Raw genomic sequence first — 576,716 nt, 5'->3', positions numbered from 1 at the left:
ACCACCAAAATTTAATCATTTCTTCCTTATCCCATTTCCAACAAACCCTGAAAATTTCGTCCAAATCTGTCCATAACTTTTTGAGTTATGTTGCACACTAATGAACAGACAAACGTGCCCCCCCACCCCCACCCCCGTGGGCCCCCCCACCCACAATCACCACCAAAATTTAATCATTTCTTCCTTATCCCATTTCCAACAAACCCTGAAAATGTCATCCAAATCTGTCCATAACTTTTTGAGTTATGTTGCACACTAACGGACAGACAAACAAACAAACAAACAAACCCTGGCAAAAACATAACCTCCTTGGCGGAGGTAACAACTTGTAATATCTAAGAAATGTAAGTGCAATTTTAACAATATTATGCCTCTATTTGTCATTGACACATGTAAATGACAACTTACAGATCACAGTGGATCTACAAATACACAAAACATTTAGTAACGGGAAGAATATTGGCAAACTTGCGCTGACTTCTCTTAAGACATTTCAGGTTGTTCATATTTGTTCAGATTATTCACATTTTATGTGAAAGGGTGGTTTCTAAATGTAAACATTTTCATGTAATTCAATTTTTTTTATACTTAAACACAGAAAAATTTGAAATTGTCATTATTTATAGGTTATTATGATACTATTTTACTGGTCTGATCTGCTTTAGATCAAATTGGTCTGTATGAGGAACATGAATTAAACTGATTTTAACATCCTTGACTGTTAATATCTTCAGTGTAGTTTTTACATTTCACAAATTCATCCTGGACCGTATGTTTGACACCTGTGATTTACAGAAATTTATAGCTAATCAATAAGCGTGAACTTAGTCATCAGCAAACAGACTGATCAGGCAAACAGGGAGACAGATGCATGACAAAGAAAACTGATGGGGTGAGAAGCAAACAGGGCAGCAGACAGATACACAGACTGACAGTGCAGACAGTGGGATGACAAAGGGCACATTGATCTGATTACAACCCTTTACTTCCCGGTTCTCTGTTCTGTCTCACGGCTCAGGCTGAAAAAGGTCAGGTCTTTCTGACTGGGCTTCTCACTCACAGTGGCCTAATGCCTCTGAGGGCAGCCCTGCCAAAGCACCTCAGATCTCACTGGGTTGGTGAACAATAAAAAAAAATAAAAAAAAAAAAGAAAGAAAGGCATTGTGTTGTTGTCACCAAGGTTTTTCCTGCAAGAAAAAAAAAGATGGAAAGGAAGGCTTAGGCTGCAGAAAAAAAGGGTTCAAATTAATGAAGAAATTATGAAAATAAGTTACGGTTTGACCTTCATATCAAAATGTTTTGTTTTAGAAGGATTGTAAGAATATACAGCTTTTTTCCTGACATAGTAATTGGAGGCATTTGTTTTGTAAAATAAATTATCAAAGACCTCTAAAGAACAAAACAGCCTTGTTTCATGTTAATGCTGAATTGGGGGAAAATGCCAGAATAGGAAAATGCACACCTGCTGTCCAAATCAGAAGATGAATTAGAAATACAAATGGACATGTGAAATGATTAGGTGATGTGCCCTTGAACAACCCCCCCCCCACACACACACACACACACACACACACACCCACCCTATGCTGCCCGGTAAACTGACATGGCAGCCCATTGCTCCTAGTGTATGTGTGTGTTCCTGCAAGTTCAGTTAATGATGGGTTAAATGCAGAGGTTTCATTTCAGTGTGTGTTGCAGGTATATCTTCTACAGCAGTGTTTCCCAACCTTTTTGAGCCACAGCACATATTTTACATTAGAAAAATCACATGGCACACCACCAAACAAAAATGTCACAAAAAGTATATCTATTGAAATATAATGCAAATCTAGTCTCAATTTACTGACTCAGTGTGAAACCTGGGCCTGTTTAGTTGGACACAAAGCTGATATTCTTGCAGGAATTGAAGAAAGACACACGCAAATCTTCGTCAAAAGGTCTGAGTCTCATTCTTTTATTTTTTATTTTTTTGCAGTTGTACGTATCTGTATCACGCTGCTCGTTTACAGTACCAAGTTAGATGAAACTGGATCATTTTCCACAGCACACCTGATGATTTCTCCACTGGTTGGAAAACACTTTTCTAGAAACCAAGCAATACATTTTTGTCCTCTGTAGGGGACAAGATTCTCACAGCTTCACTTGACCCTATAACACCGAATGTATCCTATTCGGTAAATGAATTCTGAAGCCCTCTACATAATCAGCGTGATATTTTTTTCTTGAAAAACCTGAAGTATACAATTAGATACATGTAATACACAGATAATCCACCAGGGGGAGGGATTCATTCACCAGAGGCCTTTCTACTGACACTACAAGACTGTCATTAATGAAGGAGGTAGAACTTTGCCAATTTTGAAAAGGAATTACCAATTTCTTAGACATATTTGTGTTATATTATGTTTTTGTTTGTTCAAAAATAATAATATTTGAGCATTGAGACCCAATGTATCAAATATGATACAAAATTGAAACTCATACATGGAATATTTGAAAAAAAAAAAAAAAAATTGGGTTGTTGAGAAGGACCAATAAAGGCTCCAGTTTCAAAGAACTGGAGATTTCTGTCAATGATTTAATGGTTCAGGCTAAATAGGGTTAAAACCAAAAAACAAACAAAAAACAACAACAATCCACTGCAAGGGATGTTCCATGAAAAAAAAAATCTGAAAAAACTGTTGCATTATCCTGTTTCCAATCAGGACAGTTATTTAATGTAAAAAAGAAAAAAAAAAAAAAAACTTTTAATTTCCTGGGTCTCAGGATGATATAAAAAAACAAAATAAAGATTCTTAATTAGCACAGATTGCTTTTTGTGGGAATTCATCAGTAATTGGTAATTACAACCAGCAATTACATATTTATTTGCTTGTGATTCAACAAAATCTGCATCAGAGGGTTGATTTCTTTTTAGAAGAAGAGGCTGAGGATGGAAGAAGATTTAAGGGCTGAATGTGAGGTGAAAGTGTAGCTGCTTGTTTGTTTTTATACCTGTCATGTGTGTCCTTTTTTTATAGATTTAATTCAATTTATCTTGTGTAAAATTGGGAAAAATTGCATTTTCGCACACAAGTTGTTAAGAGGTTGTTGAAGGTCACATTCCTAAAAAAGGTATTTAAAAATCTGATGCTAGGTTTGCAGAAATGAAAGCTGGAAGGAGTGGGGCTGGTGGTGATCCAGTGCTGAATCGACAGACATACTTTTTTTCCCCCTTTCTCTTTACACGGGCGAAGAAAGTGATGAATGAGCCGTCACTGGACAGCTGGGTGGGGTGAGACCCTGGTGGTGACAGACTGTGCACATCCTTAGACCCTGTAGACACTCAGTGGAAGGACGGAGTTACATGTCGATGACAGCCATAAGAAAAATGGAACAGTATTTATAGTGTATCACTGAGCCACCAGACATCCGGTCAGCCAGATTCATGGAGTTAAACATCTACTATATTTTATGCCTTCCATTTTGAAGACACTTTCTGAACTGAACTGGGCAGTCTGTCATGAGATAGCGAATGATCTAAATTTGGCATTTAATCTACTCTTCACAATTGAAACTTTTGTAATCCACTTATATTCATTTTATACTGTGAATATATTGGGTCAGTTAAAGCAGTGGCTCCAACCATTACTGCACTGTTTTTCAACCTTGGGGTCGGGACCCCACGTGGGGTCACCTGGAATTCAAATGGGGTCGCCTGAAATTTCTAGAAACTGATAAAAATAGAAAAAAAAACGTATTAATAAAAAATATACGGTGAGTCGAGAGACAATACATAAAAGACGAGACGAACTGTGAAGCTGAAACTGAAGCACTGTGGTACTGTTCATCTTTCAAATGTTCATTGTGGTCAGTTTCAGATGCTGCAGCTCTTTCATAATTCATAGTTTGAGTTATTGTTTGTTCAGTATTGTCAGCCTTGTAAATCCAGGCTGGACTGACTATACATATCCTGACCAAGGAAAATAAAATTCTCACTTTGTGCAGTAATCTACACCTGGCTTTTCTGCCTCCATCCATAATAATATACATTATATAGACTAATTGTCATCTAAAATTATCATTTATTTGCAACATAGTATAGCAAACTATTACATGATCAAAAACAAATTCATTTTTAGCAAAATGTTTCTGTTTTGAATGTCTGGGGTCGCCAGAAATGTGTGATGTTAAAATGGGGTCACAGGCCAAAAAAGGTTGGGAACCACTGCATTACATAAAAAGTGAAGACCACCCTGTCTGCTCATATCTCTGAAAAATTAAATGATTCCAAAACTTAAAAGTGTTCTACATAGTATTAATATTCCAAACTCTCAACAGCTAAGGGAAATCCAGTACCAGAACACACTTACAACGACCAAAACCACCAATGAATCAACATAAATCCACACTCACTCACTGAATAAAGTATGAAATTCATTGTTTACACACATCTGTATTATGGTATCCTCAAGTATTCTCCTTCAAACTAAAACTCATAGCTGGTTATTTTGACAGTCTAACTCAGGGGTCAGCAACCCTGGTCCTAGAGAGCCACTATCCTACATGTTTTAGATGTTTCCCTCTTCCAGCACACCTGATGGTCATTATCAGGCTTCTGCAGAGCTTGATGATAGGCTTATCATTTGAATCAGGTGTGTTGGAAGAGGGATCCATCTAAAACATGTAGGATAGTGGCTCTCTAGGACCAGGGTTGCTGACCCCTGGTCTAACTTATTAACTTATTGTCATTTTAGACAGAAGACAGCCACAGTAAAACCACTAATCACCTCTGTTTCTGTATTGTTTGTGTTGTCAGTAGCTGCACTAAAGATCTGTTTGGAATCATCAAAACAAGGTTAGAACTGTCACGGGTTAGTCTGAACCTTGGATCAACAAACAGCAAACTTAGCAAAGAAAATAACATCACATAATAACATATGCGTTGTTACAGGTCATGCACTGTACTGCCTCATCTCTCCTTCTTTGGGTGCTACCATTCTAGTGTGTGTTGTGTGGAACCTATGTTTCTATTGTGAAAGGCTGAGTCTGGTGCTCCCAACTTCCTTCCTCCCTCCTCCATTCCTCTGATGTGGAGAAAGCCCACTGATTGGAAGATGCCAGCACCCACCTGAGCCCCGCCCACCAGCTCATCAGATCTAACCGCCTCCAGCTGACTACTCCTGGGCTGTAGCATGTGGATGGCTCAGTTTGCCTAGGAAGCCTTCATGTGGTGTTTCTGCTATTGTTTCTTTTGTGAACTCTGCTTTGTATTGTGATAACAGCACCTTTAACTCTTTCATGCATGAATTATAAGAACCTTAATCAAGATTTTTTTCCTGCATGTTTCCATTCCTCTTTAAGCATGAAAAATACAATGCAATTTAAAATTTTCTTATGAACCTATTTTTCACAGAGTTGCAAAAATGTCCACTCAGCTGGACACAAAGAAATATGTATTTACTGTTATATTGTGTGAAAACCATGAAATAAAACATGTTTGATGCAGCTAATCTGATGTTTAGTCATATTTTAACATACTCTAATATTAGTCATTACTCACTTCATGGAGATAATATGCAAACAAAAACACTTATTGTTTAAAAAAAACCTGTTAATTACAGTCTAATAACAATAACTAGCTACTGATTTACACTCAAACATGTTAGTGCAGATCAGGTTTATTAAGAACAGCAAAGTTAAAGTAATGGCCTGAATTGCAGTGTATGGGATGATACATGAGCGTCCACTGTCTTGGCTGATATGGAACTAAAACAACAAAACCCGTGAATGTATAAGAGAACAGCTTTGAATAGCTGTCCGCTGTAGTGACCACTATACATGAAAGGGTTAAAATAAAAAAAAGGGGTTTATTAAATTCAAGTAGGAAACTCGGCAGATAATAGACTTTTATTACACTATTACTTTCGCAACAACACGTCATCAGTAGGGTAAAACTAACCTTTGTCAGTTTTGTAAAACTGTTTTTTTGTTTTGAGCTAGAATAAATTTTCACTTTACACGAACATCCATTTTTCCACCATAGTTTATTTAGATTACACCCTTACTCACTCTTTCCCCTAGCAGAGCTGGGACGTAATACACATGTAAAGAAGAAATGACTCCAACTCCATACTTTTTTATTTAAAGCCTTTTCCAGTGGTGAAAACAGCAACAGTACCTCTACCTTTTATCACCATATCACTTAATTTGACTCTAAATGTTGTTTCTTTGTCATTCTCATCCCGTCTTGTAATACTTTGGTCAAAGGCCCCATGGTTTTAGTTTTCCTTAACATGGGAGACTAGAGTAACTCACTACTCCCTCTATTGGTCAAATGAATTCGTTCAATTCTCGGCATGTATATATTCAGGCATCTTTTGTACGTATAACACTAATAATAATTTTTCATTTATGAAAATATAAAAACTACATATAGTCCCTTTAATGCATCAAATTAACATCTACTTCACCTTTTAGGATAAACATGTATTGATTCAGTTGAATTAATCATCTTAAATCTTCAGGAGTTTGATGCGTCTTGCTACCGCTGAAGAAATAAAGTCATGATGACTAAAAATTATAGTGTTATTCTAAAATTTGACCCAAAGATGTTTTATTTTTTACTATACATGTATAATATAGTTTTCTATAGTGGTTCAAAGGTAGAGACAGAAAATATGTCAAACATTATAGCAGTCACAGTTGGCAGGGAAGAGGGTGTGAAAACTGCAAACTGTCAAAGAAAATGAATCTGAGAGGAATCGACTCATCGACTACAGTGATTCAGTGAGTTTCTCATTACTGCAGGTGTCCAACTAGAGGCTTGTCTTATAATGTTTACTTGAGCAGATTTTCTCATATACTAGTGTTAATATTATAGTGCTATCAGTCAAAAATGATGCAGAAATCATATACTTTTTAGACAAATAACAACTATAGCCTACCCTTATTTTGCAAAAGGTGAGACAGATTTTTTTTCTGATTATGGATTGTGATTCCAACCCAAAATACATTTTAGCCAAGTTGCTCACTCTTAACTTTTAGTGATAATTAGAAAATCTAGGTGTTTAGGTAAGATTTTCCAGACCTTTACACATCAGAGGAGCAATGTTTCTGCTCTTCAACAGCTGGCAGCAACACTTAGTCAAACTCGCTTTAAATGAGTCACTTTTTTCCTTTTTATTTTGGATCTTTTTCCAAAATAAAACATTTATCTAAGCCTCAAGAAGCCTGATATAAAAATACACCATTAACATCATTGTACTCTGCTTTTGCTCTTTTTAGACTCTCACACTACGTGGGAGTATCAGACACCTACAGTAAGACTAAGCTTCTATCAGGGGAAAACTTATTCTTCTTATAGCAGCTGTAAACCCTGGTGACGTATTTGGACTGCACAGTACTCTCACCTCGTGTTCCCAATCATCTGTGTAAGCAGGATATTATTAGCCTGGCAGACAAGTTGAAAGCATCAGCTCAGTTCAGACCTCATGCTGGATCATCCAGCAGCAGCTTTGTTATCATCTTGACCTATGATGTTAATGCACAGTGCAAGGACCCCATGTCCTACACATAAGCTTAGTCATACGTAGTCATACAGTCATATATTTTTAAGTTAAATTCAATATAATGTATCTACTTATCTTATCTATTTATACCATTGAAAGCTGCTTCTTATTTCCGGCAGTTTTACTGACACTACATCAAATGTCCAGAGCCAAATGCCACTAAAAACTGCTGCCAAGCCAACTACAGTTTTACTCTAGGAGTGACATAAACCATCCTACAGCAAAGTGAATGACTGGTGGAAAGCATGAAAACTGGAATGGGCTCTCTGCACAGCCCCACTACTTCCTGAACTTCAGGTGGCTCCTTTATTTCCTGTCTTTCATTATTGGACACACTGATTAATTCAGGTGTGTCTAATTAATTAGTAGTCACAACACGAAGTAGCAGACACACCTGAATTAATCAGTGTGTCCAATAATGAAAGACAGGAAATAAAGGAGCTGCCTTAAGTTCAGGAAGTAGTGGGGCTGTGCATAGAGCCCACTGAAATCAGGGTTAGTCACCAAAGAGGGATTTCAGAACTCATAGTATTGTTACCTCCGCCAAGGAGGTTATGTTTTTGTCGGCATTGGTTTGTCTGTCTGTTTGTGTGCAAGTTAACTCAAAAATTTAAGGATGGATTTGGATGAAAATTTCAGGAAATGTTTATACTGGCATAAGGAACAAATGATTAAATTTTGGTGGTGACTGGGGGTGGTAAGGCCCACGGGGGGGGGGGGGGGGGGCACTGATCGGCCTTGGTGGATGTCTGTGCTCTCCGAGTGCTTCTAGTTTGAAATTAAAAATTAGCTAGGTTTTGTCTCTTTTTTTTTGCATTATTTTAGGTTTGTGAACTCACCCAGTCTCCATATTTTGCATTTTGATTGGAATTTAGGATAAATCTGTTGTCAGTACAAGCAGAAATGTTCATTTAACTCAAATCCAAAGAAACATGAGTGGCCTCTTTCTTTCCCAGACCATTATTTTAAATGGAAGGTCCCAATTTATGTTTGATCTGAGAAAAGCTGAAGGCTTTCTTTCTTGGTGCTCTCTTATTTACTTATTTTATTTATCCAGGAAGGTCCCTTTGAGATTCTTCCAAGGAGTCCTGATTAAAATGGGAGCAGCAAAAACACTTATATAGTTTTGTCTTCTTCATGGCTTCTCTGAATATATTTCTCTAGAAGTATGACAAATAGTAAGCAGTGGTGCTTGAAACACCATGGTTGAAAGAAACAGTCATACAGGAACCATACAGATTTTTTTCTTGTCTTACTCTAGTTACAGTGATCATTTGGCACTCAGTAAGATTACTCACTATGGGGGTGTGCTTCTCTTTACACTGTACTCCTTGAAGCAACAAACGCTTCCACAATGAGCAGTTTTACGTTTTAAACTATTTACTAGACTATTTTACAGAGTTGTAATAGATAAAACCTGTTTGCCAATAGGTGTTGTGCAGATGACATTAGAATTTCATTTTTTCACAGAGTAGTATGTTTCCTATACAATATGGTACAAATAATGGCTGAGTTGTGTAAAGCAGTGTGATGAAAGTCAGTGCATTGTGCATTAGCAGTGTATGTAGGAGGTTGATGGAAGAACACCAGCTGTAAATGTGCATCTATTTTATGCCCAAGAGGTAAAATGTGAAGTATGATGCAGTCAAACTGCTAAAACCCCTCAAAGCAGCAGCTCCATATTGACGTTGTCTCTTCTAGAACAACAGACTGTCTCATTTTGTTCTTATCTCCGCATCCTGTGCAGGCCTGAGGCAGTGATCAGCTGACTCACACCGAGACGTTACCTAGATTGAAACCGAGACAGGAGAAGAAAAACCTGGAGATAACAGACAACCTTTAAATTACTGGGCCTTTCAAGCAGCTGACAAAGCAAACTGTTTGAGGTCTTTGTGAAAAATTACTTTGTCCTCCACTGAATCTTGCATGTATCACACAATGAAAATCTAATACAGCGACATCTAGAGCTTTATTTTCAATACATGACCCAAATAACAATACGTAAATGTTTCTGAGAAAATGATCTCACCGGGTTACTGGTAGTGCTGCTTTGTCAGTTACAGTGTAATTTAAGCTTAAAGCTGCTTTCACTGCTTCCCTGCTGGCAGTTTACGTCAACGTTATTCAACATCTTAACTCAGGAACAGAAGGAGAAACTATGACGATATTTTACATTTTGTCAGAAATCCCATCTTAAAACTGTCAACATTCTGACAGGTTAAGGAACTGAGGTATACACTGTACATTTTTATAATCTGTGTCTGCTTCTTTGGTGCCAAATCCATGTTTGAAACATTGCTTGCCATCATCCAGAACTGGGAGATGTAGCCAAAATGTTATCATAATAAACGTTTTCACATCATCAATAATTATTGTGATTAATGTCAAACTTAGAAGCGCACTGTGTGCAGAACTCTGGGACAATACTAAAACTTAAAATAGCATTTTAGCCGAGAGCTGTTGCTGATACCCAAGTTATATTTTGCTTATTTATTTTTGTTTTTAATTATTTATTTTGTACCTGGGAAACAAACACTTCAGTGTATTCAGCTCATCATTACATTATTTTTGAATGAGCACAAATTCAATCATACAAACAACCTTTAACATAATATGACAGATATAGATCAGCCACTGAGGTTGGTGAAATGACATCTATATGTCCATACCAATCACATACGCATCCCTAGTTGAATCATTATTTGAAGACTCTAGAGGTTAATGGTTTGGAATTATTCATAAACACTAAAATAATAATGTTAAACTAACTAGCTAACTAGATAGATAGATAGATAGATAGATAGATAGATAGATAGATAGATAGATAGATAGATAGATAGATAGATAGATAGATAGATAGATAGATAGATAGATAGATAGATAGATAGATAGATAGATAGGACTCAAAAACATGCATGGTCCTCAATTTTGTGACTTTGAACCAACATATTTTGTTTGCAATGGTAAAAAACAATGATAATGTTGAATTATTGCTGGTTTTTATGGTCACAACATGACAAATGAACATCAGAACACATGTATACTGAGCTTCATGCAGATTGGTGCAATTAGCAGGGAGCAGCAGTCCTTAAGGGGTGCTACAGAGCCATTTTTTCAGTTTCATTTGCAATCCCTAAAAAAAAACAAAAACAAATTTTTCACACTTCTGATGTTTTTTTTTTTGTTTTGAGTTTTCAGAAAATTTAGCTGCTCAAAACTGCCTGTGAGATATAATAAAATTAAATGAAATGAAAATAAAATAAATGGGGCCCATGCAGTTAATTATTGGCATGCTTGGGCCCTAGCTATATTTGAGTAAAGTAAAACAAAACATTGAAACAGTAGCTGAGAATGTAACCAAATAAATCTACGGATAAGAGAAAAAAGTGCATTGTAATGAATATAATTATCATGGTTCTTCATTTGTGCACTGATCCCAACACAAACATTTTCATTTCTATGCTCAAATGCAGACTGGAACACAAACACACACATTTAGACATACGCACAGTGAAATACTATAGAGGAGGCCAGCGGTAGAAAGGACTCTGCTGTGGACATTATTTTAACTTAAATGAGTCTCAGCACTGCAGTTTAAGGAATCATCCATCAAGAGCCTTTCACTGAGAGGAGAACATGTACGGATCAGCTGCTGCGGCATCCTCTGTGTCAAAAGCCTGATGGAATGAAACATAGGTCTGCTGTTATGGATGGCACGAGCGTATTGGGAGGGAAAGGTTTACACAAGTGACTGCAGCAGGATTTCAGCTCACCCAGACTGAAAACTTGAGGTAAAAAAAAAAAAAATCCAAATGTAGACCAGCTCTAACCTGCAGCAAAGATTTAAAAACACCATGTAGTCTTCATGAGGGAGTCTGTTAGGACTGCATCTATCTCTAAAAATACCAGAGTACCCCCTTCCTCACATAGACGTACACACTGCTGCCTCATTCTAGTTTCCCCTTTGTGTCCGCAGAGACAGGACAACACAACATGACTACAAAAAAAAAACTCTTCCTCAGGTCATTTCCATTTGTAGCTGACATGTTGTCATGTCCTTGTAGAAGAGAAGAATTGGAAACAAGGCAGCAGTGTCGGGTTAATTATTTATTTATTTTGTGTTTTGTGAGGATAATTAAGCAGCACTTTTAAATAATGGAACAATGTACGGATGTCTGCTGTCCAATGAACCACACATCAGTGTCAGGTAGAAATGACTGATGAGCAGCAACAATGACAAAAGGATGTCAAACCTAGAGCTCAGTTCTATTCAACTCAGTCATAAGAAGGTTCTGCAAAAGAATGACAAAGGATAGAAGGAGTGAGGTACCTTGAATCAGCAGATGTTAGCAGATGTAAAGTGCAGGTTCAGCGGGTTTTGATAAAATAAAAAGAAATGAAATGATGAAAAGAATCAGCAGAACAGAGACTGAAGGGATACTGTCCAACAACTCAGGTTACAGGTTCAAGTCTGACTCATTTCCTGAGTCCTGACTCCATGAGGACTTTATAGCCAATCAGGGGTAACTACTTAACCAATCAGAATTCAGGTAAAGTTAACATATGTGAAACACAAACAGATTCCACAATTACCATCAAAGTGATTCTATGGACACTGAAACTGGTAATATGTATTAACTGTATATATGCAAATATGGACCTGGTTCAGAATGTAGGTATTATAAAAATAAAACTACTATGAAAAAATATTAAAAATGTGAATTTAACCCTTTCATGTGTAGCAGTTGTACATGTGCGCTGTGAATGATTTTCCAGCACGATCCTTTTTCTTTCGTTGCCGTTTATTCTGGCACAAAAAAATAAAAATATAAAATTATATGTCTCATGAAAATCGTGCAGTCCGTTCTATCAGGCAGGAGAAAAGGATAGCAAAACTGCCCTTTTTCTCAAACAACAAAGTAAATATAAAGTAAATAAAATACATACCTGGCACAAAATAAATATATATATATATACACATATATATATGTATATGTATATGTCTCACGAAAACCATGCAGTCCGTTCTATCAGGCTAAAAACTATTAAAAAAAAAAAAAAAAAAAAAAAAAAAATCACAGTTAGCTAGCACCACAATCATACCACAAACATACATAAAGAACATTGCCATTCAAAAAAACATACTAAACCAACAGAGAGCCAATCATTACACTAACACAACGGTACATAATCATACAAATATGACAAAAAGAAAATTTTAAAATGTAAAATAATGACGGGACCCACATGCATGTACTCACCAGTACAGAAGGATAGGAAAACTGCTGCTATCTCCCTGGGGTGCACCACCCTAGTTTGCAGGGGTGTGGTGTTCAATGTCCCCAAAATAAAATTGTAATTAATACAACAAAACAGTCTGCGATGGCAAGTGGAATCCTACACTACTGTATATACATTAACTCCGTTGCACATGCATAGTGGTCACTACAGTGGACAGCTGTTCTCTTGTATATTCATGGATTTTGTTATTTTAGTTCCATATCAGCGAACAAAGTGGACACTCACACTGCAAAAATCTAATTTTGACCAAGTGTATTTTTCTCATTTCTAATCCAAATATCTTATTGCGCTTAAAATAAGACAGAATCACCTAAAGAGGAACTTTTCAGTGAGATGTAAGAACTCATTTTTAGACAATAGATCTGCAAATTCTTATTTCAAGAAATCTTACCAAGATAATTTTCACTTGTTCCATTGGCAGATTTTTCTTTCTTTTTTTTTTTTTCTGCTTGCATTAAGCAAAAAATTTTTTACTCTTTAGGTGATTATGTCTTATTTTGAGTGTGATGAGATATTTTGACTAGAAATGAGAAAAATACACTTGGTAAGATTTAGATTTTTGCAGTGCATGCACCATCACATACACTGCAATTCATACCATTACTGTAACTTTGCTGTTCTTGATAAACCTGATCTGCACTAACATGTTTGAAAGTAAATCAATTGCTTGTTATTGTTATTAAACTGTAATTAACAGGTTTTTGTGGGGTTTTTTGCATATTATCTCCATGACATGAGTAATGACTAGTATTAGTGTATGTTAAAATGTGAGAAAACATCAGATTAGCTGCATTAAAAATGTTTTCATTTCATAGTTTTCACACAGTTTATCAGTAAAGACGTTTCTTTGCTTCAAAAATGTAATGCATGGTGTCCAGCTGAGTGAACATTTATGCAACTCCATAAAAAAGGGGTTCATAAAAACTATTTCAATCACATTGTTTTTTTTTTTAATGCCTTGAGGAATAAAAACACTCACGAATAAAAATCTTGATTAAGGCTATTATAATTCATGCACAAAAGGGTTAAAGGTGCCGAATGTACGATTGTGGCCAAAACTGGTACTGCAATCACATTCAAAATACTGTAGAACGTGGTATCCTCTCTGCCTCCTGCCTCCCAGACTAGGGGTTGCCAGATCCAGCATGAGTTTCTACTACTAGCGTTTCCACTAATCCTTGCCACCACACCATAAATTTCATACAAAAAATGGTGATTGGGAGACAGGTGATGGGTGGAGCATCAGACTAAAACACACAATGACAACATAAACATCATTTAGGGGCTGACACTTGGCTTTTCAAATGCAAATATTCTGGCTGGACTACTACTGTCAGTGATATCAGTATTTGAAATGAACATGATTCCTTAATGTCTGGTGACAGTCAGGGCCATTTTATAATTACTTTGAACATAATTCCTACATACTGCACCTTTAACCTGAATGTTACACAGATAAATGACCATTCCTAAGAGTAGAGTGTCAAGATGGAAATAAGAGAGGCAAAATTAAACTGAACAATGACTATAAAACTGTATGATCACATGTCTGATTCAAGGGTTAACAGATATGAGGGTCATTATACATAGCCTAAACAAAAAAACACAAAACAAGGCGAAGAAGCACTACACTGATATTTAGCCTTTAGCTTTGTTAATGACACACACCGTGCCATTGTTTAGCAACTTACACAATGTCACCACATTTATATCTGTCTGATTTTGGACATATAATGGTGTTGAACCTAGACCTGATTAACTGAATCAACCCCAGATCATAACACTGCCCCCATACGCAAGGGTTTTTCTTAACCGGGGAACAGGGACGCTGCGCCCTCATACTTTCGGCTAGCGCCCCCTTACCGAAATTCTGTATTTTTTATTTTTTTTTACCCCGAAGCTCACAGTTAAGTCATACACTTATAGTTACATGCAACACAGTACTTACACAACATGCAATCTTTCCAAAAACGATCTTTTCCCGGCAAAACTACCACAGTAACAACACATGACAATGTACCAGGTCATCAACGATATAATTATTCCAAAACTATCGTAAACATAGTAGGTAGACCGTCTGACAGTTCAAAACAACACAAACTGGTGACATTTTTACACTTCTAACAGAAGAATAAGTTACTCTTCTATTGGTTGCTTTAAAAAATTGCAGGAGGGCCACTAGAGTTACAATATCCCTCTCAGATAGCCTCAGAATGTTCCATTTTTACCTCAATTTTTCAGAAGGGAAACCTCCCCTTCTGCACCATCCCCCCCACTTGGTCGCTTCGCTCCCTCACCTACCTGTGCTCCCTCTTACTAATTTTTTCTAGAAAAGCCCCTGATACGCTTGTACTATATGCACTAGGTATGATGGGAAATCACTTCATTCACCTCTCTTCTCATCCTGATATGTCCATGACTCTAGAACAGGGTCAGTCTGGACTCATCGGACCACATGACCTTTTTCCATGGAGACACAGTCCAATATTTGTGCTCTCTATCAAACTGGTGGTTGTTTAACCAGTGAGAAGCTGCTGCATCAGCTAGAGTTAAAGGACTTGTTTACACCTGAAACATATTAGCCACTGCAGTAAAGATCTGATCGGAGGATCTGAATTATTTGATTAATTAACCCATAAAGACCCAAAGAGCAAGTGGTGAGCAAATATCATCAACTGATCTAAAATGTTTAATAACTTCTGAACCACTAAACCTATTGATATGTTGAAATATTTCAGGTAAAATACAGTTTGTCATCTTTTCATGGTCATCTAATATGACCCATTTGGACATTCAGATGCTCCGTAATTACCGTGGAAACACCATCATCTTCTGTATCGATTCACCTGTAAAACCCATGGAGTTTGATAAATGACAGTGGATGTGGACAGTTGGGTTATGTTCAGTTGCTGATATTTTTGCAGGAAAAAGTCACTTTTTCCACAGTTTTCACTGTTTTGATATAATAACCTTTGAATTTGCTCTGTCCTTTAATGAACAGCTACATGATAAGTGAATTAAATGTAGGAAAATAGTTGATTTTCACTGAAAAAAATGCAAAATTGCAGAAGATAATATTATATTAAATGGGGATAAATTGCTTAAGAGAGGTTGAATAGAGACAAATTCATTTAGGAGCTGCCACAGAAGTAGCACTGGGTCTTTATGGGTTAAATCCAGGACTTTTTTTGTTGGCCACACAGTGCATTTTCTAATATAGAAACACTGACGTCATAACAGACAATGATAATGTTTACTATAAGCCTTTTCATTATCATTTTAAGTAGTAACTCAAATCTCTCTGAGCCAAAATCTAGAATTGGATAGTTTTTTTCTGACCATCAGTGAAGAACCTGAAGGTCTTATACATTAAAATTAATATCAGCTGATAGACGCAGCTGCTTAATAGAAAACTAATATTATTCATTCATAGTTTTGAAAATATTTATAAAAGTCAGAAAAATGGTGATGACAATTACAAAGTCATTTCTCTTAGGACAGTTTTGATACAGTACAGTTTGTTGTCCCCTTAGGAAAACATGTATCCAACCCCAGCGCTGTTAGATATCGCTGCATATTCAATAATAAGTCAATGGAAAGCAGATGCAGCATAATAAAATATAAAATTCAGTTTCCTACCAGATATGAGGGAGAAAAAGCAACCAGCTGTCACATTAAGGAAGCTGTGATTTGGGTATTTAAGTAATAAAACAGATAACTGACACTGTCACCAAACACTGAAAAACAAAATACCCGCTCATAATAATCTCTTCAAAGACCAGACAACAACGTTATCTGTTTTGTTTTTTAATTTCACCGTGAAATAACCATCTGAATAGAGGCTTTTTAAGTTTTTGTCAGTGGAAAGCCTCAGATCTGTTCTTTTTGAATGTTTTCATTGTTAGTTGCTTCCAATAAGCTGATATAAAACAGAGAAAAGCAAGAAATCTGAAAGCTGAAAACAGGAAAGGGTTGGTATATTTGCTTCATAAACACCACTTTGTCAGATGGACTCACTGTACTGCAGTTCAGTGTACACAGCTGCAACACAGTGAATTAATACGTCATATGCTGCAAATTATTGTATTTAGAATGATTTATAATATTAAGGAAAATGAATGAAAACTAAAAGTACATTCAGTGCGAGCTCATATTTTTGTTAGGGGACCTTTCAGTGTTATTTTTGTTTTCTGGCGTCACAGAGGTGTTCTCACTGCTGAAACAAAAAGTGTGACCTACTTACCTGTTTAAGTCCTTTTTGTCCCCATTTGTAAAAGCCTGTAGGCAGGAAGGAAGGCATTAGAGAGGAGGGAGGATGGGGAAAGAGCATGGCAGCGTGAAAGATGGAGGGAGAGAAATATATATAAATATATAGAGTGTTGTGCACATGTGTGGCTCTGGCTGTCACATGTGACCTGCTATAAATCAAAGTGTCCGTCAGTTTAAGGACAGAAATGTCCCTTGGTCTCCACCTCTCCGTGCCTCATTTTCCCATAAATGACTTTTCAAATCTCTTGCTCTTCTGTCACAGTGATGTGGTTCAGAGTGGGTCATTGTGCACCATCTCCCCTGCACCGTGGCCCCTCTTGTTCACTGTAAACCCTCTTTTTTTCTGTCAAAAGGCTCTAATTTCCTGGAAGCTATACTAGCTCACCCCATTTTTTGGCCCTCCGCTTAGTTCCCTGTGATGTATCGATTGAGGGTAGTGCCAATTATCCCCCCCCACACACACACACACAAACACACACTTTCCTGCTCTCGTCTTGCGACCTAAATTCCCCCAAGTGTGCTCATTAATTAGCTGATGCAAGTCTGCATTCCCCGGGGAGGGAGGGAGATGGAAAAAGCTCATTAAAGGACACATCAATAAGGTAGGATTAATCTTCCATTGGTATGTGTGATCCATTGCTTTGGTTGTGTGTGGATGTGGAATAAACAGGTGAACAGGTGTGACAGCTCTTCATCTTTGTTTTCTTCACTGCTCCCCTGATGCAACTGGAACATGGTTTGCCTCGTCCTTGTCCATGTTTTGTTTTGGTCAGTGTCATTCTCCACGTCACCCTCGTCTTCTTTCCACTGGTCTTTCTTTGGGTTATTAGTGGGAGAAACATGGCTGGATAAGACCATATTATTTTTAAATATGATAGCTTAGTCTGTTTTCTCGTCAAACATCATTGATTTGTTCCTGCAGATGTATTATTATAAAAAAAATCAGGGCTTTTATTGAATAAATAAAAATACAACATGCAGCTTGAAAATCATTGTTAAACCATTTGCTATTTAAGGTAGAATTTCAATATAACAGTCCTTCAACATGACCTTCTAATATTCTGATCCTGTTACTGGATTTTTTATTTTTTTTTTGTTACTCAACATGTTGCTTTTTGTTGTCATAAATTTAAATATATTTTCATTATTAAATTAAGAAAGGAAACATTTTGTGTCTTTTGGCAGATTTTTCCCTCATATTTGAGGGACAATAACACATGACAATGGCTTTACAAGTCACATTTATGACAAATGAGTTTCCACTTGTTTGTTACAGGGTGGCCATGCCTCAGGAGGTAGAGCACGTTGTCCAATAACCGAAGAGTTGGCAGTTCAAATCCCACTCTGTCCTAGTCATGTGCTAGTCCTTGAGCAAGACACTTCACCCACCTTGTCTCCAGTGTCGCTCACACTGGTGCATCTACACTACGAGTCCGTATGAATGTTTGGTGGTGGTTGGAGGGGTTATTTTGGCATGAATTGTCAGCTTGCCCCAGGGCAGCTGTGGAAACAAATGTAGATTACCACCACCAGAGTGTTATTGTGAGAGTGGATGAAGAACAGCTCAATAATGTAAAGGGCTTTGGGTGCCTTGCAAAGCGCTATAGAAATCTAATCTATTATTATTATTATTATTATTATTATTATTATTATTATTATTATAGTGGTACAATAATTAGAATAAATTCTAAAGATGGATAAACAGCAAATATGTGTGATTACATACTACACTATTTATAGATATTATGGAAGAATATGTGCCCCATATATTATTAAAGCTACAATTACGGCTTAGTTCAAAAAAAAAAAAAAAAAGTACACACTATCTGGATATATTATGGAAATGAGTATCTGCCTGTGTTACAAATTAAACTGAGCATTAATCGGGGTTCCTACAGGTTTCTACAAGTTAAATTTAAGAATTTTAAAGGCATTTTTAAGACTATTTAGAACAGAATTTAAGGCCCATTTCACAGCCATACTGGCAAAAATTTGTGACTCCTAGAATTTAGGAAAATGTATTTATTTACTGCAATGTCTTCCTACTGTTCTGAGTCATTTCTCACCGGGGGCTGCAATGTTAGCAATACTTTGTTCCTAATTTCAATATAAATTGTCAGGTGGGGAGCGGATGGAACTGAGTAGACTGTTATTTTCTGTACAGCTTGGACACAAACACAACACAGCAAACAAGTTTATGGCAACATAACTTAAGACCTACTATATCAAATTTAATACCATCTAAAAACATTTTAAGGTATTAAATGCAGAATTGTAAATTCAAGATGTGTAAAGCCCTGCGGGAACTCTGATTAATCTACAAGCAGAACAAGAAAAAAATTCAGTTGACAAATACTTTCATAGTTGATCATTTCAGGGATTTTTTCCAACAAAAAAAATCTAAAGATTAACTCTTTTTTTCTGTCACATTTTTTGGTAAATGTCATCATATATTAGACTGGAAAATGATCCCATTTAAAAAGAAACAAACATAATCACACAGTGGCCTCTGGGACATTATAAAATGCTCTTTGGACAGGACTGACTTATCACATGAATTGATCTGAAGGGATAATCAAGTCAAATCTTGCATTTAGTTTCTAAAATACAAGTGTTGCCTTTTGCTTTTCTTCTATTATTAATTGGTAATTTCTACTGTCAAATGGTTGGCTTAAGAAAAAATGGAATTCACAGTTGCATACTGGTGGTTAAATTTTTTAAAACTTGATGATATTTAAAGAGCAAACTGTCAGATTTAGCAACAGAAACACTCGTAGAGTACAGGCACAATGTTTTTATTAGTAACAACTGATTTCCCAAAACATTATCAAAGTACATAAATATCGACAGGTAACTGGTGTTATACAGTACAGGCCTCTTGGTAAACTTAACTATTAGCTAATCATCAAATTAATGCCAAATGAGGGCACAAGCGGTTGTTTGTGTGGGGTTGAGTTAAGGCTTTCCTACATTCATTTCATGGCACAGTTCCAAACATTACACCAGCGTTTCATCCATTACAGCATCCCATTTAATAAAGTAGCAAAACATTCATTCTGCCAGATTTCATTTCATTGTGCTCAGTTTCTGGAAACAACCCAAAGTACCAAAAAAAAAAAAAAAAAAAAAAAAAGCAGGCACAAACACCATCAACTCATCAGTAAAATGCAGTATTTTCCTAAACTGTGCCATGTTCACATATTGTGTCCAGCCTCCACTTAACTAACACCATATGGGCTCCCCATAGTGTTTATCATGTAAGGCTACAGGCGTGTAGCACCGGTGTTCGCCAAGATCACAGCTTCACACAGCGAGGCCTGCAGTGCTAAACTCTATCTACAGTAGTAAGGAGACGACAGAAAATTGCATTGATAAGCATAATAATAGAGCCCGGCCAGAAATGGCACATTTCAGTTTCTCACATTTTGCATTGGTGACTCATAAGACAAACTTGTTCAATGGTTAACACTGCCCAAATATGAGACCAATTACCTTTTACTTCAATTACATCTGAATATTCACATGACTAGATAACAATATAAAGTCAGTGATCTGCAGTAAGATTTCATTTACTTCTGAGTCACACACACACACTCAAAAAGTGAGGTTGATGGCATGCATCACACGTTGAAGGAACAGATGGAGCTGTACATTTCACAAGCTACTTACTCCAAATGTTGATGCTGAAAATGAGGATGACAAATTAAGAGTCATGTTACCTAAAGTTTTTTTTTTTTTCTTTATACCCACTTGAATCAAATCAATGATATATATTTACTTTAGCCTTAAGTCCATTAATGGTCAGGGCTCAGATAAGGTTCATTGTGATGAAATTAAACCTACAAAATGTTATTGTGTAATTTTAATAAAGGCTGTATAACAATTTGTTAGTTCAATTGTGCAATGCATTGCATTTCTGGAATGATTGTCCAGTTGTCATAAAATTGTGCATAAAACAATCTAGAGCTTAATTTGTGTTCATTGTAGTTTAAATATGAAATACAATAATTTCATTATTCTTTTCTAGTAAATAATCAGGAGTTGATCCGCTTAGTGGCAAACTACATAGAACCAAAAGAAAACTGTTTATCCAAATCAATGGGGAAAATCTTGACTTTGTCAAATAATTTGTGCCCTGCTGCTGTAAACAGTAAACCGCAGTGAGAGGAGCAGAGCTTCAGAGTTCAGTCGACAGATCCAAAGTGTCTGCTGCTCAGTCTGAGTCTGATAGATTCAAGCCAGAAAACAGATGGGGAGGGGGGGGCTCTCTCAGCAGCCAAGAGGAAAACTAGTGCTTTGAAGTGGATTGCAGTGATTACTTCCTTCCATGTCCCTGGCACACAGCGCGTGACAAAACACCGCTGACAGCCATGGCCATGAACCTCCTGCTCAGTTTATGCTTAAAAATAATAATCAGACCTGTTTGACGAGCAAAAGGTGGTGTGGGACATAACCTGGGGGGGCTTCAAATGTTTTCATCACATCTTGGTAGAACACATGCCCATATGTACAGTCATGAAAGCAGTTCTGGTCCCTGTAATCATTCCTTTGTCCAACAGGTGACAGTCCATGAAAGGCTGAAAAGTTGTCAGACAGAAGGATGACACGTACTAACAGTTAAAATAATGGGCTACTAGCAGACATTTTCATGTATAGTAATGACAAAAATTACTGTAGGGATGAAAGGGATTAAAAACACTACAAAGAGGGGCTTAAACTCTACCTGTTTTTTCTCTTCTGTGCAGCTGGCCAATTAGAGCAACATGTGAGCAACATTGTGTCAGTTTAACTGAATACAAATCTGAAAAACGTAAACCAGTCCGTTCTTAGAATGACCTGTATATATAAAATGTAGACTTGAAACAGTGCATCATGTGAAAACTCAACATGTCACAAATATTCACTTGATTGCATATTATAAAGATGGATGTCACTGCCCATCGCATAAATTCCTCCTCTATTCTATTCAATGAGACTTTAGCCTAACTAACACTAAATACAGAGCCGATATGTTTCTCCAACATTTCTAATTAATTCGTCATTACAATAAAGGCAAAGGATTGACGGGCTGCTAATCATGGTCCTGAAACAATCACATGTGCAGTTATAGACCAATCACAATCAAAGGTACATGTGATGTAGCTACGTCTCAACTGCTTGGAGTCATATAGGAAACATCACTGCAGTATCCATCTATTTGTACAGTCTGAAGTAATACGTATTTTGTAATCATTTCTTGCACTTTGTAATACACACCTTGTATACAATGTGTAGAATTACTCTGCATTTTATGTTTATTACACATTACAGTGAATATTGAAAAATGTGGCACTTGGTACTTTTTACTGTGGTGAGAGTAATAATTAACTAAAATGAAGGTTTTTAGAGAGTTTTTTTTTTTTTTTTTTTTTTTTTTAATGTTGCTACAGCTACTAAAAGGGCAGCTTTTTTAATATGTAATTGGTACCACAAAAAATAATGATTTATTACAAAGACGTGGAAATGTTTATGCATAACAGAGTGAATATTTGTCACGTCAAGTTTTTACATAATGGTATTGTTTACATGACTTTTAATGCGGTACTTTCTGCGCCACAACTTAAATTCCATTCACATCCATTGTACTTATGTGGCAGTAGAAAGCTCACAGACACATCTCTAAACCAAAACTGTAAATAAATAACATTATCAAATGTAACTTTGTACTTGATAACCACCTTTTCTATTCATTCTGTGTGATGTAGAAAGATGTCCAGTTTTCACCTAGATTTATGTTATAGAAATATTTCATGGAAATAGAAGAGATGTGAGAAGATACTAACTCCAGCTGGATTGGTACATTTCATATAAAGCTGCTGAAGTGTTTTGGATCTCAATATGAGAAATGTTCAGAAGTTGCTCCTGTATAGAATAGGAATGCATAAGAGTCTGCAGCAGAACATGTTTTAATACAAGCTGGCTGTGTTTAATTTTTGAAGGTTCCGTTCATTAGCATTAGGAAAATGCTAATCAACTTAACGCTGACAGCCAGGGGCAGAAGGAGAGCGGGTCTGCAGGGCAGGTCGTGTTGGACAGACTGAAAAGGTAAAAGGTGGCAAAGACAGAGAGGTTAAATAGTAATGACCTGTTGAGGCGGAGTTCATTTGGCTAGTCGTCATTTAAGGGTCTATTTATTGAGGACTCCCTGGTTGGACGGCATGTCCTGTGGACTGTCAGGGACGTCGGAGGACTGACTGCTGGTGTGGAGAGAAACACGAGGTGCACATCCTCCCTCCAGCTCTTCATCCTTGAATACATAGAAGAGAGTTAAGATGCCATTTAATCATAGTAATTACACACAGCTAAGAGTGGGCAATCTGACAGTCTTAGATCGTGGACAGCCTTAATTTGTCAAACGATTCTGCTTTTCATGAGAATTGTGCGGAATGCATCAATAATAAATAACAGCACTGTCACATTTTTCCCTCCTCCGCTAATTTTCATTTTAATTTGGCCATGTATCAGTGTAATTATGGTATTCTACAGATGGCATATTATGGGTCGTTTGGTACTGCCGGGCTACAGAGTGTATTAAAGTCTGTATACTGTGATATGTATGTATGTGTGTATGTGTGCCTGTGTTAGAACTACAAGTAATTTATTGGTTCGCTTTAACCTGCAGGAGTGGACATAGTCTTCACTTCATAGCAGATTTGTTTTTCTTTAAACTTATGTCTTGTTTGCAATCCGTCCCACATGATGCAGGAATGCAGAGATTTTTCTAAACATTATCAGCAGCTCACACAGTCTCACCTGTGGAAAAACTTGCTGTAGTTTGGTTCCAAGAAGCCTATATTTTGCAAAAGTTTAGGAAAATTGTAATTAAGATTATGGATCTTTATTATTTTCTTTATTCTTTACTCAGGATGCATAATTGAGATCAAGATGTCATTTGCAAGAGGGACCTGAGAATAACATATTTATAGCATTAGTTTAAACAGTTGCAAATATTACTAAAAAAAATTTTATGCAAGTAGAAACTAACATTCAGCTGAATGCCTTTGAAGCTACGAGTTCATAGTTCACAGTGTGCAGCAGTTGATTTCAGTACTAAAGTCCATAGCAATGGAAACCAGTTTTCCCCAGTTCAGTGTTAATGTGAGCAGCTTTTAAAGCCAGTCTGTCCTGTGACCTGGTGCCAAGATGATGAGCTCTATACTCAACTCAACAAGTTCATTTGGATAAACAAGGCCTTGTAGTATGCAGGTGCGCTCCAGTTGACAGTGATCTTTTGACAAGATCACCCAGTCCAACACACAACTCAATGAATCAATCCTTTTTTATTCTTCTTTTTAAAACCAAATAACAATACCTGACCAATATTTTCCTCTGCATTTGGTTTATGTTAGATCTATCAGAAGAAATGTTTGCTAACTTGTTGGTCATCAAATATGTAATTCTGCCTCATCTTAAGAATATTCTATTCATTTTCAACTCAGTCTTCCACTTAAAAAATATCATTTTACTTCCACTTGGTGACCTTGGAGCTCAGTTTTAATTAATTCTACACTAGATTTAATGGTACTATTGATGACTTAAAGCATAAATGGGCCTGGCTCCAGGATGAACCTTAACCTCTCCTTGTATATTAGCCAGAGAGAAACTTCAGCCCTTCCCAAGTGTGGACTTAACGAAGAGGTTTTGTTATTAGCTGAATAGCACAGATGTGAAGAGATTAGTTCATACAGATCACCCAGTAGAGTCCACCCTTATGCTCATGAGGTTCGCACCGTGTCTGCAGTCTCCTCCCCTTCTGTGTGCTCTCCATAGCGATTGTAAAGCTCCATGTCAGACAGAGCACTTTCCACTGCTTCCTCTTCATAGTCAGTGTGGTAGTCTGACTCCTCTGAAGAGGGGAAGGAGTGGACAACAGGAAAGAGAGAGGCACATAGTGGGTGAAGAGGTGATGGATAAAAGTGGATGTGCAGGTGAACAAGCAATTCAGGAAAGCCAAACAGTACAGTGTGGTGAGGAATGGTTACAGAGGACGAAAGAGGAGGATGGAAACATTCTAAAAAAAAAAAACAAACAAGGTCTTTACTTAACAATTTACGCTTACTCATATTATATCCATCCTTCTTTCTAAAGAGAATGTAAACATGTAACTTGTTTATATGGTTAGACTTTACTGCCTTTTTTGAGATAGCAGTATGTTCACACAGCAGGTGTACGATGTTCACATAAGAATAATAGATAAACACAAAATGTATTCTGCAACAGGATTCAATTTCCTCATCTATCTGAAACTGATGTACTCGCTAATAGAGCATGACAACAAAACAAAAACTCATCCAAAAGCAAATAAGAGCAAACAACCCAGACAAGGGCCAGTAATGGCATGTTCCTCCCAGGTAATGAGTGTTAGTGAAATGACAGTAGAGAGATTGTATGACTATAGGTGTGGCTCACAGAGAAAGTGTTGGTTTGTATCGATTGTTTTACCATCCACAAGAGCAGGTTTGACGGGCTCGATGCGAGACACTATTTCTGCCAGGTCAGTGAAGGAAGCATTGGGACATGTCACCACCTGAAAGATGTAGAGATTACACACATCAGACTGGAACAGACAATGATGTTTCCCCAAAAAATAAGCACAGTATGTGACTTAAAAGTGGGGGCATACAGTCGCGGAAAAAATGATTAGACCACCCTTGTTTTCTTCAATTTCTTGTTCATTTTAATGCCTGGTACAACTAAAGGTACATTTGTTTGGACAAATATAATGATAACAAACAAAAATAGCTTATAAGAGTTTAATTTCAGAGCTGATATCTAGCCATTTTCCATGGCTTTGTTGATAATAACCAAAATCACTTCAGTTCTTACATCAATAGCTATGGCACTGTACTGACAAAAACAGTGCTTTTAGGCATTCCATGTTTTCTTTTCTGTCTGCTTTAGTCACATGGTACACACAGGAGTGAGTACTTGATTGCATAACCATTATTTTTGATGATTTTTGATGGTCTAATAATTTTTTTCCGTGACTGTATATACAGTGGACTTAAATTTTTTTTCGGTTCAGCTGCATCTAAAATGCAGGAGTAGTCCGACATTTAGTGTAGTTTTAGAGTGTGGGAAGATAAATGTAACCTTCTCAAGTTTTTAGTGACATCCGGCGTTTTACAGTTTGTCAGTTCTCTAAAGTAGGCAGTTTTTTCTTCATCATTTAATATTTTTCCATCTTTTTCTAAAGTATTGGTTTGACATGAATTCTCCATTTTGTTGTGTTCTTCAATACTATTTTGTGCAATATTACTTAACATACTATGGGGAATTCAGTAAGTGGCGAATCATGCATCCCCTGAGAACTGCACCATACGTTTGTGCCTGAAAATATGTGTTCATTAACTGCATTCACTAATGCTCAAAGTGTAGGATGGCTATTGCTTTAAATAAAACCACAAAATGAAGAATCACTCTGGTATTTATCTGAAAGCCAATCTTCAGCCAACACAAGTCTGCAATAATAACTGCAGCTCCATTATTCAAGTGGTACCTTCTTTATTATCAATCCTTAATGATGTTCAGGTCTGGGCTATTTTCTCTCCAGAAAATACATCTATTCTGTTTCATTTGCTGTTCTTTCTCATTTAGCTGTGTTTTATCTTTTATTTTGCACTTTTTTTTGGACGATGGTGGAGCAACATGTCTCCTAATGTAGGCGTACAAAACTACAACAAAACTGAAGTCATAAAATTTTAAAAAATTACTAATACTTCATTCTTAAGTTGTTCTCCCTTCAAATGAGGATGCTGAACTTTACCAGAAGCCAGTATTATTATTATCCAGATGAGTCAAATCATAATTAGTATATGTTTAGACCAAATTTCACACCAATTTTCTTATTACAATGGTTCTTCAGGTTTCAACAAGTTAATTTTATACCTTTGTTAAGACCATTATGAATGTAACTGAATCTGTTTCATGTGTCCTGTGTAAATATGTTTCACCTTTAAGGTTGTAACAGTGCTGTTGTGCTGGGGCCAGAGGTTGTGATGTTGCTGATGTGAATACAGAATACTGGTTAATAATGGAAGCTTTATACTGTGGTTTTATGTTTTTCTGACTTCCACTGTGATTCTGAAGCCTTTAAACACAAAGTCCTCACTATGTGCCCGTGCAGCCAGTTCCTAAGACATTATTTAAAAAAAAAAAAAAAAAATTCAATGACGCACTAAATCCAGACCAGACAAATTATATGCAAAGCATTTTAAGGTATCAAATTCAGATTATTGGATATGTGATTTTGTATGGACCTGCTGTAACACAGATACTGGCATTCATAAATTTTCTAATAAATTTTAAAGATACAGTTTCTCCATCATTTAACTAAACTGGATCTCCGACTGGATCAAACCTCTTTCTTTCTTTCGTTTCTCCTCCAATATTCAAGTACATTCCTGAATGCTTTTCTCGCCCCCTGGTTCTTACATTGTTTTTGCTTTCCGTGTTGTGGAACTCCTCTTGGTGTCGATCTTTCAGCATTTTCTCCACCACTCCACTGCGACCCCACACGTCAAATACAGTCTTGCCATGCTGGTAGCCCACCTCCTACAGACAAACACAGAAATACTTAAATATTCATCTTACTATCTCCTCTGATCAATACAATATTGATGCACTGCTAACAAGTAAAAAAATAAATGTCTATGGTACATAGAGTGCAATGGTTCATGATAGATTATCAGACTGGATCAGTTTTCAGATCACAAAAAGGGAGACAAATATAAATTGTAGTTTCTCACATAATAAATAGAGAGCAAATTAGATATTTATTATTCAAGGAACTACAATAATGCCAAAAGCATAAAACATATATCCACATCCACATAGCCTTAAATTAAGACCAAATTCAATATATTTACTGTTGAGGCATGGATGAGGCATGATGATACCAACAACAAACATCCAAATAGATTTGGTAGCAGATTTAACAAACATTTTTGTAACTTTTCTTCAAAAATTCAAATGTGTGTTCATACAAAAACACTGATTATTACTAACCTAATATTCCTCTAATCTCAAAGTAAATTGTATTAAACTACTAGACTGTTCTTTTTTCAACAAAATCTACAGTTGGCTTTTTTTTTTTTTCTAAACGTTCTTTTTATTGAACATTTTCAAAATTGTAACAGTCCAGCACAGTACATACTGGTTGTATGAAATATATAGTAAATCCAAAATATGTCCACAGCAATGATCTCAAAAATCCTTATTAGGTCTATTTCAGGCAGTTGCAGTCTGAGTTCGCAGATACTCCAACCACTTGGCCAAACTCTGCTGTAAAGACGTCCTTCTGATTGTTAATATAAAATCTTTGTCTTTCCAGGGAAATATAGTGTGATATCAAAGACTCCCACAGATGTACTGAAGAAGGTTCTTCTCCTACCCATTTGGTCATAACAGTCTTTCGGCCCAGCATAAACTACAGATGGCTTTTAATTGGGCAAGACGTTTCACCCTCCTTGCTTCCAGTGTCGCTCACACTGGTGTATCAATGCGTATGAATGTTTGGGGGTGGTCGGAGGGGCCGTAGGCGCGAATTGGCAGCCATTCTTCCGTCAGCCTGCCCCAGGGCACCTGTGGCTACAGATGTAGTTCACCACCACCAGAGGGGGAATGGATGATGAATAATGGGTCAATAATGTAAAGCGCTTTGGGTGCCTAGAAAAGTGCGATAGAAATCTAATCCATTATTAATACTATTATTATTATAGATGACTGAGGGCCAAGGCAACATGTGGACAGTCAGGTCCTTAGATCTGATATCACCTCTGACAACTAACTTTTGAGTAGTAACTATGAAAATGGAGACACTATGTTTAAAATGACTGTATTTCCTAAATGGTTAATGTAATTTTTGTAGAACTTCTTGAATTAAAGCCGAAAGTCTTCTAACACATCTTAATTTCCCTGCTATTTTATCTGTCCCTGTCTGCAGAATTACACTAAACCATGAGCCAGTTTTTATTAAACTTGGTAGAAGGCCCATGAAAGAGCCTCTAAAATGTTGCCACAGATCCATACTCAAAGATACAAGAACTCAGAGGGCGCAGCTTCTCTTTTCTTCTACTGCTGTTGCATTTACATACTGTAGCTTAACATGTAAATGGGCTCATTTCATGTAAATCACCATTCATGGCTGTGAGTGATGAAAGTGAATTATTCCACACTATGATGATTGATTCGTCCATTATCTTGTGAATATTCAGTTTGGCGTTATGGGATAGCAGACTAAACTATGATCATTAAACTCTGAATACAACTGTGGATCACATGTATCCTGAACCATGGGGGTCAGTTCTAATGGATCACACATCCATTATGGTCCATAACACCACTCGTACACAGGAATACGGCTAAAGGAATTACAAAAAATTCTGGATATATTACTCATTTACAAACACACAAAAAGAAATCCTCCCCCTCTGGGGAAAATCTTCCAAATTTGAGTGGAACACAAGTAAAAATCAGAACCATGTTAAAATGTTGAACTTACAGCAATCTCATCAAACTTCCCAAACTCCAGTGTTCGGTATCTGTCAATCGGAGGCCTAATGTACTCGCAGTAGTCACTGTTCTTCACAGACTCCAGCTGCCTCACACAGCACACGTAAGCAAGACGAGTCTGAATCTCTGCCATGTTTAACACCTGGAACATGTGTAGGCAAGAACATACGTACAGTGCCATTGATTAACACCTCCTCATTGCTATTCAAAAGGATTATTTTTAAAATGCATCGTCTTACAGAATGCAGTATCTGTATTTAAATCAATCCATTACCTTTACTTTCTCAGCGAGGGGGTTGAGGCGTTTCCATAGCAGCCACCAGCCTGAAAGTGAGTCGCCATAATTAGTGAGGTTGGTTTCATCCCGGCTTCCCACGTCAATAGCTATCACCACCTTGGCCCCCATGGAGCGTGCTACATCAGCTGGGATAAGAGGAAACAAAGATGGGAAAAGAATAAGGACGAGAAATAATCAATCACACAGTTAGGTGAAAAATATAATGGTTCTTATAAACAAGCAAAAACAACTGATACAAGGGTAAGGGGTAAAAATGAACAAACAAAAAGTAAAAAATAAAACCTGGCAGGTTGTTGATGTAGCCTCCATCCATCAGTAAGTGTCCGTCCTTGGGGTCACACAGAGGAGGCAGATACCCCGAGAGAGACATGCTGGCACGAACGTAGCGCCACAGAGAGCCTTCAACAGCACACAGACAGCTTTAAACTTTTGTGCGTAATAAGGCAACCAAGCAATTACAAGGTTGATTCACCAATTCTTAGTCAACCTCGAGAGAAATATAGCATGCTGACTGTGCCCCTCCCCCCCAGGTGTCAAGACATACATCTGAGCTTCTGACAGGTTTCACTAGACCTATCTCTTTGCTCGTGTTGTAGATGAAAACACTTATAGGTTACCTACTTCATTTAACATTTTAACACTTGCTGCTCAACATGTCTATATGATTTTACTTTGAGATCACCACTGACTGCTTTATATAAAAGAGGATTATAACTGGCTTCAGTAAATACCTTAATGACCTACCAGAACAGGCTAGCAATTGACTTCCTGCTAAGTGCACAGGGGGGAGTGTGTTCCATGTTTGGAGAAGAATGTTGTACTTTCATTCCTAACAACACAGCACCAGATGGATCAGTAACAAGGGTCCTAGCAGGACTTAGGACAATGGCTGCAGAATTGAAGTCCCACTCAGGGATTCAGAGTCCAGTACAGGAGTGGTTAGATAAAATGTTGGGAAAATGGAAAGGGTTAATTGTCTCAGTGGTTATGTCACTGGCAGCAGTGGCAGGGTTATTGGCCCTGTGTGGCTGCTGTTGTATTCCATGTATCCGCTCACTATGTGTCAGATGTATCTCCTCAACCATAGAGAAGAAAGATTATCCAGCTGCTCTGCAAATGCCAGAATCGACCTATCCTTATTACGTATATGAGCCTGTAGAATCTACTGACACTGTTGAAGTTGTTGGTACAGCCCCAGAATATGCCAGAATACAGGAGTCATGGTTCCGTGGAACCATGGGACCACCAACACCACCACCAGAGGGAGTATACGTGAACCAAAGGCAGGAGGATAAGTATGAAAATATAATATAGACAGTCAAAGCAGTCAGAGAAATAATTGATGTATATATGTATATAGCTTTGCTAAAATATAGGAGAAGGGTCAGCTTCCACCCTCCAGGTAAGTACGCATGCAGTTTCTCCTCTAGTGAATATAATCAGTACTAGTAGAAGTAGTAGATGTGGTATAAGTATAACTATAATGGTGGTAGATATAATTGTAAGGTGGTAGATATAATTGTAAGTGCATGAATCACAAGTATAGTAGCAACACACAGACAGGATTAATAATGGCCAATGTCTCCATCACAGACTTGAGTAAAGATGACAGAGGCCACCGGGGCATACACCTCCTGATATGGACATGTGACAGAGCCAAGGACTAAGTGGACCAGAGGGGGCGCATATGTTTGTAAGACCACACACCTTGCTAATGCTGCACTTCTTAGCCCTACACTATAGGCTGGAGAAGGAGCCAGGCATGGAGGAGAATCGTATGGGACGACACTTCCTGCCCGTCCACTCGATGACGCCTCGTGTTCCTGGAACGGCGGCACGACAGATCCAGTTCCCGGACAGTCCATCTGAACCATCAACACCGAGAGGACAGCCAAGGAACCCTTGGCTTCCAGAAGCTTCAGCAGCGAGGCCACACGTGGAGCACCAGAGACCATTAGCCCGTGGGGACCATAGAGAGTTCCAGCGCTAGGCCACTCTGCCCACACATCCAGACTACAGAGCGGACGACTACACCCACCTGTCACGGTTCCTGCAACGCCCATATAACCAATATCCCAGCTTTGAACACGTCCTGGAAGAGCTGAGTGCTCTTCCCTCCCTGCGGTATAAGTGCCTGCTACGCGGCCTGTCCGGCCCGGCCAAAGTAATCCTTCGAAGGCAGCGGCAGCGTTATCACAGCCGCACTTACCAGCGAAGCAGAAGAGTACTGCTAACTGAGGTTGAAAATATGGAGGCCGAATTGCAATTATTAAGAGAACAGTCTGCCAGTCAGCAGGACCGGAGAGGCTGGGTGTATCAACCCTGGCCTAGAAGGCCTCAGGAAGCGACTCCTCCTAGGTTAGGAGGGACCATGACAAGAGCAATGAGTGGAGGGAGGAGTACAGTGGGAGGTGCTTCCCCCCAAGGACATGACCCAGACAGAAGACTGGGACAGTAAGCTGGGTGATGTGATGGCTGACAACCAAGACCATGATTATGTGCAGGTGGAGGAGGACAGAGGAGTGGACATTGATCTCAATGACGTTGACTTTTTAGATGAGATAAATGCCATTGAGCAGGAGCGTTTGTTCCGATTACAGCACATGGCACGCGATGAACTCAATAGACCCATAGACAATGAGGATGTAGATGGGCCAATGTGGGAGAACGTAGATGGACCGATGTGGCAGGACAGAGATGGACAGGTGTGGCAAATGCCTGAATGGATCGTTCAGCAGTGGCAGGACCCTGATGAAAGGGTTGATTGACACATTGTTGAACAAATGTTGGAACCCGATATCCCACATATAAACAGATGGGATGAATGGACAAAGTCACGGGACCAGAACATTCCTAAGGGAAAGACTGTGGGAGGATGGGACTATGGGGACTTTGTGGAACCCTATTGCCAGTTCATTGATGAAAAGACTGATCTAAACACTCAAAGCCCAGGTCCAAAAATGATAAACACCTTGGTGTGTGATCTACCATATCTGCAAGACTCATGGGACTCGTGGCATATGCCATGGATATTGGCCTCTGACCCTATCACACCATATGTGTCATGGATAACAACAATGGTATGCGGAGACAGCAAGAGACATTGGAAAAGGAAGCACCATGGTAAAACACTGGCTGACCAGATACGGGAGCAAGGGTATGTCAGGTATTGGGACGAGTGTATAGGTAGGCTGCATGCTTTCGCCTGGTCTCAGGAAGAGTACCAGATTCATCCTAACCTGTACATTAGAGAGGAATGGTATGACTTAGTCATACAATACTTCTTTTATCTCTGGTCAAAGGTATTCCCAGATCAGAGCAGAAGTCCCTTTAAGGTGTTTCCCGGGTCATTACAGGGAAGGTACCACATAGAGGCATTCAGCTGGATGCTTGTCACAAGCATCCTGGATGGCAATAAGGAAGTAATTTGATCCACAGCCCCCCGCCAACTCCTCCGTTGGCTAAAAATCCTCTCAGGAGGGGAAGTGTACTCTTTCCGAGGGATGATGAAAGACAGACCAGAGCCGCCACGTGCCTTACAGTTAAAAGGGGAGGGTCTCAGGCCCCGACACAGGGAATGGGACCGTATGGCTGAGAATTTTTTTTGGAGCATAGCTCGGGAATCATGTTTTGAATGGTGTGAGTGTAAAAAGGAATACAGAAAGGGGTATTAAGGACATATAAGTCCAGAAAGGGATTGAATAGGTGGTAGTAATATGATAATATAGCTGATAGCAGCTTATATACGTATATTGATAGTGCCCATCAAAGGGCAACATATGGTTTCCCTCTGATGATAACGGTTTGATAGATTGACATCACTACTCACTAGTGCATGGTTGGGAGGAATTCCACACTTTTATGCTTAGCTCCAGCAAGGAGCTTTAAGTGCCGCCTGGCCTCATACATATACATATACATATATATATATATATATATATATATATATATATATATATATACATATATACATATATACATATATACATGTACATATACATATATATATATATGTATATATACATGTACATATACATATATATATATATATATATATATATATATATATATATATATATATATATATATATATATATATATATATATATGTGTGTGTGTGTGTGTGTGTGTGTGTACGTATATGGGGTCAAGAAGCATGTCAAAACAATGCAGAAAAAAAAAAAAAAAAAAAATGTAAGAGGAAAAACCCTCATATGACAAGTGCCAGAGGAAAATGGGGAGGTGAGCCTCTGAGTGAGCCTTAAGCTGTTGACAAGTATTAGTCAATAAAGGTTTGCAAGTATTTACTCAGTTTGAAAAGTACACTGGTATTTAACATATTTACTAACCTTCACCAAAGCACTGTTCACCAAAGTACTGTAGCTTCTACTATGATTCACACAGTATAATCATGGGTGTGATCAGCTACTATACTAAAAATTATATTACCACTAATGTGATCACGTGTGCCTTACACAAAGTTGGATTTGTAAAAATGTGTTAATGGTTGAATGTCGACTTGTCACCTGGTGTGGGTTTTACCTCCCTACTGCAAAATGGGGAGGAGGTTTCCCTTGCCATGTCGCATGATCAGCAGAGGGTCTAGTAGTGACAGACACTGTGTTATTCATTTTTCAGGGTAAAACCCAGAATAACTCTGGTGGATAACTCAGCCACCATTTAGTGGCCGGGACACCATCAGTAGGTGACCCTCACTGCAGGACTTGATGGGTATGAGCAGAAAAGAAGGTTATTTATACTGTGTTTGTTATCACTGAAATGTGCACTGAGTGTTATTATGAACTAACTACACAACAGCATGTATAATGGTTATGCACGTTTGATGTTTATATAATCATGATAATTGTTTGAAGGGTGGCCGAAACGGTAGTATTGGTCTTAATTAAAGACCAAAGGGGGGAGTAATGTAGAGAATAAGGTAAATAATGTAAAGAGATACTATTTAAAGAAGGCCCTGCATGTGTCTTTCATGGAAGAAGGCCCTGCTGATGATACTGCAGGCACAAGCGTTTGTAAACAATTGTGAAAGGAGGATTCTCTGCCGGTTGTGGTATGAAGTTCCTTGACACGGCTGTTGACCTTGCAAACCATGATGGCCTTGGTAAGCCTGGTTGGTGCTGGCTTAATAATTTCTGGGCAGTATGCCCAGACCATCTAGTGAAACATTCGGCACAGCTGCGCCACTTCAGTAAAAGAAGAACCAAAACAACTGAAAAGAAGAACCAAAAACAACTGATAAGAAAAACCAAAACAACTGATGAGATGACCAAAAGTAACCTTGAGTGTGTAGGCAGCAAGTAGGGTAAATGGCACAGATGGGCCTGACCAAAGATGGTTTTAAAAAGGGAAGCTTCCGGGGGTAATAGGAACCGAGGGGTGGTTTCTGCCAGCGGAAAAGTACCCCGAAGTTTCTAGAATGCTGGAAAAAGGGAATTTTGGGAGGAGCGACCCGGGGTTTTGCGGGAAATCACGCCCCGAGCCCCGAAACAAGGTATAAAAGATAGGGAATTTTCGGCTACCCTTCAGACCATTCCCAGGTGTGTCTCCGTGTGTTTTCCTTGCTTTTGCAAATAAACACATGTATGGCTCTGAAGACAGACTGGTTCGGCTCATCATTGTCTCTGAAGATGTTCTTTCTTGATCATCACTTAGACAGAATTCTGCAGTTTAAATTAGGCGGGGAAAAAGGCGCAGACCTACAATTAAGTCTCGTCACTAGTGTTTATGTCATGTGTGAAATTAACTTCAACATCTGGAAAAACTCCATTTCAGATTATTGTTTTTCAAGCGGAGCTGCATAAGTTATTCATACAGTGTATTATCTACAAGTACAATTAAAGGATGGATTCACCACTTGTTACTTTACTGCAGGGGGAAATGTATTAATGGTGACAGCGTTTCTTTTTTTCCAGCTGTTGAGATAAACATCTGCGCTTTGACAGTTTTCACTGAACCCATTTCTTTGGCAGCAAGTGTTAAAGACTGAAACGATTCAAAGTTTATAGATTACTGACTTGGTTTCACAGTGTTAACACCATTTATTTGCTTCTCAGTATGTCTTCTGTATGCTACTAATCACTTTTTAATAGTATAGTTACAATCTTAGTGCTTTTGGTTTGTGCTTTACGAGGGCCGTTCAATAAGTTCATGGCCTCACCCAGAACAGAACAACACAGACTGATAATTTATATTTTATTTTTCAACATAATCTCCATTTACAGCAATGCACTTGGTCCATCAATGTTCAAGCATCACTATCCCATCACGAAAGAATGTAACATCCTGTATTATAACAACCAGTATTTCTGGGTGAGGCCATGAACTTATTGAACAGCCCTCGTAATATACTGCACAAAAATTATGTCTAATTTCAGCATATTTCACTGTCAGTTAAGGTGCTGTTATTGATGAGGGCAGATGATAATATTTCATTGACTACTGTTTTAAATAGAAGAAGAAGGTAGAAATTAAAGGCAGGCAACGTAAAAGATGGTAATGCAGACAGCATTTGCTTTTTTCCAAGTTCTGAGACATAACAGATTTGTTTGCTGTAGACGGTTGGAAAAGTAAAACTGTTCACAGCTTGTTCACAGCTTATTGGTTATCCACTCTGATTCTCACTGTTAACACTTGCCTGGTTGCTGCTCAGTATGGCTTCTATATGATTACTGCTTAAAATCACTATAATGACTTCTGGATTATGCTTTGTATATGACACAAACAATTAAGCCTAACTTGTATAATTTCACTGTCACTTACAGCTGCAACGCTTGAGAGTTTTTCACTGTTACTTAGCAATTCCATAAATACCTTTTTCACCTATCAGGATTCAAGTGGTCTATGAGGAAGCAAGAATTTTACCGACCCCCATGGGCTCCATTTTCAGGCTTTAGAAAATCTACCCCCAAAGCAGATTTTGGGCAATTATTGAGGTTTCAAGCAAGTAGGGGGAGTAAATAAGTGACTGACAACTGTAAAGACCTGTTCTCTGATCAAATACACAACCCTACCCCTAATGCTTTTCTTTATGGCTTGACCAGGAGGCCTGCAAAAGTGCCCTCTCTTTTCCACAACAGCATGAAAAACATTTACATTTAATTTAATGTATATTAATGTTTCAGTTCTATGAGCACCATATATTAAGTGTGATCCACCCTGTTGTACTGTTGTACACATCTGGACAAGAAAACTCAGCATCTGGATTTAACTTCTGGGTTTGGTTTTGTTCTGTGTTTTGCACACACAGGTGTATATTGTAAAATGGACTTTGTGTGGTTAGTTTAATTTTCATTGTCGTGCATAACAATAACAGTAACTTCATTGGAAAATTAATTCACATCGTTAGTAACATGGTTAAGAGAGACTCTCTTCACCACAATATTTTCAGTTCATTGCAAAGCCATGGCAGAACAAAATAGACTATGTCCTCTGTATCATTAATGGGAAACAATGGGTGATAGAATATAGTTTGTAGTAGGGCATTAACAAAACAGTCGGTTTGTTGACGCGTAGACGTCTGTGGCACAAGTTGACGTCACTTTGGAGGAATCGACTAGTTGTGTGTTATTCTCTCTATCCCTTTGATCACCTGACAGCGTGCGAGCCTTCAATCAGGGCATGTCGATACTCTCATCTTTCTACATGAAAACATGGAGTGCAAGGTAGGGATGCGCGGATCAGCAGACCCGGGTCAGGTTGGTGCAGGTCCAAAAAATGTTACTTTATTTGCGAGGCGGGTCAAATAATTCCACAAAAGCGGGTTGGAAAAAAACATTTTAAAAAATCCCAAAAAACCCGACCCATGCACACTAGTGCAAGGCCAAGACTGAAGGAAGAAGAGGACTCAGAGTAGGATTACTAAACTGACTGATCTAGAAAAACTATGGTCTAACTAAGTAATGTTCTGTGAACCATGTAAACACGACCAATATTGAATAATAATTTGGACAGAGTGTGTTTGGATTATTCTGTTCATTTATTTCATGAGGACAATGCGCTCTTTTCTCTAACATGCTGTGTGTCCTGGCTGCTGCAGTCTTAACCTTTTCCCACTTTATGTTGTTCACTTAAATTTAAAAGAAAACTCAAGGTGTTAACCTATGTTTTGTTTAGGTTAAAATGTCTGACAAGGACTGTTGATGCCTGAGTCTTGCAAGTTTTTTGTTCTGCTCTTTACTGTACATTGTTATTGTTCCAGTGAACATTAGTACAAGTTACTCATTGTTGAACGGCTGTGTGTCTCTGTTGTTCCTCCGCTGTCAATGTGACGACTTCATCATACGACTAGTCGACTCGACTTTGACTTTATTGACAAATAAGTCGATCTGAAAAAATCTGAAGTCACTAATGCCCTAGTTTGCAATGATTATTTCATGAAGTAACGTGGCCTTTCTCAGAGCTTCTCTGTGAAAGCAAACCATATTTTTTATCAATTCCAGCTCTGCTTTTAATGCACTGTCTGTAGATGGTTTTGGGTTTTGTTTTGCCAGGGCTACAGACTAAAGTGGCTCATGGATACTGCAATGGGAAAATGCAGATGGTGACATTTGCCTGCTTGAATTAGGCCTACATTACACGACAGAAAAGTAAGTATGCAATATTGTAGAAAACTGAGGGTGAGACCATTGAGATGCATCATGAATTGTTGACAGAAATCATTATAAATCCTGAGGCCAATAAAGGTTTGTAAGCCCATTTATTGCAGCAGATGCAAAAAGTAAACCACTGGGGGTCAGCAAAATGTGACTGAGTCACTGTTAAAACAAATCTTAAAATATAAAGGAGAAAACATAACATTAAATGACACTTCTGAACTTACCGTCAGTGTGTACTCTCATGGTTGAGGCAGTTATGTCCGTTGTAATATTGAAATATGGAATCCAGAGGTCCTACAAATACAAAAGGTAACGTCAAAACAGTTAAATACAACAGGCTTATGTTATAACACATATTTATCGATGCTCATCTTGTTTCTGTTATCTTTTCACCAGTTCATATTATTTCTATGTAGGGATGCACTGATATATATATTACATTATCAACCTCAGTCACTCCCATCAGCTATCTAACATTCACCAATGGCAGAGACCAATGTTGGTGTTGTGTTATGTTGTGTATGTGTATGTGTGACTTTTATGATACTGTATTAAAGAACTCAAAGGCTTTGAACATTCTGTGTTTTCGTTAAGACGATTTCTTTGTTTCCCAGGCACAAATGAGGAAAAAATAATGACAAAAACAAACGCATCAGGATCGCACAAATTGTTATTTTAAACATTGGTGTCCGACTAGAGTTCCACAATCAGTACATGCCTAGTTCAGACTCCACACTGGTGGAGGTTCCCTCATCATCCCGCTCACCTCTATTTGTTTGCTCTTGAAGACATTGCTGATGCTGGAGTTGAAAGCAGCACCAGAGAACATGGATGTGACGGGGTAGGTCAAATCCAGAACCTTCTTAAATACTGATGTCATTTCCTATAGTGTTTAAGAAAAAAGCTAAATGAGGTTGGTTATTACCATTGTCTATGTGGAACATCAACAAATATCATCATACTCCTTCAAAACTGGATATAAAAATACTTTTCATATAAGAAGAGAATCTGTTCGGTTGCTTTTGAATGCTGTAAAAAGTTTGTTGTATGGTTAGTTTTTCCTCCAAGTTTAAAATTTTGATAAAATGCTAAGAGCAAAATGTTCAGTTCTTACTTTGGTCATCTGACTTTGGTAAGGGCAAAATGCCTTTCACTACTACAGTGGTTCTTAAATTTGATACTAAATAGCAGCCAGCTGCTACAGAGGAAGGTTCAGAAACAAGGACAGAGCCAGAAGAAGGGGGGCTGGATACATTGGTGGAAGGCAAATCCACAAAACATGATCTGCCTGCAAACGTAGAGACAGAACAGGATTAGGTCTGAAGTCACTTTTTCATTCACTCAGTTTCTAGTCCCTACAGTAATACACTGAGATTCCAGAATAATCAGTCAAGGAGCCCCCCAAGCTCAGTTAATGTAATCAAATCACTGCAGACGTTTGAACCTGTCATTGTACACAGACCAATGCAATGTTAACAAGATCTATAAGACTTACTGCCAAGGAACTGGAGAAAGCAAAAAACTGAATTAAGTTAAAATTAGTATCAGAGGAGTCACTTCTGAAAAACCCAAGCGACTCAAAACATCCTCAATGAATGCTCAGTTATGGCATTAAAATACAGATTCATATTATACACTACAAACAAAAAGTTGAGGATATTTTTAATTTTTGGGCTGTTTTTTTCAGTTGGGATTCATGCACAGCGCTTTTTTTTTTTGTGTGTGAATTGAATTGAAACATTTTTTTAACGACCAGACATAGTTTTATTTACAAATGGCAAAAACAACAAAAAAAAAGACAAAAAAAAAAATATCCTTAACTTTTTGTTTGTAGCGTAGTTTATAAAAATATAAAAAGGAAAACAATACGCAGTTCTCCATGGGTTACATATCTGACACAAGGCCTTATTTCTGATGATAATTCCCTACAGCGTCGTTAATTGAAGTAGGAAGTAGAAAGTCATTTGGCAGAGCTGAGACCATTTGTCTGAGAGCAAAACAACGGTTCAAAAAGCAGCGGGTGGGATAATAGTATTTCTGTCCACTATTTCCATAAAGTATATGTTTTTGACATATCAGTCTAGCAGATAAGAAAAATTAAAAATAAAACATAGGTAATATTTGCACTAAATAGCCAAGTCTGATTCAACTGACACCACCTTCATCTTGTTACAATCCCTTAATATTTATTACAAAAAAAACCCAAAACAAACAACTGCTTTTAAAGCCATAGCTGACAGGATAGATTTGCTCCCATTAGGCTAGGTAATCTGGCCAAAAGATCAGATGACAGTTTTTTGAGACTCATAAGCCAGCATTTGAATCACAGTTTTCTTATGTTATAAAATGTAGTCAGGTTACAGCCAAACAATCATGACTTTTCTCCATTTCTTTCTGTTTTCTGGAGGTTTAAGTTATGTGTGAGTTTTAGTAATTTTCAGTATTATTCTAATGCTGACAATATTGGATGAGGTAAATGTAATTGGACAATTTCAAACACATACAGTTACAGTGTTTCCATTAATAAACAGAAACTTTGAAGCTTCTGTATGAATCAGACTCACTGTACTTCAGAGTTCAGCAGTTGTGACATTTGCAACAAACCCATAGTTAGGGCAACCGTTTCTGTAAAATACAGTAAATACAAATCTAAAATCTTCATTTACAAACAATTTTTAGCTGAGTAGGAAAGTTTTGACAGTGCTGTTAATTTTTCAAAGACACAATCTGTCCTGATCATCCATCATGATCAACACACATCCCAAGTTCCATATCTTAGAGAATTTGGCAAATTTTATTTGCCACCTGTTTCAACATCCCACATGTCATTGCTCTGTTTGTTTGCATGTCTATCCAGTTGCATTCAGACACCTTTTGATCTGTGCTGATTAATAAATACACCTTGGAAATAAAAAACTGAGGTCTCAGGCTAATTCGCATTTGAAGATTAGTCTGGTAACATGAGGCACTGCAGTCAGCAGATGTTATTGAAGGTCCTGCAGAGCTACAACCAAGGTCATGAGGCCTCCATGTATTACCATAAACTCATTAAATTAAGGGGTTAAATACTGCAAGGTCTTTGTTACATTATCAAAGTCAGACCAAAGGTGGCCTTTTGATAATACGGGGGATAAAAGATAGTGATGAATGCTTAACCTTAATCCCTCTGGGGCACATAATGTCATATGTCAACGGTGCTTTACACTGTCATTCCAATTTTACACAAGTTCATCAATCAGTTGTTCCTAATGACCTGAGGCTATTATTTTTGTTTTAATTCATGATTTTTAAAAAAGCTTTCATATGCGACTATATACTGAATTCAAAAGTCCCACTGGTCCTAAATTAAATTACTGCACACAAGTGGGGCATAGGGACACTGTGTCAGTCCTTTTGAAGGAGAAACGCACAGATACAGCAGACAGATTTCCTCATGAGCTCTACATATTTTTAACACAATATGCAAATTAAAACTGCAGTTCTTAATAGTTTAAGCATGACAGGGCAAAAAACACCTTTCAGCATACTGTAAGTATTTCAGCGTAAGTGGTCTGAGATGATGTCAGACTTAAGCATCTACTTCTTGCCAATTTTTTTCCAGGGTGTAGAAAATGTACTTCATATTGCAGTTTTTTCTCTAATCACAGGCATTTTCAGACCGACAGAGAGGATGAATATGTGACTGAGGAGCTGTAGTTACCAATCAGTGATCAAATTCTGTCAGATAAGCCCTGGGCACAAATCTGTTGCTGTATTTTGTATCGTGATACAGAAGCTCCCATCAGGTCATTCATCTTTATAGATCATCTTTTGATTTGGACTGAAAGAAAAGAGCTGCAGGAGGTCTGTATGCATTTTAAGACCATGGACTTTTCCCCCCCAATTTCAGTAACTACAGCTTTAAGTAAAACTTTCATACATTTTAGTTGGTAATCCATGCATGTTCAATATATTTGTAGTATGACAGCTAAGGAAGCACATCAAAAAATATGGATCTCACTAAAGTATTTGGATTTCTTACATTACTACTATAAATTAAAAAGGACTAGCAATAAATAGTTGTTGCTTTGGGACTTACCATTGCCCACTCTCTAGCCCTCATCCTCATGCGGCTATGGCTACGGTCCTCAGCGTACAGTGCTCCCATCAGGGAACCAATAGAAGTGCCACCAATAAGATCCACTGGGATGCCAGCCTCGCAGAGAGCACGCATTATCCCCACTTGGGAACAGCCCCTGGGCAGATGAAGTGACAAACATGATGAAACGAGGTTTTAAGACAGACATACAGATATTAATGAAACACATTCCACCTGCTGAACAAACACCAAGGATATAATTGGAATGACCTCAAAGGTCTGTAAAATAATCAATCTCATCTCATCAGCAGTGGCCAGTGTGATCAATTTCATTCATTCTTAAACTATTTATTAATGGGTTCCAGAGATTCACTCAGTTAATGTAGTACCAAGATTCATAAAGATTGATCGATGTATCAGTGAATTAAACTTCTTAATTTTGTGTTCCCCTTCAATGTAAAGGGTTAAAATAGGTATACTGACACTTACCTGTATTAGCTGTTGTATTTCTGAGAAGGGTTATGTGCAGGTAACCCACTATCAATACACTCTGTAGCAATCTGTAGCATCTCCAGCCCCAAAGGGTATTATGTAATTTGCTGCCCATTGAAGCATTACATCTCCCACTTTAGCTATGCAATGGTGCGGAGGTACATGAAAAATTCATATTGTGTATCACCCAGTTCAAGGACTAAATGTTAAGACATTAACTTTTACAGGGACTAGCTTAGAGGACAGAGTGGGGTGGGCTTTACCTTGCCCCTCCCCCTCCTAGGATGAGGGCGATGGTGTTGCCCGTTAGGACTCGAGCCAGTCGGGAGAAGTCTGAGTGACGGTCAGCTGGCTTCTCAAACACACGCTGATACAGCTCCCTCTGAAAAAGACAATGATAATGAAAATGAAGCCAAAAAGGTAACATAATGAGAAAAAGAAAAGAAAAGAAAAGAAAAGAAAAGAAAAGAAAAGAAAAGAAAAGAGATTTAAATGAAAAGTTCAGAGAAAAGACAATGGGAAGCAGCGTGAAAAAAAAAACTAAACATATTCAATAATATTAAAAGCAAGACTAGAGAGGACCAGGAAAGATTCAGTGATGAGAGGAGAGCTTTGATGAGACATGGGAAGGGAAATCAAACAAGCGTCTGAGCTTGTTTTGCGTTCTTGCCAGTTTGGGCAGGCTCCTCTTTGAGAAGACTCTTCTGGGACAAGAGAGGTGGAGGTGCCTGGAGATCCAGCTTCGCATATTGAGCCAGTCCACAGTTCCTTTGGGTGGGGGGCCATCTTCTCTGTGTAACAGCACCAGCTGCTTCTGGGCTCGCACAGCACTCCCCTCCAACATACGCTCCAGCTAGAGGAAAGACATCAAGCACAAATGTTGAAAGCATTTCCTAGCTGTGTTGTACTGCATGTGGAAAAGGAATCTTAAAATTATGAGCTCTCGGACACTTGCTTCAACATTGGCATAAGAATATTCTGAAAATATGGAGCCCTTTATGAAAAACATTCCAGAATTTGTAACAGTAACATTACTAGGAGTGGCTTGTTATACTAAGTACCCAGGCGGAAATGTCAAGACAAATCAAGAATCAATTCCAGTTGGAGTTGGAAATTGGTACCATTTAGCGTAAACATCTAAACTGTAAATATGAGTACATTTGATCATTTGGATAGCAAGATGAGCAATAAGGGTCAAATTGGAAGGTTATTTCAGATATCAAATTTTAACATAGCTTCAAATATTTGATTATTCAAGGCTTCTGGGAAAAAACAAACAAACAAAAAAAAAAAACCAACTCTAAACAAGAAGGTCAGAAGCGGCACCCAGTCAGCGGGTCAGCTGCTCAAGGTTTGGTGTATAACCAAGGTGAGCAGCTTTGTGTGTGTGTGCCTGGAAAGATAAAATCAACATAGAGCTATGACTCATTCTGTGCCTGAGCAAATATTGATCCATCTTTTCATTTCTCCAGCCATCTCCTGTTAAATGGGGATGCATTCCTTTCTCTTCTCCATGCCCATTTTTTCCCTCTGAAGGCAATTACTCCTCAGTCCTTCATCAGCTGGACGTGCCCTTCCCTTCCCTTTCTGTCCAGATTCACCCCTCTTTAACAACGTCTATCCAAACTTTGTTCATCTCTTCTGTACACACCAGGGTCAAATAAAAAAAAAATCATTTGCAGCCTGTTTGACCATTAAACGGGCAGCAGTGAGATTTGAGAATGGAACTATCAGAACTGACCTCAATATCACATCAGAGGGACCTGCTATCCCAAGATCTATACTGATTCAGCAATGTAGAAGTCAAGAGTGAGCGAGAGCAGGATAAATAACTACTGAGATGATTTTTCTATAAGGGATGGCCAATGAATGTATGGTCAACTCTCCCACAACAATAGCACAGTGTTAGATTGAAAGTGAAAATCTACTTTTTGTAAGTTTAGTAAGGACTGAATAAAATACCACCTATAAACTGACAGAAAAAACCATTGACAGAAAGACCCTTTTTATAGTTGTTTTGGAGCTTTCTATTTAGTCACACTCTTCCTCAGCTCTACTTGAAACCAAATCATTAATGAATGTCAGTTTTATATCATTGTAAATTAAGCAAGAATATTAAATGTCTGGATTTTTGGCAGAAAAATTTGCCTTTTTCAAATGTATTGACATTTTGTGGAATAAATGTGTAATCATTTTGAGGGGACATAGGTAATACTGATAGTCCAACCTCAACACAAAGGGGGAAGTCGTGCACCTGAACACACTCATGGCTAAACAATCTAACAATGAATCAACACTATGTATCCACAGACTGTACCACTCACTGAATAATGTAAATAGCTCATTGTTTACACATCTGTATTACGGTATCATCAGGTTTTCTTCTTCAAACAAAAACTTACGGCCAGTTATTTTGACAGTCCTTCAAAATAACAGTGTCTTATAACCTTCACATGCTGCGTCAGCTGATAGTTTATTTTATTGCTCTGTTAGCTTAGCTCTGTTACATTTTGGATCATCCAAACAAGGTTATAACTGTCACAGTTTGCCCTGAGCCAAGGATCAACAAATTTTGGAACTTGAGTAGATTCAGTTCATATTTCTACAATCAAACACATTGGTATTTTTGTATTAACTTCAGAGCTCTTTATTCTCAACTCAACTCAACTGATAACTTAGTTTTTTAACATTTGAAAATAGAAATACTATTTCCAGAATAATACAATTAATTATATACTGTAACTACTAGTAGAAATAATAAGTGTTTGGAGCAGATTTAACAGAGGATAGATTCCTGGAGCTAGTAACAGGCAGCTACCTTTAGCATAAATTCCCTCTGCATCTTCTCTCACCCCTCTGCACCTGGCCCTAACACCTCACCTCACCAACAGCAGGGTCCTGCTCTCCAAGTCCCACAATAATGATGCAATCGGCCTGACGGATGCATCTCTGTGTCCACGGGGTCAGTGTGTAGTCTGTCTGGTACAGAACTATGCGATGGATATCTTCCTGTTGGCCCAGCCAGCTGGACAGACGGTACTCATGGACACTGACGAGAAAAGAGTCCATTAATGATAGGCTGCATTGCTCAGCTGGCAGCACACAGTATATTCATTTTTCTGTTGTGCCAATAAAGCATACTTGAACTGAATTTAATGAGTGAGTCAGGAGGAGGAAGAGGAAAAAAAGGAAAAAAAAAAAAAAAACACACACAGAGTAACTATGATGCTGCCAACAAACCTGTCTAGAGCTGCAGCTCCAAGGCGCTGTTTGATAGTATCACTGGTGAGCAGAAGAGTAGGACCTGCAAGTGTAACACCACAGCAGTTACAGTTATGTCAGGTCAAAGCGCTTGACTAAAAACCACTTGACTTCAATAGGTGAGGAGGCTTCTCAAGTGCTACTACTCATACGTGCACTTTCAGCGTCCAATGAATGTTTCTTTCAATTACATCTCATTGAGAATTACTTGAGAGCTTTGGAAATCTATGTTAGAAAAAATATAAGCAATGGCCAAACTAAGTCAGAACATTTCTGTAACAACAGGATATAAAAACAGTACAGTGAGCTAATAACTCAACAAAATGTGACACATTTTCAATTCATTATTTAACAACATTGACCTTTTGTAGTTATCTGCTCTATTTTGCATTACACAATTTGAATATAATGTCTGATCAATTTCCTTGCATTTTGTATGAAATTATTGCATATTGCAATCAGGAGTGTGTCAATATATGGGCCTGACATCAGTATTGGCTGATATTTGCAGATATTGGGCAATCTTGGTATCAGCATATGATACTTGTTCAATATTTATCCGTCATGTTATATATATCAAAGGTTTTTTTCATAAATTTGTGTTCATTCAAATATTACAGTAAACGCTGGGAGACTTTAAAATAGTAAATAATTTGCTATTAAATAATGAGGATTTCTTTATTAAAGGTAGGGCTGCATGATTTTGGTCAAAAATAAAATCCAGATTTTTCCTGTAAAACCTTGATTTTCGATTTTTGGGTAAAACTACAAAAGACAACAGAAGTCGGTATGTCGTTTTCGTATGCAGCCCACAATGCAGCACACTGCTCCCTACCTCAAATCTGTGATGGTGTCACTGAATCACTGAAAATTTCGTGATGGACACAGAAGTTATACCAATGTAAGTACAGGCATCAGTCATGTGTGCCTGCGTGGACCACATAAGATGACTGACCCCATGCGGTTTAAAATAAATAAATAAAGGTTAAATAAATAAATAAAAAATAAAATTTAAATTGGGGGATCCATGTGTGGAGGAGATCGAGCCAGAACACGATGGAGGGATCATATCTCTGGGCTGGCCTGGGAACGCTGCAGGATTCCCCCAGAGCTGGTGGATGTGGCTGGGGAGGGGGCTGTCTGGGCTACTCTGCTGAGGCTGCTGCCCCCGCGACCCAGACCTGGATCACAAGAACATGGTATAGTACAGATCCGCAGACGGACAATGTGAGATGAGTGATCCCCATGCAGTTATATTTGAATTGGGGGATCCGTGCCTGGACCATGGCTTTCATTGGTATCACTTCTGTGGGAACATCACAGATTTAAGGTCTGTGGTCATTACACGGACTTCTGTGAAAGACCACTCTCACAGTTAGGAGGAGGAGCCTATGGGAGCCCAGAGGCACGCAGCCCAGAGACACAAGAGAGATGAAACGGATTTGACAATTACACTTTTTAAAAAATTGTCCCAATTAAAAAATCAGATTTCGATTTAAAATCGATTAATCGCAGTCCTAATTAAGGGCAGTGAATAATTGTCATCAGCCAAAATGTACTTCTAAATATCGGCCACGATTTTTGGAATCAGTATATCCCTAAATGCAATGTTTTGTTGCAAAATATGGGTATTACTTTTTTATTATGATGGGACAATGTGGGGAATTAGTAAAAGCTGCCAAAATGTAAGTATTCATCTGTAAATGTCTCAAATATAAAATTAGACTAGTGATTTAATTAATTTTGCCATTAGTCAAGGTAACAACATAAAAACATAATATTCTTATTATTATTCATCTTGCAAATAAAGCAAAACACATCGACCTGGAAAAACTCGTGTAAAAAGACTTGCATAAAAAGACAGTCTAAAAACCCAGAATTCACTCAAAATGCAGCAACAAGAACTACATAAGTACTCTATAATAACCACAATACATAAAAGTTTTTATACACAATTCAGGATGGGTTCAAACTCAGTGTATACAATTAACATGTCATCTTGCTACTGTATCCAAGACCTGCACACTATACTGTCACCAAGTTAACCCTCTCAGAATGGTCCAGCAAAGACACCTCAGGTCCATCCTTAAGGTCAAATGGATCGACTACATCAAAAATAACCAAGTGCTGGATCATGCTAAGACCACAGAGCCAAGAGCCATGTTGATTTAAGAAGAATTGGTCTCCTTTTAAGATTCAAAAACTCTTTGAGAAACACTCTGAAGCATGAAGGGGACTTAACACATGGGGGGATGTCAGGACCAAGGCATGTACATCAGGCTGCTATTACAAGATGCTAGTGTTGGACAGGGAAGTGGAAATGTATAATTTATGTGGTGATTTTACATGTTTCCACATCTGGCCATAATTAATGATGCGATTCCTTAACCCTTTCAACTATTTAGGACATTCAAGTCCCTCAAAAAACTGATTCTGCTTTTCCCACTCTAAAGCCTTAAATCTAATAGTAATGAAACCCTAGTATGTTTGTTGAGTAAAATTGGCACTGATTCTCTTATTTCACCCAAATCAAGTACAAAGGGGAACAGTGCTGACAGGAAAGTCCATTTGGCAAAGGATTAAAGACAGAAGTAAAGTAAATGTTATGAGAAAAGGCAGAACAATTACAACATGCTATGTTATTATAATAAAATATGTACACGTACATGACCAATACATGCCCATCTCTGCTTTAAAGCCAGCAAACATCTAGCCCTGGCCTAGAATTACATATTACCCAGTATAATCTGATGGTGAGCAGTCAACAATACAAATGTTTATCTAATGGAATCTAAGTGCACAGAGTGAAGAGTCATTTACAGCAGCTGTGTTTTTACCTATTGCAATGAGGGCATGCTGCAGCTCCAGAGTGAAGGCTGTGAGAGGCACCTCTTCTGACACAGGCAGCACCGCCACTGTAGAGAGGTTGGAAGCCTGGTTCCCTGCATCCCACTTACTGCCGGGGGTGTGGAGGGCCAAGCTGCGAGCTGGGTATATAAGTATATACTATTAATAAACTACATATTCAGCAGTATGAAACACTAACATCTGACAACAGAAGCAAATCAGGTAGAGTGACAGCGAGACACTGTATGCACACGCAGACAGTACAGGATAAGCCCAATGTGCATGCATTACACACAACATTGTAAACACATACCTGTCAGAGGACCATTGACCTGCTGAAGTATCTTCTGCCCCAGTAAGTGAATCAACCTGGTGACAACCTGAAGTGCACAAGCATTTTAAAGTGAAAGATACTGCTTAGCATTGGTGATGATGGAGAGGATGCATACCTCTGTTACAAGAGAACCTCTGGATGTAAATACAGGAGTTATAATAATTATTAAATAATACAATAATTGAACAAAATACTTTTTTGATATTTGGGAGTAAGGCTATCACTAATTTCCAGAGTAAAATATCTTCATTTTATTCAAACATATACTGTACTTATAAATAGTAATGTCATTGGTGTCTTAAAAATAGATTAAAACCTTATCATATATTAAGTTTTCACTGAAGTAGAATCACACAAAAAAGAAGAGTTGGGCTTTTTGTTTAGCTTGGAATATGCTGTAGATATCTAAATAGTGGGTCACCTCTCTGGAGATCACCATGTTTTTCCACCAGGCACCATCCACAGTAGCTTATTTTAAACAGGTGACATCCAGAATTATGATTTATTACCATTACCTACTATTCCTGACTTATTACTCTCTTAACTAAAATGAACAACCTATACCTATAATTATAACAATGAGTCTGTTCTTTTTTCGAGGGCTGTATGTAACATGTTTGCTATTTGAACAGTTGATTATTGGTTATGCCAAATGCACCATGTCGAGAGTACCTGGTTAAACCAACTACTTGTCTGTACCTTTTGATGTTTGACTTATGGAAACCTAATCCATTTATTCAGAAAATGAATTACACATTTCTATCCATTAACTTAATGTAACTGTAAATAACTGACCCCAGTGGGGCCCTTAACAAACACTCCACATGTGAGGTCTAACCTACCTGGGGAAACCTCCTCTTGATGGATCTCAGAGCTCCTTCCGGCAACTTGGCCAGTTCAGAGTCTCGTACAGCGTGGACTGTTGTGGCTCGGTTCTGGTGGGTCAGGGTTTCTACCTATACCATCAAAGACAACCCCAAAAATATAACTCTGTGATCACTTAAAATGAAAGCCATGAGATCAGACCAAGAAATACTAAACATCTGTTATGACAAAGTCTGGGCGTCCCTGCTTAGACTGTTACCCCCGCGACCCGGTCCCGGAAGAAGCGGAAGATAATGGATGGATGGATGTTATGACAAACATAGTATATACATATACTCTGCAAAACGTGAATATTAAATAACATCTTTACTTGAAAACATAGAACTGTGGCAATATAGCACCAATAAATTTCTTAATTAAGCATATATATGCAATATTAACTCATCTTTAAATCAGATCAAACTTTAACATCAAGTCTTTCACTGCAGAGACTTAAAACTTTAAAAAACTGCCAAGAAGATCTATCTGTACTATTATCAAGCGTTGACGTCAGCACTATGGTGCTAAATATGTTTCAGAACGTTAGTCACTCTTATAACAATCTTAATCCCATCATCACAGATGCTGCAACAGCTTCCCTGCTCCAGGTAACAGTAACCATAGCATCCATTATAGCAGATATTATTAGAAGAATCATGAGCAGCCAGTAGGAAAGTGGGTGAGCATAATATGGTCATCCTGTTTTGAGCACAGATGTAAAATTGTTAAATATACAAAGCGTAGATGCATAACACTGAGGACACTAAATATACATGCAATGACATCTTTGACTTTATAACGGGCTCTAAATACAGATTTTTTTTTCTCACTCTGATTACTTTTAACAACAACAAACCCTGCCCCTCGCATGTATTGTAGCTTATTTTGGCATCGATCCAGCTGATGTCATCATGTCTATGCATGCGGTGATGTCAGCATATCAATTGCCTCTATATATGTGCCAAGTTTGAAGTAAATTGAAACCAAATTTATGTTTTTATAAGCATTTAAAATTTCACCCATTAGAAGTAAATGGGGGAGGGGGGTGTAAAAAATTCATAAAAAATTTGAACTTTGACGTATTTTTACCAAAATGTAACCACATCTATTCTGCATCACTGGCAATCTACAAACCCAATTTGGTATGAATTCAACCAATAGTTTTGCTGCTACAGACATGTGAAATGTCACCCATTATGAGTAAATGAGGGAAAAAAAGATTGTGAAAATTCATAAAAAATTTGAATTTTGACCTTCTGTTCCCAAAATGGAATGAGATATATTCTGGGTCACTGGCAATCTATAAACCCAATTTGGTATAAATTCAACCAATAGTTTTATTGCTAGAGTGTAAACAAACAAACAAACAAATGGTACCAGACGCAACAAACCCCACCCCTTGCATGTATTGTATCTTATTTTGGCATCAATCCAGCTGATGTCATCATGTCTATGCGTGTGCTGGTGCCAGCATACACACAGACAAATTTCAGCCATTATAAGTAAATGGGAAGAAAAAAAAAAAAGATTTTAAAAATTCATAAGAAATTTGAACTTTGACCTACTTTTCCCAAAATGTAATCAGATCAAATCTGGGTCATTGGTAATCTATAAACCCAATTTGGTATGAATTCAACCAATAGTTTTACTGCTAGAGTGTTAAACAAACAAACAAACCGAACCAAAAAAACCCCTTTCCTCCTCTTCAGGGGAGGAAATGAGACAAAAGACTTACCAGCTACTGTGTGTATACACAACACTTCTTCAGCCTGGCTCTAATGTAAGTGCAAGCAGTTACTTAAATTTTGTGATCCCTTGAATGCCACAGAGATTTTATTATAACCAATTCCAATCAAACTCAAGTTTATGATAATGCATTTTGAAAACATGAATAAAAGCATACACTAGTTGTTATGTTAGATGGAAAGACTGAACTTAAGGGGTTTTAATGTCATTTAGCTTGTTTGCAGCTCCTGTCAGCTAATGGCCTCTATTCCCGTAAATATTCATGAGATATGCTTAGCGTTTTATTTACTAGGAAAGATAATATTCCAATGGTAATGCCTGTGAGCAGCTACTGTTTTGTGTACTGTATGGACAATGAATACTATGGGTGGAAAAAATTTTCTCATGCATATTTAAATTAGTATGTCTTGGACAGACTGGAATATCAAGAACAATGTCCTTGCTGATGTATAGTCATGAATATTGAGAAATACTAAGACTCTAGACATAAAGGGACAAATCCTACACATGCAGTGCAGATTTAGTGAATGTAAAATAACCTTCAGTTACCATCTCCCATCTGACTTCTCTCACAATCACGATAACTTACCACTCCGATCAGGTCACCACGTCCATACTCTCCTATCAGCTCCTTCTTGCCATCCTCTTTCATGATAACAGATCGCAGTCGACCGCTCAGTACTATGAAGGTACTGTCTGATTTCTCTCCCTGCCTGAAAAATATTAAAATAGGATGATGCAACAGTGACAATGCATTTTTGTAGGCTAACCCCAACACTGAATTTGGCGTCACCTGGGTTCCCTTGACAAAAAGTCAATAGAATTTTTTCATTGTTCGTCTTTTTGGATTATCAGAGAAAATAAGCACAGTAGCAAACAAGTGATTATATTTTTTCAGCAAGATATGACCACACACCAGAGTTATGATTTTTTTAAGCTTAAATCCAGTTGGTTAAAGTAACACATCAGTTGCACGACTACATCATCATTGCTAACCTTCCAAAATGCAATTTTCCTTCATGTCCCTGCGCTACACAATCTTTTCCTCTTAGTGTGACCTGATCCAGCTACTCCTCACAACACAATGAATTAGTAAAGGTGGATCAATGAGGAGACCTTTTTTCATATAAAGTGATGTGGAACATCCTCAACAACCTCAAAAATGCTTTTACAACATTTTTGAAGTAGACGCACATTCTTTTCAGTAACAATTTTCAGTGGAACGGTCTTATCATCTATAGCTTTAGATAACATTCTATGGGGATTACAGCATCCTCAACAACCTCTCATTTAGTTATTTGTTAAAACACCTTCATCAAGACAAAAGCTTCAAAATTCATGATAACTGTATTTACTTATACATTTTACAACTAACAGCTCCAACCAAAAAATTCATTATACCAATTATTTCAGTTTGAGATGGAACCATAAACAAAAAATGCTAACTCATTTATTTTAAGGATCCTTTATGCAGTATTATATGTACACAGAGTATACTGGGCACTTAGGGTCAACAGTCCAGAGCAACAGTGCATGTGGAAAAGAGGTAAAGAAGTGTGTGCAAGCAGGTTGGAATGGGTGGAAAAAAGTGTCAGCAAGAATGAAAGGAAAGGTGTAGAAGACAGTGGTGAGACCAGCCATGTTATATGGGTTAGAGACAGTGGCACTGAGGAAAAGACAGGAGGCAGAGCTAGGGGTTACAGAGGTTAACATGCTGAGATTCTCTTTGGGAGTGACCAGGATGGATCGGATCAGGAATGAGTACATCAGAGGAACAGCACGTTAGATGTTTAGGAGAAAAAGTCAGAGAGGCCAGATTGAAATGGTTTGGACATGTACAGAAGAGGGATAGTGAATATACAGGGTGTCTCAAAAAAATGTATACACACTTTAAATAATTGTAAAGTAGGCGGTGACAAAACAATAAAATGATGTTTGTAAATTCTATTACATTTTGAAAATTAAATGAATTTTAATAAACACCTACTTTACAATTATTTAAAGGGTGTATACATTTTTTGGGAGACCCTGTATTAGTAGAAGGATGTTGAAGTTGGAAGTGCCAGGCAGGAGATCTAGAGGAAGATCTAAGACCAGATTTATGGATGCAGTGAAAGAGGACACGAAGGTAGTTGGTGTGAGAGAGGAGGATACAGAGGATAGAGTTAAATGGAGGAAGATGATTCACTGTGGTGACCCCTGAAGGGAACAACCAAAAGGAAAAGAAGAGGATATGTACACAGAATATATTTAGAACTTACTAAATGTTCCTGAATAAGTGCAGATTTTCCAAGATATCATTAGTAAAGTACCTGTAAACAGCCCTGCCAGCTTCCACAGCCATCCAGTCAAGAGCAAAATCTATCTGTCTGACAAAAGAGGACATCCGTTTCACCACTGTGTGAGCTACATTAAGCACTACTTTTGGCTCCACACGCATTATCCTGAAGGACAGACAAAGACACACAGAGGGTAAGTGTCTATAGAAGGCAACCCATTTTGTGTCTACAGAAGTCTGTAAGTATTTCTTTATATATGACTCACTCATAAAAGTGGGTTTTTGAAATGGAGAGGAAACTGCAGTCTCGCTGAGCTCGGACAGTGAATATGAGGGGCTCGCCCGTCAGAACAGCGAGCTGACCAACAAGTTCTCCTGGATGTGTCACAAATAAACGTGTCTCCTCTTCACGGTCAATCATTCGCTGGTAAACGTGAAGGAGGCCAGAAATAACAAACTGAATGCTCACCTCCTAAAAGAGTAGAGATAGAAGAAAACATCACAATAGTGAGCATTACAAGAAAAGTTAAACATCTATTCAGTGTAACCCATAAAGACCCAGTGCTAATTTTATGTCAGTTCCCAAATGAATTTTTCTATTTAACCTTTCTTAAGTGATTTATCACCAATTGTTTTAATATTATCCTCTGTATTTTTCACTTTACATCATCTTATTTCCTATATTTAATTTCCTATACTTAATTTAGATGTTCATGAAAACTCAGAGTAAAATGAAAGGTTATTATATCAAAACAGAGAAAATGACATTTTCAGTCAGATTTATCATTAAATAAACATAAACAAAGCATCTCCATCCACTGTCAGTGATCCAACTCCATGGACTTTACTGGTGAATCAATGTTGCAGAAGATGACAGTGTTTCTATGGTAACTACGGAGCATCTGAACATCCAAATGGGTCATATCTGATGACTATGAAAAGATGACAAACTGCATTTTACAGCAATTATTTACATGTATTGATACGATTAATGGATCAACAGGTATTAAACATGCTAGATCAGTGGATGGTTTTGTTCGACGGTGGCTGTTTGGGTCTTTATGGGTTCAGCAGAATAAGCGAAAGACAGGTGCCAGAACCTAGACTAAGAGTAGTTACAAGTTACATTAGAGCAAGTAAATGCAGTAAGTTGTCAGTCCATTATTGTTTACCTGGTCACCTTGACGAGCCACAACAGAACCAGCTTTTACTTGATGAAGGCTCACTCTGCCATCAAGTAAACTGGGATCCTGCAAAAGAAAAATGTCAGGCTACTAAATTTGCAGAGAATTTATTTCCCTTTGTACTAATTTATGGATTTTTAGATTGACATAAAATACTTCAATGCTCCTGTGATATTTCAAACCTATGTGCATGTAAATCTGCATTTAGAATTAGACTGTGATATTTACTACTTTCTTTTGTCAAAAAACCTACATCTAATTTAAACCTGAATATACACAATGGAATAGTGAACATCCAGAAAGACACAGACTGGTTCGCATTAACAAAATGTATTTAATATAAGGTTAATTCTAAGGAAAGTTTAACACAACTAAGTATAAATAATTCTCCATGAGCTCTGTTGCACAATTAAAAAGAGAGGGAGGAAAATGTGACTTTTGACTGCTCAATATTCCTTTAATAAAAAAATAGGGTCTTTGTCATGTTAGCTAGTTAAAATATTTGTTAGTTATCCATCTGACATCAGCTCTAATTTCTCACCTTATAAGAAGATATTATTGGTTAGAGCAATATTGCAAAATAACATAAGATTACCTGGGCAAACCTCATACATTGAAACAGATATTTCACCCTGTTATGTACCACATGGAAGGGACACAGAGGAGGAATAATCACATGCTTTGTTTTTACTGCCTGTAGAAACTTCCTAGAGTTTATATGCAATTTTGCAAAGGTGTAAGTGCCATCCAGTGTAATGTGTAAGGCAACAGTATTAACAAAAAAATAAATACATGTAATAAGTAAAATACAGTAAGTAAATAATACCAAGTAAATGAATGAATTAATAACTAATAGTCTCTCTCTTTACATTCTATGGGCTCGCAATATCCTACAGGAATGAAAAAACACAAATAATTCCATTGTGTAAAACATAAAACTAAAGTCTCTCTACAATATATATATATATATATATATATATATATATATATATATATATATATATATATATTTTTTTTTTTTTTTTTTTTTTTTTTTTTTTTTTTTTTTTTTTTTTTTTTAACATAAGAACCAGTCCTTATCCTTTCTTCCATCAGTTCTGGTACTTCAGGGATTCTGGCAGATTTCCAGTTTTGTAAAATCTGTTTGGTTCCTGCAATACGCTAAAATGTCACAACTCATGTGGTAATGCAAATGTGCCAACTCGTTTTGGCACAAGGTTTTGTAAAACTTGGGAAAAGGTTTGGATTCCACACTGATTTTCAGTGCTGCGCTCTCTCTTAAAGGAAGAGACAGAGGTTGCAGAGCTAATGAGAAATCTGTCTCCTAATTTTTCTCACTATTAATGCTCTCTCTCCTCATTCACTCTATTGCTCACTCTACCATTGCGCAGTCATTGGCTGAACAGTGAGAATAGGTGCAAGGCAAAAAAAAACAAAACACAGATGACAAATGTTTATAGCTGTAATACTATATACATACTAGTATATATACTATATATACACTATAAACTATATAAACTGAGGATTAAATTTAATTTCATTTTTAACCATTTCTTTTAAGTTTATAGCTACATAGACATGTACCTGTATTTAAACTCTTGTCACTGACTGCTTTTTACCTGTAGCTGGATGATTCCCAGTAGGTCTTTCTTAGCAGCATGGAAGATTGTGTTGCTCTTGCTAAGGTGGATGGCATCAGACTGCCCCCCGCTGTCTGTATAGTGAAATACTTCTGAGGGTGTGTGTTGCATGGTCACGCTCTTCTTCATACTAGACTACAGACACATACACCAGAGAAAGACTTCAACAGAATACCGAGAATGCAGCAGCATTGGAAAACGACAAGTTAACACTAAATGTTATCATGAACATGGCTGCACATGCAGGTAAAGCAGAATATGGGATATGGTGTTGAGATGGTGACTCAGAATAATAATACAAAGAGGATGGAAATGCATATATCCGTAAGAGATTCAAACCTTGCACACTGAGCAGAGCTGGGTTTAACACACCATTTTGTTGATTCTTGAGGCAAATGCATCAAAATGTAATTACTTCTAGATTCATTTACCATTCAAATATCAGCATGTTTCATAATATTGAAGAAGTCTAAGAATTTGTCCAGATTAATCAGTGTAATTCACATTGCAGTCTTACTTTGGGGATGACCGGACTGGATGGAGTCTCATCAATTGTGACTCGAGCTCGTTCACAAGCCATGTTCAGGTCATTTCCTGTAACTAAGGACAGGGTATAAGCTTCATAAGTTTGTTTTTTGGTTTGTTTCTATCCCTACTTTCAGGTCAGTAGTTGTAGTGCATGTGATCCATGTAGGGAGTAAAAACAAACGTGCCATTGTTGTGACAGCTTATGTCCAAGACCCACCTGCACAGTCGGCGGGCATTGAGATGGATCGCAGCTTCCTGTAGCAGTTTGAAGGGCTGTCCTTTAAACCATCTGTTTAGTTCAAAGTAAAACATCAGCACTGGTTCAGTGTACAACACAGTGTTGTATATTTATGCTTAGAGACTTGTTAAGGCTGTGGTTTGACCTGTCTCAGCTGAAGGCTCTGGGGTCCCAGCAGGTAACTCATCCTGGAAATGCAAACGACGAACCATCTTCCCAGAATTTGCCTCCCCTATCACACTGTTCACATTGGACAGGGGCACAGCCTGACTCTCCTGTAATATGGGAACAAAACAAATCAGTTAACAGCTGGATGTGCTTAAAAATTCTATTTATAATTGATCTAAAGCACAGGAAGACATATTCAGATCACTGGGGTGTGTCAAAACGAAACTGTAAAATATCCATGCATGAGTTGGTAAAGAGGTCAAAAACAAAAAGGGGTACACAGCTGATTTATTTTGAAAAAAAAAATGGTAACGTCTTTTTGTGAACGTGAAAATAAAGAAATTAAAATATATTTTTTAAATTTGAGAGTGGTTTGAGACCAGCATTCATCAGCTGTAAAGAAGGTTTAAAGGGTAATGCCCTCTGTGTTGCCTATGCAGAGGTTTTGATCATTTATATTAATTTTCCTGAGCTTTATGAAGAACTGAGTTATGATGCTGTGCTTAATGTTGTGTGAAATTAACTCTCACATGTGACGGAGTATGTATTTGCAAACTCGTAATGAATTGTTTAGACATTCAGAGCCTCACAGTATGAGCCTGTGTGTATGAGACTGTATATATTACCTATGTTATGGGGACATAAATCTGTTTACACATTCACTTCTGGGGACTTCACTGTTATATGGGAACAAAATCCAGGTTCCTATAATGTAAATCATTGCAGTTGAGGTTTAGAAGTTGCTATAAAGTTTGATTTCACTGAGAATTGGGTAAAGCATACTGTGGTTATAGTTACAATTAGGGTAATTCTCCAGGAAATTAATGTCAATGTAATGTCCTCTAAACACACAGGAATACAATATGTATGTGTGTGTGTACACTAATTAATTTCCCTCCTACCGGATTGAATAGCTCCGTTGTTAGGCCCAGATAGTTATGTAATGCCAGGAAGGTGACTCTTTGGAGCCGCACCATGATTATCTGCAATGCACACACACACACACACACACACACAAGAAAAATATAGCACTGAAATAAACAGAGCAGAACATATTATACATGAGATAATTGTTAGATTCAAATAACATCAGGATGATGAATCTTTTAGTCCTAAAGATATGTCGCCACAGGGGGTAAAAATGTGTTTATTTTCCTTTCTAAACTGTGTGTTACCTGGATGACGCGCACAAGTGTCTCTGGGTATTTCTTAAACACAGACTCAAAGGCTGATGCAGGTAAGCGTAAGATGGTGGAGCGAGTTGCTGCCCGTGCAGTCACAGTCTTATAAGGAGCTGGATAACCCTGAAAAAGGCAAGCACAAATAGTGAAGAAAAAAAAAAAACATTAAAGCACAGATGGATGTCACTTTTGCATGTTCAATGTCAGTGCCAAATGCTGTTGACCTACATTTGTTGATGGAAACTAAAAAAAAATAATTGATCCTAAAAGGCATAAAAGGTCCTGCAGGACTTACTGGCTCACAATTAAATATTAAGTGACTTTCATAAAATGCTCCAAATTATAATTACAGACAATAGTTTAACCATAGTGTGATTGACTACAGGCTTTCTACAAGGCACAGCTTTAGTAAATTAAAATTGGAAAAGAGTTTTCAAGAACGAAATAGAAATCAAATAGAGCATGACATGAGCAAGCTAAGAACATAAGTAACTTGACCCACAAACACGATTCTTCTTGTATATAAAAAGAAATGCATGACTGGAAATATAAACAGTGGGAAATGGGTCGAAAAATGAGGACATAGGTTGATCAGAGGGTGAAAGCGAAGAGGATAAGACTTTAGTTTGATGTGCAGATGAAGGAGACATAAGGAGCTCACAGTGATGATGTCCAGAATACTGAGCAGACTGTGGACACTGTCACCTGGGAGTACATCCTTCACCACTGGTTCTGTACCATCCTAAAAAAAAAAACAAATGAAATGAACAACAAACAAAAAAAGTCTTGAACATTCACAAAAAAAATGTCAGTGTTCTGTGTGTAAACAACATCTGATCTGGCCATGTGGGAGGGGCTGGAGCAGCAGACAGGAACCCAAATACAGTCAGACAATGGAAGGGGGAGCCACTGTCTTGCCTCTACTGTCTTTGTTTTTGGAAATGATTACATCAAGCGCTGAATGTTGCTGCCCTCTACTGTTAGCTTCTTTATAAGGTCAAACAAGCACAGGCCTCAATGTCAAATGAGTGTGAGCAGAGCTTCTAACAGTTAAGTTTTTATATCAAGTACAATATGAAAAGCTCAGTATGGAGGTTCAGCACAATCTTGTGTCCTTACAAGAAGTTTATGCTGGAATATGTGTTGTGAGGGGAGCGTGTGTTTTTTTGACATAACCCCACTCCATTTCTACACTAAAAGTAGCATTTGTAACACAGTGTTGGAGCTGCACACAAGCAGAACTCAGGCAGTGAAGAACTTGGAAGGCCCAAATCCACTAAATAGAGATCAGTGTATTGTGGCTATCAGTGTAGATGACAGAGACAGCCTTCAGTTTAGTAATGAAATTAGTAATAAGAGTAATAGTAGTAATAATAAAAACAAACTCCAATACAACTTAATGTAAGCACACAGGCACATAAAAATCTTTAAATAGACAGACAAAACTTGCACATGACCCTCTACAATAATTTACCATGACTACTTATTACTTCTGTGTATTACCTCAAATACTGAATTAATTATCATTTGATTTAATGCATACTGTGACTTACATTTTACGTAATGCGAGGTAATAGACACATGGTTCCCTGAAGAGATGATCAACCAATTTACATATCTATAACTTGACCGTATCATTCATTCTTATAATTCTGTCTATAATTTAGTTTTAAAGCTGCACAAAGCAATGTTTATACACTCATAAATAATGAAAATGCTGTTAACCCATCAGTCAACCAGCTCTCCACATACATTTTCATGGATGCAGAGTTCTAGTCGGCCGTCCTGGACCACATAAATGCTGTCATCGTCATCTCCTGGTCTGAAAAGACCTTCACCCTCTTGCAGCTCTATAAACACCATGTGGCGACACAGCTCTAGGAACAGGGGCTTCTCAAAATGACCAAGAACCCTATAGGAAGGCACACATCATGAAAACAATGTCAGTGTCTGAATCTGATGTTTAGCTGTATATTTTTCTGCTAAACAAAAACATACCTGACATTCTTCAACATGTAAAGGACTTCAGATGGCAGGTTTGAGCTCTGCACATCAAACTCTGTCAGGTCAGCTTCCAAAAGGGAGGGAGGGGGCTCCTTGGGCTGCAGTGTGGGAGGATCTTTACGGATCCTAAGGATTCTGTTTACACCCACGTTACAAACAAATAATGTAAAAAACCTTTAAAGTTTCATAAACAGTTGCAATTAAATTACATAATGATGGAGCATACTTGCGCGCTATGCTTAGAACTTTGGTTCTTTTGCGTACACGTTGTGGCTGCTTTGAGACAGAGGCAGAGGAGGAGGGGGGAGGAGGAATCGAAGAAAGCGTCTGGACCTGAGAAAAACAAATAAGAGTCTGGTGTTGTTTTGTACAGAGAGAATACAATCGTATACACATTACTTAATTAGTGCATAAAAAGGAGGAGTTCTTTTTTTTTTTTTTTAAACAGACCAATGCTCTGCATTCATTACTGAACCATTAGTAACCTTTTTTGCAATAATACATTTGACTGCATAATAAAATATGTATGTTTGTAAATGAGTAGGTGTAATAAAAAGTGAAAATGAAAAAAACCTTTCGCATTATCTTCCTTCCATAGAAGAGTACTTTATCTCTTTTTCTGAAGCGATAATGTGGAACACCAGGCTGTTGTTCACCTTGTCACATGACACAAAAACAAAGGTCGATAAAGCCATTTTAAGACATCAGTCTGCAGACAGAGAAGAAGTGAAAGACAAAGGGGAAGGAGAAGAGAAGAGAAGAGAAGAGAAGAGAAGAGAAGAGAAGAGAAGAGAAGAGAAGAGAAGAGAAGAGAAGAGAAGAGAAGAGAAGAGAAGAGAAGAGAAGAGAAGAGAAGAGAGAAAAAAAGGAAAGAATAGAAAAGAATCCATATTGAAGCACAAGAAACAGGAAGCGGTTGGGTAACTCACGAGCAAGTTTGAATCTCCTGTATAGGAAGAGCACTACAATCCCAATCAGTGAGATTGCAACTGCAGCTCCAATTACAACACCTGTGAGCTAGAGAAGCAACAAACATTATGTCAGCACTGTCTCAAAGAACACATTTCAGTGTAAGTGCTTTATTTTATGCAATTTATTCACATTGCAAAACAGACAAAAGAAAGATCAGTTAGACCCTAACAACTGGATATTCCAATATTCTATACTTTACACACAGAATGAAATGCAAAAAGAATGACAAAGATGTTTCAGTATGCAAAGAAATTAAACATAATAGTTGTAACACAGGAAAAATGAGTTTAACAAAAAGCAATTTGAGTACAAATTCACAGGTCAAATATTTCTTCTTTAGTCTGTCTAGGAAATAAAACTAGGTGATGTTCACGTGCAAATTTCTTTAAGGCTATGCTGTTTTAGGTTGGTGTATTGAAAGCATAAGCAATGAGTGAATTGTTATTTCATACCATTGTGGTCTGCATCCTCTCCTCCAAAAACTGTTGTACTCGCACTCTGAATTCATTTTTACCATTTACCAGCACCTAAAAAAATAAATGTAAAATCCAAAGATATTGAAGCCAATATTAACATCAATTTCCCCTATAACTACTCCCATAAAAACATTACAGTCCTAAAAAGGCATCAGTGATTATAATTTAATTTCATCTACTTTGGTTATTACTGTAATATTTACTCATCATTATTATTATTATTATTATTATTATACTTGCCTTAGGTTCCTTTTTCTTTTTTCCTAAATCTTAAAAGCTATATGCTGAGTTATTATTATTTATATTACCTCTGAATCAATACCACGAATACCAGAAATCTATAATGGTACTGAATAACACCTTAAAAGTTACGGTACTTAGAAGTTACTTAAAAGTCAAGATGAAAGCAAAAAAAACAAAAACAAATAAAGGATATGAATTTAGAAATACAGTACATAAAAAATAGGAAATGCTAAATTAAAGGCAAGGATGAATAAAATAAAATGAAGATGAGTTAAAACTGTCTTGTACAATTCTGAAAAGAAAAAAAAAGATTGAAGGTGACAATTAAACAGAACATCTTTTTCCTATACAGATTTGCTGGTTATGATAGGATGCCATTGACCATGTGTCCATACATTCCCTATGTATGTGTAACATGACAATTAATAGTAGTAGGCGTGTTTATTTATGCATACCAGGTGTATAGTCCTAATGAAGCTTGTGTGAATTGTACAGGTAAAGGGTATGCGTAATAGGCTTTGGCTTCAGCCTACACCTTCTTCTCAGTCAACACTCTGCCTTGTTTTTCTTGTTTGGGCGCCTGTTTCTTCACCTGAACATGTTTTCAGGTGTGTTACAATTTGATGTACTGTATATGTATTCAGAAATGCAAGGTTTTCCCTACTATTTTAGCACATAGGTTAACTACTTCAATGTTTTGGGGTTTTTTTCATAGCACCAAATGAAAAAGGTGAAAAATATGCACAGGGTTCTTCACAACATTTTGCTGTTGTTTGTGGTTGCCCTAAATCATAGTTCTGGCACCTTCATTACTGTTTACTCAATAGAATTGTGTCATTATTTGTATGCCAGACAATCATGTGAAAGATTCACCATGATACTGTGTTTACCTGATGAATGTATGTAGTTTTACTTCTAATCTCTAAGTGTGATTTGAAACACAGAAAACTCTGCAAGTTTGTTTTGATTATATGATGATGAGCTAAAGGAAAAAAAATCAAATTCTGTGGACTATAGAGGTATATTCTATATGCTGTTTTTCTGTTATTTCTTTATTTTAAGAGTGAAATCAATAACTCAGTCAGCTAATCAAAATGTCTTGATTTGACCGCCAAAGAGCTAGTCATAAGACCAAAAGCAAAAACATAGATCTGCTGTGTCGCATACAGACACATGCACAAAAGCTAAGGCAGGTGTGTGTGTGTGTGTGTGTGTTATGTCTATTATTTTATGTCTTAAAATATGTTGTTTCTCTTACTGCATTGGCCCATTTGCAAAGATCTCCATCTTCGTCATCTCCATGACAGTCCATCCTATAAAACAAGAAAGTTAAAAAGCGGATCGTCGCGACTCGTATAGAACAAAAAAAACGACAAAGCTAGCAAATTAGGAGGTTGGTTAACTTGCCTGGACAACGGTTCTCTAAAAAAAAGAAATGCATTATGAAAATGGTAACAAACACTTGGACGTTAACAGCCAACTGTTACTCGGTCATGTCTTTCTTTAAACTTCATAACAGAGCTTCTCGGTCATAATACGTCACATTATGAAGTTGGCTCTTGATGTTGGTTTATTGGGGTTCATTCAATAACATGTCATCTTAACAGCTCAATATTAGCCATAATAACATTAGCAAGTAGCAGGATGACCAAGGCTAGCTGCCTCGAAAGTGACAACAAATAACAACAGTCTACTTCACGTGTAAGTAGCATAGGTCGCCAATGAACGTAAACAAATATAATCTTACTTTTCGGGCGTTCTTGTATCTCGACTCAAACTATTAACGACATTGCCAAAAACGGCCGTGAGAGCAAAGTTAGCAGGAAGCTAACAAAGTTTTCTACATTGGCCGTCACTCTCCTTATCCCGCCTCTATCCACTACATTAACCAATAGCACTTTTGATGTCTGAAGTTGCTATGGTACCGGGTTCCTGCAACCAATCAGAAACGGAGAGTGGGCGGTCTAGTCATGCTGTTTACATCATAAGGTATCTCATGACTGGAGTTACACTTTAGCGATACGATGGCCTTTACGCAGCAAGAAACTCATCCATCAGACCATTTTCGACAGAAAATTGCAGCCTGTATTATATATTCTAATCAAATGTAGGTTAATTGATTTGGATGTAAAGTTTAGCTCTGTCTTTTCTTTTGTCTGGCATTGTGAGAAATCATGAAAGTGAAAAGAAAATTGTAGACCACATTACACACCTTTTATTCCAAGGGGGAAAAGTCAACATTGCTTAAAAACTTCCCTTATCATTTACAATATATAAATTCCATTTTTTGTTTAGTAAATACACTAAATATTTTTGGATCAATTTTCTACTTCATTTATTTGCCCTATCAGCTGACCTTATCAAAGCTAAACATGAGTAAATAATGAGGTATGCGGCACAATTCTATACCACAATTCAGTAGTTAGATTACTTGAAGACCTTGTTAGTTTAAAGCCTGTCTTTTACAGCATTTGCACTTGTTAGTATACATCCAAAATAGCATAAATGTTATATCAAAATTTTACGCCAACATACAGGGTTTGACTCCAATCAGCTTTGAGGTCATGCTTCGACACTCTAAATGCTACAGATATTTTAGTTTTCACAGTAGACATTTTTACTTTTCATGTCAGAAACTGCAAGTGTGGTTACTTGATTTCACAGTGGCTGCATTCCATGAATGTGCATCAGTTCCAGGGTTTTGATTTGTTCATGTTTTCTGAGACATTTAACTGGAACAGCTGATCATTGCTAGCTCTCTAAAATGTCTGCTGTGAAAAAGGTATATGACAAAGAGGCATAAAAAACATTGCCAGGGATTTATGGTGCTTTTTCACTCTTATGTAGCAAAAATGTACATTTGGATATACATAAATGGGAAGGTGATCTGAGGCACAGTGTATGAGATAAATTTAACAAGTTTTGATACATACATATTTTTGTTTACTATGTAAATATCTTCTATGAACAATCACACATTAACACAAATACAGAAAAAGTCATGCAAAGTTTTCAGGCATTTTCTCTCTTTTTTTTTTTTTTTTTTTTGGTTCCATTCATTTTTCCTTCTTCATTCATTTGGTGTTCAGGTATTTGGCCACAGATTTGTAGGCGAAGAGGATTTCATCATCATTGGGGCAGGTGTAGCGAAACTGATCTTGTTTGTAGGCGTTATCCAGGTACCGTTTCAGACTTTTCAGCTCTGATGGGATGGAAAAGTCTCGGTATTCCTTGCAAACAACCTGAAAAAAGAAGGCTTTTAAGAGTATCTGCAGCAACACTAGTATTGCAGTATTAAAAATCAATGAAAAAAGGGCGAGATAAAAAACTATTGAGTTCATTTACAAAAGTTTGTCATATGGTAAATAATTTTTTGAGAATACTCTGCATTGACAGATTTTACTCACCTTGACAATGTTGAGTTTGGGAAGCAGGTTACAATCCGCCAAGGTGAGTTCATCACCATCCAAGTAGAGACGTTTAGACTCAGTAATATTTGGATTTTTGTCCAGCTCATCAGGAAGAGGTGTTTCTAGGTAGTTGTTGAGCTTGAGCAGGGTTTTTAGAAATTTCTTCTCTAGGCCTAAAAGACAAAGGAATGGTTACTCGTGAGATCAGGTGTATCTATATTATGCTTTTGACGACTGAATCTCCTACTGATGCACTCACTGTTATTTAGTCCAGGGTTGGGATTCTTTATATATGCTGAGAATTTAAGGAAGATGTCTTCTCCAGCAGCGTTGGATTCTTTGTATCGGCAGCACAGTTTTGGATATCTGCCATTGGTAAATCAAGCAGTGAATGTTATTATAAAATGCAATGAACATAGTTAACTGTGCATGCATGATGCCCTGTACTCACTCTGGTGGAGCTAAGGTCTCCTCCAAGAACTCCTCAATCTTATTTGTGTCGGTTTTGACCTCATTGTTGTAGATGAGGAAAGGAGGTTGAGATCCTGGTGCCAAAGCTTTCAATACATCTGGTGCCCTGCAGCAAAACAGCGTAAACACTGACCTTAAGATTTAAAATTAACTCCCAAAATAAAATATATATAAACAAGACCTTCTGGAGATTTCTCCTCTCTTTTAGGAATATTATCCAACACACTGTTATATGTTCATTTTTACTTATTTTAGGCAGCAGTGGTTTAAAATCTTTTGAATTTTTGCAGGGTTTTTTTTAGCATTCACTTCTAACAACCCTTTTTAATCTTCTGCCACTGGACATTCCCACCTCAAAGAGCTCCTAATTTAGCTGTCTTTTCATCCCCTGTGTGTCCCATTGTAATCACACAATAGTTTGTCAGTAAATAAGATCAAAGATTTGCAGGAACAATGGTATAACTTTTCCTTTATTGCTGATATTAATTCTATATCTCTTACATGTAACCTGCAGTTGGGGATCGTAAAATACAGGTTCCCTGAGTGAATCACTATGGACACCAAAAGATACTGGATTATCTCAATGGTTCATGTCTCCAAAACAACAGCATTTAAGTCTCTTTCTCAGCATTGTACAGTAATTGCTATTATTTATGTTAATTGTCATCTCTCATTATTGGTGACAGGCAGTACATTCTGGCTTTTAATTCCCTGGCTGTGGGAATTTTCAGACTGTAGATTGTAGTTATATTTACTTTTGTTCCCCAACTCCCTACAAACCTGCCTAACTCCTTTTTATAGAAATGTTACTTTTACACCTCAACACATCAACAGTCAGAGTAAAATACAGAGTGAGGAAGCAGTGCATTTGTTCTACAACTATTATAATCAGTGAAAGAAAGACAAGGGTCAACTCAGTTTTTGACACCATAACTTGTTGCTGTATTCAGACATTAGCTGTATTAGACATTTCTAATTAGACTATGAGTTATAATTTCCTTGCCAGTCTTGTAGGATTGACCTGGCATTTATATTCAACCTTTATGGGTTTGTTTATTTATGGAAAGTCATAACAAACCCAGAAACAAAGACTAAATATGAGGATTTAAAAACCATGCTTATACCTCTTCATGTCCACAGTGGTGAGGGTAAAGATGACCCCTTTTAGCCAAAGAATCATGAAGAGTCTTTGGCAGAAGGGACAGTTCCCCACACTCTCAGCATCACTGCTCGCCTGGTAAAAATCACACACATTTTTAATGAAGAAACACTGTTGGAAAGGTTATATCTGACATGCAATAAATTACGGAGTACTAGTTTGCCAGTAAAAAGTATTATAGCTACTCTATGTACTTCAGCAAACCAATGTAATGCATTAAATCTTTTTTTTTTTCCATCTTTACAATTTATAAAGATAGAACTGTAAACCTCAAAATAGTACTCAATACTGATTACAGTAAGTTTTGGTTTTTTTTTTTATGTACCCCTAAATACTATTCAGGTCAAATTTGACCTGATCTGACATCTGACTACAACAAAGACAAGCTAAATTACCTGAAATCTGAATTGGTTCTACTCAGGATGTCCAGAAATGAATATATGTAGAATGTTGTAAGCATTTTGATCAGGTGCTACAAGCACTGATACAGTTTGTTCCAGATAAAGAACCTCAGATACAACAGATAAAGAGGAACGACAGATACGGAGGATGTTAATGGTTTCAGTAGTTTTAATAAAATAATCTGTTATTGTGTATTGAGTGGTGTAAAACTTCTAACGTGCACTCCCCCTTAAAAAACAGTAATTTAGAATTAATCATATATCTATTATGTCAGACAGGCTACTTGTATTTTTTAAATAGATCTGTTGATGAATGATTTGTATAGAGATGATACAAGGGCCAGGGGAAAAGTGATCCAGACTCTGCTGTGAATATGTAGAAAATGAGCTTTATGTAAAGGATTCAAAGTTCTGTAAAAGACAAGCATGTTGATAACTACAACTAAATCACAGCCACCCAAACAAAGCACAAGTGGCAGATTACAAATACACTCTGACCGTTGTAATAGAAAATTGGAACCATAAAGTCATGTCTTATCTTATATAAATACCGAATGTCTTATTTTTGTATTTACATTTTCATTTTCACTCATTTGTGGTTTTTCTACCTGTCTTTTTCTCTGCAATTGCTTGTTGTATGTTGCCACTGCTGACTGTGAAATTTCCCCAAGCTGTGATAAATAAAGTCTTATCTTATCTTATCTTATCTTATCTTATCTTATCTTATCTTATCTTATCTTATCTTATCTTATCTTATATGCTAAATAGCTTCCAGGATAGAAAATATCGATTTTAATTTTTTTTTTTAATTATGAAGCATGTACTTATTCCAATCCGTTACAACAACTCTATAAAGATGATTTTTACAGAATATAATATATTTAAATGTAACCCTTCACAAGCAACACTGTGATTAGTAACTAATTAAAATATTCATTTTTCTTAGTAACTGTAACAGAATACATTTAAAATACATAGAATTAAATTATTTTGCATCATTACATTTAACTAATTACTGTTAATAAGCCAGAGTAAAGTTAAAAAATAAATAAATAAATAAAAATATGCATATATGAAGTCTTTCACAGAGACACTGTGGGAGGAAGGTTGTGGTGATTGTATCTAACCAAACAGAAAATACCTGCACAGGTAATGTTGTCGATCCTGCTTTGCTTTGACAACCTGAAAGCTAACCTCTAAAGAATTTCACACAGGAGGTTCAGATTGCTTTGCGAAGTTTATTTAGAAGGTGTTTAATATCTCAGATGTAACTTATACTAATCACAACAGCTTGATATTTTTGACGTATTGTTATATGGAAGTTAATGTACTGGTTAGAGAGCAGACGGAGGATACAGAACAAAACTGGTTCTCTTCAAGTTTCTGTATTTCCCACAACTTTTCACGCAGTGCTTAACTGTTATTATTAAAAACAATGTAAGGTGGTAAATTAGTAGGTACTTATGAAGGGGAAGGCATACTTTTAACAGGCAAACTGATGTAGTACTTCTCTCAGATAAAATAGCAAGCAGTTGATTTACAAATGAATTAAGAAACTGACTAAAAACACTGAAACAAACAATAAAATGTATGTTTTAAATATTACCTTAACAAAGAGTTCTATCTTTGGAGCCTCGGCCGTTGTTATTTCATTATCTTTGACTTTTCCTTTCTGTGTTGTAAAGATGAGAAGTAGATGATAATATGTCATTGTTAAAGTCTTATTCTGTCACACACAAACACACATTCAACCACAACACTCACACCGTTTACAGTAATCATTTACAGTTTTCAAAAATACTCACAGCGGTGGTCATGGTCCGTGCTGAATTTACAACCACAACTTTATCTGCACTCCACCTGTAGTCTTTTTAGATTCCAGTGTTTCATCTGTCCTTCTTTCCTCCTTGTCTCGGTCTGTTTCTGTTTTTTGTTCGTCTTGCACCACACCTGTCAAACCCAGAGACGCGGCCCACACCCCCTCTGGCTTTACCAGTTTGACCAGCAAATCTAGATCTCTCCTCTCAGCCTCTTCACCCTCCAGCATATTCTCTGAAACAAATCTGTCACTCTTTGGAAGCTGCCACTGTCCGGTGTGGTCTGTTTTTCTCATGTTTTTCTGTCTCTTTTTTCAAAACAAGTCAATTAAAATCAGAGGATGTATAACTGATAAAATGTGCAAAAGGCTGGTGGTGCATGAACTTTGTTATTAAAATTATTTTGTATTTAAGATAATAAAAGGAACAACTGCAAAAAAAAAAAAAAAAAGCCAACATCAACAAACATTAGCTTGTCAGAAATGAAATGAAGGATGAAGACACTGAGAGCATGTTATGACAACAAAAAAGCATGTGTGTTCATTTCATCTGACATAATACACTCATTGTTTCCGTGTTTTGGTGTCTCCTGCACATTACCTCACCATGATATGATATGATTGTCATGCATTCATCCTACAACCTGCTGTAAGTTGCTGATCAGCATTCATGGCTGTCAGAAAGTGCTCTAATCTATCAGGTATTTGATGAGGACAGTGAGGTTTCTGTTTTTCAGAAGAAAAGGGAGATACAAAACTGTCTGAGGAAGTTCAGACTCAAGAAAGCAAGAAGGAAGGAGAGAAGTCCTTAAGGGTGTGATTGTTAGCGATGTATGACTTTCTACTGTGGAATCCAGAAGTTGTACAAAGATAATTAAAGTACTGTAATTTAATGTTATGAATGATTACTAATGTTTGAGAGATTATAACTTTTGTTTGAGAATTAACTATGAAAGGTGTTCACCTCTTGACTCATTGGGAATACAATTAACCACTCAAAATGTCCAGACAAGTGGATATATCCCACTAACAGCTCCAACTATCCTATCATTTTTAGTCCACTGAACTGAGAGACTCTTACAATGTATCTTCATATTTTACTATCGTTTGGACTAATTAAAATGACTGACTGTTAAAAAATAATGTGTAACACTAGGAGGAAAATGCAGTAAATATAATAATGCCCATAAATACAATACCAAGATGAACAAAATTCTTAGTTTTTCAATACTTGTAGATGTAGGAAGTAGAGAAAAAAAGCCATCCATATACATCCATATCCATATATATATCCATATACATATAATAAATAAAGTCTTAGAATTAGTTGAAAGCAAATGGGGAGCCAGTGCAAAGAAGCTGAAGAGGTGTAATGTCTTCTTGTCTTGTCACAAATCGAGCTGTACAGTTTGTAGAACTTTCAAAGATTTTTGTTTGAGACATGTACAAAGGGCATGACAAAATAAAAGCATGTCTAACTAATGCTGCATTTCTAAAATTCTGAATATGGGGTGGTCAATCATTTGAAAGTCACTGACCACAGTCATACGCAGCAACCTTTGCAACATCAGACGTGTGTGCAGTATCCCATTCATCAATTCCTGGGAGTGGTGGAACCAACACTCATCTTGGGTTAGGAAATGTTCAATGAAATTAGTTAACTTTGCTTCAAAACCTTCCTTGACACAAGAAACGTATGAGTCACCACTACTACTAACATTTAAAGTTCTCCAGGAACCATGAGATATAAGTTTACTTGTAAAAAATCAGTGCTGACAGTAATCAGAGGACTGGAAATCAGATCGTGTCAAGTTTTATTACTCTGGCAATACTGCGTCATAGTCAGTCAATGAATTTGTCTGCCTACCCTGGTATTATATTATATAATGAATACATGAATCATTTAGTAAATAGGCCAACACTGAAGACCAAATAAAACTGTTAGAGGGCCCCAGGGCAAACATTTTGACAGCTCCACAATTGTTCAAGCCTACAGGACAAATTCCTCACACCAGTTGCAGCTACATAACTTTTTTGGGGACAAATACTAAAGCCCCTGCATTGTAAACTGATGGTTTAAAGTGAGGTGGTTATCCACATGATCCACATGATTGGTTTCAACCCTACACCCAATTCCACATGGACCAGGTACTGTCAGCTTTATTCTGCTGCACACTTCCCTCTAGTGGTATTTTAATAGATTGCAGCAATATACATAAACAACATCAAACAGAAGCTTTTGTTACAGATGTAAGCAGTGTAGACAGTGTTTCAGTTCACACTCTTAGAAAATGTGACAAGTCTTTGCGGTATTTAAAAGTGGAATTTAAAAGTAAAAAGAATACTTTAATATTGTGATTCTCGTTTTCCCAAAGTATCAGTATCAATACCACCATCTGTTCCATTTCATTTTACTTTGGATGTTTTGATAAGGTTTCATTCCATAAAGTTGTGTAACTATTGTGCAGGTTACCATGACCGTTGGAAATTTAATGTGGGAACAAGAAATCAGAGGAAGCCCCACAGCCATGTCCAAAACAAAGACAGTACTAAGACTAGAAAAGCACTTGGAGAGCGCAGACCTTCACCAAGGCAGATCAGTGGGCCCCTGTGGCCCCACCACTCCCGATCACCACCAAAATTTAATCATTTGTTCCTTGTGCCAGTATCAACATTTCCTGAAATTTTCATCCAAATCCATCCATAGCTTTTTGAGTTATCTTGCACACAGACAGACAGACAAACAGACAAACCAACGCCGGCAAAAACATAACCTCCTTGGCGGAGGTAATGACATCATATTTGGCAAAAGGAGTGTATCACGCACATAGTGAATGATCAGTTCCTTTAATGGCAGTAAGCTCCTGTATAAAAGTCGAGTGTTAAATAAAGTCAGGGGCACTCCCAGAATCACATTTTTTTGTGTTTGACTTTTCCTGCTGAACTATTTACAACATCTTCAGAGGAGCTTTAGCTGCATGTTTTCATATTACCATGAAAATGAACGTACTGTTTTTGGAAATCTTATAAAAACTGGACAATGAAATGCTGAAACATTGAGTATTTGAAGGACAAATGTTCCAATTTGAGTGAGTTAGGAGCCAAATGATCTGATTCTAAAAACATATTAAGTATTGAGAGAAGAGCACTCAACATTCACATATTAACAGAGTTATGAACTGAGCATCATTTTTAACTGGAACACACTGTAACTTATTTAGAAATATTCAGGGTTGTTACTTCCTCCGGGTGTTTAATCTACTTTTCCATTTCTTAACAGCAGTGTGACTAACACCTCTGCCCATATGTTAAATTGAGGCAGAACCTTTTACTTGGGACTAAAGAGAGATGTAATCAAATTTACCAAATATTTAAGACAACAAAACCCATGAAAACTACTGATAAAAAAATATTTTTATGTCACTCAGCACATAAATGCCTGTTTGAGAAATGACTAGAAAAGTGGGATTCTAAAGTCCAACACATATACTGTCCACACTACAAAAGTTTGGTGTTGTTTCTGACTCTTTAAGTACTAATATGGCAGACTAAGATGTGTCTCTTACCACACCAGTTTCCCTGATTTCACATGACTGATTCTGTATTTTAACCAATAAAGACCCAAACATCCACCATCAACCAAAACCACCTACTGATGTAAACTGTTTAATACCTGTTGATCCACTAATCCTATCAATCCATGTAAATAATTGGAGTAAAATGCAGTTTGTCATCTTTTCATGGTCATCAGATATGACCCATTTGGATGTTCAGAGGCCCCGTAGTGAATTTGAAAACACCGTCATCTTCTACAACATTAATTCACCAGTAAAACCCATGGAGTTTGATAGATGACAGTGGATGGAAACACCTGGTTTATGTTAAGTTTATCATATATTTAACTGAAAAAGTCTCTTTTTCTTGAGTTTTCTCTGTTTTTGCAATAATAACCCTTAAACCAGTGGTTCCCAACCTTTTTTGGCTCGTGACCCCAAATTTCTGGTGACCCCAGACATTCAAAACAGAGACATTTTTCTCTTGGAGATGTCTTAGTGGGGCCAGGCAGATGAAGAAATCTTTCCATTCTCTGTTCGGTCTGGTTTCGACAGTGTCAGGGCAGGTTGAAGCACAGTAACGCATACGGTCACATGATCGGGTCAATCAAGATATGCCCTCTCAGATGTTATGTCCTGCATTTTATTTGAACTTGATTTTTATTAGAAAAAATGTGTGGTGTTTTAATTATAATGAAATATATATGAAATCATTAAAAATATTTTTTATTAGTAATTTGTTTTTAATTTTTTTATCAATTACTAGAAATTTCAGCCAACCCCATATGAATTACAGGCGACCCCACGTGGAGTCTGACCCCAAGGTTGAAAACACGGCCTTAAACATAATCTCAGCATGATTATTAAAGTATGTGATCGATAAATTAAGTACAGGAAAATATCTGATTTGCACTGAAAAATATAAAATGGTGATAAATCACTTAAGAAAGGTTCAACAGAGAGAAAAATTAATTTGGAAGTGGACATAAATGTAACACTGGGTCTTTATGGGTTAAAATGCTTTGTGTAGTCATTCTATTCTACCATTTAAGTGGCTTTGTGTGTTTCTGTTGTGTGTGTTCTGCACTCTGCAATGCTGATTTTGCATGAAATCCTTTAAAGGATCTTTTGTAAGATTAGTTGCTCTCACAGTTTGAGTGTTGCCACAAAGACACAGCAGCCCATTTGAGTCACACCTAAAAATTAGCGAAGGATGTGCCAAGGCTGCGGGGGTGTTTTTGCTGTACATGATGATATAGAGCTGAAAACATATTCATCTCATCTTTAAGACAACCCCACCCAGCTTCCTTAAAAGGGCTGTGTTTCAGTTTTCAAATCAAGAATCACTTCATGACTTTCAGATGAGTGGTGAGTAAAAATGGTATCTGTGGTGACTGAAGACAGAATGCACCATCCATATGATCATCAGGTTTGTGGTAGAAGCTTGGGGATTTTTCCCTCTCTTGTATGATTTTGATACTGTGGTTTGAAATGTTTTGTTTTATGTTATTTTATCATAGTTTCTGAGGCAGAAAGTGCAGGATTATTTGGCCAGATTTAAAAGTAGAAAAGATTTAAAGTAGAAAAGCGCAGTCTGTAAACACGTGCTGGATAGGGTTTAAACTGAAAGTATTGACCTTTGCACACTCTAACGCTCAACAGCAGGCACTGAGGAGAACATTACCACTGCCAGCATAAATCTCTAACCACATCCTGTGCATTGGGTTCAACTGTGGGGGCTCCCGACAAACAGCAGCAGGTCAAAAAAGTTGAGAGTCTGATAACTGATGACATGTTTCTCTCAACTTTTCACCAGGTTAAAGTATTCTTCAGAAACTGTTTTAATATAAGACCTTCTCGATAGAATTAATAGATTATTATTTATGTGCCGTGTAGTCGATTTACACTTGAGAAAAATGGGAAGGAAAGGCTGTGAACTTAGCTAAGCACTTTGTCAAGATAACTGCCAAAAGAGGTGATATCTGTTAGTTTTCATTATCGTAAAGGGCTGTTGCATTTGTCTCAACTCTGAATGAACGATGCAAATATTATCCCTCAGTATATGATAGGGGATTTCTGTTCCCAACGTGACTTTGAGCTCCGGTGTGACAATTGAACAGCCTGGTTATTAGTTACAGCATTAATTACAGTCTTGGCAGTTACAGCAGAAATTGACAGTTTACAAAATGAAAGTTTAATGTGCTAGATTTCCAGATGGACTGAAAGTGCTGCAAACAGGCATACAAAACAGAAGTTTGTCTTTATTTGCAGAGGCAGTTCTTTAGAATCTTTGGGACATTTCATCCACAGTCCACAGCCACAACACAACCCCAAACTGGACAAAATTGGGATGGCATGTTAAATGAAAGTGTAAACTGAAAATATATTTGATGTGAGATTTATTGTTTTCTCAACCTACATTAATTTTAATTCTTGCAAACCATTCTTAAAAAATTACACAAATATAATGTTGGAATTTTCTTTCATAAAACTTAGAAGGCTTTTGGAGACTAAAGAAAACAAGTGAAGCAATCTTTCTTGTATAATTTGGTCCCTGTAGGAGCCATTGTTTATGTTGGTTTGTTTGTTTCTTTTGTGTCTAGTTAATTGTGGATTTCCAGTTTGAGTTAGAGGAGGGTGAACGGAAATCTATTTCAGGGGCAAACAACTAGGTCACTGGGAAGGGACGGGGAGATCATACAGTTTTTACCGCTATCAGTTAGAAGTCAGCATCATTTAGTAATCATGTTTGTATTTTAATCTTCATGAGACACTGATGTGATCATCTAAGAACGTTCAATAAAAGTGAGAAGCTCACCGAAGGATTCTGTCTGGACATTAATTGTTTGGACATTAATGGTTTTGAAGCGCGTCAAAAACGAGGTCTCCACCCATAATCAGCTGTGACAGGTCAGTCACTACAGTCCCATTCTTTAAGTTTTAAGGTGTGCAACAGCATAGATTCATCATTGGTGCTTTTTATGTTTCAAGATACACCATATATTGTTTTTTTGGTTAAATTTGGGGTTGTAAAAGAGATGGAAAGAAGAAAAAGATATCCACTGGTACTCGTTCTGAAGTGTGTGTGTGTGTGTGTGTGTGTGTGTGTGTGTGTGTGTGTGTGTGTGTGTGTGCGTGCGTGTGTGCGTGCGTGCGTGCATGCATGCATGCGTGTGTGTGTGTGTGTGTGTGTGTGTGAACATTTGAATAATAAACATGTGTAATTATGAAAGATTTGTGTTAGTTTTTCTATTTCACACACACTTTGGGCAAAAGTTAAGCTTTCAGTGCTCAGTTGACTTTCAGTTCAGTTAAAGGTCTCTGTCTTATGTCAAACACTATAGTTTAGTATACTGAAGTATCCTCTATCTTCATTATTTTACATTTCAGAATGCTTTCTGAAAATTATCATACCCAGAGGACTTTTTTTTTTTTTTGCAAAGACTGAAAGAGCAGGTCATTAATATCATTTTGAATTTATTTCAATATATAAAAACATACACAATGAATAATAATTACAATCAAATATTGTTGAATATTTCAAACAAATTCATTTTATTAATTGGACTAACAGGTAGATGGATGCCATTGAAGTACAGTTCAGTGTCTGTTAGATTATACATGTCAGTTTTGAAACATGTGTCATCTGGTCACAATAGGTACAGTACTTCCCTAACGCTGCTTTCCTTTATTTCCGTGTAGAAAAGGAAGGAAGTTCTCTCATGCTGTTAGTTGAGCAAAAAGAAGTCATGATCTCTGACATCAGTTAATAGCAAGTCTACACTTCACACCGGGGTCACAGCCAGAGTGGAAGCACAAGATGGTAAGTCTTTATAATCATTTTATCTATAGAGAAAACTTTACTTACTTTCTTTTATTTCCAATGAATTTAAAAACTATTTGTTCATATTTTTGTATTGTGAAGCAGCATGTCTGGTCATTTCAGGTTGTGTTAACTCATTTAACATATGTAAAGACAGAGTGACAGTCTTGTACTAACTAAGGGGTATTTTTAAGGCATCTGGCTTTGGGGTAAATTAATTTGTTTTTTCTCTGTTATTTCTATTTCTTGTTTCACAAGCTCAGATATGCCACACCCTGAGAGTCCCCCTCAAGAGCATGTCATATGCTCTTACAGTAAAACCATTGCTGCAAAATGAAGCACACCAGCAGTGTCAGTAAATGTAAATATATGTCTGACCTGTACTTGATTTATAAGTTTCAAGTGAATACTAAATACTAAATAATGTAATAAATTATTTTATTCAAGAAAATCTGCGGGGGGGGGGGGGGGGCTGAAAAGTTCATAGCCTGACTAAGAAAGAGTTATTGCACAGCAGTGAAACTTGGCATACATCAAATTCAACCTTTCCTGATACTAACTGCATGGCTTCCTTCCAGATAAACCCACATAGGATAAATAATTCAGGACTTTGAAAAGTAGTACTACAGACATTTCATGAAAATGCTTGCTTTTCACCCCTCCCTCGTTCTCCCTACCCCTCTTGAATTCCTCTTCCCAGTTTTGCACAGTTGGTAAAGCTGGAGCATCATCCCCTATAGCAACCATGTCAGCATGAATGTCCTTGGTGGCTAACCCCTTTTTCTGCAGACATTTGATAAGACCACGGTGACACGGATGGTTCACGAAATGTCTCTGGTACTACTTTTCAAAGTCCTAAATTAATTAACCAGTGTGGGTTTATCTGGAAGGAAACCATACAGTTAGTATCAGGAGAGGTTGAATTTAATGTATGCCAAGTTTCATTGCTGTGGAATAACTCCTTCTTAGTCAGGCTATGAACATCTCTGCCTCCCCTCGTAAATCTACTTTATAGATAATTCTATATGGCCAAAAATGCTAATGATGGGTCTTAAATTATTATTATGGAATTTCAGGACTGATTCAGAATTAAATTTTCCAGTATAACACAGATTTTTATTCATGTCTTTTTGTCTTCCCCAAAGTACAAATGTGTGTTTTTTCACATTTGTCAAACTGATTAAAAAAAATATTTCAAACAATATACCCCTCTTAACATGTGAACAGCTGGAGCTATGCTGCCCTTCCTGATACATTCCTGCATAATAAATATCACAAAATCAGTAGCAGGAAAGTGCACCATTGAAACAAAATGGGGATCTAGTCATAAAAACAATTAGTAATAATAGCTGTGTTTAGAAACTCCAGCCTGTGCCTTTACAACGAAAGGTAAGGCCACAAATACCTCATTGCTGCTCCATAATCCTACTTCTTGATTCCCTTTTGTGACAGGGGTGTGGTAACACTAAAAGGACTTTACTCAGCTCAATGAAGAGGTGCACCTCCCTCATCTTCATCTGTGGTTTATTGTTGTACCGTTATAATGGATGGCAGAGAGGACTGCAGGCTCTGACTGCCATAACTCCCTCTGGTGTCTCTAACTGGGATGGCAGTAGAAACGTGACCATCCTGCTGTGGTACTGGCCCTTCAGCGTGTCACTCAGCCTGAAGGGGGACGTGTGCTGGGACCTGTACCGCATCCCCAGTTGCAGACTTGTGGATCAGCGGTCTATGTTCTCCTCTGCAGATGTGGTGGTGTTCCACAACAGAGAGCTGGTGGAAGGCAAACAGAAGTTGCCCCTTGAACTTCCAAGGCCACAAAACCAGAGATGGGCTTGGATGTCACTGGAAGCCCCGGTTTTTAATGGACACTTGCAGAGATTTGCTAATATATTTAACCTGACCGTCACCTACAGGAAGGATGCTGATATCTGTATCCCCTATGGTGAGCTATTACCACAGGAGGCTGAAAACAGCCCAGTGGTTGACACTCCTGAAAATAAAAGCTCTCTGGTGTGCTGGGTGGTCAGTAACTACAGGAGCCAACACAAGAGAAGTAAAGTGTACAAAGAGCTCAATGACTTAGTCCCTGTGAAGGTTTATGGGCGCTGGACAAAGACACCCCTACGCTCCAGAGACCTTCTGCCTACAATCTCTCACTGCTACTTCTATTTGGCATTTGAAAACTCACTGGCCAAAGACTACATCACAGAGAAGCTGTGGAGGAATGCCTACCAAGCTGGTGCAGTGCCTATAGTCCTGGGCGCGTCAGTAAGAGAATACAAAACACTGGCTCCACCTAATTCTTTCATTCATGTGGACGAGTTTGCATCAGTGAAGGACTTGGTAAAATATCTACAATTGCTTGCAGAAGACAAAAAACGTTACAGGGAATATTTTCAATGGAAGCAGCAGTGGAAAGTGAAACTCTACACGGACTGGAGAGAGAGACTATGCAAGATCTGTTCAGAGTACAACAACTTACCACAATGGAAAGTTTACTCAGATCTGCAGAGCTGGGTTTATGCTATCAACCCTTCAAACACCTTGCACTGATCGTGACCTATCACTCTGCACCATAACCAACTCATTTTGTTTTTCATGATCACTGATCAGTTCACATTTCATGTTTTTTAGGAATAGATCAACACTAATAGGGTGAAGGACCTCACACAAAACACTTTTTCATTGTCTTTCATCGTGTAAAACTACCTGTAACAACATACTACGTAACTGACCTCTCAAGATTTAAGTGTTAATTAATTCATCACAAGTGCAATTATATGAAACCACATGGTGCTGTTCTAGGACTGTAAACCTGTTTCCTGCAATGTGAGAAAGCATATTAGTAACTGAGAAAGGAAGTGACAGCTTTAGAAGTTCAAGATAAAGCTGCTAAAAGATAAGTTAATGTAGGTCTGTCTTACTTGCAGAGAAAGAAGGAACAGGTAAAATTTTAATATGTAGTAGTTCAACAGGAGTGAAAAGGCGTAGGTTAAAGCAACAGCTCATTTATGCCTACCCTATTTACAAGAAGGAAAGTTGCAGAAACAAAACAAGATAACAAAGATGGTGCAGGTTTAAATAATAAAATAAATTTTTAAAAAAATAATATAATCTAAGCAAAATCTTAGATTTATACTGATAATTGGCTTACTTTATTCTAATATTTTATATTTATTGAATTCCTTAGTTTTTAGCATCCTTTTTAAATGTAGTGACTGATGTGCATGTTTTCAATTCTTTATCTAGGCTATTCCATAAATTTACTCCGCTTACAGATATGCATTTGCCTTTGTGTTGGTCCTTGGATTGGTTCTATCTACTGTATGTGTATTATGTTGACTTAAACGATGTAAACATCTGCTGTAAAATGACAAGCACAAAGTCCAGATATTACAGGTAATACTTGAATAAAAGAACTTCCAGAGTTTCTATTTTTCTTAACTTGCTGGTAAGGGTTTATTTAAAAATTATACCACCCTAGGTCTCCTTGCCAGGAAAAAAACAAAAAAACAAAACCCCAGCACCCTCCAATCTCATGAAACATTTAATTATTGTAGAGGATACAGTTCATTGCCTTAAACAAAACAATTTCAGTTGTTTTGTACATCAGACAGGAACAAGTAATGGTGATACAATAAATAAAGGCACAAGAGTTTTCTTTTGATAGGAAACGTGCAAACACTTTACTGTCAAGTCAGGAACATAAGACATGGACAGTTCAAACAAAAAAAAACAACAAAAAAAAAAGCGTTTGTCTTTAAATGCGGAGATACAGTTGACATCCTGGTGTAGCAGTAAATCATTTCAATAAGTTATGACTTAATCCATTTACAGTCTATTGACAAGTGTGACCAAAACTAATGATTAGAATAACAGGACATGTAAAAATTACTCTTAGCAAGAGCAGCCCTTTAATGTTACTGCAGTAAACAGACAAAAAATGTAATACTAATACTAGTCGAAAAGTTTTCACTGTTTTACTCAATTGATGATTGTTCCAGCAATGTTTCCACTTCAAAACCCTCATTTAACTAAATGACATTCAATGTTAAGTTACTGTAATTCAAGAATAACCTGGAGACAAAACACTTAGAATTCAAGAAGGAAGAGACTTGACAGCTTGTGTCATTCAACTTCATTAACACAAAAAGCACTTTACAATAACACAATGTAATGAAATACAGTTCTGAATCATGTCAAACTCACTACCAACCACCTGAGACATTAAGAGGAAAAAAAATGGGTACAGTGTGCAATACAGGCTAACAGGCAGAAATAGCAGCAACATCAAATCATTTCACATTCCTTCAAAGTACTGCTTTGAAGGTCACCATCTAGCTTAAAAATGCCAAAGATGTTGATTATAATCAACAATCTTAAGACAAAAATTGGATGCAGACATACAGGACATGTTTTAAAATAAACCCTTCTTTGTGCAAAACAGAAGCATCTCTAAACCAATACAGCTGCTATTTAATGAGACATAGAAATCAGTGTTTTCTTAATCTTCATATCAAAATACATGTGAATTCAAAAATTGGTGGCAGGATTCACCTGTTAATAAAGCATCGGCCAATAAAATTTCTTAACTTGTCACACAACAATTCACTGAATGTCAAACTTAATATAAATTCTTTTAAGCAATTCTTTGAAAACCCTGATGTTTCTTCTTATGCACCACAGAACCCACACACAAAACCTACCAAGAATTTAGCAATACTAGACGGTCACATTTATAACCTCATCTGACAATGCAACACGTGCTGCACTGCAGATCCATACTTGTGTACTGTCTAGAAGAGGATGTGGCATATGACACTTCTTGTTGTTTCTATCAAAGCAGGAACCACTCCGATTCATCTCAAATCTGCAAGTAAACAGCCTCCTTGCTTGAAGTGTTCTTCCAAATGGCTTCATCTCAAAATCCACCAATAAAATTCAAGTCAGTTGGATTAGAGGCTCATCCAGGTTGATAGCGTGATCTGTGGTGGGACTACTTGGGTTGGTTTATCCGGTCAGGTGGCTAACCAGTCCAGGATGCAGGGTTTGCTTCAGAACATCAGGCCTGTGCAGCGGGGGCATGTAGAGTGAAGCAGGAGCAGCTCCATGATATGTGGAAGCAGGGAAGCCTTGGCTTGGAATAGAAGAAGACGCCATGTTGAGTGGGGAAGGACTCTGCTCATAGTACTGGCCGTCACACTCTTCATCTAAAGGCAGGGCCAGCCTCTTTCCTTTCTGTCTCCTGTTACAGAACCAAACACGTACCACCTGCGAAAGACAACTTAACCAGTTACAAAACAATGACATTTGAATGTAAATGACTCTACATCACTTGTAGAGTTGGCACCTACGTCTCTCTCCAGGCCCAGATCATCAGAGATATGCGTGATCTCCTGTGTGTTGGGTTTAGGACACTTGACAAAGTAGGACTCCAGAGCAGAGCGGACTGCTCCTTCTAAACTGGTCCTTCTCTTCCTTTTGCGAGTGTCAACAAATACTCGCTCAATTTTGTACATCTGTGGAGTTAAAGACAAAAAATTTATACCATGGTTGGACATAACATTGCTATTGTCCTGTGTTATTTTATAATGCTAATACAGTCATCTTCATATTGTGAGCAAACTTGGCAAAAAAAAAAAAGATTACTTCTGGATTTAACCCCTTTGCAATAATTTGAAATAAATAAGAATACTGTATAAAAAAAATAGGTGCAAGCATCATTTCTTGTCAACTGAATGGCTACTAAAACAATACTTTTATGCTAAAGGCACAGTGGTTCTTTTCCCAGCAGGAGGTTACACTTAAACCTGAAAAGTTCTTGCATTCCCAGCAGTGTGATCATCTGTTGTCTTGTAAATTAGATGTCAGACATGCACACTTACATCCTGTGGATTTTCTGATGTCTCGGCCTCATTCAGCCATCTCTGAAGAAGTGGCTTCAGCTTGCACATATTCTTGAAACTCAGCTGGAGAGCCTCAAAACGGCAAATGGTTGTCTGGCTGAACATCTTACCTACAAAGAAATTAGATAAAAACACACATTCAAGACCATTGGCTCGGTTTACATATCCTCCAATACCATGTTCTGACCATAAAAATGGGACCACCTTCCTCCATCTATCATTAAGTTGGAAATGTTATATTCACTTGTCCAGAATCCTTCCAGTATGTCAGAACAGTAGACAAATATAGGGTTTTCTTTGTAGCCTCAAAGCACTTCATTTCATAGACAGACCCATCTGCAAGATATTTATGTCTACATCTCCATGCTGACCAAAGTTACCATAAAGATTTCCGAGGGCAAGTCCAACATCAGCTTGAGTGAAGCCCAGGGTTATGCGTTTGTGTTTGAGCTCTTTGGCGAACTGCTCCAGTTCCTCTGTGGAAAGATTCTCCTGGTGGATAAAGCAGAAAAGACAACACCTAGTTAAACATATGAACCCAACATACACTGTTCTGTTTGGAGAAACCATTCCGTCCCGTCTTACCTCTTCGGAGTCGCTGCACCCACCGCTGGAGGAGCCACTACTGCGCGCAGATGAAGCTGGGTTCTGCGTCCCGGGCCCAGTTCCAGTCTGAGATGGGTTCCCACTGAAAAAGGCATTCGCGGGGAGGCCGTTGCTTGGGGGTGAAGGAGACATGGACGGGGAAGATGCAGAGGATGTTGATGGGTTTTGGTTATTACTACCAGGGGGTGTGATATGCGTAATCCCGGGCCAGAAGGAGGACGCGTTCCAGGGCGCAGAGTAGAAGACGCCGTGCGGCATCGCGGCCGAGGCCGGAGGGGTCGGGTACTGCTGGAGCTTCAGTTCAGTGGAGTAGCCATCACCTGCGTCCTTCTCGGTCTTTATCTCCGGCAGTTTGATTTGCTCCCTGGTCTCGGCGATGGGGGGGCTCAGGTTGGTCGGCTGGGTGGCTGCGGTTACACCGGGTACCTGACCGGTATACTCGGGCGCAGCAAACGGATACCAGTGTTTGGGTTGTCCAAACTCTCCAGCCTGTAAGTCGGAGCCTCTATAGTCGCTTCCAACAGGTGGGAAAGGGAAAAAGGTCTGCGCAGAGCCCGGCGCGATGCCACTGTAGGCGGTTTTGTTGTAGAGCAGGCCCGGGTCAGGCAGGACGCCATGAGGAAGTTGGAATGACCCAGCACCGACAACACCCTCCTGACCCGAGGCCTGGGGGCACGGGTTGGCTCGGCTGAAGTCATACGGCCTGCTCTGGCACTCGGAAACCGGGCTCTGCGATCTTTCGGACATGTTTAACTGAAGCACCGCAAGAAGCTAAAGGAAAAACACAATGAAATAATCAAAGTCACCTGTTCATCCGTTTGGAATTTACGCACAAGCCTAAGAAGGATGAGAGATGTTCACAACAAGTTTCCTTATTAGGAAAAGCGCAAAACTGTGTCCTCCACCACAACACCTAGGGCCTACTCCATGAAGTCCTGCTGATACTGGTCTACTCACCTTCACACTCAAATGTTCTCCTCAGTCCTTCCACGGCTTTGATAATCACAGCTGAGGGTGGAGGACGCTACCCTGTCTCTCCCCCCATTGGCTGGCGTAGATAATTACGCACAGCTGATGGTGAATTTGTGAATGACCTTGATACTTCCCAAAGTAGTGGGCGTGTCTGTCATTTCTGCAGACCACCTTTGTCTTGATCATCTTGAGAACATTTAAAACCCAGAAGGTACAATGCATTACTCAAGACCATGTTCAGAACTCGACAAATATTTTAATTCACCTGGAATGTTCAATATTTATATAGGCCTATGGTAACTCCATACTTAATCAAGTATCTTTACATACTAAAGATGCATGGCCACTGCTCCTGGAAGTACATAAAGTAACACTGTAACTCACTGGCCTCATACATGAATTATAATGCTCGGTTTGTTTAAATTATTCAACTTTAAGGAGATGGCTTTGATATTAAAATGTCTATGATTAAGTCTTCAGTTTGTCATGGCATCAGTTTAATCACTCACATTTCGGCTCAATCCAATAAATAAACTGTTATTGTAATGCTTAATTAATTAGACTTTAATACCAATATGACTTTGGAGTGACGTGGTTTTAACAAAAACTGCACTCTGAATCAGTCTTACTAAAAGCATTACTTCTGCTTGTGTTAGACCTATTTAGTAAGTTTACATATGAAATGTGAACTTTACTCCCTTAAGAATGTCACCACATGTTAAGAGTTAAATGTTGTTTATCACAGAGGTCATTATGTTATAAAACTCACTTGTCCCGTTTACTATTTTGTTCTATTTCCAATATTTCACTTACTTTTACGCATCTGACTTGGTAACCTACTTGTAAACCAACTTAATACTGAGCGTAATCGTTTGGGTGTACTTTCCTGTCACTCTGTCCTGAGTCATTGCTTATTTATGTTCTGATTTCATGTGATATTTCTCAATAATGTTTTTTTTTTAATAAATTATGTAATACTGATCTAATGTTGAGCAAAACAACCTGGTGTTCGTCACAGCTTGGGTTTGGATACTCTGTAGTTGAGGTAACTTTTGCATTTTCAATCACCCTCGTCTATAGAAAACCACCAACATTTACATGAACTTCTCCTATTCACTCTTGGTTGTTGTCCATTCAAAAGCCTGGATGGCCGGAGCATCAGTACAGATGCGCTCCCCCAGCGCAAGTCGATGGTCGCAGATTGCGGCAGGAAGACGCACTGCGGGAAGGGAGAGGGGGGCCATTGTGCGACCTGGCCCCGGGGCACCCCGTGGATTTCAGACCCCAAGTTGCGATGGCCGACCATTAGTTCCTTTTCATATAAGAACAATAAGTCTCAATCCTTTGATTCCGTCCCACACCCACCCCCCCACCCCCAACTCTGAAACAAACACCAGACTGAAGTTTCACCCTGGTCTGGGGGACCTGGCATCCAGTCTGATACTGAAACTGGTCTGCGGATAAAGGCGTTGTTTGTAGTTGCAATGAGGTTTTACTGGTTAGTGTGTGTGCCTGTTTTGCATTAGTGAGGCATGAGCAAGCAGCTCTTGTCGGTTTTTGAGGCTGTAGGACAGTATTTAATATGTTTTGTGTCTATCTTAGGTGAGGAGAAGGAATTTAGTGTCTCATTTGTAAGGATTTCCATGCAGAGAAATATGGGTCAATTAAAATTGAAATAAATAAACAGTAAATGGTTGAAAAGTTAAACATCCACTTTTATTAAATATTTAATGAAATTAGAAAAGATAGAGATTAAGACAAGCACATCCTGGTCAAGTTAAGAATTACAGACATTAAAAGCAATAGACAAAGTATTCATTTAGGTCTATGAATCCAATCACGAATCACTCCAGAGAAATACTCATTTTGGTTTCTACTCCACAAAATATTTAAAGCTCATATAACAGTTCACCAAAATACAATTAAAAAGTTTTTTTGTACATTCTTCGTTGTAACATGATAAATTAATTGAATTATTATTATTATAGACTGTACTGATCTTTTAGAGTTCAAGTTTGATGCAACAAATGTTTTGTATGATTTATTTTTTTGCATCAGACTTAGCAAACTCATTTTAGAATAATTTTCTAGCATATATTCACCTGGAGAGTGTGTGGAGCTACTTTAGAGTCAGTGTTCATGGTAATAAAAGAGCACCAACTCGAAGCAAAAGATATTTCCACTCATTTATTGTAGTAGGTTTTGGATATCACTGAGTTTGTAATAGTAACATAACCAAGAAAAGCCAGTAAATTTAGAAAATTTATTTTGACAAGAGCATTCTGCACTAGGAAGCAACAGTGAATATCATGGATCATTTTAAAAGAAATTTACCTAATTTTTACACATGGTTTAAAATTGCAAGAATAGTATTTAATATATAATTGCAAAAATCACTTCATAATAACATAACAAAAACCAACAATCAGGAAATCATGTGTCTCTGCCTTTGCCTGTGAAGATTCAGAGGACCCGAGAACCTTTGAGGAGAACAGTCAATAGCTTAAAAGACATCAAACCCCAACCACACAAGCATTATTCTGGGCCATGGACTTGGGAGGAGGATTGTCATGCAAAAGACAGACACTAAGAGAGAGAGAGTGGACCTTAGGCAGGGCTTCAGAGAGAAAAGGGCAGCACAGCACACAGCTCTCAGGGGTGTCCAAAGGAGGGAGGAGGGGAGGTAGTGTTGAATGGCTCGATACAGTGAGGAGGAGATGTGTGAGGGGAGTATCCAGGGATTTAGCTGAAAACCCCCCAGATGTCTCAGATCTTGTCTTTAGTTCTTTTAAAGTGTCCTCTTCAAGACACTGCAGACATCTGTTCTCTGCTTTCAGAGCAAGTCCAGTCCAACAGAGAGAGAGAGTGAAAGGCTGAGTCAGAGTGGGGATGTCTTACTTACCTCAGTTCAACCCAGTAGTAACAGAATAAACACAGCAAGACATGTTTCCGTGTTTGCTTTTTACCCTCTCAGTTGGGCAATAACATTGCTAGCTGCTGCTCTCTTGTTTGTTCATTTACCTTGCTCTTCTTCCTGACATTTAAAGATAGAAACATCAGGTTTATATGTGTGACATTAATCTGAGAGGTGTTGCTGCAGAAGTTGTTCTATCATGTGATGGTGATTAGTCATAGTAACTGTGCTCATCCTGAAACCACCACCACTTCAGCAATGATCAAAGTTCTGTCTCATCTCCAGGGTCACACAATGTCCTTTAATCAACCCTTTCTTTCTTGATATTTTCTCTCACAATCCAAATAAATGCCTTCCTCTTGAAAATGTCATTTAATGAATTGCTCACATAAGCTGAAGACTTGTGAACACAGAGCTACATTTAGCTGCACTTGTCACCTCTACAGTTTCAGTTCATGTGGTTTACAACCTAAACACCTCCAAGAACATCAGATTTTTTTTTTGTTTTTGATCACAAAAGATACTCATTTCCATATCCTCCTGAGACCAAGCAATGCAGTTTTGTCCTCTATAAGGGACAAGTGTTTTACAGCTTTATTTATAAAACAAACAAACACAAAGTACTGTCCACTGCAAAGGACATTCCATGACAGAATAATAAATCTATCTGAAAAAACTGCTGCATCATGTTGTTTCCAACCAAAACAATTATTTAATGTAAAAATTAGATATTACAACTGTATACACTTCATGCAAATACAATAGCTCCCTAAAATATAAGAGAAAAACCTTTTTTTTTAAATTCAGCTGTAATGCGCTACTGTGAAAAATGACTTATGACAGAAATATAATGAGAAAAATAAATGAGCAAAAAGGGACTGTTGTTTAAAAAAAAGACATCAACTACACAGACTGTAGGTAATAAAGTTTTATTGCAGTATTAGAGTCCATCAAATTTGTTTCTGGCTGCTGTATTTTTGCACAACTTTTTGAACATAGGTGATCAGTTTTTGCCTTTTTATTTTTTATCCATTCTGCTTGTCTTTGAGCAGCACGATACACATTTACATTTGTGTTTTCTTACCCAGTGTGGTGCCCACTACCATTTCTTTAATTAACTATAACGTCCAATTATAGTAATAGTGTATTATATAATTGTTTTCTGTAGCCGGGGAGTGCTATATGAAAATTAATCAATATGAACTTTTCAGTTGGTTATCAAACTTTATAAACTCTACAGTTTGTCTCCTTTAAAAGGTTTCTGACTTCCTTACCTTACTTGTGGCACATAAACTTTAATATAATGCATGCTAGTACTTTAATATTCAAAGTCAGCGGCGAATTGTATTGTAGGTTTTAACAGCTGTTACTCAGAAAGAAAAAGTAATTGATTTGACCTATTTTCCAGCACTTTGTGTGCCACTAGTCTTAAAATAAATATAATAAAAATACAGTAAATGACCATGCATATTTTCATGGTAATGATAGAAGGCATCACTCATAGTAGCTAGGTTATTTTTGGATGATAATGAATGTCTACAAGGAATGAGTTACAGTAAATTAATTGTTTATTTCAGTCTTTTCATAGAAAATAAAATGATCTTATAGCTTAGCTATTTAAAACTTGTGCTAACATGAATCTCAGCCACAATTATACAGAGTTATTGATTTGATAATGTATACTTTAGTGAACTTCAGGACTAATGTTCCAAAATATGAAGGCATCTTCATTCAGAAAGCTGCATTAGATCTGTATAGCTGGTATGCAGTCTCCTGTTGAGCAGCACAATCATCCCCCACAAACAAGTCTGATGGCTTTTTGATTTTCTTCCTAACGACCCTGCCTTTGACACCCACTTTCACAGACCCTCCACCCACCCAGGTTTTCAGCAGAGCCGGTGGCTGCCTTCCTTTCCACTGTCCACCAGCACAATAGACTTTAATGGCCTCTTGGCATGCTGTTCATTGAGGACAGGCCACCGACCCATCCCCTCCCCAACACACGCACATACAGACACAACAAGAGGTGGTACACGCTAGCTTTCTATCCATCCCCCACCCTGCAGACACCCACACTTTGTGGGTGTCGGCAGTCAAGGTAGAGCAAGGTTAAATAGGCTTAGAAACTAGGCATAAAGTCAGCAACTCTTAGAGGCAGAGGGACTGCACCAGATGTGTTACTGCATGAGGAAATGTGAATGATGTTCACCAATGAGGAAATAATAACAGATGTGCCAATTCTGCAAATTACACAAGACATTTTCTTCCTGTTTTTTGTCTTGAAATAAGTGAAATAGTCAAATGAAGCATAGTATGCTTTGCATTAGACTTTGTATAAAGCTGCCTAGTAACAGAGGAATTGAACTTATGAAGATATATTTGAATAAAACCTGCTATCACTGCTGGCTTGAAAGCTATAATTCTCTTTCAGCCTCTCTTATTAATATAAAACCACTGTTTCTCTACTTTACCAGATAATTAGCATTAAGACACTAAAATAATATTTTTTCACTCTGTTTAGCAATAAGACAGACTGGATTTTAAAGTTAAAAAAGTTTTAACACTAGGTTAAGAATAAACCCCTGGACACAAAAGTTTTGTTTTTTTTTCCTGCATTTCAACAACATAAAAATATTATATTTTTCAGGGACAATGTATACATAACAAGGTTGTATGTATGTGATGGGAATAAAATAACATGTCATCCATATCACATATGTATTAAATACAAATAAAATGTCATTTTGTGGAAAATGTACATAAGTATGTATTAATTTCTCTGTTAATGGGAACATAACGACATTTAGCCTTTAAATTGGATAATCTAAATCCATTTCATTTGTCTAGATTTTTGCCACTTCCCTTTTATACTTCTACAAAAAATGTAAATATCTTGAAAAGATCATGTGAAAACCATATTTAATTACTCTATTTTTTTCTGTGATCATACACAATAATAAACCAAAACAAGTCATTTTCATGTGTGGTAAAAAGTTTTATTTCCAATTCTTGGTCTGCATGTACAAATATCTATAAAAAGTGAACACTTTCACTCTTTGTATGTACATTTTGCAGCACTATGTTGACTTTGGACAAACAAGAAGACAGAGAGGAAAAAGGGACTATAAGGGAATAAAGATCAAGATATTTACCTCCTACATATCTGTTAGTACACTGTTAGTCTGTCCCCAAAATGTTATTCAAGTGCTTAGAATTCACTTTTACATTCCTCCTCCAGCACGGACATGTACAGTACGGGAGTAACTAACCAAAGCATTGCCATGATTCAAACACTGCACAGTCAAACCATGCAACAGACATCATCAAGCACTTTTTTCATATACTGTATATATATTTATATATATTAATCTTCCATATCATTAAAATATTTATGTGCAGCTTATATGACGAGAAATAAAATTAGCAACAACCATGACATATTTAATGCTAAAACTTACAAGTAGAGAAGTTGTTGAGATTTTACAAAGGTATCACAGACATCTGATTAAATGTCTCCTGGGTATCTGTTGGGAAAATAGTTTGGTCACTTGCTATGCATGACAAAGACTTGAGGGCACCGGTTTCTGTAACACATTCTTTGGAAGTAGCTGCAGAAATGAAGGGAAATAATGAAGTGCAAGGGAATAGTATTAACTACCACCTATGAGGACATATATCGGAGGACCTTAAAAACCTTACGTTAAAAGACACAGACACTTCTGAAAAGTGAGAAATAAAGTGTCACAGGACCTGAAGGATGTGTGTGGTGTTAAATGCTATACTGGGGTAGAGAGAGAGTAAAGGGCTGAAGAGAAAACAATCATTTTATCACCTCAAACTCCTCCAGGTTTTTCCATTTTTATGCATGCAATGTGAAATCAGGTGGTTTCTTCCAGAGAAATACTTGTTTGCATGTTTCAATGTGTGTGTGTGTGTGTGTGTTAAGTATTTAGCATTCACTTGTGATCGCCTTGATATTGTAGAGTGGAGTCATCGAATAAAGGGTTTTTGACTTCCATCTCCCCAGTCTGTCAAGAAAAGAGGAAAAATAAAGTCAGTCATGCAACAAATATCAAAATGCACTGTTTGCAGTAATGTTATCTACCCACTGGGGCAAGTCCTGGGCACTCGTATACGGTGAAATCACCTCCCACTTCTTCCTCATCTGATGTGACATCTGTGTCAGGGACTTTCTGTTCAGGTTTTTGTCTTTAAAGATAAAGGACACATATTTAGCGGTGAAGTCTATCCCAAGCTAAAAATGCATTACAAGGACACAGGAGCCAATGGCAGATAAAGTGAAGAAACAATGAAACTTACTTTCCCATTGAAAGCATCTGTTGTTTCTGATGTTGGTAATGATACATTTGAGCACTTTGGGCCAGAGTCTTATCCCCCATCTGAGGAGGAAATGCAAAAAGGAAGTGAGGATTTGAAGCTTCTCCACTCAGACGTATGCGTCTTGTGGTTTAGATAAGTAAGAAATTAAACAAAAGAAGCTTTAACTGTTGAAATCAGATGTAGAACTAGCTTTTTGTTTCTTACCGAGGGGCCGTTGGCTTTGGCTGCAGGTGCACCAGCCCCTCCATAACCAGGGTAGTCAACTTTCTGTGCCAGACGCGATTCCCTCTGCAACCTGTGGGAGGCATCATGAATCTGAGTCCTGCAGGACTGAAAACTGATTCTTTCTTCTAGTAAAATGTTCCTCAATTTCAGAATACTACACATTAAAAGCAGACTGATGAAGGCTTGCACTTCAGCAAAAAATGAAATGAAATACAAGTTTATTCATTAAAATAACGTTAATTCACTAAATGAAAACCTTCTGAGACCTAGTTAGAAATGCATGTCATGTGCACCACAGCTCTTTGTGACAGAACAAGAAACAGCTGTGCTCATGCAGATATATTTGTCTATTAATACTAATTTCACCTAATCAAAAACAGCTTAAAAACACAGTAAGTCACATAACATAAGAACTATACTTTCATATATTTAATACACTTGTCATTTACTAAACTGCATCTATTATTCTTTACACTATCACTTCATTACATTTCATAGCAAAATACTGAACAATTTATTGCATTTATCCAACACTTAAAGTTACTTACAAATTGTTACCATGACCAAAGGATATACTTAAATGATATGATGAAGTAATACACAGCTAATCCAAATTCCAAACATATACTGACTCCATCTGAGATGTGCAGTGTTATAATTAGATTAGATGAGATAGAACTTTCTTGATCCCTTGGGCAGAGCCCTCAGGAAATTGAGAAGGGATGCATCAATAACAGAAATAGAGATAAAACAACAACCAATTTTTCCCCCCATTCTTTTTAAATTTTCCTTAGGGTCTTGAGCTGAAAAAGATTGGGAACGCCTGCTCTGTTTTAACCCATGAAGACCCAAGCATCCGCTGGTGTCCAAAGTCATCTACTGATCTAAACTGTTTAATACCTGTTAATCCACTGATCCTATCAATACATGTAAAGAATTGGAGTAAAATACAGTTTGTCATCTTTTCATGGTCATCAGATATAACCCATTTGGACGTTCAGAGGCTCCATAGTGAACATGGAAACACTGTCATCTTCTAAAACATTGATTCACCAGTAAAACCCATGGAGCTGGATCAATGACAGTGGATGGAGACACCTGTTTTAAGTTCAATTAATGACAGATTTGACTTAAAAAGTAACTTTTTCTTCAGTTTCCTCTGATTCTGATATAATAACTCTGAACTTTAATCTGAGCTTTTATGAACATCTACATGATCAGTAAATTAAATATAACAAAATACATGATTTTCTCTGAAACAATGTGAAACACAGAGGATGATATTATAATAAATGGTGATAAATCACTTTGGAAAGGATAAATTTAGAGGAAAAAAATCATATGGGAACTGCCACAAAAGTAGCGCTGGGTCTTTATGGGTTAAACATTATAATACAAAAAAAAAAATCACATTACATTACATTTAATCAGTTTTCCAAATATTCAAACTCTGTGGTATTAAGGAAACCAAAAAAGAATAAAATATCACTTTTGATTTGACAAGTTAATCCACTGTATTTATAAATAATCAGATGAGCTTTATTATCATGTAAAATAAACTGCATTTTTTTTTCATCAAGTCAAATGATCCAAACAAAATACATAAGTTAATACGAAAAATCTACTTACTTGACAAAGCAGATAGTTGCCAGAATCACTGCCACAGTTCCTGCCACCACACACACCGAGACGATGACTGCACGATGATACAAAAAAAGAACAAACATAAAGAGTAAGAGATTAAAAAAAGTTCTTGATTGTGTTCAAGAGTTTTTACCACTACCAATATGATTATATTTAATTATATTTATAGTATATTTGAGTTGTTATGGCCATCTTGGGTGAAATAAAATCAACATAAAAGCAGTAAAAGCAGCAGAATGAAAACAATTAAAGGTTGTACAGGAGCACTTCTATTCAACATCAGAATAAGGACTGAGTACTTTTTACTGTTGCTGTATGTAGGACAGATTATACTCACTGACAATAATGGTGTCATCCCTGTGTGCAGGAACAACTATGGGACCAGCCCGGTCCTCTGTTCGAGTGGCTGCAGGCTGGTGGGTCTGGGTTTTTGGGTGGGCAGTAACTCCAGCAGCCCCCGATGCTTTTGTGGTGGGGTGCTGGCTTTTTGATTTCTTTTTGGGGACATCTGTCTGGGTTTTCTTAGCATCTGTTTGGGGGGTTGTGGTAGCTGGAGAACAAGTGAAACAGAGACATATTCATAAAGAAAACTGGAATCTGTTTTCATCAGAAAGAAGATCAAAACAGGAAGTATAAGTTATATTTAAATGGAGTTATGAGATGTTATTACCTGGATGACTGGGTCGTCCTTTTGCCGTTTTGACCTCTGACAACTCCTGTTTTTCGATAACAGAGTGTAAGAAGTCGATCTCTTCATCCAGGTCAGGGCGGACTGTAATGTTAGTGAAAGAAGAGAATCAGAATCATGTTTATTGCCATGTAAGTAAACAGAGTTCACATTACTAGGAATTTGCTTCAATGGTTTGGTGCATACATAGAACATGGAGTAGGTAAGAAGCAAGACGTAAAAAAAAAAAAGGTCAGACAGCAGACTAAAAAGCAGAGGGTGGAAATACCAAAGTATAGTACAGCTTGTCAGGTATTTGTACTTTACTTGATTAATTTCCCACATAATGTTTCACTTTTTCTCATACATATTAATATAAATAGCCAGGCTTTCTACTCCTTATATTTCCTCTCCTTCCTACATTTCCTTTATTAGTTTATAGGTTTTTATCATCTTGCATGATTGAATGACTTCGCAACATCACGTCTGATTTCAACACAAATGGATGAGAAAAAAATAAAGAGGGCAAGACCTTTTTGAATATCATGACAAATGGGGACAAAAATAACTAAATGAAAATGACCAAAAACAGAAAAAACACATAAAAGGCAGTGGACAAGATCACAGAGAAAAGACATCATAATGTTTTCAGCCCTACTACTGGAAACTGATTTGCATATTATATATCAATATTTCCTTTTTTTGCTTTATTTGTATAAGTTAGAATTCCTTAATAGTTAATTTAATATTAATCTGATGTGAGGTTCAATAAAATTTGCATTGAATGAGGTAGAAGAAATGCCCCTTTAAAGTCTATTAATAGTTTTATACTTAAACTAGATCTCAGTACTTTTTTGTCTTTACTTGATTAGAGAAATTGCTTCATTACTTATGAACTTAAGACTTTTTATACAGGTATTTGTGATAGAGTAAAGAATGTGAGGACCTTTGCAAACTTCCATTAAAAAGATTTTACAGGAAACTTTAAAAATGTCACTGTTGTTGCATTAAAACTGTCAAGCAAACTGATGGTTGAAAATGTATTTTGGTCAAATAATACTTGTGCTAAAAAAGAAAAGAAAAGAAAAAAAAAGAAATAAGTAAGATGAAGTTATAATGGACTATCAAATTTTGCTAAATACATAATATACAATGTGAACAAAACCAGTGGGTTTGAGTGAGTGAAAGATGAGGTTTCAGTGAATTATTACTTAAGGACTAAATCATTCCTAGTTTCAACTAGTGCATCAAAAGTTAAATAAAAAATGATGTTACGTATAATACAAAAATGCCGCAATATTTTTCATTATACAAAGCTTGTTAATTAGAATGTAACCATGGAAACTGACTTAATATGTCACCCATTCAGTTATCAGGGAAAAGTCACTCGTGAGGTAGTCATAGCAGCAAAAATATAAAAAACAAATGGCTTAATACACTTCAGTCTGCAATTGGAAACACCTGAACCCTCAGAGTGACTAAGCTGTGTTACTCTTCAGAGTTGCTACTTTATAAATTTTCCATTCCTTTAAGTATTTTTCTTTGGTCCAACATGTGATACTATCCAAAAGCTCTTCAAGACATCTACAAGTGGTTGCTGGGTCCACAAAATGATCTAAAATCAGGATTTTAATCAACTGTCCTGCGAAATAAATTGCTGTACGAAATCCTCTAAAGTGAAACTAAGTACTGTTTGGCGTTTTTACTTAAACAGTCACTGATTTGATAAATCTTTCTGTATTAATATATAGAAACCTCCATACAAAAATAAAATACAGCCAAAACTACAAAAAAAGCCAAATACTAAAAATTACAAGCAATGCAATGTTAAACACATATGTAAGAGTCAATGAAATAGATGTATGAAAGAGATATAGTATAAAAACGGCTGAAAACTAGTGTCTTTACATCTATTTGTATCCCTGTCTTCACACCTTCACAGGCCTTGTCTGTGAAATGATGGACAAGAAGTGTGTCCATGTGTGTTGTTTGTTTGGGAACTGGTAAAAAGGGGAGACAATACAAAACGGTTGTTTAACTGCCCTTTAGGCCAGACAGTGAGCCACATTCTTGTAGCCCTGCCCAAGTCTCCAGGGCGACCGGGGACGATGGTGTGTGTGTGTGGCCGGGGGAGGATGCACCGCGGGGGGGCACAGGCAATCAGCTCCCTTTGCTTCTCTGGGCTCGGTTTGCTACGTGCACAATAGACCCCATAGCTCACTGCTAATGGAGGTGATCAAAGCGCTATTTCCTTCTACAAAGTTAACCTGCAATATATCAAATTATAGGTTTATTTTCACTTAAAGCTACAAAGGTGGTGAAAAAGTGTCAAAAAATAGTGAGACAAACTCAGATTTAGCAGATAAAGCACTTGATCGTGACAGATGCAACTTTCTTCAAACATGACAAATAAGGGACTAATGCCAGTAAATTCATCTTAGCAAATATATAGTGTATTTACACATTACCACAGCCACCTACATTACATTAATGATTACAGTGTCACTTTCACTCCAGAAGGCTGGCCATCTGGCTGAGCTAATGTGTATGATATGATGTGCCAGCACTTTCACTGCCTGTTTTGTTATTTTCTTACCCCCCTCCACTAATGGCCATTTAGTGCACTCCATAGCAGGTGTCTGTGGAGGCGGGATGCACCATCTGTACTTTGCAGGTGGCTCAGGGCTCCAACTGTGCCAGTGCGCTCGCCAGGGGTGTGTGGTAATCATAGACTGTATAAAGGTGGTAAAAGTCATTTGAAGTCGTTTTTTGTGTGTATTATTATTTTATGCTTGCTTGAATTTTCATTTCTAAATTATGTTGTGCAAAGAAGTCAATTAGTAGCAATCAGGAAGCTTGTATCATTTCCATATTTGAAATAAATCAATTAAAAAAAAAAAAAGAGAGAGAAGACATAGAAATAATAGGATTGTTGGTTACACTTCTGAAGCTTGATTTAAAATCAGTGTGAACAAGGTTAAAAGTGGATGAGAAAATGACTTATTTACATAAAGTTTTCTTTCCTGAATCTTTGGGTGAGGATTCAAAAAAATCATGGACCTATTTTTGTTTAGAGAAAAATACATAACAATGCTCTCTAAGCCATGTGCTTGTTTTGTATATTATTGCTTGAATCTTTTGTTTCTTGTCTGTGTTTGGCTGTTGTTATCTTATATCTATAAGAAAAACAATTTGCTCTAAACATGTATGAAAATATTACTTTCTGTTGCCAATAGTTTGAAATAAAATGCGTTATCTTTGGTTTTTCAGGTGATGTAATTGAATATTCAGGTGAATTCTTATTAAAGAAATGTACTTTTTTTTGTAAAGAATCTCTAATATATGGTGCCAAGGAAAAATTTGCTACTTTTTATTAGAAATCAAATAAACCTGTGCTCCGGCTATGAACATTATACACAAAAGCCCTTTAGCTTTTACATTTGTGAAAAATAATGTTGTATTTGATTTACAAAGTTGACAAAAAAGTTAATATTCTTTCAATCCTTGAAACTGCCATAAATCACTAGTGACATGAAGAAGCATTTCTTGTATGCATGGGTAAAACAAACTGGGTTTCTGGTGCAGATGTGAAAGCAAGCACTGCCTTTTTAACAGTGTTTGATGGTAAAGAAATCAGTAAAAATGTAGATGATACAGCATTCCATGGGGCATAATATATCTTTTGTTGGCCCACCAGTGTAATTTGCCATAAGAAATAGTGCTGCATTACAACTGCAATGATAAAGTTCACAAATATAATACAATTTAATACAATACTGCAAACAGATAGCAATCACAGCCAACACAAATATTAGCATACAACTGCACATACATACATACATACATATTGAAAACTCAAGGAAATGTGTGAGGGTACGCAGTGTAAAAGTATATAAAAAAAAAACCAAACCCCAAACTAAACTTAGTAACACCAAAGACTTGAGCTGTTCCTTAAGTACAGTTATGGAAATGAGGAGAAAGAAAAGGTTTGGGACCTAAACTCAGGCTAAAGATGATCCTTCACACTGAAAAAAGTGGCGATTGTATGCATGTGTGTGGATTGACACACTCTGACTAAGCATACACACCTCTCCTTGTGTAACAGAGTCTTGTCACTGCCTTGATAATGACCCATAACCTCTGGAGAGGTGCACAGGGGGCTGTTGGGTACTACAAACAAACACTAAACAGCTCAACAGGGAACATGGGTCACACACATCTGTCCTGTTCTCTTTTCTCACTTAAAAACCATTCACGTTTCTTCCTCCCATACATGCACACTCACCCCCACTTTCCAGCGCCCTGAACCCACCTCAGAAAATATTAGTCATGCTCAACAACAGACAGAAAACAGTGTCCATTTAATGTCAGACTGAGCAAACTAAAAAGCAGAAGGAGGAAAGTATTGTACAGCTTGTCAGATATTTGTACTTTACTTGATTAATTTCCCACATAATGTTTCACTTTTTCTCATACATATTAACATAAATATCCAGGCTTTCTACTCCTTATATTTCCTCTCCTTCCTACATTTCCTATATTAGTTTAAATGCTTTTTTAAATTTTGCATGATTGAATGCCTTCGCAACATCACGTCTGATTTCAACACAAATAGATGAGAAAAAAATAAAGAGGGCAAGACCTTTTTGAATATCATTACAAATGGGGACAAAAATAACTAAATGAAAATGACCAAAAAAGGAAAAAAACACATAAAAGGCAGTGGACAAGATCACAGAGAAAATATATCATAATGTTTCCAGCCCTGCTACTGGAAACTGATTTGCATATTATATATCAATATTTCCTTTTTTTTTTTACTTTATTCTTATAAGTTAAAATTCCTTAATAGTTAATTTAATATTAATCTGATGTGAAGTTCAGTATAATTTGCATTGAATGAGGTAGAAGAAATGCCCCTTTAAAGTCTATTAATACTTTACTACTTTAACTAGATCTCAGTACTTTTTTGCCTTTACTTGATTAGAGAAACTGTTTCATTACTTATGAACTTAAGACTTTTTATACAGGTATTTGTGATAAAGAATGTGAGGACCTTTGCAAACTTCCATTAAAAAGATTTTATAGGAAACTTTAAAAATGTCACTGTTGTTGCATTGAAACTGTCAAGCAAACTGATGGTTGAAAGTGGATTAAAAAAAAAAATACTTCTGCTACTCAAAAGGGCTTTGTAAGGAATATAGGCATATTTGTGATTGCTTTTAGTTTATTTTTGTGGACTGGCCTCTTCGAACTAATGGATTCCAAACTCAGTTAGACCATATCTATAAATAAAGATTTACACCAAAACCTGTTTCTCAAGGTTTACAATATCTTCTGCCAAAACCTCCTAATGATATAAAGCCTGAAATACTACACCAAGGTAAACAGTTAGAAAAGCAGGCTCATTATTGCATCTCTAGTCTACAGGTTTATGATCTGGCACTGAATTAAGAAACCATGGCTTTAGATATTATTACTTACTGTATGTATTATTTGTTTTGTAGTGACTGTATAGTTAGGTGGTCTAGCAGTGCAGTGTTTAATGGGTGTGAACTCCAACACCCCTGACTCCCCTTCCAGTCTGTCTGACCGTTGTTGGTTCATGTTATTTTCCAGTTTCCTCTCCTACTTTTCAGCCATCTCGTTATTATCTCCTGTATTCAAGACATTGATGATGATCAAGATGAGATACTTCTTACTTAATCAAGACACATATAATGTCACAGACCTTGTACAAATTACCAAGGAAACAAAGGAATTAAACAAACAAGAGTCAAAAACATTTAATAAGACCATATTTAATAAGTTAGACCTAAATCTTTACATTAAAGTGTGTATATCTGATATTTTCCCTTCCATTAGAACTATCTTCTGATTTCCAACAGTAACTGGTTCACTCTCAGTGTGCAGTGCTGCCCTCTGTTGGCCTTATTCAGTACATGTACAATTGATCAGGATAGAAACACATTCACACCTCCTTCTCAGATTTACCCAACAATATGTTTGTCAATATCCATTAAAGGTTTAGTTTCACGACAGAAAGATTTAAAAGGTTCAGATCCATCTAAAAGAAAAGGTCTACAATGTTGTTATAGCAAAGTAAATAAAAGATCAAACTATGAACAGAGAGTCTTATCTATTTTATTAGTTTTACAAAAGGCAGTGGTGCACTTTCAGAGTGTATTCTGTCTATAAAATGTAAAACTGGGTAAAATATGCCTTTGTTTTTTGGTACTGAGTCAGTAACCTGATGTATAAAGTTAGTCATCTCTGACTGCACAGCCTTGTGTCAATACAAGAAATCTGATGAGGAATGTTCTAACCTTCAATAAACAGACCCACCTGTCTGCTTCACCCGCTGCTTAAAAAAGTCAGTGCCCAGTTCTTCATATCAGGTTTTTTTTTCTACATGAAGCATTATAAGGTGACCACCTATGTCAAATTTTGTGCCACCTGCAACTCAACAAAACTCTGATGATCGTCTTTATGGAAAACTTTTTTACACGATCACCACCAAAATTGAATTAGTTCTTTGTGCCAGTATCAACATTTCCTGAAAATTTCATCAAAATCCTTCCACAGCTTTTTTACTTATCTTGCTAACAGACAAACAAACAAAAAATCCCCCCCGCCCACCGTCTTTGGCGGAGGTAAAAAGTTGCCGCCTGTTGAAACTGCAGGCATGACCATAATATAATAGCTAATTTGTGATTACATTAACTTTGTCAAATATTTTCTGATTGCAGTTACACGAAGAAGTGTTTGATTAGTGAAGTAGCAGCAAAAGCAGTAACCATACAGTTTTAATGTGATAACTGTCGTTTTTGTCAATCACATCAATAAAACCCATAAAATAAGCTTGTGTAAGATGTTTTACATACACATAATGAGGGTGGAACTAACTGCACATTTGTCTGTATGGATGTAAAAATCCCACACCCAATGTGTATGCAGTAAAAATGCAACTGTATGACATATTTCTCGGATAAAAACATTTGAAACCAGATAAGGGTGGTACCAACTTCTATTGAATTTGAGGCGGGAAAAAAATCTGAATATCTGTTAATAATCACACACCAACTGTAATTTAGTAATTTAACAGAGTGACCAAACTGACTTAAGGTGGTTGAAATACAAAAGTAGACAGCTCCTCACTTTAATCTGTGATATTCTAAAGAAAAATTAACTTCACCAAAGTAATTGTAAAAGAATTCTTTAAATATTGTATACTATACATTATAATTGGCATATATTCTTTATCAAACCTTCTTTTAATTCTATCTTTTAATTCTATTTTATTCATGTACATATATAGAGAAAAAAGAACACATGATTTAGCATAATTTTACAAATCATTATGATAGATGACAACTGTGTATTTTTCTCTTAAATGTACCTATGCATGTGAAGACGGACAGAATGACAATTATTCTTTTTTCAGTGGTGTGTATCGTACATATCATACTTTTGATAAAATGCAATAAGTATAACACTGTAAATGAGTGTTTACAGAAACCAGTCAGGACATCATGTCATTAAAACATTATTTTCTAACATGTAAACTTCTTCTAATGAGTTTACAATATTTCTAATAAGTCTAAAATAAAGCTAATTTCATTGATTAAACCTCTCGTTAGAGGTGAACACACTGGATATTTGTTCAGATGTACAGGGTGTGTCTTACTTAGCAATTCGGTACCAGGTGTTTCTTTCTAGTACCTTGGTTCATGTATATTTGTTGAACCATTAGGATGCATACACAAAAGAAGGGTAACAAACCAACTATAATAGGCACAGCAGTTCAGCGAAAAGGTCGGACTGCAATTACTGCGGGCAATATGTTAAATTGTGATTTCGATCTGACTGCACTTGTTTGGTTATTAAGGAAATGCGCAGGTTACTCAGCCCTGCCTTTAACACACAGTATTTAACTGAATGTAAAGAATACATAGCTTTTACAGTATGTTTGTGCTACTTGTTCATAGAGAACATTTCTCAGAGGCACAGTGTATTTACCAATGGAAGTACACGCCTCCATGTCAAATAAAAACAGGTCCTTCCACAGTAAAAAGCATAGTCGGCCTTATAGGTTCACCTGTCATGTACTCTGTCATTCTCTGATATTGGTAGGTGTCCGATAATTTATGAGCACTTGTAAAAATAATTTTCCAAAGAAGGCAGTGGAAACAAGGGAGACATTCACATGGGAAGTCTTTGTGCTGCTCTGACTGGAACATGAAGATAATCCTCCTCATAGTGGGGATAAGAGCTGTGTCATTACAGATGAGTGCACTGAAAGTTTATTTTTAGTAATGTCCAAGTCTGTTAAGTCCACCACTACTATAAAAATATGACTAAGTATATTGTTTTGAGACAGACAAGTGATTGACCACCCCATTAAGAAATGAAGCTAGGCATATTTATACTATACAGATTAGAGAATACAAGCCCTTACTTTAGAACATACTCCATTAGATTACTCAACAAGAGGAAGTTATGTTAAATACTTGGGACAGCAATGTCTTATATTATTAGGCAATTGCTTGTTTACGTGTTTCAATCCTTGGGGATCAATGAGGATTAATTAAGTTCACCTACACTTGCTGAAATAATCTGAATGAATGTAGCATTCACACAATACAGTTACCTAATGTAGACCCTACATCTCATAGAGTTACTGTCATAAATGTAGCCTTATCTGTGGAAACAAAATCAGTCTGATATTTCTGTCTGGCAGCAAGAATCAAGACCGACTTTTTCCTCGAGTAAAATCTTGTAAACAAAGATGAAACTAAAACTATGTGGATGTACATTTCAGTAGTAAAGTTGTAAAACACGTTGCATTTTGTTGCCTTGCAGCTAATCCTCCAAAAATCAGAGAATAGCATAACCTCACAGACCCTACAAATTTGAGAAGTAGTCCTTGTAATTGATGTTTCATTGACTTTGGCTCCTTCGACCAGTAACACTAACAGATGGACAACAGATACTTCAACACATAACTGATCAAGTGTACTGTTATTGGTGGGAAAATAATGACGAGTTTTCTGGGTCTAGTTAAGAGATGAAATAATCATGTTCACACTAGCGCCCCCTTGTGGTTTACCGGTTGCTAACTAACACTGCTGCTAAACAAGTGGTAAGTTTGTTTTTCCATTTGTGTCTAAAAACAAAACACTGTTGGATAGATGGCTCATACTGATCTCATACAAAAATGGCATCACAAAGACAGTTTTTATCTTCCCTAAAACAGTGTGAAATGATTGAAAAATCACACACAGAATATCCATGTCCCTTTGAAACATGCAAATCCATCAGTGATATAATCTCATAAAACACTGAATGTAAATTAACCCATAAAGACCCAGTGCTACTTTTGTGGCAGTTCACAGATGAATTTTTCTCTTTATCTTAACCTTTCTTAAGTGATTTATCACCATTTATTATAATATTAGGCTCTGTATTTGTGCTTCTTTTGTGATAATTATGTATTTTTCTATATTTAATTCACTGATTATGTAGATGTTCATAAAAGATCAGATTAAAGTTGAGGGTTATTATATCAAAAACAGAGAAAACTGATGACAAAATGACTTTTTCAACAAAATCTATCATTAACTGAATATAAACCCAGCGTCTCCATCCACTGTCATTGATCCAACTCCATGAGTTTTACTGGTGAATCAATGTTATGGAAGATGAAGGTGTTTCCATGTTCACTACGGAGCCTCTGAACGTCCAAATGGGTCATATCTGATGACCATGAGAAAATGACAAACTGCATTTTACACCAATTATTGACATGTATTGATAGGAATAGTGGATCAACAGGTATTAAACAGTTTATATAAGTAGATGGTTTGTGACACCGGTGGCTTTTTGGGTCTTTATGGGTTAAATTGTAAGTGTAAACAAATGCAGTAATTTATATTTTAGATTCTGAATATCTTTGTGATTTCAATACACTGACATTAGGAAGAAAATCTGCCTCAAAAGTAGCAGCCATTGAAACCTCACACATCATTTTCAGGGTTTTGAAGTTATTGTCAATGCTTGCAGTGACAAAGGAGTCTGTGGGCTGGTTGAGGACAGAACAGACTACTTGCTTTGACTCCAGACTGACTGAAAGTGCCCTCCTTCATACAGGAGGGCACTTTCATACAGATGTCCAAGTTGAAGTTGCTTGGCTCTAAATACCTATTCATTAGGAAACTGCTTTGCTGAATATCAAACTGTGCTGCATAACAAGTGAGTCATCCAGATGAATATTTTTCTATACACACATTTTACATAATAGTTCACTGCAAGAAAATCAGACAGTGACTCTTTTTCTACCAGAAACTCTTTAAATTCCAGGTCGACATGCCCTGAATGACAATGTCTCACATTGTCTTGATCTGCTCAGGTCAAAGACAAACAGGTCCTCAATAGGGCGGTTAGTGTCTGCAGCAGCATAACTGGCATTTCAAGAGGATCTCAACAGCGATGAGTTATGTAAGGATACAGAATCCAGACTGTCTGATTGTTCACATCGCTTATGTCAACAGAATTAGGTTCTGTCATCCGCTACCCTCCTCAGACTGCTACTGGCTAACGCCAAAAGATCAAACACTCCTTTCATACTCTCTGCCTTCTCTCTCCTAATCCCCAGGAGGGAAATGCAGCTACAAGCACATTTTAAACAATTTGTTTTTAACATTATTTTTACTAGAGGTGTCAATCTTGATCTGTCCTCATGTTTTGATTCAACTAAAATTGCTTATGAGTGAATCAAATATATAGTGCTGTACAAAACTCTTAGGCCAACATTAGGTTTGTTGGTTTCACAGTTATAATTACCACATTTATGCATTTCTCAGTCCCTGACCTAATCTGGATAAATGGAAAGTATGTATGTACAGCAGCAAAACCCAAAGTTTCAGGGTAAAAACAGCTTCTGTAAACCAAAGTGGTAGTATTTAGTGTGACCTACTTTTACACTTAATATGTTTTTAACACTTCTGTTCAGACAATATGAGATTTAATGCATTCATTTTCTGATGTTTTATGCTGGCTTTCATTCAACACGTCACGTTTCTAACTGTGCCATTTCTTGTCATGGGGTTAGGGGGTCACACTAAATAGTGGCTTTAACTTTTAAAAGCCATTTAGTTCAGTTTTTTGTGTGTGTTTTTAAGGCTGTGCAGATATTTCCTCTATTTTTTTGTTGTATCTGAAGAAAAAAGCATGATAAATAATATGAGATATGTGAGAAATGTATGCTCACTTCATCCCAGCAAAATTAAGAAACCTAGAGGTGGCCTCAGAATTTTGCACATTCCTGTACATCTCATGTTTTTATGCTGCTGCACGTGGCTCTAGTTTTTCATAAAGTAAACGTTCAGTGTGTGACATTCGGTGATATCTAGAGGTGTAGGTAGGTGTAGTCTACAACCAATTGAATACTCCACCCAACCTCACCTATGGCCACTGGAAAAAACATGGTTATGCACCCTAACCCTGGATGGAATCTGCCACTAAGCATGAGAAAAAAGGAGGCAGGGAAATCCATTCTAGAAACACAGGAACACAGTGGTATTTGTAAATAATGACCTGTTCTGTTTGTAGATAAACAGCTCCTTGTAAGAAAATGAAAACACAATTCTTCATTCCATGTGATTATACAGTGGTGAAAACATAACTAGGACTCTAACCTTCCCCTCTGCAATTGGCTCCTCCTAAATCTAACACATTTGACATTTAATACAAGCAATTAAGTAAATCACATCACTGTGTAAACTTAATAAAAAACAGAAGATAAATGTAAATATTCAGTAACTTCATGATTTGATTTCAACTTGTTCAACTTGCAAAGCATCATCAGAGAGAGAAATAATCACACCTCTAAATACAACTGGACATTTATGTGCATTTTTATGTTATTGTTACATATATATTTGCACTGTGTTTAATAACAAATGTTTGCATCCCACTGTTCCAAAATCACCCTATTGAGTAGAAACAAAGCTATGCTTGAAAACACAGACTGTCTCTGTGGCTACAGGTGTAATTTGGCATTGATGATGCTGCCAATGCAGCATCTGGTCTGCAGCTTACTGCTGTGGTTTAATGCTTTAGACTGCATACACAGCCCCAAGCTAAACAAAATAAAGCACATTCCACATATTTAGGAGAGTTATTGGTATTACATTGGTAGTAATAGGTTTGGGCAGTTTGCGTTTTATGCACATGTGCATATCAGTGTGACAGAGTTTATATGCAGATCACTGTGTTCTGTGGTCTCTCTCTCATGGGTTTATGTAACCACTTTCAGAGGCTTAGATGATGACAACCATACACTGTACTTTAAGCAAACGGCATCACATAAAAAAGAAAAGTCTCAGTATAAATCAATGTACTCGTAATATCCATATACTAATAAGAAACCAGCATTTAAATATATTTAAATATTTAAAAATCTGCACAACATCCCTTTTGCACGTTGAAGTTTATCCTTCCTGCATCCTCACACTTATCGCCTCATGTTTACTTCCTTATCTGATGCTCATGCCAATTATTTGTGCCAAGTTTGAACTGCAGCCACTCCTATTGCAGATCCATTTCAATTATTAACCCTGCAGAGAACACACAACTGCACACAACTGCACACACACAGATACACACACACTTGCACATAGGGAATATACAATGAAATTCACAAAAATTTTCCATCTCAATGTCCTGAAACATGATGTGCATGCCAGATGTGAGATGCTACGGTGTGTGATGGAAATCAGAGAAATAAGATGTAGTGTTGCAGCTTAGCGCTCTCATTGAATGACATTAGATTCAGTGATGGAGATGAAGGCCAAGAGAGAAAGAGAGAGAGAGAGAGAGAGAGAGAGAGAGAAAGAAAGAGAGAGAGAGAGAGAGAGAGAGAGAGAGAGAGAGAGAGAGAGAGAGAGAAAGAGATGCATGTCATCTAAGTGATTAAAGCCATCAGTGTGTGGGGGCGGTACATGTGTGTGTGCAGAAGCAGCAGGGGCAGGGGCGGATTAAAAAACTGGATCACACTGCACCGTAGTCATCAGAGATATGGATGGAGGAAAAGGAGGGAGAGCAAGGACAGCAAAGAGAAAATACAGAGAAGATAGCAGGAAGATGAATCAGATTTATGAGGGACTGAATGAGAAAAGGGATGAAGTGATCAAACTAAGATTGAAACGATGGAGAAGGAGGATGGAAAATTGATGGGCAATTGAGGTGGTGAAAAAGACAGACCTGTGAAATGTGACAAAGATGACCAAATAAGACTGAATGCACAATGAAGATACAGAAAAAGAATGAGAGAGTTGGTCAGGAAGTTCCTTAATATTCAAAACATAAACTGAAATAACCAACGTTAGAAATATGAACAAATGTTTACACAAGTTACTTAAAACTGCAGAACCTGAAAAACACCAACATATGAAAATACACGCTTTCCTTCTACAGCTCTCAACCCAAATCAAAACACTAAAATATACTAGATAAAGCTTATGTTTCTTGGCATTATAAAAAAAGTGAAACCACTTCTTCATTCCCTATCAAACCACAATATAGAGCATTAGAATCACATCAGGTCACATGTGACAGAATCTGACTAATATGATTATTGGTAATTACATCTGTCAATCAATATTTAACCCTTGTACCTGTCTGAAAATGCTCTTGATTAGCCCGACACCACGTTGTCATGGGGGTAGATTTTAACCACTCTAAAAACACTGGCAAAGAGTAGATGCAGAGGTGCTATGTTCCCTCAGATCTCTTGATTTACAATATGCTGAAAGGTATTTAGGGAATTATTGCCCTGTGATGCTAAAAAAACAACAACTATCTAGCACTGTAGCTCAGACTGCCACTGAATTACTCTGTCTGGCATGCTTTGCAAAGCTAGCAGACTTGAGAAGATAAATAAGCATCTAAAAATTTAATTAACTTTGAAAAACTCATCAAAAGTAGTCGACTTAACAGAAAAACACAGAAAAAACAAAGGACATAATTCCAGGATTTAGCTGCATCAGATTATTCATGTTAAAATTGGAAACATGTCACTAAAAACACCATTAAGAATGTGAAAGATGAACATCATTAAAGGTGGGAATCCAGTTGTTTTCGCTTTCTTTCAAGCACTATGAGACAAATACACATTTTGACAGACATTAACCACATGGATACAAACTTATGAGCCAAACTCTTGTTTTAATCTGATTTATTCTAAAAGATGATGTTTGATGCAAAAAATAAACACATTTTATAGTCAATGTTAAATACACAAAATGGTTTCTTCAGATTTCACAAAGATCTACTTCCACCACTGACAAATCAGCATTCATAATGTATCACAACAATTTTTACTTGAGGAAACAATTTCCACATTAATTCTAGAAAAGAAACATTCATGCTGTCATGTTGGCACCATAAACAAACACAACAACCTCTCCTTGTGCTTGGTTTGTTTAGTGTGTGCAACTGGGTAGGTTCTATACTGAACAAAAATATAAACGCACCACTTTTGTTTTTGCTCCCATTTTTCATGAGCTGAACTCAAAGATCTAAAACTTTTTCTGTGTACACACAAGGTTTATTTCTCTCAAATATTGCTCACAAATCTGTCTAAATTTGTGTTAGTGAACACTTCTTCTTTGCTGAGATAATCCATCCACCTCACAGGTGTGGCATATCAAGATGCTGATTAGACAGCAGGATTTTTGCACAGGTGTGCCTTAGGCTGGCCACAATAAAAGGCCACTCCAAAATGTGCAGTTTTATCACACAGCACAATACCACAGATGTCACAAGTTTTAAGGGAATATGCAATTGGCATGCTGACTTCAGGAATCTCCACCAGAGCTTTTGCCTGTGAATTGAATGTTCATTTCTCTACCATAAGCCATCTCCAAAGCTGTTTCAGAGAATTCATGAAGAAGACTGTGCGAGGAAAATGGTGGTCACACCAAATACTGACTGGTTTTCTGACCCCCCTGGACCACCCAATACAGTAAAACTGCACATTTTAGAGTGGCCTTTTATTGTGGCCAGCCTAAGTCACACCTGTGCAATAATCCTGCTGTCTAATCAGCATCTTGATATGCCACACCTGTGAGGTGGATGGAGTATCTCAGCAAAGGACAAAGGAGAAGTGCTCACTAACACAGATTTAGACAAATTTATGAACAATATTTGAGAGAAATAGGCCTTTTGTGTACATAGAAAAAGTTTTAGATCTTTGAGTTCAGCTCATGAAAAATGGGAGCAAAAACAAAAGTGGTGCATTTATATTTTTGTTCAGTATACAATACCAAAGACTTCAGATTTATTCAGGAGTAAATCTTTTTCTTCTTACCAGGTTGATGGTGCCTCTTTTTAGGCACACAGCGTCCTTCATCATCCTCCCTCAGCCGTGGGAGGCAGGGGCCGCACCAGGAGGAGCCCGGCTGACAGAACTGCCGCCCCATCTGGGCACAGTCTAAGTAGTCAGGGCATGTCAAGCCAGCTAGACAAGAGAAACACACAAAACAGTTTCATGAGGATCAACTTTTCTCTAATTTAAATATAATATTTGAATTAAGCAGTTAAATAGCAATTCATAGGGAGATGCTCTATCTTTTCATTAATTAGTCCATCACCTTTCTGGCTCTAATCAGAAATAAAATGTCTGCCATCAGCGACATGTTCAGAGTTTACGTCACAGCTTCACTATGACCTGTCAGTTATGGATTGAATCATTTTTAAAACTGCTCTTTGTATTTACTGTAGGTTGCACATGGGTGAGGTTTATTTGAAAAGTAAATTTTGAATAATTTTCTCCATTTAGTAATGTGGTGGACCCCACCTGTTTGGAAATCTATGTCAGGTTAAACCAAAGTAAACAACAGCTGCTCCATTACGGACCTACTCACAATCAGGTTACATCATCTCTCAACCTGATTACTGCTGGTTTGACACAAAAGCAAATGCCAAACATTTTATTTCAATAAATACATGAATACATAAACATGCAGACACAGTGGATGGCACACAAAAGCGCAAGTGGGTCACAGATCCACAGCAGGTGTGTTTGGTAGTGGAGGGCAGGTGGGAGAGAGGGACACAATCAGAGTGGATATTAAACCCAGCGGTGCTCACTGTGGATCAGATAAAGGTCAGAGCAGAATGGGTTATGAAACTGACATGACACACAAAACTGACATAAGGCCAGAGGAGAGACTACAGAACTATTATCTCACTACAATAATGAGATCTTGGTTCTGAAAGATTAACGTAATAATGAAGAAACCACCCAGACAATAGCTGTGCGTGAATAGCTGTGAAGAAAACTGTGACACTTTGAGCTCTGTTTATTGAGCTTCAGTTCATCCTGGAGTCTAAATAAATGTTGATGCCAAATTTGAAGAAATTCCCTGAAAGTGTTCCTAAATATCACAAAGTGGCATAAAAATACCAAATTATGAGCCGGCAGATCAAGAGCATTTCTAATTTCTATACATCTGTGACTGCGATCCAAAGGCTCATTCATTCACTGTGTATACATGAACACTAACAGTCCACTATTATTACAAATATGACAATATTTAAACCCTGTTTACAGTTGTAAACAGCACCTATTCCAAATTAGGCCTTATTCCATAAGAGGATTCTCTGATTTTGATATAGAATATGTCAGCACAGGGGCCTTCTTAGTACATGTATTCACAACGCTAATCTTAGATTATATTCATATAAGATGACCATGACAAAAGCCCACAGTTATACTTTATAGTTCCTTTGAAGGTTTCAGTGTGACAAAGGGATGGGAATCGAGAACCCTATGGCTCGATACCCTGGAATCATTTGCCTGCCTGCTTAATGATTCTACTTATCGATTCCACCTTCGTTGCGCATGCGCGATGACGTCACACATACGCTTCATTGTTTTGGTTAGAACGTAGCCAATATTTTCTCATATCCAGCTAACAAATCAGATCAATATTACATAATCAATCTAATTCTATTTTTGGGAAAAATACCCCATTCACAATTCCAAATTTTCAAATCTCAAACCCTCCTTTTTAATTTTTATAAAAATTGAGCTTACTCAATGTATTTCAAATATTCAGTATTCTAAAAAAAAAAAAAAAAAAAGAAAAAAGCTATCAAAACCACTGATTTATGTAACAGTTATAAACTTATAATATGATAATAATTTGATATATTATTTTTGTTTGTATATTTTGTCCCCTGGCTATGTTCTGTTCTGTTCATGTCATGTTATTAAATTAATATTGGACTGTACTTTTCATGTTCTTATTGTACTCTGTACAACAATAAATAAACATGTAAAAAAAAAAACACATACATACACACACACACACACACATACATATATATCTATATATATATATCTATATATATCTATATATATATATATACACACACATATACACACACACACATACATATATATATATACATATATATATATATATATATATATATATATATATATATATATATATATATATATATATATATATATATATATATATATATATATATAAAAAACGTAGCCAACATGGTGTTGAGGCAGAAACGGTCAAAAATGATGACACCAGGTCCACTTGCAACACTGGCAAAGCTTCCATGTCTTCAAAAGGGTGGAATCCCTCCAATATGCTCCAACGTTTGTCCACAGCATGTGATTCATTTACAGGAATTTCACGTATTTGATACACTACTTAGCGACACTTGTGAATGTAGCTGCAGAGTGAACGTTGGGCCCAGTTCCGGTTCCGGTGCAGGCAATAAACGTCGTACCCCTCAAATACAATTTTTACGAAGGTAGGGGAAAGGAAATGAGGTGCACAACAACGGGAGACAAGCCGAGCCGAGTCGAACTGGTTCCACGTAGCAGACATGCAGCAATAGAGGAATTAGTAAAGCTTCTTAAGTTTCACTTTCACTGCACTTTTGTCATTTTTGGGAATTAAAAAACTGGAATATTGTGCATGTACATGTAGTGACTGTTTTAATTTAGGCCATAAAACTACCACAAGAACAATTCCTTCGTCTGAGCAGGTGCGATTATTGGCTGTTAATGATATCATCCTCTGTCTTTTTCTATCTCAGTTGCTCCTGAGTTTAATCCTTGGCACCTGTTCTACCCTGTCGTCTAATTAACCTGCATCACTGTGGGAGTATGACAGGCTCATGCGTCAAACACACTAATCTAACATCACCGTCATGATTCTTCTCTCATAATTTCCTCTCATTTTCCTCCGTCAGGGTTCGTGGCTTCTACTTTTACATGGCACGTGCCTTCTGCTATTTTTTTTCTCTCCAGATCTTAAACTAGATCTGATATTTTTCCATGTTCTTATCGACTAAAACTAACCCTGATGACTTTGGAGGGAAAAAAAACTGCCTGGTTGGAAACAGAACTACTGTCCTTGCAGAGATTACAGTTCTTGTAATTTCACCAAGTGAGTGGAGAGTGGATAGATATTTTCAGGCACGTGGCCATGTTTATGTCCACACCATAAGACATGTGCACACGTGAAAGACAGAAAAACGGTCTCACATGTTTGATATGCATGGGTTAATTAGTGTCTTTTCTTTTTTTTACCCTTGTAAGATAAAATGTTTGTAGATGTAGATTGCTTTAACATCTTATATTCTTTCCTACACATACACACGGACAGTTTTTATCATACAGTATATGGGCCTGGCCAAGCGAAAGTGAACATCAGGGTCAATTTCTTTTTTCTTTAAAACAATATTTTTGATTACTCATCATGAAACACATTTATCTGTAGTTTCTAAAACTGTGTTTATTTAATTTGTACCTGAATTACAACTGGATATATAAGAAAATATATGAGAACACAGTGTACATTAAAAACAGTAAAGGTTGGAAATGAATGTATAAGCATAAATTCAGAATGTAAATACCAATGTGTAAATAAATATGTTAAAAATATATGCCTGTCTAATCCTATATTTCATAATAATCAAATACTATAATGATTCTGAATGTTATTTATTATTAAAAAAAAAAAACAGCAGAAAGGTGTGCATTAAATATAGTAATGAAACATATGTCGCCAAATACTGATAATTGTATCAGTATCTTAATAATAATCAAAGATTTTTTTATTATTATTATTATTATTATTATTATTATTATCATTATGGTGCATCACACTGAACAAACACCTCACTCTACTACAATTTTGGATTCTCACTCCATTACTATGAATTGATGTCTTTTAAAACGAAAATAAAAATTATATCAGCTTCATTTTTAGATATAATGTACTCTCATATATTTAGAAAAGTGTAGTATGCTAAATATTTGCACTTTCTTGAAGAACAGCACTTTTAGGCATCTTTTCCAAACCTTGCATAACTGCTGTATATTTTTCCTCACTCCATTACTTTGTCAATGATGATAAATTCATGTTTTTATTAATATTTGGTTATTAGTCCTTGACGGCATGTTAAAGTACTTGCTTAGACCTAGAATTTGAGCTATTATGGTTGCTGCTAAATTAATTTTTAAAAACAGATATGGAATGATTATTATTGCTGCAGTGCTTTCTCACTCCGTTACTCGCTTGGCCAGGCCCATGTACTTATAAAAGATTCTACAAATGATGTTTTCACTGATTAGATGTTACAATCAAAATATACACAGCCTGGTCCACACTCATTTTTCATTGGACCACCACACCTTTATATTTGATTAGTTGCATTTGTTGTGGCATCATTCAATAAGCTAATACAATATTTTAACATTTATTTCCATCATTTCTTGGACACACAATGTTGCTGAACCAACACCTGATTAACTAAATCAACCCCAGATCATAACACTACCCCCACAGGCTTGTACTGTAGGCACTAGGCATGATGGGTAATCACTTCATCCTCCTCTCCCCTCATCCTGATGGACCATCACTATGGAACAGGGTCAAACTGGACTCTTCAGACCACATTACCCTTTCTACATTGAAAAACGGTCAAATCTTTGTGTTCTCTTGCAAAGTAATGGCTGTTTAAGAATTGACAAGTTACTCACTACATCCGTTATGCAGTTATCTAGATATTAATCACTGCAGTAAATATCCAAAGGAAGGATTTCATCTTTTCTTTGCTAAATTCAGGTGATGACTTTTCTCATCCTATTTTGAAAATTACACCTGAAAATATATCTTGTTTCCTCATGATCAAGGTGTAAAACTCACAAATATTTAATCTAATTTGTTTGGACTTCTGTGTGGTTACACATCATTATCAAGTAACCTGTCATGACTCAGTACCACTGCAGCAACGTGTCTCCTGTCCTTTATCAAAAAAACTCAGTAAATCCTCTTTTATCTGCTTTGGTTCAACATCTGCGTCACCTTCCCCCTTGGGTTCTTTCAGCATATTATCCCACCACCCATTTGCACTACTCTTTGATCTGTCTAAACATCGAGTGCAGATGAGGTGTTGATGACTGCTCTTCAGTCACAGATCAAACAATATGTCTCCATCTCAGAAATCTTGAAATCTTACAGTACCTCATTGACCGGATTAGCCAACATTAGATGAATTCATCCCCCTGTGCTTTTGAGGATCACAGTGTTTCTAAATGGAAAACTGAAAAAACATCACAGCATCTCTGACAAAACACCAATGTGAAAATAAGAAGATTTTACAAATAGTGATTGTGAAATATTTTTTCCCCAAGTGCTTTTTCAGTATATCATGCACAGATATATGACCTGAGGATTGGTATTGGTCAATATTGTCACTACTCTCCTTGCTGAGTGATGTCAGTTCTCTGCAAATAAGATGACGTTTCACGGATGGCAGTGGTCGATGCTTATCTGCTGTGTTATATCAAGGGTTGTTTCACAGATTTGTACGCCTGAATTTCTCCTTATTTAAAGACAGTGCGATAAAGAGTTGATACACTTTAAAACAGTTGAGAGAATTTTTTACAGTGAAGATTTCTTTGCTTTGGTAGAAAAGATGGAATAAATACAGCAGAGACAGAAAGGCAAACAAACAAACAATAAATTGGTTTCTGCGTCAGATATCACCCAAATTCCTATTTTAAACAATGGCCCTGACTTTCACAATAGTCTTTTTTTTTTGTATTTCTAACTTTAAGTAGGTTTAGTCTGTTTCATTGAACAGTAGTAAGGATGCATAATTCATTGAATTGCCATAACAGGCTGCAATTTTGGGTGATCTAATAAAAATGAAATCAACATGATATTTGTTGTGTGATGATACTTCAGCGACACTGCATAGAAAAAGGCTGTATGTAAAATAAGCTAAACAAGAGGTGCCAGGCACAACAAACCCCGCCCTTCTCATGTATTGTAAGTTATTTTGGCATCAATCCAGCTGATGTCATCATATCAATTGCCTCTATATATGTGCCAAGTTTGAAGTAAATTGAAATAAAATTGATGTTTTTATAGACATTTGAAATTGGGCCCATTATAAGGAAATGGGAGGAAAAAAAGATTTAGAAAATTCATTAAAAAATTTTTAACCTTGACCTACTTTTCCCAAAATGTACCTACATCTATTCTGGGTCACTGGCAATCTATAAACCCAATTTGGTTTGAATTAAACCAATAATTTTGCTGCTACAGATATTTGAAATTTTGCCCATTATAAGGAAATGGGGGAAAAAAAGATTTTAAAAATTCATTTAAAAAAATTGAACTTTGACCTACTGTTCCCAAAATGTAATCAGATCTATTCTGGGTCACTGGCAATCTATAAACCCAATTTGGTATAAATTCAACCAATAGTTTTGCTGCTAGAGTGTTTAACAAACAAACCAAACCAAAAACAATACCTCCCCTTCAGGGGGCGGGGTAATAAAGTCACTAGATTTTTGGTATTTTCTGAGTTATATGTTACAGCAGTTAAAAAAAGGGTAAATGAGTATCTCATGCAGTTTCTGTTAACCAAGCAGATAAATTCCCATTACAAATCATAATATTGCCATCAATGATTGTAATCTGACAATTTCAACAAATCGTGCAGCCTTACATAGCAGTATGCAGTTATAATATAAATCTAAAAAATACATCACAAAGAGATACTAAAGACAGCCTCAAGATTCTTACAAAATAACACTTAAACAACAACTAACACGCAATATTCTGAAAGGTCAGAGAAGATTAATTGATGAAGTTTACAATAATTTCCCTTCCAAATTTAAAGAAGTCATTTTTCAGTGTATGTGTAGTAAAGAAAGGACATAGGCTATGCTTATATGTATAGAAACATTTCTGCCATCTATCTTGTTTCTATTACTTAAGTAACCTGACTCAAGCAGCTAACAGGCATAAAAAAAAGAATTTGAACTCAGTGACATACAGCAAAGAGCAAAAAATCCAACCTTCAGATTAACTGCTTCAATACACCAGGCTTTGTTACTAGGTTATATGACATGCACTCACATTAAGGAAACAGTGAATGTTTATTTAAAACCACGATCAAACTTAACACTTTACTTACAAATATTTACACAACCTGTACCACAAATAATATATAATCCTGACGCCAAACATCCCTCTCATAGCCCCCCTGGAATCATAGGTCAAGTACTCGAGCCCATGGACAGGAACACAACAGTGGCAGAGGTGAGTTTGTGTGCTTTGTTGGTTTACATTTCAATATTCAATTTAACTGTTAGCACTAGCTTTTCAATACTTCTTTAATATGATATAGTACATTCACAAATATTGTCTGTATCATCTGTCATACGGTTTATACCAAGCACAAATAATCATCTAAATAATTCAATAAATATTAGGAATGCCCCAAATGTAAAACTCTTGTTCGATACAGATATGGATAGTAAAAATGACATTTTGGCCTATAGCATGCTGCTTATTTCTTGTTGTTTATCCCACCATATCAATGAAATCTTCGTTTTAAGTGTAAAAATAGTTACTATTTTTAAGTCTTTCAGGTCTTCACATCACCATTCAAAAAATAGAAATTCAAACATAGATATTTATGAAAACTATGCAAATCTATCACAACACATAAATACCTGCCACTGCCAACAGAGAATGACATCTTTTATGCAAATATCAAAAATATACAACTTCAGCAAACATCGCCCAATATGTCCAGCTGACATTCCTACTAAATATATCTATAAAAACTAAAAGCAAATGTACATTCTTACTAATTCTTGATTCAGACCCTTGTGTTTTCTACCAAAATTAACAGTATTTTCATCAATAATTTAATGACCACAATTCATAAGTCAAGCCATTGTTAACAGCGGGTGAGCTAACAGTGACACAGTGTTGGAGAAACATTTAAAGCCTTTGTGCATCTTGTACAAAAAAGAAAAAAAAAAAAAAAAATCCCTTAAAATCCTTGCAATAAAAGTATTATCAGGACTTAATTTTTCTTAAATCTGGACTCTTTCTTATCGTGCATGTGGAATCTCAGCATCACCTAATCTGTTATTCATCAGAGGGGAAGTTAATGTGGTGGAGCCTATTGCAGTCACATGGATGTAGATAATTATTCTCCTCACACAATGGCTCCTGTAGGTACACACACACTCAGACACAAACCTTCAGCTTCGTTAGGAGCATGTGAATCAGAGGAATGGTGAGACAAAGAGGGTGAGAAAAAGCAGAACAAGTGAGAATCTGGGCAAAGCTGATGACAAACACGCACATTAGAAACTGCATTCAACCGCCCTCATTAAATACACTGTTATAAAATGCTTTATGTACCAGTAAACCTAAAGGGACAAGAAGACGTAATTATTAGCAGGACTCGGTTTTAAACACAGCTGAAACAATGAAGATGCTGCTCATTATAATCATATGACAAAGAATCCTAATCTGTTTACTGGGAAAACAAAAGGCGATGGAGAAGTGAATGTCAAGTCACTGAAGGAGGTGGCCTTGCATCAATGTGCCTCCCACACACTGCAATCGCTAATTAGAGAGCTCAATCATGGAGAACGACGAACAGAAACACAAAACAAGATATGCAAACGGAAGATGGAGACAATCAAACATTCCTGCAGTAACATATATCAATGGACCTGATGGAGGTGTGAAGCAATATTATGTTACTCAGGAACACTGAAAAAGTCCTTGGATGGGGTGAAAAATGACTTTCCAAACCATCTGCTGCTGCTGTTGCCAGGCTGTATGCTCAGCAGAAGCTCTGCCAGGAAGAACAGAGAGGCAAACAGGCATTCTCCCACACACACACACACACACACACACACACAGCTTTAACAATCGGAGGCAAATGCACACGTTCAGATCAGCGTTAACTTGTGCTCCTTCAAGCTGTTCTACAGATCGAACACAACAAATGTCGCACGGTCTGTAACTGCTTGTACATATGAGAGAGAGATCTTTAGCGAAAGCAGGAAATGGGCAGCCAGGAGGGTCGCGCTCACCCATTGTGTGCATTTCCTAACACTGATAGCAGGCAGGAAGTGAGCCAAACACTCTAAATCAAGTGGAAACATTAAAGAGCTCTACTGGGCCCTCTTAATATGCAGCCACAGTGTTCATCTCCATCTGGATAAAGTGAATGTGTATAAGCACATATTTGCATGACTTTAGTGATATGAATTACATGACCATCAGAGATACTATTTATACATAGGAGCATGCACATTAATGGGCAGGAAAGAATTATACAAATTTTGTATTTGCCAGAATTTTTTTGTATGATTATGATAAAATATATTTATTTTTTATATATTCCAGTTCAACTTTTACCAAAAATAAATACTTGCCATAATTTTAAAAGCAAAACCACAATCTGGTTTTAGTTTACTGAATGTAACTGCATTGACTGAGGCTGCAGAGGTATTTTGTGTATAATGCCTGAAGCACAAAATTAGGAATAGTGATTTATTTCTTGTCAAAAATGTCTAAAATAAACAAAAAGTCTAAATAGAACCTTATCTGTATGTTGTAAAATATGTTTTATAAATGTGTGTCTAAAATCCGTGGACAAATTATTTTTTAATTATTTATTTTTTTATTTATTTTATTCAAGAAAGGAAAAACAATATATAATGCATTTTAGATACAGTGTCTTGAATTGTTTTTCTTTGTTTAACCAACCAAATACCCTCCCTCCCACCCATCCCATGTACATACAAACTACCACTAAACATGAAACAAAACAAAACAAAACAAACAAACAAAAAACAAAAAAACGGGGGTGGGTGGGCACACAATAATATAAATCATGATATGGGTAAATTAAATAAGGGACACTTTTTTTTGGAGTAAAATATTGAAAAGTCAAGTTTTATTAACATGAGAATGTGGTAACACACGAACAGGCTGCCATAGTAACACATGGACGACTATACTATTGTATGCATCACCCAAAATGTATCAAAAGATCATTATTTTCTGAAAGTTTCACTCAAATATCTGAATTATAAGTAACTTGAAAATTAAAAACTGGTATTTTTGTGGTAACACATGGACAGGACCTTTTAAAGCAACTCACAAATGTTCAAACTCATAAATATCAATAATATTCACAAAATAATGAAAATCTAATACTTGAAACTTAACAATCATCTATATAATCAACAGATTGAATACATTTTCACATTTTTTGGATATAATTTTTGTGTCAAATTTGAGATATGGCTGTGGTGTAAAAAGTACAATCAATAAAATCAGTTATAACTTTTTTTCTACAAGTGGTATTTTTAAAAGGATAACAGTTCCATAAAATAGAGATCTTTGGCTAAAAAATGAGCCCACTTGATAAATGATGTGTGCAAATTTACTTATTCATGTTGCTCTTCAATTTTGCTTGATCAGACCCAGTCATAAAATCTGTAACTAATGACAAAACAGAAAACAGATCTGCCTGAATGTACTAACTGTGTGCTCATAAATAAAAAAAACAGAAAATTGTATTCTCCTTCATGCAAAATACAGACAGTAAAGTATGGGGAGCAGCGATATGCTTGTTGCACTAATTACTGCTTCTTCAATTTCAGTCAGGTAATACATGCACTGCCATTCTTGGAAAGGATGTGGCTGTAAACCTCGAAAATAAACTGTTGTCTTATAGTATGTTGAACGTCACGACTATGGTTTGATAAAACACTGCTGCCCTTAATACTTAAAGGTCTGTGGTAACTCAGGAGAGTAACCTATAACCTGACAAATGATATGGTTCATTTCAGATACAAATACAAACGTCAAGACAAACTCCATCTTCATGTAGAGGGTTTTGGCAAAGAACACAATAAAAAATTAACTTGTTTCTGAAAGTAACTTTCAATGTTGCTGCTGCCTTATGTTTATGCAAAAACACTGCTCTGGGTTTAATGTGTCTACAATCTGTGACAGACTTAAAAAAACAGTGGAAAAAACTGTCAACAAAAGTACCTTTAGTAGTCATGAATCAGTTAAATAGCCAAAGTAAGAGCTCTTAGTAAGTGGAAAGTACCGCCCTTACCTCACTGCTTTGTGGTGTAGGCATTGGTTAATCTGGTGCAGTGACTCCTACATGTACATTTTTGCCTTGGTTCATGGAAAATGGAGCATGACTTAGCACCTGTTAAACATCTGCCAGCATGAGCACGTTATAACACCGAGGCAAGAAACAACCGGTTACTGGAGTGGAATGAGACAGAGGTGAAAAGGAAGTGAATCAAAAATAGCCAAAGAATGTCTTCCTTGAGGTGGAACAAATGTGTTTTTCTTTGTAACTACTATCCTGTCATGGTGCCTCCATGTCTCATCTCACTTATCTCCCCTTATGTCTGACATTTATCATTTCTTTTGCAGTGTCCGTGACGAAACCATCACACAGAGGGTAATTACTGTCATCATCATTACTGTGGAGCAGAGAAGCAACAAAAGGTTACACAACCACAGCAAGCAGGTGGTAAATAAAAGACCTAAAAATGGTCCCTTTGACCTCTGGCAGTATGAGTTCACATAAAAATCTGTATTATGCAAAATAACAACAATAATACCAGGATTCTCAATGGGAATTAATGATTCTGACAGAAATCTTAATGCAAAGCATAAACACTGCAACCATAGGTTTTAATAGCTCTGTTTCAGCCAAAATATTTATTAATTGACTTATGTTTTACATCCAGTAATTTAGATTTATTTATGTTTATTTTGGTATTTATCCCTTGAGCTTAGACATTCAGTTCATCATACTTTTCCCACATTAAATCTATTAGTTTTTCAGGAGGCATTTTTGACTTCTTCTTAACCTATCAAAGTGGCCTGTCACAAATCCCTATGTTATCACTTAAAACCATGACCAGAAACTATTTTATATGACTGAAAATTGTCTCCATTGACCTATATAATTACAGTTAGAAAAAATTTACAAAAATGTCATATTTCATCACTGCTTCCACCTTTTGAGATTTGCCAAGCACACTTTTAATGACATATTTTAACAGCATGTTGTGCCTCCTTCATGTTACGGAGCTTAACGCCTTGGTACCCACCACTGTCAGACATTTTTGTTGTATATATTTCAGCAATAGGCTTTGTAATATAAACTTTATGTCAAATCTGACCAGTGCATTTATGGGTTCTGTTGTTCACTGCCAATAAATAGCTCTTTTATTTCCTCATTATGTGAATGTGTTTTAAGTAAAGTATTGTTAGTGTTTATACTATACTAGTGATGGGAAATGAGCAGAAAAAGACAGGTAAATCTGATATGAGTACACCTGAAGGCTGATGTAAAGAGTCGTCATAGTTTTACTTTTTACCCAGTAAAATTAGAGGCTGTGGTAAGTGAAACAGACAGATTGAGGAAAAAGCACCCATCAGCGCCGATAAGCATCATAGTGGATATGCGTCATGTAAGGATGTGGCTGCAGACAAATGAAAACCTAGTGAAGCAAAAGTGCAGAGATGGGGTAGATATTGTATGTCAGCTGACTGTCATCACCGGAGTGGGTTGATAAAAAACCGCTACATTTAGCAAATAAAGCTCTGAAGCAAAAAATGGAAAAAAAAAAAAAGGAAACCAATATCCTTCCTATGAATTCACACCTCGTGGTTGATTTCCTGTAGATGTCTAGTGGCCATCTATGAACTCTCTAATTAAAAAGCTAAAGACGTTGCAAGAAGTGAAGAGAGCAGTGGTTTGAAGAAGCAGCAAATCCATGGATGACCACTTACTTTCACACCACCGGGTTCAATGAGGTCCACAGTGTAGCCAATCAATACTATCAATACGTCTTTTCCAGGTTGTTGCACAATTTCAGTGTAATGGCCACCACATATCTGGGTTGTTATTTTCCCTTTGTCTCTCTGTGCTGAGCACCCGTGATGCCGAGCTACATAACAGACCCATTCAAAACCACAGGTAGAAACCATTTGTTGGCTTTAAAGTGCATTTTCTAAATCGCTTCTTGGCAGCATTGAGCTCATGGTTTAGTTACCAACTATAATCCAAGAAAGGAAAGAAATAAAGTTAAAACATGAAAGGTAATGCGCTGTAAACATGACATTTATCCTGCGATTGTTATCAATGTCAGTAGCGAGTAACTCATGCCACCATTCTCCCGTTACAGATCTCCACTTTAACGCTTTACTTAGTCCACTGTCTTGTTCCTCATTCCACACAGATTGTTGTATTTAATGTTTCTCTACAGCTCATCAAATCATCTTTCCCGTGAAAAACATTCAGTGAATTTCCATCAAAATATCTGAGAAGGAAGTGATGTTACTGGTAAAGCTGGATAGAGCTGAATTAAAAGCTTAAAAATCTGATTTATTTCTGCAGCCCAGGGAGAAAACAAGCAATCTTAGCCATTAATCTTTTACTTCCATAATGCACAAAAGCCATTTACATTTTTTAATAATTACAAATGATGCCAGAAATTGACTCAGTGGTGTGTGTCTGTGTTGTTCCACCTGACTTTTCACTGCTCTCACTCCCTGCTATGATACAGATGACTAATTCTGCTTTAGGGCATAAAAGGTGATTGAAAAACACAGAGGCCATTTACAGTGTATGAGAGAGAGGGAGTGTGACACTGAATGTATTAATGGCTGAAGTTTAATGGCGAGAGAAAAGGCCACAGGCGTTGGATCTCTGAATAATAATCACATCAAGTCTACGTGGGTTTGCTAAATGACAAACATGACATTTAAATGTGCCAACAAAACAATGATGAGAGAAGCTGAAATGATGATTTTATAGTCAAATACAAAGCAAACATAAGCCAATAAACTCTATATAGAAATAAAGAAATGACTACTCTGGTTTGACTAATTTAATTTGTCTCAGACTGGGGAAAATGACATGAAATTCCAAATTTTTAAGGAATTAGCCTAATTCAGTATCTTTGCCAACAGACTTGACATAGTTTACGTAACCAACTGCTTATGGAGCTTTTGGATTATTTCCACCACAAGAACTCAACGTTCTGTGACAGCTTACTGGCTTATATACACATAATGATGTGTTCATATTTGCTGAATCAACCCACTGATTAAAAGTCTCTTTAGCTGCTGTCACACCCCAGCAAAATTATCCTGACACCTGACCTGCTGTAGTATTAAGCTACTGGAATCAGCCCAGTTTTTATTAATGTGCCTTTGACTAAACTGCAGCGTCGTAGGTCATTTCAGACTTCCAATGTGACTCCAACAACCTCCCTCTGCTGCCACATTTGAGGTTGTTTCTATTCACTTCTTTTACACTGGAATAAAGAACTATAATACAAGTTTGCTTTCAACACATAACAGCAAACATGTTGACACATTTTGACATGTTTTTACCCACAAACTGTGTTATAATGAAACAGATGTCACGTCGAAACCAATACCCGAGTAAAAATATACACCTGCAGATCAAACTGTAGACTATATAAATAGACAAAAGCCTCCGTGACGTCAGCCATTGGTTTGTGGAGCCATGTTCTGAAAGCTCATAAAGCTTATGTTTTTTTAAACAAGTCTCAATATTTGTGCTAAGAGGGTGGCGCTAGAGAAGAGTGATGAGACACTGACTGCATTGACTAAAGGTATCATGTTAAACACCAAGTCATTTCAGCTACATGTTAAGTGGGGTACACACATAAGCATTTTCAAATCAAATGTGATCTAACAAAAAAGAAAAGAAAACATAGCAACAATTGGAAAATACAACATGGAAGAGGACATACAAGAGGAGGGAATGAAGGTGTTCTTGGGACTGTTTTTGACAGAAAACTCCCAAATTGGCTACATTCCATTCCACGTCACAATTCACAGAGTCATGACTCAGGAGTCGTCGGCTTTCCCCATACAAATGAAGAGCTTTGGTTGTAAATATTGAACAAGTTTAATATTTATGATTCTCGGCCCCAACCCCTTTCAGAGCCAATTATTGGGACAAATTCACTCTTAACACACCTCAGACCACAGGATAATCTTACAGGATAATTGTAAAAGAAATAAAATAATCTGGCATTTCCCGTCCTTAGTTGGGAAAGGGAAAATTGGTATAAAAACAGCCCAATAATCTTTATGTGTGTACGCCACTTTAAAATGTTAACACATATAATTGTGCTCGATAGCAGTAATGTCAACTTAGCATGGAAACATTCTAATGAGTGCTACCTGGCCAAAATATAAGGCTATCCAACAGACTATATAATCCAATATAAATTACTGCTACCTTTAGCAGCTACTCTCTTAATGATACAACAATTTTTTAGCCCTAATAAAATTTTAAACAAGTGACTTATCTAAATAACCACACAGTTGTCACAAAGTGGGACATTATCTGTAGAGACCCAAACTGTTTTTGTACTAAGCTGTAACTATTTTTTTCTGCTGTAAAATTAGATGTTTTAACATGGGCTACAAAGGAGCCAGTCTCAAATGGACAAAAGAAGTGGATTATTTAACGCTTCAGTATGGACACACTTTTTAGCCCTGGTTGGCGTCTGCCATGAATATTAATTTTTACTAAACAAGAACTACCTATTCTTACTTATTTTTGTTTCTAAGATTCATCTCCATGGTATGATCTCTAATGTCTTTGCAAGAATAGAGTGTTGCCCATAAAGTTGGAAAAATTTTGTTTTCTGACACATTGGCCTTTTTAATTCCTATTTATATATGTCAGTATTCACCTTTGACAAGGTGCAATGATTACATCATATAGTGTCACAATCATTTTATGTGAATATTTTATTCCAACTTTATGGGCAACAGTGAAGCTAAACACGTGGAGAAACGTCAAATAAAAACCAGAGAGTATCACCCTAATGGACACTAGAATATGTGTGTTTTCTTCAGCTGTTTTTGTCATTTCAGTACAAGAAATATAAATAATAATCCACATACTGACACAATTTAACATGTTACCCACAAAGCTATGTTGTAATCTAATAGGTGTGATGTTCCAAAGCCACCAGACTGCTGATCACACCAAACATATGGGTTTCTTTCAGCATATTAAACCCCAAGAGACACACATCCTCCATTCACTCAGTCATTCATTACAAAAACCTGTATGTTTGACACAATAAATAGAGGAAAATACACTCCTTCTGAGGCTCAAGTCAGCAGCTGTAATTTTTTTTTTCAAATTTTGGAAAAAGTAGCAATGTAAGCCTCGGTAGACTTTAGGTTTGTATAGAACGGAAAGTTTTTGCTTCCCCACAGTTTTAAATGAACACTGTAGAGGAAACAACACTACGTCACCACCTCTTTGAACACCTCATATGAGTAAATTTACACTACACATCATTATGGTTTCCGGGGGGGTTCGCAGTGACCGACTATGTCACTATGTAGGTGAGTCTGTGAGGTTAAAATCTGTAACACTACAATAGTAAAAAGCCAGTGTGAGCTGCATGTGCGTGTATGTGTAGCTCGTCACCCAGACGATAGCTAAAGATTACAGACCCAGTCCAGCTGCTGGGTCTCCCACAGGCTTTCTGTGTTAAAAGCTGAGAAGCAGATTATCTGTTCTGCACACGTCAACAGCCGTCAACACTCTGCGGATCCTCATCACAAAGATACACAAGCTTTAACATAGGACATTAATGTTTCTAATACCTCAGCCGCATGTTGTCTTATTTGTTGCTTCCTTTTCATTAACACATAAAATGCCCAAATCAAGTAGTGTTGCATTAAGGTTTCAGCAGTTACTATCTCAGTATTATTTTCCTAATGAATCTACTCATTTTTGACATACAAAAACAGTAAAGTAAGAAAAATGCTCAACACAAATTCTCAGGATTAATGTTATATCATGTCATGCGACCAAACCCAAGGAAATTGAATTAACTTTGATATAAATCTCAATACACATTCACATTTGAATGGCTAGAAACAGTACACTTTAGCTTTATCTAATTTTGAACTAAGTATCACATGTCCCTCAGTTATGCAGTTACAATTATTTTTCTATTTACTATATAGTACACTGGTTAATCAGTTCATTTAAGCAATACTAGATCAATGTATGGAAATAAATCATAGAAATCAGCATCATGACATAGAAAGAGTTTCAGTCAATTATAAACAAACTGTGAAGATGTGTGTAATTTTGCATCAATACAAGGAAATAGCTACTTAAGGTAACCCAACACGGAAAAGAATTCAGTTTTTTTTTTTTTTTTACTTTCATCACTGTCTTTCCTTGAGCCTGTCTGTCTCCTACAGAGATGCATCTACTTGTTAAACCTGTCCATCTAAAGGTCAAGCCACAACAAATAACACAACAAATAAAAGTTTACACAACCAACAAAACAACAACAGTTTCTAAAAAATAAAAAAACAACTCTATTTTGTCACTAAAACACTGTTTGGACTATTTTCCCTTGAGATAAAAAGCTTCTTTTTGGCTGTTTTTCTGTTACATGTCATCAATTGCAGATGACAATCCCGCGATATTTGGAGACGAGCATTTAAATGATGGGGGTGAATCAGTTGGAGTGTTGTGGCTGTTTGTGTTCGTATTAGTGTTGTTTACCTGGGAGGCCGGCACCGGTAGGGATGACGGAGAGGAGGACCAGGACCAGCAGCAGCAGCGGGAGGAGCAGCGAGGCCCGGCGAAAGCGTCCGTTCCGCGGGCTGGAGAGCAGCAGCATCCTTCGGGTGTTTTCGGGGACGGAGAACCGCAGTCGGAGGTTGTTGTCATTCCCCCATCACTTCAGTTCAACGAGGGGGTTTGTTTAGATTTTCCCAGCAAGACTGAAAGCAACGAACACGCAGCGCTAAGCCGAGCAAGTAGCACCGTGGAGCTGACAGTCCACACACTGCGCACTATAATCCGTGGAGGTGGCGGAGCTAAAGATAGCGGAGCTTCAGGAGGAGGAGGAGGAGGAGGAGGAGGAGGGGTGCGTGTCCGCCTCAACGTGACCGTGTGACATGCTGCCTTCACGGTCTACTCGTAAACCTCACAACCCCACCCTGTAACAGTAGTTAGCAGCACTAGTTGTTTAGTTAGCCAAAAGTCGGGTTAACCTAATGCTAATGCTAACTCACAGGTGTCAAACATGCGGTCCGTGGGCCAAAACCGGCTCTCCAAAGGTTCCAATCCGGCCCGCGGCAGGATTTTATGGAGTGCAAAAATTACACTGAAGATATTAACAGTCAAGGGTGTTGAACTGGTTTTAGCCCAATGTGATCTAAAGTAAAATAATAGTCTATTAACCCTTACAATAAAATGTGAACAAAATGAAAATTAACAATTGTAACAATATTCTGTATGTTACTAAATGTTTTGTGGATTTGTAGATGTAACTCATTCAATATATGATTATACAGTCTACTCTCGTTAAACCGCCCGTCGTTATACCGCCATTTTCGCTCACCGCCGACCAAAACCATTGCACAAAAATCCCCAATGCATTATTCCATTAGCTACCGCCATTTCAGCCTATCGCCATCTGCCAGCCCAGTTCCATGCACAAACAACACTTATACCATTGATTTCCCGACCGTTATACCGCCAGCGTGATTGCCATCGAGTACACATAAATTTTAACAATGCACTGAAACAAACGCGCCAGATGCTGATCGCGACAAGCTACGAGTAGGTCTACGGAACGGCCACCGTTCATTTATCGCAGAACACTCAGTAGGTCAGGATGTCGGGAAGAGGACGTGGGATTAAGCCAAAGCCTCAAGATGATGGGGTGTCATTTCCCGACACGGTATAATAATGCTTAAAATGTTTCCCCACTTTAAATGATCCCTTACAACGTAACAGAATCAAGATTTATTTAGAAACGCAATTAGAACGGGTTAACGGAGGCAGCATAGACATCATATAGTAAAGACATGCACATTATGGACGCAACCCGTTGTAACGCCATTTTCGCTATACCGCCAATTTGGCCGTGAACGGAAGTTGGCGGTATAACGAGAGTAGACTGTATAAGTACACAAAATTGGGTTAAATTGTCATTTTCATTCATAGTTTATACATACCTGGTGTCTTCCTTATTGTACAGTCTGTTTGGGGTGTTAGTCCTCCAGCCACACCCACTTCTTCTTCATGTGTCCCCCTGTAGTGTTCGTGTATAAATTCCCTGTGTGCCCACAGCTCTCCCCTTTTTCATATTGTCTCTGGCAAGAGGTCAGTATCCATATGGTCACATCCCCTGTATTTGTACATTTATTTGCTAATATTTCTTATTATTTGTGTTATCCATGTTTGTTAAGTTGTGTTTACTTTGATGTTGAACTTGTTGGTTTTGTTGTCTGTGCCGCGCAGTGTTGACATGATGTTTTCATCATTGTAGATCTAGGTACAGGGCACAATTTAGCATCCCAGCTGACTGTTTTATAATCCTGTTGTCCAGGGTAAATAAATGGAGGCTGCCTCCGCGTAAAATCACTGTGTCTCAGGTTTGTGCTCATCGAACAACACAACGCAGAGGGAATAGTCCGGTCACATAGATCCGATTTGTAAGTTGTGTTCATAAGTTGACAGATAATATTGTAGACATTTTTATTTTAGTTACACATTGCAAACTTCAAAATTTCGATGATATTATGTTTGTGTAACATTGTGTGTAATGTACATGTACAAGTGATGAGTTGAGGCATAATATTGTTAAAATTTAGCTTATTTTTCATAAGAAATTCAAATTTTTTCTGGTTATTCACATCTTTTTTGTTGAAACATAGTTTGCAAATGTAAACATTTTCATAATTAATGTTTTTTATTGCAATGAAATGAAGAGAAAAACTTGGAGTTGTCATTATTTATAACTTTTTATGCTATAATTTTAATGGTTTGGCCCACTTGAGATCGAATTGGGCTGAATGTGGCCCCTGAACTAAAATGAGTTTGACACCCCTGTGCTAACTGGTCAACAGTCTGACACTGAACGTAAATCATGGACAGAAAACTGGATGTATTCATGTTGTCGCTGTGAGGCTCACAGATGTTGAAGGAAAAGGCTTAGAGGAACAAACAGCCATGATGCCTTTTAAATAACTTGATTTGCACTGAATAGTTTACATGTTGTTTTGTTGTTTGAAGTGTTTTAAATTGTATTTGTTGCACAATTTTGTACAGCCTTTAATTGCATTTTCTTTATTCCGTATTTATTTTATTTATTCTTGCGTGTTTGTGCTTGTTTTAAGTTAAATACAACGAAGTGCTGCTTATGTAAATAGTATTTGCTGTTATTCCTTTTACTTTTTTTAATTTTGTTCAAAAGGATCTTTGACTTAATATTATTTCTATGGTTGCTGACTGAAAATTAGTAAAGCCATTGGCACATTTAAAGTAATTCCATTGTCTCACATCTGTAATTGTCAGCTAAGCTTCAAAGTAAAGGGTATGCCATTTAGAACTTTCATTAATGGTAACATTACTCTACTTTTCTCTTTTGCTACATTGAAAATGAAATCACTTTGGGTGAGAACCACTACGTACATTGTGATGATGCAAACATTGCTGCTATAACTCAAAATTTCCTTCACTGAAGAGGGGCCCCATATCTAAATTTCACTTAGGGCCCCATGATGGCTTGGGCCGGCCCTGCTGAGAGTTGAACACTGATTTATTGTTGATTGATTGATTGATTGATTGATTGATAGATAGATAGATAGATAGATAGATAGATAGATAGATAGATAGATAGATAGATAGATAGATAGATAGATAGATAGATAGATAGATAGATAGATAGATAGATAGATAGATAGATAGATAGATAGATAGATAGATACTTTATTAATCCAGAGGGAAATTCAAGTATTCAGCAGCTTTACATACAGCACGAGACAAAAAACAGACCGACCAAAACACAACACAACAGTGGGTTAGTAGCCAGGTTGACATTATGGTTATTATATATACTGTAAAAGACACTTGCCAAAAAAATAAAGCACTACCTCTAAAAGAGCTTCATGTACAATACTGTACATAAAGACTTCTGGTTGTATTTACACATTTCAGGGCAGTGATATCAAGTGAAACAGTGTTATAAAGTGTAGCAGTGGTATAAAATGAATCAGTATTTTATGTATTGTGATTTCCAGCTGAAATCGACCAGACAGACTCGCTGTCTTTTTACGAACCTGCCCTGGTCCATCGTCTCCTGCCCTTTACAACCACCCAGGTAAGACATTTCACATATCACATCGTACTGGTAGGAATCTTTCATCATGTGTTCTGTTATTCATTTTTGCATTTTTATTACTGTTCATACAGGAAAGCGAAAAAGGGAGCAGGACCATAGAATTCCAGACTGGCTGTCCTAGACCACCTGGTCCAAACACTGGTCCAGAACCCTGAACTTTTCACAGATGTTTATTTCCCTTTTAATCTCAAGGCACCTTTTGTTTTGTTTAAAAAAATATTCTAACATAATATTGTCTGTTCATTTACAGGGCATCAAAATATAAGTAGAATATAAGTACTTTTTTAAAGTACTATGCAGTTGAATTAAATGCAGGCATTTGAGTAAATATTTTCAAGAGTATCATTTTCGACCACCGGTACGGAAAATTGTAAGGGGGGTTATTTCATCCGGAAGAACAAACGAGATTTTGGTCCAACTTTTTTTTTTGCTTAAAAATACTTATAAATAATCCCAAAGGTATCAATTAGTCACATGTGAGGTATTTCAGATTATTTGAAACCATTTTTCAAGAGGGTCAATTTCGACCACTGGTACGGAAAATCGTGGGGGGGGGTATGTCGTCCCGAAAAAAAAATGAGATCTTGGTCCAACTTTTTTTTTGGCTTAAAAATACTTCTAAACAATCTCAAAGGCATCAATTAGTCACATGTGAGGTATTTCAGACTGTTTGGAACCATTTTTAAAGGGGGTCATTTTCAACCACCAGTACAGAAGATCGTAAGGGGGGGTATGAGGTCCAGAAAAAAACACGAGATTTTGGTCCAACTTTTTTTTTTCTTAAAAATACTTCTAAACAATCCCAAAAGCATCAATTAGTCACATGTGCGGTATTTCAGATTATTTGAAACTATTTTTCAAGAGGGTCAATTTCGACCACTGGTACGGAAAATCTTAAGGGGGGGGTATGTCGTCCGGAAAAAAAAACGAGATTTTGGTCCAACTTTTTTTTTTGCTTAAAAATACTTCTAAACAATCTCAAAGGCATCAATTAGTCACATGTGAGGTATGAGGTCCAGAACAAAAAAAGAGATTTTTGTCCAACTTTTTTATCTTAAAAATACTTCTAAATAACCCCAAAGGTGTCAATTAGTCACATGTGAGGTATTTCAGACTGTTTGAAGCCATTTTTGAAGGGGGTCATTTTCGACTACCGATAGAGAAAATCATAAGGGAGGGGTATGTCGTCCGGAACAAAAAACGAGATTTTGGTCCAACTTTTTTTTTTGTCTTAAAAATACTTCTAAATAATCCCAAAGGTATCAATTAGTCACATGTGAGGTATTTCAGACTGTTTGAAACCATTTTTGAAGGGGGTCATTTTCGACCACCGGTACAGAAAATCGTAAGGGGGGGGGTATGTCGTCCAGAATAGAAATGGAAAAAAAAAAAAACATTCATCACACTTAAAGTTAGGTGTGATTTAGTTTAATGACTGAGAAACTGAAAATACATGTTCTACCATTTTTAAATAGAAATTAAGGATATGTAATGATGGTTAACTTCATTTAAAATGTTTTCCAGATGGATTAAGTGATTCACCAACCAGCCAAATGTTCAACCCAAACCTTCCACTTAAATTTCTGTGTAATTTTATTGTGTTAGATCTTAGTTTGTGAATGTACTTGAACTGTACTGCAGTTTCTTTTACCAGTCCCTCATACATCATCAATCTGATCTGAATAAATTACCCTGAACTTTGGGTGTGATGGAGACACAAAGCACACAGATAACCAGGAACATTTTTACCTGGGTACAAAAGGATCTGGTAATAAAGGTTCCTGGTATTTTGATGGAAAAGGGCCTAATGTTGTGGAAGATCAGGGGTTTTAGCTGTTCTGCTGCACACAACCGGAACAAGCTACCAACTAACCTGAAATCACCTGACCTTTGGCACAGGAACACATTTTGCTTTATTTATATTTTTTATTTTTTTCAAACAAAAATGCTGAAGTGAGAGTGGGGGGTACGTGGATAAAAAAAGTAAATTTCGGGGGCTACTCCAATATAAAAAGTTAGTACCAAATGTAACAATCTCAGGTGATAATATTAATATTGTGTCAGAGGTCAAATATCTGGGAATCTTTATCGACTCCAATCTAACATTTAAATCACACATTAAAAAAGTCAGTCAGAGTTAGGTTTAGTTCAGTAAATTTTAAATATATGAAAAACACAATGACTTTTAATGCCGCCAAATTATATGTGAATGCCATGATTATGTCACAACTAACACACTGCCTCACAAGCTGGGCACAAACCAACAGCTCAACACTGAAGCCACTGGAAATTCTGTATCAGCGAACCCTTAAAGTCTTGGACCAGAAACCCAACAGCTCACATAATTGTACCATCCTACATAAACACAAGCTTCTGAGTTGGGACCATGTAATAAAATACAGGAACACCTGTCTGGTCTTTAAAATCCGACATAGTTTAGCTCCTCCTCCTGAATTCATTCATAAACCGACGTAATAACACTTGTCAGATCCCCAGAAGCACCACACGGGGTGACTTAACAGTTTCATTCAGGAAAAGCACATTTGGTCAGTTATCATTCTCTGTTAAAACAACACAAAGCTGGACCTCACTTCCCACCCACATTAAAGACACACATACATACTCCACTTTCACAGCCAGATTAAAAACATGGTTTGCAGACAACTACACCTGCACACACTAACCTATGGCTCTGTGTTATTTGTGTCATGATCATGGATGCAGTCTGTTCATATGTGATGTCTGTTTACATCCCTGTCTGTGATTATGTGCTGATGTATTGTGTGTGATTATATTGTATGTGCTGCTTTTGTATGTTTGGATTGTATGTGCTGTCTCTGTATGACTGCTGATGCTTCACTGTTCTCTTTTTATCTTTTTCATCTTTATTGATTTATCTTGTCTCTTAGCTGTCTTAACTCTCTCTTTTTAATTACCTCCGCCAAGGAGGTTATGTTTTTGCCAGGGTTTGTTTGTTTGTTTGTTTGTTTGTTTGTCTGTCCGTTAGTGTGCAACATAACTCAAAAAGTTATGGACAGATTTGGATGAAATTTTCAGGGTTTGTTGGAAATGGGATAAGGAAGAAATGATTAAATTTTGGTGGTGATCGGGGGTGGGGGGGGCCCACGGGGGGGGGGGGGGGGGGGGGGGGGGGGGGGGCACTGATCAGCCTTGGTGGAGGCCTGCGCTCTCCGAGTGCTTCAAGTTAATGTGCTGTAACATATTGTTTTTTTAGGGTGTCTACTGTCATCAGGCCAGGGCCTACAGCAGGATACTAGCCATGTTGGCTAAAGCTGCCCTTTGTACTGTTATTGATACAGTTAGTTAACTGGGATTGTCCATGATACAATAAACTAATAAACTAAACTAAACTAAACTAAACTAAACCACTGTAGAAGATGATGGTGTTTCCATGGTAACTATGGAGCCTCTGAACATCCAAATGGGTCATATCTGATGACCATGAAAAGATGAATAACTGCATTTTACACCAATTATTTGCATATATTGATAGGACTAGAGGTTAAGAAGTTATTAAACATGTTAGATCACTAGATGATTTTGGTCCGTCTTGGGTTTTAACTAGTTAATAATCCAAATGAACAATTACAAAAACACTTAAAGGTCATGAAAATTCATTCAGATTTAGTAACGTCACCATGCATCCATTTTCATCATTAAAAAATATCAGTATTGGCAATACTGGCCCAGTATTTACTTGGTATATGATCGATACCAAGCACTAGAGTCCACTCACCACTAGAGTCTATTATGGTAAACAAGAGCCCTCAGACACAGGTCTTTGTGAAACACATTAGATCATCTGACTGTTCACTAAATGACTGAAAGCATTTTTTAACTCCATCTGAATTCACATTATACACAGCACTCATGGCCTGGATCATGTATAGATTGTTTATTTAAATATTCAAGTTTTTGTAAAATTATTTTATGTGATTCCTATGGTCTCCTTCTTCATGTGAGAAAGGTGCGTTGGCGCCCTCTATTGATGTACTGCCACTGGTTTGTGATGATAAATAATATTTACACAGGGTGTGAGCGTTTAAGTATCTGCAGGTGAAGCTGAGTGTCCTCTTTTTTTGGAAATCAACATATTATCACCTTAAAGGAGAGTAAGATTAAAAATAATAAAATTCCCCTTATGTACAGGGTGGGGAAGCAAAATTTACAATGAACATTTAGTTGTTTTTTTCTCAGCAGGCACTACATAAATTGTTTTGAAACCAAACATATATTGATGTCATAATCATACCTAACACTATTATCCATACCTTTTCAGAAACTTTTGCCCATATGAGTAATCAAAGCAAACGTCAAAGAGTGTGTGATTTGCCGAATGCACTCGTCACACCAAAGGAGATTTCAAAAATAGTTGAAGAGTCCATAAAGACTGTTTATAATGGAAAGAAGAGAATGACTATGAGCAAAACTATTATGAGAAAGTCTGGAAGATACTATTAAAGAAGAATGGGAGAAGTTGTCACTCGAATATTTGAGGAACACTTGCACAAGTTTCAGGAAGCGTGTGAAGGCAGTTATTGAGAAAGAAGGAGGACACATAGAATAAAAACATTTTCTATTATGTCAATTTTCTTGTGGCAAATAAATTCTCATGACTTTCAATAAACTAATTGGTCATACACTGTCTTTCAATCCCTGCCTCAAAATACTGTAAATTTTGCTTCCCCACCCTGTATAGTTAGTGTTTTGTAGAAAAAAAAAAGGCAGAAATCACCTCAAGTGGAAGAAGAAGAAGAAGACTAGAAGAGTAAATGTTGTTTTTCTTTTCCTCACTCCAGACAACTGTTCTCACTTCCACATCATGAAGTGCCATGTCCTCTTTTATACTTTCACCACATGTTTGGAGTATGATTTGCACCTTTTTTTCTAATTTCAGATCAGTTTTTTGTATTTTGAAAGTGTATCAAGTATTCAATGAACCTGTAATAGGAAGAAAAAAAACTAATGAAAATAGTCATATTTGACTATGTGTTTCCTTCAGAGTTCCAAAATATACAGCTGTACTAATGCAGCAATAATGTTGAGGAGCTGCATCAAGACACACTTGTCAACAGAGGGATTGAAAGAAATATCAGATATTTTTATAACTGTAAAGACTTAAGTATGGATATATGGAATGCTTTATGGACATGTGCACCTGCCTCTGGCAAAATATCTATACCTTACAGAAAACATAGACTACAGAAATAACTACAAAATGTCTACATTTGGTCTCCTTTATCATAGCAGACAGTTTATTGAACAGGATCCAAAATGGGTTACAAATGATCAGAGTGAAATAGTGTGAAGAACAATAATATGATAAATGACTTCAATTTTAATTCCAGTGGTAGAATAGTGTTCTGTGGAAGACTTTGTAAATATTGACTTGTATGTGAAATGCAGATCCCTGACAGAATACGACGCACTACTGCAGAGTGAAGTACCAGACAGAATAGAAAGGAGTTCAAAGGAGTTCAACATTATGCAAAACCAAAATAAACATAACATTTACGATTTAACAAATCTACTGCATGTTTTTAAAATATATTGATCATTTTAAATATATTATATCTTTGCGTTGCTCATCTTGCCAGTGCTTTTTTGTCATTGATTGATTTTTCACAGATATTTATTTTCTTTGTTTCACAATGTCTTGAATTTCAGTGAAACTTCTGTTGAAGTTCTACCACAAACTAAAACATATTATCTCTTGGAATAACTCAGTTAAGCTTTTCAGTTTGGTTTATTACACAGTGTTCTGTGTAAAACCATCAGTAGTGAAATAGAACAAAGTATTTAACTTGACTATCATACTTTACATCAACATAACATAATATTTTTGAGATATTTGAGTATTTCCATATATATAACTTTATACTTACTCTGTTACTCTACTTCTTAGTCAAACATTGTACTTTTCAGTTACTTTTCAGACTACAGTTTTTCATCCTGTTTGTAACGATGTAAACCTGGAAATATGATTAATAGATCAATAAAAAACCTTTATATGTTAATATTTGCAACCAGTTTTACTCTTTAAACTTCCAAAGCAGATCATTGACCATGACTGTGCATTTCATTGTAATAAATAGTACATTTTTGTGTATTTTTGGGTCCAATATGTTTTTAAGGTAAGATAAAGTGTAAAAAGAATTATCAGATCATGTAGGTGAAATAATGGTGAAAAACATATACCAAACATGGGTATGGTTTTAAAAAAAAATGTATGTGCTATTTAAAGGCAAAATCAGTTTTGAAAGAGTCAAAACAGGCTTGAACCCCTAAGAGTTAAACACCATCTTGCACTATGAACCACTAGATCACTAAGGTCCAATCCAAGAAATGACATGTTCTATAAACCAACTGAACTTTCATCTGGGTTTGTTTCAAGGTTATAATAGTTTTGGATTTTTAATTATAGTTTAGTTTTAATTAGTTTTGACTTTTTTTTTCTCTTATTCAGTTAGTTTTAATTAGTTTTTAGAGCAGGTTTGTTAGTTTTTATTAATTATCGTTTTTTTCTGAATGCTTAGTTTTAGTTTAGTTTAGTTTTAGTATTAGTTTTAGTTATTTCATATATTTTATCTTCCTCATCATCCTATTCAAAGAAGTTAGTGAGGCGCGGATATGGGTTACCCTGGACACTGTATTTGGGGGTCGGGTTAGGGCGGCTCATGGACTGAGCAGAGACACAATGTACCGTACAATGTATAAATTCCCTATAGCAGGTTGAGGTGGGGTGCAATCCATACACAACGTCACTTACGTGAAACAATGCGAAGATGTGCAAAGCATGAGAGGAGATGCACAAAGCAGCCAGCAGTTAAAGCAGATAGAAACATATATTAACCAGCTAACCAGCAGTTAAAGCAGATAGAAACATATATTAACCAGCTAACCAGCAGTTAAAGCAGATAGAAACATATATAAACCACTTATAAACATATATAACCCAGTTCCTCATCAGTAAACCACACCTTAGCAGATCTCTCATCTCTTAATCATCTCCAGTTCCATTATTAGCCAACTTTGCTTCAGTTCAGTTCAGCTAGCTGTAGCTAGTACCATCAAACGTTTTTCACCATTCTAACAGGTTCCATACCTCTGTAATTGGATTAGTTTTCATCATCCTCTTTTCTCCTCTTCTAAACTGTGCAGTTCAGGGCTTGGAAGGCCTTTTCATGGTGATAAACTCTCCAGTTTTAACCTGGATGCTAGTCCTGTTTGACTCTGTCCTTTAGCTCTGCTCTGTCTCTGTCACTCACGCGCACACACACGGTACGCCAAAAAAAAAAAAAAAAAAAAAAAAACTGACCCATGTATCACGACAGTAAACCCCAGACAGGACTGTGCTGCTTTGTCCCAGCTTTAGTCTGTATGTTCCAGGTAGAGTGGGGACCAGAAGACGACTGGAAACCACCAGTGACCAGACATGACAGACTGTGAAGTGTCCTATGGTGCCACCAGCTCAAACTGCTGGAGCCAAATAAATTAATTTCATATCAATCCGACATTGACAAAGACGAAAACGAAGGGAATTGTATCCATAATTTTTATACGTTTTAGTTAGTTTTGTAAGCTCACAATACAGTTTCAGTTAGTTATCGTTTTTTTTCTTTTAATTAGAGTTTTTATTTATTTCAGTTAACGAAAATGTTATTTCAATTTTAGTTTTCGTCATTTCGTTCGTTTTCGTTAACGATAATAACCTTGGTTTGTTTACAAAGAAACAAGAAAAACATAAAGTTCATTTTGTTTATTGCAGTTACAGGTTGAAAAAGAGGGGTCATTTTGGGTTTTGTGGGGGGGTCTGGTCTGGGGTCTGGGTTTTGGTCCTGCTTCCCCTCACAGGCCCATCGCTAACGTCTCCTCCAATGTCGTCTACACCCACATCTAGAAACATCAAGACAGAATCATTTAATGTGTGTGGATGAGGAAGAGTGATTTTATGATGGGTTTTTATGTGGGTCCTGAGGAGACAGGAAGTGGATTTGTCCCAACTTCTGGATCTACTGGTTCTGATGGAAAACGACCACCGCCAGATGAACAGCTCCATCAGACAGGCCTCCTCCTTCTCAGAGGATCTGCATTGATGTTGTTTTTCCTGAGACACAGTCAAAATAAGACCCAGGTTATCTACTGTGACACCCACTGACACACAACAACACAAACGTCCAACTGTGGTGGACATTTCTGATCAGATCCAGAAAAATGCATTTTCAGAGACCAACATGTTGACTTTCATGCTGAGACAGCCACTGATGATCCACTGTGTCTCTTCACATTTCCTCATCCTCCTGCTGAAAACTAAACAGAAACAAGAACAAGACAATTGTATATGAAATGACATTGCATTTGAGCTTTGACAATATTAAATATTAAATCCAACTGAACACATGACCTGGACCCTCGTGAAGGTCCTCATCCATATCGTCAGGTCCTGATCTGTGGCTGGTCTGGATCTGGACTGGTCCTATTCCTGTGGTCTCTCTTCTGGTTTGCTATAAAAAAAATATGAACAAAATGAACAAATGACCCAAATAAAGAGACAATTAAAAATACACAAAATGTCCAAGATGCTCATTAAAATGAACAGCAATTTCCAAATGAATCAGTTAAATGTGTCACCTATCTGTGCTGATGTTGTGCTTCTTTCACCTGGTCTGTGCTGGGTCAGCTGGTGGTGTGGGTTTGGGGACTTCTTCACCACTGACTTCTGGATCCTGTTGGAGAATTTTCTGAAACACGAGAAGAATCTGGACAATACCAAGTCAGGATTAAAAACATGTTCAACACAATGACCAGCAATTGAATGAAGAGAAAAATTGCTGGAGACACATGCATCTCCACGATTGCCAGGAAGAGGGCAAGTGTGCACATCTATGCTCTACCAAACCACGGACCCTCAGGAGACCATAGATCAAGTCCAGGTTGCCCTGTTGACAGCCTGAGGGCAGGGGGCTGTGTCTTCGAGCTGGACCGTCCATCCCTTGCCCCCTGTCCTCTGCCTCTCAGGTGACCCTGGACCTTGGGCAGCAGGACGCAGAGCGCCGGGGACAGATGGTCCGTATTGGAGATGCAGATGCCTTAAAGCCAGAGGGCAGGGGTATGCTTCTTCAGCCCACACGGTCAGGGGCCACCTGAGGACTGCAGGTAGAGGGAAGGGGACTGTGGATAATCAGGTTCCACCTGAAAGCTGGAAGCAGAAGCCAGGGGGTTGCAGATGGTCAGGGGGGCAACTGAGAGTCAGAGGTAGAGGGCAGGGGATGGCCTGTCTGGGTTAGAGCCAGAGTCGGATGGCAGGGGGCTGCGGACAGTCAGGGGGCAACTGAGAGCTGGAGGCAGAGGGCAAAGGGCAGGGGACAGATGGTCTGGGCTGGGGAGACATAGATGCCTTACAGCCAGGGGTGGAGGGCAGGGGCCACCTGAGAGCCAGAGATGGAGGGTATGGGGCTGTTCCTCCAGTCACAAAATGATCAGGGGCCACCTGAGAGTCAGAGGGCAGGGGGCTGTGACCCAGTCCAGACCGTCCGCCCCCTGCCCTTGCCCCCTGTCCTCTGCCTACGGCTCTCAGGTGGCCCCTGACCATCTGCAACCCCCTACCCTCCACCTCTCAGTGGCGTTTGGATTGTTTTTAAGCTTACAACCTGCAATATTTTGACAACAGAAACTTTGTTGATCGTCGTATTTTCAGACAACATTTTTTGGATGCTTGATAACATGTGGTGAGGTGTCTGTAGAAAGTTGTAAACAAAAGACACAGATGTGAGTGGGATCCTTGTTAATGTCATTCATTCACAAATCTGTTACGATTCGCATTTTGTTATCAAACTGGCCTCTACAATAAGGCATTGTATGTTTTGATACATGTTTAGCTTGTTTGTCAATATAGAGCATTATTCCTGGCTAGGCTCAGTGCTACTTTCACACAAGGTGATCATACTGGTTTTGTTTCTTTTGGGACTTCGGCTAATGTTTTAGTTCATGTGTCAAGCAGGTGAAGCATTGCACTTGGGAGTGCTGCCGTAGTTCTGGTTCTAAGACTGTCGTCCTGGTTCTAGGCTATCAGTATCCAGGTACATAAATACCCACTGCTAGTCTGCACAGAAGACTAGGGTCGAGATTAGCTTAGCTCCTGTGGATAGTTTAAGGGGAATAAGAGGACGGGTGCCCATGAAATGTTTGCAATGACTCGATAATGTCCATAAAGCACAGTGTCTCAGATTTCAGAAACCTTTTGAATTTTTCCGACTGGACAAATCTGAATGCACAGGGCACAGGGCAGGGCAGTGTGTCAGACTTGACACAGTCGGATCCAGACTGGATCCCTAAGTAAAAACTATTGCATTGTAACACAATACTTTTGCGTTATAACGCAAAAACTATTGTGTTATAATAAAATACTTTTAATTTTTTTCATGTCCCTTCCCAGGCTCTGTATGAATGTGTTGGTCCTGAGATATTTCCAGGGTGAGCCTGATATCTTATGTCCATAAAATAATGGACTCCTAAATGATTTGGGACTATATGTAGGTACAATACTGTGCACAAGGCAGCCTTTATAGCATTATATTGTATATTATTTATTACAAGAAATATGCAGGAAATGAATGTACAGTATTGAAACACACTACAGAAAACAATGAGTAAATCTTCAGTAAATCTTCAATGCTCTCCGTCGACTGTCTGGATGTTTCCTTAAGTAATCTTAATCTAATAAACTTCAGAATGTTCAAGAGGCTTTCATGGTCTTCTGTCATTTTTTCTGTACAGATGGTCCCATATAGCTTCTGCAATATTCAGAGTTTTGTTTTGTTTTTTCTTAAATGCATAGCCACATTTATGCATTTCTCAGTCTTTGTAGTAATATACAGTATGTACAACTGGAATACAGCAAATATGTAAACAGTATATAGAATATAAAACAAAAATGCATTTCATTTTATGTTGCCTAAGACTTTTGTCCTGAATGTGGAGTGTTTGTATCCATGTGAGGTAGCTTTAGGTTTGACTGTTGTATGTAGGCCTACATGTAAATGTTTTGGGTTTCTCTCTCTCTCTCTCTCTCTCTAGCTGTGTTTCACTGGATATATCTTGTGTGTTGTGTTTTAAAGGTCCTATATCATTAAAAACTATCTTTATTGTCAACATGCTGTGTATAAACTAATTGAGCATGTGATTGGCATCATCATTACCAATGTTCGTAACAGGCAGACCCTGTAATTCCATAAATTCAGCACCAGAGAGCAGTGTGACACTTTAGTTATAAGACAAATGAACCAATGGCATGTGGAAACTGAAGGTCAAATTTAGTTATGATGGAAAAACAAAATCAAACACCACGAACAACTGAATAGTTAAGGGTGAAAATGTGTTATATCATAGCAACCTACTATTTAAGAAGAAATGCTGTTGTGTGCTGAAGGCTGCTGTCTTAAAGTGACATTTAGATTCTTCTTTTTAAATTTTATTTATTTATAGTATTTCTTTTCTAAAAAAAAAATAAATAAAATAAAACATTAAGAACATTTTGTTTGCTGTTTTGATGAGTAGAATTTTGTGGGTCAGCAAAGTGTTATTTGACCTTGTCTTCTTGTATTCTGGTAAAACTCAGATGTAAAGGTTATGAACCACTACTGTACATTTACAAGTGTGTTGTCAGATGTAGGTAAACAGTAGCTTAGCCTTAAATTTGTGGAAGGCTGGTGCTGTGATGGATTTTTGTTTGACTCTTGCATGCCTTTGGATCTATATTATTACAGTAGTTATAACTGAAGTTAAACATAACTTATAGGTCATTTAAAAGAGAAGCACTTTTGGTGAAATTACTGACTAAATGTGTAAATTCAGATATGTAATGGTAGATGGTGATCATTTTTTACACAGAAAATATATTGTGCATTAGAGCTGATACACAGCAGTACAGGCATCTCTGCAGAGTTCTTCTGTGTCCTCTGGTTAGTTCTGTGCTGAAATGATAGTATACGGAAAACCCTGCAAAAGATTTACATAAAAAAAAAAAAACCCTCTGTTCAGAGATGTTGTGATGCACAGCGCAGTCTGGTGGTCAGTCTGTGCAACTGCCAGTAAATCTCAAGGATGTATGCGTAACAAAGACCCAAAACATTACTGAAAGGCAATCTTGTTTTATTCAAATGATAAACCACATACAGTTTGTATAGAATAATTAATCCAGAGGTTCGTTTTGACGTAGCGGACCTCTCATGCTATGACAATACAAGGTGTTCAGTATGTTGGCATGCATTGGGAGGAAAGAGCTCCCAAAGCTCTTGAAAAGTAAGTTACACTACAGAATGAAAATTCATGTAACAAACTACAGGTTTAAACATTGTATAAAATATTTATCATACAGCTTTTCTGTGCCTTGTATCATCACCCTGCATTTAACCCAGACTATCTTTAAGTTTCATTCCTGTTGGTCATGGAGGGCAAAATAGTCACACCAAAACAGTGGTCTGTGCCATATTTTGCTTATGGTTAAAAAAAAAACAAAAAAAACAAACATCTGACTTAACCTTAGCATACACAGCAGTTTATGAAAGAATGAACTTTATATATATATATATATATATATATATATATAAAGTTTTACTATGGTATACATCATTAAAATGAGGTACATTTTCACAGTATAACACAAATAGAGGCATTTCCGCAAATTATTTTCTGGCTCAAGCATGGGCATTAAAGATCATTAGCTAATGAAAATGTACAGTACAATATTTTTATGAAAACCTAAGTCCAGAGAACATGTCTAAATGCTGTGTTCACTAAAGGTCACAACCTAATAAGTGGTTTGAGAAGAAATGTTGGGTAAGCAGAAGTAATTAGGTACAGTCAACCATACACAACCCTCCTCATGTAGACACTGAGTGGACTTGACAATCTTACAGAGTGAACCATTGCACCATACAGAGAAAGACACATCATATGCATAGTACTAGTCTTAAAAAACAGAGTGACTTTTAATTAGTAGTGACATGCAAGGAGTTAGTAAAATTTAAAAAAAAAAAATCCCTTTCTCATACAGTACATTCAACACATTATGTGCTGAAGTAAATAGTGTGGAAGCATCAGAGTTAATATTGTTAAAAGTCTAAGTAAACGACAGACATACAAAAAATAAACAAAGCAAAAAAGGAAAGAATGGTGGGAAAATGTAATGTACCATTCTGGGATTATCTAAGATGAATATTATATCAATAATAAATGAATAATAAATGATTACAAATATTGGCAGAGTGGCCTAGTCCTACAACCGATGATGACAACAGTTTTTAACTTCCATAGATATGTCATGCATAGATTTGTACAAAAGTCTGCAGCTGCACTATGCTTCCATCTCAAAATGCAGTCAGCCATCTCTACAGATCAATAAAGAACTATTTAAAGGTTTGTTTTTTTAAGTTACAAAATTCTACATAATTTCAGTTTTTGGTGTCCTGAAGATGTGCGCCTCTTAAATACCATCATAGGTTTGAAATTGAAACAAGAACATTTACAACTTTAATGAGAGGTTCCATAATTAGCACTGTCTGCTTTCAGTCTACATACAAACATCTACTTGAGAAGTGAAATAAATAGACATTAAAAACATATCCTCAAAGTACCTCAGCATCACAATACACAACCTTGTTGGCCAATGCAGTTTGAGGACTTTAAAACAGTTAAGAAAAACAACAAAAAATCCCCATTGAAGAGAATGGCCACAGAATAATTTTGCACTGACATATTTTCAAAAGCATCTGGAAGATGACTATGTATTTATATAATATGCTGCAGATCCACGAATTTATATAGCAAAACACCTAAAAATGTTGTTTATCTAAAGAGTATCCACCAGACAACAGTTTGCTAATAAAGAAATTCCCTTTTTTCTGATGCAGTAGTGAAAAAAATGCATTTATAACCTGGTACAGAGCAATGTACCAACTGTTTTTAAAGCTTGCAGTAAATGGGTGACTTAAGAGCCAGGGATAGTCTGAAAAAAGGAAATTACATTAAAAAGGTATGTCTATACATGTGTAAATGATTATAAATAGCTTATACAGTGTTTGCATTGGGAAAGTAAACACATGCATATAATGGAGTAAACATTTTTTCACTTCCCTTTTTCATTTTGGGAAAACTGTACAGAATATTCACTCTAAAATATCGTACACAACTGGCCACTCCAATGCGAGTGAACTAGACAATCGTTGTCAAGATTCCTGCTCTACTAAAGAGAATATAATGGTGATGGTAGAGAGCCACTCTCATTAACTTACACACCCACCGCTCTGAGGAAACATCACATCATCTCCTGCTCCCACGCCCTGTATACCTGAAAGTATTGTCAAGTAAAGACAAGGATAAACACAAGTGGTTAAACTACAATAGAACACAGAAACTGTACAGTTTAAGCCTGAGACAGAGCATGCTAGTACTGTAAATGCATGCAGGATAAGATAAGGACAGTAAGGGTTGAACAAAGTCCAAGAGAATCCTCTCCTGGAAGGTTCATGTCTGTCACAAGTCCTAAAACCTCCAAAGAGAACCTTAATCCAGGAGATTATCGAATAATAGCTTTAAAAAGGTTGTCAAAAGTGCCATAAATCCTTAATCTCTCTCCTTTTGTCGGTGTTGGTCACATTTGTCCACCTCCCAGGAAACGTATGTGCAGGGGTTGGCTGACAGTATATAAAACTGTGAGTAAAGGGTGTCGTGCTGTGTAGTTGCAGGCAGCTTAATACCAACGTGCATAATAAACCCTCTGCATCAGGAAAGAACCTCATCCTCTCCCACGTAGGGCAGATCCATGCTCTTCATGCCATCCCCACTTTCTTGTTTCCTAAGTAACACACAAGAGGTAATACAATTACGATAGTACCACTGTGGGGCTCCTTTCAACCAAGTATTACTGTACTAATGCAAAAAAAACCTACAGACTCAGTTTAAAATCAAAAACTATTTAAGTGTTGCACAATGCAAAGCAGCAAGCAGTAGGCAACCTGTTGGACAAACGTTATATAGCACTGAAACAACATATGTGATAACTTGACAAAATGTAACAAACATTGTAATATTTTGAAACATTCTGTAAATCCTAGTATGTATTTAATATATTTAGGTTTATTACAAAATCCTGGGGTTGCATATTTTCCCCTTTATCAACAGTAATTAAGCTAAACACCCCTAATATATAAGCGAACTGGATCTTAGTCTAAACTGCTGCATAAAATCAGTAGCCAGCCCATCCTTTTACAATACTTATCTATAAGATTGTAAGTAAGTGAGTAAATTTTATTTATAGAGCACTTTTCACAGTTGTATTTAATTAGTGGGTGGAGGAACTCATTGGTTTACTTGGTCACCCATTGGTTTTAGAACTGCCATTTTGAAGCCAGTAATTTGGGATTTTGTAATTGTCACATTAGCTTTTGGAGCAAGAAGTGACTACATTTGGACAAAATGGTGGGAGCTATGGGAGCCCAAGGGGTCAGACGTGAGCTCATCGTAAGTGTTAGCTCTGGACTCAGTAACACTTCATCAGGAATTGTGTAACTATATAACTTCCAATTCTGGTTACTGGAACTACAGTGAAACTGTCTGTCAGGGAAAAAAGATTTTTTATTGAATAACCTGAAAGTCTGAAATTCTGACACGGCAGGTGGATGAGCTGTAATACTGACCTGCCAATTAAAGCCTGACATGACAGATATCAAAGCCTTTTAGTTAATATCTGTGTAATTTCTCATTTGTCCAGGACATTGTTTCAACCTTTCAACCTTTTATTTGACTTGAGTATTAATGGAGGGAAAATGTGAAGACGAACCAACAAATCAGAGGCTCCAAACAAAACAGATGAGACCAGAGTAAATCCTGGATACACCTTTAACTTTGTATTTTTAGAGAGAACTTCAGTGTATAGTCTATGGGAGCCAGGGCTTTTTGGAGACATCCCCTAGTGAAAATTTCAGCAGTATTACAACGTTTATATACTTGTAGAGCGGCTTCACTGTGGAGCTGGGGTCCTTTCCTCTCGTATTTATCTTAGAAATAGAATCAAACTTAGACGCTTGAAAAGTCAAAAGTTAACCAGTGAACCATTGTGCGCATAATAATAAAACTTCCCATCTAAAAGCCTTTTCAAAATGCCAGAGCTGTTAAAAAAAAGTCCTGTATTCCTGTATTTTGTAGTACCCACCACAATAAGTAAATTTATTACAAATTGTGGTGAAATATATTACATACTGTTCAGGCATTTACAAAATGTGGCAGATTACTACAAAATGCTGTGTTATGTAATGAAGTTTTGTCAAGTTATTACAAAATGCAGTATTTTTACAAAATGTGTTGTTACAAGCACATTTCATAAAACAGGAAAACATATTTCATAAAAAAGTACAAAAATAAATGCATGTTTCAGAAGAAGTTCAGATTTTTCTTGTCAAGCGCAGGCTACTTTTAGTATTTGACCACCTAAGCCATTACAGGATCTGACGTCATGCCAGGGGACTTTTTCTATTACTCTAACAGGGAGCAGGCAAGCTTTGGCACAGTCCTCAAGTCAATTTACCTTCTTTGGTTAGAATGAATGTAGCAGTGTCTCACTTTGCCTGCTCTGCCTTTTCTGCAGGGCAGGAGAGGGAGGAAAGAAACTGTGAAAGTCTACTTGACATACGACTTTACAAACATTACTTGGGCATAATAACGTCAGTAAGACCCAGTGTGAGAATACGGCAGTGATAGCAGACTGATAGTATTTCATAGGTTCAGGTTCACAGTGTCTGTAAATAATCCTTACGTGAGCATTTGCCCTGGAGCTCCCAGATTGTTCCGGTCTTCTTTACGACCCCAGTCAAAAGGGTTCCCAAAGGAGCGCTTCCTCAGCATGGTTCTCACAAGAATCTTTAAAAAAAAAAAAAAAAAAAAAAAAAGCAGTCAATGTTAATGATGAAAAAAAAAAAAAATCTCAGAAATGTTTCACTTTCTTTCTGAGCTTCCTTATCCTTCTCATGTGGTGTTCATCCATTTTGCCAGTTTAGATTAATGTATAAACTCACTACAGTGGCCAGGCTTGGGATGTGTTTAACAGAATTCTCCACCTCCTCTTCAGTCACTTCTATCAGCATACAACAGTTATCATCCTCTGGAGGGAGCGGCTCTGCACCATGCCTTGTTACCCACGGGTGAACCTAGGCAACAAAAGAAGTACTAAGTGGTTCTTTTGTGTATTTTTATTGGTTTCCTTTAAGGACTTGTACACTGAGGCAGCATATTTCAAATGCACTGAAATGAATGTGTAGTATTTACACAAAATCAACAAAATCCATTTATTGGTGTTGTAAAAAAAAAAAACAATTACTGTGCAACGGAAACTTTATTGATGTACAATTGATACATAGGGATTAAAATGACAAAAGAACCTTTGCAGAAATGTGTATTACTAAAGCAGTTTAGTATCATTGATATACTCTGCATAATATCAAATTGAAAAGAGAAAATGTTTACCTTAATTTGTGGGATTGATATTCTGGTCTCTGGATTTTTGTCCAACATTTTAAGCAACAAATCTTTGAGGTCGTCAGATATGTCAGCACTGGTGAGACAGACAGAATGCTCACTAAATTACATTTATTTTACAGTCTCTCAAATGTAAATGCAAGTAGTTAATAAAGTGGACACTTAACTCAAGTATAGAGCATACAAACAGTTAATAATAAGACATAAATAAAGCAGTAAAACTGACTGTTCAGGCAGCTCCACAGGTTGTGTCTTTATTTTCTGATGAAGACTGAGGATGCGCTCATCCATAAAAGGACACTGTGAATAAAAGCAAAGGTTTCATATCAGTAGGAAACAAGCTGCTTGTCAATCAGAAGAAAATGTACACAAGTAAACAAAAATGTACTGTATGAACTGTATGTTTTGCAAAAGCACAGACTTACCACTCCAAAGACGAAGCAGTAAAGTGTCACTCCCATAGCCCAAACATCCAAAGCCTGCATGAAAAAAAAAAAAAAAAAGATACAGTGTGTTATGTGTGAAAAACACCACAGCACATAAAATGTAAAATGTGTTTGCTCTATAGAAAACACTAACAGCCTGTTTAAAAATGTGTAAAGGGATACCAGCAGAAATATTCTAAGAACCTCGGTGGGATATTCCTTGCATTACAGACAAACAACCATAGAGGGCAGTAGTTAATTAAATGTTACCTTTCCAGAGAAGTTCTTTCTGGTCTCAGAGAGCGCTTCAGGGGCGAGAAAAGCTGGCGTTCCTACTGTACTGGTCAAAAGGGCATCGGACCCTTCAAACTGGTTACTAACCCCAAAGTCTGCTATCTTGATGTGTCCGTCTTCTCCCACTAACAGATTTGAGGGTTTAATGTCTCGGTGGATGATCCTCTGGTAATGTACTAGTAAAACAGAGAAGAATATGTCATACGAATTAAACAAAAAGGCTGCATTTTGGAAAATTATTAGAAGAGATGTTAAGAGCAGGATTATTAAGAGAACAGTCAAATCTGGATATATAGAAGAAAATTCTTTATGTACACTACTAGTAATGAGACAAAGACTATAGGAACAAAACAATGCACTTTCTCCTTTGAAAATGTAATTTAATGTCCAAACTACAAACCAACAGAATGTGAAATCAGTTATAAGTCATTTTAAAAAAAGACACATCAGGTCTGACTGTTTCTGGGTCCCTGCAGAGCCCTCCCTCTCCATTACTCGCTGCTAGTCTCCAAGACGACACAGTGCTGAAATGCATTAACAGCCACTGAGATAATGTGAAATGAGCCTTGTGGGTGGCTCAAGTCAAGACAGGTACAGGCAAAGGACTTGGGTAAATGGCAGGGAACATTTCAGAGCAAAGGCAAACGTACATATTTTCATATCCCATCATACTATAATCTATACGTGGTAGGAGGGTTTTTAAGGGTTTTTTTTTAATACAGTTACAAAATGCTACATAAACAGGGTAAAAATATTCATCAGAACACATTACCTTCAAATGCTTTCAAAAATTAAAGACAAAGACAAGAACACACTAACCAAAGCTTGGTAACACAAGTAAAATCAGACAGCCAGAAAAATGTGAAGGGTGAGGAGACATTGTAACAAGACCAACATTGAATGCTGTAATGAGCCCTTGGCCAACCCTTTTGACAATGAGGACTGCCCTGCACATATACTCCAAAAGATCTGAAAAGTGTAGATCAACCTTCCCGTCCAAATTTCCAGCATCAACCCTGAATTAACCTTAAAAATGAAGGTCAAGGTTGACACTCAAAGAACTCATCAAAGAGCTTCTGAAGTTGCACCTAAACACCAAACATGACGGAGATCAGATGATTTAGTGAGAAATAAACAATGTGATGACTTGAGTAAAGAGAAAATGGCATCCACGTCATTGCAAAAGGCCAAATTTGATGTGTTGACCCCGATTTGACCTTGAAAATGAAGGTCAAATTCAATGGCCAAAGAACTCATCCAAGTGCTTTCCAAATTGCACCTAAATATCAAACATGAAGGAGATCAGATGATTTGGTTTAGAGTAATTGCGTTGACACAGATGGATGCCACAGGGTATGACAATACCCCTGTGGCTGTACAGCAGATGGAATGAGGTCTCAGGAGCTCTTTTATGTTTGGTTGGTCCAGGCTATACAAGGTCTTATATGTAATCAGTAAGTTTTGAAATCAATTCCAATGCCAGTGAAGGGAGTCAAGAATTAGTGTGATGTGGAACTGATGGCTATATTTAGTCCAGAATCTGCCCTCTGCAGACAAGCAAAAAAGGACTGAGTGATACAAGTGAGCCATGTATCATAGAAATCGAAACGTGAAATAATGAATTCACTACATTCTATATGTTTTGATTCTGGGTTCACTTCCTTGCACTTCTTAAAGTTATTCATGAATGCAAACGTACAACATTTTGATAAAATGTGCTGCGTTGTGTAATCGAAATAGGTCAGCAATATGATTGACCCAGATCCAAAGATATGTGTATGTATGGATGTATAATGACATGACCTGTGAAGGCAGCGTTGACTGATTGCAGCTTCAAGTACTGAGCAGTACCAAAGATGAAAAGTAAACAAAATGAATGATTAAGGCCTGATTCTAGCATCCAAACTCACAGACTTTGAGGCTTGTTCACAGCAGGTTTCTGAGTCCAAATGTAAAACTGTGAAGTGACTGAGGGTTAGATCGCAGATATTTTGAGCCCTATTTACTGCCCCTTTCTATTCTTTACTTGAGGAAACTACCACTGTATTATGGCCTTAAACTCAGTGTTTCCTTGAAACATTGCAAAAGCATTAAAGATAAACAGCATATGCATCGATTTGCCACAATTTACAAAGAATTAAAAGTATTAACAAGGATTTAAGATGGCTGGTAGAACTGCATCGAAACAGAGCAAAAGGATCTGATTATGCACCATTCATCAATCGCTTCTGTTTATTTCATAAGACTGCCCAGCTGCCATCAGAAAATTCTATGAGGGTAAAGTGATCAGATCTTACAGTGGAGATTGGGACTGAGCCTTTATCTGGGGGGAACAGTTCCCCAAGTGCCCTCAGACCCCATAGAGTTGTTGCATCTTGAATTAAAAAAAAAAAAAAAAAAAAAACATTTATAGATTTATTTTAATTCACATACTGCAATTTTATCATATTTTGGAACGACGAAAAATACGCACCAAACTGAACCAGTGCTAGACTTGAATCTAGAGCTGCACAATATATCGTTTGAGCATTGACATTGCGATGTACATGTGCGCAATAGTCACATCGCGGGTCGTGCAATGTAGGAGGCAAATGAACTCAACGTGTTCTCATCTAATTTCAAGGATAACTGACACACACTGCACACAGTGATCCACCAATCACAATCATTCTTAATCAGTTTTGAGTAAGACGCTGGTAACAATATTGAAAATTGAGCAACAAACGAGAAAATCACCGTAAATGAAGACTTGGTGCCAAAATGAAAAGCAACATCAGTTATCTGGAATTATTTTGGCCACAAGAAGGATGATATTGAAACATATGTTCTGTGTTGATAGTGCCTTGCACCTGTTGCCACAACAAGAGGTAAAACAACTAATTAGTTTGACCATTTACAGTACGTCGGCACCACACAGCTATTAAATCCTCCTGAGTATTTTTTCATGTTGCAATATATATCGCAGGGTTAGAAAAAATTGCAATGTCAGTTTTTTCCAATATCGTGCAGCCTTACTTGAATCACAGCTTATTACAGTTTGTCATGTTTTATATCAGCTCACAGACCATGTACCCAGATCCATAATAAATCACCCAAGATGGATGAATGCACACCCTCAATCACTCCTTTCATTCTGTTTTAACATGCATTTAGAGAAAGCAGAGAAGTAAAAGGATATTTGGAAGACTCACAGTACTCAATTCCCCTTAGCAGATCTTGGAAGTAAAAGCGAGCCTGGTCCTCACTAAAAGGTTTATCTGTTGGCACCTCCATCACAGCTCTGAATATCCATGATGGGGGATAAACAGGTACACACACAGACAGAAACACACTCAATTAGCAATCATAACTAATGAGACTGAGCTCATTCCAGTGCCACAATCATTATTATAAGAGGCTTAGCTTACCCTTTCTTGACCAGCTCGAAAACTGTGACAGAAACACAGATGACGTTAGTGATGAAAGCTTTTCAGTTACCAAAACACAAACTACAGAGGATTTTTATTTTCATACGACCTTCCTTTATGCTAGTGTTAATGCATGACTGTTAGACTGTGTCTGTGTGGGTGTGTGTACGTGTTGTTCTGAAGGCCGACTGTCTGGCCACAGCGTACCCATGTACAGATGGTCCTCACTGGGGTCATCCAAAACCTGGCAGCGAATCACAGAGAAATGGAAATGAGTGTAAACACACAGAGAGACACAACAAATCTTTTGTATGACGTGGAAATATAAAAAAAATCATTCAGTAATTTTGGCATCTCTTACATACATTATGCTCTGAAGTTTTTATTCCGATTCAGATTCAACTGATTTCATTTGATACGTCTGATTTTGCTCTTTCAGTGTTTCATTTCCAGAAACTATTAATAAACTATAACCAATCTGATTTAACCACACACTTGAACGAAAAAGGAACAAGAGGAAAAAAAGGGGCTCCTTTCTTAACGGTAAAACATAACATTTTATTACAATGTTTTGAATAATAGAATGTAATGTAGCCATTCTTTGAGCTCTTTTGTTCACATCCCGTAAGAAATGACGCAATACATATTGAAATACAATAATTTTACCATGAGGTACCTCAATTTTACATTTATATATTTTTTACACATTTTCTTACTCTGAATATTACATCTGACACCTTCCATCATTTTCCAGAGTATTCCACATTGTCACAGGATTTAAGTCATGCAAAACTGTGACAGTAACACACTTTTGTTTTATTTAAAGCTCTTAAAGGAGATTTTCAATTATTTATGCTTAAAGATTTATCTTTTTTGTTCTGATTTCCAACCAATCTAATGTCATTTTACTCATCCTCAATGGAGATAATCTTCCTTTCTTAATGCCATTGTCTCTTTTGAAGGAAGAGCGGCAGACAAAAGATTAACCCACACAAGTTCTACTCTAAGCTTAAAGGGGTCATATTTTGCTAAACCCACTTTTATTAGTCTTTGGTACATTTATTTGTGTATTTGGGGACCTTAACAGCTCATAAAGTTTGAATGTGAACCCTCCAGGTGCTGCAAAGCTATCTTTATATTCATCCTGGCAAAAATTGAGTGGATTTATAAAACCTGTTTCAATTTCTGCTTAATTTGTTACGTCACGATATTTGCACATATAAGGGCAAGACTTCTGACAAACATTTCTCCAAGTACACCATAATTGTTTGTCAGCTGCAGCAGTTGTAGTAAAAATTGAAAATATGTCCAAACTTTGAGCCGATTACCTAAAATGAACTGTTGTTGGTTGTATTAACAAACTCAAGTGGCTGAACGGGACAGAAAGCATGGTCAACCACCTGGAGGGGAAGGGGTTTGAAGTGGCTCATTTGGATTTAAAGGGCCAGCATTCAAAATGACCTGTCTCACGTCATTACTCAGAAATAGGGTTGAAGATGAACCTGTGGAGTCGAATTAATGAAGCATTCAGACCCAAGCATAGCATTTACAGTTTATGTAGACCACAGGGAAATGTTTTAAAATGCATAATTCCATTTTAAAAAAGCAAAATATCACTCCTTTAAGTAATCTTCAGTGCAAATAGCCTGATGTGTTAACATTAAATTCTGCTGTGTCTTTCATTTTATGTTATTATAAACTGTTATTTGACATAAATACAAATGAAAGTCAGCCCTCAGCAATAAAGGAACATTATTTAACTGAACAGTCCACACCTCAACTAGTTTCACTACATTAGGATGGTCCAACTTTTTCAGGATGGCAATCTCCTGATAGACCCGCTCCAGGGGTCCTTTCAGCTGAGGGGGCCCTTCAGGAACTGCTTTTGCTCCACGAGGGGGTGGTCTCCCTTATGGAGGACAGAGAAAACAAGGGTCATGGTGAAAAAGAGAGGCAAAAGTGAGAGAACAAGACTAGGGGTTTAGTACTGGTATGTAATGCTCATGCAGGACAGGTGCAGTTTAAAAAAACAAAAAGGTCCTTTCTGCTGTGTTATCCATCTGCCTCTGGCTCCAGACTTACGTGGGAAACCTGCCTGTCTCATCAGCTTCTTCTTGGACAACACCTTCATCGCCTACAGGAGAGAAAAGGAGAGGGATTTGATAAGAGAACAAAAAGATACCATGGGAGAGCCAAGTGGGCAACAGCTCCGGTGAATAGATGCGGAGAAAGGTAGATGAAAATGTGGAGTGAAATACAGCAGAGTGCGGTGATACATATCTGACAGTACACCCACTCACGCTACAGTTGTATTTCCCACTGTCAATAATTTTCTCCACCCGCCTTGAACATACAGAGTGTATTTCTAACCATTTCTAACACAGACCAGCATCGTCAGAACAAAAGCTTTAAAATATAGACTCCCAGACGACTGGCTGTACGTATAATGGAAGAGTACTGACAAACAGGCAAACAATATGCTATGTTCCTTAACTTTAGCTGCTAAGAGTGAATAGAATAGAATAGAATAGAATAGAATAGAATAGAATAGAATAGAATAGAATAGAATAGAATAGAATAGAATAGAATAGAATATCTCAACTAGTGAGTTTTTTTAGATTACATATTTGGGATTGGTAATTGATAAAATATTAAATTAAATTAAATTAAAAATAGCCCTTGAACATTATCACTGTAATTGTACCACATCATCAGTTACAGACAAATGTCACTGTTAATATGCTAAAGTTCCCTCAGATGCATGACACAAAATAGAATGGTCTTCGAAATGGAAGAGTGATGTGGGTGACAAGTCTTCGGTGGTAAAAGCTGCGAGGTATGTGATGAGAAAATATGACCATGAATACATTAAATGCAGATTAATGGCTGGCAGTGAAGAGATGTCTGTTTATTTTGGTCTTTACATCTGATAGTGCCATGACATGGTTATAGCCCTGTAGTTTAAGTTTTGTCATGTTACATTTGTTCATGTTTTATGTGCGAAGGCGATCCTCAGAAATTAACAATGAGAAGTAGGTCTGAAAGTTGCATTGCTTAGTGTCATGGTTCCCAACATGGGGTCCACAAGCCCCTCAACGAGACCCCAAATATCACAGCAGTTGTGCTAAGCTCATTATGGCTTATCAAATAAAATCATACCACACTCACTGGATAAACAAATTAACAAAACCTCTGCACATAAAACTTGAAAAAAAAAAAAAAGGTTTTCCATCCCTGCTCAAAAAATAGGTTTCTTAGTAGGCCACATCTCTGTGATCTCTCAACCCAACAAAAGAGGTACATGTTCTGCAAAGACAACTGGGACGAACAAAAAAAGAACAAATTATGCTGATTTCTCAGTTAATATTTGGGATGAATCACCTCATTCTTTTGGTGTGTATTTGTGATGTCAAATGCGGCAAAAAAACAGAAACACAAACTCATCTACAGGCAGTGTGAAATTAGTCAGTCGCTTGTTTTTCACATGTTTCCCCTCATTTAAAACTTAGATGTACATGGTAATTAATTTTGTAAAAAATAGTATCAGGTACAAATGGAAGGGGGCAGGGTCCAAGGGCTTAGTGGATACTTTCCTGATCCTGGGGAAAACAGACAGGCCCGAATGACATCAGTTATTAGTGCAATGATGTAATCACTGAATGTGACATGTGGGCTTTGTCACCAGGGAACAATATTAAATAATCTCCATGTCATTGTCTGTCAGTATAATGAGAAATGCAGCAATAACAGTGATCAGTAAACAGACAAGCCGGAGCTGAAGTGTCATTATCATATCGTCTGCACAATTAACTGGAGACTTTTCCATAAAATGTCTTTGTTCACATAACATCACAACACCTGATGTGATGGAGGTTTGATCATTATGAAATGTGTATATATGTGTATGAGATATGTGATAAAAAAACAAGTGAGAAAAAGAGTGACTGGGTTAACAGCTGGGAGGTAATCACATCAGTGTTGGCACATATATTTGTGTTTATGTGTAAAAGACTCACATAGTATGTGTTGTCATCTTCGTTGTATGCCAGCTTGACAACACCATAGGACCCCTTATCCAGGAATAAGAGAGAGAGAGACAACCATCAAAGAGAGATTGAGAAGCTGTTGATTTTCCAGGTTGAAAAAAACAAGCTCACACTTTGTGCAAAGCAAACGCTCTAAATAAATACAAATACACACAGAGACGAATACAAGAACGCATAAGCATGAGGAGAGTGAGTGGGCTGACAGTGTACAGTGAAAGAGTACCAGCTGCTTTAAAGTGAGAACAGAGAAATTCAAATCATCTCTCCCTCTCTCTTTCATTTTTGATTTCAGGCTAATTAAGGAAACTGAATCTGGTTTATGTTATCAAGCTCCCCTGCCCACACACAGGAAATTCTGAATAAAAAACGAGGCCCAATTAGTAGCCTGTGTGCACAAATTCATGCTCAAAAACAAACAGACATGGAGAGAGCGGGATCAGTTCCTGCTGGGGGAGCAGATTGGAGAGGGAGTGCACAGCTCATCCTCCAGTCCATTGAAATGATATGATAACAGGAGCCTCTCCAACAGTCCTGCAAGCCTCTAATTGTCCCTGCTAAACACAGCGCCACATACATTAATTTGTCAACTAAAGTGCAAAAAGCATACGATCTTTAATAAATCCACAGTCTAAAATGTGCATACAAATACTGTGTCATCCTCTCCCTTTTCTAACACACACACTCTTATCCACTAAGCTTCACACAACCCTCTGAGAGCACTATTTATACCAGCCTCTCATCCATCTTCCAACTCTCCCATGGCCTGGTGGTTTACGCAGAGTTTGGGAAATGAGGACAGCCGGGAGAGAGGATATCAGAGGCTGTTACTGCATGTCCTTGATTATGTGCGCTACTTGACAGACATGCGGTAGGCAGAAGGGAGAAGAAAATGGAAGAGAGTCAGTGAATGAGAGCAATCAGTGAGTTGTCTTTGATGGTACCTTTCCAATCTCATCCTTCAGCTTGTACTGGTTGAGTTGAACACAGTCCTTAAAGAAAGAAGAAAAAGAACAGAGAAAAGATTTCTTTTTAAATGAAATCAGAGAAGCTATTTCAGCAGTTAGGTACCCTACCCCACTGACTGGTGTTCGAACAAAACTCCTTTTTTCATCCTTTTTCCAAACTGATTTTCTCTAAATCTCATAAGATTATCAGATATTCTGACAACTCTTACAACTACAGAAAGGTTGTGAAGTTGTACTGGTGTCATAATGACTCCAGATCAATTTGTAATCTTCTAAGCTACTTTCTAACAAAACAAACCTCCACAAAACCAGATTTGCAGTTAATCATAGTGCAACTCAAAGGTTAACATGAATAACGATTGATTCAAGTACTATACTGCTTTCACAGTAATCCTATCAGCTAATCTTGCATTCTTTTCACATTTCTTCCTTCATTGGACAGTTATCAATGTGAATAAAGGAGAGAGCAACCCACAGAGGGGAGTATGACATCTAACAAATGCCCTCAGCCCCCAATTTACAGGCTGCTATTATGTGTCTATCATGTGTTACATTGGGAATAGTAAAAAGTGTTTGAGGATCTTTTAAGGGAACTAGAAAGACTAGACAGTACCAGCAGGCTGATGAGTCCAATATTGTATAAAAATGTTCCACATAAACCATATCTTTAAATTTAGTGGATTCACAGCCTTAACCACCATCAGCTGATAAGTACATACACTAGTGTATTTTTTCTGTCAATATGAAAGCTTATTTTATAATGCAAACATACTGTTGTATTTGTGTTTTTTTCTCATCCCGTTATATTATAAGTAGATTATTGTCAAACTGTGGCATATGCTGACTCCACTACACATCAGAATACCATTATGTAAGTATTTGATAACCTCCTTTGAGGGACTGCTGACCCCCCCAAAAAACAGTATTGTGGGTGTAGTGACAAAAAAGTGAAAGTATGAAATAAAATGAGACTGTAGCTAACTACAGTCATATCTGCCTACTGAAAACAGAGAAACCTCAGAGACAACATGGTGTTTAAAAACATTTCTTCCTAATTTTAAGTGTTAAATCAATGTATTTATGCATTTATGTAGGTAAGAATTAACACAAAGGGCATTTCTACATATACTAAAAGGCAGCTACAGGGTTGTTTATCTAAGTATAATTCATATATAGGAATGCAGACATGGGTAACAACTATTTTCTACATCTCAGACTATATGAAATCTTACCTTTGCATCCAAATACTGCAGTCTGTACCAGTGCATTGCTGCTTTTAAGACAAATGCACATGTAATTCTGCTTACATGTGTTGTACTGACATTTTAACAACAGATGTTCCAAGAGGAACACTTCTGTAAAAACCTGGTCAACATAAGCTAATTAGTGCATTCATCTACAATATCTTATGCACAGCACAGTCCTTAAGGGAATACACTGCTCAGATTGTGCAGACACAATAAATTATATAATCACAATTATAAATACACTCACTGCAAACTTTTTATTAACTGATTACTGAAAAAATAAAACATAGTAACTTGTACCTGAAGGTCTGTGATGGAAACACTGTGGGACTCTACAGTTGGCCTGCGTGGAAGGCGAGGAGACGAGTGGGGAGATGTTATAGGGGAGTAGGGCAAAGATGGGTAAATATAGCGCCCATTGAGTCCAGGAGAGCTGCAAGGTGATGATGCTGTTTGTGAGCGTTCTTGCAGAGATAGTTTCCTGTCTGACAGGTTTAGTCTTCCCCTTTGCTCTTGGCTTTCTGGGAGTAAAGCCTCTGGCCGGCCAACTGTGTGGGACAGCAGGTCACAGGATGGAGCCCGGAAAGGTGCTACTCCAGAGGAAGCTGGCTCGGGCACCTCAGAGCTGTCCATTTCCTCCACCTCAAATGTAAAAGATTTATGTTACTGTTTTTGTTAATGAACAATAAAATGTGCATGAAAAACATACAAGGGTTATCTTTTGCCACTTTCCCACTAATCATTTCATTTGTGCTTTGTATTACACGAGAACAGGGATCATCAGACCATTGGATTCTAGGTATGATCAGGAACTATTTCTAGTATCACCTTTGCTGAGGTTCCAAGTAAGCTAAAGCAGTACTGTGATCTAACATCAAGCAGATCAAAGATTGGTTGATCCAGAATCATTACTGCACTAGTACATAGTATTTATTTCATCATATCACTGTGCGGAATACCAAGCCAAGCTAGTGGAAAATCTCTAAGTGTTTAAGTAGACTCTATCTTGATGACTTCAGCTCAGACTTGAAGCATTAACAACTATTTTGTTTCCTGAATAGATTTTAATCCAATACTTTATCGTGGAATTGTAAATTACAGGCTCATCCTCTTCCAGTGCTGCCTTGCATTGAAGATGACGTTTACACTATTTATTATGACAACCAGCCATCACCGATTTAGTAGTACGCCTACAGTGGAAATGTAGCATCATGGTGCCAAAACTGAGCCAAGTTGAAAACTCAGGCAAGTTGAGCTAGTATTGTCAGCAGAAAAGTTGCATTTGTAGTTCTAAGGCACTATTTAATGGTCAACAGCTTGTAATGGTGTTACGTAAAATTATGATTATTATCATGCACGTAATTATAATCCACTACAGTTTCAGATAAAATATAACAATTAAATTGCAGTGAACTGGTGACATGTCCTGGGTGTACCCGGCCTTCACCCATACGTGGCTGGGATAGGATCTTCACAAGGAATTAGCTGTTTGGAAAATGAATAAATGGAAATAAATTGCAGTTACAACTAACAAATAAAGATGTTAGTTACAAAGTGAGTACATACATAGAGTAAAAACTGATGTGTAAAAAAACATTTATTTTGTTGTTTTTTGGGTTTTTTTGGCAAATTTCCAATAGCACAGGTCAGCAAAGCCATTGGGACAAATTTTAGGGTAGGATGGTTTACAAGGAGCTTTCTGTGTCTGGACAGGATCCATTGGTTTGGCAGTGTGTGATCTAATTTTGAGCACTGTTTGCAAATAGATTTGCTGGAAATCTGTTTCTCTTATCTGCCGGTCAATTCAATGTGCATTGCCCTGAGCAGTATGAGTTTGCCATGCTTGGTTGCATCCAACTGACCACACCAAGGCGGGTGACCATGTCATCGGACAAGAATACCTTTCAGCCCAAAATATTCTATAGTGTTTTCATTCTGATGTTATACAGGGGCTCTAACATTACTGAAATACAATAAGTTACATTACTTGATAAAGTATTTATGCTCATTTTTGGCTTTTATATCTTTGAAGTTCAACATTCCAAACATTGATAATTAACTTGTAGTGTTTGTGTTTCGACATCAATTTAACACACAGGTCAGTGTACAGAAAGACTTACCTCCTCTTCCCCAACTTCTCCTGGTGGTCGGCTGGGTTCATACTCTGTAACAACGATGAGGGACTCCATGGGGTCCGGGGAGGGTGTTTCAGAGTGAGTGTCAGAAGGCGGAGCTGGACAGCTGCACAGCAGATCAGGCAATGGCTGTGAGGGCTGTGTAGGGGTTACATGGTTGCCACATGAGGCTGGTGGTTCAGCAGAGGGCCAGGGCGTTACATGGCAAGGAAACATGGTGCCTCTTTACAAAGCCTGACAACCACTGCTCCATCAGATGAGAACTTCAAGAGGGAGGGTGCCTGGGAAACAAGACCAAGCCACGAGTTATAATAACATCCATGAGCTGTTTTTGTAATGGGTTGAGGACTACTGACTTTGGGTCAAATTAAAGACAAGAAAAGAAACTTCAACACAATCACCTAGATGCAATTATTTCAAAGCTATGATTTTGTCATGTCCTCTCAGTCCTGCTATAACATACACAACCTGACCAAAGTCATCACCTAGACTTCACTTAGCAAATAGTTCAGACCCTTCCATTGGAACATTGCTGTAGTAGTAATTAATATTTTTCAGCTGCAACACGTTCTTTAACTCTAACTGATGCAGTGAATAGCTTCTCTTCTCTTAAATAACCATCAGTTTGCTAAAGAGCATAAAGACTGGACAGTGTTTCAAAAAAAAAAAGGTCATGTGGTCTGATGAGTCCAGATTGAACCTGTTCCACAGTGATGGGTGTAAAGAGAGGCAGATAAACTGATTACCCATCATGCTTAGTGCTGACAGTACAAGCATACAGGGGCAGTATTATGATCTTTGTTTGCCTCAGGTTACTTCAGGTTCAGCAACATTTTATGTCCAAAAATTAACTAGAAAAGCACTCAGAGAGCACAGACCTCCCCCGAGGCAGATCAGACCCCCTCCCCCCAACACCACCAAAATGTAATGATTTGATTTGTTCCTTGGACCAGTATCAACATTTCCTGAAAATTTTATCCAAATCTGTTCAGAACTTGTTGAATTATCATGCTAAGGATTCAAACAGACAGACAGACAAACCCCAATGAAAACATAACCTCTGCCGTTACACTTGGCCGTTACACTTGGCACTAGGTAACAACAGTAATCATGTGACATTACATAAGATTATCAAAATGATGTCGTGTATAATAATCAGAGCTAAATGTGGTCCAACAATATTAAGAGTGTGTGACTATTTTTGTATAAAAAATATATTTACTTATTTGCAGGGCTTTCCCCAGGAATCAGGATGAGCTGATAAATATATAGGCCTACTGTCAAACAGAGAGTGGAAAATAGAATAATGGAGTTATTGTAATAATTACACTAGGTCCTATCTGATATACTGAATGAAAACCAAATTATTTAATGACACTATTCACCCCCAGTGACAGCATGTTTTAGTTTTGGCACAAACATACTGATACGGTTTGTCTCAGTAACTCATGGTGCTAGTGTTTAACTTTACAGTAACACTGAGGATTAAAACTTACCTACAACTCAACCATTCTCTGCTGTTAAACAACTCATAGACCTTTTACTGTTATTAAGCCTTTTCTGCAACACATGACCAGCACATGTAAGTAAGAATAGTTCATGTTAAAGGAAAATATCCTCAGGAAATTGTTAATAGCCAGAGGAAACTCTGGGATGATTTGTCACATACTAGTTCTTATAATCCTCATATTTTCATCAATCAGCATGTTTCATTGTAGATATCACAAAATGCCAATTCAGAAGGCAACACTGAACTAAATGAACAGTATGTGGTCAGAAAGGTTGTGCAGTCATAGGGTTTGGGGTGGTCCTCCTCCCAAAAAATCCCTTTTTTGCCTGAAACTGTGCATTTTCAAACAATTTTTAGAATATTATGATTTATTCAGCTGATGTGCTGGGGAAAAAAGACTTAAATGCTGTGTCTAAATGTTAATGGGTCAGTAAAATACCAATCACTGCTTTCTAGGTGAAGTCTTCAAGCAGCTTGTGTTTTTCTAACCATCCTCCGACACACTGAGACACCATCTTGTTTGACAAGCCAGAAACAGCCATTTATCAGTATTACATAGTAATTGATTAGAATGGTAATTAAATGGCTATTCTGTTCACAATAATAGATGATCTACATTAGAGATGAATCAGTTACTCATTGTAGGGTGTGAGGACATGAAGCAAAACTGACCTGGCAACAAGTAATGCTTATGTAGGATCCAGGACCGGAAGGCATTTGTATTTTTAAACCAAAAATAATTATAGATTGTGACAGTATTGAAATGTACAACAAACATTTAATTAACTTTGTACACAGCTGGAGCATTGTGTTTGACGTGGCTTAAATGAACTGAGGTGTGGGTGTAATAAAAGGGTGTAGAAGACACCGTGTTCGGTGGCGCTGCAGCATAAGTAGAAAAAGCTCTTTCCATATGAAACACCCAAGGAGTCTGGACTTTTTCCACACATTCTGTTAAGTGCTAATTAATTCATGCAAACCCGTCAAGTATTGCAAATTTAATCCTGAACAGATTTGATGGGTCTAAACAGGCAACAGTTCAGTGTACTTTTGCTGTCAGTTACACAGCAAAGTCCATAATCATTACCACAGTGTCTAAAGAAGGACTTGTATAATTTCAAGAAAAAGCCATTTTCATCTCCAAGTCCAATCAGCCTATTATCTGCTCATTATCAGTGAGAAAGAGAGGACAGAGGTGAGGGGGAAGACAGAGAGTCATCATTTCCATCATGGTTTTAATAGTACTGTGGCACTGTGTGGGAGCTGAGTAAACCTCAGATATACAGCAAAACAAAGGGAGGCATGTTGAAAAAAAAAAGAAAAAAAAAAGACAGCAGCAGCTCAAGCCAAGTTCAGAAAGAGGAATGTGTGGGAAGAGACACCCACTGCAGGTGGCCTCTCTACCTCCACTTCCAGCCTATATATGGGGATGTAAACTCACAAAAACAGGAATCAACACTGATCTACACAGACTCATACCATGCATAGTTGTTTCTAGTGCTAAAGCCAGTTTTACACAGATACACTGATGAAGCATTAGATGACTAAGGCTTAGATCTAAACAATATTCAGACTTCAGAGAGATGTCTAAATATATCTGCTACTCAAATCTGAATTAGGACTAATTTACCATGAATTCTGGGTAAATTAAGACTTTTTTTCATTCCAAAACATGTCAGCTTTACACACATTTCATTCTAGCAGAAAACCTTTACTTTTTGGGAAAAAAAAAAAAAAAAAAATCAGCTACAGTAAGTTCAACAACTCATCTTAGAAAACACTTCAGACAGACTCATCGGGAAAGATAGTTGACTTTAACTAAATAGCCTAACTGCCAAATCTCATTGCTTTGCTACTGTGCTCCTGCAGTTATATTTCCTAAAGATAATTTCTCTTACCATTTCTCGTTCTACACTTTATTTACCAAAGAAAAATTAAGACCCATGTTTTCCTATTTTGTCAGCTATTGCCACTTCTTAGTTTAAGAAGTTAATTGAACAAATGTTGTATTATTTATTATCGTTTTGAATGTTCTACTTCTAAAATCATGAAATGGTGCTTGGAGAATGTTCGTGCTTCTTGCTCTGACCATAAATAAAACAGGAAATAACTGTCCAGGTTTCTTTATCAACTCTGACTCAGGTAAAGTCCAGCATTTACTTACAAGGAACTGTGACATTGGTGGAAATTCTGACATCAATTTGTTCTGATAGTGATAAAGGAAGAGAAAAATATCAATTTAAGTTGATAAATCGAGGTTTTGTTTCCTGAAAACTGTGAGAAATGCCTAAATTGCAAAATCAATATTAGGGTATTGCTCTGGAGACCTTTCTTGCTCAAGCAAAATTAAAAATATGACATGTTTACTTCTTATAACATATGAACTGTGAACATGTTTCTTCATTCATATACTAGTTTTAGTAAAGAGAGAGTATTTTAAAATAAAAGCTTTGTCTTCAGTTCATGGAGCCAGAAAATTATCAATTAAAATTAGAATTTGGCCACAACACTGAGAAAAAAAAAAGCAAAAACAAAAACAGAGCCTTATTTTTCCCCCCTTATCATCAAGCTATAATTGTGATGATTATAGATCCACTGATATGAAACTGTTTTAATCATGATGATTATAGTTGACCATATTGCTCAGTGCTAGTCTTGGCCTGGTCCTGGTCTAACACTATAAACTAGTCACAAACACAATTATGAAACAGACCCTGAACTTTCTTTGCCCCTGAGCTCTTCTAATCTGTCTGGTGTCTTTATTCGAAAGTCTTTCTATGTCATTAATATAGGATGTTACATCAGGCTTCAGACTTGTTACTCCAGTCTAATTAATCTTTCAGTCAGAAACTAGTACAAATTCTCTAACGTGGTGTATGTTTAAGTTTAACACCAGAAGAGATTTGCATCATTATGTCCTGATCGAAAAGGATGCAGAGCAATTGTTTTTTGACAGAACAATCAATTAAATTATTATTTAAATTAACAACCAATACTTGGCAGCAATTCTTCTGTTGACTTGAGCACCTAAAATAATCTGTAATTGCAAAAGGCTGTATTTCTTCTAGAAACCAATTATTCTCATTTTCAAAGTGTCATATCTGGCATTCAGTTCTTGAACATAGACACTGTTCTGGCCTTTGTGGTGTTCAAGTGTCTTCCAGCTTCAAAAAGTAGCTCTCAAATCACGATTGACTTTTAAGTAGCTCTCAAACCATGCTTGACTTTTAACACACACTAACTCTGCATGCAAACAGTGTCACAATGTGCCCAAGTGCGTGAATTTGGTTTTCATAGAGTACAGATATACATAGACGTGGCCCAAGATGAAACTCACAGTGCACCAGCTACAGTGGGCTTTTTATATCCATAGAAGAGAGCCAACTTACCAAGGCTGACCTACTTTGATCTTAGATAAATGGTAAAGCAAAGCAAATTAAGGCCTTCCTCCATTGAAAAAACATTAATGCAGTTTCTACATCGACAGTAAGTCTAACTTATAACATTACACTGCATTTACTATTCACAGTGAGACAAAAATATTACTGCAAACCTCATCCTCTTCCCAGCAAGATTTGGAAATATGTGCTTCGAGTCAAAAGTAGCTCATTTTATCTCTGAACAGCTTCTGACTCGAGAAATCACAGGCTGACCAGCAGGACTCACTGGAGCAAAGGAAATGAACACATGGCAGCTGAATTCAAGCTGAGGTGGTTTTGACAAGGTTTCAGTGCCAGTAGGTACTAACAGAGTACAACTGAAAGAAATAAGATAAATAAAAAATAAAACAGTGAATCCTCACAACCAGTGCCAAAGTGCGTCTTACATGACCTAGGCCAGGGGAAAGCAACTCCGGTCCTCGAGGGCCAGTATTGTGCATGTTTTAGATATTTCCCTCTTCCAGCACACCTGGAAGTCATTACATTCTTGTCAGGCTTCTGCAAAGCTTGATGATGAGTTGATCATTAATTGAACCAGGTGTGCTGGGAAAGGGAAATATCGAAAACATGCAGGATACTGGCCCTCAAGGACCAGAGTCGCCTCCCCCTGACCTAGGCAGAAAGTGAGTAGAATAAAACAAGAATAAAGATGGGATGCTACTGACAGGCAACTAAGTTCAGTGGGCCATTACAAAGGATGCACCAATATACTGACTTAACATTGGATCCAGTCAATCATCACAGCCAATATTGGCCTTGATAAGTGACATCAGGCATCAGCAAGATGACATTTCACCAATAGCAGTTGCCAATGTTGATCTGTTGTGTTATATTACAGACTGTTTTATAAATGTGTATGAATATATAAGTGGGTCCAATCAAGCGGTGACATGTGGACACATTTCATGTTCAACAGTCTCTGTCATGTAAGCAGACTAACTTATTTGTATGTATTATACATATTTGAGTACACAGTAAAAAATGCAGTGTCAAAATTTCAGAGTCAAGCTATTTTAACCCATATAGAGTATCTATAGCTCTATGGAGAGTAAACTAGCTCTAACAGTAGAGTTAAAAGTCAGATCTGCACAGATGCAGTGTAAAATTCAACTCTACAGAGTGATGCAGTCTGCCGCATTGCATTGTGGGTAATGGACATTTTACACGTTGTGTTCTATTTTATGTGCAGGGGTTCAAGCTAGGTTTTGTGTTAATGTTTATTTAGGCTAATATGGCTGTTTTACAATGTTTATTGGCCTTTTTATGTTTTGTTTTGTTTTTTTTATTAATGTGACACCATTAGTCATCCCTGTAGGCAGAACAATGCCTTACCTGATTGTCATCAATATAAGTTTTAAATCAAATTCAAGCTATGACTATAGTATTAAAAGTACAATTGATAAAATTAGTTGTAATTTCTTACTGAAACTGGTATATTAAAAAGGATAACAGTTCCATAAAATGGAGCTCTTTAGCTAAAATAATGCCCATTTGATAAATGATGTGCGCAAATGTACTTTTTCATGTTGATGTTCACTTTCAGTTGATCAGACCCAGGTGCACATTCAAAGACAAATTGACAAAGGCCTGCAAGACTTCAACTGTTACAAAACAGTTATCTTTTATAATTAGGATGTCTTTGTTTGGTGCAAAATAGGGTATAAATAACAAAAAACAAACTGAAAATATTACCATTTTTGAAAATATCTGACAATGCAAAATCAACAAAATGAGTACATCCTTCATATTATGCCTTGAAGTGATCAATCACAGCAACTCTTGACTGGAAGTTAAAGGTGTGTTCAAGCTTTGAGCAAAACACTAGCAATGTCAAATCCCTCTTCGTCAGACATCCTTGTTAACTAGGTTAAAAAGCTGATAAGCCTACAATCTCAGCACGTTGGCACATTGTAGCCCTCCATTTCTCTTACATTTCCTGGATAAGGATACTGTACATTGTGGATAACTGAACTGTAGGCTAAAGCTCTAAACTTCCCTGATCCCTGGTGATCCCTGCAGCTCACTGAAGAACAAGCAGTTAGATTTGAGCCCCGTGAAACACCAACAGATGCTGCCTGGCTCCAGATGCCGTCCTGTGCCTCTTATCATAACAAAAGTCACATGACCTGACCTTCACTATCTGCTCAGCAGGGGAGGGGGAGAGGGGACTTATCTGAGATTGTGGGGGGTCCAAGCCATGTACAGCATTAATAACAACACAGACCCTGTCCTGCAGACATACAAGTACAACACAGAGCCATCTGGAGCTGAGGAGGATCCCCAGCTTCATTAAAAGATCAACAGGGCAACCCTGTCAGCGACCTGCGGAGCAGTGTAAGAGATAAGCTCCTGTAAATGGAGGGATGAGAGTCTACAGCCAAGTAGAGTTATCACACAATCAGAGCTGACCATTAAAATCAGAAATGTGTCACTGGCAGGCATTACAGTTATTCCCAAAATATACCACTGCTGGGTATTGTAGAACTATTAGTCCATCTTCATTCTAGTGATTAATACGATTAATTAAGTCATTATATTTTGTGACACTAGCCATATGGTCTATACAATGGTAAAAAAAATATATATACTCAGCACAGTAAACAGAGTTTAGTATGACAACCTGCATCTGCTTATTTATCACCACACCAAAAAATACAGGTTTGACACTGGTGTAAAATGGAAAGTGGAAAATCCATACATTAAATGTTTAGCACTGTTACTTAAATTATTAATCATCAAAATAAATGCCAGTCAATTATGTGCCATTTCAGGGCTTCCCATTCAAAAACCTGCAGGGCCATGAACATGTTTTAACTACAGATCTATGTACAGCCTCTTCAGTTTATTACAGAATTACACCAACTAGGTTAAAAACTGAACTAAATCTGTCAACAGACACTGGTTTCCGGTGTTCACTCATTTTGACCACAGGACCTGCAACACTATAACATGCAACATTTTAACTGACACATATGTTTGCGGTTGCTAACATACAGAGAAAACACACGGCAAATGGAAACGATCTCTGAAAGAATACATTCATGTTACTTGAAGTTTTAACAAGTCATTTATAAGATAATGGAAAACAAACCTCCTTCCTTTAATAGCATTAGCGAAGGTTTACTTAAGTGACAGCGGAAATAAGGTCACAAATTCACACAGAAGTCTATTTCATAACGACGTGTTTTGTTGTGTTAATTATACAGTTTCACAGATGATCACAGTCATATTTCGTGTGGACCTTTAAAGCTATAGCTTACCAAGTACAATGATAGCTAACTCCAAAGTGAGGGAGGATACTGTCGATTACATTAAAATTGTTGAGGGTTTAGTTATCACCACATTCTCACGTAGAAAACAGTGAGACCGTTATCTGATGTCCCACTAAGCTAGCTAACTTAACTCTAAGCCCAAATCCAAGCACCACAGCTAACGTTAGCAGCTGCCTCATCTGTCAACAGACAGATGTTGGTGGACACTAGTGCTGGATGCTACTGCGACTGAGAAACGTTCAAGAAACGCCCGTTTACAAAAAAAACACACAAGACAACAACAGCCAGTGCCCGCTGTTAAAATAAAGCTTTACCTTTACGCGTATGTCAGGCTTAAAACTCAGTATTTGGATGATGTTGTCCGTCTTCCGCGGAGGTGTGAGTAGCTTTGCACGACAGCTAGCTAACGTAGCTGTTTGTGGAACGGAGAGCATCCACAGACTGATCAGCGATGTTATGAAGGACCAATCCAGCTGGGCACACAGGTCCCGTGTTTCTGCCGGAGGAAGTGCAGGGAAAACGGCTGCAGACAGTTAAAGTTTCATAGCGACACGGGTCAGACAAACCAGCAGCTGCGGAGGTGGATGTGTAGGCTTGGTTTTGTTCCCCCTTTCGTTTATCTCACAAGCTCAAAATAACACTTCACGGCTCTTGGGGATTTCTACTTCCAGCAGATTGTCAACTGGCGCCCCCCTGTGGTATAACAGAAAGTAGCACACTGACTTCAACACGCAAACCTAACTATAAAACAGAATTACCCAGGTACCAATTTGAGGTGGCTGTGAGTTAATATTTAATTTTTATGCCGATTTCTATTCGCAAGTGAATATACCACCCCGAGACCCAGGAAATAAAGTGTTGGCTTTTTTTATATTAAACAGTTGCCTTGATTGGAACCACCAAGATGCAAGTTTTTAAGATAAACCGAACAAAAATATAAATGCAACACTTTTGTTTTTGCTCCCATATTTCATGAGCTGAACTCAACAATCTAAAACTTTTTCTCTGTACACAAAAGGCCTATTTCTCTCAAATATTGTTCCTAAATTTGTCTAATTCTGTGTTAGTGAGCACTTCTCCTTTGTCCTTTGCTGAGATAATCCATCCACCTCACAGGTGTGGCATATCAAGATGCTGATCAGACAGCAGGATTATTCCACAGGTGTGCCTTAGGCTGGCCACAATAAAAGGTCACTCTAAAACGTGCAGTTTTATCACACAGCACAATGCCACAGATATTGCAAGTGTTGAGGGAATGTGCAATAGTTATGCTAACAGCAGGAATGTCCACCAGAACTGTTGGTTGTGAAGTAAATGTTCATTTCTCTACCATAAATCGTCTCCAAAGGTGTTTCAGAGAATCTGGCAATACATCCAACCGGTCTCTGGAATACATTCTTACAATTATGTACAGGAAATGGTCCACTGACTGTCAAAATAATATGAGTTTTAGTTGAAAGAAGAAAACTTGATAATACCATAATACAGATGTGTGCAAACAATGAGCTTTATGCTTTATCCAATGAGTGATACAGTCTGCGGATATATAGTAGGGCTGCACGATTTTGGCCAAAAATAAAATCCTGATTTTTTTCCTCTAAAAACTCAATTTTCGATTTTGATTCAGGCTGGTGGTGGCATTTTAGCTGGCATGACGTTTTCATAATGAGCACTACTCCTTTGCTGAGATAATCCATCCACCTCACAGGTGTGGCATATCAGCATGCTGATTGCACAGATGTGCCTTAGGCTGGCCACAATAAAAGGCCACTCTAAAATGTGCACTTTTACTGTATTGGGTGGTCCAGGGGGGTCCGAAAACCAGTCAGTATTTGGTGTGACCACCATTTTCCCCACGCAGTCTTCTTCATGAATTCTCTGAAACACCTTTGGAGATGGCTTATGGTAGAGAAATGAACATTCAATTCATAGGCAAAAGCTATGGTGGACATTCCCTCAAAACTTGTGACATCTGTGGCATTGTGCTGTGTGACAAAACTGCACATTTTAGAGTGGCCTTTTATTGTGGCCAGCCTGTGCAATAATCATGCTGTCTAATCAGCATGTTGATATGCCACACCTGAGAGGTGGATGGATTATCTCAGCAAAGGAGAAGTGTTCACGAACACAAATTTAGACAGATTTATGAACAATATTTGAGAAATAAACCTTGTGTGTACACAGAAAAAGTTTTTGATCTTTGAGTTCAGCTCATGAAAAATGGGAGAAAAAACAAGTGTTGCATTTATATTTTTGTTCAGTGCACATTATTTTCTTATGGAATGTCCACTGCAGTGAACAGCATTTTTTATTTTTTTTAAAGTAAAGCTGTTAAACTCGTCCCCTACAGATGACGAAAATGCATGGATCTAGGGGGAAATTTGATTGGTAAAAATACCACCTTTCACTCCGCTACATCTATGTAATATCTTAGCTGTAAGATAAAGATTTACGCAGTAATATAAGCTTTCACAGATGGATATTAAGTGGTTTTCAAGCTTTTTTGCTGCTTCCTGCTTCATCAGGTTCACGTTTCAGACACCTGAGTTATCATCTCCAAACGATTTCTCATGATTTAATTCCAATAAATGTTCTTAAATTGTATTAGAATTTACTTACATTATACATTGCTGACACTTCTGTACCCATGTAAGATTTCACTTGGATGAATATCACTTGTAATATGGTTAACATTGCTGCTTTGGTACTTTTAATTAATCTACAATCTTATTCCACCATTATAAAGCATAAGATAATGTAAAGTACTTTGAACACCACAGAAGGTACAAGTGAATGCCAAACTCCTACCAATGAAGTGTTTATACAATTGAAAGTTCCACCACACACCAAGATATTTTAGCAAGACTGCCAACCATGTCAATAATCTATCAATAAACTTAAATCTTACAAATAAATGTGGTTCACAGTGAAACAAAATTACAAATTGAACTGAAAAGTAGCACATCAATTTGAAGTGTTTATTTTCATAAAAAATGAAATTAACAATAAACTGCAAAGCATGAGATTGAAAACAATACCCAAGATATCCAATCCAAGGAAGAAAAGCATGTTAAAAACAAAAAGGACTATACAATGCAACACTCTTAAATCCAGAGCAGTTATCGTCTCTTCTGGAAGATGTTGCCTCTTCCCATTCCTCCACGGCCTCGACCCCGTGCAGCCACTGTAGAGATACACAAGGGAAAAATGTTATTTTGAAAGGTCAGAATGATGCAACAATGAAACATGACCTGTAGTAATTATCCCACAATTACAGATAATCACTGGTTCCCATCTGTTGAAGTGTCTTTTAAAAGATAAATCTCCACTGGTGCAGTTCAGAATATAACTGTGCAGTGTTATCGATTTTGTGTCCTCATAAAGTTATAATGTACGAGATAATTATCTTATGCTCAGACAGCTCTAGGGAAATTAAATGCTTCTGGCAAAGATAATAATCATTAAAGAAATTACAGTATCCAGGAGAGAAAAAACAGTTTCATTAACTGAAAATAAATAAATAAATGGCTTATAAAAATCGGGGACCAATTCAAATTGTATTGTTTTTTAATTGCCTTTAAGAATAAAGACATTTTTTTCCATTGTCATCTTTCATCATTTATTTCATACATAAACTGATTATTTTGGGTGGATAAGAAATTATCTTGCAATTTTAGCTGGGCTTTTTTGATACAAGCAGATGGCAGCACTCCCTGGTGTCTTGGCAGAAAGAGGTCAGGGAGTCCTATTTGGAATCATTTTCAATATTAAACAACACTTTCTCTGCCATTTGAGTCTCACTACCTTGGAAATAACCCATATTGCTTTAAAAAAAAAAAAGACTTAAGAAAAAAAAACAATCTAACAAAAGCTGATGAAAAAGTTAAAATTGGTTAAAAACAAATAAAGCTGAAATTAAAACTATACTATACAAACCAAGTAGTTTCCATCCCCACACTTACGTCAACTATATATACACACACACACACACACACACACACACACACACAATGAAAACAGAAATGTAAACCTCCAGTTCAACTGCACATAATGAAGTTGCTAAAGCAGCAAGGCCGAGAAGCTCTATAAAAACTGAATAAGAAGAACAGTACATTTAAATTGACTGGAGGAAATGACAATGTACAAGTGAAAGCCACTCACCCTGTGCTTTGAGAATAGCAGCCTTGCCCCGTCCTGCTCCCGACCCCTGGTTCTTGTTTTTCATACTCTTCAACATAGGAGCATTCTTTAACATGTCAGGTAGAATCAAAAAGCGGATCTTGCTGCCGCGAATGTACACCTGCTCCAACTGTGCCACCCTCCCATCACGGTAAGTCACTGTGATGTTGGACATCTGTGAGGACAGAGGAAACAAATCTCATCTGAATCTTATATTTAAGGGCTTAACTCATGCAGAACCAAATGTTACAGCTATTTAATTAACAAGATGACAAAAAACCACTTTCACTCAATTCCCAATGAACAAATACATTTATAATTACTCATTCAGCATTGACATAAACTTAACAAAAAATAAAGCCTCAGCACAAATAATTAAAATACTGACCTTGTAAAAAAGGTACAACCTTGCATCCCAATGAGCCCATTAAAGGCATCAAATAAGACTATTTTATGGTCATTACTGTGAACCAACCTGGCAGTTCATGTTGTCCTCAGCCTCAATCAGTTTGCCTCTGTACACTTCTCCAGTGTTGGTCTCACAGGTCACAATGTGCCCCTCTGCTTCATGCAGGACCTTGATGGGTACGCCGATGGACATTTTTCTGACCGTCCAAAGAAACACAAAAGCATGTTAACACATACACTGACTCAGAGAGCATTAGGCAATAGCAGGACATAAACAGTCAAATACCATTAAAGTGTAACAATGTGCTTAAGTTTCTTTTAGTATGAGTATACCTTGTCAGAGTATTTTCATCCCATTAGGTAGTTTTATTAACTTGGGGTTTGTGCAAAGTTGATGAAAACCACTTCTCGAAATATTCAGCACTGTTTATGAAAAGGTTTGATGTCGACTGAACCTTTAAAGAGCACATCACACAACACTGCCTACAATTACACAATTAATGGATTTAAAGCAGAATGTCATCATTCGCTGTTGAACATAAAATGTAGCATTTCCAAAGCTACAAAATAGTGAAAGGCTTTGCTGAAAGGCTAATCTCGAAACCTTGACGAAACCAAATTCATGAAACCCGCTAGCTAAATTAGCTACATTAAGCTAATCCTATATGATTCAATAATACACCCATTAATCGTGATTGGTGAAGGGTATACTAAATTTTTTTTCAATAATTAGTGTTAACTACATATTAACACCAAAGCTTAACTCGTCTTTAAAAATTAATGCTGAGAATATTTTTAAACGAACTGAAGTCTAGACTTCAGCAAACAGACGGAGCCATGTTGTGAAATAGAATGAATGAGCGCAAGCAAACCTAACTGAACATAACTGGTGGATAATCTGACGAATAACGCCACTTCTGCGGAATATGCAACAATCCTTACCTTTATTCCGTGTAAAGAAAACGATGTCTTTGTGGTTGATTATTCTTCTTGTCTGAATGTCCAACGTGCACTCGTCGCTTTCCCGTACGTTTTTTGAGCCTTTTTCCGCCTTCCCACAATGCCACAACAGTTCAACTAAGTACTTCCGGTTCTGCGACGCAGTGGATTGTGGGTCTTGTATTTTAAAACCACGACCAAGCTCGGCTGTGTTTTTTTGAATTAACGGGATAATTATCTCGTCCAAACAGAGCCAATTTTTTTTTTTTTTTTTTTTTTTTTTTTTTCCCATAGAGCCGTTTCTCGTCATTATGAGATAATTATCTCAGCAGCAGCAAAATAATCCATCTACTCTTTCAAATATGAGCAGTGTTGTTGACAGTAAATGTAGGAAGTTCCGTTTTCATATTAAAAAGTGTTACACCTCACAGAACAAACACACTGTGATCACATAGACTATGAAAATATAAAAAATTGGTTCTGTTTTTCTGAATTAACAAGAGAACTATCTCGTAATTATTATCTCCACATTAAATTTCTCGGCAAGTTGATCAGTATTTTGGGAAATATTCTTCAGAAACATGTCTACAAGTATAAAAATAAAGAACATGTAATGTAACTTTTGGCTGAAAGTCATGTGATGAGCAAAAAGGATAAAACTGTCTCCAAGCTCTTAATGTGTGTATGAAGGACATTTATGTTAACTTCCTGTCTCATTTCCTTATGTTTATTTCACCATTATCAATATAGAGTCAGAAACAAATAAACAAAAATGCTAAGCAAGATATAACTATGGAGTGGGGGTGGGTATAAATACGTTGTATTTCTTCCCACTCCTGTTTGAGCTAATATATGTAGAGTAGTATATGTTATGTATGCACATGTGTAGATGTATATGTGTATATGTATCTACTCTCCTTTGTAAATATTATACATGATTTAGTTCTTTTGTGATTTTTTTTTTTTAACATGCTCAAAATGAATGATTAGTCAATCAGTTAATCAAACAAACTGCCACCTATCAGCCAGTGTAAGCAAATGCATGCATTATAGGCCACATATGATTTTTAAATTCTCCAAAATATGGTCTTATCATTATATAGCATTTAATATGATTGAAATATAAATGAAACTCATGCCAGTGGATTTTTGTATTGCCAGAAATACAACCGCTTGAAAACTTGTTTCTGTCATCAAATTTAAAATGATCTTATTTTTATTGTAACAGAGTATATTTTCTTGGGTTAAACATTTGATATGCTTTTTATGACCAGTTGTGTTTAAAATATGGCCTTTATTTTACATTTTACAAAGCGTGCCTACTTTAAAAAAAAAAAAAAAAAAAAATTGGGGTTATGAAAAAAATGACTGACAACATTCTCAGTGTGGTGCGCCCCTAGTACTTTCCTCAAAATAAATAAATAAAAACTTAAAATACTGTACGTGAGTCTCTTGATTCATCAGGAAGATGTCTTCCCCTTTGTCTGACAGTGTACAACCTAGTTTGACGTCCCATGTGTCATTGCTCCAACTGGTTGTAGGTCTGTCCAGTCCAATTCAAAGATGTTTTATCTGTGCCACTGATAATGCTCCATTGTGAACCAGTGACTTGATTTGGTTATGGGGTAAGGGTGTCTCCATATACTTGTGTCACAGAAATGGACACACAGTATAAAGACCATTTTTTCAGATTCATGTTTTGATTTTGCCAGTAACATCAGGATTTAGGAGAACTCTCAGCACTCAGAACTCTCAATAAACTAAATGACTATACATTCTCCAGCTAATCCAAGAGGTTTCCATTGTCATGCCTGCAGCCAGACGTTAGTCTGGTTTTGTCTGTCTTTTATGTTTGTTTGTCACTTCCTGTTTTATTTTGTTAAGTTTCCCCTCATGTGTCTTGTCTGTTGTCTTTACTTCCTGTTCCCTGATCGTTCTCACCTTTCACCTGATTACCTGTCTCCGCCCTGATTTGCTCCACCTGTGTCTAGTTGTCTTCCCTCCCTTTTGTGTATTTAAACCCTGTCTCTTCCCCCTGTCAGACGCCAGTTTGCTACTCTTGCAGTACTTACCAGCGTTCTGATCTTGTCTGTCTGTTTTTGGATTCCTGTTTTTGGACCCGTTTTTGCTTACCTGGTTTTGCCTTCTGCTTGCTCCCTGTCGGTTTTTCTGCCTCATCTGATTCCTGGTTCTGATCGCCTTGCCTGATTTTTGGTACGTGAGTTTTTGCCTTTCCCTTATGTCCTGTCGCCTGATTAATAGCTTACCTGTGTATGACCTGTTTCCGTCCCTGACCTCCCTTTGCTTTTCCCCAGTCGGGAAAAAGACCCCGCTAACCACACGGGGAGACAGGTTGTCGTTCTCGGTCCGGAGGACTGATTCGAAGAGGAAATTACCACCTATTATCCTCAAGATTTTGTCATTAATATTTTTCTTACACCTGTGTGTGACTAATAAATCTTTTGAACTTTACATCTTGCCTCTGAGTTCTGCTTTTGGATTCTGTGCCTGTACTAGCGCCATTACAGTACAAACTGGCCACAAAATGAATCCAGCAGAGCTCATTCAGGTCAGGGAGGCTATCCAGTCCCAGGCGCACAGGTTGGGAGGACATGAAGAGACGCTACACTCCCTGGTGGATAGGATGACTCTGTTAGCCACGCAGGTCTCCCAGCTCTCCCGTACCCAGGCTGCGGCGGCAGCCGCGTCAGGCGAGAACCAGGCCACCAGTTCGCCAGTTAGAGACTCGGCTGAGCCTAACATTCCGGCGCCGTCTAAGTACTCAGGTAATCCCGATACCTGTCGAGATTTTTTCACTCAACTCCAGCTCATTTTTGATTCTCAGCCCGTTCGTTTTTCCAAAGACTCTGTTAAAATAGCCTATGTGGCCAGTCTGTTAGAGGGACCCCCTCTGAGTTATTTCAACGCTCTTTTTGAGCAGAATTCCCCCGCAGTTCAGTCTTTTCCATCACTAGTGGCTGAACTTAAGAGGGTCTATGACCATCCAGTACGGGGACAATTCGCTGGGCATCAGCTGATGAGGCTGAGACAGGGAGATCAGACTATCAGGCAGTATGTTAGTGCTTTTCGTTCACTAGCGGTGGAGTCAGGGTGGAACAACCAGGCTCTGATCACTGCTTTTTTGACCGGGCTAAGCCGTTCCGTGGGCCGGGAGATGGCGCTCCGCCAACAGCTCCACTCCCTTGACGACGTCATCGCTGAGGCCATTCGGGTCGCTGATCAGGAGTCAGTATGGCAGACAGAGGAGTCTGTGGTTCGCTCTCCGTCCAGCAAGGGGCTCGGTCGGGAGGCAGTTCGCACCCCTGTCGCTGAGACGGGCGGGGTTAAGGAGGAGCCTATGCAACTGGGCCGTACCCACATCTCAGCTGAAGAACGCCGACGTCGCCTGACCAGGGGCCTCTGTCTGTACTGTGGACAAGGAGGTCATAGAGTAAGCAATTGCCCACTAAAGTCCGAGGGCAAGACTGGTGAGGGGTCACTGTTGAGCAGAACTGTATGTTTATCCACTGTTTCCCGTCCGTTTCCTGTGGTTCTCCTCTGCTCTGATTCTTTGTCTCTCCAGCACCCCGTTCTGATCGATTCCGGGTCCGACGCTAATCTTATGGACCGGAACCTGGTACAGAAGTTGGGACTCGGTTTGACTCCGGTTCAACGTCCGTTGGAGGCCCGGGCCCTGGATGACCACGTGATTTGCCGGATAACCCACTGTACCGATCCTGTCTCAGTCCAGTTTTCTGATGGACACACGGAGAGTATCTGTTTTCATGTCTACGATTCTGAGCCCCAGCCCCTCATCCTGGGTTACCCGTGGCTTCAGATACATGAGCCATTTATTGATTGGGGCACCGGGGGGTTTATTCTTGGGGAAAAGATTGTGAGACTCGCTGTAAATTTATTAAATTACCTGTATACTCCCCCAAGACTCCGCAGATCTCCGTAGCCCCGGTTAGTGCACCTGTAGGAGAGGATAAGGAGTTTCCTGCTCTGGAGAAAGTACCCCTGTGTTACCATGATTTAAAGGAGGTATTTAGCAAATCCAAGGCGACGGCCTTACCTCCTCACCGTTCGTATGACTGCGCCATTGACTTACGCCCGGGTACTTCTCCACCTAAGGGGAGATTATATTCTCTATCTGGTCCTGAAAATTTGGCCATGAAAAAGTACATCGACGAGTCTCTGGCAGCTGGGTTAATCAGACCCTCTTCGTCGCCTGCAGGAGCAGGGTTCTTTTTTGTTGACAAGAAAGATAAGACTCTTAGGCCATGCATTGATTATCGGGGGCTAAATGACATCACAGTTCGTAACCGATATCCATTACCGCTGATGTCCTCAGCTTTTGAACTTTTGCATGGGGCTAAAATATTTTCCAAGTTGGATCTTCGTAATGCTTATCACTTGGTTAGAATCAGAGAAGGGGATGAATGGAAGACAGCTTTTAACACCCCTAGTGGACACTATGAGTATCTGGTGATGCCTTTTGGCCTGACCAATGCCCCTGCTGTCTTTCAGGCCCTTGTCAATGACGTTCTCAGAGACATGTTGAATGTTTTTGTGTTTGTCTATCTGGACGACATTTTGATTTTTTTTCCCCAGACGAGACCACGCATGTTCAACATGTGCGTCAGGTGCTCCAGAGGCTCCTCGACAATCAGCTGTATGTCAAAGCGGAGAAGTGCGAGTTCCATCAGTCTACGGTCTCTTTTTTGGGGTTCATCATCTTGGAGGGGAGTGTCCAGATGGACCCAGAAAAGGTCAGTGCGGTGAGAGAATGGCCTACTCCAGCTTCCCGGAGAGACGTTCAGAGATTCTTAGGTTTTGCTAATTTTTATAGGAAGTTTATTCGGGGGTTCAGCAGTGTGGCTGCCCCCCTGCACTCTCTCACTTCTTCTAAGTCTGCGTTCAGGTGGAGCCCCGAGGCTGACAGAGCGTTTAATCGCCTTAAGAGGGCCTTCTCTTCCGCTCCCATCCTGTCTGTTCCTGGTCCTGCTCTACAGTTTGTGGTGGAAGTCGATGCCTCCGATTTGGGGGTGGGGGCGGTCATCTCTCAGCGCTCGCCAGCTGATAATAGGCTTCACCCCTGTGCCTTCCTATCCAGAAGACTATCGCCCGCCGAGAGGAACTATGACATAGGCAACCGTGAACTTTTAGCCATTAAGGTGGCCTTGGAGGAATGGCGTCACTGGCTGGAGGGGACAGAAGTGCTGTTTCTAATCTGGACCGACCATAAGAACCTGGAGTACCTACGTTCGGCTAAATGCCTCAACTCCCGGCAGGCCAGGTGGGCACTATTTTTCACACGTTTTAACTTCACCCTATCCTATCGTCCAGGCTCCAAGAATGGTAAGCCAGACGCACTGTCCAGAGTGTTCTCCCCTGAAGAGCCTGTCTCTGAGCCTGAACCTATTTTGCCCAGTTCTTGTATGGTGGGGGCTTTTCAATGGGGTGTAGAGAAGCTGGTCATTGAGGCCCTTAATAACTGTGAAGTTCCGGATGGCGTACCGCCAGACCGCCTGTTTGTTCCTCCTCGTATCCGTTCTCAGGTGATCCAGTGGGGCCACACCTCTAAGATGGCGTGTCATCCGGGTGTGAGAAGAACCCTGTTTTTGATTAGACAGCGTTTTTGGTGGCCCGCCATGGAGAGGGACGTGAATGAATATGTGGCCGCATGTCCTGTCTGTGCGGCTTGTAAGGCATCTAACAAGGCGCCGATGGGACAGCTGCATCCGCTACCTGTCCCTAGGAGACCCTGGTCGGACATCGCTTTGGATTTTGTAACTGGTTTGCCTCCGTCGAATGGTAACACGGCTGTACTCACGGTGGTGGACCGTTTTTCTAAGATGGTACATTTTATTCCCCTGCCTAAACTCCCGTCTGCCAAGGAGACTGCAGAGGCGCTGTTGCAACATGTTTGTCGACTTCATGGTTTCCCTAGAGACATTGTTTCCGATAGGGGGCCTCAGTTTATTGCTAAATTCTGGAAGGCTTTTTGTTCTCTCATTGGTGCCTCTGTCAGTCTGTCCTCTGGCTTTCATCCACAGACCAACGGCCAAACGGAGAGACTCAATCAGGTCCTGGAGGTGGGGCTCCGTGTGCTGGCTTCCCAAAACCCCGCCTCCTGGAGTCGTCACCTGTTGTGGGTGGAGTTTTCTCACAACTCTCTGCCCAGTGCTTCATCTGGTTTGTCACCCTTTCACATTGTGTATGGTTATCAGCCGCCTCTATTTCCTTCATTGGAGAAGGAGGTGGGCGTTCCTTCGGCTTTGGCTCTGATCCACAGATGTAAGAGGACCTGGTCTCAGGCCAGGCAGGCTCTGATGAAGGCGTCGGGCCGTTACAAGACCGCGGCGGACCGTCATAGGATCCCGGCACCTGTTTACCATCCGGATCAGCGGGTCTGGTTGTCGGCCAGGCATCTTCCCCTAAGGATGGAGAATCGCAAGCTGGCACCCAGGTTTGTAGGCCCATTCCCCATCTCGAAAGTTATTAATCCTGTCTCTGTATGTCTTAAGTTACCAAGGTCTATGAGGATCCATCCCACTTTTCACGTGAGCCAAGTCAAACCTGTTAAGGAGAGTCACCTGGTCCCGCCTACCCAACCTCCACCTCCTCCACGCCTTATTGAGGGAGACCCAGCCTACACGGTTCAACGGCTGATGGCAGTACCACCTATTATCCTCAAGATTTTATCATTAATATTTTTCTTACACCTGTGTGTGACTAAAATCTTTTGAACTTTACATCTTGCCTCTGAGTTCTGCTTTTGGATTCTGTGCCTGTACTAGCACCATTACATCCATAGGGTTTATCTTAACAAGGAGGAGCATGTTTTATCTCATAAAGGCAGACTTGATCCTTAGTTTATCATAAATGAAACTTTTAACTAAAGCTGTCAGACAAATGTAGTAGAGTAAAAGTATGAAGGTGCATGGGATTGTTTGTCTCAGTTACAGGAAAAACATTCAAATCCATGCAAAAACTCAATGACCACCATGGATGTGAATTTAAATACCATTGTACACAGGGTCCACATTTAGATGACCTGGTCTGCACAGTGGGATGATTGTGGATTTAGTTCCTCATCACTTAAGGAGCTCATCTTCTACACATCAGGATAAACACAAGGACTGATTACAGAAACATTTTAAACCCTTTAAGACATGCCTTTAAGACATACAATGTATTGCGGAGAATTTTCTCTGTGATGTAGCCTATTACCATTTTTTATATTAACCCTTTCATGCATGAATTATGAGAACCTAAGTCAATATTTTTTCTGGAGTGTTTTTATTCCTCTTTAGGCATGAAAAAATGCAAAAAATGCAATTTTTTTTTAACCTTTTTTTCATGGAGTTAAAAAATGTCCAGCTGAGTGGACATTTTTTAACTCCATGAAAATGTAAATAATTATTGTAAAATACAGTTCTTCATCTGTTCATGGTCATCAGATATGACCCATTTGGATGTTCAGAGGCTCCGTAGTTACCATTGGAAACACTGTCATCTTCTACAACATTGATTAACCAGTAAAACCCATGGAGTTGAATCAATGACAGTGGATGGAGACACTTGATTAATAATAAATTTGCTGAAAAAGTCACTTTTTTCTGTTTTCGCTGTTTCTGATTTAATAACCTTTGAATTTACTCTGAGCTTTAATGAACAGCAACATGATCAACAGATTAAATATAGGAAAATACCAACTTCACAATGAAAAAATGCTAAATACAGAGGATGATATAATAATAAATGGTGATAAATACTTAAGAAAGGTTAAATAGAGAGGAAAAAATCATTTGGGAACTGCCATAAAAAAAGCACTGGGTCTTTATGGGTTAAACATTAATAACATTTTATGTCCTTGCCTTTATATTCACTCATGCATATATTATGCAGGTACTGTTATAGAAGTTCAGGTTAAATTACATTGTAGAACAGCTGTCCACTGTAGTGACCACTATGCATGAAAGGGTTAAATGGTAAATGGACTGAACTTATACAGCACATTTTCTACACCTTCATGGTGCCCAAAGCGCTTTACAATTCCTCACATTCACCCATTCACACACACATCCATACACCAGTGGGCAGCTGCTGCCATGCAGGGTGCTGCCAGGCCCTACTGGGAGCAATGTAGGGTTCAGTGTCTTGCTCCAAGGACACTTCAACAGGTGGATAGTTGGAGCCAGGATTCCTGGAGGAAGACTGGAGTCACAGTCAAAACTGTCAAGCAGGTAACATCTAAAAAACTATACCTTGTCTGAACAAAAGGAAAAAAAAAAGTATAACTAATAAAATGTCATGTTTTGATTGCTAAAACTGTCTTGATAGTGGAACTTACAGGACAATCTGCCATTACTAGTTCTATTAGTTTCATCTATATATGTGGTCGTATGATGTATCAGTAATTTTTTGTAAATACCAAACTAATTAACAATCCTGATATTCAACTACTGCCCTACATGAGTGTTACCCTTTTTTCATCAGGTGCTTTGCTTAGATTCCTGGCTGTGTTTTCTCACAAAGACACCACAACCTCCAGAGATGAAAGTATGTGTGTTATTTATTAATTATTTATCTTTTATTGGGTGTATTTTTTATTCTTTTTTGTGTGTTCTATCATTCTTCCATTTCTTACTGCAGTTAACGCTGCTGCAACAAAGCAATTCTTAATTTCGGATTAATAAAGTATTTATCTAGTATAATATAATGTATGATTTGGATTATTTAAATTTTAATTATGAGGCTGACCATTATTATCTTATTCAATGTAGATCATGTGGAGTCCTTTGGGGAAACCCAAGAGGATGTCCCAACCAGCACTTTCCAAACAACTGAGAGAACTCCAGTTATTCCCACCCCCTCTACCTCACCTGCACCTGAATCATCAACAAAGGAAGGTCCTCCAGTTGTTGGTGGTGATCCTGCACTGTGGCCAAACCTGTCTGATGACAGCACTCAATGTCAACGTGTAAAAAAAGGACCAGTTCAAAACACAAACTTTGAATTTCCTCAAAATTCACAAATGCCCTCAAGGAGATTCACAAAAGACAATTACATGACGAGAACCATGAAAAACAGAGGAAAAATCCAGAGGTTGTGGCTTGTGTATTCAGTGAGCACAGATGCTGTATTTTGTTTTTCCTGTCTACTTTATGTCAGGTGAGATAATCAGTCCCTCCAGGATTTCAAGGGATTTTTTTTTTTTGATTGTTGCATCCTAAAATGCCTGATTTTGCCGCAGCTTTTCCAAAAAATTGCGGTGAAAATTGTGATGATTTGAGGCTTCTTTTATTAACCCTTTCATGCATAGTGGTCACTACAGTGGACAGCTATTCTACAGCTGTTCTCTTGTAAATTCATGGGTTTAGTTGTTTTAGTTCCATATCAACCAACACAGTGGACACTTATGCATCATCTCATAAACTGCAATTCATACCATTACTGTAACTTTGCTGTTCTTGATTGGTTCTTGAGTGGAAATCAATTGTTAATTGTTATTTTTTGCATATTATCTCCATGAAGTGAGTAATAACTAGTATTAGGATACGTTAAAATGTGAGAAAACATCAGATTAGCTGCATTAAACATGGTTTCATTTCACTGTTTTCGTATCACTTTATGATATTGGGTTTTAAATACATGTTTCTTTGCTTCAAGAATAAAATTCATGGTGTGGCTGAGTGGACATTTTTGTAAATCTATGAAAAAAACCTCAATCTCATTGTTTTTTTCATGCCTAAGGAGGAATAAAAACACTCAAAAAAACAAACAAACAAAAAAAAAACCCTCAACTAAGGTTCTCATAATTCATACACGAAAGGGTTAAAGTCACAGGAACATGGACATGTGCAAATTACCTAGCACAGTCTTTCTTGAGTTTTTAGCCTTAAAAAGCACCAGGAAGCAATGATTTTAAACAAAACAGGCTTTTTTTCATTCATTCATTTATTTGTTTTGAGAAGCCAATGAGGGCGTAGCATCACACAATGCCAGCCAATGAGAGCACAACATCACAAAACGCCAGCTAATGGGAGCGCAGCGTCACAGAACATCAACCAATCAGAGAGTAGCGTCACAGAACGTCAGCCAATGAGAGTGCAGCATCATAGAATGTCAACCAATGAGAGCACAGTGTCACAGAACGTCAGCAAATGAGAGCGCAGCGTCACAGAACGCCAGCCAATGAGAGCGCAGCGTCACAGAAGGTCAGCCAATGAGAGCGCAGTGTCACAGAATGTCAGCCAATGAGAGCGCAGCGTCACAGAACGTCAACCAATCAGTGTGCAGCGTCACAGAACGCCAGCCAATGAGAGCGCAGCATCAAAGAACACCAGCCAATGTGACTGCAGCGCCACGCAACGCCAGCCAATGAGAACGCAGTGTCACAGAATGCCAGCCAATGAGAGCACAGCGTCACAGAATGTCAGCCAATGAGAGCACAGTGTAACAGAACATCAACCAGTCAGAGCGTAGCGTCACAGAACATCAACCAATCAATGTGCAGCGTCACAGAACACCTGCCAATGAGAGCATAGTGTCACAGCACGCCAGCCAATGAGAGCGGAGCGTCACAGAACGCCAGCCAATGAGAGCGCAGCGTCACAGAATGTCAGCCAATGAGAGCGCAGCATCACAGAACATCAACCAATCAATGTGCAGCGTCACAGAACACCAGCCAATGAGAGTATCACTCCACTTCCTAGGTCTTCATCCATCTCACAGATACATGATGTCCAAGAGCATCCTGGGTCAAGCCTCCCTGGAAAGCAACGACTGCCCTCAAAGTAAATTTGTTTCCTTAGAACACCAGAGTGGAGGGAAATTCACTCAAAGGGAATTCTCTCTGCAGCTCTTAAATAATCATCAAAACATACTGTTGAGTCCGTTTTCTGTCATAAGGTCTTGTATACATGCATTTGTGTTTGACTCCAGTAGTGATAGAAAAACTGGAGTCCAGTGTCTTTAATGCTGCCACTATGAGGTGCACTGTATTTTGACAACAGCAATGACAAAATGAGATCTTTGTCACCTAATTCCTAATCATTTCTCTCTTGTTTTGCTTTGTGTAGTGTGGCCAAATTAGGTCGAGGGCTTGGTTCGGATCTCCAAAGTCCATCAGCTTCTTTGCCTGTGATGCCTGCCGTACATGGGGTTCCATCCTGCCTTCACATATTTCTCTGGCAATCTGCGCAAGCATATTTTCAGACATGAAACGCTTTGAACAACCAGTGTGCAGGGAGTCACCAGTGTTGTTGATGCAACATTTGAACACCATTGGGCCGTTAATTGCTGGCTCTATCCCACATGTTATGTCAAGATGACCATGGCGCTCTTTACAGTAGCTCCTGACTTCAGTGTAATTGTGATTGATGGATAGACCTTGGCTCTTCTACAAATAAATGTGCAAGGACTTTTGACTGCTTTCCAAATCTGCTCATTTATGACATGAGTCCAGGTGCCAGGTTTCAAATGGTATATTCCTTTTTTTTTTGTTTGTTTTAGTTTTGGAAAATGTGTCATACTCAGCCTTTTCTGGAATAAATTCTCTCCATTTGTCGAAAGGGTTACTTCAATACATGAGCAATATTTTGTGAGCAATTTTGAGTCAATTTTCAGCTAACTTAGTTTTAAAACATTTCATTAACATTGGCCAGAAATTAGATTTTGCAGAGGGTTGTAAATCCTATGCTGAGAAGCTAAAACTTGTAAAAACGTGCAATATTAGATGTGAATTTCCTGCAGCACTAACTTTTTTTCCACAGGTGTACTTCAGGTTCAAACCTGTCCACCCTCTACTAGTGGTAAAATTGTGAAGTCTAATGATGCTCCATTTACATAAACTGAGAACAAAACTACTGAACAAAACACTTGCTTTGCATTGCTTTTTTATTGAAATTTCAAACATTGTTGACAGGACAACTTTACCAGGTAAACAAGGAAGAGGCATCAAGAGGTTATGATCAGGTAAGACCATCGTGACAGCTGTGATGAACAGAGTAAGAACAATGTGGAATCCAGTGCAAATGTAGCTCCTTTAAAAATACATTAAAGTCCATTTCGGGTGAATTTGTGTGTGTGTGTGTGTGTGTGTGTGTGTGTGTGTTTGTGTGTTTGTGTGTGTGTGTGTGGGGTGGGGGGGTGGGGGCATTGCTTAATGTCATCGGCTGAAAATAAATGTAATATTTACAAAATAACAGCACAAACAAAACTTTAAACAGCACTAACTAGCACAAACACAACCATCTCCACTCAATTTAGAAGAAGTGGGGGGCTGTGTGACGTCATCGGCTGAAAATAAATCTTATAATATCTATGAAACCATAATAGCACAAACGACAGTTTTAATTGCACTAACCAGCACTAACGAAGCACAAACAAACGCCACCATTTCGGTGAATTTTGGAGTAAGTGGGGGGCTGGGTGACCTCTGAATGACCTATAAAAGAATTGTTAATAACTCAATAACTATAATGGCACAAACGACAATTTTAACTGCACAAACCAGCACTAACGAAGCACAAACAAATGATAATATTTATCCAGAGATTTTCGGTGGGTGGGGGGCCAACTTCACACAGGTAACGCCAGCCAATGAGAGCGCAGAATCACAGAACATCAGCTAATGCGGGCATAGCGTCACAAAACACCAGCCAATCGGAGCACAGCATCACAGAACACCAGCCAAAGAGAGCATAGGGTCACACCACCTGGGAGCCTGATCCTTAGTTTTTCTCTCTCCTTTTGTGCTGTTACACAGTTATAGCGAACATTTTTTGTAATAAATAACTTATATCTACAAATGCAATGTAGAACAACATCACTTTCATCGAAATACATGCAGTACGTTATGCTCTAAGCAGTCGTGGTTATTGTATATGGAAGAACCTAGAACAATATCTTAAAGAACATGAGCTGTTGTGTTTTTACTTATTGATTACTACCTTTGCACAAGCTAAAATCCACAAGCATTTCTAAATATTCTAACCCTGTTATTCTTGTGTTTTATTATTTTCCTTATTTATTTATTTTTTTTATTACCTTAAGTGGATATCTTTAATTATGTATGGGGTTCACATAAGTCTTTCATAAATTTTTGATTGTCAAGGTTTTATATTTCCTAGATAATATTTTGTTGTATATCTTTATTTGCACATTATACACTAAACTTAACCAAACTTGCTTATATAATCATCATGGTATATTTGTTTGGGGTTCGGGGTGGGATTCCCAAAGAATTTAGTCACCCCTATGGCCTAGTGTTCCCTTCTTGCCAAGGACCCTGACAGTGCCAAACAACGGCTCTGACTGTGAGACAGATGATCTTCTCTTCTGTGCGTCTTTTGTAATTTTCTTCACTGGTAAAAAATTGTCTGTGAACATAAGCCACAGTGCATTACCTTTCAGTCAGGAGTATGCGATCAAACTTTTAGCTGTAAATACATGGCATTTTTAGGAAACAGAGCTATTTATGTCTGTGTCTGCTCAATTTCAGCATTTAGGCCACAAGTCTGAAACTCATTCTGTGATATTTTATGTTTACGCTTATGTTTACATGAGCATGAGCAGGCTGGTATCTATAAGATGATTCATCTGAATTTGTGATGACTACAAGGTCTTGAAATGCACGTCTCTTCAAAACACAGTTTGTTTATGACAAGTATATACTCGGTTGGAACAGATTCAACACCGTCTACGGCGGTTTGTCAGCAAGAACACATGTGCTATCAACCAACTTATGTGGTAAACAAACCTAAATAAAAGCATAAACTCATTTTACCACACAAAAAAATGACATTTTATGAGAACTACATAATACTGTGGTAGCCTTTTTCCACCAACTCGGCTCGCTGATGATAAAAGCCTAGAAGTGTAATTGTTTCTGATATACTCTTTATATTTCCATACTAATTTCATTATGAGAGACCGACAGCCAAAACATTTGACATTAATTGGAAGTTGTCTTGGAATTTCATCCAAAACATTGGACAGAAAAGCAGCTGGTGAGGCAGAAAAGGGAAACTGGTTTCTGTTATTTCACATTTACATTGTGAGATTTTTCAGATATTTATTTTCTTTGGTTCTCAATTTCTTGAATTCCAGTGAAACGTCTCTGATATATAGTGAACCTTGAACCTTGATAATCTCTTGGAATAACTCAGTAAAGCCTTTCAGTTTGGTTGCTTCCATAAATGAGTCAAGTTCTCTGTTTTATAGAACCAGTAGTGAAATAGAACAAATCACTTAACTATCATGCATTACTAACATAAGACATTCTGTTTTCATATTAAAAAGTGTTATTCCTCACAGAACAAACACAATATGATCATACAGACTATGAAAATATAAAAATCGACTGTTTTTCTGAATTAACAGGAGAATTATTTCCTAATTAGGAGAAACGTTTCATGGAAAAATAAAAATAATCGGCTCTGTTTTCACAAAATAATTATCTTGTTAATTCAGAAAAACAGAGCTGATTTTTTAATATTCCATGTGAATACAATACGCTTCCGTAGGTTATTTACATAGTGTGTTTATATTCCTCAAGCATCAATGTACAAAGTGCATTAAATGAGCTAAAATGTAACTATGTAGAAATCTATTATGTCTCACCTCATGTGTTTACAGTGTTTAAGAATGTTAAGAGTGGATTATCAAGTTAAGAAGTCTGGGAATCCAAGAGCATAGAAACCCATGCCCGACTGAAACCCACTTACCATGTGCAAACCAAGCTGTGTAAAATAAAAGTTAGGACACATACAGCACAAAAACACATTTGTAAAATAAAATGTTGGGGGGGGGGCTGGTTATCCATCCCTCAACTTTGCAATGATGTTTAAAAAAAAACATACCTACATGGTAAAATGCAGTATACCAACTATATTTCTTTGCACACTGTAATAAAACATCTACAGTACCTCTCCAAAGCAAATTTGCCAATTTGCTTGTTTAAGTTGGACACACATTTTGCATACCAACATCATTAATTTATGACACTACAACATAGTATAGTGTCCCATTAGACATTCTGTCTCCAAAGATCCAACAGTGGTTCCATTACTACAGTATAAACTGCAGGTAAGTGATGACTTATATTTGAATAACACATAACCACATAATTTTCATACCCTACGCAGTTGATTTACACTCACTCAGGTGTACACACCGTAAAAAAAACAACAAAAAACAAAAACATTAAAATGAAAATGCCTGGAACATATAACTACCACTGTACATGACCACAAACTGTGCTAAACAAATTATATGCATAGTTTTTGAATAATATACATGTTATCGACACATACCCATGTATGCTTATTTGCTGAGACAAGTCTCCAGGATTGCTCAAATCTGCTAAATGCTTCTTAATGCACTTCTTTTTCAGAGTGAACGGGCTTTTTAATGAGGAAAGGCAAACCATAATGGCATAATAAAAGACACCATCAAATGAAGCTTCATTTGATTTCCATTGCATTAGGGTCATTGACTGGCGTCAGCAGCCAAGCCACTCTGTAAACACCTCTGAGTAGTCTGTGGTGATGTGTATGTGTTTTTAAAGCTTTCTATGCATACAAGCATGACTCTAAAACTGGCACATTACAGGCATATGGAGTAATATTTGAATAGCTGTAACAGTCTCTTTGTTTTGGCTGGCTGGTAACTGACCTGCATACATTGGTGCCATTGAGTCATATGTCACATTGCTGTTCAACCCGCAACAAACATGTTGTTGCCTAGCAGTTATCAAATCACTGATCAAACTAGCAACATTAACTGTTCTGTAGCTATCTAGCACTTCGAGAAATTGTTTTTTAACAAGGCCTTACACAAGGGGTGCGGGGTGCTTTATGCCTTTCTTTAAACAGCTTTATTGTTTTTCACAAAGAGGTCATAAAGGACTATTTCTGTAAGACCACTGGTTACAGCTCTTACAAGGGCTAGAGATACTTCATCTCAGCAGTCTGTGGTCTGTGTGAGAGCAGGATTTATGGTTAAACTGATTAGCATCAGCTAAATTTGCTGGAAGAGCTTAGTCACAATAGAACAAGCTTATAACAATTAACAACAACAACAACAATAATAATAATAATAATAATAATAATAATAATGATGATGATGATGATGATAATAATAATAATAATAATAATAATAATAATAATAACAACAATAATAGTAATAACACCCATTCCAGAAGTTGAGAACATTAATTCTAACAATGTTCGAGAATAAATGTTTGTAGTAAAACTGGGTAAAAGATCAAGTGTAGTAAAAAAGGTGTTGTCTAGTAGTAGTGATAGTATGATGAGTAGTGTTTTATGTAAATCAAATGTCAAAGAATCTAGGATGAAACACACAAGAAAATATATCAACCCACATTTAACTTTGTCCTTCAAAAGTTGTTGTAATATATGAACCAATTCAGGGATGACTAATAATAAAGAAAGCATAACAATTTGACTAGAAAATTGTTTATTTTTGACTTCAGAGAGAATGAGCGATAGAGATAAATATGCTGCCATTTTGGTGTGTCTTATGCTTTGACACAAATAACTGCCTATGGTTATTTTCAAGTCCAGAACACATCTTCATTTTGTTACATCTGAAGAATGAATTTATAACTCAAGATGATCTGAGTATATTTTTTTACATCCAAAAGTCATTTTTGTCATGAGATTTCTGTTAGCTCTGTAGAGTGGGCCGGGCCCACCTGTCTTGTAGAAAAAGCGTGAACATTCACAAAAGTGATGCCACTTTCTCTGTCTTTAACCTCAAAAACATCTGTGGTCCTTCCCAGATATGTGACTGTGTCCTCTCCCATGATGCTCAGTTGCTGTTTCTTTGGAAAGGAGCCAACCTGTACTTGGTGTCCATTTGGTATGTAGCTACTTGATGTAGTTTCTAACTTTGCTGTCCAGTGGCTCGAGGCATCTTGAGTAGCTTTTGGCAGAGAACATTCAGAACTGGGGTCAAGAACGTAGCTATTCACCACCGTGCCACATGATGAGCCCTCTCTACTGATGTGAGAAGGGGTGCGGTGGATGCTACCGGGGCCTCTACTGTCACCACTCCCACCCCTAAATCCATGTCCATCTCTCTGCCTGAGGATGTTCTGATACAGGATCTTGTGGAAAGTCTGTCTGAACTCTCGAATGCGGTAAGCATAGATAAAAGGATTCACAACAGAGTTAGCATGTGAAAGGATAATAGCAATATTCATCACCCAGGTATGTGGGCGGTCACATCCCTGGCACAGGTGGTTGAAGCAGTTGATGATATGCAGTGGAAGCCAACAGAATGCAAACAAACCCACAATGATAGCCAGCGATTTGGCAGCGTGCACTTCCTTCTGCAAAGTTGAACGAGATGACGATGTGACTTCTCCTGGAGAACGTGTGTGTGTGATTTTGAGTCCAATGAGTCGGAGCTGATGTCGTGCAACCATGAAGATGTTCACATAAATGACCAGCATGACCACCAGGGGCAGCAACACGCAGCCAAAGAAGTTAAAATAGATCATGTAATCCAGGGTGACCACTCTCTCGAACAGGCATGCAGTCAGGCCCTGAGGACACTGGGGGCCGTCGGTGACATTGGTGGAGTTTCCACCTGCAGAACAGAGAAAATGGAGGCTTATCTTCAGTGTTAATTATTGTCAAGGAAATGCAATTATGTTTAATGCAACTAATAGAATGTGCACGAGATGACAAAATCAGTGTCACTTGTGAGATTCTGTAGGTTTCAACAAGTTAAATGTAAGACTTTTTAAAGCTTTTTTAGCTTACGGCCGATAGGCCACAAGCTATTGTCGTCATGCGGCGTCTGTCGTCATCTGTTGTCGTCTGTTGTCATCGTCTGTCATCCGTTACAAAACTTTCAATTGCCTTCTTCTTCAAAACTACAATTCCAATTGACTTCAAACTTGGTATGCAGCTTTTTATGATGATGTCAGCAAAAGTTAGTGATATTATTTGGATCCGGATCTGATTCTGAATTTGGTGCGACTTTGAAAAATTTCCCCATTATAAGAGATAGGAAGTGGTTCGATGCAATAATAGCCTCTGGTATGTCTGTCCATCACCTAACCCTCTGGACCACAAAGCCCCCCCAAATACCATGACAGATGACCCGTCTTGAAATACCATATTTTCATTCCAAAGGCATTCAGGCACCCTTTGCTGCATATAGATCCTTAAAGTCCTTCCACTGTTATTTGATGGTTACATACTTTGAGATATATATTGCCAACACATTTCACTACAATTTATGACTAAAGTTGACCTATGGTAAGTCAATCAAGCCATTATTGTATGCACATTGTTTCCAGAATAATATGTGTGAAACACTTGTTTCAACAAAGCCAGGTCTATCAAAGAATAAATCCCGACCATCCATGCTTTCAGCTTGGGCTATTTCTGTAATATAATAAATACACATAACTGGGTGATAATACATGGCATCTGGATACATTTCCCAAAGCTTTTAATTTGGCCGGTAAGCTACAGGGCCATTGGTCCTATTTTTAAGATAATTTTGAAGCAGTTTCAGATCCATTTGACATCATGTTGCGCTGGAACAGGACTTCAGTAATTTTCCTGGTGATGCTATGCATTTGCAGGTGGCTTTTCACCCTGGTTTTATGGGCACCCAGGGTTCTTAATCTGAATTTTTGTGAGAGCTTCAGATTTATTATTTCCAACAGGCTTCAGCAAAGCACACAATCCAGTTCATTTTTAAGATCTGCCACAGTCATAATCATACTCTTTTTTAGGGCCTTATAGATTGTTGGGTTTTAGATTTAAGGACTTACACTCTGTGCTACTAATACTAACAGTGAAGCACAACTTTTCTCAAAAAATATGACAGTTATTCATCATTCTGGACCCAGTTATAGTCTCATCAAAAAAAGTCATATTTTTTATGTATACTATCCTGGAACATAAAGCAGGTCATGTTTTGGAAAGCAAATGCATTGGTTTATATTTGGCAAACATAGCTTATGCACCCATTTGATAATTCGAAACTAGTTTTGTACATTTTCCATGCTCTTAAATGATGATACAAATTAAAATCTTCTACCTGTGTTCCAGCCCAGCATCGGTGTCAGGCCAATAACCATGGACAGGACCCAGCACAAAGCAATGATGCCATGTGCTCTCTGTGTTGTAACCACACTGTTGTACCTGAAACATTCAGCAAAACATAAAATTGTACATTAGGGCCCGCTGCTGTATCTAATCTCATTGTGATGACATACATTTGCAGAAGATTTAATATTTGGCCATTTAAATCAGGAGGAAGTGATTGTGTTTTGGATGGTAAATGCATGACTTATTTAATTATACAAAGTTACATCATCGAACAAGAAGAACCAATAGTCAGTCTACTTCACCAAAATCCTCTCTGTATTTGTGAGCCTCCCTGTTTTATTAATCTTTGGTCTGGTTAGAAATAAACACAGACCAAATGCATCATCATCTATTCTGTTTTTGTCTACAATATGTGCAGTGTTTCTTATTCATTTCCTCTATGGATTTGACATTGTTTACTGGTGAACTTCTAGCAGGTGAAGGAGGTGGGTATAGAGTGAAATTGTTCTGTATTTTGCTGCAGAAGCAGTGTGACTGACTGTGCATAAATAAACATATTAAGAGCGTGGCATATCTGCATTGCTGTTTATTAACACCTCCCTCTCTACAAGCGCAGACATTTTCACACATCTGGTTGGGCTACACTGGAGTTTAAAAGTCATATCAAACACCGTACTAACTACTGAAAGTGAAATGATTAATACTTAAATACATTTGTAGATTAAAAGGAATTACACTTCACAATAAACTGTACTATTTCTTGAAAGTCTACAAGCACCTTGTACTTAACATGAAAAATGAAAATATGTTCATTTAAATATTAGATCAGTCATAAATGCCAAGATATAGACACAGTCTACCAAAAAAGTTCAGGAAATTATTTATTCCTGTTGCTACCAACATTGTAAATGGCACAGTGTAATTTGGGATTTGTGTTGGTATTTGTTGTTGTTTGGTTTTTGTCTGTTTATTACTCAAGGAAACCATTTCTCATTATTATTATTTTTTATTATCTTTTTTTTGAGAAATGTAACAATACATACAAAGAAGTGGAATTATAGTGCATATATTATACATTGCCATTTATATCATTTTCCCCCCATGCCCAAACCAACCCCAAGGCCCTCTGAGAAGGGGTAACAGCAGAAAAAAGAACATTATAATAAAGTCTCTGTGCAGTAGAAAATCAATTAAGTACATGCAGTAACAAATCTGATATATAAAAATTATATCTGAGCCAACAGAAAATAGAAAAGAGAGAATAAAAAATCAAAACAATAAAATAAATAAATAAATAAAGTAGACATAGCTTGTAGATGCATGTGCCTACTACTAAATATTAGGCTATTTCTCATTATTATTGTCAGATGTCAATGTCCTGTGCACTTTAATATGCATATCTAATTTGGTGTTTGATGTTGTGACTGGGAGTTTGACATCTAAATAAATGTTGCAGTTTTGTGTTGAATCCGTTCATTTACAAAGAAAGTGTTGTATTGTTTTTTGCAGACCTTAGCTATTTGGCAAGGTTATTTAGAAAATTCAGAACAGTATGTTTTTACTCTCATTGGAAAAAAAAAGCTTTCAAATAAAATCACAATAATTTTTTGCTATTTTTCTCCCCCTGTATTTTCTTTATCACTGTAAAAAACAATACCTTAAACCCTAAAAAACACTTTAAAAAGCATCACAGTATTTTTGAAAAGCTGCAACAATCCCCCTCAAAACATGTAATCCTGTAGGGACTGAAATATATTTTAGCTTCAGTTATAAGCCTCCTCCTGAAACCATACTTTAACAAAGACACAAAAAGCAGCTGAATTTTTCTTTTTAATAAAATGGAGAGACAGTCACGTGAACTGTGTGAAAACCATCTGAGCCATCAGTGTCCAACTAATTCTGACAAACTGCATCTATAACCTTTATTTCCGCCATCAATGTCCACAAGTGTTTCAAGTAGAGCGAAGAAATGGACCAATATGGAGGAATAAAAATAGCAAATTGGCATGAATAACTTGATATTCTCGGTAACATCACCTCACCCACGTCAACTTGCCTCTGTGCTTTGTAGCCATCAGACTATCAGGCAGGCATTAGGGTGGCAGCCAGTAGGCTATATTAAGCTCCCCTAAAATTCTGATGAATTATTAGCTGTGCAGTCTTTGGTGCCAGGGTTGTGGCACCACACACAAACAAATACACACAGGAGCAAAATCAAGCTGTTATGCAAGTGCTTATACAAATGCGTCACCTGCTGTGGCTTACTAGATGAAATATCCTTTCATGGCAGGAGTAAAGAATGTGACTGTTGTTAAACAGTGGTTACACACATATGAGCAACATGTTCAACAGTGTATCAAAATGCCTGCCGAAGAAAGAATAAATGGAAAATATGGTATTATTTTAGAAATAATTAAGAAAATCAAAGTTTTTTGTGGGTTTGTTGATACGGTAATAACCACATAAAGTGTAACAAAGAGGTTTTGTTTCACCATCCCATTTACATCTGACTCTCAAATTTCCACTCTTTACCAACATGTCTGTGGTTAGTGGTATCTTGCATGAGCTAGTATTAAACAGGAACTGAATGTGCATTGAGCAAAGGGCAACAGGTTGTATTCATCTAAAAATGAACATAAGACCTTGTTAATGAGGAATTTCCTGCCACTACTGTCAATTTCCACAGCACTTTCAGCTCCCAAAAACTCTAACAAGCAAAATAACACATATTTAGTTTATGACCAGAGTGGATGGACCAGACAAAAGTTATCTTGCTCATTAGATCAGTGTTTTTCAACCTTGGGGTGGGGACCCCATGTGGGGTAACCTGGAATTCAAATGGGGTTCCCTGAAATCTCTAGAAATTGATAAGAAAAAAATTTTAATAAAATAACTTACAAATAAAAAAATATATGTTGAGTTGACAGAGAAAATCCAAACCCATAAAAGACATGACAAACTGTGAAGCTGAAACTGAAGCACTGTGGTACTGTTATCTTTCAAATGTTCATTGTGGTCGGTTTCAGATGCTGCAGCTCTTTCATAATTCATAGTTTGAGTTATTGTTTGTTCAGTATTAATTGTCAGCCTTGTAAATCCAAGCTGGACTGACTGTGCATATCCTGACCAAGGAAAATAAAATTCTCACTTTGTGCAGTAATCTACACCTGGCTTTTCTGCCTCCGTCCATTATAATATACATTATATACACTAAATGTTGTCTAAAATTAACGTTTATTTGCAACATAGTACAGCAAACTATTACATGATCAAAAACAAATTAATTTTAGCAAAAAAAAAATGTCTCTGTTTTGAATGTCTGGGGTTGCCAGAAATGTGTGATGTTAAAATGGGGTCATGAGCCAAAAAAGGTTGGGAACCATTGCATTAGATACTTACCTAATAAAAACACTACTCTAGTGGTGCAGAAAAGAGGTGTTTAACTTTATTGTAGGCTGTTCAACTGCCATATCTACTCTGAGGTTTCATCTGTGACAGTCAGTGAATCTGTGGTAACACTAACGTTATGTTCCTGTTTTGTTTGTTTCCACATTGTTTTAACTTGATACCTGCCATTATCTTCTATCACATAATTATTAAAATAATTCAAATATGCTACCTGTAAAATACATTTGATTAGTACTTACTGGAAGTATCGCTGCTGCCTCATTCTGATCCATTAAAAACCCTGATAATGAAGCTGCTATTATCACATTGGTTTTGACTCAGTGCAAGTAAGTGTGCCTCTTTTATGCGTTTTGTTCTTTAATCAGAACCTGGCATGCTGTGTTTTTTTGAGTCATTAAATGAATGATGTGACCTTTTTAACTCTCACCTGAGTGGGTTCTTAATAGCAATGTAACGGTCCACAGCAATAGCCAGGAGGCTGAAGATGGAGCTCTGAGTGAGGATGAGGACGAAGCAGGCAATGAACAGGCAGCCGTGGAATTCAGCGCAGAAACCGGTGCTGATGTTGGTTGTAAGAAATATATCAGAATATTACACTGTGACAAATTTGGAAAGCAATATTTCTGAAATTAGAAAAAATCAGAAATGTTTATTTAAAGTGAAGAAAATGTTACCTAATAGCGATGGCAAAAGGAATAGCCAGGAGTCCCACAGCAATGTCAGCCAGTGCCAGTGACACCACAAAGAAGTTGGTGATGCTCTGCAGGTTGGAGTTAAGGCAGACCGCCCAGCAGACCAGGACGTTCCCAGACACTGCCAGGCCGGCGATCACCAGCTCCAGGCCAATATAGATCAGATCTTCATAATCCATGGTTGTTTTTTCCTCTTTTTTGCTCCCTGGTGTGTTTTTAAAAAAGATACCTTCTTTCCAAACTGCATGGTACGTCTTCAGGAAGGAGTGATTGAGTCACAGGAGGACAGCCAACACAGGATGTTCCCACCACAAACATCACTTGGTTGTCGTACCTTTTACTGCCATGCACTCTGTATCAGTCCGTCAGCCTTCCTCTTTATCTACCACAGTCTTTTTATCATTTGCTTTTTTGGTTTTTTTGTGGTAAATTTTGCCACAGAGAGCAGGAGAATGTTAAAACAGAAGGGTCTGGGATGAGCTATCAAGTGAAAAGCAGCAGGCTGTGGAGAGAAACAGACACAATCTCAGTGTCATGGCCTGTACAAATAGATCGCAGGTTAACACACATACACACACCGGTCAGAAAAGCCATCTATCTCTGGAAGACAGGAGGACACTTTGTTTTCCATACTCAGTCAAAGCAGAATCCAACAATGCAGCTTTTATTCTGGGAAAAATTCCCCGAAACCCTTCCAACTATGCATCATTCCCATTATTGACCCACTTACCTCCAGAATGACTCATAATTACACAAGATAAACCATCCATACATTTAGATACATGACACTGTGCTATCATTATTAAATCTGACTAAATATGATGTGTTTTTCAAGGTATTTACAGTAAGCCGATTAAGAACATATAGCAACCTCGTTTAACCTCTAAGGAGAGGGAGGTTGAATGTAGGTCGACTTAACTGGTTTACTGGGCTACATCAGCTCATGGGACAGAATGACTGATTTTTGGATCATTTCAGATAAATAATGAGATGAATTACACAAGCATGTAGGACAATGTTAACAATGTCAAATTAGATACAAACTGATCAAATGCATCTAGCACTCACAGAAAATACACACCGTCTGTGTTTTCTAATACTACACCATTAAGATGTATCGAACAGCATTAATATATATGAAAACATGGATTTTGCAGGATCTAATATAAAGTAAAATGTATTTCATTGTCCCAAAGGTTTTCAGTTCTGAGCCTCTGCATATTAGGGCTGGGCAATGTATTGAATTAACTGACACATTTATTTATTTTTTGTTAAAAATGTTATCAGAAAAATTTGATTATTCCTTTAGAGACTTTCATTGCTCAACAAACATACAAAATGTGACCCGTTTGCTTCTTGTAATAAATCGTGAATGGGTTTCTCTAGTCATATGTGGCATACAGTTTTAATAAAGAAAAATTATTGTGGAATCAAGGTGTGCTTTCAGGTCATGCAGCCACAAAAACTGTAAACTATCCATTACACAGTAATCTTTAGATTTTTTGGCAATATCATCCAGCTCTGCCTACATTCAAACTCACATAATGTTTTTACATCAGTATGTTTAGAGGAAGAAAAGATATGTGTGTGTTTGTGATCAGATAGTGTTTTTATAAAGTAATAAAAGAGCATAAAAAGGCAGTAGTTTGAAATAATAAAATAAAATATAACCAAATCAGGGGTTATTTGTGGTTGTAAAACTCAGTGAACACTGGTTTGATTATATCTGCCTTGATATTTTACACAGGTTGCATATCATTAAACTATCGTGTTTCATCCAGTTGGTTAGAACACAAAAACATTTAGTGATCTGAGAGCCCACAGGGCAGACATAAGCGGAAGGTGAAAGTTATAAGCACAGTGAAAAACATGTGTAAATGTGACCTTGTTCAAGGTTTATACCACGAGTAAGATTTGACAAGATAAGATTGAACAAGATTAAGTGTATGTCTGTGGCATTCTGACCCATTTTAGTTAGGTTACATCAGTGTATCTCAGAGAATAGGAATTCTCAGTCCAGTCCTAATTCAGTCCCAGTTTCTCATCCCATTTTAGATAGAAAGATCTCATGCCTGCGTCAAATGTTCCCACAGACTTAATGTGAAACCAATGAGGCATCTTCTTAATGTCACATATATCTACATCTAACTCTGTGTCTACTAGATGAGCTTTCTACTGTCCTCTGTCCTGACACTGGAGTTTCCGCTGCCCATGTGTTCACATTCAGATGGTGTGATCATAATGTTCTCACCCACACCAAGATGATGATTATGATTCAGTTATTTAATTCTCCATTAAATAACAAGAAACCACAGAAAATTATCCTTGAAAGTTCTAAATTTAATTTCCTTTGGGTAAACATATGTCACTTTTAATTAGTCTAATTTAGTGCAGTCTCAACTTAAATCTCAACTCAAATTTAATTTGCGCAGCACCTTCCAGAGAGACATGCAGTCACAGTGCTTCACAGAGCAACATTAAATGAGCACAAAGAGGTTACAATAAATAACACAATAAATAACACAATAAAGAGGGATCTTGGAATTATTTTCCCACAGTTGTTCCAAAATATTACAATACAGACACATGTAAATGAATTCTGTTTTGTCTCAAAGTCTGCCTGATACTGACCAGTGCAGTACTAGTGTGTATTAAACATAATACATGAAAATGGGCCCAAAATAGAAAAACAATGTAATGCAACCACAGTTCAAACACTAAAACACTTATATGGTTCCCCTTAATCCACAGTCCTTATATCAAACTTCCTCTCTTGGCTTCATTAAACCCTGTAGATCTACCAACAGTGAACCTGACTGGCAGTACATCGAACCAAAGTTCGACTTTTCCTCTATTGTTTTACTGAAACCTTCTCACAGGCCACAGGAATTTCAAAAACAGGGTTAATCCAGTCTGTAACACCACAGTGACAGGAAGTTCTGCAGTCATTGAGTTTATTTAAGACCCAGAGGAGCTGAAAATATTTATGAACTCAAACAAAAAATGAAGTTTATACAAAATGTGGACTTCCAGGAGTGATTGTAATTAAACTTAAGCCTACAACAGGCAGGGAACCTTCTTGTTTATCCTCATTCCAGTTGGCAAAAGTGTTGCTAGAAAATTGCTGTGCGAGCTGAGCTCATGACCTTGGAGGAAGTGATAAGAAAGTGTGCATCCTGCTCTGGAGGATCTGTCACTGACCTGTCAATCAATGCACCAGCTCAGCTCCAGCACTACTGTGGAAAGAACTGTGTTTTTACCTCCAGAAGAAGACTCACCTGGCACCAGAGTGTGAACTGAAGGCAGGTGCCAACACAACAGACACACAAACATCATCTCAGCCCAGCAATACAACACTGAAGGCAGTGCTCATCTACTGTACTATAGAGTACATTAGGTCATCCTCTGGTTTTATCTGAGCTGCTTGTAGATATTTACATCCTGTGTAAGTTCAGACTGTAGAATTCCTCCTAATAATCACATAATTATAATTACATACAATCATATTTTACACATTTATTCATGTACAGTATATATATATATATATATATATATATATATATATATATATATATATATATATTTTTTTTTTTTTTTTTTTTTTTTTTTTTTTTTTACGTATATAGATATTTGTCTAGTACATACTGTATTAGTTGCTGTTCTAAGTTTTTTTTTATAAAGTATTCTGAATCTGAATTATTATTTAGTAATATAATAATAACCCAGACGTGTATTTCAGTAAACTTATTCTTTCTTTTAATCCAAACCTATCACGTATTTCGCCACAATATACTGTAACAATGTTGATACATTGAAATCCAAAGTGAAACCAGAAACATCTGAGGGCTACTGACATGAGCTCGTTATCTTTTGAGGTTTTAAGGTGATGGTTTCTTACCTTTTTCTGAAGATAGAAAAACGAGCCTCTTATTTTCCATTCAGTTGCCAAGCTTCTGGCGAGTCGTGAAAACTTACAAAGTAAATGAACCCAGATTTATGCCAGTGAATGTAAAGAAATACCCCAGAACACACACGAAAAGTCAGAGCTTCAGCTCATTGTCAGTTTTGCGGCAGAAGTTTGCAGTGTGTGTGTATGTGTGTGTGTGTGTGTGTGTGTACTGACGCACGAACAGGAAAACGCAGCCACTGAATCCGACAACATACAGAGAGAGAGAGAGAGAGAGAGAGAGAGAGAGAGAGAGAGAGAGAGAGAGAGAGAGAGAGAGAGAGAGCTTCTTGCAAAGTGACGAATGGAAATAACTGATGACATAAAGGGCAGGACACGAATGACAGGTGAAGCAGCGGAGGAACATGCAAATGTGGAAGAAACTACTGTGGGTTTCACGTCAGAGAAACCTCGTGTGGTTTGTCAAAGCTGGAGCAAAATGAGAGACATATGAAAGGCAAAGAATAGAAAAGAAAAGAAAAGAAAAGAAAAGAAAAGAAAAGAAATGCACTTGATTCTGCTTCACAGGGGTCTATAGATCCACTTGCAGTACAGCACAGTTGCCTGTTTTCTTCTGTGATCTGAAATGGCAGTTATACACTGTAAAAAAATGACTGTGGAATTAACACCAAAAAGTTGTAAAATTGCAACATAAAAAACCTGTAAGTGACAATACAATGCAAAAGTTGTTTATTTGAAAAGATTTTTGTGTTAACGATTAAATCAAATATAGCTGTAGTTTTTACAGGAGGGAGTATGTTAACAAAACCAGATTTGTATGTAGAAATTATGCATTTCTATGTATATCTGTATAAATTGCAAGACCATAATGTTGAAATAACAGCGTATTTTCTGTCTTTTTTTTTTTTTTTTTTTTTTTATAAAAAAGTTATAAATAAAAAAATAAAAAAAACCATTTCACAATATAATATTTTGAACTTGTAAATTAACGGGTTGGTAGAGTTGGTAGAGCGGCTCGTCCAATAACCAAAGGGTTGGTGGTTTGAATCCTGACTCCGACTGTCCATATGTTAAAGTGTCCATGGAAGACACTGAACCCTAAATTGCTCCCAGTAGGACCTGGTGGCTTTGGAAAGTGCTTTGGACACCATGAAGGTGGATAAAATGTGCTAAATAAGTGCAGTCCATTTACCATTTAAATCTACATGTTTAAAATGTTAAATCTACATGTTACTCCGTAAATATGTTTACAGTTGGATGTGTTTTTTACAGTATTGTTCTGGTAACCACAGCTGCCAGTTTTTTTCTATAAAAAAAAAAAAACAGGACTTTTTTTACAGTGTAACCATCACTACCCCATCATTGTCAAAGGTATACATGGGGCACAGTTTATTTGTCACTTGTGTTCAATCTTTTTCTTTTTTACAGGGAACTTTCAAGTTTACACAATGAAAATGTTGAAGTTACAGTGCATTTCATATCTTCCTCTGTTTTTGTAGTTCTCTTTCTTCAGTTTTCTTTCAACAGGAGGCTCACATATATAGCCTACTACAATACTCCTACTTCTATTTTGTATATATTACCAGTCAAAAGTTTGGACTCACCTGTTTTTTCTTTTTTTTTTTATGACTATTTACATTGTAGATTCTCACTGAAGGCATCAAAACTATGAATGAACACACATGGAATTATGTAGTTAAAAAAAGTGTGACATAACTCAAAGCATGTTTTATATTTTAGATTCTTCAAAATAGACACATTTTGCTTTTATTACTGCTTTGCACATTCTTGGCATTCTCTCAATAAGCTTCATGAGGTAGTCATCTGAAATGTTTTCCAACAGTCTTGAAGGAGTTCCCAGTGATGCTGAGTACTGGTTGTCCGTCTGTGGTCCATCTCATGTCATTTAAATGAGAAGGTGAGTCCAAACTTTACACTGGTAGGGTATCTTTCTCTTTTATCAAGGTTATGCACTTTCTTGGCCAAGTTCTGCTTTGCATACAGCAATGAGATTCTTTTTTAAAAATAAGGAACTTCCATTTTTACACTGACGAGAATAATGTTGGCGTGCCTGTCTAACCGAATCTGTCAGACTCACGAGTTACTACTTTTATATTCCATTCTTAAGGGAAATAATGGGTGCCATATTTACAGGTTTCTAGACAGGCAGGCCAAAAGAAGTACCATTTTCTAATATTTATCTTTCACGGTGGTATAAGCTCATGTAACGTCGCAAAGCTTTTTCCGTCATTTTATGGACACATGTACGTAGATCTGACCAACTGAAGGACCCTCAGATCGTACTCCTGCCCCCAAAGGCTTGTACTATAGGCAGCAGGCATGATGGGTAATCACTTCATCCACCTCTCTTCTCACCCTGATACACCCATCACTTTGGAACAGGGTCAATCTGGACTCATCAGACCACATGACCTTTTTCCATTGGGACACAGTCCAGTGTTCAAGAAAAGAGGAACTACTCACTGCATCAGTTAGGGTTAAAGAATTAGGTGCAGCTGAAACATCTGAATCCCTGCATTAATTATCCAATAGATGGCTCCTACCTATTTGTTCAGTTAAATCAAGGCAGACTTTTTTTTTTTTTTTGGAGAGACAGTGTGTAAAGCATCTGATATCTATGTGGCCTGAAGTCACCTTTGTCCTGTGTCTGTGAGGCTCCAACAAGTCTGTATTCCAGTAATGACACATTCTCCACGGCCTTGTCCTGAACAATGTTTTCAACAGGGCTGTGTTTTATCTACCCTCTTATTTTTATCTTTTCCTCTCATTCTCCATCATCACAAATGACGTTAAATGTAGCGGCAACGTGGGAATTGACCTATTTTGTTCTTTCAGGGTGGATAACGATGCTGATTGTTAGTAAATAAGAATACAATAACTGATATTTGGAACACGAAACACAAAAAGTCTGTGTCAATTCAGCAATTATTCTTGTCAGATTTTGCGTTGAACTGAGATGATTGTAAATAATAATTATTCATAAACTAATGTTATTTTCATAAGCTTGTATAATTATTATATACAATTATATACAATTATATACATCCCAGAACATGATTATTGTACCACTGATGCTGAAAAGTCTTCATTTGTCATAAATGGGAATTCTAAAACTATTCGGGTTTTTTGTGTGCAAATGTGCAACATAAATCTATTTTTTAAAAAGGTGAAATGTTTGCTTCACATATCAATAAAGAAAGTAGTTATATTTAAATCAAGGACAACAAATAATGTATAAATGGAGAACAAAAATATATTCTGAGAAGAGAATATAAATATTTAAATCTTCTTGAAGGGATGTTACCTCTAATTTTCAAATATATCATAGATATATTTCTATAACTGTGCTGTGGGCATTAATCAAGAACATATAATGGTGATTAAACACAGAAGCAGAGCTGAAGTCAAACGTTTTTGTATTGGTTAAAAAATACCAACGCTGAGAGTTGAAGAATTGTAAACATCAAATCCAGTAATCTGTGACCAGTAGTCCACTATTTAAAGATGTCAAACTCATAAAATATACCACTGACATGGCCCTGGTTGTCTGCCTGCAGGAAGTCTGCAGCCCTTTTTACTCTCAGCACATAAACCACCTTGTCTCCTGGTTTGAAGGAGGCTTCCTTCAACCTGAATGTCAGGAAGACCAGGGAAGGGAGGACAGGCGCAGGCAGCGTATGACCTGTCTTTAAGCCAAATATCATAAATAGGCAGGAAGTGGAACAGGTCACCTATTTTAAATATCTGGGAACAATCACCCCTTTAAAGGGGCTACATGTAGTGATTCTACTTTTAAACATTAAAATATGACTTAAAATTATCATTACAGTTTTGTGAATAAAAAGCTCAATATACTGGATAATAGAAATATGACCTGAATATATTCAAAACAGATCTAGATCTAGATTTAGTTCAGCTATTGAAAAAGCAAACTGTACGGAAAACAGAGGTGATTTGTGGTTTTACTCTGGCTGCTTTCCGACTAAAAACAGAGATAAATTTATAGAGCTTTTGACTGTCAAATTAACCAGCTGAGTTTTTGTTTTGAAGATGAAAACTTGACACCATAATGTGTGTGTAAACAATGAGCTTTATACTTTATTCAGTGAGTGATCCAGTCGGTGGATGCATTGTGTTCATTGGTGGTTTTGGTTGTAAGTGTGTTCTGGTTCTGGTTCTAGTTCTCCGTACTCTTGAGAGTTTAGAATACTGATGCTACATATAACTCCATTGAGACCTACGCAGAAGCAGAACTGGATTAAGTTCACAAAAAGGCAAGGCAGTAGCATACTCTCCTCAGAAAACTGAAGAGTCAAAGATAGTGTTTTTCCTTTCAACAAATGGGACCCATTCAGTTATACTGTGGCCCCTAGTGGGCCCCCCCATCAGCAAGATGACTGGGGAAGAACTGCAACTCCAGGACCTAAAATAATCAGTCCAGAACCAGAAAGGAGATTCATGTCCATGACAACCACACCCAGATGTTACCATTCATGCCCTTTTGAGCAGAGACATAATAAAATAACCCCTACCCTTCTATCCATGAACACTGCTAATACTGAAAAAGTACTGGTGTATTGTATTATATGCTTTTGTTTGTGCTCAGCTGCCACTGACAATTTCCATTTTATGTAAATTTTACATGAAATAAAGTTTTATTATCGTTATCATTATCGTACTGCATAAGTGTATTGTTTTATATCAGGCGCAGAGTATTCATCTGGCATAACGTTTTATTTGTTTAAGCTCATAACTGACAGAGGAAGTTGGATAGGACATTTAATCACATGTTATTTGTTATAAGCTTTGAGATGACACCACAGTTGTTTTTGATTTCCATTATCTTATCTTATCCTGTTTATTCAGTTTACTTTAAACTCCAGCTTAGATCTAATGAAGTTAAGAGTACAGAAGTATTTTGTTGAGTATATATTGAGGAATTTACAAGTTTTGTTCCATGAGTAGAAAGAACTTGCAGAGGCTATAAAAAGGAAATATTTTTTATGAAATGAAAGTTTCTTAATTATCCTATACTGTGCACAACAATTTTATTCTTGTATACCATGAACCAATAACAATAAAGGAAAATAAAGCTGAATTTATTTAGCTTTAGTTTGTTTGCAAATTTTTATTTCTATTTTCTTTAACAAAATAATGTATTGTTAATTTTAAGCTTAGTTTCATTAACTATGACATTGGATGACACATAGAACTATAGTATAATGAAGTGGAAATCTGTTTATTTGCAGTCAATAACATCACATCAAATGAGGCAAAATGTATGAGGACAGTAAAACAATGTCTGATGAGTAGTTTTGTCAGATGTGCTACTGTACAAATACCTTTTCCAGGTCTTATGTGATATATATAATTGCCATTAAAACTATGTGAAAATATGCAGCAATATAGTAAATATGGGAAAAAATTTACTTTTGACAGAAAAAAAGTTCATGTCCCTTTCATTTCCATTTTTGGATCTTGGTTTGGATAACTTTATTAACCCAAATTGGACTTAAATTAACTACCCACAGATGCAGACACCACACATGAAAAGAAACAAAAACATTTTCTTTGCATTGATGTGTAACAACACTAACACCAACAGCATAGATTCTACATCCTACTTCTTCAAGTCATCTGTTACCTCTGATATTTATTGATGTCTGATTCACAGCCAATAATATTCTGTGAAAGTTGACCCTGCAATACCAAAGACCAACCAGTAGATGTCAGTGTTGGTCTTCTTTTCTGCCTCTTTTACACTTCCCAACATGCAAATATAACATATTTTATTAGGATGGGTTTGTCTACATTTTTAAAAGGTGAAATAACAGAAGCACACAAAGCCATCATTCCACTTTGCAAGCTGAGCTATGTGATATTTAAAACACTTTTTTGCTTCTGCTTTAAACTATAATGTAATTTCAGATTTTTTATTTTACTCCAACAAATACTGAGCTACAGATTTCCTTTCCAAGAATCCCAAACCAATTATTTTATGTAGATACAGGAGGTTTTATTTAACATTTTGTGTACAAACATAGGCTGCAAATGCCTTCCAAACATGTTTGTCCTCAGAATACAGTTTTCTTTTTTACAGTTCTACAAGCAGAACATTGAATATTGAACAGGAACAAGAATCAAAAGTCTGAGGAAGATTAAAAAGACAAAAGTGTTGGTAACTGGTCAGTACGTCTCTTCCTCAGCTATACATTACATGTTGAATTAAACAAAACTAGCATTTCCCAAAAGTTAAAGAAGCCGAATTTAAACATCAGTGTGATGAGGATTCACAGCAAAGGGGAGGGGAGATGACAGGTTTTAGCTATAATATGAAAAGGTAGTGATTTTACTAGGGTCATGTACATTTATCCATCCATTTAATGAAAGCTTTTTTTTCTTACTTTCAATTTCAAATGCTAATAAAAAATGTACTTTCATATACTGTAAAGCATTATGTTCCATATCTCCAGTCTATCCACAGAAAAAGGGAGCATTTTGTGTTGTATTTACTTTTCATGTAATTCAAGGACTGTGGTTATAAAAAGGGATTGTACAATGGAAGGTACATGCAGTTACACTGACAATCAACAGACAAAAACAATGCAGATTTTATGCACTCAGACTGTTTTCTCCTCTACCACACACTGACAATTTGGCTTTTTATAAGAGACTAGAGGTGTGCCAGCTCCATCAATCCTTAACAATCAGTGGATGCCACAATAAATATAATGGAAACCAAATTATGTACTCTCTAGTATAATACATATTATACAACTTTATGGAAAAGTAAGAGTAATTTGAGTCCCATAAACTCACAGAATCTACCTTTTACATTAACAAGAATCTGCACCCGCTATTCAGTTACCTAGATCAGATAGCTAAACAATCACAGTGGCCAGTCTGTTGTACAACACAAATAACAACAGTGATGAACTGACAAAACCAGACCACTCAGGGGTTCAGAGATGTCTGAAGTTGTATACATTTGTCATGATTCTGGGACAACGTTGACTAGTTTAACCGGGCGTTTAACACAACAAAAGTAGACTGCAACATATAAGATTCAGACTGACATTTTCCCACAGAAAGTACACCACATAAGAGTAGTTTCTACCATTAATTTAGCTTTAGATGACAATATATCTTAAATAAATAGATCCAGTAGACCTTCCTTTACCAACCTGGGACAACATGAATAAATAAATTATAAAAGGCAGAAATGAATCAAAGATATAAGAGCCAAAACAAGGATGCAGGTATTTCAGTTCTTATATATAAAAGAGAAAAAAAAACAGAACACAAAATCCCCATTAAGACTGATGTTAACACAGTTTGTCGTACAGCATTACAGTCACATGAAGGAGGCGAGTAGAATGATCATATACAATATGAGCTAAGACCATGCTTTAATTTAAGGTCCTGTCTTAGTCTTTTAGGAGATGAAAAGTGTGTGGCTCCTCAGCAAAGGCAACAAGAGACTTTCTACTGTCAGTATTTTCACTGACCTTTTAAATACCACAGGCGCTAAATGAAAGCAAAAGTGTAGAGGCACGATAGGACAACAGTAGTGTAGGCAATTGGGATTTGTAATAAAGGTGTTGGATGGATACATGAAGGGGTGGTGGATTCATTCTGTCTTACATCTGGAATGAATGTGCACATGCTACAGAAGACGTAAAGATAGAGGAAGTATGTAGTATGTATTGGTGCTGTTACTTTTGGTGATATTCGGCCTTTAACATGAGAATCTATAGGCCTTATTGACATCAGGCAACATTAAATTCTTCATCTCGAAGTCATTCCATTGCTGTGACGTTAATGGTCTGACTTCTGTGGGATTTAAATGTAAAAGTTTCAAACATACATTTTGGGTTACAGTAGCTGATATGTATCCAGGAGTAAAGATTACTATTATCTACCAACCTTTCAGAAGTCTTTCATGTGTCAAATAACATGTATGCCCTCTGTTTTCAATGCCAAATGGACACAACCACACACAAGCCCTTATCAGATACAAGAAACTGATTGATCAGTGTAATGACTTTATGTCTTGATACGCATGGGATGCAGGAAATGAAATCTAAATAAATTTGTTCTCAAATAGGCCAGATACTTTACATATGAATGTGTCCTTTAGACTATGGCTGCACATTGGAGAACAGGACAGTAACTGCAAAAACAGCAAAATCTATAAAACATGCCTGCATGTTACATCAAATGCAAAGAAACTATAATGAGAAATGCCTTTTTAGTATTAATAAAATAACTTCAGAGCTTTTCTTTAACTCGGCCACATAGTTGGAAACTTCCAACCTTAATGGGACAGTTAAAGGGACATGCAAATAATAATAATAAAAACAGGAAAAAAACGAATTACAAAAGATATTCCTTCATTAAAACCAACCGATTTGCTCTACAATGATCATACATACTGAGTGCTCAGGTCACTTGAATTGTAGTACAGTAGTTTGAACATTACACCTCTGCAGCTATGGAATAAATGATACAAAACAAACAATTGCATCATATGCATGTATGTATGTATGTGTGTGTGTGTGTGTGTGTGTGTGTGTATATATATATATATATATATATATATATATATATATATATATATATATATATATATATATATATATATATATATATATGTGTGTGTCTGTGTGTGTGTGTGTGTGTGTGTGTGTGTGTGTGTGTGCTGTATTATGACATTGCATAATGTCTAAACTAGACAGGCGATGTTCTCTGGATGCGAGCCGGACTGCCGAGGAACACAGTCGACCCAGCAGTTAAAGAGCTTGTGCCTTTTCCACAGCAGCATACAGTATGTAACTACAATGTGTGTGTTACCTTCATAATATCTAAATTAATATTAATAATAGGCTGGACAGAACAGCTGAGTAGTTTCTATAAGAACAAGGCTAAATCCTGCTTATTTACTGCAAGACTTGAAGTCAAGGCTAAGACCTACCACTTTCTTAATCAAACCAAAAAAGGACACATAGAAAAACAAACAATTTTTTCCCCCAGGTCCCCAAAATAAGTTACAATAATAACAACAATGATTATACTGTTAAACAAAAACAAAAGAATACAACTTATGTACATATTGTATCTGTAAATACAACTGCTTCCTTTTTGCCTAGAAACAAACATTATTTTGGCAAAGATGTCCTATGTTACAGAAAGACGGACATTTCATCAGCAAAGATATGAACACACACAAGTCCTATGTTAAAAAATATATTGCTTCCTGGATATTTTAAGCTGAGGACTACCTTAGGACACGAACAACACAAACATGAAAGTTGCTTTATGGTGGACAACTGCAGACTGTCAGATTGTAGTGTATTACTACACATCTGGTTTCTTTACAGTTTTTCTCCAGTCCTGTATTCAGCCTTTGTTTTTGACTCCTAGTGGATTTGTTTACGTTGTAAACACTTTAGGATACAGGTGCAGGCTTCCTGTGGCTTGCTTGACACACACACAAAAAAAAGGCCAATATTGTGGCAAATCTGGACGTTCATCTCTAGATCCCACAGACAGAACAAATGTCTCCTCTCAGAAAAACTGCACTGAGACCATAAAAAAACACAGTTAAAATCGCCACAACATGACATGAGTTGAAGTTTGAGATGGAGAAATTAAATCTGCAGAATCCTGACTCGATGATTGTCCAAAATAAACAGAGATGGAGTCAAATGCCCAAGAAATTGACATGTGTAAATGTTGATTTTGTTGGCTAATTTCAGTTAATTTATCTGTGCTTCCATGCAAACAAATCGGTAAGAAACGGTTTGCTTAAGGACAGTTGAAGGAATCCAACCTTTTAACTTGAGAGAGCTGTCGCGAGCTGTAAAGGCTCAATGTAAAGACAAAGACAAAGGTAAAGAAATGCAGATGGTTGATGTACCCACAGCATCAATAAACATACAAGGAGTAGAAGATGTAATGCACAGTAACAAGAGATATAAACGTTGAGGAGCGTCTGTCCTCGAAGCTTCAGAGGCTCGATGGCACCCTTTTGGGTTTGATCCCAACCAGCTGAAAGGGCCACACAGTCTGGTAAGTCAATTTAAAAACATACTACTATAGGCTCACTTTGAGCCAGAGTCCTTTTCTTTCCATGTATTCATAGTCTACTTTATACTTCAGTGGAGAAGAGGATGCTCTGTCGTTTACTGTCTGGGGTGGGAATGGTCTCTAACTGCAGGAAATACAGCAGCACCTGAACCTGCAGACAGAACAAAAACAAACATTTACAGGTTTAAGGATGACAGTGTGACTGTTAGGAAGCTTTGCTCAGGTGAAATGTGCACAAAATGGAAAGATATGACCAGTGTTGGAATAAATATTGTTTACTTCAATTAAAGCACAAATACCACACTATGAAAATACTCCACAAGTCAAAGTTATGCATTTAAAACCATACTTAAAGTCAAGTGTGCAAATATTGTGACAAAAATGTTAGTAAAGCTTGAAAATTAAATACGTTTTACTATTATATATGACGTTTTTGGATTTGTTTTCCTGCTGTATCGATTGTATTTGGGTGCTTCTATGAAACTGGGTTAATTCTGATACCTGGCACTAAGGGAGATTTCAACATATTTCCCCCAGGATGTACCTAATGATGACCTCAGATAAATACAAAAAAAATTATACTCTTGTTCTGAGCCATCCCAAAATTAATTAATTTTTAATAAATTATTGGGGCCAAAAATAGGACCCAAATTGGGACATGAAAAGCTACCTAGGTGTCAGTGCATTTGATCTGGAAAAAATGGTTTGAAATGGTCTTATATAGCGCTATAAATGAAGACACTGTGTTAAATATTGGATTTTTGTATAAAAATGACATAAAAATAATATAAAAAATATGTTTTATCTTAAAAAATAGTTTGTCTTTTATCTCAGTAAATATTTGTTTTTAAAATAGACCCAAAGTGCTAATGTACCAGTAATATACCAGTTTCCTAGAAGCACCCATATTGCACTTAACTGCGCATTTGGATTATGCTTTTTTACTGTTAACTAGTTTAATCTACAGAAATGAATCATATTCAGTAAGATAATCGTACATGTGTAGTGTTGCTGAACCACGTATCTTTAAAAAAAAAAAAAGAAAGGAAAATGTTCATATGCTCTGATAAAACAGTGCTGTTTCCAGCTTTTCACAACTAATCCAAGAGAGGTTTAAAACAATTCTAGAGAGCTTACAAAGAATTTACTTAGCTTAAGGAAGGGAGAACATATTAAAGAGCCCATAATCCTTCAGTTTATGACATTAAAAATCAATACAATTGAAGACACATGGTTTTAAGGAAAGGGATTAAAAATAGCAACCTGAGAAGTAACCAAAGCTGTCACACAAGTGTAAAACATATTATATTATTTTAATTATAATGGAGTAGAAGAATAAAACTACTTAAAATGTGAATATATAAGTAAAGTACCTCAAATATGCCAACTACAGTATGTGACTAAAAATGACATTTACAGTCACTTTCACCGGCGAATGTGAATAACCACAGATGAACTCAGGTGTCATATGAGGCTCACCTGTGCCATCACTTCCAGAGACCAGCTGTCCCCCATGCTGATGGGTTGTGTTGGGTTGGCGGGGATCTTACTGTCCTTCTCAGATGGCCTCAGCAGGGTCGGCCCGAACACTGTCGCCAGGTTGTGGAGAGACATTTTGTTGATGCTTTCCTTCTCTGCCACCCTGGAAGACAGATGGGTCCATTAGAGGAGGAGGAGGAGGAGGAGGGGAAGGTGATGGTTCATGATAAGGATGATGTTACTGTGATGGGATGTGTGACATGTCAGCATGTATCTGATTGTCTTATTAAATCCAACCCCAATAATTCCCACAACAGAGGAAAGGAAATGTGTGTTGACATTTTGATCACTATTCAAGTAATAGCACAATGTGAACTAGAAGCACTCGGAGAGCGCAGACCTCCGCCAAGGCTGATCAGTGCCCCCCCCCGTGGGCCCCCCCACCCCCGATCACCACCAAAATTTAATCATTTCTTCCTTATCCCATTTCCAACAAACCCTGAAAATTTCATCCAAATCTGTCCATAACTTTTTGAGTTATGTTGCACACTAACGGACAGACAAACAAACAAACAAACAAACAAACAAACAAACAAACAAACAAACAAACCCTGGCAAAAACATAACCTCCTTGGCAGAGGTAATTAATTGGATTTATTTACTGAAAGGACTGGAAATTTCTCTGTTTATTGCTTTAATAATGCTGACATGATTCCTGTCATAGTGCTCACCTTTTCTGCGAACAGTTTGCACAGATTTACCACTTAGACTATACTAAATATAACACCTGTGACCTTGCACTGTCCATTACACAACTGCACAATTTGACTAGACTGATGCATTTACTATATATCCATCAAATAAATGAACTTCTCATTTTGAAATCACCATGGTAACCAGAAGACATATTTGTTGTTGCAGCTGAATTATAGTAACCTCAGTACTGACTGCCTTTTGTTTTTTGTTTTTTTGGGTTTTTTTTTTAGAAATAGTACACACTACAATAGAAACAATGGGGTTTTTTTATCCTCTGCTGTACAGTGTCCTTGGGTGTCATGAAAAGCGCTTATACATAACTATTATTATTATTATTATTATTATTATTATTATTATCATTATTATTATTAATAATAATAATAATAATAATAATAATAATAATAATAATAATAATAATAATAATAATAAACATATCAGCCACACTGAAGTGAAATTCAGATTTCTTCAACTGCAAACAGGTGAACTGTACTGATTCGATTTAGGTAATGTCAGTATAACCGGGTCATATCTGTCTATATATGGGTGTAGAAAAAATTAAAGACTGGTTTTATCATTTATGAATTATATTAAAAATTCTACAAGAGATTTTTTAAAATTCTACAAACTAAAATTCCAAATATAAATATTGTTATTTTGAGTGTATATCACTGTATGAAATAACTGTTTTTAGATTTCAAATAATGTGAAGAAAATGAGATCATGTTCATTTTGAAATAAAAATACTATGAATTAGCATAGAAAGAATTCAGAAAGAATGTGAGAGTACAAAGAATACAAAGAAATTGACTTTCAGTTCCAGCTTAATGCTCTCCACTGGTCTTTCATACAACTTTTGTGTTCTTTATTTCAACTAGTGTAAAGCCACAACAGTTCAGTTTCATTTGATGGCTTATTATTACTCATCTTCCTCTTCAACACATTCCAGAGATATTAAATCAGATTCAGGTCTGTTATATTTTTCTATAACTGCATATTAACATTGGTATGTGCTTTTGTGTGCATAAAACCTATTATTTCATTGTGTGTACCATACAAATCCAGTACATATTCCTTCTGCTGTTCCTACCTCTTGAGGTGATCCAAAAGGAAAAGGAATGTGACCAGGTTGGGTTCTGGCAGTGACAGCAGTAAGTTCAACATACAGCTCTCTTTGGCAACACTATCAGACAGGGCTGCAGAGACACAAGGGAAATCAACTACTTAATATTTATACACTTGAAGTCCAAACCAAACAGATTTTATTTACAGGATTTTGTTTGAGCAAACCTTAGTGGACATGTACAGGTTGTAACTACAACTGGAGCTCTCAGAGTTCATTTGTGTTATTGATTACCAAGCTGTGTAATATGTCGATAATGTAAATGGTATGTTGACTTACTGATGCCGCCCGCAAAGTTCGGGTAGAGCTCATCTGTAAAAAGTGGTTCTGGCAGCTCTCTGAAGTACAACTTCAAGGTCCCAGCAATGGCATTAACATCCATTTCACTCATCATCACTGATACGTCTTTATTATCTGCAGAGGCAGAGACATACGGAGACAGGGAGTGGGTAATGGCACAAAAATACAAGGCAGGGAAACACATCAGCAAAAACAGGAGTGTATGTCATTCAAACTATGATAAACTCCTGAAAAAATGCACTTACAATAGCATGTACATACCAAATTTAAATGCAAATATAAAATATATTAGTCCAAACATATATTGTGTCACAAATAATGCATTATTTATAGCCACCTCGAAGCCAAACATCTGTTTCTGCTCCTAGAAATGCATGGCATCAAAGTGCTTTTATGTCAACAATACATTTTATTTACTGCTTGATAGTGTAAATTAACAACACAGAAACACTGGATTTTTTAAAGAATGAACAAATATTATACATCTGCAAAAAAAAAAAAAACATGCCATACAACAATATTCTCAGTTTACAATGATTTTTTTTTTTAGGTTTTCCATGTGGCCTAAACAGTTTGTGAAATCAAATGACTGAGGAATTCATTTTGCAGAAGTTAGAGGCCAAGAAAAGATGAAAAATACAGCTTCAGCATAAACATATAAATGATCATTCAAAAAAAGGTGTAATTCATCAAATTTTCAAAACTCAACAGAAGTAGAAAATTGACAGAAATTAACAGAAAAGATGTAACAGGCTGAGAATGCAAAGGGAAAATTCAGCTTTACACTATATAGAACAACTGCAATTGAAAATGACCGATAACCAGTACTTGATGTCTTCTACAGGCTGGTAAAAAAAAAAAAAAACTCAAACATTTCAACCCATTTTGCTCCGGGCGTTTGAGGACTGCACTCACTGGTGTCGAAGGCGGTCTTCAGGGCCTGAATGTCAGTGGCCACCCCTGATACTCGGTAGATGCCCACCTCCTCCATCCCCCTCCTTTCAATCTCCTCCAGGCACTGCCGGACAATGTAGGGCACCTTGGAGCGCTCTCGTCTGAGAGAAGACAAAGGCCAACATTAATGACAACCATTAAGCAGATTTGTAAATTCACGATGAATGACTAAGCACATTAACTAAACCACACTGATGCCAAATTTCTGGTGACCCCAGACATTCAAAACAGAGACATGTTTCTGCTAAAATTAATTTGTTTTTGATCATGTAATAGTTTGCGATACTATGTTTCAAATCAACGTTAATTTTAGATGACATTTAGTCTATATAATGTATATTATTATGGACGGAGGCAAAAAAGCCAGGTGTAGATTGCTGCACAAAGTGAGAATTTTATTTTCCTTGGTCAGGATATGTACAGTCAGTCCAGCTTGGATTTACAAGGCTGATAATTAATACTGAACAAACAATAACTCAAACTATGAATTATGAAAGAGCTGCAGCATCTGAAACCGACCACAATGAACATTTGAAAGATAAACAGTACCACAGTGCTTCAGTTTCAGCTTCACAGTTTGTCATGTCTGTTACATATTGGGATTGTCTCTCTCAAATCACCATATATTTTTTATTAGTAAGTTTTAAAAATTTTTATCAATTACTAAAAATTTCAGGCAACTTCATTTAAATTCCAGGCAACCCCACATGGGGTCCCGACCTCAAGGTTGAAAAACACTGCTCTACTGGTTTCTTATTCAACGTTTACTTCTTTTATTCCTTTAAACAATTTCTTGAGTCCATCACTACTTTTTTTCTCAAGTGACACCTTAAAGCAGGGGTGTCAAACTCATTTTAGTTCAGAAGCCACATTCAGCTAAATTTGATCCAAAGTGGGCCGAACCAGTAAAATAACAACATAATAATACAGGGGTGGCCAACCCTAGTCCTGGAGAGCCCCTATCCTGCGTGTTTTAGATGTTTCCCTCTTCCAACACACCTGACAGTCGTTATCAGTCTTCTGCAGAGCTTGATGATAGGCTTATCATTTGAATCAGGTGTGTTGGAAGAGGGATACTTCTAAAACATGCAGGATAGTGGCTCTCCAGGACCAGGGTTGGCCACCCCTGTAATAATATATAAATAATGTCAACTCCAAACTTTTCTCTGTTTTAGAGCGAAAAGAAGTAAATTTACATTATGAAAAGGTTTACATCTACAAACTATCCTTTCAAAAGATGTGAATAACATGAACAAACTGAAAAAATAAGTGTAATTTTATCAATATTCAGCTTCAGTTTATCATTTACATGTGTTCATTATAATATACAGATGAACAGTGGATCTACAAATACACAAAACATTTAGTAACAGGCAGAACATTGTTAAAATAAAATAAAAAAAAAAACTCCTTAGACATTTCAGGTTGTTCATATTTTTTCAGGTTATTCACATTTTTTTTGCGAAATTACACTTTGTTTTAGTTTAAATACATGAAAATATTTACATTTACAGAGAGAAAAATTTGGAATTGTCATTACTTATATGTTGATAGTATTTGACTGGTCCTGCCCACTTGAGATCGAATTGGTCTGAATGTGAAATCTGAACTAAAAGGATTGTTAACATCTTAGTGTAATTTTTGCATTTCACAAATTCATCCCAAGGGCCGGACTGGACCCTTTGGCGGGCCAGATTTGGACCCCGGGCCTCATGTTTGACACTTGTGCCTTAAAGTAAACAACAATTATCCCAACAGTCAACACCATCCACTCACTTGGTCACTGTGGAAATCTTGACTCCAAAGACACCCATCGGTTTCCGCGAGGGCATCCTCTTCAGGCTGAACTCTCGGCTGGTAAACTTCATGGAGAGTTTAACCTCAATCTGACACAGGAAGACAGAGCTTACAGTAAAAACAGGTTTAATGGGTGAGAAAGAAACGTACAAGCCGAAAATCTATCTGTAATGGCTTTTCATGATCTCGAGGAAATCCTAACATGTTGAATCCAGATGTAGACTTTATAGAGCGTTAAACTGTAACAAACTGCACCGCCACATCCGGGCTGTTATAGTGTACAATGGTGAGTGGAGGCAGCTCATTCGTTACTAACAAAAGAAGTTCATAAACTGTAGAAGACAAGCGGAGTATGTAGTCTGATGTAGACTCACCCCGTTCATTGGAATAACTGTCCTCTGCCAGTCTTTGCCCTGGAGAGTCTGAGGATCAAGCTGAAGGAAAGAAATACACAATATATGTTAAAATACAGACACTTTACAATAATACCTAGTGTTGATTCTTAATAAATAAGAGTCTCAGTCATAATTTTTGTACTAAATGATTGTTACTCTAAAAATGAACTACCTGTAGTTGTGTTTATGTTGTTTCTGAAGTATGGTAATATCTTTTTACAATTTTTATTTATTTCTCATTTTTATCAGTATAATACAACATGATCTCCTCAGGATGAAGAGAAGGAAAAGAAAGAAAAGAAACACAAAAGCAGAAAACAAATGAATGAAAAGAAGAGCCTGTGTTGTGTGTCAGAATGTATTTAGGTTCCTTAACAGACACATTTTTCCCTGAATGTCAGCCATTTTCCCCAGTTTCTTATGAAGAGATTTTCTTTCAACTTCAGCTTATATGTAAGATATTCCATGACAAGTATATCAGCTATGATTGAAAGCCATTGTTTGTAAGACAGAGCATCAGTCTTAAGCCAGTTCTTTGTTATGGCCTTCTTCTTGGCCCCCAGGAGGATCTTGACAAGATATCAGTCTCCTTTATGCACTGTTTCTTCCAAATGTCCGGGGTAAAGAACAAGACAAGAATTTGGGATTGCATATCCCAATACATCACAGAGAGCTGAGTGAACCTTCCCTCAGAAGGGTTGAATATTTGTGCATTTCCAAAACATGTGTGTGCGTCTGAATCCATGTGATTACAAAGTCGGTAATATCTTTTAATAATAACCTCACATTTTGTAAACAATAAGAGATTAACTAGAAGATAATATAACGATTGAAAGCCAAACAAGAGCAAGTTAAGATGAATCTACAGCAAATTAAGGATGACAAAAGGCGCAAAATTTAAAATGTTGCCATAAGCATTATAATAGCAGGATGTTTAATTTACAACCTGGGTCAAGAACAGAACATTTTAGTTAGTTTAGTTGGCATTAAAGCCTGAAAAAACATTCAACGCAACATTTATAGGGTAGTTAAATCATAATCAATTCACTAAAATGCAACATGTAAGTTAAAAATGGCTGTTATGAATTATGAAGACCTGATTATTACCCACTATGTCCCAAGTTTACCACCCTTTTTATATAAAGAGCACCCACTGTCGTCCTCTTTATATACTACTTAGTTATGTCAACACTGGAGTATATCGTTGGAAGTCAATGTTACAAAGCTGAGTTAAATATGGTCATTGTTTGTGTTACAGAAATATAATGCTGAATTAGTTTCATAAATTCCATTCACAGTGAAATTCACACACAGATCTGACAGAGCGATGCCATCTGGGTCAATAAAAGCTGGGTACACATGCACACACATCTAATACAATGAAACACACACAGACACACAGAATACTGTATATTGTATGTTTACCTAGCCTGAGCCCCATCTGGTTGTGTGCAAAGCCGGATCACGTTTCTCATAACTGAATCTTTCACTGCTGTGAGCGCTGTTTGTTTTGTGCTATTTGTCCAGAAAGAATACATTCCACTAAAAACAGCAAAGCCATTAGAAAGCCTCCCGCTTACTGATAAAGATCTCTTACAACCATGCTACTGGTCCAGTAAATACAGTTTTATCTTCTCTTGTCCTCAGTGGAGCCTGTGCTGTTTATTAACATATCATTTTCCAATAAATCGCAGATCTGTACAAGTAAACCTTATTAAATATGGAAACACAGCTAGAAGTATGAGCAGGGACAGTTTATACTACTTAACAGGAGAATGAGGAAAGACAATGTTTTTAAAGGCACATTCACATGGAGAAAGGCCCGCGTAGATGAATTTAACATGCTGAGAGATACGACATGATATCATGAATGGTACCCTGACAACTCCTGAATGACCCTCTATATGACCCCTACTCATTATGCACACTGAGCATCCACTGTTTTTAACTATTTGTTCCCAGTATGACATTGGGCTTGTCACGAATCCTTCTTTGACTAGAAATAAACCTCACCTGTGTAAGCACTGCTGACAAGATGTACACATCGGATCAAAATTTTAAGACCAGTTGAAAAATTGCATGAATTTATATTTTGCACTGTTGGATCTTGAGAAGGTTCTAAGTAGAGTTTAAAAATGCAAAAAGAAGAAATGGGAGTGAGACAAAAAAAAAAAAAAATTGAGTAAGCATTTTATTGAAAACAACAATTAAACTGTAATAGGCTGTTTATCAGCAGTGATGGCACGTTGCCAGAGGCTTTGCTTATGCAACTCAACAATCTGACCACGTTCAAAGACAGAAAGCGTTTTTGCCTTTGCCATCAGGAGGTCATGGCAGTGCGAATACCTGACAGAAAATGACAATGAATCCACACTTTTGTGCAGGTTTTGTCTTTTAAAGGCTGTGGTCTTAAATTTTTGATGGGTTGATGAAAAGCTTATTACAGTTTAATTGTTGTTTTCAATAAACTGCTTACTCAATTTTTTTTTTTGTCTCACTCCCATCTCTTCTTTTTGCATTTTGAAACTGTACTTAGAACCTTTTTAAGATCCAACAGTGCAAAATGTAAATTCATGCAATTTTTCAACTGGTCTTAAAATTTTGATCAGGTGTGTAAATGTAAGGAAGGGGATTCTCCCTGCTGCTTTATACCCTAAGGGTTGTGAAACTATACCATAAGTGTGCATGACAGTGACTATAGAAAGGCTTTTCATTGTCAGATCTCACCAACATCCGTCCTTGAAACTTTCTCAAAAGGCTTTCTCTAGCAAACCTATGTGCTCTGATCCCTTTCACTACATCCCATGACAACACTACCCTAAAATATAAGAAAAAATTAATTATTGAGAAAAAAGGCTCATATTAATGACTTAAAATTTATTTAAAAAACAGAGATCTGTTGGAGTTATTTTGACAAACTAGTAGACCATCCTCTAAAAATGAATGTTACTGAGAGGAAAGGTGGGGTTTATTTAAGCTGTAGTCAACAATATACAATCTAAGGAGTCATTTTAATTTGCACTTTTGCTATATTTCTGTGTCTTAGCTAAAATTTCAGTCTTTATAAAAATGTGCATTCATTGTTATGTTAGTGCTTATTTACTTTGCATTATTTATGATGAGATAAGATTTCTTACTTTCTTGGATAGATCTGTTTTTATACGTGCAAATAAATACATATTAAAATAACGCTATCTACATAGATATGTCTAAATCATCTAACTGGCTGTTAAGACATAGAAGTCACATGGTTAAATGTCAGATTTATCAGCTACTGTAGTTTCGACTGAAGGCAGGAGGGACAGTTGTCATGGATTCATGAAAATCCTGCAGTGACTTTGTCAACAGGGTTTGTTTCAGATTACATCATCTGCCAAAAGTGATGATGCTGAGGTCTTACAGATGGGTCCACTAGGTGGAGCATGTGACTGTAACTCACAGTTTAGCAAACAGTTAAGACACAGTCAGATCAAATAAACCCTGCTGTTATCACTGCTCATGTCTCATCTTAGCTGTGTCTTTGTCTTTGTGTCGATTTCCTTTCACAATGTGGAAACCAAATCCCCAGACCTGCTATCAAACCTGGCATCACTCTTCACACAACAGCATCAGTGTTTGTTCCTTCAACAGTATTTTGGATTTGAATGTTTTTGTGGCCATGACTAAATAAAAATCAATTAAATTAATTTGCTGTTTTTTTTCTTTTTTACAGAGAAAAAAAACAACAAACGTCTGTGTAAACTGCTTTGCTGATCTTCAACAACCATCAGAAAAACTTGATAAAATTTCAGTAGCATCTCCATTATATAAAGTCTATACATCTCTGAAAAATGTTGTATGATTGTGCTTAAAGTCCAAAGTCAAATGCCAATGCCAAACAGCTTTTGACATTTACATTACACTAACTCTGAGTCTCTCCAATTAACCAATCTTTCCTCCATTCAATGCCTATTAGGGTAATTAATCTAATCAGCCTAACTGCTGCATCATGCCATCTAAGTCATTCAGTGAGCAATAATATGGATTTCATGCTTTGTGGCAGCGTGACATAACTGCCTATCAGTAGTGAGTCATAGTGGGTCTGTTGAAAGGGGTTGACGTCATGTCATACCGGGATCTGTCCTTTCCCCATGATGCGGTCTGTGCTTTCTCCATCCTCTTTGTTCTGCTTGGTCTTGTTGTAACACTTCTCATAGCAGAGCAGCCTCAGGGTCTGCGAGCCCTCCAGATCAATCTCAAATTCCTGAGGGGAAAAAAAGCAAACAAGCAAGAACATTTACTGGGAGATCATCATCAAAAATGTGTTGCATAAAATGTGCAAATTGTAAAACAAAAGCAAGGCCAGGAAAAAACAAAAATCAGGAGGATTACACAACCAGAATATTCAGCAAACCCACGAATATTTTATACATATATCAAACCACAATGCACAGCTAACCATCATCCCCTATAATTATGTAAGGGAGAACTCTGCATATGGTTTGCACATCGTTGTGAGACCCACACTGTGTTGGTTCACTTAGCATTTGGGCAGATGTGAGTCATCACCAGCAGCTCCTCATTAACCAATATTATTTCCACTTTGCTGAGCAAAATCCTCAAAGAGAGTTTGATGGAAAATATTGTAGTGCAGATGAACTGATCCACCGATTCTATCTCAAAGCTCTTCTTCTTTTTCTTCTTCCTCTGCAGTGCTAACCTCTGACATCCAGCTGTGTCATTAATCTATATACAGTATGTTTGTGTTTGGATGCTTGCATGCGTACAGATGTGCTGATATGTTTGCAGGGGATGTAGATGCTCTGTCTAATAGCCGGCCCTTCATTACTGTGTTATAGAACAGCTAAATGATTACTGAACCAGATGTCAGATGTATGACAGGCTGCAGAAACTGTATGGAGAAGGATATGGGTTATGTGTGTAAAAGTCAGCATGGGTACCAATTCTGACGTTTAACAGTCTTACAGATCATTTGTGACTCTTTAATATTTTGTTTTTCAATGTTTCATCTGTTTATTCATTTTCATTGCTGTCTATGTTTTGTTCATATTCTGTGATTTCAAGCTATAATAAACTTTGACTTAAGTTTGCCTTGAAAATGATGAAAATGGCCGGTATTTAACTGCTAAGTTATATTTAAACCAGATGTAACTTAATAGTTCACGCTACTCTAGTCCTTATAATTTCGCTTCATTTTGGTTCACTACAGGTAATGTGGATTCTTTTAATATTTTATGCCTAGTTTAGCTCGATTTTTGCCATTCTTTTGCAAATATTATTCCTTATTGTTGTATCCTTTGAGCAGCCCTTTGAGACACAGTAAAAACTGACATGAGTTTGCCTTGAAAATAATTTTTAAAAAAGGCAACTATATAAGCCATTTATACAGAGATCTTTTATAGCTCATGTTACACTGGTCCTTACCTCGTTCCATTTGGGTTCAGTAGTGTATCGATACACTCTCGTCTTGGCTTTATTCGAGAAAAAGCCAAAAGAGTCCACCTCCAATGTGCAATAGAGGTCTGACAAAAGAAAAGAATATGAGGACTGATCACATCCTGAGCCACTTTTTAGACTTCTAACCTGTATTTGTGCAATAATGAGCCTCTTATACTTCTATAAAATATCACAAGTAGGATTTTTTTACTCATTTTGGCTAATTAATGGTATTTTCTGAGGCTGAAGGTGACTCACTCAAGCTCTGTTTGAGGCCGGAGGCGGAGTGGACAATTACATTCAGGAACCCGTAGAGACCGGGGGATTCATCCTCTGGAAAAATAGTCAGACCATGAAGAGAAAAAAAAAAGATCATGAGGAAGGATTAGAGAGGCATGCAGATCTCTGTTTGTTTGGACCAAAATCAGAAGGCCAGGAAGGGATAAAACAGCTGTGTACAGTATAAAACATGTGACCTGAACTCTATACGTTGGATTCTCATCTTATCCACATTTATTTAGTAAAGTAAAGATGCTGAAAAAGACACGGTTTTATACAGGAAGCCCAAAATTCAAAATTGACAGTGTCAGAAATATCATTATCATTAACATTATCTGTAATTTACAACGGTGGCATTCCCATTTGCTGTAACAGAACTGCATTCATGTTAATAATAAATACATCTGAATACAATAAAGAGCATCTTACCTTCTTTATTGATACTAAGAGGAATGTGATGAACAGTCTGCAGTTTGACACATGAACTGGTCAACATTTGCAGCTCCATGGATGTTAAAGATGAAGTTTTAAAACCTTCAGGGAAAACAATAAACGTGTCAGTCTGAAGATGCTACTAAATGCTTGTAACTTATGCATCAAAGAAGAACATGTTTCTAATTAAAGTCAGTGACATCCTGAGAGAGATATCAGGACATTTCTCTGTCTCCAGTTTGTTAAAATGAATGTATGCAAACTGTGCCAAGAAGCATAGAGAATGAAATGACAAAATAAAATCCAGCTGTTCTTGATTTCCAAGCTTGGCTTTGAAGAACAATCACTTCAGGGACACTTACATTTCTTCTGCTGCTCCTTCATTATTTCCTTCCACTCTGCACGTTCATAGTCAGATGAAATGAGGAAAATGTAACTCTGAAACAAACGCATAAAAAGGATGCTTTTTTTATCCTGCTATGAAGAAGATGATTTAAGAGTTAAACAGTTTACAATGTGCTGATACTAAGATTGTTCATTTCCTGCTTTTCATCCAAATTACTTTAAATAAATCTGTAAAATTACAATTTATTCTGATTTCTTTGGCAATACTGAACATACTAACCACAAAACCATACACCAAACCAGCAAAAGACAATACATCTCTTGTCAAACTTGTATTTTTGAGTCAATGCAGTGCATGGAAACCACATACGAATCACCAACCACACACTAATAAAATGCACTTTACATACAAAAAGATATGCCTAAAGTATGAACATGGATTAAGAACATCCCTATAAAAAGGAGGAAAATGTTTATCTGTGTGAGATTTAATGCACTTCAAACCACAAAAGTGTGGCAGGATGAAAAAAATTTGGCTTCTTTGTGGGTCTGGTCAGCAGACTTTACCCACATCACATGTGATGAAACTGTCTACAGTTTGGCCAAAAGTGTAGTTATAAAACTACAAACTGCAAAGCAGAGAACATGCACTCTGACAGTTAGTGAATGTAACAGCTACAACTGTTAAGTTTAAGAGACAGCACCTCAAGAGTTACTGTTAGTTTTATAGATTTAAAGGGGTCATATTTTGCGTTTTTAAGTGGAATTATGCATTTTTAAACATTTCCCTATGGTCTACATAAACTGTAAATGCTATGCTTGGGTCCAAATTCTTCAATAATTTAGCTCCACAGGTCCATCTTGAAACCTATTTCTAAGTAATGACACCAGAAGTTTTGAGCGCTGGCCCTTTAAATGCCACTTCACACCCCACCCCCTCCAGGTTGTTGACTGTGCTGCTCTGTCCTGTATCTCCGTACTCTGTACTCTAGGGTCCCCAAATATACAAATAAATGTACCAAAGACTAACAAACATGGGTTTAGCAAAATATGACCCCTTTAAGAAGAAACTGTAAAACGTATTCTCATTCGTCCAACTTTAAAATATGCAAGACACGACAGGCAAATTTCTACATCCTATAAAAGAGATCAAGAAAAAATTCATTTTATGGAAGATCAGTGGGAGTATATTATGCTGGGACTGGAGCCAAAGCGTACGCAAAAGCCGTAAAACAGATTAAATATGGAGAGGAGGCACTGTGAGAGGAGGCTGATGGAAAAATAAACTGGAAACACAGGCCTCACCTTGCCATTCTTGTTGTAGAGTCTGAGCGGCATGCTCGGAGACATCAACAGGAGCAGAGACTCCTGTTCAGACAGCTTCTTCCTGAGACGGTCAATGACCTTTGAACCCTTGTTGGCCCTCTGAAATCACAAAGAAAGAGGTACAAAAGATATGAACTCTCTTGTTGTAAAAATGTCACATAACACATATATATGCTTTAATTTGATGTGAGGGATCATGTAACAGGAATTGGAAGAAGGTTTGTTAAACTTCAAAACCCAAGGGGACATTGGTTCAAAACCCAAGGGAGTTTTTCTTAAATAGAAATACGGGATTCAGCTGTAACAAACATCTGCCTATGTCACTGTGTTACAGTGAATCCAACAACAAGTGCCACTAAATTACCTTCTCTCTCTGAATCTCACTGCGGAGGTGTGAAATCTTGACCTTGATGGCATCCAGCTCTTCATCAGGGACCTGGGGGATGGTCAGGGGCTCCGCCTCCTCTGGGCCTTGGAAGGTCAGTTCAGTCAGGGGGATGTACCACTTACTGTCATACTGCTGGCTTTTACTGCAGTAGAAGGACAAAAAAAACAAAAAAAAAAAACATCAAATATTAGAGAAATGTACCCTTTATTTGATAGAATAGGTGGAGGGGGAGTGGAGGGGAATGACATGCAGCAAAAAAGCCCTCAGGTTGGAATCAAACCCAGGTGGCTGCAAAAAGACATTGCTCCATGTGGGATGTGTGCTACTGAATAAGCCACCCAGGTTCCAAATATGACAGTATTTAAAAGAGATATATTACTAAAATATCCCAAAAATTAATATTACAAAATTACACCATATTATATGGCATAAGAAAGTTGAACAAAGATGCGTAAAGGCAGGAGAGTTGGTGAAAAATCCATAGTTGAAAACAGAACAAAAAGGTTAAGAAAATAATGAAACTGCATCATAAAGTCATTTAAAAGCCATCCAACACTTGGGGGAAAAAAATGTATATTTACTGCGATTCATTAACACGTTCTTATTGTTAAATTATTTACTTCAAATATGTGTTTTTAATAATGTTTTCCAAATTGTGATATCCAATCGCATACATCAAAGTGGGACAAAAATCCTTATCAAGTCTCAAGTAGATCTTTGATACAAAGTCTCAAGTCAAGTCTAATGTGCACCAAGTCAACTTTCAAATCGCAAACATTATGTTTCAAATCATAGTGAATTCTCCATTTTAATAACATTCTAAAGGTCTTCAAGAGAATACGGTAAATGTACTTATTACTTGACAACCAAAAAGGAGCAGATCATCAAATTAGATACTCAAGTCCAGTTACATGCCTTGAGATTTACATCATTTTACATCAAGTAAACCCCTTCTCTTGTTTACTTGCAACACCTAAATAATGTATTTGAGAGATTATTTTCTGTAGTTGTTTAACAAAGTAAAGAAAACATGCATATCCGTTGACGAACATAAACATTCATGTCAGTTACCCTCCAATCTGTTTCTTTAGCTTGGCACACAGCAGCAGATCAGTAAAGAGGAACACATGCCGCAGCTTCCTGGCTCCTTCAACCATCTCCACCATGAAACTGTCCTTCAGCAGCTGCCGGTTCTGTGAAAACAAAGAACGACAACAGTGGAGGGTCAGCGACACAAGTCTCAGCTGATGTGAAGATGCTTTACTCCTATTAACCCAAAAAGACACAAACATCTACCACTGACCAAAAGCATCTAATGATCTCAAATGTTCAATTACTGTTGATCCACTAATCCTATCAATACATGGAAATATCTATTTATTTATTTTTTGTTTACTTTATTTTGAAAATGCAACAAGACAAAGTAATGTTCCTTAGTCCTTAGAAATAAAACGGGTAGTAAGAGGTCATGAAAAAAAAACCTTATACATACATATATACATGACTTCATTTGCACAATCGAAAAGGAGTGGGAGGAAGTATAACTTATTTAATTCCGCCCCTTCTCCACACAACAGTCTATCCTTTAGCTTCCTATCAGCATAATATATAAAAAGTCAAGTCCCTTGGATCTTTTGAAAGTAATTAACCTCACTTATCAATCAATAATTCAGGCAAAATACAGTTATTAATTTTTTCATGGTCATCAGATATGACCCATTTGGACATTCAGAGGCTCCGGAGTGAACATGGAAACAACATCATCTTGTGCAACACTGATTCACCAGTAAAACCCATATAGTCTGACAAATGACAGTGCTTGTAGGTGCTTGTTTTTATGCTCAGTTAATGACATATTTTGTTGGAAAAGTCAATATTTCCTCATTTCTTTCTGATTTGATCTAATAACCTTTGAATTAGCTCTGAGCATTTAAGAGAATCTATATAATCAGTGGGCAACACGGTGGTGCAGTGGATAGCACTCATGCCTCACAGCAAAAAGGTCCTGGGTTCGATTCCAACACCTGTCTTTGTGTAGTTTGCATGCTCTCCCTGTGTCTGCGTGGGTTCTCTCTGAGTACTCTGGCTTCCTCCCACCATCCAAAGACATGCACCGATAGGTTAATCTAAATTGCCCATACGTGTGAATGTGAGAGTGATTACTTGTTTGTCTCTATATGTCAGCCCTTTGATGAACTGACGTCATGTCCATGTACCCCACCTTTCACTGGGATAGGCTCCAGAGACCTTAGCGAGGATAAAGTGGGTTCAGAGAATGAATGAATATATGATCAGTAAATTAAATATAGGAAAATACCTGATTTTCCCTGCAAAATGCAGAGGACAATGATATAATAAATGGTGAAAATTTACTTGGTAAAGACGAAAAATTCATTGACATTTGGAAGTTGTGACAAAATTGTGGGTCTTTAAGGGTTAAATACAGTCTTATTTACTTAACACCAATAAAACTCTTATCGTAAGGAAAAGTTGTTTTGCATAATGTCAGTAACACTTCAGTCACTGTGACAAATCTTAAAGGATGGACAGCCTTTGTGTTGGACCTGTATACCTCCCTCGTTATCAAAATGGGTGATTTTCTCATACATGTTCTTGATCTTCGGTGACTAAATCACATACAGACATGATGCACAAGTACATGGTTACTGAAAAGCAGTTTAAACAGTACTAAAATGATTTCCTGGGCTATTATTGTTCCAGATCACACAGGAATAGATGAGGGTTTGGAGTAGAAGCTGAGTGATATTTAGACTTCTCGCTGATGTCAGACTACATAATGAGATACAGTTCTTTTATTCACCAAAAGGGGGCAGTGATGTTCTTCTCCAAACAATAAAAAACATTTACAAGTATGGACATAAAAGCAGGGAGCAGACAAATGTCAAACCACAACTCAATAAAAGACAGCTCACTTTCATATGCTCGTAACCTTTAACCTGTGGAAGAGCGAATACAATGGATGGTGTCCACGACAGACGGAGCGCTGGGAGTGCTTTATCTTAATTTGAGTATCACAGCCATCTTAATTTTGATTAATTAAACATATTGAGCTAATTTCATCTGCTTGCAATGTGATTTCGCTGATCTGTAAGTTTTAATCCCTTCTTTACTACTCTATTTTCACATTTTTAGTGATGTGTTTTAAAGAATCAGACATGTAGAAAGACATCAAAATCAGTTAAATTAACAAAAAGTGACTTCAGCCTTTAAAGCTTTTGTGACCCAGACAGCCAGCCGCTTAATATTCCTCAAGTGTAAATCTCCAGTGCCTAATTTGCATAAGGAAAAGGATTCTTCATTTTGTTGAACTGGAGAGGATCAGGTGCATGATGAAAAGCCCCCTTAGAAAATATAACAAGACCTGGGACCCCTTGTTTGAGTGTAAATCACAGCTGGACTTCCCAAATATCCCTTAATGATTGATCATATATATTAACATTATGCCAGGCAGCAGACTGCTTGCAAAACTAACAACATGTCTCAGTTATTTGTTATTATTAATACTATACATTTTGCTCTATATTGTGACTTATTTTTAGTCATTTCATTCATACTTTTTCTATATATGATCTATTATTGACTAATTATGTACCCTTAGTCTAAGTCGCAGGGTTTGTTTCTGATTTGTAGAGCTAATCCCATTTTAGTTTTGACACTGTATTGACGAAATGTTTTGTATTGTCAAAAAAAAAAAAAAAAAGGAAAATTAAACTGTACTGTATAGGGCCATAGGATAGTAAGTGGTGTATGAACTAAATATTGCTGATGTTCATTTACTGCTGGATGTTGTTAACAATGTTTGAATGTCCTCCTAAATTTCTTAGTACTTTTTTATAATCATTTCATTTTTTTGTTTTTTTGTTAAGTAATTGTTACTGTGGTAATATCTAATGGGAGATCATTCATTCATTCATTAATAAATAGATAAAGTGGGGAAAAACCATAAGTACGGGTTGTACCCCACTTTTGCCCAGTGGATAAAAATTAATGGATGGATGGAAGTGCAGAAAAAGTTAGGAAGTGTATTATTAAAGTATCGCCAGCTGTCAAAAATGATGGATAACAAAAAAGTGAAATACATAAAACAAAATGACAAGTCCAATGATGGTGAATGTGAGTTATCATTACCAAAATGCAGACATAAGGGATTTTATTGCAATACACTGTAACATATTCAACACGAAAATATAGAGGTTGTGACTCAAGACCTCAAACTTTTAAAACACAATAACTTAATTTACAATTCATATTAGCACGTTTTCTAAACCCAGTTCACCTCACCTCAACCTGGTTGCAAGGCCACAATGTGTGACATCACACCATGTCGGAGTCAATCACATACTTATTTTTGCCTCCTCCTTGTTCTAGTCCTCCTCCTCCTCCTCCTCTCTCTTCAACATCAACACACAGTTACTGTCACTGCTAGAAGATACTGCAGTGGAGCTCATGCTAACGTATGGGCTGTATTTGCTTATGAACACATTAAAGGACATCTAGTGCGAAAAACGAGGATCCTACTGACGGTGAAAAGAAGGTGACAAAACCAAAACTGAAAGCAGGATCGCACAAAGAGCCAGATATCAAAGTCAGAGAAACAGTAGCTCTCAGTGGGAAAGATGTCATACTGCAGCTTTTTATTGTAGCTACCAAACCATGTGACGTGTCAGCACAGCAGCTACACTACAGTCCTCTTTAACAGCATTTATTTCTTCTGATATCCGGTTGTTTCACTCAGACAGTAGTCATATTAATTGGCACGAGACTGTCCCTTTTACTATGTAAATATGTTTATTATCATTTTACCTTATTTAACCCTTAAAGACATAAACAGCCACATGCAACTAAATGAGTCTACTGACCTAAAATAATTAGCAACTTCTGAACCACTAATCCTATAAATACATTCCCGTAATTCAGGTAAAATGCAATGTGTCAGCTTTTCTGTGGCATCAGATGTGACCCATTTGGATGTTCGGATGCTCTGTAGTGAACATGGAAACACTGCCATTTTCTGCTACATTGATTCGCCAGGAAAAATCATGTAATTTGACAAATGAAAATGGTTGTAGATGCTTGAGTACATGCTCGGTAAATGGTAAAAAAAGACACTTTTTCTTCAGTTTTATCTGGTCTAACATCAGCAAATGAAATGTAGGAAAATACCTGCTTTTTAATGAAAAATGCAAAATACAGAGGATAATATTAGAATAAATGGTGATACACCACTTAGAGAAGCTGCCAGAAAAATAGTTCAAGGTCTTAGAGAGTTAACTTATCTTGCTGTCCTTTACTGAGCTCAGGTTGTGTTTGACACATAAATATCGGATGTTAGTTTATGTGACTGTAAACAAGATAAGCGCCCTCAATCGAATCAATAAACTTATCAGAATCTGAATGTGGACATCTACCTGAACGCAGCACTGTCAAGACCCTACAGCAAAGTACAATCCTTTCCTGTCAACAAAATAAAGTTTTCGCACTAGATGACAGAATTATCCATCACTAGTTAGATAATGAAGCTGTTCATGATAGACAGTGATGTGATACAGAGGGTGTCTACGTTTGTCTGTAGTGACAACTGAGATTGAATGTCTGCTAGATCAAACAGCAAAATGAAAACTCTAATCCAGTCATTGAAATAAAACCCCGCTTTTGTATGTTTCGACAACACACAGATACATATAATCTCAGTTAATTAGTCACTGAGGGATCCTTTTACTCAATGGGCAGGGGGCGGCTGTGGTGGATGGTCGATATACTGTAGAAAATCCAACACTTTACCACCAGAGAGTAAAAATTTACATCCAGACTCCTGTATGCTTTTAGCCTTGCACCGTAGTTGAAGTTAGAAGAAGATGACTCTGCGCTTAAAACATTAATGAACTGACCGTGAGTCACATTATTTATTTATCTATATATTTATTTTTTACCAGATTGCAGATTTCAAACTTCTTCAAACTGACCAGTATTACCTGGTGACCTCTGAAAATTTGTAATAACCGTGGAGGTCTGTGATCCCAATCCTGTGCAAATCAGTCTGTAATTTGTAAAGTAAAAATATCACTGCAAAATACCCTAATTTGGCAAACACAGGGGTCACACACACAGATAAATATTAGTCCAGTATGAATTGAAATTGCTATGATTGGTGGGATTTGTGACACTTCTTATTTCTTTATTTCTTCATTCTGCTTATTTCCTGGTTGAGGACAATGGGGGTCGCATTGTCAATGGTAAATTAAATTTTTATAAGTGTACTGGGGGTAAATTCAGGAGGCTCAAATCTCAATATAGCATGGATGTTCACTGAAAGAGCAAATAAAATTGATACCTCAAAAGATGATGGGATGGATGACATGCATGACAGGATGCAGAATGAAATATTTTTCCATCTTTGACTATCTGTGAGTGCTGAACCTGTCATTGACATCAGAACTGGAGAATAATATCAGTAAATTTGAGTAAAAAACAGACTTTTCTTTGTTTATCCTGTGCAATTGTGCGGCAAGAAACTACTGGAGGTCCTTAGGTTATACTGCTCCCATACGAATCGGGCTGTTTTCTGTATTAAATAAACCCCTGGTGTTTTCTCCCTAAACTTAAAGGAGTGATATTTTGCTTTTTAAATGGAATTATCCATTTTAAAACATTTCCCTGTGGTCTACATAAACTGTAAATGCTATGCTTGGGTCTGAATTCTTCATTAATTCAACTCCACAGGTCCATCTTCAACCCTATTTCTGAGTAATGACACCAGAAAGGTCGTTTTGAGCGCTGGCCCTTTAAATGCACATGAGCCACTTCACGACCCCTCCACCACCCACCCCACCCCCCTAGGTTGTTGACCGTGCTTCTCTGTCCCGTTCAGCTACTTGTGTTCATTAATACAACCAACAACTGAACATTTTGGGTAATTGGCTCGAAGTTTGGACATATTTTCAGTTTTTACTACAACCGCTGCTGCTGACAAACAATTATGGCGTACTCGGAGAAATGTTCGTCAGAAGTCTTGACCTTATATGAGCAAATGTTGTGACGTAACTAGTTATAGACGTAACAAATTAAGAAAGAATTAAAACGGGTTGAAGAAATCCACTCGATTTTTGCCGAAATGAATATAAAGATAGCTTTGCAGCACCTGGAGGGTTCAAATTCAAACTTTTTGAACTACTAGGCTCCAAATACACAAATAAATGTACCAAAGACTAATAAAAGTGAATTTAGCAAAATATGACCCCTTTAAAGTGCTTTCAGTGTCTAAACCTAACCATAAAAATTTACCAGTGCTGCTGTCACAACCAGCCTTTTTTTGGTGGAAAAACAAAACAAATCATATGAAGTATGTCTCTGACCATGCCAAAAAAGTTGATGAGATGTTGATATGAAACATATTTTTAGTTCAGAAACATTTAGATGAGATGTTTCTGTGGTTTGTAGCTACATACAAAGGGAACATTTTATTCCAGTGAATGGAAAAACTGACAGACATTTAACTCTTTCCTTCCTCTTCCTGACAGTCCATATATCATTTAAGTGATAACAGTAATGAGAACATGCCAAGTGTTCACAGTACATGCACATCTTTCAGTCTCCATCTTTGGACTTGGGGACTTTGATGCCATGGGAATGACACGTCTGTGAAATCATTCCACATGTAATATAATCCCTGAGGAAATGCAACAAATCAGAGCTTTATCTCGCCTTACTTCTGTCAATCTACATGTTGAAATGTCAGGCTATATTTAGGATGTTTTCAATATTTGAAGGAGAGACTCACATTTGATTTGGCATGTTTTGGAGTTTTACATTAATTCCAGGACTTTAGAGATAGTGCAGTCATGTGAAGTTATGCATATTAAAAGCAAGAATGTGGAGCATCCAGTGGTCAGAACATCACATCATGGCTGCTGAGGCTGAGTTTATCATCTGCTAACACATGTGCATGTATATATATAGTAGGATTAAACATTCATAGTGACTTCCTTCAGCCTATTTTGCAATATATGAAAGTATGCAATTAGAAAAACAGCATTAATATATTATGTAGATGACAGCTGGTTTTTGAACATGGAAGCCATTACGATCCAACAAGTTCAAAATTGCAGGGACAATACTCACAAATCAGACGGGGCTAGATTATCGATCATACTATTGAACCCAAACTCCAACAGTAGATTAAACTGGATTACAATACACAAAGCTCTTTAATTACTTCACTCCTAATGCTGACTCATGCAGGTGAAAAACAATGCGTCATCAGAAACATGCTGTTGTTCACTGCCAAAACGCCAAGAGTGATTGAAAAAGACTTGTTTATATAGTTGCACTTGAGCCACTAGGTTTGTTGTCATGTTCAGATAAGTGAAGTGGACTTGAAATGACCCACTGTCTGAAAAGCTTCAGCACTAATCTGCTCCTGCATTGATCTCATGATAAAGAGATAAGATAAGAGGTGGGATAACAGATAGATTAGAGATTTACAGGCTTCTAACTGTGTTGGAATGAATGGGAATCATGTAAAGGGATAAAGACAGATAGGAAAATAAAACACTAGAACAGTTTAACCTGTAAATTTAAGCTTCAGCAAAGGTTTAAAATCAGCTAAATGTGAGAAATGATTAATAATGTATTACTGTAATACCTTCCCTCATGTAACTAATACTTGTGCCACTGATGTGGCTTTACTTAGTATCACAAATAAAACCATAATCATAGATGTGTGTAACAAAGACATGTCGAGGATTGCTTCCAGCTCTATGTCATAAACACTTTAATGTCTGTCTATAATGCAGGACAACAGAAGAACTCTCCGTCTGTCACATCACTTCTTTGTCTTCAAGGACTATCATTGTGACAATGTAAACCCCCCCAAGGAAAGCCAATGTGCATTTCACACCCCAGAGGTGTCTGAAATGTTTCCTATGAGGGCCAAAAATTAAACGGGTCATGGTCCAAAAGTGAACACTGATGTTATGCGACATTATTTACTTTATTTATTTATGTCTGTCTGTCTATATGTATTTATTTAATTGTTCATTTATTTATTTATTCATTCATTTACTTATTTATTTATTGAAAATGAATTTTCTAAGGTTAAGATAATGCTAAGATAATTAAATAAGACACATTGGATGGCTCTGTCCTACACAAAACTCCAACTGACACTATGAAAACAGTTACGTTTTACCTTAAAACATATAGTATGAATAGAAATCCCATCTTACCTTATTTTATAATATTCTTTCTTTTTAAGTCATGGACAGGTCCACCACACTCATTAGATGCTTACAGACACTACTCTCTTCTCCAGTTATTGGTTCTTATTTTATCTTTGGATGCAGATATTCCAGTTAAAGCTTGACACAAAAACAGTAATCTGATAAATGTAAATTGTGCTTATGTTGCTACTTTGCTGACAGACTGGGAAACAGACATCTTTAACAAACCAGCTGTCTCAGCGCATCAGATGACATTTCCATAATATCCGGCAGCTACTAAGACAAATCTGACTTTCTCTATTTCTCGTAATAGCTAACCGTAACATCAGCAGAACCAGTGTGGAAAGACATGAGGCAGAACACGCTCATAACACACAACCCAGATTAAATATTGACTGTCTCCTCGAAGTACCTCACTGAGAGCATGAGCCCGAGTCGTTTCATGAATTTACCAACGAGCTATGTTTATATTTAGAGTACATGCTCGGAGGGACATTTCTGCATTTGTGTGTTTTGTACATGAGGAACAATGTGTTCATATAAGGCTGTGTCTTTAGAGAAACCAGGGTAAAGGAACGTCATACATGCAGATTCAAGTGGTGATAAAGTGCATTTTTGTGACAAATACACACTCACATCACGAGTATAATCTTTCCCAAAGGCAAACAAAGCAGAGTGAGGAGATGCATTCAAATGGAGGCAGTGACACCATTTGCATTTTAATTAAGCAGGCAGTGTTTGTCTGGCCCCCCATCTGGCCAGGCCGGGGCCCCCGGGGGCCACTTGTGCTGGTGTGCTCCAACATGCCTCTACTGAGCAAACTACAGGTAGCGTGCAGTCATAAAGGGCAAAAGTCAACAGTTCAGAACTCCCTCATTTGTGAGCGACTTGTGTTTTGACAATAGGCTCCATGTTTCAGGTCATTAAGGAGCTTTGCTGTTGTCTTCTTATCTGAGCTCATGAACCATACGACTGTCTGTCATGTTTCCTCCAAATGGCATAGCCTTAAATTAATCATGAGAGTCACTGACAGATTAAACTAGGCTGCTCTCATTATGTCACAAATTTAGTTTTATAATGCAGACATTAATATGATGTTTTCTGCAATAATTAATTCAACAGTTTATGTGTTTTTGGAGTTAATTTATAAACATTGATAAAACTGACTTTTTATTTAATTTATTTTTGGTTCTAAACCAAAAGATTTTTTGGTTTTCGTTATTTGTAGAGTGTAGAAGAAAAAGTGTATTGATGAAAATGTAGGCACACACATATTAACAGTTTGTTTCTGTCTGAGCCTGTTTGGTTACTACTGACTACTGTTTATACATACTGTATTATGTGGGATGATTGAATTAAAAAAATACATTTCCAATTCATATACAACTAGAATGAATTAGTGACACATCCAGGGTGTACCCACCTTTGACCCAGTGACCCTCTTAAGTGTAATAGTGTCTGAGGGCTCACACCATGCTTCTAAACTGGAAATACTGATTTTTGAGGGAAATAATAGCTCAACTGACAAAGGTTTCCTTATATGAACACTTTTATGTTTAGTTTGATGTTACATTGACTTCCATGTTCAGTGATTTAGATTTATTTAGTTAAGCATTCATTACTTCAGCATAGAATTTCATTTCATCAATTATCTGGTGTTCAGTAAAATGAAAGACATGTATAATACTTGATTACCTTTTTTGTGGAACTGTCAGGGATGACATTGAATGGTTTGCCAGCTTTCAACTTATCCCTGATCTAAATTATTGTTATTATAGTGACATTTTAGAAAGCCATGAATCAGTCTAATCTCTACTTAAAGAGATATTGGACAGCTTTGTGTGCAAATAACTCTCCAACAATTTAATATTAATAATCAAAAGTATCTAATAACATGAAAAAATTATGTAGGAAATCAGTCCAAGCAACTGCATCACCGTATGAAGGTGAATGTATTAGTTTAGATGTGGTGACTGACATCACAAAAGCACAAGAAGTACTAGTCCTGATTAAACATAAAACCATTCATAAGTACTTTCATGCCCAGTAGGCACCGAATATCATCCTCTCTAGATCTTTTGATGACAGAAACACCTTATACATTGTAGCTCAGTTGGTGAAATATACAGACAGAAACCTGAGGCATATTATACACTGTTAAAACTATGGCACAAAATAATGAGCTCCATTGATTTCCATGGGCTGCTTTCATGTATCCATCATAAATATTTGATGGCTGGTGTGGAGGTCTGGCCAGACTGGGAGGGAACTGGGGCCTCCTGGGATGGGAGGGGAGAGTGTATGTATGTGTGTATACGTTCAAAGGCAAAGATAGAGAGTCAGTATTTGGAACTGAGAGCAGGAAAGTGTGTGTTTGTGTGTGTCTATGGAAAGGGTGCGGTAATGACCCCCCTGTGAACAGAGGGAGGAGCCGACATAGCATTTTCGCTCCCCCTGCTCCCACCCTCCATTTATGAATAATTAACTCAGAATCTGCCAGTCAGAGCAGGCCGGTGGCTCATTACAAGGCATTATGTACGGCAGTGTCACGCAAGCTATCAATCAAGTGGCATCCATTCATGTGCATCAAGTCATCTCCGGGGAAGCAAGAGACAGTGGGGGGTCGGCTGTGAGCGAGTGTTTGAGTTAGGGGAGATGGAAGCCACAGAAGAGGGAGAGCAAACACAGAATCACCCTGTTATGACCATATAAGGGCATGGACTGTGCTTTGGCTGCAGATTGGTGGCCCCTGTACATTCATTTGGCAGTGGCGTCAAGGTCATTTAAATGGACGGATGATGACACTGTCCCACCTGATAAAACACTCAGCTGAACGGAGGGAAAGCACAAAAAAAAGACCCAAGACCCATGTTTAGTAGCTTGCATTGCTATGAAGTGTTCCAGTTTTGCATGAGTGCATGTATATCTTTATTTTTATCTTCAGGAAATAAATTGTTGATTGGCTTTCATTTCTATTTACTTCTGCTGCTTATTTTTGAGTTCTAAAAAAGCCTTCATTTTTGAGCGCTGACCAATTTGGGATGAAAGAATAACATCAAGTATGATTCACAAAACTACTGTCTTGTATTGTGCAGAGCCTTTTTGTTCTTTTACACCACAGACCCTTATCACTGGGGGAAAATTAAGACAATTTTACCAGCAATTCTATTAAGGTTGTATTGGTCAGCGTAGTTTTTAGTTAGTTTATGTGGTGAACACTGTTATTTTTCTTTATTTTTTAATGAAATTAAGTGGTCACTGCTAGTTGCAGTCATTGTTTTTTTTAACCCTTAGAACCCTTGAATGGTTGATACTGGAGGATTTGTAGCATCCATCCATTATCCTTTGATTATCTGGGTCGTGAGAGCAGCAATCTAAGCCCAGGCCTCCCTCTCCCCAGCCATCTCCAGCAGCTATTCCAGGGCTTATTTTGACATTTTTTTTTAGGTTTTATTTCTTTAAGCATAATATTTGATAACTGAAACTACGTTAAAAACCTTTCCTGCAGTTTCTTTGATGGGGGGGATACCCAGTCACCATAGTGTTTTTTTATAAAATGTCAAGGGTGTTTGAAGTGAACTTTTGAAAAGTCACACAAATGAAAATGTGAATTATGTACATTTCCATAAAGTGGTTTGGGAGCAAATAGTCTAGTTTGTGTAGATGGTACAATAGGTTATATTACAGATGACTCATAAACAGAGTAGAAGATGCAGAACATTCTGTTATTGTTTTCCATAATCAAATGGCTATGATGTCTTTCTTTCACAGATGAGATATAATAATTCAGTCAACACTCCCTGTTGTTTCAGACACGTTTTAACACTTTATCAGAATATCTGGGAAGATGCAGCAGAGTTAATTGCTTGCAACATCAGAATCTAATGAATAAGTTGCTTCCATTCCCTCTATGTGCATTTACTCTTTTGCAAAGAAATGCAAAAGACAAAAGACAAAACAAACAAGCCATGTATTTACCACCAATTCCAGATTGCTAATTGGGTCAGCCAGAGGTTTTGCCTGTTCTGGCTCTAAAATGAAGTGTGGAGAAAGATCAGACGATGCCAGACTAGTCCATATTTACCTATATTGACCTTGATACCAGCTGTTTACAGAAGTAAAATGTAACTGGGCTCCCGGTTGTAGCTCCTCTCCGTGTGTAGCCCCTTTTACACAGCACTTCTGTTACGAGAATATTTTGCCTTTATTCCAGAATAACGTCTGTGCAAACGAAATGGTGGGATCATTTGGTCCCACCTTTACTGCGGCTCTGTAACGCCTCTGGAGGTAGTAACAGAGCTGTGATAAAGGTGGAATCATGATTCCGGAACGCTGTGTAAAAGGAACACCTCTCATTCCACAACCAAGGTGTGATGTTTGATGACATATTGCATGTGCACCCCCCACGGAAGATGTCAAACTGGGGATGCCCAGATCCGCAAGCTGTTGTCACTTTGGGCGGAGGACTCTATCCATGCTAACTTTTGTGGAATGATGAATGTTGCTGACCTCTCCAGATACTCTGGAGAGGTCAGCAACACCGCTATGCTCAGGGAATTTCCAACGTGCAAGTTATACATCACACTATATGCTGCGCTGCGTCACCACCCCTTTGATTCCGGAGCGCAGGTCCTTTGTTACTCCTTTAGCCTGGCTGTGGAAATCGGTCAATGGTGGAAAAAAGGTGGGATCACCATCTCACCTTTTTTTGGGATCTCTGTGTAAAAGTGGCTAGTGACTGTTTGGAAATCTCAAACACTAACCTCTCCCTTTTTGACAGTCATAGACTGCCGCCGCGGCGTCGACTCCTCATTGATACTAGACAAAAAGTTCTGGGAGATCCGCAAAGCGTCCTGCAGGAGAGGATGGTCAGGGTGGCTGGAAGGTGTGTGCTTTAGCAAGTCCTACAACAACAGAGTAAGAAATATTTGCAGTCAAATACAAAGTCCTCTAAACAGAAACAAACATACCCAGATACATAAATGCACAGACATTAGACACTGAACATCAGCTTTGATTTTACTACATTCCTCAGCTGCTTTTAGCCTTTGGGCATTTGCCTCCGGGTTCTGACTTTTTCTAGATGCTGCAAACTAAACTAAGCAGTAAAACTGTAAAATTACATAATGACCAGAGCCCCTACAGTGAAGCACTGACCCCTGACAACATTCAATGAAATATTAAACTAACAGCACAGCTGTATGAGAGGAGACTAAAGCCAGGTCACTGAATGGTGAAGTCTTTTGTGCCTCTTTCCCTTTAGAAACATTTTCACACATCTTCTCATCAAACATATAGTCTGTAGGATGTCAACATATCTCATATTCCCTTTCAGTGTTGGATTATTCTCAGTTTAGGGATAAAAAGAGAGAACATGCTGATTCTAAGAAATAAGTGAAAATAAAAAGAGACTATAAATGCTCTACATTGCATGTGCTAACAGATATATTTTCTAAAACATGTGGTTCTTGGGTTACTTACATGTAACACCAGTGTGCTGCGTGTCACTCTGTCCACTGGTTTATATAACAAAGCTGTAAACACACAAAACACACAGATGTTTTAGATTCACATAAAAAGTGAAAGTACATCACATACAGTGGGTACAGTCATGAAAATGAAACTGGCACTGAGCAATTGCATTGTAGTATGTGTTATAACTCCTGTAATTAAAATGAATCATTATAGTCCCATGGCTGATGTAAAACCCAGCAGGAGGTGACTGACCTTCTAGGGAGTTCTTGGCTGTCTGGTCCTTGCTGTCCTTTGGGCTCCTCACTTTCAGGTTCTGTGGGAGAGAAAATGAGGTGCAAATGTCTTTTTAAAACCAGAGCTTTTAAACCCTGTAAAAACATGAGATGGTTATTGCGCTTGTTGTAGCTCTGAGGTCATCCACTTCCAAATTAATTATGCCATCCTCAGCCCCCCCCCCCCCCCCCCCCCATTCCATCTTGCTCAGATGGCTCAGAGTCATGCATCATTACTTAGGTCATTAACAAACCTCGATGATGAATTCCCCATCCTACGTGTGGACACCAGCTTTGACACTAACTAGTAGTTTCATAAAACGTAGACGAAGACTGATGAAGTGTCAGAAACTGCCACATGTTTAAAAAAATAAATACTTTTGAAAACAAACCCCAAGATATAGGAATGAAACTGCTGATGCACAACATATTATACATCAACTTTCTTTTGAGGTTGGCAGTTTTAAAGCAAAAAAAACAAAATGTGCATGTAGATTAGTGGTTTAAAAGTAAGATCTAATTACATATACCAGTAAGGGTGAATAAGTGTATTCATATCACATCTGCGACATAATAAATGAGTGTTGTGACCATGTGGCTTAGCTGTGGTTTAGGAAAAGATAAATGTACACATTTATAAAGCTGTCAGACCTCATCTACAGTATGTGTGGGTGATACTGAGCACATATTCTGCTGGTCCGAGGGGAGAGGAAGACCAGGTGGAAAGCTCTTTTTGCAAAGACTGCAAAAAGCATTAACCTTTAACACAAATACACACATGCATACTCAAATATAATGCAGGGAAATGATAAAAGGTGCGTGGTTAAATAATGGAGGAGTATTTTTGTAAGTGTGGTACATCAGACTGCTAAGATAAATAGGCTCCTTCTCTACAACAACTCTCCGAAACTTTTCTAATAACATGTAATTTGGCTCTGCGCTGTAGGTCTGTTATATTCTTTTGTGCGATTTGGTAACACTGCCTTTCTTTCACAGACTCACAAAGCCAGAAGCAGCAGGTTCAGGGCCAACATATGGAGCATTACAGAAGTCTTTGTGTTAATACCTCCCTGTAATGATGTCCTGTCAAGACACACTGTGCTACAGCAATGTGAATTTCACTTTCACTAACTGTAACCGAATGCTTTTTTGTGTACTGCAAAGAAAGTTTTCTGATTTCAGAGACTTTAAATCTGTCTTCGGAGCTTGGAATTTTGCTGATAAAAGAAGATTGTTACTTTTCATTAAGGGGCAGATTTACTAATGCTTTGTGTACATGGAAAGCCATGTTTGATGCTAAATGTGACAGTCAAGATTTGGGTGCTTCTATGAAACTGGTCCCTAAAAACAGGATATAGGGGCTAAAAATTCAAACCAGATGTAGACTAATGTTATGAAGCAAGTTTGGAAGCACTTTGGGTCTATTTTAAAAATAAATATTTACTGAGATAAAAGAGAAACTATTTTTCAGATAAAACACATTTTTATATTTTTTAATATAATTTTTTATACAAAATTACACATGTAACACGGTAAAAAGGACACGAACATTACGATCTACTATTTTTTTGAATATATTTTTATTCTCTCACAGGTACATTTTGGGAATCGAACTAATTATGCGAGGGAGAGTGCTTCACAAAAATGACTGCTGCTGCAAAATCACTCGTGATTTATTTGTTTAACTGGGCAGGTTCTGCATGTAACTCAGGTGGACATGATGGGTTACACACAAAACCTGGAATGAGACTGAGATTCATTAAAAACCTGTATGTCTGGATTAGAAAAACCACTAGGATCATCACATTTAACACAGTGTCTTCATTTATAGTCATATATTAGACCATTTCAAACCATGTTTTCCAGATCAAATGCATTGACACCTAAGTAGTTTTTCCATCCATCCATCCATTCTCTTCCGCTTATCCGGGGCCGGGTCGCGGGGGTAACAGTCTAAGCAGGGATGCCCAGACTTCCCTCTCCCCAGACACCTCCTCCAGCTCTTCCGGGGGGATCCCGAGGCGTTCCCAGGCCAGCCGAGAGACATAGTCTCTCCAACGTGTCCTGGGTCTTCCCCGAGGTCTCCCCCCGGTGGGACATGCCCGGAACACCTCCCCAGGGAGGCGTCCAGGAGGCATCCGAAACAGATGCCCGAGCCACCTCAGCTGGCCCCTCTCGACGCGGAGGAGCAGCGGCTCTACTCCGAGCTCCTCCCTGGTGACTGAGCTCCTCACCCTATCCCTAAGGGTGCGCCCAGCCACCCGACGGAGGAAACTCATTTCGACCGCTTGTATCCGGGATCTTGTCCTTTCGGTCAGTAGTAGTTTTTCCTGTCCCAATTTTGTTCCTATTTTTGGCCCTAATATATCATTCAAAATTCATTCATTTTGGGATGGCTCAGAGCAAGAGTACAATTTGTTTGCATTTATCTGAGGTCATCATTAGGTACATCCTGGGGGAAATATGTCTAAATGTCTATTTCATTTTTGGGTCTAAAAAGCTGGTAAAGTACCAGGTACCAAAATCAACCCAGTTTCATAGAAGTACCCATATACTAAAGAGGCGCAACACAAAGTTTGTGCTGAATGGCATGGTCACAGTTACTTTTGTGTCTCACCTAATGTTATACTTGTACAAATTCCCATTTCAAGTCTAAAATTTGGGGAGGAGAGTATTTAAATGAGTTCCACAAAGTGATTTACCAGAGTTTGTGACTGATTTGCTGCTAAGTGTGCCATTATTTAACATTGACAATTAGCACGTATTAACTGATTAACACCTGATGTCACTATGACAGAGGAGGCTCTGCCGACAACAGAAGGGAGGTGGTAGAAAACAGAATTTTCTCCACTTATGTTTGGAACGAGAGTCAAAGGCATTACCAGAACAGATCAACTAAGGCCTGCGTCGTTCCTGGTCCTGACATCATTATACGAAAGAGTGCACTAACATAAATTTACCATGTTGCCCTGGGGCTCCACTAGAAGGCATGCAGAGGTTTTACTATAACATAAAGTCATGAGGCATGAGGATTCCTCCCAAAAAACTTCAAGGAAATATAAGAAATCTTCAGCTCATTGAAATTTTCATGTGTTTTTCAGTGTGCAATGTTTCCTCTGTATTACTAATACATTAAAAAAAAACAATTGCCCCCCCATCACACAAGATAAATGTATCTATCACTTGGGTTCGACCACAGACTTCTGTAAATTATAGAAGTCAGAATTCAGTGCGATGATCACTACAAATGTTGCTTCTCCATGTGTCCCCTCCTGTTTTTACCTCAGTTGCAGTTATATCTTAATATGCCTCTGTGTGCAGGTTGGACATTGTGATTTCTAAGTATTTTCTGCCACTATTTTAACACTTTCATGCATGAATTATGAGGACCTTAGTCAATATTTTTTTCTTGAGTGTTTTTATTCTTCTTTAGGCATGAAAAAAGCAATGCAATTGAAATTTTTTATGAACCTATTTTTCATGGAGTTACAAAAATGTCCACTCAGCTGGACACCGTGCGTTTAATTTTTGAAGCAAAGAAACATGTATTTAAAACTCATCATCAGAGAGTGATATACTGTGTGAAAAGTATGAAATAAAAACATTTTTAATGCTGCTAATCTGATGTTTTCTCACATTTTATCATAGTCAAATACTAGTTATTACTTATTTCATGACGATAATATCCTCCCGAGACCCAGGAAATTGACAATTTTAGCTTTTTTACACTAAAGAATTGTCTTGTTTGGAAACTGCATAATGCAACAGTTTTTCAGATACATTTTTAAAATCATTTTTATTTATTTGTTGATTTTTTGATGGAATGTCCTTTGCAATGGACAGCATTTAAGTTAAACTGTCAAACTTTTGTCCCCTATAGAGGACAAAATGCATTGCTGGGTCTCAGGAGGATATGCAAAAAAAAAAAAAAAAAAAAAAAAAAAAAAACGCTTTTTGTTTCAGAAAACTGTTAATGACAGTCTAATAACAATTAGCAATTGATTTACACTAAAACATGTTACTGCAGATCAGGTTTATCAAGAGCAGCAAAGTTACAATAATTGTATGAATTGCAGTGTTTGAGATGATGCGTAAGAGTCCACTGTGTTAGCTGATATGGAACTTAAACAACAAAACTCATGAATATATAAGAGAACAGCTGTAGAATAGCTGTCCACTGTAGTGACCACTATGCGTGAAAGGGTTAAAGCAGGGGTGTCAAACTCATTTTAGTTCAGGGGCCAAATTCAGCTAAATTTGATCTGAAGTGAGCCGAACCAGTGAAATAATAACATAATAATATATAAATGATATCAACTTCAAACTTTTCTCTATGTTTTAGAGTGAAAAAAGTACATTTACATTATGAAAAGGTTTACATCTAGAAACTATCCTTTCAAAAGATGTGAATAACATGAACAAACTGAAAAAATAAGTGTAATTTTAACAATATTCTGCCTCGGTTTATCATTTACACGTGTACATTATAACGTACAGATCACAGTGGATCTACAAATACAAAAAAACACTTAGTAACTGGCAGACTATTGTTAAAATTGTACTTTCTTCTCTTAAGACATTTCAGTTTGTTAATATTTGTTCAGGTTATTCACATTTTTTTGTGAAATTATACTGTGTTTTAGTGTAAATATATGAAAATATTCACATTTACAAAGAGAAACATTTGGAGTTGTCATTATTTCTATGTTATTATGATAGTATTTGACTGGTTTGACCCACTTGAGATTGAGTTGGTCTGAATGTGGAACCTGAACAAAAAGCATTGTTAATATCTTCAGTGTAATTTTAGCATTTCACAAATTCCTCCTACTGGCCAGATTGGACCCTTTGGTGGGCCGGATTTGGGCCCCGGGCCACATGTTTGACACCTGTGGGTTAATTATGTTCCATTTACACACTAACTCCTCTAGTTTTACCTTCAAAAACTCTCCCGTCTGCTGCCTCCTTTTAGTCTGTGTTGCTGCTTGCATATGCTTAAAACCTTAACTTGTGTTTGTCATATTACAGTAATAATCTGTGCCAGAGTTAGAAGATTTTCTGTTTTAGTCAGGTTTATCTGTGCGCAATCTGATTCTTTGCTAATTTACAGGTCACTATGAAAAGGAACTCTCTAAGTCTGTGTTCGTATTTTTGCAGACTGTTAGTAAATCTCGCACAAACATTCATAAAATTCAGTGCTTTGTCTAGATTGCATCCTCTCTAATTAGCACTGTCATTTGTAAATCAGACTCTGAAAGTCACATCTGATGATCATGTATGAGAGTGACATACTAGCATACTAGCTATGTATTAGTACGCTTGTATTCTGTGTGAGGCAGAAAAACTATCTCAAGTGAGAAAATGTTAAATCTGTAATTTATGTCATTTTGAGAAACAAAATAAATGCAAGTGAGCATAATTAGCTGATACGTAAGCCTAACATGACTGGCAGTGGTAAAGGTAGCAAAAAAAGAAGAAAAAAATCCCTTGATTGTGAGGTCACAAGCCTTGCATCACCTCTAAAAAGAGACACCAAATCTTCTGATTCCAGGATCCAGTGACTCCGTTTTTTGTCTCAGCGTGTATCACAGAATTTTTCTATCAGTGACACAATGCTCAAAATGCTCACCTCAGAGATTTCAGCAAACTGTGTGTTGGCCTGGCAGCATTTCTCCGCCGTCTCTACAGCCAGCTCGTAGTTGTCCACAAACGCTCGGTAAACTCCTAGTTGACTCGCCTGTCGAAGAGTAAGAAAAAAATGTAAACAAAAAAAAATTGGGAAAAAAAGTAGATACTTCATATTAAGGGTAATTGACATGTTTGCAAAAGTTGAGATTATTTTTTGTCTTTTTGTCACAAATTTAAAAATAATGCAGTTATGTGAAACATCATATATTTCTTTCTAGTCAAACTGATGTGTAAGAGAAATAGAGACTGCAAGTATGAGTCACCTCAGCTCTATTACAGAACAGTTCATTGTAAATAAAGTAAAAGATAGAGACAAATCCAGACACACTCTAAAAACATTTTCACAGCTTATTCTTGACTCACCACTCAATTTATGTATATTAAGCCAAATTAGACTCCACAGTGCAAGTTTAAGATGAATATTACACATAATTGGAAAGGTATAAATGCCATCTTAAACATACTCAAAGGGCAAAATTTAGTTTCAAATATTTTTAAATGAAAAATATAAAAAACTACAGTGTCACAGATGGACAAAAAATTAATGTCAATTTTTTTCAAGAATGATAAAGTTCTCAAAAGTGAAGTTCTTATGACATTTTTATCCTAGAATGTATTCAGTGTGTACCTTAAATCTTATATTTTATATTTTACCACCTAATAATTGGTTAGATGACTTTTTTTTTAATCGTACCTAAATAGCAAGAGTTTTGACAAATGGAAGCCTCACAGATGGACAAAGCCAAAAACGTCACGGATAGACAACAAAAGTAAATATCACATTAAACATTTTTTATTTCAATTATCAATATCATACAATTATTATTATTATTATTATTTTTTTTTTTTTTTTTTTTTTTTACAATATTTACAACACACAAATAATATTAACATTATATTCAAATGTATTTTGCATAGACATATGCAGTCATTAATTTTAAACACTGTCTGAATATGATATAAAAAATATAATAGTCAAATATTAATGTATTTGGAATAAATTTAGTTTATTTATGAGAGTTTATAAAATGAACCCAGAATGACAGCAAAAAACTTTCTCACTTTCCAAACATTCACACTCATAAAACTCCTCAAAAAATTTTCTCACAAATTTTTTCTCATTTCAAAATGCATTTTCCTGAAAGTATAAGTAATACCCAACCCAAAAATATAAGTTTGGTGTAGATTATTGTAATTTAAATTTTTTGACCAGATGTTAACCTTCCCTTGACTTTGACCTGGTGCTGTTCAATGTTGTGCCATTTGTTGTACTTTACATACAGCTGGGTAGTTTTATCTACAGTTATACACCATACTACTAGATCACTATTGCTGTTCTGTGAATCCCTCATATCTTTATTGCCAACTTTTTGATCTAAGCGAGGTGTGAATCCACTTTTCCGCAAATACAAGAAGTTTTTTTTTCTTTTGAACCAAGAATTTAAGTGACAGAAAAACTTTCTTGTCCCAAAAAGAACAAGTCATCCTGGAGTTTATCAGAAACATTCAAGAAGGATATGAGAATTAAAGTAAGTTGAGAAATGAGCAATTGTACTGGAGTAAAAAGTAATATTTGTCTATGAGATGTAGTGGAGTAGAAGTGTAACTTTGCATAAAATGGAAAGACTGAAGACAAGTACCTCAAATGTGTTCTTAAGTTATCTAATTCCAAAAACTCCCAAAAAACACATGTAAAACACATAATACGCTCACATTTTACATTAATAAAATCTAAACACAAGACCTAAATAAAGTTGGAGCAATCGACACAATATTTACTAACTCCTGGAATTAAAAATGTCACAAAACAGCCATGAGATGTGTAATCTATGGAGATTCATATGTATGGAGATTAAATCCTGCCAAACACTCTGTATGACCTGTCGGATGAAACAGCTGAAGGCACAGATCATCACCACAACAACAGCCTATAACCATGGCGCTCATCACAGCTGGGCTGTCGCCATAGCAGCCAGTGAGACCTACACTGTACTGGGGTGAGTAATTAATGATCAGTGTAACACCGGCTATGAAAGCAGATTTAGGAAGCTGGATGGCTGAATAAAAGTCCACCAAACGCTGCCTGCCAGCGCTGTGATCCATCTCGACAGCGAACAAAAGGACAATCAATTCTCCTGAACAAAAGCCAAAGGAGGAGAAAGTACAGTACAGCGAAGAGAGGCTTTGTGTTCGCAACACACACACACACACACACACACACACACACATACACACAAAGGCCTCGGAAATGAATATCAAATACTTAAGAACCTCTTAACCGTATACATGTCAGTGAATATCTCACTCTTCATGAGTTTTCATATTAAAGGTTGCTCTTTCCATCTTGCTGCATATTTTATTCAAGCTGTTTAATGAGCATGTGCAGAACTTCAGATTCTTTAGAGGAGGTCTTTTGTCTGGTTAAGAGAGGAACTATCCAACGAGAATTACAGTTCATTACAACTTATGTGTTATTTCTCATCTATCTATCTATCTATCTATCTATCTATCTATCTATCTATCTATCTATCTATCTATCTATCTATCTATCTATCTATCTATCTATCTATCTATCTATCTATCTATCTATCCATCCATCCATCCATCCATCCATCCATCCATCCATCCATCCATCCATGACTGTTTATTTCAGTTAAATACAAAATACAAAACATATACATATTAAAAAACAAACAAACATAAAATTAACACATTTTGTAACTGAAAAAGAAGAAGCTGAAGCCGGAGGCTTATTTCTGCTTCTCCTATTCACATCCTTAGTCCAAGTCCACACCTGAAGTTGCAGCAGATAAATACTTAAACACAAATTATACTACATTCAGTGTTACAAATCATTTTGTAATCATATTACTTTCATAGCCCTTCATAATTTGACAAATTAAATTCTTTTTGAAACTCAACAGTGAGCTACACAATTTCACTTCATCTTTCAATTCATTCCATAGCTTGACACCAATAACTGAAACACTGTGATATTTAACGTTTGTTCTTAATTTACATTTTTCAAACACAAACATCCCTCTTAAATTATAATGTCCTTCTCTTAACTTAAAAATTTTCTGAATACAAAAAGGAAGGTTTTTACTTTTAACGCGAAACATAAATTCCATTGTTTTTAAATATACAATATCAAAAAATTTTAGTAAACCAGATTCTACAAAAAGTGGATTACTTGATTGGAGATCACCAGCTTTGTTTATGACTCTAATAGCTTTTTTTTTTTAGTTTAATTACCGGGTCTAAATTAGTTTTATACACATTGCCCCATATTTCCACACAGTATGACATATATGGCATTACAAGTGAACAGTACAACATATGCAAACATTTTTTGCTTAACAAGTCCCGAGTTTTATAAAGAATCGCAACAGCCTTGGACATTTTGTGTTTGATATATTCTATTTGTGGTTTCCAACAGAGTTTATGGTCAATAATCACTCCCAAAAATTTTGTTTCATACACCCTTTCAATTTCGATTTCATTAATTTTCAGTTTTATATCATATATCCATTCAATTTTATTTATATAATGTCACATCATAACAAAAGTTATCTCAAGACACTTTACATATAAGCAGAAACCTGGAGCAGACCCTGACTCCTGGAGGATGGTCATCTGCCTTGACCAGATGAGGTTAAAGAGAGAGGGTTGAAGGAAGAGAAAGAGAGAGAGATTGGTGGTGTTGGTGGTGGTGGTGGTGGGGACACACACACACACGGATGCACAGCTGTTAAAAACTAGAACAGCTGTTACTAGTATAACTACCAATAACTAGAACAAACGATGATGATGGAGGCAGGAGAGAAGCAGGACCACAGCAGAAGATCCAGAGATTATATCTGTCATGATAACACTGCACCTTTGTTTGGGGGTAAAACTCAAAGAGGGGCTAAAATATTATTAATAATTCCTTGTTTGTCATGAAAACTGTTCTACAAAGACCACGAGTACACTCACAGTTTGAGTAGTAAGCTAAAAAGGTCTGTACAGGGAACATTCAGCTCAATTAATTTGTCTGTATATTCAGTCCTTGGTTCATCTCTTAAAACAATAATTATTAACAGGACTGATTATGGGCCTTAAAACAATAACCCAAAAATATCCATTAAACCTTACATAGACAGAGCCTTGTGAGTCAGAACCATCTTCCTGGATAAACAGGCCTGACTCCTGCATTTCCATAATCTCCTTTTCAATCAGACGTTTATTAGAGAGCACATCCTGATTGTACTTATCTGGTTGTGTTTATTTTCTTTAATCTTGTTTTATTATTTTAGCTTGTACGTACGTTATCAGATGTTTTCATCCCATTAAACTTAGTAATTTGTACGTTTTTTTCTGTTTTTATATAGTTACATAGTTTAAAAAAAGAACTTTATCAGCAAAGATTTATGAGAACATCATGGGGGCGACTGCATAACTGTGGATCTATTCTGGTCCCAAACTAAAAATGAGCTCATTCATCCTTAAACCCTATGATCCTGACCCTCCTAATGTGACCTGGTCTTTGCTGTCATGGGCATATGAAAATTGCCTCTTGCGGGAGCGTTTTTAAACATTCCTTGTATTTTACTACAGGCTGTTGCAAACATTTAGTATGTGTGGTGGATTAGACTGTAAGTTTCAGGGGTTGGCTGGGCCTCTGTGTTGTTAATGGTGATGACTATGAACTGTAGCATCCTGGTAATGTGTGATGGAATTTTGGAATTTCCTCTTGTGGGACTAAAAAAGAAATATCTTATTTTAAAAAGTACTGACATGTCTTACATAAGGAAAAGTACCAAATACAGGAATCTGAGAGGGGAACTCTGCCTGATACAATATTATATATTTATGACATCAGTATATTATTGTTGTGTTTTTAGGAAATGGACCAGGCTATTTCCTGAAGATTCGTGGACGGAAATCACATCATACACAAAGAATCTGTCTGGTGAACTTTACTCCATTTCACCAGGTGACTGTAAAACATACAGTTGTTTACATCATGAAAATACTTTTCTAGGTTGGGAGCTCTTGTTCAGCACAGAATAGAAAGCTTAAACACTGTCCATGAAGTGAGATGCGAAGTGAACTCTGTTATTATTGTGTATGATAATGTCGCCGTTGTCACCCTTAGAGGAGTGATATGTTCCTTTTTAAAAAGGAATTATGTATTTTAAAACATTTCCCTGTGGTCTACATAAACTGTAAATGCTATGCTTGGGTCTGAATTCTTTATTAATTCAACTCCACAGGTCCATCTTCAACCCTATTTCTGAGTAATGACACCAGAAAGGTTGTTTTGAGCGCTGGCCCTTTAAATGCAAATGAGCCACTTCATGCCCCACCCCCTCCAGGTTGTTGACCATGCTTCTCTGTCCCATTCAGCCACTTGAGTTCATTAATACAACCAACAACTGAACATTTTAGGTAATCAGCTCAAAGTCTGGACGTATTTTCAGTATGGACTACAACCGCTGCTGCTGACAAACAACTATAGCGTACTCTGAGAAATGTTTGTCGGAAGTCTTGACCCTATATGTGCAAATGTCGTGACGTAACTAGTTATAAAACAAATTAAGAAGGAATTAAAACAGGTTGTAGAAATCCACTCGATTTTTAACAGAATGAATATAAAGATAGCTTTGCAGCACCTGGAGGGTTCAAATTCATACTTTTTGAACTGTTAGGGTCCAAATACACAAATAAATGAACAAAACACTAATAAAAGTGGGTTTCGCAAAATATGACCCCTTTAAGGAAAGAGGGGGGATAATATTGTCTAGTGTGACCTGCCTTACATTATTAATACTGATGCATTAATGTCGTGGAAGTGTGTTACTGTTGTAGGTCCTGGAGTTGAAGGAAGTTTGAAACACTTTTTATCCTGTTTTATTTGTCGAGGGATACCAGGCAAATAATGTAAGGAGTCATCACATGAGTGCTGAGAGACATCATGGGAGAGATGTTTTCTGTCTTCAGTTCCTTGTAAATATGATATATTGTGAGAAGTTTAGAGGAAAACTTGGTGGAAATGTTCTAATGCAGTCATATTTCTGATGACTACATTAGAACCTGAAAAGGTGTGAACCCACTTTTTAAACGATTCCTAAATTATTCATAGTATAAAATGAATAAAAATGATTTGCCTCTGAGATGTAGTAGAGTAGAAATGGGAAAATATAAAATAAAACAGAAATACTTATATAGGGCATAAATATCTCTAACGGTGCCCTTCGGTACAGGACTTGAGTACATATACATAGTTACTTTCCACTCTACCATCTCTACAACTACAGGCAAATAAATGGTCACACAATTCTAGTTAGAAGAAAACACAGTCACCATGATACAACACAACCTTTCACACTGCTGCAATTTCACCTCCTCTGAGCGTCCTTTCATATACTGATGAATTTCAAGCAGCAAAACCATTCCAGAATGAATCATTCTGCACACACATCTACAAACCAGAATGGAGTAAGGCGGATGAGATCGAGGAGTAATGCAATTTTCACAATCCTGCAATCCTGTGTCCTGCCTAGGGCCACACAATCTGCAGCACAGTGGAGACCATTCAGCCAGTGACAGTTTTTCTGTGACAAGAACAGAAAGCCTGAATGTCTGCCAGCCACATCCACACACTGCCGTGAAAGCTTACGGAGCGTACGGCTGCAGCTACAGTATCATAGCAGAAAATGGCTTTGGGTGATGAAAGGAACTGCTTGGGTGTTTGGATTTTGCAGTTTGGGATTTGTCCTGTGTGAGAGTACGTGTGTAATCCACAGCGGAAAACAACATTAGGAAAACAGCCTCATGACAGACTATGGCCATTACATAAGGAGACTACATTTAGCCACTTGGTTTGTAAGAGAGTATGGGATATTTTCTTGCAGATGGTAGAAGCACTGCATAATCTGTGATGAAGTGGAGATGCAAACATTGACTATATAAAAAGTTAACTTACACAGAACGATGTCACCTGTAGGTTTGTGCATGTGGTCATCAAATTTTTGGCTTTTTATGCGCTATTATTAGTGACTAGGGATGTAAACAATTAATCGACTATCAATTAATTGTCGATAAGAATTTGCTCGATTAAATTATTAATTGTCGGTTAATTGCCCTTTTCCACATATTGTCCGAAGGCTATTTGTCCGCACAGTGACGCCATGGCTGGGATAGCCGGTCATTGAACCAGATCATGGTGTTGATGAGTTAGGATGGCTTTAGGGACATGATGGAGCCAAACGCAGACAGGCCCGTCTGTTTGTGGGACTGGTGCACCCCCGCCTAAATATACGCAAAAAAAGTAGGATCGGTACTGGATTGGAGCATTTTCCCTGGAGGCTGGTCTAGTCCACAGTCATCTGGACTATCTGGTCAGTGAGACAGAAGTTAAAAACATCCTCCAGGCCAAGGTTATTATCATTAACGAAAATTAACGAAATGACGAAAACTAGAATTGTAAAAAGATTTTTGTTAACTGAAATAAAAAAAAAATATAATTAAAAGAAAAAAACGATAACTAACTTGAAACTGTATTGTGTGCTTACAAAACTAACGAAAACGTATAAAAATTCTGGATAAAATCCCCTTCGTTTTTGTCTTTGTCAATGTCGGATTGGCATAAAATTGATTTATTTCCCTCAAGCAATTTTAGCTAGCAGCACCATATGAAATTTAATGGTCCGTCACTTCTTGTCACTTGTCGTTTAGGTGTCTTCTCGTCCCCACTCTACCTGGAAACATGTAGACTAAAGTTGGGAGAAAGCAGCAGAGTCCTGTCTGGGATTTATTTGAATTCGACGGTGAAGAAGATAAAAGATATAAAGAAACTAAAATTAAGTAAAACTAAGCATTTAGAAAATAACAAAAACTAATAAAAACTAGCTAACATGCTCTAAAAACGAATTAAAACTAACTGAATTAGAGAAAAAAAAGTCAAAACTAAACAAAACTAAACTATAATGAAAAATCCAAAACTATTATAACCTTGTTCCAGGCTCCTGATTCGGGCTACAGGTATTATGCATTATGCCGCATTATGTCCTGTGGTCTCCCCAGTGGCTACGGGAAAATAGCGCAGGGGGGGCGTCTCCGCTGAACTCTTGAACTCTCACTCATTCATGTCAGTGATGCAAAGTCAGAAATGCCCATTTCTTCTAAACTGCCCCTCTTCAGATCCATTTATTTTATTGGATTTCTCTGTAGAATTTCTTTAGTTCTACTCCATAAATGTCATTGCCTTTTCTGTATCCAATGGTTCAATAAATCAATCATTAAGGAATATGGCATGCTTTTTTCATGAAGTAGCCTATATAAACAATATTTAGCTTTTATTCTTATAGACCCTATTGAAAGAGAAATTCAGGTTCTCAGGAAAATCGCCGCTTATCAATTAATCATTAATCGATCGATAAGGTCAACCAACTAATGATTAATGGATTAATTGATAATTTGTATCCCTATTAGAGACCATAATTCAACAGGAAGGTAGACATAACAGAGGTTCACAGATGACCGGTAGCGTCCCACAAAATTCTGTCAGTGTGACTGTTGTTATGACCTATATCTACAAACCAACCAATAGGAATGCAGCGTGAAAAAATGCACTGGGCAACATGGCACGTACATTAATGTATGGATGGCCTCTTTTCCTCAGACATGTCTGGGTTCACATTCTCCTCTTCCGTGGATGTTTTCCACACATATAAATATCACTACTGGAATGGCGCTATTCTTAGCATAGCTTCACTATTTATCATTATCCACTTGTTAAGTCTGATGTCATGATACTAAAACTCAAATCTGGGTCCAAACAGTCTACAATGGCAGAGCCTATACGCTCTTTTACTGTAAACTCCTTCTTTAATGAGACTCCAGTTGGGGTTCAGAAGGGACTAAATTAATTTATTTAACTGAAATACAGTGATTTTGTGCAACGTTAGTCACCTACAATAGCTTTTAAGTGTCTGAAATGCTTGTTTAGTTTCTTGGCCATTTATAGCAATGCATCGCTTAGCGTTGTGCTCAGCTGTGTATCAACATATATCATTACTTTATTTACTTTCCTCTCAACTATAGGGGTGTTAGAAAATATCGGCTCTGCAATATATTGCGATATTTCATTTCACAATACTATATTGATATTAAAAAGTACTGTATCAGTATTTTTAGGTATTTATTCAAATGCAGATATGGCAGAGGTTCATTTTTGTTTTTCTTTATTGTTTATATTTTATTTATTATTATTTAACACTGTTTTATTAAATAATGGTTATTTGAAGCATCCTAAAAGCACTTTTTACTGTCTGAGAGAGGCAGATGTTAATTCCTTTGTTTGGGACTGCATAAAAATAATGTTATGATGTTAGTTATGAACTATTAGAATACGAACATTTGAGCAGGATCTTAAACTATAATGTCTGTAAAACATAATTGAAGTTTTAACACAGGAACATTTTGTGATATAGCATTAGATCCTGTTGTGATCAAATAAAAATGTGTTTAGTATTTGTGCATATTTCTGGTATAATTCAATTCTTCCAGGAAATAATCATTTTAAGAAAAGAAACAAACAAAAAATGGCCTTTTTAACAGTATCATGATATATGATATATCGTATTGTGATCCTAGTATTGTGATTTGTGTTGCACTGCCAGATTCTTGCCGACACACCCCTACTGAACTATACAGCACAGATAAAGGAACAACAAATGAAAGACAAACTACTATGAAGTCAAACACATCTTAAAAGGCTTATTGTATGACTGGGGAATACATAAACATATGGTTCGACAGATGCAGTGGAAAATAATACTACTTAGCTAAAATATTATTGTCAGCAAGCACCACACTTTGTTTTTCTGTCAATTGTTACCTCCGCCAAGGAGGTTATGTTTTTGCCAGGGTTTGTTTGTTTGTTTGTCTGTCTGTCTGTTTGTTTGTCTGTCCGTTAGTGTGCAACATAACTCAAAAAGTTAAGGACAGATTTGGATGAAATTTTGAGGGTTTGTTGGAAATGGGATAAGGAAGAAATGATTAAATTTTGGTGGTTATCGGGGGTGGGGGGGCCCACGGGGGGGGGGCACTGATCGTTACTGTGCAACATAACTCAAAAAGTTCTGGACAGATTTGGATGAAATTTTTAGGGTTTGTTGGAAATGGGATAAGGAAGAAATGATTAAATTTTGGTGGTGATCGGGGGTGGGGGGGCCCACGGGGGGGGCCACTGATCAGCCTTGGCGGAGGTCTGCGCTCTCCGAGTGCTTCTAGTTTAAGGACTGTAACCTTACCTATCAACTTCATCTATCTCTTCTTCCCGTTATCATCCAAAAGTGATAGAATGACAACTGGATGTATTTTGGACTCTGGGACATGATACTGAATGTAGTGTAATAAACAGAATTGGACCAGGAAACATTACAGCTTAACAAGTTGATAGCAATGCAGATGGATGATGCATGCTGATGTTTTATTTTTATAGCTTCCCCACTCAGGTGGTATTAAAATCGTACTGTTTACATACATTAAAGTTGAGGTCCATTTTGTAGTGTGTGACTCCTATAACCTTAAAAAACTTCAGAAAACTCAGAGGAGAGTTTAACCCATAAGCTCCTAAATTAATTTTTCTCCATATTTAACCTTTCCTAAGTGATTTATCACCATTTATTATAATATTATCCTCTGAATTTATCATTTTTTCCAGTGAAAATCATCTATTTTCCTATTTTCAATTGACTGATCATGTAGATGTTCATAAAAGCTCAGAGTAAATTCAAAGGTTATTATATGACTGAAGAAAAGGTGAGTTTTTCAGTAAAATATCATTAACTGAACATAAACCCAGTGTGTCCATTCACAGTCATTGATCCAACTCCATGGGTTTTACTAGTGAATCAATGTCGTAGAAGATGACAGTGTTGCCATGGCAACTACAGAGCGTCTGAACATCCAAATGGGTCATATCTGATGACCATGAAAATATGACAAACTGCCTTTTACACCAATTATTTACATGGATTGATAGGATTAGTGCAGCAAGAGTTTAGATCAGCAGATGCTTTAGGTCAGGGGTGTTCAACTCTGGTCCTCGAGGGCCAGTATCCTGCATGTTTTAGATGTATCCCTCCTCCAACACACCTGATTCAAATGATAATCCTATCATAAAGCTCTGCAGAAGCCTGATAAAGATTTTCAGGTGTGCTGGAAGAGGGAAACATCTAAAACATGCAGGATACCGGCCCTCAAGGACCAGGACTGGACACCCCTGCTTTAGGTTGACAGTGGACGTTTAGGTCTTTAATGGGTTAATGGAAAACAGCAACAGCACTGCTAAACGACAAGTTAGATTTGTGTAATGCATGAACACACAAATAATCACAGCCTGGCCTGTTTAGCATGCTATGAGACAACACTAAACTAATGCCAGCATTAACTAATGTAGCTTTGTTATGGTAACAATTCGAGTCCCGTCATTTAGTCATTAAGTAAACTTCATGACACATTCATATAACTAAATCCACTGATGGTGTTGTTAGTTTTATCTCAATAAACATAAATGGATAAGCAAACCAAGCTTTTAGCACTAAAATCTCAATCAAGGACCAATGACTTACGAAGAACCATGATTCCACATATTAAAGAATCCAAATAAAGCAGATGAGGCCGAAATGATTGATGGAAAAAGATTTGATTTTTTTGTTTTTTTAAACTGAAGTATACTGGACCCACACTTTTTGGGAGCCAGTATCTATTGCAGTGTCTTTCAACTTTGGGGTCGGGACCCCACGTGGGGTTGCCTGGAATTCAAATGGGGTTATTTGAAACTTCTAGTAATTGATAAAAAATAAAATATTAATTACTAATAAAAATTATATGGTGAGTTGACAGAGACAATCACAATACATAAAAGACATGACAAACTGAAGCTGAAACTGAAGCACTGTGGTACTGTTTATCTTTCAAATGTTCATTGTGGTTGGTTTCAGATGCTGCAGCTCTTTCATAATTCATAGTTTGAGTTATTCTTTGTTCAGTATTAATTTGCAGCCTTGTAAATACAAGCTGGACTGACTGGAAAATAAAATTCTCACTTAGTGCAGTAATCTACACCTGGCTTTTCTGCCTCCGTCCATAATAATATACATTATATAGCCTAAATGTCATCTAAAATTAACGTTTATTTGCAATATAGTAAAGCAAACTATTACATGATCAAAAACAAATTAATTTTAGCAAAAAAAAAAAAGTCTGTGTTTTTAATGTCTGGGGTCGCTAGAAATTTGTGATGTTAAATCGGGGTCATGAGCCAAAAAAGGTTGGGAACCACTGATCTAGTGTGTGTCAGTGGTTGTACACTATAAGATATTTTGTACCTGCTGTGGTTGATGGCCCTTGGACATGAATATACAATATAAAACTACATACACTTTCAAAGGCAGTTTATCCATATACCCACTTTCTGCTTTGCCTCCCTGTCTGTCTTTGTGGTGTAAAACATTCTTTTAGCTGCGGTGTGCGAAGAATGTGCAGAACAACGAGAGTGATTTAGCCCTATTTTCAGCCTTCAAACACTTTTCTCTGACACTCATGCTCATAACCTGTCACTGCTGCTTTGCCTCTTCCTCTTTTCTCCCAGTTCTCCTGCCTTCCTTGTTCAGATGTTTTATGATTCCTATAAGCCCATCTGCTCCCCACACAGATTTCAGACTCATAGTGAGACAGCTCTATCAGAGCTGCGGCAGCAGAAGCCTAAATCTACTTGCTTTCCATATCCAGTTCTTCTCTCCTCATTTCAGTCTCCCTTTATCACTTCCTCTACTCTCATCTAATCTTTTCCTCCTTGGCTGTCATGTAGATTTTTTCTTTTTTGTAGTGTCTTCTCCTGTCTTTTATTAACTACTGTCTAGAAAGAGGGAATCAGACAGAAACTGTGTTAGTGTACTAGTGTGTATGAACAGTATGAACATGCTCATAGATGTTGAAGGGGAGGGGAGACAAAGACGCTCACACTCCAGATTGTCAAGGCTGATTAAAATAGAGAAAATACTGAGTGTGAATGTTTTTGTTCGGCTGATTTAATAGCTAAGACCAGACAAAGGAAGCAAGCGCTGTAAAACCACAACCAGTCTCACTTCAGTTCATGTGAACATTTGCTTTGTCCCTCTTTTGTCCACTCAACTAAACCTGCATGGCACACATTTCAGCAGGTTATTTGCTGTTTCTGTCACTTGTGTTCAACTTTGTCCTCAACAGAGATTTCCTAGATTGTTATTCAGCTATCACCTTGTTTTACACAATATTCTTCCACAGGGAACTACTAGTCTACAAGCTGTGCAGAGCTTCGACAATCTGATATCACAACCACTTGAAACAGTAACTGGTCATTTGTAGGGTGAACTGAAAATGTCACTATCACCTCCATTCCTCTATGATGAGCACACATTTCCAGTTTGACCATTATAAACTATTATTGTGTCTCAATTTGCATTGTTCCTTATATTATGAAGGAGTATGCGCATTGGCATTCACAATTACGGCAAAACTGCACTATGAATAGTTGGATGATCTCATAATGTCCAAATGGTGACTATCTAGCACTGGTCACCATCTAGGCTTTACAGTATAAGAGGAGAATCCACCACATTTATGTAAATAGTGCCAGAGAAAGCTGCACCGTAGCCACTGTTAGATTTGTTACTGCCAAGCTATTTTAGTAGAGACATGATACTTCATCAGTGCAGTTTCCATCTCCTGTGAAACAGTTGACACGCACAAGCAAATACAAGCAAATACATGTTTAATTTCATCAATCTGAATTTAATTCAACAAGCATACAATCTTTCAGATATTTTGGCAGCAAAATATCACCCAGTTGGGAGATAAATGTTGTGATCATCATTTCCAACAAGTGCAAAACGGGAGATTTCAATGTGAGACCACACAACCCTAGTGAAATTCACACACTGCAAGTAGATACATAGAGTGTGTAGTGTAATGAATGGAAGTGCACTAACAACATCCTTCCAATGTGGTCACACAACTTATTAATAACCTGGTATTTTTCAACATAATTTGCCAGTTTTTGATCACTCTTCTCAAAATTCATTTATTTACCACTCTTTTTTTAATGAATGGGGAGTATTGTCTAGAACAGAGGATTAGTGGTCAGACTATTTTTTTTAAAAAGCAAAATAATGGACAATTGTTAATAACAACAAAAAAAGGATTTTATTGTGGGCCTTTCTGGCAAGAAAGATACCAATTAAATTCATTTTTCTGCTTGGCCTCGAGGGCAGCAGCGTTAGATAAGTTAATAAGAATGAGTGGAGAGAGACGCAAAAACAGCGCAATAGAGAGAGAGAGAGAGAGAGGCTCCTATTTATAGCAGCTTCTTGGAGACACAAAGCACACAGTGCAGTGATGGCCTCAGCTGCCTGAGGCAGAAAGGCGGCATTGTGAAACACGCCTGCACCTCCCTCTGTCTGCGAGTGTGTACGCATGTGCACGTACGTGGCTGAGCACAGCCGTGTGTGTCAGACGGGGAGAGTGAGGGGATGCATCAGTGAGAGAGGACAAGCTTGAAAGAATTAACAAATGATTCATTGTGGTTTAATTGACCCATTGTGAAAATGATTAAACAGACCTAGTGTACATTTGGCTCTGACATCTTTGGCTGAAGGATGAGAAAAGAATGAACAAAGAAATGAAGAGCCACATTTAATTTAAATGAATTTCTGAATTTAAAAGGAAAATGAGAAATTTTTTTAATCACTTGATTGAAATATTCTTCTAACAGCCTCCTACTCAAGAAACATACTGTCACTTTGTCATGTAGCTCTGCCTTAGGTTCAACTGGACACAAAATACAACTCTACCACCCTGCATGTCCTTTCAAATACTGTCTGCTATTTTTATATGCCCAGCGTTGTCACTTTGATTAAGGGTAAAGTCAGACAGTTACACACCAGACAACCCAACCCTTGACCTGCTTCTTTTGAAAAATGGTAAATATACCCCAGACTCACCATTTTCTGGAACAGGTCCCCGACTCTCTGGTGGTGGCTCCACTGCTGCACACGGGGAAGCAGTCCATCATAGAACTCCTTGTGGATCTCATAGAGCTCAGGCACTTTGAAGAAGATGGTTTCTATCTGAGCGACTGTCAGCACAGGCTGTGATGTTGTCGCTGCAGCTTTCAGAGGTTTCATGGGCTGGGACAAACAGAGAAGCATTCCATTTAGAACAGAAGGTCCTCTTATTTGGATGCATCTTAACAGTAAGTAATTGTAACTTGATCTTTACCTGCATTAGGTGTTCAAGTGGAAACCAATGGGTGACTGACAAAATGTCTTTTCATTGTGTAAAAAGAAATCGCAACGTAAAAAAGTTACAATCTACACTTCAATTATTCAACAAATCACTTTATTGCTAATATGATAAGCTATTCTGTATAATATAGATATACTGTATGTAGAGGTGGAAGTGAAAATGCTCCACAAATAAAAGTTCTGGCTACAAAAAGTTAAGAATTATCAGCAAAATGTACTGAAGTAAGAAATAAAACTGGACACTGTTCAGTAATGGTCCCTGCTAACATCTTACTAAAATATATATATATATTTTACTATTATATATCAAGTTTTTGGATTAATGTTTCTGAATTAATGCGTATGTTATATTTTAAGATCCCTCTCGGATAATCTGTGACTATCATAGAGTAGGTTTTCTGGGGTTACTCATATATTTATGTCTGAAAAGTAAACTATTCACTTAGAAAAAAAAAAAATCTGGTTTTCAACTCGGCGAAAATGCATTTTCCAGCTGATCCAGGAGGATTTTTAAGCTGTTTATATAGCTTAAGAAGTAGAAGAATTCTCAGCTGCAGTGCTTGATAGTCTTTTAGTGTAACTGGGCAAAAAAATAAAAACGCACACAATTCCCTTTCAGCATATTGTAATTCAACTGTCTGAGAGGATATGAGACTGGTGCATCTACCCCTTCCCTGTATTTTTGGAGTGTAGAAAATCTACACCATGATGCAGATTTTAACCACTCAAAAGCATTTTCATACAGGTCAGAGGTTGAATACATGACTAACAACTGTAATTACCAATAATTGATCAGAATCAATCACATGTGACCTGGGTATGGCTGAATTAAAAGTAACTAAAGCTGTCAGACAAATGCAAAACATTCAATATTTGCCTATGAGATGAAGTGGAGAAGACATATTAAATTAAATTGAGTCCAGTAAAATACCTCACGTGTATTTAACACAGCTGAGATCAGGTATTTTCCTACATTTAATTTACTGATCATGATCATTAGGAATGCAACGGTACAGGTTATCCACGGTTCACTACATATTGTGGTTCTTGAGTCACGGTTCACAGTACGGTTTGAACACAGAGGCCAGCTGGAGCCCGGCTGTGCACCGAAACATAACTGGGAGCTGATGGAGAGCCTCGGAACTGGATCTAAGCTCCACTTAAGGCAAATGGGCTGGGTGCAGTGCCCAGCCGGGGTTCTGGCCGGCTGTGCTCGGTGCATAGGTGGGCTCCATTCAATGACAGCAGAAATCCGTAAGTCAGTCGTCTTGTAAAGCTCTAATATAAATGTGAGTTGTCCAGAATGTCATTTGAAAATGATAAATGAACCGTACTGCAATACATGCTCATACGAGTACTGAGCTGCTAGGGGCATACCAATTGGTACGATTTGTTTGTTTGTTTGTTTGTTTTTCTCATGCCTTGTGCTGTAATGCTTTTAATGTTTTATGTAAAGCACTTTGAATTGTCTTGTACATGAAATGTGCTATATAAATAAACCTGCCTTGCCTTGCCTTGCCTTGCCTACGATGGTACAACATGTACCGCTGCACCAGTGTCCATCACCATTGGCAATTCTCAAACTACATGGGTGTTATTGGTGAATCAATGTTGCAGAAAATTCCTGTTTCTACATTCACTAGGGATCCTCTGAACATCCAAATAAGACACATCTGATACTGCTGATCAGCTGAGAAACTGCGTTTTACCTGAATTATTTACATGTATTGATAGGATTAGTGGTTCAAAAGTTATTGAGCATTTTAGAGCAGTATTTGCTTTCTATCCCCTGCAGATGTTTAGGTCTTTGTGGGCTAAGAATAGTGCTAAAAATAATACTTAAAGTATGAGTGCCACTGTGTATTTGTAGTGGTTGTAGTTGCTCTTACCAAAAGCAGTGCCTCCAGATGACTGAGGTATGTTTCCTCACTGGCCAAGATCCCAGACAGGACCCACTTCCTCATTTCCAAACCTTTTTCCAGGTCACATTCCGTCTGTAACAAGCACACCAAAAAAAATTAATATAGCACAACAACAAATGCAATAAAATATGCAACCAAAACTCCCTGAACACCAGTGAAATAGTGAGTCAGCTACTTTACACAAAGGTGTTTATTTTTGCATAGCTTCATTATCATATTATTATTTTGTCAGCTGGAAAAATACAGTTTAATATGAATTTCTTTTATGTTTTTAATTTCAAGTGTGCCTGTTTAGTTTTCTAGTGTTGCTGAGCCCAAACAGTAATGCAGTTTACAAATGCCAGTGTCTACAAACAGCAACAAAAGCCTTCTAGAAATCCTCATGTTCCCCTTCAGCCCAGTCAAAGCTCACTGAGGAGTATGGACATGAAAGAAAACAGAGAGACACAGAGATTCCTCAGGCTGTCTTGTTTAACCAAGAACTCTGAAATAACTCAAACAGGCAGGGTGTCCTGTGGGAGCAAGGTTGGCATATAAATATATGTGTGAGGGAATGTGCAAGTGCACACAGACACACACATACACACAGCCCGGGTTGGGACGTGGAAGTATTTAATGCTTGAGGCTATGATGATGAGGATGAGGGAAACAGCTGGGAAAAAGAGTAACAGAGGAGTACACGCTGTGGAGATGGAATGGGCAGACAGGACAAGGTTGTAATTAAAGAGAAAGAGCCAAGATGAGGCACGAAAGAGAGAATAAAATATCTGATATCATGAGGTAGGAAGATTTATTCTATTGTTCATACTTCATTATTAAAGGAAATATGGACGGGACATCATTCTCTCAAATCACATAAAGGGAAAGGAAGGAAAATGCAAAAGAGGAATCAAGATATGAGACAGAAAAGAGGAAAATATACGAGGACATGAAGAAATGATGAAGTGATGGGAAAGAACAAAGAAGTAGCCAGCTGAAGGAAGATACGGATTATCCAGGAGACAGGTAGGAAAATGAAAAACAGAGTGTATGTATGTGACAAACAGGCTGTGGCATGTGTGAATTTATTTTTAAAAAAATAGCTGATCCAACATATGCTTGAAGTTACATTTTGGACAGTCTTTGCCAGTGTTAAAAAGTCAGAAAAACCATATATGTCCCTCTTTTTTTTTTAAAGAGTTAAACCCTGCTCACACCTGGAATTAAGATGTATTTTTCATGATCTACTGCTGGGCAGCTCGAATGCCACATGTGTTAACTCAAGATGCATTAAGGACACATTAAGATCTGATGACTCAGGAGGTTTAGAAGGGCTGCACATGTCAACATTCCTTAAGTAGTGGGACCATAAATGAAAGGTGATGCAATGAATTATATTATATTTATACCTTGCCATTGTTAACTAGAAAAGATCAAATGGCAACATGCTTCCATCCATCATTCACAAATCAAACCGTTTTATTTTTCTTTGAATGCATTTGTAGAGAAACATTACAAATGCAGCCCACTGCATCCAACACCTGTAAATAAATGAAGGTGGTGCTGTGTTATATCCAGACAACAGATTTACTTTTATTTGCATGTAGAGCTGTGAAGGGAGATCTGATCTGGTCTCTAAAGACACATAGAGACACATTCAGATCCAGATGTGAACAGATGGTCTGAGGGCTGTTAAAGCCCAGAACTGGGACAAAGTCTCTGCATGCAGTAGAGCCTCACATTTGTGAAGATGAGCCAATCAATTTTTGTAATGTTTTTAAATCACCTAAATGATAAAGTAATCAATAAACTTGCTTTTCATTGGTTTACTTATTATTTCATCACATCTTTCTAATACATATCTGCGTTTGTTGAGCTTGTGTAACTCTATAACTACAGCATCTGCACAGAAGAATTCAGGTATAAATATGCATGGTTCTGTAATGTACATTACTCTTGTAGGCTGCATTAGAGCATGTACACTGAGCACTTGGACCTCTTTGGGTGAGCATGCATTCATTTAGATGGAGGAGTAAATGGGTCTGAAACCTGTTTCCATGGCCACTGTATAAGCAGATACTGGAATGAATCTCAGGGGACTTTTATGGTCCAAAAGATTATGAAATGCATGAGGATTGTAATGGACTCCATTACCTCAGAGTCCATTATGAGCACTGTTACAACAGGGATACACATGCTGTGGTCTGGTTTGCATTTCTATTGATTAGGCGATCACTTTAATGGTAGCAAACAAATTCTGCACATCTTAATGTTACATTGAAACTGAGCTAAATGACTGAACATTTATACTTACTGCATGCAGCTACTATTGTTTTTAATATCCATTCTCTGTGATAGCAACTTAACCTTGTTGCAAAAAGGTGTGACTTGTACATTTGGTTTTCGAATATAACCATGTTACCAATCAACACTGACAGTTATTTGTATTAACTCTTTCCCCGCCAGAGCATTTTCCAGTGAGTTGGTAGCCAGCGCCAGCCGTTTTGGTCATTTTCACTAATCTTTGGAGGCTCACTGAAAATGTTGTGTTAGGAGTATGTGAACACTGAATACATCAAAAGAAAGAACAGAACTTCAACTTTTAAACACAAAAAACTATTTTATTCTATCTTTATTCGTTCGTGAGATATAAACATTTGAATATTGGTCATTTTCAGGAAAAAACTGAATTTTGAGCAAAAAGCTGAGAAAATTGCATTTTTTTCAAAGATATTGATTTTCAAGAGAAAACTGATTTCCTATTTACATTTTTGACTCTTTCTTATTCACCAACAGTAACACTATCTTCAAAATCACAAAATAAAATAATAATAACAGCAATAATAGTAACAAACAGCTCTAAGATATCCCATCATTCCACAAAATGTTAGGGGAATCCACACCAAACTTTAGACCGAACATCTTGTAAAGCACCAGGTTCCTTCTAAACTTTGCACATTTACATACATCAGTTATAAGTCTAACACATAGTAGTTTAGCTTTTGGATATAAACACCTCAATATTCCTCATTTTCAAGAAAAAAAGAAACAAATGCACTAAATACTGTAGATTTCTGGCCTTTGGCTGCACCAGGTCCTCCTGTTGGACCAGCTGCTGTGTTTGATCTGTAAATAATTATATGGACATCTAGTTATTTATCTCTGTATGAATATATGTATTTATTTATTTCATACAAAAGCCAAATCCAACAGTGTCTTCCATGTGTCCTGCTGACATTCTACAGCTGAATATGTTCTGTGTCCTCAGTCTGAATCTGAACTCACTCTAACAGATGCAGACTAGCTTTCCTTTGTCTTGTCCCATGTCTGTCTTCTCCTTGAATGTCCACTACAAATGTCTCTTTTCTCTTCCTCCTGTCTGTCATTTTCTCCGTGTCGCTCTGTGCCCCCGCCCCCCCCCACCCGCACCTCCGTGTCGGACCTGAGCCGCTCCTTGTTTCCCGTGTTCCGTCTTCGTCTCCCTCACCTTCTGTTTCTCCGTTCCTGTCTCTAAATGGTTCTTCTGTAGCTCCATCATATATTGAATTGTCAGACTCTGTCTCCATAATCATCTTTAAGGCTTTTGAAACTGCGCGCGGTTCCTGCAGTCTTCATTTCCTCATTCAGTGACTGCCGCTGGATGCGTTGCCATGGGATACGGAGACTCCAGTGCAAAAACGTTAAACCCGGCCCGTCATTTTTCCGAAAAAGCTGCTTAATTGTTTGTTTTTGGACTAAGGAAAGTAATTCACATGATCCACAACACCTCCAACTACAGTATAACAGTGAAAACACGGATTGACGGAAAATCTCGTCATTGGCGGGGAAGCGTTGGGAAGCAATTGACGGAATATCTCGTCAATGGCGGGGAAAGAGTTAACATTGTTTCTTTGCAGTACAAGACAGCATTTTTCAGTCTATCAAAGTTATAACGAATGCTAAAACTCTAACAGTCTAAACAACTTGTGGAAATATTGTGACCATGAACTGCAAGAAAAGGGAGCTTCATAGAGAAAAATGTAGAACCGAACAGCACAATTTGCACTTTCTGCGACTAGGTGTCTCTCAATCAAAACAATAGATGACTAATTTAATTCCCATGCACTGCTGATCTATTTAACTATCATAAAAAAAAACCCTGAACATATGCACTGTGTGACTGAACTTAGGCCATGTCCATGTGACACCGCATCTTTTTCTATCCGATCTTTTTCTTTGTCATTTTCGAAAAAGTGCTCCGTAATACAGAGTCATTTCAGAAAATATCTGCATCCACATGAAACCACTGAAAACGATGTCGTAGAAATGCCAGGCCTGTATGTGGTGTTGTAACGCTCTCGCAAAAAAACAGAGAAGATGTGAAGCATGTGCATAAAGCTTGCTTGGTTCTACCAGGTCTGATCCAGTATTTCCTCCTGGTTGCCCCTGTCCGCAGTAGATCCAAGAGCATGTCGTAAATATTGTTTCCTATGGTTGTTAGTTGCTCATTATAATGAAAGAGTAGCCAAAGATTTTGATTCAATATTTCCAATAAGCTCAATAGCTGTTGTAGCACGAGCACATTCTGTAGTCTGCCATTCCTGTTGTTGTTATGAAGTGGCATCTTGCTTCCAGGATGAAAGGTTAGAGACGTGGGGCTATGACATCATTGTTTTAGAAAAGTTGCGGTTTGGTCGTACAGACGAAGACGCAAAACCAGTGTTTTCAAATTTATCCACTCTGGGACCTGGTTTCAAAAAGTTGCGTTTTCAGTGATTAAAAACGCCAGTACAAAACTTTTGTGGATACGACCGAAGCCGTCTTCGTATGGGCAGGGCCTTAGTCACTCAGAGCGTTTCACTAAGAGGTAACGCTTTAAAATATTTACCAGTTTCATTTACATTGGATTCTGTAGCGCATATTTGTTCTGTTGTTATAGTGAAGTAGCCAAGCAATGTCTCTCTGAATTCAGCATCATTGGAAAGGTTTGATTGCAGGTACACAGGCTTGGGCATTTTTTTTTAGATATTTTAAATGAAAAATTCTACATATGTTAAGGTTCTAAGAAATCATGTTTAATACATCACACAGAGCTGTCTAGGGGTCTGCAGTTCCTCCTAAAAACACTACTGCCCAATCTGTACTATACAAACAGTACACCAAAAATCCAAAGCCGAAATGCCTCCACTTTGCATATGGTAAAAGCAAATAAGTCAGCATTTAAAGTAAATAAGTAAAAAGGAGAACGCTCTATAACATAATGTTAGCTCTCATTACATTACATTTCAGAATATTTAAACGCTACGTCTCCACTGACTTTAAAGAGAGAGCCTTGGGGATCAACTGAGCTCTGTGAGTTTATGAATTAATGAAAAATGAATGTACAAGTACAAGTACTGAGTTATGTGACAGTACTCTGGCAGAATATGCTTGCTGGTAAAAGAGGCAGAGCAACTTAAGTGTCCATTTGAAACATCAGCAGCATCTACATCAAATCACAAAGAGAAACTGACAATTCAGCCACATGCTCCTGAACTAACAGAGACATCTCCCCTAGGATGGACCCCATCTCCAGACATATCATCTTTTATTCATTGTTGTGGCAACTAATGAGCCCAAGTCTAGTCCAGACTGAAGGGGTGTCTGCCTCAATTTTTCTCACCAAATGAGAAAAATAAAATGTCCCTCCCTGTTTGGGACATATTTGCTTTATGTGTCAGGATTTTTGTGTTCAGACCCAACAAAAGCTAACATTACACACCTAAACCCACACTTAAACCCATTCTCATGCAGCTCACACTACACCTTTCAGCGCTGAGTCAACCTAACATGATTTGGGAACAATGACTTGCTCCTGATTTGTTTATGCACGGGTAATATTTGCAGGAGATACAAGAGAATCAATACAAACAGCGTTTATTGGACGGGCACTCCAAACTCAGGAGGCGTAGATAGAAACTGAGCAGCAACTGTAATAACATTATTCTCAATCTCTGTCTCTCTTTCCCATGGAGTGTAGGAGACTGTCAGCTCAGATAAACACTCAGGTTGAAGAGAAGAGAAAAGAGCAGCAATGTATGCCCTATTCCACACTTTAACCCTCTTCAATTTTCATTTTTCATATTCTAATCTGTTTAGCGTCCTGCTCCGCCATCCCTCGCTTTCTGAAACGTCTAATGAGATTGCATCCTATCTCTACATGTCTGCGGTGTAATAGAGTTGTCTTAGAATCATCCTGTGCTGCAGGAAAAGGTGAGTTTAAAAAAAAAATTCAACCAATTACTTTTTGATAAAACTGATTTCAGTCAGATGTAATGGATACTGATTCTCCTTCGCATTAACAGAAAAACTGGTTTGTCGATGCATATACGTCTGTGGCACAAGTCGGCGTTACTTTGGAGGAGTCGACTAGTTGTGTGTTATTCTCTCTCTCCCTTCCATCACCTGACAGCGTGCAAGCCTTCATTCAGCGCATGTCGATACTCTGATCTTTCTACATGAAAACATGGAGCGCAAGGTTGTGATGCATGGATCAGCGGACCTGGGTTGGGTTGGTCAAAATGTGTCACTTTATTTGCGGGGTGGGTCAAATAATTCCACAAAAGCAGGTTAGAGGAAAAAAAACAAAAACAAAAACCTGTCCCATGCATCACTGGTGCGAGGTCAAGACTGAAGGAAGAAGACGACTCAGAGTAGGAACTAAACTGACTGTGATCTAGCAAACTAATGTCTAAGTAATGTTCTGTGAACCATGTAAACACAACCAATAATGAATAATAATTTGGACCGCCCGTGTGTTTGGATTATTCTGCTTATTAATTTCATGAAGACTATGCGCTCTTTTCTGTAACATGCTGTGTGTCTTGGCTGCGCCCATCTTAACCTTTTCCCACTTTTTGTTGTTCACTTAAATTCAAAAGAAAATTCTAGGTGTTAGCTTATGTTTTGTTTTGGTTAAAATGTCTGAGAAGGACTGTTGATGCTTGTGTCTTAGTTTTTTATTCTGCTCTTTACTGTACATTGTTATTGTTCCAGTGAACATTAGTACAAGTTGCTCATTGTTGAACGGCTGTGTGTCTGTGTTGTTCCTCTGCTGTCAATGTGATGACATCATCAAACAACTAGTCGACTCGACTTCGACTTTATTGACAAATGAGTCGATCTGAAACAATCTGAAGTCACTAATGCCTTAATACTGATAATGTTAATGGTGGCATGAGATATTCTGAACATAATGTATGGAAGGCTACAACTTCAGTTTATACAAGCTGTTAAAGAGATGACACTAAACGAGCCCTTAAAATAAATGTCGATGATGATGATGATGATTGATGATGATGATGATGGTACCATAAAACTTATTTCCAGGTCCAAACAGTCAACCGTGGAGCCTATATACTTTCTTACTATAACCATTTTCTATTGTGAGGCACCAGTTAGGGTTCAGAAGGCATTAAATGCATTTATTTAACTGAAATACGGCTATTGTTTTTTTATACTGTACTATTGCTTTATACTATTTTGTACAATTTTGTGAGTTTTTTTTTTTTTTTTTACTTTACTTTCCATATTCTATAGAATTTGAGAACTAAAGATAAACTGAAGTCAAAGTCCTTGTTTGTGTGGAAAAACTTGGGCAGTATCGCTGATTCTGATACAGTGATGAGTGTAAGTTTCCATACTCATTGTTTTACCCGCAGTAGATCAAGTGTCTAAAACATGGTTTAAGACATTTGTTTAACGTCCTGATCCATTTACAGCAGTGCATTCCTTCATTTCATGCTCGACTGTGTATTGACATAAATCATCACCTTATTTACGTTCCATTGAGCAGGTCAGCATAGATAAAAGACTGAAACACAAAATGTGAAGATGTGAAACCTCATTCACTGATTCATTCATCTCCTGAACCCCTTTTTCCTCGAGAGGGTCATGGGGGGTGCTGGAGCCTATCCCATCTACTTATGGGTGAAGGTGGGGTACACCCTGGACATGTCGCCAGTTCATCGCAGGGCTGACATATAGAGACAAACAACCAATCACTGTTAGAGTCACACCTACGGGCAATTTAGATTAACCAATTTAGCTACAAGTGCATGTCTTTGGATGGTGGGAGGAAGCCGGAGTACCCAGAGAGAACCCACACAAACACAGGAAGAACACACAAACTCCACACAGAAAGGTCCGCCCCTGTCGGCTGGTGTTGGAATTGAACCCTTCTTGCTGTGAGGTGACAGTGCTAACCACTGCACCCCCCTGTCATCTGAAACACCTCATGAAATGCTTACTCTATATCAGGGTAGAGCATAAAGATCCAGTTGGGCAGATGCCGTTACCTTACGTACTAATGTGAGCTGGCTAATTTCATTTTTTCTTCCTCATTTGTTTAAGAACTGGAACTTTACTTAACTTCATTCACTTCCTGCTCTCTTTGCCATTACATGCAAAGTGGTAGAAAGACAAGTTAACACATAAAGACCCAAACAGCCTTTGGTGACCAAAACCATCAACTGATGTAAAATGTTTAATACTTATTGATCCACTAATTATATCAATCCATGTAAATAATTGGTCTAAAATACAGTATGTCGTCTTTTCATGGTCATCAGATATGACCCATTTGAACGTTCAGAGGCTCTGTAGTGAAACCATCATCTTCTACAACATTGATTCTCCAGTAAAACTCAGGGAGTTGGATCAATGACAGTGGATGGATACACTTGTTTTATGTTCAGTTATTGATATCTTTGTTGAAAAAGTCACTTTTTCTTGAGTTTTCTCTGATTTTGATATAATAACCCTCAACTTTAATCTGAGCTTTTATGAACATCTACATGAACAGTAATTTAAATATAGAAAACAACATGATTTAAAATGGAAAAAATGCAAAATAAGCAGGAGAATATTACAATGAATGGTGATAAATCACTTAAAAAAGGCTAAATATAGAGAAAAGTTCATTTAGGAACAGCCACAAAAGTAGCAGTGGGTCTTTATGGTTTAAAAATACAGTCATTCAATATAAAAAAAATCTGCAGCTCAAACTCTAACACAGATTTCTTTTAAGTGCATGAACATGTCTTCCATATTGAACCTATATTATTATATTACTATAAGCAAACGCTGGTTGTAATGAGAGCCATTCATGTTTTTGCAGCACCCATTGGAGTATTCCTTTGGTTAATATCTGCAACTTCACTGTTGGAGATCACAATGGATTATATATATATCAAACTTTTAAGTGAACACATTATTTTTCAGTTTTTCATAATGGAAATATTGCACATTACACCTTTAAACCCAAGCTTCCTAATCCACTATAGGCTAGGAATGCAAATGACCTACTTCTCATATTAACCTTGAGATATGTTATCAGACAGTGTGTGGCAGCAAAAAATTAGGATTTTAATAATATTTTAATATGGAGCAGGGGTGACTGGAAAGAGAGAAAAAAAAAGCAGTGGAATTGAGTGAAATTCCAAAGAAAAAACAAGAAAAAGTCTGATCGTCCCTGAATGACTCATGGATATCCATAATCACACACTAGAATTATTGTATAAACACATTAGATCTTTCAAAGACGTGTTTAAGCCTTGTGACAACATCTGTAAAAAATACTACAGCTCAGTAGTCGTACTTTGTGTGATCAGTGACCTCCCTGCTCACTCTGCTGGGCGCAGTGAAGAGTCAGATTATGAGAGAACTATGAGAGAACAAGAGCCGCTGTGGAAAATTAAATCAGCACTATTGCTTATGTGGTGACTCATCACAGTGACATCATGAAACCATCCAGCCAATCAGAGCTGGTCTGGACTCTGACTCATCAATTAGACGAGCAGATGGAAGAGTCGGCTCAAGTGGGACCGTCCAAAGGCAAATCAAGGACAATGTTAACTCCATTTCCATGGCATTTATTGAAAGAATGTCTGGCTTTTAAGGGATAATTGTTAAATGGTTTTATAATATATTTAACTGACCATCGGATACTACTTTTGCCAGAACTAAGCACACACGAAGGTTATTGGCCTGTTGTCAATACGCTGGCGTCAATTATCGGTACTTTTATTGAAACTTATGACACCATGGGGATGAAAATTGGAGTCAGTGTGTGTTTAAGATGCACTATGTCATTTAATCTCAGTCCAATTCTGCAAAACTGACCCACCAATGTAGGGAAAAAATACACAGTTCCTAACTTTGTGGAGATATTTAGATGATAACCAGGATTCTGAGGGGCATTTCATGAGACTAACACATAGGATCATAAGAACTGTGCCTCCATTTATGCATATTATCATATCTGCTGCGATTTTGCTCCATTATGCACCTCCTCACCTCATAACCGTTACTGTATTGCACTACTACTGCTATTGCAAATAGGTTTGATTCATCATCTTTAATTTTCTATCATAGTTTAAAATTGATCTTTTATACCACTTATTTATTCTTACCTCTTTTTTATTTTTAATATGAATTTTAATAGCATTGGTGAGAGAGAAACAGTATCTCATTTCTCTGTGTATTCTGTGCATCTAGTGAATTTACAATACAAAAATGTTTAATCTTTGAATCTAATATTGCATTTTCTTTGGGAAAGTTGCAAAGTTGTTGAAATAAAATATATTTGTCGTCTCTTGCTAAGTGCCTACCCTGTACCTACACACTAATATTGCATGCATTTTATTTTTTAACTAGCATACTGTAGACATCATATCAAAATATATAACTACCTTTCAGCATAAGCAGTGGCTCTCACACACATACACTTGGCATTATATTTGGTTTGTTAGGATCTGTCACCCTACCAACAATTGTTACTATTGTTTTGCGAGCTGTCCTGTGAACACACATGGATTCTGCTTCTAAATGCCAAGAGTTTGCTGTACAAATCTCTTTCAATCTCTTCGTCAGCAACTCTATTATGACACTAATAAAGAATGATGTATGCGTGGTTTTACAGAGGAGTGGATGTGCAACCTCAAGCACTATGTAATATGTGTGAGTGTGCATCAGTGCATGTGTATAAATGAAAATCTCTGCAATCCAAGCCTACAGGTCAAAGGTTGGATGGAGTCAAGGGACTCATCATTTATTGGCAGGTTCATGCCATCAATCAGACTGACAGGCGTTCAGTCTCAAGTGAAGATGGTGAGTGTATAGTGAGGGGGTGGATATTGCTCCATGACCACTGATGCTATTACTTCCTACAAGGGCACACTGGAGAGGGGCAGTATTAGCCCATTACACTCTCCCATGATGCCTCTCTGTCCTGATTAAACATATGGCTGCAGTATGTTCATCTACTGCAGGAGATAATGCGAAATGTGCAAACAACCATTTTTTCTTAAGGATTTTAATGACGATGCAGCATGAAGCCAAGAAATCCTTAACACCAACACTGGGCATTTAAATACATAAATACTTTGAGACATTTAAAAATATTTTACAAATATTTCTTTTTTCATGTGACTATGATTGAGCTCTAAAACATATTACACATATATACACATTACTGTAACTGCACTGCAATTATCTAATACTGTACTTTGATAAATTTTTTCTGGGTAATTTTCTTTCATTTAGCTGTATTTTTTAAATATATCTATCTTTTCAACCTTTCTTTTGAAAGCGCATTGATTTACCTTTGTATATAAAGTGTGCTCTATAAATAACCTTTTACTTTCAAGAATATTCAGTCTACTTTCTACTACATCTTTTTGCACATATTTCATGCAATAAGCAAATAGTGATCAGAAAATTAAAAGAAAAAAATTACATTAGGAGTAAAAGCCTATATATTCCGGCTGTAGTATTTTCATTTTCATCTTTGCTGACTCTAGGGTTATGTGTGTGTGCTTAAGTGCATATGTGCATGTGTGTATCCTCTCCATGGTAACCTTTGAGGAGCTCCAGACGTCATAGATCACTGGCTTTTTCTCCGCAGACAAGAAAGAGCGAAGCAGGGAGGGTAAGAGGATGAAGGCAGTGATGGGGTGATGGAGGTGATAGGTAATTCTGCCTAATACCCTGGATGAGAAAAAGCCTGACTCTTAAAGGGGATGAGCTTCTTCACTGGATGACTGCTCCTGGGGTTATGAGACAGGAGATATTGTCCTCTATCAATCCCTCCATAATGAAAGATTTGATTTTTCATCAATTGACAGATTCGATGGAGCAGGATTGCTCTAAGAATAGATTAGCCCACTTCCTGCAGTGTATTGAGGTCAAAGTAAGTATTGGCACCTATTGCTATGCATTCATGCTTGTTGTGTGTAACTATTACATATTCATTCCTCCATCTTTAACTATTTATCTGATCCAGGTCTAAGCAGTGCTGTAAGGACCTCCCTCTCCCTGATCTTCTGTGGAGAGAATCAACATTTCCAGCAGGTCCTGGGTCTTCCATGAGTTCTCTTCCGTTGAACATGTCTAAAATACCTCAAGCTGCTCCTCTTGATACAGAGGAGCAGCAACCTGAGCTCAGTTGTGACAAATTGAAAACTTCTGCAAACCTCTGAAAACCCACCAGTTCAAAGCAATGCAACTAGACAGGATGATGCATATGTTCTGTAGCAACAACTGTTTTTACTTTGACTCTGACTGCAGGATTTTCACCCATTTTCAACACAGTCAGTTTGAGTCAACCTAAGATGGACCAGTTCACATTCCTGCAGCTTTTCCTTGCAACATCTTAAAATGATTACATCTTGTTATGAATCTTGCATCTGAACTTGCACTTAAAGTGGAGCTCAGACTTCTGTCAAAGACAGCTGATTCCTGATACTTGTATCCATAATCTAGTTCTTTTGGTCACTCCCCACCAGTTCAAGAGGGTAGAAACAGACACTAAATCCACAAGTTTCCCTTTTTGGCTGAGCTCTCTGTAACACTTAGTGGTTGTCTATAATACATTTATATAATACGTATTATGGATCGATAACTGCTCTCCTAAATTAACAGCAGCAATAAGAGAGTGTGGGTTGGCACACTGACCGACTTGGACGACTCCAAAGATCCTGAAGACAAAGTGTCCCGACTGCTGCGGCTCTTGGAGCTGAGGTGCGGTGAAGACGAAGGGGAGTCATCGATGTACGGTAGGATGTCGTGGTGTCTCCGCTGCTCCTCTGCTCGGTCGGCATCGTAACCATAGGAGGGAGGGGTCCCGGTGTAATGACCGTCTGTGAGGAGACAAAAGCCTGGGTAAGTTTGTCCTCATGACAACAATCAGAAGAAACAGTAACGCAACCATGACACAGTATTGTACCAAGTCAGAAATCAAAGGTTGCACTTTTTATACGCTTTACCTTATAAATACCAAATATTCCCATGGAATAAGAAATAGGTATCAAACATGATATTTGATGCATCAACATTAATTAACAGTTATTTTCAGACAAGGACATTTAATCTTTGTGACAGTTTTGTGTTTCACAGTTCTCATATAATGTTACCAGAACTGATACTGAGACACTGACACGTCACTAAAAGACAAATTACAACTATGCTTGTAAGTTGAAAACTCAAAGTGTTGGGAATAACTTCAAAACTTGCAAATCTAAACCCTCAAGAAGTCAAGTGACACATGCAAAATGAAACTAAGCCGACATATAAAACTTTTCTCTATTTATAATGGTCAGTGTGATCTGTGTATTAACAAAGTACATCATTAGGCTACTACTTATGGTTGGCTGTCATCTTAATGCAAATGCAGTGACAAGAAAATCAACCTCTGGTCCTTCATAAAAGACACACTGAAGCCTCAAATATTTGCAAATAATTCTGTCTGAAACTTAAATGAACTGAAAAATGCTGCATATAAAATAATGATGGAATACACATTGAATTACATTTATTTTGCTTATATTTTCACATGGTGCAGGATCTTACATTTGCCGGCCTCATTCTCACAGGGGAACATCTTATACTGAGAAGTTAATTTAACTTTGAATACTAATTAATGCAGTTCAAGAAACTGGGGCAGACAAAATGAGTTCCCCCTGCATCTTTGTACATAAATTCATGCAAAAACAAAAAGCTCCAAGCGGTGGCGCCTGAAAAGGCCAACCTCAAACTGGGTCAAGGTTCAAATCATTCGAACACTGAGTGGAACATCTCGAGGGAAATTTTCAGAAACCTCCCTCTGACCTGCTTCTATGGTGGGCGCTATCACTTTCTCTGCATGAAAATAACAGCTCAGCCTGCACAAAGTGATTTCGCGTATGATTATGTGTGCTGTCCTTTACAAAGAGAGGCAGGAGAGACAGGGAAAAAAAAAGGTTGCAAACAAACTAAATTTGACTAGGGGTTGCTTTTTTTTTTTTTTTTTACACAGAGAACGGTTGTTTTTTTTCATTGAAATTCAGACTGGTGTGGCTTCTGCTGTACATGTTATGGTGAGTTCAAGTGCATGGCTTCCAGGAGGAGGAGACAGTACAGTCAGCAGTTCAGGGAATTTGGTGTGTAACAGCTGAGGGGAAGACATCATGCATCTCTGAATGTCACAGAAGACCTTTTGCTCATCTCCTCCTACTCCTAAATTCAACAGAGCTGCGTTTCTGTGAGAGCTGGCAGGGCCTCATCAGTGCTGACTCAGACTAATAACATGCCACGGCTCTTTCCAGCGTCACAGTCAAACACAAATACAATCACCAGTACTCTTCAGTGCACACATTTTGTATTATAAAAAGCCAGTTTTCTGCCACACTATGACATATACACACAGACAATACACATAATGCATTACCGACACATACAATATCTCTGGCACTCACACATAAGCACTCATTCTGGATGCAAACTTTACACCTCTCACTTTTCTTCTTCCTCTTTTCCACTACAAAGCTTTGTTTTTGGCTTATACCGGCACATGCAGGGGCATATGCTCTTTAAAAACAGGTCATAGAGTTGCAGAAAAAAAAAAGAAAATGGTAGAAAGAACAATGCTGATGTATCCAGGGCCTGTCTGACCTTCAGCCCACCCACCGATCGCTTCGCTTACTCGCTGCTGCCTGTGGGTGGGTGCTGCCCACTGTGCCTGCTTGGACCAGCGACACCCTGCCAGCCAGCACCAACATAGAGGCCCTGTGTGTGTTTCTGTATGCAAACAATCTCTACCCACCATGCCAAACTTTGCATCAAACCAAACTGAGTAGTGTACCGCACATTCTTCATTCACATTCAGTCTCTGGTGCTCTGTTCCTGTCTGTACGCTGTTACTTTTAATAAGAAGAAGCTCTCCTTGAACTTGAATATCACAGATGTTTTTTTGGATAGGAGACATAAGGACACAGCAATTCAAGAAAACCGCAAAGCTGTCTCTTTGTAAATAATTAAAATGTTTTGCTTAAACCCTTTAAACATTCTGCTTGTAATCTTTATTGATATCTAGTGATGAATTTGCAGATTGAATGTCTTCTTCTGCTCACAAAAACATGAAAAGGTCCTCCTTAAATATATTCAAAATATGTCTGGTTAGCTAGCGTTTCTGTTGAACCCTGCCAGTGCTACATGGCAAACCCTGTGAAAATTCTTATTTTCAGGTGATTATACACTAATGAAAACATGATTATGATTATTACATTCAGTTTTGACAATTAAATCTCCCCAAATTGCAATAAAGTTACTCAGTGGACCTTTAATGCTGATGAATTTCAGCACATTCATCAGGGATTCAAATGCTTTGTTGGTTTCTTTTGTTTAGAAATGGTGAGTTGAAGTGTTACTGGCTAGGCATGCACCGATACCACTTTTTCCCAGACCGAGTACGAGTACGAGTATTTACATTCGAGTACTTGCCAATACCGAGTACCGATACGAGTACTTAATAATCCCATTCCAGTCCTTAGTTCCTTTTGTAAATGTGCTTTATTATCGTTGTCATTAGTCTGACTGGAACAAAGTGCTGCTACTGACATTTAATGTGTTGGAATGAGCGTTTCTCAGTTAATCCACCAGGGGGCGCCGCTCTTAATTAACCATACTGGACAAATACCGCGAAGGAGAGTAAAGTTTTTTGAGAAGAAGAAGAAAGTCAGCGACAACAAACATGGAGACGACAGAGGCAACACTAATGTGATACTAATATTGCAGCGTTTTTGCTGGTATGGTTTTAAAAGCTTAGCTTCAGCAGGTAGAGAACAGATAAATGAGCGATAAGTTTCGTTTTCACTTCCGCTGGTGGCAGTCTGCACTGCTCCGTACCCCCAGCGGTTCCTGGTGGTATTCTCCATCAGGGTACGCATCCGCCAGCACCTGGAAAACGGATGGAATGTACGCAGAGGACGGACAGAACACCGCGTCCGTATCTGTCTGTGTCTTTAACGTTACTTGCAGTCAGCGTTACTTTTATCACCATCATTTATTTTGAAAAATCTCCACACTCTTCACACTCCCCACACATTATTCCTCCTCCTCTTACATGTTGCACTGAACTGTGAATGTCACACGGCCATAAGTGGTATCGGTGCATTTGTATTGGATATCTTTTACGAGTACGAGTACAAGTACACACACTGAGTATCGGAGCCAATGCCCGATACTTGTATCGGAATCGGTGCATCCCTATTACTGGCTTTTATTTGAGGGGGGGGCTAGTGTTTGTGCTATGTTGTAGAATTAGCCAGTTAAATACAATAACCCATTTCTTCCTTCTGTGTGTCGTAGTTTACAATTTAAGTCACCTGATAGACTTTTCTTTAAAAGTTAATAGCAACTTATTTTGTACTAGAACGCCAACTTAAAACCTCTACATCCCCTACATCAAGTCAAAGCACTTTATTGGGAAATAATTTGCTACATGTCTAAAAATGCAGAGTGTGGATGGGACAAACACAGAGTGGGAGATGAATGTGTACCACTGTGGCATATTTGGAGTTTAAAAAAATGACATGTCCAGTCCAGCTGTTTCTCCAGTATGTTAGAATAACTACAAGGACTTCATACCACCCAGCTCTGGAAAAACACTGTCACTAGAAACACACTCAGGCTGTGTGTACAGGCATATTTGAGAGAATTCCTTTTAATGCCCACACAGCCCTACGGCTAAAAAAAATCCACAACAGTTTTAGTCTTTAACCGCCCCTTGGTTAAAAAAGGAACACTTAATGGCCCTAAAACCACAAACATGAATAATAATGATAACTGCCGGTGTGATGAGGATGTCTTCTGGGGTGTGTTCCTGGTGCAAAAGCTACAACCCATAACCAAATACTTGATTCAGAGTAAAAAATAAATAAATAATGAAGTAAAACATGACTAATACATAAAATCTGTTGAGATCATTACTAGTTGCTAAGAGGCTACGAAAGACTTGCCTTCATGATCTTGAAACAATCTTAGCATATTATTACCTTTAATGTACAGTACATGCTAAGTATGTTTATGTGCCTGACCTGTAGTTTCCAGTGGGGGGTGGGGGGGGTGGACTGAACTTTACAAGTCTGTTAATGGGCTGCCATAATGTGCGGTCTGTCCACATATGACCTCACCCGAGCTCCAACACCGCTCTAATGACGACTCTGTCACACTCTTCATACATACATCCACCAGTCGCCTCATCGTCTTTCCTTCCTCTCTGTCTTGTGAACAGAATTCTTGTATTTCTGCTGATTTGTGGCCTCTTCATCCTCCCAGAACAGCATCCCCCTCCCCTACATGTTCCTCACTGCCTCCTAAACAACCCAGCTCTGGAAAAGGAAACACTCCAAATATGACCACAAATCTAACACACATGCCTAGAGCACAAAGAAACACACATTCATGTACAAAAAGCTTTGCCTTACATTAACGTCCAAAACACAGTTCATCCATTGATTTCTTCCTGCAGCTATTGGGAAAATAAACCAAACTCTGCACAGAGATAAAACACATATAACACCCACATACTGTAAATACACACACTTCCGCAGACACACACACCCTGTAAAATGTTTACATGGAAACAGTGTTTGGGAGGAGAGCAGGTCTTTTCCTGCTGCAGGTGGAAAACTACTTCATACTGGGAAAAGCTTTTGCTACGCTGCCATGGTAACACACGGGTCTTTCCAAAACAATATCACAGGCAGGGCAGGGATATCAGGGTATCAGGGTGTCATGTGGCGCTGATCCGTTGATGGGATGTCCTATAAAATACAATACCTGGGCTTTGGTACTGGACAGAGGAACTATTTGTATCTGCTGAAGTAAATCATTTCAATAAATGAGAGGAACTTCAGTGGTAAATGACCATCTTGCTTAACAACAAATATCTTTTAGTTTCTCCTCTGAAGCTTAGCCCACAGCTAAGTATTGGTAAGCATGTTATTCACAACTACATACAGACTGATTCAGAATTTACTGAAGATGGACACAAACAGACTGAAAATAATATGTTTGGATAGTATGCGCACTTTAATTTAATGACATCTGAGAACCTGTGTTATTATGTTATTACATAATAATAACCATCTGTTCTGTGCACCTCTCTTTGCTATTTATACCTGTTGATACATACATTTCTAATTGTTTGCTTTAGAATATCTTTCTGATCACATCTGACACGCAGAGTGCTAAAGCCTGACAAGCATAGCAACAGTAACTAAGGGGAGCGGGCTTCGTGAAGGGTCAATTATATGATCATCATTTTTCTTGGCAGCTCTGTCGTTCAACTCAGTTGTTAATACAGTTTTCAGATCACCAGTCAACCTCTGATAACTGTTCCGTCAGATTGGAAACATTACCATTTTTTAAATTCTGACACTTTCTGTACAAAAATGTAATGTATGACACGAAGTACATCAAATGTTTCCTATGAGCTAATTTTTTATATACATATATTCTCTGGACATATGATGACATAAACTCATACATGCAAACATGAAATAACCATAGAACGAGTTTTAGAATGTATGTAAATCTATTAAAATATAGGGCCAAGACATTTGCAGATTTTACTTTAAGTTTAAACATGTTTCCACTTGACATATGTATATATATATATATATATATATATATATATATATATATATATATATGTGTGTGTGTGTGTGTGTGTGTGTGTGTGGATATATATATATATATATATATATATATATATATATATATATATATATATATATATATATATGTGTATATATATATATATATATATATATATATATATATATATATATATATATATATATGTGTGTGTGTATATATATATATATATATATATATATATATATATATATATATATATATATATATATATATATATATATATACATATGTTTTCATATGTGGAAATTCTTTACTGTAAATGTACAAATATTACATGTATGCATGGGATGCTGAAAGCACTTGAACTCACTTACATACAGTACTATAAAATTTTTACAGAAAATCTACTACAAAGATGTCTGTGAAACCACTGTCAGAATAACAAGAGTATAGTTGCTTTTCCATTGCACATATGTGCAAAACTTTACCGATATTTACTAAATATCGAAAAAACAGAAGTGCGTAATGTTGTTTTTTCCATTAAATCACAAATGCGATGATTTGATTATTATCATGAGATGACACAAGAAATCATTCCATAAACATGGCGAAGAAAGTAAATATTGTGTTGATTTACAGATATATTCATTATTATTATATATTACCCCTCTATCCCGTACTGAATTAAAAAATTATTTGGTTTCCTGGTGTGTCCACACATAGGGCGCCATGCTTCTTTTAAAACTCTTCTTCGCTTGTTGTAACATCCGTCAAAATGTGTTTTTTTTTAATTCATGTGACTCTAGTTGCGGAAAAAAGGTCTTTCCATTGCAGTTTTGAGTCTTGCCAGGGAAAAAACTTTTCATCGAAAAACAAGAGTTTTGGCGAAATTGTCATTTTTCCATTAGGTAAATTTTTATGTGCAAGTTATAGTCATGTAATTTGAGGGTCAATGGAAAAGCGACTAATGAGACTTTGGCAGAGGTCCGCTAAGAGTTTCAAAAGTAAACATTACATACAGCTAAACATTTCATCAGCTCTTTCATTCACATTTGTTTTTCAATCAAACACTAATCTATAACTTTATTCTCTCTCTTCTTGGTTGCTCTCACTCTGTCCTTGTCTTGGTCTCAGAATGGAACAGTAGAATAGCCTGAATAGATGAATGAGCTAAGTATCTATGCTCCTTACTCATTCTCAGTCATGAAAGGAATTACAAGGTTTGTCTGACATTAATTGAGTTAAAGAGAGCTGTGGCCAACAGACCAAAAAGAGGAACAATTGTTTCTGGAGTCCTTTGAACAGTATGTGTGGTTCAGGAGGAGTAAAAGTAAAGTAAGGAGAGGAAAAGGGCAAGTGTCGACAGAAAAATAATTGTCATGATTTCTCCTCCATGGGAGAAAATTATAAATAACAATGATGAGAGGGAAGACGGAGACAATGCGACAGACTGGGAGCCATGAAATTGGAGAGAGACAGAGGGAGTGACTCTCAAAGGACACATATAAGATATCCTCAGTTGTGAGAGCTGCCTTTCCATCCCCCATCATGCTCTCTGCTCAGCATGGCTGTCATAAATCTGCCCCGGCTGCTGACGCCTTTATTGAACTCTGGAAGGAGGCTAGTCATCCTAACACTGCCAATATAACACAAGCTCTTTCTCTCTCTCTCTCACACACACATCCGCGCACACACACACACACACACATTACAAATACATTTACCTTAATGCCCCACCCTGCCCCACAGGATCCTACGACATCACAACGCTCCCTCTTTTTTAATCCAGCTATTTGGCAGCAAGTGTAATCAAAGATCGAAATGGTGTGTTTTAATGGCTTCCCCCCGCTCTCCCCCATACATCTGATTTATATACAGTGTGCTGGTGGGGTAGAGTGGATTTGGGAGGGCTAAGCTCATTGAAGAAGCCAGGTCTGGATTCTGGTGATAAATACGCTGCATCTCCTGACTTCACGTGTATATGACTTCCTGGAATTTCTCATCCTAATACTGCAATTTTCATTCCTGCCCCTTGAAAATGGTGTCAAACATATAAAGTACCATAAAGTTGTGTTTGTGCCTGTGATGAAAAAGGCAGGTGGGGTGAGATTTAGGACACAGAAAGAAAAAGAAAACAAGAGGACACCCCTACCCTTGAGTTACTCTATCCCCCTAAGTATCCAATTTAGAGACAATTTAGCACAGAAGAGAGGCGGAGGCTGGTGGAAGAGTGAAAGTGGAAAGCTGTGGAAATTAAAGTGAAGCCTCGGCTGTGGCATCGCTGGGGGCGATAGACATGCCGGCAAATGAACCTGAACACTGTTTCTGCGGTAATCCTCCCGTGACCGTACAGGCACTTGACAGCAGCTAATTTGATAAATGTCAGTATCTTGTCATTAGAGGCAGACGTAATGCCATAAAATGCACGAGTGGCTCTATTCTTAAAGTACTAGGCATCTGCAATCTGGGTATGGAAATCTGTCCCTATATAAAGACGAAGTTTCTCCACATTCCACATTCCACATTTCTTTTTCTTTTTTTTTAATCTGGGGTGAATATTATTTCCTGACTGATCTACACAGGAGTGAATTTATGGTTTCTTCTTCATGTTTTTATTAACATTCTTGAGTTAAGAAATCATAATAGATTCCATTTTTATAATAACGACGCCCCCAGTGGTGATGATCAGCCTTTTGTTTCAGGATTAAGTGTAAAAAGAGGAAAGAAAGAGGAAGAAAGGTGGAAAAAAAGACAGTGAGGGTTGATGCTTCCGCTTGTTCTGTTTTCCGATGTAGTGTTTTGTGTGTTTCTCCTAAATTACTCATGGGAACAGATGAGAGGAGTCTGTGGATGTTACTCCATAAACAAACAGAGCTACAGAAAAAGAAACAATGTCAGATATGACAGTCTGACTGTCTGTATTGATGAGTAAGTTTCACCTGCAGCGCTGCCTCAGGCTGTGTAATAAAAATATTGTGTTCCAAAACAAACACCTTCTTATGCGTTAATATCTCTTCAGTCTCTCTGCAGGTATAAAACAAGGCCTGACAAGAAATATATTACTTTATTTAAACCGAAAATCATTGAGGGTTGGATCTCATTTGCAAGGGCCTCAAGTGAAGGTGACATAAAACAGACTGAAAGGCACAAAAAAGCTATAAACAAAACGATAACGTAAAAAAAAAAAAAAAACATTTCTCATTTGAAGCACGTGTCTATTTTATTTATTTATTTCACCTGGTAAGTTAGTCAAGAACTGATTCTCATTTTCAATAACAACCTGGACATGTAGAGAGGAACAACCGATCGCTCTCACACCTATCGGCAATTTAAATTAACCAATTAACCGACTAGTGCATGTCATTGGATGGTGTATCTCCAGAGTACCTGGAGAGAACATACAAACTTTACACAGAAAGGTTCCTGGTGTTGGAATTGAACTCAGGATCTTGTTGCTGTGAGGTGACAGTGCTAACCTCGGCAACACCGTGCTGCTCATGTCAAGAGAAGATGAGTGATATGTAACTATAGATTTAACTTCACCAAATAGGATCAGAGTGTTGAGTTTTATCCCAAATAAATGTCATTAAATTAAATTAAATTCTACAGGATACTTCACTTATCTGCCACTGTAATGGGTAGATCTGTTTTGCAGCACTTAAATGCAAATATCTAACAGGTAAGAAATCAATGCATGTATCCATATACAGTAGACAAGGTCAAAATGATCTGCTGGAGCTGAAACCAAACATCAGAATGGGCAAGAAATATAAGTGACTTCATTCATGGCATCTCAGGGTTGTTTTTATTGAGAGAAAAAAAAAAGGGAAAATATCCAGCAAGCAGCAGTTTTCTGGGTGAAAAGGCTTTGTTGATGCCAGAGGTCAGGGGAGAATCATCAGATTGGTTTGAGGTGAAAAGCAACGGCAACTCAAAACAGTCTGCAGGGGGGGTCCAGAATATTAGGTATACCTGGTACTAGCAAGGTGTACTTAATAAAGTGGCCAGTTAGTGTAAGAACTACTTTTGTCTAATTAAAAAAAATCCCACAGTGCCAGGCTAAAATAAGGATTTTTAGTTCAGACAATAGGGATTAATTTGTCAATAATTAAGTATTATTTAATCAGTCATTAAAATATCAAAAGATGATTGAAGCATTACAAAACCTTTTTTTTTGCTTGAGACCAAGTGGATGCTTAAAGGCTACTTCTGTCAGCCATCCAAAGAGGAAAAAAACTGAGTCAAATAAGTGTCCTTACTTCAGAGGCTGTGACTGGTAAATATTCAGCATTTAAGCTTGAAAAACAACATGCAGATTTAATGAATTGACATTCTTTATGCGATGAAACTGATTCTAGGAGTTTGCAGGTTTCTGGATACTGTATCTCCATCATAAGAGTGGTAGAAAAATGTGTGGACATAGAAAAAAAGGGAGGTAATGAATAGAACAAAAAGGCTGGATGTAGGGCTGCACAATTTTGGCAAAAAATAAAACCCCAATTTTTATCCCTCTAAAAGCTCAATTTTCGATTTGGATTTTTACAAAAGACAATAGAGGTCGGCATGTCGGCATGTTGTTTTCGTTTGCAGCCCACAATGCAACACACTGCTCCCACTTTGGCATGTGATGATGTTTGAGAAGCTGGAATAAGTTGGTTGTGCTGCTGTCTTTGACACATACCGCCTTCAGGCAGAGTTTGCAGTGAGGAATTGTTTCGTCTTCATCGGAAACTTCGAAGCCGTACCAATTCCACACAACCGACTTGCTCTTGCTATTTTTAGTCACAAACTTCTCACTCTCATTAGCAAACACCATTTTTGTACTGGTGTGTGGAGACCAAAGACTGTGGAGACCACTCTTACAGTTAGGAGGAGGAGCCTACGGTAGCCCGGAGGCACGCAGGAGATGAAATTTGATTTGACGATTACCCTTTTTTAAACATCGTCCTAATTAATTAATCAAATTTCAATTTAAAATCGATTAATAGTGCAGCCCTAGATGGATGTCATGAAAAAAGATGAAAAGTTACACTGTAAAGACAGAAGCGACAGGCAGGCAGGTAGGTAAGAGATAATATATCTAGAGAAAGCTGCCCCAGACACAGATACAAACATGATTACAGTCACAATTAGAGACTTGGACAAAGAGATAATTACACCAGCGACAATCACAGTGTGTCAGACAGAATGACAAACAGCCACATGTGGGAACTGGTGAGTTGTGTCAGCTTCCCCTGGTGCTGTGCATCTGAATCCTCCTGCTGTCTCTCTTCTTGATTTCAGTCTATGTCTTTTGTGTTCTCTGTCTCCTTCCTGACGTCGCTTTCTTTGATCACACAAGACTTTCGAGGAGAGCGCTGTTCTGTCTCAGTGGACACATCCTCAACACACACACACTGCTGTACACTCATCCTACCAGATGAACCTTTGATTCCATAAGTGTCTGTCGTGTCTTCTTCGTCAACTGCTAGAGTCATTAACAGAGAGACTCATTACCCCGACCCCTGAAGCATTATGGAGGAAATAAGCGTTCAAATTGCTGCAAAATCACACAGAGACACTGATTAATAATACAGCATGCTAAATTACCAGCTCAGCTCTGGAACACGGACGGCACTCATTAGACTGAGGTTTCTACAGGCAAAGATGGTAATGTGTGATGAAAAATAGATGCTAGACTTTTCGGTTCTTAAGTGAGCAAATGGTAGACTATAGGAATTTTAAAGTCGTGGGGTTGGAGTCTCTCCTGGTTAAAGGTCCAATATGTTAGATTTGCTTGTTTGCTTGAGTAAACTTTGTGTTGGAGTCATTTGTCAACACCGGCAAAGTCATTTTTAAGCTAACAGTAGACAGTGTTGCACGCTGTTGCCATTGTAAAGCAAAATAAAACACAAGCCCAAGTCCTCTACATAAAAAAACTGCACAGAAATGGAGTTAGCCAGTGTCAGAGGACAGCCATCTCACAGCGCAAAACAGACGACAGCCCTATTTGCACAGGACTAGTATAACCGGTGGACCTCAGCTGATTTGAAAATTAACAGTGAAATGAACATTTTTGCTATACTGTGACATGAGCCTCTTAGAATACCCACCTAAAACTTTGATTTATCATCACCAGTGCAGTCTCCATTATCCTCAACCAGGAAATAGGCCTAATAAATTCATGCAGGAAACGAAAAATGTGCAGATCCCACCAAATTATAGAGATGTTGATTCACATGGAACTAATACTAATCACAGTACGTCTGCATTTGCAATAATGAAGTAAGTCATTTGCAGTGTGATTTGTACTTTACAAATTACAGACATGGGTGATTTGCATGGGATTAAGATCACAATTAAGACTACTGTTATTACAAATTACTAGAGCTTCACGGGTAATACTAGTCCTGTCCTATGCTTTGAACATAAACTTCACATAAGTACACAAGCATCTGTTAATCTTACACACTGTACCTTTAAACAAAAGACAAACAAAAAGAAATGCATGCATTTATTTGTTTTATCTTTCTCTCTCAGAAAGATTAGGACCATGGAGCACATATTGTTTATTCAAGCAAATAATAATAATAACAACAACAATAATAATAATAATAATAATAATAATAATAATAATAATAATAATAATAATAATAATAATTAGGGCTGTCAAAATTAATACATTAACGCGGATTAATCCATCATCATGATTAATCTGATTAAAAATTTTAACGCAATTAACCCATCTACAGCGTAGAATGACTAAATGTCTCTGGCGATGCATTTGGGGCAGTTTGTCCAGGTAGAGTTGAAGTTGATCCAGTAGTGACATGCAGCAGAACCAACTCATAAAGATGGAAGATGCTGAACAGCACGTTGGCCCTCTGGATGGAAATATGAGGACAAAAAAACCCAAGACGGAACAGTTGTTTCAAGTTGTTTTGTTTGAAACTGTTGAAGGTGTTTAATAAACACATTAAGTGCATATATATTCTCTTTTTTCTTGAGTCTGTTTGCTCATGCAAAATGAAACATGATTAATATAATTAAAAATGAATGATATTTAATCTTGATTAATCAACAATTATCCACAGCAACCCCGTGATTAATCTGATTAAAACATTTAATTGTTTGACAGCACTAAAAATAACAATATTTTGGATTTATATAGCACTTTTCTAGGTGAATTACAAACACACAAAACACAGACTTGACTTCTTTCGTCAAAAGTACTAAAGTGCATGAAATGTACTCATAGTAAAAGTATTTCTACTGGCTGTTTCTGTGCAAGCGTATTAGTTTTCCCATCCCCTCATCTCATTAACTAGACAACACTTTATCTATGTGGTCAAGTCTCCCTCTAGTCTTACACTCCTATGTGTGTCAGTCATGATATCTCTGTAAACCAAGGGGTCGTCTTCTGTATACGTTATCCGTCCATTTAACGTGAAATTAGTCATTATGTTAGGAACACACAATATGACACAATCATTAGTTGTTGTCACTGTGATTATCTAAAATCTTCTCATTTAACACAGATTTCTTCATTTCCTTTCGTACCCTGTTGTTACATGCGTCTCCTTTCGGCCTCTGCAGGAGCCAGTCTGCGATCTCACCGTGGCGGTAAATCTTGAGGGCAGACATCAGCCCTCTGACACTCTCTTTAATGCATCATGAGTACCACAGAGATTGTGTGCATTTGTGTGTGGGCAGACAGCAGCCTTGTTAATTTATCTCTGCTGAAGCTGCCACTTAAATCTCCACAACAGTCTGTGGCCTTTCATAAGATATGTGGGTTTTAACTGCTATAATGGGCTTAATAAAAACACAATAAATGGAAGTGACAGAAATGCAAACTGTATCATTTGTTTTTTATCTTCAAACCCGTTGTCAAAATCTTGCAGTGGACAGGTCACTAAAGCACTTCAGTGTGGTTTATCATCATTTACGTAGCTGTAGTTATTTCTTGAAAAGATTCCAACACTAGATAAGGTGATCCAGTAAGAGTATAACATTTTTGATGTGCACAAAGTGGTTCTGCCCACTAAGAATCATCTAATTTGCAAAAAATATAGTCATCATGTTAGCACTGTCTATTTTGGGGGTGGCTGGGTTAGGTGGACAGTCTTTTGAAAAACTCACATATTTTACCCCTTCAACATAAATTTGGTGATATCCTCCTAAAACCCAGGAAAGAAAAAGTTTGGGATTTTTTAGATTAAAGAACTGTCTTGATTGGCAACAGCATAATGCTATATGTTTTATTTTCATGGAATGTCCTTTGCAGAGGACAAAAATACATTGCTGGGTCTCAAGAGGATATAGCCAAAGAATTAAATCTTGATTTTTTTCAACATTAACAATGATTTCTGATTTTAACTGATTGTCCTCTGGAGGAACTCAAGACAAAACTTAATCCAAAACATATTCTGGGAGGCTTCCATGGAAGCCTCCATGTCCTAGTCCAGGGGTCAGCAACCCTGGTCCTAGAGAGCCACTATCCTGCATATGTATCCCTCTTCCAGCACACCTGATTCAAATGATAAGCCTATCATCAAGCTCTGCAGAAGCTTGATAACGACCGTCAGGTGTACTGGAAGAGGGAAACATCTAAAACATCCAGGATAGTGGCTCTCTAGGACCAGGGTTGGTGACCCCTGTCCTAGTCGGACAAGCCCTCACCAGGGAGCCATTAAGAAGGTACCTGACCACATGCCTGAACCACCTTAACTAGCTCTGTGAAGGAGTAGTGGTTCTACACTGAACCCCTCCAGGATCTCTGACAGAGAGCTCAGACACCCTTTTCCCTACCACCATAGGAAATTCTCATAATTTTCTGAAAGCAAATCCTTGATAAATTGAATTATTGTAATATATTGCCCAGTGTGAAACATAGATGTGTGATTTTGACAATGATGTGTTTGAATAAAACACAGACATTTAGCTCCAAATAGGGAGCTGCTGCCTCTAAAGAGGTAAACACTTGGTTGTTTCCTAGTATTATTAGTTATTCATAGTGTTATGCTAAAATAATGAAATAGAAAAAATGCTCTGTTAACAGATTGAAGCTTAGGGCATTTTCACACTGGGTATCCAACTCCGTAGCCGAGTCCGTTGGACCGTAAAGTTCACTTTATTTTATCAATGTGAATGCAAACGTTCCATGCGTGAGTACCGTACCCGAGTCCAGCTGAGAAGGTAGTCCTGGGTACAGACTGCGTGGACTCCAGTATGGAATGTTGCCGCTTGAAAGCGATCCGTACCAAAGACCGGAAGTGACCTAATCACCACTCCGACAACGGGAATGACCTAATCACCACAAGACCATAGACGGTGATCCTGTTGTCTCCTGAAACAGCCTCAGATCTGCGTGGCATGGGCTCGCCTTATTGAGCAAATCATTTGGTGATTTATCAGGGACAACAAAGGTTGCTCTCCTTCTCTTTGCCTCAAACAGGCTAACAAATAGAAAAGTATTACCTGTGAACAGAACAGTCGCTCAGTTGATGCCATAATGGTTTGTCACTTCCGTGTTTGTTGGATTGCACCAACTGCCACCTACTATTTCGGCCCTGTAACACCCACTCATACTCGGGCACGGGCCGCGGAACGTGCCTGTGAACACAACATCTGCAGGAAAGGTGTGAGCGTATCCAGGTACAGCACAGATCCAGATACCCAGTCTGAAAACGCCCTTTGTCCTACTAATAGGAGAGCATCTATTACTTTGCAGCAAATGGTTGCAGCAATTGGTGTATACCAATATACACTGTAGGAATCAATTACATTGTATATTTTCAGAACAAATTAAAAAAGCAAACTCCTTCAGAAGGTCAACAAATCAATAAACCCAGTAATATGACTAAATCCTCAAATAACATTCCACTAAACAAAGCCAGATCTCTCACACCATCACAGGTGTTAAGTCCTGATGCTGATGTGTCTGTTGCTGAAGGCTGCTGGTAGTCGAAAGCCTGTGCAGTGCAAAGGTCAGAGGTTAACGCGATGGAGGAGGGGGGATCAAAGGTCACATGGGTTTTATGTTACTGAGTTTCTACTTGTTGTGTATCTGCCTGAAGGAGATGGGCTAAAATCCAATTACCAACCAGTGTTACAGCTTCTATCAATAAAACCACCAGCTAGCAATGTACACTGGGTCTTATCTACTGATAACACAGATGTCCTCTTATAGATGCATGTTTGTTCATATAGTAGATTGATGTCTTCATATGATGAGAGTCCAAAAGTACTGCTATTGGATGAAGATAAGACGCCGCTCCTAATGCTCAAGATATCTGAGCGGAAGGGAAGTCTGGTTGAGATATTTAATGCACATACAGTAACTTCTGTTCTTCTGGAGCCATTCAGTTAAGAATTGCAGTATATGAAACTAAAATGCACTACATTTCTTCAATATTGCCGTTAGCTTCATGTAAGATCTGGACAAACTTTTATCCCTGTTACCTTTAACTCACTTTGAAAGACAATAATCTAAAACTTTTAAGAGCTGATTAAACAACTGCTTTACTTTTGTTCCCGCATCTAATGTGTGATAATAATAGTAATACAATACAGTCGTAAGTGTCATTCAGATAATAGTTGAGTTCCCCTGGTTGTTATTTGGGTTGGAGTTGAGATGCCATGCTGTTATCTGGCTAAGACAAATAATAGCGCACAAATCTCTGTCAAGCAACAGTGTTTTGAAAATAAATGATTATCTGTCTGACAGGCAGGCGTTCAGCAGGGGTTTGATTATTATTGACATTTCATGGCAGGATATTGTTGGAAATTGTTTGTATATTCAAGCTGACACACACATGTAATAGCACCATAACAATAATGAACAACTATGCTATTTAACCTTTTCTATGTGGTTTTACAGATTTCTCATAAAAAAGGCACTAATTTCATACATAACAATAGCTAGATAGGGAGACAGACTGCTTTGTTGCTGCAAGCAATTCTAAGAAAGGTACAATTACTTTGTGTGCTGATGTGTAACACTTTCTATATGTACAGTCATTTTAATGGGATTATGGTACAAATGTGTAAGAGTTCTGCAAAACAGAAGCACATTCTGGGTGCAGTGTAGACATATGTACAGTCTGCATAACGACATCAGCCCCAAACTGAGGTGGACATTCACTATAAAGCCTGTTCTCACACGCTGCTGCTCAGTCAGGACCCCTCGGTGTCTGTTTGCAATGCCTGCGGTACCCCACAGTACCAATTTTGGATGTTCAGGGTATCAGACTGAAGTCACTGCAAATCATTAGATGTCAGAAACTGGGGATTTGATGACATGAGCCAGGTAGTGAAGAACCCAAGATCCAAATTTAGTGCACTAACATACAGGAAGTTTGATGATGCAAGACTGTTCAATACTAACAGACAATGACATCACTGCACTTTAACCTTCTTCACTTTTCAGATAGAAACCACTGCTACTTGTATATTTAATATTGTCTATTTATTGGTTTTCATCAGATTTAAATTTAATAAAGGCTAGTTGTTCAGGGGCTTTGTAGTTGTTTATTCTTCATTCTTAACAGTTGTATTTCAATTAAATATTAACTTTAGATTATTTAGCACCGAGACCTGAGTACTGCATGTCCTTCACATGTTCTGGCAAAATTAATAACAAATAAAGTATCCTTGTTTTTCATTTTCTCTTTTTGTCATTCTAACTTTAACTCCCCCACCATTTTTTTCAAACCCGAACAAAGTTATTTTTATACCTAAATCTAATCAAACTATAACTATTGCATTGTTTAGACATGTTTTGGATAACCCCATGTGACAGGAATAAGGACAAAATGTGAAGCAGGATTATTAATAAATGGCATCCAATGAGACAACTGTACTAAATGGCATACATTTTCATTAAGTGTGAGACACACGGAAAGGGAAAACATAAGGTTTTCAATAGATGTATTAAAATATGTCTAAAAGAGAAACAGTATTGTTGTCATACCTAACACTTGTACACCTTGTACCTGCTTTGCATTTTCGTTTTCTTTTCTTCCTTTAAAAAAGCCTCCCATGCACAGATGTTGTAAATTAGCATTCTGCTGCAAGCATTTAATAAAGTCCATCTGCTTCTTGTGCATAATTGTATGTTCAAAATGCTACCATTATGTCTGAAATAAATGAAACCTAAATGAAAATACTACAAATGAGGTGGGGGGGGTCCCATTTCTGTTTGTAGACGGTTTAAAAATGCCACAAAAAATACAAAATAAGCTGCTTTACAGATTCCTTTAGTATTAGGATGATCACCAATTAACATCATCCTTTATGTCCAATAAAATCCAAAACAAACGGAAAAGGGTACTTGAAGTTTACTTTGACTCTGTCCTGTCTCCTGTGTCTCCTGGCTCAGACTTCACGGCCCTCAGCGGCGCTTATCATCAGCAAACAGCAGAACGAGCACAAAAGCCCCAATCTGCCTAATCTCTGGTCAAACACAAGCTGCAGCATCATCCCTGCTCAGGGCAATAAACTGCTGCTTTATGTCAGAGCTGTTCAGGGGACATGCGTTAGGACTTTGCTAAACGGACCGTAGAGATTTGCCAAAGCCCGTCTCCAGGGAAACTGTTACCACGGTTACGGCAGCCAACAGGAAGAGCATTTCATTTAGGTAATGTGTCAGGATGCAAAAGTGGCTTTTATTGGTGCTACTCAAGAAAAATAAACATAAGGAATTACGTTCCACACATGAATAAAACATTAGTGGTTATTATTTTTATACTACTGTAGTTACCCAATAGCGTAATGCAAGAAATTGCAGATTTTTGGCATGTGCTGGTGAACACATGGGTCTGACCTACATCTTGTGGTTTCTCTTTTATTACAGATGTACTACTGTCCTTTGGATGAGAACAGAATATGAGTAATGTATATTTTACCATAAGGTAATCTGCCCTTTTAGCATCCTCTTAACACATTTTTGACTGGATTTGGTTGCCATGGAATTTCTGTGGCCTGTATCTTTTCTTCTCTAATCTTCTCCTCCCCCTTACTCTCTTTCCCCTCTTTACACTGGCACTGGGCCAGTCTGACTGTCTGCCAGTTTCAAGCATCCCAGCATCAATTACCTGAACCCAGCACTCACATATTCCCATGATGGCTCTAAAATCTACACACACACATCCACCCACTCACAACATACGTGCTTCACCCTTTCACAATGCTCCGATCAAACCAGAAAATACCAGCCACACTTTATCAGACCCGAAGACTGTCAACCTCTCTTTTCTTTTCATGAATACACATGCACATTTCAAAATGAGGACAGCGAATAATTAGGGGGATGAAAAAAAGACTCAGTGCCTACACAGACAGTCATTTCAATTATCTCCGTTCCTCTGACTGTCTGGCTGCCGTCTCTTGAAGGTTATAGGCTCAGTTCACCACAGTCTCCTCTGGGACTAAGTCATGAGGAGCTGGTTTGCTATTTGACTCCCCTCCACACTGGATCCTACGCAAGATCACATCACTATTCTGGAAAAGTGCATTTCCTCCTGTAGCTGAGAGTGTTAAGCCATGCAACCAACAACTTTTTTATTAATAAGGTAAAAAGGAGAAAAATTGTTATGACTATACAGTTTCGATGATCTCGACCCAACATTATTAAAACTCTACTATTTTTTTGGTCTTTAGGCAGGAGTTTGTAGTGTTTGGGATGGATTGTGGATAAACAAACTTCAGGAATTTGCCACTAGAGACTCACAGAGTTCACATGATGCATCAAAAGTTTTTTTTAGTTTAGGCAACCAAAAAGATTTTTAGGTAGAGAGAAAATAATGTGGTTTGGTTGAAATATGACAAATTACATTGTGAGTGCTGCCGCAAAACAAAAATTAAAATATCAACATAATTTCTGACAGACCAGCTATAAAATTCCAATACACATGCCTTGAAATGTTAACATTAGTATTACATGCATATAAGGATGAATGGATAAACGTAGAATAGCAACATTTTATTCTGATAACTGGTTTGTGAAGGATTTCTTAGAGATTCCACAGAATATTTCTTAAGAGGACTAGTGTTCAAGCCAAGTGCATGGTATGGCTGCTACGCTGGCTGATGACTGATATGATAAACAGTCTGAATAGAGCAGCCCCCACTCCATCCGTCACTCCCACTCTGAAATCCTCCCAGGTATTTACTGGATGTGTTCGGTCCAGGTCTGGTGTCCTTGGCAACAGGGCTTCGCACAGAGACACAGGAGGCTCTAGGTCTGTGTATTTACCCTTTATCTGCTTCATTCTGGAAAAATATGCAGACACACTATCCTCTATGGCTCCATCACAAACACACAACTCATCATAAGGCTATGTTAGCAACTACACACAAAGTAGTACATGAGGAAAAACTATTAACTGACCAATTTTGACAATCAGTCACAGAGACATTATCGTCTGGATGGTTGGTTGTTAATTAACTCCTAAAGATAGTCAGAAGAATGCAGCATCATTTGACACTATGAAATAGTCTTTGCAAGCAAAAATTTGTCTATTATTCATCAACTCTTAAACACAGTTTACCATCTGAAACAAGTTGAATAGTCACATATTAGACACTAAGCATGGCAGCCCAGAAAAATATGTGCTATTATTACATTTATTATTACAAGGAATGTTCCCTCCTGTGGTCACTACTGCTTGGTCATGTGGAATTTATTGTTTTTTATTCTCTATAAATAATGTCCACATACATATAACACTGAAATGAGTAAGCCCATCCACTAAACTATAAACTATAAATACTATATACTAAATACAAGTTGAAAACATTCAGATTTAATTCTTCTCTATTAGGATTTCCAGCCCCTGAACTCTTCTATAATTATAGACTTCATAAGGACTTTGTTTTTATTTCCCTCTGGATATTCCATTAATTTATATAAAGCATGTTGACTTGCCTTTTTGTAGGAAATATATTATATAAATGAATTTGCCTTGCCTTTGCTGATTCCATTAACAAGCTACTTTACAGTTACAACTTGTGACATGGTTTTAAATGTTCTTTCATTTCTCTATAATGTAGTACTATGTTAGGAATAGGCTGGAAAATAGATCAAATTAATTTGATAAATCATGGTTTTGCTTTCTGAAAACCTTGCCATTGTCTCAATCTCAACATTAAGATTATTCACCTTTCATGTTCAACAAAAATTCAAACAGCCACCTTATTACTTGTCAATAATAAGTAATATATTATTGTGTAATAATATGTTTCTCCAGTCACATGTGACGCATAGTTTTACTAAGGAGAATATTTTTGAATCAAGTTTTTTCTTCAGAAACCTCTTCAGAAAACATTCCGTTAAAATTATAAATCATACATAACATATTTTAGTCATAATGTACATTTCCCAGGTCTAGTTAAGAATGTTTCTGTCTCATGTGTAGAAATCAAGCTGCTTTCCCACCCTTCCAGAAATATATATTTTAATTAATATCATTTCTATGATAACTGAATCACTACCTGATAAATTACTGAAACTATTAGACACTAGTAAGATGTCCGAACCTAACTTTCAAATAACAGAGAGGCAAATACAATATGCGCAATATTTGAACATATCTACTTGGAGAATAAATGTCAGCCAACTGGAAAGAAAGTAGAGTGCATGCAGTAAGGCACGTATGCATGGGCACTTTAAATAAAACCTGCTCTCGCTGACAGTGTACTGGAATATCAGAGTATGTTATGTAATAAATACATGAAGAAGAGCACACACTTCATGGCAGAAAGTCATGAAAAATGTTAAGTTAACATTAAGAGCATCACTTTCAATCTGGCCATTTTACTGCTAATCTGCTTTCTGTGTTAAAACCACCAATATATGGTTATGAACATGAACAAATGAACAATGGAGATAAAAATAGCACAGTGCACTGCATTATTTTTTCCTGTATTGGGGACATTGAATAAGCCCAGCCCAACAAAATAAAAAAGATTATCAAAAGTATTGCTTGTTCAATCATCTGATGATAAATTGTGTACATAAAAAGTGGCAGAGACAAAAAGGGGGAGAGAGGTTTGTCAGAAAGTTGGTGAGTAAAAAAATAAAAGATGAGGCGAGATAGGGGCTTCTTAGAACATTACTTAGAGAGAGACGGTGAGGGAGGCAGTGTGAATTAGAGTCTTTCTTCTCTGGCGCCTCGAGGGAGGAATGATATATTCAATTTGGGTTAAAAGAATGCATTTAGAAAGGAAACACTCCGACAGGCCTGGAGAGCATGCAAGACGCGGATTGGAGGATTAATGCCTTTACTGTGTTTCTCTGCTGGATGGTAATTGAGAGATTGAGGAGTGGAGCTTTTACTCAGCCAGATCAAGGCTACAAGCTGTCACTGAAAACTACAAACATGGACATTAGGGCAACCAACTGTCAGTCAAAACTGTAAAAAATGACACCTGAAAGGAACACATTCAGCAGAAAGGACTGTCATACTGTCTTTTGTTTTGCACCTATTTCTTACTCTTCCGCATTGTCGTTTTCCCTTTTCTTTCTTTCACTCACACCATCTCTGGTGTCTTTAACTTTCTACTCATTTCACTGCTCTCCACCTCTCTACTCTCCTTTCATCTCTTCCCTCTTCTCTCTGGGGTGATGGCTGAAATTGAGGTGCCACTTACAGTACATGGCCTGCTTGGGTAACATTAGCCTGCTTATGTAACAGGACACTACAAGCAAAGGAGGGCATTGTAGCGCTCATGGGTGTACGCCTACGGGAGTCATTTAACTACTGCACATTTTGAGAGAGCTGTCGAATGTGTATGTACTTTAAAAGCTGCAGTTCCAACACACAGCCATGTAGATAATGTACCCATTTGTCAACTTTATCAAACACTACAGTATGTAAGTATTATCAGAAGAAAAATGCTTGAGGAATGAAAAGAAAAAGTTGTGCAATAAATGGGGCCTGTTAAGGTTTTTCAATAAGATATGATGTTTTGGGATTTATATTACGACTGGATTAAATTGGCAACAGGTACTATTTCTACTTTCAAATATTGAAAAAAGACCTACATTATAATGAGAGTATTTAGAACTAGAAAAGCACTGGGAGAGCCCAGACCTCCGCCAAGGCAGATCAGTGCCACCCCCCACCCCCCACCCCCCACCCCCCACCCCCCTGATCACCACCAAAATTTAATAATTTGTTCCTTGTGCCAGTATCAACATTTCCTGAAATTTTCATCCAAATCCGTCCATAAGTTTTTGAGTTATCTTGCACACAGACAGACAGACAGACAAACCAACGGCGGCAAAAACATAACCTCCTTGGCAGAGGTAATAAGGACCTCTGAAGTTCTATCAAAGATGTCAGTGTGTTGGATTGTAGAGACATGAATTTAATTCACACCAACAGTCACCAACAGGTCTCCCATGGTGAGGAAAACTCACGCCACACACTTGAACCAAAGCATCAGAAAATGACCTCTACATTCTAAATGAAAAGAATGGAGTTTGATGTTGAAATCGCAGCGTTTCTTCTACACAAGTGAGTTTGATTATGAGGGTTATGAAGGTATAAAGTTTTTGTGATGTTATCTTTGTTTGTTGATCTACAGTTCAGACCAAACAGTGACAGTTCTCATCATGTTTGGTCGATTCCGAACAGACCTTTCGTGCAGCTACTGACAACACACACCGTACATAAAACAGAGGGGATTTTTGGTTTTACTGTGTTTTTTTCTGTCTAAAATCAGAGCTGAGCTATAATGTAAACTATCAGCTGACTCAGCACATTGAGATTATGAGACACAGTAGTCGCTTTTCCATTGACCCTCAAATTGCACAAATATAACTTGCGCATAAAAATTGACCTAATGGAAAAACGACAATTTCGCCAAAAGTCTAATTTTTCGATTAAAGGTTTTTGCACTAGCCAGAGGTGGTTTTTCGGGTGTAGCGCAAATGGTATATCACGCAAAACTGCAATGGAAAGACCTATTTTCACAACTAGAGTCAGGTGAATTAAAAAAACGGATGTTGATGGACAAGCAAAGAAGAAGAAACATGTCGCAGTATGTGTGGACACACCAGGAAGCCCAATCATTTTTTTTTATTTAGTACGAGATAGAGGGTAATATATAATAATAATGAATATATCTGTAAATCAACTTCATATTTACGCTCGTCGCCATGTTTATGGGATGACTTCTCGTATCATCTTGTGATAATAAATAAACAAATCATTGCATTTGTGATTTAATGGAAATACCAACATTATGCACTTCTGTTTTTCCAACATTTAGTAAATATCGGTAAAGTTTTGCACATATGTCCAATGGAAAAGCGACTAGTGTTATTTTTAGCAACAAAAGAACCTGCTATGAGATCTTGTTTGAAGAAAAAAACATGATATCATTTTAAACATGTATAATGAGCTTTATACTTTATTCAGTGAGTGATACAGTCTGTGGATACACAGCACTGATTCATTGGTGGTTTTGGTCATCCTAAGTGTGTTCTGGTACATGCCTCCTCCCTGCTGTTGACATTTTGGAATATTAATACTGCACAGAACCCCTTTAATGTGTAGGTCTACCTTGCAATTTACTGCTGGATGTTTTAAGTTGAAGTCACCTGAGCCACTTGATGAAATGTTGGGTATTTTAATCAACAATGTTAAACCATATTCCATAAGATCATAGACTGTAGCCTAACGTTCCATATGCTCAGACAGAAAGAAGAGAGTTTTTTCAGGCTGTAAAAGGACACATCATCCCTGTGTTTATCACAAACATTCAATGGCATCATGTTTAGAGATACATGGTTTTAAATGAACAGGAAGAAAAAGTAACTAAAGCTGTGGGACAGAGGTGGAGCAGTAAATAAGACACTATTTGTATAAAGTTGTATAAAATGGAAAGTAAAACACAAATACAGTACAGTACTTAAACTACTTTGTTACAATCCACCATTTTAAAGAAATATTTTATCATCTGCTTTTCAACTACACAATTTCAGATGATAGGAGGGTAACTGAGTATTAGCAGAGACAAAGAGACGTACAGATGAGAGAGATCTTTGTTGGAGAGCCGAGATTACAGATAAACTGGGGAGATTACTTCAAAGGGATTGTATGTGGATACCATGACTGCCATGCTGGTAAAATTAAGGGGAGCCAATTGAAGCTTCTTAAATGCTAACAAATGAATCATTCTTGAGCTTTGGCAAAATGACAAAGGCTTCATACTTTAATGGCACATGCTGCAGAGGATGCTAATTTGTCTGAGAAGACTGATTGTCATCCACAGGAGGACACCTCATTTAGAAAGTCTGATGCAAAAACATTCATTGAAAGGCTGCTTTAGAGTTGGAGAAGTAAGTGGGACAAAGGCTAGCCCGGAAGAGGTACCAAGACTTTGGCCGTCTGCACAAAACCAGACATTTGAAGCCTGTCATTACATCCTGTGACCACGAATGAAAATCTGCTGGTTGACCAAGTGAAGTAAAGCACCAGCTCCAGAAACACTTTTAAGGTGCCTTTCAGATCCTCTTTTAGCTCAGTAAGGGTTTCTGGACTTTCCAGGACAAACATACAGACACATGATGACAAAAAAAACCTAAAAAACAGACTAAAAATACATAACCAGTGAGTCACAGAGGAAACATGATGAAAGCACACAGCAGGTCCTTGTACTCATTCAGACAAAGGCAGATTTCCCCACAGACTGTGGGCGTCCTCATACCCTGTGGAAACGACCTCCTTTAGTGTGTATGTGTGTGTTTAAAGTGACTGGGAGGGCAGAGCAGGTGGGGGGTGGGGCAGCTGTTGGTGGAAATGGTGCACAGCAGCATTGCACCATTTCTCGACCACCAGACAGATGTGCAAAGAGCCGCAGTACCACATGCTTATTACATATCAAGGACAAGGCGGTGGAGCTGCACACAGACACACACTCATATACCAGATATGACCTCATATAGAGCAGAATGCACCACAAGGACACATGAATGCCATCTATCAACACATTGAGGCATATTTGCGTGTGACTATATTCCACACACACATGCACGCTGATGCACACAAACATGCATTGACGCCAGATGTGCATGTTCTGTACAGAACCCATAACAGAGCCAACTTCCTCATTATCACCGACATACAGAAACATTAAACTCTATGTATCCCAGAAGACAGACAAAGAGAGAGCATGTGGAACGACAGTGGAAAAACAAAGGAGTAATTTTTGTCATTCCTCTGAGGCATGTGACAATTAATCAGATCTGTCTCACCACTGCATATGTGTGTGTGTGTGTGTGTGTGTGTGTGTGTGTGTGTGTGTGTGTGTAGTGAGGATTTGACCTGAATGCATACAGGCCCACGAGGACCCCTGTCACCACTGGGACTACAATTGAGGTCCCCATGGGTAGAGCTTGCCTTTTGAAGGCTCAGACATGGATTTACGGTTATGGTTAAATGTGTGTGTCACATACAGCAGTGGTTTTGGTCCACTAGAACAGAACCAAGGTGATGCATGACATAATTGCAATATATAATAACACTGTAGTACATTATTAACAGTACAAATCTACAAACTGTGAGCATTTGAGCCATTAAACAGCATACTGTGCCCATTACCCCCACTCATGTTAGTGTTGTAAAATCTCTGCTATGACTGTGACACATCACATCAATCTGTCATGAATCACTCACTTCACTCAGGGAACAATGAACCATTCCTGCGCTGCATCCCAGTTGAATTATTAGCCTGTGAGCTTGCCTGTTGAGTGTAGACAGTATTTTCTGAAGCTCTGAAGCTTTACTACAATGATGTGTCACAATGGTCTGATTTTTTCAGACCTTACTGCTGGCAATTTGAATAAGGAGAAATGAATTTGCTATTTTAATGTTGAATCACTGACAGTTATTTAGCGTTACTCTGGTAATTTATATGCCTGAAAGTAAATGTAAAAAGTACAAATGCTGCCAAGTTGAGTCCGATGTGAATAAAAATATGCTTGGTCTAAAACTCCACAAGTGCTATAAGTATGATGCAGTTCCAAAGGCATTTACGAGTACTAACAGTAGTCAGCCTATCCTTGACCTGTTATGATTATGAGGTAGTCCTTGAAAATGGACTCCTCTTCTCTCCTGTGTGAGGCTCCTGGTCCTAAAACTGTTGGAACCACAATGATAAGTGGTATGCACAGGACAGGATTACACCAATGCTGCTGAACTAAACCTGCATTTAGGGCTGCATGATATTGGAAAAAACTGACACTGTGATTTTTTTTTAACCCTGCGATATGAAAAAATACTCAGGAGGATATAATAGCTGTGGGGTGCCGACGTAGATGGTCAAACTAATTAGTTGTGTTTCCTCTTGTTGTGGCAACAGGTGCAAGACACTGTCAACACAGAACCCATGTTTCAGTATCATCCTTCTTGTAGCTGAAATAATTCCAGATAACTAACGTTGCTTTTCTTTTTGGCACTAAGTCTTCATTTGCGGTGATTTTCTCTTGTTTGTTGCTAATTTTTCAATATTGTTACCAGCGATTCACTCCAAACTGATTAAGAACGATTGTGATTGGTGGATCGCTGCATGCCGTGTGTGTCAGGTACCCTTGAAATTAGATGGGAACACGTTGAGTTCATTTGCCTCCTACATTGCAGGACATGTGATGTGACTATTGCAAACACATACATTATGATGTCGATGCTCAAACGATATATTGTGCAGCTCTACCTGCAATACAATGTCCTGCTGACAATTCAGTTGGTGCACTGTCTGTGTGAAAACTATTGGAGATGCTCGTACACTGAAAAGTCCTTACATGACTTGTTGAATATGTCTATTTACTTTTCTTGTGTATGAAAAAAGAATGATTTGTGAGTACTTTTGGTGCGGTTTATGACCATTCAGTCATTCATCAATATGAAGCATTTTCTCACATAACATCTGCTTGAGAATGTGTAAGTGCTGTCATCAAAGAACAATACGTGTGTTTATTATGTACTAGTAGTAATAGTACCGTTTTGAAAGCCTTTGTTATAAAGCAGCTTCTCCTTTAAGAGAACACATCTGCATGTTGACATATTTTAATTTGATGGTTATGCAGCACCTTCCAAAATACTTACTATTCTGCAGTGAGCCAGATACCAACAACAACAGTGAAACAAATTTCACACGTACACACAAAATGTCTGTCTTTGTATAAAAAATATTAACTTGTTTCTTCCCCTTGTCATGTTTAATGAATATTTGATCCCGTTGTGCAGAGGTATGATGCAGAAAGAACCTTGTGTGCAGATATAACCTCATTCCTGTGAACACTAACACATGGTTTGTATTTATTCTTGGCTGAATCAAAGTGAGATCCTGTTCACAACATGAGCCAGAACCACTCTGGAGGTGGTCTGGCTGATCTGATCATATTCCAACACAACAGGCAACGTGAAAAATTACACCTTGCACTGGTTTCTCCATCTCAAGACTTTTTATAATTATTAAAACACCTCCTGGAACTGTTACTTCTCCTTGGCCCTCTGCTTGAGAGTGAGTTAACCCTTCAGATCCCAGCTGTGTTGAGTTCTCAACATGCAGCGAGAACACTCTGTGAAAATGACACTTACAAAGAACTGCATAGATACACAGAGTGGACTTATACTTGCAAATAAATAGTATAGAGATCCTCCAAATACAGATGTGAGTGAATGATGACAATGAGTAACATGCAACCGCAACACAGCATCACAACACTGTGATTCAAGGCAGCTGTTAATTACACAAAAACTGGACTCGGATCAGTTTTATGTGGTTTGCAAAAGCACTGGAGCTGGAGGGCACAAAATTATTGGTGTACAAATTCCATAAGGAACAGACAGATGCACAAATGGCTTAACCCTTAGAGACCTACAGTAGAGCTATTTTCATGGCGACTTCCAAGTGAATTGTTCCTCTAAATCTGACCTTTCCTAAGTAACTTATCATCATATTCATCCTATGCTTTTTGCATTTTTCTGTGAAAATCACCCATTTTCATTTACTTTAGTGACCATGTAGCTGTTCATAAAACCTCAGGGTAAATTCGAAGCTTATTAAATCAAACCAGAGAAAACTGAAGAAATACAGCCTTCAGTAAAATATAACATTAACTGAATGTAAAAGTAAAGCATCTACAACCACTGTCTTTCATCAAACTACATAGATTTTATTGGATTTCAGAAGACAATAGTGTTTCCATGTTCTCTACGAGACCTTAAACATCCAAAACAGGCACATCTGATGCTGCTAAAAAGCCAACAAACTGCATTGTACCTGAATTATTTAAATCTAATAATATGGTTAGTAGTTTTTAGGTCTTTGAGGGAAAGAAAGAAAGAAAAAAAGGAAGAAATTAAAAACAGTGGAATAAAATAGCATGGCATTTATGTTTTAAAATCTAGCTAAGAGGGAAATGCGATTATAAAGTCAGCTTTTTGGCAACTGATAATGTTTTAGTTTGAAATATAACTTGATTAGTTCTGATCTCATTGTCTCCCTCCTGATGCCAGTACTGAAATACATGGATATTTAACCGATTTCATACTTTAACATTACGCAAGCTGCTAAAAGAAGGCCCAAAGTCCCACACCGACACACTAAAGTAAACAAACAAGACATACAAACACACAGGAGAGCAGGGCTGAGTGAAGGAGAGGAGAGGACACAACACCCTCGGAGTATTTTTAGACTGTTTTCTCTAAACGAGGCTCAGCGAAGAATAGAAATCTCTCTGGATTTCTGATTCACCACAGTTTTGTTTTGTGTGATGCAGCATTGATTCTCCAAATCCATTAATGCAGACCCTGCTCCTCTTTCTGCTCTGAACTACTTTTACTGTTCACTCTGACACGGATGGAGGCTGTGGTACAGGTACAACAGGTCTACAGTTTGGAATTTTACAACAGGGGACACAGCCATGAAATTTTAGTTAAAGATTAAGTGTCAAACAAATTATTATGATTAATAATGATTTAGTTGTCTTTTCCTGTAAATTTCACTCCACTCTTTTAGTATATGCCTAATAATTTATTGCCATATATATATAATCATAATATACACAACCTGACCAAAAAAAAAGGTCTTTACACTGTATTTTGTTGGACGGCCTTCAGCTCTGATTATGGGACACATTTACTGCTGCATCATTTATGCAAAACTTATGCAATATCACAATAAGTGTCACAAAGTTTATTTACACCCAGAGCTACATTCATTTTTCGCAACTTTTTGCAAGATCTTGAATTGATAATGGAACAATCAGACCACTGTGTAAAGTCTTCTGCAGCAGAACCCAAAGATTCTCAAAGGTGTTCAGGTCTGGACTCTGTTATGGCAAAACTATTTTTTTTAATTTTATTTTAATTTTGCCTTTATTTAACCAGGAAGTCCCATTGAGATTAGGAATCTCTTTTGCAAGGGAGACCTGGCCAAGGTAGCAGCCATACAAAGTCCAAACAAAATAAAACATATACATGATACACAATTAACAACAAAACATAATAACAACTAGTCAACCATAATGGTATCAGGAAAAACAGTGACATTTCTCCTTCACTGCAATCTATATGTGAAAATGATGTCTCGTGTTCCCTGAAGCACTTTTCCTTAGAAATCCACAGAGCCTGAAGGATTCTGGCATTGTCCAATCTTTATGCTTTCCAGCAAATAAATAATTATTTAAGAAATGAGAAGGTATTCAAGAGAGAACTTATTGCAGCGCCTCAAGATAAACACTCTGTGATAAGTGCAGAAAATGGAGCCATAAGAGAATGGGATGAAATTAAAAGAGTGTCAGTCAAATCTCACATGATGGAAGACAGAGGGGAAATAGTGATAAAAATGTGACATCTATGTTAGTTTGATCCACCTGAATGGAAACGATTATCACGATTATGACTGTAGTCAGGTCAAATAACAACAACCATCTGATTATGTAATAATTGTGGCAGGCCTGTTCACGGTACTTGTTGCCATGTTACAGGTTTGTTATGCTGACTTTAACATACTAGTGAACTCTCAGAGTCAGTGTGTGGTAAAGAAACACAGGGAGCCTATTTTAATTAAACATTTCAGAGGTAGTATGTGCAAAAACAGTCAGTTCAGGTTTTCATTTCTCTGCACTTTTATAACTCTAGCTTAAGTCTTAGGCATTAATCCATTTCTAGTCTAACATTTAACGTTTTTAGGTATCCTTTAATATCCCTTGTTTTCATATTCTCTTGTGTTCTTGGAATGTACATTTATGTGACTTGATATGTATATTTAGATGTATTTGTGTGATGGTCTATTGTACATACAATCAACACTGTATAGATATATGTGATTTTGTGTATTTATGTGATTTTATGCTGACCTCTGTGTTTACTGCTCACCGACTGTGGAATCAGATTACAGTGTTGTATCGTGATTCTATTATTTGTATTTACCAAGACAAAATTGTCCTGATGGGACAATAAAGGATATCTTTTTTTATCTTAATTAGAGGTTTTCTAAGACTTTATTCACTGATAAAGAAGATTAAGAATCCACTGATATATGACTGGATTCTTCTGAAGAAGACTTTATTGTATTCAAATGTCTTCAGTCAAGCAGGAAAGTGAAGGAATATCTAGAAACCATACATCAAACAGCACAATGAAGGCAATTGAAATAAATGGAGAATTGACTCAAAATAGAACTGTGACCTCAAGAATAAAAAATCAAATTAAAGCGTGGCTCTCCCAGAGGTTCCCAGCTTGACTCAAATGCAGCTATTCCCCTGTGAGCGATGTGCGCTCCACTAATCTGCCCGCCAGAGCGTCTGCATGATGGAGAGGCCAAAAACGAACAAGATGACATGAGCTATTCACATAGGTCTAGATCACGGTTGTGTATGTGTTTGTGCAGCGATACCAGTGCGCACTATAGAAGCTAATGCACAGATGCCTGATGTGGCCATAAGATAAGATAACATGATGTGGGTGTATATGTTTGTTTATGCCTCTCTCCACAGAATTAGTCAGCTGTAGTCAGTCCTGTTGTTCTGTTCTGATGAGCGAACACATCAGCAAACTGCTCAGACAAACACTGTCAGCAAACACACACGCATGCAAAATGAAGTGGTGAAGTTCACTGGGTGGTGAGCAAGGTAGCAGATGGTGTCTCTAGACAATTCAGCGCCGCGTGCACAGTGTTGGTCATCACATCAAACTGTTCACCATATCCGTATTTTACCATATTTTTGCTGCAAAGCTAATAAATTGCCTCCTGAAAATGACTGGAATTTTTGTTTTAATTCAATGTGGTATTTGGCTCATTAAAAAAAATGGTGGCTCATACACAACAATTCAAGACATTGTGGTTGTGTTTAGTCTCCAATGAACTCATCGCAAAAGAAAAATGGTGTGAAAATGCTATGAATACAATAACAAAAAAACATGTTACTTCTGTTATTTTCACTCAACTGTTCTTCAGTGAAGTAACATACAATTATGCAAAAATAATCTCAGCTCAAGCAACTGCAAAAAGGTGTTATTCTATTTGATTGTGACCGACCTACATATACAAACTGTGAAATTATGTTCTGAAAAACATCGTAGGATAAGTATGAATGAAAACGTTTCGATAAACAGGAGCTAAATCATTTATCCAAGAAGCTGTGATCTGTCTGTTTTGTGGGGAAAAGTGTCAAATATTGTGTAGAAAAAACATGTTAACACCAAAAAAAACCCCAAAAAACCCCACAATTTCCCCTTGAGAACAATATCACAGTCACAGACAACAGCTTCCATGTGGACCTGAGTTAACCCTGTTGTTAACCTGTGCTAAAGTGTGTTAGATAAACCATCACCAGACAGATACAATGAGTCACAAGACATTCAGTGTCTGAGATAATATCACTCACACACACACACACACACACACAACTTGAAAACATGAAAAGAACCACAAAAACAGCTTCGATCTAAGACTGTCTGCTCTCTGGGTGTTGAAATATTTAAGTGGGAGTGATTAACATTGTGAAGTTCTTAGGCTGGGGGTGGGATTGGATCTTTATTTTTCTGCCAGTCTTTATTTTTGACTGTGATAATCTTTCCAGTGAAACGACAACTTGTGTATCTACCGTGAGAATAACACAGTGTAAAAATGTGCTCATAGCCTCCCCTTTCAGGCAAAACCACAATATGATAAGAAAGAAACACACTAAAAACACACTACCAAACTCATTTCACTTACTCACTGACAGAGCAGCAGAATTACTGTTACACTACTTTTGCCTCTGTTGAACATTGGTGTGAATAAAGAAACTGTCAAACTGGAGTGTGGAGTGATGTTTTGTGTTAACTTTATAAGTCCTCATCCAGAACTTATAATAGGTCTTTCTATCAGCCTCTATATAGCACAACAGCAGGCCTGTCTGACTGACAATAAACAGAAACTGATAGCACTCTGCTACTGTTAGGATATCAGTGGGATGGAGAGGCCAAGGCCCCTTAAAAAAACACAAGTACACACAAATAAGTGTCTAAGATGAGGAAGTTAAAGGTCTGAAATGGGAAAAGAGAAAAAGGCTGCATGGAAACAACCCAAATTTGTCATTTAAGTGTAAGAACATGTAATATTTATACTTGTGGTTTTGTGAGTAATGCCTCTGTCTCAGAGCACTACAACAATTTCCATAACTCCAATACTACACAGCAGGAAGTGAAGGTTAAACATAACTGCTCACAGGGGAATGAGTTTTATTTTCCAGATTTTTGGTTTTATTAATTGTTTTTTCTAAGGAACGCCAATTCTTGCAGAAGCTGAATAACTGAATTACAGGATTAGATACTGATACATTTAAGGTAAAGTCTGACTCTGACTGTTAAATTGCCTTATGCATTGTATTTTTAATTATTTTTGCATTATTGTTGGAACGAAAACAAGTAACGATAACAACTACACAGACAAAAGTATTAGGACACATTGAATTAAGATGATTTCTTGTTAACAAGGGGCTACTCTACAAAACGACAACCACGGAAGTCAAAATATAATTTTTCATCTTTATGGTTTCATATCCATTGCCATCTACACAATGCAAAATGTGTCAGACTTTGTTTCTACCTAATTTTGCTCAACGGTGAATATTGTTTTAAATGCTGTATCTGTAGATTTCTGAAATATTTGTCATGTTCTCTCCATAAATAATAATTTTAAACTGCAAGTAAAGATCTAGTTTCATCGGCTCTCAGTCAAGAAGAAAATCCAGCCTTTACACTCAATAGAGATATTCATTTGAAATTTATCGTAATACTTACAGACAAGAACTGACATGAACGTTTTTTATCATGATAATATTTCAAATAAGCAGGAATGGGAACTCCTATAAGCTGTAGGTGTGATTTGTCCAAACATTTTTGTCCATTTAGTGTCTTTCATGTACTCTTAGTGAAACTAGGAAAATTACTGAAAAGTACTGCTTTCCTGGGGGAAAATGAGACGGCACCAAAAACCAAAATTTTAATTTAATATGTTTAAGTGTTTTATGCATTTTCTTCTGTTTTGACATTCATATTCAAAATAATACATCAATCAATCAATCAATGTATCAGCTTTAGTGCAAACCATAAGGAAACTTTGGATTGGATTGGATCTAAGAACAAAGGTAATATTACAGATTTTGCTCTAAGGCCTTGTTTGTTTCTAATCAACCATACAATTCTTAAAATTACCCCCAAAAAAGAACAAGAAAAACAAAATCACATGTTTAATTGCAAAAAAAAAAAAAAAAAATCAAATACACTGGGGGTCTTTACCCTGATAATTAAATTCTCACTCTCTTTTGTATGCAAGTCACATTGAAAACAACAAACTGAACAGACTATAAATGTACACAACATGAACAGTCAGGAAGCCTGTACATGTTGTCTCACTGCACAGAGTTAAACATCTGAATGATCTCACACTCTATTAAACTACAGTGGCCAAAGTAAGTAACCATTTAACAATGAATGGTGAGCCCTTGGCAGTGAGCTGGAGGCAATACTGACTCAACCAGTGGCCGAAGACAGACGGAGAGAGAGGGAGAGGAAAGCCATTATCCATTGAGAAGTGAGACAAAGGACAGCAGGGCCTTGTCACACTCGAGTGAAAACAAATAATAGCTCCCAAAAAATAGGACAAGACCCTCAAGTGACCCACTTTTCACCGTTAGTGGACTAGTGATACTCCCAACTGCACACTAGAAACATCCAAAATGATCAGCAAGTCACCCATAACTGTGTGAGTCTGTAGAAGTGTGTATGTGTGTATATGTGTGTGTGTGTGTGTGTGTGTGTGTGTGTGTGTGTGTGTGTGTGTGTGTGTGTGTGTGTGATAGAGAATGTGTGCAAGGAGCGACAGGGGTGGGGAGGGTGTTTAAGGGGGGGTGTGGGAAAGCAGCATGTGCTTGAGTTCATCTTCACCTCTGTGAGTCTCTGTCAGATTAGCCCTCACTCCTTTCTAACCTAAGTCCTAAATAATCATCTGTATGACAGAAAATTGTATTAAAGAACAAAGAAATTCTTTCAAATCTATTGTAATCTATGAATTTCATTAGACAGTATGTGTTTCAACAGAACTGCCCGAAATAATTATTGTATTTCAGTGGCGGATCCAGAAAAAATGGAAAGGTGGGGGGGTGGAGGGGGGGCTATATATACATACATATGTCATATCCTTCTCTGAATTGTCATATTCCACAACATACTGTGCATTCTGGTCATATTTCATAACACAATATACACTTTAATCTTAATTAACCCTGAAGCTTAGATGTAAACACCACATCCCAAAGTACCAAGACAATCCGATAGCAAATAGGTTAGCCATTCAGGCAAGTGTGATTTAGCTCAATAGGTAACACTTTGGACTGGGACGCGGAAGACCAGAGTCTGATTCCCGGTCTAAGCAGCAATTTTTTTTGTGCAGATTTCCAAAAGGAGGGGCGCCAGTAGGTAAATCCACCATTATTATTATACGCACATGCATATGTAGTAGAGAGAAGAACCATGACAACACCCATTGGCTTCTGATTTTCTGTTTTGCAATTTGGACAGAACCATGTTAGCTTTTTGGAACCAGACGTGACCATATTTGGGGAAAAGCGGAAGGGCTACTGGAGTTCACTGACTTGATAGAACAGTAAACTTTATAAAGCTCTATGTAACAATGTCAGTTTACAGACTTGTTAGTGGGACCTTTTACCCACAGCTACAGTGGGGCTGTCAGGGAAAAAATGTGTTTAAGTAAATAAGCAGAAACTCCAAAAGTTCAACTCTGCAGATGAGTGAGCTCCATCAAAGCTTCTATTCACACTGAGATCTGATTAACAGAGCAAAATTTTAAAGACTGACCAAGAGATCATTTATAATGCTTGAAATAAAACAGAGACCTGAATAAGTCCTGGAAAAAAAATACTTCATATTTTTGGAAAGATGTCCAGGGTAAGTCCAGGAGAACCAGGGCTTTTTAGAGTTAACCCTAGTGGCCATCAGTGTTACTACAACATGAAGACACTTCCACACTGGCTGTATTTGGAGCTGGGGTCCTTACCTCTTTTCTGGGAATCAAACCAGGAACTCACTTTACGGTGTATTTACTACCATAACATACATCACAGCCCCTGTTGGTGCCTACACTGACCTATAAAATGTCTAATACTGCTGTTTAAAAAAGATGTTGTTATTGCTTTGTTCTGCTCAAAAATATCATGAATGATTAAAACACTAACACTGATATTCTAGTATCCAGAAATGTTGACAAACTTTTCTTTACCTCAGATGCATACACTTGTGTGATTTGGAGAATTATACAACTGGGATGGAAATATCACACCACAGTTACAAATGGCTTCAAAGTGCCATTTTTTCAGGACTAACTATATCTTGAATATACAATGACACAAAACAGAAAAAGTGGCTTTTTTGTATCTGAGAAACTCCAATGAGTAGATGTGTTGGATGCACAAGCACACAGATAACATGTAGTCAATCAAATATAGCACAAATAACAGAATATTCATAAGAATGCACCGTATAGTTTTTCTCACAGAAATCAAACTTAAATCATCATCTCAGCCAAATGCAGTCTGGTCGGTTTTCTGCATCCTCAGCAACATTTTCTGTGCAACCTGAGAGCTACACAGATATTACCCGTGAGAGAAAGATGGTCTAAAGGGAAAGAAAATAATAAACAGGTGAAGCAGAGAGTGTGTAAAAGTGTTCTTGGGGTGATGCGGCTTCTAATTGAAGTCATCAATAACAGGTCTCACAGTGATATCAGGGGGCTGACAAACTGTCTGCAGCCCATGAATTCTCCTTTATCACACATGCAGACGCACCAACACACACATGCACGCAAACGCTCACGGTGGCCTGTAAAATGTACAACTTCATCATGTCTTTGATAACTGTGTTGAGCTCTCTGTGGGCTGCAAGAGTGAAAAAAAAAGAGTAGCAAAGCTTAAAACCAAACACAGTTGAAACATGTTTAAAGGCTAATGTCATTCATTACACCTACTGCAGCTCTACAAGTTCATGTCATGCATTTTCTTTATAATATTAATGTGCAAAATCCTACATACTTTCTCAGTTATGTTTTTTTTTTCTTTCTTTATAATTCAAGTTTTTATTAGAGTTTTTACTTAGTACATGACAATCATATAATGTTGCCTAATGTTAACGAGCAGGGCCTTTATACATTAATGAAAAGTATCAATAATACTACAAGGTGTGGAAGTCCCTAGAAAGAAAAAAATGAATAAATAAACAAGTGGTGCCAGGCACAACGAACCCCACCCCTCGCACATATTTCAACCCATTATAAGTAAATGGGAAGATTTTAAAAATTCATAAAAAAATTGAGCTTTGGCCTACTTTTCCCAAAATGTAATGAGATCCATTCTGGGTCACTGGTAATCTATAGTCAGTGTGGTATAAATTCAACCTATAGTTTTGCTGCTACAGACATGTGAAATTTCACCCATTATAAGTAAATGGGGAAAAAAAGATTTAAATAAATCACATAAAAATTTTTAACTCAGACCTACTTTTTTGAAAACGCAATGAGATCTATTCTGGGTCACTGGCAATCTATAAACCAAATCTGGTAATCTGGTAACAAACAAAGAAACAAACAAACCGAACCAAAAAACATTACCCCTTGCCTTCCCTGCAGGGGGCAGGGTAATAAATCAAATAAATACCAGAGGGAAGTAAATCAGCTGTCAGCCTGCTGACTGGCAGTAACAGTAATATAAGACCAAAATGGTTCCCAAACTGGTGCGGTGGTACCATCCCTGTTATTTAACTTTTAAAGCGTACATTCATACGAAGCAGTCTTTATCATCACATTTACCCATTCTTTAAACCACAGGTGTCAAACATGCGGCCCAGGAGTGAAATCCGGCCCGCCAAAGGGTCCAGTCTGGCCCGTGGGATGAATTTATGAAATGCAAAAATTACACTGAGGATATCAACAATCAGTGGTGTGAAAATCATTTTAGGTCAATTCAATCTAAATTGGATCAGAAGCAGTAAAACACTATCAAAATAAAAATAAAGAAAACCACAAATTTCTCTCTTTGTTTTAGTGTAAAAAAGGTAAAATTACACAAAAATGTTGACATTTACAGACTAGTCTTTTACAAAAAATGTCAATAACCTGAAATGTCTTAAGAGAAGTATATGGAATTGTACCAATATTCTGCCTGTTACTACAGGTTTTGTGTATTTGTAAATCCATTGTGATCTGCAAGTTATGATGCACATGTATGAATGATAAACCGAGGTGTAATATTGATGAAATTGCACTTTTTTTCTTAAGAATTTTTTGGTTGTTCATATTTGTTCATGTTATGTTCAAGTAGAGTTTGTAGATTTAACATTTTCATTATGGAATTTGACTTTTTTCACTCAAAAACAGAGAAAACTTTGGTGTCAACATTATTTATCAGTTTTTATCCTATTATTTATATTATATTACTGGTCCAGCCCACTTTAGATCATATTAGTCTGTATGTGGCCCCTGAACTAAAATGAGTTTGACACCCCTGCTTTAAACTGTGGGGCTTTAGTGGTTTTCCAGTGTTTAAGAATAATCCTAGCTGCCACTGAGACCCCAACCATGATAACAGAGAAGTCCCTTTTGATATGTTAGCTATCTGTCCTTTATCACCCAGTAAACACTATCTTGGACACAGTGGCACAGTTCTTTCTAACTAATCACTTAGAATACATACAACAACCATCCAGAAGCTTTTGATAATTGGACATTCCCACAAACAGTGTATCAGAGTAATGTTTTGTTTTTTTTTTGGTGTGTTACAGCCCATAGGTGGGTCTATGTGTCAGTCTGTGGGTGTGTCATGTTATCTGTGCATGAGTGGGTAATATCTTGCAGGTGCGGAGCCAGATCCTACGCACGGATTGGACCAGCCAGCCGGAGGAGGGACTATAAAGATGACTAAGCTGGGCCGGTCCGTCGTCGCCATTCCTCCATTCCCAACCCCGTCTTCACTCGTCCTTCATTCCTGGTTGCAGCAGTTGGGGTGGGCTGCCGATTTCTTTCACCTTGTTTTCTCATATTTTAAGTAAGTAAGGGAGGTCAGACTTTGTATTTTGGTTTCTTTTCTTTTGCAGGTCAGCCTCGCTTCCTGAGATAGTAAAGTTATGTTTGTTATTTTGGCCTGAGCCCACCCTGAAGACCAAGCTGCTGTTTTGTTGAGTTTATATTACCTGTCATTATATAGTTTGTAAATAAACCAATTATTGGTTAAAATGCACAACCCATGTCCTGGGGTTTTCTCTGTGGCTTGGGAGTACGGAAAGGTGTCCACTAATTCATGCCATGCCCTAGGGTCCCCTAGCCGGGGGTGTAACAGGTGTTAAGAGTTCATTTTCATCCTGAGTAAATGTATTCTGAACTCCATCTATTTTCACCATATTGTGTTGAAATTTGGACTGAAAACCCAAGAAAACCTAAGGGTGTTGGTGAAATCAAATCAATAACATAAATAACTTTCAACATAAAAAAAATAACCTTTCATTTTCAAAATGAATATCTCCATTGACTTTCACCTTCAAATGTGAAGGATCTGAGTAGCACCGATGCAATGCCATCACATCTAAAAGTGATTTGTTCCTGCATGAAAATGGACTTCTATAGATCTTACTAAATACATAAATACTGAAAAACCATGATGGATTATGTACATTTTGCTTAAACTATGACATTGTAGGTGCATATATTAAAATATATATCCTGTTAAACTTCATATCATACCTGGTATCCTGTCAAAATTCATAACTTTATTTGGAGTGCAGTTTTTGGATTTAGGAAGGTTCCATAAACTTCACGGTACTTTTCACAAATCTATCCAAGAAAATCCATGAGAGTGATTCTTTACAATTATCATAATTATTGCTGCTTCAATATGAAATGTGCCATTATTTCACCAAAACAGACTGAGATCACATTAAAACAACTGTTTTATCCAGTCTGCCTCTAAAACAACCATACGGGCTCTGGCTTGTGTCTTTTGAGCCACCACACATCTTGAATATGATGAAACAGGCTTTGCCCGCAGAGAAGAAAAATTAACTCAAAATAATTCACAGCACTTGTTCCAGCGTCTCTTTTCAAGCATTTGCTGCAAGCTTTTCATGACCCATCCTTTCTTACTCATGCGATGCATTTATTTAAAAATCCATCCTGCCCTCTTTTCCTCTTCCTCAGCTGACGCTCCACGCCGTTAAATTACACGACCACATTTTAAAATAGTCTCATTCTCACTGAAGCGAACACAGATGAAGACGTGCATGTGCACACACACTCACACACTCGTAGCCGACGCTTCACTCCGGCTGTCCCCTCCGTCAGATGTTCTGCCTGAGATCCATGAATCAGCTTCAGACGGACGAACAGAGCGACTGTGACATCACCATCAAAATATAGCAGCGCTGCCTTCATCTGACTTAAAAGCATTAGCAGACACACGGCTACTGCAGCCCAGCTTCAACCACATATAAACATAAAATAAGTCTACACTAATACACAGACTGATCACTGCCCAGACACTGTTAGATCTGCTCAAAAGATGTAAGTTATTACCAATTTGAGAAGTCACTTTGAGGAGTTGCAGGATGACATATTTGCTGTTTTTGTTGCTAACTGTGTTAAAATAACTTCTCTGACAGGTTTGGAAAAAGTTATGCTGCAAATTGAGGAACAAATTATTACATTTTTAATGAATGATGTGAGCTACATGAAATTTTCTAGTTTGTTTCAACCTAAGCCTTTCTTTCAGAGAGACTTGTTTAGTGGTTTTGTTTTTTTTTCCTTCTTTTTTGTGTGTGTCTGGGTATAATAAATGCTCTCTCTGTCTTGACTGTCTTGTTATGATGTGTTTTGGTCTTTTGTTGAGTAACTCTGATCTCCATGAGATGACTGAGTAAATTTCTTAAAACCTTTACTTACCGGGAATGCAGCTTTTGACAATACTGTAATCTCCTGTCTTGTCCTGCTTCCACTTCAGAGTCGGCTAAAAATAAGCCGAAGCAGTGAGATGGCACTTTTTATTTTGCGGTGGGAAAACGGAGATAATGGCTTTTTACTGGCAGATAGGTCTTTTTCTCAAGAGGTCTGGCCTTGGGACTAAAACGGCAACAGAAAATGGCCCAGAGTCAATACCAGTCTATCCACCTGAATCGGATAGCACCCTTTAACCTGAATATAGCCACCATTATGTTCAGTGTAACCTCGGATGTTCTAAGATATACTGGCTGTTAACCCTGATGGATTGGCATGTTTCAAAGTGACATTGTGAGTGTGTGTCTGGTTAACTGAGTGAAGCAGCAGTAGAAACCCACCTCTCTAAATTATAGCATATCTGTATTGGACTTGTGAGCTTGTAGGAAAACATTGATTAAGAATAAAAGCAACTGTATTTAGTCACAGACACAGTTTAAAAAGCTGCTAATTACAGTACATTTACATTCTTAAAATCAATACATCACTTAAAGGGATATGTCTTATTTGCACTAAAGGTATCATTAATTTCCCTTTATAAAATTAAATGTAATATTGTATCTTCTTTACAGATAATGGAGGATGCGGCTATAGTGGGGTCTGTTGCATTGAACATTTAATAAAGGTTGTTTTTTTTTTCCTCTCATTATCTTTTTCATTGGGTAGGAAAACAGGAAGGCTTAAAATAGCATATTCTAGTGAAATTTTTATATGACCAGGGTTAGTTTTAGGGCAACAAATGATATCTGAACAATGCGTTGTACCATTAAATTTTTATTTTCATCTTTATGTACTGGTCTTTACTGTAACCTGACACTGTAGAAAATAAGATCACATTAAACACTTTGATCCTAATCCTTTTTACTACTAAAGAATTCACCATGTACACTTTACAGCAACTGTTAATATACATCCAGAGCATCTCCTAGCTATACTCTACTTTATGTAGCAGTGTAATGTAAATACAACATTTATTCACTCTGTTACACTATGTTATATGCAATAATAATGTGAGAAAACTGAGTCATCTATTAGAAGATTATATTTAATGAAATGTATCATGATATCTGTAGTAAAATACCTTTTAAGATCAGAAATTTACTATACACTATTGCAGGGGTGTCAAACTCATTTTAGTTCAGGGGCCACATTCAGCCCAATATGATCTCAAGTGGGCCTGACCAGTAAAATAATAACAGTGAAAAAAGTAACATTAAATTATCTACAAAAATCATCTACAAAAACATCTACAAAAATCGGAATAACATGAACAACTGGAAACATCTTACGAAAAACAGCTGCAATTTTAACAATATTATGCCTCAGATTATCAGTTTATCCTTTACACATGTGCATTACAACTTACATTACAATTACAAACACACAAAACATTTAATAACAGGCAGAATATTGACAAAATTGCATTTACTTACCTTAAGACATTTCAGGTTATTCACATTTTTTGTAAAATAACAGTTTTTTATATAAACATTTTCATGTAATTTTACTTTTTTACACTAAAACAAAGAGAAAATTTGCTGTTTTCATTATTTATAGGTTTAATATGATTGCATTTTACTGGTTCTGACCCACTTGATATCTAATTGGTCTGTATGTGGAATTTGAAGTAAAATGATTTTGACATCCTCGATTGTTAATATCTTCAGTGTTATTTTTGTATTTCACAAGTCCATCCTACGGGCCACATTGGATCCTTTGGTGGACCGGATTTGGCCCCCGGGCCACATGTTTGACACCTGTGCACTATTGTAAAGAGGTAATAGTAAAAACCTACACTTCACTCTGGGATACATATATTTGAAATAAGATCCAGTACATGGTAATTTGATGAATTTGGTGCATAAGTTTGGAACATAAGGATACATTCCCAAACTGGATGGATCATTTTTCCCTGCAGTCTTATTTCATTTCTCTGACTGTATACACAAACAGACAGAACGCGGAAGCTTTGCAGATTCTTCGCAGCATAATCTTCACTCAGCTGCACATTTAAACCTTCTGCCTCAGCTGGAGAGGCATGACATAAGCCAGCTAGTCTTCGATCGCCTGCACAGCCCATGAAAAATGAAATGCTACATTGCCAGCTAATTTACTTACATAAGAGCTTCAGCTGAAATATAAATGTAAAGATACAGTGACTGAGAAATAGTGAAAGGAAACAGGGGAGAATCCAGACAGAAGATAGGAAAATTAAAAAAAAAAAAAAAAAAAAAAACAGGCAAGAAATCTCTGCATATTACTGTCTGTGTGAGCTTGTGTACTTTGAGTTACACTTTGTATCACAGCCAAAGATTCACAGTGCATTAATGCAACATAAAACTTGAATTACACTCTATAATTCAGCCAATTGCTTAGACACCAAGTGAAGAATTCTCCTAAATCATGCTGCAGTAATACACACGCAAACCGGAGAGATTTAGTAACAGCGCTCAACACTGTGGCTGACAACAGCGATGTAATTCTCCCACAGTATTTCTGGAAACACACCACTCAAGTGTTTAGAGTTAAGTGCCTTTTTATTTAATCTACAGTCAAGACACAATGAGGCTCTTGTACACTTCCTCTTTCATTGTCCAAGTCAGATGTGTCACAGTTGGTCCTTGAATGTGTGTGTACTGTATGTGCATGTGTCTTCTTGACTGTGTGTGCACATGTAACTGTGTCCTGTCCTGAATGACATTAGAAAATTGCAGACACAGACTTATATTCTTTTTTTTTTTCCCTCCCCCTCAGCCTGCTTTGCCTCTCCTTCTCTGTCTTCATCTGTTACTGACAGTCAATATACCAGTGACTGGCCAATTACCAGACAGACTGACAGGTCGACCAACAGCAGGGCAAACAGCACTGACTGGAGGCCGATAGATGCTAATCAAAGTTAACAAGCAAAGAACATTTTCTTTCACTTGACGTGCAGGCACACAGGACATCTGCCCCCCCTATAACATGCTGTATGTTTACACTGTATGCTCTGTTTGTTTGCGAACAGCCTGACCCTTCAGGGGTTACTATTTCTGATCAGTTAACACTTTTAATGTCACCTTAAAGTAACACAACCACACACATGTAACTGTACTTTTTTTGTCACCTTACCAATTCTTTATAGTAGTCACTGACATGTTACATTATATTATAACATGATAATAAACCTAGCAATGTAATGAGTGGTGGTGTGAAAGAAGAACAGATCTTCACTTATTTCTAATTGTTCTGGATTCAGGCGAAATGATGTGGGAACACAGTCAATGGGTCAGTGATAGGCTGAATCCCATATCACCCCTTGGCCCTCCCCCTTACCCCTACCCCTCCATTTTGCGTGTACACGTGAAGGGGTAGAGTCGTCCTGATTCTCAGATGAAGGGGAAGGGCTAAGGCTCAATCAAAACGGAGATATTTCAGGACCAAACTAGGAGAAATTTCCCATAATTCTGTTCGAATCGTTGGCAAGATGGAGGTAAACACTGCCAAAAAGTGCAGAAACACACAAATGTATACGTTTTCTTCATGAATAACTTAATCATTTGATCGACCATTTAATGCCGTTTCAATGTGCTATAGATCGCATTTCTGCAGCTTATAGTTGATAGCCGCACAAAGATGACCAAAGCCCATGGAACAGAGACGGTTACAGCTACTGACAGCATGATGAATACTTTTGGAAACAAAGTTGTTGCATCTGTTCAATGACTGCTGATGACATACCAGGTCTCAAAGGGTTGTCCCATTTCATAGTTGAATGTTCCAACCCCTACCCCTTACAGCTCCATTTCAAGGGGTAGTGCCAAGTGCAAGGGCCAAGGGGGAGGGGTAAAGGGGAGGGTTAAGGGGTGAACTGGGATTGGGCCTTAATGTTAGTAAAATACCTGATCTGCACATCTCATATTCGTAAACTAGTTTATCTATTATAAATAAGTTTGTCATTGCGGTACTGAACTTTAATATCACATATGGCAGGTTTCTTATTTTCCAGGTCTACTTCATAGTGTGGTAAAGGAACCCACAGACAGGTACGGAAAGAGCACAGTTTATAGTTAACACAAAAATGAGCTGATGCAAATAAACAACTTCAATGAAATTGTAATTAACAAACATAGCTGAACAGTTTGAGAGTTATGAGTACACGGCCTCTTGAAGCATTATGGGATGACAATAAACACAACTGCGCAGCGATGTAAAAGCAAACACTGAAGATAAAACTGTTCAACTTTGTGCAAATAGGAGCAAAACCAGTAACACTTGTGGGTGTTTGTTGCTGCAGAGTTTGTCAGTAAAACTGTGTGACCCAATTCAGAGCTACACAGAGAGGAAAATACGAAAGATAATAAAAGAAAAATTAAATGGAGATCATATACTACTAAAAGCATGTTAAGATTATTTTACATGACCACACAAACTGTGAAACTATACATGACAGTTATACAATTATCAGTCACAAGGCTTTTTTTTTTCCACAGAATGAGTGACACACCTCTGTCAATTTAGCACTTTTCACCAGCTGCACTGTTTGAAACTTGCACACAAATATCCAGAAACACACTCACACTCATAGACAGTGTAAACTTTCCAAAGCTCCTACTCAAACGCACATGAACATAACACAAATTGAACACATCTGTTTCTTCTAGAGGATGAACAGTGGCCTTGAGGCATGATGCGACTGTGTCTCTACCAGGAGGAAATCTCAATCCCTCTGCATTGTGTTTTTCACTGAAGCCATCCTCTCCTTGGCAGGCTCATTCATTTCATGACAGCTAATTGTATCAGTGCAAAACACGAGAAGTTTCCACTGTGCAGAGACTAAAGCCATCTGTTTGGTTTCTGGAAATCTTCCCTCAAAACACAGAGTGAAGGTGGAAAACAGCAGGTAATGCAGACAAAAACCATCACTGCCTTAAATGAATGCACCAAGTTATTACTGCAGTGATGTAGTCAGTTTGATTAGGAGGCTTATGAAGGTGCTAGCTACATTTATATATTGATTCTTTACTCTGAAATCCTGTATGCCAAGGCAATAATGAACTGCTGTAAATGTTTTTGTTGTTTTCCACACCCACTCTCTGGATGTATATAGTTTATGTGTATCTGTCTAATTTTTCAATTTTTGTAAAAACCTAACTTCTTTCAGTAAAAAAGAATAAAAAAAAAACAAACAAACAAAAAACTACAATGTAACACAAAGGCTAAACCAAATTTATGTAATGCATGAAAATCGTGAATTTTGCTTTGGAATTGCAGGTGTAAAAAGGCCCAACAGGATGATAGAGAACCGATTCAGAGTACAGTCACCTAACACAGACGAGGCTTCGGCTGTAAGATTTATAGAGGTCTGCTGATGGGCGCCCTCACCATGGAATCACTTAAGTAATCAATAGAGTTATGAATATCTCCTAGCATGGTGTAGTAATAAAATTATTCCACTCTGCTCTGGCCCGGAGAGCAGACTGTGGGCACCATGGGTCCTTGTGTGGATCACTTTATGTGTTATAAACAAGGTCACTCTCAAGGCAGAAGCATTCACACACACACAGACACACACAGATAATACAAGACTGTGTTTTTGCCATTAACAGACACACACTCACATATGAGGAGCGAGGAGTGGCATCCCTCTGTGGCTAATAAGACAGTGCACATCAGAGACAATAAAACAAGGACAACATGTCCACTGAGATGTGGACATGTTGTTTACATTGAGTGTGTCTAGACTAATGGAGAACAACAGTAAGGAGCGACCTGTCTATCATCATGGAAACATCCCATGACAGATTGTAAAGCATGAGGAAGTGTGTGTCTACAGTAAATAGTATGGTTGACTTGGTATGTGTGTGTTTTGCAAGCCCTTTTCTAGTGACACAGGGATTCCTTGAGACACCTTGTCCTCTGGACACTGTCCAATCCACTGCAGAGAGGAGGCGGGGCAATGGTCTGTCAATCATTTGTCAGAGCACTGCGGCTGCTGGTCATTCTTCCAAGGGCATTGAAACGGTGACTATGTTAGTTCTGCACACGTGCAGTCAGATGATGCAGACTTTTCCTTAGATGGTTAAATCGAGATGATAGTTTGTGCTTTGTTTTCTAGTCCAATCCAGAAATAATATATATCACCACTGCATGTGCAGATGAAAAATTTCTACCTATGAATTAAATTTAAGTTACTGTTCAAAGTCATCAAGTGGTACACTACGACTGCAAAGTGACTAGAACATAGTATCCACTCAAAGCTAGAACTAACACAACATTACTAACTGTTGAAGCAAACGCACATTTTAATTTGGAGGAAAAAAACATTCACACAGTGACTGAAAAGTCAAGGCAGAACACAACACATCACGTCTGCATTACATATACAGTATGAACAATTATGTAACTCACTGCAGCAGAACATCAAGGTCTTTACCTCCTTATTATTTACCTGTCCTAATGCTTATTCAGGTAAATGTCATGTTCTTAAGTAATCTGTGGAAGAACAGGATCCTCTGTTTGCACAGTAAACATCCCATTTTATCAAGGGTAAGACCACTGACAACAACATTCTCCAATGAATACAAATGCTGTAATATTTTTGTACATTTAAGATTTTGTTTTGATTATATAACTTGTGTGTTGATTACTGAATTGAAAACAGTATGTGACCCTTTAGTCTATGCAGAGGTTTTGTTTTGTTTTTTTTTTCAATCTAAACCAAGCGTTAAAAAATTTCAAAGACTTAATGTTTCTACATGAATTTTGATTAAACAGAATGCCGTTACTATCATTGCACTGTGCAAATACAACAACATTAGGATAGCTTCTCCTAAGTGGTACATGCCATAAATACATCATAAATAAATAAAATCAGTTTTCTCATAGTGGCTCAAGGAGTGGTCAGGATCATGTGGTGATGATTCACGTACCGCTGTATGCTCAAAATATGTAAAGCAAAGAAATCAGCTCTGAGGGAGGAGGCTCACATTACTCATCTCTCAACCTACATTTCCTTTGTAAATATTGGTTCACCCTTCAAATTAGATCACGTGTACCTGAGGGTTCAGCATACATCTATGCTTATATGATTGTGTACATATGCATGGGTTTGTGTAGACATGGCAGTCTGGTACATGTGTTAATGTGACTCAGACAGTGTGTGAGTGAGGAATATGACACTGTGTGTCATGAGTAAGTTTCTAGTTTTGCCTGGGATACAGCATTAATAATGGATAACAGACAGAAGAATTGTGGAGGCAGTCAGAGTGATGTGTACATGTAAACAAAAACAAGCAGTTCATTAGTGAGCTTATATACAGATGTACTTGTGTCTATGGAATTGTAAACTTGATCCTAAAATATCATGAGTTTTGCATTGTTGTTTATTTAAGTGGGGAAGCAGAGATGCAACACAAACACAGACACCAATGAGGTGATTAGAAATATTTACTTTGGAGCAAAGTGAACATCACTGAAACCTTCCTCAGATGTTATACTAACACATTACACCGTACACACACTCAAATGCACACACAAAAGAAGGTGATGGTACATCTTCCTTACAGATGTGACAGGAGTAAATTCTTTTAGAGATCTCACTCCAGGCTACTCACTAGTGCTTTGCCCTGAGCTCACTCTGCCACTGCCACTTATAGGTCTGTAAACTGGGCCAAATGAGAGAGAGCTGCAGTGACAACCACACAGGGTGAAACAGAAAACTGGAGCACTGGAGGAGACAAATATAAGTAGGGGGAAAGCTGACAAAAATGAAAAAAAAGGAAACAAAAAAGGAAAAGAATACAGAAACAGAAACAGAAACGGAAACGGGTCTTGACAAAATGAGATCATGTGGATGCCATGTGGACATGACAGACGAAGCTCCAAATCCTACAACGAAACACGAGGAATCACTTTATACTCTCTTCTTCCAACGTTCATAAGCATCTGTGCCACTTGATTTGGTTGTTAACACGCTGAGATGTACTCAGGATGTCTGAAGTCAGTTCTCAGTGAACTGGTTAGTTTGTTTCTACATACCAACAAAACAGGGTATTTGGGGGGGGGGGGGGGTCTCATTCTCTCTGTGTGGTCGTCATAACACTCAAGCATCGATTTTCATGAAACCTGGTGAAAATCTAGATATGATTTTTAATTTTTAGTGCATCTAGTTTAACAATAAATAAAATATCATGGAGGATTTACATCCCCACTTGGATGTATTTCATATGTTTTTATTTAGTTTTAGATAGTACATTTTGACATTTTATACACCAGAGTGTCAAAGAGTTATTCCAAGATATGCAACAACATAAATTTGTGTTAAAATTAGTGCAGTCAAATGATTAAAATTTTTAATCAGATTCATCAAAGGGTTTCTGTGGATTAATTTCAATTAATCACAATTAAATATTATTCATTTTTAATCTATATTAATTGCATTTCATTTTGCATGAGCAAACACACTCAAAAAAGAGAGGAATATGTGTTTGTCGTAAGATGGGAGAAGCATTAGCCGAAGTGCTAGCAGAATCCCTGACTAACAAATGTGGGATTTTAAGATGGAAGTGCTTCACTGAAAAGAAAACTCCTTGCTGTAGAGTGTGTGTAATACTTTATGTTGGTCAACTGTTCATTCTTGGATTTTTGGACTCACATTTCCATCCAGAGGGCCAACGTGCTGTTTAGTGTCTTCCATCTTTATGGGTTGGTTCTGTTGCCTGTCACTTCCAGATCGACTGCCCATTTGCAGCTACTTGAACTCTACTAACTAACTCTACTTGAACAAACTGATGCGTTGGCCAAGATGCGTTGGCAGAGACATTCAGAGTCATTCTTTGCTGCAGATGGGTTAATTGCGTTAAAAATGTTTAATTAGATTAATCATGATGACGGATTAACTCGCATTAAGGCGTTAATTTTGACAGCCCTAGTTAAAATATGACTAATGTTGCCCATCTCAAAGTATCAACCCAGAGCAAACATCACACGCCTTCACCACAGACTTGTTATCTTACAGTCTTGCAGATATTTGCACAAGGTGCTGAAGGCAAAACAAAAATATATCTTAACTAAAGGGGCAAAAGGGCAGTTTAAGAGTTGTGTCAAGGCTCTGCAGCAATACAAAGTTATTTACATTATTTTAACCTAAAATGTGTTTTTAAGTGTTTTGCTTGGGGCAAAGGTTGAGCTGGAAAATCTCGAGAGTTGGATTTCTTGTCTCCATTTTGCTCCTGGCTTTGTACGTAGGCGGAGTGTCAGACCGAAAACTGCTGGCTTAGATTCGACTGCCTGTCAGAAGAAAAGAGGCCTAACAATGGACTGAAACAGAAAGACAAAACAGACAATACAGCTGGGGATAAAGGGCCTTTAAAATTCTGACTGACTGTGAAAAGAAGGGGGGACACATGTTTAATGAAAGATTCTTGGAGATTAAGCATCTGCATTTACAATTCTGTCTTAACCGGCTCAAACTGTAGGATCGGATTCAGATTTCATCAAACCTCATTTGATTTATTTGGTCTTTTCATATAATAGCCACGGTTTTGGACTTAAGTTCTGCTCCCATATTAAAATTTTAAAGATAACATTTTGCCTACTGTCCATTGATGCCTCCTCTTTTTTTTTTTTTTTTTTTTTTTTTTTTTTTAAATGGAGAATCCTTGAGGAACTCAAAAATCAGTTGTCATGGCCAAATTGGGCTTAAAATCTGCCTTTATATTGCAGAGTGTGCTCCAGGGTAAACAGCACTGAGTGAAAGAGAAAGAAGGAATCAGAGGAATGGTCAGGGGGATAGCGAAATGGGGTATTAAGTGACATAAAAGAGATATCACAGAAGGAGGGATGTTACCGAAGGGCATTCAGGGAAGGGATGGATGGAGGGGGGCACATCGCATGAAATCTGATCTCACCCCAGAGCCTACAGTTACAGTGTCCCTCTGCAACTAGCGGCTCGACAAATAACAGACGATAAAAAACAACCGGAGACAAAGGCAATCAAACTCCACATCTGGTATCATCTCTTTTTTTCTACTTTAACATTTAATAAATCTGTCTCTTGTTCCATCTCTTCCTTTCTGACTGGACATGACAGATTCTGTTGTTTCTTAGAATCAATAGGGTGAGTATAACAGGGTTCTTCTACACCAAACAGCATCGGCGGTGTCTTTTCTGTGTAAATGCACATCATTGTTGCCTTCAGTGTGGTCATGTTTACAGTGTTTACCAGACAAATCCTTTTAAATGACCCTCTGATGTAATATTCATGTCTTTGCAAATGGAAATTTTCAGACTGTTCAAGTGTTGTAAATTAGCTGGTGTTTGTAAAACATTAAAGCCCACTTAAGCCCCTTTTCTGTGAATGTTTCGACACTAATTTAGTCCGACTGCCCTTTTCATGTTTTTTTTTGTTTTTTCCTAGAAAGACACTGAAGGCACTTTCGCATTTTGGTCATTTGGTTCATTCATTCTGACTTTTAAAGCTTAATTGGAAGTAAAATAAGCAGAAAATGCCAAACCTTAGACTGCAACAGACAGTGATTTTCAAGTTGTCTAAAACTGAATTAGGGCTCATTTATGTTCTATGACAAGATAAAGACGCAGATGGATACAAATGGAGTGTTCTGCCTGTCCTCTGCGTACGTATTTCTGGCCATTTTCCGGGAGCTTGCAGATGCGAACCCAGATAGAGAATACGAAGCAGTACCACCGTGAACCACGGAGGCAGTGTTGAGATTTGAAAAGAATAAGTCCTATTAATAGTGGAATTTTTCAAAGAGCAACTGTGTGAGTTAGTGAAAAACTACCAACATATTTATGACAACTACCCTTCTCAATATTAACATTATCCACATCAGTAAAACCTCCTCTGTCGTAATCATGTTTGTTATTATTGAATTTCTTCTTCTTCGTCTCATAAAACTTCACTCTTCTTTGTGATGTTTGGCCAGTATTGGTGGATTGATTGACAAACGCTCATTCCAATGCAATGGATGCATAAAAAGTATGAAGGCAGTGATGCATGACAATGTTAGAGATGAACATACCTATTCATGCACATAAAGCGAGCATAAATGAGCCTTTAAGCTTCAGATGGTTTGAAAACACTCTCACCTCTTCTACAGGATGTCACAGTGGGCTAAGGTGGATGATTTGTCCAAAAAAGTAAAATCACAATCAATGATCTGGATCACAATTTTCCTCACCTATTATAAAATAAAATGAAGTTACAACCAAACTAATTTTTACTCTACTTTTTTCTGGTTTATGGGAGTGTAGTCTACATGTGACAGCTTGCTGTTGTTGTCGGACTAGAAACAAAAAAATTTATCTAAATAAAGTTAACAATAACATCCACATTTTTGTGTTCATACAGATGCATTGTAATTGGAATAATTACACATAGCCTTGTTTAATTTGAGGCAGAGCTTTACAATAAAAAGACAATTGTTTCCCAACAGCATAACATTTAGATATCTGTGTAAATCAGAATTACTGCACACTGGCTGTTTGGACCCAGAAGTGACCATATCTGGACAAAAAAGGTGAAACTCTGGAAGCTTGACACTCTAAAATAGTAAACTTCATCAAGCACCAGCTGAACAAAGTCATTTTACAGGCTTGTTGGTGGAACCTGTTAACTGCAACCACAGTGGATATGTCTGTCAGGAAAAAATATGCTTTATTAAATAAACCAAAACTGCAAAAGTCTGACTCTAAGATCTAATTAATGGAGCCAAAATGTAAAGATGGACCACTAGATCACTTATTAGAGGATGATATCAACACTTTTTATTTCTATAGAGTAGCTCAATGTATGTCTATAAGAGCTTGTTGGAGCTAACCGCAGCAGCCGGTGATAGTATTACAACTTTAAGATGCTCCCACATTCTCCCTTGTCCATTGGTAGACATCTTACACTACCTAATAGGGATGTAACGATATGAAAATTTCATATCACGGTTATTGTGACCAAAATTATCACGGTTATCATTATTATCGCCGTATTATCAAAATGTTTAAAAGGTACCTATACACACACTGAAATAATTTAACCAAGTTGTCTTTTGAAAATAAATAAATAAATAAAAAATAATAGGCACAATGTACTTTCTGTTGGTAGAAACGTTCAAATATTGACATGTAAACATCAAACATATAAATGTGCATTAAAGATGGCACCTTATGGTCATTGTTTGACCATTTTCCATATCAAGTTTGAGTTGTTTTAGTTTCTTTTTCAGAGAGAGACAGAGCGAGATAGATAGATAGATAGATAGAACAGAAGTCTCTCTCTCTCTCTCTCTCTCTCTCTCTCTCTCTCTCTCTCTCTCTCTCTCTCTCTCTCTCTCTCTCTCTCTCTCTCTCTCTCTCTCTCTCTCTCTCTCTCTCTCTCTCTCTCTCTCTCTCTCTCTCTCTCTCTCTCTCTCTCTCTCTCTCTCTCTCTCTCTCTCTCTCTCTCTCTCTCTCTCTCTCTCTCTCTCTCTCTCTCTCTCTCTCTCTCTCTCTCTCTCTCTCTCTCTCTCTCTCTCTCTCTCTCTCTCTCTCTCTCCTCTCTCTCTCTCTCTCTGTGCGCTCAGACTGGGTCTGTGCAGGTGCACACTATCCCTGTATCTCCACAGTGCTGTCCATGCAGATGCCTTCAGTGTGTTTTCAGAGGCCAAACATTGCAAACTGGCTTGAGTGCCTGGAGTGCTGTTGCTTCTCCAGGAAATGAGCAGTACCGTCACTTTTCAAAGTGTGGTAACCAAACACGGTTATCATGATTATTAGAATTTAAACAGTAATACTACCCGTCAGGAATTTTACCGTGGTTTATCGTTATATCAGTAATCATTACATTCCTCCTTCCTAACTATCACCACTATCAGGCACAATATCACAAGTAGCATTTGAAGGCAGGATAAGCCTACATACTGCAACTTCATTCATTCTTTTTAGTGGATAAGCCAAAGGAAATGACTGCAATGCATCCAAATAAAAACACAAGCATCCTCTCTTAAGCTTCAACACAGTCCTGTTCACTGGCTTTGGCCTTTTTCACACTAATACTACAGTGTTATTCTCTAACACATCTATGCTAGTTTGTGCAGAACAGTGTAACTTGTGTTAATGCCTGCTTTCATCCCAACAAAAAGTGCAGACATGTGTTGACTTATTGACTGAGGAGCAATAAAAGACAACTGTAGAAACTGATGGACTGAAAATAAGGTTCAGTCATGTTACAGTTCCTCTTCTTCACTCCACTCCTTCCTCCTGGCTCGGGTCCACCACGTTCACCAGTGAGTGGCAGCCAGCTGCACTGCTGATCAACAGCCAGCCACTTTACTCATTAGTTTGACAATGTGTTATTTTTACAGCACAGCTACCTCGTCGTGCAGTCTCTCTCTCGTAACACTCCAATACCTGGCTCGTTCTAACACACTTACTCACACCGCAGGATGCCCCCCACAAACTTCACACACACACACACACACACACATACACCTCCATCTCCAGCAGCACAGGCAGCCTTTAACAACTGCTATTTATTGAGCAAACCCATCCAGCTGCCCAGTGCAAATACAGTCCAATAACAAAGAGCCGGAGGGAAGAGACACACACAGAAAAAAAAGTGAGTAGAGGGTAGAAGAGGCCCAAAGGAGGCAACGGTAAAGGTAGGAGAGCAATTCACTGGTTACAGTGAGTTGTTCTTTATGTGCCTTTGTTCCATCTGAGTCCATATGTGAGGCCAACACATCTCACATTTCATATTTTGGACTTTTTTTAATACAAAAATCAATGTACAGCTATTTTTTTCTGCTCTAATGATCACTTTTACTCTTTGAAATGGCAATAAATTGTAATCTAGTGATGACATGGGGATTTACCATCAGAATACTGATACACAGAGTTGTGTAGTCTTTGACCAACAAGGTTTATTGGTTGAGTAAAGTTCTAATGACCATAAATAGGCATTTTTCAGTTTTTCTAGTAAGATACAAATTGGATAAATGAATGGTATGTAAAGCAGTAAAAAAAAAAAAAAACATTTCAGGGGATAAAACAGCTTCTACAAACTATAAAGTGGTAGTATTTAGTGTGACCTCCCTTTGTAGTAAACATTCTCTCTCTAACCCTTTTGTTTAGACAATATGAGATTTATTGCATTAATTTTCTAATGTTTTATATCAGGTTTCATTCAACAAGTCACATGTTTCTGATTATTTGTGCTGCTTCTTGTCGTGAGGACAAGGGTCACACTAAATGATGACGTCAACCTTCAACCAATTTAGGTCAGTTTTTTTGTGTGTCTTTGAAGGTGCACATATTCCCTGTATTTTCTTTTTGTATGTGAAGAAAAAAGAGTGAGAAATATATATGTATGACCATTTCAACCCAGCAAAACAACAAAGCTGAAGGTGGGCTAAGACTTGTGCACAGTACTGTATAGTAATAATGATCATTAGGCTGTGAATTGGACACTCTAAGGCAGGGGTTCCCTTCACACACTGATCTTACGATTACCCCAGAAAGGTGCAGTGTCACATACAATTTTTACCCCCATATTATTTTTGTACTTCTGGTGTTTTCACACATGCACACTACGTGGGTAAATTTGGTACAGTATGCAGTGTGCCGGTTTTACACCCATATTATTTTTACCCCCATTAACTGTGCAGTTTTGAATATCCAAATAAAGTGTGATTCACTATAGTAAATGATAAATAAATTCAGTATGACAGGTTTCACTACTGGATCACTACCGGATGTTTACATAGAAAAGAATGCAGTTGCACGTGCCCGACAGTTTGAAGCTTGAGCATAATTCTTGGGGGTTAAAAAAAAATACTGGGGTAAAAATTGGAACGCACACAGCTTCTTACTGAAAATAGTAGGCCTATTATATATTATACATATGCGTTATGAGTCTAATGTGACAGTGATGATTTTTTGTATCAAATGTATGGTGTGGGGGCAAGGAACTGTACCAGCAGAAAGGCTGGACACTGTGGCATATTTGCCACATTGCATTGTGCGTACTTGTCATTTTACTCATTGTGTTCTGTTTTATGTGGAGGGGTTTAAGGGGGTGGTTTGTGTTAATTTTTATTTATGTTAATGTGTCTGTTCTACAACATTTATTGGCCTTTTTATGTTAATTTTTATTAAAGTGACACCATTAGTCAAACCTGTAGGCAGAACAATGCCTTACCTGTTTATCGCTATCAAGCTGTTGTTCCCACCATATTAATGAAACCTTTGCTCTTTCAAAGTAAGAGTACTTCCTACGCACCTAAAAACTCACAATAACAATATTCTTCCTTCAGAGTACAGATACAATGATACTGTCCTTAGTCAGTCGTAACCACCTCAGGGATCATATCAAGAGGTTTTTGAAAATCATCTCGCACCCCCTGCTGGTGTCCCACGACCCCCCGACCCCACTTTGGGAACCCCTGATCTAAGGGACTGTAGCAATCAGCAGATATTATTATAGACAGACTTAGGGATTCAAGGACAGACACACCACATGTATCGTTCTGTAACTTAACCCAAAGTGTGCTGAAATCCTATGCAGACAATAAGCTGTGGTTATCTCCCAACAGTCAACTTAGCTCCATTTTCTGCAGGATCATAAGCTTTTATTTTGTGTGCAGATGAAAACTGTGTACAGATGGATCATCGTGTGCAAAGAGAATATGATAAACAGACGGAGAGACAGACATAAAGAACAGCTGTAGGGAAAGAAGGAAAACAAAAAAAACAAGAGTAAGAATCAGCTGCGCAAGCACAAGGGAACTTACAGTCTATACCGTAACAAGGAGTCCTGCAGCTGACATTTGGCATTGATTGTGTTGTTTTATAGGTATTCTTCGGTTAAACCCCCTATTGGACAATTACAGAAAGAGCCTGCATGCTCCAGGGGGGAGTGTGTGTGTGTGTGTGGGGGGGGTGACTTTTGATCTATCCTTGCTTTTCCCCTCACAGCTTGGAAAATGCATGGAAACAAAGACAGACAGGTGATGCACCTCTAATTGGCTCCAAGCAAAGGAAGTAGAATATATACAAAGACAAGAAAATGTGGAAAATGCAGGATGAGATGACGAGAACAAGAGGGAAGACATAAGGCAGAAATATAACAGTATGTTATTAGGAAAACTGCTACATTACATAAGAGAAAAGCTCCATTTGAAACATGTTAATTTCATAAAAGCCTGACATATCCCCCCCAGGAGTAATCAGACACAAACAGAGTCACACATTATTATAACTCAGTGTGGCAGCATCACAAATGAGTGCTTTATTCATTCAATTCCACCCAATTTTTCTGCAAAAACGACCATTATTTTTGTTTAACTAGGTAACATTTCACTGTTTATGATGCACATATGTAGTTCAACAAAGACACACATTCATGATTATAATCCCACATATAATATATAGGACATCATGCTTTAGTACTTTAATGAGTGAAGCGTGGTAAGCTGTGTTACATGGGAGGAAAAACTGATGCTAATCTGATTGTTAGCCAGTTTCTAATTCCCAGACTAAAGACTAGAGATTAAACTGAACATCTATGTATGACTGGGCAGGTTTCTGTTGCACTTTGCCCCATATTAGCAGTAATTTATCCTGCAATTTGATTATTTTTCTAAAGTCAAAAATAAAATGAAAATTAAATGCAAAGCTGTCTAGTGATGCTACAAATTTTGCACATTGTGGCAGAGTCCTGCACAGGTCCACTTTTTCAAACCCGCATCCACAAAGCTGAGTACCGCAACCCAACCCACTACCCACATTTTTTTTTTTATGTCCTATCAACACCTGCCCATACCCACGTACATTAGACCCGCAACCCGACCTGACCCGTAACTAAACACATTGTCTGCACAGTGACTCACTTTTAAGGGCTTTATTTTTGGCTAAACCGCACGCCATCAATAAATCTCTAGTATGTGCTGCTCAGTGACGTCTTTGGCCGGATGTAAACAAAGGTGCAGCTCACCTCAAAATAAAACAAACCGGCTATGGATCAACCACAGTGAAATTAGATGATGCAAATTATTTTCATCCATGAATTTTCTGTTATTTTTTCATTTCCTTGCCTGCTACCTGCCCACATTTTGTTTTTACCTGTGCCCATACCCGCGAAAATTTGTATTCTTTTTACCCATCCCTGCATGTTTTTGTGGGTACATGACCTGGTGCAGGACTCTGCATTGTGGTTGATTTTGGACAAATTGTGTCAGTTAAAATCCTGTGTGATGGTTATATAAGTTACAAATAAAGTACTCCAGATTTCATTTATAAATATAACCTAAACCTAAATACACTCTTCCTGCTCTCTGTAAAAATAAGGATTAATCACCTAATGTCATACAGGGTATTTATACACTGTAAAAAATGACTGTAGAATTAACATCAAAAAGTTGTAAAATTGCAACATAAAAAAACTGTAAGTGACAATACAATGCAAAGTTGTTTATTTGAAAAGATTTTTGTGTTAACGATTGAATCAAATATAGCTGTAGTTTTTACAGGAAGAGTATGTGAACAAAACCAGATTTGTATGTAGAAATGATGCATTTCTATTGTTTTTAGAAAATAAAACTGTAAATTGAAATACAATGTGGTGCTGTTTAAATTGCAAGACCATAATGCTGAAATAACGGCCTATTTGCTTTTTTATGTATATATATAAAAAAGTTCTAAAAAAGTAAATATTTAACAATGTAACATTTTAAATTTGTAAATTAATGGGTTGGTAGAGTTGGTAGAGCGGCTCATCCAAAAACCAAAGGGTTGGTGGTTCGAATCCTGGCTCTGACTGTCCATATGTCAAAGTGTCCATGGAAGACACTGAACCCTAAATTGTTCCCAGTTGGACCTGGTGGTTTTGGAAAGTGCTTTGGACACCATGAAGGTGGAGAAAATGTGCTAAATAAGTGCAGTTCATTTACCAGTTAAATATACATGTTTAAAATGTTAAATCTACATGTTAGTCTGTAAATATGTTTACAATTGGATGTGTTTTTTACAGTACTGTTCTGGAAACCACAGCTGCCAGTTATTTTCCGTAAAAACAACAACATTTTTTTTTTTACAGTGTGCATTCTAAATAAATCTGTGGTTAATTTGTTTTTTGAGGCAGTAGCAGTAGTTGACTGAAATAAATCTGTACATACCTTCGTTATATGGAACACAATAATATGCACCGTGTTATTAGTTTTTGGCTTTGTATTCTCATAGTCTAGACCAGTCTGTACATATTTAGCAGAATATTGCTACTGGCCCTTTGGGTCACTCTGATATTAATCTTCACAGACGCTGTTTTGCCTTATGGTCTAAAACAGAAATCATAAACCAGGTCTTCCTTTCCAACTCACCCCACAGCCTTAACCCGGTCTCCCCTAGAGCCGGTGTGATTAACAACTCATGCATCTAACATGTGATACACAGAAAGCCAGAAAACACACAAATGCAGCAAATGCCAGGTCAAAGGTCTGTGTTGCATGGTTAGCGATGGATGCTAACTAACAACCTCCACTCTGTGGCAAGTCCAGATGACAAGCGTAGTGACTGCGACGACACAGGACATGTTACAGAGAGCCAAGATGGCGGCTGTTCAAAAAGACTGGCAAGTTACACACAAGTCAGTAGAATTTATGTGAGGGATTTTTCCCAAGAGCTGATGGTCACCAGAGGAGAGGTGGTGGTTTGAGGCTCGGCATTGGAACTACACATACACACACTAAAGTAGAAGAAATAAACAGAAGCAGAGGAGTCGTTCTCCATCAGAAGGCTGAGTGTGTTCATGTGTGCTGGTACACTGTAAAAAAAGGGTTTTGGGGGTTGGTAAATTCAAACTATGGAAATCAGTTACATTTTAATCAACAGAAATATTTAGCCAGTGAAATCTATTAGGACTGGTTAAATGCTACCTATTTGTTAACAGTAACAATTGCTACTTAAAATAATTTAATAAAATCTACCCCATAATATTGTGATGTGTTGGAGGAGCAGCTGTGGGGAGTTTCCCAGCATGCATTGGGATGAACTAGTTGGGACAGTTGTTATGTGTTTAACAGTGTTCTGGGTTGATAAGAAGTGTTTATATATATATATATATATATATATATATATATATGTATATATATATATATATATATATATATATATATATATATATATATATATATATATATATATATATATATATATATGTAGCGCAGTTATGGTGTGTTTTACTGTTTTGAGTAGTTATTTTTTTGTTGAATGAATATTTCTGTTGAGTTGCATATTCTTGCACCATGAGCTAAGTTGCTCCTTTGTTTCATTATTCTCTGTAATGGTGTTACATACAGGTGAGGATAAAAATGAAATACAAGATTGAAGTCCTCATCTCATTCTTCACATACATGCTTCTCAGGGTTGGGGTTGAATGGTGAATACCTCCTGTGACTGGCAGCCTTTCAAGTAAAACCAGCCTTCCTTAAATAAGTAATGGTTAAACAGTTATACTGATTAGTTGTTAATAATAACAATTAAGTTAAGAGTGGGTGATACTGGGAATTTTGGTGTCAATCTGATACCAATACACACACACCTTAGTATCAATACTATCAATAATTAGATTGATACTCCCTGCCCTAAATTAAGTAGATGAACATATTCCTATTAACAATTGAGAGTTAATATTACTCACTTTTTCTGAGTAATTTGTTGTATAATCTATTAGGATATGAAAGGTGGATTTTACATAATTTCTTTTAGTGTGTTATAGCTGTTAAATTTAATCACATTTTACTCAAAATATGGGGTAAAATCTACTCAACCAAAATGAGTGCAAATTGTTACCTCACTTTTATTGAGTAGATTCTACAGGTTTATTTTTACAGTGTATATATACCCAATCTGCATCATCATAATCTTCGTCTGAATATCCAGAACTCCTCCCAGGTCTTCTACTAATGGACAGTGGGCACACAAACAAAACCATACACACATTTCAGCTCCACAAATCTCAGTCAGCCTCTTTAACTCTCAGTGGGCAGCTGCTGGAGCGGTTCAGCCCTTGTGTCTAAAGCCACCGAGCAACACCACACCAGTATGACCGTTACAGAGAACTTCTACTGCAGAAATATGGGATACGACAGCAGACAAAAAGAGCTTTAACACCCTGAGAGGGGGCTCACATTTCCAGGCAAACTCATTTATAAATGAAGTTCTGAATTATTCAGCTAGGCTTATGAAATTCTGTAAATGTAATAATGTAATTTTATGAGTTAAAATGCAATACAATGGTTTGGACCGAATCTTTTCACTTATAGTATCAAATTAAGGTACGGAAAATAACATGACAGAGCCAAATGTGGGTTGATTTTCCATTTGGTGATCCACCACATCGGTAGGGAAATCTTCAAACTAAATAAATAATGTAAGAAAAAAATAGGACCAATGGCCCTGTAGCTCACTGGCATGTTCTATTAAGAATCAATAATATGCTGAATTTGCGAGGTTGTCAGATTTTGCTGCTATGTTAGAGCCCTGTAGTCTTGATGCAGGAGATCAATCTCCCAATACATGACTTCCTACCAGTGGGAATATGGCCCGCTACACGAAAAGATGCATTTTTAATATTTGAAAAATTCTTCAAAAATTCAAAAAAATCTAAATTGCTTAAAACTGTGAGCAAAGTTTGTCAAAATTATCCCAAGGAAGCTACTTCCAAAATTTTAAATTAATCTGATCAGTAGTTTTGTCGGAGAAGATTTCTGAAGACATTGCTAACGAAGATAACAACATCGGACACAGTTCCTTCACAATAGCTCATGGCCTATCAGTCAGTGGGCTAAAGACTATGCTGAGTTGTAAAATTGTACATGTGTCATTTTTGAGTGTACTGTTTCTGCACTGTCAGAGGTTGATACATCAATATCAAGACCCAAACCTACTGTGACTCTGACAGTTTTTCACACAAAAAATGGCAAAAGTTAGCATATCTTAAATTTCAAAGTTTTAGCTCACATGACTTATTAACAAAATAATTTTATTTTTTATTTCTTAGAGTACTGGACCAGTTGAAGGACATTTGTTGCTAAAGTGCAAACCACTACTCGGGTAAATGATTTCTGTGGCTGAAACCATCTAACAGCCAGTCAGAGGAGGAGTAGGGGTCAGTCTTTGCAGAATACATTTGGAAAAACAATCAAGCTGGCAGTCTGCTGCTAGCTACCAAGAATTGGTTATTATGTGGTGATATTTACAAGGAATAAGTCAGTATGTATTATGTACAACTATTACATATATGGTTCATCCACCTGTTCATGAACCTAGCAAAGGATGTTCTTTGTAGCAAGACAGCCCAGAGTACTCATTCACACTATTACAATTCTTGCTCATTTCCAAATCAACACTTTTCACTATGATGCAGTAATTTAACAAATAAGCAAATTAAAAATAAAGATAAACCAAGAGCAAACAGGCTAACATTTGCTTTTTCTTAGAAAGGAAGTTTTCTTCCTATGACAGAAGGAACAAAGGGGCTGTTTTCTGGCTACATAATAGGTCTGAGCAGGTTGCACCAGACCAATGAGAGGCTGAGCTGAGCACCCAGCTGGCAAGAAAAGCAGATCCGTTTTCCCCCCTCCACCTCTTCTTCTTATCCTTTCATGCTTCTGTCCTCTCCTTTCTACCGCTCAGGGCCTGACTGTGAGCCTGCAGCTTCTGTGCGCCGGCTGAGGTAACTGAGGCTTTCACTGCCAACAACCGAGACTGAACGAGCCTTTTTAAGGGCTACACACACACACACCCCCACCCCCAGTGTGTAAAGGCGGTCATTGTGCCGTGCCGGACTACTGTAAGGTATGGGTTAGGGTTAGCTGGAGGTATCATTCACAAATTCTCTCAAAGCGTTTCTTAACCACCCTCTAACATCATTATTTCTCCATCGCTCCAAGCAAACATACACATTGAAATGCATCACATGGTGTGAAAAGACACAATCACACACACACACACACACACACACACACATACACACACACACAAAGAGCTCAGACAGGAAGACACGTACAGAGCTTCAGATCCTCTCTGACAGCCTTCTCACATGCTGGCTTTGCAGCTACTGACTGTCATCTCCACTGATCGCCCGCTTGTTACAGGATTTACATTTGCCGAGAAAATCCCCAGAGACAGACACACACTCAGACACACGAGTAATGATTCTTATTTTCTAGGAAGTAGGTGTGAGATTCACACCATTACATTAACAACAAATATATTCTGAAAGATACACAGAAACACACTGAGTAATACCCATAACATCATTAAATTGGATGGGCAAAGGTCCCTCGGGGATACCAAGCTCTCTTCACACCAACAGGGCTCAAACTGAGCCTGACCAATATAAGGAAAGTCTGCCATGTTTGATAGCACTGTTCAATACTGCAATGATATGAGTTGAGCTGAATAAACACACTGACCTCACAGTCACCTCCAAACTGACACCAATTAATCTGCCAGTAGCTGATGGCGAGGCAGGGCTGCCAAATGGTGTGAATGCATGACCCATGCATCCAGACCTCCGTCTGACAGATCAAATGTTCACATACTGAATGCATGGTGTATGCAAATAAAACTGTTTTTCTGGCGAACTGTTTTCAGCCAGGCTTTTGTTTGTTTTCTAAACAGTGATCATTGTCCATGTGCATGTTGCAGTGACAATGAAATATGAGATTATTCAAAGCCATTTCAAACTTCATTTCATATTTTAATATTAAATGATGGTTTATATAATCCTTACTACACTCTGTGATGTACTTGTAGTCAAAATCCTATGTGAAAAACATGAGAGAACAAGATGTCTTGACCTGAAAAACCATTCACACAGTACTAGGATGCCATGGACTCACACATCAGTGCTACCCATCTACATCTATATTCATGAATCAGAAACTTATTTCTCCTGTGAAGTGAAGAGAGAAATAACTCTGAGACCAAAGAACATGAAGGGACAGAGTTCAGGGTTGTGCCTGCCTAAAAATACAGTTGCTGGTGGGACCCAGCTGAGGGAGGTGGAGGGTGTGTACAATACAGCCATTGAAGCTTTGGTGTCTCCGCCTCAGAGACACAAACCCACAGGTATTCCCTGATTTAGAGACATGTTTCCCTTCAAATGAATCAGTGGCAAAAAAGGAAAGTAAGACTTGCCATTTTCAGTCCCCACCTTCCTACTGAAAGGTCCTTTTGTTCATTAAATTGACCTCAGTGTAAATTCCAACGGATAATGTGTGTGGGTTTTTTTAACAGTCACACTGAGGCCAGTGGACTTGTTGGTAACACTGCTGGATCAGCAGGAACAAAAGGTAAAACAGTTTAATTCCAGTTTGCCTTCAGTGATAGTTAGACAAATATGATATTTCATCTTCATCACTTCATAGCTCCATTTGGGTGCAAAAAAGTACCTAAAAGTACTCTTCTATATAGGCCTGACTATGACGTACCACCAATTATGAAATCAGTTAGTGTGTTTGGTATTTACTGGTGCAAACTGAAGCATGGTGATGTACAATATGCCAAATACACTTGTAATTCTGCACGACTGACCAAATACAATCTGTAACAGTGCTACAATCATGTTTGTTCAAAACAGGTCAAAATGAAAACATGGCAGCTGAAGATGTGGTTCACCATTTGAGACCAGATTCTCTGTTTGTGTCATGGTCCTAAAGGCCTGCTCGGTTCTGCTCAGCATGCAGACCTTTCATCTTGAAAACCACAAACATGAAATAAACTAAACACATCATGAAACAATTACTGAAGAGACAGACAAGAGGAGAGGACAGTGTAAACATTCCTCTGCTATAAGCCAGTCTGAGGATTGTCTCGACCTACACTATATGAATCTGTACAGTACATGATACCGCTGAAGGCAAAGCAGCCTCAAGGTATAAGAGTAAACATCGAGCACATATCTTTGTGTGTGAGTTTCTGTTACGCAACGGGAGAGTTCTTCCCATCTGTGCCTCTCTGCAGCCCCCGCATCCCTGACCAATGAAGCGAGAAACGACAGCTCTGCCTTGCACTCTGCCTCCTCAGTCTTCCTCACAACACCAACCCACTCACCATTATCATCGTCCGCCGCCCACCAAAACAACACTCGACTCAACCCATCTCACAATCCTCTCTGTTCTGCTCGGCAAAACCTATTCACCGAAGCCCAGAGTGATGCAATACTTATTATCATCCTGATCGTCACCTTTACTGTTAACGTCATGCCTGTCTGCCCTCAGCTTAACTGCAAATAGAAAACAGGACTGCTCTGCAGGGTGTCTAACTAACATTTCACTTATGCTCAAATTCCAGATTATCCCACAAAATGCATCACCGTCTGCAACACATCCCCCCATCCTCCATCTCCGACCCTGCTCTTCCGGCCTGCCTAACTCCCCGCAGGGCTCATTGTCGTGGAAAAGATGTTAAAACAAAGAGAGCAGACAGTGCAGAGATAATCCTAAACACAGCAGCTGGGGAATTAGCCATCGCTGGGTAGTGCACACTTTCTGTTTTCTCCCCTCGGTAGTCACAATCTTGAGTATTTTTACAGATAAGAATTTTGGCGTTGCCTAGAAGTGCTGGTGGCTTTTGCCTGTTATTTGTCATCAGGGAGGGAGGAGTAATTAAAAGGGCTGGTGTCTTTCACTTTCGCTGCAGATATGTCTGAAATGGTTTTCCGGACAGGACAGGATGCGTTCCTGTACTTTGTCGAGCGGATCCTGTCTGGAAAAACATTTTAGTTGATTCCACCAGGGCCACTGTGTCAGTGGTTCTATCAAATAAATGAATTATAGATGCACGTGGACCTGTTCTCTGTTCAAGTCAGTAAGCAGTATCAGGTTTCAGACAGTAATGCTACCCAGAATGATGACAGTAATGGCTTGAGTTCAGAATCACATGTCATAACTGCATAACATTAATGATATTAGGCTTGTATATAACTTAAATTACCTATTACTTTCCTCCTCTGATCTGATGAAGCATCTCTTTTCTTCCATTAACAAAAGACAGGGGTGAACACAGCATGAACTTGTGTGCTTTCCCGCTCTATCTTACACTGATCTGCTTTGTGCATTACGCCAACAGTCACTTTCTATGTCACTACCTCAGCCCATCTTTCCAGTTCATCCTGGCACAGGAGCATGCATCTGATGCCAGCATCCTGCTGCCTGTCTGGTCCAGCAGGGCGCCAGTCCCAAATCTGTTATAATACAGCGGGCGCTAAAACCACTACTCGCTTATACAGAAGAAAGTCATGGAGAGACAACAGTGCAACTACAGCTAACCACACCTTTGTAAACAACACTCCATGTCTTCAAATTATGTCAAATATTTGAACTACCCAAGCGGTGTTTAGTTTAATGTCTTGTGAGCTGGCACTGCCTCTACAATGGAAACTTCACTGAGGAATGACAGTAAATTCAGCCCTCCTAATGTGCCTCTCAAAGCTAGAATCCACTGCTATTGTGTATGAAACTGGCAGTCTGGTTACCCAATGCCCATGTGTTTGACTGCAGGCTGCACATCTATCTGTACACTGCTGTCCTATTACAGGTGCCATGGCTCGAAGGCTGCAATTTAGTGGTTATGGATACTGCAGTTAATAGTCTGGAGAGGTCACAGTGGATTCCTTTCGTCTTGGTCTGAGTTAAGAGCAGGACAAGAGAAGAAGCAGACAGACACCTGTAAGTAGAATTCCATACTCCGGGTTGTCTGAGAAAGGCTAGACCTGCAGTTTAAACCCAGACTGACCGCATTTATTGTTCATCCACCCGCCTGACATTCCAGGAATAAGCAGAGGTGGATCTTTCATCTGTCTCCCACACAAGGCCATCCAAAGGAAACACAATCTTGCACGTTTGCATATACACACAATTGCACAAACACCATTGATGACTAACATTCGGCTGCTTGGTGGTTTTCAGGAAAAAAAAAGCATAAATGTCAACATGATTCCCCACAGGGCGAGAACCTGTGGTGGTGTAAGCATCCAGAGGCTTTACTGAGGGACTAGTACAACACTGTATAAATATTCACGAGAAAGTTCTGAGTTCAGTCTTATTTTAAAGTATTTATTAAAAGCTAAAGTAGTAATTGTGCTGTAAAATGGTCCTTGTTAGTCTTTTCCCATTATATATGATGTTGTTAACGTCTTTGTTGCGTTTTTCTGTTGTGGAGCTCATTTAACTCAGTACATATATAATGTCGGATAGTTAAATCTACAGCAGTACATCATATTCGGTTAGATCATAGTATGTCTGCAGCTTCACTGTCCTATGAGAATCATCTAGGCCTTAAGAGTCAACTTTTCATTAGCTCAGAAAAATCGGTCTGGTTCAGCTTTGTGGCAATGTGTTTTCCAGCAAGTCCAAGTGAGTTTTTTTTTTTTTTTTGAAGAGTTATTAATCTTTCAAAGTAGGGGAATTTCCTCAAATCATACAGGAAAATTTCCTCCTTCAGTTTATCATAAGCATTCAAAATCAACACATTAGATGATATGGGGTTTAAACTGGAGAGGAAGAGGATGGAAAACTAATCTGAAAAGCAACTTAAGCTGCAGCGGTGTAAAAAGCAAAATGTTTGACTCTGAGATGTAGTAGAGTAGAAGTATAAAGTAGCAGAAAGAGGAAATGAACAAAGTATGCACACTGGTTAAATAACAGTAATTTAGTCAAACTTTCATTCATTTTTTCTTCCTCACTGAACACTGCAGCTTTCTGCAGCTTTCTGTGTGGGTTCAGAAGTGCCCTTTCCACCCCAGCCCACCTGCACTCCACAACAACAAAGATTAGAGGCAGCAGCCACTACTCACCTAGGTGGTCTCCATGGAAACTGTTGTCATGCGATGTTCTACCATGCGGCATGAGGTCATGATGGGAAGCAGGCGGCCAGATTTGCCCAGTCTTGCGAACGCTGACAATGGTGGCCTCAGACATGACCACATGGCCTCCCTGTTGCCGGTGGTGACGCTTCTGGGACTGTGGCGTAGGGGGGCTGCTGCTGTCGAAGGAGTGCTGAGAGTTCTGGGAGTTCTGGGACGGCGAGCGACTCTTCTCCCTGAAGGGCCGACGAAAGGCTGTGGTGGGGCTGGGGGAGACGTGGCTGGACTGGCCCGAGGAGAAGTCTTCCTCGCTGGACGTCAGGTTCTCGTTGGAGCTGCAGTCTGGTGTGTAGCCGCCGCCTCCGCCAACGTCCTCGAAGCTCCCTGGAGAATACGAACGGCGTGGCCAGGTGAGGAGGTGGTCATCTCCCCCGCTGTGGTCTCTCATTGTGACTCCACTACTACCTCCACTCCCTCTACCATCTCCACCGCCACCTTCACCCATCATCACCCCACCAACATACACACTAGAGTAGGCCTGGAACTCTGAGGGCTGCCAAGGAGGGGGTGGAGGTTTGCCCCCATTAGCCCTCCCTGAATGTCTCTGGTTTGGCTCTCCATCTTCATACTCAGCATCGTAACCACATGTGCTCTCCGTGGACCGCCCTCTGTATACTGGCCTGGCACGGAGCTCCCCAGCAACTGTCGCCAGGTTACCCGGAAGGGAGTGCAGGGATCTCTTTCGCTCCATCTGCATGGCCTGGCTGCCCAAGGTGCTGATCTTGTCTGAAACCTCTCGCTCGTTGACCCTGACCAGCCCCCTGTCATGGTGGAACTCCATGTTGGTGTAGAACGGTGGCGGAGGTGGTGGCGGCTGCTTCTCCTGGCCTTTAGCTACATCACCTGCAGAGTGAGAGTTGGCCCGTTTGATCCTCTCAAAGTTGGATCTAAGTGCTGCCACGCCAAGTCCCATCCCCATCTTGTCTTTCGGGTCAGAGGGCAGCTCCTTTTCTGGAGGGGGGAGCGTTGGTCGGCGGGGAGACACTGAGATACCACCTCTCTGCTTGGATGGAGAAAGACCATCCAAGTTGTCACAGGATGTGGACTCGGCCTGCGGGGGCACGTCAAAGGCAGACTCCAGTCCATCTCCATGCGAGGCTGACTTTCTTGCAGGTGGGGGCCGAGGTTTGGTCCTTCCAGTTCCATCCCCAAGAGGCTGGAATCTGCTTCTATCTCCAGGACCTCCACCACCACTGAACCCACCTCCTCCTACTCCTACCCCCACAATGCCAGTTTCCTGTACATGTGGCTGCTGGGATAGAGACTCTGCACCCTGGGAAGTAGCCGGGTCCATCCCCTCATTCAGGGGGGTCTTCCTGAAGCCCCACCTCTGCTTGTCGTAGCTCTTCCTCTCTTTGGCCAGGAGAGTCTGCAGGTAGATCATACGGAAGCGCTCCTTGTTCACCTCCTGCTCCAGACGCCGGATGGACGCTTTGCACTTCTCCAGCTCCTGCTCGATGCCCCCCACGGACCTCAGTTCCATCTTGGGGGGATCAGACTCCGGGAACTGCGCTTTCCACGCCTCAATGAATCCCACCGGCTCCACCATATTGTGCGTAATTTATTTCTGTGACCGACCCTGGTTCACACACAGACAGAATGATGCCAAGGGCGCACAGTTGGTCCCTTTTTTTTTTTTTTTTTTTAGTCCGGTTACCACTAAAATCCACACCGCAAACGTCCGGTTACAGTTAGAAAGCAGTGGCAGTGGTTATAACAGGCCTTTTTGGTAACCCTTTCAGAAACATAGAGTCTAATTGCTGACACTTGTCGGTTGCGCAGTCGCAACAATACATCCCATTCTCAACAAGAGAAACCGGCTGCTGCTCACTCACATTAACAGATGGGATTGCAAAAGGTCCAAAAAGATAGAAAACACTATAACAGACCTGGTTTTTCTCATGCATTATTCCAGGAAAGGCCACTTATAGAATAAATACTATGTAATAATAATTTTAAAAAAATCTCAGCCTCCATAAAATGACAATCCCAAGGAGAAAAATAAGAAACTGATGATAAAATCTTTCTCGTCTTACCCACTGTCTGTGTCTACACATCCATGTTATCTGCAATAGCTGGTCCATTCACTTTTGCCCATTCATAGGACAGTAATCCCAGGTGCTGCTGCTGCTTCAGACCAAGCGTCTTTGTACCAGCAGCGCTCAAGGAGAATGGATAAAAAGCGCAAAACACGAAAGACGACAACATCTGAGTTTCTCCCACGAGCTGATGGTGCGTTAAGATCCAGGATGGATTCATTAGTCGGTCCGTTATCCCATTTTTTCCCACTACATGTCAGAGGTATTGAGGGTTTTTTCCTAATTTTCCAGATTTATCCCGTTTCTTCGGCCGCGATGGTGCTGCTGTGTGCGCTCCCATCTCAGGCCAGCAACACTGGAGAGAATGGGAGGGACCAGAGTGACAGGGATCCGGCTGGTTAAAGAGACAGAGCAGCCTCACACACACACACACACACACACACACACACACACCTCAGATCTGTCACAGTCTGAGCTGAGGGAACGGAACCCACACGGACTGGACACCAAAAGAAATATGGATATGTTGTGACACAGCAGCCCAACTGAAATACACGGAGTAAAAACTTGGCCCAGTTGATTTAAAAACGTAAACATCCTTCTCTTCATCCAGGCACGTGTTCTCAAAAATCATCTGGCTTCCACTACTTCCACTTTTTCCCAGTATTTTCCCAATTATTTGTTTTTATTTTTTATTACTAAAGATCATTTTCGCAAATTATTTCTTTAGCATTGTAAAAAATAAATAAATAAATAAATAAAAATGAGCAGCCCTACCGGTCAGACAGGTGTTACACATATCACTTGTATGTGCAGATGGATGTTAAGCCCAACGCTGACACCCAATGGACAAATAGCGCATTACAGTTATTTCAGTGTCAGTGTGACGTCATGGATCCAGTTTACAGGCAGCAGCAGCTCCGTGTTCTAAAAATTTCATGTACATGCCAGCAAATTTGCCAATCAGAAACCCAGCTTTGTGGTCTTTAAATCTTACTTAAAATCCTACCTAGACACACTTAACTTTTGCACTAACCCTAAAGCTGTGAAGACTAAAGCCTTATGTAACGAATTTAAGTTGTAATTTTATTATTATTATTATTATTATTATTATTATTATTATTATTATTATTATTATTTTCTCTTCTTGTTTATTCCTTTACTTTTATTTATTTAATTTACTTACCTATATATGTATCTATATTTAATTTCTTCCTGTCTCACCTCAAGCATTATGTTTTCTCCTTGCCATGTTCTGTTCTACTGGTATATGGTATTATGTAAATAAAGTATGAAGAAAAAAAAAAAAAAAGATTTGTGTTATAACCCTGCTAAACTGTCTGTAGAGGCTACTGTTGATAAAATATGCTGCTTGGTAAAGTCATGGGCAAGTAGAAAACACTTTTTTTTTCACTAACAATTAGTAGAGATAATACTATGGATGAATATATCGGCAAGAATATGGAAATATGATATGCAACATCTTACAATACTTTATGTAAACTGTCATAATATAAAGCATGGGTTCAGGTTTTGTTTTTCCACATTTAGAGAAATGTACCTAATTTTCTGCAGTCTGGTGTATTTTCACATATTATTTTCTGCATGTATTAGTTTATGGCAAAAATGTTTATTAATGTAAAGCACTGGGTCGTGTACTGTTTCAGCTCAAAGCACAAAATATGACTTTGGTTTCTTCTTGATACCAACACCTATAAACATACATCATCAGCATATAATCTATATTTATAAACTACTGACCATGACAAACTATGAATCTGAAATATTTTTCACGATGAAAATACATCACAAGACTAAATAACTGGCTGAGTGTAATGCTATGTTTATCACCTGCTTATTATTAACCCTTTCATGCATGGTGGTCACTACAGTGGACAGTTAGTTTACAGCTGTTCTCTTGTATATTCATCGGTTTTGTTGTTTTAGTTCCATATCAGCCAACACAGTGGACGCTTATCCCATACACTGACTTTCAGACTGTTACTGAAACTTTGCTGTTTTTGATCAACCTGATCTGGAGAAACATGTTTGAGTGTAAATCAATTGTCATTTGTTAGACAAAATCAGTGTTTTTTTTTTTCCATTTTATCTCCATGAAGTGAGTAATAACTAGCATTAGAATATGTTAAAATGTGAGAAAACATCAGATTAGCAGCATTAAAAATGTTATTATTTCATTGTTTTAATATTTTCTGATATTGGGTTCTAAATGTTCCTTTACTTCAAAAATTAAATGCGTGGACATTTTTGTAACTCCATAAACAAAAAAACAAAAACAAAACTTGATTGCATTGTTTTTTCATGTCTAAGGAGGAATAAAAACACTCAAGAAAAAAAATCTTGACTAAAGTTCTCATAATTCATGCATGAAAGGGTTAACTTGCACCTAAAAATGTGGATATGTATGTGTGATTTTTTTTTTTTTTTTTTTTTTTTTTATTTTAGCAGCAAAGATCTATGAATATTGTGAATGGTTTTAGTGTTGCATTACGTAAACTGTTTCAAAACTAACTAAAAACAACACAAATCTATACTTTTGTATCAAGAACAGACCACCAAATGTCTCAAATCTGTACAAATGTAAAAATTGATCATGTTTTTGTGAATTAATAGTCATTTTAAGTGTATCAGTATGTTCTTACATCCCTTGATAAATGACGGTAAAAATATACAGAATAGCTGAGTTCAAGCTGCAGGTAAAAATGGCAAAAAGTCGCTCACATGTGTTATTTTTTAAAATCTTGTCAGTTCTGATCTGGACCACTTGGCCTGTGTTCCCACTGTCAGCCTGTAGTGTTCAGTTCTGATTTACTGCTCAGATCTTGTTTGTTTGCTCAGTATCAGATTCCAGCGTGGACAGGTCATAGAAGTCCACGCAAAATACTGATTTATAAGTAAATGTTAATTGCATGCATCCAATACCTTATTTTTAAACTGAAATATGTGTTATTAGTATTCATTGCACAGTAAAACAGTCCCTGTCAGCATTTCTTTAACTTGTGACTCCGTTCAGTGCTGAGTTGTGATAAATCTCAATTTAAAGTGACACAAGTCACATTAACTCTGATCAGACTGTTCAAACTGAGGTCACATTGAATAAAAGATCAGACCTGTGTGTGATTTGGAAGTGGTCCAGGTCAAATAAGGTTCCGTGTGATTGGTCCTGTTCATTCTGTCATGATAAAAACAGATCTGACTCCTTTATGAACAAAAAGGTCAGATTTTGGGCCAATTGAACCTGCAGTATCAATGTAGTCTTTCAAATCAGACAGATCTAGACCTTTGTAATGTGATCACCATTTGTATTTATTCTCTTTTGATTTATGGCACTCCAGATTGAGATTTGACACAACTCTGCACTGGGGGAGACACTAAAATCCTTCCAAGTGCATATAAGTTCCACCTTGGACGTTTACAGCAGTAAAATGCAACATACTACAGTGGCCCTGAAGGGCAAACCACAATGACAAATCGCAAAATACACAAGAATAAGAAAGGCACAGAAGGAAAACACACAAAAAAAGAAAATCACACAAAAAAAAAAAACAAAAGAAAAAGAAAATCACACAAGAAAAAAAAAACAAGAAAATCACTCAAACAAGAAAAAAAGAAAATCATGCAAACCAGAAAAAAACACAAGAAAAAGAAAATCACTCAAAAAAAGAAAAAAAAAAAAGAAAACCACACCAAAAATGCCACAAGAAAATCACACAAACAAGACAAAAAAACACAAGAAAAAGAAAAATCACACAAAGAACAAAACCACAAGAAAAAGTAAATCACACAAACAAGAAAAAAAAAAAACACAAGAAAAAGAAAATCACGCAAACAAGAAAAAGGTCCTACTGCATAAGTATACCCTGCATCAAAATAATCCCTGATAATTTCTCCAGCAGTAACCATATTCAAATATAAACTTCCAGTTTTCCCACCTGTCAGAAAGACAGTCCAATCAGCATCCAGATCCTGATCACAACAGGTACCATCTTTTTCCAGTAGGACCTTTTTCTTGTTTGTGATTTGTTTTTTTTTTTCTTGTTTGCATGATTTTCTTTTTCTTGTGTTTTTATTCTTATGTGCCTTTCTTTTTCTTGTGTGCTTTGTGATTTGTCATCATGGTTTGCCCATCAGTACCACCGTAACGTACACATTAATCCATTAGTAAAATAAATACAAAAGCATCATATTTATATGTAGTAAAACAGCTACAGGCACTACTAGATAATAATTGGTAGAATGTTCACCCATCATGTATTATTTTTACTGAAGGAAATAAAATCAATGCTTCTAACACCACCGGTTCAGTACTGTGACAATTCACTAAATCACACTAAACCTGGCATTAGCCCCATTTTGAAGAAAATAATGTAAACAACCACTTCATTTAGCCAGTGAAATAAAGTGAGGGGGAAAAAAAAAAGACAGTTCAAATACTATATTGTTTTATTTACCTGAAACCACATCCTCAGTAATGCACATACAATCATTATTCTTCTTCAATAATGATCCCCTCATTTGACATATCTCTATTGTTCTTTGATCAGGTCACGGAGTGGACAAGCACAGGCCCCCTCACATTAGATCACAGTTTTACAGCAGTTGATAAAGATACATGATGATATTATTAATGCAGAGGCAATAAGAAAACAGAAAAACTATGTCGTATTGCAGGATACCAATGAATCAAAGTGTCAGTCTGTTGTCCTGATCACAGAGGACTAATTCATCAGATAGAAATGGATCAGTGATCGGCCTTTGTAGTTACCAAAGGGGAAAGAATTGGCTTAAAAAAATAGTAGAGCACAGTCAAGTTCAGCATGAGTCATTTCTCTATATCTAATATTGTGCAAATTACCCAAACCGTTACAGTAAAAACAGTGATTTCCCAATATTTATGATATATCCATCTTAAAATCATCTTAATATGTAATTTGAGTATTATACATTATAATCTATAAATACAAATTGCAAAGCCTACATACAGCTGAAACGCATGCATGAGTGTACCTTACACTGATGTACAGCTAAGACCATCAACCCAGTGTTTCAAGATTTTCTACGCAGCAAGCTACCATGGAAGTCAGAAACATGTTCTTCATGCAAGAAGGAGGGTGTCGAGAGCTTCCCTGCACACAAAACTGGAATAGTGTCATATAGATATAGCATCTGCACACAGAGGTATAAGTGTGTAAAAGTGTGTGGTTGTGTTGTATGGTTCACGGGCTGCAATGGTAGCCATGCTCCTGGCCCCGCCCACTTTTAAGTATACCCTCATGTTTTTGGTCTTATTACTATGAAAACGTGTCCTTTTTTTTTCCACCATTTTTTTTTTTTTTATACTGTGCAAGGGTACACACACTGCTGGTCGTCAAGTCATCTGAGGAGTGTGAAGCTGAAGAAGAGTGGGCGCACATGCTGGACAGTAAGTTGACAATTCCAGCCTCTGAGCCCACTCTTAAAGTTTGTGAAGTATTTATGAGAGCCAACCTGAAAGAAAGGGACAATGTGTTAGTCTGGAGTACCACCAAAATAACTAACAAACATACAGTTACAGGTTTTTATATGATGGAACCATGATGTGCTTTGTGAAAATAAGCAAGTGTAAGAGGTGAAAAGTTCAGCACACAGGGGTGGCATGTGGTCGACATTCAATCATTTCTTCACATTAAAATGTATATTTAACAAATATTTGACCAACTGCTTTTAACACCAAATAGATTAATAGCAAATCATTGAATGGTTGCAAATAACATCAATCATAGCAGTTTAACCCATAAAGACCCAAAAAGCCACTGGTGACTGCTGATCCACTAATCCTATCAATACATGTAAATAATCAATGTAAAATACAGTTTGTCATCTTTTCATGGTCATCAGATATGACCCATTTGGACGTTCAGAGGCTCCGTAGTGAACGTGGAAACACCGTCATCTTCTATAACACAGGTGTCAAACATGCAGCCCGGGGGCCAAATCCGGCCCACCAAAGGGTACAGTCCGGCCCTTGGGATGAATTTATGAAATGCAAACATTACGCTAAGATATTAACAACACTTTTAGTTCAGGTTCCACATTCAGACCAATTCAATCTCAAGTGGGCAGGATTCAGTCAAATACGAACATAAGCTCCACATTTTTCTCTTTGTAAATGTAAATATTTTCATGATTTTGCACTAAAACAAAGTATGATTTCGCAAAAATGTGAATAACCTGAACAAATATGAACAACCTGAAATGTTTTAAGAGAAGTAAGTACAATTTTAACAAGATTCTGCATGTTACTAAATGTTTTGTGTATTTGTAGATCCACTGTGATCTGTAAGTTATAATGTACATGTGGAAAGGACAAACTGAGGCAGAATATTGTTAAAATTACTCTAATTTTTTCAGTTTGTTCATGTTATTCACATCTTTTGAAAGGATAGTTTGTAGATGTAAACCTTTTCATAATGTAAATTTACTTTTTTTGCTCTAAAACAGAGGAAATTTTGGAGTTTACATTATTTCTATATTATTATGTTATTATTTTACTGGTTCGGCCCACTTCAGATCAGATTTAGCTGAATGTGGCCCCTGAACTAAAATGAGTTTGACACTCCTTTTCTACGACATTGATTCACTAGTAAAACCCATGGAGTTGGATCAATGACAGTGGATGGAAACACTTGTTTTATGTTCAGATATTGCTACATTTGTTGAAAAAGTAACTTTTTCTTCAGTTTTCTCTGTTTCTGATTAAATAACCTTTGAATTTACTCTGAGCTTTAATGAACATCAACATGATCAGCTGATTAAATATAGGAAAATACCTCATTTACACTGAAAAAAATGGTAAATACAGGGGATATTATGTAAATTGTTATAAACCACTTAAAAAAGGTTAAATAGAGAGAAAAAAATTATTTGGGAACTGCCTCCAAAATAACACTGGGTCTTTATGGGTTAAATCACATATCGTAATGGTATTTTCTAATACACATTCTACATTTCACATTTGTCAAGTCTAACAAATGCAGGGTTCAAAGTTTTTTTTTTTCCACACTTCCTCAAAATCAAATCTTTTTTGCCCCTATACAAACTGATTTATTATCAATTTTTAATTAACAAGAAAAACTGAAGTTAATTGTGTTTAATCTTCAGGCAAGAATACTTCTCACCTTCAAATATTTTCTCTACTTAAGTGTTTGTACAATGAATATATATTTTTCTTACACCTTTTACTTTCTGCATTTTAATACATGTTTATACTGTGTAGCTAGCTTTTGGGAGGAGAAAAAAAAACTTGAGAATTTGAGGGGAATTAATTTATTTTGCATCATTATGCAATATTGATGGTGTGAAAGTTTCGACAAAAACAAAATTAAAACATTTATGGTCTCTGATTTTTTTGATTTACTTCCTATATAGACTTGAAATACGAAAACAATGTAAGACAGGATAAGGCAAAAGGGGGCTACGTTTTAATTAATTTCACAGCCTGTACTTTCTACATCATTTGTACTTGGCTACAGTAGTATTTGTACTGTTTTTTTATTCATGTATTTGTGCTTCTGTTGGTGTTTAGTGGATTTTTGTCACCTGTCAGCTCCTTTATTCCCACATGCCTGACCTGAATTTCTACATTTAGTGGCATTGATGTGGCTTCATTTGCCCTGGGAAATCCTTGAGCCCTGACATGATTTCAAATGTGCCGATTTGGGAGGATTACAATATTATTTAAAACTATGCTTTTAATGTAGGTAAACAATGAGGTCGAGAAGACTAGTTGTGCTTTAGAGATAACTAATGATGTGCCTCTGAGATTACATGTGCGACATCTTTCATGCTTTAATACGATGAACTGGAAAACAAATGACTGAAGTGCTGGTTAGCTGATGTTTTCAATGCATATTTCACACTTTGACCCAAGACTGTATCTTATAAACTACAGCCAACCAGCATTTTTTACTTAATTTTAGTTATTAGTGACTCAATCTTGATACAGGGTTCCTACAGCTTTCTACAACTTAAATTTAAGACCTTTTTAAGACTACTTGGAACAGAATTTAATGCCCATTTCACAGAAATACTGGCAAAAATTTGTGACGCCTAGAATTTAGGAAAAGGTATTTCTTTATTCCAACACCTGGGCTGAAAAGTTAGCAATAATTGGTTCCTAATTTCAATATAAATTGTTGTGTGGAACAGAGTAGACTAGCGGTACTTTCTTTGCATCTTGGACATTTCCCAGACACATTTAAAAACAATTCAGCAAACAAATTTATGGCAACATAACTTAAGACCCACCATATCAAATGTAATACATTTTAAAGACTTTTTTTAAGGTATTAAATGCAGATTTGTAAATTCAAGACTTAAGACTTTTTAAGAGCCTGCAGGAACCCTCTTGGTAAAATTTCACTACTTTTATTCTGGAGGTATTTTTACAAATCAATGTAATACAATGGTTTTAAAAAATGTGGGGTTTTAATAGTTTTCTAGGCTGCATGGGAATGCGTTCTTATTGCTTTTTTTGGTAAGCGGCCCAAATCCTATTGGCATAACATTAACCATTACATAAAATGTAGATATAAGAAACACAGAAAGAATGATTGATGGGAAATTTCTGATCTATGAAATAATTGCCAAAAAACCCCTCCTCATTCATTTGACTCTAGTATGTTTACACAATATTTAGCAGAGTGTAAAACGGAGATGAATACTCACTCTACTGGCAGGGGAGCCAATGGAAGGCATTGAGGAAGAAAAGCACACAGTTGCTGTTAAGTGGAACACAAACACACAGTGCAAACAAACCCAGGCTCAAAAAACATGCTTTAGAGGGCATTTTCACACAAAGATTTTCATAAAAAATTATGCTTATATGGTCAAATGTTAGTGTAGTTGACTGTATGGGATCTAATCCAACATGTACACGCTACAACAAAATATGGTCTACCCAACTATAGTACTCTAAGTATTAAAAAGTAGAATGTACACACGATCTGTTTGACTGGATCAGTCATGTTGTGCCAAAAAACTGAAGCATTCATATGTCTGAAATGGTTTGTATTCAAGTATATGCACATATACAAAAACACTGGATATAGTTAATGTTGATAACCACTGGCCTCAATCATTAAATAAAGACAGAAAACACTTTGATTCAAAGGGTTCATGAGTGTATTTTTTTTAAGTAAAAAAAAAACATCATTTTTAATCTTAATTGTAATCCAAGTTCATTTGGAATATTGGCTGTATTAGTATCTTTTCAGAAAATCAGTTTTATTGTCCTTTGAATCAAACGCCATGGAGATGATCATGAGCAGACTTCATCCCCAACCCGTTCTGTCTCCAAAGCAAAACACAAATAAAGTTAATGAATGAATGTCAAGAATCAATACAAACAAAATATATATATATATATATCCTTAAAAATGTTAGAGGGAAGAAAGATTTTGTTCTGTTTTCTGCACAAGTTACTAGGGGCACACCTCAGATGTTATGCTTTAGCGAGACTGCTGACTGTAAAAAGTCAGGAGGAGAAGCATCTAGAGATGAGCAAAAAATCTTGTATCATATTGAGGTAGCTGTGCTCTGCCCAGTGCAGAAAAACTGGCTTTTTTTTTCAAATTAGGAGTAAAAAACATCCATGAACTTACTTTACACTCTAACATGGGGGCATAGACACAATTAAATTAGGAATGAGAAACCACAGTTCATGCTTGGTCACAGGACATGCGGCTTTTGTTTTTCAGATTTTTTTCGTCTTTTGTTTAAGCGGAGCATTCAAAACGTTCACTCCCAAACCTTTCCCCGTCCTCGTCTGCCACACTTGTCGTGCTTGTCCTCTCTGAAAGAGTTCTGAGTTTGTACTGAAGACACAATGGTAAACATTACAAAATAAATCAAGGCGGTATGTCTAAGCCACGCTGGTCAAACAATTTACAAAGCCATAAAAAAAGTTGCATAAAATAGTGTTCAGTCTCTTTACAGATCAATGGAATTCTGATATCTAGATCTTTTCATAAGGAGGCAAACCAAACAAAACGATATGGTGTCACTGTAGTGAATTGAGACTAATGATATCACCAAAATTATTAAAAATATAAACCTTAAAGGCAATATTAAAATGAAAAAAAAAAAAAAAATCTGGCAACATTATTTTTCTTTCATACCAGCAGTAAAGTCCACGGCTCGGGGAGTGATGGTCTTCTAACACTCACATTTAAAGCCTCACCCACTCAAATCCTGTCCTAACTCAAAACAAGCGACTTCTTAATGTTAACATTTAATATTATTTGTTATGTTTAACGTGTTAAAGTTGGTCCTTCTCGTACACACGGTAGGCACGCACAAGCATACACACTAAACCTACAAACTCACACACACTAGCTATGCACATGTAGGAAGGCAGAGAGGGAATAGGGGGAGAAAAGAGGAAGTGATGATGGCAGCGGTGGTGGTGGTGGTGGTGGGGAAAGGAAAATGGAAAAGTCGAGGTTGTGCTCAAGTCAGTCAGGACCAGAACATGTCGGCCATGTTAGTGTCGGAGCTGTAGATCCAGAGGACCAAGGGGAGAGAAATGGCCACGAAGGGCCAGGAGATTCCCTCCATACATGCAGACAGGAAGCAGCCTTTGGTGCTGGCAGGTTTCTCCAGGTCTTTACCAGGCTCCAGGTAATTTCTGGCTGCAAATTTGAGCATCTCATCCAGTAAAATGACTGGCAGGGAGATCTTGAGCACCATCAGCCACTGTGTCAGATTCAGAGGAGTGATCTGGAAGATGATCTGAAAAACAGAAGAATGCAAGATTTTAAGAAACTTCCTTGTTCTGCCTACAATCATACAAGTCAATGAATAACCTGGAAACAGTTTAGAAGATCTTAAGTCAAAGTGCTGGCTAAAGGTATTAGCCTACTGTGTCTCAAACCAAATCTCAAACCGCCAATAGCAGTTTTATCAATTTAAAAATAAATGCAAGATGTATAACTGCAGTCTTCACATGTTTGATGTTTATTCTGAAACCACATATCGAAATATTAGTTGATGCCAATATTTCCTGATTGTAAACACAAGAAACCTAGTTACATATCAAAGAAAAGAAAGCAGGGCAGGAAAGAAAAGCTCGCTTTTAAGAGCATTATTAAAGACAGCTGCATCAGCTGTATATGCACTTAAGCACTTTAACCCTGCACCCCAAAGGGGAGGCAAGGGGTATTGTTTTTGGTTCTGTTTGTTTCTTTGTCTGTTAACACTCTAGCAGCAAAATTATTGGTTGAATTCATACCAAATTGGCTTTATAGATTGCCAGGGACCCAGAATAGATATGGTTACATTTTGGGAAAAGAAGGTCAAAGTTAAAATTTTTTTATGAATTTTTTTAAAACCTTTTTTCTCCCATCTATATTATAAAAGCCAAGTGACCTCTGTGCGTGCATGTATGTGTATCAGCTCTATAACTGATAAAGTAAACAAAACTAGCCTGTGCCTTTTGGAGTACTAACGCATTTTGGGTCAAGGATCACAGAGGCGAAAAATGCATACCGATACAACCGATACTTTTGGAGTTATTACTCCTTAAAATTATAATGGGTTTACAGGCGGCCTGCGGACAAGTCCATTCACAGCAGCAAATGGGGGTAGGGGGCTAAATCCAGATCAACAGAACCGCCAGGACACGACGGGAGAACCGGGTCTGCCTGTGATGACATACCAACAAGGTCGGCCTGGTTCTTACTGTGGCCTGTTCCACAATGTCAGTCCCTGGTTAGACTTGGCCTGTTAACGTTTGCCACCTCCATGTGCAGTCCAGTGTAAAAGTCTCTGGTCCACATCGATGTCAAAACAAAACAAAATGAGGGCCATTCTATTTCTTCCTAATCTGTGTGTTACACCAGTAAGATTAGTCAAGTCATCAAGTAATGTGAATGTAATGAAGTCATACAGTAAAGATATAAAGCCCTTTCAAACAAATATATATGGTAACTATAAATGTCATTCTTATCTGTTACTTCTGATTTCAATACAAAACAAAATGAGGGCCATTACATTTTTTTCTTAATTTGTGTATTACACCAGTAAGCTTAGCTCAACTAGAACCCATGGATTCCCACAGGTCAATGCGCTAGTTTACTTATAATGAGCGATATTTCACATCCATAAAAGCATAAATTTTGTTTCAATTTACTTCAAACTTGACACATATATGGAGGCAATTCATATGCCGACGTCAGCACATGCATTGACATGATGACAGCTGGATTGATACCAAAATAAGATAAAATACGTGTGAGGGGCGGGGTTTGTTGTGCCTGGCACCACTTGTTTAACATATGCTTATGAGCATATACTTTAGAGGGGAAACAAAGTGAGTGTTTGTGCCAAAAAAGGAATGATAATTCCAGCATGTTATGAAAATATAAACCTGATTATACCACTAAAACCAGATGAATAGACTTAGCTAGATTCTGTGTGTTCAAAGTTCTATTATATTCCAGTTTCCATTGTGGGTTAACTATTGACCTTCAATCTGTCTTCATGCTTTGTCACATAAATGAATAATTCACACTACATGATTCTGGTATGATAATCAGTTTCTTGTCCACATGCCACAGTATCTCCCTCTACAAGTCACAGTAAAGAAAAATGTCTCACAGGAAGAGGCTCTACATAGAGGATGAGGAAGTGAAGGGACATGGAGAGGCAGATGGCTCCCAGCAGCCACACGTTCTCCCAGGGCGGCATTCGCAGCAGGGACTGGTTCTCTGATACACTGAGGAACAACAACAGACAGACATGTTTGTTTGAAAAGTCACTCACTGACTTAGACACCAGTTTTTGAAACACTGAATTCTATCACCTGCATCCGTTCCACATTGAACAAAAAGTTGTGTTTGAAAGTTCTACTAAAATTTTAAACTTGATGGTTTATTACACCAATGTAAAAGCACAAACTAGCAATGAATGCAGTTTTGAAATTCAGATTTTTTTTTTAGATGTCTGATCATAGGTTTTAGATTTTCTGTCCAAGAACTATGAATAACAGACAACCATCAATATTTAGATGTGGACAACACAATATAAACAACAGACAGCATTCCTTCTAAACAACCTTTAGCTGTATGTTTATGACAAACACTGACCATTAAAACATCTACATTTTCTCCACACTATACCATGTTAGAGAACTTTTTCCTACTCTCACACAAATCTTAAAACAAAGTGCTTCAGATTACTGGACAGATTTATTTATACAAATAGAATCCAATTGAAAATAATTTGTAATATATCACACTTTATCGAACATGTTACTGCTACGTCAACTCATGGCTAAACTTAGCAGCAAGCATGACAGCAACAGACGTGCAATATTCATTTCACTTGGCAAGTCATCTCTAATAATTTGGTTCTTGTTTTCCTTCACTAACTGTGAAGAACTTCAATGTATGCAGTTTTAAACTTAAGTGTCTGTCATTGTGTCACACAACATGAAACAATAAGTTGCTCATGCAGATTAAAAAGAACAGAAACTGAGACTAGAGGTAGGCTGATACATCGGAGGGCTGATATATATACTTTTTTTTTTTTTTTTACATCAGCCATCCGCCTGAATTTTTTTTGAAAGCTAATATTTGATCAGTAATAAAAATGTTATCAGATATTTGATCAGGCACCTGTGTAGGCAGCACTTGAATATATATTTATTTACATTACATTTACATTTATTTATAATATAAATAGATGTTAAGAGTACTATGTGTACATGTATTAATAATTTCATTTATATTGTTGCACAAAAGTTATGGTTATCTGTGGGTTTCAACTGTATTTTACAGTCAATGTGCTTTTAAAAAAAACCAAAAAAAACAAAAAACAATCAGCCCTAAATATCGGCCTCAAAAATCAGCTATAGATATTGGCTATCTGCTGACCAAATCTTTAAAAATTGGCATCGGCCTTAGAAAAACCCATATTGGTCAACCTGTAGTTGAGACTGATGTACCAGTTGCCAGTCAATCATGCATCTTTGGTGCACAAGTCAATGGAATATTAAGACATTTTAAATAGTGTAAGTAAGGAAGAGCAGCTGCAAAGAGTCCTTGCTGAAACCAACCTGTTTAGGGCATTGCACATCTCAATAGTGACCAGCACAGAGAGCGCCATGGTCATGGGATATGGGGACTCAAAGATCTTACAGTCCAAATCCTGGTAGTCTGGATTCTCTGGACCACACTGCAGGAAGTGGCTCTAAAAAAAACATTTACCGAAAAAACAAAACACAGTTAATAAAGTATTTTTTACAGCGCCTGGGTATTTACACTGACAGAGCAACATTTACGTGTAGAAAAATATGTATTACAAGCCTAAAGTTTAATAAATAAGTTCATACCAGCTGATAAAAGGTGATTCTGGGACCATCCTCTGCAGCAACAAACCACCATGCTGCAGCGCCAACAGTGGCAGCGCCCACATAGCCTGGTTAAATAAAGCAAAACACAGTCACACAGACTCCTGATGAGTGTTTTCTTACATAACACTGCTGCACAAATACTATTGAGTATAAATATGATACTAATAGACTAAGTCTGGGGTGAACATGAAATTAAGAATGAAAATAGTACATAAATAGTGGAATAGCACAATTATTTCACCACTTACATCCAATTGCTAGGTATCTGAAGAACAGCCATCCTGAGATGAGGGGCTCACGTGCATTACGTGGAGGTTTATTCATGATGTCCAAGTCTGGTGGGTTGAAACCCAAAGCAGTGGCAGGCAAACCATCAGTGACCAGGTTGACCCAAAGCAGCTGAACTGGGATCAGAGCTTCAGGGAAGCCAAGAGCTGCAGTCAGGAAGATACTACACACAAAAGAAGTCAAATTACAACAACACAAAGACTTAGTATGCTGTAAGTTGTGTTTATATAAGGAGCGGTGGAGTTGCCATAAACTGGTCCTTACCAAACCACTTCGCCCACATTTGAAGAGATGAGGTATCTGATAAACTGCTTCATATTGTTATAAATGGCTCTACCCTCCTCCACTGCTGCTACAATCGTAGAAAAGTTGTCATCAGCCAGCACCATTTCAGAAGCAGTTTTGGCCACAGCAGTGCCTGAGCCCATAGCAATGCCAATCTCAGCCTTTTTTAGAGCAGGAGCATCATTAACTCCATCTCCAGTCTGCGCAGAGGGTCAAAAGCATGGCAGAACATGTTACATTTACACCTATATTGTTATATCCGGCAAGATTTTCACTTTCTACCAAGTTAACATTATGAACCATTATTAATACAGCTGTCACACTGTACAACACAACAGCATAACCCTGTCCTGTTTATAATTTCTAATTTAATGTTAACTGAAAAAAAACAAAACAATTATTATTAGGAAAGAACTGCTCATGACTGAGCAAGCACTTTACACAGATACTAACAGGTTATAATAATTCTCATCTCCACAAATCTACAGTGATAATGGACTGTTGTTTACTTACCATAGCCGTAATCTCATCATAGGATTGCAGATACTCAACAATCTTTGATTTATGTGATGGCTCAACACGGGCAAAGCAGCGGGCCTTCACCACAGCTTCTCTTTGTGCAGCCGGTGACAGATCATCAAACTCTCGCCCGGTGAAAGCCATGCTAGAAACATCATCGTCCTCTCCAAAAATACCAATACGCCTGCAGATGGCCACTGCCGTTCCTAAAATAAACAAGAGAAGACATTGTTAATTGTTCAAGGTTTCTTAAATATAGGTATGTTTGCTGAGCCATGTGTGTAGTGGTAGATTTTGATTTAATTTTTTAAGAGTCTCATGCCAGGGTAACTTTAAACTGTGCTGTTTGTATCCAAGTCGAAGTGACCGCCTCCACATACCCTTGTTGTCTCCTGTGATCATAATCACTCGAATTCCTGCGAGACGACAGAGCCTAATGGATGCTGCCACCTCAACCCTGGGAGGATCCAGCATGCCCACACATCCAACAAATGTCAGATCAGTCTGGATGTACCAAAAAAAAGGGGGAAAAAAAATCAGATTATTTGTTTTGATATCAACAGCTTTGTGTGGAAACTATCAATCTGCTCCAGGTCTCACCTCATACTCAATGAAGCGGCTGGAATCCTCTAACACCAGGCTGTCCTTGCTCATGGGGTTGTCTCGAGTAGCTAGGGCCAAACAACGCAGGGTGTCCCTTCCAGTTCCATATTCCCTAATTACAGACATTAGCTTTTCCTTGATCCCAGGGGTCAAAGGTACTTTGTTGCTGCCTACACGGATGTGAGTGCATCTGTCAATTACTCCCTCAGGGGCACCCTATAAAGAGACAGTTAAGAGAAACAAATGTAGAGCCAGTTAGATGTAAGGTTCCTTCACATTTACAATTTCATATTTTCCCTTTTTTTTTTTTGGTAACAAACCATCAAAAGTCTGGGTTCAGAGAATGCTTTGATAAGACCCCAATTCTTTTGCTTATATATTTGCTCAAACTGTCAGACTCTACCACACTGCCGATGTGAAACAATGTTATACTGTTTACATTAATGTGTACATTCAACTTACTGTTGTATTCCATAATAACTAGCTCACCACAACTCACACCATCTCACCCGCTGGTAAACAATTTGGCAGCAACAAGCTGCCTGCTCCAAACAGCATGAAAAATACTGTAAGTATATGCACATCTCTATAGTTTAGACAGCACAAAATGGGAAGTAGCCTGGAAAGACCAACTCACTAAGCTTCTGTGCTGTATAGGAAACCATCAGAGAAACACGAAAAAAGCAAGAAAAGAAGGAGAAGACATAAGAATGAGGTAAACTGAGTAAAAATATATGAACTGCCTTACCTTTACAAACATTTTCCCAACTGAAGAACGGGCTTTATTAGGGGTGCAGTACACAGACATGGACTTTCTGTCTCTGGAAAATTCTAAGGTGAACTCCTTCTTCATTAGCTGCTTGATCACCTACAGACCAAACAAAGAAAGTTGAAGCTATTTTTTAACTTTAAAAGTGAGTATAGTCCACAACAAATATCAAACATGTCATGTCTGAATGTGACAAATTCATTCTGTAGAACCAATTACTACTTACAGAATTACAGGCATTGGCTCGTTCGATCTTGGACAGGTTTTTAACATCAGTGTCAAATACATTCATCTTCTCCACCAGGCACGTGAGAGCAGTCTCTGTGGCTTCACCAACTTTCTCATACACACCTTTGGTCTGCAAAAAAACAAATACATAAAAAATTTGATCACTTCAGCGGTTATCGTACCACAACACACAAAAGGAGTAAAATTATTTGTGTTAACTGAGTCAGGCTGACTCATTTTCCAGCAACAACTTTGTAACACCAACCTCATTGTAGTCTAGTGAGGAATCATTGCAGAGAGCGCAGATAGAGGCCAGCTCCACCAAGGCATCATACTGAGAACATCTGACAGTTTTGCCATCATGGAAGCTAACCAAAAACAAAGAAAAAGCAACTGTGCAATTAAAAATGGTTCCATGAAAAAACAAATGGGGAAAGTTTGTGGCTGAACACATTAAAACTCATGTGATACAAATCAAAAGGCTGAACATTAACAAAATGTATTCTTAGCCCTGAAAAAGATTCTCATGTAGTTATTATGTCTGTATCACACTAAACTCAAGACGGTGACCTTACAGCATGCAGATATAACAGACTACTTACACTTCTCCTTCTGGAGCATATGTGGAGCCAGTAACAGTGAATTCCTTTAAGGAACAGTGGTCACCTTCTGCCCGGTCAATAATAAACATCTAGAAAAACAGAAACAAAGGGACATAGCATTAATACGTGCACTCTGGCAGCTACATGGTAAACTACAATAAACAGCTTCAAAAATTTATGTGTAACAATTTCGCAAGCTGCACTCCTGTAGATGGGAAGGAAAACTGTGTCCACCAGGTGGCAGCACACCATTAAGTATGACAGACCCTAATAATGTGAGCCCATTTGTACATAAAACAGGATTCAATAATGAAATGCTGAGCTGAAGCAGACTCTGAGCGCTCGGGTGGGGAGGACCCATAAATGTCATCTTACAGCAAAGCTGACAGAAATTCCTGGGTGCACACACAGTGTGAATAAACTCTGGAAAAAAGTGAATCACTCTAAGGCTCAAGTAGTGTTGCAAGGCTATGGTGTTGAGTGTTAGTTTTTTCAGTTTTGTTTAATGGAGAGCACAAAAGGGTTACTTATAAACCACATTTACAAACTATATTTATTTTGCATAAATGTTTTTCTGAGCTTTAAAATCTGAGCTCTGGAAGACAAAGTAAGACCTGCACATGGTAACATGAGGGTGAGCAGTGGTGGTGGAAATAAAATTATCTGAATAAAATGATTATCTTGCATTTTAATGGCAGCCCCTTCAGGCAGCAACCAGACTACATAAAGCAGTGATGTCAGAAACAGTCCTTGACTAAACATGAGCAAATTGGGAAATGAAGAGGAAAATTTAGCCATTCCAAGAAACTGATTCTAGTGCTGCCCTATTCAGACAGGGAAGACATGACTTGACAGGGATTCTGTAGATACAACAAGAACACCTCTCTTGGCCAGCAGATACCCAAAAGCCAGCACTGCACCGCCTGTTAGTGCAGTCTGAAAATTGCTTGACATCATTTTGACCTTAAGACAGTATTTCATGATGAAAGAAATAAGACAGACAATCTCGAACACAAGGTCAGTTATGCAACTCTACTGCTGGTTCTGCTGCAAGTGACTAACTACTGCATACTGATTAGTATGCTGCCTCAACACGGATGGGAGAGTGGTATGAGGAGGCAAACAGGACCAGGAAAAAGGGCTGAGAAACAGCACTGAGAAAGAACAAAGGAATGAGCTGGATGTACAATCAAAGCACAGACCCATCTCAATCAAAGGAGCTACAGAGAAATGTTAACAAGGAAATCGTACTCAAAGACCTGGGAAGATAATAAAAACAACAAATAACCATTACATATCAGCAATGCTTGTGATCAATAGCTCACTCCCGTCAGCAAAAGCCTATCGGGGTTGCTTAATTGCTCAAAGTTTACACTCCAAAATTTGTCAGATAATAAGTAGTGTTTTCCATCTTTAAATATTTTTTTTTTTTTATTTTACATTTTCTAGAATTTTCCTCCTCATGTTGAAATGACAGATTTCCCATGAACTCCATGAGTTTTATGTCAACACTTGACACCCATTTAGAAAAGCTAACAATGTTACATTCTGTAAATTGGTTCCAAAAATTGATGCAAGCCATCGAAATGCATCATCCCCCTGTTCTGAACCTAACTCCTCCCTGTGCAGGATTTGCAAAGTCCTAAAAAGTCAACCAAAGGCTTAGATGGGGTTGAAGTGGGGGTGAATGTCCAGGTGTGGACGTGTGTGACAGGAGTAATGCAGGGAATCAACATGATAGAGAATCCCAAGACATCCATGCAGAAGCATATGAGGCTCTAAATGGGTTAGTTTGGGTTTTTGTGATGATTTTCCTGGGAAAGACTCACCTAATGAACCCAACAATACCACTTGAAATGTGTTATATTTAAAACAGTTTTGTCTCTTATTCCTGCATTCATACATTTCTTTCCCATGGGGAACTGAAGTGCTACAAAAAAGTCATTCTACAGCCTGTATTGTTGGATAACTTTGCATCCAAAATTATGTATTTAAACACTGAAGTGAAAACAATGCAATAGCCTTATTAAAACAAGAAAAAAAAACACCGGTTCTGAATAGAGCCATTTAAGATTAAGTCATAATTTAACTGCTTAAAAAAACATGTTTTAAAGTTTGGTATCACATACCCAGAATAGTTTTGAAATGTCAACAAAACCATTTATTCATGGAAATTAACTTTAAGCAACATGACAACCACAAAAATTATGTTCTTGTACTTCTTAATCTTGCTTTCTCTTTCTGCTTTGGCTGTCATTTTATGCAGGTTGTTTTGAAGGACAAACAGATTAATTCTGAATGCCGTAAATTACAGATATTATTTAAAATTTTCTAATGGGATACAGTCAAAGCTGGAAAGCTCACTAAGATTAATCAGTGCAACTACCTTTTGTCTGCTGGTGGTGCGGAGTGTTTAAAAATGTATGAATAAGTCAAAAACATACGCAAGACATTTTTCTTCCTGATGCAAAGGGAAAAAAATACATTTCAATGTTTGGGGTTTTTCTGACTCTGCCCCTCTTCAGTGTTTTCCCTTACCCTGCACACAGACATCTGATTGGTTGTCAACGTGCCAGTCTTATCAGAGCAGATGACAGATGTACAGCCAAGGGTCTCCACAGAGGGTAAACTACGGACAATGGCATTTTTCTTGGCCATGCGGCGTGTTCCCAAAGCCAGGCATGTAGTGATGACAGCAGGAAGACCTAGAGAAAAAGAAACAAAGCCGTATGGAGAGGAAGATGATTAAGACAAAAAGGTTGGGATATAAGGTGTGACAAATTAAGCTACTTTTTAATCTACAGCATTGAGAACTGGAGGTTATAAGAGCAGAAAATATTTAAATTTGTGTAGCCGACAGCTTACCCTCAGGAATAGCAGCAACTGCCAGAGCCACTGCAATTTTGAAGTAGTAGACAGCACCCCGGATCCAGGAGCCTCCATGAACCGGATCATTGAAATGTCCAATATTGATGATCCAAACAGCAATGCAGATCAGTGAAATTACCTTGAAGCAGCAAACACAAAGTCAAGTTTTTTTGAGAATATAAATCCTTTTGAAATGAACAAGCTATCATTAGAAATAAAATTCTGACCTTGGATAGCTGTTGTCCAAATTCATCCAGCTTCTGCTGTAATGGTGTGCGCTCTTGCTCCGTTGACGCCATCTCATCGCGGATTTTGCCGATCTCTGTATTGCCAGCTGTGGCAACTACAATTCCAACGGCCTTACCAGCAGCAATGTTAGTGCCCTGTGGTGAAGTAACAAAAGATATCGTGGAAAACAAAACATTTGATTAAACTTCAAGGGATAGGGGAAAATCTAAGTTAGACAGTGTTGAATATATGCAACACTATTTAATACACTCAGATGGGAAAGTATTTTTTCTCCTAATAATGAAAATATATTTCCACCTTCTTGGGAAGAAAATATTTTTGGACATGCATGCATTTCTACTACATTTTTCTGGGTAGGTCTTCTCAGTTCAACTGGACTGGTTCAGCTCTTTTTGAAAACATTTCATCTCTCATCCAGAGATGAAACATCTTCAAAAAGTGCTAAACCAGTCCAGTTGAACTGAGAAGAACTACCAAGAAAAATGATAACCTGGGCAAATGAGAGCCTACACAGGCATTTCTACTACATCAAAGTCTTTTCATTTCAAGATTCTACTCTTTTGCAGTTATGAATATAAATATATGAATAGGTAACTAAACTGCTCTAAGGATCTGTCAATTTTTAAACTGAAACTAAATTTAAAGAAGGATGCCGGGGGAGAAAGAATAACGACAAAGGGGCCGATACGCCAACCAATTACTGTCTTTACTGATGTGGTCAGACAAAGGATGGAGAGTTGTGCAGATTTTAAAATGTTTAAATAAATCAACACATAGTATCAAATGCTGGTCTGGTAAGTCACTCACAGAAAAGAGCATGTTCTTCTTGTCCTGGTTGACAGCGCGTGGGTCTGGCACCGGGTCAGTGTGTTTGATCACTGACACAGATTCTCCTGTAGGAAGACAAAACAATAAGATATGAGAGAGAAAAGCAGTGATAAGAGTTTCTGCACAAGAGTGAAAAGTGGTAGCTGTAATGGTTGGATGACACTATGGGCAGATGTGTGGAAAAGGCTTTGCAGCTGACGGGGCAGGTCTGACAATTACCAAATACTGTGCTGCCACTGCTTTTCAAACCCTGTATCTGATGGTGTGCTTGCAGTGTGTGCATACGAGTGTGTAATCAACTGTGCAAGGTCTGCACTGTTCTGATAGAGCAAGGCAGAGAGCATCTGACAGACAGTATGGCCATGAATGGGGAAGAGGAGAGGGGAGAAATAGCTCAAACACTAAAATATCCCCTGGAATTTGCTACCAATTAAGGCAGTAGAGCAAGACAAGAGATTTAAAGCCTTGATTCACATAAACCTCTTCTCTTGTATTATCCATCTTTCCATATTTTCTCCACCTAATCTATTCTGTCTAAAGATTCATTTATTTACCTTTGCTTTCATCCAGACCACACTCACTCAGTTTTGTTTTGGTAGCCATGCCTGTGAGGCATTTAAGAGAATGTGCCTCAAAAGGGGTGGAAATTACTTACTCCAAAGATCTGTTACAGAAGGGGGCTGAGAAATTATCTATAAGGAATACATTCCTTTGCCCGATATATGTAATGTAGAAAATTCACAATTCGATATAGAAGGAGACAACAAGGCTCACACAAGAAGATGCATTTAATAGTAAATGGTTTTACCGGTCAGAATTGACTGATCTACCCGCAGCGTGGTTGACTTGATAGAAGACAGCCTGATGTCTGCAGGCACTTTATCACCAACTGTGGACAGAGAAAACAAAGCAGAGGTGACACTTAAGTACCCCATCACAGTTTAAGAGTGTCTATAAACATAATCGACAATAGGACGAAGGATACTGTCCATAACTACATTAAATTCCTTTAGAGAAAGCACTAACACAGTTGATATATGATGGAGTAAAAAAACGTGGATTCTCAGGTTCAGGGTGATTATATATGCAATAAAATAAAAAAAAAAGGCCTATATTTAAGAACACAGGATTAAAATTGAAAAGTAAAAACAGACCAATTCAAGATACACATCTTGAAACAAACAAAACAATCATCACAAAAAACATTTAAGTTGTGAAAATAAAAACCACTGCTGTGACTCAAGTGATATGGTGGAAAGAAGCTGAAGTTGTGCAAAAATGATAAATGTTCCATCCAGCTCAAGGAAGGATGTAAACAGATTGCTGCTCATTCTTTCCACTAACTTTAGCAATCCCTAGTAAAACAAATGTAATGTAATGTAAATATACACCAAGTTCTAAAGAAGTACTTCCTCTGCAAAAAGCTGATAAGCACCATTAAAATCACTGACATTTAATAGCTTAGCTTAAAAGGGTATTAGTTTGACTACGGATGGTTTCACAAGCAGTTTGGTCTCCTTTGGATAGTGCTGCTGCTGAACCTTTTAGCTATGTAGTTTGAAGAGAGAAAAATATATACTTAGATGTTAGACTTTGTTAAGGTTTCACATGCAAATTTGCTAATCTCCAGAGCAGCCAAAACTGACTGGTGATGTTTTAATTTACTTCTACAGAGGTAATCACAATGAAAAATGATGTCATTTACCACAGTGAAACATTATTTTTAGCTTACATTGAGACATCACAGGGCTTGAAAGACTGCAGGTAGAAGCAATATAAAGGGTTGACTGAGAGGCTCTTAAAGATCTCTCTGTGGACTGCAAGAAGTGGTGACAGACATGTAAACTAACCCTTGGGCCTTCGCAGTGCCCCTCTAACTAAAGAGGAAGAGATGGGGGAAGGAGCAGAGGAGAGAATGGGAAGAGGGCTTAGATGAGTCCGACAAAACACACGTCCAAAAATGGGAAAACTATTTTGATCAGTTGCAAACATGTGCTCCTGGACTGGAAGAGGAGGAATGATGAAAACTTATGTTTTAAGCAAAGGAGAACCCACTCTACATCATGTGAACCAAAATAGAAGCAGTATGACGTGTTTATGCGTACACACTCTTCATTCATTCCCACCAGTGTCATGACCTTGAAACAGCTTATAGCTATTAATGAACTGATACAAGGCCTTTTAACTGATAAAGAGACCAATAGAACAAATGCATCACTGCATAATTGGATATTTAACTCAAAGAATACAAATAACCTAAAAAATTGTGTTATTACTCTAAACGGTAAGTAGAAATCTTGTTAAGTAGCAATGCTCTTGGACTGTACCATTTGCACTACCAAATTTGGTCCTCTACTTGACCAGACGCTGTCAAAACTACTTCATCATCACCTACCTACCTTCAAAATAGACTCTCCCTAAGAGACATGAGACAGTGAAGAAGAAGAGCAAAGATGGGGAGGGACATGAGGAAGACCAAGGACTGAGGCCACTGCATAAACTTGGAAAGCACTGTGGGAATTGGCTATAAATGTCTGTAAATTTAAAAAAAAAAATTGCAGAAAATTTGAAACTCAAAGTAATGGTGAAATATACTTCTAGGATTAAATGGTAAGAGAGTAGGGGCACAAAAAGCACAAAACCCACTGGAAGCATTGTAGTAGCAAAAAGGTTTAAGGATTTTAAATTTCTTGACTTTTTTTTTCATGGTGTTATCTTTTGTCCATCTACTGTCTTATGTCTTTCCTTTTATCAGACACATGTTCTTCAGCTCACATTTCTCTGGGAAAGAAACAACACCCTCTGGGATAAGAGGGTGAGGACCTTTCCTTCTCTTGTGTGAACAAAGTATATTATCTACGTTATCTGTTCCCTTGAGTAAGGCACAAATGTCAGACTGCACATACTTGAGGCAATAACAACAGCAGCTTTTGAAGAAACAAGTCCTTTTCACATCCTATCCCAAGATTCCCAACCTTTCACCCCTTCTCCTACCATGAGTTAGCACCCAACCAACTCCCAACATCCTCAACCTTGTAAACTACAGAGGGCAATAAAAATAACATCTCAATATAGAGTACCAATCTACAAATATTAAATTTGTACTTGTGCAATTACAACACTCATTAATTCATCATGGGGGGTCCAGTGAAACTTTAGATTTCACAGGGGATTGTATATTTTCTCTATAAATGACAGAGGCTCTCTGACAAGCTAGGATGCAAGCTTATAGCTTTCTGGGAGATTTCATGAAATCCTCTGACACTCTGGGGACTCATTTCTTGGGAATACACAGATCACAAGACCAAACCTAAACATAAAAAATCTGAACGACACCAAACTCTACATAATGCCCATGCTGCAATAATCAAGCAATGCTGTACACCTTCAGTAAATTGCATTTAAAAAACTGGGAATGGCATAAAGCAAGCAGCAGTGGTAAATGGAATAGACAGGCAGCAGAGGGCAGGCAGAGACGAAAGGCTTGGGTGATGACAATAGACAGACTATCTTACTTTCTCCAAACACAAGAGAGGAAAGAGTGGCCATCTGGAGCACAAATTATTTGTCGAATCAAATCTGTAACCTTTCTAAACATTACATCCTGTCTTACCATGTCCTCCCCCAGGAAGGACAACATTAAGGGTGAAAACTATCCTCAGGCTGTGGTTAAGATAAAACTGCAAACCAGGCAAACCAGCAGTCATCAGTCTCCCATATAAAGCACATTCCAGTTGCACAGAGATAGCAGCAGGGTACAGCAAGGAAAAAAAGTAAGCGGGAAGGACGAATGTTAATTTTGGGATGTTAATCTACACATGACAGTTGTATATTCAATTACCAAACATTACATTAACCACTCATCTGCAGAAGAGAGAGCCATAATATTTAGGAGACAAATTAAAGGATATGTAAGGCACGAGTGAAGATCAAGAAATGTCACAGGTCATAAAATATCTTCAGGGCACATCGAGGCTAAGCCATGTGACTGTTATGATAACTGACTACTGTTATTAACTGATGTGACAATGTGTCTGAACACCAAACATCTAAGTGAAAAGGTTATTTTCAGGGAAATGATGACAGGTGATTGAAGATGTTGAGATGATATGTTTTCCATTTGAAAACATACAGTGTGATGATGGCACGTGTGTCATCTTTGCCTGTGAGACTGGTAGTTAGGTGCACTGTGTCGAGTTGATGCTACAGTTTTTCAGGGGAGGAATAGTGTATGCACGTTGTGTGTATGTGTTGAAGAGTGGGCATAACCTTAGTGTACGTACAAATTAATCATTGTAGAGACCAACGGCCATTGTAAATCACAGACACACAATAACACTGATATTCAATAACAATAGGTCTGACAAAGCATCTTAGCTTCTGATGGCAAAATGATTACAGCTCTATATCTAAAAGTTTTCTAAGGACATAAACCATATGCCTGCTTTGACAAGACACTTAAGGGCCTGGCATTGCGCTCATACATCAACCACCCTCACACTGCAGCTATGCTTTACTGGTAGACCAAATGTTTCCTTGCCTTTAAACTTCCAAGTACATGCACACAAGCTTCAGCTCTAAAAATTAATGATAGCACTTCTTTTACAGTAGGTACTACTGACTTCACTTTGTGATAGAGATCCACATTGTCCTGCCACAACCTAAACCATTTCTTCAACCTAGTGCTAATTATTTGGAGAGGCCAATCTCTCAGGACCAAATTTATGCAAACAGCTTGCTACGGCAGGCAGTAAATCACATGCCTCTTACTGTTTACGTAAAGCATGCACACAGCCTCATTTGATGTAGCTCTTGTCCTACTAAAACAGGAACACTGACAGGTTGATCTATGCAGCTCTTCAGTACATGATAATAACTGCAGTAAGATATTTAAATAAAAATGTATTAACTTCAGAAAGTGATCACAAAGATTTCACAACTGAAACATGAAGCACCACAAAATCTTTCATCATTTCTAGTTGAGTTCTAGTAGTCAACCGATGATCCAGTTAAATGGTTAATGCCAAGATAGTAAAAAAAAAAAAAAAGAAAAAAAAGAAAAAGAAAAAAAAATAGCACAGTCAAAACATAGATGTTGCTGGGTTCCACCGTGTGTACCAACACTGTTTAAGGCATTTTTTGATTTGTCTGTAGAAACTAACCCTTACTGTACAAATTTACATCATATTACTTTAAAATGTGCACAGCAGAGATAGTACAAAATAGAAAAAACATAGACCATGGAGATATGCTCATGATACATTTTAATTAAATTTTAACAATTATCTTTCTCATTTGTTATTATCAAATTTCTGTATTTCAACAGGTTCAACAAATTATGATGACCACCATGCTCTCTAAATAATCTGTATCACCCACTGAAAAACCCATAAGTGGACAACAACTAGTGAGTTTCCATATTTTACCTTTGCACTGGGAACTAGAACTATACAGTGGGAGGGAACATAATTAACAGGGGATGAGAGAACGAATCAGGGACAGTAAGAAAAAAAAAAAAAAAAAAAAAAAAAACAGTATACAGAGAACAGCGACATAGAAGGTAAAAATATAAGTTGTTTGCCGACTGTTGAACTTGACCAAGAAAAGGCATGTAGGAACGGATTTACTCGTGTTATGTAACTGCTTTATGTACTTGTCTGTACCATAATTACAGAATTATCAAGGGAGATGAACAGGATGTGTATCAGCTGCATGCAACCATTTGTATATGAGTGTTTAAAACAGTGTAAGGAGTATATCACAACGTTATTGAAGTCGTGAAACAAGTAAATCCTTTTCCCACCATCTCAGTGTTGGTAAAACTACTTAAAAATATTAATCTTAATTAACTATATTACTACATTACAAAATACAGCTTTGTCAGTTTATCACCAATATAGTATTTTGGTGGAAACTGTACCATTAATCCGAACTGTGCAAAAGTATTCTAACAGCAGTGAAGAAAAATTGCTGAGTATATTCTAAGCCAAATGCGATCGAACTGTTTGACATTGCCCATTCAGAAAACTGACTGAAAACTATTAATCTACAATGAATTTAAAATGTAAATTTCTTCAAAATTGAGTCTTTCTAGCGACACAGGCCCCTTACTGATTCTGATCCGTTCTATAAAAAGCCTAACATTAAATTAAGAGTATTGAAATTCTATCTGAACACAAGAAGATTATTTTTCATCTTACCTGCTACCTCCACAATATCACCAGGCACAATGTCCCTGGCCTTGATTCTCTGGACACTCTTTCTGTCTTGGCGGTACACCTTCCCCATCTCTGGTTCATACTCTTTTAATGCTTCAATGGCATTTTCTGCATTTCGTTCCTGAGGAAAGAATAAAGCCATGGGTTGAAACAAGCATGATACAAAGGCCTAATGGAAAAAAAAGATTTTCTTATACATGGATATTAATACATTTAGAAATTACTCAGTTTATTCCATCTAATCTTAGAGTATGCAAAGCACTAAAAAAATAAACAGCACATGGTAAGTGGTTTAGGACAAACAGCATAGTTGTATTATGCAAACATATAGTGTTCAAAGCTTTACTTTCATTATTAGGTAACACATTACTCAGTCATAGCCTAAGTATCACGAATCTGTAAGTCTTTCTGTGATTTCTCACCTGAATCTCTTGCATTACGGTGAACAAATTTCCATCCACCATAAACGAACCCTGTGTGTTTACATTCCGAACCAGAAAGTAACTTGGGTATCTTTGGAATTTTTTTTGTCGCGACATGCATTGTGGGAAACGGAGGCTCGTGCTGCCACTGCAGGCGGCTCCGCGAACCTCCCTGTAGTGGCAGCGCGAGCCTCCGTTTCCCACAATGCACGTCGCAACAAAAAAAAAATCCAAAGATGCCCGAGTTACTTCCTGGTTTGGAATGTAAACACACAGAGTTTGTTTATGGTGGATGGCACTTTGTTCACCATAATGTAAGAGATTCAGGTGAGTAATCACAGAAAGACTTAATAGATTTGTGATACTTAGGCTATGACTGAGGTTTTACAGATTTGATGAAAAATTCATCACGAAAGTCTCCCGCACCTTTAAGTAAAGGAATTTTCTTACATTATGCATTTCAAGTTATATCTAAGACCTGTTCTCACTTTGATTTCTTCAAATTTTTACTTGCCAATCATTATTCACACACACTTTTCACTTGGTGCTGACTTTTCCTCGTCTAACTGATTGGTTTCAGGCTAGATAGCTTTCTAGTGGCAGCTCCATGCCTGGCAGGCATGCAGCACTCAACTATACATAGTAAGGCAGAATACATAACCCCAGGATATCACGGTCCTTTGTGAAGGATACCAAAAGGCATACAAGCTTTAAAACTGGCAATATAAAAGCAGATATAAGACTTAAAATGGCTGCCAGCAAAGGTGGGGTGGTATGAGCTAAAATGAAGCTAGAAAAAGAAACAAAACATCAACTTCTTTGAAAGTTGAAACTGTTACTTTCAAAAATAAGGACCATCAAAAAAAATAAAAGAATAAAAAAAAATCAGCAAATACAACCTCTTCTGTTTTATCATTAATAGGCTTTGCTTATTTAAATAAAGGCAACCAAGCTGCCACTTCATATCTTCCAATTTACATAAGCAACAGCAGGAACAGATAGATACTCATTCAAGACGGACCCACAGACCCACAAAAACTAGAGTAGGAACAACAAAGAAATATGTCATGCATCAAAAAGATCCACCTGACAGGAAAAAACTGTGGATACTGTGGTTATGTAGTATGTGCAGTATTAAGCTACTTGACAGATAATAAAGACATCATAATACTGTTGGAAAATCCAACTTTGGACATCCCAAGAATACAGTAAATCAAATGCGTCCCAGTCTGTTTCTTGGCATCGTTAATCAGACACCATCACACACAAGACAGGCTACTATACATCACAACTGACTCCAGGGTAACACGCTGTTTTCAGAGCCTGATTTTGACTGGGATATGTTTTGACAGGGGGAAAAAGGTTTTTCTTTGTGTCCAGGGGTGTTGCTGTCTCCCTATAATTAAGGTGTATGTTGACAAATCAATAATGTATCATTAACAGGGTGCTTACTCTTTATCCAAATAAAAATTCCAGACTTCTTCAAAATTTCTATTTTTTTCCCCAAGACCTTAACTTCATATAATTTTATACTTGTGTGGCTACTTTTTTTGGTTGAGATTGTACCTGTTGTGTGTCGTAGAAAAGTTCATTTCAGTAAATGTATGAATGAATGAATGCATAACTCACAGTAAATTATGTTTTACTGACATATGTTTTCAAAACATACAAAAATCACAAAAGTGCATGAATATCACAAACAAGTTTAACTACAATTATTCCAGTACTGACCAGTTAGCGAAATCATATTAAGTTTTTTGTATATGCTTTCATCATGTATTTCATATCTTACAAGATTATATGCCTTTGATCATACTCTAAAATTCGACTAAGAGAAACTTTTTCCGTACGTAAAATTCCAAACTTTTCAATGTCTAGTAAAACAGCATTTCAAAATTCCATACTTTTTAAGACTTTCAAGATCTGCGCAGGCACCCTGATAAAAGAATTGACACTATAAACCTACAGAAAACATATTTCAACATGGGAATAAAAGCATCAAATCACTCCTCTATTTGGCTCATTTACGCCACAAGAAATTCATAGGAGTACATTAATTTCTGGTTTACTAAAAATTCCAGACTTATTGTTGTAATATAAACTTACCTGCCAGACTCCTACAATGGCATTGGCTATAAGAATAAGTAGGATAACAAAAGGCTCCACAAAGGCCGTCACGGTTTCTTCACCCTCTTCAAACCAGGCCAGGACCTACACGCAAAAAAAAGAAAAAGAAGTGAGTATATTGGAAATAATGATTAGGTGTGAGACATTAAACACACCACAAAGTACTATATTAAAATGTAATTTGATAGTGTTAACATAATTCTAATCCAATTTGGCCAGAGTCAGCACTGAACAATTCAGCAATCTGGGGCTTGGTGGCACACTGTTCTTATTCATGAGGCAAATGTTTAAAGGCTAAATATTGGTATTGTGGCAGAGAATTTCCAAGGAAGTTCCTGAATGTGAGAGCAGGCATTTAGTAAATCACCACAATGTGTAATAGATAAAAATCAGTTTAATGTGTCCAACCACTTTGCGTCATTCAATAGATTGGAACAACAGGAGGTGGAAATGTCAAGTTTTTTTTAGCCAATTGTTTTATTTTGTTGCCGAAGGAAAGTCTGTACTAATTGCATTTTATCTTCAGGGTTACCCTACCCATCACCTGTGCACCACTGTGTAATGCATAGCCGAAAAACATTAGCTACAATAAGCACATTTTTGGATCCTGTTGTAACTTTGTACATAACAGTTACTTAGGTGTTTCACTTTTACATATCTGGCCTAACAATATTAAGAACCTAAACTCATTTAATAATCCATAACACAATCAAGTCACCCTCTGTGAGTACTACAGAAACTGGGCCAAGTGTGTTGGAAAGTCACGTTGGAGAGTGTAGTAACCACTTTTTCCTCTTTTAGGAATCTGTGCCAGCAATGAAGTGTGTCAGTGCCAATTGGCCTCCAACGTCCTACACCAACCCATTTAGAGAGGCCAATCAAATGCACTATTCAATTCATTCAAAGACATACGTTTTGTGCTGACTGAATAAAGTCTAACAACACAATACATTTACATAGGTGTAAACATTGCTTTTGTGCTTCAGAGATTTGCATACAGTCTGTGATTTATAAGCTTTGTAAACAGAGTTAGATGTCTTCACAATGCCTTGATGACCGATGACATTCTCAACAAGTGGGCTCACAGCCAACAGTGAAGTGGAAACAGGGCTGCAGACAATGAACCTAACATTATGTCACACAAAAACCGAGGCTTGTCGTTCATTCAACAGGGACAACTATACAAGCATTACAAATGAAGACTTTGCAGTGCTGTCATTCCACACATGAATGGAGCCTACCTAACTCTAATGAATGAAGTTTATACATGCTATGAGTGTATTAGCATGTGGCCCATACAAATACTATCATCACAAAAACACACATTTACGTACAATGCTGCATGCCAGATGATCATATTAATCAAAATCATTCAGTCACACTATTTTCTCCACAATATATCTTTTTCAAAATTAGTCAATAGCTTTGTGAATACTCATCTAAACTAACAAAATTTCAATGAGGATGCAGATTCTAGCCACCATTCCTCTCCACTGAAGGCCCTCTCTGAATCCATCACAAAAATGTTTTTCTAAACTTTCTAAGTGTTGTAAAAGTAAATAAATGAAAACCCACTGAAGTCATCATCACTTACTGAAATGCTACACTGAATACATTTCTCTTTCTTGTGTGAGAAAATAAAGTACATTGTTGTATTTGATGTCTTGGTACAATTCTCCAGCAACTCTTGCAGTACAAACCCTGTCTTTACTCAACTTTATTTTAAAGTTGGTGTTTAACAGACAATCTCCCAAATGTCACAACATGCAGAGTGTAAGTAATAGTATCACAACTCATCTAGAAAAAAAACAGTAAAAAGGAAGTGATGCACTTGAGTGTACTCAAGTGCAACACAGTGGGGATCAGATATGACTTACTCATACTCTTGTTCCAAGTAAACTCATTCATATCTATTGAATGTACGATGAGTAATCTCTCATTACATTTAACAGGGCAAAAAAATACTATACTACAGAATACTACAAAATATGTGCAATACTTACAAAAGATATGCAAGCAGCAAGTAAAAGGATCCTCACAAGCAAATCTTCAAACTGTTCAATGACCAGCTCCCAGAGGGATTTACCTAGGTGAAGAAAAAAATCATTCAAAAAAAAAGGATGACAATAATTTCCTTTCACTTATAAGAAAATAAATAATTAATTGAAACTGTAACCAACTCACCCTCCTCAGCTGGCAACTCTGAAGATCATCCCATTCAGACCGGAGACAAAAGAGAGACGGATAATAAACAGTTGGATAAACAAAAATAACAAATTGCCTTTGCAGTAATCAATTGAAATCAGTAAAGACACATATCGCAAATGACGTGTGGCTTACTGACTCAGATAATTTCTAGCATTTCACCATATGTATCGTTATGTCAACAACCTTCCTTTTTGTTCTGAATGTCGATTGCTGTAAACCGGTAGCCATTGGCCATACATGACTCAGAGAGTATTTGCTTATGTTTGAGCAGAATAATGTGAACATACTCCTTACCATTGGGTCCGTATCGTTCCCTTTGTTTCCTCACTTGTTCTAAACTCAACCCCGTGCTTTCATTGACGTTAAAAAAGCTGTAAACTTCATCAACCGTCTTTGTGTGAGCGTTGTCCATGGTGAACGGCCACTTGAGGACACCGCTTGTTTCGCCTTTCTGGTCCCAAACTCAACCCGTCACGGTTGCCTGTTTGTGTGTTGTCACTCCGGCACTTGAATCAAACACACTTAAATTTACACTCGGGGGGCCTCAGCGTTGACTGTGACAGGGTAACAGGCTATAACACAGGTCAGCGCGGTGTGCAGGTGCCTGGCGAGTGGACAAATTAGCGGCTCTTAAGCTAGCGACTAGCTAACAGGCTAAAGCTAGCTAACTGTTGGTTGGGGTCCTGTAGCTTGAATTCGCCGGCTGTGCTCCACTAGCTTTTCCGTGAGACTCTAAATAAAAAAATCATATCAACATTGCAGCTACGACGGAATGTATTTAACCGTATTCCTCGTCTATTAAACCAGTGGAATCCAGAAGAAAACAGTCCAAATGGATGATTTAGACATGTGGCTTTGAGGCTGCTTCGCCCGCTCTGCCTCTGTGTTGCGGAATCGCCAGCGTCGGTTCTCGATGGCACCAATCGCGTTTGTCCGCTGCAGCTCTCGCGTGCGTCGAATGCGGTGTTCAGTGTCCGCATGTGGAATCCGCTCATTGGTCAGAGACACCGGAAGTCATTCTCTCACGCTCTCTGCGCTCTCCCTCCACGACGACGGTGCGGAATCATGACAGTCTACGTAACTCCACCGTTGAGGGTTACGCCACAGCACGGTTTTCTAGTTCACTACTACTCAAGAAGTTGCTAAAACGAAGACATAGTATTATCTTTATTTCCCTCTTCACCGGTATTTCATTATCTTAGATAACACAGTCGGACAGGGCTTTTTATAATCTACAGAATGTTATTTTAATATAAGCCTAGTTTGCAATAGGCCCGTGTTTCCTTAAATCCATCTTGAAATGATCAAAGGAGTTTACTGAAGTTGTAATAAAGACTCTAATTTGATCATTATTTTTTTTAAAGGGCTACCTTGAAATTTCTGCTTTTTTTTAACTTTTCACAGTTGCAATGAGCTGAAGTACCACAAAGATCAACAAATAATGTGCTGTTTTTTTTATATTCTCCTCTTTTATATTCTAAGCCAGTGGTGGTGGAAGTGCTCTTTTTTTTTAAACTCATAAGATCCAGCTATGGGTTTTCTGCCCACATTTGTGGACAAGAGTTTCACAACTTTATACAAAAAAAAAGAGAGAGAAGAAAACTGTCCACCACAAAGGACATTCCATAATTTTTTTAAAAACTGCATCTGAAAAAACTGTTGCATCATGATGTTTCCAATACTGTCACTTATTTAATAAAAAACTAAAAAGCTTGTACTTTGCTGACATTTCCTGGGTCTTAGGAGGTTAATTATTGAAGAACAAGTAACAAGCAACAGTTTGAAATATTGCATTTCAAACCTTAAGAAAATGTATAATAGTAGTAATGTGCAAACTACAACAAAATGCATTTGTTTACTTTTATTTCATATCTCTATATAATATAATAAAACTATGCAAAGTAACTAGTTAAAAGTTTTCAGATAAATGTAGTGGAGGAAAAGCTATCAGAATACTTTATCCCGGGGGATATTGTGTGTTACAGTTGCTCCATTCAAGTGTAGTAAAATGTAGCATGAAAGAAATTATCAATACCAAAAATAGTAAACTTATATATATATATATATATATATATATATATATATATATATATATATATATATATATATATATATATATATATATATGTGTGTGTGTGTGTGTGTGTGTATATATATATATATGTATATATATATATATATACACACATATATATATAGGCGCACACACACACATAAAGCTGTAAATATACAAATACATATATATGTAGTACATATATAGTACAAGTATAAAGCAGCAAAAATGGATAGTTGTCATACTTAATTGAAGTAGAGTTTAATTAAATGTTCTTCAGTCCAAAATCAGAATAACTACATTTCACCATGGCTTTTTGCCCCCATTCCAAGAACATCTTTCTCTTATCTTTTCTTGTCAGTGTTGTTGTCTGAACAGTACTAATTTCTATTACAGCAATAGTGCATCAGTGTCAGTGATGTAACACAGTAACACACCTTATCATTCACCCTAGTCTTTTGTCATTTGTTGAATGTATCTTTTACATGATTCTATAGAATTAAATTTAGCAGACATTTTTGCTCAGTGACAGTACGTTTCGGGAAGTTGAAGAGAGAGCTGATGAGATCTCCAGTTCCTGACTTACTTCTCCAAATGACTATTACGCTAATCCCATAGGTGTTAGTAGAGAAAGTACAGTAGCTCCTGCACAAGATGGTTTCTCTTCTGGACAGCCTACCGCTATTTATCTGAAGACAACGTATTTGACAAAGTATTTTCAGACTCTGAGATTAATGCAGAGTGTGCACAGTCACACTGCTACTCAGTGATGAGAGAAGACTAAATCTGAGCAGCTAGTGGCAGTTGTAGGCAATTACTGAGACAGCCTGATAAAACATCTTGCCTGTAACTGTTCAGATGCACTGAAATCAAAAGAGGTGCCATGGTCTCTGTGTTGATACCAGATCAGTTGTAATAGCAGTACAACAGTGTGATCATTAGGGGATTCATTTAAATTCTTACTGAAAAAAAGATGAATTAATTGTGAGTGTAAAGGGACTGGTGTAGGTGAATTAGATTTTTTTTTTTTTTTTTTTATAATTCCTTACTCATTTGATAAATATGTTTGTTCTGTTCAAAAGCTTATACAACACATCCAGCAGAATAACAGCTGTAGATTTTGTTGCAGCCAGTGATGATGGTTAATTATTTTTGTTGGATGTGATCTGATCATGATTGCATCTTAGTTTTGTTCTGAAGCCAACTGACACTAAGTAGGTGTATAGGTGAGTGTAAGTTTTGCAAAGACATCTGTCTTAACAGTAGTTTATACTACTTCCTAAGGTAAGACCCTTAAGGGACTAGAGCATATTTCTTTGATCACATTGCTTGTATTTGCTCTCAGTCTATCAGATGATGGGTTTTAGGCCACTAAAGATACTATAAGTTATTCTAGTCATCAAGAGTTTCTAAATGAACTCAACTCAGCTGTTGAGTAAAGGGACATTGGTTCCATTTACCCATTTCTGTGTGCTAATTCTTGGACATGGATGAAGGATAAATGACAATTTCCTAACTAAAAATAGCCTCTTTTCACTGATGTCCTGGTGTAATCCCATTACAGTACAGTACAGAGGAATGAGTAATGCAATGCTATGATATTGCAACTAAAAATTTTTTTCCAACTCAAATAACCATTTAATTTCTTACACTCATCAGCAGCAATTAAGTTCTGTTTTTGTTGCAAAATTAGCACATGACATGGGATTGTGGCAAAAAGAGCACTGTATGCCTATGTTTGGCATTAGGTGGTCAACTGACAGTAGCAGTAGCTAGTTGACCACCTTATAAGGTGCTATGAAAAAGTGGATGAGGGAATTCTGAGACCATCTCAGGAGGAAAAGGTTAAAGATGTGCCTCTAAGCAGTCAGACTCCCTTCTTGGTGCATTGTCCTTGTGTAAGATATATATAGCCCTCTGCTGTATCACTTTGTTTTTATAACATTGTATTATTATATAATTACATACACTTATGTAAGTCACACCACATTTTCTATGGGCCAGCTGATGAGAGGCAGCTGTGAATTATTACATAAATGCAGATTCGTGAACTGGAAATAAGTCTTATCTGGTCGTTGTAAACGTTGAAATTGCGTACCACAAATTAAACTAAAATCCAGGTCTATTTGCGTTCAAAAGCATTTTAGAAGCAGGAGGATGGCTCTGTTTATGTGCTTTTGGTGTCCTCAAGTGGACATAATAGCGCATCGGCCTATTCTTTAAATTACTATTGAAGTCAGCTGAATATGTTGCACTTTTCCTAAAGACACATGGATCTCGTATTTCAGACAAATACAAAATCATATTTAGAATAATCTATGTATTTTTTTAGATGTACTTTTATTTCTCTAAAAATCACATCCGTGCTAGTCTGTGACGTATACCAAAACGAGAACAAGACAAAACACGCGATATTTACGTCAAGGGTTAAAGTTGACGTTGGCCATGTGTGCATGTTACCGCATTTGTAACTATGCTATTAAACAGCCGAACTCAGCTATAGACACCTCTTTATTTGTTGTAGAGGACAGTAATTAAATTTTTAGAGTGGTTTGGCGTGTCTAATTGGTTCACTGGTTTGTCTGTAGAGTGGTTGAAGTTTGTTCGAAGTGAATCATCTGTTGTATCATAAAGCGCCGGCTTCCTCATTTCTGCTCATAAAACCACTTTGCATCCTTCAGCTGCAAATCTTCTCAGGATGTCGTAGTTTGATATGCTTAAAATCAGACCGCTTCTGAGTGCCTTAGTTACCTGCAGACTAGCGAGAAACGGTAAGTCAATCTATCTGCGTTAAGTTCAAATAAACAGTTGATTTCAGTCATGTAAAACACTACACTCTGCTTTACTCCGTGAGGAGGTAATGACGCATTTCATTACGTAGTAATGTTGATTCTGTCTTCACAGGTGGCCTTTACACATTTTGTAACAATATGAGTGAAGTATCCAAAGATGGTCAAACAGCCAAGGTGCTGAAGAGAGCCAATGAGGAGAATGAAGAGTCTGCTGAGGTTCAAGCCACAAAACGAAAAAAGTCTGAGGAGGATAATGCAGAAGATGAAAAGAAATATCCAAAAAAGAAAGTGGTGCTCCTTATTGCATACTCTGGAAAGGGATACTATGGTATGCAGGTAAATACCACGCTTGGCTTTCATCTCTGCTTCAGGGACATAGTTTTATGAAAATAAACTAAATTTGCCTAAATGTGTATGTGTGTTACAGAGAAACCCTGGAACCTCTCAGTTTAGGACCATTGAAGATGATCTGGTCACAGCCCTTATTAAATCTGGTTGCATTCCTCAAGCCCATGGTGATGAAATGAAGAAGATGTCCTTTCAAAGATGTGCCAGAACAGATAAGGTTTATACACTGAACACAGTAGGAGTTAATTTCACAATACAAGGCTGACAAGGCAGTTTAGAAGAGAAATGATGAGCACAGATGATACAGTAAAATACTTGTGATTCTTATACAGAGTAATAGTTTTTTAATTAACTTGTTGGTTCTTGTTTCACTGATAAGCAAACTACCAGAATCAGAAGACTAGATATCTATTTAATTTTCCATAGCACTAATAAAAACATGGTCTTAATTGTTAAGTTCCCAAACTTTGCTTTGAACACTTGCTCATATTTTTCTTGAGATCTTCATGTATCAGACCTATTTTGATTGTGATCTCAGCTTGGTCATCTTTCAACTTTTTCCATTGAGACACTTATTTTTAGACTTTTATAATTACTAATAAAATCCAGTTTTTGACACATGAAGTTCCATGTGTTAAAAATGTTAAATGCATGTAATTACTGCTGACTTATTTGCCCATGATATTCATGAGTTCTTTTTTTAGGGTGTGTCTGCTGCAGGACAAGTGGTGTCTTTAAAACTTCGGCTACTTGATGATGTCATTGCGAAAATTAATGAACATCTGCCACCACAAATCAGAGTGCTCGGTAAGATATTAGCTCCATATGTGGACTTGTATTTGCTTTTATTAATTTTTTGTACAGAATTATTGATTTAAACAAGTGAATGGTTCAACGATTTTGCATAAACCCCCAGCTTCAGTGGTTTTGGTGGTTAATAATTCTCATTTTTTTAAGTGAATCAACACAAGAGAAGAACATAATTATTTTTTAATGTTTGTACCCACAGGTCTTAAACGGGTGACTCAGGGTTTCAATTCCAAAAACAACTGTGATGCTCGTACATATTCCTACATGCTTCCAACAGTGGCTTTTTCCCTCAAAGACTATGATCCTGCAAATACAGCTGCCTTTCGCCTGGACAAAGAGACGCTTCAGAATGTGAACCGTCTATTTGCTCTTTACAAAGGCACCCATAACTTCCACAACTTCACTTCTCAGAAGGCACCAGATGACCCCAGTGCTCGTCGCTACATCACAGAGATGTCTTGTGGTGAGCCTTTTATTCGCAGCAATACTGAGTTTGCGGTGATCACTGTGCGAGGTCAGAGCTTCATGATGCACCAGATACGTAAGATGATAGGCCTGGTGATTGCTGTGATCAAGGGCTACGCAAAGGAGGATGTGATGGAGCGAAGTTGGAGGCATGAAAAGGTAGATGTGCCAAAAGCTCCAGGACTTGGACTGGTTCTGGAAAAGGTTCACTTTGACAGGTACAACAAGCGCTTCGGAGGCGATGGGCTGCATGAGCGCCTGGAATGGGACCACGAGGAAGAGGCCATTAAAGCCTTTAAAGAGGCTCACATCTACCCCACCATAGTTGAGACAGAGTGTCAGGAGGGCTCCATGGTCAGCTGGATGTCCACACTGCCTATCCACGACTTTGAAGCCACAGCTACAGAGTCACAGGAAAACAAGGACCATAAACAGGTATCTAAGAATTCAGCACAGAGTAGGAATTCAAAGTTCTTATGGCTGACATAAAATGAATTTTCTTAAATGTTCCAATAATGTATCTCTATTTTTAATCCACAGGACAGTGCAGATGTTGGAAATGATTCTGATTAGGACTGCTGAAAGAAGATGCATTTCTTGCCAAATAAATGGTTTTGTCTTTTTTTTTTTTTCTTTTTTTTTTAGAACTGAGGTTTTTTTTTAGGTCTGAAAGTACTTTTTCCAAGATTGATATTTACAGTGACATTTAATTCTTTCCAAATTTTTCTTGTACAAATGTAATTGGATCTAAACATCAAGAATAATAAACTTAAGTTCTCTATTGGACCCAGTTGCTGTTACGCTTTCATAATTTCTTTCACTATAAATCTGGGATTTGCTATGTGGTAGACTGTAAGGATATACTTACTACTCATACTGTTCTAAAGTACACATTTTACTTTGTGAGTATTTACATTAAAACAACTTTGTAATACATTATAATTTTATGTATTATTATTTAAATTTGTTAGACAGCCACAGTTACACTGTAATATTTGGATTACAAATTTTCATCTCACCAATTTGTCCAGCGAAAACAGTGTATCTCTAAATGTGTTGATTTTTTTTTTTTTAAATATTTGTGATAAATTGAAAAATCAAGTGTTTGTTTATGGGTTGAGAAATTTTCCTACTCCAAGAACAAAATAGAGTCTGACAGTACATTGCTGGAAAATGTATTTTCAGAGCTCAAACAGTCCTCTTTCTGTGTAATTGATAAGCTGACATTTGACTAATGATTGTCAAATCAAGCATGAAACTAGCAGCAGTAAACAGTCAAATGCAACGTACGTATTAATGTAGGAGTGATATGAATCCAAAAATCCAAGACCATAGTGTGTACAGGTCTATATGCAGAACCATGGTCGAGAAAAGTAGTCGTCATCTGTGCACTTTCAACCTCCGGCCACTAGGGGGAGAAACTAAGCGTTTGCTTGTTAAGATAAATGACGCGTTCACACTCAGCCATCTGTTGTAAATCAGACTATCTCTCACATAGATGATATAATTTATTGGTATATGGAAACAAATTCATCATGAAATACGTACAGTTGTATGTGTGATAAAGCAGGCATGTTTCCCCCTTTCAGTGAGTGTAAGGTCATTTTATAGGACATTTGTGCGAGGTTAACTTTGGTTTCCAGCATTTCCGTTGTTCCCAGACGTGACTTGAAAGCCACATCACTCAGTAATCATGGCGCCGGCCAAAAAACGCAACGTGATTTCGGCAACCACTACTGAACAAAACGTTAAAAAAGCTAAAATTGATGTGAACAGCAAAGTCGAGGGAGTACTTGAGAGCAGAAAACACGCGAACGATGTCTTTGACATTCTCGAGGTTCTTCAGGTAAAAATACTTAACTATACGTGCATTTGAGGGAGCTTTGTAACAGAGTACAGCAAGCATGATGTGTGCATTGACAACTAGACATTCTGTCTCTCCAGATAACTAGTATTCTCCCGATGTGTGTGTATTCTGCATGCCTTTCACAGTCGGAAAAAGAGAAGAATGTTATCACCGCCATCAGTGCCTGCAGCAAATTGTTTTGCAGCATGTTGGAGAGAAAGGACCTGTTCATGGGAAAACTACCCGAAGAAGAAGAGGCATTGAGTGGTGAGGAATGAGTGATGCAAATTTACTGTGGTCATTTAAGTATTCAGAGCCTTACCTTTAAGGAAAACTACTACCCTTCATAAAATCCCACACAAATAAAAATTCTGCATTTAAAATGTGTAAATATTACCACCAAACCGCTTTAAGTGTGAAAAGTACAAGCTCAGCTTTAACTTTGACTACTTCAAATAACTGATCACAAAATGCAACTGAACTGAAAACTGAGTTTTGAATACACATTTCTACATTGCTTCTCATAGATTTTATTATGATCAAATGCTTTCAATGGAGTTGTAGGTCATATTTTGAGTATGTTTGATTGTCTTGCACAGGAGGATATAGTCCAGAGCAGAAATATGGGATTTTTATGCGCCACCGTTACAATGGTTGTGTTGAGATGCTGCTCCAGCTCCTCTGCCATAAACTTTATGATGTCAAGGTAAAAAGACTGTCGAATTTTGCTGATCATCAGATAGATTAAACTTTAATTCCGTACTTTTAAAACAGTGTGTTACTAACTACAGGAGAGTGCCCTGTCCTGCCTAATGAAGTTTGCTGCGACAGAAGGACAACATCCCCTGGAGGACTTAGACTGGAGTGAACACTACAGCTTTCCAAGAGAACTTATACAGGTAGGAACTGTCTGTTCTGTTTATGAACATACAGTACAGGCCAAAAGTTTGGACACACCTTCTCATTCTTTGCATTTTCTTTATTTTCATGACTATTTACATTGTAGATTCTCACTGAAGGCATCAAAACTATGAATGAACACATGTGGAATTATGTACTTAACAAAAAAGTGTGAAATAACTGAAAACATATCTTATATTCTAGTTTCTTCAAAGTAGCCACCCTTTGCTCTGATGACTGCCTTGCACACCCTTGGCATTCTCTTGATGAGCATCAAGAGGTAGTCACCTGAAATGGTTTTCACTTCATAGCTGTGCCTTGTCAGGGTTACTTAGTGGAATTTCTTGCCTTATTGATGGGGTTGGGACCATCAGTTGTGTTGTGCAGAAGTCAGGTTGATGCACAGCTGACAGCCCTATTGGACAACTGTTAGAATGCATATTATGGCGAGAACCAATCAGCTAAGTAAAGACAAACGAGTGGCCATCATTACTTTAAGAAATGAAGGTCAGTCAGTCTAGAAAATTTCAAAAACTTTGAATGTGTTCCCAAGTGCAGTCGCAAAAACCATCAAGCGCTCCAACGAAACTGGCTCACATGAGGACCGCCCCAGGAAAGGAAGACCAAGAGTCACCTCTGATGCTGAAGATAAGTTCATCTGAGTCACCAGCCTCAGAAATCGCAAATTAACAGCAGCTCAGATTAGAGACCAGATGAATACCACACAGAGCTCTAGCAGCAGACACATCTCTACAACAACTGTTAAGAGGAGACTGCGTGAATCAGGCCTTCATGGTCAAATAGCTGCTAGGAAACCACTGCTCAGGAGAGGCAACAAACAGAAGAGATTTATTTGGGCCAAGAAACCCAAGGAATGGACATTAGACCAGTGGAAATCTGTGCTTTGGTCTGATGAGTCCAAATTTGAGACCTTTGGATCCAACTGCCGTGTCTTTGTGCGACGCAGAAAAGGTGAACGGATGGATGCTACATGCCTGGTTCCCACCGTGAAGCATGGAGGGGGAGGTGTGATGGTGTGGGGGTGCTTTGCTGGTGACGCTGTTGGGGATTTATTCAAGATTGAAGGCAACCTGAATCAGCATGGCTACCACAGCATCCTGAAGTGACATGCCATTCCATCCGGTTTGCGTTTAGTTGGACCATCATTTATGTTTCAACAGGACAATGACCCCAAACACACCTCCAGGCTGTGTGAGGGATAAGTGACCAAGAAGGAGAGTGATGGAGTGCTGCGCCAGATGACCTGGCCTCCACAGTCACCGGACCTGAACCCAATCGAGATGGTTTGGGGTGAGCTGGACCGCAGAGTGAAGGCAAAAGGGCCAACAAGTGCTAAGCATCTCTGGGAACTTCTTCAAGACTGTTAGGAAACCATTTCAGGTGACTACCTCTTGATGCTCATCAAGAGAATGGCAAGAGTGTGCAAAACAGTCATCAGAGCTAAGGGTGGCTACTTTGAAGAAACTAGAATATAAGATATGTTTTCAGTTATTTCACACTTTTTTGTTAAGTACATAATTCCACATGTGTTCATTCATAGTTTTGATGCCTTCAGTGAGAATCTACAATGTAAATAGTCATGAAAATAAAGAAAATGCAAAGAATGAGAAGGTGTGTCCAAACTTTTGGCCTGTACTGTAGTTTTAAACTTGCTTTCTAAAAACATGACTGGCATGCTGTTTTTCCAGAATGCTACTTTGATATCTCTGTTTGACTCTTTGGCCAGGTGGTGGTAGACAGACTACTTTCTAAAACAGAAGACAACTCCCTGCTGTTCTCCAGGTTCCAGGAGTTCCTTGAAATGGAAGATGTACGCTTTTATGTTATGACCTCTGTCCGTGACAGTGTTGGCAAGGTCATGGAGAAAAACAAAGGGGTAGGAAGCTCCACTTTTCCTGATAGTTGTTTTCACTGTCACTTTTGATATTAAGCAATGATACATTGAGTGTCCTTCTCCTCAGGCGTTGTTGCCAGTGTATCAGAACAATGTGTTCACCCTCATATCCAACATCAATATGCCAAGCCAGGACTCGGAGCTCACCAACTTTATGGTCAAACAAGAAGGTACTTCTTTTGGAGTTTTTACATTTTATAGATAGTTCGTTTTAATCTTGAGCAGTTGCTGTGTTAGGAAAAAGAGTCCAGGGGCCTTATATTTTGGTATTATTTAAGTAATATGTTTTTTCCTTCAGCAAAACATGAGGATTGGAAAGCTGCTAAACTGACTGTAAGTCAAGTTTTCTTAATCTGAGCTTCACATATCTGCTTACAGCTAAAATGTTTCCTAATGGAGATTTCTGCCTCATTACAGGAACACAAGCGAGTCTTTGAGAGGATGTGGCTTGGCTTCCTCAAATATCAGGTATTATCAAAAGTATTAGTATTATCAATAAGCAAGGCTTCTCACTGGTTTTAACAGGCGACATCACATCACCCCTATCCTGGCATCCCTCCATTGGCTCCCTGTGTGTTTTAGAATTGATTTTAAGATTTTACTGATCACTTTTAAAGCCCGAATGGGCCTGGCCCCCAGTTATATAGATGAGATGCTAGTTGACTACGAGCCAGTACACAGCCTTAGATCCTCAGGCAGAGGGCTCCTGGCTGTTCCAAAGTCGAGGCTTAAATCTAAAGGTGACCAGGCCTTTTCTATTAGGGCCCCTCGACTTTGGAACGGCCTGCCCGAGGAGATAAGGGTTGCGGAATCAGTGACATCTTTTAAATCACTTCTTAAAACACATTTTTACAGATTTGCTTTTATGTAATGTTTGTCCCTTTTAATTTGTAATTTTAACCTTTTTAAAAATTTTGATTTTATCCTGTTTGATTATTAATTTATATTCTCATACATGATGTTGTCTTATCTTACTCCTTCATTTTTACATTGATTTGACAGCATCATGTTACGTTATCCCTGCCCTCTTTACTCCGATTCACTTAATTTATTCAAAGTGTCATATTTTTGCATTTGTTGTACACATCGCTCTTATTGCATTGCTTCTGTTTTAGTGTTTTTACTTGCATCTTGTATCCTGTTGTTGTGCCCTCTGTTTTGTCTGTCAAAAGCACTTTGTAAACTTTGTTTTTAAAAGGTACTATATAAATAAAGCTATTATTATTATTATTATTATTATTATTATTATTATTATTATTATTATTATTATTATTATTATTATTATTATTATTATCACAATTTCACCAACATGGCCTAATATACTCTAAATAGTATTTTGTTCTTAAATATTTTAATAGGTTTCAACATAAATATAAACCAGTTTTGTTAACACATTGCTTGATATATTGTATGTATGCACTTCTCTATTGTAGTTGCCAGGCAACATGTATAAAAAGGTCTTGGTGATCCTGCATGACTCCATCTTGCCCCACATGAGTAAACCCACACTGATGATTGACTTCCTGACAGCTGCCTATGAAGTTGGTGAGTCATACACAAGAGCCCGCAGACATAGAATAGTATATTAATAAAACACAACTTATCTATATTACTTGTCTATATTAAAGTGAACGTCTATGAAATACTTCATACCTGGTCACAGAGATGGAACTTATCTGAAAGATGATGATAATATTTTGTTTTGTCTCTGAATTATAGGTGGAGCCATCAGTCTGCTTGCCCTCAATGGCTTATTCGTTCTCATACATCAACACAACTTGTGAGCAATAAAATTTGGAAAGCATTTTTTTTAAATGATTATTCATACTGCTCAGGAGGAATCAGTCAAGTAAAGACACTTACTGCAAAATATTTAATACAAATTTTGTATATGTTTGTCATCCTGTACAGAGATTACCCTGATTTCTACAAGAAGTTATATAATCTACTTGAGCCTTCAGTTTTTCATGTGAAGTACAGGGCACGGTTCTTCCACTTAGCCAACATATTTCTTAGCTCAAGGTAAGACAATTAATCTTTTTGTGATTCATCTTTAGTGTTTTTAAATCCAGTGTCATCTTACTTGAATGCCTTTTTTGGATGATCCCTTACAAATAAATATAACCTATAGAGCAGCTATAATTTCTTCTGTTTCATATGAACAAATTTGCAACTAAATTTCCATCTAAATAATTACTTTCCACAGATGAGACCCACTAAGTGGACCTGACTGGTGGTACCACTTACTAATAATTACAAAACATATCCATATTTTATAATGTGAATGTTTCTCCAGTCATTTGCCAGTGTACCTCGTGGCTGCATTTGCCAAACGCTTGGCTCACTTGGCTCTCACAGCACCACCCACAGCCCTCCTCATAGTGCTGCCCTTCATCTACAACTTGATCCGTCGTCACCCGTCCTGCAGAGTCCTCATTCACAGGCCCAGCGCAGATGGTGGTAAGTATTGGTTACATTTGAATTGGAAGAATCACACATTAATTTGTTTTATGATCCAGGGAAGCATTTCCGGATCTTCTCACATGTTTGTGTGTATCACAGAGCCTTTGGAGGACCCTTATGTGATGGATGAAGAGGATCCTTCTCAGTGTCGTGCCTTAGAAAGCAGCTTGTGGGAAATAAAGGTGTGTAATTATTACGAAAAAATTATCATCCACAACAGACTACAACAAATGCCATTTTTAAACAGATCAAGGAATTGACTCCAAGCCATGCCCCTCTTAGTTGCTGTTGCCTGTAAAGTTGTTATACTCCTCATGTTTCTCTAGGGTGTTTTCAATATTATCAGTGACTTATTCTAATAGAAACAGTTGCATATATTTGTTAGCAAGCAAGACAATTTATTTTTTCTCTATAAGTTATTCGTCTTAGCTATAAATTAGGTGGGTGTGTCATTTCAGGCTGAATAAATACTGTACATCAGTGTTTTTCAACCTTGGGGTCGAGACTACACGTGGGGTCACCTGGAATTCAAATGGGGTTGCCTGAAATTTCTAGTAACTGATAGAAAAATAGAAACTTACTAATAAAAAATATATGGTGAGTTGAGAGAGACGATCCCAATACATAAAAGACATGACAAACTGTGAAGCTGAAACTGAAGCACTGTGGTACTGTTTATCTTTCAAATGTTCATTGTGGTCGGTTTAAGATGCTGCAGCTCTTTCATAATTCATAGTTTGAGTTATTGTTTGTTCAGTATTAATTGTCAGCCTTGTAAATACATGGTGGACTGACTGTACATATCCTGACCAAGGAAAATAAAATTCTCATTTTGTGCAGTAATCTCAACCTGACTTTTCTGCCTCCATCCATAATAACATACATTACATAGATTAAATGTTGTCTAAAATTAACGTTTATTTGCAACAAAGTATAGCAAACTATTACATGATCAAAAACAAATTAATTTTTGCAAAAAATGTCTCCATTTTGAATGTCTGGGTTCGTCAGAAATTTGTGATGTTAAAATGGGGTCACGAGCCAGAAAAGGTTGGGAACCACTGCTGTATGTCATGTAACAGAAACATTAATAAGACTAATTTCACACACATTTTTCATTGTTTACTCACAGCTGTGTGCTAAGCTAGTGAACAGTAGCAAGCGTCTTAAGTTGGGGCAACTAAGGAGTTTTTATTGATCTTCATTAAGGCTAGATTATGGAAGTTGTTCTCAAATGCATATTCTAGTCCTTTCTATGCCTCTGATTTTTGAGAACAAATGTGGCATGAATAAATGTTGACAATATCTGATCTACATCTACCGACCATTTGATTGCTGTTAATGCAACTGTAAAACAATGGAAAAATCCCTCTATAAGTTGTCAGACACCCTCAAACCTAAGCAACCACAGGATATTGTTTTTAGCATGTTACTTTATGTCCATGGTGAATAATGAACCCTCTAAATTCTCAGTCAGTCTACATGTTATAAGTAATATGGTCACTGTTAGTCAGCTGTGGGTGGGTTTTATCTTCATAAAATAAAGATTGCACCAGAGGTAACTGTTATTCTTCTTATTCTTTTTTTCAGACTCTGCAGAAACATTATCACCCAGATGTGGCTAAAGCTGCTATGTTGATCAACACACCTTTGTCAGAACAGGAGGATGACATAGACGAGATGCTGGAAATAACAAATTTTGAGGTAAATTTAATGCTTCCAAACTTAATCTGCAGACAGTGGGTCCTGAAATCCAAAGCACTGATGTATGATGTGGTTTAAAATAGCAGTCAGCCCTTGCAGTCTTTTATGTTTTTTAGCTGCTTATCAAGTAGACGTCTGGCATGAAAGTTGGTCTTGGTGTATTTGTGTGGAGTCAACCATTGTCATTTCTCTCCAGATTTTTGACATTTATTCATACACAAATAGCATTTTAGATCACTCAACATCAATAAAGTCTAAAAATTCTGTTTTGTGTGAACAGGGATATCAATTCACACATTTTCCTTCTTGCTTTGTTTAATGAGAACAGACCTGTATATGCATATACCTGAAACAACAGCAACAGCAGATGTATAGGATATATAGTTGTCTTTACATTTGGGCAGTCCTTGCAATTATAATGTAATTTAGATTTTAACATATTACTTGCAGTAGATTACAGCCACAGATGTATTTGGTGGAAATCTACATAATGAAGATTGTGTGGAGAGATGAGTTTTACAGCCATTTGGAAAAATATCTGTATTAATGTGGAAAAGGTATTGGTGTGTGAGTATGAGTGGATTTGAATTGTAGGGTTTTGGGCTGCAGTTTTTCCTCAGACAGTCAAAGGATGGAGGGTTTTATATATGGCACAGATTGTAGAGTCATTTGATGCAAACTTTAATTTGTGATATTGAGCTACGTAAATTAAATTTAATTGCATTTTATAAATGGTCTCATCTAGTATGTACAGGGTGGGGAAGCAAAATTTACAATGAACATTTAGTTGTTTTTTCTCAGCAGGCACTACGTCAATTGTTTTGAAACCAAACATATATTGATGTCATAATCATACCTAACACTATTATCCATACCTTTTCAGAAACTTTTGCCCATATGAGTAATCAGGAAAGCAAACGTCAAAGAGTGTGTGATTTGCTGAATGCACTCGTCACACCAAAGGAGATTTCAAAAATAGTTGGAGTGTCCATAAAGACTGTTTATAATGTAAAGAAGAGAATGACTATGAGCAAAACTATTACGAGAAAGTCTGGAAGATACTATTAAAGAAGAATGGGAGAAGTTGTCACCTGAATATTTGGGGAACACTTGCGCAAGTTTCAGGAAGCGTGTGAAGGCAGTTATTGAGAAAGGAGGAGGACACAGAATAAAAACATTTTCTATTATGTAAATTTTCTTGTGGCAAATAAATTCTCATGACTTTCAATAAACTAATTGGTCATACACTGTCTTTCAATCCCTGCCTCAAAATATTGTAAATTTTGCTTCCCCACCCTGTATATTAACAGTGTGTCCATGTTTTACTCTCCCCAGCTGATGGAACGGGACTTGAAGCCACCTCAGACCAAGAGCATCCCACTGGAGTTTGAACCAGCCACACAGTTACTAAAAGGAGGGGGAGATGTGTTAGGACAACACTTCTGTCTGGATTAAAACCTGTGGAAAAGATTGGAATACATCCACAATGTGTTGCAATCCTTGGGACCACTTTACCTGTCTGTGTGAACTCTACTTAAAACAAAGAAACACCAATTTAAGATTGAGATTTATACTTTTTGATACCATCTGCAGTTAATCAAATTATTTGGATCCAAATTATGTTGATATATTTTGCTGTGTGATTGCTTTGCAAGATTAAAAACTTTACATTGTACAAGTGTCTAAGCTTGGTCTTAACTGCTTGTACATCTTTAAGATGAACTTAATGTCATTTGCACTGACTGGTCCAGTCTGAATAGACACACTTTCATGTGAATTCTGCTGTTTCTGGAATTACATTCTGACAAATGGACTCATTAGTTGGGCTGTCAAAAGACTGCATTGCTTCTTTTTCCCCATCCTGTGTTTTTTTATAATTTGGTTGATCCCTCAAGTTTCTGTGTTTGAAAAGAGGTTGGAGTCATTTGATTAAAAAGATAATTTGCACAGTACTGACATTACATTAACAAAAGTCACTCATACAAAAGTTAGGGTTAGATTAATACTGTCAGTAACAATACATTCATTATTGACAGTGAAGAGACCTTCTGAACAACATCAAAGATCAAGTATAACTTTATAATTTCCACTTTTTCACCATACCAATAGCAAACATATTACACTTAAACAGTGTTATTCCCCTGTCCCCTGAAAGGGAGGCAAGGGGTATTGTTTTTGGTTTGTTTAACACTAGCAGCAAAACTATTGCTTCAGTTCGTACCAAATTGGGTTTATAGATTGCCAGTGACCCAGAATTGATGTCATTACATTTTGGGAAGAGCAGGTAAAAGTTTCGAATTTTTATGAATTTTAAAATCTGTTTTTCTTCTCCTATTTACTTACAATGGGCGAAATTTCAAATGTCTATAAATACATCAATTTTGTTTCAATTTACTTCAAACTTGGCACATATATAGAGGCAATTGATATGCAGACATCAGCACATGCATAGACATGATGACATCAGCTGGATCGAAGCCAAAATGTTGTGCCTGGCACCACTTGTTGGATATAAATCTGAGTCTTCTGATGTGTTTCCTCTGAGGTGTTGTCTTCCATACTGGCCCTCTACACCTGTTTCTTCTCTACAGTGATGTTTACTGTCATACTTGACCCGATGGACAAATTCAATACAATAAGCAGAGGTTTTTTTGTGTTCATGCAACTGATATTAAAACTTTGATTGATGTTAAATGATGAAAATTCTGGCTCAAGTGAACTTAACTCAGTGTTAGCTGTTGTGTCAATGATGAATATCAACAAATAGGATCTGCAAACTTAGCATGTTAACTTGTTAGGAAATAAAAACATGTATAACCTTTTATAACAGTTTAACAGCTACCTTAACTCTAGATATTTTAACTCCAGATTGGGCTAAACTAGGTTTAAAAGTAGCTAAATTAATATGGGACTTAAACTGAACATTTTCAGGTGGATTTAATGAGTGCAAGCTAACTGTTGTAGCAACAGCTACATTTGCTAACATTTTAGCTAGCTGTGACTGTATTGAACTGCTATCCAGGTGAGTCAGAGAGTAGCCTTTTTTCTTGAAGATGTCCTACCTCTGAAGGCAAAAAATGATAAACTGAACTTTGTAATATTCTTTCGTGAATCATGGCTCCACATTGTGATCAGTTTTCCACTCATATGGTTACAGGTGAGGGGCCTTAAATGATCTTTTCATCTTCTGTTCGTGTTTCATCCTCTAGTTAAGTGTGTACCATATGGTCACACAACAGGCAGCCTTGAGCTCAAAACCACCGTGAGAGAAAAATGTGAATCATAACTGACTTCTGTTTCAAAAGAGCAAGTCATATTAGAGAGAAGCTGTGAATGTAGCCCACACAGATACCAGGAAACACAATAGAAACCATGGATATGCAGGGGGACACAGATTCTCAGACTTAAAGATTTCCTGAATCCATGTATTTGTACATTTTTGAGACTGTTTTGGGGTTTACAAATAGGGCTCAAGACTCACTGGAGGACTGCAAAAAATGAAGACCTTTTTTGTGAGTAAGATGTTTATTAGTCAGTGATTTATTGTACTTTGTAATAGATAAATGTGTGATAGATGCATCATGTAGACTGCAAAATCATTTATAGATAGATAGATAGATAGATACTTTATTGTCATTGCATCCAGAAACATTCATGCAGCAGCATCTTACTATAATAACAGTTTGCTGAGAAACAAATTGACTGCATCGCTTAAAAAAATTCCACCATAAAGCATTTGCATCCTAAAATTAAGGCACTGATGGATTAGAATCAGGGTAAAATTAGTACAGTATTTAGTTTGGAAGTGACTGTCCTTTAGCTTTGGGTAATGACGTAGATACAGCTCTCTCCTCTCTAATGAATCTCTGAGAGGCTTTGGCAGTGTTGTAGTTTCATAGAGGGCTTGGCAGAATGGGACATCTCTGCACAAGTCTACGGCACTCATGAGCTTTGTGTTGTTGTTGTTGTTGTTGCTGCTGCTGTGACTTTCCTCCTCCTTCACAGTCCCCTGCAAGGAAGTAGACGCCTTCCAAGGTGAGTCAGCAAGGAGAAGCTGTTTGAGCATTTGGCTGGGGATTAAGTCAAAACAAATAGATTAAGTAAAAATGTTTAAGAAAAAATCAGTTTTTGCAGTTTTATTAAATGAAAATATGTATTTGAATATGTATTTGAAAACCTGCATTAGTCTAAATTATGCAAAGCTGGATCCTTGTAATCAGTTGTTAGAGAGTGTATCACTGTGCAGCAGCAGAATCAGATAAGTCAAATCTCCTGAGTTGGGAGCAGCATTAACCTTCTTAGCCTTCCATGTGTCATTGCTCTCTCTGTACAGTGTGGATCCTGAATGCAATGTTTGTGTGAGTGCATGTTTCTACAGAAGTACAAAGCAGGACAATGTAGATGGGGTCTTAGTGGTGACTGATAAAAGCTTCTGTTTTTTCTACGCTTCACCCTGTCACTGTGTTGCTGTTTTACAGTAATCCGCTATTATGTAACCGGGTGTAGATCTCACCAAACAGGCTCACACACATGCACATGGATGCATATTTACCATTCATTCTGCTCACACCTACAGGTGTACATAGACCAACAGATACAGGGGACAGCAAAGTGAAAATACCTAAAAATGTACTTGATTTTTACAGATTATTTAATATAGGCTAGGTGTTTTGCAGTAAATAGGGGAATTTTGTCATTTTCTGAAAGAAGATGAAGGGAATTTACAGTAAGTGCCAAAGATTTTTTTTTTCATAATTACTGTTTTATACACATTTTGTATGTTGCTCTAAATAGATGAATTAAAATTAAAATTAAAATTAAATTAAAATTAAAATAGATGTTCATTTGTTAAAATGACTTGTAAATTCATATATATTTGTTTAAAAACTCTTTTTCCAGTGTTTTTGTTGCTTTTGTAACTTTAACTTGCTGCTCTGTAAATGAAAGTGGATCTTCCTGAGAGGCACATAGTGTTTTTGTACTATCTTCAAATGTGTAGTGAAAGATTTTAAAAGTGACTGTTACATACAGCTGGTATGTTTTTGTGCATTTTATTGTACAGTCTTTTGAGTTGTACAAAATCGTAGTACACCAAAAAGAGTGCTGCATATATACTGTATATCTGCATATATATCAGCAAATATGCCTTGATTTATTATATACATGTACCTACAATACAATTGAGTTTTTTTTCTTTTTCTTTTTCCTTTTTTTTTAAAATTTTATTTGGAAGCGCAAGTGTTTATGTTTTTATGGTGGTGTGAGAATCATGTAATATGTGGAGTATCAGTGTTAGATTTCTGTGTCTCATCTGTGGTTGTGTGGGTTTTGCAGGTGATAATGCGGGATCACACGTCCAGTGCTAATGTGGAGGAGCTGCTGAGACAGTCTCAGATGGAGATACAGTGGATCCAGAGACAGCTGGCCATGATCGCTGCCAGGAACATTCACCACCACATGCACAGCAAGGCCAAGGTATGGTGGTAACATACTGTAGACCAGTGTTTATACTGATACAGCAATGATAAAACTTACTTAAGAGCTATATATTATGCTTGTTTATCATAACCTCAGTTTAATTTCTAAAACAACATATAGTCATTTCCTAGAACAAGAATCTTGTGTATACAGACAGAACATTTTCATGCCATAATCAGATGATTTAAAGCAGGAAGACAAAACACCAAATGTAATAATTTTCCTTCGACAAAAAGAAACATCTGCTTACTTACTTAACCTGACAGACATTAATTACACATCATTGCAGCTTTGCATCATCTTCTTGAACATTTTTCACTCTTACCTAACCATTCACCTGGAGGGGTTGCTGTTGCACTTTTTGACACTTTGTATACAGATGTTTGTCTTTGCAGTTCCCTTAATTGTCCATTCCCTTAATTTACTCACATTTTGGCACCATTATTTGTTGTATATGGTTATTTGTGGAACACTTCATGTTTAAGTGTGATTGGCTTTGCACTAGAGGTAATATTGGACCTGCATTTGTTTGCTAGTTTGTTTCTCTGTCACTGTGATAACAAAATACGTCATCATGAAAGTTGATGGAAAGGTAAGGCATGAGCCAAGGACGACACTATGTTACATTTTAGGTCAGATTTAGATAATGTGCTTTTTCTGATATTGCAATGTAAGGCCATTTGACTGAAGTGCAGGACTCTGGGGCCTCGGCAGAGGAATGTGCTCTACTGAGTGCCCTTCTAGTTATTTCTGTCCTTTACTGGATGGGTTGACTCGGCAGCTAAGTGGTTATTACACACATCATGTAGGCTCATACTCTCTTAGTGACTCCCTGGTTTGATTCCCAACCAGCTGGACAATTTGCTGCACGTCATTCCCTTACTCTTTCCCTCATTTCCTGTCTCTTTTTACTGCCCTTGTCACATAAAGTCATACAGGCTTATCACAGACAAGCGGCTGATATAGCACTGTTCTCCAGATTATCATTTGTGAAGTTGAAGGTTTTGTGTTTCTGACTACAAATCTGTCATGTTCCGTAATCTTTTAACTCAACTGACCTCGACAAATGTACTCCTGCTGTTGGGTCTTTATCCCTTCCTGCTGTGAGAGGAAGGAGTTGTGTTGTCAACTGTCCCACTGGTAGCTATTTCAGTACAAAATTTATTAACAGGCAATTTATAGATAGGATGAAATATAATTAACTTATTATCCTTGACTGTCAATAATTAATGATTGTATACAAACCAACCTATCTTAGGATAAGCTGGTATTGTTTATAAGTAAATAAATACTGTTTTATGTTATCCAACAATTTCTTACTTTAATAAACACAAAAAACACTCAACAGAACATTAATGTTGTTTCTTTTTTTTTAGTTGTATAGTTATGTAGCACTTTTTGAGCCATGCATGGACAATGCCGTGGACATTCCTGCCACACCTTTTCTTTCAATCCTGTTATAATTTAGACCAGAAGAGTATACCTCTTAGAACTTGTGTCACTGCATAAAATACACCAAGTTTAATGTAAAGCTGGGTTATAAGACGTCCTGAGGAAGCAGCCTGGTTAATGACACTTTGCCAACAACCATTTGCATATTTAAAGCGGTGATTGCATATTTCTGCCCAATCTAATTTCCATGTGTTCCTGAACTCCGGTCTCACAGGGTTTCATGCCATGCCTGAAAACCAATTCAAGCTGAGAGTAATGTGTCTGCAGAAAGGATGGGAACAGGCAGTGAACAAGTGTTGCTAGGCAACAGAGTGGAACAGCGCGTACGGTCTGCTTTCTCTTCTCACTCACGCACACTTAGTGTCTCTTTCTTTCTGTCCTCTCCTCAGTCGTGTGCCTTCATCCCAGTGTTAAACAGAGAATGGCTATCGACAGATGAGTGTCCGCTGCTGATGTAACCGCAGTAAAACCGCCACACTGATTTAATTTGAGTACTCCGATCAGGGATTTTAGAGGAGGTGAAGAGAGCAAAGGGATGCTCAATACGCAAAGTCTGTCCATGACCATGACAGTGTTCATTTGTTCTGATGCTAGAGGAAAGTTATGAGTAGAAAAAAAAAATATTACTAAGAAGAATTTTGACTGTGTGGAGGACAAACCCATAAGGTGTACATGTATAGCAATTGTATAAAAAGATAAACACAATTGAGTATTATCTTCTGCCTGATACAGTATTAGAGGAGGCAAAATGCTCTATGAGAAAACAACATCCAAAGGAAAAAGCTATTATGATGCATCTATTAACACATCATCTCTGAACAGATTTTCACAAATGAAAGCTGCCATGTATGTCTGTTTTTTTCTGTGTTTTGGCATATGCGATGCTCGGTGAGTTTAACAGGGCGTACACATGTCTGCGTATCAGCTAGACAGAAAGAAAAAAGGGAGGGGGAGTATCAAAGAGTGAGTGGAGGTTGGAGCAGAGGACCAAGAGAAAGCATTAACACATACAGGGATGGGACACAGGGAGCGTCAGCACCAGGAAGCTGCTGCTGTAGCTGTTTTTCCTCTCACTGTTTGGGTGAGATTTGCAGCCAGATACAGCAGCACATAGCCTATGCAAGCCAGGGGAAAGAGCTGCAGCTTGGAAACCACTCATTACAACTGCACACACACGCACACATTTCACTTACGTACATGTGTACACACAAGGACGCGTCACTTCTGCCTCCACTGCCAGCTTGTGATGTGACGGGAAGAGAGAGTCATTTTGGGGCAAGTAAAGGGGGAACTGAAGGTAGGGACGTCATCAATTGGTTTCATAAAACATAAATGTCTGTACATTAATAACGCTGTATCAGCTCCCTTGTTTTTTTGTTTTTTTTTTTTGATAATATTGATTTGCTTAAGCTCAGCACTGTGTTGCTGTGATTCTCAGTACTTTGCCTGATTTAAGGGGAAGGTTAAAATAAAATGTATTCCCTCCATCAGCATCTGTGAGTAAGAGATAGTAAATTGTTTTGTCTAGACTAGTTACATCTCAATGTGCAGCAGTCCATTGGATAATCAGCATACTGTATGACAAAATCCCACTTAAAGTGAAATATATTCATAGCAAAACTTCTATTGGAAAAGGGAAACCTCATACCCTTAAAATGACCAATTTTCTCCTTTAGAAAATCTGTTTAATGGGATTTCAGTAGATGTTACATCCATGAATGACTGCACCAGGCAGCACAAATGCAAGTATTTCACTCACACACCAGATGGCGATATGGCAGTCTATTTAAATTACTTTGTTCAAAATAAGATTACCTGGTGGCTCCTTTGACTAAGGATCCAGTCTCACTACAGAGCCACTGGTTCATATCCAGGCTTCACGCTCTGCACTCTTAATCCATTTTACTGTGTAGCTCCAATATAAATCATCCAGCAGAGAAGAGCTGTTAGAATCCCAGAAAATGCTGCTGCTAAGTACACACATTAAATTTGTCTGTCATGGTGAATTAAAATCAGTGGCTATTAATTACAGACAAAGTAGAAGGAAGCCTAACTGTGCATGCAAACCAGTAAAAAGCTTCTATTATGTAATTATATGCTGCAACATCTTAATAGCTACCCACATGGTCTGCTTTGCTCAGTAAACAGTCAGTCCAGTACCCCATTGTTCAGTGTAAATACAGGCTAATATGTTCCTGTTTCTGCCCATGTGGGTTCCCTTTAAATGAATTTTGTGTATTTTAGCATTTGTTTCTTCCATGAACTGGTCTGATTTGTGCTCTTTGACCTTAAGAGCTGATGAATGGCCTTTGTGCAGCACAGTTACTACCTTTGGCGCTGTTCTGTAATGTTGACCCTTGCATTGCAGGAGCTGTGTACAGAAACTTTTTTTTCTTTGTAAATGAAGAAAATGCAGCGATAATAATAATCATATATGTCTGTTATTGTGTGTATCAACAATAGCACACATTTCTAAATGTCATCCAAATGCCAGCAGACTTCACCTTCACTTTAAGTTATGCCTGTGGTTACCTTTGGTGAGGAACTTTTGGTTGAATTTCCACTAAGCGTCCTCAGGGAGTTTAGCTAAAAATGTTTTTTACTTGCAGGACAGTTTCTATAACATCCTTAGACCTTTAAGTCTCTTTTGATATTTCCTAAATGCTGCCTCAGCCTGTACTTACAGCTTCATTTATTACTCAAGTAATCCTTTTGCTGTGAACGACTGCTGGGATGCACTCTGGCTTAAAAATGAGAGCGACTGGCACCAAGTCTAGTTAAATCAGGTTGGAAACAATCAAGAAAAGGAGTAGTTCATTTAAGCAAAGTGTCTAGCATAACCAGATCTGAGCTACTCAAAGAACACAGATGCACTTGGAAATCATCAGTAGTATTAAAGTATTTTGTTTGTGTACATAAAATAGTCTGTATTATGAATAAAAGAAAGAGAATAAACCATAGAGAGCACATACACAAAGGAAAACCTTGATTTTATAGTGCGGATCTGACTGCTGCAGGGTTTTCTTTCTGCAACTGCTTACCATGCAATTTTTGAAGATGAATTAAGGCCTTTGTTCTCATCTCATCTCATCCTTCCATATGCTTTATCTGCTTGCTCGTATACTATTCATACATTTTAGCATCCTCATTGTTAGTTATCCTTAGAAGAAGCCTCTGCTATAAGATGGTGACATAAAAATGGTGTTTCAGTCTGTCCACATATACAATGGCAAATAAACTGTCAAATCATGACAAGGAAATTCCCAATGATTGTTAAGTTATTGGCAGATATTTAGTATTTACTCATCCACAGAGAATCAATAGGTGAATTCCCCAGAACTTTCACCTGGTGGCTTACATCCGTCATCAGTTATCATCAGTGTAACCTCTGGACCCAGAGTGCACAAGCACGTCACGATTCTCATATCTGACGCAGCTCCTGTCAGAGCAGCTTCCTCTGTATGTTGATAATGTCCAAGTAGACGGCACAACTAAACACCCACTGCCACGGCACTGGTTGCAGTCACCTCCTCAGTTGTCAGCATGCATTTGTGCCATTTGTGCCATTTGTGTCAAATACATTCAATTGATTTGATTGAATTGAGATGATTTGTATGTCATATGAATAGGGATTATTGCTCCATGCAACCAACCCAGTCATCCACATACTCTATAAGAGAGTTTACTATTACCTCTGCCAAGGAGATTATGCTATATTTGTCATGTTACATGTTATATGTGTGTCTGTTACCAGTTTTGGATGTACCTTTTCCATGTTTTTTTTTTTTTTTTTTTGAGTTCTTGATGACAGTGACGACAGATGATTATGATTATCAAATGAAAATTGCTTTATCACAGGTCAAGATTTCAGGCAAAACTTTTTCAAAAACTTATTCCATCTCAAAATTTTAAACACCAATTGCTTTATCATATTTATCATGCACCATTGTTTTCCAAATGTAAAATAAATTATTGTGTGAATTGTCATAAATCCATTTTTCTCTATTAAGCGCATATGATTGCTGAGAATGACATTGTGGGGGGGTTAACTGTCTAGACTGAGACCTTTACACTATACACTTTACACAGTATTTTTTATTTATTTGTTTTTAATAATTACTGTTGTCTGTAAACATACTATGCAATGTACAACACCAGTTGTATTGTTTTGTTCAATCAATGGTCAAGGCTGAAATATCGCATATTTATTTAACCTAAATAATTTTTTATGGATACTAAAGATAAACCTTTTCAGCTCTATCAGGTTTGGAACATGAAAGTTCAGTAATTTTACTACTCTTCTAAGTTGTGGTAGTATCTTCACACACTGCAAGAATATATTTACTGATTAAAGTTACTCTTCAGATGACCTTTTGTGCCTGCAAAAAGTATTTATAGAAAATCATTTCTACATCGGAAGTTTTCTGTCTAAATAACAGGATAAATGTCCATATGGCATTGATTCTGGCTCTAAATAGGCTAATTGAACTGGTTCGTCCATCTGTCTGTTGGGAAAACCCACACTACTGGTTGGCAGGTCTGTCTGTCTGTCTGTCTGTCTGTCTGTCTGTTCTTGGAAAGTCCATCATATTAACCGGTGGGCCTATCTGTAGGCTTGTTGGCTTGGCAGGTCTGTATGTATTAGCAGGTGGATCTGGCCTTCTTTCAGTCTGCTTGGCAGCTCCATCATGCTGGCTGATAGCTTTGGCTGTCTGCATAAACTGACATCTTGCCTGAAACTTTGTTTTTAGTATTTGTTTTGTGGAGGATGATAGTCTGGCTCACAGTCAGGCGATCTGCTAGTTGTTTGTGTGTGAGTCCTTAAGTGTGTATCTCACAAGACAACAAATGTTCTGGTAACATGCTAATTGATATATTAGAAAAAATATAAACTGATGTTAGAACCATCTGTTGGTTGGTCTGTCAGGGGCTACTTCATTTTATAGTAAAAACTCTGAAAAGTGTTTAAAGAGAACAATGGGCTGACCTTTTTTTTTTTTCTCCTCCTCTTTATATCCTCTCCAAGTGCAAAAAGGTACTTGGAGTGGGAGCAGAGATAACGGGGTAAACAACCAAAAGTGAACACAGGTTTTAGTGTGATGCAGTACTGGTTTCTTTTGTCTAGGGTGATAATAACATTCCTTCATAGCTGTGAATATTATTGGAGTGGCCTGACTGGTTGAGTGTGTTTCTACAGGAAGTAAATTGGGGGAAAATGCTGCATTTTTCCTGTGCAGAATGTTAATGTTTTATGAGTTTATACTACTCAGATTAGATAATCTGGTGGACTGGAAAGGAGCATTCTGTGACAGTTCTTGCATCTGACCAATTAACCATGCATTCTTTTATTTTGAGGAACAAGAACAGTCTAGACCTCCTCATACTATAATTCATGTAACTTAGCTGAATATTTTCTTAACTGGCTCAACTAAAGAATGCACGACCTCTCTAGTGAAGTTGTATAAAGGTTGATTGGTTTAGTTATCATGGGATGCATGATAAAATTCCTCTGGACTCAGCTGGATAGATATGACACCAATCAGAACAAAAGAATGAAACCCTGAGCCCCAACAGATAGACGTCCTCTTCCTTACCATCAAAGACTTTAAGTGCATTAGTACACTTAGTGGCCGAGGTGGGTTTGCCCTGATCTGTGGCAGCCATGTTGGTTGTTTAAGTACCTCAGTGGTGCTCCTCTGTTAGTAATTATATGAAAGCAGACCAAAGAAATACAATAATAGCAGATCAAATAAACAGTTGTGATCGTGTGGCTTGATCTTGGGTGAATGGACATCTGTTTCAATGGGGGGCGGACATAAGTGCAAGATTAACAGAGAAACACTTTCATTTCATAACTAGACAACTTTAAACTCAAAACTTTGGCACCAAATAGAAAGAAAAATCTAATATATGATATGAAGAAAAAAACTAACCAAGCAAGAAAGCTAACTTTCTGCAGACCTAAATTGAAGCCCACAGCCAGCTTTATACAGATATGTAGTTTATTTCCATGGAGGGTTCAAGCGTCAGAGTGAAAATCCTGTTTCAAAGGCCATTCTACCCCATCAAGAAAATTTCTGAGGAGAACAAATCCTACTGAGGCTCAAAACCTGTTGCACTACCAGCCTCATTTTCAGGCCTGATAATCCTCTCCCTGTGAGTGACCCTGCAGGAAATAGCTAATGCCTTAATACATCGCTGGAAGCAAAACTGACAGAATCCCAAAAAGTTTTTTGTTTTTTTTAAGTTATATTAATCAAATGCTTGTTCTCTTTCAAAATTTTTTTCACAATATATTAAGACAAGCCCTGCTAATAATAGTGACAGCAAATATGAAGAGATACTGGATTATATTGTTGGTAAATAGGATGAACATACATCATCTTCATGTTGTCTTGCAGTCACGATATGAAGTTTCATCTCAACAAGCTACAGGACACTCACTCTACAACGTGAACCGTTTTCGACTGCTGGAAGAGAGAAACAGAGCTCTGAAACTTGAGGTGGCCACCCTTCGCCAAGAGAAGCAGCAGTATAGGAAACTGGTAAACTGTCTTCACCACAATTTTTCCTTCTTTCTTGCACAGACACACACATAATCTGTCTTTTTCAGCTTCTTGTCCGTTCACACACTTTATCAGAGGCTGCAAACAGCAGATAAAATATCTTAGCCTCTGAGCACAATAAACATATTTTTTGATAATGCTGCTCTTTTTGCACCCTCTGGAATGAAGATATTACTGTATAACAGATGCATTTCGAGAATGTCAATGGGTGCACTACATTGCAACCCCTGTTACAGCTTTTATTGTTCAAGGACACAGCTGTGTATGGCTGTGTCACTCGCATTCCCTTATGCGCATACTGTACTCTCCCACTGCTTGATCTTAGTTATGCCGACATGTGAGCATGTGTAATGTGGTGTAAAACAGATGAGGTGGCGCATGCAGTTTGGTGTGTATTGCGCATGTGTATTTGTGCAGAGACACGTACAGCGTATTTCTGTTTGTACTGTATGTTCATGCTTGGATTTGTATATTCAGTGGAGTTGAGTATATCCTTTAGAGGGCTTCCCCAGGTGGTCCTGGATGGATAGGTGTGTGAGCCGTTGTCTTGGCAACACGCCCATTTGCTGGAGTGTGGACAGACTGGCACAGGAGAACTGACAGAGTGTAATGGCTGGTTCTGTTGTAAGCCAGTGGCTTCAAATTAGTTTTAGTAAATTAAGACAAACCTGTATGCCGTAAATTGCATTTAGGGGACTTTTATTGAGGTTATTTGGGGTGCCTGTAGCTCAGGAGGTAGATTTAGGTTGCCTTAAATTCAGAGGTTGGCAGTTTGGTCCCTTGTCCACATGCTGAAGTTTCCTTTTCAAGTCACTGAACCCCAGGTTGTTTCCAGTGGTTGCTCCACTGGTGTGTGATTGTTTGTTTGTGAATGTGATGAATTCTAAAGCATAACTGCAGTCCACTTTCTATTGTTATTGTTAGACTTACATGGATTAATTGGCCATGCTTGGAAATTGGCAGATTTTCATGTGATCTGCCATGACCTGCGACTGGCCGGTCAGTCTGAAATTGACCAATTTTGAGCGCAGGTCAAATTCTTGCCGCGCCTCACAGCCAGACCCAGGGCTGGTTTGAGATAGTCATATGCCGCGTTTCCACTGCGTGGTACCAGCTCGACTCGACTCAACTCGGCTCGGCCTTTTTGCGTTTCCATTACGAAAAAGGACCTGGAATCTGGTACCCGGTACTAGTTTTTTGGTATCACCTCCATCGAGGTTCCAAGTGATACTAAACCGTGACTTGTAACACTGCAGACCACTGATTGGTCAGACAGTTTTCTTTGTGACCCGCCATTTTACAAAAAACTGCTGCGGAAGTTGACAGTAAATATAGCGGTACATTAATCCACATGATAACAGCCCAAAACTACACCATGGTTGGTCGAGGAGATACAGTCTTTGGTGGCCAACGTAAAAATTCAGACTAGACAACACACAACGAGTGAGTTTATCAGCAACTCTCTGAGCAGACGACGTGGAAATAACACGCTGCATCACTATGACGTCCAGGTACTGTAAAGTCAGTAGTGTCCTGTAATGGAAACGGTCTACAGGAATACCGAGTCAAGCCGAGGCAAGTCGAGCTGGTTCCACATAGTGGAAATGCGGCCTTATATTGTCGCGTTTCCACTACGTGGAACCGGCTCGACTCGACTTGGGTACCATATACTATTCCTGGGGACTGTTTCCATCACAGGATACTACCAACTTTACAGTACCTGGACGTCATAGCAATGCAGCGCGTTATTTCTGTGTCGTCTGCTCAGAGGGTCGCTGATAAACTCGCTTGTTGTGTGTTGTCTCGTCAAACTCATGCTGAATTTTTACGTCGGCCAACAAAGACTGAATCTCTTGACTGAATGGTGTAGTTTTGTGGGCTGTCATCATGTGGATTAACCTACCGCTACATTTACTGTAAACTTCCGCATCTGGTTTTTGTAAAGTGGCGGGTCACAGAGACAATTCTCTGACCAATCAGTGGTCTGCAGTGTTTACACGTCACGTTTTAGTATCTGGTCCCCAGTCTTGGAACCTCAGCGGGGGTGATACCAAAAAACTAGTACCGGGTCCCAGATTCCAGGTCCTTTTTCATAATGGAAACGCAAAAAGGCCAAGTTGAGTCGAGTTGAGCCGAGCCAGTACCATGTAGTGGAAACGTGGCATATGAGGCTGCAATCAGGAATGTGAAGAGGGCACATGTTGCTGACGGAGGCAGCGACTGGGGGGGGGTTGTACACTGTGAGTTGCATTCCGTGTTGTACGTACCTTACACTGAGTACGTGTACACCATAAAACTGCACAAAGTGAAAGTGAAACTTAAGACGCTTCACTTATCCTTCTAACTCCCGCTGTTGTGCACCTCATTTTCCATCTTCCTTTTGGAAACTTTCATTTGAGGGGCCAGGACATTTGTTTAAGGGGGCATTGCCCACTCTTGCCCCCCCAGAACTGGGCCCGGCCAGATCTACGATAGTTATCGCATTTGTTCAATAATTTTACCCTCTGTATGATGTATAATCAATAATTCCGAAAATCCCATAATGTACGATAATTTGACCCCTTCATTACACAATTGAATTAAGTAATTACCAAATACAAATAGGATACAGATCCTTCACATAGTGCTGCACTTGTTTTTATTAATCATCTCAAGTGCCTCTCTACTCATGAGGCAGGGCCTTGATTCAGCCCAAAGGACATAGAAGTTGGGAATGTATAAATGGTGTTCTGGTCCATTTAGTGCAGGGGTTCATCCTGTGCTCCACATACGTAGAGATGCTTGCTTTTTTCCAATGTTCTGTTAGATTATTGAAAAGTAAAACTGGGTTGCAGCGTGTAATATGTACGGTCTATGATAATGTGATGCTAGAGCAGATGGTCTGAGCCACGTCAGAATAAAAATTGGGTGTGTATGATAATTTTCCTTCAAATATGGTAATTTTCAGCTGCTGGTACGGTACAGGACTCACTAAAAAACAGGCGTTTCAATCAATGCACCTGTTTTCATACAGAAAACCTGGCACCTTTTTGCACACTTTTCTTCTGTTTTTAAAATAAATGTTCTAATGGAAAGTTACATTGCAATTAGGGATGCTAATTATTGATTAATTCATTAATCATTAGTTGGTTGACCTTATCGATCAATTAACGATTAATTTATAAGTGGCAATTTTCCTGAGAACCTGAATTTCTTTTTCAATACGGTCTATAAGAATGAAAGCTAAATATTGTTTATATACATCATGATAAAAGCATGTCATATTCCTTAATGACTGAGTTATTGAACCATTGGATACAGTCAGTGTTTCCTGTGGAATTCATCTGTTGGTGTGGCGGTGTGTAATGGGGGGTGCAAGTGCACGTGCACGCGTTTCGGTAGTGGTGGTGGTGGGGTGTTACTCGGCCGCACACACGCAGTACGGCCGGGGGGTGCGTGTGTGTTGGTTGGTAACCGCACGCATGCGTGACTTTCCGTTCTGCTTATAATACAATGGGGTACGGGGCGGTGCAGTCTGTGCCCCCACAGAAGTGAAAGTGAAACTTTTCGCTCATTTATCTTTTCCCCACATCCTGAAGCTTCGTATATGCGTTACATACCTGTGGCCTCGATTAGGAGCCTGGAGGATGTTTTCAACTCCTGTCTCACTGACCGTGGACTAGACCAACCTCCAGTGAAAATGCTCCAATACCGACCCCGCATTAGTGTGTGTTTTTATTCAGGGGTGCTCTGTTCCCACAAACAGACAGGGCGGTCTGTGTTTGGCTCCACCATGTCCATAGAGACATTCTAACTCATCAACACCATGATCTGGTTCAATGACCGGCTATCCCAGCAGCGGTGTCACAGCGTGGACAAACCGGCAGCCTTCAGACAGGTGTGGACAGGTGGACAAGGGCAATTAACCGACAATTAATAATTTAATCGAGCAAATTCTTACCAACAATTAATCGTTAGTTGATTAATTGTTTACATCCCTAATTGCAATGTCTTCAATGTGTGTTGTGTTTGGAAAAAGTGAGATTGGAATCTGCCAAAAATGATATCGTCCGTCCAAGCACCCTACAATTCGGGATCGGTCCAAGAAATTGTAATCAGTGAAAATCTAGTTATTGTTCAGTGTGGCTAAAGCAGCATATCATGAAATACAGGGGCAATCAATATTCCAATTCTCACTCACTTGTTATGGAAATATGCAGTCAAATATCTCAAATACTGTAAAAGTTTTGTGGCAGCAATTATCTAAGAACTACACATTCTTATTCATTACAATGTTTGCTTTAGAATTAGATTTGATTTGTGGCAGACACTGTTCAGACTCTCTTAAATAATTGCAATATTACAACTCTATTATATTTATTATAATACTGAATGTAGTGTACAGATATTTTTAATTGACAAGTATCTGAATATTATGTTACATTGCTTCCTGGTGTTGAGACACTGACAACCCAGTTGTATTCCATCATTATCCTACAGAAGATAGACTATCTGAGTACAGTAAATTTTAACACAGTTTTAGAGTAATTTTGTTCTGAGGTGCCCATTGACATCAAATGTTCATGAACCTTTCTATGTTATGGAATGTGTCCACAGTTCTTTTCTGTAGGGAAGAGCCAACAACAGCCATTCATCTTATGCATGATTGTGAGAGGATGGACAGGTGACAGACAGGTCTGTTGTCATTGGGCTTGTTCAAGATGAGCCACATCTGGGCAGATTCTATCACTGACAATTGCTACACAATGCACGCTGATTAGATTTTGTTCTAACTTGATCTCATCTTGCTCTCACATCATGGTATAGGGCCTATCGTCAAGAGTACCCACATAAAATCAAGGTTACCTCAGTTTTTGGATGCAGGCACTTTTAACATGAAAGCTCAGAGTATGAAATAAAATCTCCAGCTAATGAATACCCTCATCTCTCCAGTAGCAGTTGTTGTTTTTCTGTAGATGTGGTCAGTTGAACTTTTAAATCCTCATTCTGAAGTTCTCAACTGCTGTCCTCTTCAAGTGGGACACATTTCATCTTGAAGAAGCTCTACAAGGAAAATAATTACTGGTAGCTCTGTAAGTAAGTGTGTACTCCTGTGTATTTGTCCTGTTTTAATGAAAAAAAAAAGCCATTTTTGACACTGTGACGGACTGTAAAACAAAATAAATTAACATACTAGAGACTGAGGGGTGTTAAAATGGATCACTAAATATACTACTATAGAAAGTATATGTGTAATAAACTGCAGTAGATACCCTGAGTGACCTCATGACATTGCTTTTAAAGCTTCAGTTATAGTTTTACTTTTTATTTGAACATTCTGACACTTTCTGCTGCAGTAGTGCATTTTTGGCAAACAGGCCAGAGGGAGATTTTGAGCATTTTCATAGCCAAACCCTTGGCTCAAATCCTGCTGTGTTGTCTGTCACCACACCTGAAATGCAGTAGTCAGCAGTGCAAGTCAATAATATTATGTAATTTGTATGTGTGGGTGTGCTTGTGTGATTTTTATAAACCATAGTTACTGTTGGATGTAGTCCAGCCGGGTGCCTGGCAGTCTTTTCACTGTCACTACTGACAGCTTCACTCACAGTCTGCATCATGTTCATTCATGCAAAGACAGTCTCAGCTATGGATCAGTTAGACTAAGAGGGAAGCTCAGTCAGGACAGCTGATTCACTGCCTATTTGCCCGTGCAGATATATGTACTACAAGCGAAGACAAGATGGGTAGAATGATACAAATAAACATGCATACTCATTCGCTGTTTTGAGTGACATTCCAGTCAGCTCTGAAGTGTTTTTTTTCCATCTAAATGCAACCTAAACTGAGTTAGCTTAGGGAAAGAGTCAATTTTAGGACTGCAGGGCTGTTTACACATCTGACTGTAATGTCTCAGTCTGCAGTCTGGAATGACATTACAGTTATGGCCTCGATTAGTGTTTAATTCATATTTATGCACTTACGTCCACTTTGGAATTTTAAGTATGTCTGTGTTTGTGTCTTTTGGTGATGTAGATCATTGAAAATGGAACAGAGGTCTTTGTGAGTCAGAAAACCACCATTTAACTTGTACAGCTGCAGTTCTCATCTTTTCACTCACTTAAATACACAGTGCAGCATTACTTTTTTTCAAAATATAATCATATGAACTTTTCAACGGCATTTTCACTAGTGTTCACTAGTGATAAGTGGTATGATCCAGAAATGGCTGTATCTTAAAGTTATATTGAATGTTAGAGTTTCTTTTGTATGTAGAGTGCATATTTAGTATATCAAAAGAATGGTAAACTTTTTGAAAATGTTGTGCGCTTATAAAACAAAACCGAATATGCATACTGTATATGAACGTACTAGGGGTGGAACGGTGCACTTGTTTATACCAAACTGTTTCTGATTGAGGCCTTCAATACAATATGGAGGTGTACCAAATGAATATATGTAGTTTATGTGAAGAACGCAAACACACGCCTTAAGTTTCCACACGAACCCTGAAGTGGAATGCACAGTATGAACAGGTTAGGGTTAACCCCAACTCTAACCCTAACCCTAACCCTGCACACAGAATGCAAAGTAAAACATACAGTGCAGTCCTATGCATAAAATAAAGATAACAATTAAAATGAATTAAAATCAAAGTAAATAGCACAGATAATTAAATATAAAATTCCAGTGTCTTTATAGTAAAACGGGACTTTACAAGAGCAGACAAGATTTTCCAGAAAGATTTTTAGATCTGATGAAGCACATTCACTGCCTGATTGGGTGCTATCAGTCACTACAGGTCCTGCAATGATTTGTTGTTTCCTCTGTGCATTTATTCAGCCTATATCCTGGTCGAGGATGATGGAGGATGTGCTGGTGATGATAAATTAAAGTTTTAATAGTGTTTTAGGTGGAAGTCCAGGGGGTGCGTGTCGCAATATGGCAAGGGTGTTCACTGAAAGAGCAAACTTAAATCTTTCAGAAGATGAGATGGATGACATGTATGACAGCTACAGTAAGGAACATTTTTCTTTCTTTCACCAGTTATCTGTAAGTGGTGAACCTGCCCTTCACATCAGGACCAAGGAATAATGTCAGTAAATTTGAGTAAAAAACTGAATTGTCTTATCCCATGCAAATATGCTGCACTGAAAAAAAGGGCCTGTAGAATTTACTTTTAAAAAATCCTTATAAGAATTTGCACTCATTTTTGTAAAGTAAATTTTAATGCTGTAATATCAAGTACAACTTACTTGCCTGTATCAAATAAAATGTGCTTAGTATTAGGCCTAACCTTAATATTTGTAAAGATAGTAAGTAAATGTACTTAATTATTACATCACCATTATCAAAATTTGAAGTAAATCTTACATGTATGTAATATTTAATGTTTTGACATGATTAAGTAGATTTCTCTATTTATTTTTGTTTTTGTTTTAATTAGTTGTATTAAGTTATTGTATTCAGTATAGTTATGTAAATGTCACTTGTTTTCTTTTGATAAATGTTACCATATGCATTTAATATACATGTACCACAAATCACAGAATTGATATGTGATAGTAATATATTTCTATAGTACTATTCAAGGCACCCAAAACACTTTACATTAGTGATCCATTATTCATTTCTCACTCTGATGGTGGTAAGCTACGTCTGTATCCACAGCTGTGCTAGGGCAGGCTGATGAAACGTGGCTGTCAATATGCGCCAAACAGCCCCTCCGTCCACACCAGACATTTACATGCATTCAAATACCAGTGTGAGTGACAAGGGGGTTTAAGGTGTCTTGCCCAAGGACACAACAGCACACAGGACAGAGTGGAATTCGAACCACCAACCCTTGGTTATTGGGCGACCCACTCTACTTCCTGAGCCACAGCTGCTCCTAAATGCAAGTATAATGCAATTAAACTCTTTATTATGTCAACTGCAAAACAGTAATGTTCACATCATATTTTCTTGCTCAAGTGAAAAAAATAAAATATTGAATGCTAAATAATAAATTAAATACAAAATAATAAAATATAATATAAATAAAAAAATAAAAACAACTAACTGCATTCAACATGATCTTAAAATAACTGAAAACTTAACTGAGGTATACAGCAGCTGAGATTGTACAGTAGTTGTCACGGTGATAGCATTTAAGATGGCAATTTCAACTTTAACACTTGTATTTTTGGGGACAGTTTAAACCCTTCCAGTTCTAGGAAAAGTTTTTGAACAAGTTAGTAGAGGTAGCACTGGAGTGGCACTATGTCCCAAGCAACATAAAAAAACCTAATTATGGATTATTATAACAACTTTAATCTTAGGTTTACATCTGGGACCATTACATCAGACCACCACTGGCTAGAGAAAGGGATCATCACTGGATGCACAATTTCAGTGACCCTGTTCACTCTAGCCATGAATATGTTGGTAAAGTCAACCGGAGCAGAGTGCAGAGGGCCCAAAACTAAGTCCAGAGTGGGACAATTCCCCATCAGAGCTTTTATGGATGACTTAACAGTAAAAACTTCATCAGTCCGAGGATGACGTAGAGGCTTAGAAAAGTTAACAACTAGGGCTCGAATGTGCTTTGAAAAAATCAAGGTCTTTGGTTCTGAAAAGAGGGAAGGTGACAGATAAATTACACTTTTCTCTTGGAGGAATCCAAATCCTAACACTTACAGAAAAAACCAGTAAAGAGCCTTGGGAAAATCTTTGACTGCACCCTGAAAGATACTGCTTAAATGAGAGCGGCAAACCAAGAACTGGAGGGATGGTTGGCAGTTACTGACAGATCAGACCTATCAGGGAAATTCAAAGCCTGACTATACCAGCATGACATCTCCCTAGGATACTGTGGTCATTGTTGGTATATGAATTATCACTCTCCACACTGGAAGGGTTTTAGAGAAGGGTAAGCAGCCACCTTCAAAGGTGGGGGGGGTTGCCCAAAAGCCTGACTTGCAGGTTTGGGAAGCATTCCAATAACCAGCTACATTAATCTTAAAGGCAAGGAGAGGTGGGACCTGGTCGAAAAGGAGGTGAGAGCTGGGATTGAGGAGGAGCGGGCAAGCCAGATGGTGGGATTCAGGCAGCAGGGGCCATGGAGTAGATGGGAACAAGCTACTGATAGAAAAATCTCATGGTCTGAGTTGTGTAAGGCTGAACCTTACCGCATCAAGTTTCTTATTCAGTCTATGTATGACATCCTGCCTGACCCATATAATCTGTTCTGCTGGGGCAAAACTGAAAGACCAGCATGTCCCATGTGCCAGGGAAGAGGTACTCTTGAGCACATACTCAGCAGTTGCCCCAAGGCACTTGGTGAAGTTCAATACCAATGGTGCCACGATCAGGTGCTGAAGGTGGTTGCTGAGTCCATCTGCAGCGCTATCGACTAGAGCAAACTCCTCCAACCATCAACACACCAGATAACATTCATTCAAGCGGGAGAACACCTCATCCCCCAACCAAAAGCTCAAGCAGGTGTCCTAAGAACGACCACTGACTGGCAGATGAGAATTGACTTGGGTAAACAGCTCCAGTTTCCAGAAGTCATCACAGAGATGAGCCTCAGACCAGACATTGTGGTGTTCTCTGAAAAATCAAAGCAGGTGGTCATGGTTGATCTTACGGTGCCCGGGGAAGAGAGGATGGTGGAGACCAGTGAAAGGAAGAAAGGAAAATATGCAGAGCTGACAGAGGATTGTCGCAGACGGGGGTAGTGTACTTGATGTTTGCCCGTTGAAGTGGGGAGCAAGGGTTTTGCAGGAAGATCTCTTTGTAAGGCCTACTGCTCCTGACCATCACTGGAGTACGGAAAAGGAAAGTCATCAGTAGAGCCTCAGAAGCTGCAGAGAAGGCCTCAAGATAGCTGTGGATTACGAGGGACAAGGAGTGGGCTAACCCCGGTGGACACAGGCCGGGAATTGATCACTCCCTGTCGGGTCGCCTGAGTGAGAGGGTACGAAGTTGAAAGATTCAAAACCCCTATGACCAAAGGTACTTCACTGAAGATGTGTCAAAGTGCATTGAAAAATGTATGTAATAACCATGAAAGACCTCAAAAGTGTAACACAGTGTTGGGAGTATGCAAGAATGAGGGCATAAATAAGTCCCATAAGCAGTGTGCAAGCTTTAGCAGTGCTGCTGCATCCTCGTAACATCTCTTAGGCTTCAAGAAGGATGGATCCATCCACTGGATCATCTCCATCAACACTGTGGACAACCGAGATCTTAAGGATGTGTAGAGTGGCATCACTGCAGCAGTTGTCCTGCATACAATTTAAAATAAAGAAGAATACTGTTAAGGAACAAAACTGAATTTCTTCAGTCATTCATAGTGACTTCATTACCAGGGCAGAAAGAACACATTTAGTAAAAATGATCATTGTTGTGCTTTTTATCTAGATTAAACGCAACTCACCTCTTGACTGATGTTAGCAGTTAGTCTTAATGGTGTTGTAAATGACGATGGTATTAATACGGATGTTACTGGAGCTAACTACAAACAGTAACTATAAGTATATTGTGTAAAGCCAACAAGAATCGAACTTTTAAAATGCACATGAGTTCATATATTGTCACAAATGTAAAACAAAAAGGCAATACTTACCCTTGATAAGACCAAGGACTCCACTCAGTCTGCACAGCGCAACTATTGCCAATAGTTTAACAGTCAGGTCATTTTCCTGTCTTGTCAATTCAAATGCGCTGAATTTTCAGAATAAAAATTACTCAGTATTTTCAGGTGTTGTGCAGTGACAATAAACCACTTAAATAGTATGAGTAAGTCTCTAACAAAGTTTACTCAACTCACAAAGTTGGTTCATTACATGAATAATCTCTCTATATATATTTATGTTTTAACTTAGTTCTCACTGAATCTTAATATTACAATATAAATGTTACTTGTTTTAATTGCTATTTATTGTAATAAAAGGTCATTTTTTTCAGTGTGCATCAAACAGAGATGTGGAGGGTAAAGTTCCAAATCTCACAGGTTATATTAGTACTGTGCAAATAGGGCCTCTGTTGATTGGTGGATTTTAGAAAGATCAGTAAAGTGGTAAAACATAAAATCAAAAACCATAGGCCTCTGTTGCATATAATCCTCACTGCATAGATGGACATGTGGTAACATTGTGGCTGTCATTGTTTTTTCTTCCATTTCATTTGCTTGTTTCTTGAGATGGTTAAAAGGTGGACTACACCCTGACTAAAAAAAAAAAAAAGACTTTTAGACGGGCTTTAGACCAGTTGCCTGGAAACAATCTGTGACAGACAGTTAGGTACCCCAGGTGAGGAATGACCTTCTGTGTCCTGTGTGTGTGTCTGCTGCTAAAAGGCCACAGCTGTCTCCCAGGACACCATCCCTATGGCAACAATTGTGTACTGCCACCAGCTGGCCCTTTGAAATGATAGTCCTGATGATGATATGGGCTGCCCTGGTGTGAAGAGGGACAACGACTAATCATAACCTAATAGCGGCGCTGTCTTGGCCAACTCAGTAATTTCCATTTTTACTCCCTCTATTTAAAGGAAACAAACTAGCGATAATAATAGTCTGGTGCAATTTAACACAATTCTGCCAGAACAATATGGATATTCACAAAAGTTCATATTTTGACACAAAAGACCATCCACAGCTGATATTAGAGGGTGTATTTAGGCTGAGGTTTCTATAATTACTTAATTGAATTTAACAGCATTCTTTTAGATAGCTCCAGTTGTCTTTATAACTACATTATTGTCTTTTTTCTCTGTCCATTCCCTGTCTACATCTTTAGTTTAAAACTACTAAAAGTTAGAAAAAGTCAAAAAAGAGGTCTGTGAGTACTAGCTTTTAAAACAAATGTGCAGAAAGGGTAAAAGAAACATTTACTTTTTTCCTGTAACATGATCAAAGCTATGAAATGATCATGTCATGCTTTGTAGGTTTTGTTTTCAGGCATCTGTTTTCCTATATCTATTCCTGTCTGATGCATCTTAATATTTTTCTCATCTCATTTGCTTCCCTCAAGCCCCTTGTTATCCCCTACTCCTGAGGTTTTCTTCTCTAAATGCCAAGGCTTCTTCTGCAATCACTTCTCACTCTCTCCGCTATGTATTTTCTCGTGGCTTTCACCTTCTTTTTTCACTTTTTTTCCTTACCTCCTTAACAACCACACCCAGGCAGAGGGGTTGACTGAGGCCACTGCTCTAAATTGTGCAGCTTCACGTCTGCAGTAATCTAAGCAGATTTGATGTATATCAGGGAAAGCCATGCCAGCCTGTAATTACATTTCAAACATGTTCTGAGCGTTCATTACAGGCAGAACTTTCTGAAATTACTTATACTTTTTACTGAAAGTGAGTGCGTCATATTTTAATCATAACGCTAATGTAAGTTCTCTGTATGATGCTCATTACTCAAGAACATTTACATACACTTTTGTATTTAATGCAGTCAGAGACTCCAGAGGGCAAAAAGTATAATTCATTTTAGGATGCAATTAATGTAAACATCTTTTCTAAACACTTCGTCTCACTAAAGCACTGGATCATTTTACCCCTAAATTCTTTTGTGTCATGTGCTAAAAATATGCCACTGTTAAAATGTAGGGCCCTCCTGGATTAATTGAAAATCCCCCTAACAGGATTAAATCATTTTAAGGACTAACACTGGTATACACACACTCATAGTGACAAATACACATGCATACACATACATGAACCCCCGCACATAAGCTGATGTCAATATGATATAATTATTCACAGTGACAAGGCAGTGTAGGCAGTGTGATAGCAAGTCCATTCTGTGTTGTAGTTAGAGGCTAAAAGCTGTGAAACAGAGGATTAGAGTCAGAGTAAACCAAAAATGGAATAATTGGTAGAATGGGGATCAAAGATTTTATGCACATAAAACACACTTTGAATATACTGCTTTTGCTGTATTTTTTTAGTAGATTTAATAGTAAAACACACTGCATTACAGAAACTATAATCATTTATGTTGTAAAGGGAATACTTGTGATATCAAACTCATAGGTGTAGTTGTAGGTGGTTGTGAGAAGTTGTGGTTTGCTCAAAAAGGTCAAGCTGTGGTACATTTGGATTCATAGCAGTTTGATTTTATTTCTTTTAACAGTGAATAAAACAAGGTTCAATATGTAAAATGCAGACATGCTTATGTGCCTATGTGAAGTTTGTTTTGGGTTCCATTTTGTGCTGGGAGTCTGTTGACATTAAGCTAACTCCAGTGGGTTACACCTATGAAAACTGCGTGTACACTGATTTCTATGTAGAGCAGGGGTGTCAAACTCATTTTAGTTCAGGGGCCAGATTCAGCCAAATTTGATCTGAAGTGGGCCGAACCAGTAAAACAATAACATAATAATATATAAACAATGTCAACTCCAAACTTTTCTCTATGTTTTAGAGTGAAAAAAGTTAATTTACATTATGAAAACGTTTACATCTACAAACTAACCTTTCAAAAGATGTGAATAACATGAACAAACTGAAAAAAAGTAAGTGTAATATTAACTATATTCTGCCTGAGTTTATCATTTACACATGTACATTATAACTTACAGATCACAGTGGATCTACAAACACACAAAACATTCAGTATCAGGCAGAATATTGTTAAAATTGTACTTCTCTTAAGACATTTCAGGTTCTTCATATTTTTTTGCAAAATTATCCTTTGTTTTAGTGTAAATACATGAAAATATTTACATTTACAAAGAGAAACATTTGGAATTGTCATTATTTCTATGTTATTATGATAGTATTTTACTGAATCCTGCCCACTTGAGATTGAATTGTTCTGAATGTGGAACCTGAATTAAAAGGATTGTTAATATTTTAGTGTAATTTTTGCATTTCACAAATTCATCCCAAGGGCCGGACTGGACCCTTAGGTGGGCCAGATGTGGCCCCCAGGCCGCATGTTTGACACCTGTGATGTAGAGAATCTTGGTTATTTTTTTCCCACAAATACCCCTTTTCTTGCTCTTAAATTCTTCAGTTCCCCTCTTCTGCTCCTCTACAGTGGCATCAGTGTACAATGAGAGTTAAGGTATTGTAGAGACAGACTTCAACACAAACTTCATCTATGTGTGGATCTTATACATTGATTCTCTAAATGAAATCCTTACATTCAAATTAGGCATTTTGTCATAACAAATACATTTCTTGTAATCTCAACCTAATTCATCTTTTGTTAGTTGTGTGTATTAGGTGCTGGTGTGTTTTTTAAATATATCACAGTAATGCAGTAATCAACTAAAATATGTTGTTAGCAGTATGCCTGTGCTAAATTTGCTGGCTTATTACGTAGTTATATATAGTCTATAGACAAAACCGAACCATTACTTAGTTTATTTTGTGTCCATGCCTATGATACAGAATTATTTACCAGAATAAAAAACTGTGTAAATGTCAGTCACCGACCTTACAATCATTGTGTTTCCACTGTATACTAATTTACCGTGTTCAGCCATTTTAATGGGCCTGAAACAGAATATTATAGAACTTATTTACATGTCACTCTAATACAAAACTCATACATCACCACAGAGATTATTAAAATTAACAAGCAACATAACATTCTATCTACAAAAGTCCTTTTACTCAATTGGTCCTAAAGCAAATGTGTTTCATACCACTGCAAAGGAGACCCAACTGATAAAATGTTATAAGTGAATTGTTAAGCATAACTAGATGCATTCATTACCCTTTGTAACAAATTAAGGGCAGGTCTTTGCAAAATAATTGGTACAAAATACTAGTTAAAGCTAATATAATACTTGCCCAGCTAAAGCCAAAGCGGCATCAATTAGTACATTGATCAGTTATCATCGTGACTAAAGACACGAATGGGAAAGCAGTGGTGGAAAGGGAGAGTTTATTTGCCGGCAGCATCATTCAGGCAGCTGTCATTTAAGTAAATTTGGCAGAAACACAGTCCAGACTAGACCAGCCCATCCTAATTTGTGTCTCAGACTCCAAGATGTCTGGTTTGTATTGCCATTGATACCTCTTCTTCTAACAGTAGCTTACTGATGTGGCTGATGGTGGTAGCAGAGGAGCAGGCTGATTAATTCAACAGAGTGGATTTCCGCAGCTCGCTGCACACGCGTACAGCGCAAGAGAGAAAGGGGGAAATTGAGCAGAGGAAGACAGAGAGAGAGCGCGGAAGAGAAAAGGAGAGAATGATGGAGGAAGGGTGTTAAGGAGGAGTGTCTTTGGGGGTGGGGAGAGAGTGAGAGGAAAGGGAGAGTAGGAAAAAGAGAGAGTGGAGAGGGGGCGGAGGCAAGAGAGAGAGCGAGAGAGGGAGAGACATGCAGGCCTGTTACTGATGCTGCTGCTACTGCTGCAGCCGTTTGACAATTCCCCACCCAGAGAGAACAGGGAAGAAGGGAGGAGATCAGAGGAAGGAGGAAGAAGGAGTAAGCTGCATCTTTGTCGAGATGCTCCTGTTCTAGCCAACATACACGGTAATTACTGACAACTACTTTGCTTCCTCTACATCTATCTGTATCTGCATCATTGGCTCCAGTGTGTTAGTGTTTGATTTAGCTCTGTTGAGTCCTATATATAGTGCACAGGGTTAGCATAGCCAAGCAGCTGGGGAAAACCTGTCTGTGCTGCTGCAGTAGGAAGAGACAGCCGTCCACAGAGGTGGAAAGAAGGAGGAGGATTTGTACATTGTGTCTCTTCTGGGACGTAGTGAAGATAAAATAATATCCAGCTTCTGTGTTTCCTGACAGTAGCAGAGCCACCTGTTTGGAGATGTGTGGGTGTGTGCGGTGTGCTGAGGGGTGGGGGGTGGGGTTACAACAGACTGGCTTTTAAATGGTGTGTTTGTGTCTCGAAAAGGTTATTATGGGCAGTCGTGGTATTTTCATGGAGTATGTTAGTGCTGCCTTTTGTCCAGATGTTAACATCATCTTTACATAGTAAATGTGCACATGGATGTATTATTCTTTGTAAAGTAACATATGTCCAGGCACATGTTCACATGGTCAGTAAGACATGCTGGAAGAGACGTGCGGTGCTTTGTCAAACAAATTGATTTTGTGTGTGTCTACTTTGCCGTTATCTGCTCTGGTAACCTGAGCTTTTCCTGGTTTCTGCCTGCTGAGAGGTTGCCAGGTGTTTGTGATGAATATTAACCCATTCATGGCTGATTGATGCACGTTTCTTCATCAGTCATTCATTCTCATAAGGTAAAGTCTCTCGGTAAAATGTGCTTGCCTGTGTAGTTTGTTCAGCTCAGGGTAATACAGTGTAATACCAGAGTCCTCCAATGAATTCTTTCTTTATGATGGAGATTATAATGTTCAATCTGATAATTATAGATAGTAGTAGACAGTAATAACATGCAGGGGCTAATTTGCCATAGGTGTGTTGCTCAGTGTCATGAAAACATATTGTTGTTCTTTTACCTCTTTTTGTGAACACATCATGAATTAATTAAGGTAATAAATAAGGTGTAATCAAGTAAAACACGTAAAACAAGCTTGAAAATTTTATGTTAAGTTTTGATCACAATGAAAAACTTTTGTAATGTTGAAAAATATAGTTGACAGATAAACTATATTTAAAATTAGTTGATTTTTGTTTTGGTTAAAGAATTACAAAGACAGAAGTTGTAATGCTGTTAGCCATTCAGTCAGTGCTTTAGTATCTCTGTTTGATGTCATATGGTGATTGTTTTAATGTCTCTGATGTGAATGTGGCCCATTTTTGACACTGTGTATGTGTGTTACAGTATACAGTACCAGGTTCATATGGCTCCACCACGCATATGTTTGAATACGTGGCTGTGTGGGTGAGTGAGAGACCAAAGAGAAATATCACTGTGGAGAGTAAAAGAACTGGTGCACAGCCTCCTCTGCTTTAGTCTCATTTACAGGATTTTACTTTGTATGACTGGCATTGTTTTCTCTCTATCAGTCTCTTTCTCACCCTGTGTGGTGTATCTTTGCCTTCATTTCTACTCATATTGTCAAGACATAAAAAAAAAAAAAAAAAGGTAGATATGATAGATAAGATATTATATACTCTCCTGATCTTGGTACTTTTGCATCATTCTCCCCATTTCCTCTTGTTTCACTTCTTCATCTCCATGCAGCAGTCTGGTTGGCTGTGCCAACTGATTTTCAGTGAGATGCCAGAGGGCGAGAAGGAGAGAGGGAAGATAGGGGAAATGAAACTTGTGTTTTGAGTCTCATGGCGGATTTCCTTGCTCCTCTCTTGAGATTATCAGTGAGTCTGCCAGCCAAAAGACAGCCTCCATGGCTAATCAAATGTTCCTCAGGACATACAGGCACTGCAATAAACCCTCAATAGGGGTGTGGCAGCAGATATCAGTAAATACATATGTACATATGTGCTCAAATGTGCAGATGAATTACATGAAAAGCTTGTGCAAGCATACATTCTGTACTCATGCACATGGGCAAACATATTTCAGTACTACTTTGAATTACATACCTTCATACCCCACCCCCCACCCCCCCACCCCCTGCACTGTCACTGTATTATTAACAAAGTGAGCGTATCCATGCGTGTTTAGTCGTTCTGTATTCTGCTTCACTGCTGCTCATCACAGAGATCATGTGTGGCATTTTAACTGTATCTTAATGCTTCATATGCACATCCAAGCTTACTTAAAGTGTTTCAGTGGTATACAAATTGTTGACCCTTTTCAATCGAAAACACAGCTTTACACCATTTGTCATCAGTGTTTGTGTGTGGGCTCACATTCAGACAAATCAACGGGCATCAGATATGTTGAATGTGATAGTTCATTGCTACTTTTTATCATCCTGGCACTTTATACCTGAAAGAATACAGTTTCTATAGCAACCCATTCATCCCCTCCCCTCCCCTAAACCCTAACCAGTGTGCGCGCACACACACACACACACACACACACACGTACACACATACATATATCTCTGCGTGTAACATGTAACTACAGATGTGAGCACATGCCTGAATATGAGTGAAAGCTGTATTGATTACTTGCAAACATGCCATAAGTGTTGATGTCATTTAGTCAGAGGGGGTAGCAGAGAGGGAAACAATAAAGGAACATTTCCTGGCAGCTTTTCAAGATACACAGAAGTTATATTAAAGCAAAGACACAGAGCACTGCAGAGGGAAAAAAGCAAAAGGAGGTGGGTGGGGCAAAACAAGAAAGAGAAGTAAATGTCAGATTGTAGTCCGAATACAAATACACTTAAACAAATATAGTGCAAATAGTGCTTTCTTTTTTGCTAAACAGTGTTGACAATAATATCTTTTTCCAAAATTTTTGATTTTTTAATTTCAGTCAGCATCAGTGCCACTGCTCTACAGAATTTATTTCATAATCTTATGAAACTGTGAAATACATTTCTGTTAGGCCAATTTTTTCAATGAGGCTTACTACTCAGTTCATGTGCTACTATACTATATCATTCTTCTGAGTATCCTTTAAGGACACATAGTCCTCTGGAAGGAATCACTCAGAGGACAGTTTCAGACTAAAAGCTTCTGTACAGCAAATTCTATTATATTGTTTATGATGTTGGCACATACATGGGATCTCAAAGTGCCCTTTAAAAGCTTCATTTGGTTCCGTATTGCTGGATAATCTCAGCATGACACTACCAGGCTAGGTGAGCCCTGTAGCAAAGGAACATGCTGATAAAAAGTCTGTTAACTCTACATCACTAATTGTCTCCAACTGCCCCCTGCAGTTTTCATGGTTGTGTTTTGCTTTTCTTCTGCTCTTGTCGTCTTCACCTTTAGCACTTTCCTCTTTATCTTTCACTTTTCTTTCAGTTTGGCCTCTTTGTTCTCTATTTTCTGAACTCCCTTTTCATATCTCAATTATACCTGTCTTGTCCCACCCGTTCTACAGTTACATTTACTCTTGTCTGTTTTCTGTCTTTCTTTCTTGCCTAGTCCCCAGTGTTTGAGCCCTTGAATGATTAAACACAGGACAAAAGCCTTCAGTGGACATAGGGCAACTAGAGGGAGGAAAGGAGAAGGTGGATGGAGGGAAAGGAGTGCACAATGTCAGACAGGCCATCCTGTTCAGATACCGATGACATGACAGGACCTGTGCTCCTGTAACTGCCACCTATTGCTTTGTGCCACTGAGACCTGCCCACTTGAGACCTCAGACTGAGTCATATCCACAGGATCTGTTGTGCAATGATACAAGAAATTATAGAATTCACCATCTTTGTTTCATTGCATGCTGCACAGAAATTGAAACAGCAGAAACAAATTGATCTGTTGTTACTGTATATACACTAAAATTACATCTGGGAGAAGTGTAGTGTACCAAAACAAAAAACGAATCATATCTGCTGTTAAAGCAGGTGTTTTTTCAAGATGTATTATTTATGTATTTATGAATAAGAGGCTCACCGTCATTGTGGTGTGAATACATGAAATTAACACTTCACAAATGGCAGCCTGATATTCAATGAATAAGAAAAATTGGTTAATTTTCACACAGCACACAGAAAATATTTGACCTGTCAGAAGGAGCCCTGGGCCATCCATTCACACCATTAAGCCAATCAGTTGAAGCCCCAGTTAGTTGTCAGTTACTCTCACATTAATTGGTGTCAGTTTGTGGGAAACTGCAGTCTAGTTTGCAGTAGTTTGTGTATTTTTTTCCAAGATATATTGTCAAAATAGTACAGCAATGTGCACATTGCAGGTATTTGTCATATTGTGCAGGCCTGATTGGCATGAGAACCTTTAAGTCACCATATGGGGACAGTAATTCACAACTACCCAGACGATCCATTATTAGTGCCTATTAAGTGTAAGAAATAAATAAGTTCTTATCTTGTCTGACCAAAAAGCAGAGAAGAATATTACCCCACCCCCCGAAGTTAGGCACGGGTATTGTTTTTGGTTCAGTGTTTCTTTGAATGTTACACTCTAGTAGCAAAACGATTGGCTGAATTCATACCAATTTGGTTTATAGATTGCCAGTGACCCGAATAGATCTGATTACATTTTGGGGACAGTATGTCCAAAGTTCACATTTTTTATGATTTTTTAAAAATCGTTTTTTGTCTCTCATTTGCTTATAATGTGCAAAATTTCTGCTGTCTATACAAAAACATCAATTTTTTTTCAATTTCCTCAAACTTTGCGCATGTATAGGGGGCAATTAATATCTGACATCACCACACGCATAGACATGATGACATCAGCTGGATCAATGCCAAAATAACTCCAATACATGCGATGGCGGGGTTTGTTGTGCCTGGCACCACTTATTGGTTTATTTTTTTTTCTTTAGGTTTTATTGTTTTGCTGAATTACCTGCCTGTTCTTTTTATCACAATTGGCTTTACAAGTTTCTTGTTGTTTTTCCATATTTGCCGTTATTGTAATTGAGGACTCCCCGCCTTTCTGTATGTATCATATCCTGAAAGCTTATGAATGAATGTATGAAGAACCGGATGAAAGATGATCAATTTGAAGCATCTGCACAGTGTTGCAGGCAGGAAAATGCTAGCACATCAGTTTGTCCTGACATATCCCTTTTGATGATTAGTATAGAAGCATGCAAGAAGCCTGACCGGTTTATGGATCTCATTTATGAACCTACATAGAAGCCAGGATTGAGGAAGCTTCTATTAAGGTTCTTTCAGTGTAGTTCTACCATACTGTACATTTTAGCAACTGTGCAATGGGTCAGATGTAAATTATTTAGCACTATTGCAGTACGTTTCACAGGAGATTGGGGTCATGTGAGTGTGTATTTGTACACAGTCTCTGTGTGTTGGTGTGTATTATGCACACATACTGAAATATCCCTTGCTGGATGCTTTTAGTCTGTATAAAAGAGTTGTATGGATTTTTGAGCTTTTATGTGCAGGCTGAATGTGTGTTAGTGGTGTGTAAGTGGGTATGTGCACTTGTGTATTCTGAGCATGAAGGTCCAACCAAGCATTATGTGAGCATGGAGGTCCATCCAAGCACATGTAATCCCTAACCAGCTCTTGGGCTCCTCATTAGCATTACACTGATCTTCCTCAGAACTTATTTTCCAGCCCTCTGATATTCTCCGTGTGGCTTGAGGGAACAATAGGTCCTGTTCACATCAAAAGTGTTATGTCATCAATGTGACTGCAAGCTTTGCTGCCCATGTCATCGGAGCCCTGTTTCACTCTTGCAGCTCTCACAGTATGTACATATAATACACACACTACTACAATGCTGTATGCACCCTCCCATGCCCTCATATATCCTGTGGGGCATGTGGATTCTCAAGAGAGGCCACTGTTTTGTCCTTAGGGCCTTCTGTATACAGTACAGCTGGAGCAACGCTACAACCCACATGGAGTATAAAGTGACGTTAATACGTACTGTACTCTCACATTAGTACTCCCATTCTCTGGCCTTGTTCAGATCTCTTCCAGATTGTGTCTAGGAAAGGTGTTGGAGCTCACATTTGGCATTACAGTGTGCATCATATGTGCAGACTGAATATGACTTGGACGGGAAACTTTGTTGAAGTTAACGGTTACCGGGTGGTAATAAAATTTCTTGTTATTTGAAGCTGAAAAAAAAAAGTGACAGTCATGAGTGCAGGCAGTTGATAATGCATGAAGTCTGGAAAAAAACATGACCTAGCTAGCAGATGGAGGCCTGGAGGGAAGAAAGTGAGGTTAGAAATTAATCAGAAACTGACACTGCTGTAGATGACGTCTGAGAGGAAGAATGTTATTTTATTACACAGGTGTTATTGTGATACTGTGCAAGGAAGATATATCAGATGGATCCATTTAATAACTAATCATTATGTAAGTACATCCATGACCACCTCTATATTGTTTATTATAAGTTGGACTTTTTTTTTTTTATAATAGTTGCTTGATTTCCCAGTTTATGTATAAAAAATATGCCGCCCTCTGAGATTCTTTCTTCTTCCATTGGGTGTTATATTATGGATGATGTGCACACCTTGGTGATATTTATTTGAAATTATATTGCAACAGACATCATTATCATGATATACATTTTTCCATACATTTAGTTGACAATTTATATTGTTCTAGTGTTCCAGTGTTTTCATCCTGTAGAAGAGGCACTCAGATAGTTTTCATTTTATTTTTTTTGTGTTGTTATTTCACTAGCTTCCATCATTATATCCAAATATGTAAAATTAGCAAAATAGTACTAAACCACCAAAACACAGACTATAGGTTTGTTTTGTTGTATTATATTTTTTTCACCCTGTTGCATCTTTGCTCTATGCACACTTCAAAAGAGAGTAATGCGGATAATAAACAATACAGGATATCTGGAACATACCAATAATCTATTCTTACTCTCACATACACTCAAATTTACCCATAAAGACCCACCACTACTTTTGTGTCAGTTCCCAAATGGAATTTTCTCTATATTTAACCTTTCTTTTAAGTGATTTATCACCATTTATAATAATATTATCTTCGGTATTAAGCATTTTATCAGTGTAAGTCAGATATTTTCCTGTATTTAATTAACTAATCATGTAGATGTTCATAAAAGTAAAGTTTTGGTTTATTTGATCAAAAACAGAGAAACCTGCAAAAAAAGTGACTTTTTCAGTCAAATCTATCATTAACTGAACATAAATCAAGCAATTTCCATCTGCTGTCATTTATCAAACTCCATGGGTTTTACTGATAAAACAATGTTGTAGAAGATTACAGCGTTTCCAGTGGGACAATGTGGGCTTGACTTCTTCCTATTCCATTTCAGACATTGAGTGTTGTGGAAGAATCACAGTGAAATTGCTGTACATTTGTATGATATTTGTTTTCTTTTTTGGTTGATTTATTTCCATATATTGGAGTGTCCTTTTGGATCTGAAATTTGTTTTGCCGATTTATGTTTGAAGTGAAGTCTATCTATATGCGTAATATGGCTATGAAACGGAGAGAATTTATTTTGATATGTATAATATTTTTTGCTTGCGGGATTGTTTAGAATTTATTTTGGCATGTGTAAGATTTATTAAGTTACTTTGAGGAACTGACATGGGACTTTGTGATCAGTAGAAAAAGATGGGGTAAGGGGACGGGAGTATAAAAGTTGTATTTCATCCCGCTCCTTTTCGAATGTTTTTTTATTTTTACTTTTTTAAAAACTTTTTTTCCCCTTGTTTTTGGTGGTTTTTTGCTATTCAAAATTTTTAAAAATAAAAAAAAAATTAAAAAAAATTCAATCTTTCACAGTATTTTCGTCTTGTTGTGTCTAATAGGAATAATTTAAAACCACAAATAACCATCTGGTTTCTTCCTGTTTTACCTTGGATAAAAAAAAAAATCAGAAAGAATCAAAGATCAGTATCAAAACTGGTGAGAAACAGTGATTTCCTATATATCACAATAACTCCTGGTGTCATTCGATTTGAAACTTTTTTTATTGAGATAATATTTTCAGCCATATTCTTGTTGAAACCATCTTCTATATGTTCCTATAAAATATTTACATGAAGTTAATGTGCATAAACTCTTACAGATAAATCCAGTATAAGTTGCTTATTAAGAGTAATATTCAAAACAATAAAAACACCCCGTACTGTTTATATACTGTACTCAGTTCTGTATATTATATGAATATGGCCCATGTACAAACATAAACATTACAGAAACTCAGACAGCTGATGCTACATGAGTAACAAGAGAAGTGACTGAGGAGGTCGGAGGACTGAGGTGAATGAGGATGTGTGTGCTATGTGGAGAAGTTAATCTCTCCTGACGTGAAAGCCGGCCTCTCCCTGCCTCTTGTCTGTCTTCTCTCTTCCATAAAACCCTGTATACTCCTTGAGAAACACGCAGTGGTTTTTATGTAAACATGCACACACTTTAAACACGCATCACAGGATGTAGAGAAATAGGGTGTTTGAAGAAAACACTAACTGTTTAGAAAAAAAACATTGCGTTAAAAGTAGGGGGTGAGAGACAAACTTAAGTACATATCCCAGGAGGTTGTTTATTTGTGTTGAGATTTGAGCATTTGGAAGCCTTAGCTTTGATAAAATCTTGTGGATATGTATCTAGTAAGCAGAAAAGACTGTTTTTGTACAGGGATTCCCTCAGTCTAATACAATGTTGTGTGGGCATTAGATTCCTGTAGCCTTATTGACCTGCTCTATAGCCCTTTGTGCTTGTTAACATGGTGTGAATTAGATTGCGTAGGTTGGATTCTATTAAAGCTCCAGTTGAACCACATTATTATTGTACAGGAGTAAATCACGTCTTTCATTTTCAGATTTTTATTCCAGAATTTTACTTACTTATCCGTCTCTACAGGGGGTTCCCTTGAATTTTTATTCATGGGGAGAAGTTCTGGTTTGAACTTTGATAGACTGTGTGTGTGTTTGGTTATGATGTGAAGTCATTCTTGCTGCATGAATAATTTTTTTTTTAGGGATTTTTAGATCCTTAGGATTCAGATGAGAGATTTAGAACATTTTGGATGCACAAGAGCTTAAGGCTAATATATGCCTGGAGATGCTAGTTATGCAACTCATTCATGCTCCCATGCGCACACAGAAACACACACTGAAACTCATGCCTCACTATATCAGTGTTACTCACTGCCATCTGCGTCCACATTCTACAGACTCTACACGTAATAGAAATTGCCCTCGGTTCTTAAGACATAAGCGAGTGTGCTTACACATAAACACACAAAAACTAGATGAGCCATGACTTCATGTTTTATGAATGAGGCACCTGTGGAGACACATTGGTGACAACATTAACTATAACTGGCACATAAAGGGGGATATTTTGAAGAGGTATATGCAGCATTGATATTCCATACTATCACCAGTAGGGGGAAGTTGCATATCAGAATGCACTCACAGCTACTAAAACCACCAATAAATTAACACTATGGGCCAGATCTACTAAAGGTTGCATGTATAAAAACATGTACAACTGATTTGCTAACAGTGCACACTAAGGGTTGCGTCTTTCAAAGGTGCAAAATAACACGTCTGTATCCAGTTAGTACATTTGCCGTAATGAATATGCAATATATGACATTAACACACAATTGTGCGTGTGCTGGGAGGAGAAAATGTAAATATATTAATTTAGCACATGCAAGGTTATTTATCTCCAAACATCCAGGGTCAGAAAAGACTTGCTCCCGTATCCCAGAGCAGTTTTTCCAGCATATCGTCTCCATGGTGACAGTTAGTAGTGCACACAAAATCCTCATTTAAATAGGGCGGTCTCCAAACTTTGCAGCTGTTGTCATTTGCGCAGGCAATCTTAGTAAATCCCCCGCTAACCGTGGTTCAACCCCACGCGCTAAATTCTAGATTTGTACACACAAATTGGGATCGTAGTAGATCTGGCCTTATGTCTCCACAGATTGTATCACTTACTGAATAAAATATGAAGCTCACTTTTACACACAGTTGTACTATGTTATCAAGTATTATCCTTCTGATAAAATAAAAAACACAACTCACTGCTCTTTAGTTTGAACAGGCAAAACAACACCGTGTCTTAATATCTTCGATATTAGCCAAGAGGTCTACATTCCAGCTCTGTTAGCTTAGTTCTGCCTTTAGACAGAAAACAGCCTCAGATCAGCTCTGTTGTCTGTACAGTTTGTGTTGTCAGTAGCTGCGTGAAAGATCTGTTTGAAATTGTCCAAACTAGGTCAGAACTGTCACTGTTTAGTCTGTACCATGGATAAACAAATGGCGAACATAACTCCTCAAAACTTTCTATCCTTATTACCTTTATCATCAAACTCTCCTGCGTAGAGGAAACACTAGAACTTCAGCATCAAACATTCAACATTCTTTTGAATTTCCAGTGTTGAAAACAATAGTGCTTCTAGTTTTTGGTTTTTTTTTAACAACTTTATTAATCATTTTTCCATAACATTGACATCATTAAGGCATTTCTTAAACAACTGTGACCCCCCCCCCCCCCCCCCCCATCCAGGTGGCAGCCCCACAAATACATCCATATAAACACACACGTTTCAAATGGGCAAACAGAACACCAAAAGAAAAAAATAAGAAATATGTGCTTCTACTTTATATCACTTTACCACCTTCTTTGACTCTAAAAGTTGTTTTTTTAGCGATTTTTATTCCATCTTGTCATCTTCTCATGCTTTTGGAGGAGGCCCTGTGGCATCAGTTTTCATCACCAGACTGGGAGAGTGGCTCACTACTTCCTCTAGTGGTCACATAGATATGAAATATTTATTTCACATTTATACATTCAAGTACATTAGCATCTTTGACCTAGTTACTGTTACAATGACCTCAAAGAAAAGACACAATTTTAAAGTCTAGATCTGGCACTGGATTTTTCTCATAAGGTACCACACATGAAAATTACATGGCTTTCAAGCTAGAGTTTGCAAATACTCTTTGTGACTAAAATAAAGTGCTTGTTCAGGTGTCATGGGCATGTTGTAAACCAGAAGTAAAGCACAGTATTAACAGCATTATAAGCTATTGATGTCAAGATGCTCTTGAGACTTGCTACAGTCTGCCAAGAGGCCTGATGTTTGGCAGAAGATCAAGTGGGATTGAAGTTACACATTCTCTTGTGAAAAGACAAACATGTGCTAAGCCCATCAGAGGACAAACTCCAGGTCATATATCATCTTTTATGCTGCAGTGAAGACCTTGGCAACACTACACAATAAATCTCAAAAATGTCCCTCATTTTCATAACTAATTCCTTAAGTGGGGAGTGCCAATATGCACTGCTCTAAGTATACATCAACCTTGAAAGTCTGTAGTGTGGTCCTAGATCCATATTCTCTTGGTCGCATGTTGTTTCTTTTGTTATTTTTTAGTTTAATTTATATATACAGTCCAAAAGCTGGCCACTAGAGAAGAGGTTCAGCATTGAGAGGAAGCCAGAATGCTCAGAGAGACCCCACGCAGACATGGGGAGAACATGCAAACTCCACACAGAAGGGCCTTCCTGGCTGGCACTGGGTTTGTACCCACGACCTTCTTGCTTTGGGGAAACAGTGCTAACCACTGCATAACCATGTTGCCCCAGATCTGGATTTTGTTGATCACAATTTCGTCCTATCTCTAAATCATCCAGAAATCTTTTGCTAAACTATTCTTTAAAACAGCAGAGTAGTGTTTAATGAGTTCACAAAATGATTCCCTTGTTATCCATTTGTAAGAAATAACACATCATTTAATTGCAATGCCTAAATAGTAGTTCTAATAGGACAGCATCACCACACATACTAGAAGCACTTCTATACAATAATACATTGTGCTGTGAAAGAATGAGCCATGATCAGTAAAAAATATACTCACTATTCTTGTTAACATTAATAATATACATAAGATATTTTTTCATTTGTAAATAATGCCCTTTGATAGTGTTTGTAATTTAATATATTTTTTACGTTGAATGACAGATGGTGTTAGTCTTTTTACTACATTTTCCTGATCAGTTGTTTAAGACAGAGGAGCTGTCCATGGTCCTGACAAGTCCACATATTACCCAGTGCTGAAGAGATGGCTGATATCATCGTGGCTATTAGTGGTGGGACAAGAGTCCAGATTCTGACTCCATTTGTCCATTCTCCAACCGCATAAATTGCACACACAGTACATCACTATGATGACTAAGCCATTTAGTTTAGCAGAGGTATGCAATATAGTTACCTGTGTTTACTCCAAAAACATCCCAATGTGTGAATAAGATTAAAATAATCTGATTCAGCATGATTCTTTTTCCTTTGTTTGAGGATTAGTTTAAACAACTTTTCTGTGCTGTGCTTAATAAAGCTTATAAAGGACAGTAGAATAGCAATAACATTTTATGTTTGGGTGAAAATGTGGTGAGAATACTTTTCTTGTATTAAAAGAGCAAAAAGCTATTTCTTATGTCCCGTTTCTCACTAACTTTAGTCTTGAACTCAAGATAAACTTTCACATTGAGCTGCTTTTGGAAAAACTATCATAATTTAATTGCATGTCTTTAGCATCCAATAAAGGGATTATATAGTGTTAATCATTATTAGTATCATCTGGTAAAGGTCACGACTTCACTCATTTAATTTGGGAGACATGGTATGTCTCTGTTTTGCCTGTGACTTACCAGTGCGCCCACTGACAGCAGATGTTGTCAGTGTCTTCCCACCCACCGTTAAGTGGAACAAAGTGTTTCCACTGTGACATTTGATTAATGACAGTCCTCTTGGGAGTTAGGGGGGAACAGTAGCAATCCCCTGCCCACAGGAATTCCATTCAGAGTCAGCAGTAGGCACGGTAACATCTCTGCATCCGTGATTTCATCAATCCTCCTTTCTAAGTGCTGCTCTAGACATATTCTTATACAAATGTTATATTGCTCAGTTTAATAATACCATTTCCACAATCTGTATTTCTAAATTAGGCAAATCCAACATCCTGTCCACGTAATCTTCTTTTGGCTCTTAAGAAGTAACATTTGTATATTTTAATTAATTCCCTTTAATGGTAGTACTATTCTTAAATGGCATATTCACAATTTGCAAGCAGGCTTTAAAAAAGTGGTGCTTACATCAATGTACAACCCAGTATATTTAAGATTTAAACCCTTCACTTCCAAAAACAGCTACAGCAGTGAGGATAAACCTATTTAGATCTACTTTAATCTGTATTTGATTAAAGACGGCGTTATGTGGTCTGCAATAAGGATAACTAATAAGGGAGGCTTATTGTTAAGATCCTGCCTTTTCATTTTTATTCTGAGATGGATCTGTATGAAAATGTCCTTGAACATCCAAATGAGAGCATTAAATTAAATCACTTTCAATTATATTCAGACAGCTGCCATTCAGCTCTATTCCTCATCATCAGCCAGTCACAATCCAAAAGGAAATTTGTTAAACAATATCCTTCATTCTTAGCATCCTGGTCTGGTTTGAATCAGAGAGAATAGGGTTCACATGACTGAAAACATGATGCTGCAGCTTTTCTTAGACAAGTTGATGGACTCATGCATAATCCTACAATAACCAGAAGCGTTGCCTAAACCTAATTATGTCATAATTGAGTTATTCCTGGTTCAACTTGGTCTGTTATAGTCTTCAAGGAGAAGAAGCTGAGGAAGACTGTGAAAGTCCATTTTCCTTTTGCAAGACAGGGTTAGTCTACTTTATAGTTTATTGCTGTTTTGCATTGTAGAGATGCAATTTGAGGAGAAAATGTTACTTACTTGGTTTATGGGATACTCTGCAGATGTAAGATTATTAATCTGCATAGAGAGGAAGAGGAAGAGAAAAAAAAGGCTGCAGAATATATTTTTGGCATAATAGTCATACAATGCCAGGTAAGGCAAAAGAGCACAACCTGAAAAATAAACAAGAACAGGAGAAAAAAAGAGAAAATGAAAATTTGGTTGCAAAGACTATTTACAGTATTTACAGAAATGATGATGCTGGCTTCATTCTAAAATTGTCACTTTTGTGTTGCTGTACTGAAACCAGTACAGAGTTCATCATTCATTATTTTTCAGTTTATATTAGTTTTATTTTTGATTTTCTGTGCAGATGCTTCTCCCTGTAAAATTGCCCCAATCATTGTAAGATGAGTATTACTTTGCAAATAAAACTAGTTGAGCTATGTTTTCAAAATTCCTGTTCTTTTTAATTTTTTTATATACTGATATATTTCAAAAAATAGTATATTGCTACATCATGCAGACCTAGTTTTACCCTGATGCAGACACTGACATGGTTTGATATATAGTGTTATGATGTGGCTGTGTGTTAGACTTAGGGGCTTAAAAACTCACATAGAGGCCACAGTGAAGCGAACAGATTTAGGGCCAGAGGCTAAATTAGTGTGATTTTTTTTTTTTTTGAGGAAATGATAATCGTGGTGGCGATGGAAGGGAAAGTGATGGATGGAGAGAAATGACAGAAGAGAAGGGAAGAATAAAGTTGTCAGTGTGAATTAGCAATTAATGGTGTTGAGATCTTCTCCCTGTAGCCTGTCCATTTTTTCTGCACGCAAGTATGGATCTTTGATTTCACAGCACAGATCTACACACAAATGTTCGTGCAGAGATGTCCTTAGACTTATATCATGCTTTTTTTTTTCTGGAAAAAAAGGAGGCCTGTATATCTGTTTATGTGCGCATATTAAAGGTTTACAGTAATTTGGCACAGAAATGCATGCATGTCCTTTGGCTTTGCAGTAGAGCCCAGTGTTTACACAATGTCACAGAGTGTTAAGCAGAGCTGTGAATGTGTGATTCAGTGGAGGTGTGAGGAAGTGAAGGAGAAAACATTCCTTAGGCCCACAAAAACAAATCCTTAGAAGGTCATTCTTATCTCCTTTTTTTTGCTTTGTTTGTTTTTGTTTCTTTTATTGTGATATTTAGCTTTTTCTATTAAGAAATTTTCTTTCGTTCAGCCTGTTGTTCCATCTTAATCTTCTATCCTCAATCTGACTTAACACATCCTTCACTACGTGTTTTAATAATTTTTACATTTTTCGCCATCCACATCCTGCTACTTTATGGTGTGAATTACTAGGCCATGTCCTGAATGTTAGTGCATAGAGTAACTGCAGCTGGCCACCTCATGATGTGCCTTGTCTCCATAATAACAGGTCCAAGGGCAGAAGATGATTTTTGGTTGTTACTGTCGCTAGGTGTGGTTCAGTATGCTGCCTTAACCTGTATTCTGCAGTGATGCGATGTGGCGACAGCGTTACACAATAAGAGCAACCAGTGAACTCACTCACAGTCCTGGGTCTCCTGGCCGTGTCTGTTCTCTATCTGTGTCTTGCTTTGATTGTGTCTTTCTCTGACAGCCCTGACTGTCTCTCTGCCTGCGCACAAAGAGATGGATGAACCTTGCCGGTTCGCCCGCTTTGTCTGTTTTTCTATACCCTGCTCTTGTTGAGGGTTTATTGGGTTCTTGATTTGTACTGATAAATTTGATCAAAAACTACTAAGCTGTGCAATATTCCTGGCACAGAAGCTCTATTATAGACGTGAAACCAAGATTTCGAGAGAACAGACTGTATATACTCTGTACAGCACAGACAGCTGTGATGCACACAAGTGGAACATCTTTTCCATTCACTTTCCAATTAAGTCAATCAGAAAGACACCATTATACTAAACTCCTTGTGGAAAGTATAAGTTAATATGTCAACTTGTGCATTATACCATCTAATAAAGGATATGTTAACCTTAAAGTTGTAGAAATCAACACACTTCCCTTCCCTTCTCTCTGAACATAAAGATAGATAATATGATGCTGCTGTTGAAAAGTAAAGCCAAAATGATCACAGTTATAAGAGCTGCCATGTCGCTTTTAAGTGAAGCAATAGAGTCAACCCTCTGAAATCTTATCAGTGATCAATAATTAAAGCTATAGATCAATATTTAACCTCCTACCTGCCTACTTCACCAAACCAGAATTCCTGTTATCTCTGAGATTTCTTGAATGACATCATGCTTAACCCATAAGGACCCAGTGGTGACTTTTGTGTAGTTCCCAAATAATTTTTTCTCTCTATCTAAACCTTTGCTAAGTGATTATCATCATTTATTATAATATTATCCTCTGAATTTTCCATTTTTCCAGTGAAAATTATCTATTTTCCTATGTTTAATTGATCTGATCGTGTAGGTGTTCTTAAAAGCTCAGAGCAGAGTCAAAGGTTATTATATCAAACAGAAGAAACGGAAGAATATGTGACTTCTTCAGTAAAATATATCATTAACTGAACATAAAACAAGTGTCTCTATTCACTGTACACTGATCCAACTCCATGGTTTTAGTGGTGAATCAGTGTTGTAGAACAGGGGTGTCAAACTCATTTTAGTTCAGGGGCCACATTCACCCCAATATGATCTCAAGTGGGCCGGACCGGTAAAATAATACAAAAGTAAAAGTTAAAATTCCATTGTCTCCTTAAAATCTGAATACGTTAACAACTTGAAATGTCTTAAGAAAAACAAGTACAGTTTTACCAATATTCTGCATCAGTTTATCAGTTTATCATTTACACATGTGCATTACAACCTTACATTAAATTACAAATACACAAACATTTAGTAACAGGTAGAATATTGATGAAACTGCATTTACTTTTCTTAAGACATTTCATATTGTTCATATTTCTTCAGGTTATTCACATTTTTTGTAAAAGGATAGTTTGTAAATGCAAACATTTTCATGTAATTTTACTTTTTACACTAAAACAAAGCTCAAATCTGCAGTTGTCAGTATTTCTAGGTTATTATGCCAGTATTTTTCTGGTCTGACCCAACTGAGATCTAATTGGTTTACATGTGTATGTATGGAACCTGAAATAAAATGATTTTTACACTATAGATTAATATCTTCAGTGTAATTTTTGCATTTCACAAATTCATCCTACGAGCCAGATTGGACCCTTTGGCAGGCCAGATTTGCTCCCGGGCCGCATGTTGACACCTGTGTTGTAGAAGATGACAGTGTTTCCACGTTCACTACGGCGCCTCTGAAGGTCCAAATGGGTCATATCTGATGACCATGAAAAGATGACAGACATTTACACCAATTATTTACATGTCTTGATAGGGTTGGTGGATCAACAGTTTAGATCAGTAGATGCTTTTCGTCGACAGTGGATGTTTGGGTTTTTATGGGTTAAAGGTGATTGTGGGATATATGTCCAGTGACACAAAAAACTATCATATGCTGAAGCTTTAAACAAGGTATTCAGGATGGGAATAGCAAAAAGTGTAGTTAATGCTGCTGTGTTTGATAGTGTTTTAGTGTAATTGAGTAATATTTCTGAAATTACTTAAATATTTAAGCAGTTTGAGACAAAACAAGACTTCTGCATGGTTTCCAGATTGTTGAAAATCTATTTCATAACACCCTAATTTTAGCTAGTTACTGGTATTTTCAGACAGGTTCAATATGCATTTCATAGCAGTCATTTCCAATCAATGATCAGATTGTATGATCCTACTACTCTACTCCATATTTTAACAGAGGAACTTTGGAAATGTGGCCTCACTTTTCCAAAATGGCATGAAATGATGTCAGGTCATTTTTATTATAGTCTTGTGATTTGGATTGACAGGGAAACTGTAAAAGAAAGGCGAGTATTTTCAAATTCTTCCATTCCCCCTTCCCTTATTTGGGCTCCTGCATCTTTAACTGTGCTTAGTAAAGTATATAATGCATGATTTGTTAATGTTAATAAAGAAGTGTTCACACAGTAAAAGTAGTTTACTAGAATACTGTTTTATAAAATATGTATTAATCTGAATAAATACAAGGTTTAATAATGACATAATAGGTAAGTTAGTTGAACACAGAAGTATTATAGAGACAATTGAATGAAATCTTCCTTTTTTTGAGGGTGAATTTACTTATTTTCAGTTTGTGGAAATTCTTCCAGATAAGACAAAAAGACAACATGAGTCAAAACAGTAGTCTTTTGAAGCTGTAATCTTATCCTTACTACAACCTGTGATTTCCTCCTTTCACTGTCTGCTTTTTGTTTTAATACAAAGCCGAACAGAGAAGATTTGTGACAGCTATTATAAATCACTTATCATGGTATTAGAGTCAGGATGCAGAGAATGACAATCAACACTATGAGCTCATTACACCAGCATGAAGTAGTATAATATGTCAGGGTATGACCAGTCACAGTGAAATCACTCTTGAATACTCAGAGCTGTGATAGGAGGGGAGCGTTGCCCTACTTTGAGTCTGGCGTAATTATGTAATGCTTGAGTACCTGCAGCACCAGCGGCATGACAACTTCTGAATGTGAATCTGGGTAACGGAGAGTGGAGACAGGAACTGCATATTGAATTTAAAATCCATTTACCTGGGTTCAAACTTAATCTTATTTAAAGTGCGTTTGAAATTATGCACTCATTTGCTTAATTATAGTCAGGTTGACATGCTGGCACCCTCTATTCTATCTCTCCATCTTCTCACTTGAGTTCTTTTTGTTCAAATATTTCTCTATTTAGTCGTTCCTTTTCCTCTTTACCATAATTCTGTTTTTTTCCATCCCTTTAACTTAACCCTTTTTTTTTCCTTATTGTCTTCCTGTAACCCTCCTCTGTACATCTTTCCCCCAGCTAATGCCAAATATCAAATAGAGGGTGACAGTATGCAGCTGTGGGTTTTGTCCTCCAGACGGCATCTTAAAGAAAAGCTTAGCCACTCACACTCTCATACTGACAGTAGGAGGGATCGGTACTAACCTGAGTCTTTCATCTGTCGCTTACATAATCATTTTAATATGAAGTTACGCAGTGTGGTTTGCATACTTGATGTAATCAGGCATAAAAATCCTTGAGTTGAGGAGGAAAATGTGTAACAGTGTAACACTTTTCTGTTTCTCCTCTTTTCTGTGTTTTCTTTAGAAAGCAAAGCTCCATGCTGCCTTGCAGGAGAAAAATCGCCTGAACCTTGAACTCATTGGCCAACACTTGAAGGCATCCAAGTATGACCAGGTAGGGGATTCACACACAGTGCAAACATGCATTTACAAATACACAAATAAAAAATACAGTATGATGATCAACCATCAACAGCCACTGTTAGCTTGTAAAACATATGGGATCCATGAGCTGCACAGGATATACAAATTTTCCTTTCCTTTCCTTTCCTTTCCTTTCCTTTCCTTTCCTTTCCTTTCCTTTCCTTTCCTTTCCTTTCCTTTCCTTTCCTTTCCTTTCCTTCCCTTCCCTTCCCTTCCCTTCCCTTCCCTTCCCTTCCCCTCCTCTCCTCTTGTCCTTTCATTCCTTAGAGTTGTTTTCCACTGTATAAAAGTAAGCACTATTAAAAAGATTTTTCCTTAACACTTTGCTTTTACTTTATAATTTCTGCTAGAATATGCAGTAAATTGACCTGTTTCACCTGTATATAACCACGTAAATTAAGAATCTACCACATATACGGTATGTTGTTTATATGTATATTTAGCTCCAATGTTTGAATAATGAGAAGATGGATTTGTCCAAATATAAGTTTTAAATTTAGCTAAAAATTCACTTGAAAAGAGATAAATTGAAGGTATGCACATGAATATATCCACTGCCTTATTTGGAACCTTGCATCCGTGTGTTGGGAGCTTATCTGGTTCTGCAGAAGCCCAGAATCCAGCCCAGACTGTTTACTGCATACCCCCCTCTCTCTCCTGGCTTTACTGTCTGTCTCCACTGTAACTCTCAAACATGTAGGCAAGAATGCCAAAAAACATATTTAAAAAAAACTAATTGTTTGCCTTCACAATGATTATGCACACATAGTGGTATTTATACATATGGAAAAATGTCCTCCATTGTTTTCAGATTAAGGCTAAATCTGTGTGTGAAATTAAAATGTCTGCTACACATGCTATTCCTCACTCCCCACTGCTGTCCATGTGTCTTCACCAGCCCACCCAGCCAGAATCCCACTCTCTTACTGTCCACACATGCATTTCTAAACACACAAGCAAAGCACCAGAATGAGAGACAGTGGCCGTCTGTGATGATAGGCGATTAGCTACTCTGGCGCTAATAGTGACTTTCACAGAGGGGGCAGATTTGACACGTGTTCAGGGACTCAGCTCTGAGCTTTTGCTCCACTGTGTCGCGCAAAAAGATGCCATCTGTGCACTGACAAGGTGGGGACAAAGATGAAAAGAAAGCAGGGTGAGAGTGTGTCCAGTCCTGGTATTTATTGAGTGGGACTTGAGTGCAACTGGCTTGTAAGGGCTATCACAGAGAGAGAGAAAGTGGGAAAAGACAAGAATCTGAGAGGCAATTAGCAAGACAATGGAAGTTATAATTAGAAAAAGTATAAAAAGTATCCACAGAATTTATGAGGTATATCACTAGAACCAATACATGATTTTATTAGCAGTTTTCTGGAAAATAATTATCAATATTTTATGGCATTTTTTAAATTTGAGCCTCGTATTCAGCTCCACTTATAAATTCCACCACAGAGATGTAAAGTATGAACAGATTTTCTTTGCAGCAGTGGAGTTCCTCCCAGTGAAGCTAAGCAGGCTTATCTAATGTGTGCTTATCTGTTTTCTTAATTAATGAGATGATTGGTGTGTGACTAAGGAGTGATTCTGCTCGATTCTATGAGGCCACCTTTAGAGGAATTAAACCTCAAGGCCTCTGACTGACAAAGAAATGTGACGCAGTATGCTTCAGTCAGCAGTGCTGTCTCGTCAAGGCTAATAGGAAATGTGCTGATTAATTTTTGTTCAGACTGTGAACTCCTAATCAACCCTCGAGCCAAAAACGGCAGCCTCTGTTCATAAATGTAAAAACTAGGTCTGCTGCAGAACAAACCTCATAAAAATTTCATGGTTGTTTTCCTCTAAAAAAATGGCTACATTTCGAAAGTCTTCAAGAAAAACAAAGAAAAAATTTAAGTTTATCGTCCCCTTGTGTTCTCTTTTTCTTTTTTCTTCGTGTCTCTGTGGAATTGTCTTTAATTGCTATATTAGTAACATTCCTCTTTGTCTCTCTTTTCTGCTTTTTTTAAAAATATGTTAATTCCCTCCTTTCGTTGGTTTGGATTGTCTGTCTGTGTAGGTGCAGTCAGATTATGACCAGCTGAGACAGACTTATGCTGTAGTGAGCCAGGAGAGAAACGCAGCCCAGCAGCACAGGAGCCTACTCCAAGGCAAAGTGAAGAACCTGGAGCAGGTTCTAAAGGTCAGACGCTCCTTCATTTATGTATGGATTAGTACCATGCAAACTTATCTACATTCTTACTGTCCTTAAATATTACAGGAAAAAATACATTGTGGGAAAAACACTGAGGTTTAGAGTTAAATCAAGTGAGATTGTATTATCTGATTCTGTTTTATTATAGTTTCTTCAGAATCACCAAATTACATTATAGAATTTTATAAAATAATAAACCAATATCATCATGTTGTCTCATGTTTTCTCTTCAGTATCTGATATCCACTCTTTAAAGAAAAGAATTTGGCACAAGAGAAAGAAAAGCTCCACTGCAGCAAATAACTTTATAACCACATAATTTAATAATGTCAAAGAGCGGTTTGAAAGGAAAATTCTGAAACTCTGTTAGTGAGTCCTTCAGGTGACTAAAAGAAACTAAACTCTGGGACTGTCTGACCAAATCAGTTCACTATAGCTTTTTTTCATATGTCCCTAAGAAACATGTTTTGACTCTATGACCACAGTTTTCACAGGGGTGGGATTTGTTAATGTATAGTCTTTGATGAGATTAAAAGTCAGTCTTTTGAATGTAATTTAGAATTTCATTCTTTAAAACTCTGTCTGTGTTTGATGTTGGAAACCACTGAGTAATGTGGTATAAACCTTTCACATAGCGTGAACTCTGATCAGACAGAGCAAAAAATAATTTCCAAATGTAGTCAGACCATTTTTCCACTGAAAGTCACCCCATTCACCAGACGTGAAGACTTTTTTCTTTTGTTGTTTGAAAATATTCCCATCTCCCATGTGTTTATTTTCTAATAAAACTTTAGAAGACAAGTGATGTAATTCATGAGGTGAAGTGTCATTGGTTTCATGGAGAGGCTCTTTTTTCATCGTGTTCTGGTCTGCCAATAGTAATCAGACACAGTCTCAGAGCAGTGTGAGAGCCACTCTCATTACAAATCCTTGCCTCCCTGCATCTCCCATCGATTGTCTGTTTGTCAGGATATTTGAGAGAGAAATGTGCCCATCTAAGAAATACTGACCCGTACCCTAATCCACCAAAGAAAGGTTTGTCACTTTCTCATTGTGTATTGATTATGAAGACAAAGAGACTATTTACAGAAAATTACACAGGGCGATGTGGGTGGAGAATACAGAGATGATAGAAAGTTACTGACGCAACACAAGACAAACAGGGTTTGTTTTTTGTTTTTTGTTTTTTTTAGAGGAAGATGTCAGTATTGGTAAGTTATATAATCATGTAACAAAAGCATTATCTTCACAGGAAAATTATGACACCACTTGGTACCGTTTTATGGTAATAAACCCGCCTTTATACCAAAAGGTGTGCAGGGTCATAAGGCAATGACAAACAACACAAAGTGCAAACTGAGGAAGCTGTGGCACTAGAACTTGTCACTATATGTGTATGTGGTTAATTAGAATTGAAGTTTTGAATGAAATATGACTTTATAAAATTCCAATTCATATTAAAATGCCAGAATTTGAAGAATGTTTGTACAGCCTCTACCTGTGACCTATAGTGCCTAAAATGTAATAATCTGTAGATGGTTATGTACAAATACTTGTCCAGGAAGATGTTTTATCCAATTTATTTATTACATAAACTAAGTCCATCCAAGCTATAAAATAAATCTAGTGTATGTATTTGTGTGCTCGGAGTGCTTTGAGTGTGTTTTGTGATGGGACCTCATTGTTTGTTGTACCTAACTCTATCTCTATTGAAATGACTTCCTCTGTTGCTGACATCCATGATAACAGTGTGTAGACTGAATTCTGTGGAGAGGAACTGGTTTGGATTTTCCTCCAAATTTCTTATTTCCACTCCCATGCGCTTCAGTAACTCTCTTTTTGCTCCTCTACAGAGATAACGCTGTTCAATACTAACACTAGCGTACATTATTTTAGAAATGGAGTTGACTAATGTCAACAACACACTCTAACCTTAACTTGATGTAAGCACATGGCCACATACGAATCTTAGATGTTTAGCCTTTAAGTACTTAAAAAAACTCAGTATGCCTACCAAAAGTGTCAGTAAATACTATATTCAGTAAAATATGAAATAAGAAATGGAATTTTACACTTCACAGTGCTTTAACTGTTGCTGAGGTAAGACTGTTTTTGACACAAAAAATGTTGCACTAAAAAGCAGTTCTTCTTTCATCAAGTCCTCCCTGACTAAACAAGGGTTAAAAAATAAAGTTTTTACTGAGGCTCCGGTGACAGCATCTCAGCCAGCCCAGTCCTCTGCAGCTTAGAGCTTCTCCCTGATTATGCAAAGCAGTGGCTGCCTGCTCAGGACACCTCGAAGCCACTCCGGGAGGTAAAGAGGCTTTTCTTTTTTCAAGGGAGAGAGAACACAGGGAGAAAATGATGAATGTCAGAGCTTTTTAAGCTGTCTTTTCTTCTTAAGCCTGAAACATCTTATAGCCTTTACTGTTTCTGCAAGATGTGGCAGCTGGTCGTGACTCTTTTCAGCAGATACTGTATAGTCGTGACTCGGCTAATTTAGGAAAGACTAGATTTGGGATCAGCGTGGAGTCCATGCGTGACTGCTCTGTCTAAGTCTACGTCAGTTTGAAGTATAGCTTGAAGATAATACTGTATATATTACATAAAGATATAGCACAAAGCTTTCTCCATTACTGACCTAGGCATTCTTAAATGTTTTAACCTAAAAAAACAAAACCTGCCTGTCTATCATTGCTTTTAGAACAGATGTTTTTTTAATGAATGCTGTACAAACAGAATTGCATTCCACCTACTTTTTTGTGATGCCAAATCTGAAACCAGTAATTATTTGAACCACAATTACCAACATAGTTTGAAGAAGTGCTTAAAACTGTTTCATTTAATCTCAGAGGCTTTAGACTTTGAATTAATGTGTAGATTTTATATCAATAAAGCTGCTACAATGGGAGAGGACTTTATAGCAGAAAGGAAATTAGATGGTGTATAAATAGCATGCGGAGGAGATTCCCATAAATGTACACAGGACTGTCCCACATTAGAAAAGGGTCTGCATCTGGAGTGAGACTGTAATTTATAGACTTTATCAGACAATCTTTTTTTATTATTATTTTGCCATTTTCCATTGTGGTATAGTAGGATTAGGCACCAAAACTACTTGGTTGTCATTAAACATCATAGGAAATTATTGTAATTTATGTTAAAACAGATCACTTTACAGCAGTGCAATGAAATCCTTTATGTTGGAACATTTTTCTGACAGAAAGACTTGAAAGTAAATTCCTTCTCTGTGCCCGTACTACTACTTTTGCCACATTTGGACAATCCTGGCATCACACACCTGCTTCATTTTCTTCAAGTGACTGAATGCGCTGTATAATTGCCTACAATTATCTGCTCTTCACTCGCAGTGGCTTCTGTGATTTAATCAAAGACTTCCTTGTCATGATGCTGAAAAGACTCTTATTTCCTCTCCAAGAATGACAAAAGAAATGTTCAGTATTTTGTCCACTATCAGCAGAGAGAGTTTAAGTATACTTAACTGTTGAAAATGATCTGTAACTAACATCATTTATCCTATCTGTTCTCTCTGTAGCATATGCACGAAGCTGTAGAACTGAAGCAGCAGCTGCACATAGAGCATGAGCAAGCCTTGGTGGACCTTCACCACAAGCAGAAGGAGATCAATCAGCTGCAAAAGGTACAGGTACTGTTGTATGAATAAGGCAAGAATTCTGACAAGCTACTCCTGGGTTGCTGATCTGGTGATCGGAGCTGTCTCAGCGCTCCCTTTTGCAGTTATTGATGTGTCAGTCGTCCTTTTGTGCTGAATCATTGTCATTTGCTACTGTATCTGAAAATGTAAAGCATCCTGAAACCTGTCCAAAAATCATCAGATTTTATTAGAAGTGCAGCTTCAGCTCTAACACCTTTTATTATTGTTTGATAGTTCCATGCTAAAAATGCTGCCTTTCTAGTTGTTGATAAATTTGTCCACGTTTGAAACAGCTCCCAGCGTGCAGACATTTTTTTCTAGGGAATTGATGATTTCTGATTGCTTTTAAGAACTGACTGTGTATTTATTTCTTCAACTTAAAAGTAAAAATATGAGATGCTTTTAGCTTGAGTTCATATGTTTGAGATGTTAAAACATCTCTTTTACTTTGTGCCAAATTTGCCTGAATTACTCGCTCAAATGATCAGCTGCTTGTATATTTTTATTCTCCTTCCTGGATTAAACACTTTTAATCACTTGATGATCCTCATGTTCAGACATACTGCTGCACTGCCAATTCTTATTTCTATTATGAAGCGGTAATTTTTCCAGTTAAACTGTTTTTGCACTCGATTAAAAAATAAAGGATGATACTAAATGGCCATTTAAAATGCTCTTATCCAAATCAATATGTAAATATCGTCAAATACCCACTGGATTCAAGCTCACAAAAGAGCTGCTTAGTGAATACAGGGGTTGGTTGTCTCTTTATAACTGTTTTAACACCAGTGTTTTTTTCATTGGTGTTTGTTCAAAGGCAATAACCCATTTACAGTAGAACTGACACAAATGTCTTAACAAAGCAGGAGAGATTCATTCTGTAACAGAAACAGATTTTCAGTGTTGAAAACAGTCCTTTTACTTTTTCATACCAGCTGCTTTTTAGGCACAAACATACCCAAAAATACATCAGTTACAGTTCATCAGAGGCAGTAGCATCACAAGTATTTCAGAAGCATCTATTGAAATACTAGCGTTGTGATCAACCATTGAGCCTCTTCTAAGGTATCGGGCTGACAGAACGTCGGCTGTGTGCTGCCTGTTCTACCTCATGCACTGTAATTACAGTGTCAGCTGTCACTGTGTGTTTCTGTGTGTTCTCTGCAGGCTCGGGTTCAATCTGACCAAGAGCATGAAGAAGCAGTACACCTGTTAGAGGTACAGTAATATAAACAGATAAACAGATCTTTACCCAGGTCAACCTCAGGAAGGGTGGGGGTATTTCTGACACAACATCAGCTCTTCCAGTTAGCAGACAAATATTCAGAAAGCAAAAGAAATCCTTAATCAATTGGTCATATCACTGCAGTGCTGCAGCATTTGATATTTTTTTGGTGACACTGATAAAAAAATTCCACATTTACCTTGCAGTGTATTATTATTCAAGTAGCCTGACAGGAAAAAAAGAATTGTACAGATTCTGTGACTTTTAATTTTCACAGCAGCATCAAACGGCATCAGTTTTATATGTATTTATATTTAACCATTTGATTTGGACTGAGAGGAGAAAGCTGCAGAAGGAAGAATTGTAGCATTTTCTCCACCATGGCCATTATAATGGTATTTATTAACATTATAATAATGAGGGTAGGGCTAGAAATGACAATTATTTTTATGGTTGATTAATCTGTCTATTATTTTCTTAATGTATTGTTTGGCTTATAAAAGAAAATGGTGAAAAAGTGTTTCCAAGAACCCAAGAAGTCCTCAGATGTCTCATTTGGTCAGTAAGGCAAAGATATTCAGTTTACTGTCATAGTAAAGTGAAGATGAAATAATCCAGAGAACATTACATTTAAAATGCTGGAATCAGAGAATTTCAAAAATTTGTATTTGACTCAATCCAATCAATTATCTAACTGTTAATTAATGTAATAAACAGCTACGATTGACAACTAAATTACTATTAGATATATCATTGTCGCTGTAAATAAGAGATATAGGTTCATGTTTTTATGGTGTTTTAGGCTATAAGCCTCAAAACTGCATGACGATTCTTGTATATCAACATGGGTAATTATTATAATATAAAATGCTAATCTCATTTTAAAATTAGTCCTCTTATATTCTAAATATATCCCTTTGTTTCAAGATAATTCTGTATAAATGATATTTTTAATGCAATCACCTGTTGAAACATTAGTTGTACCATGAATCAGGGCTGAAAAAAAGAAAAGCAGATTAAACTAAACGTCAGGAGACATAATTAGTACCTGGAGTCACTTGTTAATACCATGCTGTTATGGGTTGTTAGTCCAAATATTGTACAGATAGAAAAATCACTGGCTTGCTATGTTTCATCACCATCCTTAAGATGCTTGTCACTGGCTTATCTACTTGAAATTATTTTCTCATTTCACTTCAAATCCTTTTGTCATGATAGGTTCAAGTAAGGTCATGCTATTATCCATCTTAAGCACTTTAATGCGATTTTGTCCGGTGCACATACTCTGACTTTGGCTCAGACATTAGGAAAGTGGTCAAGAAATGGAAACTCTTCCATCAAGGAGTTACTCCTCACTTTAAAAATGCACTGAATGAATGTAAAGTCTTTTCTCTACACCGAAGAGCAAACATACACTTCTGTTGTCTGCAGTCAAGCAAGCAAACCAAATGAATCTCAGAGATCTGGCTTTCAAGAAATGTAGTCTCCCAACATTACTCATGAAGTGTTTTCAGTGTGACAAACATGCATTTGTGTTTCTGCTTGGTTCCTGTTTATTTAAGCATCTTTTCCTTCTGTACATTTTCTGTTTGACTATGGCCCCTTTCCTTTTCGCTTTCATTAGTGTGTTATTTTAACCTTGTTAACATTTTTTCTTTTAATTTTTCTTTCTTTCTTTCTTTCTTTCTTTCTTTCTTTCTTTCTTTCTTTCTTTCTTTCTTTCTTTCTTTCTTTCTTTCTTTCTTTCTTTCTTTCTTTTCTTTCTTTTTCTTTCTTTCTTTCTTTCTTTCTTTCTTTCTTTTCTTTATTATCTGTTTTTTAACCAGAACAATAAGGACAGAATGTTTCAGGTATTTATTTTCCTCCATTATTAGTCCAGTCCTCCTTTCCTGTCTGTCCCTTTAAGCTTTTTGTTAGTTCTTCAAATTGACAATCTCAGTGTACAGTACAAGTACACAGAGGAATATAAATCAGATATTGCTGTATTTCTCCATACTTTCCTCCCCCTAGATCTATCTAATATATATATATATATATATATATATATATATATATATATATATATATATATATATATATATATATATATATCTCTCTCTGATGTAGTGTCATGTATAGTAATCATACTAACTCCTTGCAGCGTTGTTATCATGGTTTAGCTGTGTAATATATCAGCAGCTGCAGACACACTTCTGTGTGCTTTGATTAGATGCCAGTGTTTCAATTTAACATGCTGTACTAAGGTAGAAAATAGCTCTTCAGGGAGCTTTTCCTAATTGGTTCTGTGTTTCAATCAGCATTATCAGATAAAAAATGAGTTCTTCCAGGGACTTTTATCAGAACAGTTACATGTGAAGAAGTACACTCTGGGCTCTGTATGTTATTTTTTTTCTTTTACTCTCTGTCGGTTTTGCTCTCTCAACTCTCACCACCCCCTATGCTCTTTCTCTTTCTCCTTTGTCAAAGGTCAAGGTTCATGACCTGGAGCAGAAATGCAGGTTACAAAGTGAGCACTTCCACCAGCTGTCCAAAGACCTGTTGAATTTCCATCTGCAGTCAAATACTGTCGACATCCTTCAAATTAGTCCCACTTCCAAATCCCACATTCCCTTCTCACCAGAGAAGAAACTTGCACAAGTTGTGGTTGGATTTGAACCCCAGCTACAATCAGGTGAGTGAGTCAGTGTCATATTTTTATACAGTATGTACAGTTTTCACACACTAAAAACTAAAACAGAAATAATCTCCATCTATTTTGATTTCAAAGTTTTACCATTTTACCACAAACAGATTAAATTTAAGGGCTAGATCGATAAAGGGACTGCGCAGCATTAATGTGCACAAATTGAGTCAAAAACATTGGATGTAATTCAAAAAACAGCTGCGAATGGTGGAATTTACTGCAAACTGTGCTGCCAAGCTGATAGCACCATTGCTGTATCATGTGCATGGATGGAAATTAGGGAATGCTTATGTGTATGGCCCAAAATTGACCCTTTCTACCTTTCTATGCAAATAAGCTTTATTGCAAAAAAAAACATAAGACTTGTACAAATTCACAAACAGCTGAAATCTGGTGTTAACTGCTCACAAACTCACCTCTGACTCACTGTCTTTCTTTGAATATCTCTATCTCTGAAACTTCTTGTGTGTATATTGGAGGAAACAAGTCAATATCAGTGTTATCTTGAATTTTTGGTACCAAAATATAAAAAGTGCTGATGATCAGACTGCCTTATTACATATCCATGTATCTTTATCATCCCAGAATCCCGGAGTGTAACGATTGCAGAGCACACATCATGAATGACTGTCAAATCCTGACTGATCTGCTGTTAATGGAGTCACAGCTGCTGCTCCGTGTGTAAATGCACACAACCTCTTCTGGGGTTCAGAGCCGCCATGAAACAGCTCCAGCTGTGACACCAATGTGCTCATCTGTACTAATGTTTCTGCAGCTATATTCAGTAGTAAAGCAGTGTCTGTAGTCAAGGAAAAGCTTCCAAACATTTCTAACACCTTTCTTTTCTTTTAGATAATAGGAATTGTAATACTTGAAAGCAGTTTGTTTAGCTAAATCTGATCATTGCCAGTTTGAGAGTATAATTTGATGCACATTTGTTACATTAACAATACTAAAGAAAGTAGTATTTGTGGTGGTGATTTACTATGGTCCACTATTTCCAGAATGTATGCATGCTCTCCCTTAAAAGACCTTCCAGATGAAAGCACCACCTAATCACATGTGATCACAAGGCTTATGATCAGAATGAAATAATTCCCCAGGCGGCTCACATAACAGCTGGTTCAGCTCACTCCTGACCAGGGGTGGACCCCATTAATGGGAAAACTGCTTATTCATGATCAATATCTTCCCTAATTGATCACAGGCCTGATGTATGACATGAATGCTGTTTAACAAATTAGTATTCTAAAAGCACACAGGGTAACCTGCACAGCCGGTAGATAGAGCCAAATTTAGCAATGGAGATTTGTACAGTCTGGCAAAGACCAAAGGTCTGTGAAGTGCTGGAAATCCTGTTTTATCTCCTCTTGAAACAGAGGGGGACTCAGTAATGGATTTGTGCTAATGCATAATATTACACACTCACAAACCACAAAACCAAATAATACAGGGGATCCATGTTGTGTCCTCAACCAATTCAGCTGTTTGCACTCTTAGACTGCAGTTCTTCCATTTTCCGCTGTATTTCCTGCATTGGTATTTAGGAAGAAATGTGTTGTAGATGTAAGGTGTTAGTTGGAATGTGACAGCCTTTGCCATGAGGAGTGTTTGTGATACACTCAACTCAACAGGAGATCAATAGCTGTGCAATGAGCAGCAAATGGGTGCAGAAGAAATGACAGGTGCTCTTTATTTGCTATGGAAATCAATGTCTCCCAGGCGATGAGAGCGCGGCAAACACGCCGCAACTGATCTCCCAGTTCTTGCCCTGCCCACCGCAGACTGGAGACAGAGAAAGACCAGAACTGCTGTCTGTCAAATCCAGCACCGTGACAACGGCCCGCCCAAGCAGTCCACTACAGCTGACCCCCTCAGAGGTCAGTCAGCAAAAACCAATTAGTAAATTTTACTTTTACTGTCTGTTTATACTGGATACATTGAATTGAGTTAGTCTTGTCTTTTAACATCATGACCAACTACAAACCATGTTGTGTAGTGTTTATTCCTCTTTGACTGTGCTTTCAATCTGCAGATGGAGGATGAGGCCAGCCCTTCACCCAGGTCCAAGCCTCGCTACACAGGCCAGGTCCGCCTTTGCACTGCCCGATACAGGTAAATGAGACCAGGCTCTGTTGCTGATCAATTCAGTATTTTAGATTACATCATCATGACTTTGCACGTCACATTTTTCATATGTTAACAGAGAGTAGTATCCTCCTAAGACCCAGCTATGGGTTTTCTGTCCACATTTGTGGACAAGAGTTTCACAACTTTATACACAAAAAAAGAAAACTGTCCACCACAAAGGACATTCCATAAAAATTTTTAAAACTGCATCTGAAAAAACTGTTGCATCATGATGTTTCCAATGTAAGCACTTATTTAATTAAAAAAAACAAAAAAGCTTGTACTTTGCTGACATTTCCTGGGTCTCAGGAGGTTAAAGTTACACAGGTGGTCTTGGTCTGGATTGAAACAGATCTGATAAAAAAAAACTAGTTAGAATACTGAATTAACAACATGCTGGAACATGATGACAGTCATCTATACTAACAGACATACCATAGCACCAACATGATGACAGCAGGATGTAGTCTGCCACCAAAATTGCTGTGTGAAAGCTAAACTGACTAATTAGGCACAATGTTATAAAAACTTCTGGATATTGTCAGGAAAGGCTTGATTTGAAAATGTAAAAGTAGAATGAAAGAAATTATGATATCTGAGAAAATGTCTTCTCTTAAGGAACTTAAAGATTACTGACATAATCACAGTACAAATTAAGAGGGAAAACCAAAGCTGATTTTACCAGTAAATCATCTTACATATCTTCTTATATCAAATATATGATATTGCATTGTCCATTGTAGTTTTCATTTAGCTGTCAAGTTTTTGAAAACTGTATTTATTTCTTTTTTTATTTTTATTTCAGATGATGAATTTACCTTTCACTGCTAGTTTTAATTTTACTTTTCACTAACCATAATAAGGCTGATTCTCAACTGTCTTCCAATCTTATAATGAAAGCATGTACAAATTAATAAATAAAGCTACTATTCTGATTGCCAAAAAGCTGAACTTAATTTGCCTCTCTGTCAGTTATAACCCTTATGATGGACCAAATGAGCACCCTGAAGCAGAGCTTCCCCTTGTGGCTGGGAAGTATCTGTACGTGTATGGCAACATGGACGATGATGGCTTCTATGAAGGTGAGAAGCAGAACAAGACTTAGTGTTGTGTGTGAAGTTGTAACTGTGGTGAGATGACATTGAAACTGTGCTTGCAAACTGTGATTTCACCCAATGATCAGCCAGTCTGTAAACATACTGTCAACACAACCACATTTTTAAAGTAATCCTCACTATCAGCTACACAAAAGTCACTGAGATTCTACCGCACTGAACCACCTTTGCACCACTGATTACAACTAATTATTTTTAAGTTTTTAAGTGTGTTATTTTTCTACAAGATGTTTACTATATTTAGTTCAGTTTAATCTAGTTTAAACTTAATTTTCATAGTGCTGATTGGAGTGATTCTCTGACTAATCTCTTTAGAATTATGAAGCCTTCTCCATCAGAGGCAATCCTAATCCCTGCAGCTACCAATCCAGCAGCCAGTGCATCCCACTGCAGAGACAGTAGTACTCAGCTGCAGTGATTCATTAGCTGTGGGCGGTGAGATTGCATGGCATCATGGAGGAGCCTTGTGTTGTGACGAAGGATGGAAGTGCAGGCTTCAGACCAAGCTGTTGTCAAGATGGGACCTTGGTCCCTTTTAGCTTGATGACTAATCCAGTGGGGCTAAGCTTAATCATAAGCAGACACAAAACAACACACACATAGTCACAAGTACACAGACACACAGATGGTCTTATGGTCTCTGCGGAAAAACGGATTGAAGGACAAGAAGATAGGGATTTTTTTTTAAGGGAAACTTAGTTCCTTTGGGTAAAAACTACAAATCTAAGCAGTTTTTCCACTCTGGCCACTTCTCCTACATACTCAAGGGTGTTCCTGGAAATGCTGAAAGCACTAAAGTTCTTGGAAATGTTCAAAACAACGCTTTTCCCAGTTGCGTTTACTGGAGAGGATATAGAGGACAGAATTAGAGCAGCAATGGTTAATGTTACATCTTAAGGAATAGTACATACTGTGTGTTTATGAATCTCCCACCTCTCACTCACTGACTCACTCCCAGCCCACGAAAAAAGTAGCTCGCACTGAAGATTATGTGTGTTTAAGTTATTACTTTCCTTTTCTCTTTAGCTTGTAAGGAGGCATTGTTGAGGATTAACTTCAGGAGGCAGCACAGACAAGCTGATGTGTCTTGTTATGGAGGCAGATGTTGAAAGGTGTTATTTTAATGTAAATGGCAGCTGGCAGCAGGCTGTTTTGTTCATTTATGTGAACATAAAAAATTTAGTGATAAATGCTTTTGTAAAAAAAAAAATGCAACAAATTCACCTTGCAAAATGGCCCTGGCCACATACCTGTAAATATATTCATCTTATCTGTCTATGCTGTTGAGCTCCACTCTCTGAAAACAATTGAAAAGTCACTGCTAAGCCTTATTATGGCACTGGGTGACTTGTTTCTTCTTAATGAAACACAAGGTAAACTAGTTCTATTAAAGTATACTGTTGGCTGTCATTTTTTACTCAAGAGTCTGCAGTCTGCTCAACTCATGGATCTCTACTGTAAAATAATATGGTTCTTTTTAGATTTGAGCCACTTCGCTGAAAGCTAGTGTTCCCTTTATAGTACAGAACACATTTATAGGATAATTTAATATGTCATACATCAAGCATAGTTTGACTTCCCACCTTTGTTGCTGGCAGAGATGCTACATCATTCATGTATCATTGGCTGCATTGTTTATGCTTTGTGCTGTTGTTTTTCATTAAAAGTGTTTCATCTTTAAACTTCCTGGTCATACTAGCAGGCCAAGAATAATATATGGGTAGTACATGGTAATCCTTTATGCAATATGTCAGCCATGTAAAACTCTGTTCCTGTGTGAAAGAATAGGCCTTTGCCGTTTTGATCTATTTATTCCTCATCTGATTTTCCCTCATCAAGAATGTGGGTTGTTGCAGAATGATCTGACTGATATTTTAATGAATTAGCTGAGCTGGAGCTGGACATAGATAGATCACACTGACAGAGAATTGTCACTATGTTGAACTGTTATGACAAGTGCCATGTGTTAGCTCTCCTTTCTAATCCCTCTCTGTCTCATTTACACACAAACCAGTTCTTGTTGCAGCCCTACTAATTTTTTTCTTTGTTTCAGGGGAGCTGCTTGATGGCCAGCGAGGACTTGTCCCTTCCAACTTTGTGGAGTTTGTCCAGGACAAAGAAAAACCAGCAATTCTAGCCGGGGATGGAGGGGAAGACCTCAGTTCACTGGATCATATACCCCTCAGCCTGACTGCGGTGGATGGTGGTGCCTCCCAGGACAGCCTCTTGGGCTCATCTAAAGCCTTGGTTCCCTGTAGCAATGGGACAGGGGGGGCCCTGGACCCTGAGGACCTGGCAGAAGATGTAGTGCCTTATCCCCGAAAGATCACTTTGATAAAGCAGCTGGCACGGAGCGTCATTGTGGCCTGGGAGCCTCCAATAGTGCCTTTGGGCTGGGGGAACATCTCTGGCTACAATGTGTTGGTGGATGGGGAGCTTCGTGCCAGTATACAATATGGAGGTCGGACCAAGTGTCTGCTGGAGAAGCTGGACCTGGACGGCTGTGTTCATCGTGTGTCAGTACAATGTGTCACAGATCGCGGTTTTTCTGATGAGCTGCGCTGCACCTTGTTGGTAGGGGCCAACGTAGTGGTAGCACCGTGTGGTCTGAGGGTGGATGACATCCAGCGTGACACTGCCGAGCTCTCCTGGTTGCCAAGCAACAGTAACTATGGTCACACAGTGTTCCTGGATGGGGCAGAGCATGCAGTGGTAAAGCCAGGAAGATATAGATTACGCTTCCTAAACTTGAAGCCCCTGACAGTTTACAAGGTGACGGTTATGGCACAACCTCACCAAGTTGCCATGGCAACTGCCCGCTGGAGCAGAGAGAGAGGAAAGAGGCTGGTGTGGAGTTCTGCACTCAAGCTGCAGGTTTGCACTGAATATACTGTATATCATAACAATAGTCTCAAAATAACATACTTTATTTGTAATGTTTTTTAGTAGATTTGTCGGAAAGGCGGAGATTGCAGACTACTACAGTTCTCTGTATTTCACTGTAATGTCAGATCTAATATGTGGCATAATGCAGAATATGACTTTTGGTACAGCACTGTGCTGTAGAACAGTACAGTACATTGCCTTACCATACAATTGTTGTGTATTGTATTTTGTCTAGGTCCAACACCATATTGCAGAACAGGTCAGAATGAAAGTCCTGGGCTGGGTTCCCCATAAGTCTTAGCACTAAAGGGTCATTTTCTATTGAGAGATAATGGACAGAAATGACTTTAGTGCTTTGCTACTTTTGGAAGAGGGTTGTCATCATGGCACTAAGAGTGATTATAACATACTGTCTGGTATGAGCAAATAATCAAGGGATCTGGGCAAAATGGCGTTTCTTAAAAAAAAAAAAAGTCCATTTAAAAAACAAAAACTTTTTTTTTAGTTACAAGCAATGTCATCTTTCATTTGCTATTTTCAAAAACAAAAGTTCTTGCTACCAAAAGAGCTTGCAAATGTAGGATTATTTGTTTGTTTTATAAAATAAGGTCTTGACCTTACTATATTTAGTACCTTGAAGTGACTTTTTATCGTGATTTCACTCTGTATGAATGATGCTAAAATTTAATTGAATTTAAACCTGAATTGACTTGAATTTAATTTCATTATTTGACATAACTGAAATGCAGTTTTGCCCAAATTTGCTTTCACAGAGCACACCACTAATTAGTTTAAGAAACAAGCACCAAAAGACATGACCAGTTATTATTCTGTTGACAGTGAGTCATTTCCTCAGCCTATAGCCTAGCCTGGAATAACTTACACTGTATAATACAATACCCCCCCCCTCCACACACACACACACACACTGCTCACTGAAATGACCATTTTGTATCAGTGTGCATTTGCTTCTGCCTGAATGCAGTTGTGCATGTTTTATCCAGTGACCCAGGAGAGTAGAATACAAAGAATGAGCTGTAGTTAGACTGTCTGGATTGTGTCCTGCATGCCGAAACAATAGTGTTTTTTTTTAAAGGGGCCCAGAGGCCTGCATTGTTCAGAAGAGTAGCTTGAGGTAACAGTACAGCGCTAAGCTAGAAGAATACTGTACTGAGACTGGACATGGAGTTCTAAAACTATTCTGTAACAATATATCACTACCACAGGATTTTCTTCCACAACTCAATCTGATTTTCTTAGTTTCTCTCTCTAGTGTTACAGTGTTGTACGATATATTTCAATGTGAATTCATAAACACAGCAGACAGCAACTAGTGAATGTCACCCACTAATGATGTCACAGTATGAATAGTATTTGCATGAATTCTGTATCTAAATGTAATATTCTACATTATGTTATTCTCTCACAAAATATCTACCACAAATTACAAGTAAATCCAATTGTCTTGTATGTTGAATTCTATAGAATACCTTCTCGCCGTCAGTGTGTGCATTTCTGTGCATGGTTGTGCGTATCCCTGTTTGTGCATCTGATGAACCCCTTCCCTTTTCCTTTTGATTGTATGTCAGTACAATTAAAGCAGTAAATAATGACATAAATTATGCATTTCTCACCCGGTTCTCTCGCTGTGCAGGCCCTCCGCTGCCTCCCCAGGACGTGCAGGTGCTCTGTGGACAGGCCCCGGGGGTCCTGCAGGTCCGCTGGAAGCCCCCTATCCTCTCTCCCACAGGCACTTCTAATGGGGCAAATGTCATTGGTTACGCAGTCTGCACTAAAGGACAGAAGGTGAGCAAGCAACTGTCTGAGCCATATTTTGTCTGTTTAAAGAAAGAACAGAGAAGGTGAACAGGCTTTATATGGGCATCATTACAGCTAGGATAATGTTCTTAAAATGGTCAGAGTGGACTGTGTACTCATCATATTGAAAGGCTGGTTTGTAACAAATACAGTTCTCTATGGCATCCTTATTTTCACGGCTTACATCGAGTACACAGACACAGAATAAAAAAAAAAAAAAAACACTTCTTGAAATGTTTAATCATGTTTAGTCTAGTTGAAACATGGCATCGTACATCACAGATGGGATGCTCATGGCCTCTGTTCTTGAATGTGGCATTATGTCATCATAGCTATCTGTGCACCTTGCAGTGCCACCTACTGGTAAATCCGTATCAGTACAAGTCTCTCAAGCCAGGCAGTGTTAACATCTCAGGAAGGTCTATCACGCCCTCTGGTGTCTGCAAAAGTAAGTCAGTCCATGCGTGACAAATTAAAGGAAAAACCTGATATTCTCTTCCTAGATAATAATGCCTGTCCTTAAAACATGAAGGGCCACAGAGCTGTTTGATTAAAAAAGTAATGATCATAGTTATGTGAATGACATGCCATGCACAGTCAGAGCTCAGCTGAACACCTATGAGAGATGTTGAACTAGATATTGACTATTGTATATTAGATAGTAATGATCATCACAACACCAAGTGTGGAAAAAGTGTTTTGGAAGAATTGCGTTCATCTCTTCAGTAGACTACATATCACTGCCAAAAATAATTGAACCTGTTCTAGGTGAGGTCCAAAACCTTGAGATTTTGTTTTTTCTTTTTATTGATCATCTGTCTGTAGTCAATAAATAGTCCCTGATCTGGGGCTTTTTTGGCTTTTTTTTTTTTTAAATCATGTCTCTCAGCATTGACTTACAGATTGAAATAAAAGATAAACAGTAGAGGCCTTTCAGAAAAAAGAAGCATGTAAATTAAAATTTTCATTCCCAATTGGCAGAGCTACAAACTACTATTAATCAGTATATACCCTTAGGTTAGGGATAATAAAAGTGTGATGGAATCATTATGATGCTATGATTATGCTGGTGGACTGGATATATTGATTACTGATTTAAAATCAAAGCTAATGCTCCTCAGCCCACACAGATATATAGAACCAGAGGGTAGTGTGCATAATAAATCATGAATACAACTGCAGATAACAGATAGCATTTCAATATAAAGATAGAAGTTTTCAATAAAAATGGATGGCACACATACGCTCTTCCAAAACTAAGGCCATTTAATGTGGATAAAATCTTGATGGATTTATTTTATAAATCCTGTCAAGTGTCAGTATTTTCTGTCTTTACAATCTGCTGGTTTGGTACAAAGTGAAAAATAAAAATACATTCACCGACACTGACATAAACATTGAAAAGAACAGTCCTTACTTTTTTTGTTTTATTGCAGTCAGATTATTAAATCATTACATTAAAACCTTTTTAGTTTAAATTCTTTTTCTGTCTTTGGTCTGAATACAGTTATTGGATGTATTTTTTCTTTTGCCTACTCAGATTCCATTGTGTTGCTGTTTCTGCTCTTTGTTTGTTTATCTTTCTGACTGGGTTGTCTTTTTAACACAGATAGCTGAGGTGATGTTCCCAATGGCAGACTACGTCACCGTCGAGCTGACGAGGATTCAGTGCCTGGAGGCCCGGGAAGTCATTGTCAGGACACTGTCAGTGCAGGGAGATTCCCAGGACTCCCAAGTCGCCGTCATTCCAAACAACCTGCTCGTGCCTCTACCTCCACTTGCTCTGCCCCCACCAATGCACCAACACACAGGCCCCCCTCCTCACCCACACGCTCCACCCCACATCCAGTCCCCTCATCTTCCCCATACCAAGGCCCAGCTTCCTGCTCCACCTCAGGCGCACGGACAACCACTCCCACCCCACGCTCAACACCCACAACCCCACCCACGGCTGCCTCATCCAGGAGGGCCCCCACAACCACAGCTTCGACCCCCACATGGTCAGCCGCAGCCCTTACATCTTCAACCTCACCCACCCCACCAAGGTCCCAGGCCACAGCACCAACTGCCTCTGCTACCCCACCACCAACCCCACCCTATACCTCAGAGACCAGTAAGTGCCAGAGACCTGGATGCCAAAGAGCAGGCAGCCCATCATGGAGGAGCTATTCCACCTGGCCAGCCGGGCTGGGACCCCACACGCTCTCCCTCATCCCAGCCCATGCAAGGCCACATGCTGGAGGCCCCTCCGCCACCTAACCCCCGATCCCCCTCCCCTCAGAGGATCCTTCCACAGCCTCGAGGCACACTTATTCCAGACACAGTTGCCAAAGCCATCGCCCGAGAAGCAGCACAGAGGGTGGCAGCAGAAAGTGGCAAGGTTTGATTGAAATCCTCTCCTTCTGTTTTGTAGTTACATTTACACTGTTATTTAAACAGGTAGTGAAAAAGGAACAACACTCTGTGCCTACATAAACCAGTTGTGACAGAAATGGTCAGATAATTTGAAAAGTTCTTTGTATAAATGACCTGATTGAGTGCAAAAGAATATTTAGAATACTGTGATTAATATAAACTCACACAAAAATGAACAAATCTGGATCCAGATGCAGTAGCCAACACTGATCTAGTTCCATTGTCAGTCCATGGTAACCGTGGTTCACTTTAAGCACTTTTCTTGCATATTTTCAGGGGGACAGAAGGCCAGGCAGGTACGGAGAGCAGGGTCAGTCATTTCACCAGCATCACTCGGATGAGGAAGAGGAAGATGAGGAAGGATTTGCGCGAATCCGTCGGAGAGGACCCTCTGTTGATGAGTTCCTCAGAGGCTCTGAGTTGGGGAGGCCGGTAGGAAAAGTAGCGACAATCTAGAAGTTTTACCTGCCATGTGTGTGTGTGAGTGTGTTTGTGTGTGTGCATGTGCATGCATGTCTGGGTAATGCATGCCTACACTCTGTGCCTATGTGTCTGTGTGTGCTTATAGGAGTGTGTTTGTCATCCATGTTTAGGTGCTCATATGAATGTGTGCATGTTTATATGTATGTGGACTTACACAATTGTGTCTGTGTGTTTGTATTTGTTTGTGTGACTGCCAAAAGCCTCACTATAGTCACAATGAAGATTATCACAGCGAAAGCAGCCGGGGCTCTGACCTGTCTGACATCATGGAAGAGGATGAGGAGGAGCTGTACTCTGAGATGCAGCTGGAAGAGGGACGGCGACGCAACTCGCACAACACACCCAAGGTGCAGTTCTTTGCACTTATTCTCAACCCAATAGTCATGAAACACCCAAATCTATTATTATGTAATGAACTGCACAGGCACAGATACTTCAACTGAGACTGCTGCCTTGACTTGCATTTGATGTTCTGACGTGTGTGTTATGTTTTAATGAAGTAACAACATCAAACAGAAAACAGATATAACAAAGGAGATTGGGTTGGAATGACAAAGGTTGGCTGGGTTGAAATATTTCAGCACCAAGTAGAGAAACATAATCTGTTTCTATCATTGTATTTTTAAGCCATTGCATCTTAAAAGCTTGATGAAATGACAAAAATTATCATAGTCTGAGGTAGTTTTTGTCTTTTTAGTTAATGTACTTAAAACTTCAGTGTGCAGAAACCATATGGAAAGCAAAACATGTACACATACCATATAATCTAAACAAGAGGACTTGTGCATTTTGCTCGTCACCATCTTTGCTTTTTGGAGCACAAAGGGTAACGGTTGAACTAATAGTCGCTTACTGGCAGTGAATGATCCTTCTCGTTATTCTTCAGTCTCAACAAAAAAAAAACAGCATCACAGCCACTTTGGAAGGGAATCAGCAACAAAATGTATTTCTTCTACTTTGTTCTTCACTGCTGGTTTGTTTGCTCCAAATCCTCTGATGGAAGCACACTTACTACAAATTTTCATGCACACTTTTTGCTGCATCTCATAAATTCACAACGATTAATTTGACAATTATATGGAAATACAGTCTATCAGTGTCCCAGCCTGGAACATCTTTGTATGGATCGGTTCAAGCTTCTCTCCTATTTACAGAGCTAGGCATGTGCACAAACAATAGATTTTTTTTTATTGCGCATATAGAACAACAGCTAGTGGAGTGTGAGGTGATATGTGCTGAATTTGACAAAAAAGTGTATGGGATTAGAATGACTTATTTAACCCAGTAATCACAAACTGTATTGCTGTAGTAAGCATGGAAATTAAACATGCTACAATAATATTGCCTACATTCAACAACTTAGTGCATCAGTGATTGTATTAACTAGAAGTGCACATCTGCGTGGCTAAAGCAGAGCAATGATGGACATGACAAAGAAACAGATTGCACTAAGGCAAGAAACACATGCATGGATATATTTGGCCCTCTGGCTCCAGATGAAAGAAAGGTCAGAAGTGTGTTGAGATGATCCCCATAGGCTTGACATGGATGTTTTGCCTTGTTAAGGATTGCTAGAAAAATAGACTTATTTTTATGCACCATAGAAACAAATTGACATCTGTGAGATTAGATTTGTTTTAGCATGATGGAGACACAGGAAGAGACTTTACCACTCCTCAGAGAGACAACACACTGCAGGTTATTTTCTCTGACATGGATGTATTTGGTAACAAATGTCAAAGGTCAATCATTATAACAGTATTGCTTCACTTTGGTCCGATTTCTGCAGGCTTGTGCTTGTGTTTGTGTCTCCCGTATGTGTCTGTTGTGTTTCAGTGTGTCTGCCTGTGAGTGCTGCATGATTTTGTTTACACACAGTACACAAATAAGTATGCTAATGCGTGTTTCTTCACATGATGTATGCAAGTATGTCCACATGCCTGTGAGCAACTGATGAGTGCTAAATGTTTGTGAAGGTTTTCTGTGCTTATTTGCACTTTAGACAAACAATCCTGCCGGAGGCCGTCATGACCGGGACACAGGGAGAAGAATTCATCATGGTGGTCCTCAGAGGCGACCCCTGATGGTCCCTTCCATTGGTCAGTATGGGACAGTGGAGATGAGTTTGTTTTCTGTGCCATAGTATTGTACTGTGTGTTGCTGTGTTCAAACCCTCATGAGCTTCTTTTTGTCTCCAGATCACCTCTGTGGTTATGAACCACCACATATTCTCATATTTTTCATTAAGTTAAATCTTGCACAAAGTAATTTGTTGAAAAAAGCTTAAAGCTATAATATACAACATTTCCACATTAACACCACATTGAAATTAGTTGAAATGACTAGGCCTGTGTTATAATGTTATGTAAAATATGCTGACTAATTATGATGTTCTAATTAGGGTTGTAAGCAAATTTTCAACACATTTGAGTACTGGTGTAACAGAATAACTCCCCCCCCAGACAAGCCACCCCACCCCCACCACCATGGCATCGTGCCATAGTGCATTGTCTTTTTCTGAGAAGATTCAGGAAGTACACAACTACTTGTCATCAGGATCATACCCCGATAGACTAAAAGCGCCTTTTATTTATTATTTTTTTAGGAGGTACATGTCCTTATGTATGTAATATTTGTACATTGCAATCAGTATAATATAATTTTGATGTAATATCTACCATCTTCTATCCGGGGGGAAAGTTGTCCAGGGGGGCAGTTATCCTGTTACACCAGCAGACTGATTTTCCAACTGATAGATAATAGTGTTGTCATCTATGTTCAGCCCTAAAACCCTAGTCTTTATAAAAGCACACAAAATTGCACATGGCATTTTACACCTTTATTTCCTCAATATGGTGTCCATAGTTGTACTATGTTGCCTGTTCTGATACTAGTTAAGAATCTGGGTCAAATTTCTCTCCCGTCCGGTTCTAGGCAAGTTTACCAACCAGTAAATCACCAACTTAAAGCTTAAGGTCTGTTCAGTTTTTTCCAGTCCTGATTAAGATCTGATACAGGACAACTGGTTGCAGCACAACAAGCACACAGATAAATATGTGAGAAAGAAAGATAACAACACATTAACACAATGCAATTCTGATCAGATTTAATAATAGATTTGTACAAAAAATTCCTGAAAAGGTAACATAACCATTTAATAATCTGATTTCACTGGGAACAAACTAGTATTTGTAACAGTTCCTCCTAAACACGTTTTTAGCATGAGCCTGAAGGCAGAGCAGTGAACTCTGGGTACAGGGTGTGATCGCTGTTTGAGAGCACAGTTAGAGCTTAATAGAAAACGCTTCTGTCAAACAAATTACACTGGACTTTTTTGTTTGTTTCCTGTGATCTTCTCTGTGTTTCCAACAATGCCATTGCTTTAGGTCCTAACACAAATCTTGAGTTAACATTTTGGGATGGGAAGCTTGAACTTTGCATTGTAACTTCACCACACTTTGATTGGTGTTTCCTGTAGAGGTAACCTCTGAGAATAACAGTGAGGGAAACCTCTCCCCCATCACTGAGGATGTTTACTATGGCAAACTACCTCGGCACAGGACGTGGTCATCCCGCAGGCACATGGGCGGCACCCGGTCTCCCCATGGTATGTGCTGCTGCCTGCAGTCCTGTCTTTAACACCACAGCACGGCAACAAAATGCCACAAGCACCTGGAAAGAAGTAGCTGTGGACACATGCGAGTGCTTGTTTCTACTTTAATTAAATAATACAAGTTATGATTATGCTTACAGTTGAACAGCATGACGACACTGCACTGAAATGATAGACCCACTGGCAAGCCAAACCTGGGGTCCAGGATGAACATTTCAACAGTTGCGGATGAAACATGATTGACTGCTCAGAGAATGCCTCACTCACTGCACTGAAACTCCAGATGCCTGCTAAACCCCTTTCCCCTGTGGTCCAACCACACACCCACACCTGAAAATGAAGCATTCATGCATGGAATTAAAAATATATTGGTCTTAGATGCTAGAGAATGACTACACTCTCACTGCATTAATATTTAGTTAGATGTTTTGCGTTGCGTTGCGTTGCGTTTTTTTTTTTTCTGGACATTTGAGTTTGAAATAAGTTGCTGGTGATTCAGATGTCCCTTATCACTTCTGTAAGATGGCATATGCATTTATGGGAGCCGTTTTGCATCATGCTTGTTATTACAAGCTTTAAAATAAAGCATTTGCCAGACTATACAGTATCACACTTCACTTGTCAATAAATGGCAGGCTCACAACAAGCTTCACTCTGCAAAACTCTGAAGGCTTTGCTTTATATCTTTAGAAGTAAGTAATATTTTGAGGAATTCAACTAAATATGCAGTTTGATTAACTTTAGGTGCATATTGTCACTTTTCTGTATTATGCATGTCAGAGTCTTGTGTGTTGTGTTGTGACCATTAATCACTTTTGTGTTTTGCACCATAGTTTGTCTCGCTGCTCATTTGTCGCTCACTGCATAGTCACATATGAAAACTGACACAAAGGACACAAGAATACATGAAAGGTGTAGGAGTGTATGTGGGTGCATGTGTGGGTTTAAGTATGTAAACTATGTGACTGGTTACAAAAATCTGCCTGCATGCTGAAAGATACAAATACATCAAGACAAGAAAATCCTCTAACCAAAAAAAAAAAAAAGCAAAAAAGCTTTTCATTTAATTTGAAACCTGGTCTAAAATATCGAACACTGTCCACACATTTGTCTTTTCTGCAGTAATTGGTTTTGTCACCAAATATTCACACAATTTGAAGAAAACACATTTTAAGACTAAGCCTTAAAATCTTCTCAGATTTGTGACCAGATACCACAAACAGGCTCTTTTTATATTAAGTGCCTATTTTTGGTAAGCAATAGATATTTGGCTCTTTTATTTAATTTATACAACCCTTTTTTCGTTATTACTGTTAAATATATATGAGAATCAAACCTTCCCGCCTGTTTTGTGTGTTGGGTCACTTTCATTGGTTGCTCTGTCAGTGTTTGCATATCAATGTAATGTTCTATTTTTCTCTTTAAAGATGGCTACAGGGATCGAGATCGCCGCTCACCCACGTACTATGATGAGTCAGAGCCAGAGGACTCTTTCCGGATCTTTGTGGCCCTTTTTGACTACGATCCTCTTTCCATGTCCCCAAATCCAGATGCAGCTGATGAGGAGCTGCCCTTCAAAGAGGGGCAGATCATAAGGGTGGGAGTTTACAATTAAGATGTTTTGATATTCTGACATACAGAACATTATCATTCTATTTGAGTGCAATTTGTTTTGCTTTAGGAGCCCATTGTGTACAATTTAGAGGGTTTTAAGAAACTTTAATTGAAGAAATGGAACATAAACATCATTATGTTTTCTGTGGTGTAACAACTGAAAATAAGAGTCAATGTGTGTTTGGATTTCCTTAGAATGAGCCCAAAACAGACTTTTAACAGGTGGCATCCAACATTAAGGGGGCATTATTGTCACTCACGAGAATAGAATTAATATACTTTTAACTAAAATCCCAGAAATGATGAAACCGAATGACAAGGGTGACAAATTTTTGCACCCATTGTAGGAGAAATGTAGTCCTCCATTTCACCACTGGATGTTGCTAAATATTGCACACTGAGATTTATATATGTAGTGTTTATTGGCACAGAGACCGTTATGCAGCATAGATTATTGCCACATATCCAAGCATTTATAGCCTAAGCTAATTTGCAATGCCCGTGCCTTGCTGGGCTTTTTTAGTATATAAAACTCAATGACATAAACAAAACTGTACAAAATGCAAACACAATTACTGCAGAATACAATGACTAGACAAACTACATTACAATAAAAATACAACAGAGCAAGACGCACTGAGAAATTCATAGCAATATGGCTGTGGCCTCTGAACAAAATAATTCAGATTCAGTGAAAATGATTTCAGTTAGAATCTAGTTTGAGTTTCACAAACAGTGGAACAGCCATATACAGATTTTTAGTTTTAGGCAAATTTAATGACATGCTCAAAAATGATCAAGTTTCATTTCTTTAGAACAGGACAGTGATCTTATTGGTGTCTTGTCCAAAATTTTAATTGCTCAATTATGTATCATTGAAGAAGCTTGTTTATTGGCTGTTCACTTCCATCCATCTTTTCAATCAAATCAGTTTTCATACATTTCTCTCTTTCATTTTTATTTTTGAGCGTTAAGGCTAATAAATAAAACAGTTTCTCTGTTTAGTGCCTACAAGTGTGGATTTTGCATTTTCAAACTGCTGTATTAGTGCAGCCGTCAAGCTCTGTTTTTGCAGTGAAAGACATTTTATTTACTGCAGCAGCTGTCAGTGGTGCACCAAAGTCATTAAAAATATATAATAATTTTGTACAGTCCTTAATTGACCATTGAAATTGTTCAGAGCCGTGCTTGTTTGACGATGAAACTGGTTATAATACACATGAGTATGTTTTATAACTCTACCATTCCAGTTGAAAAACAACTTAATATCTCTTCCAGAGGGCTTCTAATGACCACCCCAAACTATTCTTTGGAAATCATGTGGTTTTCAGAGATCTAAACATCACTCTTTCACTTGCTTATCCACCAGGTGTACGGTGATAAAGACACAGATGGGTTTTACAGAGGGGAAGTAAGGGGGAGGATGGGGCTGATCCCCTGTAACATGGTGTCAGAGATCCGAGCGGAGGATGACGAGACTATGGACCAGCTCATCAAACAGGGCTTCCTGCCCCTCAGTACCCCTGTGGACCGGATAGGTATGACACAATGTGACTACCTACTTACACAAACAGACTGAAAACTTAAATATTGGAACCCAGAACATGAAAGAAAATATTTACTGTGACCTTTTTTTCTCACGAACACAGAGCAGAACAGAAGAGGCCTCCGTCGAGATCAGGCTTCGAGGAGGATGGTGGCTCTGTACGACTATGACCCCCGAGAGAGCTCCCCTAATGTCGATGTTGAGGTATCACTGCTAAGGACTCAGGTTACTTACAATACAATACTAGGATGAGTGCTTTATCAGAGCACAACAAGAATAAACTGATACTCCTCATCATACACTGTTTTTAGATATGCAGATTTGAATTCAGTGTCTGCATCGACAAACTGTACTATCATATTAAAAATAAAGATATCACAGTGAAATATGGAAACAAAACAATGTTCATGTATAAATAAAGGATATAAAGGAATTCCACATTTCCTTCTTGTAATGAATCTAGACTGAATCAAAGTAAAACCTCATGCTATGATTCACAGTAATGACCTTTACAAGGGTCATATTCTCTTTATATCTTGTTCTCTGTGTCGTCATAGGCTGAGCTGACCTTCTCCGCTGGCGACATCATCGCTGTGTTTGGAGATATCGATGAAGACGGGTTTTACAATGTGAGTCCTACCTGTCCATGTTTATTTATCTGCCCTTTGTATTGAAGCACAACTATAGTCTGGATTGGCCCTTATTTTTTAACCAAGCTCTACAGCATCTAAAGAGAGGAGGAAAACAGGGAAAAAAATTATTTGCATCATAGACATTTACTGTTAACTGGTTAACTGCAGATTTTTGTGTTACTGGAAGAAAGGTGTTTGTTATTAAAATTTAAATTATGAAACTCGAGATTAATAATGAATTCATTTATCAGTTGAATGCTCATTTAATTTGCATTATAATCTAGAGCATAACAAAAAACACTAGTGATAAAAACAATAGCAAGGACACTCATTAAGCAATAAAGTCTAAATAATAATTGAAGTGAATAAAATGAGAAATGTGGATCATGGGAGATAAAGAAAACAGCAGAAGGCAATTCAGTAAAACAGTAAATCATTTTTAAACAGATGTGTGTGAACACCAGAGAGAGGTACTTGAAACTTGTGCCACAAGTTCTGTTGTAGGAGAATAAAACCATTGAATATTATTTTTTATTATAGTCACCCATTACTAGAGTGGTTAAGAGCACCAAATGCATTGTCCCCATTGATTCCTATCACACTGTTTTTTCTATCATACAAAGGCAGAAAAAGGCAAAAAGCTGTTGTTTATAAATCGGAAAGAAACTCAGAGAAGAGAAAATTGAATACCAGGTAAATTTAGGATTGTAGCTCTGTGGAATAATATGCACATTACAGTAAAATGTGTTTAATAGTCATCAATAACCACTTCTACCTGTAATGTAGACTGTATAAAGGATGTACAGGGTGGGGAAGCAAAATTTACAATGAACATTTAGTTGTTTTTTCTCAGCAGGCACTGCGTCAATTGTTTTGAAACCAAACATATATTGATGTCATAATCATACCTAACACTATTATCCATACCTTTTCAGAAACTTTTGCCCATATGAGTAATCAGGAAAGCAAACGTCAAAGAGTGTGTGATTTGCTGAATGCACTCGTCACACCAAAGGAGATTTCAAAAATAGTTGGAGTGTCCATAAAGACTGTTTATAAAGTAAAGAAGAGAATGACTATGAGCAAAACTATTACTAGAAAGTCTGGAAGATACTATTAAAGAAGAATGGGAGAAGTTGTCACCCGAATATTTGAGGAACACTTGCGCAAGTTTCAGGAAGCATGTGAAGGCAGTTATTGAGAAAGAAGGAGGACACATAGAATAAAAACATTTTCTATTATGTAAATTTTCTTGTGGCAAATAAATTCTCATGACTTTCAATAAACTAATTGGTCATACACTGTCTTTTAATCCCTGTCTCAAAATATTGTAAATTTTGCTTCCCCACCCTGTAGATATAGCCACCGTGATATCCTTTTTAGGCGAGAGGAGTTTGTGGAGGAAATCAGGATCAGAATCAGAAATACTTTATTACTCCCAGGCTGGGAAATAATTTGTCGCAGCATAAACAGAACAAAGAGAAGACAAAGTGCAAAAGACTGGGTGAATCTTTCTGCTCACTTCCTGAAAACACCAACCAGACTACCTGCGTCAATGTTGTAAATGTTGTTTGCTTCTCCCATGTAATATCAGCTTTGTGCGAAATTGATTAACGCTACTTTGTGAGACCACAATAATGTCAACTTCATGTCATTTACAACTACATTAATAAACTTGTTATTTGACAGACAGTATAGCCATGTGTGATACTAAAAGAGTGCTAACATTAGCTATGTTGTGTTAGCAGACAGTATAGGTTAATGTTATGTACTCTAAGGTAGCGCCAGGATACTTCTTCAATAATGCGCATACGAAAATGCTTTGATATGTGTATTAGTATAATCTAATAACTACAACAAAAGGGGGGCTGTCATGTAGAGATAAGAACATATTTACTCATTAAACAGAAGCTCAGGATGTCAGACTCAACATGTAAACAAGCTGTCAGTCACACTTACTGATTAGTCTCTTGTGACAGCACCTAACTGTTAAAACAGCTCATAATCATGCATAATTTTAAGCCTTAACATAATTTACACAGGTGAGTTAAAAAAAAACAAAACATCACACATATGTGGTTTTCATGAAGTGTGAAATTAATGACAGAGAACAATATTGCACGTAACATAGCCTGTTATTCAAACACAAAATGAGGTTTCAAGCAGGTTGTCTGGGTAATAAAGGAAGGCAGATAAGGTATTGGTGTCTGGATGTAGTGCTGTAGTGCACGATACCACATACAAGTAATACCACATACCACAGCAAATAAATAAAAATCTACTATATCCTCTTGAGACCCAGCAATGCATTTTTGTTGTTGATAGGGGACAAGAGTTTTACAGCTTTTCATAAATATATATTAAAAAAAAAAACAGAACTGTCCACTGCAAAGGACATTCCATGAAAAAAAAATGTATCTGAAAAAAAAACTGTTGCATTATTTTGTTTCCAATCAATTATTTAATGTAAAAAAAGCTAAACTTGTACTTCCTTGGGTCTCAGGAGGCTGGCAGCCTGGTTCTGCAGTTTTAATGTAATATAATCTGTCAGGGTTGAGTTGCTTTTGCAGCTGGCCTCATGTGGCCAGTCGAAGAACTACAGGTTTTGGCACCAGGTTGTTGGCGTCATTTTTCAGCCCTGGAGGTTGCCGCTGCGCCTCTTACAGAGCTGCTCAGACGGCTGAGGCATCATCTCTCTTTTCTCCACCGACTGTGTTTAATCCTTTTCTCTCATTTCGGGCCCTCAGGGTGAGATAAACGGCCACCGCGGTCTGGTTCCCTCCAACTTCCTGGAAGAAGTGCCTGATGACGTGGAGGTGTATCTGACGGATACTCCATCCCACTACCCCCAGGAAGAGCCTGCCAACCGGCCCCCTGCCAACTCCGCCGCCTCCATCTCAGAGGGCAAACGGGTACATCATCATCGCCGCTCTCAGCGCTAGGCCCTGTGTTCATCCATCCTCCGTCCTCTCTCTTGATTTCCGTCTCTTGCTTCCTCCACTTGCCGTCTGTGTGCTGTTCATTGTGTGTGTTTGTCCATGTGGTGACAGTGGTGACTCTATACAAACTAACAACCCCCTCCCTCACCCTTTGGAAAAGGGGACAAAAACCCAGTTTAACACCTTTCTGAGTCTCAGAGAAAGGAAGAAGCAAAGCCTGACATGGACAGAGAGAGGCTCTGCGGGTGATTTATGCATGTAGCACTGGTAAAGGAGGACTTGAAAAAGGCTCAACTCATTTCGTACACATGATAATTTGGTACTTCTTTGCACTGAAACACAAAATCAAATTGTGGTTATTGTGTATAATTATAGTAAGTGCTTTATTAACACATACAAATTGCTACCCAATGACACAGAAATAAATTAAAGCATGCCTTTTTCAGAGTATAACTTGATACATTTTATAAAGTTCTTGGCTCGACTGCTGTATTTCCTTAAAGAGGCTTTGTTTCTTTATGTATATTGCACACACATCAAACAATCTATTTTTCAGCCCTGTTGACAGTGGATATGCCATGTTTGCTCTGAGCTCGACAGACTAAACTAACCACAGCGCTGAGACATCCATACTGTATTGTTACAACTGAACAATAAAAGAAAAAAATTGGATATTAAAAACATTTCTTTTTGCGCTCTGTGTCCATGTGTGTTGGTGTTGTTGTTGGCGTTGTTGTTGTTTTCAGTTTTCATAGTGGTGTGGGTTTTACCAACAGTGACGATGCTGCCACATCTGATTTCTTTTTTGTTTTTCCTCACCCGCTTGGCAAAACAAAACAAACAAACAGAAGAAGATTGTTCATTTCACACCATAAATGGCTCTGTCTGCCTTGTACAGTAAGTCAGCAACTTGAGATACCAAACTCGTGGCTCTAATGCACACAGCTGGAAAAGATTTTTATACCGAATCTAACATTATGGAAGCACTTGTCGAGTGTTCCTGTAATGGATTGATGTAGGTGAAACATATAACATCTGTTCCTGATTCAGTTTGACTAAAACAAGTATGAAAAAGTGCAAATTACACACAAAAGCTCAATAGTTTATGATTCATCTCCAACAATTCAACTCCCATCTCATACGCTACCACATCAAGTGTGAAATCTGACCTGTGTGTATCTGGCTAATGCATTAGAAGAGAAGGCTGGTATCTACAGTTGTGTCCCTGGGTGTTGTACTGTATATGATCGTACTCTATGTTCCCTCATGGCCTCCTGATGGTGAATCTCTTCGGCTCTGTGGTGTGCTAATGTTCCTTCTCAACATTCGATGGCTTCCTCGTCAGTTTTTCTTCTTTCTGCATTACGTACAGTGTGTTTGTGTGTGATGATATTTCTCGTGTGAAACCTCCACACGAGCAGAACCAAAAGACAGAAACACATTTTCACGGGTCATATCTGAGAAAATACACTTAACCAGAATAGGCTAAAATATGCTACACCTTCATTCTATCAATTTCAAAGACAAAGAAAGACTTTGACTGTTTTATTTAAGTAGTGAATGAAACTTGAATTGAAAGCATACATCATTCTGTAAGTTACACATCTTTTTCTTCTTCTGTGGTTATGTTTAAATTTAGTGGCTGCACAACTTAAACAATATTTAATTTATGTAAGCTTTTAATCAGCAGTGTAAATGCACCATATTGTAACTGGAAATACGAACTGACATGATTCTAAGTGCAAATTAACATGCAGTTTTGGTCCTCAGATAAAGACATAAGTTATATTACTGCAACTGTGTTTAACAATACATTTTATTTTATTTTATTTTAGAAGCCGATAGACAAGTTGCCAATTTAGACAATAGTAATGTCCAATTACTCTTTAAGTGGACGTTAATAATAGTAAAAAAAAAAAAGACTAGGATCTTTCTTGCTTTGTACTTGCTTACTGATAAACTTCTTCATTGGAGGTTATTATAATCTAAATGGACAAAAGTATTGGGACATATTGAATGCCGGTGTTTCCGTCTTTGACAAATTTCAAATGACAAATGTCATAATGTAAATTTATATTGCATCAAATATTGCAATATTTTTTTTTATTTTGTCTTTAGGGTTATATGTATGTTTGTCATTTTATGTTTGTATTACTCACTGTTTTAATTGTTTTACATGTTCTACATCTAGATTTCAGAACTGTTTGTCCCATTCTGACCATAAATAATGATTTTAAACCACAAGTAACCACAGTTTCTTCAATTCTCACTCAAGAAGAAAAATCAGCCCTTAAACCTTAACGAAATATTAACTCAACATTTATTGTGACAATTATCAACAACTGACATTAACATTTTATCTCGATAATATAAAATCAATACGTATGGGAAGTCCTACAAGTTGAAGGCGTAATGTGTGCCAGTATTTTTGTCCATATAGTTTTTTCTTTTTAATTAATCTACTTCAGTATATTTTATTTGAGATATTTGTTCGTAATGAACTCCAGGTTTTTGAAAATTAGATGAGTGAAACAGAGCAAAAACTGTTCAAATTTTGAAGGATGTTTATAATTAGCACTATCCCTTGACTTTAATAGAACAGTTGACACAGTTTGAAAACCTACACTAACTTGATCAAGTACATTTTTTAAAGGTGAAGGCCGTAGAATGTAGGTCAAATGTTGTTTCCTTTGTAATTCGCTGCCCCATGCCTCCACACCTCCCCGCTGCTTCTCTCCTCAGGTCACCACAGAAACCACAGACACGGTCAACAATGACACCACACCCGTCCGAGCGCCATCCCCCATTGTCCGGCCCCTCCTCCCGGGTACCATGAGACCCCTCAGCCCCACGAGGGGCCCCCACATCCCCACGCTGGATCCCCGGGACCCTCATGACCTGGCAAACAAGAAGAAGAAGGGGCTGCTGTCGAAGGGGAAGAAGCTGCTGAAGAGACTGTCCCCTGTGAAATAGAAGACAAATAATGTACAATAAACGCACACGTTGGGCTCTGTATATTGCATCCATACAATCAACTCGGATCCACATGACAGAGAGGATGTGAGCTTTGTCTTCTGGACTGTATGAGCCTATTTGAATATAACCAGTGAAACAATTATTCATGTTTGGTGATGGATACAAATCAACTGAATTATGTACAGTGCAGTGCCAAAAACAAGAGAGAGGTCACCCACAGACACAAGAACATATTACTGTGATGTATTTTAAATCAAGGGATACTTAAAATGAAAAAAAGAAGGAAAAAAAAAACTAACTAGGATTTTCATGACATGTATTTTCTCTTTTCTTTAGCATTAGTCAAAGAAATTTCACTTGTGCATTTATTTCAAGCAGGGTAGCTGTGAATACAAAGCATATGGTTACACAAGTTTCCAAAAGGCTTTTCTCAGCAAAAAAAACAGACATTTTTTTGTGGAGTATTGATGTTAACACAAGAAAACAGACAGTATACTCCTCTAAGAACATCACAAATAGACTACACTGTTATTGAGGCATTCTGTGAAGCAATGCTGGCTGCTAACACAAAAGGCTTTATTTGGTGCAATATCAATGAAAGGTAGCACGTGGGGAGAAAAGGGAACATTTTACCCGTGATTCAACAGGAGGGAGGGTATTTTTTATTTTATTTATTTAATTTTTTTTTTTTTGATGGAAGGAATTCAAAAGGAATTGCAGATTAGCAACAGGGCATTAATAAGAGTGTGAGAGAAACACCGGGCAAGCTAAGCTGTCTCAGTGGCCTTTATGAAAACAAAAAGAGCACGACTTTCCTCGTTTAATTACATTTGACAAGCTTGATTTACAGGTTTTTTGTTCAGTGACGGGTTGCTTGTGCTTTGTCATTTCTGAAAAGCGAATAAGAGCAGAGATGTTTGTCGTCCTCGCTGTCAGACTGTCATGAAACGCCTAGTTCAAGACTAAATTGTGTGTCTGTCTTCCTCTTGCACAAAAGTGGGTGTTGTTGTGTCTGATGATTGGTTAACGATGTTTTGTGTGCCTGTGTGTGTGTACGTGTGTGTGTGTAAGGTTGTGTGTGACTGCATTCCTGTTTTGCACCTTTCATATTTATTGTTCATTCTTTTTCTTTTCTGAAGGAGAGGACATGTACTTAGCTGTCCTGTGATCTGTAGTGATGTGCTGCTACCTCCATCGCCTGTGCACTGTTGAATTGAGTTGTCTCACGTCAAAAAAACACAGAGAGTGAAGTTTAAACCAAGCCTGAATAACTAGCTAGATCGGGATTTTATGTCTAGTAGATTTACGCCACTAAATGCTTATACGTAATAAATCTGAACTAGACCAGATTTGACATTATTCCTATCCTATCATTTTGTAACACCAATGCAATCCTCCCCTTTCTTTTTTCTTTATTTAACCATTTACACCTTTAAATAATGCAGATTATTCACTTTCACAGCCAAATAGCATAACTACTACTGTAATTATTATGGGAAATGGAAACTGGTAAAGCTTTATGGTCTCTGAGTTGAGTTAAAGTACATCTAAGCTCATGCAGTGGTGAGAGTAGAGATACTTCTATTACACTTTGACACCAATGACAGGAAGCCCAGTACTGATTACAGCTTCTATGTCCAAATCTATAAAATTAAATATACATAGACGTTCTGATGCTGTTTCACTCTTTCTGCTGTGGCTATATTTACATGCACACTAATATTCAGTTTTTAGCCCCAGTCCAAATGACAATATTCCAAATATGCTGTTTAGTCCAGTATTCGTGTTCATACCTCACTTTTCCATCATCTCTAAGAGCTTGGTTCTTCATTATTTGCTCATATTTACAAACCTGTTCATATCCTCTGTAATAAAGTTTAACAGTAGGTACAGGGTTTGGACAAAATAATGGAAACACCTTCACCTCAAGATGATAATGCCCCAATCCATACAGCTAGAATTGTTAAAGAATGGCATGAGGAACATTTTAATGAAGTTGAGCATCTCGTATGGCTGGCACAGTCCCCAGACCTCAACATTATTGAGCATTTATGGTCAGTTTTAGAGATTCAAGTAAGACGTCGATTTCTACCGCCATCGTCTCTAAAAGAGTTGGAGGGTATTCTAACTGAAGAATGGCTTAAAATTCCTTTGGAAACAATTCACAAGTTGTATGAATCAATACCTCGGAGAATTGAGGCTGTAATTGCCGCAAAAGGCGGACCTACACCATATTAAATTATATTTTGTTGATTTATTAAGGTGTTTCCATTATTTTGTCCAACCCCTGTGTGTTTTCTCCTTCCGATCAGAAATGTAGACTTTTCTTTGGAGCATCCCTCTTTATCAGACACAATCTTTGTTTTCATTCCAAATACATTTAATTTAATGTAAGCAGAGTATCAGGTGAATAGGATAGGCAAAAAAAAAAAAGCTTTTGCTTCTAGCCTATTTCTTTTTTTTTTTTTTTTGTTTATTATAATTATTGTACTAAGTGCAATGATTGATGTACAAACCAAAAATAAATTCATTCATTCATTCATGCATTCATTGATATGCTGCATGGATGTCCAAATACTACTCATAAAAGCGGAGTAATATCAACGTATCCTACATGTTTGATTCAGAAAAAGGCCTCGTTTGGAATAAGTAATGGAATATGCATTTATGGGATTCCAGTCAAAATCTGAATAATAGTGGAATTTTAATGTGCATGTAAACATACTCACTTTTATGGGAGCTGCTGTTTCTATGAGGAGCCACAGATTAGAGTATTGCAGTCAGTTCTGAATAAATCTTAACAGTAATTAGACAAAATACCTGTGATTAAGAAATTGGGTAAACCCCCCACCCCCACACACACAAGCTAAACATTAAGGTCTATAGCTCTTTTTCTCCCTGAAATTATAAAATTATTGGACTTATTAATTTCTAAACTAAATTATCTTGGTACAAAGATTGAAACAATGACAATATGACATAAATCAGATATTTTATTGCATTTAAGGCGCATATTATTAAAACTGACTACATAATAATCAGTGAATCAATCTGTCTCTTTTGAGGGCTTTAAAAGTTGTTCCAGTTGCGCACTAAGTTTATCCTTCGTTTGTGTTTTTGTTTTAATTGCGTTAGTTGAGTCTTCACAAACAAATAAAGTTAATTGCACAATGCCACTTAATGATTTGCATTGGTAATTGCAATTAGATCAGCAAAAACAACTTGATTCCCCTCCAGGTTTTGATTTTAGGACAAACAGGGCAGCATGGAGAGAAAACAACTGGATCTAAATTATGTGTGTGTGATACTGACTCAGAACTTTTGTTTAATGAGTCATTTTGCAGTTGAATTAAACAAACAAACAAAAAAATAACATTATTGATGTATACTTATAAATAAAATAAGTATAAAATGTCGATAACCATATTCAATTTGGTAATATCCTTGTAATTTGACAATCTGTGGTTTATTTACAAAGGGAAAATCACTTCAGAAGCAATGAAATGTGAAAGAAAAAAAAGACAAAAAGAACCCAAATGTTCTCTTTATATCATAGTTTATCATACATTTATCCACAGAAATGATGAAAATGTATTTATGTGATGACTTCACCCATGATCTCACTTTTTTTCAGGCGTTACATGAGACAATTGTACAAGAGAATGGGAATATGTGAACACATGTACCGATAAGAGAAGGTGCTGATTTATTTGTGCTGGTGTAGAGAGTAAAAGAAGTGCTGGAGGGGTATTTTTTCTCATAGCTTTAATAATTTAAGGATTCTGTCCTGTTTCGTTTTTGTCTCTTCACACCTAATCTCCGACTGACCCAGATGTTTTGTTGCACTCTGTAGATGAGTCACAGACTCAGCTGACATTGTGTTCAGTGTAGAAATAAACAGGGTTTCCTCTCTTTGTTGTGTACTCTTAGAAAAATGCAATGAAATGAGAAGCTTTGTGCACAAGGAATGTAAGAAATGTTCAGCTGGCAATAGGTTTACATCTGATTCTTTTCTTCCAAAGCTGTTTATTGTTTTTGCATCAGTTTGTTGCAAACTTTAAATATTATTGTGTCCCAGTACTAAATCATTAACTCGTCGGTGGGTATAGTGTCTCTGAACGCTGTAGCTCTTTTTGTACTTTGATCCATTTGTAGATAATTTATAAATGTTTCTACTTGATTTTACGACAGCCTTTTTTGTGCACTGAAATTTCCTCTCCTTGTAAAACACTGCAAGCATTCTCCATAGTGTCCTTTGGAATCAGATGTATCAGTCCACCACCGTATGTGCTTGCTTTGTGAATCAAGTAAAAAAAAACAAAAAACAAAAAAACATAAAAACAAAAGAGAAAGAAAAAAAGAGATAAATCATTGGACAGTATTTATGGTGATTAATTGTGTGGGTGTGCATGTGAAAAAGTACAACTTTTATAACCAAATATTAAATTTGATATTTTTTAGAAAACCTTTGCTTATGTCTATTTGTATGTGTTTTGTCATGGACGTCAACACAACAGGAATTATTAGCCTTTTTGCTGTTGTTCTGGTCCCATCGAGATCGGTCTGTAATCTGGGAACGAATTACAGGCTTAGTTATAGAAATAATGCTGGTTACAACAACAGTTTTTCATCACTTCTTGAAGCACTTCCATTCTTTATTTTTATAACATTTTTATTACAAGGGGACACTTTTCATGAAGTATCAGCTGAAAATGATCATCAGTTCCCTCTGCTTTTGACAGTTTCTCCATTTTATACTTTATTTTTCACTCTCACTCTCACTACAGTTTGAGAAAGCTATGTGAAGATGAAGTGTGAAGTGTGACACAACTATAAAATCCTTATAAAAAATAGAAAAAAAAAACACCCTAAAACTAAATCCAGTTTTAACATTACATCCCATATGTTCACAATGTCCCTAATTTAGATTTTGCAGAGGAAGGAGGTTTGCATCCAAATGTGTCACAAATTCAATGAAATACCACAAAAAAGTCATTAAAGTCAGCTCATTTAGACTAAAATTAAAATAACTGGGACACAGATCCACCAAAAGATTCAGACCACACCATTATCTTGGTCATTTCTCTCTATTCAGTTGATTATTTTCCTAAAGGATGAGAGGAACTTAATTGCAATTTTACAAATGCAAAGTTTATGATAAATACTAAATTTAAAAAAGGAAGAGGCTGCACATTTCATATTTCCAAGTCAAATGTATTTATTATTGCCACTACCTCATTAATACCACAGAAACAAGAAACATCTCACTGGTGAAAACAACTAATAATAAATTAATAAAAACAATATGTAGCTCACAATATAAAAATTGCTCATAATTAGATTTTTTTTTATATTCGTTTTTTCATTCCAACATTCATTTATTAATGTCTTTGAGTTTAATTTTCATTGAATCCCATTTATTTAAGTTTTTATTACGTTAACTTGATGTTATTTTCCAGTCACCCAGTTCTGTTTTGTTAGTTTTTTTTTTAACAAAGTCAACGTCAGTTTCAGAGATGTGTAATGTGTTTTAGTGTCAACACATATGAGGGACGGAGGATGATACCAGATAATAAATGGGCTATTGAACATTAATCATTATTATACTGGCATTAAAAATGTGCTTTTTTTTCCGTTATGGACTTTATTTCTAATATTTGACAATTTGAACATTTATTGAAATGAGTCCATGTGAGGAGTTTATAGGCAAAAAACAGTTTGCCCTTCCATCCAAGAGAATTATACATTGGTTAATTCTCCTGTCGGTTCCCTTTGCTGAAGTACAGATGCATATTTTAGAATTAGCACCTGAGTGACTGAATTAGCAGCTAAGTGCTGAAGCTAATGCTTAAAGCTAATGCTAATGCTAGTTGTTGGATGGATGCAAAGACCACATTTCTTGAAGGGTATATTAAGATAACTTTAAATTTAATCTTTTTCAGTGTCTTGTATTTTATACAATTATTAAATTATGAATTATGTAAAATAGTTATAGTGATCATGTACAATATTTGCTTCTTATATGTAGGCTAGTGGAGTAGAAAGTCTCATAAAGTGGAAAAGTATATGAAGCCCTTGGACACTAAATTTGTATTTTTAACATCATTAACATTATTATTTTTAACTTCATTATTTGGCTGTAATCTGTCTATACAGGATGTATAAAAAAAAACAAAAACTATACATTTAGAAAAATTACGCCCAGTTCCGCATTTGATAATTTTTGGAATTTTCTTTTATGGACATTGGTAGGTAGGGGATTGGTGGATATTTGTCCAAATTTACAGACCCAGGTTTTCATGTGTGAGTGAGCAGGAGCAAATTGTGCAATCCAGGGTTAACCCTAACCCTAACTTGGCCTGTCCTCAGTGACATTTTCAGGCCTGAACAAGTTGAATTAACATTGAAAGGCAGGAACAGCTGCCATGGGTAAAGAAATGAAATTGACATGGTGGCCAAAGTGTTAATGCTGTAACCTGGCAATTTTATGGAAAACAAGATGGATGCCCATTGTCCCCTCCCATGACCTTGGATTGGATTTAAATCCCAACGCTACTTCACGCAAACCAGTTTTTACTGGGATTGCGCAATTTATCGCTGTTCACTCATGCATGAAAACCTGGGTCTGTAAATTTGGACAAATATCCACCAATACCCTGCCTACCGACATCCATAAAAAAAAAATTCCAGAAATTATCAAACGCGGAACTGGGGGTAATTTTTCAAAATGTATATATATACATTTTTTTTTGATACAACCTCTGTTACTCTTACAGTTTGTTTTACTATATAACTGAAGATTCAGTGACTTCCATGACATAATCATCAGTCACAGATTAATTGTTAAAATAGAAAATCCCACATTTTAAACCAAAGCACGAGGTGTTATATAATTTGACTTATGCAAAGCTTATGACCCAATTTAAGAACATTCTATTCAAATGCCTTCTTTTTTGGTAATAATGTTGTAATGAGGCCACTTCCTTGCACAGCCTGAAATATCACTGTAAATAATGACAGGCTCATCATTAAACTCAGTAACAAACAACTGACAACATGGTGACATTCCTGTTTACACACTTGCCAGTTTGTTCACAACATGATTGACTGATTGAAAAGATTAGATTTCTCATTAACGCTGATCTTCCCAGACTTCCGTTCAACACTTGTTAAATTAGATATCTAATGTCACTTGTTGTCTGTGACCTTGTCAGTCTGGCATTGTCTACGATATGACTGGAAGAATCTGAAAAGTTGTCATCTTATGGCAGAGGAAAGGCATTTGTAACTGGTTGTTTGTAAAATTAGAAAGTGACTTTTGAAATCCACAAGGGCTTTGACACTTTTAATTTGGTGAGATTTCACAACTGATGTGGAAAAAACAACACGTCTTAGGTGTAACTCTGTTCTCCCCTGCCATGTTGTAAAAAAAAAACAAAAAACAAACACCTGCCTATAAGTAATCTGAAGAAGAAAAATTAACTTAAAATATCTTGAAGCTTTGGGAAATACACATTTACAGAAAAGACAGGCTGAAGAGTCTGACATCTGTGGAAAGAAACAGTTTAACCTGAGGTCGACCTTTTATGTCTGATACCTTCATTTTACCACATGTCCAAATAAAAACTAAACAGGCCAGTATTCACTCGATGTTTCAGGACAAATGTATGTTTTACATTGTTTTATTTTTCATTTTTCATTGACCAGTGACCACATATCATAGATTTAAGTTAGATTTATATCTAAATGTGTAATTTCAGAGTAGAATGAAAATACGAATACCCTAATCTTCTAAAAAAAAATTCAGATGAGGAGATTATTTTGTTTATTTTTGAATTTATGAAAAAAAAAAACTTTTTTATGTATTTTTTTTGCTCATTTCATTTGTTTTCTGGGATATTATTACATTTTCTTGATTGTTTTGCTGATTATAGAACTGATTTTGGTTCATTTTTATTGACTATTTTCAGCACTTTTTGTTGATGATTTAATCATTTTATTTTGATAATTTCTATTTGCTTTGATTGAATACTTGGATATATATATTTTTTATCTTTTTAATTGCTGATTTTGTTCATTGCTGTCAATTTTCTTGGTTATTTTGTTTGATTTTATTTTTCTCTTCATTTGATTAATTTTGTACACTATTTTGAGCACTTTTTTTTATCATTTTGTTGATTATTCTGTTCATTTTGACTCATTTTAGTTTGTTGTTGTTTTGTTGATTATTTTGAAATCAGTTTTCATTTTGACTTGAAGTGAACAACAACAAAATAAACAAAATGATTTCAATCTTTGGTCTCTTATTTTCAGCAGAGTAGATTGAACTAGATCTATGGAGACAAATTGTGTAATTTATAGCGTTATGTCTTTTTGAATGTCTACCCTTAACAGAATAACATTTTAAATACTCACTCCTGTCCTTTGACTTCAAGCCAGAACAATGGCCAAAATAGGCCTATACCAAATTAGAATGAACTCATTTGACAGCATTTACATAGCAACCAAAATGTGTGTAAAAAAAAAAAAAAATAGAAACAAGGTACATTCCCGGTGGGGTTACCACAGGTAACAGTTAACCGTCAACTTACATGATAATAATTACATACCAACAATGGTAAAAACAAAAAACTGCAATACCACAAGTGGTAAAGAACAGCAAATAATTACACCTGTTATACTGTCACCTGTCACCAGTCATAAGTGTTTGCTCCTGGAGGATTCTGTTGGGTTTCTGTAAATTGTCTTAAAATTTGATTTGATTTGATTTGATTTATCTCCCCTTTATGTGAAGCACTTTGTAACATGTTGTTTTAAAAAGTGCTATATAAATAAAGCTTTACTTACTTACTTACTTACTTACTTACATACCAACAATGGTAAGAAAACAAACAAACAAACAAAAAAAAAAACTACAACAAAACAAAATATTGATTGAATACTTGGTTAATTTTTTGTCTTTTTAATTGCTGATTTTGTTCATTTCTGTCAATTTTCTTGGTTATTTTGTTTGATTTGATTAATCTCTTCATTTGATTAATTTTGTACACTATTTTGAGCTCTTTTTTTAATCATTTTGTTGATTATTCTGTTCATTTTGACTCATTTTAGTTATTATTTTGTTGTTGTTTTGTTGATTATTTTGAAATCAGTTTTCATTTTGACTTGAAGTGAACAACAACAAAATAAAATGATTTCAGTCTTTAGTCTCTTATTTTCAGCAGCCGGAGAAAACACTGAGTGGATTGACTTAGATCTGTGGAGACAAATTGTGTAATTCATAGCGTTATGTCTTTTTGTATGTCTACCCTTCAGCACTGTAACTGGTATCAGGCTTGTTGGGACGTGGTCTATTAATTTCAAGTGTAAAAAGTGGTTGTGTGAGTTTTATGCAGTTGCACCACAGTCCTCCGGAGGGCAGCAGTGATTTTCAGCTTACCAGACATAAATGAAATACTGTGTGTGAAGGCTCATATTTGGCTGTGAGAGAAAAAAAAAAAAGCATCAGGATAATATATGTGTGAGAATAATATATGCATTGTCAAACGTTCATCACTGTATGCAGCTGTCTGATTGAAAAAATGTGGATGCAAATACAGTTACCATATGCACAGACAAAAATGTCACCCCAAATCACTGAGCTTAAGGGAATAAACACTCCTCCATATGTATATGTGTTTTTAACATTTGCTTAAATTCAGGTTTGATGTAAATAAGAAAGGGCCGTACAGAATGAGGAGCTGTGTGGGAAAATACGACAGTGTTCGAACGGAGATATGCAGAAGACCCATTCTGTTCTCAGGGTAGGAAGACAGAAAGAAGATTGAATTTGTAAATCAATGAATCTTTGTTTTCCTTTCCTGCCCTTTTTTCCTCTCCTGTCCCTCTCTTCTTGCATCCTTTCCCTTTCTTTTTTTTTTTTTTTTTATCTCCCTCTCCCCCTTCCTCTCCCCACTCTCCTTCCTCCTGCCCTTATTTTTCCCTCTCTATCCACTACATCTATATTGAGCAGTAAGTCTCTAGAGTCCCTTAGGGCCAATGGATGTTTAAAATTCTTACCAGTTGTAACCTCTTTATCACTTGCCTTCGCCCTTCCTGCCATGCCACCAGAGGGGGGGGGGGGGGGGGGGGGGGGGGGGGGGGGGGCACAAGGAGACATCCATCTTCTGCTGGCCTTTCTGAATATTTCACAAAACCTCAAAGTGCCAGTTAAACACTCCATGTCCGTTTCACCCACATGCCCCGGAATCACAGCGGGGATCTACCAGGTAAAGTATGTTCATTTCAGGATTTTTTTGTCATATCTGATGGGTTTGAGATTTCTTTTGAAGTCTCTGGGTATGGGCAGCTGTTCCAACTTCACTAAGTTCATTCAAAAGAGGTGATTGTGCACACATGCAGCACCGAGGAGAAGCAGAACACATGCATGTGGAATACAAATACGAGCACAAGCACGAGTATAATTTCATTACAACCCTGATTCTAAATAAGTTGGGGTGTTGTATGATGACTGAATAAAAGCGGAATGCAAAATTTTATTCACAAAAGAACATAGAAATAAAAAAAATTACATTATTTTGACTGAAGGCAGCAACATGTCTCTGAAAAGTTGGAACAGGGCCATTTTATTTATTTTTTTTTACCACCGTGTGGCATCCCCTTCCTCTTCTTTTAACAACAGTCTGTAAACATCTGAGAAATGAAAAGACCAGCTGCTGGAGTTTTGGGATATGAAATGTTGTCAGATACAGGATTCTGGCTGTTCAACAGTCTTGGGTGTTCTTTGTCGTATTTTTCTTGTCATGATAAATCACATGTTTTCACTTGGTAAAATGTGTGAACTGCAAGTAGGCCAGTTCAGGACCAGGACTCTCCTACTGCGAAGCCATGCTGTTGGAATAGATGCAGTATGTGGTTTACAGTTACACTCAGTTTGCATTATTAGCTCTACTTGCACGTACTTGAAGATAGATTCTGTTCATTTAAATGTTATTTTGTTGTTGTCTTAATTTGCTTTGTTTTGTTTTGTTTCTTTGCATGTGCGAAATAAATAAATAAAATAAAATAAAAATAGATTAAATAAATAAATAAATAAATAAATATACTTTCCCATATCCTGTTGTTGTTTTATATTTGTGTGCATTTCACTGTGCCTCATTCACCCAACATTATCATCTATGTTTTCGTTATTGATCTGTTTATTCACATTAGATGGTTATGAGTTATGAATGGAGGGTTTTGTTTGTGGTTTATTCACGTGCCTTGAGGTCAGCTGTTCATCAAAGGGAGTGAATTCAGGTTTGCACGATTATATCCTTAGCACTTAAGCCTGATACGAGAACAGAAAAACTTCTTCTCGCTCCCGGGGCTGACATAATTTTGTTCTCACTGCCCTGGTTTGGGAGTTCTTGCAGCCTGCTCTTCTCCACACAGTCCAGGCAGAACTTTCTTCTCAAAACTATAGTGCAATTGGTCAGGTATTGAAAGTGGGTGTGGTTAATGCAGAAAAATGGAGACACCCCCCCCCCCCCCCCCCGCCATGAGTTCTGCACTTGAGTTTCTGGTGAAGTATGAAATGTCTTGGCTAAAACCACCTTTGTTCTTGTTTTTGCTGCTTCGAGAAGATGAAACACATTTCTCTGTTCTCTGGGAGTATTTTGTGAGCTTTAGTAGTTAAAGAGACAAGGTTCAAGGTTTGAGTTGCATTTTAGTGACATTTAGGGCAAAATTCAAGTTCTTGGTTTTGGACTGAAAATATATCAGTTTAGGGTCAAATTTTCTTAGGAATCTGAATCTGAAATCATTTATGCAAAATCTTTTGTGGTTTTCAAATCACTGAGCCTTTATTGACACAAGGTTGAAACAAAAAAAACATGAAATTTGGCCTATGCACGACTTGAATTAACCATTTAATTTCTGTCAAAAATCAAACATAACATGCTTTCTTCTCTTCATCAGTGAGCTTTGAATACTCTCCAGGAGGCCTTCCTTCCTCCACCCCTGGATGGCTTTCGTCTTGGTATCTTAGCCCTGTTCAGTCAGTCTGAAATTAAAACAAAAATACATCAATTAGGCATTACTCCATAACATGTGTAAGAGTTGTTTTATTAGTTTAACTATAAATTGATATATAGAAGCCTTCCTAAAGTGATTCTGGCTGGTTACATTGGCTTCATCATTGACAGAGTAAGTCAAAATCTAACACATTGGTGGGCAGTTTCAAAAACGAATATGAAAATTTGGTTGTAAAAAAAACTTGATCTCACTTTAGGAAATGGGCCTAAATGATATAAAGTATTTGTAGCCCATGTAGGTGGGCATAATTGATTAAATTTTGGAGGCTAGATATTGAAAATTGAGTGAATGCAAGTTTTTTTTTTTTTTTTTTTTTTACAATGGTATGTATTTTTTTCACAAACTAAAAACTGATGGGGGTAGGGTTAGTAACAGTAATGATTTTACTGATCTAATATTAGAATATACTTAATTGTTGGGTAAGGCTTTATTCACAACAGAAAAAGAAAGAGAATGGTGTATAATACATACAGATTTATGATAATATCAACTCTACATAAAGAACTAGAAGCACTCGGAGAGCGCAGACCTCCGCCAAGGCTGATCAGTGGCCCCCCCCGTGGGCCCCCCCACCCCCGATCACCACCAAAATTTAATCATTTCTTCCTTATCCCATTTCCAACAAACTCTGAAAATTTCATCAAAATCTGTCCATAACTTTTTGAGTTATGTTGCACACTAACGGACAGACAAACAAACAGACAGACAGACAAACAAACCCTGGCAAAAACATAACCTCCTTGGCGGAGCTAATTATAAGTCCAATTCTTACCTAGAAGCCAAAATATCCAAACAAAATTGTCACAGGACGTCTTCTGAGGAACTGCCTGATATGACGTCATTGATTGGTATACATTTATTCCACAATATTTTATTCACAATAATGTCACAATAATGATACTCAAAGTTTCAACCTTGTCATAGGAAGACAGGACAGATACTTATGTAACCTTTGACCTTTTGTTAGAATAAGGACATTAGTGAATGTCAGCAGAGATCAAATTTGATCATTGTTTGCTGGTTGTGTTTCATTTGATGTTTTGTTCTCCTCTCCTCTTTCCTTTTAGGGGTTAAAGTCCGTGGAGGTAAAAGACAGAGAATAAATGTTGGTGACTGGGGAGAGTGACAGGGGGAGAGGTTGCATCTTGCTGTGAGGCTGCAGTTGATTCTTTTTTTTTTTTTTATCTGTAAGCTTAAGCTCTTTTGTTTGAATCCCAGGGGGCTGTTTTTCTTCAGTTCCCTTTGGAATTTCTGTTAATAAAACATTGCCTTCTTTTGAACTCACTCCTGCCTCTAGACCGCCTTCATTTTTATCCTTTCTTGAAGATTTAGTACTGAATGGTAAACTTTAACCTGTCGTATAAGGGCCCAGTGTGGCACATGTCAAACTCTGTCTTTTGCAAGAAAGTGTTAAAATGAGTAATTGTTTTGTAACTTCTAAAAATGGAAGCTCAACATCTGTTTCCTGGAGACTGAATAACACATTATAAGCTATGTCTGTTCAAGAGGTGATTGTCCAAACATGCAGAGTTTAGGAGTACTACAATTCTAGTTCCTATTACAGCACAGCTCAATCAGAACTCAGTTACATTCTTAACCCTCATATCCCTGTTGAGGTTCAGTTTGACTCAGTTTGACATTTGACAACAGTATTTTAAATGCTATTCTTCAGCCTGAAATTTGAAGATCCCAAAATTTACAATAATGGAAATTTTAAATTGTGTTGCACTTTGGACATGGAAGATGGTCTGACTCAAATTTGATCCAAATCATTATCAAGTCAAATCAAAGAAACATTTGGAACTGTGATACTGTACACTATCACCATTACTGGTCTAAAAACAAAATGCTCCCAGAAAAACAATAGTAAAACTTTACCACATTTTGTTCATTAATAAAGAAAAATAGATGTGAAAAGTACGCGTTGGCCTTAGTTTTCAAGACACATTATTGGATCAAAATTTGAAAGCATAGCTCTATAACAGGGATGTCTCAGAGCTACTAGTTCTACTTAAAACACTGTCTGTGTATTATAACATATTCACATATCAGATTCTGATTCTAATCTATTATAAGTGTAAATATATCTACTTATATATATAATAAAACATTATCATGTATGTCCGTTAAAAACATGGCCAACCAGCGGTTCGGATATTTGGTTTCCAATCCATCTTATCGAAGCATGTAGGAGGAGCCCAGGAAGAGTAGCCGATGTCCTGCATCAGCTAATGGGGATCCTAATAAATAAAATAATTTAAAAAAAAAGTATATTGTAACACATTTGATCTCTGAAACAGATAATACAAAAAAACTAAAAAGTAAAACTGTAGACCAGTGCCTATAATTCTAAAGCCAAACTGTTTATATCATCAGACTATTTTTCATAACATTGGGAGCAGAAAACCCCAACTGTGCACAGGATTTACATACTACATATTATCATGATAATTCTGTTTACAAGAGAAAATGTCATTTCTTTATTTAGAGACTTCATAATACAGTCATCAGGGTGCAACAACAGTAAATATAATAAAATCCAAAGTTCCACAATTGTCATTTTTCAGTAGAATTTCCTTAAATTCTCATTCCTGTTCATGTTTATAGATCATAAGAAGAAAAAAAAGGGAAAAAATACATTCTCCAGAGGATCGGAGAAAATTAAAAATACACTCTCCCTGCTCTCTGAAACATTAATTAAAGCTTAATATGACGTGCCTACTTATTAATGTCACACAGTATATTTATACATTCTGAAACGCTGGTATAGTGATTTTTTTTATGGGCATTTTCAGTCTGACAAGATCAGCAGTTCAGGTTAAAACTACAAGCAGGGGTGACTTTTTATAATCTGGTAGTGTCACTGGTTTCCCATAAGTTGTCTTTATTTTTCCTCAGCATCAAATAGAAGTTGTGGTCACATCATAAGTCTAGAGTTTTGTCTGGATCCTAAATGATGCATTTTGAACATTTACCTACAGGGTTTTGTATTTGTTAAAAATGTTCAGGTCCTTACTCAGAATCTGCCTCTTGGAAACCAAAGGACTTACATCTTGTTCATGTTAGGAACAAACAGCCTATGGAGAGATTCAGTGCCTGAAGGGAAACTCTTCTTTTATGGCTCTGGGGAAAATAACAGCTCTGGGACTCTTGGAACATTTTGTAAAACTTTAGGGAGAACTATGACATGTAAGAAGGTAAGTAGATGGATAGTATAATGTCCTGTTTGATTTCTCTTTCCTCCAGTGTGTTTTATGTATACATATATGCAACATGATAACTCTTATGCCAGTTCTTATCCATAGGCCATCAGGATACTGAACCACTGACTGACTGAAACTCATATCATACCTCATATCATAACCTGTATATTTGCACAACAACAACCGCTCATTTGCACAATAATAATAATATCTGCATTCAACGTCTTACCACTGTGACAGTATTTTGTATCTTCAGTCCCTCCAGGAATTCCCGATGTTGTGATTGCAACTATTAACGCAAATTCAACCAATCACCGCGAATTCTGCATGGTGCTGCAATTTCGTCCAATCACTGCGAATTTTCCACAAATTTAACTAATCACCTTAGCCCCCTTTCGCCCACCCCTGTCTACGTGACATGTACGTCAACATGTTCACTTCCTTGTTGATGGTTGAGAAGATGAAGACGTGTGATTCAAAACACTCATATTTACCGACAAATATCACTGCCAAAGTTTGTGCAAGTCAGTTTCCAGATGTGTTCCACAAAAGTGGAAGTATACTGTTCTGCACTGCCTGTAATATTGTGGTGGAACATGAACAAAAGTGGACGCTCCACAGACACTTTTCAACCACAAAACATGCAAGAAGAACGGCTGAAACTGGAAGAGGAAAGACCAGACAAGTCCCACTGACAGAGGCTGTTGGATCCAGAACAACAGCAGGAGCTGAAAGGGTCAAGGTTAGCGCAGATATACTCTATAAGGAAATAGAAGAGAAGAAGAAAGAACCTGTGGAGGCATGCTTTCCTACCTGTGTATTGTGCGTGTGTGTGTGTGTGTGTGTGTGTGTGTGTGTGAGGGAGTGCGAGCGCAAGTCTGTGTGTGGAGTTAAAAAACGAGCTCACAAACGAAAATAGTCATTAAACTTGGTGTTAATATTAATGTTTACTCTGATGTGTTAGATAGAAAGCAACTCAAGTTTGGCTGCACTGTCTGTGTGTGTGTGTGTGTGTGTGTGTGTGTCTGTGTGTGTGTGTGTGTGTGTGTGTGTGTGTGTGTGTGTGTGCGTGTAACCCATCTAACCCTAACCATAAATATTCTACTATATCATTAAGGAAGCAAAAGTCATGTGTTGTGTTGTATAAATGTGAGATGGAGGCGGGATTTAATGTTTTCTTCTTCCCACTCCTTTTTGAGCAGTACAGATTGAATTTATTTTGTAATTACTAGTGTACATGGCAATTGTTATTTTGTCTTGATCATCATTATTAATGTATTTGCTCTGATATTAGTTCCTTGTTCACAAAAAATGTTAAAATTTTCTTCTGCTCAAAACAAATGAATGAATGAATGAATGAAAAAAAGCCTGTTTTGTTTAAAATCATTGCTTCCTGGTGCTTTTTAAGGCTAGAAACTCAAAAAAGACTGTTCTAGGTAATTTGCAAATGGCCATGTTCCTGTGACTTTAATAAAATAAGCCTCAAATCATCACAACTTTCACCTCAATTTTTTGGAAAAGCTGCCGCAAAATCAGGCATTTTAGGCCGCAATAATAGAAAAAAAATCCCGCGAAATCCTGGAGGGACTGATTAATAATGTACTGCATGTATTTGGATGACAGTGATGTTGTTCTACATTGCATTTGTATATATAAGTTAATTATTACAAAAAAATGTTTGCTATACCTGTGTAACAGCACAACAGGAAAGAGAAAAATAGGACCAATGGCCCTGTAGCTTACCGGCCAAATTAAAAGCTTTGGGACATGTATCCAGATGCCATTTATTATCACCCAGTTCTGTGTATTTATTATATTACAGAAATAGCCCATGTTTTGGTCATATTCCAATCACATCTGTAAAAAATTCCAATTTCAACTTGATATCATTGATACTTACTGATTTATTGGATCAATCCACTTCCTATCTCTCATAATGGGAAAATTTTTCAAAGTCGCACCAAATCCAGAGTCAGATCTGGATGGAAATAATTTCAATACCTTGTGTTGACATCATCATACAGAAGCTGTATACCAAGTTTGAAGTCAATCAGAACTGGAGTTTCAGAGAAAAAGACGACTGACATGTTTTCCCCATGAGAGCCCATGGTAAATTTTTCGTGAGTTTCCGGATCCAGAAGAAGATCCTGATCAGCATGTGGCCATTATGTTTTGGTCATCTCCCCATCAGGGCTGGACTGTAGAAATTTAAACTTGATGTCATTTATATTTACTGAGTTATTGCATCGATCCACTTCCTATCGCTTACAATGGGGAAATTTTTCAAAGTCGCACCAAATCCAGAATCAGATCCGGATCCAAATAATTTCACTAACTTTTGTTGACATCATCATACAGAAGCTGTATACCAAGTTTGAAGTCAATCGGAATTGTAGTTTCGGAGAAGAAGACGATTGAAATTTTTGTAACGAATGACAGATGACGACGGATGACGACAATAGCTTACAGCCTGTCGGCCGGTAAGCTAAAAACTAAGGATCAGGCTGTCAGGTTGTGTGACCCTATGCTCTTATTGGCTGGTGTTCCGTGACACTGCGCTCTGATTGGTTGATGTTCTGTGACACTATGCTCTCATTGGCTGACGCTCTGTGACGGTGCGCTCTCATTGGTTGAAATTCTGTGATGCTGTGCTCTCATTGGCTGGCATTCTGTGATGCTGCGCTCTGATTGGCTGACGTTCTGTGATGCTGCGCTCTCCTTGGCTGACATTCTGTGACGCTGCGCTGTCATTGGTTGACGTTCTGTGACGCTGCGCTCTAATTGGCTGACGTTCTGTGACGCTGCGCTGTCATTGGCTGACGTTCTGTGACGCTGCGCTCTGATTGGCTGACGTTCTGTGACACTGCGCTCTGATTGGCTGGCGTTCTGTGATGCTGCGCTCTCATTGGCTGGCATTCTGTGACGCTGCGCTCTCATTGGCTAATATTCTGTGACACTACACTCTGATTGGCTGGCGTTCTGTGACGCCATGCTGTCATTGGCTGGCGTTCTGTGACGCTGCGCTCTCATTGGCTGACGTTCTGTGATGCTGCGCTGTCATTGGCTGGCGTTCTGTGACGCTGCGCTCTCATTGGCTGATGTTCTGTGACTCTGCGCTCTAATTGGCTGACGTTCTGTGACGCTGCGCTGTCATTGGCTGACGTTCTGTGACGCTGCGCTCTGATTGGCTGACGTTCTGTGATGCTGCGCTCTCATTGGCTGGCGTTCTGTGACGCTGCGCTCTCATTGGCTGATGTTCTGTGACTCTGCGCTCTAATTGGCTGACGTTCTGTGACGCTGCGCTGTCATTGGCTGACGTTCTGTGACGCTGCGCTCTGATTGGCTGGCGTTCTGTGATGCTGCGCTCTCATTGGCTGGTGTTCTGTGACGCTGTGCTCTAATTGGCTGACTTCTGGAACGCTGCGCTCTCATTGGCTGGCATTCTGTGACGCTGTGCTGTCATTGGCTAATATTCTGTGACACTACACTCTGATTGGCTGGCGTTCTGTGACGCCATGCTGTCATTGGCTGGCGTTCTGTGACGCTGCGCTCTCATTGGCTGATGTTCTGTGATGCTGCGCTGTCATTGGCTGGCGTTCTGTGACGCTGCGCTCTCATTGGCTGATGTTCTGTGACTCTGCACTCTGATTGGCTGGTGTTCTGTGACACTGCGCTCTGATTGGGTGACGTTCTGTGACGCTGCGCTCTCATTGGTTGGCGTTCTGTGACGCTGCGCTCTCATTGGCTGGTGTTCTGTGACGCTGTGCTCTAATTGGCTGACTTCTGGAACGCTGCGCTCTCATTGGCTGGCATTCTGTGACGCTGTGCTGTCATTGGCTACATTCTGTGACGCTGCGCTGTCATTGGCTGGCGTTCTTTGATGCTGCACTGTCATTGGCTGACATTCTGTGACACTGCGCTCTCATTGGCTGGCGTTCTTTGACACTACGTTCCGTGACGCTGCGCTCCCATTGGCTGACTTCTGTGATGCTGCACTCTGATTTGTTTATGGTCTGTGACGCTGCACTCTCATTTGGCTGGCGTTCTGTGATGCTACGCTTTCATTGGCTGGTGTTCTGTGATGCTGCGCTCTCATTGGCTGCTCAAAACAAATAAATGAATAAATTAAAAAAGCCTGTTTTGTTTAAAATCATTGCTTCCTGGTGCTTTTTAAGGCTAAAAACTCAAAAAAAAGACTGTTCTAGGTAATTTGCAAATGCCCATGTTTTTGTGACTTTAATAAAAGAAGCTTCAAATCATCGCAACAATCGCCACAATTTTTTGGAAAAGCTCCTGCAAAATCAGGCATTTTGGGCCGCAACAATCAAAACAAAATCCTGTGAAATCCTGAAGGGACTGTATCTTGCACAATCAATCAGTCTTTTTTTTTTTTTTGCACCTTGATACACTTACTCTTTGCACAGAGTACTTCCTTCAGTTCATTTTACCTATCTATTTTTCCTTGCCCAGTGCACAGTTTTATTTCCTATAGTGTTTTTTACTTTGGTTTAAATAGTTTTAACTGTACATTTTATTTTATTTTATTTTATTTTATTTTATTTTATCTTAACTGTTTACATTTGTCTTTTGAAGGGAATTTCATTGCTCAGTTCTGCTGTGTATATGACAATAAACTTCTTGAATCTTATGGGGATATGCTTAGTATTTAGTTATGTTATTTTATTATTCAAACGGTGCATATTTTATTTTAGATTTTCTTACACGTGTTCAATAAAATCTTACAAAGACATTTTAAAAAAACAACAACAAAAAAAAAAAACTCCAAACATGCTATATCTGGTGCCAAGTCTATTCTCACGTTTTGCAGAGTTGTGAGTAAAAATGAATAAATAGATGTACTTCAGCTGAAATAACGTATTGTGCAATACCTTTATGCCACACTTGGAGGTCAATTTATGCTTCTTTTTTTCTATATTTTTGGAGCCCACACACACAGACAGTATTAAAAACTCTTGCATCAATGATTGGCTCTGAATGCCTCACCAGACTGTTTACTGTGTGCACCACGGCCGAACAGCATGTTCCTTTTGACCAGTTTCCATTCTGTTTCATCCTGTTTTCGGGGAAATATTCTTGTAAGAATTACATTAAATGGGTCACTCTGCTCTCTCCACTGCCCTAAGAGACATGGAGTCTCCAGACCACGGTTGGCATATCGATATTTCACCCAGACTACCTCCTTCTGTCCCCTTTAATAAAGAGCATATGTGGATCCATAGGGCTGATAAATAATTAGGTTATAGGTACAGTATATGCAAGTTATTTGACCAATTATGAAGAGACACAATCGCTCCATTCTCTATTCTGGACCAAAGCCTCTGGAAGTGCATTCAGAACTGTATTCATCAATCTCTTGTATTGAACAATCTGTTCTCAGAAGTTAATTCCATAAATGTTTCCTGCATAACATCCGCAGCTTCCTCTGAGTGGTCTTCAGTCTCCAATGTCTTTCTCCACCTGCTCAGAGGAAATTATCTATCATTGTAACAAAAATATATTTCCTCTCCTTGGTGCCTGTTGTGATAATGACAGCATTTGAGTTGCATATTCAATTGAGCAGTAATTTTGCCTTGTTATTTATGTATTTTTCATCCTTTTCACAGTTGACAAATACTGCCTTTTTTGTGCTATGTTTATATGGAGAAGATTAGAAAATGAAATGAAAAGTCAATGAATTTTGCAAGACGGAGCACCACACTGTTTTTGTCTTAACATACAGCATACATCTATACAGCAGCTGTTAATATATGTTCACGGTGACAGTCTTGTGTTAAATGCCACATTCACTCAGACTATCACTAGCAATGATTATATAAGGCACTCAATGTAAGATCCAATTCACTGAAACATGTTATAATATACATTTTTTACAGAGCATGCATTCTGCAATCGCGAAATACATTTTAAATGGAATCTTGTCAACGCAACATTTAAAAGGATTAACCCATTTGGTGGCTTAGGGCAAAAACAGTGGGCCCTTTGTGACTTCTCCTACTCTGCATTTTAAGTGTATACTATAACCTTTAAGTGTAAATCAGATACACTGCACACAACAAGACATATGACCACCAACGTGACCTTTTTTGTGGCATTTAATTTGACACTTTGCTGAATGCAGCTGTGCAAAGATCACTTTCACTGTATGACACATGTTTGGACGTTCAGGATGTGACATATACAGATGGTAGACTAATTAATTGTTCTCTTCCATGTGACAGTACATGGGGCATGAGCAGAGACAGGACGCCTGTGGGACATTTTCAACCAGTGTGTTAGAACATCCATCCCACAGACTGGGTTGTGACCCACAGGTGGGTTGCAGGAGATTCTATTTAGGTCGGCAAATACATTTCCAAAATTTCCTCCAAAATATTTGAGATTTATATCAGTGTTGCATCTTTTTGTCACACATGGGAGCTTGTTGGTTTTCTGCTAGATTCTACAACCAGACAACAAGACTCGAGTGAATTAGCACTTAAATAATGTAAGATTTATGTCATAAAATTGATTAAATGAAATTTGCACAAATAATGCACTGGATTAAACATAGTTAAATAATTTATAGATTAAAAGACTTTAACAATGAAAGAGTAAAATTTGTGAACAATAAGAGATGCTATTGAGTTGAATGGAAATTAACAAATGACACAGAATGACACTTCATATTCTTGAAAATATTTCAGGATCTTGAAGAATGATTTGGCTTACAACAATTATCTCTGTAACTGGCACTGTAAGTCACCTAAAACTTTGTGACATGCAAAATTCTCAGGTAAAAATTATTACTTTATATTTTAATTTTAGAACTTGTAACCCACTCAGTGTTGTTACATGTCATTTGCTGTCATATTTTTCTCAGTGCATTGAGAGAAGGCAGCCTTCAGGGCTTTGTTGGAAATATCTTCTGCATATTTTCTTTCATTTATCTTCAATAAAAAATTTATACAACAAAGACAGTTCACCTTAGAACAGTGGTGGCTGGTCTGTAGGAAGAGCAAGAGGAGCTGTTTAAAATAATCATTCCAGAAAAAAATGTCTCTGAAATAAAAATATGTTTGAATTTAATTAAAACATATTTTTAATTTATAATATATTCATTTAGGGGTGACACGGTGGTGCAGTGGTTAGCAATCGTGCCTCACAGCAAGAAGGTCCTGGGTTCAATTCCAACACCAGTCGACAGGGGGTGGGACCTTTCTGTGTGGAGTTTGCATGTTCTCCCCGTGTCTGCGTGGGTTCTCTCCGGGTACTCCGGCTTCCTCCCACCATCCAAAGACATGCACTGATAGGTTAATTGGTTAATCTAAATTGCCCATAGGTGTGAATGTGAGAGTGATTGTTTGTCTCTATATGTTCAGCCCTGTGATGAACTGGCGACTTTTCCAGGGTGTACCCCGCCTTCACCCCTATGTAGCTGGGATAGGCTCCAAGCGACCCCCATGACCCTAGTGAGGATAAAGTGGGTTCAGAAAATGAATGAATGAATGAATATATTCATTTATTTTAATTCAGTAATTCAATGAATTATTATAATATAATCCTATTACACATACCTGTGTTCTGATGTTCATGTCAACATTAAGTGAAGGTTTTATTCTTTTACCTGTATTTAATTATTTTTCTGTGTGAATATGTTCACTTTCAGGTGGTATGGTGGTGCAGTTGTTAGCTCTGCTGCCTCACAGCAGAAGGTCCTGGGTTTGATTCTGTGTGGATGTTCTCTCTGTGTTTGTGTGGGTTCTCTCCAGGTACTCTGACTTCCTCCACCGTCCAAACACATGCAGGTTAAACAGGTCAGTCTAAATCACCCTGTCTTCTCCCAGTGGCTCCTATTCCACCATCCCAGAGACCCTCCCCAGGATTAAGTGGTATAGGAAATGGATGGTTTGATGTTCACTTCCAGGTCGCATGTTGACAGTAAAGGATGAAGGTTCCTTCCTTTGTGATGGATGTACTGATGCTTCCTTGAATGTTCTCTAAAAGAGAAACTCTGGATTCTGGATCTTGGAACAGTCCTCTGTCCAGTCCTGATGATGTAGCTTGATGTAAGGATCCCTGTAAGGACTGACGACTGAGATGTTTCTGCTTGTAAGAAACTTGTGCTGAGCAGGTGACATAAGGCTGTGTTCTCATTGGAGGAATAGAGCCACCTGCAGCCAGTCAACATTGTTTGAATTTGCTTGTTCTTACATGATTGAATGATTTTCTCACAAAACAACACTAACATGCTGGCAGACTTCAATCAGTTTTTGAACCAAACACCTAACGCAGAGGAATCATTAAAAGTTGGACTCAAATTGGACACAAATTCATAACTGCAGTGTTCATATCTCTTGTAACCCCCAGTCGTCTTTAACAAGTATTTACGGTATTTGAACATTTGAAGTAAGACTCCTATGGGGAGACCAGTCACTGAGAAATACAAGACCACCATTATTTCTTGAAAGCAATGGAGAATATACTAACAAACACTCATATAACAATACATAGTGAATCCAGACGTTAAAGTAGGGCTGCACGATTAATCAATTTTAAATCAAAATCAGATTTTTTAATTAGGACGATTTTTAAAAAAGGGTAGTCGTCAAATCAACTTCATCTCTCTCGTGTTTCTGGGCCATGTGTCTCCGGGCTACCGTAGGCTCCTCGTCTTAACTGTGAGAGCGGTCTTTCACAGAATTTTGTGTAATGACCACGGACCTTAAATCTGTGATGGAATCGCAGAATTGAAAATTCGATGATGGGCCCACAGAAGTGATACCAACGTAAGCTGTGGTCCACACACGGATCCCCAAATTCAAATATAACTGCAGCGGTATGACTCATCTTATGTTGTCCATGCACGCACACATGACTGACGCCTGCCACTGACTTACATTGGTATAACTTCTGTGGGCAAATCACGGAATTTTCGGCGATTCTGTGATACCATCACAGATTTGCGGTAGGGAACACTGCATTGCATTGCAGGCTGTACACAAAAATGACATGCCGACTTCTGTTGTCTTTTGTACTTTTACCTAAAAATCGAAACTGAAAATTGAGTTTTTAGTGGAAAAAAATCTGGATTTTATTTTTGGCCAAAATCGTGCAGCCCTACGTTCAAAGCCAGTTTAAGCAATGTCAGTGTGGTTGTGGGAACAGTAAAACTGACAGAAGAAAGAGTGAAATGTATTATATAATGTGCGTTGGAGAAACAGTTAGTTGGACCAACTCAGATTTACTGTACGTCAACTACAATAAATCTACTCCACATCAGACTGTGTTATATCACTGAGCTGTTTTATTGAGACTTGTGGTCATGTGGAGGAGGATCAGAACTCATCTAGACCAGTTCCCAGAGCTTACTGACAGAGGAACCACAGGAGGTCAGGTGAGACAGCATGAAGACTGAAAAAGTTGAGTGTTGGAACAGGTTTTCAGGGATGAATGGGTTCAACACAGGAGACTAAGGTTTATATCCTATGATTTTTTCACTTATTTTCGGTTTTCAGATGCAGCTGGATCAGGATCGCGATTAATCCAACATACATCTCTTTGAAATCGCTGATTTACTGATTCAAGATAATTGATGGTCTGGACTATTCATGTGCAGTGTCTAAAAATTCACCTTTTTCATGATCATTCTTTTTCCACAGCTGAATGTATCAAAGACGAAAGAGATGTTTATTGATTTCAGACAGACTTCCATGTCTTTTACTGTTATAAAAGCAGAGTTTGTGTCTGCCGTTCATCAACACAAACACTTATGAACAAAAACCTTACCTTTGATGCCAACACTGGCTTTATTCATGAAAAATGAAACTACATCTTGGTTTTCTTGAGGAAACTCAGAATATAATGCTTATTATTCCTGGTTGAGAATATTCTGTTAATATTAACATTTTCTGTGACCGGGTGTGAAACTTCAGCATGAGAAATAGAAATCTGATGAGAGGAACTGTGAATGTGTGCTGCAAAGTTACTGGACTGGATTTAGATGATCTTTGCCATTTTTGTCAGGTCAGAGCCACTCAGACAGGTCAGGTCATCCTGTCTGAGTTTGCAGCATCCTTTACATGAGGAGGTTGTCCTGCTCTTATCAAGGTGGAGGTTTTGTCATCCTGGATGTGCAGAAACTAGATGTGTCACATCTTTTATTCCTTCAGCCACTGACCTTTTAAGCAAGTATGGTTTCCTCTGGAAATAATATTTAGATGCAACAGTAATGGGTTGTTTATATTGTGTATTTGTGCATAGTGTTCATATTAACCCATAAAGACCCAGTGCTACTTTTGTGGCAGTTCCCAAATGATTTTTTTCTCTCTATTTAACATTTCCAAAGTGATTTCTCAGTATTTATTATGAAATAATTCTCCGTATTTTACATTTGTCCTGTGAAAATCAGGTATTTTCCAATATTTAATGTTCTGATCATATAGATGTTCATTAAAGCTCAGATTAAAGTTGATGGTTTTTATATCCAAACAGAGAAAAATGAAGAAAAAGTTACTTTTTCAGTAAAATATATCGTTAACTGAACCTAAAACAAGTGTCTCCATCCAGTGCCATTGATTAAACTCCATGGGTTTTACTGGTGAATCAATGTTGTAGAAGATGACAGTGTTTCCACGTTCGCTATGGAGCCTCTGAACGTCCAAATGGGTCATTTCTGATGACCCTGAAAAGATGACAAACTGCATTTTACACCAATTATTTACATGTGTTGATAGGATTAGTGGATCAACTATTATTAAACACTTTACATCAGTGGATGCTTTTGGTCACCAGTGGCTGTTTTGGTCTTTATGGGTTAAGTATGATTTTTTATCGTATAGATTGCAGGTGTCTAACAGGCAGCCCGGGGGCCAAATCTGGCCTGCCACAGGGTCCAATCTAGCCCATAGAATGAATTTGTGAAATGCAAAAATTACACTGAAGAAATCATCAATCAATGGTGTAACTAGAAGCACTCGCAGAGCGCAGACCTCCGCCAAGGCAGATCAGTGGGCCCGCCCCTGTGCCCCCCACCCCCACCCCCGATCACCACCAAAATTTAATCATTTGTTCCTTGTGCTAGTATCAACATTTCCTGAAATTTTCTTCCAAATTCATCCATAACTTTTTGAGTTATCTTGCACACTAACAGACAGACAGACAGACAGACAGACAGGCAAACAGTCAAACCAATGCCGACAAAAACATAACCTCCTTGGCGGAAGTAAAAATCATTTTAATTCAGGTTCCACATACAGACTAATGAGATGTCAGTTGGGTCAGACCAGTAAAATATTATCATAATAACCTATAAATAATGACAACTGCAGATTTTTTCTTTGTTTTAGTGTAAACAAGTAAAATTACATGAAAATGTTTATATTGACAAACTATCCTTTTACAAAAAATGTGAATAACCTGAACAAATATGAACAACCTGAAATGTCTTAAGTGAAGTAAATGCAATTTTACCAATATTCTGCCTGTTACTACATTTTTTGTGTATTTATAATTGCAATGTAAGTTGTAATGCACATGTGTAAATGATAAACTGATAAACCGAGGCAGAATATTGGTAAAATTGCACCAAGACATTTCAAGTTATTCATGTTATTTAGATTTTTAAGGAAACGTTGTAGATGTAAATATTATCATAATGTAATTTTACTTTTTTCCTTGTTCTTATTTTACTGGTCCGGCCCACTTGAGATCATATTGGGCTGAATGTGGCCCCTGAACTAACATCAGTTTGACACCCCTGATATAGATTGTTCTTTTTCTTGATTCATGACAAACGTTTTCCTTGGGAACTCAGATGTTTTACTCCAACTTAAAAAAGGTAGATTCTAAGAAAATAAGTTGATGAATACTGGGACTCATGCAAGAACCACTTGTGCTGAACTTGGTTCATTCATATTTTTTCACATTGTAAATTTTGTTGTTGACATTGTGTTTGACACAGCTAATGGTGTTTATTGTGTCAGTGGAGGTCATTTACACAATTTACTGAAGTTACAAACCTTTGATCTAATGTGGCACACTCCTAAAAAAAACATGAGTGAAAGTTCAGAATACGAAAGGTTTTGGCCTGAGATTGGTTGTGTTAGAAAGCATGCACCACAGTCATCACAACAACAAATGTGGCTTGTATCACACTTGTATCACTACCCCCAGCATCAGCTACAGGTACAGTACATGCACAAACCATTCCAGCATTTGGCTTCATTCTGAAAAAGACAAACATTCCCAATAAGCTGTTTACACAGGTAATGAAAATGACTATGTATGTCACTAAAATTCATGTTTACACACAGGATTGCCTACCCCATTAAAAACAGTGTTCTTAGTGGTGTTTTTTCAGTTTTCCATTAGGGAGGTTCCACTGTGTGAACTGCTTGGTTCCTTCAAACACCTTCAGGAAAAGTTCAGCTTTTTGATATCTACTCCTATCCAAAAGCTGCTGGTACACTCTTTCATTTTTACCAGTAGGACCATTTCTTTTTCCGACCAGAAATGTAGATTTTTCTTGGAGCATCCATCTCTGCCAGAGATCGTTGTCTTTCCCACGGCTGAGCGTAAACAGTGGTCGAGTTTAGCAACCTTGAATGAATGTCAAGTGCTGCGATATGCCCAGCCTAGGGGAACCTGAACATAGCATAAAAGAGACTCCTGTCCTTCCCTGCTTCCAAAGATGATCAGTGAGGCATAAGTTTGCAGACCCAAACGACCGTTTAACAACATTACTATGCAGCGTCTGGGTAGGCACAGCCGACACAATCTACTAAACAATCTATGTTTAAACGATTGTAAACATCTTAACACAAGAAAATGTACCAGGGGATTGGCTTCATACAACTACCTTAACCCTGGCTGACATAAAGGGGGGGTAAACGTGACAAATGTGCAGGTGGGTGGGTGGGGGGTGGTACTGATTTTTAAACTTATATGTAAAGCACTTTGTGCTACATCCTTAATGTATGAAAAGTGCTATATAAATAAAGATTGATTGATTGATTGATTGATTGATTGATTGATTGATTGATTGAATTTCATGGGGCCCAGTATTTCTGGGGGTCCCATAGAGCAGTGGAGGGGGTCCAGTGGATACAGGTTAGAAGGTGTGAAAGTTTAGTGTAAGATCCACTGTATAATAGAGGAATAAAAGCCAGGAGTCGGACGTAGAAAGCATGTTAAGTTTCAGTTTTGCTTCACGTCAGCATTAGTTATGTTAGTTATAGAAACCCCCTTGCACTCTGACAAATCAATAAGATACTGAATTTTATAAAGGCCCACATCATTTAGCTTTCATGAGGCCCACAGTTGCTAGCGGCGCCACAGACCTTAACTACCAAGTTTGAATAATGGAGATATTTACAAATAGGCCAAAAACACTAGGTCTGTATTCTATAGATCAGTGGTACAACCTTTTTTGTACTCTGGACCAGTTTCATGCATGAAAATTTTCCTAGGACCGGGTAGAGGTGCGGGGGTTCCAATAACAAGAACCTTTGTCAGTTCAGAGCATGTGATCTGAAACACTTACACTGTATATCAGGCAATTCCAATGATTCTACAGTAGAATATCAACTCAGCCTAATGCAGAATCAGTCGAAACCCTGGACTTGTTTCCCTGGAACTAGACGGTCCCATCTGGGGCTGATGGGGACACACAGTCCAACTGTGTTCCGTAGATCCAGTCTACACTGGATTCTTGTCTTGGTAACTGTCATCACAGAAAAACCAGCCACACAAAGACATGAGGTTGGAAACAGAAGAAGGACTTTCAGGGCTTTTGTGGCGATATCCACATATTCTGCTTTGACTTTAATCCAGAATGCACAGAGGTTTGAAGTTGTCTCAAATATAGATTGATGTGCCAGAGCAGTTTTGTTTTGAGGTACTTTTGTGTCACCTGTTGCGATGAACCTGTAACTTAGGCAGGAATCCTGATATTTAATTTTAAATGCAGGTTTCTGTTTGCAGGCAGTCTGTGACTCTTCTGCAGCCTCATCGTTTCCTCTTGTCTTCCTGAAAAAGTTCTCTGGTGAATTTTGTTTTTGGCTCATTTCTTTAGCTTGTGTTACTACTGATTCATGAAATGGCGCAAGTGAGCGGTTGTGAGGTGAGGGCGGAAACGGTTGCTTTTCAAAATAAAATCTCCGCAAGACTAATGGAAAAAAAATTGTTTTAATATTAACCACAATTTCTTTTTTCTTTGCGGCCCATGATCCATGGACCGGGGGTTGGGGACCACTGATATAGATTATCAGTGAAATGTAACAGTACATTGAGATTGGTGAGAGCCCAGCGCTGTCATCAGGCAATGTTTTTTGATGGTTTGATAGGCTGCATCCAATTGGGTGACATCTTCACAGACACAGGTTGGCAGTTCGTCCCTCAGGTGGGGAAGAAGGAAAGCACAAAGGGGGAAAAAAACAGTTTAATAGCATATGGAATTCCACAAGACCTCAGGGTCATTACAATATCCCACTCTTAATTGGAAGAAGGGCTAATTCAGAATATTGAAAGGGAAAATACTGTTTACATAGTACCTGTCAAATTCAGAGTATTAAATTTAGAATACCAGTGTGCAGTGTAATAGTGTGCATGTAAATGTACTCACTGAAGCTGAATGGAGTTAAGTGGAGGTTCAAACACCTTATGAAGACAATTTTCAGTTTGATTTCATGAGTTTTTCAAGTAGTGGAGTGAAAAGATACAGAAGATAAGAAAAGAAGGACAAGAAGGCAAGTGTTAAAAGTGTGATACTGCTGCAGCTGATTTATCACCACTTAACATTACAGAAGCTGCCCTGAGGTCCTTCTAATTTCACTTTATTTTGTCCTTTAATGCTGCATACAATAGTTTTTAATTAAGTAGGTTATTGCGAATTAATTGCCACCCAGTGAACACAGAGCCTTTAGGCCGTCTGAGGGCCTCGGGATCCGAAGCAATTGCCCACTTTGTCTGTTTTGTAATTCAGTCGTACGTACAAGAAATAAAAAATAACAATGATGAAACTCTTTCTCTGCTTAGACAACCACCAGAACAGTGGTATTACTGTCAACACAATAAGATATCATAGATTTGACACAGATCATGTGTTGAAGGTGTGTTTAATTCATTGTAGTTGAAATTACAAAAAGAGAGGAAAAAAATGACATCACATATGGGATGGCCCCTTGACCCAGTGGAGGCGGAGAGTGAGAGGAGAATGTTGGACAAGCTATTATCCATGATCCCTAATAACAAGATTTTAAAATACAACACACAGTTCAGGATGAAACCAGCAGTTTCCTGCATTTTTTTTCCTTCTGAATGTGTGGAGTGGGCTCACATCTCATGTGTCTGAGTTGTTAACAGCTCCACCAAGTAGTGCTTTTTCCATGTCAATGTCTCATATGCTTTAGAAATGGATTTCTTTTTCCACACAATAAGAGCTTTACAATAGCCTTGTTTTCTCTACTTTGTAAGCAACACTTCATTTGTGTAAACCACATTGTATCCTTGCCGTATTCTTTTTTTCCTCTCAATTGTTTGGAAGAAAATTGTTTTTATTCAGTCTTTGCCATATGAAACATATTGTTACTTGGTTTTACAAAACATCACTCATCATAAGAAATGACAGAAAAACAACAAAATACATAAATGTGGGCAAAAAAAAAAATCCAACACCAAGTAAAACCAACACAAAGAACACAACAATAACAATAATATCAGTAATAGATAAAATACAAGCCAGCAAAGTTTTTTTTTTTGAGCTAAAATACAAAAGCATAACCACAAAAGATACTAGAAACAAAATAGTCTTAATTCTCATAATAAGACTGTTATATGAAAGACAGTTTGAGCATGACCTCCACAAATTTAAACTAATTCAGTGTAATGTCTCATACTGAAAGGTTATCAGGGATGTTTCCACATAAAGCTTTATACTTCATCAATAATAATAATAATAATAATAATAATAATAATAATAATAATAATAATAATAATAATAATAATTCATATTACAAGTTACAGAGTGCTTCACAAAGAATGCGAAATTTAAAAAAAAAAGGCATCCAATAAAAGTAGACAAAAGACTTCTAGGAAATTAGAACATAATTTAAAAAAATAATCAAAACTTATTCTACATTTCACAGATAGCAGGTGAAGAATAATGTGCTCGCTACATATTGTCTTTGTTATGCATCATTATTGGCTCTTTTTTGTCTTGGCCATTTATTTTAATTAGTATTAATAATATTATGTCAGCTCATTGAACATGATGCATCATAGGACTTATTTTTATCCTGCTTCTGTGCACTGCACCAACAAAAATGTATTCTTAAGAAGTGGAAATCTGAGGAATCCCCTACACGAAAACCTTGAATCAAGGAGTTTATGTCCTGTTGTACTGCTAAGGAAATGTTCTGTTCTGTTACTGGAAAACCCAGTAACTATGTCTTGTTGAGCTGTAATGATGAAACTAATCCTTAAAACCTGGACTTTAGCTTGCATATTTTTATTTACCTTTATTTATTGTCATTTGTTGCTGTATAACAATTCTAAAAGACAGAACCAGTGACCACAGTTATTTTTGTTGTTTTGTTTTTAAAGTGAAATATAGCGTCTGATAAATGTGCTACTATAGTTAGCACTGTATATTTGCATTCCCAATAAATATACCCCCAAAAAACAAAGAAAGAAAGAAAGAAAGAAAGAAAGAAAGAAAGAAAGAAACAAACAAACAAACAAACAAGTGGTCCCAGGCACAACAAACCCTGCCCCTTGCACATATTGTAGCTTATATTGGCATCAGTCCAGCTGATGTCATCTTGTATATGTGTGATGTCAAAATATCAATTGCCTCTATATATGTGGCCAGTTTGAAGTAAACTGAAACAAAATTGACATTTGAAATTTTACCCATTATAAGTAAATGGGGGGAAAAAAAAGAAATTTAAAAATTCATAAAAAAATTGGAACTTTGATCTATAAACCCAATTTGGTATGAATTCAACCAATAGTTTTGCTGCTAGAGTGTTAACAAAAACAAACAAACAAACCGAATCAAAACCCATACCCCTTGCCCCCCTTCGGGGGCCGGGGAAAACACAGAACAAAACACAATTTGCTCTTTGCTGCTTTAACACTGTAAATGAATGTCCCCTCTGTGGGACTAATGAAGGATTATCTTATCTTCCAGTGAATTGTTCACTCGCGTGTCCATCCATTTGTGCCAGCATTAATGTGTTTCCCAGCAGGCAGTGGGAGCCAAGCCTCTTACCTGTCCATCACGCTGCTCTGAGGGCAGGTTGTCAGTGGGAGAGTATACCCCCCGGCTGGTAACTCATTCGCAGCTCCCCACAGGGCACAAGGCTTATGTTTATGGCAGCCATGATCTGAAAAGAGCATCCATTTGTCAACACCAGTGGAATGTTGGCTGATGTCAGCGAAGGGAAGAAGCCAAGGCCCAAACCTCTGCCTCTGTGATTCATCTTGAGGCTACTTGGAGTGGGAAGAGTCCACAGAGTGCAGCTTGGATAGAGAGCCCTCAGAGCTCAAGCACCACAAAGTGTTGAAAAGTCGGCCCTGGCTGGCTGCCTCGTGGCTGGCTGTAGCGCTACGTGTTATTACACAGGTGTAACGGCAGCTTTATGTTCAGCCAATGGACTCCAGCACTCCCTAGAGATCAGCGTGGAGAATACAGACGCAGTTAGCAATGATTTGTACTTCATAAATTCTTACGGGTCTTATTATCTCGAGTGTTCTGTAACCACTTCTGTTTATGTTATTATTATCCAAATGTGATCTCTCTGCCAGTGTGCTGCAGCGCCAACAGGATGAAACTGAGTTGACTTGATGTAATCCTTGTTTTTGCCGCTTTGATGGATAGATGAAAGTTCATTTTGTCAGCATTTAGCTGATGGCAAGTAATAAGAGCTATTGAGGAATTATTAAGAGGGAACATTTCCGTAGTTCAGTATTCATATCTGAGCTGGATTATTGTCAGGAAAGGTTAATAGATCTACTAATCATACAGTGACCATAGTTTGCACTGAGCAGTCTTTGTGTGTCATAGTTCATGCAGATGTCAGATTCTTCAATCTGTCCTGCTCTGTTCTGTCCACAGAAATAAGACATTATCTGCCCCTGGTGAATGATTAATGAGATGGATGAATAAAACACTCATAATAAACGGATACTATAAGATACCGATTAAATAACGCATGAATAAAACAGTGTTCCATGAGTAGGTCTTGGAAACTGACTGAACGGAGTACAATAAACAGAGAGAAAGAGATGTAAAAGGTTTGACTTTAACCTGAATCAATAGTTGTTATTTTTTTGCAGTTTTAACTGGGAGTATAATGCTCTTTAGCTTGATTTTGCAGCCTACATTAGCAACACGATTATGTTTTCAAAAAAACCAAAGAGGTGTTTAGGAAAATTATTATACTTACTGACAAAGTGGTGGCTTTTTCCTTTTTTGAGGTAGGACATCCAACTGATAAGGTAAACGCTATCACCAATAAAAAACAAAGGACACATGGGTGCTTCTATGAAAATGGATTCATTTTGGTACCTGGCAATTTTCCAGCTTTTTTAGACCCAATAATAAAAAAGAAATTCAGACATGTTTTCCCCCAGGATGTACCTACTGATGACCTCAGATAAATGCAAACAAATTATACTCTTGCTCTGAGCCATCCCAAAATTAATGAATTTTTTAACAAAATATCGGGGCCAAAAATAGGACCAAAATTGGGACAGGAAAAACTACCTAGGCATCAGTGCATTTGATCTAGAAAACATGGTTTGAAATGGTCTTATATACCGCTATAAATAAAGACACTGTTAAATTTGACAATCCTAGTGGTTTTTCTAATCCAGACATGCAGGTTTTTCATGAATCTCAGTCTCATTCCAGGCTTCGTGTGTAACCCATTGTGTCCACCTGCATTACATGTAGAACCTGCCCAGTTAAACACAAATAAATCACGAGTGATTTTGCAACAGTGGACATTTTTGTGAAGCACTCTCCCTTGCAATAATAAGTTCAAGTGCCAAAATGTACCTGTGAGAGAATAAAAAGATATCTGAAAAAATTGTAGCGTGTAATTTTCGTGTCCTTTTTACCATTGTTACATGTAGATTTTTGTATAAAAATAATATTAAAATAATATAAAAATGTGTTTTATCTGAAAAATAGTTTCTCATTTATCTCAATAAATATTTATTTTTAAAACAGACCCAAAGTGCTTCCAAACTTGCATCATAACAATAGTCCACATCTGGTTTGAATTTTTAGCTGCTATGTCCTGTTTTTAGGGACCAGTTTCATAGAGGCACCCAAATGTAATGAGCAAATATGGCATGTGTTTTTGAATGTGACTGTGGAGCTAAACAGATACAGAACATTACACATACATAAGCCTATATTTGTATATGCACTCTAGCATACTGTCAGGCTTTTAATTTGTGATAATTGCCTAAATTTTGATGCAGATCTAAAATGAGTGAATGATCTATGTCCTGAATCCCCTACTAAGCCTCAGCTCCAACCACTATTGCTTTTTGACATTTATCTGTTCCAAACGCCAGCTGAAGCACAGCATCCTGTTTAAATGAAATTAATAAATCATTACGGGGATTTAGGTCTTGACCCATGTTGCTCTACATCAAATGTCCTCTACAGAGCTTTGAACCACCTGGTAGTTTCATTTCCAGTGTTAGATTCGCATGTGGTGCATCTCTGTCATGTCCACTCCCTTTGACTAATAGCATCAGCAGCAGGTTGCATGTCTGGAACAACAACTGAGATCTGGAGACGTTCCCAGACTCGATAGTTGGTGGCCTCTGCTGCTGTCAGCTTTAATAATCATAGCCAGCCAAAAAACAAACTGCAAACTGCTCAAATTAAAGCTCAGTGACTTTAAAATGCAAAGCATGTAATAACTACACACTGTAAACACTATGGAATCGTGTACAGTAAAATCAGATTAGTCTCTTGAGATAACGCATACTCCATTAGTCCTCGAAAGTTTTATTGGCAAAAGATGTCTCTAAGGAGCATATTTATTTTAATCAGCCTCGGCTGTCAAGAGGGAAATGTTTATTCACTAGTGATGCCTGCATACATAATGCTGTCACCTTGGCGATGGTGCCACTTTGCAGTAAAGCAGGTACTCAAAGCAGTGGGCAGAGTGTGTCTATTGGCAGACATATTCTGTCAGTAATGCAGAGTTGTCTCAGAGTAAAGGTATTTAGGGGGATACTGAGAGTGAAGACAAGTCTGACCAAGCTCATTAAACCCAGTGGCTGTTCCTTACCTTAAATCTCATGTGAGCAATGATTCTGTTGTCTAAGTGTGCAGCCATAGTGAATGGATACCTCAGTATTTAAACTGTGAAACTTCCCTCTTTGATATTAAACGCCTCATCTTATCACCTCTCCGGTTGTAGGGCACGCTGCAAAAAGACACCAAGCTAATTCAGTTCAGGCCTTGAACCCGCTCTGATGCTCAGTGTACCTCATTATGAATTAGGAATTTTAGGTCAAATGAGATGAAGTGATACAAAAAATGCTAAAAAAGTATAATTACCCAGACTGTTAATAAATTAAATGGGGCCTGAAGTAGCCTGCAGTAGCACAGAAAAAAAAGTATTGTTTCTGCCTTACTTTTTAAGTCAACTTGACTTCCCCCCCATGAGTTTCTGTCACCATCTAAGTATATTGGAGCCAGAAGTGACCACATTTGGACAAAAAGGTAGAGCTGGGGAGGACCTAGGTGTGATAAATCAGCTAATGCTAATGCTAACTTACTATGATGAGTAAACTTGGACAATTTGTGTAACCATTTGACAGTCTTGTTGTAACTTCCTTAGCAGTCTCTCAGTAAAAACAGATTTTATTCATTCAACAGAGCTGTGAACGTCTGACTCATCATGAGAACAAGCCGTCAAACACATCTGTCTATCAAAGCCCACACAGCGCAGAGGAAAGCCCTAAAATATTATTAACTGAGCAATATTTTACCACCAATAAGCTTAATAGAGGATACAAAACTGCAAGTGAGACAATAATACATAATGATAATGATGTAGTATTTTTTTAGTCTTTTTTTTTTTTTTTCAAACCGAGCATCCAGTGGCCATTAGCAGTATTACATTTTAAGGTTGAATCTCAAACCAGTTGGCCTTTGTTTTTTTTCAATGAAAACACTTACACTAAATCTTCAGTTCTGTCACTGTGCAGCAGCAGCAGCAACACAAGTTACCAACAAGGTTATTATCGTTAACGAAAACTAACGAAATGACAAACTGTAAAAACATTTTCGTTAACTGAAATAAATAAAAACTATAATTAAAAGAAAAAATGATAACTAACTGAAACTGTAGTGTGCTTACAAAACTAACTAAAACATAAAAATTATGGATGAAATTCCCTTCGTTCTTGTTGTCGTCAACGTCGGATTGATATGAAATCAATTTATTTTGCTCTAGCAATTTTAGCTGCTGGCACCATTCGACACTTCGGTCCGTCACTTCTCATCACTTGTGGTTTAGAGTGGTCTTCTGGTCCCCACTCTACCTGGAAACATGGAGACTGATGTTGGGAGAAAGCAGCAGAGTCCTGTATGGGATTTATGGGAATATAATGGCGTGGAAGATAAAAGATCTGAAGACACTAAAATTAATACTAAAACTAAAACTAAGCATTTAGAAAAAAAAAAAAAAAAGAAAACTAATAAAAACTAGCAAACCTGCTCTAAAAACTAATTAAAACTAACTGGATTAGAGAACAAAAAAGTCAAAACTAAATAAAACTAAACTATAATGAAAAATCCAAAACTATTATAACCTTGGTTACCAAAAACTTAGAAATGGACCATGAACAAATGTCATATTGTACATTTACCTCTGTCCTGAGTCTAATCCACTCACCGCAAGATTCTGAAAATGGTGGAAAAAGTCAGAAAGGGGCCAAGATGTCAGAGAAAGCAGTAGTTCAGGCTCATCTGTTTGATAGAGAATCACAAAACACTTAAGCAGGAGCATATGAAATAGTTTTTGTACCACTTTTACCACCTAATTAGGCACGCCAACAGTCCATATTCAGTAGTTTTGTTGTTTTCTTATTGTCATGCTGTCCTTACCCACAGGAAACTGAAGCCCTAAAAGTGCACTTTTTTGGTTTGTGTTGTTGGATAACTGTGGGGAGTTTAAAATGTTATTTTGGAATCAAACCAACAAACAAATTTACTGATCAAGGCAACAGTTTGAAGAGGCAAAATTACTGCCATTGTGTGAGTCTGAATAGAATAATAACATGAGGTTTAGAGGAGCCGGACTGAAAGACAGAAGGACTGAACACCTCTGATCAGAGGTTGTGACATGACATCGAACCATACTAAAACAATACCGAACTGTGATTTTACATCATTAAATGGGTGGAAAGACACACGGGATTTTCAAACAGGAACTGGTGAGTGGAGCTGTTAAAATAAAATACAGATTTTAAATATTTGTTGTTTTTTTTACATGCATTATCTCCAGCATTGATATGTTTCCTTATAAGTGAGTCAAACAATTTCATTCACAGCTCAAAAAACATGCTCTAATACAATTTTAAAGAGAAAAAAGTGTTAATTTAAGGAAAAAATAATAACAGATGTTGTAAAGCTTGCTCATTTTATCGGATAAATTCTGTTTTGTTATTTTATCATTTTTACAATAGTGATCCTTTGTCAAAATCAGATGATTCTTCCTGCTGATGTAAAGTAATGGTCTCAAGATCTGATGATGGGCTGTAGAAAAACTTTAACACAGCACCACTCATCACTCTAAGGTGGAGTTTTGTGGAGTTTGCTGATCTTTTGTGCTATGGTGTCAAATGTATAGTCTGCTGTGACACCACGGCTTCAGTTCCATCCATCTGCTCCATCCTACGCACAAAAAATGATCCCATGTGATTCTGTGCACTGAGAATATGCACTTGACATCTGGCAAAATCTCTGATAAAGTTTTTTTTTTTTTTTTGTTCCTTCTAAAAAATGGATAGAATAATGTCACTTAAATGCAAAACTCAGTGAATATACTTAACATCTGTGCATTTTTTAGAGGACAATTTAGTCCAAAAAACACCCACAGCGATTTGGGAGCTTTATTTTAATGGGGTCCTTAACATCATCTGCATTTGTACATGCAGCAACAAACAAGGTCTAAAATTAAATTATACTTGGAGAAATAATGATTAAGTGTTCCCGTAGATTCGCTTTTCAGCCCGGGATCATATCCGTAATTTGTTAAATCAACATTAAAGCGACTCGTGGAAAAACCACTGATCCTTTTGACCTCATGTGCATTTAATTTGCTCGCAGCTCTTCCTCTACCGGCGATTACCCACGTGGGTCTCGTTAATCTGACAGACGGCACATGTTTACTGATTTTTTTTTCTTTTTTTTTTCTTTTTTCTATCATGGGAAAGCGGTGCCTGTTGCTGTCCTGCCGTGCCAGCAAGAGTCGTGCAACCGGAGGAAAACATCCTACTCATCATTTAGCGAAAGCAAGTCAGAGAGGCCACATGAAAGCGCAGTGCAGATGGGGCAACACGGAGGCTTTTGCGCGTAAAAAAAAGTGAGTGAACCTACAAGAAAAAGAACCGCAGGGCCTGGAGAATCAATCGGATCGTCTTTGTATTCTTAGTCAGATGTGGTAACTTTGCCAAACATCACACAATGTAATGATTTGCAGCGGTTTTTTGTTTAGTCTCCAAGTCTTTAGTCTCCTTGGTGCGCACTGGAGCGCAGAGCAGTTGGACGGCAACTTCCCTGCAACTTCACTGAAATGATGCGCAACTTTCTTCTGCGTTTTTGGCTCCCAGTTGTGGCTGTTTTTACAGCTGCGACCAAAGGTAAGAATCAAGCTGTTGTTGAACTGTCATATATGCATATTATGTTATGTTATTTATTTATTTATTTATTTATTTTTATTTGTGCTCCTAGAAAATGGAAGACACATTGAAACATGTCTATAAAAAGAACTAATCCTGAAGGGAAAGGCTGCATCTGTGTCTGCTAATGCACTCTACTGAACATTAAATGTATGTGGTATGCTCTCATGATCTTACAACAGGGGTGTCAAACTCATTTTAGTTCAGAGGCCACATTCAGCTAAATTTGAGCTGAAGTGGGCTGAACCAGTAAAATAATAGCATAATAAAATATAAATAATGTCAACTCCAAACTTTTCTCTGTTTTAGAGTGAAAAAAGTAAATTTACCTAATGAAAAGGTTTACATCTACAAACTATCCTTTCGAAAGATGTGAATAACATGGACAAACTGAAAAAAATGAGTGTAATTTTAACAATATTCTGCCTCAGTTTATTATAACTTATAGATCACAGTGGATCTACAAATACACAAAACATTTAGTGACAGGCAGAATATTGGTAAAATTGTACTTGTTCATATTTGTTCAGGTTATTCACATTTTTTGCAAAATTGTACTTTGTTTCAGTGTAAATACACGAAAATATTTACATTTACAAAGAGAAAAATTTGGAGTTGTCATTATTTATATGTTATTATAATAGTATTTGACTGGTCCTGCCCACTTGAGATTGAATTGGTCTGAATGTGGAACCTGAACTAAAAGAATTGTTAATATCTTAGTGTAATTTTTTGCATTTCACAAATTCATCCCAAGGGCAGGACTGGACCCTTTGGCGGGCCAGGTTTGGCCCCCGGGCCGCATGTTTGACACCTGTGTCTTATAATTCTGGCTTTCACATTGAATTTTACATATGCACAAAGTAGTGGGCTGGTGTTGCTTTTAAACTATTATCAGCAGAAACTGTAGGAAGGCCCATTAAAATAACTATCCACTGCCAACATTAGGAGGAGTGTCCTTAAAAATAGAGAAGAAACGATTCTCTTTGGGATTATGAAATCATATTACTGAAAACCTTACATGGTGGTTTTACAAGCTGTATAATTGTGTGTTTTTATGCTTAAACCGTTGCCATACATGCCCTCTGTCCAGTATTCTGTGCTTCTGTCCATATTAAAGGGACAAAATACTCTTTTTGTGGCCATCACTGTGCATTGGGTAGGTGCATCTGTGGGATTAGAGCGGCCTAAAGCTGAGGTTGTGCAGCTGTTTCTCTGGTTGTTTAAAGATAACCTGCATTTGGAGCTATGAAGTCCCAGTAAGCTGCCTGTCTGTGTGTGATATTGGTATCATGTGAAAGACTGCTCAGTGAGATTGCACGGCCGTATATCTACATGTGAGATCTGTGTGCTGCTGTTTGTCTGCTGTGCAGCTGTGGTTTTAATGTATGTCTAGGGGATGAGGTTCAGTCTTTGATATATTCTGTGCCTGGGATCAATGTATATGTGCTGCAGACTTATCTTTCAGTCCAGCCACAGATGTGTTGCCATCTAAGATTCAGCTCACATCTACAGATGTAATTTTCAGTGTTTAACGTCCTTTATTTTCAGCTAAAGGTTAAGATTATTTCAGGGTACTGTGCCAAAGCTAACTAAATTAATCAATACTTTCACTTCTCCCAAGCATACAGTGTAAATCAGTAGTATTTTATGTTTGACTAATTTTACACAGCAGTTGTTTTAGTTTGTTTTTCCAAACAGCCATCTCCTGTTTCTCAGAGTAAATGCTGCAGATAGGATAAACTCAGAGAACTCAAACCTCTGCCAAGAATACATCTTCAACCTAATGTGGAGCAAAGTTTTAAAATTATTTTCTAGGGGTTTGCATCAACTTTTTTCATTACTGTCGTTTAGCCATTCATTTTTGTTTCTGGATCACCGCCAACAAATGTCTAAAGGCGTAAATCTCAGCTCTGGATCAACACCAAAATTGAATTAGTTGATCTTTGGCCTAAAGCTTGTTTGTGCACTACATTTAATGGAAATTCATTTATATAGGGTTTTGGAAAGCATGCTAATTGACAACATAGACTACTAATTACAATTTTACCTCCTGACAAGAAATGATCAGAATGCATACAGCTCTGGAAAAAAATATGAGACCACTGCAAAATAATCCTTTTCTCTGATTTTTACCAGTTAGAGGTATGTGTTTGAGTAATATGAACATTTTTGTTTTATTCTCTAAACTATTGACAACATTTCTCCAAAATTTCAAATAAAAATATTCTTATTCAGAGCATGTATTTACAGAACACAACACATGGTCAAAATAACAAAAAGATGCAGTGTTTTTAGACTTGAAATAATGCAAACAAAACCAGTTCATATTCATTTCTAAACAACACAATACTAATGTTGTAACTTAGGAAAAGTTCCGACATCAATATTTGGTGGAATAACCCTGATTTTCAATGACAGCTTTTATGTGTCTTGGCTCTCCACCATTGCTGTTGGATGACTTTATGCAGCTCCTGGCAGAGAAGTTCAAGAAGCTCAGACATGTTCGATGGTTGGTGACCATCCATCTTCCTCCAGAAGTTTTCAAAGTGGGTTCAGGTCTGGAGATTGGGCTGGTCATGACAGGGTCTTCATCTGGTGGTCCGTCATCCACACCTTTATTGACCTAGCTGAGGCCAGGAGCATTGTCCTGGTAGAAGAACCAGTCCTCAGAGTTTGGGAACATCATCAGAGCAGAAGTCCAGTAGTTTTCAATAGTTACTTTTAGATTCCAGTTACCTTTGCGGTACTAATAGCACTGTTTTTGCCACCTAGCTTGTCCTATTACAAGAAGATAGTGATGGCCACAGTAGTGGTGTTTATACTTCTCCTTCTTAAATAAGACACGGATCAGGTGTTTATTCAGTAGAATAAGGTGTGTTTCTGTTGGAGTTCAACAGACACAGGAATGGAATGGCTGTCATACATGCACACATGCTGATTTCAGAGGAAAATTTAGTGGTCTCTTAATTTTTTCCAGAGCTAATATGTTGTTTTGGTTGAAAAAAATTACCTGTAGTTATTTCTAGAGAGGTTGAGGTTGAGAATAAAGAGATCTGAAGCTATGCCACTGATGGTAATCTATTGGACTGAGGTGATATGAACTGGAAATCTATTGACACTGATGGTCTGGGGGATTTATGAGACCACTAGAGGGAGTAGTGAGTCACTCTGTCTCCCACAGTGAGGAAAAGTAACACCAAGGGGCCTTTGAGCAAAGCATCAGAAAGTGATCAGATGGGATGAGAACCACTGAGAAACAACTTTTAGAGTCAAAGAAGCACTGTAGTTGTTTTCACCACTGGACACAGCTCTAAATGAAAAGCATTTTTCTACACGAGCAAGTTTTATTATGAGGCTTATGAAGGCATAAAGTTTTTATGTAACATTATTATATTTACTAAGTTTCCCATAGGTCAGACTAAAGTATGTTTAGTCTTTATGTTTATTTGATTTGTAGTTTGGCTGTTTTCTGTCTAAAAGCAGAACTAAAGTGATAGAAGGTAAACTGACATAGCATTTGAAGAAGCTATTATGAATGATTCTTCCTTTTCATTTTTTATTGGACTTTTATGGGGGTTGTGTGTTGATCTTACTGATTTTTTTGTTTTATTTTCTTTTAATTATTGTCTAAATTAGTTAAAAAATACTTTGTGGTGGTTCTTATCATCACAACATAATATTTTACCTAAACTTTGTTCACTGTGTTGTTAACTGGTAACACTGTTGCACTCACTGTTCTCAGTGTCCCATTTGCTGTCAAAGCATTTTGTAAACTGCTGTTTTAAAAGTGCTATATAAATAAAGATTGTTATTATATTGTTATTGATTGTCAGAATGACCAGTGATGTGTTTTAGTTTGAAGATGAAAACTTGACTATACCATAATGCTGAGGTGTGAGCTTTACATTTTATTCAGTGAGTTAAACAGTCTGTGGATACATAGCGTTGATTTGCTGGTGGTTTTGTTAGTCCTGTGTGTGTGTGTATGTTTGTGTGAGTGTGTGTGTTCTGATGCTTGCTCTGCTGTTGAGAGTTTGGAATATCCATACCACAAAGAACCCCTTTAACAAGGCAAATACATGTGAATAGTTTATTCAGATGAAGAGTATAATTTCTGCGCTGGTTTAACCTGCTCACCCATCTGTCTTTTTCACACCCTCACAATATGACCTGACACCACGTCAGTCATCAAGGACACACCATTTTACAGTCCTACCTGATATACGTAATGGAACATTAACAATTAATTTGATAGTCATAAAACATTTTCTTATGAAATGATGGGGGTCACTGACAGAGCACATAAAGAATTCTGTGTCTACTTCATCTCCATCTCTCTCCTTCAGAATGACTTACAAGGTGTCCAACCCCTGATAATTTGTGATACTTAGGATCTATAGGAAATGTCAATTCACTACATGGTTCAATCTGTCAAAGCTGCATCGGCAGAATTGATGTTTTATCTGGTAGCCCACCAGATTGCTATTTTTAAAGATTCTGATTAAAACAGACAGACATTAAGTCATTGGGAATAAAATGATGGACACAATCAGTAATTGCAATCTGAAACAGAGTAATTTATTAACAGAACAAAGCACCTGTGAGATATAACCAAAAGTATGGTGTCTGCACCTACCTCAGTTAATAGGATGAAGGTTACATTTGCAAATGTCATGCAGGTGGATGTTTTAGTCCACAATGTAATTTCCCAAACACTACATTTTACTTATCTACTCTGTCATTTGTATTGTCTGCACAGTTTCTTATACATTCAGAAGGAAAATTGATTTGCATACAGATGTATTCATGAAATAACTTTTGAGAATCATAAAGAAGTCATATATCATTTCGAAGGCCTTTTGGGAAAAGAGGCTGTGCTTTGCCCTATGTTTGGCGTTAAGATGAGTTATTTTTGTGAGGCCGGGAAAGTCAAATTTGCACATCAATTTTGATGCACTTCAGTGCTGAGGATGGCAAATTACAGAGTGTCCTTTGGCAGGAGGAAGTAGAAGCTGTCACGTACAGCATCCTGTAGGGACAAACAGTCAAACCATAGAAGTTACAGGAGAGGCTTTTGTGCCACTGACACTGCATTTGTCATTCTTCTTGTATACAGGCTAGGCTTATAGTGTAATATGTATTCTGTTGAAGGACAAGTGTCACTGAAAACCTTGTTGTACAGAAAAACAACAAGAGCTGTACAACTCAATGGTCTGCTGTCATCCATTCATCTGTCTCACCTGCTGGTTCTCTCCACCTTGAAGACACTCCCTCTTTTTCCTGTTAGCTGTCAGTGTCACCACCACCACCATTCACCTGCTCTCATCAAAACAAGAACTATAAAAACCAGGAACTGCAGACTGTATGCAAAAGTGGACAGAGTCATATTCATTTCCCAACTGCTATTTTGAAGCCAATTTATGTTTTTAGAGAAGCAACCATGTCTAGGTGATAGAGCAGCTAATGCTAAATGGTAGCTCATTGATATGGTAAAGTCAAACGTTTGCATCCCATCATTTAATGGTCTTGTTTGTGATACTTAGGAACTACAGCTACAATCCAACTGTGAGGGAATATATTTCATTCGGTGAACTGAAACTCAGAATGTCAGTTTCAGGAGGTGAGCAAGGTGTTAGATATATTTCTATTAGCCATAAAATCTTATTAAAAGAGGAAATATTTACAAGAGGACCATGAGAATTTCACAGAGGGTTCAAACTAGTGCTGCAACAATGAATTGATTAAATTGATTCAAATCAAGTCTTAAAAGAGTTGGCAATGAATTTGGCAGTTTATCCGTTGGGTCTTGAGCACATTAATATTGAGGCATGCCCGTACGCTGTGTAGTGTAACCAAGGAAAACACAGACCAGCATGGCTGAGGCTTTGGATACCTGGCCACATTTTTAAAGCTAGGTTTACGTTACACACACAGGCCACAGCAGCCCCGTTTGGCCAAAACGTAGTGTGCCATTCATGTAACAAAACTTGAATATGGAGGAAAAAAATAGTCAAAATCCCACGGCCCACTACGTTTCAGGCAAATGGGGCTGCTGTGGCCACTGTAACCATAATGTAAACCTAGCTTAAGATAGCCTACATGTCATGATTGTTTTAGCCCACCAGCTAGTTAGACACTATTGTCGTAATTATAACATTTTCATCCATCTTTTAACAGGCTACCAAACTAACGTTGCTTATTGTTGATTGGAACTAATACATACAATGCAAACTTGATAGCCTATAACTGGAGCTGGTTGAAGACTATAGCTTGCTAGTCTCTAGCCATAACAAGTCTAGGTAGCAGGCTAGCGCTCATTAACTATACCTAAAGCCATTGCAAGGATGTAACTATTAGTGACTTGTCTGCAGCTTATATTGCTATGGGTTAAATATCAGTCTTTGAGAATTGAGTCTTTTGTGTTTATCCAATGAATTGATTAGTTATCAGAATAACCTACAGATTAATCGATTGTTAAAATTATCTTTAGTTGCAGCCCTAGTTCAAACATATGGGAAAAGAATGACTCCTGGAAACTATTTTGACTTAATACGTTAAGAAAGAAGATGAATAAGTGTATGAGGGCCAGTTCTTTTCGGAGTCAGCATCTAGTGGCTGTCAGTGGTAATGCAGATGAAGATGCATTCATGTGCATTAGGTTCACCTTTGTGTTGCAGTCTTCACCCCTGAATATAAACCAGCATTAATTCGTACACTTGTTGTAAGATTGTTTCACCCCTCTGTGTGATCTCTCCAGCCTGCTTATCCTCTACCAGTCCCTTCGATGTAGACCATGTCTGCCTTTGGAACACTTTTGCCTTCAGCCCTGTTTTACCCCATCTTCTGTCTGTTCCTGACCTGGTTTGTCTTGTTCTCTCCTATTTATGGACTCCGACATTTTACCTCTTAAGCCATTTTCTTGCCTGTTTCTCTGCCTGGATCAATTGTGTTGAGGAGTTGAGATTGTGGAAGGTTTTGGTGGCACTGTTTTGGAAATAATTATTAGACCACCAGTCCTTCATCATGACATTTTTATACTCTGTTATTGCAATATTCATTGTTTTTAGATGTTCCTGTTTTGTTGTTTGTCACCGAGATGCTTTGTTGCTTGGATTTCATGATATTTTTGCTAGATCTTTGCCTCACCTTTGCACATAAGAAAGCTATGAGTCACAGTTCTGACACTACCTTCACTACCTTGTCACAGTCATCCAATAATTATTTCCCAAACTGCTCAAAAGTACTGAGAGAAGATGGAAAATATGCACCAGTAGAGATTTGGCAATACTGCACTGCAGGAGCTATCAGAACAGCACATCAGAGGTGGATTCTCATATATAATGCTGTCGTGCTGCCTCACTGCTGAACGTGACAGTGTCAGCTGTTGATGTTATTCCCCATGTAAAATTCTGCAGAGGAACAGAGCAACAAAAAAACATTTTCCATTGACGTCTTTAGTTTCTCAGATTATTTTATGGTGTTTTTTGTTTTTATCACACAGATAGTGGAGACTGGCAGAAAATGAAATACAATGTGGGATTAACATGTATAGAAATGAAGCCAAGGCTCTTTTCTCAGGACTCATCTGCTCCTTATGTGGTATGGCCCTGAATCAGTCGGCTGTTGGGTTGCACAACAATTACATAGTTTGTCAGCTTTTAGAAATAAAAGATAAGCAAATCCTGTAGGAAAAGTGGAGTGTTTTTTCATGGTATGGTATAAAATGCATATTAATGTTTAGTTAGCGTTAGTGTTTTTGTTTTTTTTTATTGCGCTAATATAAGACAGGCTGGTATTTATTCTGCCTCTATATTTTGCATCTCTAAAACCTTATATTACTGTTATGATTTGGAAATAATGCTTTGTTACAACTCTGTACTGCTTTGAGTCTAATCAGGCAGCTATTTTGTTTGTATGGATGTTACAAATAAAATAAAGTAGTTAGCGTAGTCAAGTTAATTATGATTTAAACAATGTCTTAATTGTACATAGATAACAGCTATTGTACTGTGATACAACAACTGTGATAAAACATTCTGCCCATCCCTGCCTCCTGGTTACTCATACCCTATTATTCACCCATCATCTGATCCTTTACTTAGTTTTTCTGAACCTCTGACTTCTGGTTCTTAATCCTCTCCTGACCTGACCTGCCTCCAGCCTTCCTTTTTTTTTTCCCTAGCAAATATGTGCTGCTACGCGAGTCGTCTGTTAACCGATTTCCCGTCTTTGCCCTGCTCCTGACCTGCTTGTCGACCCAGTCAGCCTAGTTTGTGGTCACTGTCAGCATCTGTCTGCTCAGCCCTGGTTTTGATCCTGTCATTATTCTCTTCAACCTCCAGTACGTAAACAGTTCTGTATTTGAGTTTATGGCGATACTCACCACTTGTAAGACATGTCAGTCAGTCATCTTCTGAACTGCCCTATCCTAGAGAGGGTCGCCGGGGTGCTGGAGCCTATCCCAGGTTCCTATGGGTGAAGGCAGGGTACACCCTAGATGTGTCACCAGTTCATTGCAGGACTGACACATAGAGACAAACAACCAGTCACTTTCACATTCACACCTTTGGGCAATTTTAGTTTGATCAGTTAACCTATCAGTACATGTCTTTGGATGGTGGGAGGAAGCCGAAGTACCCATAGAGAGCCCACGCAAACATGGGGAGAATATGCAAATTCCACACAGAAAGGTCCCTGGTCTTGGAATTGAACCTGTCTTGAGAGGCAACAGTGCTATCCACTGCTATTCAGTGTGCCGGCCTCATAACACACGTGTTTACATATAATAACTTCACATTGTCTTTTCAGTTGTGACCATTTGAGTTTTATCCACCTGAACACTTATTCAGGGATATTTGATTCACCCATTATTGATTGTCTTGCCATCTGGTTACACTATATTTTCACTACAGATGAATGTGCTATGTGCTTCTTTATGCTGCTATATCTAAATCTGCCTTCTGAGAAATGAATCTGAGGAGTGTTGACTTTTACTGTGGCTTTTTAAGGGTAATGTAATTAGTGTCTTATACTTCAAGAGAAAAGAATTGCTTCTGATGATTGTCTCTTAAAAGGAAAGAAGGCAGAAATGTGCTGAGCACATAACTACTAATAAATCTGTTAAAAATGTTTTTATGAGGTCCTAAAAGTGGTCATAATGTTGAGATAACTACTTTTACAGTAGACCCTCGACATTCAAATATATTGATCGTGAAATTCAGCCCCTAGTGCAGTTTTAGGAAATAGTTTTATGAAAAAAGGCCAAAGACCACATCTTGAACTCCCAGTATGTTTTTAGGCTTTGAAGTTCCAAGTGTCTAAGATTTAGATGGGTGTAGGAGGATCTGGTTGCAGAAATGGAATATAATCCTAATAAATATTATTTTTATTACTGGAAAATAACACAAAGATAACTGTGTTCGCAATGTTAGAACGAAACATTTGAATCTGTCATGTTTCTGCTGTAGCTCATAACAGGCGTCCCCTTTTTCTCCCCTGTTTTTGGCACATGGCATGAGTGTGGACCACAGTTAATATCTCCCTAACTGAATAATCCACAACAGACAGACCAAACACTGGATCTAATGCCACCTGCATTAGATCCAGTTTTGCATTTTTGTGGCCCCTGTGGTAGAGCTACCTCTGTGAGGATGACAGTTTAACGGTATCTCCATTAAATATGGGTTGAATCCCTTTAGAATAAGGACCATGGTTAGCATGAAGCCTCAGTGTTTGTTTTTAGGCATGTCAGTATCATCACAGGCCAAGCTGTGTAATAATACCAACCTAATTACAAATGATGGTATTGACCTGAATCGGAAACTGTTAATTACTGTAATTTGAACAACACCCAGTGCCAGGAGGGGGAAAGGGGGGCTATGACGGGGCCATGGGGGTCAAGGGGGGTTTTGCCCCTCAGTTATATTTCCTTCCTTCCAGTTTAGGTCTTATACTATGTCCGATTTAAAAGTAGCAAAAACACCAAAAATATTGGCTGACAGAAGTGTTAAAGAGGATACAGTAAACCTCCCTTTGATGTTTTTGTACATGAAATACATGAAGCTTGTTAACACAGATATGTTTTACCCTGTTTTCATCAGGAGGTATAGAATAGAGTGCAGGAGAGACAGAACACATCACTTCAGTTCAGCCTTGCCTGATTTACTTGGAAGTAAACATACCTTTTGGTTCAAATTCTTTTTTTCTTTTACACTCTAGCCATTCACAGCAAAAAGAAAGGGGGAGCTTAATGATCCTGACACCATTAGTTAATATTTTGTTGATTTCTGTCATCTCCTTAGCTGTCGTCTCTCTCATGTATGTGCATATAATAAGATATGCTCTGAGTGCTCTGGTGTGAGGATATTTAATAGCCTTCTGGCTTCACATCACTCAAGAAATAAGCAGTGTGAAATTAAAGTGTGATTTTATATTCAGACAGTATGTCTGTGATGCATGGAATAGTGAAATGTTTGATTAAACACAGAAGGTATTGCTGACAACCACATCCTGGACTAATGCAGAAGATACCATGTTGTTTTGCTGTCTATAATGATTAGCCTCATCTCAAAGGATAACTGGCCTTTCAGCCATCTTGGCACCAGGCATCTTTCCAACAAGCATGGAATCAGATGTGGACACAAACTCCTTTACCTTGAGTCTCACCTTGCAACTGTGACCTCTTCCTTCCTTAGTGATGGATTCTTACTTGCATTTTTTAGATTTTGTAAGTGACGTATCACACATATAGAAAGAAAAGATAAAAAATGTATACAGCAGAACAGAGATAGAGCTGCTAAATGGATTTTCATTGTTCCTGTAATAATGACAATAAAGATCTATTCTATTCTATTCTATTCTATTCTATTCTATTCTATTCTATTCTATTCTATTCTATTCTATTCTAAATTAAAGAAACAGCTTTAGGTACTGAACTAAACTTTGTCTTTATGTCTGCCCTAGTTGCTGATAGCCAAAAGATTGAAGACCTTGGGACATACCTGCCACCATCTCCAGTTTATCCTGCCATCACCGTTCAGGTCAACAATGTAGACCATGTGTTTCTGTGGCAGAACAGCCCGGGTTCGTCAGGAAACTCCAGCCTGAAGACACAGACTTTTCTTATTACTGGTTCCAGTGCCGGGCCCCTCCAGCCGGCTGTCAACGCCTCATACGGACCCCTGTCTGTAGACGCGCCCATTCCCCCAGACATGCTCCTCAGTGGGTGCAGAATCCTACCTGTCATTTTGGCCCGTCAAGTTCGTTCGTCATCTCCTGTGGTCAAGATCCTCTTCCATATGCCCTCAGAAGGTAACTTTTCTGTTCACCAACAAAAGACGGGTTCTGAAGGGGATGGTGGGAAGAAGAGCAGTGGAGCTAAAGGCAAGGATGGGGCCCACTGTGTGACGGCCTACGCTTTCTGGGAGACAAGAGAAGTTCGTGGATCATGTCTGGTGTCTCCAGGTGGATTCTGCGTAGCTCAGCTAAAGCCAGAACCAGCCTGGTTTAGTTCGGCTAGTCGATCCGGCAGCTCTAGCAGGGAAGCAGGGAGAACCGAAGGAATTAAAGGGCTTCAGGGAAACCTTGTGGAAGTCTATTTCCAGAGCCGTAGAGACCAGACAGGCCAGTGTACCCCACAGGACAGTCTGCAGCGAGTCGGAGTGGGTAGAGGTGGGGGTCCTCAGGGCTCTGGGACGCCGATGAGGCGGATAGGGAGTGTAAATCTGCTCCGCTCCTCACCTGGAAACCCCACCTTCCTTCGGCTGAGGCTGGGAGGAGCAGTGGTGATCCAGACCTCATCGAAGCCCCTGAAGACCACAGACATTACCACCTTCTATGTCTTCTTAGTTAGCACATCTACATTGGAAAATTTCACCCTAAGGTAAGAGATTGTGTGTAATTATTATTTTCTATTCGTTTGGCTTCTCCGACCAGAGAACACTAAACCTTATTATATGTGCAGATTTTAACAGCGTACATTATATATCTGTATCATTACTAATGATTGAACACTTATTGATTGAACACAACAAACTAGGGCTGCACGATATTGGAAAAACTGATATTGCGATTTTTTTTTAACCCTGCGATATATATTGCGATATGAAAAAATACTCAGGAGGATATAATAGCTGTGTGGTATGGTCAAACTAATTAGTTGCGTTACCTCTTGTTGTAGCAACCGGTGCAAGACACTATCAACACAGAACACGTTTCAATATCATCCTTGTAGCCGAAATAATTCCAGATAACTGACGTTGCTTTTCTTTTTGGCACCAAGTCTTCATTTACGATAATTTTCTCTTGTTCGTTGCTCATTTTTCTATGTTGTTACCAGTGACTCACTCCAAACTGATTAAGAAAGATTGTGATTGGTGGATCACTGCTTGCAGTGTGTGTCACATATCCTTGAAATTAGATGAGAACACGTTGAGTTAATTTGCCTCCTACATTGCAGCACCTGTGATGTGACTATTGCGCACATGTACATCGTGATGTCAATGCTCAAACGATACACTGTGCAACTCTACAACAAACCCATCAGTGTTGATCTAACACCAACCATTAGCATAGCTCTATTGAAGAACTGTTAAATGATTTTATAGGGAAAACATCATTCATTGTGCCACATATAAGTTCAAATCAAGTTCCTGTTCAGTGTGAAACAGATCAGTCTCAACTCCTGCAGAAAAAAATCCTTTGGTTCATAGGCAATGTATGTTGAAAAATGCAATTCATTGAGATATTTGACAATTAAAATTAGCTGCCATTTACAGTCTCTATTCCCTGCTTGTACATATAATGTTTTACATATCTTAAACCATGTCCTTTCATCTTGTAGGCATAACAGTAATATTAATTGACTTTTTGGTCTCTTGAGGTAGGAACAGGCTGTAAAACAAAACCCTGAAGAACACATTGTCTAATTTGCATCCAGCAGACATGTACCGACATTAACATTCACTTGACTCGTGTTTTTTTTGGCCACCTGAGGAATCTAAGTCCAGTATTCATTTTAGATCTGTTTCTATCTCACTGTGGTCAAATCCAGGCTAAGTTTCAAGAGTTAGTTGTTATTCCAACTCAAACAATGCTATATTAGTTGAATATTAAATAAACTTCATACTGACTTTCTCATGCATTTATGGGCAGCCCTTTGCTCCTGAAGGACAAGACCTTTCCTGGATGTTGCTTTAATACCAAATTAGGATTAAGATCCGGATCCAAATTTTTCAAGTCACATAAACTTTTACCTCATTACTACTCTTAAATTACTCCTATGTATGGACATATACTTATTGAGCATACCTGGCTCCTATACTTATCCACAATGAAATACAGTCAAAATCAATTTAATAAGCACTGTTTTCTGTTTTTATGCACATTTTTAATAATGTTTTCTCATATTCTCATATTGGGTTGTATTTTATTTTATTTTATTTATTTATTTATTTTTACCAGAAACTGCATTATGGCAGCATCTCATTTGGTGTCTATATAAACTAAATACAAAAAGACCTTGCTGAAGTGTCAATTCTAGAAAACATGATAATTACTCAAGTACAATATGTTGCTGAGTTTGCAGAGGGCAAACGTTGAGTCTCATAAAACTTTATTTGCCCTCAAACATGTGAAGCAGAAAAAGAGACTGAAGCAATGCTGGATGATCATGATAGACATTATATTTGAGCATCTTCATGAAAGATAAGCTCCATGCATTTAAATGGTTACTTAAGGCACTTGAATAGTGATGGGGCTTGCCATCAAGGCCTCGCTGTAAAATGCTTGAACGCCAACATGACTTGTGTTGTCTGCCAGTTCCTCTGGCTTCATAAATTACTGACATGTTCTATCCTGTCTGTCTCAACTTCTCAAGTTAGTTGTGGAGTTATGGAGAGCACTCTTCCATAAACAGGGAAATAATTGGCAAATGTTTCACTGGTTTTCCTATCTCAACATCCAACTAACATTTGAACAAGGTTCTCTGGGTATTTGACTTCATAAATAATGCATCTATTTAATGGAGCAGGGAAACAAATAACTAAAATCCTCCCCACTCCTTTGGGTAAAACCGAACTTAATATAAAAGCCGCCCTGTCTGCCACACCGAAACACACAGTTCAATCTGTTTATAAAGTTCTACTCACTGGCTTTTGATACACATCACTGAGAGGAGTGAAGATGTTTTATTACATTGCCTCAGATCAGAAATGTATATTGTCATCTCAGTGAGGTTTGTTTTCCAGTCTTTACTCAGCTTAATGGTTTTTGTTTGAAACGCAAGACAAATTTCTCTTTAATCCCGTGATTTAGTAATATCATGCTGCAAACATACCAAGCCTGCAGTAATCTGCAGCAGCATGCAGGCAAATGGAGAGAAAAGTTAGAAGATGTGCCTATTAATCCATAGGGTCTGCAGTTAAACCCGTGGCTGTTTGTAAATCCCAGTGCTCTTCTTAAATGTCAGACTTCCCATCAGCAAACACAAACATGTCTGCAAACACACAAACCCAGTGACCTGAAATGTAGCTCTGCTTGCACTGTTGATATAACGTGAATAAGATTTGCTAGAGAAATGCTGACCTAGCTGACATCCGCTGTTGTTTTGACTATTTGGAGGGATTTACAGCCTCTCCACCTGAAATTCCCCAAACTCAGACTCATTGACCGTGCTGCTAAAGTTCCTCCAGTCAGGTCAGTGATTTCAGTCTGAGTATTTTTGACCTATTGCCACATACTGAATGAGGTTGGACAAGACGAAGGGACTGGGTCCAGCACTTAAGTCCAAGTGAAGGCTGGCTCTGAGGAGCTTGGCGAAGTGATTGAGTCCTTCCGGGAGAAATCCCTGCTCTACTTCACTCTTTGGCTCAAGATTGAGTCCACTCCAGCAGGGCTAGGCCAGATAATCTGCGGCCCTGATTGAAAATGAATCAAGAGGTTAACTCTTTGGGGTGGAGATGATCTGGGCTGACTGCCAGGATTAACCGTGTGCATCTGTGTGTGTGTGTGTGTGTGTGTGTAGGTGTGTGTGTGTGTGTGTGTGTGTGTGCGTGTGTGTGTGTGTGTGTGTGTGTGTGGTATGTGTACGTGCCAGCGCTGGGACATCATACCCACCTGTTATGCACCCAGGCAGCATGTAAGCACAACATTTGGTATTAAAAAGTATCCACTTTGAAAATTGTCATCTCATGGGATTACACACATTTCATCAGATTGGATGGCAAATATTTTGTTAGTTCACATTTATAGTCAGTAAAAGAAGAGAAAATGGTAACTGTACATGAATCAGCACATATCACACATTCTCAGTTCACATTACATACAGTATACATGATAAAATAAACAATAAATAAACCTGGAATCAAAATCAACAAAAACAGTACATAGAAAGCAGATCTAGTGCATTCATCTTGCCCAGATGCCTGTTTCAACAGATGCAAGAAAAAAGAAAACAAAACAAACAAAAAAACCCATCCCAACTTAATACAAAAACAGTAAAAGCCATATCAGCACTTGTTTGGCTTGACTGGCTAATGTAATTAAAACAAAAACATGTATTAAGTGTTTTTCAGATGAAAATGCTTCTAAACAAAGACATTCGCTTTGGTTTGGTAAAAGTCATGTGAAGAATTGTTCAGCCTGCAGGTCGATATTCATTCTGTCTCCCACCTTGTGAACTCTGGGTTGTGACTGACAAAGACAAAGAGCGAGGATAGAAGCAGCCGAAATGAGGTTTCTCTGTGGGGAGGCTGATGTCTTGTTGTGGGCAAAGCAATCAGTGATCCAGGAAGATCCCAGCGTTAGGTTACTACACCTCTGTACTTGGAGGAACCAGCAGAAAAGGTGTGTGCAACACTGGAAGAAGAGACTGCATTTAAGGTCCTCTCAAAAAAAAAAAAAAAAAAAAAAAAAAAGAAAACGCTTTTTAGAAGTTTGGGTTCTTAATTAAACATAATCTGCAGTAATGACAAAACAGATCATGCTGTCAAATTAGAGCTGCACAATATATCGCTTGATCCTCGTCATCGCGATGTACATGTGTGCAATAGTCACATCGCAGGTCCTGCAATGTAGGACGCAAATGAACTCAACATGTTCTCATCTAATTTCAAGGGTATGTGACATGTGACATGGAGTTAGTCACTGGAAACAACACTGAAAAATAAGCAACAAATCACAGAAAATCACTGTAAATGAAGACTTGGTGCCAAAAAGAAAAGCAATGTCAGTTATCTGCAATTATTTCGGCTACAAGAAGGATGATATTGAAACACGTGTTCTGTATCGATAGTATCTTGCACCTGTTGCCACAACAAGAGGTAACACAACTAATTACTTTGACCATTTACGTCGGCACCACACAGCTGTTATATCCTCCTGAGTATTATTTCATATCGCAACATATATCGCAGGGTTAAAAAAAACTGCAATGTCAGTTTTTTCCAATGTCGTGCAGCTCTATGTCAAATTAAGATACATTAAAAAACAGGAGTTAATTTTAATTATTTTGGCTTAAACAATATTTTCTTCACCATTGTCCATATGGTTTATGTCAGGGGTGTCAAACTCATTTTCTTTCAGGGGCCACATTCAGCCCAATTTGATCTCCAGCGGGCCAGATCAGTAAAATAATAGCCTAATAACCTATAAATAATGACAACTCCAAATTTTTCAGTGCAAAAAATAACATTAAATGATGAAACTATTTCTATCCAAAACAAAAAAGATGTGAATAACTGAAAAAAACTGAAATTTCTGAAGAAAAATAAGTACAATTTGATCAATATTATGCCTCAACTTATGATTTCTACATGTGCATTACAGATCAGATCTACCAAGACACAAAACAGGCAGAATATTGTTAAAATTACACTTATTTTTCTTTAGATATTTCAGGTTGTTCATATTTTTTCAGGTTATTGATGTTTTATTATTAAAGGATATCAGAATTTAATGTTCTTTGCAATAAATCAAAGAGAAAAAAAATGGTGTTGCCATTATTTAGAGGCATAATATCGTATGATTTTTCTCATATTAAACCAAGAAGAAAATTTGGAGTCATTATTTCTAGGTTATTATGTTGTATTATTGTTATGTTACTGTTATTTTTGAGTTTGATGCCCTTGACTGTTAATATCTTCAGGGTAATTTTTGCATTTTGCACTTTGGAAATTCATCTCGCGGGCCAGATTGGAACCTTCGGCGGGCCGGTTTTGGCCCCCAGGCCGCATGTTTGACACCTGTGGTTTATGTGAACATGTGTCCTAATGTTTCTTGCTTTTCCTTCCTAAAGACAATTTCTGTGTGAAACAGTGCACATACAGTTACTGTCCAACCACTCTGACCTTGACCCAGCACTAATGTGTATTGATTAACCTGTTTGCTGTTAACACTACAGTCAGCAAACCGTCAGATGAGTGTGAATTCATATGTGTGATGAGGAAAACCAAATGTTGTTTGTATCCATTTTCTGGTTTTACAAAATGTTTCTTGGCTATTAAAATGAGGTTCTGTCACTGTAAATAAACAAGCTGTTAAAGCAGAAACAGAGACAGATTGTGTGTTGTTAAATTAAAGCCATTACTGGCAAATATGCAAAAAAGAAGCTGCTTTCAAAATTCTACTGTATATGATAATATTTCCTCAGAGATTGACAGAAGATCGCAGCTATGAAGGAAGAATAGAATAATGAATTTCGTTCAAGTGTTTTTTTCAAGGTACTCAAAGAGACTTCACAGGAGTTAAAAATGAATAAAAGAAAATCACTATGATAATATACATATAACAGCAGAGAGAGACTGTAAGTTAAACTGTCTGTTTACTCCCGATTCCAATCATATTTCTCTCAAAGACTTGTAACTGACAGCATACATGAATATTTTTGTAACTTTTTAATGAACATTCAGTGCAGTTAATGATACAACATTGACTGTTAATACATTCTACAAAACTTCATCACATACAAAACCTTCCTTCATTTTCACAAATACATTTCAGAATAAAGTGAGGAGAACTTAAAAAAAAAAAAAAGTAAAAGAACATTTCAGAAGTCACCTCTAAAATGTTATTCTTTATATTTTCTTCATTCACTGTGAAGACATTCTACACTGTTTAGAATGTGTATGTTGATGTGATCCACTGTGCAACTCATGTATGCAAGGGTGATCAACACTATGGATAAAAATTATTGATTAATTCATTAGTCATTAGTTGGTTGACCTTGTCGATCGATTAACAATTGATTGATAAGTAGTGATTTTCCTGTGAACCTGAAGTTCTCTTTCAATAGGGTCTATAAGAATAAAAGCTAAATATTGTTTATATACTTCATAATAAAAGCATGTCATTTTCCTTAATGACTGATTAATTGTACTATTGGATACAGTACAGGCAATGACATTTATGGAGTAGAACTAAATAAATTCTGCAGAGAAATTAAATAAGTTAAATAGATCTGAACACTGGCAGTTTAGAAGAAATGGGCATTTCTGACTTTGCATCACTACCTGACATGATGGAGTGAGATTTCAGTACGGAGGAGGTTCACGCAGGGGACGGATCTCAAAGAGTGGGGAGAAAACCGACAGTTACTCTAATTTAATCAAGCACATTCTTATCAACAATTAATTGATAGTCGATTAATTGTTTACATCACTAATCAGCACAAAATGTTACGCCTGAGGCTGACTATCTTTCTACATGTTTGACCCTCCAAGGTTGATTTCCGTCAGCCTCTGACAGATGGGTGTATTTTGTTTTGAGGTAATTTGAATGTATTTACCTCTATGTATTTGTGAACAATAAGTATCCTCTCATGGCCTGAGACGATCGTCACATAAATTATTCAAACACACTTAACATTCCAAGATTGTTTTGTTGACCTTATTCCAGTGGCATTCTGCAGTTCTGCAAACCCAATAAAACTCCTCATCGTAGCCTTCTCAACTATTCTCAGAACCTACTGAAAAACCTGCAGGAGTTAAGAATGCTGCTCATGAGTAAACACCCTGCAAATTCCCTTTGGAACATTTCCAGGTCCTTGTTGAATCCTTGTCATCGGGAAATTGGTCTGTTTTTGGAACAAATAAGGCTCCCGACTCATCGCCAGGTGTGTGTGAGAGCAGATGAGTCAAACGTTGCAGAAATATTTATTTTGGCAGACCTGGTATAAAGTGTATGACTCTGAAAAATGTGCTGTGACCACCTTCAGTGACATGTGCCTGCTGCAGTTGTCATGTGACAACGCATCAGAGGGATATTTGCTTAAAAAAAATCAAACCACTGTTGGACCTCACAGACTGTCTAGTTCATTCACATTATTCATAATAAGCATTCTATCCTCTGCTGGCACTCTGGTGTGTGTATGTGTGTGAGAATCAAACATCTGATTAACTGATTCTTAGTTCTCCCCAGGGCTAATGGGAATTAAATACCCCTGCTAATTCTCTGTCTGCCAGCAGCCTGCTACACATCACGTCTATTGAGGACTCACCTCATTAGGCACAACAAGAACGGCTTAACACACAAATACTCGTGAAGCACAGACATTTAAGTGCAAAAACACACAAATGCTTTTATAAGCAAAAAAAATGCTGTATCATTCTGTACACTTACATTGTGTGAATGTCCCATCAGCTTAAGAAATAATGCCTCATCAGAATACATGTGATGCAACACTTCTTCATTTTTATACTGTATTTTTAATAGAGTCTCCTAAGGTTGTAATAATAACACCTATGTTAATCAAAAAGCCTCCAGAGACAGTACCACACAAAGCTGGTGGCATCCTCCACTCTCATATACCATGTGTTGTAGTTATAATAAAGGTCAGTGCTTTGTACTAACTGGATTGTGTATGTGTGTGTGTTTACACTAATGCAGGGCGACAGTAAAGACCGGCCTGTCATTCACTGCAGCACGGCCCAGTGACTCTGCACTGTGGGACATCATGGTGGAGCCGGGCCGAGGAACAACTCCCAACACTGTCACTGTCGTTTGCCAGAGGAAGGTTGCAGTGACTGCAAAAAGGTCAGTTTTGTGCATGAGTACAGTGTAAAGTACTGAGTGTACGGCTGTGTTTGTCTTTAGGCTGGGGTTTCTCCACACATGATGAATAATATATTGGCTGTGATTCCATCAACATGCATATGTAAGTTTAACTAAGCAGCTAAGAATGAGCTTTCTTTTGGATAAATAGTGCAGTGATTAATAGATTTCTACTGCAACTTCTTTAACCCAAACTGATGCAGTGAGTTGCTTCTATCATCAGACTGATAGAGAGCACAAAGACTGTACTGTGTTTCAGTGGAAAGAAGGTCATGTGGTTTGATGAGTCCAGATCGAACCCTGTTCCAAAGTGAATTGAAGTGAAGTGGATGTATGAAAAAAAGAAGAGCGGATGAAGTGATTACCCATCATGCCTAGTGCCCACAGTACAAGCCTGTGCACTGCAAATTATTTGGTTCTTACCAAGATTTAAAAAAAAATCAATTTAGAAGTGTTAGACAATTGATCTTGTTTTAAGAGGTAATTTCTTATTTTCAGTGTTCATACTTCTGCAGACACGCTTATTTCTAGATTTAACAATCTTAATTCAATAAATCTTGTCAAGTGAAGTTATCTTGCTGCATGGACAGATATTTCACTTGTTTTGAGTACCTTTTTCCTCAGATTTGGCATTTTTCTTTTGTTTTTAGACACCCCTTTTTGCAGTGTGGGGACAGTGTTATGATCTGGGTTTGCTTCAGTTGGTCAGGTCTAGGTTCAGCAACATTATGAGCCCAAAAAACTGACTGTTTGCCATTGATTCAGCCTATAGAATCTTAAAGAAACCATGCCATGCCAATGCATATTCAAAGACAAAGGTGGTCAGATGAAATTTTAGAGTGTATTAAAGTGTGAGACTTTTCTTTGGTCCAGGCTGTGTAGTTTGAACACACACTAGAAAAGGTGGAAACAACAAAAATAGAAGACAAATTTTACTTATTACCCTGCCCCCCGAAGGGGAGGCAAGGGATATTGTTTTTGGTTTGTTTGTTTGTTTGTTTGTTACCTCTGCCAGGAGCTATTGTGATCACTTTGCTTTGTGTGTTTGTGTTTGTTTGTTTGTTAGCAAGATAGCTCAAAAAGTTATGGATGGATTTTCATGAAATTTTCAGGAAATGTTGATACTGGCACAAGGAAGAAATTATTAAATTTTGGTGGTGATCAGAGGGGGAGCAGATCTGTCTTGGCAGAGGTCTGTGCTCTCCAAGTGCTTTTCGTGGTTGTTTTGTTAACACTCTAGCAGCAAAACTATTGGTTGAATTCATACCAAAATGGGTTTATAGATTGCCAGTGACCCAGAATAGATCTGATTACATTTTTGGAGTTGGTCAAAGTTCAAATTTTTTTGAATTTTTAAAATCTTTGTTTCCCCCCCATTTTACTTATAATGGGCGAGATTTCAAATGTCTATAAAAACATAATTTTTATATCAATTTACTTCAAACTTGGAACATATATAGAGGCAATTGATATGCTGACATCAGCACACACATGGGCATGATGACATCAGCTGGATCGATGCCAAAATAAGCTACAATATGTGCGGGGGGTGGGGTTTGTTGTGCCTGGCACCACTTGTTTTGTAAAGGAGTTAATGCACTTAATGAGAGATGGAACATTTAACTCAAATGACTACATTTTGTGTTTTTCTCTCACTGTTTGGGATAAATTTTTTTGCTCTTCTTTTAGGTGTTTTGAGTACTTCCTCTCTCTTTATTACAACCAGTCATAACTATACCATGCTGCCTGGCTTATTCACTTTAAGCCAGTTCATAGAAAGGTGCCTAATTGGAATTAGGTAGTTTTTGTTGTTGTTTTTTGGAATTTTTCAAACGTTTGCCTCAGATACACTTGACATTTATGTGGAAACACAGTGAATGTCTGTTTTTGCATCTTTTCCTGAGAGTTCAATCTTCCTTATTGGTGTCATACGAGAGAGTGATTGAAGCCTTAAGAGTAAAATTAAAGCTCAACAATAGAAAACAAATTCAATGTGAACAATATTTTCAGGGAAAAAGCCATTATTTTGTGTCCAATCCCCATCCAAATCTCATTAGTTCCCAATCCTACAGGTTATCATCTCCATATTGCTTTGATCAAACTGAAACAGATTTGTTTTTCATTTGACCTAAGAAGAATGGATGGGGAAATAATAAGAGTTGTTGGGGTCAAGGTTATAACAGTTTTGGATTTTTCATTACAGTTTAGTTTTATTTAGTTTTGACTTGTTCTCTAATTCAGTTAGTTTTAATTAGTTTTTAGAGCAGGTTTGCTAGTTTGTATTAGTTTTTTTTTTTTTTTTTTCTAAATGCTTAGTTTTAGTTTAGTTTTACAGTTGTTGTCTTTTTTTTCCTCACTGTTGTATTCAAATACATCCCATACAGGACTCTGCTGCTTTCTCCCATCTTTAGTCTCCATGTTGCCAGATAGAGTGGGGACGGGAAGCCAACTCTGAATGACAAGTGACAAAGAGGTGACGGACCGTGAAGTGCTGCCAGCTAAAATTGCTTGAGTGAAATAAATCGATTTCATATCAATCCGACATTGACAAAGATGAAAGCGAAGGGAATTTTATCCATAATTTTTATATGTTTTAGTTAGTTTTGTAAGCACACAATACAGTTTCAGTTAGTTATCATTTTTTCTTTTAATTATACTTTTTATTAATTTCAGTTAACGAAAATGTTTTTTCAATTCTAGTTTTCGTCATTTAGTTAGTTTTCGTTAACAATAATAACTCTGGTTGGGCTGCTAATAATTTATGGACCTGATAAATGAACATGGTTGAGATTGTGGTGTTGTCCGGTTGCTGTTGGTTCACATCAGCTGCCACCTCTGCCCAGCAACCTCCCGCACTTACAGACACACCACCCACTGTTCGTCCGACCCACTTATTCATAATCATCCATAATCACTGCTACGTTATCCAGGCTTAAGCGCTTGCACGTTCAGAAAGGGAGATTAGGAAGGAGAGATATTCCAAGTCGTGTCCCTTGTATTGAGCCTCCCAGCAGGACACACATACACTGTACAAAACGTGCACACACACAAACTCCCACCACTGTGCTTTGAAGTGATGATATGTCCAGGGGTTTAAAGCCCCTTCTACTAGATGGATTTCCAGGAAATAAGGACATTAACCCTTTCTGTCAAGCTCTGTCTGCCTCTCATGTTGGCCCTCGCGGTATTTTCACTGTGAATGATTTCGATCAGTATTTTCAGATTGAGTTTAATTTCACTTTAACACATTAACACTGATTCATTAACCTCCTGTTTGTGATGGACAGCTTGTATTGATGAGGATGATTTGGTAAAATCTTATCAGAATAAAACACAGATGAATCATTTATTGTGCTATGAGAGGGAGGAGGAATGTTTAATGCCCTCAGTGTTTTGCTTGTCAAGTCTTTTTTGTGAGGTTGTCAATGAAATATATTCATGCCTCTTTTCTTCTGTTGGAGATTGACAACATAGGGAATGTTTCATCAGCTATTATGATGGTGTGTGAAGTAACTTACTCTGCAACAATGTGTGCTATCTTGTGTAGAATTAAATATTATTTCCTAAGAAATAAGAATGCAACTTGTGAAGAGCGTCCACTGAAAGCATCAGTTCTGTATAATGGAAGTCACTGTTGTGTCAGAGTATATAACAGATGAAACGCTGCTGCAACAAGGATAGACAAAGTCTCTGTTGCAGCATGAAAAGAAACAAACTCACTTTCAGTTCATATAATAAACTATATATTCGCAAAATAATGGCAAACCAGCATTCCATCAATTCAACGAGTTTTGCTGACCTTGTGTTTTGAAGATAATAGGTGTAAGTATTTAGTAATAACGACTGTCTATGTATGAAGTAGCTGCCTACCTCTGCTGACAGAGGTTATATGATCACTCCTGTTAGTCCATCCGTCTGTCTGTCTGTCTGTCAGTCGGATTAGGCTAAAGCTACTGAAGCGATTTTAATGAAACCTGGTAGACTGATAGGACACAGACGAAGGACAACGCCTTACATTTTGGAACATGTCCATAAAAACATACAGAGGTTGGAATTTTTCTTCACTTTTTGACACGAGTGACTGATGAACAAAATGACATAAATCTGATACCACCTCACACCCACAGAAGACTCAGAATTCAAGCTTTTGTTACCATGTAAAAAAGGTTTAATGATTTTCTTTAATAATAGTGTACCACTTCTTGTTTCATGTGTTTTGATTTAGCAGTTCTTTCATTTCACACCATATCCTTGGGACTTTTTCCTGATGTAACAATACAAACTGAAAGACATGGGGGCATACTGAATAAATGACTTGAAAATGTGAAATACTTGCAGATGAATATCAAAGCTATTCACACCAATAGCAGTGTGAATTGATGACAGTTGTGACCCACGTTCAATAAAAGATTCCAGCATATTCACAGACTATTCAACAGGAGTAGTTATGTATTTTCAACATCACCTTGTGCTTCATCTGCAGCCTGTATCTGATCCAGTGTCCTCTGTTCCTCTGGGTCCAGGTGAAAAGACACACTGCAAAATATATGTGATTCATGCCACATTCATCACATAGAAACTCCTCACTATCCTTTAACTGGAGGTAACTGTGATTGTTAATGCCACCATTTGCAGTGTGAAAGCTTCAAAATAAACTCCTCTTGCTTTTTCACTGTGTAATATTCATGGTCTGTGTGAAAGCACTCATGACATAACCAATTGGTTGAAAAAGTATGATGATCTGTGAATAAATTGCATGAATAACACCATCAGTATGTAAAGGCCTTTTCTGTTCTGCTGCCTACAGATCTGCAGTAGCATATTTGCCATAAACTGCATTAAAACATCAAAAAGTTTAGATGTCATTTAGGGTGAATTGTGTGTCTACTTCCTAGATAAGAAAATGAAGGAATCCTTCTCCTTTGTGTTGTTGCAAATTAATTTGCGACAAGTTTATTTAACATTGAGCGGCACAAACCGACAAATAGAAATGTGTTTTTCCTTTTGAAATATAGCTTTTCTTTAGCGACCCAGAGTCTCACATCTAACTTCATCATGGCCTTTTTTCCCCACTGCATTCCCAATCACGTAGCGTTCAGTCCTTGAATTCCCTTTGATAAAAAGTTATAATTTAGATGTTTATACATAGGTTTGTGTTTGTCCTTGTTGCCACATGCTTTAACATGTGTGACCTTTATGGTGTGAATTTTATCCATGCAAGGTTCATTGTTTGCTTTATGCAAAGTTTCTTCTTCACTTCAAAGTACCACAGCTCCATTCACATTCTACTCCATTTTCTCTTTGATCTCTTCCTACTGGCAGATATGCCTACACACTCTCTCCAGCATCAAATAACATCACATGCCATTTCTTTGACAATCCTTTGACCAGAATACTTGGCCCAAGTTTCTGCCAGCTCACTTAATCTTTCTTTTACATTCTCACCTTACTCTCACGTCTGCTGCTGGAAATGAGCTCTCTTGTGAGTTTGGCTCAGTTGTATTTTGACGTCTCTGCTATGTTTTGCGAACTTTCCCAGGGATTTTTATCTCCGATTTTCATAGGGAGCATCTCCTTAAAGTTGTTTACCTTCCATTTATAAGTGATATATGAAAGCAAACACCTTACCTCGGTGCTTTACTTTACTTTTTCCTGACACTTTATTTAAGTCTTGTGTATAGACATATTGTTTTCATTTCGATGTATTTTTTAATATATTAGTTTCATTACTTATTAAATATATAATAAGACTTTCTATTCAGTCATAATAACCACCTCAGTAACAGACTTTAATTAGGAACATGTTACAGAAAGACTGGTTCATGATGCTCCTACAAAAGGCTTCCTACACCAACAAAAGCCAGTACTCCACTTGAAGAATCACAGGTTGGCAGTCTGTCATCCTCTGAAACCACATGAGACCTGCTCCATAGCAGACAAATGATTGTGACTGGTCTGGTCTGCATGGGAGCCGAGTCACAGATGGATCTGACAGAGCCAATGAAACATTTGCTTTCATGCAGATTCGTCTGGTTCTCCAAGCTACAGATCTTCAGTCTCTTTAATTATGGTGGAGATGTAAAAAGGAATGGAGGCTGGTATTGTACATTTGAGAATCACATCGTAAACACTCAAAGTTAGAACAGTAAAAGTCAGCTATAAAACAAATAAATCTGATCAAATCTGAAAAATGTAGTTTGTTTGTGGGTTAATATTGTGTTCTCTGATTATGCTACATGGAAAGGTACTAAATGTACAAATAGTGTTGGATGATATGCCGCAGATTTTGCACTAACATCTGTGCCATGTAATTTTACTGTGTTTAATCTTGGGTGTTGTTGTGTGTTGGGGGAACACAAGTGCAGTTTGGCTTGATAAATTATAGTATAGTTGCTTTAAAACATGTCATGCTTGAATTTTTTTAGACACTTCTTTATTACTGTAAAAAAAAAACCTATTCTATCCATAGTTTTCATATCACCACCACCTCTGTCTCCAAAACATATTCTTATATATTTAATTTTATTTTGATATCTCATATCCCCACAGGGGTCTTCTGGAGGTTTTACAACTGGACTTTATACCAAAGGATGTTTCCGAACACATTGAGAGTCAAGCAATCTCCTGGCGTCTGGAGTTACCAGGGAATGTGAAGGATGTGGGCCTGATGCGGATCTACACGACCCGGAGGGACTATGTGGGGCTGGCACCACTGGTCATGGTAGGAACAATATTAAACCTCTGTCTCATTCAACCCTTTAAGACCTAGAACTATTGCTAATGATGTTCATTTTGTCTTCTGTTAATGTAATTATACTTTTCTTTTGTTCAGACAAAGTATAGTTTTTAGATGTTACCTGCTTGACAGTTTCGACTGTGACTCCAGTCTTCTTCAGAAGCATCATCCAACGTGCTGCTGATGTGTCATTTATCAGCTGGTCGGCTCGACGGACCAACTGGAACGAGGGGTCATACACTCTCTTGCAGATCTGGGATTCCCTCCTCCAGAGACCACCCAAGGCGGGGGAGGCACGGTCGGCTCGATGGGCTCTGATTGGTCTGTCGAGCCGACCAGCTGATAAATGACACGTCAGCAGCACATCAGATGACGCCTCTGAGGAAGACTGGAGTCACAGTCGAAACTGTCAAGCAGGTAACATCTAAAAACTATACCTTGTCTGAACAAAAGAAAAGAAAAGTATACTGATCTAGAACTATTACTGTGTTAGGTGATTTAGATTTCCAAATGATTTTTTCGCTACATCTAATTGTTCTTATATGATTTCTTACCATTTATTTTAGCATTATTCTATATATTTTTCAGTGAAAGGCAGGTATTCTGATAGATTTAATTTACTGACCATGGAGATATTCATAAAAGCTCACTATAATTTCAAAGGATAATATATCAGAACACAAAACACTGAAGCAAAAGTGACTTTTGTAGCAAAATGAGATCATTACATATAAGTATCTACACTCAAAAAAATAATTAAGCCAAAAATGTAGACTTTATGTATTTTAATTACATGTAAATTTTCCATGTAATTTTATTACATAAGTTTAATGTAAAGAGTTGCATTTAATACAGTGTTTTTTCTATCATATTGAGTCAATATGAATAGATTAAATACCTTCAGTCAGATTTGCTTTAGTTAATGCAAACTTTTACATAAACTGTGTTTGACTGTGACGCTCAGCCTTTTTATGTGATCTAGTAAATAAAGTTTACTTTATTTGTTTAGATTCACTTTATACTAAGCACATTCACATCATGTTTGACTTTTTCGGATAAATACACTTTAAATTTCATATATTTCAGTTACATTTTACTTTAAAATATTACTTCATGTTTATTAAAGCCAAGAATCAATTTTGAGTGTACATGGTTTTATTGGTGAATCAAGGCTCCAGAAAATTATAGCGTTTCCACCTTGACCACTGAACCTCTGAAGAAGTGTCCAAATGAGACACGTGTGATGCTGCTGAAAAGCTGAAAAACTGCATTTTGCCTGAATTATTTAAGCATCATCATGGGATTAGTAGTACAAAAATTCTTAAACATTTTAGACCCATAGGTATTTTTAGAGACCAGCAAATGTTTAGGTCTTTGAGGGTAAATTTACAGATTAGCAGGTGGGGCCTTAATATTTAGGAGGATGGTGTAAAAACTACATGGTATGGAGATGAGCAATGCCATCTGAAAAAAACACAGTCTTTGGTCCATGGAAATTTGGTTAAATGTAAAAATGAGACATACAGTTCAATAAGCTGTTGTAAATTCATTAAACTGTGCAAAGAGGAATTATTATTTGTGAAAACCTAGTAAATGAGAGTCGGTTTAGATCATCCTGAGTGGGGAATAGGTGTCTGTATTTGTTTACGCACAAACAAGCACAGTGACTCTTTTCTTTGACATTATCAGACACAGTACAGAAAAACAAGGTCACTGCTGAAAACAAATACCTTTCCCTCTGAATTTTTTTGCAATTTAAAAAACATTTAAACCTGGAAGTTGCTCTTTAACTGGGCATTTTCACACGTTTCATTAGTTATATTAACCCCTTAAAATCTAGAATTCTTAATATGGTGACTTCCAAATAACTTTATTTGAACATTTAACCTTTCCTGAGTGATTTATCACCATGTATTATAATATTATCCTCTGCATTTTGGATTTTACCAGTGAAAATAAGGTATTTTATTCACTGATTATGATGTTAATAAAAGCTCAGGGTAAAAGTATAGATATATTCTATTCTCTGTTTGCTGGTGTTTCATAAAACTGAAATCTAGGACCATCCCATAAGGTGTGAATGCAAACAGACTCATCAGAAAAGTGCTGTGAGGAGGCTTTTTTAGCTGTAGACTGAGCGTTTGGCTTAGACTATGAAAACATCAGGAGAGAGCGGGCAAAGGCTTCCACATACCTCACTCAGTCTTAATGAAATTGGCATCCAGCAGCTTTGTAAAAGACAGTTTTACACACTAAACTTAATGATCTTCTTTGGAGATAAACAAGGTGAGATCATATCACAAGCTGGACATTTATGGTTAATTTTTTTATTTGCTTGTTAGTTAACCTGTTGCGATCTCCTAATTATACTTTTTTATGCCAGTGAACCTTCACAAAAAACAAACAAAACAAAACACCCTAAAAAGTGAGTATAACTTTTTGTTCCATTAATATAGAAATACATCTATTAACATGCAAACTCAGCATCTGGAAATTACCACTGTATGGATTAAAAGAAGTTCAGAGTTGGATAGTCAACAGATTAATCTCCATGACAACGGAGAAAAGTCCATCTGCTGATGAGGACTGTGAAACGGTTGAAAGGTCTTAAAAAAGCTAGAAAGTACAAAAATGTTGGGCCTGTTTTGTCAAAGTACAATGATCAGCAGATTATCTAGTGCGTGATGCATGAATCTGTGTGATCTCAGAAACCTTTATACATCAGAATAACCAGAAGGGATTACAAAGCGAGACCCCCTTTCAGGCTTTGAGTTGAGATGCAGTAGGTTATTTCATGGTACATTAGTCAACATAAATCAAACACGTTGAGGAGCTGTTTAATCACAGTATCAGAAGAAAAACTGTTTTTCCTGTAACGGTGCAGTGAATGGTTCTGTTAAATTTTTGCACAGTGGCTTTATGTTTAGAACAGAAAAAACATTACTGTTATCACACATGGCCCACAACCACTGAAATGGAAGTCAAGAAAATTGTACTAACGAATTGTATTGTTTTGGTTTCCATTAGAACTGTTTGATTGATGATTGCAGCAAAGTGACAAAACATGATGTTGACTCAGATGTTTGCAATCCTGACCTTTCTGTGTGTCACGTACATGCTCTCAAAATGTTAATGCAATGTTTGTAAAAGGTTTGGGCAAAGAAGAAAATGACGAAACAATACAGAGGCTTTCCACGGTGGATGAATGGAGCTGAAAATAGCAACAAAAAGTAGAAAATAATACAGCTAAGGGACTGGAGCTAAACTTGATGACTGCAAGACACATTACGGCAGACCCTGCAAAAATATTAGATGTGAAGATTTCTCAGCGTGGTACTTCCAGCACTGCAGAGAGCTGATATTGCTTTCTGATTTTGTGCTTCCCCTGATCCAGTGGCTTATGTTTGGGTCAGTGTCGCAGCCTGAACTAGAGCATGTCCTTTTGGAATTGCGGTCAGCAGCTGTCAAGCCGACAGGGTTCAGAATATGAAGCTGCCGGCGAACATCTGCCAAGAGCTGCCAGAGGCTTTAGTCCACGAGCATCAAGAGGAAAAAAAAACAACATGGATCACATCAGAGCTTCTTACAAACTCACTGCCATCACCTACAATAGATTAAAAAGATGTTATCAGTGATCTTATAAACTGGAGAGTAGCTGCAAATCCATGTTAAAGGAGGAGTTCAAGTTAAATAAAGCTTTATCAGGCTCGGTGACAAGTTACAGGATAAGGCCAAGCCTCTAGCTGCTAAGCATCGCCATAGATGGACAGTAGAAGGTGGAAGATCACAAATGGAATTCTGTCCAGTAGGTGGAAGTAAAACTGTTGCGTGACAAACACCTGTGCACACATACAGTATAATGTGTATATCATCATGTATGCTGTTATTAGTTGTAGTGCTCTTTCTATATGTGTGCGGTGAGTTAAGTTAATCATATTTGCAACTTGGCTGTCTCTGCTCCTAAGCAAATATAAGTTTCTCTGCGAAGTAACACGATGATGAAGTGGTTAAATTACATACTAATATGCTAATTGGTAGCCAGATTTTTTAGTCCGTCAGGAATCATTGTGTGAAACGAGTATTTGCAGATATTTTAGTTCAGTTTATTTTAGTGTTTGTTCCTAGAGGATTCTGTTAGGTGTCTGTGAAATGGCTGAAGAGTTTGGTTTAGACCAGATCTAAATGTAAAGTGTCATGGGGTAATTTTTGTAATGATTTGGCGCTATATAAAAAAAATTTGATTGATTAACATGAACCATGTACAAACAACGAACCAACAACAAACCAACAACAAACCCTGCCCCTCGCACATATTGTATCTTATTTTGGCATTGATCCAGCTGATGTCATCATGTCTATGCTTGTGGTGATGTCAGCATATCAATTGCCTTTATTTATATGCCAAGTTTGAAGTAAATTGAAATAAAATTGATGTTTTTATAGACATTAGAAATGCGAGAAGAAAAAAGATTTAAAAATTCATAAGAAATTTGAACTTTGACCTACTGTTCCCAAAATGTAACCACGTCTATTCTGGGTCACTGGTAATCTATAAACCCAATTTGGTATGAAGTCAACCAGTAGTTTTGCTGTTACAGACATTTGAATTTTCAGCCATTATAAATAAATGGGATAAAAAAAAAGATTTTAAAAATTCATAAAAATTTTGAACTTTGACCTACTGCTCCCAAAATGTAAACAGATCTATTCTGGGTCACTGGCAATCAATAATCCCAGTTTGGTATGAATTCAAAACCCGAACCAAAAACAATACCCCTTGCCTCCCCTTTGGGGGGCAGGGTAAAAATAAACCTCAGAGACAAAAGATGTGTTGAACACAATTTATCCACGAACTAAATTCCATCTCTGGCCCCTGGGTCAAGGCCAAGGTCAAGGTAACTTTATTTGTGCCTGTGGGTAGATTTGTTTTCCAGTAACAGGAGAAGGCATTGACTTTATACAATGTTAAAACAAAACAAAACAGACACAGGACAATGCAAATACACATGGGCAAGTACTTGTACAGGCTCACTGATCGTGACTCAGATAAAAAGAAATAAAAAATAAATGAAGGTACAGACAAAGAAAAGGTCAAACTAATCACTAGTAACACATGGTAGATTTCAGTAAAAGATGAAAAAGTGCACATAGACTTATTTAAAAAAGAAAAAGCAGCATCAAATTGAAGGAGGGTCAAACATGCATGTATGTTAGACTACACCCCCTAACCCTTACATACAATCATATAAAACACTCTCACAATACAGATATGTTCTACAAACACTTACCAGACTATCCCGTCAGTATAACTTACATTGCAGGATGAAAAAGTAACAATTCCAGCTTAGTTACATCCAACCAATGCTGACAATGCTTTAGTTCCCACCTCATGAGAGCATACAAGAAAATCTAGACATGTTTTCAGATCTGGTAGTCGATTACATTCCTTCCATTGAAAGAGAAGGCAGATTGTCCAAAGGTAGAGCTCTCTTTTATAAACCAGAGTCTCACCAAGGCATTGACCTTGACACTCTGGCCATTTGCTCTCAGAAAAGCTGTATAAATCCTTTCAGTTAATGGTAATTGCAATGCATTTCCAGGTGAATATTACAGTAGGCAAGAACTGGATACTTAACTTTTGTGATGATAATAGGCAATGATAGGAGTCAAGTAGTTGGTAGTCATGATATCGCACTCATCGTCTTCCGATTATCCGGGTCTGGGTCACGGGGGCAGCAGCCTCAGCAGAGGAGCCCAGACAGCCCTCTCCCCAGACACTTCCACCAGCTCTTCTGGGGGAATCCCGAGGGGTTCCCAGGCCAGCCCAGAGATATAATCCCTGCAGCATGTCCGGGGTCATCCCCAAGGTCTCCTCCCGGTTGGACACGCCCGAAACACCTCCCCATGGAGGTGTCCAGGCGTGTCCTCACTAGATGCCTGAACCACCTCAACTGGCTCTACTCTGAGTCCCTCCCGGATATCTGAGCTCCTCACCCTATCTCTAGGGCTGAGCCCGACCACCCTGCAGAGGAAACTCATTTCGGCCACTTGTACTCGCAACCTCATTCTTTCGGTCATTATTCATATTGGTCATATTATTATTATTATTATTATTATTATTATTATTATTATTATTATTATTATTATTATTATTATTATTATTATTATTATTAAAGCAGGTTTCTTAGGTACAGTGGATAAGAACTACCTCCAAACAGTATGCATGTTTTGGATTTATTCATATTATGCTTGCCATCTAAGGTCTGTTTTCAATCTTTTTTTTGTGTGGGATAAAAGTATACACACATGTGACTTAAAACCAAGTTAATCTATTGTTTACGTAAGAACAGTATCAACAATACAGAATAAGAAATGTGTGTTCCTTTCTATTATTGTCTGGTATTAGATTTTATTCACTGGGTTTCATATAATTTCTTATGCATTTTACAAATTCTAATTACATTTTAATTTTGCTCTATAAACCAAGTTTTATCTTTTAATCAAGGTATTTTTTTTCCCTGTCTTTATATTCATGTGATGCTCTTTGTGCATGTAATTTCTTTTGTGTGAGGCACTTGAGCTGCTCCCGGAATAAATACATACATATGTGGTGTTATCCAAGGTGGGGATATGTTTTTATTAAAAGATATGGGACAATATTCAGATGTTTACGAATTAGATCTTGGATGGATTCTATTTTAAAATGCCTCCGTAATTGAACAGAGAACAACCACAAATCTGTATACCCTTCCCTGCAGTGTATATTAAAAAAATCCTCAAATTTAACATGCTAATGTTTTCATGTATTAAACATATCTTTGGCATGTGCTGTTTTGAGACACTGAATATTGTGGGTATTTATTTTTAAGTGTATTTTTTGGATATGAAGTTGTATGCATACAAAAAGTTTCAATATTTTTATAATTAGTAGTAGTAGTAGTAGTAGTAGTAGTAGTAGGAGTAGTAGTACTTTAATGTGCAGGGCTGTAATGTAGTGAGTCAAGTTAACCACCCTGTTTAAGGTGCTATGACATGGTATCACTCATGTAACCATTAAATGCATATTTCAGACCCATTTACAGCTTTCACATTTTCATTCATGTCAGAGTCAGTTCAAGTCTACAGTTAAGCCTTATGCAAAACTGGTGCTAACTAAAAAGGAGAAGCCTCCTTTTTTATCTCCTTTTGTATGTCAAGGACCCATTACCACACATTTTGGGTGATAGCTGTGGAGTGGATCTGCTACTGATCCCTAAGACATCCAGCAATTAAACCATACCACTCTTACACTACATTAAAAAAAAAAAAAATCCTCCAAATTCATTGGTCTGTTGCAAGTTTCAGTGAAAATGTAACCTTAAGCTTCATTTCCTTCTGTACATTTCAGTAAATAAACTGAGCGTGTCAACCTGAGTGCTAACCCAGATTTTCTCTGTTCTTTTCCCTGCACAGAACACTGACATCTTAAATACTGCAGTGCTGACAGGTAAAAATGTGTCAGTCCCTGTGAAAACGCTGGCTGTGGAGGCTGATGGCTCAGTCACCGATGTGACCAATTACACCAGCTGTAGGTCCACGGAGGAAGATGTGCTGAAGGTAAGCAACAAAAACTATAGTATAATCATACATCACCTACAGTTTGTCTGGTATTCAGTAAAAAGATTTTCAACAGTTTTCTCATTTGAGTTAAATAAAAACAATGTGAGACACTTAATTTTCAGCCTGAACATTTGATTTATTTATTTATCATAAATGCAGAACCCTTTAATTTTATTCCAGAAATACAACTACAATGTATTTTGTCTGATATACAGTAAACACATTTTAACAGTTTCTCCTTAGTGCTGTAGTGTCACTAGTTTTTATTTATGTGAAACTGGATCATGCAGTACACTGTTATAAGCTTACAACATATTAATAATGCATAATCCATCTATGCATACACATTAAAGAAATGAAAGCATACAACTCTTCTAAAAACCTGAACCTAAATCAGGCCAATAAACTATTAGGTTATTATATGTATATAACAAAACTCAAAATGCCAAAAATGATGATATGAGTGTATGATATATTTTTTACACTTAACAAATAATCTGAAGGTAATTATTTTACATGAAAAAAGTGTCAGTTTTTTTCCTTTTGTCATATAGTAACAGTATTGATTCAATGTACCTTTCAGACATATTACATGAATAAAGGCAGGACACTAAACTGAACTGGTGGGATGCAAAAAAATTTTATTTTGCATTATATGCCTGCCATTCTCATTATACACAACAGGTCCCTTTTCTCTGTGTGTGTGTGTGTGTGTGTGTGTACACCACACTGGATAAAAGCAGTCTCTTCCATATGGCACTAGAGACTGAGCTCATGATCCCACCACTCCATCTATAAGCAACGTACTTTGAGCTTGGTGTAATGGATCCATGTTAGTAGGACACAAGCGGAGTGAGGCAATGAGTAGACAAGTACTGCACAAGAAGAAAAAGAATAATATCTTCCATTAGATGAGATGATCACCACCGGTATTGTGGGTGTTAAGTGGTGTGTTTAAGCGTTGCAAGCTTAAGAGAGCTCGGATGAAGCAGAGAGAGGGTCACTGTGTTGATAATGATTTTCTGTATCAGTGGAACTTAATCTAGTTATTTTCGTGTTTCTGAATGGCCTCTTATACCTCGTACAGTAAAGTGACCCCTCTTGGAGCAATGACACCGACCGCAGACTTTTTCTTTTCACTGAACGAGTGAGAATGGGTAACATTCTCAAACTGATTCTAATACAGAACATAAACTTCACATAAAAAGTATGTAAAACCGGAGTTGAATAGTTAGGGAAATATTCTTGTATGGTTTCTGGGCTTAATTTTCAGGGTTAGAGTGCATCTACTTGTTTTAAAGCAACACCATGGAGTTTTCCAGCCTTCAAACTATATTTCCATGGCCATTTTGGTGGTGCAACATCTTACAGTAGGTTCAGTTACACTTTCATCATCACTCCAGAGCATCTGTATCACCTGCACTGACACTATCCAACCTCTGGATTTGGGTTGTAACCCCTGCACAAAAAGAACAACAAAATTAGACTGCTTTACGGCAGACGACACATCCCCCCTCCACCTTCAGAAGATGAGGCAGGTAAACAAAGTTACAAGTGAAGGAAAACTACAAACGGTCATGGCTGAAGCAGCAAGAAAAGGGTAAGGGTGTTGACCAAAGAGACAAAGAAAAGAAAGTGTGAGAGGCCGGACTAGGGTGAATATTGACCCAGCTTTGACTGGCTGGTGGGAGCTGAAAGAGGAGGAGGGATGCCCCACCCATGGAGACCTGGACCTGTTACTGCTGGACTAGTAAGTGGAAGGCTTACTATGTTTCAGGTTAATGTAAACTGAATTTACAACATTACAAGTTGATCTTCAGTTTTTTGTACTAGAATATGCATATGATGATCACACAAGCAGTGTTGTATTACAACAGTGTTTCTCAACCTTTTTTGAACAAACACCCCCTTATGTCTTAATGAGCCTCTTAACGCCCTCCCATGGACCTCTATGCGGAAGAAGGGGGGGGGGGGGGTTACATTTGTGATTTAGATAACATGCTGGTCGTAAGAAAATGGCAGCACAAGGAGGGCCCCCCTATCAGTTTTCTCCTTCCAAACGCCCCCTGACTTTGTCCCAGCGCTCCCTGGGGGTTGGCACTGCCCCCATTAACAAACATTATATCACAGTAAAACTATGTTCCCACAATGAGCAATCGGTTATAGGCTGTTATATAAATCTGTTCATTTGTAGTTTTGTCATTTCTGATATTTTTAGAAATAAAACAATAATGTTTGTAGGAAATGCTGTAAGGCTCCTTTACCTGGCCTGAAGACATGGTTGAACACACATTAATTGTCTTACCTCAGGAAGTTTGCCGGCATCAATGGCTTGTCAACAAGTGTGTGAGTATTACTGAGGTACCGATTTTACGACAGTTGTTACAGACAACACCATTTCTTGACTTTAAGGGGACCCTGAGAGCAAAAGTTCCATGGTGTTGCTTTAAAGCTGCAGTGCTTGGTAGGTCTTTGGCATCAATAGGCAAAAATTCTGTAATTACCTTCCATATGCTCTAAGACACAGGTGTCAAACATGCAGCCCGGGGGCCAAAACCAGCCGCCAAAGGGTCCAATCTGGCCTGTGGCATGAATTTGTGAAATGCAAAAATCACATTGAAGATAGTAACAGTTAAGGATGTTAAAATCATTTTAGGTCAGACCAGTAAAATACTATCATAATAGCCTATAACTAATGACAACCATAAATTTTCCTCTTTGTTTTAGTGTAAAAAAAAAAAAAAACACACACACAAAAATGTTTATATTTACAGACTAGCCTTTTACAATAATGTGAATAACCTGAAATGTCTCAAGAGAAGTATGTGGAATTTTAACAATATTCTGCCTGTTACTAAATATTTTGTGTTTTTGTAGATCCACTGTGATCTGTAAGTTAGAATAAATATGTATAAATTATAAACTATGGCGTAATATTGTTAACATTGCACTTAATTTTCTAAAGAATTTTCAGGTTGTTCATATTTGTTCATGTTATGTTCAAGGCAGTGGCGGCTGCTCGTCTTTCAGACAGGGGAAGCTCATTGTCGGCTTACATGAAGAAAAAAAAAAAAAATTAAGAAAATGCTCAGTGACCTTATCGTACCAAGTAGGCGTCTTTTCCAGGGACTGGACCAGTGTCCTCTCAATATCCAGCAGAGCTAGGCTGCTCAGATGGCCTTGGCCCATTGTGTTGTGGGTGTAAGACTTCAGCCTTTTTAAACGAGATATGCTCCTTTAACTCCGACCTAGCTGACAGTTTGATTGATTTAACTATCTACAAAACGATATTAAACTCGAACAAGAAATGATTAAATTATGTAACTGAAACAAGAAAACAGTGAAATTATGTTAAATTGAAACAAGGAAGTACAATGAGTGTGTTTTATTTACAGTGCAAGAAATAAATGAGTAATTTCGTAGTAGTTTCTCTCTTGATTTCACAGCAGAATGTGCGATGGTGTTAAACTGAACTCTGTCAGTGACGGAGGAGATCTGAAACTAGCTGTCAATCAAACGGGGTTCAGCCTTTCGACTGATCCTCCAATCAGCACGTGGGATTCTGGTGTCCAGCCCGGCCGAGCTCCGCCCACAGCTCCATTCACCCCCAGAGACACCCGGCGTCTGGGGGCGGGACAACATCGTGGCATTTATCCAATTACCGTCCAGTTTTGAGGCAATGAAAAAAACTGTTCCACTCAGTCCCATTGAAGCCCAGAGACGCCCGCAGTCTACGGACAAATGCACTGAGCAGAGATGTATGAGAAAACAGCGCAACGGGAATGGATGAGAAGTGAACAACATTGCGTCCGTTGGTTTGTGATAAAGCTGATTCTGAACGAACTCATCTTTGAGATGAACGTGTTCTAACACATTTGTAGTCAATAAAATGTCAACACAACTGTACATATTTAACCACTTAATTTTCGTAATTTTAGGGGAAGCCGGGCTTCCCTTGCAGTCTATGAGAAATCGCCACTGGTTCAAGTGCAGTTCGTAGAAGTAAACAGTTTCATTACGGAATTATACTTTTTTTCAGTCAAAAAAATAGAGAAAGCTTTGGAGTTGACATTATTTATAAGTTCTTCTCCTATTATTTATATTATTTTACTGGTCTGGCCCACTTTAGATCATATTAGGCTGAATGTGGCCCCTAAACTAAAGTGAGTTTGACACCCCTGCTCTTAGAGAACACAAGATTTCTGCATCTACTCCTTGTGTTTTCAGAAAGTCAACCTTGTGATGCAGATTTGTGGATAATCACAGGTGGTTTCAGACAGATATGGTGGGTTAAATGTGTGATTGACGGTTGTAACTACTAACCACTGACCAGAGTGTGACGTGTATGTGACTAACTGCTCTGTTCGATGTCTTAAGATGCAAGTCTGGAAAAGTGGCTTCACTTTTCTAACAGCATGATACAGCATCAGGTTCATCTATATTTATATTTAGTCTTTTGATTTAGAATGAGTGGATAGAGCTTTAGAAAGAATGTGTGTATTTTCATTTTCTGGCATTTTCCACTTGTTATTTCAGCTCCTGCGGCTTTAAAATTCTGCATTCTTAATGTAGGCTGTATTACAATTTAATGTCTGAAATAGTTTACATAACAATGAGCAAAAAATAAAGGTGGATATGATGAAGCAGTGACAAAGAGGGCCGTCACATTTGCAGACCTTTTCTCCCACTAATTTCTAGGTATATATTATTACATACACAGAAATGTCTAATTATTATTGCAAATCCAATTATGTTTTGATAGAAACAGATTGCTGCCTGTATCAAATTTTATTTCAACATAATAATTAGATCTTATAATTAACATAATTTCCAAGTGACCAAAATATATATCATTTGTTTCCCAGCTAATAGAACCACCAGTGATTAACTCTATTTCAATGTTCTTCATCTGTTGGTTTTTATGACAGTGTTATTACAGTTTTTAATGGATAATTTTAACTGCACGTTGTTAAGTTTAGAGAAACACACCAGTGCTTAGTTCAAGACAAAAGTAAGAAATGAGATTAGAAGTGACTTAAAGTTTATGAATTAAAATAATATGACCTGCTTGCTGTTTTTTTGTTTGTTTGTTTTTTTGATGACTTAAAGCTTCTGCAGTGGCATATGGTTAGATATGAGCTCAGGGAGGATGATTTGATAGATTGATTTATTCAATGTCCCACCAATATTGACAGCACAAATCCATGAATAACCTGCAAGTTGACTGTCTAAGATGATATTCGGGTTAAACAAACAAGAAGCAAACAGAAATTAATCTTTGACCTAAATCAAATGACAGAGAATATATCAACTGAAATGGGAATAATCACAACTTACTTATATGTGTATCTATATCCAGTGAATAGGAAACTAACAAATCCACATGCAGCAGGCTGTACAAGCAAACATAGACGGGAGCTGGGCCTGTTGTAGGCCTCTTAAAGATTCACATGTGACCTGACAGGGTAAGGCCTGGCCCCAGTCCTCCTTAGGAGGTTACAATTCCCTACAATGTGTATTCGTATGTAAATCAAACCACCTTCTGTAAAAGTGCTGTTATTGCCTAAGTGCAAATACTTATTGGTGTTAGGATGCAAATTCTGAGACCTGGATTTTGTTTATTCGCCATAAACCCCATTATCCCTCTGCCTTTTGAGGAAAGGCAAATAGCAGCTGATCTTTCGATTTGTAGTTATGTTTTGTTCCAGCCAAATCAAAGCACTGATTATGTTTGTAACAAAATATAATCATATATGCGCTTTACTGGTGTATAGGAATGTAATTTATTGGAGAACGGGTTATATTTGCAAGATAAATGAGCAAACATTCTGACTGCTTTTTTGCTCAATATTGCACTCCCGAGAGTTTGTTTCTGAAGGGCCCACTTGCCTGAAAATTTGCAGCTTCATTGCTGAGGTGTGATAGGCATAAGAGGTTTTGGTCTGAATCAGTGACTTGATGGGAAAAGGTCTTCACAGACAGGTGCGCTTCAACATTTCCAGAGGAGTTCAAGTTGACTTACCCCTGAAGGCATTCCTCCCTCTGCTTTTCTTCACTTTTTCCACCTCCTCTTCCTTTTCTCCTCCCTCCTTCTCTCCAGTGCTACACTCTATTCTCCAGTCTAGTGCTCTCCAATTACCTCTGTGGAACCACTGGTTTGTTAAGATAAGTGAGGCGGCGGTCGAGATAGGCCTCCAATCTTAAATAAAACACACCAACTGCTGTGTCGCACCTCATTGCACTCGATGGCGAGCACTCAAACAGTCCCACCTACAGTACAGCGCTAGAGAAACAGTCGTGAGGCCGGGCTAATTCATATTCAGCAACAGTTTCATGGATACCGGAAACATGAATTTACATACAATAAATAGAAACATACTATGATTTCATGGCCAGACTTTAAAATTGCAGGCGCTTGTGTGTAGTTCTACTGAAGTTTTATTCATACTTCATACAGTAACCTTATACCAGTACACACACACACACACACACACACACACACACATATATATATATGTGTGTGTGTGTATATATATATATATATATATATATATATATATATATATATATATATATATATATATATATATATATATATATATATATATGTATATATATGTATATATATATATGTATATATATATATATATATATATATTCCTGACATTCATGGATCAATTTCAACACCCAGTTTCTATACAGATTTTTGGACCATTTTTGTTTTGCTTGGATTGTTGACTAGAATCACTGATCAATAGCACAATCAATAAAAAAAAATCTACCTGCCTGAGGTTGGGATATGTGTAATATGACAATCATGCAAATTATGTGTAATTTACATCATAGCAATAAAAAATAATAATCTCCACTTAATTTTGGATCTGCATCACAGCACCAGCTACTATAACAAATATTTTATATATATATATATATATATATATATATATATATATATATATATAATTGTAAACAAATTTCGTCAGAAAGGGGTATCTGTTAAAAATGTCATTCAAATATCTGGGCTCAGCAATGCTCCACTGAGAACAAAAAGGAGATATATGTATATACATAGATGATATATGTGAGTCATTTGAGGACTTGGAATTCATCTCCCTCTTCTCTTTTCTTCTGCCTGTCTTGTCCAGGTGTCAGAGCGATGTGACTATGTGTATGTCAGCGGGAAAGAGACAAAAGGGAAGAGCAGGGTGATGCTCAACTTCACATACGGTTTTCTGAGCACCCAGCTGGAGATGAGCGTATGGATGCCCCGCCTGCCCTTGCTTATTGACGTAGCTGACCCTGAGCTGAGCCAGATCAAGGGCTGGAGAGTCCCTGTTACTACAGGCAGCAGGAGGTAAGGCCAGCCAGCTTTATTCCAAAATAAATCGGCATGTATCTTTTGTTGGGGTCCGGGTAGCTTGAGCAGTGGATGATCCTCAGGACAACATTGTAAATATATTCTAATAATAACACCAGTCACATGTGGTGAGTTTGGGGAAAATTGAAAATAAAGTAACAGAAAATTTCTACCTGTCAGAGATGATTAAAGTCATACTAAACATTAAAACATGATTTTTAAGCTGAAAATTAAATGATATTGTGATTTTATTTTGAAGAAACACATTAACTCTGGTGAACTTTACTACGAGGTTGAAGAAGCGACTTGTGACTGAAAGCTGTCATAGAAATTGTGGGCTGATGTGCCCTTGAGCAAGGCACTTAACACCCCCACCACCTCATTTGCTCCCAAGACATGGCAACCCACTACTCCTGGTCTGCAGTGTGTTGTATTCCTGTATGTTCAGCAAGTGATGAGTTAAAAGCAGAGGGTCATTTTCAGTGGGTCCTGCATGTCCACATGTACAATATACTGAGAAGATAAAAATTCTTCTTGCTCGTACCACACTTAGAAATGGACAAAATCAGCATTTTATAGAGGAAAAGGCTCAACGTGCCACCTCCTATTTCATAAATCAAATTGAGCATCCCCGCCTTCCCACACTGCATCCTGATATTAGTACTAAACTGAATGTTAATGCCTCTAATCAGGGCTGTATGGCCCACCTGTTCTTCTACTGGAGTCTGCCAAACCTTGTTCATTTTCTCCTGGGTCCAAATGAGGCTGTTACATTTCTCTGCTTAGAACCTCCAGACCGACACTAAGGGGGCTGATTTGGCCTCATAAAACCATCGCCTGGGTGGATGAATTACTTTGTCAATTTGAACCAAGAATAATGCACTAAAATTTCACATTTACACAACAACACAGGTTACAGAATTTCTTTTGGGGTTTCTGGTAGGTTTAATAATTCTTCAGTCCCCCATGGGAAATGACTGTGCAATAGCAGAAAAAAAGTGCTGAAGATATTTTCATTTCATCTGAACTTTTGGAAGTTCCACTTTGATTCGAACCACATTTACAGGCATGAAACCTCCCATGTATACACTAGTCTTCAGTCTGACCAAAAGAGGTTTTATGAGTCCAGATCAAACTGAACCATGGTTCCGTTCATGTACAGTGTGAAAACACTTACTGGATAGTTCAGCTGGTTTTTTAGGCTATCATCCTAACAATAAAACAAGAAGAAGTCATCGAAGACAATCACACATTAGGTGATTTACCAGACCTATCTGGATGCTGCTTTTGTACCAAATCATGATTACATCATATTGTTATTTAATTATTTAATTGCTCATTAAATTGTGCACTTGCTCATTAACTTGCTCACTGAAGTCATCATACTGTTGATACTGTCTATAATAAAATACAAGTCCAAGTCAATTGTAATATTCTTTTTTAATTAGCCTTTTTCTGCAGTGTACTGTTCCATCTATTCCCCATCCAGACTTGTACAAGAACGTTTTAGATACAGCACAGTTTCAACTCATTGAGAAAATATGAAATATGTTTTTGCAGAGCTTATTAATGTGTAGTTTTTGATTTGACTGTGCCAGGCAGACCTTAATTCAACTCCTCGGTCATTTTAAAGTCTGTAGTTTGTTTGTGGGTTTAATCTGGATTACATTATATTTGGAGGTGTTTTTCTATTATCTGTCTTATGAAGCCAGTCATAAATGTGTTTAGTGAATCAGTGGGCCGGGCACTAGAGAGGCAACACATTTGCCCTGGAGACAAAGAGAGGAAATTCACTCAATACTTACAGTGAAGTCATTACTTTTCACTCAATACTAATGACCATGGCCGGCTGTTAGTTTTCTCTGGGGTAAAAACTGTCACTGGGCCGTTCATTTCCCAAAACACTCAATAATCTGCTTCAGACACATCTACATACTGGCTCAGAAATATATATTTCTGATGTGTGAGACTGTAATAGTTGGAATGATAGATAGACTTTATTGATGCCAAACTGGGAAATTGTATTTTTCTCAACTAATGAGGAAAAAGTTTTTTATGCCTTGTTTTTTTTGCATTTGTGTGTGTCTATATATGTGTATCTAACATGTTCATGAGGTAGCATCTTTTTTTTTTCAGTGTGCAAATATAGAAAAGTGAAATCCTTCTTCCCACTGTCTCATGGATAAATAAAATATTGTTTTGCAAGTCAAGGGAGTCAAGTCAAGGCTCATTTTTGCCTTGTACAAAAGAACAAGTGAAAAAGTGTGACAAATTTAAATCATTACACGTGTGGTTATGTTGTCATGTAGATTTATTACAGGACTCTCAGGTAGTTTTATAAAAAGCTGTTTTTCTTGGTTTGCAAAATTGACAAACACCATGTGCTATGGATGCCATAACTCAGAATAATGATATCATTACAATCATTCAGGATAAAAAATAATATGTCGCTCTCTCTCCAGTGACTGTAATGCATATAGTTTACAAAGTAAGGTCCCATGGGGCACACCAAGTATCCCTATCCTATATATATATTTATCTAGATCAGGTGTAACACATTAAATTTCAGTAAAGTTTTCCATGTTATTTTAGCTTTGAAAATTTCAAAAATACAGATGTCTGTGACAGAGTTTAATTATTTGAATATTATCTTAATTAAAGCTTAGCAACTCATGACGGTTTGAGGAAAACAATAAAATAGTCAAAAGTTAAAGTAACCATGGCAAAGACCTCTCAACAAAGTAAATGCACAAAAATGCATTAAACAAATGATTAACATTTATTATACAGATATGGATGTTGGCACGGTGGTTAGCACTGTTGCCTCACGACAAGAGGTGACAGTGGGCCTTTGTGTGTGGAATTTGCATGTTGCTGTGCTGTGTCGATGCTTTGGTTATCCAGGGACACTCCGGCTTCCTCCCCCCATTCAAAGACATGCATTAAATGACCCATAGATACGAATGTGAGAGTGAATGGTTGTTTGTCTTGATATATCAGCCATGTGTACCCCGTCTTCACCCACTGGTTGTTGGTATAAGCTCCAGAAGCCCCTCAACCCTCTTGAGGAGCTTCTGGAGGCTATCCCATAGTTCAGAAAATGAATGAATGAAAATGAGAAAAACAGACATCACACAGTAACATGCTGCATATGTTTGTTGATGTTTGTTTGAAGCTTAGCAGCACATGATGATTTAAGAAAAAAAATAGCAAAAAGGTGACCTAACCATAGCAAAGACAAAAGTACAACAGAGTAAAAGTACAAGAATATTGTAAAACTCATTATAAATGTTCATTAAATGGATGTAGCTTGAATTATGGTTTATTTGTTGCACACAGGAGGAAGATACTTTGTTTATGACTTCCCTAACTTAGACAAAAAGAGCAAAAAGTAGGAATTAGTTTCATGTCTGGTGTAGATTCACACCGATTTAATTCAAGCTGCATCTCCATCACATGTTAAGCTTGACCTTAGGCTATGTAATAATGATGTTTATTTGGACTGTTGTTGAGAGGCACTTCCTGCCTGCGGTATGAAATCACATCCACTAACTCTCTAGCACACCTGTTGTTCAGTGCATGGCGGATTGGTGTGAGTGAGAGTTCTATGATTACTACTGTGAGACTTGTGTATGGTTTCACACCTAAACCTCTGCCACAGACACACAAACCAGTCAGCTGCAGGATCTGTTTGACTGAACTTAAATTTATTTCAAGTTAAATGTCATTTAACAATGTGCTATTCCACTTTAGTAGCAACAACAACCACATCACTGATTTGCAGAATTGCTCTTCAGTTTGCTTGCTCACTGCTGGCAGGCAGGAGAGCGCAAGAGTTTTAAATTGGCTTCACGGACTGTACAAGCCATGTAATTGTTTTTTTGGTCCTTGAATTCTATTAAAAATGTTAAGTGTGTTTGTAAATTTGTAACTGTATGTAGGCCCATGCCAACCTGTATGATATATCTATAAGTAACTGCATTTTTATCCAGGACAAAAATCTGCAGGATTTAGCTGAATTTAACATAATGTTTTTTGGAAATTATGTGTTAACCCTTTAAGCGTCAGAGTTGCAATATTGAGGCAATCAACATAAATGATGAATGAAATAGACAAAACAAATCTTGATATCAAAATTGCATATTTTTTGAAAAGAAAAACAAAAAATAAACCAAAAAACAACCCCAACTCCAGCGCCTAAGGCAGGGGTGTCAAACTCATTTTAGTTCAGGGGCCACATTCAGCTAAATTTGATCTGCAGTGGGCCGAACCAGTAAAAAAAAATAACATAATATATAAATTATGACTACTCCAAATTTTTGTCTTTGTTTTAGGGTAAAGAAAATAAAAACATTAGATTATGAAAATACTTACTTTTATAAACTATCCTAATAAAAAAGATGTGAATAACCTGAATAAACTGAAATTTCTTGAGAAAAATAAGTGCAATTTTAACAATATTCTCCCTCAACATATCATTTCTACATGTGCATTACGGATCAGATCTACAAAGACACTAGACACTGAGTAATAGGCAGAAAATAGTTAAAATTGTGCTTAATTTTCTTTAGACAGAGTTGCTCATATTTGTTCAGGTTATTCACATTTTATTGTTACAGGATAGTTTGTAAATGTAAATATTTTCATAATTTAATGTTATTTTTTTGCACTAAAACAAAGAAACAAATTTGAAGTTGTTAATTCAAGATTTTTTGCTAAATTTAAGATTTTGGTTTTTTTACTTGATTGAAGATTTTTTTGCTTAATTCAACATTTTTTTCCTTAATTCAAGCAATTTTTTTTTTTTTTTAATTTTTTTTTTTTGCTTTATTCAATTCAAGACTGTGGAATTTTTGACTTTGCAAAAACATCCCAAGGGCTGGACTGGACCCTTTGGCAGGCCGCATTTGGCCCCCGAGCCGCATGTTTGACACCCCTGGCCTAAGGGGTTGATACAATGCCCATTGAAAGGATGTACAAATAATACTGATATACATAAGTTTCAACAATGGGGGGATGTGGTGTACCAGAACACAGCTACCAGAACCACCAACAGATCAACATTATGTATCCACAGACTGTATCACTCACTGAATAAAGTAGAAAGCTCATGGTTTACACACACATTTCTGTATTATGGAATCATCAAGTTTTCCTCTTGAAGGAAAACCTCATAGCAGGTTGTTTTGACAGACATTCACAATAGCATTATGTTTTCTAATCCTTCTATGCTGCATTGGGTGATAGTTTACATTATAGCTCTGTTAGCTTAGCTCTGTTTTTAGACAGAAATTAGCCACAGTAAAACCACAAACAACCTCTGTTTTCTGTACAGTTTATATTGTCAGTAGCTGAACTAAAGATCTGCTTGGAATCATCCAAACAAGGTCAGAACTGTCACATTTTAGTCTGAACCATGGATCAATAAACGACAACGTAGCAAAGATAATAACATCTCATAATAACTTTATACCTTCATAAGCTTCATAATCAAACTCACCTGTTAAGAAGAAACACCAAGATTTTCGCATCAAACTCCATTCTTTTCATTTAAAGCTGTGTCCAGTGGTGAAAACAACAACAGTGCTTGTAGTGTTCATCACTTTGTCAGTTTCTTTGACTCTAAAAGTTCCTTTGGTTGTCATCCATCTCTTCCCTCTCTGACCTTATGGTCAAAGCCTTCATGATGTTAGATTTCCTCACCATGGGAGAGCTCCCTCTAGTGCTCACATAAGTCTGCATTACGCTCCAGAGGGGGGTGAATTTCAGCAATGTAACGCAATAATTACTAGTTTTATTTTTAAGACTGGTACTCTATTAGTGTGTTACTACCAAGGGGTAATGTAAAATGCAACCAAAAAAATATTTGTTATATTTATTTATCCAGCATTGTCACATTGTGACATTCCTGATCTCTTGTTCCAGGAAGTCCTTATCAAAATGGGAGTAACTATTTCACATATAAAAGACAAACTAAATACATAAAAGCTACATAGAAATAAGGAAGAATAAAAGAGAGGTGAAGAATGTAAAAGAAGAGGCAAATAGACCACACCAGTGATATCCATAAGTCATACCCCTCTACAGAGGTTTATGTAAATCAGCAACATGTTTCTGTCACAATAGTACAGAAATGTCTTCAAAGCCATTGAAAGTATTTGAAGTGAAATGATGTTTTGTAATTCTTTCCATGCTCGTGGTGCATAAATAGGCAAAGCTGTTTTCCTGAACTTTGAGTTCACCCTGGGAACATATAGAACAATTCCAGCAGTTGATCTACGGCTGTAGTAACTAGTGCAATAGGATAACACTAGGGAGATATATGGAGGCACTTTATCCAGCACTGTAAAAACCAAAAAATACACACCTACACATGCATTGTGTTGGGAATTCATATATTTTTCATCTCAGTGTTACCTCACTGAAACACTCAACTGTCACACATGCTAGGTGACTGGAGATGTGTTAACATTGACTTTATTAAAATTCTGCAGAGTTTCAAGCAGGAGTAGATTTATTATTGAATTTAGTTATGTGTTAATATTGTTTCTGAAGAATGTGACTCATTGTTAATTCCTTTGGGTGTCAGGTCAACATGGGACAGCGAGGAAGAGGAGGAGATGAGAAAGGGTAGAGGCTGCATGCTGCAGTACCAGCATTCTACAGTCAGGGTGTTGACGCCGTTTATAGCCCAGCCTGACACTGAGATGCTGCCAGACGCACTGACAGAGGAGGAGCCTGTCGAATACTTCCTGGGATCTGATTGGCAGGTAAAGACATCAGGAGACCAAAATTTAGCTGGTGTTCCAACATTTTTAATAGGTTGTAAAGTGTTGCATATATTACAGTAGGGGTCCGATCCAAAAAAGGATGGCGTGACTTTTTCCTCGCTAAACCTTTGCAAAAGTGACAAAAATATTGCGAGTAATGCAGAAAACACCTGCACTGGAGTTAACTAGAGCAACTCCTCCACAATCACTTGTCACTTTTCCATTGGACATCTGTGCAAAACATTACAGATATTTACTAAATGTCAAAAAAACACAAGTGCGTAATGTCAGTTTTTCTATTAAATAACAAATGTGATGATATGTTTATTATCGCGAGATGACACAAGAAGTCATTCCATAAACATGGTGACAAACGTAAATATGGTGTTGATTTACAGATATATTCATTATTATCATATATTACCCCTCTATCCCATACTAAATTTAAAAAATGGTGTGTCCACACATACTGCACCATGTGTCTTTTAAAACTCTTCTTCTGCACTTCTTGTTACGTCTGTCAACATCCTTTTTTTTTTATTGACGTGACCCTAGTAGTGGAAAAAGGTCTTTCCATTGCAGTTTTGCATGATATACCATTTGCGCTACGCCCCACAAACCACCTCTTGCCAGCGCAAAAACTTTTAATCGAAAATGAGAGTTTTGGCGAAATTGTCGTTTTTCCATTAGGTAAATTTTTATGCGTAAGTTATATTCACGCAAGAGGGTCAATGGAAAATCATCTACTATCTCTCTTTATCCCTCTCTGTTTTTCTAGTTTGCAAGGGTGGAAGGATATTAAATGAATATTTAGTGACGTCAGAAATTAAATCTGAAGTCTGATATCAGGGGGATCATGTTGGTATGTGTGCTATCTCTGAGTTTCTGTACTTAAATATAAAAAACACTGATGACCAGTCTGCTTTATTACTTTCTATATAGTATCCTTTTTATCCCACAATCCTGAAGTGTAACACTTGCAGTTGCATACAGCATTAATGACTGTCAGATCCTGTCTGATCTGCTATTCATTAAGTTATCGCTGCTGTGTGGTGCGTAAATGCACATAATATCCTTTGCCTCCGAGACACTGTGACATACATCCAGCTGTGACACACATCCAGCTGTGACACCAAACACCAGATCAGGACCAATGTTTCTGCTAAATCCCAGATATATTCAGTGACACAAAACATTATTTTTAGTGTCAGACATAAATCAAACACATTTCAGACCTGCCTGAATTACATTAACAGTTGGAGCCTATTTTGATGGACGTTTCAGTAGATTGTGTCTATGTTGGTGTTGTGGAGAGCCCTGTGTGTGAGCATATCTGCACATTAAAGACATGTAATCTGAGGGTTTTTAGATGTTTTCCTCATGGACCAATCAGTGTGATGAAATGAGGAGAAGCACTAGAAACTTTGATGCAAAACAAGGGCAAATTGCACTCAAGTGCAACCTTTATGGGTGTGTTTGCACCAGCATATCATTAGTACAAAATCCTTTCATGAGTAGGTGCCAAAATAGAGCAGGTTTCGCACAAGTGCTGCATAGTTTTTTGTAAAATGAGTTGATGTAATTCATTCGTTTTGGATCTGGCCCAAGTTTTTATTATGTGCATTTAGATAAAGACATCTTTAAATGTGAAAATTAATGTGTTAATTCCGGGGATTAATAGGAACTGTTTAATACAAAACTAAATAATGTCAATGTAACTGGATTTGTCTTACATCCTGTGAGTGCTGGGTTGCAGATAGCAGCTTTTTAAGTTTAACTCTATGTCTCAGAGTGGTGGTAAAGTTGCTTTTTTCTGAAGCAAATAGCTTTTCAGTGGGGAAGCTCTTTTGTTAGCACAGTGCTGCAGTCTGAGTTAAAACAAAGGATAATGTAAACAGACTGGTCTGTCTCAGTAACTGGTTGAATTTAAAGCAGGTCTGAGCTGAACTTTTTCTCTAGAGTGAAAAAGATGAATTATTCTGAACTCTGAATAGAATTGTTCCTTGTTTGTTTTTCATATTTCATGGACTATACGATTCAATAACTTTAATGGTTGTGAAATACAACTGATTCTTTAACATTTAAGGGGTTTTGTTACTATTTCTGAAATACAGGATGTCTTTCATGACGATAATCAGTTTTGATGATCTTGATGAAATCTGTAGTTTCCAGAAGAGAATCTGTGCACAATGTTAAAAACCTGATAGAAAACAATATTATTTGAACTGAATACTTTCTTTGTATCAATTCTACATTTTTTCCATCATTTTTAATTTAAATATCCAATGGCACAAGAGAAGAAGTTGTTTGTACCATAATTAATAACAAATTATGTGACTAATTCAAGAATCCAGTCAATCAACATTTTCTTTAATGTCTCAGATATTTTCAGTTACTCTTTTTGTAACTACTTCAAGATTTCTGTCTTTTAAACGGCAGGTGGATGTGACCAATCTTGTACGTTCCTCTGTAAGAGTTGTGGACTCTGAAGTGGCCAGGGTGCTGGATGGAGTAGTGCTGCAGGGACGAGCCGTGGGCACCACCACTATACAGGTAAGAAGTGGTTTATCTGATCCAGAGCGTTATTTACATGTTGTATCTGCAGGTTAGATCAGCTTGTACTTGTTGCAGGTGTTGTCGCCCTTGACACTGTCTGTCCTGGCTGAGAAGAGCATCAAGGTGGTGGATGATAAAGTCAGTGTGACGGAGCTGGGGGTGCATCTGGTCTCTGGACTCTCTCTTTCCCTACAGCTCAGCCCAGGAAGTAATAGGGCAATTGTTGCCACAGCAACCACACGAGAGATCATCACACAGCTTAAACAGGTATGGAGCGGGAAGATGCAAGGCTGCAAAAAGGAATGCAAATGTATATGCAAAAAAAAATAGGGTAAGCTAATAATTTGCAAGTAATTTGGACTCGCCAAGATCATGATGGCACAAGGATTTTATCCCAATTCATATGTTTTTCAAATAAATTTCAAAGAGCAGTGGTAAATGAAACAAGTCATACACAGTACACCAACATCGGTCATGTCACCTATTGTCATTCAGATTAAAATTCAGAGAGAGGATTTGGAAAATAGGGTAAATAAACAAAAGGAAGAACAGAAAAGGAAAATTGGCATCAATTCAGATTCACAGCTAGTTGAAGGTCAAATCACATTTGTGTAAAAAGCTAATAGTTGAAAGGATAAAAGACCTGACGTTTGTGGCACCTTTAGGAAGGTAAAACCTCTGCTTTGGAGGATTCAAACTAAACTCACAATATGAAGAGTGCGAGGAATACAAAACGATGACCTGATCTCATCTCTGACTTGATAAAAGTACCAATTTCAGTTTACACCAGTAACTTTACAACACACATTCGCAATTTTTCCCAACAAGTGTTCTTGTCTGTCTTTTTTTCACCTTGAGATTATCAAATCATCAGATCAAAGGAAATGTCAAAGCTCACTCAGTAAAAGAAGTATAGAGCATTTTCTACAGAGACCTGTCAACATCACAGACAGGGTTTCATCAGAATGCTTACTTTAAGACCACAAAGTGATAAAACTGAGTTCAGGTTGCTTCAGGCTGTATTTAAAATTCTCAGTGAGACACCAGAGTGTGCTTTATTGGCATTTAATCCTATTGTGTATTTGATACTTGACTTTTAAAGCAAATGCAAAATCAGGACAATTTCTCTACCCATTACAGCCACACTTTTTGGCTGTAACACTTCACTTTCTCATGCTAAAATATCCCGAGCATTTCACGAACAACCCTCTAGTATTCATCAGCAACTACCAGTGGAATCTTTCCTCCTTGTGTTGCACACATCAGCATGCAAACACATGTAAAATAGGAAACAATATAAATAACACGCTACATCAGTAACATCCTGTTTGCATGCAGAGGGTTTCAACTTCAGGCACAAAAAAAACAGTGTATCAAAGAGGTAAAGCAAAAATGAAACTCCTTTTTATTAGTTTAAAAGCCCATAATTTTACATTCAGCAAATGTTCCTGCATTACTGCATTTCAGGGGGGCTCAATTGTTTCTTCACCGCAAACAGAAACAGCGTACGCTCTAGATAATATAATTAAAAACAGCTTTAATTCAAACCGTCTGTGGAGGGTGCTGAAAAAAATAACAGTTTAGTTTTATGAAATAACATAAAAATAAATAAATAAATAAAAAAAATAGAAATGTAAATTAAAGGGATTTTCACAGTAGAGTATATATGTGCAACAATGACCTTAGGGGTGTAATACTCTGTGTATTCTCTTTGTGAATTCGTTGGAGGCTCAGCCGTCATCTGTGGGTGCCATGCTGCGTGAGAGAGTGGCAGAGGCACACAGGGAGCACAGATGATCATTTTAAAAGCTCCCTCACACATTTATCTATGGCAGCCTGCCCATTTTAAACCGGCTCCCCTGCTCTGGCATGGGGCAGCAATTAGGCGGTCTATGGCTGCTGGAACGACAGCTCACTTTACCTACACTACACTGTCACTGTGACTGTCACTGGTCTGTCCCTGTCAATAATAAACTGTGAGAACCATGCCAGTGCAGATGACCGGCCAATTGTGCCTGTGATGGCAAGCTGTTAGTGTTCTGCTCAGGGCTATTTATAATGTATTCAAACCCAAATATAGGTTATGTCCATGGCAACCCAGTGGCTTACATTAGAAACAGGAAATGGGTCATTGTGTATTAATGTAATTGGATCGGCTAATTCTGCTTTTACTGCCACCTGTGCCTTTTTAGTCAGCTATTCAACTCTCTTTATCCACTTTGCTTAAATTATATTTCATGGAGCTATGATCCATGTTACACCCCACAGAGTGTAATCATAAAGATATTAGCATAGACAATTAACTCTTATTCACAATCACTGGAATACAGTGCATATTGAAAGCAGGGGGTATATTGATTTTCTGGATGACGACTGACCTGCTTTACTGAATGTATTGTTCTTATTTATTTTTTTTTTTTTTTCAACAACTAACAGTGTAGAGGAGTTGTGTAAGGGGTGTAAAGCTTTAACCCATTAAGACCGAGTGCAGAGATTTTTTTTTTCTTTTTTTTTGCGCTTTTCCCTTTAGAGACAGATGTAACGTGCTTGTTTTTATGACGCCCTTGTCTTCATGACATGTGACCAATGAAACCCACCGTGATTTGGTGAAATATAAACAATTAACCCATAAAGACCCAAACACCCACCCTTGACCAAAACCATCTCCTCCTAAAATGTTTAATAACTGTTGAACCACTAACCCTATTAATACATGTAAAAAAAATCAGGTAAAATGCAGTTTGTCATCTTTTCATGGTCATTAGATATGGCCCATTTAGACATTCAGAGGCTCCGTAGTGAACATGGGAACACTGAAACATGGATTCATCAGTAAAACCCAAGGACAGTGGTTTAGAGATAGTTGTTTTATGTTCAGTTAATGATATATTTTGCTCAAAAAGTCACTTTTTCTCTAATTTTCTCTGTTTTGATATAATTACCTTTGAAATTACTCTGAGCTTTAATGAGTACCTATATGATCAGTAAATTAAATATAGGAAAATAACTGATTTACACTTAAAGATGCAAAATGCAGATGATAATATTATAATAACTGGTGATAATTCACTTAGGAAAGTAAAAAAAAAAAATCACTTGGAAGTTAGGAGAATAATTATGTTGTGGGTCTTTAAGGGTTATGGTGCAATGCAGTGTAGGAAATGTAGTTTGTGTGTTTCACGTTGCAAAAAAGGAGCATACATGTCCCCACCTACATGTATATCAGACTGATAGCCCGTCTCAACCAAAACATTTTGAAATGTCTCACAACTGTGCAGAACTCAACTGCATGACATACTATTTAAGATTATTTACACTGGCTCCCCATTTGTTTAGGGTTGATTTTAAGATTATATTGATTATTTTAAAAGCTCTTCATGACCTGGCTCCAGATTATATTTTAGACCTTTTAACCTATTATTATCCTCAGGCAGTGGTTTTCTGTGTATCCTGGTGTCCAGGCTGTAAACTAAAGGGAATTGAGCTTTCATGTCCCCAGAGGTCTGACATGAACCAGGCTGTCTGAGTCAGCGTCTACTTTTAAGTCTCTTTTTAAAACATATTTTTACCGAGGGGCATATCTAAGTTTCATCTGAGCTGTGGGTTTAGTCTATTTTTTCTACACTGTTCTAATCCCCATACTTTCAGTGATTTGTTATACATCTGTATCCTCCTGAGACCCCGTGATGAATTTTTGTCCTCTGTGATGGACAAGTTTCACAGCTTTACTTAAAAACAAACAAACAAACAAACAAACAAACAAACAAACAAACAAACAAACAAGCACTGTCCACTGCAAAGGATATTCCATAAAAAACTAGAAAAGTACTTGGAGAGCGCAGACCTCCACCAAGGCAGATCAGCCCGCCCATCACCACCAAAATTTAATCATTTCTTCCTTGTGCCAGTATCAACATGTCCTGAAAATTTCATGAAAATCTGTCCATAACTTTTAGAGTTATCTTGCTAACAAACAAACAAACACACACACAAACACACAAAGCAAAGTGATCACAATACCTCCTGGCGAAGGTAATAATAAAAAAAAATGTATCTGAAGAACTGTTGTGTCATGCTGTTTCAAATCAAGGCAATTTTTTCATGTAAAAAAGCCAAAACTCTTTCCTGGGTCTCTGGAATATATTATATTTTAATACAATGCCTTTAATCAGTCACATATCTTGAAAACAGTCATGTAAAGTTCATAGGTTGCATTAATCTCAAAAGGGAAAACGATGAAAGTATTTCCTCTGATCATTAATGCATAGGAGAGATCAATAGGACTGTTTTAAAAGAATTTTGAACTAATTTTTGTAACTAATCATAATAGTCATTATCATTTTTTCTTATTAAATTTATGTAAATATTGGTTTCTGAAGTTCCTAGACTCTCTCCTTCTCTCCCTCAGGAAGCTGTGGTCACCTGCTGGGTTCAGTTCAGCGATGGTGCAGTCGCTCCTCTGGAGTTGTTCGACCGCAGTATCTACTCCTTGACAGTTTCCACCCCAGATGAGAGGGTGGCCACGGTACGCCGCACCCCCCAGTTCACATTTGTGGTCGCCCAAGGTGAAGGTGAGGGCCAGGGAGCTCTAGTGAGAGTGGAACTGAGAATCTGTGAGGAATGTCAGAAGTCTAAGAGGAAGAGCAAATTGGTCGTGGGCATCGGGCTCCTCAGGATGAATTTCCAGAGTAATAGCCTACCCGTCACTGAAGGAGGGGCTGGTGGCGGCGGTGGTGATGGCAGGGTTAGCACTGATAGAATTAAAGATTTGGATGGTGGTGCGTCAGAAGTGGTAGGAGAGATTAAAACAACAGTGACGTCACAGCGCGCCGTGACAGATGGAGACAAACGAAGCACAATACCTGATCAGCCCACTGTGGAAGAAACTTCAACAGCAGTTTCAACCAGACCTGTTCAGCCACATGTTGTGTGGATTGGAACCACAATCAGAGCAACAAGAGCTACCACATATGAAGTCATTCACAAGACAACGACTACAGCCAAACCCAGCCTAAATATGCCACAGACGGCCAAACCTGTAGATACAACAACAGCTGTCGTAAGCAAAGGAGAAGGGCAGAGGGTAAGCTACGGAAACATAGTTGAAAACCCAAACTCACCTTCCAATGTAGACTCGCCTAAAGCAGAACTGACACCCAAGAAAGAGCAGCCGAAATCAAAATCCCCCAAATTCATTGAGAGTGATCTAATCAGAACATTCAAAGCCATGACAGACTTGGAAATTGGCATGTATGCTTTGGTTGGAGTCTCATGTGTGGCTATCTTGGCTTTTTTGCTCAACTGTGCTTCATATAATCTCTGCTTCCGAAACCATAAGACTCCCATACAGCAGAGCCCACCCCCCACTGCAGACCCTAAAGATCACAAGCATGACTGGGTGTGGCTGGGAAGCAACAATCCCAGCACTCAGGCTCCGTGCGCCCCTCCACAAGTGTCCACGCTAAAACGTGAAGCCCACCGTCCTCTGGAGTCTCGTCATTCTATAGACGTGATGCCCCCACTGCCCACTGTGACCGCCCCCGCTGTCCCTGAGAGGACTGCCACCCTGGGCCGCTGCAGGGCCAGCTCTCAGCAGCAGCTACAGGGAAAGGCTATTGATCCCATGGCGAACCGCTCTGCTACTTTATTAGCCAGGCCACATCGCAGTGAGCCCCTTCATTCACCTACTAGTAAGAGGAACCAGGTCCAGTTCACCACCTTCACCACACTGGACATTAAGCACTTGGCTGCTCTGAAGAAGAATGGTGTGGATTTTAACTGGGCCAACCAGCAGACGCAGCAACAGCAAGCCCCTGCTGAGCCCCAGACACCTTTACCTGACATGCCGTGGCCTGTGGTGAAACCTCTCGGAGAACCTCAGTGAGTGTGTCGGGGTGTTTGTGTTTGGATAGAAGTGAATGTGGAAGTAAGCAGGAAAAAGAGACTAAAAAGTGACGTGCAGCATGTTCTAATGTAGAACAGCTAAAATTAGTCACATGGCTTTCATTTTTGTGAAGGATGTATTTATTGAGAAGGACATTTCATGTTATTTTAAAAGCTATGCAAAGTGAATATGTGTAAATACAATCTGTGATATTACACTAAAAGAGACAAAGGAGATATATGTTAATTTTATAAGTATTTGATTACAGTTTTATTGTCTGAAGTAGCATTTTAAAAACATACTGTTTGCTCTCCCATTGTGGTAAGTGCTATAAATATACATATATTTATACTATTATGTATTTCTATGTTTCTAACTAAAAAAGAATAATTTTTCATCATCTTTTGTACAAGTTTAGTACCCTTGTAGAAAAAGTTCTAGTTATTTCTAGTGTCAGAGTAAATGCAGTACAGCGGGATTATTTCTTGTAAGTAATTCTATGTTTTTCCAGCCTTTTCTATTTTCATTCTTTGATTCCTCCAGAGAATACCTGAAGAGTTTGTGCAATTTGTCAGAGAACACACAACATTTATCAAGTTATTGTGAACAATCTCACCATATTCTACACTGGATATTTATTCAAATCAAATGCATACTATGCAAATATAGCCTGTGCAGACTTAAAGTGGACATTTTTTCCCCTGAATTTCTAACTAAGTTACCTTGAGCTTCGGGCTTCTCCTGAGGGTCTCGTACTACAGTTTGTAAAAATGGTCTATTCTTGGCGTCCTGAAACACCAATAAGAGTTTCATGGTGGGATTTTTTTTCATGTGTAAATGAAAACCTATGATGCCTTCTATATGTAACATTCTCCTACTGTTAAACCAAAATGTGTTGTTTTTCCTATGCAATCCTTTTCAATAAAGAACTACTGGTTGCATTGGTTATGGTAGAAATGAAACTTAAATCAGTCATTGTGATTTTTAAGCTTTTGGAAATGATGGTTCATTGCCATGTGCATGGCATTGTTGGATTAAATGCTAAAGCTTCAGCATGAATCAGGGGGATTTAATTATGTTTAATCACTATTAAATATAATTTAAGTCTGCTATAATTCAGGGGAATGTCATGCTGACAGTGACATGTTTGATGTGCAGCCAATACTGGGTTATACTGCTGCTGCTTTTATTTCTGCGCAAAATAAGTGTTGCACTGAGACGCAATGGAACATGGGAAAAGACAGGAAGAGAAGTGATCCTCATTTTGTGAACTGTGACAGTGTCCTCCAAGGAATAGGTATTTTATCAATTTTAACGGCTTGCATATGATAACTCAGAGCTCATTTGTCTCTTTTTCTCCATCTCCTTTTTCTTGTGTCTCTGTGGTGAGCATGAAAACACTCCTCAAAATTACATTCCAGGAGCTGTGATGCATAAACAGTGTCCCCAGCTTATAGAAGCCCAGATAATCTGATGCCCTGCACCTCAGGAACTGGCAGCTGTGGATACGACGGCACGCACCGTCACTCCCTGCTGCACAGCAGCATCGGGTGGATTTAGAGCGCTGATAAAAGCAATTTTAATAACTTTCTCCTAAATTCTGTACCTACAGGCCCAGCATTTTGTATGTGTATAAACTCTTACC

The 576,716-nt window shown here is 37.7% G+C and overlaps 14 protein-coding genes across 23 annotated transcripts; 5 read left to right on the top strand and 9 right to left on the bottom strand.

The window, feature by feature from the left end:
- Positions 1 to 19,899: 19,899 nt before the first annotated feature.
- On the bottom strand, positions 19,900 to 64,993 carry pnpla7a (patatin-like phospholipase domain containing 7a). Of its 2 annotated transcripts, none has more exons than XM_030149096.1 (36): positions 64,867 to 64,993; positions 64,378 to 64,432; positions 62,853 to 62,927; positions 62,358 to 62,445; positions 62,002 to 62,084; positions 61,655 to 61,761; positions 61,423 to 61,563; positions 61,177 to 61,336; positions 60,086 to 60,166; positions 59,419 to 59,547; positions 59,146 to 59,226; positions 58,221 to 58,350; positions 58,055 to 58,126; positions 57,827 to 57,909; positions 57,289 to 57,444; positions 55,658 to 55,735; positions 54,752 to 54,957; positions 54,520 to 54,651; positions 52,797 to 52,920; positions 50,440 to 50,553; positions 49,577 to 49,643; positions 49,254 to 49,403; positions 46,396 to 46,459; positions 46,036 to 46,204; positions 43,826 to 44,008; positions 43,419 to 43,537; positions 42,664 to 42,820; positions 39,352 to 39,468; positions 38,810 to 38,879; positions 30,253 to 30,369; positions 29,947 to 30,095; positions 29,662 to 29,814; positions 27,594 to 27,713; positions 25,602 to 25,686; positions 24,890 to 25,005; positions 19,900 to 23,406 (listed from the first exon to the last, which is right to left on the bottom strand). In XM_030149096.1, the coding sequence occupies exons 2-36, from the start codon at positions 64,429 to 64,431 to the stop codon at positions 23,287 to 23,289; spliced, it is 4,050 nt and encodes a 1,349-aa protein (XP_030004956.1). In that variant the 5' UTR covers position 64,432; positions 64,867 to 64,993; the 3' UTR covers positions 19,900 to 23,286. The 2 variants fall into 2 exon arrangements, with proteins under 2 accessions (XP_030004956.1, XP_030004957.1); XM_030149097.1 differs by having other exon boundaries at positions 57,827 to 57,903.
- A 1,080-nt stretch (positions 64,994 to 66,073) lies between these two features.
- On the bottom strand, positions 66,074 to 70,520 carry clic3 (chloride intracellular channel 3). The gene is made up of 7 exons (XM_030149101.1): positions 70,366 to 70,520; positions 70,167 to 70,232; positions 68,125 to 68,234; positions 66,981 to 67,106; positions 66,789 to 66,895; positions 66,527 to 66,702; positions 66,074 to 66,361 (listed from the first exon to the last, which is right to left on the bottom strand). Exons 1-7 carry the CDS (start codon positions 70,375 to 70,377, stop codon positions 66,194 to 66,196), a joined length of 765 nt encoding a protein of 254 aa, XP_030004961.1. The 5' UTR covers positions 70,378 to 70,520; the 3' UTR covers positions 66,074 to 66,193.
- Positions 70,521 to 75,200: 4,680 nt separating this feature from the next.
- fut7 (fucosyltransferase 7 (alpha (1,3) fucosyltransferase)) lies at positions 75,201 to 81,353 on the top strand. Its single transcript, XM_030149100.1, has 3 exons — positions 75,201 to 75,298; positions 77,633 to 77,753; positions 79,206 to 81,353. The coding sequence occupies exons 2-3, from the start codon at positions 77,751 to 77,753 to the stop codon at positions 80,307 to 80,309; spliced, it is 1,107 nt and encodes a 368-aa protein (XP_030004960.1). The 5' UTR covers positions 75,201 to 75,298; positions 77,633 to 77,750; the 3' UTR covers positions 80,310 to 81,353.
- Positions 81,354 to 82,752: 1,399 nt separating this feature from the next.
- On the bottom strand, positions 82,753 to 85,129 carry pou5f3 (POU domain, class 5, transcription factor 3). 2 transcript variants are annotated; one of them, XM_030149099.1, is made up of 5 exons: positions 84,248 to 85,129; positions 84,043 to 84,154; positions 83,642 to 83,772; positions 83,111 to 83,275; positions 82,753 to 83,027 (listed from the first exon to the last, which is right to left on the bottom strand). In XM_030149099.1, exons 1-5 carry the CDS (start codon positions 85,013 to 85,015, stop codon positions 82,767 to 82,769), a joined length of 1,437 nt encoding a protein of 478 aa, XP_030004959.1. In that variant the 5' UTR covers positions 85,016 to 85,129; the 3' UTR covers positions 82,753 to 82,766. The 2 variants fall into 2 exon arrangements, with proteins under 2 accessions (XP_030004959.1, XP_030004958.1); XM_030149098.1 differs by having other exon boundaries at positions 84,043 to 85,129.
- A 5,999-nt stretch (positions 85,130 to 91,128) lies between these two features.
- npdc1a (neural proliferation, differentiation and control, 1a) lies at positions 91,129 to 128,384 on the bottom strand. 2 transcript variants are annotated; one of them, XM_030149553.1, is made up of 10 exons: positions 128,038 to 128,384; positions 110,402 to 110,551; positions 101,488 to 101,493; positions 95,035 to 95,136; positions 94,702 to 94,914; positions 94,350 to 94,416; positions 92,700 to 92,790; positions 92,475 to 92,554; positions 92,264 to 92,363; positions 91,129 to 92,182 (listed from the first exon to the last, which is right to left on the bottom strand). In XM_030149553.1, the coding sequence occupies exons 1-10, from the start codon at positions 128,153 to 128,155 to the stop codon at positions 92,111 to 92,113; spliced, it is 999 nt and encodes a 332-aa protein (XP_030005413.1). In that variant the 5' UTR covers positions 128,156 to 128,384; the 3' UTR covers positions 91,129 to 92,110. The 2 variants fall into 2 exon arrangements, with proteins under 2 accessions (XP_030005413.1, XP_030005414.1); XM_030149554.1 differs by lacking the exon at positions 101,488 to 101,493 and having other exon boundaries at positions 128,038 to 128,381.
- Positions 128,385 to 143,822: 15,438 nt separating this feature from the next.
- camkk2 (calcium/calmodulin-dependent protein kinase kinase 2) lies at positions 143,823 to 170,598 on the bottom strand. Of its 3 annotated transcripts, XM_030149486.1 has the most exons (19): positions 170,280 to 170,598; positions 169,932 to 169,936; positions 161,723 to 162,020; positions 159,903 to 160,244; positions 158,332 to 158,379; positions 157,361 to 157,414; positions 155,427 to 155,478; positions 155,120 to 155,253; positions 153,552 to 153,588; positions 153,345 to 153,366; positions 153,129 to 153,217; positions 149,914 to 150,113; positions 149,644 to 149,697; positions 149,445 to 149,518; positions 149,207 to 149,294; positions 148,759 to 148,890; positions 148,500 to 148,603; positions 148,272 to 148,325; positions 143,823 to 146,543 (listed from the first exon to the last, which is right to left on the bottom strand). In XM_030149486.1, the coding sequence occupies exons 3-19, from the start codon at positions 161,951 to 161,953 to the stop codon at positions 146,471 to 146,473; spliced, it is 1,788 nt and encodes a 595-aa protein (XP_030005346.1). In that variant the 5' UTR covers positions 161,954 to 162,020; positions 169,932 to 169,936; positions 170,280 to 170,598; the 3' UTR covers positions 143,823 to 146,470. The 3 variants fall into 3 exon arrangements, with proteins under 3 accessions (XP_030005346.1, XP_030005345.1, XP_030005347.1); XM_030149485.1 differs by lacking the exon at positions 169,932 to 169,936 and having other exon boundaries at positions 161,723 to 162,018; positions 170,274 to 170,597; XM_030149487.1 differs by lacking the exons at positions 148,272 to 148,325; positions 169,932 to 169,936 and having other exon boundaries at positions 161,723 to 162,018; positions 170,274 to 170,597.
- Positions 170,599 to 172,918: 2,320 nt separating this feature from the next.
- snrpd3l (small nuclear ribonucleoprotein D3 polypeptide, like) lies at positions 172,919 to 175,632 on the bottom strand. The gene is made up of 4 exons (XM_030151106.1): positions 175,489 to 175,632; positions 174,614 to 174,743; positions 174,121 to 174,313; positions 172,919 to 173,143 (listed from the first exon to the last, which is right to left on the bottom strand). Exons 2-4 carry the CDS (start codon positions 174,737 to 174,739, stop codon positions 173,079 to 173,081), a joined length of 384 nt encoding a protein of 127 aa, XP_030006966.1. The 5' UTR covers positions 174,740 to 174,743; positions 175,489 to 175,632; the 3' UTR covers positions 172,919 to 173,078.
- Positions 175,633 to 191,959: 16,327 nt separating this feature from the next.
- adora2ab (adenosine A2a receptor b) lies at positions 191,960 to 202,801 on the bottom strand. 2 transcript variants are annotated; one of them, XM_030150945.1, is made up of 5 exons: positions 202,593 to 202,801; positions 198,677 to 199,196; positions 198,430 to 198,561; positions 194,584 to 194,687; positions 191,960 to 193,113 (listed from the first exon to the last, which is right to left on the bottom strand). In XM_030150945.1, exons 2-5 carry the CDS (start codon positions 198,871 to 198,873, stop codon positions 192,173 to 192,175), a joined length of 1,374 nt encoding a protein of 457 aa, XP_030006805.1. In that variant the 5' UTR covers positions 198,874 to 199,196; positions 202,593 to 202,801; the 3' UTR covers positions 191,960 to 192,172. The 2 variants fall into 2 exon arrangements, with proteins under 2 accessions (XP_030006805.1, XP_030006806.1); XM_030150946.1 differs by lacking the exon at positions 202,593 to 202,801 and adding an exon at positions 201,896 to 201,914.
- Positions 202,802 to 211,265: 8,464 nt separating this feature from the next.
- On the bottom strand, positions 211,266 to 349,376 carry LOC115429887 (breakpoint cluster region protein-like). Of its 2 annotated transcripts, XM_030149685.1 has the most exons (24): positions 349,035 to 349,376; positions 346,930 to 348,576; positions 278,604 to 278,788; positions 265,620 to 265,724; positions 263,428 to 263,613; positions 248,334 to 248,441; positions 242,685 to 242,745; positions 242,439 to 242,491; positions 241,721 to 241,861; positions 228,790 to 228,911; positions 227,695 to 227,860; positions 227,310 to 227,429; positions 226,022 to 226,097; positions 225,657 to 225,761; positions 225,207 to 225,281; positions 224,937 to 225,034; positions 223,624 to 223,755; positions 219,492 to 219,551; positions 219,097 to 219,206; positions 217,282 to 217,421; positions 216,346 to 216,480; positions 216,034 to 216,139; positions 214,191 to 214,353; positions 212,773 to 212,862 (listed from the first exon to the last, which is right to left on the bottom strand). In XM_030149685.1, exons 2-24 carry the CDS (start codon positions 348,545 to 348,547, stop codon positions 212,773 to 212,775), a joined length of 4,155 nt encoding a protein of 1,384 aa, XP_030005545.1. In that variant the 5' UTR covers positions 348,548 to 348,576; positions 349,035 to 349,376. The 2 variants fall into 2 exon arrangements, with proteins under 2 accessions (XP_030005544.1, XP_030005545.1); XM_030149684.1 differs by lacking the exon at positions 349,035 to 349,376 and having other exon boundaries at positions 211,266 to 212,862; positions 346,930 to 348,547.
- Positions 349,377 to 353,483: 4,107 nt separating this feature from the next.
- On the bottom strand, positions 353,484 to 382,598 carry atp2a2b (ATPase sarcoplasmic/endoplasmic reticulum Ca2+ transporting 2b). Of its 2 annotated transcripts, none has more exons than XM_030149063.1 (24): positions 381,959 to 382,598; positions 381,641 to 381,658; positions 381,460 to 381,542; positions 379,436 to 379,540; positions 376,890 to 377,028; positions 371,498 to 371,578; positions 370,669 to 370,754; positions 369,840 to 369,995; positions 369,610 to 369,751; positions 369,283 to 369,449; positions 366,745 to 366,833; positions 366,408 to 366,510; positions 366,141 to 366,272; positions 365,894 to 366,013; positions 365,143 to 365,361; positions 364,923 to 365,046; positions 364,537 to 364,748; positions 364,003 to 364,223; positions 363,699 to 363,901; positions 363,430 to 363,515; positions 363,154 to 363,287; positions 361,695 to 361,812; positions 357,765 to 359,828; positions 353,484 to 354,545 (listed from the first exon to the last, which is right to left on the bottom strand). In XM_030149063.1, the coding sequence occupies exons 1-23, from the start codon at positions 382,074 to 382,076 to the stop codon at positions 359,556 to 359,558; spliced, it is 3,129 nt and encodes a 1,042-aa protein (XP_030004923.1). In that variant the 5' UTR covers positions 382,077 to 382,598; the 3' UTR covers positions 353,484 to 354,545; positions 357,765 to 359,555. The 2 variants fall into 2 exon arrangements, with proteins under 2 accessions (XP_030004923.1, XP_030004924.1); XM_030149064.1 differs by having other exon boundaries at positions 359,708 to 359,828.
- A 3,533-nt stretch (positions 382,599 to 386,131) lies between these two features.
- On the top strand, positions 386,132 to 388,922 carry pus1 (pseudouridine synthase 1). Its single transcript, XM_030150979.1, has 6 exons — positions 386,132 to 386,488; positions 386,622 to 386,845; positions 386,937 to 387,074; positions 387,562 to 387,664; positions 387,867 to 388,567; positions 388,673 to 388,922. The coding sequence occupies exons 1-6, from the start codon at positions 386,431 to 386,433 to the stop codon at positions 388,703 to 388,705; spliced, it is 1,257 nt and encodes a 418-aa protein (XP_030006839.1). The 5' UTR covers positions 386,132 to 386,430; the 3' UTR covers positions 388,706 to 388,922.
- An 881-nt stretch (positions 388,923 to 389,803) lies between these two features.
- Positions 389,804 to 398,780, top strand: noc4l (nucleolar complex associated 4 homolog). 2 transcript variants are annotated; one of them, XM_030151110.1, is made up of 15 exons: positions 389,804 to 389,978; positions 390,125 to 390,245; positions 390,578 to 390,684; positions 390,770 to 390,877; positions 392,626 to 392,775; positions 392,861 to 392,963; positions 393,092 to 393,126; positions 393,211 to 393,261; positions 394,227 to 394,338; positions 394,513 to 394,573; positions 394,705 to 394,815; positions 395,090 to 395,253; positions 395,356 to 395,438; positions 396,847 to 396,960; positions 398,296 to 398,780. In XM_030151110.1, exons 1-15 carry the CDS (start codon positions 389,826 to 389,828, stop codon positions 398,413 to 398,415), a joined length of 1,593 nt encoding a protein of 530 aa, XP_030006970.1. In that variant the 5' UTR covers positions 389,804 to 389,825; the 3' UTR covers positions 398,416 to 398,780. The 2 variants fall into 2 exon arrangements, with proteins under 2 accessions (XP_030006970.1, XP_030006971.1); XM_030151111.1 differs by having other exon boundaries at positions 389,804 to 389,981; positions 390,128 to 390,245.
- A 2,092-nt stretch (positions 398,781 to 400,872) lies between these two features.
- Positions 400,873 to 480,144, top strand: LOC115429654 (RIMS-binding protein 2-like). The gene is given in 26 exon segments (XM_030149290.1): positions 400,873 to 400,995; positions 402,295 to 402,435; positions 410,292 to 410,435; positions 444,845 to 444,934; positions 447,020 to 447,142; positions 450,711 to 450,815; positions 451,998 to 452,048; positions 454,522 to 454,726; positions 456,461 to 456,618; positions 456,774 to 456,853; positions 457,841 to 457,950; positions 460,037 to 460,791; positions 460,794 to 460,857; positions 461,105 to 461,128; positions 462,524 to 462,675; positions 464,297 to 465,067; positions 465,379 to 465,534; positions 465,786 to 465,932; positions 467,588 to 467,684; positions 469,064 to 469,192; positions 470,626 to 470,795; positions 472,182 to 472,350; positions 472,462 to 472,562; positions 472,916 to 472,987; positions 475,738 to 475,902; positions 478,672 to 480,144. Coding segments are annotated over 25 exon segments (4,404 nt in total). The 5' UTR covers positions 400,873 to 400,995; positions 402,295 to 402,300; the 3' UTR covers positions 478,903 to 480,144.
- A 37,505-nt stretch (positions 480,145 to 517,649) lies between these two features.
- LOC115429793 (transmembrane protein 132D-like) lies at positions 517,650 to 576,039 on the top strand. The gene is made up of 10 exons (XM_030149513.1): positions 517,650 to 518,081; positions 529,086 to 530,004; positions 538,005 to 538,151; positions 544,719 to 544,890; positions 552,358 to 552,501; positions 559,650 to 559,858; positions 566,451 to 566,631; positions 569,071 to 569,184; positions 569,263 to 569,454; positions 573,596 to 576,039. Exons 1-10 carry the CDS (start codon positions 518,015 to 518,017, stop codon positions 575,069 to 575,071), a joined length of 3,621 nt encoding a protein of 1,206 aa, XP_030005373.1. The 5' UTR covers positions 517,650 to 518,014; the 3' UTR covers positions 575,072 to 576,039.
- The last annotated feature ends 677 nt before the right edge of the window (positions 576,040 to 576,716 follow it).

This window comes from Sphaeramia orbicularis, chromosome 12 (assembly GCF_902148855.1).
Source record: "Sphaeramia orbicularis chromosome 12, fSphaOr1.1, whole genome shotgun sequence".
NCBI classification, from domain to species: domain Eukaryota; kingdom Metazoa; phylum Chordata; class Actinopteri; order Kurtiformes; family Apogonidae; genus Sphaeramia; species Sphaeramia orbicularis.
Note: the sequence above shows the minus strand (reverse complement) of the source record. Positions and strands in the feature narration are given on the sequence as shown.

Excerpts from the sequence above, each read along its gene's own strand:
- pnpla7a (XM_030149096.1), bottom strand. The coding sequence starts at position 64,431 with ATGGACTGTCATGGAGATGACGAAGATGGAGATCTTTGCAAATGGGCC. Across the intron at positions 61,564-61,654 it reads GTTCTAAGCATAGCGCGCAA|AATCCTTAGGATCCGTAAAG; the intron begins GTATGCTCCATC and ends GGGTGTAAACAG. Across the intron at positions 58,127-58,220 it reads AGAGCCTTCAGCTGAGACAG|ATGGTTTAAAGGACAGCCCT; the intron begins GTCAAACCACAG and ends TGAACTAAACAG.
- clic3 (XM_030149101.1), bottom strand. Across the intron at positions 68,235-70,166 it reads AGATAGAACTCTTTGTTAAG|GCGAGCAGTGATGCTGAGAG; the intron begins GTAATATTTAAA and ends GATTTTTACCAG. Across the intron at positions 66,896-66,980 it reads GAGACCTTAGCTCCACCAGA|ATATCCAAAACTGTGCTGCC; the intron begins GTGAGTACAGGG and ends TACCAATGGCAG.
- pou5f3 (XM_030149098.1), bottom strand. The coding sequence starts at position 85,015 with ATGTCCGAAAGATCGCAGAGCCCGGTTTCCGAGTGCCAGAGCAGGCCG. Across the intron at positions 83,773-84,042 it reads TGCCCTCGGAAATCTTTATG|GTAAGATGTTCAGCCAGACA; the intron begins GTAACTTTGGTC and ends ATTTCTTTGTAG. Across the intron at positions 83,276-83,641 it reads CATCAGAAAATCCACAGGAT|ATGTACAAAATTGAGCGAGT; the intron begins GTAAGTGTGCAT and ends TTAACTCCACAG.
- npdc1a (XM_030149553.1), bottom strand. The coding sequence starts at position 128,155 with ATGCTGCTGCTCTCCAGCCCGCGGAACGGACGCTTTCGCCGGGCCTCG. Across the intron at positions 92,791-94,349 it reads GCAACTATCTGCTTTGTCAA|GTTGCAGAGGGAATCGCGTC; the intron begins GTAAGTAGATTT and ends TGCCTCCCACAG. Across the intron at positions 92,183-92,263 it reads AGTGCCCAGGACTTGCCCCA|ACTGGGGAGATGGAAGTCAA; the intron begins GTGGGTAGATAA and ends TTTTCTTGACAG.
- camkk2 (XM_030149486.1), bottom strand. The coding sequence starts at position 161,953 with ATGTTTCCTTGCCATGTAACGCCCTGGCCCTCTGCTGAACCACCAGCC. Across the intron at positions 153,589-155,119 it reads ATGTAGTGAAACTAGTTGAG|GTTTTGGATGACCCCAGTGA; the intron begins GTGTGGACTGTT and ends ATTCGCTGCCAG. Across the intron at positions 150,114-153,128 it reads GCTAAGGGGAATTGAGTACT|TACATTACCAGAGGATCATC; the intron begins GTGAGTCTTCCA and ends CTGTTTTACTAG.
- snrpd3l (XM_030151106.1), bottom strand. The coding sequence starts at position 174,739 with ATGTCCATCGGCGTACCCATCAAGGTCCTGCATGAAGCAGAGGGGCAC. Across the intron at positions 174,314-174,613 it reads AGGACAACATGAACTGCCAG|ATGTCCAACATCACAGTGAC; the intron begins GTTGGTTCACAG and ends CTGTCCTCACAG. Across the intron at positions 173,144-174,120 it reads TGCTATTCTCAAAGCACAGG|TGGCTGCACGGGGTCGAGGC; the intron begins GTGAGTGGCTTT and ends GTATCTCTACAG.
- adora2ab (XM_030150945.1), bottom strand. The coding sequence starts at position 198,873 with ATGGATTATGAAGATCTGATCTATATTGGCCTGGAGCTGGTGATCGCC. Across the intron at positions 194,688-198,429 it reads GCTATTAAGAACCCACTCAG|GTACAACAGTGTGGTTACAA; the intron begins GTGAGAGTTAAA and ends TGAATGTTTCAG. Across the intron at positions 193,114-194,583 it reads GATGCTGGGCTGGAACACAG|GTGGAAACTCCACCAATGTC; the intron begins GTAGAAGATTTT and ends TCTGTTCTGCAG.
- LOC115429887 (XM_030149685.1), bottom strand. The coding sequence starts at position 348,547 with ATGGTGGAGCCGGTGGGATTCATTGAGGCGTGGAAAGCGCAGTTCCCG. Across the intron at positions 265,725-278,603 it reads CTTTGGAGTCGTCCAAGTCG|ACGGAATGTGACCTGGAAAA; the intron begins GTCAGTGTGCCA and ends TGCTTGTTACAG. Across the intron at positions 216,140-216,345 it reads GAACTTTGCGGGCGGCATCA|CCCTGTCTGATAGTGTTGCC; the intron begins GTAAGTCAACAT and ends GTGTCTCTGCAG.
- atp2a2b (XM_030149063.1), bottom strand. The coding sequence starts at position 382,076 with ATGGACAACGCTCACACAAAGACGGTTGATGAAGTTTACAGCTTTTTT. Across the intron at positions 369,996-370,668 it reads AGAAGAACATGCTCTTTTCT|GGCACTAACATTGCTGCTGG; the intron begins GTGAGTGACTTA and ends ACTTCACCACAG. Across the intron at positions 364,749-364,922 it reads GATCACAGGAGACAACAAGG|GAACGGCAGTGGCCATCTGC; the intron begins GTATGTGGAGGC and ends TGTTTATTTTAG.
- pus1 (XM_030150979.1), top strand. The coding sequence starts at position 386,431 with ATGCTTAAAATCAGACCGCTTCTGAGTGCCTTAGTTACCTGCAGACTA. Across the intron at positions 386,489-386,621 it reads CTGCAGACTAGCGAGAAACG|GTGGCCTTTACACATTTTGT; the intron begins GTAAGTCAATCT and ends CTGTCTTCACAG. Across the intron at positions 387,665-387,866 it reads ACCACAAATCAGAGTGCTCG|GTCTTAAACGGGTGACTCAG; the intron begins GTAAGATATTAG and ends TTGTACCCACAG.
- noc4l (XM_030151110.1), top strand. The coding sequence starts at position 389,826 with ATGGCGCCGGCCAAAAAACGCAACGTGATTTCGGCAACCACTACTGAA. Across the intron at positions 393,262-394,226 it reads TTGGCTTCCTCAAATATCAG|TTGCCAGGCAACATGTATAA; the intron begins GTATTATCAAAA and ends TCTCTATTGTAG. Across the intron at positions 396,961-398,295 it reads TGGAAATAACAAATTTTGAG|CTGATGGAACGGGACTTGAA; the intron begins GTAAATTTAATG and ends TACTCTCCCCAG.
- LOC115429793 (XM_030149513.1), top strand. The coding sequence starts at position 518,015 with ATGATGCGCAACTTTCTTCTGCGTTTTTGGCTCCCAGTTGTGGCTGTT. Across the intron at positions 569,185-569,262 it reads TGGGCACCACCACTATACAG|GTGTTGTCGCCCTTGACACT; the intron begins GTAAGAAGTGGT and ends TACTTGTTGCAG. Across the intron at positions 569,455-573,595 it reads TCATCACACAGCTTAAACAG|GAAGCTGTGGTCACCTGCTG; the intron begins GTATGGAGCGGG and ends TCTCTCCCTCAG.